The 576,716-nt window shown below is 42.1% G+C and overlaps 4 protein-coding genes and 1 long non-coding RNA gene across 8 annotated transcripts; 4 read left to right on the top strand and 1 right to left on the bottom strand.

The window, feature by feature from the left end:
• The first annotated feature begins 161,612 nt into the window (after positions 1-161,612).
• On the top strand, positions 161,613-164,142 carry LOC141990070 (uncharacterized). The gene is made up of 4 exons (XM_074957031.1): positions 161,613-161,664; positions 161,929-162,084; positions 162,355-162,585; positions 163,346-164,142. The coding sequence occupies exons 2-4, from the start codon at positions 161,964-161,966 to the stop codon at positions 163,852-163,854; spliced, it is 861 nt and encodes a 286-aa protein (XP_074813132.1). The 5' UTR covers positions 161,613-161,664; positions 161,929-161,963; the 3' UTR covers positions 163,855-164,142.
• A 25,996-nt stretch (positions 164,143-190,138) lies between these two features.
• Positions 190,139-205,306, top strand: LOC141989753 (uncharacterized). The gene is made up of 3 exons (XM_074956676.1): positions 190,139-190,868; positions 191,448-191,886; positions 205,228-205,306. The coding sequence occupies exons 1-3, from the start codon at positions 190,286-190,288 to the stop codon at positions 205,304-205,306; spliced, it is 1,101 nt and encodes a 366-aa protein (XP_074812777.1). The 5' UTR covers positions 190,139-190,285.
• A 156-nt stretch (positions 205,307-205,462) lies between these two features.
• On the bottom strand, positions 205,463-490,742 carry FUT8 (fucosyltransferase 8). Of its 4 annotated transcripts, XM_074957028.1 has the most exons (13): positions 490,405-490,742; positions 396,721-396,822; positions 364,259-364,349; positions 334,234-334,657; positions 310,191-310,361; positions 289,291-289,406; positions 289,007-289,172; positions 273,254-273,368; positions 263,979-264,216; positions 220,251-220,497; positions 218,127-218,303; positions 212,589-212,739; positions 205,463-206,477 (listed from the first exon to the last, which is right to left on the bottom strand). In XM_074957028.1, exons 7-13 carry the CDS (start codon positions 289,165-289,167, stop codon positions 206,160-206,162), a joined length of 1,407 nt encoding a protein of 468 aa, XP_074813129.1. In that variant the 5' UTR covers positions 289,168-289,172; positions 289,291-289,406; positions 310,191-310,361; positions 334,234-334,657; positions 364,259-364,349; positions 396,721-396,822; positions 490,405-490,742; the 3' UTR covers positions 205,463-206,159. The 4 variants fall into 4 exon arrangements, with proteins under 4 accessions (XP_074813129.1, XP_074813130.1, XP_074813128.1 ...); XM_074957027.1 differs by lacking the exon at positions 310,191-310,361 and having other exon boundaries at positions 205,465-206,477; positions 289,007-289,169; XM_074957030.1 differs by lacking the exon at positions 310,191-310,361 and having other exon boundaries at positions 205,467-206,477; positions 490,405-490,741.
• An 11,057-nt stretch (positions 490,743-501,799) lies between these two features.
• Positions 501,800-516,068, top strand: LOC141989752 (uncharacterized). Its single transcript, XM_074956675.1, has 3 exons — positions 501,800-502,229; positions 503,113-503,495; positions 515,988-516,068. The coding sequence occupies exons 1-3, from the start codon at positions 501,848-501,850 to the stop codon at positions 516,066-516,068; spliced, it is 846 nt and encodes a 281-aa protein (XP_074812776.1). The 5' UTR covers positions 501,800-501,847.
• Positions 516,069-564,873: 48,805 nt separating this feature from the next.
• Positions 564,874-570,839, top strand: LOC141990067 (uncharacterized). Its single transcript, XR_012640067.1, has 3 exons — positions 564,874-565,114; positions 568,794-568,861; positions 570,419-570,839. It is a non-coding gene; the product is annotated as an uncharacterized LOC141990067 (long non-coding RNA).
• Positions 570,840-576,716: the final 5,877 nt, after the last annotated feature.

Genomic DNA, 576,716 nt, shown 5'->3' with positions numbered 1-576,716 from the left:
ATCAATTCCATCAAAGAATGACACTTTGACAAAGGAGAAATAAGCTGTTAGGAATCAAGAATGTGATATGGGCTAAATCATTTACATTTCGGCTCAAAATCCTTACTTGAACAATCATTAAGTGAAATAAATATCTCAGCCCTTTCAGAGTGGTGAGTCTTTTCATTAGTATGAAGAGTGTGTGAGAGAGACAGTTTGCTGGGACCTCTGCCTTGCAGTGGAGCGATGGGGTAGGGGCTTCTGCCCAGCAGGGAGGAAGGTCTCTGGGCTTCAGCACTGCAGGACACACAAGTTGGGGCTTGGGGCTTCAGCAGGAGCAGGCTTAAGCCCCGAGCCCTGGCAGGCACCTCCCTGGGGGCTGAAGCCCCAAGCCCCAGCAGGTGAGCTCCGTCTCTTCAAACTTCTGAAGACTGTTGTATGTGGCTCAGAGGGTAAGTAAGTTTTGCCACCCTTGTTTTATTGTACAATGCTGCTTCTATTGGCAGAGCGCATCCACAGTTGATGCTCTAGCATCAACTGTGAGAGCAGTGTACTGTGGGTAGCTATCCCACTGTGCTACTTGCCATCTTCTACAACGAGGAGTTGTGGGAAGGTGGAGTGGATCACAGTGCATCATGGATGCGGGCTCAATGTTCCATGATGCAGGTCTTTCCGTCCAGCACTCCATGGCTTGCAGCTGTGTTTTGCGGCATTTTTCAATGGCCCCTGTTTACTGTGTGCCCATCATATCTGTCTAAAAGGATGTATTCCGCATTGCCCTCTACTGTTGTGGTCACGGGTATGAGCACATTGTGGATGGTCATGCAAGTATATCATGAGCTCCGAATCCAAACAGGAATCCGAAGTGCCTGACCTGTTGTGTGCCATGGAAGGAAACAACACCAGATTACTTTTGGTATTCATGGAGCAGCTGAACACAGTAGACTATTGCGTTTGGGCTCGGGAAACAAGCACTGAGTGGTGGGATCACATTGTTATGCAGGTCTGGGATGATGACCAGTGGCTGCAGAACTTTTGGATGCAGAAAGCCACCTTCTAGGAACTGTGTGTGGAGCTTGCCACAGCACTGCGGTTGCAAGGACACCAAAATGAGAGCTACCTCTCAGTGAAGAAGTGAGTGGCAATCGCTGTGTGGAAGTTGGCGAATCTAGACTGCTACTGCTGAGTTGCGAATCAGTTTAGAGTCAGGAAGTCGACCAATGGAGCTGCACGAATGCAAGTGTGCAGGGTCATAAATCGCATCCTGCTATGAAGGACTGTGACTCTTGCAAAGTGCATGAAATAGTGACTGGTTTTGCAGCAATGGGATTCCCAAACGGCATTGGCGCGATAGATGGCATGCATATTCCAATTTTGGCCCTGGATCATCTTGCGATGGAGTACTCAGTAGAAAGGGGTAATTCTCTATGGTATTGCAGGCGCTTGTGGATCACCGTGGGCATTTCACTGACATCAGTGCAGGGTGGTCTGGGAAGGTGCATGACACATGCATCTTCAGGAACACTGGCCTGTACAGAAAACTCCAAGCAGGGACTTTCTTTCTAGACCAGAAGATTCCAGTAGGGGATGTTGAAATGCCAATAGTGATTCTGGGAGACCCAGTCTACCCCTTGCTCATGAAGCCTTACACAGGAAACCTGGACAGCAGCACAGGGCGCTTCAACAATAGGCTGAGCAGGTGCATAATGACCATAGATGTGCCTTTGACAGATTAAAAGCACACTAGTACTGCCTTTATGTCAGGTTACAACTAAATGAGGAAAATATTCCCTTGGTCATAGCAGCCTGCTGCAAGCTGCATAATATTTGTGAGGCTAAGGGTGAGACCCTTCCCTGGGGTGGAGTGTGGAGGCGGATCACCTGGCTGCTGAATTTGAGCAGCCAGATACCATCACTATTGGAGGGGCACAATGCGGGGGGTAGGGGGGCTATTCAAATCAGGGAGGGTTTGAGGCAACAGTTTGACAATGAGCACCTGTAATGTGTCTTTCTATATTGCACTCTGCCATGCTTTGTTAACTTTCCGCCTTGCATGAAAATTGTGATGATTCCTGAATGGGATTTGTAGTCAGCAAATGATGAAATTGCTCCTATGTATTACTACCAGCAGCTACCACCTCCTGTAGGAGACAAATAAAGATTACTTATCTTCATTAAATACCAATTAAGTACAATGCAGTACAGATGGCAGTTTCTGCTATTCACTCTGCTGTCTCTTGTCTCAGTATCAGCTTGATTGCTCAACTCTTGGATGGCATGGGTATTTTGATGTTGGGCCCTTGGGAAGTAAGATGTTAACAACACATCAGTAGGAGCCCCTCAGGGCCCACTACTGCCATCTGGGACTTTAAAACAGCCCTCTCTATTTCATCCACCACGTCCTCAGAAATAAGGGACTCAATAGCAGCACTCATCTATTTCATAAAACTGGAACTGTCACACGTACCCTGAGATGAGACCTTCTCTCCAGATCATAGTTCACTGAGATTGTTTGCATCAGCATCTGACAGGATGACTTGTACTACATCCTCTGGGTTCAAAAGGTGGCCCCTGCAGTCACAGCAGGCAAGACGGACTGATATTTCTCTTCTGCAGCTTGCTGTATTTGAACTAGCAGAAATACCAGATTGTGAAGGTGATGCTATCCTGACGAAGTTAGAAGTGGTCCCTTGTATCTGCCTAGAGTCTAAAGGTGTGAATTTGGAAGACAAATTTCATCCATCCTCTACTGCTTTGACTATTTTTCTTCATTGTGTGCCGATGACTAATACAAGAAGTTAGCATATCTCATATGGGAAGCTGTTTAACACAGCACATGGAAAGAATCTGGCCACAGAGGCAATTAAACAAGCCAGGCAATGATCTGACTGCACCGTTTGCAGATAAGACTCGGCCCACACATGCAATAAATGTAATGAGAAAATTAAATTTAAACCTTGCACCGAGCCAATAAGTCATACAATAGCTTGCCTTTTATTGTGGAAGCATGGGTAGTAATTCCATAGCTGAGGTTGCATTGATTTCCACTTAAACAGGATTTCAGTCTCTCTATTTCATTTAATTTAACTTTAATTAATGAATTTAGTCTCCAAATTCGGCACAAGTCACCAGCGGACAACTGAATTTTCTGCATAAAAACTTGCTGTGTTGCTAGCAAAAGCATTTAAAATTTCTTAATTAAATTTATGCCAGAGTGTCTCACCTGTTGTTTTCAGAGTAGCAGCCGTGTTAGTCTGTCTTCGCAAAAAGAAAAGGAGTACTTGTGACACCTTAGAGACTAACAAATTTATTTGAGCATAAGCTTTTGTGAGCTACAGCTCACTTCATCGGATGCATTCAGTGGAAAATACAATGGGGAGATTTATATACATAGAGAACATGAAACAATGGGTGTTACCATACACACTGTAACCAGAGTGATCACTTAAGGTGAGCTATTACAAGCAGGAGAGCGGGGGGGGAGGGGAACTTTTTGTAGTGATAATCAAGGTGGGCCATTTCCAGCAGTTGACAAGAACGTCTGAGGAACAGTGGGGGGGGGGGTAAACATGGGGAAATAGTTTTACTTCGTGTAATGACCCATCTACTCCCAGTCTCTATTCAAGCCTAAGTTAATTGTATCCACTTTGCAAATTAATTCCAATTCAGCAGTCTCTCATTGGAATCTGTTTTTGAAGTTTTTTTGTTGAAGAATTGCCACTTTTAGGTCTGTAATCGAGTGACCAAAGAGATTGAAGTGTTCTCCGACTGGTTTTTGAATGTTATAATTCTTGACGTCTGATTTGTGTCCATTTATTCTTTTATGTAGAGACTGTCCGGTTTGGCCAATGTACATGGCAGAGGGGCATTGCTGGCACATGATGGCATATATCACATTGATAGATGTGCAGGTGAATGAGCCTCTGATAATGTGGCTGATGTGATTAGGCCCTATGATGGTGTCCCCTGAATAGATATATGGACACAGTTGGCAACGGGCTTTGTTGCAAGATTAGGTTCCTGGGTTAGTGGTTCTGTTGTGTGGTGTGTGGTTGCTGGTGAGGATTTGCTTCAGGTTGGGGGACTGTCTGTAAGCAAGGACTGGCCTGTCTCCCAAGATCTGTGAGAGTGATGGGTCGTCCTTCAGGATAGGTTGTAGATTCTTGATGATACGTTGGAGAGGTTTTAGTTGGGGGCTGAAGGTGATGGCTAGTGGAGTTCTGTTATTTTCTTTGTTGGGCCTGTCCTGCAGTAGGTGACTTCTGGGTACTCTTCTGGGTCTGTCAATCTGTTTCTTCACTTCAGCAGGTGGGTATTGTAGTTGTAAGAAGTTGATAGAGATCTTGTAGGTGTTTGTCTCTGTCTGAGGGCTTGGAGCAAATGCAGTTGTATCTTAGAGCTTGGCTGTAGACAATGGATCGTGTGGTGTGGTCTGGATGAAAGCTGGAGGCATATAGGTAGGCATAGTGGTCAGTAGGTTTCCGGTATAGGGTGGTGTTTTTGTGACCATTGCTTATTAGCACCGTAGTGTCCAGGAAGTGGATCTCTTGTGTGGACTGGTCCAGCCTGAGGTTGATGGTGGGATGGAAATTGTTGAAATCATGGTGGAATTCCTCAAGGGCTTCTTTTCCATAGGTCCAGATGATGAAGATGTCATCAATGTAGCGCAAGTAGAGTAGGGGCATTGGGGACGAGAGCTGAGGAAGCATTGTTCTAAGTCAGCCATAAAAATGTTGTCATACTGTGGAGCCATGCGGGTACCCATAGCAGTGCCGCTGACTTGAAGGTATACATTGTCCCCAAATGTGAAATAGTTATGGGTGAGGACAAAGTCACAAAGTTCAGCCACCAAGTTTGCCGTGACATTATCAGGGATACTGTTCCTGACGGCCTGTAGTCCATCTTTGTGTGGAATGTTGGTGTAGAGGGCTTCTACATCCATAGTGGCCAGGATGGTGTTTTCAGGAAGATCACCGATGGACTGTAGTTTCCTCAGGAAGTCAGTGGTGTCTCAAAGATAGCTGGGAGTGCTGGTAGCGTAGGGCCTGAGGAGGGAGTCTACATAGCCAGACAATCCTGCTGTCAGGGTGCCAATGCCTGAGATGATGGGGCCTCCAGGATTTCCAGGTTTATGGATCTTGGGTAGCAGATAGGATACCCAGGTCAGAGTTCCAGGGGTGTGTCTGTGCGGATTTGTTCTTGTGCTTTTTCAGGGAGTTTCTTGAGCAAATGCTGTAGTTTCTTTTGGTAACCCTCATTGTGATCAGAGGGTAATGGCTTGTAGAAAGTGGTGTTGGAGAGCTGCCTAGCAGCCTCTTGTTCATATTCCGACCTATTCATGATGACGACAGCACCTCCTTTGTCAGCCTTTTTGATTATGATGTCAGAGTTGTTTCTGAGGCTGTGGATGGCTTTGTGTTCTGCACGGCTGAGGTTATGGGGCAAGTGATGCTCCTCTGTGACCTCTATAATGTGGCTTTGGGGGAAAATCCCTAAATGACATTTGGCCCACTTGTTTCTTTTTTTTCAGATTTATGTTACATTCATTAATGTTCTTGTATTCCAAGGAAAGCCAACGGAAACACCAAGTGTAGAACAACGCCTTCTCTCTTTCAATCCACACTGAAGACTCCATGGGCTTTTAGTCATTGACTCACCACTACATGCATTTATGACAGGTTTCAGAGTAACAGCCGTGTTAGTCTGTATTCGTAAAAAGAAAAAAGAAAAGGAGTACTTGTGGCACCTTAGAGACTAACCAGTTTATTTGAGCATGAGCTTTCGTGAGCTACAGCTCACTTCATCGGATTTAGTTTACCTTGTGTTAGTGTGCTGTGAGCAAGTTAAGGAAGCAGCACAGACTTTGCAGTTGATGTTGGTATGGAACATACTGTCAAAATGAGCAGCTTTCTCCACAGCATAGAGAAATATGTCCTCAGTCAAATGCCATTTACATTACTTAATGAGGTCACCATGGGCAGAAATGCATACAGACCACCCTCCCTGTACCCAAACAGGATGTATTCAGCTGTTTTAGAAGCACACCAAGAGCTGGGAGGGATTTATGCATGAGGCTAGATTCCTCCGTGGGTAAGAGGAAGGGCAGTGTAGATACCAGTCTAATACATTATACTGGCTATAGAATGACCGTGCCTAATAGGGTACAGAATGTGAGTGAGGCCAAACAGCAAAAATCAAGATGTTTGTACACTAATGCAAGGAGCCTAGGTAACAAAATGGAGGAACTAGAGCTACTGGTGCAGGAAGTGAAACCAGATATTATAGGGATAACAGAAACATGGTGGAATAGTAGTCATGACTGGACTACAGGTATTGAGGGGTATGTGCTGTTTAGGAAAGACCGAAATAAAGGTAAAGGTGGTGGAGTAGCATTGTATATCAATGATGAGGTAGAATGTAAAGAAATAAGAAGCAATGAAATGGATATGACTGAGTCCGTCTGGGCAAAAATTACATTGGGGAAGAAAACTATTAGAGCCTCCCCTGGGATAGTGCTTGGGGTGTGCTATAGACCGCCGGGATCCGATTTGGATATCGATAGAGACCTCTTTAATGTTTTTAATGAAGTAAATACTAATGGGAATTGCGTGATCATGTTTCAGAGTAACAGCCCTGTTAGTCTGTATTCGCAAAAAGAAAAGGAGGACTTGTGGCACCTTAGAGACTAACCAATTTATTTGAGCATGAGCTTTCGTGAGCTACAGCTCACTTCATCGGATGCATACTGTGGAAATTGCAGAAGACATTATATACACAGACACCATGAAACAATACCTCCTCCCACCCCACTCTCCTGCTGGTAATAGCTTATCTAAAGTGATCATCAAGTTGGGCCATTTCCAGCACAAATCCAGGTTTTCTCACCCTCCGCCCCCCCACAGACAAACTCACTCTCTTGCTGGTAATAGCCCATCAAAAGTGACCACTGTCTTCACAATGTGTATGATAATCAAGGTGGGCCATTTCCTGCAGAAATCCAGGTTCTCTCACCCCCTCACCCCCCTCCAAAAACCACACACACATCGTCTACAGCCAAGCTCTGCGATACAACCGCATTTGCTCCAATCCCTCAGACAGAGACAAACACCTACAAGATCTCTATCAAGCATTCTTACAACTACAATACCCACCTGCGGAAGTGAAGAAACAGATTGATAGAGCCAGAAGAGTTCCCAGAAGTCACCTACTACAGGACAGGCCTAACAAAGAAAATAACAGAACGCCACTAGCCGTCACCGTCAGCCCCCAACTAAAACCCCTCCAACGCATTATTAAGGATCTACAACCTATCCTGAAGGATGACCCAACACTCTCACAAATCTTGGGAGACAGGCCAGTCCTTGCCTACAGACAACCCCCCAACCTGAAGCGAATACTCACCAACAACCACATACCACACAACAGAACCACTAACCCAGGAACCTATCCTTGCAACAAAGCCCGTTGCCAACTGTGCCCACATATCTATTCAGGGGACACCATCACAGGGCCTAATAACATCAGCCACACTATCAGAGGCTCGTTCACCTGCACATCCACCAATGTGATATATGCCATCATGTGCCAGCAATGCCCCTCTGCCATGTACATTGGTCAAACTGGACAGTCTCTACGTAAAAGAATAAATGGACACAAATCAGATGTCAAGAATTATAACATTCATAAACCAGTCGGAGAACACTTCAATCTCTCTGGTCACGCAATCAGAGACATGAAGGTCGCTATCTTACAACAAAAAAACTTCAAATCCAGAGTCCAGCGAGAAACTGCTGAATTGGAATTCATTTGCAAATTGGATACTATTAATTTAGGCTTAAATAGAGACTGGGAGTGGCTAAGTCATTATGCAAGGTAGCCTATTTCCCCTTGTTTTTTCCTCCCCCCCCCCCGACGTTCTGGTTAAACTTGGATTTATGCTGGAAGTGGCCCACCTTGATTGTCATGCACAGTGTGGGGAGAGTGGTCAGTTTGGATGAGCTATTGCCAGCAGGAGAGTGAGTTTGTGTGTGTGGGGGGGGGGGTGAGAAAACCTAGATTTGTGCTGGAAATGGCCCACCTTGATTATCATGCACATTGTAGGGGGAGTGGTCACTTCGGATGAGCTATTACCAGCAGGAGAGTGAGTTTGTGTGTGTATGGGGGTGGGGGAGTGAGAAAACCTGGATTTGTGCTGGAAATGGCCCACTTTGATTTTCATGCAGGTTGTAAGGAGAGTGGTCACTTTGGATAGGCTATTACCAGCAGGAGAGTGAGTTTGTGTGTGTGGTTTTTGGAGGGGGATGAGGGGGTGAGAGAACCTGGATTTCTGCAGGAAATGGCCCACCTTGATTATCATACACATTGTGAAGACAGTGGTCACTTTTGATGGGCTATTACCAGCAAGAGAGTGAGTTTGTCTGTGGGGTGGCGGAGGGTGAGAAAACCTGGATTTGTGCTGGAAATGGCCCAACTTGATGATCACTTTAGATAAGCTATTACCAGCAGGAGAGTGGGGTGGGAGGAGGTATTGTTTCATGGTGTCTGTGTATATAATGTCTTCTGCAATTTCCACAGTATGCATCCGATGAAGTGAGCTGTAGCTCACGAAAGCTCATGCTCAAATAAATTGGTTAGTCTCTAAGGTGCCACAAGTCCTCCTTTTCTTTTTGCGTGATCATGGGAGACTTTAACTTCCCAGATATAGACTGGAGGACGAGTGCTAGTAGTAATAATAGGGCTCAGATTTTCCTAGATGCGATAGCTGATGGATTCCTTCAGCAAGTAGTTGCTGAACCGACTAGAGGGGATGCCATTTTAGATTTGGTTTTGGTGAGTAGTGAGGACCTCATAGAAGAAATGGTTGTAGGGGATAGTCTTGGCTCAAGTGATCATGAGCTAATTCAGTTCAAACTGAACGGAAGGATTAACAAAAATAAATCTGCAACTAGGGTTTTTAATTTCAAAAGGGCTGACTTTCAAAAATTAAGGAAATTAGTTAGGGAAGTGGATTGGACTGAAGAATTTATAGATCTAAAGGTAGAGGAGGCCTGGGATTATTTTAAATCAAAGCTGCAGAAGCTATCGGAAGCCTGCATCCCAAGAAAGGGGAAAAAATTCATAGACAGGAGTTGTAGACCAAGCTGGATGAGCAAGCATCTCAGAGAGGTGATTAAGAAAAAGCAGAAAGCATACAGGTAGTGGAAGAAGGGAGGGATCAGCAAGGAAAGCTACCTTATTGAAGTCAGAACATGTAGGGATAAAGTGAGACAGGCTAAAAGTCAAGTAGAGTTGGACCTTGCAAAGGGAATTAAAACCAATAGTAAAAGGTTCTATAGCCATATAAATAAGAAGAAAACAAAGAAAGAAGAAGTGGGACCGCTAAACAGTGAGGATGGAGTGGAGGTCAAGGATAATCTAGGCATGGCCCAATATCTAAACAAATACTTTGCCTCAGTCTTTAATAAGACTAAAGAGGATCTTAGGGATAATGGTAGCATGACAAATGGGAATGAGGATATGGAGGTAGATATTACCATATTTGAGGTAGAAGCGAAACTCAAACAGCTTAATGGGACTAAATCTGGGGGCCCAGATAATCTTCAGCCAAGAATATTAAAGGAATTGGCACATGAAATTGCAAGCCCATTAGCAAGAATTTTTAATGAATCTGTAAACTCAGGGGTTGTACCGTATGATTGGAAAATTGCTAACATAGTTCCTATTTTTAAGAAAGGGAAAAAAAGTGATCCGGGTAATTATAGGCCTGTTAGTTTGACATCTGTAGTATGCAAGGTCTTGGAAAAAATTTTGAAGGAGAAGGTAGTTAAGGACATTGAAGTCAATGGTAAATGGGACAAAATACAACATGGTTTTACAAAAGGTAGATTGTGCCAAACCAACCTGATCTCCTTCTTTGAGAAAGTAACAGATTTTTTAGACAAAGGAAATGCAGTGGATCTAATTTACCTAGATTTTAGTAAGGCATTTGATATCGTGCCACATGGGGAATTATTAGTTAAATTGGATAAGATGGGGATCAATAGGAAAATTGAAAGGTGGATAAGGAATTGGTTAAAGGGGAGACTACAACGGGTCCTACTGAAAGGTGAACTGTTAGGCTGAAGGGAGGTTACCAGTGGAGTTCCTCAAGGATCGGTTTTGGGACCAATCTTATTTAATCTTTTTATTACTGACCTTGGCACAAAAAGTGGAAGTGTGTTAATAAAGTTTGCGGATGATACAAAGCTGGGAGGTATTGCCAATTTAGAGAAGGACAGGGATATCCTACAGGAGGATCTGGTTGACCTTGTAAACTGGAGTAATAGTAATAGGATGAAATTTAATAGTGAGAAGTGTAAGGTCATGCATTTAGGGATTAATAACAAGAATTTTAGTTATAAGCTAGGGACGCATCAATTAGAAGTAACGGAGGAGGAAAAGGACCTTGGAGTATTGGTTGATCATAGGATGACTATGAGCTGCCAATGTGATATGGCCGTGAAAAAAGCTAATGCGGTCTTGGGATGCATCAGGAGAGGTATTTCCAGTAGAAATAAGGAGGTTTTAGTACCGTTATACAAGGCACTGGTGAGACCTCACCTGGAATACTGTGTGCAGTTCTGGTCTCCCATGTTTAAGAAGGATGAATTCAAACTGGAATAGGTACAGAGAAGGGCTACTAGGATGATCCGAGGAATGGAAACCTTGTCTTATGAAAGGAGACTCAAGGTGCTTGGCTTGTTTAGCCTAACTAAAAGAAGGTTGAGGGGAGATATGATTGCTCTCTATAAATATATCAGAGGGATAAATACCAGAGAGGGAGAGGAATTATTTAAGCTCAGTACCAATGTGGACACAAGAACAAATGGATATAAACTGGCCACCAGGAAATTTAGACTAGAAATTAGACGAAGGTTTCTAACCATCAGAGGAGTGAAGTTTTGGAATAGCCTTCCAAGGGAAGCAGCGGGGGCAAAAGATCTATCTGGCTTTAAGATTAAACTCGATAAGTTTATGGAGGAGATGGTATGATGGGATAACATGGTTTTGGTAATTAAATATTCATGGTAAATAGGCCCAATGGCCTGTGATGGGATATTAGATGGGGTGGGATCCGAGTTACCCAGGAAAGAATTTTCTGTAGTATCTGGCTGATGAATCTTGCCCATATGCTCAGGGTTTAGCTAATCACCATATTTGGGGTGGGGAAGGAATTTTCCTCCAGGGCAGATTGGAAGAGGCCCTGGAGGTTTTTCGCCTTCCTCTGTAGCATGGGGCACGGGTCACTTGCTGGAGGATTCTCTGCTTCTTGAAGTCTTTAAACTACGATTTGAGGACTTCAATAGCACAGATATAGGTGTGAGGTTTTTTGCACGAGTGGTGGGTGAAATTCTGTGGCCTGCGTTGTGCAGGAGGTCAGACTAGATGATCATAATGGTCCCTTCTGACCTAAATATCTATGAATCTATGAATCTATGAAAAGAATTAAATGAGTATAGCATAGCTGCAAGCCCATGAAGCAGGGGGAGGGGCAGGGGAGGCATGAAATCTGCCTCCAAATATCTAAAGTGTGATATTACGGAGATGAAGAGTGTTATTTGGGAATGTTCAGAGGGAAATAGCTGTAAATATTAGGTATGAAACTGAGAAAGGGGAAGTTACAGCTGGAAACTAAGAATTATTTGCCTAACAAAAAGATGAAGTACACTACAGTAATCTCCTAAGGGAAGTAGCAGAAACCCCTTTGCTAGAGTTTGACATTCAGGCTTAGGTAAGGCACTGGGAACAATGGGAACAATGCTATAGGGAACAATGCTTCACTGACCAGCTGAATGGGCAGAAGGAGCTAATATTAATACAATTAGCGTTTGAGCTGGTGTAACTCATGTACCTAACAGGGAGATATCTCTTTAAAAGACCCACTGGGGGTAGGTAGGAGTGAGTTGTCTGGGTCATTGTTCCTATTGGGATCCAGGAAGTGGGCGGGCAGAAGCCCTCCCACTACTAAAGGACCTCCCCTCAGCCTAAGGGGCGTATCCACAGGTCCGGGATTCCAAGTGAGTACGTGGGACAACTAAAGATAAAACAGGGACAGGAGTGAGGTCATAGGGCTAAATGAAGGGAATCTGACTGGGACACCAGGCAGAGAATCCCAGACAGTGCCCACTGCTCCTCAAAGGTGTCAAGGGAGCCAGCAGACGCCACCCAGAGGAACTCCGTCCAGATGCATGAGTGGACTGAGGATTGGAAATAGGCCTCACAGTCACAGGAAACCCCATCAGCCAACCTCCTCTGCCTGGTTTTGTAGATGTCCATTTTGGCCAGGGCTAGGAGGAGGTTGACAAGAAGGTCCCGCGACTTTGTGGAGCCATGGATAAGGAGTGCGTAGATAAGACGGTGAAGGGAAAAGTGCAACCAAAAACATAACATGATGTTCAAGAGGAGCCGGAATAGGGGCTGCAACCTGGCACAATTGAGGTACACGTGCGCCAGGGTCTTCCTCACGCTGCAGAAAGGGCAGGCGTCTGGGGCGGGGGTGAACTGCACCAAGTACACGCCCATGCTCACGGCTCCGTGATGGAGCTGCCAACTAATATCCCTGGCGGGCCTCGGGACCAGGGGCTGGGTCATTGTTGCTAGGCAGATTTAGCACACCACATCCAGAAGCTTCTGGAATTGGGTGTGGTAGTTTTGGTCTATGATCTAGTAAGTTCCCTGTTTTCTCTAATTGCCTCCCATGAGGGCAAGCAGTCAGGACAGCTGCTTTACAAAGGGCCATGTGCCCTGTGTGAGTTGGGAGAAGCTGAGCCCTGGAGCAGAAAGTTTTCCCTATCTCTGAAGCATTTTGCATCAGGTTGGTGATATTGTTAACCTTCTAACAGGGAAGCCTGAGAGCAATGTTAATTATAGCAAGGGGAAATTGGGGAGGGGGAAAATAATTTCTTCTATTTTAATTGTATGCTTTGAATGTTTTAGTTAAACTAGTATGATTCACCAACTTTTCATTAAATGTAATAATGGGGAAAGAGTCATTTATATTTTGCTATTCTCAGTTTTGTATTTTCTTGTAACAAGGTTTTTTAAAAAATCTATACACCTAACTGATTTCAGAGTGGTAGCTGTGTTAGTCTGTATCAGCAAAAACAACGAGGAGTCCTTGTGGCACCTTAGAGACTAACAAATTTAGTTAAATGTTAGTCTCTAAGGTGCCACAAGGACTCTGCGTTGTTTTTACACCTAACTGAGTGATTGGTTAATCAGTTAGCTGACTGGCTAACAGTGATTTCAGCAGAGGAAGAGTCTGCATGGATTCCAACTGAAGATTCCTACAAGCAAATGGAGGGAAGATGTTGTTTTAGACTCAGCAAACCATATAGATTTGGTGATCAAAGATTCTAACTGAGACTTCGGTGAACTCAACCTAAGCTTTTGTGAACTCACAGTATCTTCTCACTGTGTTTCTGTGGGGACTGAACTGTTCAAATTTTAATTTGTTTTCTTTCTGTTTATGTATAATTGTGAAAATAATGTCTGTGGATTATAAAATAACCATGTTATGCTGTAAAAATTAGATTATTTGTTTCTTTATCATAAGATTTTATAAAGTTATTTTAATTAAATTCATTCTTTAGCTCCTTTTGGGACTTGAATGTGGGGAGGTATTTTTAGTCACTGGAGAAGGGCAGTGAAGTAAACTCTAGCCCACCCAAAGGTTACACTGGGATGAGGTTAGCAAGTGAGACCAAGGAAACACTGAGGCCAAGGCAAGGCAGTTGTATTTGAAGGGATTGAAGATCATTATTGGTGCCAAAATTTGAACACTCTTGCTGATATTCTACAGAACTAAAGAAACTGGAATCTTCTAAAGCTTTGGAGTCTTTACTCCTTTCTTGGCAGGCTTTCTGAGTTTACTGTGACTGATTTAAAAACTTTTAAAAAGTTTATCCTAGTCTCTGAGCAGTATTAGACAGTGAACCTTCACACCACCTGATGATCAGACCCACTACCTCTCAGCAGTCAGACACAGGCCTCATGACCTACCTCTCATTCTCTGGGAGAGAAGTACTGTATCTCCTTCGCCATTCATTCAACTCACCAGAGGAGTCTGATATTTTGTTTCTGCTCTCAGCAACAGTCCACAGCAAGGGGGAAAGGCCAGAAAATTCAGTCTGTACAATTAAAATTGTTATTGAAGCTCCCAGCTCTCCAGACTCCAGAATGTGATGAACACTGCTATGTGTTGCCCATCTTCACAGGTACTCTGTCAGTGTGGTAGATTTAAATAAAAGGAGAATTGATGCTCCCTGTTTAAGAAAATGGGAACAAGACTATCCATGCCCCTTTAAGGGCTCAGTTGCGGCTCTGTCATGAGTCTAGATTAACAGACTGCATGTTGGCACAAACATCTGTTTTCCATTGCCTGTGCCTCTAAACTTCTTCCTCCCTCTGTTATTATTTATCTACCTTTGTTAACCCTAAAGGCATTTGAGGATATGTAGTTTGCATTAGATAGAACATTAAAAGTGGATTGGATTATTTTTAGTATCTCTTGCCTTTTTTTCCTTTTGATTTTTCCAGGCAGAAATAACCTGTATAGTTTCGTACGGTGACTTTTAGACAAAACCATGTTTACTTGGTTTAGTTTTACAGCTCTGAAAAACAAGAGGTTTTTAATGGCTAGGCTGACCACATCTTAATTATTGCAATCCAAGTGCCACTCCGAGTCCTACAAAAAGTGGAAACCTGCTCAAATTACAAAGCATGAATATAAATGAATAACACGAGTATGTAGGGACAGAATTAGAAAGGCCAAAACACAAAATGAGATTGAACTAGCTACAGGCATAAAGGGAAACAAGAAAACATTCTACAAATACATTTGAAGCAAGAGGAAGACTAGGACATGGTAGGCCTGTTACTCTATGAGGGGGGAAAGCCATAACAGAAAATGTGGAAATAGCAGAAGTACTAAATGACTTTTTTGTTTCAGTATTCACCAAAAAGGTTAGTAACGATTGGATGTCTAACGTAGTGAATGCCAGTGAAAATCAGGTAGGATCAGAGGCTAAAATAGGGAAAGAACAAGTTAGATGTCTTCAAGTCACCAAGACCTCATGAAATACATCCTAGAATATTCAAGAAACTCACTGAGGAGAGATCTGAGCCATTAGTAATTATCTTCAAAAAGTCATGGAGACAGGAGAGATTCCAGAGGACTAGAAAAGGGCAATATAGTACCAATCTATAAAAAGGGGAATAAGAACAACCCCAGGAATCAGACCAGTCAGCTTAACTTCAGTACCCAGAAAGATAATGGAGAAAATAATTAAGCAATCAATTTACAAACATCTAGAAAATAAGGTGATAAGTAGTAGTATAGATTTGTCAAGAACAAATCATGTCAAACCAACCCAGTAGCTTTCTTTGACAGGGTAACAAGCCTTGTGGATAGGGGAGACAGCAGATGTGGTATATCTCGACTTTAATAAGACTTCTGATATTGTCTCACAAGGTGGAGGGAGATATCTCATTGTTCTCATTAGCCTTTGAGGATAGGATAAGAAGCAATGGGTTTAAATTGCAGCAAGGGCAGTTTAGGTTGGATATTAGGAAAAAACTCCTAACTGTCAGGGTGGCTAAGCCCTGGAATAAATTGCCTAGGGTGGTTGTGGAACCTCTGTCATTGGAGATTTTTAAGAGCAGGTTAGACAAACATCCGGTCAGGGATGATCTAGATAATACTTAGTCCTGCCAAGAGCACAGGGGACTGGACTAGATGACCTCTTGAGGTCCTTTCCAGTCCTACAATTCTATGATTCTATAACCAGGTTCTGGGCTAATTAAATGCTCCCTTTTCACTTGTCTTTTTTATCTTCAATAAATCTTGTTAACAGTGGCACCTAGTCTTAAGTAGATGCGTTGCGGGGGGGGGAAGTATTTTAATAAAAATATTATTAGTCAATACCTATGTAATTTGTTTTCTCCCCATGTGTTTGAGCACAATCAATGTCAACTTATTTCATACCTACTATAATTCAGAATCAATTCCTTGCTACGCAGAGTGTCCATAGCTCTGTGTTTAAATATTCCCTAAGGAACTAGAGCTGAAAGATTGTGCCCACATTACAAAATGGATACAAAATTAAGTTACTCAACCTGGTTGGGTTTGGGGATGACTGTTTTTGGTTTATTTTAAACAGCAATCCACTCCTCCTGGTAAAACATCACATATAACTAGGAATTTTGTCAACACCACAGTTGAATAAGCAAACAGAGTCTGGGTCCAAATTTACCACCTTATGCCTGGGGGAAGAGAGTAGGATAACAATGGTCAAGTATATAAAGTATACAAACACCAAGAATAATAGAATTTATGTATGAGAATCCAAAGGGGGTATAAGTGGAAGTAATGATCAAAATCAGCAACAGTAAATGGAAGGTAGATATTTGGTTCCATAGTTCCTAGTCAATCAGCTGCCACTGCACAAAAAAAAAAAAAAAACCAAACGAAAACCACTCACACTTTGGATCCTTTTATTAAAGGGTTAGATAGTTTCAGTTTTCACTGCCACCAAATTGACCCTTAATTTAATTGTGTAAAATACTTCAGGGTTAAATATAGCCCCCTTGGAATTTCTCCTTGAATAATGAATAGTGTTTGTTGAAGGCAGTCATTTTAGATGCTATCCTTTCCTTTATTATGTCTCTATAGTTGCCTGAATTAAAGCAATCTCCACAAGGTAAAGGAAAATAGATAAAGTGTATTTACAGAGTTTAACACTATTACTGGACTACAGTGCCTACAAGGACAGAACATAGAAACTGGCAACTTGAAACTGGTTGGGAAAAGCATAAAGACAATCCTAGAAATACAGGCCTGGAAGGGACCTTGAGAAGTCATTTAGTCCAGCCCTCCCTGCGCTGAGGCAGGACCAAGTAAACCTAAACAATCCCGAACAGGCGTTTGTCTAACCAGTTCTTAAAAATCTCCAGTGATGGAGATTCCACAACTCCCCTTGGAAGACTAGACCAGAGCTTAAATATCCTTATAGTTAGAAAGTTTTTCCTAATATCTAACCTACATTTCCCTTGCTGCAGATTAATGTTAGGATATAGATATTCAGGCCTGTCGGTAAAGGCCTGTACTTTAAGAATTTAGGTGTATTCCTATCACTTGGCTAGTCAGAGGTATAAAAGAAAGAATCAAAATCACTGTCTGCCGGTGTAAGGTCCTTCTCTTACTGTGACAGTCTGAGGCCCTGTTCTTAGGCTAAGGCCTTTGGCTAAGCAGCAGAGGCAGCCATAAGCTGGGAAGTGTACGGTCACATCCTCACATTCCAAACTAGGCACATTGAAATAAGGTGCTATTGGGCTGTTAGGAATACAATCCTGTCCTGATAGTGCCTATCATCTCCAGAGAAAGGGAAGTGCCTAGAAAATGTAAAAGGAAACTTAGTTTGATAGCATCCTGTCTGGCAAGAACTCACTTATCAATAGCTGGTATGTGAAATCCTCACTTCTGTATTGTTTTGTCATTATAGTTCCCACTTTGCTATTGTTTGTCTGTATAATCTCTGTCTGGTTCTGTGATTGTTTCTGTCTGCTGTGTAATTAATTTTGCTGGGTGTAAACTAATTAAGGTGGTGGGACATAATTGGTTACATAGTCATGTTACAATACGTTAGGATTGGTTAGTTAAATTTCAGGAAAATGATTGGTTAAGATATAGCTAAGCAGAACTCAAGTTTTACTATATAGTCTGCAGTCAATCAGGAAGTGGGTGGGGGTGTGTGTGTGTGTGTGTGTGGGGGAAATGGGAACAGGGAATGGGGGTAAGGACATTGGAATCATGTTTGGCTAAGGGCAGGAATGGGAACAGGGACACAGGTGTAAGGCTCTGTGGTGTCAGAGCTGGAAAGGGGGACACTAAGGAAGGAAAATGGAATCATGCTTGTTGGAAGTTCACCCCAATAAACATCGAATTGTTTGCACCTTTGGACTTCGGGTATTATTGCTCTCTGTTCATGCGAGAAGGACCAGGGAAGTAAGTGGGTGAAGGAATAAGCCCCCTAACAATTAAGCCCATTACTTCTTGTCCTACCTTTAATGGACATGGAGAGCACTTGGTCATAGTCCTCTTTCTAACAGCCCTTAACATGTTATCAGGTCCCCCCTCAGTCTTCTTTTCTCAAGACTAAATATGCGCATTTTATAAAAACTTTTCCTCATAGGTCAGGTATAGCCATAGCAACATAAAACAATAATACATCTATGAAAAGAACCACCACATACTAATATCAAAATAAACTTACATGGAGCTAGAAGTCTTCGCTATTTTCTTAGGGCTAGACTCTAATGACCTTACTCACACTGATTAGTATCTTACTTGGTGAGTAGTCCCATTGGGACAATTTGAGGAGCAAAGTGCAATTTGACAGGAGTAAGGATGGCAGATGTGGCCCTCTTCTAAGATCCTTGGGTTATTTTACTCTCAGTTCTTGGACTAGAAACCTAGAGACGATGGGCCAGATCCTCAGCAGGTGTAAATCAGTATAGCTCTGATTTCAATTTACACCTTTTGAGGACCTGGGGTGTACTACCTGTCAGCAATCCAACCATTCATCCTCTGAGAGGGACAACTGAGCTGTACTTGAGGTCAAGTACTGTACCCAGTTAGCCATTTATTTCACTCACCTGAGGAGTCACAGTGTATTGGAAACGCCTTTATTGGTCTTATTTTTATATCTAAACTAAGTATTTTCCCAAGCATTTCACAGCAATGTGCCTTTAGACACGATTCAGATCTGGGAGAAAGAGCCATTTTCCAAATTACTAGCCTTTCACAGTTAAGGAAAAAATGTTTACTGCTGGCAAAACTGTCTCTCAAATGGCTGAATCATTTTTGTTAAAGCATATTTTAAAAATATCAACTGTAGGAAGGGATGAAGCATGGAAAATGTCAGCCCAAACATTTACAAGTTGCCAAAGTTATATACAACTGAAAATAGGGAGTTATAATAGAGAATGTTAGGAATTATAGACAGCACTACTGCTCTCCCTATAACAAGAACATATAAAAAGATGCATATCAACAAAATTGGAGATGGCTCTGTGACAGGGTGTACCAAAGCTGCACTGGGCCTACAGGGCCTGATCAATCACTGTGGGCCCAGGAGACCACATCCCCTCATCCCTGCTGTGCATGCTCCAGGTGGAAGGGACAGATAAAGGGAGGCAGGCCAGCTTAGTCTGGGCTGGCTGAGGAGGAAGAAGGATGTGTGTTGCAGGCTCCTGCAGAGGCACCTGCGACTCTCTGAGTGGTGGGAACCTTGAAGCCAGACCACGCTGTGAACGATCAGCCCACTAAGGAGACTGCCTGGGATGCTGAACCACTGCCAGCCGAGGAGGTGCCCAAGATGAGCCTTGCAGTAGGAAGTGACCTAGTGAATGTATTAGAAGCTGATGCTTGAATACTTAACTAGGGATTTCCTGGCTTCAAATGGCCCTGGGTCAGAACCTGGGAGAGTAGGGTGGGCCTGGGTTCCCCTACCCCTCTGCACATGCTGCCGGGTGTGGCTACTGGGGGGCTCCAGCTACAGATTGGTTTGCTTTGCCCTGCCCAGAGGATCAGAGCCCACTAACTGCTATTGTTTGCCCAAGCCAGGAGTTTTAGGAGACTAGAGACTGAGCATTTGTTCTGCCCTGCCCCAAGGGCTGCTTACTGTTTGCTTTGCCCTGCCCAGGGACTGCAGACTATTTGCTGGTTTTACCCTGCCCAGAGGGTCAGAGCCTCAGCTGCAATTGTTTGTCCTACCCAGGAGGCTCGGGAGGCATAGACGAAGTGTTTACCAGGCTCCACCAGGTGTCCTGAATCCTTCTAACTGCAACTGCTTAATGCAACAGGGAGTCCCGATGATTGTGTGACAGGGTATACTGACCATGCCCTGGGCCACTCGACACACAGGGCCCCCTGTGACAGGCTCAATCTTGAGTGTGTTCCTTTTTTAACATATCTTAAATTACAGAACTTAGCACTGAGCTGCTTACCCTGAGGTTTGTGCATTGTCCAGCAGATGTTATCAGACATGTATAATAACAAAAAACTGCCTGCCTTAGCATTAGACAATCAAGTCATGTCAACCTTCTCAGCTTCCTGTAGTTTCCCCGCATCAACAATTGCTACATGACTGGGAAAGCATCTTCTGGTGGGCATGTGCAAACTGTTGGAAGGACTGTCTTACCAACTGGAGATTTGCAGCTTGGCAACAAGTTTCCCATTTATGGGAAGTCTCCGGAAGAATGACTGATAACTAGAAAACACTAATAAAGGAATCAACCATATTCTTTGTCTGGACCTGACTGCGTCTGTCTGTCTTTCTGAGGCAGCAGATATCTAAGAGCTGCAATATGCTCTCTTTCGCCAATCACAATGGGCTAAAATCACCCCTGCCATAACTGTCCTAAAGCCACTGGTTGAATTTGGTCCAATATGACATGTAAGTGAGAAAAGCAAAGTACTAAAACAAATCTTCCACCTTGTACTGCCGGTATAATCTCTATTGCGGAGACCAGAGTCAGTTAGCTTCCTATGTTGGAGAAAGGAAAGGTAGTTAAGAATGGCAATAAAAATATAAAATAAGAAAGATGTCCAATTAAATACAGCCAGAGTCTCATGTAGCTAGTTTCTGCTAGGAATACAAATGATTGGCTATTGACCAATTCTACTCAGTACTTTGTGCCAACCCCAAGCATATTCTATACTATTTTGTCTTCTGTTCTCCTTTTAAAAGAGCCCAGGATTTTCCCTGAAGTAATGGGGCTGCAGATGCAGATAGAGTCAATGCTAGATTAAATATGCACAGACAAGCAGATTTCCTCCCCAAGTTGAAAAGATGGTTTTAAACTGAATAATTAACATATGACAAAAAGTCAGCCTGATTTCAGCCACATTCATACATTCTCATTCTCTCCACCCCCTTTCTCTCTCTCTCTGGGCCCAAATGTCTCTTCTGCTATAGATGAGGAGAGAAGGGGAGCCAGATCAGGTAGGGTGGAGGCCATGCAAGGAGAGGAACAGCAACTCCATGGTATGCTGTTCCCTTTCCTCTGATCCCGGAGAAGTTTCATTGCAGGTGCATTCTGGGGTCAAAGCTTTGCACAGCAGAAGAGTGTGTGTCAGGAGGACGGCCACGGTCCATAAATTCCTCCTGCCCCCAGCCCCACAGGGTTTGTGAAGTGTGAGACTCAATCAGTATTATCTTATATGATGTGTCCCTCCTTGAAGGGGATTTGGGAGGTAGGGCTGGTGGAGACAGTAAAGGAACACAGCTGAATGACCTGGGGAGCTGTTCAGATGATCTGAAGACAGCTGTGATTTAGAAGGCTGAACCCACTGTCTATGCCAAGGAGCGAAGGGGAAACAATTCTGTACATTAATACTTTAAGTTTCTTTTCCTTGTCCTCCCCATGCAAGTTTTCCCTATAGGTGACCTAGCCTTCTGATCCAAATTCATGTCTGGAGGAAGCAGCCACAATTCCCACTGAAATCAGTGCAGATTCTATGAACACAACTGTCAGGATAGCCAGACATGAATTGCTTAAAGGGGAGTTTTCAAAGCAGGAGAAGTGTTTGGGAGAAAAGAGTGCTCTGTTTGGACTGCACTGAATAAAATATGCGTTTTCACCAGGCAGTGAAGGTGCAAGAGGGGAGTTGAATGCTCCCCACCAGCACTGTGGGCTCCAGCTAGTTATTGTCGCCCTCTTCAGATTTCAGAAAGAGCAAGTCTGGCAAGAAATTGGTGCCCACATCCAGGAATGTGCACAAGGGTGACTACTGTACATAGCATTCTTATTGTCATATGCTGAAATATAGCAGCTCATGCCCCTGGGCAGTTTACTCACTGTAATGAATGTAAAGTGAAATAGATGAACTACAGAGAAGTCATGAGCGAAGCAGCTGGCCCTGACACTACACAACGACTACCTGGTCTCATATGGATGGTCATGCTGCAGATGCCAGAAATCAATTACACACTTCTGCCTCTGCCATTATCAGCAGCAAAATTATGTTATGGCACCATGCTCAAGTAGACTGGCCTTAGGATTTGGCAGTAGCAGCAAATCAACACAGAAGAAGCCATTAGCTCTGAATTATACTCAGTTCATCACTGGCAAGATCTGGGCTGCAATTTTAAAGTGGAAGAACTCCCTATGCGTTGTTGCTGAGCCAACACTGCTGTCCTTCATTCTGTGGCTTCTGCCTAATGGTCAGCCTATAGCATGGGCAATGAGGGTGGGACTGGGAACAGCCTGCCCAGAGCACTTGTCATTTTCAGAACAAACACTGCTACTTACTGCATGGTGCGGGAGTGCGTGACCTCACCTGTACCTTCCTTAATGCCATTTTAAATATTACATATTAATTGTGATTTATTTTTACACCTGGAGATGTATGCAAAATAGCCATATTTTCAGTTATGTGCTCAGCATCACATCCCAGCCATGATGATGTCTTCATCTGTTGCTGCAGAGAGATGGGGGTATTGGGCCCTGGCAAGAGGCAAGGTGGGAAAAAGATGATAAACCCATGGGAAAAAATACTGAATGAAAGGGCTAGAGTAGGAAAAGAAAGAGTAACTTTTCAGACAGGAAGGCTGATGTACTAAGTATGGAGCCAGTCTCTATGGGGAAGCCTCCAAAACCACCAGATTGTGCCTGGAATTATGAAATTCTGGGCAAAGTGAATGAATTTATGTGCTCGCCATGAATATGACTCTTTTTAAATGGTGTCTGCAGCCATTGGCACCTGCAGGCTTGCAACCCACACATAGAGTGGTTGGTTCTCTGTCTCCTGAATTTCCCTTCTATCTCAACCTCCAACAGCTACATCTAATGCGCAGTAAATGTCACAGGGGAGATCCCACCTCCCTCCAAGAAGCCCACACACAAGGTGCCTTTGAAGAAGAAAGAACATTTTTGCTTTTCCCTGAGGCTCTTGGCCTTCCAAAGACTTCTCCACAAAATGCAATTCTTCCTACGGGCATCTTTATCACTACCAGTCTACAATGGTAAACCCACATACCCCCGCCTCATCCTTTTCCCAATGGATGCCCTATTTCATGCCAAGTGTATTTGAGGGGCTTTGTCATCAACGTGTAATGAGGTCCCATAACCAGGCCCTTTTCACCACTTCTACTGGGGCACTCAGGGGCCTTGGGGTCATTTACACACACTTTTTGAAAATACTAGGCATGCCCAGAGGGGCTAAGAACCTCTTATAACCACCCAGACTGCCACTTTGGGCTGTGCAAAGTTTTGAGAATACTGGCCTTAGTAGTAAAACTTACTTTTTAAGGAGAAAACTAAATCTATTCTTGCTCTCTGGGTGTTGTCTCTATTGTACAGGATTTCTTAAAGTCATCCGATGGCTCCAAACCTTCAGGAGGATGATTCCATGCTAGGTCCCTATGGCTCAAAGCAAGGGTGCTGGAACAATTTTTATAGTGGGGGTGCTCAGAGCCATTGAACCAAACTGTAAACCCTGTATATAATGGAAATCACTTCAAGCCAGGGGGTGAGGCAGTACCCCCACATACCCCTAGTTCCAGCACCTATGGCTCAAAGACATTAAAAGCCAAACCAGATAGCTCCCAGAACCCCAGCTGCCCTTTCAGGTGACATTGGAGCTGAACGGGCCAGTGAAGAAAAAAGTCTCTTGACTCCTCATTTCTAAAATTAACAGAAATGCAATCCCATGGCAGCTGATGGTTACAAGCTGATCACCTCTTGCTTTTCCCTGTAACCAGAGAACAGAACTGGCTTTAAAGAATACCTGTGCCAGTCAAGATAACATGTTCCAGATAAAATAGAAATCAATCTGGAGGCAGAAGAAAAGAATCTCTTGGACATGAAACACTTTTTTAAAAGTTAGTTACTTCTGCAAAGTCAGAATGGGAAATATTTCTTACCTGTTGCTCTCTAGTAAGAGTCTCTCTGGACTTCAAATACTGGACTTTTTTTTGTTTATTAGAATAATTTATTTTGATTGGCATGTAAGTGCCTCAGAGCAGCCCAAGGTCTCTGAGAGCTGGGAAAAACTGAGCGAAAACAACTGAATCAGCCTATATACGTAAGCTGTTGTGGGACAGCCGCTGCATGATATTTCTTTCTTCTCTTTTTTTCCCTCCAATTCATTGGAATAACTCTCCAAGCACTGCAACAAGAAGATGAGTGAGCTGGGTTTCTGGCCTTTGATAGTTACATGGCATAAAAGGGCCCACAGGTATTTTGTGAAAAGGGAGAAAGATGAAATGATCTCCCTGCATGACTTCGTTTGTGTGAAAAAAGGGAAAAAAAACCTTGATGTTGATTCCAAATAGGCTGGCTCATTATAATATTGTTCCCTTTTCTTTCTGAGGAGTAGCAGATGCTACACTGTCTGTCTGTGTAGGGACTCACATGATCCTCATCACTGTAAACCCCTGCACTAGAAGAAATCATTGCACCTTTCATTCAAGGGTCTGAAAGTATTTTTCAGAAGTTAATTAGTGAAGCATCGTGACACCCCAGTGAGGTAGGTAAATTTTATTATCCCCGTGTCACTGATATGGAAACTGAGGTACTGATAATTTAAGTGACTTGCCCAATGCCACACGCAGAGTCCACGGTAAAGCTGGGACTAGAACCCAGGCTAGTCTAAGATTGACAGCACTCCCTCTCTCTACCTGAAAGCGGTTCAAATAACCACTGTGGGAGAGAAGCATCAGTTTAAGAAGAGTACTAGACCTATAAAGGTGCAGCCACTATTCCAGCCTATTGATTGGTGCATCAGCTGTGTTGTCCTGCATGGCAGCCCCACATTTTGGCCTTCTGGTGGATTTCACCTTTCACATATCCCACATAAAGTCTGAATAGTCTGGCTTTATGCAAGTGCAGTGAATTTTGTCCACTGAATGGAGCAAGGGATTCCAATGGTGTCTATTGCATAAAATGATTTCCATGGACTTTCTTTGTCTGAGATCCAGTAGTACACATTAGAAGAAGATACTAACCGTACATATCTGTCATAGGAAAAAAAAAATATATAATATATATTTTACGGTATTATTTTTAAAAAATAGTACGTGATCATGTACTTAAAGGCTGCAGTAATGCATATGCACCAAGAAGCAGAGTTAAGATTGCACAGGCCAGTTTAACTTCAGCATTTCTTGACTTTTTGAATGTCTAATTGTGCAGCCCCAATATTGTCTTAATGTAGGTTTTTATGTAGCTACATAAAGGGCTCTGGGAACCGCGCTGCAGAGAAAATCAAGCAGTTCTACAGTAAATGTATAAAACATTCCAGTTAGTACTCATGGGCAATCATCACCTTGCCCATTTTTCTTGTATGGTGAACACTTTCCCCCATCCTCAGTTTTTCTGTCTGTCTTGTATTTTTCAATAGTAAGCTTTTTGTGATGAAGACTGTGTCTTCTTTTTTGTTTGTACAGCACCTGGTACATTGTGGGTATCACTAGAAAAAAGAGACAAATTAGAATAAGAATAATGAAGCTTAGAATCCCTTGAAGTTCATTCATCATTAATTATATCTGGTCTGTGTTTCACAGACATAAAATGTAAGTCAAAATTTTCTGAGGCAGAGATGAATAATTTGGGCCTTTTGGTCCAAGGTGTTATGTCTGCCCCAGCTTGTCAGGATGAGGAGAAATGGTTCACAGTTGAATGGCAGCAATTTAGGTGAGAGAAAATCCAAAGTCAAATGTCACTGTCACTGTGTATAAATATTCACCAGGTCTACAGTCTTTTCCAGGCAAGCTCTGTTTCTATTGCAGGGCATTTGCTTGCCACATATTTCTCAACAATACTAATTACAAAAAAAAATAAATAGAAATTAGATAAATGGTTCCAAAAACCCAGTCATGACATTCACATCTGAAGATTTAGTGGTGTTTGTCACAGTTCAGGGCAACCACACCTTTATTTCCCCTTAAGTGGTCCAGCAAGGGCACTCACTCTCAGGCTTCCAGGTCCCCTGCCATTGCCCTTCAGGGTGGAGACGCGCACTTCTCTTCTCTCTGATCAGGGTGTTTCCAGGTTGCACAGGTCCCTGCCTTCCGGTGTTATTCCCAGCAGACAGGCTGCCCAAGGACACCTGCTTGTTTTCTCTTCAGAGATGGTTAACCGGTGTAACTGGTACAGCACCTCCTATGCAAGCCTACTTTATTTTTTATTCTGAAGGTAAAAAGCATTACAGTGAAAACACATTAAAAACAATAAAAGAATCTACATGCATGCTAATAAGCTCACCAGAGTTAACCCCAACCCTAACATGGTTTCTAGTAGGAGCAATCCTTGGAAAACAGAACTCCCACCCAAAGGGGATTCCTTGTAGGTGCTGGAACTAGAAGTGTTGCCACACCACCAGGCTTGAAGTGGTTTCCATTATATGCAGTGTTTACAGTTTGGTTCAATTGCTCTCAGCACCCACACTATAAAAATTGTTCCAGCACCCCTGTCTTGTAGCTACAAGTTCATCAGAGTTTCAGCTCAGAACAAGCACTCAGTCTTTTGTGGCCTTATCAGACCCAGTCCTTGCAACCCTTCTGAAAGGATTGGGGCCTCCATGGACCAGGGGTCCTGTCCATTTGCTGGATCAGGAAAACGGCCATGAGCCAGTTTAAAATGAGGCTATTTATTAAAAAAACACTTTCTTTGTCTGTTGGTCCTTGGAGAATCCAGTTTGAACTTTTCTAGGGGTGGCTTCTCTGTCATGTTACAACTTGAGTGAATTTGGGAGAAGGTGCTTCTGGAGAGATGGGGCTCATGAAGAGAGGAGCAGTCCCAGAGAGCAAGTGCTCCCAGGGAAGGGATAGAAGCAGCCCAGGAGAACAAACAGTCCATGGGATCTTCCAGGGAGCTATTATGGGCTTACTCAGCAAAGAGCAATGTACTGGGGAAGAGTGGCAGCTGGCAGAACACCCTGCAGGGGACCAATTCTAGACAAGGAATTCAGCCAGAGGCAAAGCATTGTGGGAGGCATGAGGGGTCACATGTCCCGTCCCCGTTCCCCCCCCCCCCCCGATTTCCTGCTTGGCTTCTACTGAGTATGCTCACATGGACTGAGCATGCTCAGTAACACTGCTGAACCTGGCTGCCCTCACTCTGCCCCTCCCCTCCCACCCCCCACTATCAGCAGGCACGGAACCTCTCTGAGAATAGCCTGTAGCTAAAGGGCCAAGATATAAGATGTACTAAACTCAGAGGTGGAGGGTTTTCTGGTGGAGTAGCTGACTGAAGGTTTCACTTATGTCTTTTGTTCAATAAATAAGACTCTCCACAGAGGGAACTCTTCAGTACCTGAAGGCCAGCTTGGACTTGTTTATACCTTGTCTGAAGGGAAACTGAGGCAGGGTTCACCTGAAGCACCATGCCTGACTGGGTGCTCTAGAAAGACATGCACTATGACAGACTATCTATGAATATATCAGTAAAGAACTCTTTCATGAATGAAAGATTCCTGTATTGTTTATGCTTATTGCAGCTTATCACCAACTATGATGTGCAAATGTAAGCATGTCCTTGGGGTTTTTTTAGTCTCTTTTGCATTTGAAGAGGCAGACAATTTTTATTAATTATCCCAATTCTTGGTCTGTAATGACAGAGCAGAAGTGTGTGTCCATTTTTCAGTTGTTTTGAAGAAACACTTGGGAAAATCAATTAACCTGTCTGTGCCTGAGTTACCTCATCTGTAGAATGGTGATAATATGTCTTACTCATAGAAGTGTTCTGAGGATACATTTATTAATATATGTGATGCACTTAGAAGCTGTGATGGCGGACATCTAAGACCCCAGATAGAGACTAGCCTTTATTTCATCAACAGGACAGGAGACCTTGGAAATCCACACAGCTTCTTGGTAACCCTTTAATGAGAATGTGGCATTGATCCCATTAGCCAGGATCTTTACTACTTCTGAATTCTTCCTTTGTCTTTGAAAAAGTCTTTTAAACCGCTTTAAACTGTATACATCTTATTATGTTCTTTTATGTTATTAATACTGAATTCCTTATTAGGAATTCAAAACACTGCCTTATATGATTATTTTAATATCTTAGATGGTTGTTCTAACACTATTTCCCTATGATGTATCAGAGGATTGTTATTTTTACTTTTCAAACAAAATGTCATTTAAATGTATTATTATCATTATTAATATTCACATTTTTGTGATTGCCTCCCAACCTGTAGGTTCAATTGGCCAACCCCTCGTGAGTCAGTCATGAGTCTTGGGAAGGCAGATGAGAAGGGGAAAGTCTACTGAGACCAGTAATAACCTCTCTGGCACTGGCATTCAATCATCAGCTGCAGTAATTGACTGTTACAATGGAGTCTCTCCCAGAAATAGTGTTTTAACTGCAGTGCTGTCCAGTGTGAGGTCAGAGAGAATGGCATTCATGATCAAGTCTTTTGGGGCTATCTGCACATAGTTTCATGTTCTAGTGTATCCCATGTTGGTCCTGCCTCCTGTGAACACCCAAAAACCACAGTAGGGTCCTGTTCTTCACTACAAGGTGCTAGTAACTTGCACTGAAATGAAAGGAAGTTGCATTCTACAGCTGGACTATAGGTATTAACAGATTAGAAACTAATAAAGAATTAATTTTACATAATGGAGTGCCATGCATATTTTTCAGCTCCTGTGCAGTTTAAAAATTTTATCCTAAATTTAACAGCGCTGATTTCCTTTATAAACGGCCTGCCTCTAATTTCAATCACATCCTCTCCTGGGGCTCACCCAGTGCACAATCTGTACATGCAGGTGCCCACAGAATCTAGCTTTTGCATGCTGGTGCAGCCTGGTTGCAAAAGCTGTATATGAGGATGCATTCAGTTGACTCTTCAAGCTGGTGTGTCTGGTGCAGAAACTGCCTGCATGCTAGTCAGAATGCTCATCCAAGTGAGTACTGCGAACATTACACTGTGGTGATCTTGACCATCAAATATTGATACTTAGATGTAACCCAGCTCTGTTTGAATTATTCAGCACTAACAAGCAGCAAGGAGAGAACTAGGCAAGTCAGACATCTCTTCCAAATGCCCTTTAAACTCTCATGCAAGACTAAAGAAGTTTAAAAAAGGAATCCAGGTGCTAACTACTGCCAGATCCCTTCTTCCTTCCCTGCAAAGTCATTAGTAAACTTTCGGTCTTGTTTCCCAGCCATATTTCTGAAGCTGGACGATATCAGGACTATTTAATAATGTTTCTCCAAACCAATAGGTGTGTAAGCACTTGACTGTTTAATTGTCGAGTCCTTTGGTGTAATAAGGTGAAATATCTTCCCCTCAAAAAAACAAAAACAAAAACACCCCACCCCAAAACAAACAAAAAAAAGCCTTCCAAACAATCCTTGCATTGCTCTAAAACACAATGAAACTAGATCATAAACTAGAGAAAAGACACCAGGGAATTTAATCAGGGAACAATTAAAATAGAGATTATTAGAAAGATCAAAGTCTGCTAATAACTATTTCTCCACTCCCCACTTTACTCTAAGAGTTCATATACCATTGTAGACAGACCTTGTCTTGTTACATACACATCAGAAAGACAGCAGGAGAACTTGGTTTTGGGAATCTGAATTGCATGATTGTCCATTATGGCATTTTACATCTCCTGCGAAGAATCTAATAATAGCAACTGTTAGAGACAAGCTGCTGGATTAGATGGAGCAATTGCTATGAATTTGATCTCGTACCCCTTTTATCCTCTGAAGAAGATTGTGAAAGCAACAGTTTTTCGTTTAATCAGACCTCTTCATGGATCAACAACCTGGGACAAAGAACAATTCAGTTTTCACCATATTACTTTTGCCTGTCCTTCAGGTGTTTATTATCATTGTAAAATTCAGCCTTGAGAAACTGTTGCCTTATCTTATTAAATGTGTCAATACCTATTTGTTATGCTGCTCAAAGACTGACCTCTTTCCAATAAAGGTACTTGAAAAAAATCATTTCCGTGGATGTATAAGTATCACCTATTGGGGGCACCAGTTTCTTGGTGCAGCAGCCAGTCAACAATGCATTTATGACTGAACTGAGTTGCATGTAAGTGTCATATGTAACTCCTTGTATAGCTTAAACCTAAGTCTGGTTGGGATAGAATATCATTTTTTGGAACCAAGATCTGACTGTGACAGGGTAATTGGACAGCTCCGTAGTTGACAGTGGGAGGGTAAAAAATTAAAAGCTCCTTTGAGCAGAAAATCTACCACAGGTGCCTGACCTCATTATAGGGAATGTCAGACACAGCAGCTGATGCATCAGGAGCTCAGGAGCGGAATGTGGCTCAGCTGCAGCTAATTGCTCCATCAGGGAGAAAAACCAGGAAAGGATAGTTCTGGCCAACCACTCTTTGGCAAGACCAAACTCAGTCTATGTAAAGGTAAGAGATAGGCTGCAAAGCTCTTCTGCCTTTGTTTATTGAACTCTGGCTGTGAGAAGCCCAAATGCTTGGGCCATTTGAACCAGCTCTAGAACCCAAAACTTTGGATTGTTTCCCCTGCACCTGCCTTGGTCTCCCTGACTAGGTGCGAGGACCTAACAGCAACCAGTCCTACAACACATAGTTAACACACAAGTCAATGAGAATGACTTCCTACGGAGAAATTGTTTAGTTACCTCTCACATGGTCTCAGCAATTGCTCAGAGAAAGTGTCACTCCAAATGGACAACTGCTCCATAAAATGCTCCCTAGTTATCAGACGCTAAAAAGGCCATACTATTCTTCAAAAAATGAACCATGATTACCCCTAGTGCAGAATATACCTTGTAGTTACACTGTGTGCTTAAGTAATTAAACATCAGCTAGCCATGTCTAAATTTTGCTCAGCCAAGAGTCTGTGTTCAACCAATTTGACAGGAATCCAAATATTGTATGATGGCAACACAAAGACCCCAATGTAGATCCTTACTCCATTGGGCTGGGTGTTGAACAGACAAATAAAAATGTCCCTGGCCTGAAGAGCTTACAGTCTACATTTAAGACAAGAAAGAACAAGTGAATTTAAACAAACTGATGAAGGAAAGGGAAGAAGGCCAAGGGCAAGAATGTTAACATAATTTCAAGGGTAGCTAGAGTACAGCTTGAAGATTCAATTAGTCTTTTAAAAACAAACATAGAAATTATCTCTGTCTATGATTATTCCCAGTTTCAAATGTGTGTGTGTATATAAAGTTAAAAAGTTGCAGGGGTGTGTGTGTGTATACACACACATGCTCACACACATATAGTTAAATCCTTGCAACTTCATAACTTCATAGGATAAAGTAAAAATATCAGCCCAACAATTCCCTAGCATTAGCCCCTTTTTTCTGCTGCTCAGGGTCCCAGGTGTTGCCATCTTCCCCAAAGTCAGATGATTCTCCTTCAAGGAAAACACCCCTAATGCACAATGGCAATATCACAGGGCAGTCAAGGCCGCTGGCTGTTTCCTTTCTCACCCTAGTCACCTCTGAGCAAAAAATATTTCTAAGTCAACAGCAAAAGCCCACAGATGATCCACTCCAATGATGTCACAGGGAGGTGAAGGTACTGTTTAAGTCCAAAGGAATAGCATTAGGGGAGATACTGGCTGAAATGCCCACCAACCATTCCAGTCTCCTCCCCAGATGTGCAGGAAATAAACACCATTAAAATTACAGGAGTACTTTATCTCTGTAAATATTTAATAGATTAGGTGCCAGTAGATGGCACTCAAGAATATGTAACTTGGTTTATGGGATTTGAAGGACCAATAAAACTTCCTTTTATGTACTACAAATGGCTTCCCCTGGCAGCTATTTATATCTGCTGTTAACACAAAGGTGAAAGAGAGGTATAATCTAGTGGTATGAGCATAGGGCTAACAGTCTGGAATTTCTGAGTCCTGCCTCTCCCTGTGGCCGTAGACAAGGAATTTGCAGCCAAATTTTCAAATGTGGTCCTCGATTTTGAGTACCTCCATTTCTGGTTTTCCAGCATGAGACACCTTAAAGTGACAGCTTTCTGTTTTAAGGTAGTTTTTATTTGTTTTGCTGTTGTTGTTTTTATAGAGTTGGCTTTCCACACATGACACATAAAGAATATATTTGGATATGGATAGGCACCTCCGTTACAGCATAACCAGAGGAGAAATTATGTCATTTCATGTTCCAATATCTTGCTCATGAAACCTGCAGAATGTTGATATTTTTACTTTCGGGAAAGGGACCCTGGAGGCAAGAGGCTGGTCTTTGCTTGATTTCTCTGCCTCTGCTAGGTTATTTGGGAACATTTTCTCTGAGCGTGCTGAGAGCCATGTGAGAAGTTCCCTTTAGTAATGCCAAGTCTGTGCTCACAGACACAAGTCCATTATTTGTGCTGGATGTTATTACTTCAAGCAGTGTATACAGCTGCACAGCAGGAATATTTAACCAGGAACAAGACAAACTTTTGTAAGCTGCTTATTCTGATTTGGGATTGCTCCTCCATGTCAATTGATATTGGAAATAATTACTTTTTATAGAGGAAAAGATGTGTAAAGAAACATTAAAATCTAATTAAACGGAGGCAGAAAGTCATGTCTGAGTTGACAAATCATAAGCTTTCTCAGTGTTCAAAGGTTACAGCATCCTTTCATCCCTGGAAGTCGTTCTTTCTTGCTTGCTCTTGGTCTTGTATATTTAGTTCTTCAGTGGCAGGAGAAAGTGAAGTGTGTAGATTTATCACACAAAAATAATTGAGCTACAAAGACAGTGCCAATGACTGCACAAGACAAGGGCATTGTTGTAGATCCCAAGGCAGTATTCTCAAGGGTAAGGATCTTAGTCTCAGAGTTTTAGTGAAATTCTAGTTTGGACAAATACCTTCTGCTTCCCTTAAATCCTTCTACATAAACTGTTTAGCGCTCCTCCTCACTGTTAAACTGCTGCTGCATTAAACCACAGAGGTGGTGAGATTTTGATGGTTGGTGAAGTGATTCTTGAATGTGTTGGTCCAGGTTCCCCACCCCATTATACCAGTTTTGTGACAACATAACTCCATTGACCTTGATGGAATTACACCAGTGTGTTGGAGTGCAGAATCAGGCTCATGATATTCCCTGACAAAAGCTTTAATATCAAGTTAAGAGTACATATTAGTCATTTAAGGGTGAAAATACTTATAAGAACATCGAATTATACAAAAACACAAAACAAAACAAAACAAAAACCCCAGCCACTAAAAAGGCATTGTTAATGGCCAACTTAAAAGAAATGGAACCTCTTGGAAATATGTAAAGCATTTTGGGATCCCTCAGTGTGAAAAGCACTACTATAAATAAACTATTATTATTGCTAATGTAAAAATAGCCTTATCAGATCCATACGGATGAAGTCAGAGATCCATGGCAGAACTGAAAGCCTACCTGGTTTCTAAGCAAAATCTTTTTCCAGGTGCTCCTGTGCTCCAAACAGGAACTGGTACCAGCTGCCCATCACATTTATGTAACTACTGGAAAAAAGACACAGTTTGGTCAAAAAAGGAATGATTTTTGCCTTAATGTTAGTTGTGGGCAAGACAGTGTCATACTCAAAAACTTCTTAATTTTACTTTTTTGTTGTGATTTCACTGAAATGCCCAGATACTGCAAAATGACATCAATTTTGTGGGGCGGAGTTTTTTTGCTCAAGGATAGGACTATATTGGGGTGAAAAAATAGCCCATTTTTACTCCTGAATGTCCAATTTTTGAATGAAACTCACCTGTCCCCAAAAATTCCAATTTGTTGATGTTAGCAGCATTGTTAAAATGTTATAATTTCACATAATCCTACACCATGTATCCCTATACTGAATCCTACTGTCCCAAGCCGACATGAAAATTAAAATCATGTCAGGGTAAAATAAACTCCAAGCATGAGAGTGAATATCTGGTGCATAACACCTACTGAAAAGGGAGAAATCCTCAAGAAATCTAATGGGCAGATCTGGTCGTATACAGACAGATCTTCATCTGATGCGTACCAGCATAGCTCCACTGACTTGAATGGAGTTATACTGATTTACACCAGCTGAGGATTTGGTCCATAGCAAACATATCTTCTAGTGGAAAAGTTACAAAGCACAGATGTGGCAATCAAGGGGCTAGATCCTTAGCAGCATTTAGAGAGATTTGGTCCATTCTAGCAGTGCTGGAGGCATGGCTAAGGAAACAGGAGGGAGGCCAGAGGCATCCCTATAGTCTGATGATCTCCATTATTTGGAACAGCCTTCAGGCAAGCATGAATTTTATGTTGCATGATCTTAAATTTAGAAGCTGATTTTGCAATCTGGGTGAAGAATGGGGTCCACCAGTTGCCTTTGATGTACTGAAAAAAATATAAGAGATGAGTGGAAGAGGAATGAGGGATGAAACATCTTGACAGGTATTTAGCCACCTATTATGATGATATCCTTTTGCATCTGCAAGTAGAGGGCAGTTAGGTGATGTCTAGGACTAGTTATAGATTGAGCACTGATTCTGGGACTTCTAAAGTCCTCCCACACAAAGATTCAAGATGGAGTCACTGGTGGATTCCAAAAGAGAATCACTGGATTGCTGGAGTGCAAAGATTCATGGGAAATTGAGATATACATGAGCAGAATTCTTTGTGAGGAAGATTTCACACATAGGGAGGTGGCAAAGCTAACCTCAGTGGGTTAAAGTCCCCCCTCACAGCATGCATGGTTGCACAAAGGGATTAGTGGGATAGATTTTCACGAATTAATTGAAAGCTTTCAGATTTTTTTCCCCAGAAATCTTAAAAGATGCTCAAATAAACCCAACCTCTCTGTGTTGTGTTGAGGTAAGGAGACGCTATTAATATCACTGACTTGGATGCAGAGGAATCTAAGTCTGGAACTCTGCCTTTGTCTGTTTAAAGATTTAGACACATAGACCATTCTGTTTTAAATGTAAAGGGGCAAGAGCAAGTCATGATTTGTTTTGTGGGAGATGAACAGCTATGAGTGCCCCCTCTGCCTTGATGCTGGTGGCCCATGAAACCTCTTCCTTCAAGTGTCCCTGATACTGGCCCTGGAGAAGGGTATGAGTGTTGCTCTTTAGAAAATAGGTTGTTTCTCAGTGGGGGTGCCAGCTGGTAACTGGTTGGTTTTACAGTTAAGGGGACAGATAGTCTGGGAATTATAGAGTGTTGTCAGCAGAGGGAAATCAGGGTGGTGTGATAATTTTGGAGGGGGTAAGTTCCCCCCTCAACTTATGCCTCCTCCCATGGGCTGAGCACAGTTGCTGTCTCTGCATTAAGATGAGCTGAAGACCAAACAGGTCTAGCGTCACTTGAACACCAAAATACTAATGGCTGCAAATGCCATGGCCTACTCCCACTGCATCACACAGAAACACTGACCAGCTGTGGAGGTAAGTACACACTGCATCCTTTTACATGTGGTATGAGAGATCATATTCCCCCTGTGTGCCAGAGAGCTCAGGAGGTATTATTTTGCTTCATGGAAGGACATGGCCTTCTGGAACTGCATTATGGCTGAGCAGCATCAACCCCAATACCTGGGCAGTGCATAAAAGGTACCTTTATCTTTACTCTACCCTTCATCTTTATCTAGCTCATAATGGATCTTACAGTGGATTTATGATGCCCACAGTTAGAGCACACAGCTCCCCAGGACCCCATGAAGAGAAATCAAGCAGGATAAGGGTATATTTTCTTCTTTTAGTTTTGGTGGCAATAGTCAGGTTCTCTTCTAGTGCAACTGGTACATGTAGCAGTCAGCCCATGCTCTCTCAGTTACCTCAGGATGCATGGGCTTCCTTGTGGAACATATAAATGGACAATGATGTGTATCTCTCCAGTTCTCCCCCTGCTTCACCCAGGTCTGCCCCCTCCCAAGTTGTGGACCGATTAGCCTATGTTAGGGCTTTCCATGGGGCCCAACGAAAAGGGGACCATGCTATGGAGGCAGCTGATTTCCTATCCTCTGCATGTGGGGGACCCCAGCATGGATAGTTTCCAGAAGGCAGAACCAGAAGGCATAATCTTGTCCCAATTAATCCTAGTGTATAAGGTTTTTTATTAGATTATACCTAACATCACTCTCTGTAGGATAATAATTACCTTCCTTTGGGATGGCAACCAACTAAGCATACAATACTGCAGATAGGGTAACAAACACCGTATACAGTAAAAATATACAGCACTGTTCTCTGTAATGATCCTTAGGGAAAATTATGCAGCAGCAATTTCAACCAGGCTGAGCTTTAGTACAAAACTGTACTCCTACTTCAGTCTTTTAAACCCTTACTTACAGAACATCCTTATGTGTGTATCAACAAAAACAGCAGAACCAATTACTTGACAGTGTTATCCTGTAAAGAGGGCTCACTGAGGTCAGGTAATGGCCAGGAGAACTTGGCGAGATGATCTGTTACTTTTGGGCACCATGCAATGACTAATCCATTGGGCTATATGGATGTATTTAAATTAGATATATGCAGGCAATGCATTATTTATAACAAAAGGCATGAATAACTCAACATGCCCACATTTAGCAGGTATCCAGTCAGTGCCAAAAGTCTAAACTATATACTCGCTCTCAGAATTATGGAGAGACTATCAGATGACAGTTTTGTATTTATACTTTACCTGTTTTTCCCCTTATGTTCTGTCATCTTTACCTTGGTGTATCTCAAACTCAGCTGTGTCTCTTGCTTTGGAAAGTGGATCTGGCCAATAAACCCTGCAATGTTTTCTTTCTCACTCCCTTCATCTGAAGAACCCAAAGCATATTACAAACATTCATTAAGCCCCCTAACACACCTGTTGCTAGATAAATATTATCATGTCTATTTTAGAGTTATGGAAATGAGGCATAGAGAGGATACAGTACTTGCCGAAGGTTATACAACAAGTACTGTAAGTAACAGAGAGTGTGTAATAGAATACCCTTGTCCTAACACATAGTCCCCTGCTCTCTACTAGATGATGTTCTCTTCTGTACATTAGTGGAATTAAGGCTCAATTGTGGTAGTACCATAGAGTCTGCGATAGGTGGTGGTGTAGATGCTCAGCATCCTAACATCTACCTACTCCTCCATGCCTGACCCCAACGCCCAGGTAGCCTGTCGGGGTGGGGAGAGGGAGAGTGTCCTTACTCTCTGATTAGGTGTGTAGTCCAAATCCCAACCTAACTGTTGTGGGTATTTAGGAAAACCATGGTTGTCTCCTTATGCTGGCTTTTCACTCACCTCTGTGGCCACAGCTGCAAGCCTCTATTCTATTTTAGTCTACATAGGATCTTATGTTGCCTTCACCACTGAAGTATCTAAGTGTAGCACATTAAGCGATGTACCTGTCATCTGGTATGAGTGGTTTGTTCTTTTTCTCATCCTTTGCCCAAGCAGAGAATTGTGTGTGTAGTGAAGTGTTTTGGTAAGTTTTTTTTAATGTACATGAGGCTCTGCGCTCATGTTAGAAAAAGCTGGTTGAAGAAGTGCGCCTTGCATTTAGAGCGGAAGGTGGTAAGGTTTGTGATGCTCTTTAGTTCCCGTGGTGTTCCAACAGCTGTAACTAGCCTTCTAGAATAACAGAATCATAGAATATCAGGGTTGGAAGGGACCTCAGGAGGTCATCTAGTCCAACCCCCTGCTCAAAGCAGGACCAATCCCCAACTAAATCATCCCAGCCAGGGCTTTGTCAAGCCTGACCTTGAAAACCTCTAAGGAACGAGATTCCACCACCTCCCTAGGTAACCCATTCCAGTGCTTCACCACCCTCCTTCTAAAAAAGTTTGTCATAACATCCAACCTAAACCTCCCGCACTGCAACTTGAGACCATTACTGAAAGTTCTGTCTCCTTCATGGATGAGCTTTACTGTTATTGTAGAGAGTTCCATTGTGCCTGAGGAGTGGAGTTGTTGACCATGTCTTCATCCCAGAGCTTTAATTGATCTTTTAGCTATTCTGGGCTCAGGTCTTGGAGCACCTTGAACCTGATTCAGTAGTTTATGAGGAGCCCAGTGTAAAGAGCACCGGACAAGGCTGATGTGTCATCATAGCTCATGTTGCTGAGGAGACATGCTGCAGTGTTGTGTAGTAGCTGGAGTTTTCTAAAGACTTATGTGTTCATGCCCAGGTATACTGCATTGCTGTAATCCAGATGGGAGGGGACAAAGGCATACATAATTATAGCCAGGTCATTGTCAAGGGTGAGACAGAGTCTCCTAGCCAACCAGAGACAGAGGATCTGTTTTACCAGATCCTATTTCTCAGAATCACTAACATTGTTCCAGACCACACTGGAGATATTCAAGGGACTCACTGAAGAATGAACAAATATACATGCATCTGCCCAGAGTCCCAGTTTTGCTTGGACATTCCTGGGTTTTTAAAGGAAGCTGGTGTCCTGGACTCCTTGGACTCTCAGTATATACAGGGAGCTTCTCTTCCCCTCCAGGAAAACAACCAGCAGCTCCCTTGCTAGAACGGAACTTCTGGTTGTTTCCTTGGAGGTGAAGAGGCTGATGCTAAAAAAACCAGCTCCTTCTAAAGCTTCCAACAGGCTGGGACCAATAGTTCCTCCATTGTATCTCTGCCAGAGCTTCCCAATCTAGCAATTCTCCTCCTGACACTCACCAAACCTCCCTCTCTCCCACCTCCAGATCCCCCCAAACCCACTGAACGCACTTATGTCTTCCCCATACTTTATCCTGCCTGGTGACACCCCTCCCTCTCCCCCAACACTTCCCTAGACCAACCAAAGCCCCGTCATGTCCTATCAAAATCCTTCTCCGCAGCAGTCTCCAAAGCCCTGGCCTCTTCACAGAATTGTCCCAGGATAAAATGTTTAAAGGATATAATGTTGGCAGCTTAGTCCTTGTTTACGCTAGGGGACTGTTACAAAAACCCTGTACCATTGCTAATACTGGTACAGCTGCAGCATACACTGCTCTCCAGCTCTGCCAGCTGTTTTCAGCACCGTGTCAGTTAAACCTGTTCAGAGCAAGTCTAATTGACAAGGTGCAGAAAAGAGCTGCCAGACTCAGTGAGCCATCTTCATGAGAGCTCCCAATGTTGCTAACACTGGTGCAGCTGGTGACAATTTCTATAAAAATTCCTTAGTGGAGAGACAGCCTATGTGTGCAATGGAGGCAGACTGAACTCGGAACATTGCCAGAAAAGTGATAACACTCATACCAAACATGCTGCAAAGGCACAAAGTGCAGTTTTCAAAAGCTTCTAGCTCAGTCAAATCAAAATCAATTTTCACCAGGACATTGAAAGTCACTTCTGTTCAATGCAGACTATTTCCCCTCCAAACTTTATCTTTCTTTCCCCAGTCCCTGAACTATTCAAGATTCAGACAGTCCTAGCATTTTGGTGTACACCTGTGAAATATTATTTACTGCTACTCCAACCACAAGTGTAATCAATTGAGTCTGATTACACCTGTAAGCACTGGACATCCTGAAGATTTAGGAGAGGGTAATGAATCTTTGGGACACATCCATATTGGACACACAATCATTTTATATGAAGTGTATGCAGGGGAGATCTTTAGTTTCCTTACAAACTATGAAAGTGAAAGTGGAACCCAATTCCACAAGCCTTTGAACATTAAAAATTTCCAGAGGAAATTAGATTAATCCAGAATCCCACAATTTTAACAAGAGGAAGGATAGCTGAGGGTGCTAACCTGGGGCTTGAGAGACACGGGTTCAATTCCCTGCTTAGCCACAGACTTCCTTTGTGATCTTGGGCAAATCACTTAGGCCCAGATTCACAAAGTTATTTAGTCTCCCAGCTTCTACTGATTTCAGTGGAAGTTACGAGCCTAAATACCTTTGATCTGGGCCTTAGTCTCTCCGTCAAACAGTTCTCAATCTGTAAAATGGGAATAATAGCACTGCCCTACCTCACTGGGCTGTTATGAGGACAGATACATTTAATATTGTGGGGCACTCTAATACAATGGTAATGGCAGCTAAATAATAGGGTAGATAGATATGACACCTTTCATCCCAAAGCTTCTTACAAGTATGTACTATTACAGAAATCACTACCATAACACTGAAGCTCAGCAGCTGTGTTATACAGCCATTGTCTAGTGGTGCACAGCAACACTACACAACAATTTAAAGTAGGAACGGGAGTAAAAATCATCCTACCGAAACTACAGAGAAATTGTAGGTAAAAAGAATGTAACTTCTCAAGTTGGAATTTTGGAATTTGGCAAGGACATGAGGAGCCTTCCTGTATGAAAAGTGTCATGGCCACCAAGCAGCAGATCCTAGTTTTATATCTCTGATAAAAGATGGCTTTTTTGAGGGAAGAGGCCAGTGCACTTGTGACTGGTCAGCTGACCCCCATTTGTGCTATAAGAGAGGTACCTAGGCTCTGGATGAGCCAGGCCTGAGAATCAGTCAGGAAAGGGGCAGACAAGGGTTCACTGCTTCCTTGGAATAGAAGACAGGCCAGGTAGTGGGAGCAGGAGCAGCCAGAAGTTCCCTGAGAGTGGTGCCAGAGTCACCTGGGAGGCAAAGCAGAGGGAATCTTCTGCGGAAATGAGTCTCCAGGGAGAGAGTCATGGGAGGCACTGCTCAGTTAACAGAGCATGGGAGAATCTTGAAATAGGCCCTGAAGCAGGAAGAATTGAGAGAGGCAAAGGAGAAAATCTGCTGGGAGCTATAGCCTAGAGTGGGCTGAGGAACGGTGTTTGTTTTTTGCATCTGTTTGAGAAATAAAACTGTCTGGAAAAGAGACTCCGAGTGTAGGATTGGATCCTTTGTGGCTGGGGACAAGCCAGCACCCTACAAATGGCCCTTCAAATGACACAGTCCCTCCTAACACCACTCTGGGGTATTGCTTCAGGACTGATTAAGAGGGAAAATATCACCTACTAAATCACCAAAACATTTCCTGATGAACCCTGGATTTTCCTGAAGATATTTTATCCAAGTATTGATCCAGCCTGACCTGACGTAGGAAGAGAAATCTGACCAAAAAAAATCACAGCATGAGGTGGCATGCGCAGATGCAAGACGCATTTCTCTGGCAGTACAGCAGTGTGTGTCCTTAATGAGGGATTAAGGGATAAGAACTGTTTCAAATCCTAAGTAAAAGTTCCAGAGAAAACAGCATGAACTGAGGCCTAAGTCATATTTCTCATGATCAGCTTTTCCTGTTTTGGCATCCTAATGACCGCACATAATGCCTTAGTTAATATACACTCAATCAACCATAGAATCATTTAATGATCTCTCATTGTGTGCTCCATCAAGAAAGACAGTTTCTGAGCTCCAGTGTGAGAGTTAAACTCATTAGCAAAGGAGACAGGCGATAAAATGCTCAGAGATTGCTGTGGGATCTCTGGATATGGTCTCTAGCTCTTTTTCTGATAATGTTATTGGGCTGAGAATGGAAAAACCCTCCCAGATGCAGAAACCTCAGTGTCAAAGAATTTGTGTCATTCCAACATTTTTATGTCACATTATGAGGATATGCTGTCACATAGTGATAGGAGTTTTTCTTATGACATGATAACAGTGTGTCATAACATATGACCGTGAATCATTATGTGATGATACAACAATAAGGCATCATATTGTGGTCATCGTTGGGTAGTGATACAAACACATTGCTTGACACAACAATGTTTAAAAAGTGGTGACTACAGTGGTTCTGCTGTCTTTGTGATGGGGATGACATCTATATCAGGAAGGTACTCAGCAACTCAGTAGGGGGATCCTGATAAACAGGAGGAATCTAAATCAATGTTATTTAAAATATTGGATTGAAAAAGATAGTTCGGAAATCCCACAAGAAAAAAAACACATCTTATTTAGTGAAAAGTGAAGAAATCACTGTGTGAGCCTCAGGCAAGCAATTTAGGGGAAAAAAAAAAAAACCAGGGGCAGATTCTCAGCCAATATGGAACTACACTGATGTCAACTATAGAGGCCAGATCCTCAGCTAGTAAACCAAGCTAGTTTCCAGCCCCTTGTTGTGTTTTCTGTTCCTTTCAGGCATCTCTAGATTAAAACATAAAATGCAACAGTGCGTGTCAGCCAAAATGATTGTGAAATCCCCACTTCATTACTTGTTTGTAAGGGGAGAGTTTCTTTCAGAGCTATCCCCAGACAAGATGTTCATCTCTGACATATTAAACTACTTCTAATTCTGAAGCCACTTGGATCCTACCAGCACATTTTATGATGGAGTTGTGTGGGAATATTAGCACCATAAATCCAAACACAAACAGAATAGAAAGAGCTTTTCAAAGAGAAATGGGGAAGAGAGGGGAGATAGGAAGGAGAATATATCTTTCCACTATATATAAGTTACATATACTTATTTGTCTTGCCATCCCCAAAGAATCACAATGTCTTCCTATTGATGGTAAGTATCCAAAAACATACAACACCCCAGCAGAGAAGTATTATTATCTCTCTTTTACAGATGGGGAACTCAGGCACAAGGCGATTAATGCCAGATGTTACAAAATGTTGCATGGACTCAAGAGGCCAGTTGTACAGCTCAGATAGGTCTTGGCACATGTTTACTATCTCGGATTTCCAGATAGTCCTTTAGACATGAACAAATCCCCAAGTGCCTTCAGGGGTAAGCAGCGCAAGGGGTCATTCTAAAGATGGGGGGGAATCACTCAATCAGGATTTTCAAAAGCACTCGGTGATTTCCACATATTCACTTAAGTGCTACTGGTCTAGTCATGCTAGGAACATGCACAAATCAGAAGGTACTAGATAAGCCTCTCACTCCCAAGCAGTGGGAACCCCAGAAAAAGCACACTCAGTGACCTCACTCTTAAATGAATAAAACTCCTCAGACACACAAGGCAGCACAAGTTTGAGAGAATGAGAGCAATTCAAATAATAGTGATGGGTGACAGAAGGAGGAAACTTCTGGAGTTTTCCACAGTGGATGGGAGCTGCAGAACTAGCTCACTGCAGAAGCTATCATGCATCTGTGTGGTAAGCCACAGGGATGCACAAAACCACATCCTCTCTGTCCCAGTTACAGTGACCATTGTCCTACGCATTCTAGCCACTGGGTGCTTCCATGGGATTACAGGGGAGAGCACCAATCGCAACCAGTGCTGTGTCAGACTTCCTATGTGACTTCCAGAATGCTATGTTGAGGTGGGTTACCTTGCCCATAGAAAAGAACAGAGAACTCCAGATTAATTCCTTCAGTTTGGGGAAATAATAGATAGGATTCTGTGACAGGGCACACTCGCCCCACATTGGATGGGGAAGGGGGCCATGGAAACATTGTGAGCTGAGGAAACCACGCCCCTACACTCTACTGAGCATGTTCCAAGTGCACCAGTATAAAAGGGAGCAACTCAGCTCAGTTGGGGCTGAGTGCTGGGAAGGAAGTATGTACGCCATTGGCTCCAGCCAAAGATCAGCTGACGCCATGGGCGCTGGAGACTCTACAACCCAGGCAGAGGCCAAGGTACCCATGGAGGCCCCACAAAGTCCAGAGTCACTGGGGATAGCGGTGACCAGGGACAGCCGAGACACCCTGACCACAGCAGTGGGAACTACAGTAGGAAGCAGCCCAGGGGAATTAGGTAGTGGCCCAGTTAGTGTACCGGAGGGAGAGGGAGGGCCTGGACCCCCCTACTTTGGCCACCCCCCCTTTTGTGCATGATGGCCCCCATCCTGACTGACCCTGGCTGCTAGGCTTTACTGCCCTGCTGACCAGAGTGAATATACTGACTGTGGCGACTAGGCCTTACTGCCCCATGATGAGGGGTGAATCTATGAACTCTTGCCGCTAGGCCTTATTGCCCTGTCTCCCTGGGGGTGAATTTACTGATTGTAGCCACTAGACCTTACGGCCCTGCTAGGAGGGGCGAATCTATAGACTGTGACCACTAGCCCTTACTGCCCTGCACAGAGGGGCAAACCTATTGACTTTGGCCATTGGGCTGCACTGCTCAGCTGCTAGGGGTGAGCACATTGACTTTAGCCATTAGGCCTCAGTATCCTACTAAGAAGGGCGAGTATATTGACTGGAGTTTAGGAGGGTGTGTGGGGCGCACTTGCCCCACACTAGATGGGGTTTTCCCCCAGCCCTGTCACAGACTCATAACACCCTGCGGACTAGGGTTGTCAACCCTCCCGGTTTCGCTGGGAGTCTCCCAGAATCGGGCTCGATCTCCCAGAGGCTCCTGAAGCCAAGCTGGGAGATCAGCCACTAAAAGTCCAGCAGCACAGTGGGGCTAAGGCAGGCTGGAAACTGCAGACAATGGGAGCTGTGGGGACAGTGCCTGCTGGCAGGAGCTGTGCGTGGAGCCACCTGGTGTGTCCCCCCCGCCCACCTAGGGGCCACAGGGACGGGCTGGTGGCTTCTGGAAGCAGTGTGGGGCCAGGACAGGCAGGGAGTCTGCCTTAGCCCTGCTGTTCCACGCACCAGGACTCGGAGTTGCCTGGCCGGAGCCCGCATCCTGACCCCCTCCTGCATCCCAACCTCCTGCCCCAGCCCTGAGCCCCCTTCTGCACTCAGATTCGATCCCAGAGCCTGAACCCCCTCCTGCACCCTAACCCCCTGCCCCAGGCTCAACCCAGTGCCCCCTCCCAAACCCCTCAGCCTCAGCCCAGAGCCTGCACCCCAACCCCATGCCCCATCCCGGTGAAATGTAGGAATGAAATCAGGAGGGCCAAATCACACCTGGAGCTGCAGCTAGCAAGAGATGTCAAGAGTAACAAGAAGGGTTTCTTCAGGTATGCTGGCAACAAGAAGAAAGGCAAGGAAAGTGTGGGCCCCTTACTGAATGAGGGAGGCAACCTAGTGACAGAGGATGTGGAAAAAGCTAATGTACTCAATGCTTTTTTTGCCTCTGTCTTCACGAACAAGGTCAGCTCCCAGACTGCTGCGCTGGGCGTCACAGCATGGGGAATAGATGGCCAGCCCTCAGTGGAGAAAGAGGTGGTTAGGGACTATTTAGAAAAGCTGGACGTGCACAAGTCCATGGGGCCGGACGAGTTGCATCCGAGAGTGCTAAAGGAATTGGCGGCTGTGATTGCAGAGCCACTGGCCATTATCTTTGAAAACTCGTGGCGAACGGGGGAAGTCCCGGATGACTAGAAAAAGGCTAATGTAGTGCCAATCTTTAAAAAAGGGAAGGAGGAGGATCCTGGGAACTACAGGCCAGGCAGCCTCACCTCAGTCCCTGGAAAAATCATGGAGCAGGTCCTCAAAGAATCAATCCTGACGCACTTACATGAGAGGAAACTGATCAGGAACAGTCAGCATGGATTCACCAAGGGAAGGTCATGCCTGACTAATCTAATCGCCTTCTATGATGAGATTACTGGTTCTGTGGATGAAGGGAAAGCAGTGGATATATTGTTTCTTGACTTTAGCAAAGCTTTTGACACGGTCTCCCACAGTATTCTTGTCAGCAAGTTAAAGAAGTATGGGCTGGATGAATGCACTATAAGGTGGGTAGAAAGTTGGCTAGATTGTCGGGCTCAACGGGTAGTGATCAATGGCTCCATGTCTAGTTGGCAGCCGGTGTCAAGTGGAGTGCCCCAGGGGTCGGTCCTGGGGCCGGTTTTGTTCAATATCTTCATAAATGATCTGGAGGATGGTGTGGATTGCACCCTCAGCAAATTTGCGGATGATACTAAACTGGGAGGAGTGGTAGATACGCTGGAGGGCAGGGATAGGATACAGAGGGACCTAGACAAATTGGAGGACTGGGCCAAAAGAAATCTGATGAGGTTCAACAAGGACAAGTGCAGAGTCCTGCACTTAGGACGGAAGAACCCAATGCACCACTACAGACTAGGGACTGAATGGCTAGGCAGCAGTTCTGCGGAAAAGGACCTAGGGGTGACAGTGGACGAGAAGCTGGATATGAGTCAGCAGTGTGCCCTTGTTGCCAAGAAGGCCAATGGCATTTTGGGATGTATAAGTAGGGGCATAGCGAGCAGATCGAGGGACGTGATCGTTCCCCTCTATTCGACATTGGTGAGGCCTCATCTGGAGTACTGTGTCCAGTTTTGGGCCCCACACTACAAGAAGGATGTGGATAAATTGGAGAGAGTCCAGCGAAGGGCAACAAAAATGATTAGGGGTCTGGAACACATGACTTATGAGGAGAGGCTGAGGGAACTGGGATTGTTTAGTCTGCGGAAGAGAAGAATGAGGGGGGATTTGATAGCTACTTTCAACTACCTGAGAGGTGGTTCCAGAGAGGATGGTTCTAGACTATTCTCAGTGGTAGAAGAGGACAGGACAAGGAGTAATGGTCTCAAGTTGCAGTGGGGGAGGTTTAGGTTGGATATTAGGAAAAACTTTTTCACTAGGAGGGTGGTGAAACACTGGAATGCGTTACCTAGGGAGGTGGTAGAATCTCCTTCCTTAGAAGTTTTTAAGGTCAGGCTTGACAAAGCCCTGGCTGGGATGATTTAATTGGGGATTGGTCCTGCTTTGAGCAGGGGGTTGGACTAGATGATCTCCTGAGGTCCCTTCCAACCCTGATATTCTATGATTCTATGATTCTATGAAAGTGAGTGAGGATGGAGGAGAGCAAGTGATGGAGGGATGGGGAATGGAGTGAATAGAAGCAGGCCCTTGGAGAAGGAGTGGGGCTGGGGGCAGGGCAAGGGTGTTCGGGTTTGTGTGATTAGACAGTTGGCAACCCTACTGAGGACTCCTTATGGTCAGACTTGACAAAGCCCTGGCTGGGATAATTTAGTTGGGGATTGGTCCTGCTTTGAGCAGGGGGTTGGACTAGATGACCTCCTGAGGTCCCTTCCAACCCTAATCTTCTATGGTTCTGATTCTGTGGTAGATAATACCACCGGCAGAAAAAGGAAGTATTTCTATTCATTGAGTATGCTGAGGTCCCCGAGAGGATACAGTTCTCAGAAGTGCAGGCAGATTTCTAGGTAAGACATTAAGAGGCTGGAGTCTGCTGGAGGAGAGGAAGACTGAAGCAACAACTACTATGGTTAGTTAAAAACAAAACTAAGCAAAAACTCCAGTTCACATACTGGAGAACTACAAAGTAGCCAAAATGGATCCTTTCTTTTTTAGAAAAGTGGCTAAGGTGCGGGAACTGGATGAATCACCACATTGGTAAAGCATCTCTAAAACACTGGATTGAATTCAGATCAGGTTGGCAGTGACTGAAATTCATTAGTGTCTGATAGCTGGTTAGGGGCCTACCTCAAATAATTTCTAGGGGAGAGGTGTCTGCTTCAGAACAAAAAGCACAACCACGTTTAATACTAATTGCCCATCTTGTAGCAGTCTCAGCAAAGATGCCAAGGACACTCTGAGTCCTGGACAGAATTGGGTGAATAACAGAGTTTTCAGTTTGCTGGCAATTACAAAAACATGGAAAAAATTGTTTTGGGTCAAACCAAAAAGTAAAAAAAAAAAAAATCATTTTGGGTTAAAAAAAAAAGGTTTTGTTTGACCCAAAATGAAACCTTTTGTTTCAACTTTGAACATTTTAGTACACTCTTAAATTAAAAAAAAAATTAAAGCAAATTTTGAAATGAAGTCATTTAGAGTTGAAAAATATAAGCATTCCATTTAAAAAATGTCAAAACAAAACTTTTAAATTTTTCAGGTTTTTATTTTCAAAATAAATAAGTGAAATTGACATGATTTGAAAATTGTTTCTGTGTTGCTAAATCTGCATTTTGTGCTTAAAAAAAGATTTGGTCAAAACATTTCAGGATCAGACTGCAGCACATTAGTAGAGTAGTATAGGGAAGTTTGCATTGCCATGGTCCACGCTGTACCTGCCTTTGGGATAAATAAAGGGTTTTGTTTCTCAAGGCTTTCAATTTTGCACCTTTCACCAGCACTAAATCCACTGAAGGTTGAAGGAAAGTGATAAAGATCATTCTTAAATTTATTGACTCTCCCTCTTTCTCTTGAATGTTTTTTGCACTAGGATATAAGTTAAAGACGTTATGATCTTGCAACACATCAAGCCTGATCCTGTGGTATAAGATCTGGCTTTATTAAAAGTGCATGTACCAGAATAACTCTTACCTTGGGCAATTATACTTAAGCTTTTTAAAGTTCAGTATTCTAGTCCTTCTCCACACATTCCTCCTCCCCCCACCCGCCACATCTCTGTTCCTTTCAGTCCTCACAGTTCTCTCACCTAATTGCTCCCTTTTACTCCTTTTGGCACTATAAACTGTATACCTTATCTCATGCCATCATATGATTAACAGCCTTCCATTTCCCATGTGCCAAGCATCTTCTCTCCATTCAGATCCTTCTTTAAAATGTACCTCTTTGGCAAAGCCTAAATGTACCCAGTGTAATCTCTATACCAGGGATTCTCAAACTGGAGGTTGGAACCTCTCAGGGGGTCACAAGGTTATGGCCTGGGGGGTCGCGAGCTGTCAGCCTCCACACCAAACCCCACTTTGCCTCCAGCATTTATAATAGTGTTAAATATAAAAAAAGTGTTTTTAATTTCTAAGGGGGGGTCACATTCAGAGGCTTGCTGTGTGAAAGGGGTCATCACTACAAAAGTTTGAGAACCACTGCTCTACACTGACAATTAGAGGTAGGCAGCAAACTGCTTTCCCACCTGGAAAAGTTTTTGAGATTTAGAAAAATTTTCCTGGCCTGAACTGGGATAAAAAGTTGAAAAAAAAAATTATAGGTTTTGTTGTTATTTAAAAAATGTTTCATTTGGACTTTGACCCTTTTATTATTTTTTTAAACTATAATTGGCTTAAATTTCAAAACAAAAAGTAGTTTTGAACAAGAGGGTCATAACATTTAAACAACTTTGAAAGTATTTTGAGTCAAACAACTGGTTTAAATCAACCCTTATATGTGAAAAGTTTGTTTTGATGAATCCGCATTTTCTGATGGAAAAACTTTTCATTAAAAAGATTCCCAGCCAGCTGTGCTAACAATATCTTTGACTGCCAGTAGAGACCTGTGGTAGCGATGAGCCCGAACCAAAAATCCAGATCCTATCATGCCAAATTTTTGAGTTCATATCTGGATCCAAACTTTGCCTCTCAGGCGCCTCTCCCTCTCTGCAGTAGGGCAGATTAGAAACTTGGCTTGAAACACCTCGAAATGCACAGGAAATTTGGATTTGAATCCAAAGTTTGTTGTTCAGGCATATCTCATTTAAAATGTTGTTCTAAATGTCACATTTTCTGAGTTTCATTGTCAGCTCTTCAAGGCAGTGACCATTTTTGTATGTGTATTCTTACACGGCTACCACTCTGAGTAATATCCAAGTAATAACATCATAAGATTGATGCAAACTTCTTTTTAAGTGAAGCAACTACTGTCTCACATTTCAATTTGAGATAAATGCCAGAAAAGGATTACATATATGCGGGGGATATTAAGGCGCAAGCAGAATAGCAGGGAATGATAGCCCAGGAAAAGCAAACAGCAGTAAGACTAATATGCCAATAGCAACAGAACAAGAGGAATGCCCAAGAACCTGTCAGCACAGCATCTTTGGAAGGGTGATAAACTGCTTCGAATGATGGTACTCATTCCAATCTGACTTTTTCAGCAGCAAAATGAATGAACGCTGAGTTGAGGGGGAAATATTCCTTTTGCGCTAAGTGGATTTCAGGCCAAACTTGTGCCGTGAATCATTATTTTCCCATATTTCTCCTACAAGACACAGCGCAACAGCCTTTTCCAACTACATAAGAAAGTTTTAGTTGGAGTGATTCACAAGTCAGAGAAGGGATTCATGACAGACAGAAACTAAGCCAAAAGGAGTGGGATTAACAGTGAAATAAAAATGTTTATATTCTTAGTCCATGTTCTCCATGCAGCAGACATCTTGGTCATGTCACACTAAAATACCTTAGGAGAATCATGAAGAATGAGGAGAGCTCCTACTGTAAAAGATTAACATGGCTCCATTGTGGGCTTGTTGAGCATACACTGTTAGGAGCATGTATCTGGATCACTACCAGCATAGTGCAAAGTTTTCTTTAAGGTACAGTTCTGCACAAAAGGGGTTCTCTGCCCAATCATCTTATCTAGCTGCTGCCTTTTGGTATCATCTAATGGACTCTGTGTGCACACAAGGAGATGTTTGTGTGAGTCTGTGTATGTTTGAATTTTTGTGTGTTGGTGTTATTTATGTGTATCTGTGTGTGAGAGAAAGGGGAAGGGAGCTGGAAAAAATATTGTTTTCAAATTATTTACAAATAGATTTAGGCCACATTCACTGGCCTAATTTTCCATCACATTATTCCAGTTTTATACATTTGTAGTTCTACTGGAGTCAATGGATTTATATTAGCATCAAACCGATGTAAAGCAATGCATAGTCAGGCCCGCAGATTCTCCATTTGTATGTAAAGTCTGTTTGCATCAGCAATATGCGAGATTCTCATGCGCACACACGTTAGCAGATATTGTTGCCAGTGCAGGCTCCTTGGGATACTCCAGAAACTTGCAAGAGGTACTAGTGATTAATATGATTAGTTTGTTATATGGATGTCATACTCGTCTTATCCTGACATGGACCTTTTATGCCTGGGGTCTGATTCTACAACATGCTGAGCTCAATCAGACTTCAGCAGATTTTTTTTTTTTTTTAGTATGTGCTCAGCATCTTTCAGTACTGAGTCCATAAGGGAATATGGGGACTGGCTCCTAATGCTGGATTGAAATGACCTTGGCAGAACTGGGGTGTTCACAGAATGCCACCCTTTTCCTTGACATTCACCGGATCTGTCAATGTCCCCTGCACCTGGCAACACAGCTCAATCTGGATTAAGAAATTTATGAAATGTAAAAAACCACCAGTGGTCTCTGTGGCTCGAGCCAAGCATTTCTGCTGATTCCTGGCACTTCTAGTTTTCCAAATGTCATCCTTCCTGCCAGGCCCAAGTGTGAAGGGAGAATTCACTTCATCTCTTCAGAAGATTCAGGGCTCCTGGACAAATTTACTTCCTTTAACATATTTACAGAGGAAGGAGGCACAAAGCCCCATGTTGATGTTTCTGTGATGAACGTATAGATAAACTGACTCCAAATGATGTCGTTTCATGCCTATGACTTTGCTATTCTCTGAGCAGTGGCTTCGTGCACTGATGCTCCGGGATGTAGCCTCATCCTTTCTGAGTTAATACCCTGGTATGAGTGTTCATGGAAATATCATGACTGTCTCAATATGTCACTTCACAATGGTCTCTCTATTCAAGGTGACCACTTGCCTCAGAAAAGGCACAATAATTTGTCAGCTCATTAATCAGCATGCTGCTGATTCAGGCATTGAGCTCTGAAGGAGCAGTTTGTCCCCACTCATTAATGGTCTTTTTACTTTATCCCCAGGGGATATTAATAATAAGAACCTGGAGGGAAAGGTCAGAGAATTGAGGTTGATGTTCATTTAAATTAAAATTACAATTGGAAATAAATGATTTGAATAAAACTAAGGTATGTTTAAAAATTTGGAGTAAAGGGCATATACCACTGAGAGCACAATGAATATTAGGCCAAGTATCCTGCTTAGGTAGTTACATACAGCCATTGCCTACGTATATTTCCCATTCCCCATAGTGGGAAGGTTTAGTAGGTTAGGAATAGAACTCATTCATGACTTCATTCATGGTTGTGAGTAGAAATCTCTCTCTAAAAGTCCATAAAAAGGAAATGGCATGTGGCCAAATGTGGCGTGCCCAATGCAGAAATATTAGGACAAAAATAATTTTTAAGAAAGGAAGGGAGTAGAGAGCGATTCTGTGATGGCAACTGAAATAAGTCAATAGAAGGTTTTAAAATAGAGGGCAGTTTTCAATCACATTGTGAAGTGAGCATCTAGTGGAGGTGTTTGAGGATTGTGAGTGATGTGGCTGTGTGTCACCATATGAGTGAGAAGGCAGGTAGCAGCATTCTTCAGGTTCTTTGTATTGAAAATACCTATTTAGGGTCTTCTTATCTGCACACTTATAAAGCTCTGGAATCTGGAGAGCTGAGACTTGGAGAAAGGTCAGAGAAGAGGGAATTTGTTCTTTCTGGGCTATTCAAGAGCTAAGAAATTTGCAGTGGGGGTTCAGTTTGCACAGAGATCACAGACTGTCACAGCAACATTCCCTTTGATCTGTTAGTGTTAAACAAACTAGCTTCTCTGGATGGAAACTGGAGCACGGAGCATCATGCTTAATTGGATGAAGGACTATTATAAGGCTATAAATTTTACTTCCTATCTCTGCCGCACACACTTCATCTCCTTTTCCTCTTCATTTTAAATGGTTACAAACACTGCTAAACAAGCTTTAAAAAATCATTGAGTTTTCCTGCTAACTGGAAGAGAAAATTCCTTGTACTGAGTGCTGCATTTCTGCTGAATACTTACTTCAATGTGGCAAATTAAAAACATTATATGAAACCTTCCAATTAGTAATATGGGTAGTAATAATTCAGTCATGCCTGTATTTTCTAATCTCAACAACAGATGGGGTGTTTTGAGCTGTAATTGTTTGAGGGCTTATGCAAGGTGTTTTTTTTTCAGTAATTACGATCCACAGACAATAAGATGGACTCTTCTGGGGAAATTAAAAACAAACGATCACAAAAGCTTGCAAAAATATAGTGGTCACTCTAAATATAGGCATACTCATGGTACAAAGGGTAATATTTTATTTATCACACTTCTATCAATTCAGATAAAGTAAGAACTGACCCTTTGTCCCAAATGCAAAATGAATCCTAACTAAACCTTTTTTGAAATTCAAAAGAAAGTGGATAATGGCTCTTCCCCATAACAATTATTTTCATTTCATATTTCACACTGCCTAGTTCATTCTGGGACTGGAAGTGCCAAAATAAGAAAGGCTGATCCTGCGATACTTCCAGCTTTACCAGAAGAAGGATGGATTAGAAGCTTAATGAAGGAGTTATATGATTTCCAGCCCAACTTTGCAGACTAAAGTGGTCCAAAGGAGGTTCAGCTAAGTATTTAGGGGCAGATTTTCCAAAGTACAAATTGACGTTAGTAACCCAACTCCCATTGACTTTAAATAGGTGCCTAACTGCCCTTTCATGGCTTTGGGGGGAGGGGGAGAAGGGAACTTATACAAAGTGAATGTTTTGATCATTTTCTATAAATACCTATTACAACACCTGTCACAAAAGCTTTCTCAGATTATTTCTGACAGTGACATGAAATATTGGAGGGTCTCCAGTTGTAGATTTTCTCAGACTACCTGTGAGAAGCTGACCATTGACCAAATACAGTGCAGTAGGCAGGATGTCTCAGGAAACCTTGATTCAGTCCCTACCACTATCCTCTCTCTTTTTCCAGCTCCTGTCACAACAGTAAGGCAAGAATTTAGGCAGGTGGGCTTTGTTTTCTTATTAAAAATGAATGGACAAATCTTGAGGTTCCTATTCAGTTTTTGATTTAGTCATCACTTGTCTTCAATTAGTTTTTCCTCAGCTGAGTCAAAATATAAACCAAAGGGGAGTTGGAACCCAGAAATTGGGGTCCTTTCTACAACGTGAACTTCTAAGCACATTTGCAACATAGGACAAAGAAAAAGCCAACTAGATCATCAGTTCAGCAATCTCTGCCAGGGCAGTATAGAGTCTCCCCCTTCCCAATGGAGGATGTACAAATGCCTAATAAAGATGAGCAAAGAAGGTGGTGTTCAAACCCAGATCAGGCTTAGAGGGTGGGTATTTGGATTTCAGGACTGAAGCTAAAGCAGGGCTAAATTTGGGTTCATGTTTGGCAGCATGAAATGTAATGAGCTGTACTTGCAAGATTTTGGCCTAAAATGGCACAACTCCTCAGAGCAGCTCATCTTGTGGGATATCTGCTTTTGCAGAAACTAGATTTCTGAGATCAAGGAAACAGTTTGTTTGTGGTTTTGGATCTGGCCCAGTGCTAGAAACATTAAGAATGGGTTTAGATCCTTCGTTCTGAAACACACTATCCCTGTAACTTATATTTGGGGAGGGAGTTAGATCTGACATTGTGGTTTGGGTCCATCGCTAGTGCCTATGAAGTAGTGGAGTGGTCAAATAGTGGAAATAGTCATGTGGAGTATTTCTTCATGCAATGCACAGTCAACCTATGAAACTCTTTGCCAGAGGATGTTGTGAAGGCCAAGACTATAACAGTTCAAAAAAGAACTAGCTAAATTCATGGAGGATAGGTCCATCAATGACTATTAGCCAGGATGGGCAGGGATGGTGTCCCTAGCCTCTGTTTGCCAGAAGCTGGGAATGGGCAACAGGAGATGGATCACTTGAAGATTACCTGTTCTGTTCATCCCCTCTGGGGCACCTGGCGTTGGCTACTGTCAGAAGACAGGATATTGGGCTAGATGGACCTTTGGTCTGACAAGTATGGCCATTCTTATGTTTTTATATCCTGCTTTATGCACCCAAGGCTTGCATTAGCCCTTTTGGCCATAGTGCTGCTCTAGGAGTTCAGTTGATTATCTGCTGAATACCCGAAGTCTATTTCAGTCACTGGTTCCCAGGATAGAGTCGTCTCTCCCCCATCCCCTCCCCCGTGGCCCCATTCTATAAGTTTGGACTACATTCTTTGTTCCTAGATGTACAACTTTATGTTCGGCCACATTAATGCACATACAATAAGTGCCTATGTTTCTGATGCTGGACGGTCTGAGTTCAATCCCTGCTATCTTTTGTGGCATTCTGAGTGGCAGTGGTCTGCAGCATAGTAACATCTATGAAGTCTGTAGTGTCTATGGATTTGTTACAACGTTTGAAGTATTTAAGGGAATGGGCTGCAGTCACAAAATTTGGATTTGGATCCAGACTTCAAGGAGTCCAGCATTTGAGAGTGTTTAGATCTGAGATTTTGCTTCATCCAAATGTAGAGAAAGGCACCAACCAGGAACTCTGTATTTGAATCACATTAAGATTCTGTCCTCACCTGTCCTTCCTTGCCATAATTCAGGGTGTTCACATCTGGAGTTGCTTTGGACCCATCTCTGTATTAACAAATAAAAAGACATGCTGAGAGCTAGTTTCCTTAGCCTATAATTTATTTGTTTAAAACCTTACTCTTAATACTAAAACATTGCTGTCTTTACTTTTTAAATACCTATTTTATAACCACACCAAGATAATTGCAACTGTGTAGTAATGTTGATCAATGCATGTACCACTTAGCTTTACCCTGTGGCTTGTTATCTAAGATGAGCATTAGTCAGCGCTGGCACATGGTTCGTCATATCTTATTGCTTACACAGAGATTCATTTCAAAGAATAAAACAAAGCCATAACAATAGCTTTAAAAATGTAGTAATTTGGCCTATACATTGTAAAATTTCCAGATAGATTAACAACATGGGTAACAGCTAACACACTTTTAAAATAACTTTAGAGCTCTAAAAAATCCTGTACACTGAAATGCATTCCCACCCCTATCCTCATTAATTGTGCTGGAAGCAGACATGCCAAACCTGTGAAAAATGCAAAATTGGGCTTGGTTTTGGCTTAATTGGTTTATGGGTTGCTTGTTGGCTAGTTTTTGGTTTGTAACTTTTTTGGCTTGTAGCTTGTTGCTGCTTTTTTTTTTTTTTTTTGCTTTTTTTTTGCTTGGCTCCCGGCAAGCAGGGGCAGGGTGGGGGCAAGCAGGGGCAAGGGGCAGGGTTGCACAGCAGGCCCACCCAGTCCCAGACTGCACGCCGGGGGGATCTAGTCACAAAGAGTGTTGCGGTTCTTAGGGATTGGGTTGTTTTGGCCTTGTTTTGAAATCAGATTAGCTTGATTTTTGGCTTATTGTGCAAGTCAGGGTGCTTATTTATCACGTGAAAGTTGGCAACTGTGGCTGGAAGGTACTTAAATAGTTAATGTTGGAGGTCTCATTAGACCCTGAGGTACTACTGACTATCATTAATAATGCCTGGTTTGGAACCACACTTGCCCCTCTATGCTCCTTATTACTGCCCCCACCACTACAAAACACAAAGTGGAGCCTGCCAATATTTCCCATCTAACTGAAGTCTATTCCCCACTGAAGCGTGCCCTTACCCCTATTAAAATGGTCCTTTCATTATACCCACAAAAATGTACTCTTCAGCTGAAATGTTCTTCATGCCAAAGTCGTCCACATCAAAATTTGTCCCCACAATTAAATGTACCTCAGTATCGTTTCCCTACCACCAAAATAATCACCACACACTAAAATAACTTTCATGTTGAAGTGTCCTCCTCAGACTCTGAAATCTCACTCTGCACCAAAATACCTCCCCTAAAAGAAAATCTCTCTCTCTCTCACTCTCTTCCCCTCTCCCCCGCCCGCCCGCCCCCTCTCTCCAGGTAAGAATCCCATCTCAGACATGTAGATTATGGCTTTTTAAAATAACATTCTTGTTTAAGGAATTGAAAATGTATTGACACAATCCAGACATTAATTAGCTGTTAATTTCTAATTCTGTTTTATTTTTCACTATCCAAGTTATCATTGTAAATTGTATACAGATATTTTTGTGAGGGCCAGAGGCAATCAAGTGTTACCGTATCTGTTGTGTGAGACTGCCATGCAGGCACAGCTCCGTGGAAGTACTGACTACCTCTGCTGTTTTTGCTGACCAAATAAATCAGTAGGGCTCTGTATAGGGGAGGGATAGTTCAGTGGTTTGAGCATTGGCCTGCTAAACCCAGGGTTGTAAACTCAATCCTTGAGGGGGCCATTTAGGGATCTGGGACAAAAATTGGGGATTAGTCCTGCTTTGAGCAGGGGTTTGGACTAGATGACCTCCTGAGGTCCCTTCCAACCCTGATATTCTATGATAATTGCCTTCTATGATAAAATTTTATTGAGCTCTATATTGTACTGGGTTACTGCTGGGCTGCTTATCAGCTACAGAATCTTGGTCACCAGGACCGGATTTACAACTTGTGCACCTCTAGGCACAGCATCTTCAGCGCCTCCCTGCCTCCAGCTGACCTTCGTGTTGCACAGAGTTTTAGAGAGGTAAGGCACCCCTTGAATGCTAGCACCCCTAGACACGTTCCTACTTGGAAATCCGGCCTTGTTGGTCACCAGGAACCAAGTTCACCCCTGTATTCTCTGTACTGAGTAAAATGGAGTCATACCAGGGGTAAATTTGGCCATGGGTCTTCAGTAATAAAATAACAAAGATGAGGACACCATCTTACCAGCCCTCTTCTAATAAGATGAAATTCTCCCCAATGCAGAGGACAAGTACAAGGTCTTTACACCACTTAAGTCTGTTCACCCTCTGCACTGGGGCAGATTTCACCGCCATGAGGAAGCATACTGCTTTATTTAGTAAGGGAGACTGCATTGCCCACACCTCTGAGCCTGCCAGTGTGTGACAAAACCTCAGACAGAGAAAATATTAAAGAAAAAAAAGACAGGGAGGAGAGACACCACTTACCTAATCCCCTCTAAACTAATCCCAGCTCCAGTTGATTTTCATGATAGCTGTGGTAGAGTGTGCATGCAGGGATGACTCAGAGCTAGTGATCTGTCACTTTAGACAAACAAAGGCTGTAAACAAAAGTATGTTTAAAACAGAATTAAAAGGGTCCCAACCCCAGATCTGAACACTCTGGCTCTATGAGAAAGCTTGGATTTGTATATGGCTCAGGTCACTCTCTAATTTGTATGCTGAATGCGCCATTTACACATTGGTATTTGGGGTGTTCATCATGTACTCCACCCAGTTACTGCAGTTCATTTAAAATGATACATAGTTCTATCTTTTTTTAAAGATTTGGGAATATTTGTCCCCAACTTTAGGCCAAACAGAATTCATCATTTGAGAGGAAGACATGTTTTATGGGGGGTGGGAGGCTGGGAAATAAACAAAATTCCAAATGAAGTTGAAGAAATGCACTATGGACAGTGTGCAGATTAGTAGAGGGCTATGGAGCCTCTCTCTCCTAGGTCACCGGCTCAAATACAGCCCAGCTCAATAGTGACAGAAAGCTGTTAGCATCTCTGATGGGTGTTCAGAGATTAATTTGGGGGGTTCAGTCCAATTTCCAGTGGACAATTGGACTGCAACTGCAGAAAGCCAATCTTGTGATTGGCACTAATTGGTAGCTTTGGGCTCCATTCACCCCTGTGACGGAATAATCTATATAGAGGACAAGAAACTGCAAGTTTTCTGCAAATTCCTCTGACAAGGTGAAGGGGTGGGAATTCTTCTCCAACAAGAAGGAGCAAGGGGTACAGCCAGAGACCCAGTGGGTCCTCCCCAAGAGCAACAGAGATCTCAGGGATCCACTGGATGCCAAGCAATCTGTGCCTCCTCACTGCTCCCAGGGGCTCTTGCTCCATCTCCCAGTTCTTTGGAAACATGACTCCAGTGGAGCCATACTCTTCCGTCCTACAATCACTGGAATCTCTTTTAAAGCAGGGGTTCCACATCGTGGGGGAAGCAAAGTATTTGCAGTTAATACAGCCTAACCTTGGATCTCAAATCATGGTGCCCAAATCTACATTCCGATCAGAACTGCAGAACCTTATACTGTACAGGCTGTATTATCTTCTGCTATTTTCCTAGTGGATTTGGGTGGGGAGAATCTGCAGGAGCCTACCCCACTACTCCTCCATCCCTTCCAACTCCACAGAGCTGGAATCCTGTCTGTTGAGCCCTAGAATGCAATACTCACACACACTTTCCCAGGCCAGACTGTATGTTCTTGGAGGAGACCATTTATGGGCAGGCTTGGTAGAGTGGCCTAGGGCTAAATGGATGATTGAGTATGCACTCTACTCTTTCTCCTATAGAGGGTCCCTCCAGGATAGGGCTGTGGCAGATTGCTGGGGCATAGGATGAGCTTGTGCATCTCCTGCCTCTGCTGTACCTAATCCGGGACTATGGAGAAGGTTTCAGTCTCTAGCACTAGATACACACACACAAAATCTGAATACAGATTATTTTTGAAAGAACTGAAAAATTCTTGAATTGACTGTTTCATTTCTGGCATCAATTTGAACCTGAAGACTACAGTGCTGGGAAAAGACTGGAATTATTATTAGCAAGAATATATGCCACTAGTACTGACATTGTGCATTAAATGAGCTTTCTAACCCATGTCTGCCTGTATTAAATAAATAGGCTCAGGTCCCAGTGCCACATTCCTCATTTTTTTTAGTGTGAAATCAAATGGATTAAGATTTATAAATAAGACTCCAGAGAAAGGAATGATCAGTTTTGTTAGCAGAAATTAGTTCAGGAGTGAAGAGCTGCTGCCATTCCGTTTGCTGCTTAAGAAGGCCTGTTTGATTTAATCTGTTCAGGGAAAAATCATTTCCCTGAGACAAAAGCCTAATATTACTTTAGGATTTAAAAAAAAGAAAAAGAAAAAATAAGAGAGACCACTGTGTCTTTTCTGTTACATTTTGGATCTATAGCTAATGTTCAATTCAAAAGAGGGAAGGGGAATTGCGTGATTAAATCAAATGTTTGCGGAGACTAAGAGGAAAATATGTACCATGTACAGGAACAGAATTACTGAGTTTGCTTCTAAACGGAGGGATCTTGTTAGTCCAAACGGAGAATTCTTAAGGGATGCTCATGACTTTGGGAAACTGCATCTATTGCGTGAAACAACAAACTGAAGCTTCTCATGCATCCGACAAAGTGGGTATTCACCCATGAAAGCTTATGCTCCAATATGTCTGTAAGTCTATAAGGTGCCACAGGGCTCTTTGCCGCTTTTACAGATCCAGACTAACACAGCTACCCCTCTGATACTTGAAGCTTCTCAGACTCTCCTGAGGCAACAGTGATGCCTGGTTTAATGCTTTGCCAAGTTGGAATTTGAACAGATTCAGTGACAGTCTAATGCACATCTCTCTGCATTTATCCTTCTCACCTTGACAAAGGGGTAAATTTACCATCTCCATGATGTCTAACAATCAGGGTGTTGTTATATCTACAATGATCTCTTATGTCCCTTCTACAGTTTAACACAACTCCAAAGTCAGTGGACACAGATAAAACTTGGCAGTTTCCTGATCCAATTAACCATCTGCACTGCCAGACTGAACTGTATTTTAAACATGCTTAGATATTTCCATGTTGTTACTGGGTCACACCCACAATGGCAGTTATAATAATGTAGCCTTTTAACTTCAGAAAAGGTGGGGAACTAAAACATGCTCAGCAATTGTGTTCAGTTCAGTTAAACATTCAAAAGTTCATGAGTCAGATCCTCAGATGATGTAAGTTAACATTCACCTCAGTGAAGTTCCACCAATTTACACCAATGGAGGATCTTGACCCATTGCTTTTCCAAACTGAGTCTCTTGGATTTGAAAAATTGGACTGGATATTTTGTAACAATGTCCCATTAGATTTTCAGTCTTATGCCTTCCAGCTTCTGGTCAGGCCAGAAACAGTATGAGAACACCCTCTTGCAGTATTTTGGTGCTTTTACTTCCGGGCCCAGACAGGTTCTAGAGCAACAAACAAAACCCAAACAAGTAACTTGACCTAAACCCAAAATCTGGAGTGATTTTGTATCTCAAAATAGCTTCAGTGTTTATGTTGTGTTGGATTTTTTGGCCAAGGTTTGGAAGCTTCTTATTTTCTCTCATTTGATTTACCCATCTCTTAGTCTCAGGTACCAGAGTGATTGACAGACTGGCCTGCTGGGCAGTAGCATATCTGTTGTTTTGCAATGGGGATGGGTGATTAGGATCTTGGGTGTAGCTTGATATGCAAATTAGTATGCACATTTAGCATACATATATTATTATAAACAAGATGTCACACTGTTTGGAGCCAAAAAATCCATTTTTAAATAAACAAGCCAATTTTCAATGAAGCTATATGAAAGAGTTATAACTTTTTTAAAAAAAAGCTTTAAATAAAACTAGCTATATATATTTAAGATCTTTTCTAGCCTTATAATTTTCTCAAAATGTTTCTCCCCATTCCCTTGACTTCACCCTGTTCTGTCTTCTCTTGTCATATTTTTTTTCAAAAAGTTTTATGCTTTTTGGGGCAGGCACCATATCTTTCTATTGGCCTAGGAAGTGCCAGGCATACTCTCTGATGTCCAAATGGGAACATGATTTCCTCCCACAAGGTGCCCATCTCACCCAATTCAAAAATCCTAGTCCTTATATGCTATTCTTTTTGATGCAAAGCTCCAAGAGAGAGACCAACAGGATTACATAGATTGGATCAGATTTTAAGTCAAGCAGCATCGCCAGCCATTCAGAAGGTGGCACTAGCTCAGAAGTACACAGTCTCTGGGATACTGGATCTCCTCAGCTCCATCAATGTTTCCATATGTGCGCATACTGCTCCACAATGCTTTGCTTGGTCTATGTTAGGGTCCAGTAACAGAGAGAAGCCAGCAGAGCAGAAAAAGATGAAGCAGGTACTGCTGAACTGAAGGGAGATGGGGTCCAGGGAGGGCTACCCCTTCCTCACAGCATCCACCAAGGGCCAGAGCTGTGCAGGTTGAGGCCTCCCATCTGGGGATGCTAGTACCGATGCAGTGCCCCCACTTCCCCAACCATGTGGCCTTGAGGAAAGAAACCACAGGGAGGAGTCAGCCATAGCTCAAAGCAGCTACAGAAGCAGTTAAAGCAGAAAATGATCACATACTGATGACATCATAAGTCTGCTTTCTGCACTTTTCACTCAGAATATTCTCTTCCCTCTGCTGAATGGCTGTTCACTCCAACTATGCCTCCAGTCTTCACCTCTTCTCTTCCTTTGTTTTACTCTCTAGCTAATCCCCCTCCTAACAAACCCCACTTAAAGTCTTTAAATAACAAAAACAAAGTTACACCAACATGATGTTTCTAAACTATCACTATTCCCTCTACTTGGGCAGTATATCCCTTTCCCCTACACTTTGTTTGTCTTGTCTATTTAAATTGTGAACTCTTCTCAGCAGAGACAGTCTCTCTCGCCCTGTCCACACAGGGACACTTCGGCCATGTCGATACCGCAATTGAGCTAGCTAGCTTGCTAACACTAGCAGTGTAGTCATGGCCGCATGGGGTGCACGACACGCTCTCTGCCCAAGTACGGTCCCATCTGGGCCCATAGGTAGCTACTCGAGTGGCTGAGCTATGCTGCTATATTTGGAGCTGTAGCTTGATCAAAGTATAGATGCAGTTATCCAGCAAAACTTTTTTGCTGATATAGCTTAGGCCTGGTCTACATTTAAAACTTTTTCTGGCAAAGCTATATTGCCCAGAGGTGTGATTTTTATTGACATAGCTATGCCAGCAAAAAAGCGTTTTCCCGTAAGTGCAGTTATACCTGCAGAAGAGTCCTTTTGCCAGCTGAGCTTATTTTGTTTAGCAAATTGATTATAAGCTATACTAGCAAGAGTTCTTTTACAGCTATAAGCTCTCTCTCCACTCAGAGTTTGCTGGTGTAGCTATACTGGCATATTTATACCAACAAATCTCTTCTAATATAAAGGCGACCTTGCTTCACTAAGGCGAGGCGAAGCGGGGCGGGTCGGGGCAGGCTGGAGAGCTAGAATAAGCTATACAGAAAAAGCACAGGTTTGCTGATTGGTACAGTGTAGCGTACTGTTCTAGCTATAAGGGGAAAGCCCTCCAAGTTAGACCTGGCCTTAGTTAAAACACATTAAAACCCTGGGTAGACTCTTTCATTCTGAAGTAAAGTAGCCTTAACTCACTTTAGTTTAATTAATTAAGCTAAAGCAAACTAAATCCACTTTACTTCTGAAGTAGAGCATCTACACAGGGGCTTAACATGCTTTAAATTCACACCTTCAGTTTATTCAGCTTAATGTTCCGGAGTGTCCCCCTGCAGGCACACTGGAGTTTGCACACTGGAGGCCCATTGTAGGTTGGCTCTGTAATTGTAGGTTGGCTCTAATAAATAGCAGAGGACAGCAGAGTTCTGGGCTTTTGAGGATGCTGAACTAATTAGAAATCCATGCTCATTTACCTCCTTCCCCATCAGGCAGACACTGTATGGACAATAGACTCAGGATGCATACTCAACAAGGCTTGAATCTCATAGTGAGAAAAAAAAGAATATCCACTACACAGGTTTTATTAACTATTCTGTTGATTGGGCTGTTGTATCAGGTAATTTCTCTGGGATTTCTCTTGCCTGGAGCTGTTATACCAGGGAATGCATGTGTTTGTGGCCGAGGGAAGGGAAACATGGTTGAGTGAATGCAATCCAGCTGAAGTTTCATTTAGTTATGTTTCATTCTAGTCACTTAATTATTGTAACCTCAGGCCTTCTCTACTAAATGTGTTTTTGTAATCTACAACTTCTAAGGTATCAGTCTACCAATATTTATTATGACTGAATAGCTACTTGGGAACACTGTGTCCTTTCTATAGCTTTCACTTCAAGAAGGGCATACTAAGAACATACTCTCATTTTCGCAAAGTGTGAGAAAGATGAGACCCTTTGTTGACAGTCCACAGTCAATTCAAAAAAACATTAACAAGCTGAAACAATCTCGATCTGAAATGTTCACACAGCAGTGGGCATGAAATGTGTGAGGTGCATGACAGCTATCACTAAAGGATACAATACCATCTAAAGGTTAACTATTAAAGCAATTCAGAAAGGCTTGTCCATCATGATCCATCATTTGTTTCTTCTTCCAAAAATCGGAAAAGTACTGAAGCAATAGTTAGCAAATAAAGCCAGCTACCCCTCAGGGTGATTTCATTTCTGACTTCTACAAACACCATCATAGTCTGTATCATTTAGAAAGATATTTCAGTTCATGAACATGGGGTTTGTTGCTTGCTTTAGAACTCTCAGAACTGGACATTGTCATTCAAAACAGCTACCACTCTGCATGTTGCAACTGAAAAGCTTTCCATTGTCAAATAATCAAAAATGTACAGAGATATTAAACTGCAAAAAACTGATTACTGTAACATTAAGGATGAGAAAAACAAAAAATATCAGGAAAGTGTTACTGATTCGACCACAATTAACTCAATCATATTGCAAACGCTGTATGCCTGAGATTACCTATAATATGTTTACATTTAACAAAGCTAAATAGGAATAGAGAATTCCATGTATGTGTAACTTGGACAAGTTAGTTTGCTATTGGCACCTTAACATATGCAATTTCCTAACTTGAGTGCTTGATTTCAAAACCTTTATGTTACAATAAATAAAATAAATCTGGAGATATTCCATTGCAGAGTTCACAAGCTCTTGTGACTTCAGTAGCAAAGCTTTAGTTCCATCCTGAAAAATCTATCTGCCTTTTCAGGTGGATCTTAAGAGTTCCTTAAACTGGAGCAAGGTTACTGTCCTGGTTTATTAAGTCTTGTGTTTATTCCACTGAACTGAGAGTCCAAAGAACTGGGTTAAATTCCTGGCTCTGTTCCAGACAACCATTTAACCTTGGGAAAGTCACATAGGGCCTGATCCAAAGACTCCCATTGACTTCAGTGGGCACTGGCTCATTTTTAATAATTTATTATGGTAGTTCCCAAGGGCCAAGCAAGATTGGGCCTCATTGTTTCAGGCACTGCACAAACACAGTAGTAACTGGTCCCTGCCCTGAAGTACTTGCAATCTAAAGAGATAAGACAGACACAGGGTGGGGAAGGGATATAACAATGTGATGGTAACAAACATATTAGTTCCATGAGTTTTTTTGTGGTGGGGGCAGAATATACTTAGGCAGGCATAAGCTAAATGTAAAAAAGTTCCCCATCTGTAAAATGGGAATAATAAAACATCCTTAGCTTGTCTATAGAGAGTGTTAGCTCTTTGGGGAGAGACTGTCTCTAAACAGTGTCTAGCCCAATGGGCCTTTCATTTCATTTGGGATCTTTGCAACACAAAGTTAAATACAATATTTGGCTTTCCCTAGTGGACTTTTAAAAAGTTCCTTGAATTATCCAGGCTTCTGTCCTGCATAGTTTAGGAGCACTAGACCAAATTGTATTAAAAATATATTCTTCAGCCATCATTAACTAATGTCTATTACTGAGACTTTCCAAATCTCATGAATTTGTCCAAAGTCATGCAGTATGTAGGCATTCCTTAAGCCTTTGACGTCACAATACTTTGTCAACATCCAAAGTTTCTTAAAAGTAAGTATCCCAGAAAAGATCTCTCAACAGTACTGACTGACTCCTTGTCCAGGATCTACAGCCTGCAGGAGAGGAACAGCTTCTTTCAGGCCCAACTGCCTTGACCTTGCTGTCTCCTTTGCTCCTGGCACTAGCCTGCTGCTGTATGGATATTATGGAGTCTCCCTACATTCTTCAAGATATAGCTAGCAGAGATGCTGCATGTACTACATAGGAGCTGGCTGTGTTGAGGTAGCAGAACGGTGACAGCCATGTCTGCAGCGAGCTGTTTCTCTCATGCAGGCTCAAGGAGGGGGAGCAAGGTGATTACAGTTATGTGGGTAAGAGTAGACAAGAAAAAGGGAAGGGAGTGCTTGAAGTAAAGCATAGCTGCCAAACTGTATGCTGGTCCATGTGACATGTTATGCAAATTATTTTATAGAGCAAATATTTCAATATGTTAAAATAGTTTGCATAAACCCCAAATTTCAAAATTAAAAAGCTGTTTGGGTTTAATGCTGATGAAAGGTACTGACTGCAGAGCTCTGGTGAATGAAGGACACTGTCGTCAGGAAGGTGAGGTCTCCAACACACTGCTGCGGCACCAGGCCTCTAATCTGATCTGGAGAAATGTCCGGTAGGTTTACTAGTGTAATTCAGTCTCCAAGGCCCATGCAATTCTTAGCCTCTCGGCCGAGTTTGCCAGTTAGTGTAAAGAGTGGTGATGAATTTGTGCTGTGGAAGTTAGAATCCAGACTCAAACTCATCTCATGTTAAGGCTACCGAACATTCATTAGTGGGACCAACTTTTACTCCTTACTGACCTGCGCTGAATTCATACTGGTAACTGGTTACCCACAGGTGAAAGGCTCTGTAGCTCATTCTGGCATATTACTCGTCACCAGGAAGTCCAGCTGCTGCAGACTCCAGGGAAGATTCAGATCTTTTAAAAAATATATTACCCCCCTCAGCCCATATATAATAAAAGTTATGAAACAAACTTTATTTGAAATACATATTCTATACATCAAATATGTAAAGCCTAATACAAAATAAGCATTTACAAAATTCAAGCTATCACCAGCACGATATAGATTTTGCTGTTAAATCTTATGCTATGTACTTGGTTTTAAGATTATTCAGAAGGTTAACCCCTTCATCCCTGAACTGTTTGCTATCATATTTAAAATACACCTTAAATAGTATATGGTTTTCAGAGCTTATATATAGTAGAAAATGTTACCTAAATAGCATATTCAGTTGACAGTGGTGTGCCCCACCTCATAAGTGATGAGTATATTGGGTCATATAATAGACATGGACCTTTTGCCACCTAAAAGGGATATATATTTAATAAGTAAAATTTAGGAACTAATAGAATTCTAAACAGTTTATTGAAAAGCTAGCATATATTCAGTGCTTTACACATGCTTAATTTAGCCTCACAAAAAGCCTTTTGAAGTAGGAACTATAAGTATTAGTATGGCCATTACTAAATGAGGATGGAAAGACAATAACGGAAACCCATGAATGGCCAAAGTGTTAAATGCCTTTTTGTTTCAGTTTTCACCAACAAAGTTAACAGTGATTGTTCTCTATGTTAGTCGTCCATCAGTGTAAATGGGGTTGAATCTAAGAGCTAAAATAGAGAAAGAACAAGCTAAGAATTACTTAGACAAGTTAGACGTCTTTAAGTCATCAGGGCCTGATGAAATACATCTGAAAATAATAAAGTAACTGGCTGCAAAGACCTGAGCCATTAGCTATTATCTTTGGGAACTCATGGAGGATAAGAGAGATCCCAGAGGACTGGAAAGGGGCAAATATGGTACCTATCTATTAAAATAGGAATAAGGACAACCCAGGGAATTATAGACCAGTCAGCTCAACTTTCATACCCATAAAGAAAATGGAGCAAATAATCAAACAATCAGATTGGAAGCACCTAAAAGAAAATAAGGTAATAAGCAACAGTCAACATGGATTTGTAAAGAACAAATCATGACTGGCCACCCTAATATCCTTCTCTGACAGGGTAACAAGCCTTGTAGATAGGGGGGAAAGCAATAGATGTAATATATCACATTAGGGATGTGATATATCAGGGAAATCATGCCTAGAATTCTTTGAGAGGGACAACAAACATGTGGACAAGGGTGATGCAGTGGAAATGGTATACTTAGATTTTCAGAAAGTCTTTGACAACATCCCTCAGCAAATGGTCTTAAGCAAAGTAAGCTCTTGTGGAATAAGAGGGAAGGTCCTTTCGTGGCTCAGTAACTGGCTAAAAGATAGGAAACAAAGGGTAGGAATAAATGGTCAGTTTTCAAAATGGAGAGAGGTAAATAGTGATGTCCCCCAGGGGTCTGTACGGGGACCAGTATTGTTCGACATACTCATAAATGATCTGGAAAAATGGTAAACAGGGAGTTTGCAAAATTTGCAGATGATACAAAACTATTCAAGATAGTTAAGTCCAAAGCAGACTGGAAGTGTTACAAAGGGATCTCACAGGATTGGGTGACTGGGCAACAAAATGGCAGATGAAATTCAATGTTGATAAATGCACAGTAATGCACATTGGAAAACATAATCCCAACTATACATATAAAATGAGGGGTTCTAAATTAGTTGTTACCAATCAAGAAAAAGATCTTGGAGTCATTGTGAATAGTTCTCTGAAAACATCCACTCAATATGCAGCGGCAGTCAAAAAGCTAACAGAATGCTGGGAATCATTAAGAAAGGGATTGATAATAAAACAGAAAATATCATATTGCTTCTATATGAATCCATGGCACGCCCACATCTTGAATATTGCATGTAGACCTGGTCGCCCCATCTCAAAAAAGATATATTGGAATTGGAAAAGGGCAACAAGAATGATCAGGGGTATGAAACAGCTTCCATATGAGGAGAGATTAATAAAACTGGGACTCTTCAGCTTGCAAAAGAGATGACTAATGGGGGATATGATAGAAGTCTACAAAATCATGACTGGTGTGGAGAAAGTAAATAAGGAAGTGTTATTTACTCCTTCTCATAACACAAGAACTATGAAATTAATAGGCAGCAGGTTTAAAACAAACAAAAGGAAGTATTTCTTCACACAAGGCCAAGACTATAACAGCATTAAAAAACAAAAACCTAGGTAAGTTAATGGAGGATAGGTCCATTAATGGCTATTAGCTAGGAGGGCAGGGATGCAAAACCATGCTCTGAAGGGTAACTAGCCTCTATTTGCCAGAAGCTTGGAATGGGTGATAGGGGATGGATCACTTGATGATTCAATACGGGCAAATGCAAAGTACTACACCTAGGCAGAAAGACTTAACTGCACAAATAGAAAATGGGAAATGACTGCCTAGGAAGGAGCACTGCAGAAAAGGACCTGAGGGTTATAAGGGATTACAAACTACGTACAAGTCAACAGTGCAGTACTTGCAAAAAAACAAAACAAAACAAAAAACATAAACATCATTCTAGGATGTATTAACAGGAGTGTTGTAAGCAAGACATAAGTAATCCACTCTACTCAGCACTGATAAGGCCTCAACTGGAGTATTGTGTCCAGTTCTGCACACCACATTTTAGGAAAGATGCAGACAAATTTGACGAAGTCCAGAGGAGAGCAACAAAAATGATTAAAGGACTAGAAAACATGACATATGAGGAAAGAATGAAAAAAAAGGGTTTGTTTAGTGTGGCCAAGAGAAGACTGATGGGGGGTGGTGGTTGCATGATAACAGTCTTAACATATGTAAAAGGTTGTTATTAATCTCCCTTGCTTCAATTTAAGCCCATTACTTTTTGTTCTGTCCTTGGTGGTTATGGAGAAAAATTTAGTTAGACATTAAGAAAAACTTCCTGACTGTAAGGGTAGTTAAACACTGGATCTAGTTACCTAACGAGGTTGTGGAATCTCCATCATGGAGGTTTTTAAGAACAGGTAACACAGATACCTGTCACGGATGGTCTAACATAATACTTAGTGCTGCCTCAGTGCAGGGGACTGGACTAGATGACCTCTTGAGGTCCCTTCCAGTCCTATGCTTCTATGATTATGTTTTCACCATTTCACAGGTGGGGAAATTGAGACATTAAGGTGAGGAGTCCGTCAATGTCAGAGCAAACATCAGAACTCAGGACTTCCTGGAGGTTGGTAGGCAAAACAGACAAAGAGCAAGTTGACAGCAGAGGTAAAGCTCACATTGTATCTAAGTAAAATATCCACCCTGGTTCCCTTGAAGACCTTCTTACATTTCCTGGAACCCAGTCCCATGCTCAGTCAACTATGGCCGTTTACACTCATTTTAGCCTTGTATATTAATAAAGTTTAGCAAATAAAATTTAATGTTTATTTGCTTCTGTGTTAGCTGTATAGAGAGCCTTAATATCATGGGACTTGATGTGTCAGCAGTCAATTCCAGATCTTACTGCAAATATATGGAAATTTATCTTCCTAGTGAAATGTGGCATAACATTTTCTCAGAGTCCATGTTTGACCACCCATACAATCAGAATGACCTATTATACATTTAATGTCTTAAATTATTAATACAAATAAGATGACATAGAAATTGATTTCCTTCTTTTATCTTTACTAATGGAGTTAGTGTCATCCTTTATCCGTGCCAGTCTCATGATTCTTATCTGTCCCATCCTATTCGATACCTTAAACAAACCACCTCTTTCCAAGGCCCTTGCTCTGAAAGCAAGTTAATGCAACCTTAGGTCAGATGTGTTCATTCTTCAAGTCATCACAAGGTGAGTCAGCTATAGTTCTGGGCTAATCAAGTGCCCTTTGTAACCCCTCTGATCTCTAACACAAAGAGTTCTAATGTCCTCTTTTTCATCACATTGCGACTCTCATGAGCCTTCACTTTTGTACCTATTTTTTCTACACACAGCTGTCGTACAGCTTCAGCTTCAGAACCCTCTCTACAAATACAACCCCACTGTTACTTAGACTGCATTACTGGAGCCTTCATTGAAGACTACTACAAAATAGAAAGCTGCATTTCCTGGTTCCAGTAGTCTGCATTGGAGGAGGATGGAGCTTATACTGCTGAAAAATACAGTACAAGCCTTACCTACCTTATGTAGCGGGAGGTATTACTCTGAAGTCCAGTCCCTTCTCAAAGGATTAGAGAGAAAAAATCTCTTGTGTACACTTCATAATTTTGGAAGGCACTTCGGTATTGTGCCAGGGTGATGGGTGCCATGCAAGAACATGATCAACGAGGTAAAAGGCAATAAAATCAAGACACAAGGTTCTCTTCCTTGGTAAAAGGATGATGCCCAAGAAGGCATCAGGAGATATCAGTGGGAAATAAAAAGATGTGGGAAAAGATACTAGAAATGTTAGGCATAGGCAGAGAACTGTTCCTGGGTTCTGTTTCCTATATCACCAGTGCTCATTTCCCCTATATACAGTCCTCAATTGTGTATAGTGAGGTAAACTCAGAACTCTCTGTAGAGAAATCTTCCGGTCAAAAAAAACACAGTAGTGCTGAAACAATTTTTATAGTGGGGGTGCTGAAGGTGGAAACCATGTATTTGGGTTTTTATTACTACTTTAAGCGCGGGGGTGCGGTAGCACCCTGGTTCCAGCACCTATGAAAAAACACCACAAGTTCATGCAAGTGCACCTTTAAATCCAGCATTTTATTCCTCTATTTGGGGTTTGCTAAGAGGCAAGGAGGCTAATTACCAGGCTGTCGCCAGCTATCAGAGCTTGGTGCAAATACAGATGTGTGCTGTTCATTACACATTAGCCTATTACCATATAAGACACTAAAGCCTCTGATTCAAATCGAAGGGATAGACACTCGGTACAAGCTTTTTGTGAGAAACAAGGAGAGGAAGTTCTGAGAACTTTGGTGTGTGTGTGAGAACACGTAGCTGCTCACAACCCAGTGGCATGTCCTGCTTAACCAGTAGCCTTTGTCAGCTACAGTAAACCAGGAAGAAGAGGAAACCCTGAGAATGGGATTGCCAGTACTCTCTGCTGTTGCTCTCGGATGAACCTTTTGCATTCACAGAAACGATATTTAGCCTTTAGTTTGATGCTAAACACCCCAAATTTTAGCCCATTAGGAATTTAAATTCTCCCTCCCACACCTCTAATTTCTGGAGAATTTGGACTGAGATTGCCTGTTTTAACTGGAAGTCGGAGGGTGCTTACCCTCCCCTATCCAGCCAACCCAGGTGTAAGGTAGGGGCAGGCACTGAGGCTGCTTTTTAACCTCTTTCCTGCAGGTGTCACTTTCTTTAGCAGAAACTCCCTTCTTGTGAAAGGGTACCGCTAGTCAGGGTTTGGGGAAACCTATCTCCCTCTCCCCACCTTCAGCAGTGATATTACTTTTGGTGCAGATCGCCAACTGGAATCAGAAAGAACATCCTCCTGAATTGGATAGAATTGCAAAGTTAGTTCCATTACAGGGGTTTTACACTTTTCTTTGACGCATTCAGCATTGGTTACTGGTAAATATAGGATACTGGATTAGACAGCCCATTTGTCTTCTCCAATGTGATAATATCTACGTTCCAGTTTAAATAATCTTTCTCCTAGATATTTTCTAGAGGTTGGTAGGCCATGACGGGGAGAGGTCCAAATCAGAATGGGGTAGAGGTTGCAGGGAGTTGTTGCAATGCATTCATTCAACATGATCCCCCTTTTAAAAAAGTGTGCTTGTCAAAAATATTCAAAAGCCTTCAATGACAGTGGAGTCATAGTCAGAAAACTAACTGAAAATACATCATTGTGGGATTCCTCATTCATCCTTTCTGTGATTTGAAATCAGATATGCTCCGTTTACAAGTCAAAAGATTGTTTTCTAAGTGCTGGCACCACAAAATCCAGCTGGGTTCTCAAAATGCAGCTGGCTCTTTCTGGCTCTGACTCCATCACTACAAATAGATACGCTGCAACTGAAAATTATCCAAGAATTGTGTGTCTGATTAAACAAGACAGAATACATTCTCCATCTTGCTTTCTTGTATCTGTATTTCCTCTGCACAGTTAACAGGAAGAAAAACTCCTTTATGTCTATGAAGGGACTAGGTCTGACTTGCAGACACACAGAAAACAGCAGTCTTGTCAAGTAGGAAAGGGCCAATTTTCCTGGATCATTTTTCTGAGCATAATCAAGGCTCTATGTATTCTGAAGCAAACAGGATATAAGTGCTATACAGCAAGGCTAGGAACTGTTGGGGTTTTTGGTCTTGGAGAACTGTGGGAGGCAGATTAGGATTCAGGAACATGCTCATTTGTTGGATGTTTCTGCTAAGATGATGATCAGAAGTGAAATCATAAACAACATTGACATTTATATTGTCATCTTTAGAGCCTGGGGTCAGTAACCTAGTGACAGGAATGGGGCAGTTCACATTTCTCAGAAGTAGAGCGGGACAGGACCAGAATTTTTCATTTCACAGGGAGTTCTGTGATTTTGAAAAATGTTTTCCATTTCAAAATGGAACAAAACCAAAAATGTTCAGTGTGGTCCAGGAAACAAAATACTGGGCGGAGGGGGGGGGGGGGAAGAATGAATGCAGGTTGATTGATGTTTTGGTTTTATAAAACTAATATTTTATTCTGATTTTGACCTTTTTAAACAAAGAGATATTTCTATAAAAACCTAATTTCTCTCAGCTGGTTCTCTGCAGACTGACTGTTGCTGGGCCCAGATCACACACTTCTTTCCAGAGTCCCCTAGTGTGCAAGAAGAACCAGAAAAACCCATGAAATTTAGTGATATCTTACTATTTTAATACTGTTTTCAAGACACCACAGAACACCATGGTTTTTTGGTCAAAAAAGCTTAAGAAAAATTTCTGGTTACAGTGCCTGGGGGTTAAGCAAGCAGGTAAGCAGGCTAGCTGCAGATTCTTACTCTGGACCGATTCAGAAGCACAATTTTGCAGCAAGAGTTAATTTCTGTTGCAAATTCTGATTAATGCCTTTGCTCCAGGTTTTCTGCTCATTAGTCAGTTTGTTCCTCAAACATCTTGCATGTTTTCTCCCATACCACCCTATCTATGAAGCAACCTTTTTCTCACACACACACTTTCCTGTGTGGTTGGCAGTTTTTATTCACTTATGAGTGGAAACATAGGTTTGTGGTTTATCAAGAGCTGGTGTGAGTGGCTGGTGACCAAGTGATTTAACTTACACCTCTTAATTTGGTCATGCCTCTGAGGCAGCATCAGCATCTGGTTTAGTACATGGAAGCTACTGAGTACTTTGGTGCAATCATGAATGAGTGGCCAGCCCCTTAACCATGCCGGTGGAGCCGCCTTCTTGGGACATACAACCACCTACAGCTCCTGCAGCACTTGGATGATTTGATCATGACTAACAATATTTTCCCCAAATGCCCTGAATGCTCAAACCTGCATTCCACTGCATTTGGGCCATACATCAAGCTATCTGCACCTACATATGCTTGTGAAAATTCTGGCACTAACCAAGTTCTTCCCCTGCTAGAGCTGAAATAGTCCGTAAGTGCTTACAGGGGGAGAAGATTTCTGATATTATAGCACCCTTTACTTTAGCAGACAAATTCACAACAAGATCCAACAGCTGGAAGTTGAAGCTAGACAAATTAAGACTAGAAATCAGGCGCTTATATTTAATAGGGAAGGTAGGTAGGCATTGGAACAACTTAGAACTGTGGTAGATTTTCCATCACTTGAAGTCTCTAGATAGACTAAATGTCTTTCTAAAAGATCTGCTCTAGCTCAGCTGAAGGCTATAGGTGTGATGCAGGAATCACTGGTAAAATTCTATGGCCTGTGTTATGCAACAGGTTAGAATAGATGATCACAGTGGTCCCTTCTGGCCTTAAAAATCTGTGAATCTATTAAACAATCCCAGGGTCCTTGTTTTGTGGAGCTCTCGATGGACCCCCCCACTTGACTCACATCAGGCCCTGTCTGCCTCTCTCCTCTCCTTTATAGTTTGTGTTATATATTTATTTATTTTCAAAGGTAGCAACCCTAAATGGGGCAGGAGAAGGTAACCCCTTCAGGAAGAACCTGTCCCAGGAGAAGGACCAGATACTCCATCACACATGTCCACTGGTCCTCTCTGCGAAAATCCAAATGTGAATTCAGTATGCTCTCAGACAATGTATTAGAAGGGATCATTTGACATCTTCATACCATTTAGCCTCCTCCCCAGGAGATAGGGCCTCCACCATGAGCAAAGATGGGGAGGGGAGCAAGTAGGAACATTGTCCCAAGTGCTGGCTTTCCAGAGGGCCCAGAACAGCTGCAGAATCTGAGAAGTTCCTGCCTGCAGTTTCCAGTAGCTGCAGTACCAGAAGGTGCCTGCGTGACTCCTCCACTACAGGCTCCAATATGTACATGTGTCTTTTAAACCTGGGTTTCCCCATGTTTTATACAGCATGAAGAATGTCCTGACCCTAGGGGAGAGGAGATACATAGAGAGGCTTGTGCTGACTGCTGCAGGGCCTGTGTCCTATGGTGCCCCTGACTCCTCAATAGGCAGAGGAGAAAGGAAAGGCCAACCCTCTTCCTGGGTTGCCAGCCTGGGGAAGGAGAACATCTGGCTCCAGGAAGGGGCCAGGGGAGAAGGCCCTGCTGTGGGGAGAGGGAGAAAAGTTCCTCTGAACCTGGCAGAGGCACCTGCAGAGAATGAGATATTAAGAGCCTGATTCTCAATTGTCCTGCACCTTGTGTAGCCATTTACACCAGTGCAAAGTGGGTACCAATTTGATTTGGTAGAATTTTGCACCCACTTAGAACTCACTCTGCAGTGGTGTAAATGATTACAAAAGGCTCAGGGCAATGGAGAATCAGATTCTAGGTGAGTGAGGAATGTGGTGGAACTAAGTGTCAGTGACCAGGTTGGCATGAGATGGGGTGATGGGATGTCTGGGTGATTCTAAGGCAGATGGTTGCAAGAGCAACTAAATGAGGAAGGGGAGAGAAAAGTGGGAGACTAGAAGGGTTGATGGTGAGAGACAGTAGGTAAATGAGGGGATGACTTAATGAGGATGATAACCTTGAACATATGAAGTTTGAAAATGCTAAGGAGGAGAAGAATTAGATGGACTAAGGGGATTACTAGAAGTAATGGGATGAAACTGACAAAGAGAAGAATTTAGGCTTTATATCGGGAAACATTTCCTAGCAGTGGTTTCTATTTGACTGTGGAAGAGTCTCCCAAGGGACATGGAAGAAACGTTATCAAGTGAGTCATTTAAAATTCAATTTGATAGGGTGCTGGAGAATATACCTTAGGGAACAATCCTGTCTTGTTAGGGTAGGGTCATTAACTATCTCAAATTAGCTGAGAGGTATGGTTTGGGAAGAAGACTGGAAGAACGATATTTATATTAGCTATGTATAGGCAATATTTTACTGTTTAACTTTTTAAGAAAATGGATGAGTTGTTAAATTGAAAAAAAAAAAGCAGACCTTGGTTTGGCTGATCATTAGTTTAAGTCCATTAGCTTTATGATAAACAAGAACTTAATTAAATATGCTCCTTTTACCATTATCAGATTGTTTAAATAACAAAGTGTATCATGAAGCCCGTGTAGCTGAAAGGAACACATTGCAGAATCACTGGGGGAATTCCAGGAAAGCTATTAAATGCCAGCAGTAAATGGAAAAGCATTTTATTAATTTCACTTGAGCAAGAAAGTGAAAGTGCTTAATTGCAACCTGCCAATTATATCTAATTTGCCTTCCACCAGTGAAAGTTTTCCCCTGCAAAATTTGGAATATTAAGGCGCTATATTAAAGGATTTTTCTTTCTAGCTGCTTTGGGTCAAATTCAGATGTGATGTAAGTGAAGGCCAATTTTTTTTTAATTTAGTAAAATTGCATTAATTTACACTAAGTCTCAATTCGATCTTTGGAAAAGAAATTTGAAATTAACATATGCTGGAATTGGGTTCAAACTACAAAGACTGGATACAGATTTCAAACTGTGCCCCTATGTTTTGGGAGATTTTTGAATCAAGCATTTTGGTTCATCCTTGCATAGCATAAGAGCCATTTTCAAAGTTTGGATCTAAGGTTGGATTTTTCATTTTAACCCCCGCAAATGACCAAGATAATTTAGAAACACATGTTTGATTCAAGACAATCTCTACTATATACAGTAAGCAGAGATAGGCCCAAACCATAATGTTAGGATACATTCTCTGAACATTCTGCAAGGGTCATAATGGAGATGGACTCAACCTGTGAAATCTAATCTGAAATTCCTCAATGTTTGAGGGAGGTTGAGATCACAGTATTGTCACTGGGGTCTTGCTCTACAGTTATAGTGTAGGACTAGGTTATGTGGAACCTAAGACACAGTGAAGCACAAACATGTGAAATTAAACTGCTTTGGAGTTTCATTATGAATTTAGCCTACTTTTGTCACAGTTTAAACTTAGGTAGACCCTTTTGAATATTGAAGAATAAATCTGTGGTCAGTTTCCAGAAATCCTCAGGCCAGTTCATGGCTTCATATCAACTCCAATGGTTTCGTGCAGTTTTTATGTGAAACCAGGTAAAACATGGCAGTTTCAGCTCAATTTTGCTTTTGGGTTTGGATTTCTTTGAAAATGAAACTAGAGTGTTGCAATTCCAAGCAGATTATAGTCAGAAAAAGCATTCCCAGTCCCACAAACCCCTGTAACCCAACAACATCCAGCCCCATGCAGCTCCAGTGCTGGATCTCAGTTATATGTGAGATCAACATGATTCTGTCACATTAGAATATTCTGTGGACCTAATTCCTATCTCACTCACAACATTTTTAGTCCAGTTTAAATCCATTGGTTTCAATGGCATTATTCCTTATTTGTACTGATGTAAGTGAGAGCACAACTGGACCTATTTTGTTGTCGATGCAGGATATTGGTCCTGTCTTTGCAACAAATACAACAGGAACCCATTATAAACCAGAACCACTTGTCTTGGCTTAAACACTGCTTCTGGGCTCTATCTTCTGTTGGTCTGACTATGCTTATTGTTCTTGTGTCACTGTGAAGACAATCATACATTGAAAACAAATTCTTACCTGTGTGACTAACAGAATGGATTATTATGAATAATAATTAGTGGTGAGGGTTATTTCTAATAACACATTACAATCTTAAAAATATTATTCAGGATTCTGTCAGAACCATCAATCAACTGCCAAGAGTATCTGTGAATGGCAGTAAAACTAATCCCAAATTCAGCCAGGGTGGGCCCCGGTTTTGAGATTTCATTGGTAACTATGGTGGCAAGGAAAAATGGACAGAAGTCTGGAAAAGCAAGAAACAAGAAATCCAGTGGCTCCTCACAAATGGCCTAATTATGAGAGGTTCTGAACACCCAAAACTCTCAAAGTCAATAGAAGTTGCAGGTCTTTAGCAACTCTCAGGATTATGTCTGCTGTATCTGTCCTCAGTGCAAAAGACCTGAAGGGAGGTGGGATGGATGCAGAACAAAAGTTCTTATTTGCCTCATCTCATTGACTCTCCCGGACTATTCAAACACACACAAATACTGCTGGGTTGCCCTATATGTTATTTCTATGGTATATTCTCCAGCACAGAATATCACTGGGAAGTTAGGGAGGCAGAATGGAATTACCTGAGCTGGAATTATTGACTAAGACTCCAGTGTTAACACAGATAATAACAAATGCGTAAGCCCATCTGAAACCCTGGGTAATTACTCTGGCAGCTAGCCTACACTGAAGCATGTGTTGCCATAGCTTCGCAGCTCCAGTACCCAAGCTAACTAGATTAAAGCTAGCTTTGGTATGTCTACATGAGCTGCAATTACATCCTGTGATTGCAGTATTGATATACTCTAAGGGTATATTTACACAGCAAAGAAAAACCCGTAGCTGGCCCATGCCAGCCGACTCGGGCTTAGGCTGCAGGGCTGTTTCATTGCTATGTAGACTTCTGGGCTCAGGCTGGAGTTTGGGCTCTAGGATCCTGTGAGATGGGAGGGTCCCAGAGCTCAGGCTCCAACCCAACCCCAGAAAGCTACACAGCAATGAAACATGTGTAGACATACTTTAAGTGGGCCAGGGCAGGGACCAGCCAGGTCCACAGTGGGTTGGGATAGCCTGAGTAGATGTAAATGAATGTGAGGTCAGAAAAATGATTCTGTACAAAAAACCTTTTGTTCCAACATAAAACCTTAACCCTGGCCTCTTACTTACCCCCTACATGCTACTCATCTTACACCTAGCCAGTGCACATATTATATGTCTGTAGTAAATATGTGGTAATATTGCTGAGGTCAGCATTATGATTTTGTGTTGGACCATGATTTACAGGATTTTAAGGTGTGCACTGTGTTTCCACACATGCTAAAAGTGGAACAGAGTTTTGTGTGGCAGTGTGGAGTCTGTTAGCACTCCTGATTAATGTGAGGAGTGTGGGTTAAGCTATATTAAATAAGGTTGCTTTACCAAGACATTTCATTGTTTTTCAAGGATTGCGTAGCTGGGTTTTCACAGGCAGTTTTAGCTGTAAAATAACAAAGATTTCAGCGGTGGAAAGTTATTTGTATGACAGTAGCATCTATTATTTATTATTATTATTATTATTATTATTATTTATTAATTAACAAAATAAATTTTCTCCTTTCACGGTGATCTGACTGCATGATTTTATATCCAGTTTCAGATTTGGTTTAAGTTCTTTGAAGCATGATATCTCAGAGTGAGAGAAAAATGAGACCTCAGCAAACCAGTTATCTCCTATTTCACACAAGTTACCATAAAATGGTTACTAAATTGTGCCTGGAAATCAATATGTTTTGGTTTCCTAATTTCAGAAGATTTAAAAGCATATTTAATCTATAATTAAAAGCTCTGTATAGCATCCAGGACTTGAAATCTCCTACTGCCAGCACTCTGACCTATAGTAGGTGTCCTAGCTCAGTATGCTGAGCAGATGCTCAGGTTTGTAATCATTATTATACTCCAAGGGTTGATTTTAATTAACAAGAGCACAATGATTTTAATGAAAAAGGAGGGAGTTTATTTAAACAGAAGCCATTAATCTGGAAGGGATTCAGACACTTGGTAATCCCAAAGGGAGTTCTTCTTTCATTTTTTTAAGAAAAAAAATAATGAGAAAGAAGGGGAACAAAAAGTAGAAATTAAAAAAAAACTGATCTACTGAATTTTAGCACTAGTGAAGAGAGAGGGATTGACAGCCTTGGAAATTGAAATCCTTTACTTATTGTCCTTCAAACAGGTACAACATTTTTCCACATCCTAGCACTCCAGAGGCCATCTCTCAGCACAGAAGAAAGTTTAGTCTTCAGGGTCTTCTCAGTCTGCAAAGGCTGCCAACATGAAGGCCAGCCAGTGCCAACGGTACTACTGGTTTTATGATGGAAGTATGGTCATGGAATTTAGCACCTGGCTAAAAACTAGGCACAACTAACTTCTAACCCCAGTTTTGGCTAGCATGTAATCTCTCTGCCTTAATCTTCCCATCTACAAAGTGGGCATAATTTATTTACACTTGCCTACTTCACAGGGATGATGTGAGGTTCAAACTGCTGTCTGTAAAGCTTCTACAGATTATATTATTTGCTAGAAACTGGCAGCCTAGTCAATTTTCACACCAATCATCAGGTGTTAATGATATTCTATTGCTATTGGATGGGTTGGATTCAAGCCTTGGCCAGTACACAAATGTGTTGGCCCTTGTGAAAGGGTCCAGTGTACCCCACCTAGGGGGTCTCAGTCTCAGGTAGTCACCTGTCCTTAGGGGGTTGTAATAGGAGGTGTAGGGGAACCCAGGCCCTCCCACGCCACCAGGTTCCAACCCAGGGCCCTGCGAGGCCTGTCCCACGCCATTTACCCTGGGGTGCAGCTCCCTAGGTTACTTCCTAGCTCCACCTTTCCTGTGGCAAGCTGCAGTTTGCCCCAGCAAGCACTAGCTCATGGGTTGTCTACCTGTCTCCAGCCTGTAAGAGCTGTTGCTCACCGACACTCCTCCTCCCGGTCTGGCTGTGTCCTCCGGAGCTCCCAGAGCGGGTCCTTCTCTCTCCCCTGTTCACCCCCAACTGAGCTGGCCTGCTCCCTTTTGAACCCCACTTCCAAGTGGAGTACACGCAGTATGGGCAGAACCTTGTGAGGCCAGAGCTGCTCTTCAACCTTTGCTGTCCAGTGAGGCGTTTGTACAACCCATCACAGCCCTGCACACAAGAAGGAATAAGAACATAAGAATGGCCCTACTGGGTCAGACCAAAGGTCCATCTAGCCCACTATCCTGTCTTCCGACAGTGGCCAGGGAATGAACAGAACAGGTAAACATCAAGTGATCCATCCCCTGACACTCATTCCCAGCTTCTGGCAAACAGAAGCTAGGGACACGATTCCTGCCCAGCCTGGCTAATAGCCACTGATGGACCTATCCTCCATTAACTTATCTAGTTCTTTTTTGAACCCTGTTATGGTCTTGGCCTTCACAACATCCTCTGGCAAGGAGTTCCACAGGTTGACTGTGTGTTGTGTGAAGAAATACTTCCTTTTATTTGTTTTAAACCTGCCTATTAATTTCATTTGGTGACCCCTAGTTCTTGTGTTATGAGAAGTAGTAAACAGCACTTCCTTATCTACATTCTCTACACCAGTCATGATTTTATAGACCTCAATCATATCTCTCCTTAGCCGACTCTTTTCCAAGCTGAAAAGTCCCAGTTTTATTAATCTCTCCTCATATGGAAGCCGTCCATACTGCTAATCATTTTTGTTGCCCTTTTCTGAACCTTTTCCAATTCCAATATATCTTTTTTGAGATGGGGCGACCACATCTGCACACAGTATTCAAGATGTGGGCATACCGTGGATTTATAGAGAGGCAACATGATATTTTCTGTCCTATTATCTATCCCTTTCTTAATTATTCCCAGCATTCTGTTTGCTTTTTTGACTGCCACTGCACATTGAGTGGATGTTTTCAGAGAACTATTCACAATGGCTCCAAGATCTTTATTGGGTGGTAAGAGCTAATTTAAACCCCATCATTTTATATGTATAGTTGGGATTATGCTTTCCAATGTACATTACTTTGCATTTATCAACATTAAATTTCATCTGCCGTTTTGTTGCCCAGTCCCACAGTTCTGAGAGATCCCTTTGTAGCTCTTTGCAGTCTGCCTGGGTCTTAACTATCTTTAGTAATTTTGCGTCACCTGCCGATTTTGCCACCTCACTGTTTACCCCTTTTTCCATGACTGTCCTCACAAGGAAAGTCATGACCAAGACTCAGACCAGGGTCAAACTTGAAGTTGGGAGTAATGGAAGAGTTCGTAGTCAGGTTCCAGGATATGGTTGATTCCAAGGGTCAGAGTCCCAAGTCAGGTTTCAGGGATCAGGTCAGGAAGCAAAATCCAAATCAAGCTGAGGTCAAAGCTGGGAGTTCAGGAGCAGGGAGAAGGATTGATCATTGCAGTTACAGGAGATCCACACTGCTCTCTGGACACTTCCTGGAATGACTGTTGGATTTATGTAGGGTGGGGAGCCAATGAGGAGCCATGTGGTTGCTGCCTGACAAACTCCTTGAGGCAGGACCACAGCTGCCTGACAGACTCCTTGAGGCAGGACCACCTCCTTGAGCCAATGAGGAGCCATGCGGCTGCTGCCTGACAGACTCTTTGAGGCAGGACCATGGGCAGTGGAGAACAAGCTGGTCATAGCTGCTGCTGGATAGCAGCATGAAGATGTCAGTTGCTTTGCAGGCCTGGGTTCTAGACCCATGGGCCCTTACAGATGCTGCATCAGGCACGCTCCTCACATAAACCTATACCCCTTATTAAGTAAGTGTTCCCCTCTCAGGTAACATAACAGGGGATAAGTGTTTTCTGCATGTGCAGAGAAAGTATCTTGCCCACTCAGAGGGTACGTCTACACTGCACATTCCTTATGGCAGTGCAGGGAATACATACATTGCATGCTCCCCTACCATGGATATAAATAGCAGTGTAGATGGTGAGGCATTAATTAAGCGAGTAAAGATACAACTGAACCTTTAGGGCATGCAACCTACACAGTTCTCCATGCATGCAAGCAGTGCCTCCCTGTCTACACTGCTATTTTCAGTAGTATAGTGTCCCACTGCCTCCCTGCTGCTGGAGTCTTTCCCTAACTCAGGGAAATGCTCCACCAGTGGGGAAAGGCTCTGGGCAGGGTGAGGAAGTGGGGAAAAACTCCAGCATCTCGCCATTGCTGGAGCCTTTCACCCCTGCAGAGAGCTGCCTGAACCTTTCCCCACTTCAGAGAAAGACAGCATGAAAAGGCTCAGGCAGCTCCCACTGCAGGGAGACTTTCCGTGCCACAGGGGACATACTCCAGCAGTGGGGAAAAACTCTGGTGGGCAGACATAATGGGGAAAGGCTCCAGCAGCTCCCTGCTGTTGGAGCCTTTCCCCACTACTCCCCACCCACCCGCCAGAGCCTTTCACTGCCACATGTAGCTAACACCACAGCTTGGATGCAACCAGCTTTTCAATGAGGCATGGAACTACGCATACCCTACACGCTGCCGCCAATGGTGTGCAGTGTAGACATAGCCAGAGAGAGCCCCTGACAGTATGTTACTAATTCTGGACATGGGGATCAGCTGCTGTAGCAAAAACATTTCTTCTTAGTCTGAATATGAAACGTTCCCTAGCATCTGTTTACGAAACCTTAACCTTCTCCATAGTCTCTAAGCCCATAGCTGTCATTTCACACTTCCCCAGTCAATGAATAAAAATAATATGCCCAGAGATTCTCACATAAAACTTTCTTTGCAGCTGCTCCCGAGCTACCACCAAAAACAGCCAGAGAAATCATGGAAGAGGCCGTAGCTGATGTAGCCTCTAGTTCAGCTAATCTAAAATATTTCTTGCCGTCCTTCTTAGCTTGTTCAGTAGGTCTCAAGCCCCATCTAAAGAGTCACTTTTTTTTCTCTATCTTTCACCTCATACGAAATAAATTCTACTGTAGCAATCAAAATGTTCATCTCATTTCTATGTGTTGAATTTTTCTTTACCCGCACCTCCACTCCTCTTGTTTTTACCAATCTCTGTCACTCCAGTTATCACTCACTTGTCTTGTTGCTACACACATGAACACACATTTCCAATTCAGTGACATTGTCCCAGATGCTCCTAGCACGTGTATTGGCCACTTTATTTAACTTTCTCTTTTCCATTTTTCATACTGCCTTCTCTTTCCTATGCCTTTCTATCACTTTAACCATTAGATAACTCTCTAGATTCTAGTCTGATAACACAAACTGGTTGTTTCTAGGGTTTAGAAGGCAGATCAGGAAGGAAGCACTAATCTGGAGGTGGTTTCATTAAACAGGAAGGTGTGCCAATGCTAAATGCTTGCTGAAACATGTCCTTAATCTCCCCTCCCACTCTCTACCAGAAGCACCCCAATCTCTAATGCTTCATGCTCTCCACATGGTCTACTTAACAATTGCAGGTAATGGATCCTACCTTTGCATGGAAGCTAATGAGAAAAAGGTGGATTGCCAGCTGGAAGAAAATATCCACAGTGGTCAAGGAGCAAAAAGTGGTGGTAAACAGGACAAGAATAGAAGGCCAGGGAGGGGAAGAGAAAGAATAGTTACTTACCTTATAGTAGCTGTGATTCTTCAAGATGTATTGTTTACATGGATTCTGCTTCTGGTGTGCATGCATCCCATGTGCACAAGATCACATTATTTTGGCTAGCAGTATCCATTGAGGTTGCATCTTCACACTAGATGCTCTTCTGCTCCCCGATTGAGGGATATAAAGGGCAGAGGGGGCCCAACCATCCCTCAGTTTCTTCACCAGTACAAAATCCAGGTGGTTTGTACTCTGTAGTAGGAGGGAATGAGAGCATGTCATAGAATACATGTGGACAGTACACCTTGAAGAACCATTATTACTGTAGGGTAAGTAACCATTTTTCTTCTTCAGGTGAATGTCCACCTGGATTCCACTTCTGGTGAGTGGCAAGCAGTGACTTCATAATCTAGAGGTGATGCTAGGAGTCCTATTTAAACAAGGATTGCAAGCCAGCTTTGCCAAGTAAATGTTAGATCTTGTGGCCTCAGCTAAGGAATAGTGCTGGGTGAAAATGTGGACCGATCCAAATGTAGCTGTCCTGCAAATTTCTGAAATAAGGATGATTCTTGAAGAAGCCATAAAGGATAGTTGAGCCCTAGGAGCTCCAGCAGGGTCTTGTCCTTTCCAGGTACTGTAGTATGAAAGAGCTGTGATTACATCAGGGGTGTGCAGTCTGGGTCCTTCCCCCTGCCCCCCGGGTTGAATAGGGATTGGGGAAGAAAACCTGCAGGTGAATCAGCTAATTTAAATTAAAATCAGAGAGTTTTAGGCAAGAACTTGGGGTGAAACCTAACAGTAACTTTGTGTTTATTGAATAGCACGTTTGGTGGACCAGTCATGAGGGTCTGAATTTCCCCTTCTCTCTATGATGTTATGGCTATCAAAAAGGCAGTCTTCATGGACAGGTGACATAAAGAACAGGTTATTAGGCTCTCACAAGGGAATCCTATGAAGCCAATTCATGCTATTTTGAGGACCTAGGAAGGAGGGAGCTCCCAGACCAGGGAAACATATTAACAAGGCCCTTGAGGAATCTAGTAACTGTCAGCTGGGAAAATATGGAATGACCCCAAACAGGATGATGTGCAGGTATCACTGCTAAATGTACCTTTATAGATAGATAGTTCAAAATGTTGTAGTGGTAAGTAGATAGTCCAGAACAACAGAAACAGGGGATTCCAAGGGAGACAGGTGCCATTGTGCTGCTTCAATAGAAAATCTCTTCCATTTTGCTGCATAAGTTTTTCTACCATGAACCAAACTGTTCTGGATTTCAGCAAAATGGTTTCTTTCTGTGGCAGTTAACCAGATGGCATCTATGCTGTCAGATGTAATGATGCTCCTCCTGCCCTGTCACCAACATGAGGATGCACAGGGCTCTCTTTCAGAGACGGATGCCAGGGCTCTATGTGGGTCCTACAAATCTTATTCCCATACAAGTGACACCAGTTCCACTACATCTGAGGCTCTTCATGGCTGTGGAGGAGAGGACACTGAAAATACTGCTTCCTTTTAAAATCTCTTAGCCTTTAGTCATAACAAGCAGCTTTTGTTCAGCCTTTCAATGGAGAATTATCAGCCCCTACTGACATCTCTGTATAATAACTGTTGAAGTCAAGGTACCAGTATTTTTCTTTTTAATTATGAATAGATTACACAAGTACTTCAATTTTGTAATTTCTCGTGTGAATGAAAGATCTAATCTTGATCTCCACATTCCTTAACTTTTTAATAACACGATTGGCAGGAAACACATGCAACTGGGAATTGCTTCCAACTGCGGCATGCTGTAATGGCTATAGCAAGTATGTTGTATGACTGGAATTTGGTTCCCTCCGCATCTACACAATCCAGATATGAGAAATTTTAATGCATGATAGTTTATATTGTATGTTTACAGTTCTTAGAGAAGTGGGCACAATATCAATGTGTTTATTTCTTTGTAGTTCACCAAAAATTAATTTTTTGTCATTTATTTTTTAGATAAGACTTAGAGGCTGCCCGCTGGCGGTGGTTTGACAAGACAAATATTTACCTGCAAAGAGCCTTGAATGTTGTAGTATTAAATGGGAACAGACTTACCTAAAAAATATTCAGTGTTCCACTGAGACGCCACACTCCCATCATCTCATCCTAAAGAACGTTAGCAGATGGGGAACTGTGGACAAGATCTAACTGATATCTGCCCATTTCCAAATTCATACATTTATTCTAGGGTCCAAAATTTCCCAAGTGCTTTGATTGTCCATCAGATGATGCTGTTTAGTAGGTAAAATGCATGTTTCATGATTAATATAATTCAATTCTAACCAGGGACATGTTTAAGAATGAGGATTTTGAAGGTTTTCTTGAATACTTCTTATCATCAAAGAACTCTCACATTTTCAGAACTGATTCAAATCCCCAGTGTTACTGAAATGGATTGTGTCTGGCCCTCCCTGTGCACACAAGGGAGCAGAGAGGATACAAGGAAACTTCCCTCACTGACCGCTGCTCAGGGGAAAAATACCCTACAGCTGAAGTCCATATGTGGACTGCTCCAGACTGTTGGCTGCCACTGTGCTAGTTATGCCAAAGGGCAAGGAAAAATGGGCCAAAGGTGGATCTATGGCCCCTGTCCCCCTTCTGTGTCAGCCAGTGGAAAAGAGCAAATGGAAGGGAAGCACCCCATCAAAGGGTGGCAAAGGTGCTGTTCCAGCATGAGTTTCTCAAGAATCCAGGAGGTGTAGCATAAAGGACCATGGCTAACAGGATATAGGAGTCATTCAGTTACCTAGCCTTACCCTGGTGTCTTGAGTCTCTGTGGATTCAACTAGAGCAGTGTTCCCCAAACTTTTTCTGTTGCATCCACGTTACCAGTAATGGAATCTGTCCGTGCCCTCCCCACCGGGAGCCTTGGTCCAGAGCTGGGGCTGGGGCCACGATTGGGAGCCAGGGCTGAGATTGGGGCCTGGAACTGGGGGCCAGGAGCCAAGGCCAGGGGTGGAGTCAAGGCCAAGGATGGAGCTGGAATGGAGCTGGAGGCAGAGCGGGGCTGGGTGATGCTCCCTTCCCGCCCCCTCTCGGGGCTGACACCCCCCAAAAACATTCCTCTGTGCCCCCCTAAGGGGCACGTCCCACAGTTTGGGGATCACTGAATTAGAGGGATTTTTCCAGGCACTCACACTATAGCGTGGCTCTTCCACTCCTCACACTTGCAAAGCCATTATTTAAAGCTGCGACCTGTGCCCAGAGGTTTACAGTTACGTAGAAAATCCCCAAACAGTGGTTGAATAAAGTGCAGGAGGTATTTCTGGCAAAAGATTGAGAAACACACTCTCTAAAGCATAATTTGGGGGAATGCTTATTTCAGAACTATTTACTAGATTTATTTTGATTCTTTGACACAACTAAATCCTGCGAAAGCAAAACAGTTGTTCTTTTGTAAATAAGAAGACTATAGCTCTTGAATTAATCTCTATTCCCATGGGACATATTTTTAGCTGCAGGCACATTTACTCCCACCTGTTCTGACTGCACCTGTTGTATCCATTGAAACCCAATTAATACATACTGGTTAATGGCCTGCCTTCTGCTTTGTACATACATGTGGTTGAAATAATCTTCAAAGCACCCTGGGAAGTAAATATTATTCATCCCAGTTTACAGATGGGGAAGATGATCAAGGGAACTTAAGTAACTTGCCTATGGTCACACAGTATGTCTGTGGCAGAGACAGAAATAGACTCCACATATACTGACTCCCTGGCCCCTGTTCTAACTATGACACTCTGCCTCCCCTGGTTTTTCATCAGTTTTGCCAGAAGTGTGAATTTTTGACACACAGTTCCACTCATAATGGGAAGTTACTTTTACAGAAGGAGCATTTTTGCCCCTTAAAAACCTGAATATGATATACCCTTCATAAAATTTTATATAAATAATGAATATGCAATTTGAATGCTTTCATTTTTGCAATTGAATGTATACAGAGTATATTCTCTTTCCTTTTTTCAGGCCACGTCAGAATTTATTAGCTATTCCTTGAAGCAAAATTGTATAAACTTTGGTTTTGCTTCAGTTAATATTTATTACTGGGGTGAGTGAATCTTGATCCCAAAAGTAGTATTTAGTACAACAACTTTAAGATAATTAACACTGTGTCTTTGATGTCATAATTAAAGCTGTAACAGTTTTCATGATTAACCTTACATTTTTAAGAGTTGAAAGTTTAGGGAAACACATTCCTTTTCTACATAAGAATGGCCCTACTGGGTCAGACCAAAGGTCCATCTAGCCCAATATCCTGTCTTCCGACAGTGGCCAGTGCCAGGTGCCCCAGAGGGAATGAACAGAACAGGTAAACGTCAAGTGATCCATCCCCTGACACTCATTCCCAGCTTCTGGCAAACAGAGGCTAGGAACACCATTCCTGCCCAGCCTGGCTAATAGCCATTGATGGACCTATCCTCCATTAATTTATCTAGTTCTTTTTTGAACCCTGTTATGGTCTTGGCCTTCACAACATCCTCTGGCAAGGAGTTCCACAGGTTGACTGTGCGTTGTGTGAAGAAATACTTCCTTTTATTTGTTTTAAACCTGCTGCCTATTAATTTCATTTGGTGACCCCTGGTTTTTGTGTTATGAGAAGGAGTAAGTAACACTTCCTTATCTACTTTCTCTACACTGGTCATGATTTTATAGACCTCAATCATATCTCCCCTTAGCCGTCTCTTTTCCAAGCTGAAAATTCCCGGTTTTATTAATCTTTCCTCATACGGAAGCCGTTCCATACCCCTAATCATTTTTGTTGCCCTTTTCTGAACCTTTTCCAATCCCAATATATCTTTTTTGAGATGCGGCGACCACATCTTCACACAGTATTCAAGATGTGGGCATACCATGGATTTATAGAGAGGCAACATGATATCTTCTGTCCTATTATCTATCCCTTTCTTAATTATTCCCAGCATTGTGTTTGCTTTTTTGACTGCCGCTGCACACTGAGTGGATGTTTTCAGAGAACTATCCACAGTGACTCCAAGATCTCTTTCTTGAGTAGTAACAGCTAATTTAGACCCCATCATTTTATATGTACAGTTGGGATTATGCTTTCCAATGTACATTACTTTGCATTTATCAACATTAAATTTCATCTGCCATTTTGTTGCCCAGTCCCACAGTTCTGAGAGATCCCTTTGTAGCTCTTTGCAGTCTGCCTGGGTCTTAACTATCTTTAGTAATTTTGTATCATCTGCAAATTTTGCCACCTCATTGTTTACCCCTTTTTCCAGATCATTTATGAATGTTGAATAGGACTGGTCCCAGAACAGACCCCTAGGGGACAACACTATCTACCTCTCTCCATTCTGAAAACTGACCATTTATACTTACCCTTTGTTTCCTATCTTTTAACCTGTTACCAGTCCATGAGAGCACCTTCTCTCTTATTCTGTGGCAGCTTACTTTGCGTAAGAGCCTTTGGTGAGGGATCTTGTGAAAGGCTTTCTGAAAATCTAAGTACACTATATCCACTGGATCCCCTTGGTCCACATGCTTGTTGACCCCCTCAAAGAATTCTAGTACGTCTAGCAGAAACTTGTTCTGCATCTTATCATTATAGAAAAGATTTTTGTTTATTGTTTTCACTAATTCATTGTTATCCATTTTTATTACCTGAGCATATGAAAATATAAGTTTGAATCCTTCACTATGAGGATTTTATATTAATACAGCGATACCTCTTTTAAAGTTAAGTTTCCTATACCAGAAAGAGAGAAAAAATAACCTGAATTGTAAAAGGAAACAAGATGCTAGAATACAGAATAACTGGTCAATGGGTGGGTGGAAAAAGGGAAGAGTGATATTGATGTTACAAAAATATTACAGATAAGGCCTGCTTCTCTTCATCTGGGTCATGTATATTTTTTATATAGTGCTACACAGTGTTTTACTGACAAAAGTAAAAAAGACATGACTCTTCCAAATTACTTACAAGATAACAGCCAAATTATACCCTCCTCCCTAGAAACCTGCACTTGAATTGGAGTGTTTTGGTTGATGGGATTTATAAAACTGCTCCAGCTGACTTTGTAACCAATGTGAATCTGAGTAGTTCAACTGACAATTTACAAACTCTGATGAGCCTTACTCCAGAGGAACTTCTAAACTATGCTAGACCATTGGCTAAGTTTATGTCAGATTTGATGGAACATTTAGAGGCTCAAAATTATACAGTGAATAACTCCATAATTTTGCACCTGAAATCAGAAATAGTCCGTTGCACTACATTTCATCCTGGATTACTGAATAAAACACATATGGCTTTAATACACAGTAAAGAAGTTAGATCAACTGAAATGCTAAGCATCCTTCATATTCCAAATTCGTATATTTCAGGAACACTTTGTGTGAATCAGCTCAAAAGTTTCCCCCCAAATTCTGTCTTCAGACCACATATGCAAAATTTCATGATGTGGAAAGGAGGAGGAGGGCTTTTTAATAAGACTTTTGGGGGCAGGGATGTCAAAACAAGTCTTATTAACCCCCGTGCTTGCCATCATAACACACAGGCCAAGCAGCTTATAATGGAAATGAGCTTAAATAAACGAGTGGATGAATTTGAGACATTGGAAGGTCCAAAGCTAGGTTAATCATGCCTTTTCAGACAGAATGGCACAAACAGAATCACTGCTGCTCTATCCTTCCTACCTTTTGTATGTTCTGAGGGAGCAATGGAAGAGGTGGGAAGGCAATAGCAGAGACACTGACCAATTTGTGAGAAGTCATTCACTTTTGACACTGGGAGAGGCCACAGGACAATCCATTGCTGTTTCCAGAGTCAAAGAGGTCAATCACCAGCCCACCAAACTGATTTGTAATGAGTGAGAACATTTCTGAGTACAGATTCCATCCTGCTTAGTTTAACTTCTTCAGTGTAAATCTTAGTGTTCATCTCCACGCAAAGAGATGGGCCCAAAGGCCCCTTTCCACATTCTTCAACCTTCCATTTGTTGCACTGCCCTTTGGACCTCACTTCCCTCATGGAAAAGAGGGAAGGTGCGGTTGCCTCTGGAGAGACGCTTCATTCCTGCCTAGGGGATGGGGGCCAATGTGATGGCACCCAGCTTGGTGGGGAGCTGCACTCTGCCCACAGAGCTGGCTGAGCTCCACCCTGTGACCCTCAATAAGGGGATGAGCCGGAGACACAGACATTTCCTTATGCCTCTGGCTTTTCTTGGCCTGGCTTTCTCCTTGAAGCCTGCAGGGGCACCAGCCAGTGCAAACATCACATAAGAACAAGTGGAGCTAAGGGGAAAATCTCCACAAAGGGCAAATAGAGTCCTTGGAAACAGCTGGGCATTAGACTGACACGTTATTGAGCCAAACTGTCCATCAGAAATCTGAAATCAAGTTTGGAATTAATTTCAGAAAAGCCCTGCTCACGGAGGCCAAGCTGAGCTGCTGGCCACTGGGGAAGCAGAGAAAACTGGAGGGAACTTCAGGGCAAGGAGATTCCCCTGCTGCCAGCAACTGATTCTGCCCACAAGCTGCAAGCAGGCTCAAGTATTCATTATAATGGATTTGTGAACCTTAGCATGATGAAGACACATAAGTGAAACTGTAGAAGAAAGTAGATCGGCAAATGTAATGACCCAAACTGGAATTTATTTTGAAGATTTGGGGTAAAACTTCTGCTCTTGGACAAAGTACTATGGAATCTGTCCCAATGACAAGAAGTCAGATCCTTGATTTTACATCTCATCCAAAAGATGGCATCTCTAGTAGCATACACCCTACTCAACATAATGCTTAAGCACTGAGTCAGTTCTACTCCAGAAGACAACTGCCACCTTCTGAATCACCAACATCATTTCCAGCAATACCTGGGCTTCTACTTGGTGGTCCCCTAACCAAACAACAATTACATATACAGATCCTGGTCTTTTGTCTCCAAAGGTTAACCCTGAAACTACGAATTCCTGAGATTTGGGCACTGAATAGAAACGACCATTTATAATAAAAGCTGCTTGCTTGTAATGATTAGTTAGTATTCAAAGCCAAATACTCAGAGTGCATGAAGCTCTAAGTAGAGTGTGGGGTTTTTTTTTTTGTTTTTTGGGGTTTTTTTGTATTTAGATTTAACTTTGAAGAGTGACAATCTCAGATAAAAGCTGCAAGGCAGTGATTCTGTGCAATTAGAAGTGATTAAACACTATCTATTCCCTTGGAGCCCCATGACTGGAGAGTCTGCTTCTTCCCCCAGCCAGAGAGCAGACTAGTGCATTCTGGAAGCTTCATAATTTCAATTAAGATTCCTAGATACAGATGAGAATGTGGACATGACAAAAATTACATTCAACTACCGTAAAAAAACTCTTAGTGGTTAGTTAAATACACCCAGGGAAAGTAAGGGCATTTCATTTACAATGTAAATGCTTGCATTAGAATTTAGAACAAGGAATACCAGCAAAGCTGGAGTTCCTAACTAACTTGACATAGGGCGGGAAGGCTTTATTTTCTACACATTTTGCGTGGGGAAATCCTGAGCTGATTTCTTTTGCAAGACTCACAAGCCTCCAAGTAATGAAGCCTCCTTAGGCTGATCTCAGATAGGGAGATTTTTTTTTCTGAATTACTTTCATTTTAGAATAAGGGCAACAGCAACGTCTAACATGAGATTGGGGCCTTTAAGCACTACTGTAATGGAAGGATTTAAACCTGTCAGGGTCTCCATGTGGAAGATGGGTGACTCTTGGTAAGACAGGCATGCATATTAGCTGTTTGTTGTTTTTCAAGATATGTTTTCTCTGTAACGCTTTTTTTTCTAAATAAATACTTCATTTTATGAAGGCTGGCTGCTCGCTAGTCAGCCCTGTCATACCTCCTGGGAAATAGCAGGACAACAGGGGCTGTACTAAACTCAGATTTACTAAGGTGATTACAGTGAATTGCAAGAGGAATTGTAGTCTAAATCCCCAGTCTGGAGGGAGAGGAACATTGATTCCTGTCCTCAGGGCTAGCCTTACCAGCTGTCAGACTCGGGGGGCAGGTGCCACTAGGACTCAGAGTGTAGAAAATTGTGTCCGCTGCTGGTGCATATGTATTCTCTCTGCTCTAGATGCACAAAGATGGTGGAGTGCTGTGCTGGAGGAAGGAGGGCACAGAGACATAACAGGCAGCCAGGAGAAAAGGTGAGAGGGAATAACAGAAAGCAGCAGGAGCTGCAGAGAGAGAGAGGAGGAGGAGCCTCTTATGTACCTCTCTAGAACCCCCAGGAGCCTGGACTGATTAACACCAGCTTCTCAGGGAGCTTTCTATTTCCTGCTGCTTCCCTGAACCCACTTGAGGAGAACAGGCAGTCAACTGAAGTAGTAGGAGCCGGTTAGGCCCTTAAGACGCGGATATCTTCCCTCACTCAGGCCCTGCTACCAGCCTGCTTATTTGTCCTCTTCAACTGAGTGTTGAGAGCCACTATAGCTGGCACAGAACAGCAGTCATGAGTGAAAAAGAAAACACCCCTCTGGGGCAGCATTCAGAAAAAGAAAGCAAGCAAAGGAAGCTTTTCTATCTAAGCAGGAAGGAGCTCTCCTGAGATATATAGACACAAATATTCATGGGGAGCCTTCCGGCCCCAGTGAGGATGTGAGTGGTGAGAAAATGCCTGAACTTCCAGTTAGCGACCTGGCAACTACTGCAGCATCCATATCTCCATCTCAAATGGATGTAACCGTGCACATTCCTGAAGAAGTGTAGATCAGAGAAGAGTGTGGTGGAGGCACAAGAAACAGCTGCTGCTGAGTTTAGTTCCTTAAGTCTAGATGATCCAGGACTGTGGACCCACTTGAGCAGTAGCCTGAGGGACTTCCTTGTACTGCATGAGCCACAGAAAGTGAAAAACTTCATGTTCCCCAAAGACAATGAAAATAGACGTGTCCATCCAACACATTACTGGCATGAAATCCCCAATGGTGACAAAGTAGAGAGACCATGGCTTATGTACTCAAAAACCCAGAATGCTGCACACTGTTTTTGTTGCAAACTCTTCCAGTCTAATGTTCCAGCCACATTGGGTTCTACAGGAACAAAGGACTGGAAAAATCTGGCTAGAAATCTGGCATGCCATGAGAAGGCAGCAAATCACCAGAGAGCATTCCATAGGTGGAAAGAGCTTGAGATGAGACTAAGGTTAAAGGGCACCGTAGACTATCAGCACCAAGAGAAGATTGCATCAGAGTCTCTTTACTGGCAAAATGTTCTGAAAAGGCTCATTGCCATTGTGAGAATGCTTGCTACCCAAAACCTAGCACTGTGTGGCACTTCGGATCAGCTGTATGTGCCAAACAATGGAAACTTCCTTAAAATTGTGGCGCTGATGGCTGAGTTTGATGCTGTACTTCAGGAGCATCTAAGAAGAGTCACCACCCAAGAAACGTACACACACCACTACCTTGGAAAAACAATTCAAAATGAGATCATACAGTTACTGGCAACAAAAGTCAAACAGCAGATTGTGGCAGATCTGAAGTCAGCAAGATATTCCTCTGTTAGTCTGGACTGCACACCTGACATCAGCCATACGGAACAAATGACTTGAATGGTGCATTTTGTAACAACAACAGAACCTAGTGAAAATGTCCCTGCAATGGTGACTGTCAGAGCATTTTCTAGAATTTATTGGCATTGATGATACTACAGGAGCTAGTTTGACAAATGTGCTTCTTAAAAAGCTGGAAGATATGGGAATTGCGATAGCTGACATGAGAGGTCAGGGCTACAATAATGGTGCCAACATGAGAGGAAAGAACAGAGGAGTGCAGACACAGATCAGAGAGTTAAACCCTCAAGCTTTTTTTGTCCCATGCAGTTCTCATTCATTGAACTTGGTTGTCAGTGATGCAGCATCAGCTTCTAGTGAGGCTGCTGATTTTTTTAATGTAATTCAAAGCATCTATGTATTTTTCTCTGCACCAACTCATTGATGGCAAATTTTGAAGCAACATCTGGGAACATCCTCTCTGACTCTGAAACCACTGAGTGCCACACGATGGGAAAGTCGAGTGGAGGCGATAAAGCCTATCAAACACCAAATTGGGAAGATAGATGATGCCATAGTTGCCATTATGGAGGATAATGCTATGACAGGAACTGTTTGTGGGAGAACAGTGGCAGAGGGAATTACCAGAAACATACATAACTTCAAATTTCTGTGTGGCTTAGTGTTGTGGCATGACATACTGTTTGAAATAAATGTTGTAAACAAGAGACGCCAAGGGGTTGACCTTGATCTATCTGGAGCAATGGAACAACTAGAGAAAGGAAAGTCATACCTACAGCCTTACCGGTCAGATGAGGGATTTCAAAACGTTCTGAAGAGTGCACAGAAGTTGGCAGAGGAACTTCACACTGTAATTTAATAACCTCTAGCTCTAGTGTAGGCATACTCTAAGTCTACCTCAGACCAGAGTTGCTGCCCAATGCTGTGTTAGAAGTGAGCATGAGATGGCCCAGACTGTGGACCTTCAGAAGCAGTTCAAATCTTTGCAACTAAGAAGGCACGTAAAGCACCACTTTGATTATTCAAACAGATAAAAATGCCAGTGTTTACTATGCAGACAAGAAAAGTTACATTTGCTATTCAGGCATTTGAAAGTTACGTGTTACTTAAAATTTTTGAACAAGGCATTTTAAGTTGTTAGTTCTCCTTTACTGGGGTAGGTAGCAGAGCAGTACCATGAGAGGAGTAGAACAGGAAGAAGGCAGAATTGAGACCTTTCAAAGTTTTGGCCCAAGTGAAGGGGCATGGGGGCATCATTTGAGCTCTCCGCCTCAGGTGCCAAAATGTTGTGGGCCAGCCCCGCCTGTCCTGAGAAAGATGACAGGCCTGAAACCTGTTTGGGGTGCCCTCAAGGAAGCCACAAAGGGGTCAGAGGTGCAGTTATCTTGGGAACCATGATACTAACATCAGTCTCTCTCCTGTTATCCCTTCATATACAAGTCAGAATTAATACTGTCTCTAGGCACAATTATATTATTAGTCAGGAAGTTCTATCTATATTATTAACCCTCCAAAATGTATACTTACTGGAATTTCCTGATACAACTTATATTGCACCTAGGGTGACCAGATGTCCCGATTTTATAGGGACAGTCCTGATTTTTGGGTCTTTTTCTTATATAGGCTCCTATTACTCCCCACCCCCGTCCCGATTTTTCACGCTTGCTGTCTGGTCACCCTAATTGGGCCAGAAGATAAGTAAGTGGTGGACAGGCATAGATGGTCAGAGGTACACTTATTTATGGAATCTTGGTTTTTAGTTTCCTGACTTTCAAACACTTGTTTGTAACCTTACATCTGGATTTCAAAGATTTGTCTTCTTTTATAACAATAACATTTTGATGTTTTAATTTAACTGTTATCTATTGACAGTCTTAACTGGTTCTTAAAATTTTCTGTCTCTAATATACAGCATTGGTAAAGTGATTTGGTATCTCTGAGGATGAAAGTACTATAAAAATGTTAGATAATAAACACCTTTATTCCATTTATACTTTGATTTTGAGGATAAACTTCTGCTGTGGTGTCCTTGAGATCTGTCCTTTCTCTTGCGCCCTATCAAAACAACATAAACATAACACTTGTAAATAGATAGTTCCTTCCTTTGAGCTACTGGGCTATTTTTACTTTAATCCAAAATATGAAGATTCTTGTTCTCTCTGCTAGTTCAGGGAAGAGACTGCAATTCACTAGGGAAAGGAAACAATATTAACATGATCAACAGAACTCCATCTGACCTTATTAAGTTGCAAAACCTCTTCTGAAAGGCCTACACCAGCAAAAAGAGGGAGAAAGAGAGGAGAAGGAGGTAGTAATCAATTAAAGTAGGGGAGAAATTAAAGTAGGCAGGGAACTGACTGAAGTAGACATTAATATGTTGACTGAAATCAGTCCATCAGGGAAGATTCTAATAAGGGTGTTAATGAACAAAAGTTCTGGGGGGAAAATAGGAGATAAGTTGAGCAGTGACATGAAGAATCTGCTCTGGGGGATAAGGGAACTCAAGCGTTAGATGAACAATACAACTCTGATTTATGAGCCATGAAAACACCCAAGACTGACCCCAGCATCCAACCCATCTCTGCTCAAGAACTCACTGCTGCTGCTTCTCCCCCAGCTGTGTTTCAAAGAAATACAAGATTAGGACCACTTGATGACTGACATTGAGGTTCATGGCAATGGAGAGCGTGACAAATATATGTGACAAAACCTTTGCCAGCCAGTCCCTGGCAACTTTATATTATAGATTCCTACACAGCATTGGGCAGCAGCTCTGGTCTGAGGTAGACTTAGAATATGACTACACTAGAGCTAGAAAGTGTAAATTACAGTGTGAGGAGATATGCCTCCACTAGCTTTAATCAAATTAGCATGGGTATGTCTCCTCAAGCTGGAATTTACTCCTTCTTTACTCCTTTACTCCAGTGTAGACATAAATGAAATGGTTCTGGTACTCATATAATCCAGGATGGAATAAAAATACCTAGGGCTTTGAATCAGTCCCCAAACTGGTCTAAGTTTTGCATTTTAAATGCATAAGTTCCTAGAACCATAGCTTCACATCTTTGACAGACTTTAACTCTGCACACTTCCAAGATGGGTAAATTGAGTCCCCTGCAGTTTGCTGTGGTGGTGGTGGGGAATGTCTTTCAAATGAAACAGTGAAAAACACGTTCTTGTGAAGATATTAAAGAGCCTAAGAGAAGCAGTCTAGTTCGGTGTCTTTGTCCAAAAGCTTCTATCCCCCCTGTAGTGTGCCCTGGTGCCTGGCAGCTGCAGAGATGGCTGCATTTCTTTGGTGATGTATATGTAGTACATTGCTTGTGAAAAACTTTAAGGTCTTTTAGGATAAAAGGTGCTATAGAAAATAAGAATACTTAATTTTACCAATTATTCTAAAGCACTAGCCTGGGACTCTGGAAGTCTGAGTACAGTTCCTAGCTCCGATATAGACTTCATATGTGACCTTGGGAATGTCTCTTCTCTCCTTGTACCTCAATTTCTCATCTGAAAAATGGAAATAATATTTCCATATCTGACAAATTTGTTGTAAAAATAAATCCATTTACGTTTGTAAGGTGCTTAGGTTTACAAAGACGGAGGGCGCATACACAGATAGCTGCTCTCTTTACAAATTCATACCCATGGCTGCTTACTTAAGTGGAAAAAACAGGCTTTTATTGTTTTTTACTCCTGTTAGCAATGCTGAACCAACACGGCTAAGAGGAGTGAGCAGAGTCTATTCTTTTTTGTACATCACCACCATAAAAGTTTATTCTGTGGAACCCCACTAGAGGAAATGGGGTTACAAAGGCATCACTGGCCTTGCCTACACTAGGAACAAAGGTGGGTTTCAACATATGTTAGTGAACTCCTGTAAGAATCTTAGTGTGGATGGTATTTCTATTTTAACACATGATATCTGGTAGGATTTAACCCTAGGGATCCGAGGGTTTACCGCAAGCAGTTAACATGTGAAAATGATAACTTGCTTTGTCTACGTTAGGATTTTAACATGCTAGGGTACACTGCAGTCATGGGGTGTGATTGCAGCTTGTGTAGAAATTAAAGCTAGTTTGGGAACCAGAGCAGTGAAGCTGTGGCAGCGCACGCGTCAGAACAGGCTGTACAAGCCCACCCAGCACCCTGGGTAATTCCTCACACGTGCTACCACAGCTTCACTGCTGACCTAGGTGGATTAAAGCTAGTTTGGGTATGTCTGCACAAGTTGCAATCGCACCCCATAACTGCAGTGTAGACATATCCTTAATCAGCATATGTTAGCTAACACATGCCACACAAGACACCTTTTTCCCCTAGGCCAATGGGTCTAATCTGGGCTGATAAATCTTTATGACTGGCAATAATGCATATGAATGAAAGAACTTGGTTTTCAGAAGAGGCATTTAGGGGAAAACCCCATCATTTTACTTATAAACTAAGCACATTTGATTTGGAAGCCATTGAGAAACAGTGAACATGGAACCCTCAATGCCATTTTAGTCACTTTTCAGAGTAGAACCACATTTTTAAGGCCCATCACTCCTAACTTTCTTCTAAACACTCCTCTTGGCTTGAAATTTCTCATGGTAAGTCTTAGACAAGAGAACAACTTGCAAGGGAATGTTTTTTAATGGGCGATGGAGATGGACAAGCCATTTTTAAGCTTTTAAAACTTTTTTGCCACCCAGTAACTCGAACACAGCTGCGTTTGCAGCTTTATATTTATAGATACACTTAGTAGGAATGGGCGAACCTTTGGGAGAGGCGAATATGCAGACCTGTCAAACAAATGGGTTCACTAAACTAGTATGAGTTTACAAACCTTTCTTTCTTGTAATTTAAATCCATTTTTAAGGAAGAACATGTTTTTCTAGCTAAAGAGAAGCCGGTGATGTGAAGACGAAATAAAAGAATTCTCCCTAAAGCTAGGCTGGCACAAGTGAATGTTCTCGGGTCACATTCTCAGCTGGCGTAAATCAGCATAGTTTCATTGACTTCAGTCGAGATGCACCTGTTCATACCAGCTGTGGCTCTGGGCCCTTGTTTCCATACTGGGCAAAAAGATTCTCTTAACTTCACTGATACAACCCCATGAACGTCAATGGAAAAACATGACTTTAACTCAGAGTCCAATTTGTCTCACTGTCACTGGATTTATTTTTCTATTGTTTTTGTCCTCCCTTCCCATCTGTGCTTATAGATCACTTTATTTTTTCATTGGATTTTTCTTTTTTTTCCCCTCCACCAACACTTTTTTAAAAAAAAGTATACTCACTTCTAAACCGAACCTGAACCCATCAGTGTTTGAGTTCAAGGTGAACTCTCAAACCGATGATGTTTTGAGTGGGGCTGAAACAAAGCCAAACCACTTTGCCTAGCCCTTGTGCTTAGCTGTCAAAGAGCACTCCATCTTTGACAGGTTAGAAACAACCATGTTCAAATGACTTTTTGAAATGCAGAAATTGATTTATAGAAGAGACAGCTGATCATCAGGCTGCTCCTCAGCCCCTCCTTGGCTGGTCAAGGAGTAGTTCCATAATCTGTCCTTCCCTACAAACACACACAATTCTGCTGGCATTGGAGCAAAACTGGTCATTAACCAAAACAGGAATAAATCTTCCCCCATGATATAAAATGCACAATTATTGACCAGCATTATGGGATCTATGCCTCACTCTGATGCATTTAGCAATGGACATTGTCAGAGTCAGGATTATCAGGCTAGATAGTCAATTGATCTGTTGTACTAATTTCCTTCATACTACCTCATCCCTGGCAATTCACTCAAGTAGGAAACAGATTCAACAATCATCATAAACCAAATGTTTACAAAGAGCAAAATGTTTCTATCAACACATACCTCCTTCTCACAGCATTGCCCCTCCTCCTTCCCCTCTTTTGCCCAGGTCACTTGCACTCACTGCTAGGACTTGTGCCGTTAGGGACTAACCGGATGTGTAATAGAGGAGTTAAGATGAGTGGTAGCTTTGCTGTCACCATCATTCAGTCATCTGGAAATCTAATTTATATCTTGTTTGGCAGACTAGCAGCCATCTGCTCCAAGGATATGCTCTAAGGCAGCTGCCAAATATTGAGCAGGCTATCTGCTGTAGGGAAACTAATTGCTTTTATTGGATTGACATAGGCTGGGGAGCTAATGGTATAGGTTATTCCTCCACTAAAAAGATAAAATAAAAGTTACAACTACTCTGACTTCTATCAGTGATGAGAGAGAAAACACATTTCAGGCTACTGGTGGCCACACGGGTCATCTTGGCCAGAGCTGCAGAGGAAACGGCTGTCAGCCCCTTGAAGTGGGTCAGGAGTGTTTCAATGCTACATGCACTAGGGAATGATTGAAATGATGCAAACTGTAACAACTGGATTTATTACACAAGTTTAATTTATTGTACACAACACCGAGGGAGCTGGGCCTGGAGCCCAGGGAACCCAATCACATAGTACCCATCCTGATATGCTCCCTTCTGCCTCCTTCTGGAAAGTCCTATCACAGCAAAAACAGTCCTACATCTTAAAGTTTCCTATTGGGTTAAAGGGAGAAACTCATATAGGTAATCCCACTACCAATCTCCCCTATACATCCCCACTGCTCATATATACTTCCATCAGCCTTCCTCTCAGTGCTCTCTCCAAATACACTGTCACCCTCTACTCCCTGCATCTGAGGGACATCCAAAAATATAAGCAACTAACAAGCAGCATGTATGGAAAGCCTGTAACTATTATTGTCCATTTGTCCACAGTTTTGACATAGACCCAGTGCACTTTTCAACCTGGAATAAGCAGGGGGATTACAAATCACAACTGAAGAGCCAGGCTTCCTTGTACGCAAAAGAACATGCTGGCTGGGCCTATTTTTAATGATAAATGGATAAACAGCTTCTAAGACAACTTAATTCTGCAGCCAATTAGGAACCTGGAGCAGGATTTTCAGTTATGCAAGTACCTGTTTGTCAGGGGCAGCCAGTCCAGTTTAGCAAGGTTACCGGATACATGATGGTCTTAGCTGCAATTTAAAAATAGAAAGAAAAAATGTCATAGATGGTAATAGAAATAAAACCACATGCTTTTAGCATTAGCAAACTTTGTGGAGAAGAAGGTTGGTACAGTGGTTAAAGCACAGGCCTAGGAATGAGGACTCCTGTATTTTATTCCCAGCTTGGCATAGACTTCTCTAACTTTGAATGAGTCAAACAGGCCATAATTTTCAGAATTGTGCTCTGGGGAAAACTTGCAGTTTATGCAACTAAAAAGGCCTTTTCAGCTTCTCTGTACACTTATGGCATTTTTAAAAAAAGGTTTGTACGTGGCCATAAAATGTCTCAGCATTCACTAGCATGAGGCAACAAAGGAGTAGGAAGGGGATGTGATGAAGTCATGGCCACTCATCTCAGATTTTCAAAAGTCCTAACACAGGTTCCACCTGTCCAGACATCTACTGCTCCTGTTATTGTAACTCAGCCACCAGGAATGAGTTAATATGTTCACCTCACACAGACACCCAAAGCTCACAAAGATCCAGCAGATTGAGCTGTTTAAATTTCTCATTGTAAGCCATTTTCTCCAGCCCTCACATTATTTTTGTGGCCCTTTTCTGTACCCTCTCCAATTTTCCAACATAGGAAGATAAGAAGGGCCATACTGGGTCAGACCAATGGTTCATCTAGACCAGTATCCTGTCTTCTGACAGTGGCCAATGCCAGGTGCTTCAGAGGGAATGAACAGAACAGGTAATCATCAAGTGATCCATCCCCTGTCTCCCATTCCCAGCTTCTAACAGTCAGAGGCTTAGGGATACCCAGAGCATGGGGTTGTGTCCCTGACCATCTTGACTAATAGCCGTTCATGGACCTATCCTTCATGAACTAATCTAATTCTTTTTTGAACCCAGTTATACTTCTGGCCTTTGCAACGTCTCATTGCAATGAATTCCACAAGTTGACTGTGCATTGTGTGAAAAAGTACTTTCTTTTGTTTGTTTTAAATCTGCTGCCTATTAATTTCATTGGGGGTATCCCTGGTTCTTGTGTTATGTGAAGGGGTAAATAACACTTCCTTATTCACTTTCTCCACATCAGTCATGATTTTATAGAGCACTATCATATCCCCCCTTAGTTGTCTCTTTTCCAAGCTGAAGAGTCCCAGTCTGCTTAATCTCTCCTCATATGGAAGCTGTTCCATACCCTTCACCATTTTTGTTGCCCTTCTCTGTCCTTTTTACAATTCTAATATATCTTCTTTGTGAGATGGGGAAACCAGAACTGCATGCAGTATTCCAGGTGTGGCTGTACCATGGATTCATATATTGGCATTATGATATTTTCTCTTATTATATATCCCTTTCCTAATGGGTCTTAGTATTGTTAGCTTTTTTCGACTGCTGATGACATAGAGCAGATGTTTTCAGAGAACTATCCACAATGACTCCAAGATCTCTTTCTTGAGTGGTAACAGCTAATTTAGACCCTATTATTTTGTATATATAATTGGGATTATGTTTTACAATGTGCATTACTTTGCATTTATCAATGTGGAATGTCATCTGCCATTTCTTTGCCCAGTCATCCAGTTTTGTGAGATGCCTTTGTAATGCTTTGCAGATTGCTTTGGACTTAACTGACTTAAGAAACCTTTCAATTACATAAGAAAAAAGAAATATATAGCATCCAACCTAAGACAGAAATGGTGATATTAAAAGTACTGAAAAATATTGCTTCCATCACTGGAGGATAGGTGAGAACTAGTATCAGAGTCCCCTCTAATGTACTCTTTGCCTTATGTGCTACCTTATGTGTAGCTCTAACCAACCACAACCCTTGATTCTGAAGTGCTGGGGTCAGGATGTGGCAACAAGGGATGGTCAACAGAGGAGGAAGGCAGAGAAGGTGGCCTAGGTCAGAGGACTGGGAACCACTGAAGATGGAAAGAGGATTGGTGAAGGAGAATGGGTGAAAGTGACCTAGTCCTGCCGTGTGATCTACAGGAGTAAGTCATATAATCCCACATACCTGCCAAGTCTTGCTCATATGGAGCTGCAGTCACACAGTTGTCCCTGCTGTCATTATCTGTTATCCCAGCTGAAATTCCACTCATTAGCAGGGCTGCAGGTGGTGAGCAAGGTTTCTCCTTCAGTTCCTCTTCCCAACTACTAGAGACCACTCTGGGAGCTTCTGAGGAGGCAACCGAGACTTCCTCCCCTCTCTTCCCTTTTTTACTGACTCCCTTGTACATAGAGGGCCATAACCACAGACTGCAGGTTAGAACTTCCACTGGAAACCACTCTGATGCCTGGCTGGTCCAAGAATCCAGGTGGTAGAAAGATGGTATAAGCCTACAATGGCTGACACCACCATGCACAAATGCAAGTAGCATTAAGGGAAGGTGCACTGCCACACTGTGATGTGCCTCAGATACTCCCAACTATGGCAGGAGATGCATTATTGTTAGCTTCATATGAAAGCCAAAGACTCCGTGCAATACAAACCATACCTGCCTGGGCCCACTTCCTTTTTGTTTTATGCTGATGGAAAGTGATAGTTTGATAGCCCTTTATTTACCCATGGTAGGACACAGATACCTGTACAAGCTACCTCTGCTTTGTCAGTGTGACTCAAGCCTCGCTGGGATGAGAAAGTTGTTCACTCTTCACAGTCCATTCAGTCCTTGGTCTGTCTTCTAAAGGAATGCATTAAATCGACCATCACTGATATTCGTTATATGGACATCTGCCCAATGGTAACTGTACTGAGATCATCAACTTCTTTTACATAGGTTACCACACTAGCCAAATAAATGAAAAACAGATGAAAAATCTGAACTTTTAGAAATACCTGAGGCAATTGAATGACATGGGTGTGTATGGGGGGCGGGAAAGGAAGAGGAGGGTGTGTGGAAGAGGTGAAAACAAGTCAGTCTGTAAGTGTGGGGATGCATTGTCATGATTTGCATGGGGGGAGAAGGCTGTGAACCATCTCTTGAGTGTTGTGACACATGCATAGTACTTAGACTTAATTTCTTTGTTTTATTTGAAGTTGAACAACATAGAAAGATCCTTTGGTGGCTCAGTAGAGGAAAGGGGGTTTCTAGGTAGAAGACATCAAAGTAGCACAGAAAGATTACACACACTGTAGTGCTCATGCAGAATAGCTGTTGCTAATGGTGACCATGCAACCAGTAACGATGGAAAGGCTATAAAGAATTAGAGGTATTAAGGATGTCAGGGAACTGTTTATATCAATAACTCTTGGAAATATGTGTTCAAGAGGACACATTCTCATCTTGTTTTGATGATTTGTTCCCAGTGGCAATGTCACCAGAGGCTCATTGAAAGTTGATATATGTGAGCAAGCAGACACTAACAGACTATGGCATGCAGTCCAGGACATGGAGAACACAGCTGAGAAGCTGAGGAAAGTACAGTCCAGGAAGACATGAAGGAGGGAATGAAACAACCACTTCAAAACTGAACAGAAATTAGGAAAAAAGATGTTGGAATGAGAGGGATCTTCCCTTGTTCCCTTCCTGAAAGGGAAGAACAGTATTTTCTGCATAACATACATTTTAAAAGATCTGGAAATAGATCAGGTCATTTGCCTCACTTCTAATATCACCGTATTCCTCTGTAGTGCCCACCAATAGAGGATCTTAAAGCACTTTGCAAACAAATCTGATTTGGTACAAACACCCCATGTGATAGGTCAGTATTATCATCCACATTTTATAGAATGGTGCAACTGAGACACAGAATGGTGACACTATTTATAAAAAGTCACACAAGTTTGTTGACACAGCTGGAAACAGAACATGGGAGTCTTGTCTTTCAGTCTCCTGCATTAGCCATTATACAGCGCACATCAACAAATGGGCTAAATAATGTATTGAGCAGATTTTATTGTAAAAACCACTTATCACTGACAACATTAAAACGTTGGTCACTTTGCAGTGCTTGCAGTACCATAATTTCTCCTATTCTAAGTATAGGTAAACATACTAAGGTTACTGTAGATACATCGGGCCAGAGAATGTTGAGCCCACTTTAGCATGATTTTCTGAAAATTGCAGTTACTCACATGAAGAGTCCACTGTTTACGTTAAGCTCCTTGGTGCATAAATTATTCAATGATTTTTTAAGATAGATTTTAGAAGTGCCTTTCTGTATTCACTCTACAGGTGTGAACATAGCAAATTTGCAATAGTGTCTGGACAGGTGCTGCACGTTCTTGGTGGTATGATTCACTAGCTAGGAAGGCATAGTTAGTTTTCTTGAATATCTGGATGGGCACTGTAAATTCTTGATGACACCTGGCCCATGTTTACACTAGGGGCACTACAGTGGCATAGCTAACAGCACCATAGCGACACTGGTGCAACCCCATAGTGTAGATGCAGACTACAGCGATGAACGGGTTTTTTTTCCCCCATCACTGTAGCAACTCCACCTCCCACAATGAGAGTAGCAAGGTTGACAGAAGCAGTCTCCCCCAACAGCAGGCACGGGGAGCAAGGGAAGTGCGAGTGAACTTTGGGTAGATTGAGTACTAATTGGGCGGGTCACGGCCCACCCAGGCCCACTGGTGGCTACACCTCCGGTTTCTAGCTTGTATGGTTGCATAGAAAAGCGAAAAAAAAACCCATGAACCCCAAAACATCAAAAAACAAAAGGCAAATAAAGAGCGCTCCGCATTTATCTTTTTTTAAAAAAAATCTCATGATTTTGGGGGCCTAACTCATGATTTTTGAGTGTTTGGCATTGGCAATATTGTAAATTACTTAAGAAAAAATCATATTAGAATGTTATAGTAGTAAAAAAATTGAGCGTTTGAAAGTCTGGAAGTTGTAAATTGAGCTTCAACTAACCACTAGCCTTAAAATATACTCAGAAGAAATAGTCCTAATTGAGGAAGTGAATAAAAGAAATGTGACCATTCTAGATTCAAACAATGAAATATATAAACCAGTGGAAGATCATTCAAAAAACAGCTCAAACCTCTCATTTTCAGACTCTGATATCTTCAACAAATGCTTGTCTAATTCTCACACATTTCTCCTAAAAATTTCCTTTGGCACAAGACTAGACATGAAAAATTTCATTTGGAAAGGGTTTGGTTTGAGGAAGTTGGGGGAGGGGGTTGTTAAAATTAAAGCTAGTTACAACCCAAAATACAAAACCAACAATGTAGCTTCATAATCCCAGAAGAATGAGCATTCTAGTCAGACAAAAACATTGTATATGTTGGCAGGTAAAGAGGAAAGTGTCCTGTACAATAAATTGTGAAACTTTTCACAAGCTCATTGCTATGTGAAGTCTCTGGAAATCAGGAGAACATGAGACAGCCCATTTTTCTTAAAAACAAGTTGTTAAACAAGTTTATTATTGTTGTCCTTAATTTCTGGCATGGGTATCTCTGAAAAAGCAATTTCAACCTGGATTTCTTTAGTTTTTCAAAATGTTCCTTCTTGAGAGCCTGAGCTTTCTTGCAGTTGACATTTAATGGTTTTAGTATGTTCCATTTCAAAGTCCTGTATAAGTACTAGCAGCCCATTTTAACGTGCTTTTGAAATGCAGATTCTGACTTTCATTCTTTTTTTGTAACTAGAAATATGTCTTGGGTAAGTTACTCTGGTATTATCCCATTTATTTTATCTACACCAAAGAAAACTCTGTAGGCACCAGGCCTGCTTTTATATCTGCTGAGCACTTGGAGCTTCCATTGACTTCAGTGAAATTTTAGGTGTTCACTTCTTAAAATCAGGCCCCTAACATTTTAAGACTGTTCACAATGGCTGAACATTGTGTTGTGGGCCACGTCTGGAATGTTGCATTGTATCCATAAAGAAGAGAGGAAGTGGCTAGGACAGTGCATAAGCAAAAAGAGACATAGTACTTGTCAGGGTATCTACGAGAGCTAACCATGTCTGTCCACTGAAACCTTAGGTCGTTAAAGCTACAGTGTTCAGGAGTCCAGCCAAATTTCCACTTTAGCTACGCCACTACTAGAAACTTACTTTTTTTTAAATGGAAGGTGAGATTCTCACATAATCACGTGATGCCAGGGGCTGAAGCTTTAAGAAATTCACCAAATATTGTGTAAGCTGGCAACATTGAATTTACCTGTTTTTCTAAATTTAGTGAGGGAGGTGCTGAAATCAAAACACCGGATCTTGACATCTGTCCTCTTCCTTCCCCCCCACTCCCACCAGCTCATTAGCCTTCCATAGCCCATCTCCACCTGGACCAGTATTCCACTATCCTATATTTTATCTACTGATCTTTTTAAAAAGAAAACCTAGCAAGATGCAAACATAACAATAAGCACCTCACACTCAGATGCCATATTCCTTGCCTGCCTAAACACTCTCCCCACTTGGGTTTTGTTATTGTTCTTGTCATGCCATGCGGTGTTATGTCTGATTTTGCAATGAGCTCTGTGCATTCAAACCCTGAGACCACAGAAACTCCCACTGACTTCAATGTGGCTGTGCACAGGTGCAAACGCTGCCCATGTGGAGCTTAATGTAGGATCAGGGATTTAGATTGTTAGCTCCTCTGGAAGGTGACCTATATTTTTTAATTGTCTGCAAAATGCCATGCACAGCTGTAGCAGTGTATTAATAAATAATAATAATAAAATTGCTGCTCCGAGGGAGAAAAGTATGAACTCTCTCTTTAAAAGAGCCAATAGCTCCGTTGTCATAAGGAGTTAGTTAAGGATACAGGGTTTTAAAATCAGTAAATGTCACAGCGATATTTGCAGAAGCAGTCGTGTAAATGTTATTTGTTGTGCCAAATGCATTTCCAAAGCAGATGTCTTCCCCAATCTACTCAGCTACATCAAAATGAAACAGTTATAGTTTCAGCCTCCAAGGCAGTATTACCATTCATGGGTCTGAATAAGGCCAGTTCATTACGGCACCAGAATAGTAACTCTGTTCACTCCTCTCTGCTGCCCTTCAGCTTTCTTTAAATTACTCAGATGAAGATGACATGTCAGCTACAGGCACAGCCTTTTGGGGGCACTGAACACAACCAACGACATGGGCCATCCTAATCTGCACCCCCAGGTACAGACTCTTTGAACTAGCACAGCACCTCACATGTGGCACCAGAATCTGATTTCATTTAGGGAAGCAAAAGCACTGAGACTGGCTTTTTGTCTTTCACGTCATGCTAGAGATGAACAACGCTCAGATGGTTTAGGTGCAGAAGTTCAAAGATTTATCTAAAGTTTGTCCAGATTATTCAGCAAAGCAATGCCAAATCTCAATCAGATTCATTTGCTTGTCTGTTGTATCCTTAGCACCTATTCTTCATCTGTTTGTGTCTTTAGATTGTGTGACAAAGTTCCTCCTCTACCTTGGTTGGTCTTACTCTTATTGCTGGATTTGCTCGCCTTGGAGCTTCATAGCAGCCCTCAGCTTGGCCATTTTCGTGAACCCACAGTCCAGGTCAACTCCTCCTGTTCCTGACCAGGAGTTGGGAGGTTTGGGGGGAACCCAGGCCCGCCCTCTATTCCGGGTTCCAGCCCAGGGCCCTGTGGAATGCAGCTGTCTAGAGTGCCTCCTGGAACAGATGTGCGACAGCTACAACTCCCTGGACTACTTCCCCATGGCCTCCTCCCAACACCTTTTTTATCCTCACCTTAGGACCTTCCTCCTTGTGTCTGATAATGCTTGTACACCTCAGTCCTCCAACAGTCCACGTTCTCACTCTCAGCTCCTAGTGCCTCTTGCTCCCAGCTCCTCACACGCGCACCACAAACTGACATGAGATCCTTTTTAAACCCAGGTGCCCTGATTAGCTTGCCTTAATTGATTCTAGCAGCTTCTTGATTGGCTGCAGGTGTTCTAATCAGCCTGTCTGTCTTAATTGTCTCCAGAAGTTTCCTGATTGTTCTGGAACCTTCCCTGTTACCTTACCCAGGGAAAAGGGACCTACTTAACGTGGAGCTAATATATCTGCCTTCTATTATTTTCCTGTAGCCATCCAGCCCGACCCTGTCACAATTGTAAAACTGTTCAGGGCAGGGATTTTCTCTGTTCTATGTTTATAGAGACCTGAGCACAATAGGGTCCCCACCTCAGTCCTTTAAGTGTTACCAGAATATAAATATTTAATAATAAAGCTGGGCTGGTTGTTTTTTTTAATGGAAAATGCAGTTTCTGCAAAATGAAATTTGCTGCAGGAAAATATTGGTTTTTCCATCAGGAAAAGCTAAACAAAATATTGCATTTTGGGTCAGGTTGGCCTGAATCAAAACATTTTAGTTTGTTGAACCAAAACAAAATGTTTCACTTTGGGTCAGTTCAACATTAACCTGTCTGAGCTGCCCCGGTGCCTAATGGGCCGTTTAGTTCAGGTGCCTCCTGCCCCTTCAGTGGATTGCACCCCATTCTTCCCTTTGGCTGACTCATTGCAGTGGAACATGGAAGTTCCATGATCACAATGCATCATAAGAACTACAGTCCAGCTAAGGAGCCCTTCCTATAGAGGAGAACAGAAGAGTGAGGCACCTGAACCCAAATTACAATTTCCATGAAGTAGCTCAGTACCTCAGGCAGATACATTTCAATGCCAAACCTTTGCTATTGCACATTTTCATTTCAATTTGGGATCAAAAGGTGAAATATTTGAATTCCTCACGAGATGGAAATTCCAATTTTCAGCCAGTGCTATTTAATCATAATTCACCCGGCGACACTACCCTCATGTCAGTTGCTAACTTATCTTGGCTCCCCCATACCTAACGTTTTGCCTCCTTGTAAGGGAGTCTGGCAGCCATCCTCATACAGGACTGGAGTCGCCTCTGAAAGAGTAACTAAACAGGTCTCTTGCAGTTCTACGTCAGGCTTCAATGCCTTCAGGAACCCACCCAGGTAGCTTCACTTCTTCCCAACTCACTTAGGTATCATCTTTTGGGATAGCCCGGCAGCCTGTTTCCATCACGCTGGAGCACCAAGACTCCAGTAACATTTCTTCTGGATCCTCTTGCTTTGCCCCTTTTCAATTTTATAAAACACACCAGAGTTTATATCACACAGGGAATAGCTGGGCTGCAAATGTCTCAGTAATAGAATACCCCCCCCCATTAATACCTCTGGAGCCTACCCCAAAGTCCTCCCCTAGCCAACCAATCAGCCAAAAAAACCCAAAACCAAATCAGAACCTTTTTTTAAGGTTTGAAAAAAATCTGGCTACTTTTTTATTCAGCTGTTATTTTTCATTGTTGCTAGTATGTTAGGGCTTCCTGAGGTCAGCTGGGACTAGAAGCAGAAGTGCCATAATACTGTATCCTGTGAGAAGAGTTTTTTCATGGTATTTCCAATACAATACACAGCAGGAAATATTGAGAATTCTCCCTCCCTCTCCCAAAAAGCTTTGCTCATGTGATTTCCAGCATAATTTTACAAACTCAAAAGATACAAAAAGTCTGGACAAGTTAGGGATAAGTATCTAGGACCTGATACTGCAGACTTTTCCCAGTCAAAATTCTCACTGACTTCAATGGGAGTTTTGCTTGAATAAGGACTACTGGATCCTGAACTTCGGGATGCTTGTTTGAACTATACAATCTTGAAATGTTTAAAATGTGTCCAAGAGGCTGGACTTTTCCCTTCCTCTGTACTCTTGCTCCCAAAGCAGAATGAATGGGTCTAAGGCTTTTCATTTCTAGTAGCTCCTAGGCGTTATCCTACTCAGCATGTTGGCTGTTGAAATACCTGTTTTCCCTTGTAAGTGTTTCTTCAAACCACACTAGTCTATATATTTGGCCCTGACCCTTAGCTGTGGCTGAGGAGCATACAATGGAACTCAGAAGTGGAGGGCATGCAAAGGTGGTTTTAAGCCACCTTTGCGCTCTCATGAGCCTGAGCTGAATTGTGTGCCATTCAGTGATCCTTAATCCTAAATCCCCTATTGTGAGGTAAAACAGCCTGAGGACTGCTCTAATATAGGTCAGCTGCCACTGGCCTCCAGGGCCCATTACAGCAGCTAGGGAATCACTGGGGCACTGGGAAACACTGGCTGTGCCCTCTTTTCCTTAGCCACATCTCTACATTGGTTGTAGGGATGGGAGGTGGTGAGGGAGCTTATACTAGCTCTGTGCCACATGCTCTTTCTTTGAGGTGATTCTCTTGTGACTGACTATGTAACTTTAGGACCATTTTTTGCAGCCAGTGCAGTGCAATACAGACCCAGTACAGCTACAGATTAGGGCCATTTATCTGCAGTGAAATCCATTAACAGTATGTTAGGCCAGGGACTGAAATCTTTCCCAATCTGATGAGGCTGTTTTTCATTCTTTGCTCTTAAATGCCTTCTCTTTATCTTGATATTATTCTCTTCAGCCTTGTGCAAGCACATGAGTTTAGACTGTAATTTCCATTTCTTAAACCTCTCTGAATTTAGTGTTGGGGAAAGATGCTGGGCTGAGTCCTCTATTTATACCCAAAACAGTGCAAGATCCACTTGTGCCCCACTCAACAGCCAACACCAGTTTGCCTCAGCCTGGACCTGGATGGGTGAAAGGGAAGTTCAGTTTCTGTGGTCAGTTTAGTCCTTGGCCACTGTTCACTATACCTGTTCACTGTAACTACTGTGATAGTTTTTTGCAACATGGGCACCTGTCCACAGGGCTAAAGTCATCCAATCACTTTACACAGATGGCTGAATGGTCACCAGAAGGTAACAACCGGATTTATTTTAATAAAAAATGCAACTATCTTGCTAAATGAGGAGCACAATATAGAACCTAAATAGACAAACGTGCAAAGTTTACCAAAAAAAACGAAGAAAAAAAACTGTCAAGAGCAGCTCCCTCTATTGCTGTTAGCGCTGTGCTTGAGTGAGCAACATCCTATGGGGTCAATCTATCTGTCTATCCATAATAGTTATATACTTCACTTATCACCAACCTAGCTGAGAACTTACAAAAAATAAGCAAGTGGTTCTTGTCATGTGGTTCTCTTCTCCAGGTCCATCTCATGGTTGTGAGGAGTAATTTGTATTAGCTATTGGCACAGCTTTTTATTATATTATTGCTAAGGGAAAACTAGTGTGCTGAGATAGATTTTTATTTCAGAGTGGTGAGATTTAGGGTCATTCTTATCTCAGGAAGAGAGAGTTCCACAACCATGAGCCAGCTGTCAACAAAGCTGTTTCCAGATCTCTGGGGGCTTATCTTGTTGTAGAATCATCATTTCTGAGGAGTGCAGCTGTCAAGCTGTATCTTGGTCACAGAAGGAAAGGTGGTCCCTTAGGTAGCTCAGTCCTAGCCCATGAACAGCTTTAAAGATCAGGCTCATAACCTTGAATGAGTGGTCGCTGGGGAGTCAACATAGTTTCTGAAACATGGGGGTGATGTGTTCCCTTCTGCCAGTGTTGCTTAGCAGGTTGGTTGGTGCATTTTGGATCTGTCTGAATCCTTTGGGGGCTTTAAATGTTCATTCCCAGCTACATAGAATTGCAATAATCTAGTTTAGGAGATCACAACAAAATGGAAGAGTATAGCCAAATATGTATTTGTTGAACGATAATACAATTTCTTGGACAGCTGTAGGTGGAGACCTATTTGGTGGATATTACTATTTGGGTATCCAAGATTGGTGAGGAATCCAGGAGGGCTTCAAAGTTGACCATTATCTTGAAGATCTGAGGGCTCAATCCTTTACCCATTGGTGACATTATGGTGCTAGCCAATTTTTCTATAAAGTGTACCACATCTCACCATCATTATCTCCAGTTTGCCCAGGTTCAGCTTCAATCAGTTACTCTTCATCCACATGCTTATTTTACTTAGGCATGGACAGAACTGAGAGTGAGTATTTCCTTCTTATGTGGTCAATGGCATCAGAAACAGCTGAGCGACCTAAAAGACTCAGCAGGAATACTTGCAGTCTCTTTCTCCACTGACTTGCATCCTGTGTAGTCCTTTACATGGGTGTATAGTGAATACAGATTGAGAGTAAAATGCTATCACTGACATGGGTGAAGAATTTTGATGTGGTAGCATTTTGTTCCCACTTTACCTGTGCTTTACACAGGTGTAAATGGCTATACAGTGTGCAAGGCAGCAGAGAATCAGATCCAGTGATCTTCATCTATTGCCAGAAATTGCTCAGAAACAAGACCAGTGCAGTCTCCATACGGTACTTAGGCATAAAGCCAGAGGGAAACAGATCAAGGAAATATGATACTCCATGCGTTACTGAAGTTGATTCACCTCAACATACTCAATCTTCTTGTTCTAAAGAAGAATAGAGACAGTGTAAAAATTGGTATTTGGCACCAGTAGACCTGGTTATGCTTGAAAAGTCATCAAAGAGAAAAACACTTGTCTCTGCTGCTGATTGCTGACAGTCTAAATTTACCGGCTTGTTCACCAGTCAGAACAGGTCTAATGTCAGGGAGACTTAAGGGATGCTATGGCAGAGGCAAAAACCAAAAACTTTTCTTCACTTCCTGCACAGGCATGATACAAATTCTTTGTCATATTCAGTCTGTGACTTCTGCCACTGGTATTCCAGCAGAGGCAATGTGGAGGGGGCACACGCGCCCCCAGATTTTTTGGTTGTGTCCCCTCAACCTAGACAGGCTGAGTGGCCTGCTGGGGTGAGTCAAGGGCTGGAGGTGGTGCTCCCTTTTTAAACCCTGCCAGGCTGGCCCAACTGATCCCCACCGCATGGGGCTGGCTCAAGCCACCTGGTGTCATCACTCTCTATCTCACACACACACACACCAGAACATTCCTCCACACGCCTTCTAGGGGAGCATTCCCCTCAGTTTGAAAGCCTCTCTGGGGTGGTCACGTGCCCCCTCAGAACTATAAATTGTGCCTCCTCACTATCAAGAGTTACGTGTCACCTCTGTCCAGCCATCCCCTACTTCATCTCCCACAGTTATAATGCTGTGCTGATCCACCGGTAGAGTCTTCCATTCCACTGAGCACATCGTACTCTCCCTCAGAGCCTCTGAGACCCAGCTGATTCTGTTTTGCCTTTGAGGAATAGGTCTTTTGCCCTACTAGGAAAGGTGTTTCTTGTCCTCATAGTGAACTCAACTCTCCATCTGTAAAATGGTGATAATACTACTCCCTCATATCACATGAATTATGTGAAGATAAATTAATGCTTGTGAAGCACTCAAACTATAGTGATGGAGCACCACAGAAAAAAGCCCTTGAGAAAATTAATATTTTCCTTCCGAGCTGGGTTTGCATGGTGTGCAATAAAAAAGGAACAGATGTACAATGGGGAGAAAACAAACTATTGAATAACTAGCCAACCCCTATTACAGAATCTGGGAGAGAACAGGTTGTTTGGCTATAAAGAGCAGCAGGAGGCTTTAATGAAGGGGGAATGTTCAGAGACTGCTATGGGTGACCAGGCTCTTGTAGGAAGTCAGGACTGAGACTCCAGCCAGGTAGGGTTTGGGAATTGCCAGCCAAAGCAGGAAAGGCCCCAGGTCTAGGAGGAGGAAGAGAAATCTTTGTTCTGCGGAGACTTGTGGATGGACTTGAAATCTTTATTTTGAATGTTTATCTAATAAAAACTCAACCTGAGAAGGGATGGGAATGGACAAAAGTGTGGTGGTGTTTTTTTATTGTACTGAACAGCCCAAGAGGAGTAAGTAAGTGAGGCAGCTGCCTGTCAAATGACTGTAAGTCATGAATGGGCATACAGGAGGTGGCCAGCCCTACTACACTACTTATTAAGTGAGCACCCTCCATTCTGTGGACTGACGGAGGTAGGGGTCCTGTGGAAAAAATGTGATCATGTAGTTAAAGACTGTATCATAACAGATATGCATAAAGGTGCCAAATAAAGGTTGCACAGACAACCTTAACTCAGGCATTTCCTACATTTTGAGTGCATGAATCTGCAACCTTAAGACTTTTAACATAGTTTTGTGTGTGATGTATTATCATATAGAAAGTTCTGTACTTATCATTCCTGCCTACTATTGATTCATCTGAGTTTCTACACTTTTTCGCACAACCATTCAGCATTTTTCATCTGCTTCCTGGCTCTAGGCTGATGTGGTTGGAGGATAATCTGGCCTCCCTTGTGGCCTGTATTTTGCTGGGGAGCACAGCTGATGCTCAGAGAGCTGTCTTGGCAGTGCATTGTAGTTTTGGGGATTCTGCAAGTTTTTGATGTAGCTTTTTTCCCCCTTCAGCACATGTTTATTGATCTTTCTCTCCCCTCTTCTCCACAATAGGCTTTTAAAGAACAGCTTTTAAAGGGCCAAGGCCTAGACTCCTTTCTTACGTACACACTTTGTTCAGATACTCAGAAGTGCATCAGACTGAAGATATAGATTCTTAAAACTATTTTAAAATCCCTACTTGGCCCATCTGTGTCCAGAGAACTCAACTAGATCTCACACTGATGTCAGTTGCCATGAAGACTGATGCTTCTGTTCGTGCTTTTTACCTCACAACAGTTCATAAGCGGCTTTACGGATAGGCGGCTTCCATTCTTGTCCATGGACTGCGTCCGCTCGTTAATTCACTGTAAACTTATTGGGACCATTTCCAGAGACCAGCTGAACAGCCAGTGACTGCTTGGAACAAATTGGTGACACTGTGGTTCTGGCACTGACATATGCAACTGCCAATGCAGGTTTGTTTGATCACTAAATGCAGAAAGACAAATAAAAGGTGTATTCGGTTCAGCACTTGGGGAAACACAGGTTCAGCTAATAGCAGTAAATTAAAAACAAGGTGACATAAAAGCTAAGTGCAGTTTTGTTTCATTCAGTGATGGCTCTGTACACACAAGGAAATACAGAAACTATATGGAGGGAGAGGAACACTTTAAGAACGCTGCTTCTCGGTGCTTCCTGATTTACCAATTAAGGAGCTAATTCACTGCAAAGCTCCATTTGGGCGCCTTTGTTATGGGACTGGATGTCGACTTTGTTCCCAGCATGTTTCTCTGAATCTGGCTCTTTACACTTGGCAGACACTAGCAGCTGCATCCTTCTGGTGGCCATTTTGTAACTGCTACTGCATTCTCTGTTACCAGCTGATTAAATATTCTTAATTCCTTTTATTCCCCTTCCACTTTTCCCATAGGAGATTGTACATTCACACACTGGTTATATACTTGGACAGAGCTAGACCCTAGTGAATTTTGCAATATTCACTGAATAAAGGATGTGAAATCACTGTGATGGTATTTGTGCCTCCTTTTCATTTGATTCTGAAAGCATTTCTACAAGTGAATTTTTGTTCACAGGTATGTTTGGGGGGGAAAAGAGACATCACATACACTTGTGCTATGTAACTGCTATCTTGAAAAACTGTTATGGGTTGGAGTCATCCAATCAGGGAACAAAAATAGTTTCATGGGACATATCTATTTAGGGCTTGTCTTCACTATAGTGTTAACTTAAGGTATAGCTCAAAGTTTTCCCCTAGCCCAACTCCCATCCACACACAAAAATCTCTAGGTCGAGGTAAGTGGCACTTTAAGCTCAAGGTGGGTGGACTGTCTGCTAGCTTGAGTGGCATAACTTGAGTTAATTGTTACGATAAAGACAATACCACAGAGTAGGGGTAATCAATTATTTTTTGGCAAAATCCAAATCTCTTGGTCAAGGTCAAAACTCCAGAGGAAATAAAATAATAAAATAATAATAATAAGTAAATTAGAAGATTTTGGGGTCCATTCAAAAGCCATCCGCCTATTGACTATCCCGCCTTAGAGTGTAAGCACTTCAGGGCGGTACTGTGCCTTCCCTTGTATCTGCAAGCGTGCACAGCACCTTTTGGACATACAACAGTATGAATAAAATAAAGAATAACCAACTTAAGACTCCAATCACACAAAGAAAAGAAGAAGCTGCATACAGGGAATTCTTAAAGCAGTAGCGACAGCAAATAGTTTGTGATTAGTCCATAGGCAGATACAGATTGTCAAATATTTCAGGTAACAAACAAGAAAATGCATCGACATTTGTCAAATAAATTGTTTGCTGTGAACAATTCACCCAGATCTAGAAAGGGAACATAGGGGCTTTTAGTCAGTTTGATTCAGACCTTCAGCAACTGTCAGATGTATATAAAAATACTACAGGTTCTCCAATGACTTTTGTCAGGACTTGTAATAAGTATATTAATATAGATGAAATTAAGAAAAGGAGAATTTAAGATGAATATCAGGCAAAACATCCTAACAGTGATATCTATTCAGCCGTAGAATAATCTCCTGAGGGAAACACTAAAATCCCCATCATTTGATTCTTTAATATTAGATTGGCCAAGCCCTGGAGAATCCATTAGAGGGAAAAATCCTGCACTGAACTCCAGGAATGGAATTGATGTGACCTACTCCTGGGTAGCGCTTTTCCATCTGTAACTTGAATAATTCTCTGATAAGGTACCTTGATAATACAACAGAGATAACAATGTAGGCATATAATGGGTACAGAAATTAAACACTCAAGGAAGACCAGGGAAGACTGTTTATTAACTGAATATCATTCCTGGTGGTCAGCTCTTCTGCAACATTTGTTAAATAAGCTCATTTTGATCATAAGGGAATGTCCTGCACACTCAGGAACTCACTAACTGATTACCTAATAAATGACAGACATCATCATCCAGAGTTCAGGGGAAAAAACCATACTTTATCCACAAACAGATACATACACTAAAAGATGCTGTCTTCAGCCTTTATGAGTAATTCCACATGAGTGCTCAAGTTGCAGGGACTGAAATCATTAGGTCCAAGGTTTTTAAAAATAAGAACCTAACTGTCGGTTCTTAAATACATATGTAGGCAGATATGGAAGTAGCCTGATTTTCTAAAGTGCTAAGCACTCAGTAGCTGCTGCTGAGGCAGATTTAGAAGCCTATCTTTCAGGACCCAGGGGGAACTGGAAATCTTGGCCTAGGTCTACTTTGAAAGTGCCAGAGGGGTTGGTCTACAAAAATAAAATGAAGTAAAATGATTGCTCCTAAAATTCACTATAGTATTCAGTGTAAAGTTTTGGGAGGAAAAAAGGAAGAATCCTGGCACACTGACTGAAAATCAGACTATCAGTGACAGTGTGAAAATGTCTCAGTTTGTCCCAACCAATGATTCAAAAGATACCTAGAAATGACATGGTCTTGTGCTAGACCGGACAGGCAGTCAGGAGAGCTGCGTTCTGGTTCCAGCTCTGCCAAAGACTTGTTGCATAACCTGTGGTTAGTTGTTTGGCTTTTCTGTACCTCAGTATCGTCATTTGTAAAATGGGGATCACATTTATCCAGGAGGGACATTCTGAGAGGCTAATTTTCAAGGAAGATGCTGTAGAAGTGAAAAACATTGTTACTCTTCAAATGACAATGGTAGATGATGTATTGTTACATGTGACTTCATGTTTATCAATAGGAAATGAGCTGCTATGTAATTTTATGGTTCATAAATGTGTGTGGTTTTGAGACAGAATCACTAACCATTACACTATCTGGAAAATGACAGATCATTTGTGCAAACAGTGGTCCCCCCCAAAATGTAACCAAGTGGTTCCATGCCTCACAATAAATATACTGGGACATGATTGAGCTTTCTAGTGACCCTCCCTGTTGCTTTAAACTAACCCATATAATCTTTTCCAGCCATCTTGAGTGAGAATCATTCCTTTTACCTGTGCACTAGCTGGAGTGAACCTTAGGCTATGTCTACACTACCACTGTAAGTCGACCTACACGACGCAACTCCAGCTACGTGAATAAAGTATCTGGAGATGACGTATCTTAGGTCGAGTTAACATGGGGTCTACACTGCCTATCATGCACTATTTCCTCCTTAGTCTTGTTACATTTGTTTGCGCTGACTTAGGCTACATCTACACTACAGCTGGGATCAACGCTCTGTCTAGTGAAGACCCACCAAATCGACAGCAGATCGCTCTCCAGTTGACTCCTGTACTCCAGCCCCGAAGAGAAGAGTAAGGTAAGAGTTTCTCCCGTCAACCCCTGCAGTGTAGACCCTGAGGTAACTCGACCTAAGGTACATTGACTCCAGATACATTATTCACTTAGCTGGAGTTACCAAAGACTTGTGGGAATAACTTGTGGCAGTGTTTTTCTTTATTTATTTAGCACTTAAACAAAACTATCCATTATAAGTTGTTAAAAAAACTTTGATATTAAACCAACAACAAAAAAGGGGGAAAGTGTAACTAGAAACAATCAAGTAGGAATACAATTTATAGCATTTTTACATGTGAAGTTGAAAAATACCAGGACATCACACTACCAATAATCACTGATCATTAGACTCTGGAAACCTGAACAAAAATTGAACTGGCAAGGTTTCATTTGATGGTAATCTAGAGCAACAGAGACATGCATAACTCACTGAGAGTCTGATGCAACAATCATTAATGCCTTCAGCAAGGCTCCCACTAATTTCAACAGAGCTAGATTAGGCCCTTAGTGAAGAATATAGTATAAACAGTATAGTATAAAGCTACAACCAGCACCTCTTATTTTTATTTTGCAATAAAGAAAAGAGCAGCAATGACAAGTCTGAGCTGAAATTGTGCATTAAAAACAAACCCCAGATCTATGGGTTGTAACTCTGGCCCCACTGACGTTAGTGTGAAAACTCCCATTGACTTCAATGGGTCCAGGATTGCACCCCTTATTTCTTACTTTTTTCTCCCTTGTACAGAATATAAATTCCTCTTTCAAGACCTAGATTAAGTTGCTTCTTAAATAGTTGCCTCTGCAGTTGAGTGTGTGGATTTAGGGTCAGGACAATTCAATACAATGTGAGATGAAAGTTCACCAGTGACCTAGCCAGAGAAATTCCATTAGCCTCTTCCTCCCATTATGGAATTTACAAACTTAAAAGTTAACATCGATAGCAAAGACACTTCAGCTGCTTTGTGCCTCTCTTGCAATGAAAGCAGCTGTAAACTAGCCATTTACAACAGGATTATGGCTGTTTTGCATCATTGCAGCTGCACAAAGCAACTAAAGTACATTGGTAACTCTCGCCCTTAATCTCCAGGAGGGGAGAGGATTCAAGGAAGGTGCACTCTCTGCTCCAGTACACCAGAGGGCTTGCCCATCACCCTTTGCACCTTGCCAGGGAGCAAAGTACCTCAATGCATTCAAAGGATTAAAGGGGATAAACAGAGCTGGCTTTGGAAAGAAGCTGTGATTAAAAACAAACATATATATAATTACCCATGTTCAGTAGCTACTCAGGCTACCTAAAAACTGTGAAGAAACAACAAACCTCAGAAACACTTGCTATTCCACGCAGCTGGAATGAGCTAGCACTCCTCTGGTAGTCTTCCTATTAGTTAATTGCAGAGTGCTAGTAAGACTGGGGAACACCCACAGCTGGTGCTGTGTCCTGGTCTTGAATTGGAGGATTGTGGCAATGAGGAAGCAGAGTGAAGCTAATGTGACTAAGCATGAGAAACAGATATAGAGGTTGGCAGGTCCCAAAAGGGTTGCAAAAGGCAGGTTATCTTTTCTTCCTTAAAGTCCAGTTTTCCAAAGGTACCAGCACACCTACCACTGCAGGAGCAGGGTGAGCAGTTTTCACCCTCTGCACCTAAGGTCTTAATCTGGCCCCTTGATTTTGAATTGTGCAGGTTGGCTCTTTTCTCTCTCTCTCTCTCATCAAGGCACTCACTGCATTTTTCATTGTATTGCTTTTTGGAGGGGGGATATTGATCTGCTGGTATTTGTAGATTTATCTTTCCATGCTGCCTGGAGGAGATTTCCCTGCAATTTATATGCATATTGCTTTGTTTTAAAAGATCTCCTGTGAGATACACATTTCCTTCTGCAGCCTGTTTTTAGATTATACTGTTCTGCTTTCTGATCAATATTTTTTAAAGGTGACATGAAAATCTTTGTACTTTCCAGACCCAAACTCCACATTCTCTCTTGAGTTGAGGAAATGACTTACACCTAAAGCAGAGCCCTGCTGCTCTAGAATGATGTGAGACGGTTTACTATGAAAAAGGTAGAGGAGATAAACTGAAAGAAAATCAAATAGCTCAGCGACTGATTATTGTTTTAAGAGTAAAACATAGGCTGACCAAGGACAGCAGAACAAAAGTAGGTATTGCCCAGTGGCAGATATGGAGTCACACAGAGATGATATTTCAGGACTCACAAGTATTATACCACTTCACTGGAGTTACCAAAGTAAAATCAGTATTAGGAAGTGGAGAATTAGGCCCTGTGGGCTGGAGCTTCCCTGGTTGTTTTGTGATGCTCCAGTGATGCAAAAAGGAAGTCAGCTCTACTCTTCCCCACGCCCCACCCTAATCTGAGCTCTGGTTTGTGGGAAGGGGGAGTGTGGAGAGAAAAGGGACATGGCTGTCCTCTAACGATCCCTAGCAGCTTCAATGGCTCTTGGGTAGCTGTTGCCAATATGTGAAACTTGGAACAGCACCAAGGCTGCTGTAAGATGGAGTGGAGGCTAAGTCCTCCTCCGGTCAGCCCTAGAGTCAGGGAGCTGTAAGAATGAGATAAATCATTCTTGTGCGACCTGCTCTTCACAAGGTTGTCAGATGCGGCACCAGTGCAACTGAGGGTCTGGGAAACATAATGGGCCTGATTCTCCATTGTCTTGCACCTTGTGACATCTGTGCAAAGAGAGTATACAATGCTACCAGATCAGAATGGGTGTGTGTTTATTCTCGCTTTTCACAGTGCTTTGCACTTTTATGTGAGAATTGAAGATTTTTTTTTTTAGATGAAAGTTCAGGATATGGAGAATAATTGTCTGTTCACACTGTCCCCTGGCTAGATCTTCCTTTTCTCCCCTTTGCCCACTGGATCGTACCTGATACTTTCGAAAGCACTGCCTGGGGCAAAGGCTTGGGATCTCTGGATCCAAAGAGTTGCAGATATGGTGGCCCCTCTCCAGCCTGCCCCAAAGCTTCCCTACATACCAGCACAGATTTTCACTCTGTATGACTGATTTACTCAAAGTCCAACCCACATGGGGCAGAGGGCTTTGTGCTGGCTTTCTACACAACTGGTAAATTTCGTCTTTACCAATTTATCTATTGTATTTATGGCATTTGCAATGCTGTCTTTTCTTAATATTTTAGAATTGTTAATAGTTTCCCACTAGTTCTTGGATGAACAAAGGCTAGGGGAGAAAACCCTGAACCAAATCATTGTGAAGAAAACGTCAGGAGGTTGGCACTGCAACTCAGCTCTGCTGGCCAGCATCTCCTGAAATTGTGCTGCTTCCAGATGTCTTGGTTTCCAAGCATTTGGGCCTAGTCAGTACCACCAAGAGGGATGGTCCTAGGAAATCTACCATTGTTGACCAAAGAGCTGCAGAAGCTTGACATTGACATAGCTACTCTCTTTGAAACCAGACTAGCTGTCACAGACACTGTATGTGAGATGCATTGATTACACCTTTTTTGGGCATGGAAGGAGCAAACAAGACTGCCATGAACATGGGGTGAGTTCTGCAGTCAAAAATTCATTACCACCCTGTAAAGGGGAACAGTCACCACCAGTACTGCTTAATGGTCAGGCAGGGATGCAGTAGGTTGTCACCCTTCCTGATGTCTCCCCTTTTCAGTTATAGTCCTGTCTTGTTAGATCTATTTCTTCTTTTGTGGCTCAGCGCCCCCCCCCCCCCCCGCAGCTGGGTCACCCATTTCAATCCACCTATTTTGGGGTATATCAAAAGAAATTCTGATCACAGAGAAGTCTTTCAGTGCCCACAAAGGCTTCAGGGCTTTCACCTTTGTTCAGGGACTCCAGGTCTGGGCCCTTGAACTCCAGGTGGAGTGTGCACTGAGGTAAAGACTCCCATTATTATCCTATCTTTTGGAGTTGGTAGGGAAGGCTGGGCCCACACTCTCCACTGGGCTCAAATCCAGGGCCCAATCATGGGCAGCTAAGTTCTGTGCCTTAGGACACTACGCATCTATCTCCCTCGATCAAGTCTCCCCGCGGTACCCTTTTTCCCCATGGGTACATTAAAGAACTGCAAATAAAGATTATGATCTCCAACACCAGTCACCAGTCTCTCCTTTGCAGAATTAATCAGGTCTCTGTTGCCAGGACTCAGGCAACAAGAGCTCCTGGTTCCTATGGATAGGGTCCCATGCTCAAGGGTTAGGCTTCCTATATGTAGGGTACTTGGAGCTAGGATTAGGGTTCCTATGGGTAGAGCTCCCTGCCCTAGGATTAGGGTTCCTATGATTATACTACTTGGAGCTGGGGTTGGGATTCTTATGGGTAGGTCTCCCAGTACTATGGTCAGGGTTCCTATGATTAGAGTACTTGGTGCTAGGGTTAGGTATCCTATGGATAATGTTCCCTGCCCTAAGGATAGGGTTCCTGTAGGTAGGGCTTCCAGATATAAGGTTACGGTTTCTATGGGTAGGACTCCAAACCCTAGGGCTAGGGCTCCTATGGGTAGCATAGTTGGAGCTAGGGTTAGGGTTCCTATGTTAAGACTTCTCCACCCTAGGATTAGATTTCTATGTATTAGAATTCCCACCCTAGGCTTCAGGTTCCTATGAGTAGGGCACTTGAAGCTAGGGTTAGGATTCCTAAGGGTACAGCAATGAGGCATAGAGTTAGGGTTTCTATGGCTAGAGGTCCACGTCCTAGGACTTCATTCCCATAGGTTGGGTTCTTGGAGCTAGAGTCATAGTTCCTATGGTAGGCTCCCCGCCCTAGCGGTAGCGTTCCCATGGCTAGCTGACTTGGAGTTTGAGTCAGGGATCAAATGGGTAGGCCACTTGGAGTTTCAGGGTTCCCATGGGTAGCCAAGCTCACCTTGGGATCAGGGTTCCCATAGATAGGGCTGCCCGCTCTAGAGTCATGGTTCCTATGGGTAAGGCTGCCCACCCTAGGGTAAAGTTTCCTATGCATAGGGCTCTCCATCCTAGGGTTAGGGTTCCAGTGGGTAGAGAACTTAGAGTTAGGGTTATGGTTCCTATGGGTAGGGCTCACTGCCCTAGGGTTAGGGTTGCTATTGGTAGGGCATTTGGAGTTAGGGAAGGGTTACTATGGGTATGGTTCCCCACGGTAGGTATAGGCATCCTATGGGTAGGACTCCCCACCCTAGGGTTAGTGCTCAAATGGGTAGGGTTCCCTGCACTAGGATTAAGATTCCTATGGGTTGGCCACTTGGAGTTAGGGTTAGCATTCCTATGGGTAGGGCTGCCCTCCCTAGAGTTAGGGTTCCCATAGGTCAGGCTCCCAGCCCTACAGTTAGGGTTCCCATAGGTCAGGCTCCCAGCCCTAATGTTAGGGTTCCTTTACGGAGGGCTCCCTGCCCTAATGTTAGGGTTCCTTTACGGAGGGCTCCCTGCCCTAATGTTAGGGTTCCTTTACAGAGGGCTCCCTGCCCTAATGTTAGGGTTCCTATGGATAGGCCAATCTAGTTAGGGTTCCTATGGGTAGGGCTCCCAGCCATAGGATTAGGGTTCCTATGGGTAAAGCACAATAGAGTTAGGGTTAGGGTTCTTAGGAGTAGGGCTCCCTGCCCTAGGGTTACAGTTCCTATGGGTATGGTTCCCCGACCTAGGGTTAGGGATCCTATGGGTATGTAGCATGCCACACAGTAACTGAACTGCTTCGGTGCTTACTCCATCATCCTTCCAGATGAATGTTTTCCATTCATTTAAAATACATAAGTAATTTTCAAAACATGGATATAATTCTTAGTTAAACACAAATATATATGTTTTGGGGGACTTTGTTTTTTATCAGTAAAAAAAAGTTTCAAATTTATCTTCTTTGTTTGAGGTACCAACATTTAGCACTGAACTAAAATATGAGCCATCTGGAAAATGTTATTCTTAAAGGGTTTAATACTGTGTTTGTCCAGGTTCCGTTTATCTCTCATGAAAAACTAGAAATGCTCAAAGGCTATTTTCTGTTTGCAAAGGCTTTAATGGTAAATAAAATACTTAATCCAATTAATTCCAGGCATCCTTCTCTCTCCTTTCAGTTATAACACAAACTCTAGGGAACTCCCCAGTAGGGAAATAACACTTAAAGAAACAGAATTAAAGGGAATTTTTAACTTCCCTCATTTACATAGTTGTCTGATAGTATTTAAGTGTCTTTGGCTGTACTTGCCTTTGCTCTCCCTGTCTCTTTGCTTTCAAACTCCCAGCTCAGGTGAAGTAACTATTGCTAGTTTCTTACTCATTCCCACACTTGATTCTCATCTTTCAGAACTCAATTCACATTCAATATCTGAATTTTGGACTCACCTGGCATTTGGTTTCTACATGTTGCCACAGTGCATGGTTCCTCATCCTGGCCCTCCTTCCCCATATGAACAGGAACTTGAGGAGAGAGAGACAACAGCAACTTCCTTTCTTCACACCTTCCCTGGTAGTTGGGGGTGAAGTGTAGAGGGGCTGTTTATTTCTCTCCATCTTCATAGATGCTGGAACTAAGGTGCTGTCCCTGACCTGAAGAGGTTTCCATCATATACGGGGTTTACAGTTTGGTTCAATGACTCTCAGTCCCCCCACCATAAAAATTGTTCCAGCATCTCTGTTCATCCTCCTCCAATATGTATCAATGGTGGGGTGAGTGATGATCACTTTTCCCTTTCCTTTCCCAGTGAAGGAGCCAGGGGATTCCTCTCTCCTCTCCCCACAGAGATCAAGAGACAAGGCATGGCTATCTTCTCCCCCAGCCCCACAAGGTTGTGTGAAATAGCCTCTAGGGCTTTCCTCATCCCCACAAAGGCAGGGGGAAGCCTGACTTGGGATGTTCTTCACCTTTCCCAGGCAGTGGGGCCTTCTTTTGGCTCCTTTTGCATGACAGGGAGAGTGTGACCACCACCAAGTGTGATGTCCCAGATATCGAATGCAGGCTGGGGAGCCCCCAGAGAGCTGTCACATCCTGGCCTCCACCCAATGGCTACTGAAACTGGGTGGTCTGAGAAGTTACTTGGGCTATAGCCCCAGCCAAGGCACCACCCATGGGAGCTCTGATTGGAGGATCACCTGGCTCCACCTATTGGTCCAAATATACTATTTAAGCCAGGAGGAGGAACCAGAAGTTTGTCTGAGCAACAAGGTGGGTTCCTGTTGTAGCTGCATTGGTTTTGCTTGTGCCTGCCCAAGGCTTAAACTTACCCGGAGCCCACCAGAGCAGAGCTCTGGTAAATATTTCCAAACCAGCAGGTGCCCTGGCCCCTCAGAATTTTCTCAAACAAATGTCATAGCAATATTATTCTGGCTATTCCTGGGAACGTGAATATCACTGAAGTTTATGATACAGTATGCAGGAAACACATTTAGTTCAGCCTCACTTGCTAACACCGATCACCAGTCAGTTTTACACTCCACGCATTGCTCTAAACACAACTGCAGTACTAGCCCCTGTTTTTCAATCAGGGGTTTTTCCTGGATTCTGCCCTGAAAGCATTTTACCAAGAACAGACAATGTGTTGATTGATTGCTACAGTGACAGTCAAGTCTCACTATTGCATTGTTTTCAAACAATTCTTGCCAAAATGCTGTTTTCTAATAGAATCTGGGCATTCTGAGCTGATACTAGCAGTCATACTTGTTATAGGTCACAAACGTCATCTTTCTTAAACTTGGTAGGCCGTGGCTACTTTGCCCTGTGATTATAGCAGCACAATAAAATAATTTGAAAGGAACATCCAACTGTCTCTGAAGTTTAATTGGGACAACACCCAGCAGGGTATTCAGTATATTACCTCTTGACCATTGTGAATTTGCAGGGTATTTGGTTCAGAAAAGATCACTGTGGACGGACAGGAGGCTTTTTCTTCACCTTTCATTTTAGAAGAAAGAAATCTGAAACCTGCTGCACAGTTGGGACTGATGAAGGCAGAAAAAACGTGTGGTCAACCAGTTACTGTGCAGAGAACCAAAGCCACTGCAAAGATTCTGATGAATACTGTGGACAGAGTCACTATGCAGGCTGGTGGGGCAAGTGATGTTTTGGCACACACAGACAGCTTCCAAAGGATGCACTTCCTCTCATGCGGGGAGAACCTCTGGCTTGGAAGTCAGGGGCTATGTCTGTTCTTCCTGCCTCTTGGAGCGATGGAAGCTGTGAACCTAACTGCAATACCAGCAGCGGGAAGTGATCTACCTGCCCTCTCTTCCAGTAGTAAAAAGTCATGGTTCTCTGGTTTAATGAATGTGTGCCTGCTGTCATTCCCTGCATCAGGGCTGAACCAAGAATCCAGCTCACTGCTAAGGAGAGCTGTGCTGCTTGAGATGCCATCCATCAGATAAGACACTGACCACTAGTATTTTTAACACATACAACAGTACACTGCTGAGAGCAAACATGCATTCTCGGTGTTCTGGGGAGCAGAGTCACAGCTCAGTCTCTCCAATTCCCTGCTGCAAACAGGAACCCTACCTCCTTCCCCTCTCTCACAAAATGGGATCCTGTCCTGTAAGGATAGGTGTCATGTTGCTAATATGGGAGTGATTATGCCAATATCTGTGGTAAGCTTCTGAGCAATTTCAATGTGATCATTGTAGCTTGTCCATCTTTAGCCCACCCCACATCCCCATTAATGCTGGTAGAAGCTTTATCCCACTCCAGGAGCCCTAGAGCTTCCTGCTCCCCACCTGCCATGCAAAGCCATTAGCCCTATTTCCTTGCCCTGGCATGCTACTAACTCTGTATTGTTTAACCCTAACCACAATCTGATCTGATGTGCCAGCATGACATGACTAACTTTCAGCTACTGGTGTGGCCTGGGGACTAGTAGGGCACGTGGATCACATCAGGAGCAAGAGTGGAGAGGTAGGTCGGAACTTGCTGTACCTTACACAACTGCTTAACTCTGCTTCCAAAACGTCCCTACACCTCCCCAGGACAGAAACCACCAAACACTCTGAAATTTCCCAGAACCCAAATGTTATAAACATTCAGATTTTCATGTCATTTTTCTCAACACTACAGCTGTTAACCCAATGACTTAGCCAAATGCTGTTATATTTGCTCCCTTGAATCCCCCTATGTTTCCATTTGTATAGTGAATTCTCCTTAATTTCCTGTTCTAATTTTGTTAAACAGCTGTGGTGGCACTTGGCAGTGGTGGCTCCATTTGTGAGAGTGTAGTGAATCCAGTATGCATCGTTTTTAAAAGGATTTTAGGATGAATGACATATAAATTTAAGGAGTACTTGTGGCACCTTAGAGACTAACAAATTTATTTGAGCATAAGCTTTCGTCAGCTACAGCTCACTTCACCGGATGCATGCAGTGGAATGAAGTGAGCTGTAGCTTGTGCTCAAATAAATTTGTTAGTCTCTAAGGTGCCACAAGTCCTCCTTTTCTTTTTGCGAATACAGACTAACACGGCTGCTACTCTGAAACATATAAATTTATGACACTAAAATATTATCATTAACCTGTGGTCAACAAACAGCTTTTCAATGTTGCCTTTATGGGGGCTTGAGACAGATTCCCTTAAACCATCTGAATTTTCATTTCCCTCCTTCAGTTCTCAGAGCAACATCACAACAACCCTCCTCCTATAATTAGTGGAAATCATTAATGGTGCTCGAATGGCAGCTGGACATAAAACCAGCAAGCTGTACGCTGGCCTTGCAAAAGTTGAATATCCTCCCTCTCCAGTGACCATGGATCCAAGGAGTGAGGGATGATCTTATGACCTCCCTTTGCCCTGCCTCTCTAAGACACAGTCTGCTTCTGCTAGCTTGCTGACCAGTCCTCAAATATATTTGTTGAACAGACCTATTCCATCAGGGAACTGACATCTCTTGCTTGAGAGTTTGGCTCACCAAAGGCTATACATCATTGTCCCCACTTTGTTAATAGCAGCGGCTCTAACAAGTGCCAACCTAACATTAACCCACACTGAGATTTTAAGACATTATGATTCATTAATTTAGGGCTAAATACTGGCTTCTTCCAATCCAAGTGCTGTTCTATCTCATTTGTAAAGGCAAAACAGTGAACTATAATATTTAACCAAGCCATCCCAGGCAAAAAATGTTTGCACAAAGATTTTCTCACATAACCATATCCAACTGGAATAATTAAAAAACAAGACAGCCATAAACATAAGGGTAGGTTATTAATGTGATCTACATATGCAAAGCCTGTCAGGCAGGCCCTGTTCATCCACAGCCTTCCAAGAATTATTGCTGGATTTCTAGTAACTACCAGTTTTTGCTACTCTTTCTGCTTCCCCCCTTCTTGTCACTGTTCCTCCTGCACCAGGAAATTAACAAGGTACATTGCCTCCTCCCCCAACAGAAGTGAAATTACAGTAAAATATGAAATGCACGAATGTAACAAAGATTCAACTTAACTAAGGTCAACAAATGCAATAACCTTAGCTGAACCTCTCTGGAAAGTAGCTTCCAGAGAAGGCGGATGAGCTTGCAGTTAAAACTGCTTGGAGAAATTTCAACAGAATCATATTCCATTGGAAAATGTGGTTCTGTCAATGTCAAAAATGTTTCACAGAATCATACTGATTTCACTGCAATTTAATTGTGGAAGAAAAGCAGAAAAAAAAGTTCTGACAATGTTGAAAAGTCCCATTTTTGACATTTTCAGAACAAAACATTCTGATTTTTTTATTCTAAATTGACTTTGTTTTGGTTGTTGTTTAGGTTGTTGTTTAGTTTGTATAATAATACAATACAAAATTTAAAAAGTCTAAATCAAAGCAAAACATTTAGATTTACCTGAAATGAAAAATTTTGGGAATTTTTCTTTGTGGAGAATTTTGAAATTTGGGAGTATTGTTCTGATTTGGAATTCAGCCATATTTTGAAATCTCTTAGTCCTTTACAAAACAGACCTTCTGTCCTCCATACAGCTCTGCCTGGGGTTAAGAAAAAGAGTGGGAGTTAAAAGACCCTCCCCACCATGTATGCCCATGCACGGCTGACCCAAGAGCAGGACAGGTATGTTCATGGCTCAACTCATTCCTATTCCTAAACCCCAGTAAACAATCTGTGTTGAGGGTCCTTTGGCCTATATGAATGGGAGGCCTGATTTGTTTTTGTTTTTTTAAGGATGGATAAGGTACTGTGAAGTACTGAGTATCTCTTTAAGAGGCAGAGTAAAGACTGTATGGTTGTCTTAAGTATCACTTTCTCTCTCCATTTCCCAGTTGTCTAAAGTTTGTGTTTTGCATTTTATTGTAGTGTTAATGCTCTTGTGAGGCATCTTAACTCTATATTTAGTGGTTCTCAAGTGGTTGAGTTTTGGGAATGATATTCTCACATTCAGGAACCACGCATTCTTGTGTGGCAGTGACCTTAACTCCACATTAACAAAGATTTTTTGCATTTGAGTTAAGCATTAACAATGAGAGTTTCCAATCTCAGAAGTCTGGGTCATCATCCCAAAATTTAAATGCTTATCTGAAACTTGGCCGAACTTTTTGAGCTTGTCTCTCTTCTCTGCATCCTGGAGTAGTTATTAAAGCATAAAAGAAAAATATCTTTTCTTTGCAATGTTACTTTAAAATGTATTTTGTATTTAAATAAATCACTGAATCATTAATATGCGACTTATGCCAGCCACAAAAAACTAAAGGAAGCAGTTTGATTTTGAGGAATGATTTTACTCAACAAGATTTAGATGTGAAAAAATGAATGGTTATGTAGAACATGAATATAACCATATCATATTTATAAAGTTCCTACTCTACTCAAAATGTGTCTTAAAGTTACTACTTAATGGATCAATAAAATCTGCTATTTAATGGCAATGGTTTTCTCATAATGTACTGAATACATTTGGGGACATTTTGGAGCAGTTGTTAGGATAGAGGATTGTCTAATAAGGAGGGACTTCAGTACAGGTTTCATTGCATTTGCTACTGGTTTTCCTGTTGTTCATAGTGTCTCCAGTTCGACTTTAATCTTATAGTTGTAAATGAATAATTTATAAAGTTACAAGCTTATTCTTCCAAAAAATGGAAATCACAGTTTTGGCCATCTCAGTAATTAAAAGCAGGTAAAGCAGATCTACGAAAGAGACATTTAACAAAAACTAACAGACCATACCAAATCACTGGCCACCTAGCACTTCACAGCTGTCCCGCGCTGTATACCACAGCCACTTGGCATGCCACCAGGGGAGCAGGGATATAACACAGATCCTCTTGCATGAAAGGTATAGGCCCTTCCTCGTTGAGCTAAAGGAAAGTCTCCGTCAGCTGTATAGGGATAATGACAGAGTGACCGAGTGGAGTTCCGTAGTACGCACGCACGCACACACACACACCAGTTCACTGGAATATTTTCCAAATAGAGATTTTTGTCAAACTGGGCTAGTTCTAAGGGCTAGATGGTTAAAATAGAGCAGAATGCGACCCTTGTGCAGCGTAAGGCTAGATGCCATGACCCTGCCTCCAATCTACCTCTTTGTTGGCTGATACACTGGTGCCAGTCACTTTTTACACCAGTGCAGAACATTTCAGCTACGACCTCACTCCAATGCAGCTATATCAGTGCAACTACACTACTCCCAAAAACCCAGTGTAAACAAGGACTAATTAATTGGGGTTAGAAAAACACTCTTCCTTACTTGCTTTGTGCAGGGTTTCTTGTACCTTCCTCTGAAGCATCTGGTGCTGGCCACTGTCAGAGACAGGATACTGGACTAGATGGACCTTGGGGCTGATCCAGTCAGGTAATTCTTGTCTCCTTAAATAAATGCATGATTTTAAAAAAGAATGGTCAGCCTAGTTCATAAACGCACAGCAGAACGCCCTGTAAAAGGAGGAATGACTGAAAATGCATTTAATTAAACTTTGTGTAGAACATTAACCCCATTTTTATTGGTACTTTTAAGTAATTTTATTTTTAAAAGTAATTTCTTTAGTGACTAACCTGATAGAAATTAAGAGCTAGTGTCTGGATGTCCCTGGGTGGATGTGCAAAAAGAGAACGTATAGAGTGCTCCTTTCTGTGTCTTCCATTCCCACACAGGGGGCATGCACTCCCTGAATGTCAGGGGAACTTGGGTTAGTTCAAAAAGAGGTTTCAGAGTAGCAGCCGTGTTAGTCTGTATTCGCAAAAGGAAAAGGAGGACTTGTGGCACCTTAGAGATTAACAAATTTATTTGAGCATAAGCTTTCATGCATCCGATGAAGTGAGCTGTAGCTCGCGAAAGCTTATGCTCAGATAAATTGGTTAGTCTCTAAGGTGCCACAAGTCCTCCTTTTCTTTTTGCAAAAAGAGGTACTCCACAACCCAAAAGGGCATGGCAGGGTGGCGTTGACATAGCCAGGGCCACACATGGCCAGCACACTGGGCAATGATTAAAAGATCATAAGCAGCACTTAAAGAATGGGGGACTCTATCCTGAGAAGCTGTGAATCTGAAAATGATTTGAGGGGTCCTGGTGGATAAGCAGCTGAACATGAACTTTCAGTGCAACACTGTGGCCAAAAGGCTAATCTCATTCCTGGATGCATAAAGAGGAGAATCTCAAGTAAAAGTAGAGAGGTTAGTTTACCTCTGTATTTGGCACTGCTGTGATCACTGCTAGAATACTCTGGTCAAGTTCTGGTGTCCACAATTCAAGAACGATGTTGATAAATCGAAGAGGATTCAGAGAAGAGCAACGAGAATGATTTAAAGGATTAGAAAACATGCCTGATAGTGATAGACTCATGGAGCTACATCTATTTAGATTAATGAACAGAAGGTTAAGGGCTTACTTGATTACAGTTTATTAAGTACCTACATGGAGTATAAATGATCCAATGGCTGGAATTTGAAGCTAGACAAATGCAGATTGGAAATAAGACATAAGTTTTTAACAGTGAGGGTAATTAACCAGTGGAACAATTTACCAAGGTTCATGGTTGATTGTCCATCATCGGCAATTTTTTAAGACTGAGTATCTTTCTAAAAGCTCTGCTCTAGGAATCTGGGGGAGAAGTTCTATGGCCTGTGTAATACTGACCAGACTAGATGATCACAATGGTCCCTTCTGGCCTTGGAATCTGTGTGCGTCTGCTAGTGCACTTCAGTCCTGACCTGCAACACTTCCTGCTATTGTAGTACTAATCAATCCTCTATTGAATAGAAACTGCCAAACTTTTTGATGTGGATAAATGGAGAGTATAATGAAATCGCCAATGCTCACTTCAATGGTGACTGCAGAAAATCTGTCTCCCTGGGTGGAAAAATAAATACCACCCTGTGCACAAGCCAAGATCAAAGACCCTCACCAAGGAATTCCATCTCAGCAGGCATGTTCTTCTTCCAAATATTTTTACCACTAATGCCCGGGAATTAAAAAGTAGCAATATTGTGGCAAGGGAGCATCTCACTGGAATGAGGTAGGAACAGGCTTTGACCCAGAACCTACAACTGCACCATTCACATTGTAATTCTTGATATGGCAAACTCAATCTTAGCACTACAAAAAGTAATTTTTACTCATTCACACCTTCTTGTCAACTGTTGGGAATGGAACACATCCACCCTGATTGAATCAGTGACCCCCCACTTGGTAAGGGAACTCCCATCTTTTCTCGTGCTGTATATTTATGCCTGCCTACTGTAATTTTCACTCCGTACATCTGAAGAAGTGGATCATAGCCCACAAAAGCTTATGCTCTAATAAATTTGTTAGTCTTTAAGGTGCCACAAGACTCTTCGTTGTTTTGTCACTCTATTCACCACTGGTCACAGACTTCCCAGAGGGAAGAATTGCAAGTGCCTGCACTCAGTTAAGACCTGCAGGGTGGATACACAGAGTACTGTAGCCCAAGGCCAAATTTCAAAGTGTGAGAATTCCTAATTCCACCCCAGGAGATATACAAGCATGAGGCCTGACACCTGATGGTGTGCACTCAGAGGGACCCAAAAGGGGATAGAGGTGCAGCTAGCCTGTAATCATGACAGAAGGCTACCTCATTAATGGGAGTATTGGCCATTTACTCTATACCTAGTTCTTCTTCTCAGACCTACTGGAAATAGGAGAAACAGCCTTTAATGCCTCTATACTATTTTGTCAGTTTTGCATTGCCTAGAGTTTTATTTGTTTTAACTGGATTTCAGGTGATCCCTTAAACAAATCCCTTCCCATCACATGATCCAGGTGTTCAAAATCTCCCTCTGTAAATGTCTCTGAAATACTGTGGATGAAAATACTTATCTCATCCGTAGCTTCCTTGCAAGCACCCAATCATCTTCCTTCTCAGATGCTTACCTTCTCATTTCTACCTCCCTGCACTTGCCAAACATCCTAACCACCTTCCCAGCTGTTTAGACTTCCCCCTACATTCTGCTTCCCCCTTGTTAAGTAACTTCTCCTACTACCTCCCCAACCTCCTCATCACTTTCAGCTACTTAAATCCCCTACCACTTCCTTCACATCATAAAATTTGTCTCTTCTCCCAGCTGCTTGCAAGCTCCAACCATCATCCCAAAGCAATAACCCTGCTCAGCGCTGGTAAAGTTGCACTTTACTTCACTTGCCACCACCAAACAATATTTTTTCTGGCTCCTAATCCCCCTACATCAAGTGCAACAAAATCTGAGCAACTTCGGAAAACCCCCTGCATTTGGCACACACCAGTCACAGCAGTTACTGAGCTGGCTGTAAAGCCTTAAGACCAGTGAGCCCACTATTTATCCACCAGCACATGCTGGAAGGCCAGTGGAATTCTGAGGTTTGGTTTTTGTTTTATTGTGGTTGAGGGTTGTTGTTTTTTTAAACGTGAAGATGATTAATGATCAAATTTCAGCCACAAAAATGCTCCAGCGGGCTTGTGCTGATTTTTGTCAGACACAGGCTGGAGAATCCCCTGGATTATTCAGGTTTACTGGATGTTTTTTGCTGCAAATAAGATGCAAAGAGTTTTATACATCTAGAGTCTAAAAGATTCATTGCTTAGATACCATCTTCACTGGCAATACTAATCAAGCACTCAACACAAGTTTCTACTCATCCTTCCCTGAAAAGGCTACAAGAAGAAGAGCAGCTGGTCCAGGGCATTGGAAGTACGATATGGAACCTTTTTAATTCTACCTCACTGGCTCAAAGCCTGACCAGTTTGGTAACAACTGAACATTACCACCACCGTGGTTTTGTTCATCAACAATAAAGCCTCATGCATTTTTACCTTTAATTTCTTTTTTTTAAAATGCTAAGGAATTACTATCTTGCATCCCTATAGCACCTTCTATCCAAGGATTGCAAAGTGCTGTGCAACCATGAATGAATTAAGCTTCACATTGTCCCTAGGAGGTAGGTATTACTACCCCCCTTATACAGGCAGGGAAACTCAAGCAAAGAGAGGGTAAAGTGATTTGCCCAAGGTCACAAAGGGTGATTGTAGCAGAGTCAGAAATAGCACTTAGATTTCTTGACCCTTGGTCCTCTGCTTTAGTACCAAGGCTATCCTGACTCTGGAATAGGGCTCTCTATGATTGTGTGTGTTCTGGAACTGCATCCCACCCAGAAGTGCACTTTTCCACAGAGAGAGTAAAAAAACCCCAACCCTTAAAATAGGCAATATCAAGCTCCAGCAGAAAAGCTACCAGCTCAGCAGGGCTCCTTCCGGAGCTGTTCACCATTCTCACCCAAACACTTAAGATGGTATTAGAAGGGCCCAGTAGCTCTTACAATCTTTCTGCTGGTTTCCAGCACTGAGCATTGCAAATGTTGCTTGCTGTAAAATGCACAGTGCATTCTTAGGTGCACGCTTCCCAAATTCCCAAAGTTTGACGTGAATAAGCCATGTAAAGATAGACCAGAGGCAGTAAGTCACAGCTCGTGTGATATTTACTAAAACAACACTGGGAACGCAAATAATCTGGAAAAAAATTCTAAAAAGCAAGAGGAAAATTGGAGTAATGAGAAACTGGAATGTAAAATGAGGGCTTAGAAGACTAGGTTTTTCTCCTGTCTTTTTTACTCTGGATTCTAATGTACACAAGCAGCACAGATTGAATTGCTGGGACACTGTTCTCATAGTAGGCAATTTAAACGGATCAACTCTTCATAGATTCATAGACATTTAGGTCAGAAGGGAGCATTATGATCATCTAGTCTGACCTCCTGCACAACGCAGGCCACAGAATTTCACCCACCACTCCTACAAAAAAAACCTCACACCTGTGCTATTGAAGTCCTCAAATCGTAGTTTTAAGACTTCAAGGAGCAGAGAATCCTTCAGCAAGTGATCCGTGCCCCATGCTACAGAGGAAGGCAAAAAACCTCCAGGGTCTCTTCCAATCTGCCCTGGAGGAAAATTCCTTCCCAACCCCAAATATGGCGATCAGCTAAACCCTGAGCATATGGGCAAGATTCATCAGCCAGATACTACAGAAAATTCTTTCCTGGGTAACTCGGATCTTCACTAATAAGTACCAGTGCAGCCTCATTTGAGCAAAGTTTGTGTGGCCTGGACTTGATCGCCCAAGTCAGTGTGCTGGTCCCCTACAATGTATATCTTTCAGATCACAGAATTTGTCTTCTTGCGCTTGTCGGTAAAGCTCTGTGAACACACATGATGCTATAGAATAATAAATAATCATTTTCCAACCTTGTGATCATGTTGTCATTACTAACAGAGATTTGCTGCCTGCACACTAATCACCGACCACTTACTCCCTCTGTGATGGAACATTAAGCTGGCAATGTCCAGTATCACCTCCATGACTGTTTTCCAGCTGCTGTCCTTCCAAGAGGAAATGTTTGCAATCTGCCAGTCAGCAGACAGCTCAGCAGAATACAGCATCACACTAAAGTGTACAGGTCAGGATCCTGCAGCAGCTGCTTGCAGACGTTAACAAAAGCATACACATTTTAAAACTCGGTAATTTTCATGTGGGATTATAAATTCTATTATCACCACTGAGATTGTTCCTGAAACTGAAATGGTCCTTTAATAGTTCATTTCCAGGAACTCCTAAAGGGAAATGGCAAATAAAACAAGCAAACCTACATGCTCTGCTTTCTTCTGCTCTGAGAAAGCATGCACAGGGTAGTTAGGGGAGACAGGAAATAGAAGAGACAGGAAAGGTAAATGGGAAGGAAGGAGAGAGAGAGAGGGAAAAATTATACAGTGAGGAGAAGAATTACAGCAAGGGTGATGGAAGTGGCTGAGAAAAAAGAATAGAAGATAAAGAAAAGTACCTTTTGGAAGAAATCGCATCCCATGAAGCAGCTATCCCTGTTGAAGAAAGTGGCAGTGGTGTAGATGAAGCTGCCCTGTGACTGGTTGGGTGCTTCTGTGACATCCCAGGGCCTAACTCGTGAAGTAAGCAGAGTGTGTCCCAAAAACCAGAGAGCATGAAAGAATCATTAGAACTTGTTGTGTCCTCAAGGGCATGTTTAATGGAGAATTTTAATAGACCTTTGTGTCCCAAGAAGAACTGTTCAAAAATTTTCTGACAGAACATTTTTGTCAGAAAATATTGGTTTATCAAAAAGCTAAATGTTCTGTGGGAATGTGTAAATCCTGACAAAATTTTGTTTTGAAAAAAATAAAAATGAAGCATTTTGATAAGGTTGAAATGTTCCATCTAGCCTCTCACACCAATGCAGGCATCCCCATTGCCTCCCTGTGCGATTACATTTTCTCTTGAAAACCTCTATGAGGAGGTGTCAGCAGAGCTCAGGAACATTTGCTTTCCCTGATGTTTTATTTCCCATCTCCTTCTTTTGAAGCATCAGAAATGGCCATGGCTGGAGATAGGATGCTAGTCAGAGTGGGCCGGTGTGCTGCAGTTGCTAACAATTCTCTTCTCAGGTGCCCGGCTGGTGGGTCTTGCACACATGCTCAAGATTTAACTGATTGCCACATTCAGGATATGGAAGGAATTTTCCCTCAGGTCAGATTAGCAGGGACCTTAGATATTTTTGTTTGTTTGTTTTCCTCTGCAGCATGCGGTATGGTTAACTGTTGTGATTATCTGGATATTTCTCACTAAATTAATCCCCAACAGTTGAAGGGGGCTTGGGCATTGGTAGCACTCGGCCCGTCCTATTCCCTGTCTGTGGCACGTAATAGTTTAGTCTTCTGACGGCTGTAATATGTTGGTCTAATTCTGGTTGTTGGTTTGGTAGTGGGTGGCATTTAGTAGCCTCTGAAATACTGGAGGTCACACTAAATGAGCTCATGGTCCCCTCTGGCCTTAAACTCTATGAAGCTTTGCCTGCCTCCTTTGATAGATTGTTTCAGTTTGTGGAATTCATTCATTCAAGTCATTTTCACTAATACCATAAGAAATCTTGACAGGGAGCAATGGTCTGATCATCTATGACAAAAAGAGGTGTGTGGGAGAGCTGTCTGAAATGTTCAGGAAGCACTTTATAAACACTTATTAGTGAAGCTTCACAAATACACTGTGAGGCAAATAGGGTCACAGAGAGATTGAGTTACTTGCATAAGATTATGCAGTGAGTCAGTTGTAGAGGGGGGAATAGAACTGCAGGCACCCCAGCTCCTAGTCCCGAACGCTCATCATTAGACAATATTTCTTGTCTCTCAACCTTGGCATAATTTGAGTATACTGCAAGTTACAAAATTAAATGAATAGCTGAATTTTATTCCATTAAAAAAGCAGAGAGGAGGGTTGAACCTCCTTAAGTCAGGTCTGGTTGCTCTCTGGTGCATGTGTACAGGTTACCGGATGGCCTGTAATAGGCAGAGCAGGTATTTCAATACATATGATTGATATCCAATTTTAAACAACACAGTCTTTCTTGAATCTCTGACAAAACCCATGCATCATAATGAGTTGCTTCTTGTCATACAGCCTGACCGAAGCTAATCCAGTGCATTGCTCCATATCAGAAATGTAAGTCATCCAGAGTCCTTTTCAGAGTGTGGAAGTCGGGGAGAATTTTTCCGCTCTTTGTGGGGGCTTTCAGTGCAGTTTGAAATTTGTATTGGTGTTATATCATGGGACATGATCCCCTGACGCAGCTGGGATTGCTAGGCAAAAACTGAAAGACAAACACTGCTTTGATTCAACATGAGAAAATAGCTCTAATTTATGTTCCTTATTTGGTGGAAGTACATAACTAAAATTAAACAATTCAGGATGACTACACATAAAATATTTGTACGCTGTTGTCTATTGCTGTCCTGCCACACTAAATAATGTAATAATAATACTTTATGCTGATGTCACTTTTCATCTACATATCTCAAAGTACTTTACAGGTGTGAGCATCTGTTTATATAAGAAAACTCACACACAATGTGTCATACTGGGTGGAATCACTCATGTCTATATGAGGCAGAGGTGACCATGTTGTTCAGCACACAGCACACCAGGAATATCCTGATAATGTTTTTGGGTGAGTAGCATATTTTGTACCACCAGTTTGGCAAAGACTCTGGAATCTCATTCTGAGAGGGCCACATGCCTCCTCAGTTACTTAAAGTGCCACCAATATGCAAGTCACGCAGCTCTACTTATCGTTCATCACATATGAACATACCACTAGCACCAGGATGGTCCAGTGTTTGGATGAACACATGGAATTACATGGAAGAACAACAGCTGATTAAGCAGAACCTGGTCAAGAAGGAGATGATGATGATGCTGAGCAGAAGAAAAGGACTTTGCATTGCATTGTAGTTGCAAACTCTCCTTTGTTGAAAGCATACACCCAAAACTGGTCAAATTCAGCCCATAGCTTAGGAGTACTCCTGGATTCCTTGCTAATGCTAAACTCTTGGATGGCATCATCTCTTGGATGGCATCATTCTTGACCTGCTGCTCACAAACCGGGTAGAATTAGTGGGGGAAGCAAAAGTGGATGGGAATCTGGGAGGCAGTGACCATGAGTTGGTTGAGTTCAGGATCCTGACGCAGGGAAGAAAGGTAAGCAGCAGGATACGGACCCTGGACTTCAGGAAAGCAGACTTCGACTCCCTCAGGGAACGGATGGGTAGGATCCCCTGGGGGACTATCATGAAGGGGAAGGGAGTCCAGGAGAGCTGGCTGTATTTCAAGGAATCCCTGTTGAGGTTACAGGGACAAACCATCCCGATGAGTCGAAAGAATAGTAAACATGGCAAGCGACCAGCTTGGCTTAATGGTGAAATCCTAGCGGATCTTAAACATAAAAAAGAAGCTTACAAGAAGTGGAAGGTTGGACATATGACCAGGGAAGAGTATAAAAATATTGCTCGGGCATGTAGGAAAGATATAAGGAGGGCCAAATCGCACCTGGAGCTGCAGCTAGCAAGAGATGTCAAGAGTAACAAGAAGGGTTTCTTCAGGTATGTTGGCAACAAGAAGAAAGCCAAGGAAAGTGTGGGCCCCTTACTGAATGAGGGAGGCAACCTAGTGACAGAGGATGTGGAAAAAGCTAATGTACTCAATGCTTTTTTTGCCTCTGTTTTCACTAACAAGGTCAGCTCCCAGACTGCTGCGCTGGGCATCACAGAATGGGGAAGAGATGGCCAGCCCTCTGTGGAGATAGAGGTGGTTAGGGACTATTTAGAAAAGCTGGACGTGCACAAGTCCATGGGGCCGGACGAGTTACATCCGAGAGTGCTGAAGGAATTGGCGGCTGTGATTGCAGAGCCCTTGGCCATTATCTTTGAAAACTCGTGGCGAACGGGGGAAGTCCCGGATGACTGGAAAAAGGCTAATGTAGTGCCAATCTTTAAAAAAGGGAAGAAGGAGGATCCTGGGAACTACAGGCCGGTCAGCCTCACCTCAGTCCCTGGAAAAATCATGGAGCAGGTCCTCAAAGAATCAATCCTGAAGCACTTACATGAGAGGAAAGTGATCAGGAACAGTCAGCATGGATTCACCAAGGGAAGGTCATGCCTGACTAATCTAATCGCCTTTTATGATGAGATTACTGGTTCTGTGGATGAAGGGAAAGCAGTGGATGTATTGTTTCTTGACTTTAGCAAAGCTTTTGACACGGTCTCCCACAGTATTCTTGTCAGCAAGTTAAAGAAGTATGGGCTGGATGAATGCACTATAAGGTGGGTAGAAAGCTGGCTAGATTGTCGGGCTCAACGGGTAGTGATAAATGGCTCCATGTCTAGTTGGCAGCCGGTGTCAAGTGGAGTGCCCCAGGGGTCGGTCCTGGGGCCGGTTTTGTTCAATATCTTCATAAATGATCTGGAGGATGGTGTGGATTGCACTCTCAGCAAATTTGCAGATGATACTAAACTGGGAGGAGTGGTAGATACGCTGGAGGGGAGGGATAGGATACAGAAGGACCTAGACAAATTGGAGGATTGGGCCAAAAGAAATCTGATGAGGTTCAATAAGGATAAGTGCAGGGTCCTGCACTTAGGATGGAAGAATCCAATGCACCGCTACAGACTAGGGACCGAATGGCTAGGCAGCAGTTCTGCAGAAAAGGACCTAGGGGTGACAGTGGACGAGAAGCTGGATATGAGTCAACAGTGTGCCCTTGTTGCCAAGAAGGCCAATGGCATTTTGGGATGTATAAGTAGGGGCATAGCCAGCAGATCGAGGGATGTGATCGTTCCCCTCTATTCGACACTGGTGAGGCCTCATCTGGAGTACTGTGTCCAGTTTTGGGCCCCACACTACAAGAAGGATGTGGATAAATTGGAGAGAGTCCAGCGAAGGGCAACAAAAATGATTAGGGGTCTAGAGCACATGACTTATGAGGAGAGGCTGAGGGAGCTGGGATTGTTTAGTCTGCAGAAGAGAAGAATGAGGGGGGATTTGATAGCTGCTTTCAACTACCTGAAAGGGGGTTCCAAAGAGGATGGCTCTAGACTGTTCTCAATGGTAGCAGATGACAGAACGAGGAGTAATGGTCTCAAGTTGCAATGGGGGAGGTTTAGATTGGATATTAGGAAAAACTTTTTCACTAAGAGGGTGGTGAAACACTGGAATGCATTACCTAGGGAGGTGGTAGAATCTCCTTCCTTAGAGGTTTTTAAGGTCAGGCTTGACAAAGCCCTGGCTGGGATGATTTAACTGGGAATTGGTCCTGCTTCGAGCAGGGGGTTGGACTAGATGACCTTCTGGGGTCCCTTCCAACCCTGATATTCTATGATTCTATGATTCTATACTAGTAATGTTTTCTACCATCTTCAGTTGGCTAGGATACTCTCTATTCTGGTGTGATTATCTATCCTTAATTGTACATTAGTGTCATCTCTCATCTGGACTACAACAATGTAATATACCTGGGTATGAAACCTTTAGCCCTCAGCAAATTCCACCTACTACAGAATGCGGTGCATTTCCTCATAGTCACATGCACTGGCCCTTTGTCTTGTGCAAAAATCTGGAGTTTAGTAGCACCTCTCTCTGTGGCATTGATGGCATACAAGATAATTTTAGTGTCAGCCTCCTCATAGGAACTATAAAGAAACTCAACAGAAAGTGTGAGCAGCTGCTTCATTTTGCCATGCAACAATGAAATTCTTCAAGCAGTGCTTTGCTGGAGCATTTTTACTGAAAAACATTTGGTTATCTCATCCTTTGTGCAAGTATGAGACAGTAGCTTTTTCATTGTGACATTGGAGATGTTCATGGAGTCATTGATTTTGCAATACCATGGAGTCTCTTCTTTCTGGTAATATTTTTAATTGATTCCTCGGAATATATGTCAGACATGAGGTGGACTTCATCATAGGTGAAGTATTTTCTCTGTAGCCTTGTAATGAAGTGTTCAGTCAAATCTTGGCCGGTGTTAACAGTTTCTGGTTTGTCGAGAGCTTGTACCTCAGCCATATCATCTATAATCGATATGCTGAAAAGCCTCTGCTGGCATATGGTTCTGATGATGTGGGTGCTGGCTAAGATAACCATGCAAGATATGCATTCATTTGCTTTTTGCCTGGCACATATGCATTGTTCTAATGCATTCGAACATCCATCGTGGTACCATGGAGAAATCATACTTTCCCAAAGTCTCACATAGATGACCATGATGCTCGGACATGGACATGACCAGGAGACGAGCTAACAATGATTTGTAGGTAGCTAGCGCTGTAATAATCCTTGGCACCTTCACTCTGACTTTCTTCTTTGCATTTGAGCACAAATGTAATCTATTCTTGATTAGAGCCCACAGATTGACAGAGCCTTAGATAATTCTTTGGACTTTGAAGGCTTCATGCAAGTCATGACCCAAAGTATCCAATTGACTGATATATTTACCTATCTCCTCACTGAAGACTGCTTTAGCCATGATATTAATGAGCTATGGTCTGTCATACGCAAATAGGTTGCCAGTGTGAGCAAGCTCATCTTGTAGCTTTAAAATTGTCCCTTCTTGGTATTTAACAGCACCCAATGAGTCTAAATGGTGTTGGTTACTTCTGGGGAAGTCATCCTAGCCATGCTTAATGTTTTGTTCAAAATTCAATAAAATTCTGGGGTTGCCAGGAAAGAGCATTGGGATGCCGTGTTATGCCCACTAACCCCCCAATGACTTTATTGCTCTGTTTTTGTGTTCCAGGGCTTTGTCCGAAACAAGTACACAGAACGGAACTGGTGACCTTTTAACGACTCAATTTCCTTTTCAAAATTCTTCCCATATGTCAGGGTCAGACTTTTCTGCACTGCTGATTTCAATGAGGTACCAGGCAATCATTGCAGAATAGTTGGTTAAATCTAAAGCAAAAAAGTATTTCACAAAGTCTTCCAGTGCTGTGAAGTGCAAATTCCAATTAGCCATCCGGACAGATTGATTAAAGAGCAGCAAAAACTCGTGCATCTTCATGAATCAGCATACCATCCCATTGGTTTGTCACCAGTTCAACCTCTTCAAATTGCTTGATCCAGTTGGTGATATTGCAGCTCTCCATTGTGTGCAATAGGTCATTAGAAGCTACTGGTTTGTACTCTTCATCTCCCCACTGATGCCTAAAAATGATCAAGACCAAAGTAAAACAAGGTTTTTATAATAAATAACATTGGGATTTTACTAAATTATGTTATGTTATGATTTGCATACCATTTATGGATGGATTCCAGTAATTTCGGATTGGATGCTGATGTCTTAATCAGTGCCCCTTACAACTCCTTTGGCATAATGAACAAAACTGAGAATCAATATCACTGAACCATTTCTTCTTTGCCATCGATGGCAAATCAACTTGATGCACCCCTTGCATTGATAGTAATGTAGACCATTAAAAAATTAATCAGGTATCATGTTCTGAGAATTCACTGATACCACAGTACTGTCAGTCAAGAGCCATAATTTAACTTTGTGAGGGCTGCATGCTTGGCAAGCCTATGTTACAGTATAATTTTGAAAAAAGTTTTCAAAAAATATTTACTCAAATATTATCTACATAATTGTTGTAGGTTTGTCATGTATGGCACCATTGTGTTAATGGGAGAAAGGGCTTTCACATGACACCCAACTTGACCCATTTCCGACAAAACTGTATTTTCAAAATTTCCACCAACCAGAGGACCTGGAGTGGCAGCAAGTCCCCACCTGCCATGTGCAGAGGGTGACGCAATTGAAATTAAGAGTCTATAGATTTTTACAAATCAATGACACCTCCCTTTTCTATCATTAACTTGCCCACAAAATCACACATGCTCCCAGACGGTCAGTCGAAAAGCAGAGCCTAAAACTCAGCAATTCTGAATTTCAGTTCCCCGCGTGAAGCAGTAGAGTATGCTGCTTTCCTATCAGGTGATAAAGCATGGAGCAGATTTACTGTGGTGGGGTGAATTATGGGTTACCATACTATGTTAAAAGTCCTAAACAATTCTAATTTCGGAGAATGTTGTGCACCAAATTCCTGTCCTCATTGACAGATCACCAACCTAATATATTAATAACATGCCAATTACCTTGGCATTATAATGGGGAAGCCCAGATGTCAATAGCAACTATTTATATCTCCATATCACAGCAATCCGAGAAAATAGGGAAACAAAGTAAGCTGCCATGGGATAAGAGGGCAGGTCGTCTCATGGACTGGTAACTGATCAAAAGATAGGAAACAAAGGGTAGGAATAAATGGTCAGTTTTCAGAAGGGAGAGAGGTAAATAGTGGTGTCCCCCAGGGGTCTGTTCTGGAACCAGTACTGTTCAACATATTCATAAATGATCTGGAAAAAAGGGGTAAACAGTGAGGTGGCAACATTTACAGATGATACAAAATTACTAAAGATAGTTAAGACCCAGGCAGGGGCAGCTCTAGGTTTTTTGCCGCCCCAAGAAAAAAATTTGCTGCCCCAAGCTCCGAGAGCGCAACTGCCCAAGCCAAAAAAAAAGGGGGGGGGGCAGAAGGGGGTGGCCGGAATGCCGCCCAAGCCAAAAAAAATGGCTGGAATGCCGCCCCTTGAAATGTGCTGCCCCAAGCCCGTGCTTGCTTTGCTGGTGCCTAGAGCCAGTCCTGGACCCAGGCAGACTGCAAAGAGCTACGAAAGGATCTCTCAGAACTGGGTGACTGGGCAACAAAATGGCAGATGAAATTTAATGTTGATAAATGCAAAGTAATGTACATTGGAAAGCATAATCCCAACTATACATATAAAATGATGGGGTCTAAATTAGCTGTTACCACTCAAGAAAGAGATCTTGGAGTCACTGTGGATAGTTCTCTGAAAACATCTACTCAATTTGCAGCAGCAGTCAAAAAATCAAACAGAATGCTGGGAATCATTAAGAAAGGGATAGATAATAGGACAGAAAATATCATGTTGCCTCTCTATAAATCCATGGTATGCCCACATCTTGAATACTGTGTGCTGATGTGGTTGCCCCAGCTCAAAAAAGATACATTAGATTGGAAAAGGTTCAGAAAGGGGCAACAAAAATGATTAGGGGTATGGAACGGCTTCCGTGTGAGGAGAGATTGATAAGACTGGGACTTTTTTGCCCAGGTTGGGCAGGGATGGTGTCCCTAGCCTCTGTTTGCCAGAAGCTCGGAATGAGCAACAGGGGATGGATCACTTGATGATTACCTGTGCTGTTCATTCCCTCTGGGACACCTGGCACTGGCCACTGTCGGAAGACAAGATACTGGGCTAGATGGACCTTTGGTCTGACCCAGTAGGGCCATTCTTATGTTCTTAATCCTGCAGAGACTAAATATCAATGTTAAGATATAAAATAAGCATTTGAACCTTGACAACAGAACATCTGTCTGGCAGACAAGGTGAGGAAGCATGTTTTAGCTATTCCACTCCTGAATCACATGGTTCACCCTCAGGCACCTATTTTACTTTTCATAATAGAGGATATCTGGCGATTAATAGACTATTTTCAAGGTTGTTCATTTTGGACTATAATAAAAAAATGACAGTCCCATGGCCAGAAGTATCGAACTGTGGCAAATCTCTCAAAGGAAGCAGTAGAAATCCTGTCACTTGAGTTATTGAAAACTAGATTGACAAAATACTGGAGAGCACACTGTAGGGAACAAATCATTCAGTAGCTCCTAAAGGTTGGATGGGGGTTAGGTCTTGTTCAGTGCTACTGAGTATGATTTTATGATTCAGATGGCTACAGTAACAGGATGCTCTATATGAGCAAACATGGAACAGATGTCAGAAGAAAACCCATTTCTTTTCACATAATAGGAGCTGCATAATCACAGCATACATTCAAACAGGTGGGAGATTCACTTTATGTGCGCTCATACTTTCTGTTCAGGCTCCTTCTTCCCTTCCCTCCCCCCCCCCACCCCCCCAACCCACCCCCCGCTTCTTTTTTGTTTTGAGTCAAACTATAAAGGCTTTGAACGCCGTAATCTCCTAGAGATAATAGTAAATTGTTACCATCACTTTAAATTATGGACACCACCCTGTCTGGAGTTCCCAATAGTGTCAGTTTCTAATTATTGGGAAACCTTTTCTTCTAAGGATGAGGCTCATTATCTGATAACATACAATGGAAACGGCTGATGAGAAGAGTATGATTAATCAGGAAAAGGCTTGAGAAGTTAGGCTCCTCGTGACAGGCTCATAATAAGAATATGCAGTAAAGCAATTGTCTGATTAGTATTTTTCTGGCCAGTTCTGCATACAAAGCAAAATGTTGGGGATGAACAGGAGGACAAAAGAATAGAAATTCTTCTTTTCACAACCTTACTAACATCATTCGATCTTAATAGAAACAAAACTCCAATCTCTTCCCTGCCTTCAACCAATAGAAACTCCAGATACTACACAACAATGAACTTCTTTTTCTCTCCCTGCTGAACTACTGACATCTTTGATTTGCTCTGTGCACTCTGCTGCTGTACCAATGGGATAGGTCTTTGTGGGAGAACCCAGTCTTTCTTGCTTAAAGAAGTTGGGAGTGTACCCAAGGCACTCTCCAGTCACCTTGTCTGACTGAAAGAAGAGGTGGTTTATGGAGCTTTGAGAAGCATGGCAATAGTATATGATTCCTGCACCTTTTGTCATCTGGAACATATGGTGCAGCAGAGTTCTAAAGCTTTGCTCATCAGCAGTCAGTTGCAGCTATAGCTAGGCTGGAGACTGAACATAGGAACAGATTAGATGAAGCTTGCAAAAAAGATCCTCATTGTTCTAACTTGATAACTTTGCTGTTATTTTATTTTACTTATTCAGTTGTTGTCGTGGTTAATTAAGAAGGCATATTTTTCTTAGTGGACTTCAGGAAACAAAACAGAGGGTCACAATGATGTGGTGTTTCTAGAGACTTATCAAAGAGGGGCATCCTGGAAGATCTCCAGAAGACAAACATTATTGGTGTTTCAGCTTCCAGAGACTCCTGCCATAAATGAAGGAAATGTATCCATGTGCAGACAAACTAAAAGTCAGCAGTTATGAGTTCTACCAATTGCTCATGGGGCCTCCCACAAGTTTTTGAACTCCTCTGTGCCTCATTTTCAGTAAAACTAGGATACACAGTGCTGTAGCAGAAGTGGCAAAAACATGAAACCAGTAAAGCTATTGACATAAATATCTGAGAAGGGAACCTACAAAAATGGCCATTACAAATGCCTTCACTCAAGGATCAATAGTTCTGTGCTTCTTTATTGCCCTGTAGAATTTATACTGGTGCAGAGTGGGTGTAAAATACCATTAAACTAGAACAGTAGAATTTTAGCTCCACTTTTCACAGGTATAAATGACTAACAAGGTAAAGAGCAATGGATAATCTAGCCCTTTCTAAATATTAATTCACAAAGCCTCACAATGCCCCTCTGTGGTAGCTAAGTATTATCTGCCGCATTCTACAGACGGTGTAGCGGGTAGCAAGCAAGGTTAATCTACAATAGTCATCTCATTTTTGTTTGAATTACTTCATTTGTCCCCAAAAACAGCTAAAGTGACACAATGTTATCTCTTCAACTGGGGAAAATGGGGCCCCAGAGTTCCAGATTCCCTGCGGCAAAAAGCTGTCAATGTCACAGCACAGCATGATCAGCCAGGGAAGGTTTCCCTTGGGACAAGAAGCATGACAGCCAACAAGCTAAACCAGAAGCTCTGGGGGGTTTTGTTGATGAAAGGTTAGTTTAAAAATAAACATTGTTATGTTAATTGTGACATTTCAATTGAATCCCCAGAATTAAAAAACATAAAAATGCAAACCAGTAACTGAGTGAGAACTATTATAAGTTGCTGACAAATCTTAAAAGGTTCAGAGGTTTGGTTAAGCACTAAAAGTCTGGATACTTTGCTCAACCTTAGCTAGACTTCTGAGGTTTGCAAACTTGGGCTGAATGGATACCTCATAAGCACATGCAAATCTCTGCCCCTTCCCATTTCCAGCCTGGCCAGAAATACCCCATGAACAGGTTCTCTCATGTTATTGGGTACTATGTCTCATCTAGATGCCAAATGAGAAGAGGAAAGACAAAAATGAAAAGTAATAGGACAAAATGAAGTTACCGGAGCATTTTGAACATCTCCTCAACACCTCACCCACAGAAAAAAATTGATTACCATTTTGGTGAAGATTTGGGCCAGTTTTTATTTTGTCTGAACTGGTTGACCCAGACCTACTGGCTAAAATTCAATCACCATTGAGCAGCGCTAGCTGGAAAGGCAAAAGCAGAGAAGATTGATGGCACAGGTGTTACCTGAGGCTTTGCTGAACCCAAAGCTCTTGGGTGACAAGGTGATGGCAGGAAATAGATCAATAGGGACATGGCCATCTGACCAACAGTTGATGCAAGCAGGCAAACGAAAGTGCTTTCACTCCAGGCTTCCACTTTATTTAGTATCCAGCACTTACACACGTCCATAACAGGTTAGTACAGAACCCCAAATTAACCCCAGATTAATATTTACCCAAGGTCTTGAGGAGGTCTTCAGTGGATTTCTGTAGACGTCCAGTGGCCAGCCTTCCATCTGCAGAAGAACTTGAGATGGAAGTTCAAAGGTCCACTGAGCTTAGATTTCTTCCCTTTTTATACCCAATTTGTTAGTATTACATAGCTTTTTTATCAAAAAAAAAAAAAATTGCGGCGCAGAAGCTAAGTAAAGTGTGGAGTTTTCCAGCCTGTCAGGCAAGGAATTTTCCATCAGTTAACCAGTTGTATTTCACATAGCCATAGTTAACTCTTGCCAGACTTTCCATCTTGCAAAACCACATTCTCCAGCAAAAAGCTCAAGTCAGGAGGGCACAGGGTCATGTTTACTCCCTGTGGTCACTCACTTTCCCTCTTTCCTCCTGGTCTGTTAGTTGTGCTAAGGCTTCAGAAATGGCCTTTCTAGCTGCTTTAAGCAATGAGTAGGGCCCTACCAAATTCACAGCCATGAAAAACACATCATGGACCATGAAATCTGGCTCTTGTAGAGGGGTCTGCAGAGCTGGGTGGCCAGAGAGCAGCAGCTGCGTATTGCCACCCTTATTTCTCCGCTGCTGCTGGCATCAGCACTGCTTTCAGACCTGGGTTCTTGGCCAGCAGCCACCACTCTCCTGCCACCCAGCTCTGAAGACGGTGCAGAAGTAAGGGCATCAACACCACAATTCTCCTACGATAGCCTTGCCCACCCCATGACCCTCTTTTGGGTCAGGACCCACACAGTTACACCACCGTGAAATTTAAGATTTAAATATCTGAACCATGAAATTCAAGATTTTAAAAATACTCTGACTGTGAAATTTACCAAAATGGACCGTGAATTTGGTTGGACCCTAGCAATGAGCATAACAGTTGCTATTCCAACTGCAGGCAGTGGCCTAGGTTTGTTACTGGGCTCTGGGCTATCCAAAATTCTTCCCTCCCACACAGGAGCTAGGAGACCAGGCTTTATTAGCTTCAAGTTTTGTGCAGCAGAGCTCAGAGCCACAGAACTCTGTTAGAAGCACCATGGTGGCTGATTTCAGTTTGAAGAAGCAGCCTGAAAGCTCTGAAGGAAGGAAGACACAATCCACATTCAAATCCAGAAGAACCACCATAGCTCTGGAGTAAGCCTCATGTCTCTGTTCTGAAGATGTGTAGTGACCTAAGATAATGGTCTTCTGATGGCTCTTAGGTGGTTGAAATGAAATGAGTTTGATAATTTCAGTCTAGTTGGCCACATCCCAACCACCACCAGCACAGCTGGCACTAACAGCTCCTTTAGGACAATCTCAGCAGAGAAGCCAAGAGCAGAATGGGCTGCTGAGACTTAGTTCCTTTCTCACCCTAGAGGTGGCCAGTCTAGAGTAACATACTTATTAGCATGCAAGTATGAGGAAGCTCTCTTTGCTCCTCCTCCAGCTGTGAACCAAAATGAGGGCTTCAGTCTAATGCCTTTCGCTGCACGTGCACACACACAAATTAAAAATAAACTATAAACAATAAAGTTGTATAAACCGTACTAGCAGTGGGTGGGACACAGATTTGAGCGAAGGTCTTACAGGAATTTGCATGAAATTGTGTCACGGCAGATCTTGAATTAGCCTGTGTCACTAAGACACTTCTATTCTAAAGTTCCATGTGTTAGGGAAAAATTGTTTTTCTTGGTACATTTATTGCTTCCATCTCTTCTTCAGCCGGAAGAAATTGTAAAATGGATCTGAAAATAAAGTTTTTAATTATCATTAGTATTTGGTGCTACCAGCTGGTGGTAGCCATCTTGCTAAAAATTGATACAGGCAATCAAACGTCAAAGACTACAATTTCAATCCTCAGATGCACCAGAGCTGCACTTGGCACACTGGGAGTGGCTTGGGGCCCGGGACAGAGAAAGCTGGCTTCACACCACCTTTCCAACCATTTCCACAGCAGACCAAACACCAGAATGGCTCTTGGCACAACTTAGAGTAACCTCAAGTAATGGTGACTTGCAGTAGCCTCACAGAAGCCTTTACACTAGCTGAGGATTTCTGGCACTCATCCATGCCCCACCCATCCTAGGCTCACCCTTTGTACCAGAAGAATCCTCAGCTGCTTTAACCTATGCTAGGGACAACTGTAGTTCCCCGCTGGCCACAAAATCTGGGAGATGCAAAGGTAGGAAATTACAATTTTTCTCCCCAACTCCAGTATTCCTATGCTGAGCTAGTCTTGGTCTGGAACAGAAAACTGGGCCCTCAGCATTTAGTGGATTTGTGCTGACACAAAAAGCCTAATTCAGCTCCTTGCGAATCACTGAGGATCTTTCAATTAGTTTCAGATGGTATCGAATCAGTCCCTGAACTTCTAACTGAAACTGTCTTTTGCGAGACATTGAGTTGTAGTCAGAGACTTGGTGGGCTGTTAGTTCTACAGATATGCTTGTTATTTGAACTAGTTACATTTGCCTGAATACATAGTAAACAAAAAACCACACTAATAGAGTTCCTGCCTGAGACTATTTCTTTGGAAGCCACAGACAAGTCCTCAGAGGAGCTGTGTAGTTGTTTCATGACAATGTTCAGAAGTTAAACATCTGTTGAAATATTAACATTTTCTATAATAGTTAAAGACAGCTTTAGAGAAGGATGGGAAGTGGTGTACAATCCCAGACAGCTTTTACTTGTAAAATTCACAAAATGAGTCAATACACATTCATCTGAGAAGCAGTTTGTGGCACACTGAAGTCTTGCCTAGACGGAGTTCTTATACAGAAAAAATAGCAAGAAAGATTAAGTTTATGCAATGCAAGCTAATTCTCAAAGAAATATACACGTCCCCAAGTTTTGTCCTGTGCCTCCAATGTTTGCTTTATACAAGTGATTGAGCACTGGCTCTCCCAACATACCATATTCAACACTGACCTAAAGTAACCCCTACTATTTAACTACTGGGCCTCCATGCATCTTAAGTCTGACAACATAAAAGTACAATAATTTCATTTTGTGAAGTATCTTCCAGCTTTCAGACAAAACAGCTGCAGAATTTAAAAATAAATTATAACCCAGGGAGAAAGATAAGAAAGGTTTGCTTTACTCTGAAAAGTGACTCTAAAAATAGCCTGGTGAGGTTGCATGTTTACTGCATCTCAATGACTCTACATCAAATATGCTCAGTTTACTAGTAATAAAGTTGCTCTTTTCTAATTGACATCACTACCCCACTAAAGGTGTCAAAGGACCCAACCAATAATCATCACCATAAAACTAGTTTGGACAAAGCTCTAGAATGTATATGCATATACATGAAAGAATCCTGAGCTGGTGAATGGGGAATTAATGAGGTAGGACTTTAGGTCTGCTGTGAGTTTATCCTGGCTCCCGATGGCCTCAAAGCTAACTCTGGAAGCCAGGGAGTGCAAAGGCAGTTTGCCCATGCTGCTTATGCTGAGGACCAGGAGTGGGGATGCGACACAATTACTATGCCAGCTCTGTGACACCCAGGGATTACTCTGATGCCAGCACACTGCACAATAGTGGGAGGGGATAAGAAATTTCGGCCAAGGGTACCAGAGCTAACTCCCACAGTTGCAATAAGTACCAGGGGATTTTTAGTGCCTATTCAGGGCAGACAGCACATCCAATTTTAAAGTTTCATCTGAAAGATAAGCTGGAAACTCATGGAGCTCCCTTTATCTACTTCAGAAAAATGAAGGACTAAGTAATCTCTTCCAGGATTTGAATCAGTGGTACTACACAATCTAGAAATTTCAAGGCAGATATTTCACACCAGAGACTTGGGCCACTAAGGGTTACTTAGCTATAGTGGGCACCAGTGAAGTAAACATTTACCTATAGTTACCACACAAAGACCTCTAATGTGGACCTTTCCACTGTGACCACTAATTATGAGTCATGGGGCTTTTTTAACTAACAACCGTAAAGCACGGTGAAAATATGATGTGACCATCCCCCTCTAAGCTCGCTGAATGCACTGTTTACAATCACTGCCTGGAGTTTCTCTCCTCCATTCCATCTAGATCCTCTCCATTTCAGCATCTGTCTCTTGCACTCAACTGAAAATGCTCTTGCCAAAGTCTGTAATTACCTTTTCCTGGTCAAAGCTCAAAACCAGCATTCTGTCCTCATCCTCCTCGACCTGTCAGCCACCTTTGACACCATCGACCGTGCTCTTTTGTTTGGAAGCTAAGGGAGAACAAGATTTTGAGACACCTGGTTATCCTCCTCTCTCTCTAATTTCTCCTTCAGCTTGTCCTTTGGAGTCTCCTCCGCATCACCCCTTTGCCTTTTTGTGGAGGTTCCACAGTGCTCTGTCCTTGGTCCCCTTATCTTCTCCTTTATACTTTGTCTCTGGGTAATCTCATCTGCAAACACAAATTCAACTACCATCTCTGTGAGGACGATTCACAGATCTAGCTCTCTACTCCAGCCCTGTTTCAATCTGTCCAAATTACTATCTTATCCTGTCTCTCTGACATCTCCTTGTGGATGTGTAGCCATCAGCTCAAGCTCAACATGGCTAAAACAGAACTCTGAATCTTTCCCCCAAACCCTCCCCGCAACACGCCCCTGCTCCTGCAATCACTCTGGACAACACCACCAACCTGTCTGCCACTCAGGCCCATAACCTTGGTGTCATCTTCAACTCAGACCTCTCTCTAGGTCTTCACATTCATGCTATGTCTAAAGCTTGCAAATTCTTTCTGCATAACATCTCTAAAATACAGCCTTTCCTATCCATCACACAGCTAAGACCCTTGTCCAGGCTCATCTTCTCAATTATTGAAATATCCTTTTCTCTGGCCTAGACAAATGCAATCTCGCTCCGCTTATAACTATTCAGAACGTTGTTGCAAAGATCATTTTCCTAGCTGTCATTTTGACCATGTCGCCTCTCTCTTTGCATCCCTCCACTGGCTTCCCCTCCTCTAACACATCTAACATAAGCTATTTGTCTTTACTTTCAAGCCCTTTCACAGCCTATCCCCACCCTACCTATCATCTCTCATTCACTAGTGAGATATTGACCCCCACCATAAATAGGCCCATGATGCCAGCTTCCATCACCCACTTGTTAAATTTACCAACAAGCACCTCTGTGCTTTCCCTCCTGCTGCCACTCATGGTTGGAAGAAGTTGCCCAGAAATATCTGCAAAACTAGCTCCTTTGCCATGATGCCTACAAAAACTTGACAACAGTTAGACTGGTTTCATATTGTCTCCTTGTTTCCTTGTACTCCCCTGTCTGTCTGTTGTCTCTTGTCTTATATTTAGATTGTAAACTCTTTGGGGCAGGGGCTGTCTTTTTGTTCTGTGTTTGTACAGTACCCTAGCACAATGGGGTAATGGGTCAATCTCCCCACAAATCGGGTCGTGGTCCAGGACTAGGGTTCCTAGCTGCTACAGTAATACTACTAATAAAATAATATGGTCTAGGGTTGAAAGGTGCTGGATAAGTACAAGGGGTATTATTGGAACGGGGAGGGAGATGAAGAGGGATGGAATTATTTGTTTTATATTTTACATCCAAACACTTCTGCCTTGTCTTGTTTTGAGTTTGAAAGTAAAACGTTTTGATTCATTCTTGCCAAGTAGTAAAGTTATATAAGATGTGGAAATTAGTTAGCTTGGTAAACAGTTTCACACACTGTTCACATCTGTATATTATTTCTACCCAATTAAAATTACTTTTACGGCAAAAATGTTCGGAGAATGGAGCCTATTGGGAGCTAAATGTCAGGGGAAGGAAGCTCTTTCTAGGTTCTGTAGGTACCAGATTATTCAAAGTAGTTTAAACATTCCACAGATGCAGCTGACCTATAGGAAATTCAGTGCAATCCTTGTGATCTCATGATGTTACAATATCAAAGTGTTATCACACTAAAGCTATTAGTGCTAGATGACACTATTGTTCCTGTGATGTCAGATAAATACATCAAAATGCCATCACTTTTCAATATATTGCCTAATGGGGTATGGGTCTCTAGTCGGTCTCCAAGGCTGGTTTTGTCCAGCTAAATCCCAGCACCCCACTCTGAAAACATCCCATTAGTGTCCACCTAAAGCATCTTTACTGGGGTGGTTGTTTTTGGATTGGATTGTGCCCAGACAGTGTTTGGCTAATGACAGCAGTCTGAAGGCAGGAAGCAACGACATGTGCCCCAGTGATGCAGAGAGGATTCCATACATGAATCAGTCCTAGTTGAGAATCATCATGCAACTTTTCTGACAATTGTTCATCTCCTGAGGGTAATATATTCCCCGGAAAACACACATCTCAGCACATTCACAGAGCTCTGTGCATGGCGAGGACTTGGGGCTGTCAAATTCTACAAATTTCTGCTAGTTGGTTGGGAAGTGCAAAGTCTGATGGTTCTTACAGGACACTAACTGGACAAAGCCCTGGGGATAATTATTAACTTGTATGCAGGATTTCTCTCATTCTTTAATGCAGAGCTTAAAAAGCACACACTAGCCGCAGACCCACTTTCACATAAAAAAAAGAAACTGCACCTTAGCGCAGAAGCAGGCAGATGGTGACCCTTGTATTAATATCTCACAGCATAGGCAAAATTCCTACTGGCACAGAGGGAGCCCTGAAATTGCAAAGAGCACATAGGATTTCATAAATAAGTACAGTTCAGAACATCCTACTAATGCATTCTTCAGAGACACTAGCAAGGAATACTTCAACCTGGCCTTAGTTCTCTGGACTCAATGAAAAAGTCTCTCTCTCTCTCTCTCTCTCTCTCTCCCTCTCAGTTTCTGTCTATCTTTTTCTCTCATTCAGAACCTTGGCAAATGGCTGGCAGCAGGTGCATTCTGAGACGCAAGCCCAATTGAACAGCTTTACTCTAGTGTTTGGTCCAAGAATAAATTGCTAGGCCTGTGGATCTTGCAATGCAGTTTAATGGCTTTTGGAAAAGCCAAGATGGAAAAGCCAATAATCAATGCTGAGAATTAAAATTAAAATGCTAAACCAACCATGCATATGACTGTCAGCACTGTAAAAATGGCAAACACATTTAAAGAGACAGCACCAGCTCCTTTCAAATTATTTCTCTTTCCCATTATTGTCCATTACTGAAACCAGCGAGCGCCCTGCACTGTACACATTTTTAATATTTACTGGACTGTGGTAGGGTCCATTTAATAATCTATTCCCATCATGTGTGGGGAGACAAATAATCTTGTCTACTATGTTCCCCGTTCTTGAGTCCTGTATCACACTGACCCAGTATTGTAAACCCCAAGCATTCAAATATCATGAGTCAAACCCCAAAAGATCATGAGATTGGTTTTAAAATAAAAAAAATAATAAATGTAGGTGGTTTTTAATTTGCCTTCTTGTGGTGGGACATTTAAGATTCATGTTTTCAGGCTTTTCTCTGCAGCCACAAGGGCTGCAAACTTATTCTTTTTAAATGAAATCTGAGTCTCAGGAAATAACCTGATTCCAGCAGCAAGGGCTCTAACAAAAATATCAAATATTGCGAGACTCCCAATAAAATCACAAGGGATGGCAATCACAAGACTCCCACCCCACACAGTGTTTTAGCAATAATCCCAACCTCACTCCTCCTCTTGCAGCGGGGAGTGTCTACCACATTCTACCCACTTCCCTCCTCCCCAGCTTTCTCAGTCAGTTTGTTGTCCAGGATTGGAGGAGTCCAAGGATTCTGGCAGGACAGTGGGCAGCCCCTCAGGGAAGTGCTGCCTGGGCTGCTCCCGGGCTTTACCACCTGACCCAGCAGAAGTGATTTTAACTTAAATTGCTGAATAGAGAAGCCCACACTGGAATCTCTAAAGTAGGCTGCTGCTACCAGTGGCTTCACCTTAAGCCTTCTCAGTGCCATCCACCATCCCAAAGCCACCTCAGCTCAGCTCCATCTGCCGCCCTGGAGCCACCTCAGCTCAGCTTTGTTCACTGCCCTGGAGCGACCCCAGCTCCATCCACCACCCTGGAACCACCTCAGTTACCCCAGAGAACCCTCAGCTCAGCTCCATCCACTGTCCTGCAGCCGCCTCAGCTCAGCTCCATCTGCTGCTTTGAAGCCATCCACTATCTTGAAGTTACCTCTGTGCTGAGTCTTTAGAGAGGAATCAGTGGTATATAGACCTCAACAGGATCCTTACCATCAGAGAGGCACTTCCAGCAGACGGTAGGAGCCCCTCCCTCACCTTCCTTTAACCCTGTCCAGGCTCCCTTACCCAGCTGTATGTGACTGAAACCTTGGTCAGGGTGATGCTTCACCCTAGGCACATTTGGTGCCGTTCTCTTGTCCTTGCGTTTCCCAACACAAATAGCAGCATTTTATTGCTCCCAAACACAAAATGTAAGTGTATTTTATGCAGAATGCCCCCAAATTGTCACATAACAGAAAAACAAATGAGGCCTGGGCCATCAGTCATTTCCTCTTGCTCACTAACAGATGCTGACACCCTCCCCTATGGAGCCCCTGCCCACCTGGAGTTCTCAAGCAGCTCTGGACTGCTTGTCCCCCTATTCATCAACAGGTGTCAATAGTGAGGTCCCTACTCTTCTGGCCACAGACTTTACACAGATGAGATTAAAACTGATGGTCACTAGAGATCCACTGGCATTTTGTCAAGACTAGAGGAATTAGCCCTAGTTTCCAGGCTAAATTCCAATTTAGGTAGCAATGTTCTGTATTTTTAATTGGATTTAGTTTTCTTTTTTACTTCCTGTCTAAACTTATGTAGCATTGATATGAGCTGTTATCCAGCTGGGTAGCTGTATTTTAGAGGTGGGCAAAGTGGGGTGTGTGTGTGTGTGTGTGTGTGTGTGTGAAGTTTGTAAAGTGCTTTAGGGTTTCTCTGGATGAAAGGCACTATAGGGATGTAATAATCTGAACCAAAACAGAAGAATTGTCCTATGGATGTCTATTGGAACATTCTCCAGACAGCAGCAGCGATAACCCCAGCAAGAACATACTTAAAGGCAAAGCAGAACCTTTTGGAAGGCTTCTGTGCTGTGCAGACACTAACTAACTAATTGCATGTTGATGCAGTTCAGAAGTAGTGTATGAGTAAGAGGAAGTTGGGGCTGGAGGAATTCTTCCATTGCACCTCCTGATGTGCTAGCAATTAGAAACAGCAATCTTTACCTTGTTGCAGTTCCCAAAGCATCAGGACCAGATGCTCTGAACACATGTAGCTCTGAGATCGCCTGCCAAGGAAAGAATAGAATGTCCATTTGCTGAATATGGTTAGGGTGCCTGCTGATAGGATGCGCTGCTGCATAACAAGTGGCTGTACCATCTTCCGCAAAGCTCTAAACAATTTCTTAATTAAAAACACTCTATTACTTTTTCATGCAGATTGTCCCACTTGTATGTGATTGTGCAAAGCTGTGAATGCTAAGAGCTGGTAAGAGGGAAACAGAGCCAAGCAGCAGGAACTGGACTGACTTAGAGAAAAAAAAATCTAGTCTAGCCATGAGTGGTAAGGAAAACTGGAGGTTACTTACCTATAATAAGAGGTTCTTTGAGATGTGTGGTACATATCTGTATTCCACACATGGGTACGCATGTGCACCATGTGCCTGAGTTTGGAGATTTCTAGGAAGTAATGTCTGTTGATCCACACATGCACAGTTGTGCTCCTTGTGCTCCAAACCGAGGGAATAAGGGGCAGTGTGGACCAACGCTCTTCTGTATCTTACTATGAATCAGACAAGATCCAAAGCAGAGGGGAAGGAGGGTGGGTAGTGGAATACAGATAGGGACCACACATCTCAAAGAACCTCCAGTTACCGGTAAGTAACCTCTACTTCATCTTTGAGTGCTGATCTTTGTGTGTGTTCCACGCATGGGCGATTAACAAGCAGTATGGGGAGGGAGGATGCAGTTGGTATAGATGCTTGTAGTACCTGCAGTCACAACAGCGGAATCTGCATAGGAGGTTTCAGCTAATGCATAATGCTTCGTGAATGTGTGGCCGGAGCTCCAGGTAGCTGCCCTAAAGATTTCTAGTGTAGGTACCTGTCAAAGAGATGCTATTGAGGTGGCTTGCGCCTTCCACTAAGAAATGGGCTCTCACCCCACCCGGGGGAGGAATATGCACCAGCTGGTAACACACCATGACGCAGCCATAGATTCATGTACAGAGTATTTGAGCAGATAAATGTTTGTCCTTTGGACTGTTCCGTTATAGTCTCAGTGATTGTCTAATTGGTTTTGTCCCATGCAGGTAGAACACCAGAGCTTGTCTGATGTCCGAAGAGTCTGACATCCTCTCCTCATTGGAAGCATGAGATTTTTGGGAAGAAGACTGGTAAGTGATGGACTGATGGATGTGAAACTCAGAAATTACTTTCGGGATGAATTTTGGGTGAAGGTGAATGGAAACCTTTTCCTTATGAAAAATACTGTATGGCAAATCAGTCACAAATACTCCCAGTTCACTTACCTTTCTGGCCAATGCAATGACAACGAAAATGGAAACTTTTATGGAAAGGTGGAACATAGAACATGTGGCCAGTGTTTCAAATGTTGGTCAGGTAAGTACTGACAGTATGAGACTGAAGTCCCCTTGTGGTGAAGATTTCATCACCAATGGGAATATCCTAACTAGACCCATCAGGAATCTAATTATTGTTGGGTGAGTAAAAATGGAGTGTCCCTCTACTGGAGCATGGATGGCACTGATCGCTGCCAGATGGACCTGCAAGCAACCAGTGGAAAGCCCTGAAGCTCTCAAGGACAGAGGTAATCTAAAATCTGTAGATTCTGGAGATGACTGATTACTGATGGAGAAATGCCTTTTTTACACTGTCAGGAGTTGCTCACAACTGTGAGTGCCTACCTCAGGGCAGACTGTCAAAAACAGGGGAGACATCACAAACTGGTGATATTTTCTATAATTAGATTTCACCAAGCCAGCAACAAATCTGAACTCCTGGATCACTATAACAGTCTTACCATGGACACTCTAGTCTATCTTGCCACCCAGGCAAGTTGGACTGAGTGTAAATGGTCATTTATACAAATATATATAACAAAATATTCAGGCTGCCTCCAAGAAACCAGTCAGTACCCCAGATCAATAAGTACTCTAGATCTTACATCAAAGACCATGCCTGTAGCCAGTCTTGTAATAAACTATCTAAAGGTTTATTAATTAGGAAAAAGACATGAGAGTCATTTACAAGTTAAAGCAAGCAAACCTATGCACAAATGTGTTGCAATCTAAATCCCAAGAGTGACAGAGTTATAGTGATCTGTCAATTCAAAGTGTCTTTCAGACCAGACCCAAGAGGTAACCCCCAGGGATCGCTGGGTTCAGTTTAGTGTCTCTGGCCCTGTGAGAGTTCAAACAGCAAAGAGATGAAAAATTTTCCTTTGTCTGTTTTATTTCCTTCTTTCAGCCTCCAAATCCATAAGATGAGCTTACTTAGATGGGTGAAGGGACACACTCTTCCCATCTGAGCTCACAAGTTTAGAGCAAATGTTTTCAAAGTCACAAAGCAAAACTTACGTATTTCCTTATAGCATGGAATACAGACTTTACAAATAAGATGAATGCATGAAGCAACATATAAAAATTCTATGAAGTCTAAATACTAAACACATTCTAATAAGACTAATACCTATTTTGAGCAACACTAACACATACGTGAACTGGTCTGTTTTCCAGCTATGATTTTGTCTGTTTTTAACTAATACCCGCAGCCTTGGCAAGAGCTGCCACCGGCCTGCCAGTGCCACAGCCTCCATTTAGCCAGATAACATTTTCTGGTAAAGTCCTTCCTACTTTGATTGATAACAGACTGAACAGCCTCCAAGCAGGAATGTTCTAGATCTGATGCCCATCAATACGACGCCATGAGGTGAAGTGGGCCTGGGTTGCGATGTCTAATCTTGCCATTCTGCTAAGTTAGTAGATCTGGGGAGGGTCAGATACTGATGTGGGGACAGGCTGACATTCACAGAAGATCCAGAAACCAGAATTGTCTGGAATAGTTGAATGCTATGAAAATGACTCAAACTTTGCCGTATCAAATCTCCTGCAGAATTTGCGGTAGCAGAGGGATGGGAGGAAAGGCATATCTGAGCTGGTCAGTCCAGAATAACAGAAGGGCATCACCCATGGAGCTGTGACGCAAAGCTGCAGTGGAGCAGTAAAAGGTGAATCTCTTGTTCATTTGGAGGATGCGAACAGATCGCAGTGTTCCCCACTGAGTGAAGATCTCATTCAGGACAGAACTGTGCATCTCCCACTCATGGTCTGTGGAGAAGTGCCCACTGAGACTGGCCGTTAGAGAATTCTGTGCACCTGGTAGGTATGTAGCTGAGACCATTATGTGGTTTCTGATGCACAAGTTCCATAAACTGATTGTTTCCATACAGAGAGGAAGGGATTTTGCCCCACCCTATTTGTTTATGTAAAAGGCAGTGGTCATGTCTAACTGATTTGGACATGGGGGGATTGAATAAGTGGGAGAAAAGCATTGCAGGCTATATGGACACCTGTCAGTTCTACTCAACATGAATTCTGTTCTCATGAGAAATCCAAGTGCCTTGTGTGGTTTGGTGTCGACAGGGACTCTGCATCCAATAAGGAATACATCTGTGACAATGGTTGCATCAGGTGTGGAAATGATGAACGGAACGCCCATGATGAACTTTATCCACCAGTTGAGAGAAGCAATGACCCTGGTGGGAATTCTCACTCTGGTATTTATGTGGTCTCTGTCTGGTGAGTAAGTGGACTGGAGCCAGGTTTGCAGGCAATATAGGTGAAGTCTGGTGAATGATGTTGCATAAGTATATGATGCTCTATGGCCTAGTAGGGGAAGGAAGATCCTGACAGTGGTTCATGGATTGAAAGTGACTTCTCTTAGCAGAATGTTCATGGTCTGAAATCTTTTCTTAGGGAGGTAGTCCTTGCTGAGATCAAATCTAGGGTCACTCCTATAAAGTCTATAGTCCTGTGGGAGTCAAAATTGACTTTTCTTTGTTTACACAGATTCCCAAAGCAGAAGATGGAGCAAGAAAAGAGTTGCCAACTTGGTGTCCTGGACCTCCTCTAATGGAATCTGGAGGTCATTGACAATCTTTGCAGAAGCTCCTGATGTTGCCTGTGGTCATCAGACAGGGCCAATTGCCTCATCTGCTGGGGAAGATGAAACACCTGTTGGCACTGCTGGTACCTGGAGATCCAGCTCAATCTTCTCTTTCTCATGCTCCAACAGAGCTGGTATGTGTCACATGGGAAAGGTGCATTGGGACTCATGAACAGATCCAGACATCTACTGTAGGGATCCCATGAGGCCCAATAGGGCCAAGATGAAGGGTCAATCATTTGAGGGGGACCCCATGGCATCAGATACCATTGGTCCCTGGGGTAGTCATATCTGGGTGGAGGACAGGGTCTAGATCTTCTTGAGTCTCTGTCTGAACTCACTTTCCCCTACACAGGGATGAGGAATTGTCTGGAGCCTCCCATTTCTCTGAAGACGTGATCAGTTCCCATTCCACCAGTGGTGCCATTGGTACCGATGACTGAATGTTCATGCCTAAAGGCTGAGGAGGGAAACATTACCATTTCCTCAAAGTAGCTTCCACTCCTGAGCTCATGATTGGAGGGGTGCTGCTCATTGGTTGAGGCTGGTGTACGGTCTCCCTATCCCGGATCATATTGATGTCTCATAACCTTCACGGTCAGATGTTTTCTCAGCCAGAGCTCATGAGCCTCATGGGATCATGGGGGAAATGAATGGCAAATGCTGAACTCAGCTAGACAATAGGGGCAGCACTGTACTCATCACTCATGGATAAGGAGTGGGGGCAGAAGACACAGTTCTTAAACCCTGGTACTCTGGGCATAGTCTTTGTCCACAGAGAGAAATTCCCTGAGACAAGGAGAAAACTAAATGATACTAACTATGCTAATACTAAAACTTTAACTACACTAAAATAGTAAAAACTAGTTATAATATATTTACCGGTTTGTTAAGGGAAAGCAGCACAGAGAAATTCACGGACACAGAGAATTCAATTCAGGACAAGCAGTGGTAAGGAGAAACTGAAGAGGTGTCAATTTGCACCATCCCTTACACCCTCAGTTCAGAGCACAAGGAGAACAACTGCACATGTGCAGACCAGTGAACACTACTTGCTGGAAATCTTCAAACTCAGGTGCATGGTGTCAATGGGGAATACACATAGGGACCAACAGTTGAAGAAAAACCTCTCTTTACAGCACCACCTCCCATGTTTGCATGAGAAACACCCACTCATCACACCAGACCCCATTCCTCCTCATTCATCAACTATCCTGCCAGACTTTGTGGAGGGAGAAAAAAGTTCTCTTATCTCCCACCCACCCCCACATTCAGGCAGGCCCCACTCCCCTCCACCATGCCTCTTCCTGCCCAAACCCACAGATAAAGGAGAGAAACTATACTTTCTAAAGAAGCTGAATCCCCGAATGCTTTACAGAGTTAAATATATTGGCCCAGAGTAATAATAGCTAGGAGAAAGAAATTCTGAAGCCAGGGCAAAGGAGAAAAGACCTTTTTTGAAGAGATGTGAATTGAGATGGAGAGTCAGCGAAGCAGAAGGAAGCACAGGGATGCTGTTCCAGAGGGCAGGAGCTGCCAAGATTACAGCTCTAACACAGTGTTGAGATATTGTGAAGAGACAGAGATGAGGCAGGTTCTGTCTGAGAGGAAGCACCAGTGGAATGGAAATAAAAACCTGTTTCCAGGAAATCATCAAAAACATGAACAGTAATTCCATGCTGCCACCATGAATCCAAAGACTGCCAGAAACACACAACAAAGATCAGCCCTGAGAGGCTGATCACATCAGAGTCTCAAACTGAAACTTACCATGCGGCTAACAAGCCAGCACAAACACTTGGGAGGTCAGCAAAGGACTCCCAAGATTTTGTAGATTATGTAAATTATCCTTCAATGTAGTTTCATCAACAATGGAAATAAAAGAATCTATGCAGGAAAAAACAGAAGCCATTGCATCATTTCTCTTGTCTTCTTTGTACACCTAAGTGTCACGTAAGCTATCTGGTGATCAGACACTACAAAAGATTTATCCAATCAGTGAAGCCTTCCATTTGGGGGGCTTGGTAGACAAGAGTTGTATTAGATGAGCTCCCCTTCGCTGAACTGAGAGAATCTGAACTAACTAGTGCATGCAAACAAATACCCTCACCATGGAGCCACCCATCTATTGAATAACTTCAGCATTATTCTGAAAGCTTTGAATTCAAGATGTTTTGGTATAGTCTAGCAAAATACCAACTGAGGGCCATTTCTGAAATGAAAAAGCATATTACGTGTAGATTCAGTAGCTATAGATTCTTTTATCCTCAGCAGGCAATCAAGAAGGAATTCTCTGCCCCCAAACATACTGGCAGAATCCATCTCATTGGGATTCAAGGGGAGGAAATGGACAATTGCTTGGAGATAAGTCGTATCCAGAGGATATGAAGGTTACTTACTTGTAACTGGAGTTCTTTGAGATGATTCTGAATGTGTCCACTTATCAGTAATGAGCCGACCCGTGCAGCACAGTGGTAGAACCCTCTCCAAATAGGGCCCATTAGAGCACAAATACACCCCCTCGCTGCAGCACCTCTGAACATTCTGAGGGCAGGGCTATATGAGGGGGCATTGCACTCCACTGCCTCAGTTCTTTCCACTGCTGACCCAGAGGTATGAGAATAAGACTCTGAGAAAGAGGGGGAGGAGGGCAGGGAGTGTGAATATGCAGAGTCATCTTGAAGAATGCCGGTTACAAGTAATCTTCATTTTTATTTTGAGTTGGTCTGCGTATTCCTACTTATGGGTAGTTTGGTAAGCAGAGCTGAAAACTCAAAAGGAGGTAACAGTTCTAATTAAATAACAACTGAAGCTCCACTTTACCAAATCAAGCTCCACTCTCAAAGCCAAATCCAAAGCATAATGTTTACTAAACATATGGATTGACTTCCAAGGAGCAGCCTTACAGATTTCCCCAATAGAAACATATTTAAGAAAAGCAAAAAATGCTGGCACCATATCCTAGTGGAATGAGATCTCACAATAATAGGCGCAGAGACTGGTACTAACTTGTAATATTCAAGGATCATTGTTTAACTCATCTAGAAATAGTGTGAGAAGATGCACTATAACTAAGCCTACAATTTAGTCATGGGTATTTTTAGTAAAACTCATGGACAGGTCAGGGGGAAATAAACAAAAATTCACGGACCGTGACCTGTCCATGACTTATATTATAAATACCCCTGACTAAATCTTGGTGGGGGGGGAGGCGCTGCTAGGAGGGACCAGGGGAGCCGCTGCTGCTGGGGGGTGCTCTGTTGTGCCATTGCTGGGGGAACTCCCTGGGGGGGCTGCTGCTGGGAGGGGCTGGGGCCAGTGGCATGAGCTGCCAGGGGTCACCAACAGCAGCTGCTTTGGCAGTCCCTGGGGCCAGCCACACTGGCCGCTGCTTGGCTGGGCCTGGGGCCAGCTACCTGGGGACCGCCTGAGCAGCAGCTGGTGTGGCTGGCCCCAGGACCACTCCAGCAATGGCCGGTGCGGCTGGCTCCAGGGCAACTGACTGCAGAGCCGCTCCAGCAGGCTGGTGTGGCTGTCCCTGGAGCCAGCTGCTTGGGTTGCCCGAGGGTCAGCCACACTGGCCTCTGCAGAAGTCACGGAATCCGTTACTTCCACGACCTCCATGACAAACATGGAGCCCTAATTATAACTTATATGATGCATAGCATAAGAAACACATAACCTAGATGACTTCCAAAAAATCTTTGGTTCTATTTAAATAATATGCTAAAACCCTTTTATCAACTAAAGTATGTAATGCAGATTCCCCATTATTAGCATGCTATTTGGAAAAAATACTGATGAATTAACTGACTAATGTCAAACTCTGATACTATTTTTGATAAAGACCTGGTATCAGGACTAAGAAACACCTTATCTTTATGGAAAATAGTAAATGGTCGGTCTACCATCAAAGCATACAATGCACTTACCCTTTTGGCTGATGTTATAGCCATAATAAACACAGTCTTGACAGACAGATAAAATAAAGAGCACTCTGCCAAGGTTTCAGAAGTTGGCTTCATAAGCAGAGATAAGGCCAAATTAAGATCTGACAGTGGAACCAGATCTCTCGGGGCGAGGCAGTACATGTTAGATAACCCCTTCATAAATCTTTTAACTGTATCATGCACAAATAATGATCAATCAAGACATCAAATAAGCTCTTAAAGAGGAATTAGATAACTCCTGAGAATTTAAATACATCAGATATTCCAAAACACTAGGAATAAAGTTGAAGCTGGTAAATCAGATTTTCACCATATCCAATAAACAAAGCTAGTCCATATTGAGTAATGATATTAGACTGCTTTCTAGAATGAAGTGATGCATTCTGACCCAGTGAGGAACAAGATTGTTCTACATTACTCAAAGTCTGATAGCCCAGGCCACCAGGATGAAGAGGCTGAGGATCCAGATGAAGGATCCTGCCATGCTACTGCAGCTGCAACAGGTCTGGAGATAAAGGAAGACCCTTGCAGACTCCATCTGACAGCTGAAGCTCAGCCAAGCTGGGGCTATCAGGATTGCCCTGTCCTTGTCCTGATGTATCTCCCTTCCTTCTCCTGAACAGAAGAGGTGATATTTTTGTTGAACCTGGTTACAAAAAGGTCTATATCAGGTTCACCTCAGCTGGAGAAAATCTCTTGTACTACTTGATCCTTCAGAGACCACTCTTGCATTTGAGAACTTTCTCTGCTGAGCTGATCTGCCAACATATTGCTCTCTCCTACTAAATGCCGGGCCACCAGATAGACATTGTGAAAAATACACCAGTCCCATAGATTGACTGCCCCAGCACACAGCAAGGAAGAATGGGCACCTCCCTGTGTGTGGATGTAACACATGGCTGTTGTATTGGCCATCAGTGCCTGAATAATCTTCCCCTTTATGTGAAGAAGAAAAGATCTGAGAGCCAGACAAATGGATCTTAATTCTAAAATGTTTATAGGCAAATTCTTTCCTTGAGAGGCCCAATGGCTTGAACTGTGAACAAACCCAGACGAACTCTCTATCCTTTGTTGGATGCAGCAGAGGTTATCATGACAGATGCTGAAGGGGGATTCAACAAAACACCTCTGAGAACATTTGATCTGACTGTCTACCACATCAATGAATTTAGGCTTTCCTAAGTCATGGTGACTAACTTTTGAAGACTGTTCCTCTTCAGTCTGTAAATTGGGCCATCCAATGTTGCACTGACTCATTCGGAGGCATTCAAATGAATTAACGAAAGTAGTGGCTACCATAAAGAGCCATCAGACCCAAAAAGTAAATCACTTTCTCTGTTCAAAGTAGATGCCACACAATCCACTAGGTCATGGAACTGCAAAGCATCCTCAGAAGGAGATCACGCAGAAGCCACACATACATGTTCATCAGGTGACCCATCAGGATCAAAATCTGTATCCACCTGATCTTGTTCAAAAAGACAAGCTGTCTCCTCATCAGACAAAGTATCAGGCATCACTATCTGAACTGCAGACAGTTCCAGTGGATTCAGATCTGAAGATTCCTCAGCCACCAGATCCTTATCAGTTGGAACATCACTTTTCCATCCATAAGGTGGATGATTTAAAATCTCCTGTGCTAGAGCCCAATAAAGCCAGGGAGCCCAGGACTGCCAATCGCCTCAACAGTTGGGATCTGGGCACATATACATACGAGGAGGCACAAACTGTCCAGAACACTGAGGAAATCCAGACTTACCTGGCACAAATCTGGATGGCTCAGGTCTTTAAACTCTTCCTCTAGCCTCTTCTAACTGAGGATATGACCTCAGACTGCTATGGATCTCACCAGGTCAGCACCAGAGGATGTAGAGACATAAAAGGTGAGAAGGATCAGTTTGGTGATCTGTAGGCTTCTTAGGAGGAAGAGGGAAAGATGGATCTGAAGAAAGAGACAATATCTTCTTTTCCACCCCTCTTTTCAGGTGAAGGGGGTGCAGATCTCAGAGTGGATGAATCCTTTCTCTTCCTCTGCCCCATTGGTCTCCCATTCATATCTGAGGAATACTCAGAAGCTGAACTGTGAACATCAGCCACCACAGTAATACTTCTTTTTGGATCTGACAAGGGCACTGGAATGGGATTGGACAATTAATACAGATATCATCAGCTTTTTCACACCAATATAGGGCAATACAAGTAGCATGAACTTCCCTCACCCTCTGAAAGAAAAGAAAAAAGCAGCAAAAGAGAGCCTGAGGACTAGAATCATAAAACAGAACTCCTCAAAGGGATGACTCACACAAGAGCTTGTACCCCACACTGAAATAAAATGGATAGCCAAAATGGCAGCTAGAAAAAGACACAAGGAACTGAATGGAACTCCAAACAGAGCAGTAATTGCTCCAGCACATGTCCCATGTATCTGGACATAAGGGAAACTGCAAACAGGATATTTTCCTGCTCTAAACCAAGGATGTGCTAACATATTCCTGGTGGAGATGCAGGGAGGGATCACCTCTTGAAGTGAGAAGGAAATTTCAGCTCCATTCAGTCCTGGGAGACTTTGCTGAGACTGCTCATAGCAATTAGTACTGTGATACAACATGGCCAGAAGGCAGCAGGAGAGAGATATAGGAGAGATATGTAAGTCCCAGGATGAGGAGAAGCCTTATTCTCTGTAGAGGAAAGAAAGTTTGCTATAGATTAATTAAAAGCACCTGAAGCCAATCAGCTGATAAAAAACCCTGCTTCAATCAGCCAGGGGAAGGAGTTGGAGCAGAGAGCAGTTTGAAGGAGTTGGAGCAGAGAGCAGTTTGGAGAAGTGCTGTGGCTGGCTAGAAGACCAAGACCCTAGGTAAAGAGACACCTGGCTTGTGCAGAGAGAGGGCAGGAAGCCCACAAGCTGAAGAGCAAGAGAGGGAAGTAGCCCAGGGGAAGGAAGTACTAGTTCAAGTGGTTTGCCACTATCCCTAGGGCCCCTGGGCTGGGACTCGGAGTAGAGGGTGGGCCCGAGTTCCTCCCTCTCCACTACCCTTCTCTGGGTTATTAGTGGGACAGTAGATATCCTAGTTCAGGAGCAGGAAACTGCGCGCTCAACACCCCACCCCCACACAAGAAGAGGAAGAGCAGGACCCATCATAATCATGCCAGCAATTTGCCACAGTACCAATTATGGGAGGTGGTTTTTGTGATGTGGATGCTTGTCTAGCAGGAACCAGACTATGACTCTCTTCAAATCACTCCATTTTGGACACCAAGCAGCCATCAGTGTAACGTCTTTAAGTCACAGTCAACTAGAGCCAGATTCAAAGTGGGGAATTAAAGTAAATGGCTGTGTGTGTCATTTTCAGTCCCCTACGCTGTCTACCTAAATACTTGGAGGGATATTTTTAGCTATCCAGTAGACAGGTGCCCTATTTAATCATCAGCTACCTGCCCTGAAATCTTCCTATTGAAAAGTCGTTTGACCAAAATCAGGTACATACATTTTCCTGAAGCGAGGAACCATATATCTATACCATTATGATAAGCACCATACAAATGATGGGATAACATGATTTTGGCAATTAATTGATCTTTAAATATTCATGGTAAATAGGCCCAATGGCCTGTGATGGGATGTTAGATGGGGTGGGATCTGAGTTACTACAGAGAATTCTTTCCTGGGTATCTGTCTGGTGAATCTTGCCCATATGCTCAGGTTCAGCTGATTGTCATATTTGGGGTTGGGAAGGAATTTTCCTCCAGGGCAGACTGGAAGAGGCCCTGGAGGTTTTTCGCCTTCCTCTGTAACATGGGGCACGGGTCACTTGTGGAGGATTCTCTGCTCCTTGAAGTCTTTAAACCATGATTTGAGGACTTCAATAGCTCAGACATAGGTGAGAGGTTTATCGCAGGAGTGGGTGGGTGAGATTCTGTGGCCTGCATTGTGCAGGAGGTCAGACTAGATGATCATAATGCTCCCTTCTGACCTTAGTATCTATGAATCCACGAAATACTTAAGAGACAGACAGACAGTGGCTACCAGTCATTAAAGCAATTACGAGTCAAGTAATCAGAGGCCTCATTGGTGAGATCTTCAAGAAGGACTGGCTAAGACCCTGAGAAGCACACACTGCTAAACTGTGGTGCTGCCCTAGTCAAATGCTTCAACACAATAGCAAAGGTGATTCTGAAGAGTCCTCATTTCACTGTGAGCTACAAATGGCTGATATCAGTGGATGGATAGGAACAGCAGCGAAGGTACTTTCTCCCTATTTTTGGCTACGGTTGGTATCATGAATAGATGACCAAGAGCAGCATGGAAGGGGCCTTCACTCCACATTGGAACCACAAACAGCTGATACAAATAGATGGGCAGGAACAGGCTGACAACTTAGCATTTTACAGTGGGTCCTATTAAAAGGTCAATCATAGAATATCAGGTTTGGAAGGGACCTCAGGAGGTCATCTAGTCCAACCCCCTGCTCAAAGCAGGACCGATCCCCAACTAAATCATCCCAGCCAGGGCTTTGTCAAGCCTGACCTTAAAAACTTCTAGGGAAGGAGATTCCACCACCTCCCTAGGTAACACATTCCAGTGTTCCACCACCCTCGTCGTGAAAAAGTTTTTCCTAACATCCAATCTAAATCTCCCCCACTGCAACTTGAGACCATTACTCCTTTTCTGTCATCTGCTACCATGGAGAACAGTCTAGAGCCATCCTCTTTGGAACCCCCTTTCAGGTAGTTGAAAGCAGCTATCAAATCCCCCCTCATTCTTCTCTTCTGAAGACTAAACATCCCCAGTTCCCTCAGCCTCTCCTCATAAGTCATGTGTTCCAGTCCCCTAATCATTTTTGTTGCCCTCCGCTGGACTCTTTCCAATTTTTCCACATCCTTCTTGTAGTGTGGGGCCCAAAACTGGACACAGTACTCCAGATGAGGCCTCACCAATGTCGAATAGAGGGGAATGATCACGTCCCTCGATCTGCTAGCAATGCCCCTACTTATACATCCCAAAATGCCATTGGCCTTCTTGGCAACAAGGGCACACTGTTGACTCACATCCAACTTCTCGTCCACTGTAACCCGTAGGTCCTTTTCTGCAGAACTGCTGCCGAGCCATTCGATCCCTAGTCTGTAGCGGTGCATTGGGTTCTTCCGTCCTAAGTGCAGGACTCTGCACTTGTCCTTGTTGAACCTCATCAGATTTCTTTTGGCCCAATCCTCCAATTTGTCTAGGGCCCTCTGTATCCTATCCCTATCCTCCAGCGTATCTACCACTCCTCCCAGTTTAGTGTCATCTGCAAACTTGCTGAGGGTGCAATCCACACCATCCTCCAGATCATTTATGAAGATATTGAACAAAACCGGCCCCAGGACCGACCCCTGGGGTACTCCACTTGATACCGGCTGCCAACTAGACATGGAGCCATTGATCACTACCCATTGAGCCCGACAATCTAGCCAACTTTCTATCCACCTTATAGTCCATTCATCCAGCCCATACTTCTTTAACTTGCTGGCAAGAATACTGTGGGAGACCGTGTCAAAAGCTTTGCTAAAGTCAAGGAACAACATGTCCACTGCTTTCCCTTCATCCACAGAGCCAGTTATCTCGTCATAGAAGGCAATTAGATTAGTCAGGCATGACTTGCCCTTGGTGAATCCATGCTGGCTGTTCCTGATCACTTTCCTCTCCTCTAAGTGCTTCAGAATTGATTCCTTGAGGACCTGCTCCATGATTTTTCCAGGGACTGAGGTGAGGCTGACTGGCCTGTAGTTCCCAGGATCCTCCTTCTTCCCTTTTTTAAAGATGGTCAATGTTCAGCACTGCAGAAACCTGTTCTTATACTTAGAACAGGAGATACCATGATACATTAATCACACAGGGTGGCAGATATTGTGGTTGCCTGGTGTACCTTTTCAACACATTAACTAATTAACAGCCAGCAAGTATAATTGATGCATTAGCCAATTTATGTCTCATTTAGGGTCCTGAGCCCATCTTTACAAATGTCCTTATATCTGCACTTTCCTGCGAACAGAGACATCATTAGTATATGCTAGTGAGTGATTTCCATTGGAAATGCTGGTTGATAGATGAGATTTTCAGCTAATGATATGCTGATTGCTGGAAATATGTGGAACTGCATGCCTGGTTCATTTGAATATTCTTTTTTTGAAGATACCCTCTCCTCTGAGTCCAAAGGCATGCACCGTGCACCTATAATCACACTGAGCCTTGGCTCCTCCTGAGTGACAGGCTTCCAGATTTTCTCATGACCATTATGGCTGTCTATTACATTACAGTAAGAGGATACTATGCCACCCAGTCCTCCTGCTGTGCTTAAGAGAAGAAGTGTCTCCGTGCCAGCTGTATCTTTGACTCCTTCACTATGAGGTACTGTCTCCTGTTGGTCAAAAAGCAGATTGCTATGGCTACAGCTGCCCCTGGGTATCAGTACAATCTTCATCTGCTGTGAAAATTCTGCAAAATTCTGAAAATCTCTTACATCCGCATCCCTTTCCCCAAATGGCTTTTTGCAAGCTCCAAGCAGCCTGCATGGACAAGTGTTATCTTCTATTTTCAAAACCATAATTCTGCCCCACACAAGCTTTCAAAATTCCATAAAAAAACAGCTCTGACAAAACTAAATACCAAATTCCTACTACAAGATCTTGATGATTTAACATAAAGTATAACTCCTGACATATAAGGGTATTGTAAATATGGATCTCTTCTCTCACACATACACAGAGCAGCAGCAGAATCCATCTGGAGTAATGGCATGCAGTCTGACTCTAGCAATGGGAGCCGGAAGTTGTGTGGGACAGCTGCACATGGCCAGAGTCCCAGAAGTGACATCAGCCAGAGGCCCTCTATAGGGCAGATGTTCATTGTCAAAGCCCCTATATCAGGAGGAGGTCTGGAAATTATTAGGAGGCCAATAAGCAAAGGATTCTCAGAGCTTTAAGAGGCTAATTTGGAGATCTTTTAACTTTGACTGTTCCGTTTAAGTAACAAACCACTTCCCTGTTGCATTCCTAACAGGATCAGTCCAGGAGCTTGTGCAGATTTGCCTATGAGATCTATGAAGCTTTATGCATCTGCAGAGACAGCTGGAAGTCCATACACTCCCAAATCCAACTCTAATTAAAGGGATTGAGAAAGTGGTTATTCCACAGATAGACAAGCTGATAGTGGGGACGGGTTTAACTTGCATGAAAGAATTAGCAGCATTTTTTATATTGCTGCTCAGGGCGTTTCTGTTACTCCAGTGGGTGATGAGCAGTGACTAGAATGGTGGATTCCATTCGAAATAGCAACTCGTTCCATTTAAATAAAGTTGCCAGGTGGATCTCCCCACACAGAGGGGATATGGAAGCATCTATATCACTCATTCTGGTAGAGATTCAAATGACAAAGAACCCTCTTTCGCTCCCCTTGGTGTGAATCTGCGGTAGATGGCAGTACCCAGGAGAAACGTGAAGTGTTGCTGATACAGAAATTACTATTTTAAAAGAACTGTTTGGGGTGAAAATCTTGCTGATGTAAAGTGCCAGGCTGAGAGCCCTGAAAACTAAAGCCCTCTAATTAATGGAACAGGTATATTATATTACAGGTTAATAGGCAGCAGGCTTAAAACAAACAAAAGGAAGTATTTTTTTCACACAACACACAGTCACCCTGTGGAACTCCTTGCCAGAGGATGTTGTGCAGGCCAAGACTATAATCGGGTTCAAACAAGAACTAGATAAATCCAGGGAGGATAGGTCCATCAATGGCTATTAGCCAGGATGGGCAGGGATGGTGTCCCTAGCCTCTGTTTGCTGGAAACTGGGAATGAGCAAAAGGGAATGGATCACTTGATGATTACCTGTTCTGTTCATTCCCTCTGGGGCACCTGGCATTGGTCACTGTTGGAAGACAGGACACTGGGCTAGATGAACCTTTGGTCTGTCCCACTATGGTCATTCTTATGTACAAACAGATAGTAGCCATACAAAACACTGCCCCACTGATATGCCTCAACCTTGACCTCTAGTTCCATGGTCCACTCAGTCCTTGCTTTCTCTGCAGAGACTGCCAGCAAGGAACAATAAGATTTAACTGTGATGATGATTCTAGTGATCTGCACACTTGTCCACAAGAATGAGACCCATTAAAGTTATTTAACATAGGCCACTGACCAGCCACAAGAAGATACACAGATCAGTAGTTATTGAAATGTGTATCATTTTTACACCAAACTCATCTCCATAATATCTGACCTCCCTACAAGTTTAAACATATTTTTCCCCCAGGATGAGATATTTTAAATTTATCTCCCTCCCTCCTCCCAGATAGTATTTTTCATTTATTTTGGTTTTACTGTGGGGATGCTGAATCAAATAAGCGACTTTTGCCTTTTGCTCTGAAGATGGTGAGGTATGTAATCATTCTGATGTGTCCTGACAGTGAGTTTCACCCTCTTGGGCCATCTGCCAAGAAGGTTCTGTCCAAACCACTCACGAGTCTCACCTTTGTGGCTGACAGCTCCATTGTGCCAGCGGAATATAACGGTTATGGGAGGTCAGTCACATAAAGGAGGAAAATCCTCAAGTGGTCTGAGCTAATTTCATTGAGGGCTTTTAATACTGGAATCAAAACCTAGAATTTGATTCTGTATCCCACAGGGAGCAAATGCAAAGAGTGGCGCACGGGAGTGATGTGCTCTCAGAGGTCTGTGTTATTGAGTAGGTGTGCTGCTGCATTCTGAATCAGCTAGAGATTTTTCATTGTCAGCTGCTTCGTTCCTACATAGAATGAATTTCTAGAATCAGTGCTAGAGGTTACAAAAGTATGAATTACTCTGCTCAGACCAAGATCTGATAGGGTAGGAAGCACATTGATGGATAACCTACTTTTATCCATAGACAAGTGGTATACATCCATACAACAAAAAAGGCTGATGTTTGAAACTCTAGATTTGACTTGGATGTAGAATATCTGCATTCACTAAGGGCTAGTGCCTTTGCTTGTTTTGATTTCAGAATATGACTGTTTGAAAATTATGCTATGAGAATGTCCCATAGAAATTTTTCTTTCCTCTATAGGTTTACAATAAAACAGATGGAGTGCAGCTAGTTATATGCACAGCTGATTAGATGCACCCTTGTTGATTCAAAGGTCTTAAAGCAGGGCAAGACAAATAGCTGTGGTACAAAGAATTTGCAAGCTGATTACACCCAGACGTTTTCCCTTAACTTTTTCTTTTTTCTGCTTAAAAAACTAAGTAGTGATAGTGTAATATTAACACTGGGAGATCCAGCAATCAGAAGTCAGGTATTAACTTTTTCGCTAGTTAAACATAAACCTTTGATACACACTATAAATTGTACAGGACATGCAAGGAGGCAAATGTAACTTTAGAGATTTCTCAACTTGTGAGTGTTGGAGATTGCAACTATATTGTAAGCCTCTATGTTGGCACTATAGGGGCTGTTTACAAATATATTCTGGGCCAGTTCTTCAACTACTGTAAATTATTCAGTGAAGCCATACCCACTTACACCAGCTGATGGCATGACCCTTTACTTCCAGAGTTCATGCACACAGAAGGAAGCAAACACAAAGAGTTTTGCTGGTTTTAGCTCATTTGAATATGAAGAGAAAGAGTCAAATCAGAAAGGAAAGTGCTGATTAGGAATCAATTGTTAGTTTCCAGGTTCTTAAAAATCTAAAAGTGCAGCAGCAATAGTGGGATGATGGGAGGAAACTGCAAACAGTTAAGAATTAAAAAAAAACCTATAAATCAAGGTCATTTTTTCTGAAATGCCTTTTGAAAGTTGGTCTAACTGCTATAGACAATTGGAAATTTGAAGAATCTCTGTTTGCTTCTCAATATCCTTCTGCTTTAGCTCAACATCAAAAACACTTTCAAGGCACAATAAGAAAGACAGTCCTACAAATGGTGCCTTTTAAGAAAGATCTAATGGACATGGACAAATATGCACCTTTCCAATTACCCAATTCCACATCCCATTTGAATTAAATTGGGGCAGGGAGAGACGCAACAAGCAAGAGCATGAGCAAAAGGAGAGAGGGAGACAAACCGTGATTAATCAATCATCACCATGCCCCACATCAGGTGTTTAAGAACAATATTATAGCAGGATTAATCACCTATTGTTTTATAAAGTATTGTGACAGCTACAAACATTTACCTTTAAATGCTAGGAAAAAAGACAGCAAAAGGAAAAAAGAGCTACATGCACAAGAGATGTTCAGTGCATTAGACATGAAAGGCTCAGAGACAGTCTGACACTAGCACTTTGTGAGGCATATCCATCCGAACTGGTGTTCTCAAATCCACCCTAATGCAATTGACAGGCTGCTTTTTATTTTTTCTCCTACCAAAGCACAATTTACAATGGACTTTGGAAGAAACTGACTGGCAATGTAGCAGGGAGCAGTGAAGATACATCAGGCACAGGTAATTGGTGGTGTTTATTGCGTCACTGTTCTTCCACAATCCATTGGACTTTCACAGTTACAGTATTGTAGATGGAAAAGGATCATTCCTGACATGCACAGAACCACCTAACCTCTATTTTAAGGCCACTACAGCTGCTTTACATTTTTCAAAGATGTAGTGATTGAAAAACAAAATCACTAGTCTTTGGAGCAAACTGGCATGTTCAGAAGAGATGTTTTTTATGCATTTAATACAGGAGGTCAGGTGATTCCAAAAATCAAAGCAGAATAATTGCATAAAGCTGAATTGTAGAGATTGGAACCCTGAGGAATTCATGTCAGAAAGAGAGAGAAAGCTTTCTCCCCTTCATTTCAACCAATCCACCAGACATTCCCTTCCACTTTTCATCGTCAGGTTTAGAGCTGGCCTACAGCTGAAAATGACCATTTCCATCATTGCTTGGTTTGTCCTGTGTATAGAGAATGACACAAGAGTCATTCCTGTTTAGTAGTTCAGCAAACACATACACAATAAGGGCCTGGCCCATCCCATGGTCTCTAGTTACACTGAGATTCTATGGTATGCCAAATAGATAGGGAGTGAGGGGCTCATGTTGGGAGATTCCCCATCATTTCATTCCAGAGAGACCCCTGGGGAGTGTTCCTGTCACCTGCGCTAAGGTACCCATCTGAAAAAGTCTCATCATTCTCACTAGAAGAACCCTTGAAAAGTTTTCCTTTGCTGCTCCATTCAGAGCAAACACCTGGAGTGAAATCCTCACCCCTTTAAAGTGAGTGGGAGCCTTACTATTGACCAAGATTTCAACCATGGTGATTAATATTAAATTACTTTTTTTCCACACAAAAAGACTATCCAGACTTTGAGGACTATCCTGTATTGATATGCCTTATCATCATGGAAGTGTACAAGAGTAGGAGATGAAGTCTTGAGGCTCGAGCAGGGACTGTCCAATGGGGATACTTGCCTACCTCACAAAAGGGTTCTAAGATTATATTCATTAATGTTTGAAAAGCACTTTGAAATCCTGAAGTGGAACAGGAAAGTATTATATTGTGTAGTGTGTGTGTGTTGTCAAGAGGACAATGATCAATTGTTCTCCATGTCCACTGACTGTAGGACAATAAGTAATGGGCTTAATCTGCAGCAAGGGACATTTAAGGTAGATATTAGGAAAAACTTTCTAAATATAAGGGTAGTTACATTCTGGAAGAGGTTACCAAAGAAGGTTGTGGAATCCCCATTATTGGAGGTTTTTAAGAACAGGTTGGGCTAACATCTGTCAGGCATGGTCTAGGTTTACTTGGTCTTGGCTCAGAGCAGAGGACAGGACTGGATGACCCTTCAAGTTCCTTTCCAGCCCTATATTTCTATGATTCTAAGGCCTCTATCCCTTCTCCTCCACAGCTTCCTATTCCAGAGGGAAAATATTTTGTGTGACAAATCTTTTTCTTCCATTTCTTTTTGGCATGTCCACTTTTGCTAAAGTCAGTATACAGACATTTCAAAGTACTCCTTCTACTTTGTGTTCTTGGGTTCTCATCACCATTTGCTGGGGACTGAGATTTACAATTCAGTCATTACCGACTACTCTGATTTCCCAAGTAAATATGTTACTTTTTAATTTCGTTGAGTACCTCCAGGAGAGGAAAAAACAGGCTAGTCCTTTCTATCATTTTCATTATTATATATGCTCCCTCAGAAAATAGGAGGAATGGGCAGGGAAGACCCTTCTAGCAAACAGACCTCTATTCTCTGCATTTTAATAACGTTTAATGTTTTTGTCCCTCAAATGGTCCAATATTTCTCCTTCAAGGTGATGAACATTCAGCAAATTGTTACTTAAAAAATTAAAAACTGTTCAATTAAAAAAATTACTTAGGCCGTGTCGACACAACAAAGTTAAGTTGACTTCATGTAAGTCAACATCAAGCCTCCGATTTCAGCAAGTCAATCTTGCATGTCCACACTACGCTCATTGTGTCGGCGGCGTGCATCCTCACTAGCAGGCCTTACATCAACGCACGGAGCACTGCACTGTGGATAGCTATCCCACAGCCGAGTAGAATTTTGGGTTGGGCTTGTAATACCTTATGGGACCAAAACATTGGAGTGGGTGGTTATGGGAACATGGTATTAGCCTCCCATGATGCACTTACCTCCCTCCCCTCCTACCTCCGTCCCTGAAATCAATGGCAAACAAACCAAGCCTTTTTGGTGCCTTTTTTTGTAAGCCTGGGTTACCCGCACGGACGCTATGGCACCATAAGCATAGATCCCGCTCAGCTGTACACCGTTGCTGTGAGCATTACAAACACCTCGCAACTTATCCTGCAGTATTTACACCGCCCATACAGGAGCCGTCATGCCGAACACTGTGATGCCATGCAAGCAGCCCTGCTGGAAGACATAGAGCGGAACAATTTGCAGCTGCTGGTGACAGTCACACATCACCTTGACACAGTTGAGTGGCATTTCTGGGCCCAGGAAACAAGCACTGACTGGTGGGACCGCATCATTATGCGGCAGTGGGATGATGAACAGTGGCTGTAGAACTTTTGAATGTGTAAGGCCACTTTCCAGGAACTGTGTGAAGAGCTTTCCCCAGCCCTGAAGCACAGCAATACTAAAATGAGAGCTGCTCTGACAGTGGAGAAGTGAGTGGTGATAGCTCTGTGGAAGCTTGCAATGCCAGACTGCTACTGGTCAGTGGGGCATCAGTTTGGAGTGGGTAAATCTACTGTGGGAGCTCTTGTGATCCAAGTTTGCAGGGCCATTAACAGACTTCTGCTAAGAAGGATAGTGACTCTGGACAACGTGCAGAACATAATGGATGGTTTTCCCACGATGGGGTTCCCTAGCTGTGGAGGGGCTATAGACAGAACGCATATCCCTATCTTGGCACCAGACCACCTTGCCAAAGAGTACAGAAACCAAAAGGAATACTTCTCAATGGTGTCGCAAGTACTGGTAGATCATAGGGGGCATTTCACCGACATCAACGTGGGGTGGTTAAGAACGGTGCATGACACACACATCTTTAGGAACACAGGTCTGTTCAGAAAGCTGCAAGTAGGGACTTGCTTTCCAGATTGCAAAATAACCACTGGTGATGTTGAAATGCCAATCGTGATCCTGGGAGACCCAGCCTATCCCTTGTTCCCATGGCTCATGAAGCCATACACAGGCAGCCTGGACAGCAGTAAGGACCGGTTCAACCATAGGCTGAGCAAGTGAAAAATGGTGATGAAACGTGCCTTTGGATATTTAAAAGGTCACTGGCATTGTTTGCTTACTAGGTTAGCACAAGGGTAGCATTAATAATGCATACATTGTTTCTGGTGCAAGGTTAATTCTTTTTTTATTAAAAAAACACCCCTCAATACACTTCACTGCAAGCCACAACGTAATCCAAACCACTGGCTATCGCAAGACTCAATTTGCTGCTCCAGCCATGGTGAGTAAGGCCAGGAGCCATGAGCAAGAGGTCTTGAGCTGCTGCTTTTATGAAGACATCCTTGGGACTGCAGGTTGGAACTTGAGAAAAGCCCCCTTTCCTCTAACAACCTGGAGGGTGCTTGAAGATAGGCACCAGTGTAAAGGCCCCCAAATAGTTTGCTTTTCACAAAAGCGGCACCAGGATGGGGGGAAGGGAGATAAACAGGAAGCTGCTAACACACTCCCTTTTTTCCAGTGCTGCTTGCCATACACAGTGATCCCTTCCAACCACAACCATGGAACATTTGGAAAGCATGGTTGTGCAACCCAGATTTCACCAAATGCGGAGCGGATTACTTGTTGAATTGTTTGCAGTTTGAGGGCTAGCATTGAAAACTTTCCCTGTTTCCCCTAGGTGACCCTGCCTTATTTCATCCACCACAATAGGACACTTTCCCACGCCACTCCAGTATTAACTCTGCTGGCCTCATTGCAGCACAAGGACCAGGTCTGTACCCAGATGCTTGCAGCATCTGCTCCCTTGCCACCTCTGCTCACCTGCCCCGCTTTCCCTCTTCCTAAATTGCTTTTTTCAGTGGTTGCTGCTGTACCGTAATCAGTTTACAAGGAAATTAACAGAAGTAAAGAAGTGGTTGAGATAAGTGTATATTCAGCAAAGGAAGAACAAGGAGAGAGGATATTTTTCATGGACTTTTAAATGTAACAAAAATGACATTTCTGGTCTTAATCTACTTTTAAATTTGAATGAATTTTGCATGGATAGTTGCTTCTCTGTATTGAACTCTGTGTTTTTTCTATAAATACAGAAGCTGGGTCAGTGGGGAGATTTTCTAAAAGTCACAAGTAAATAAGTAAAGCTTAGGAACATCACTTATTAATTAAGGACCTAATCGTGAGAGTTGCTGATTACCTTCTATTCCCATGCAGGTCAGTGTGAATGGCAGATGCTCAGCACCAGTTATGATCAGAGTCTAAATCCCTGACCACTCTAACTTTGCCGTACCTCTCATGTCTGTAGCCTTACTGCATTATGCTTTGATCCTGTCAGAGGTCACACACCAAGCAGAGTTTGATCAACTTATTACTGGATGACTTGCCACCAGGGAACACCAAGATGCTGCAGAAAGAAGGACGAGCAATTTAATAGACATTCTTTTTTTCCTCTCGGTCAATATAGAAATGATGCCCTTTCATGGCGTTAGGGAGTGCTATGCTACTGGAAATGCTGACTTTCAGATAAGACATTACATTGAGTTCCAGTCAGTAGTTAGACTAAACGGCTGTGATGTCTGCAGGTGGTATTGAGACAGTAGACTGGACTTTGCCAATTTTCAGCAACTCTACTACAGTGGCTGGACAGCATGGGCAGCCTGTATGTTAACTAAATTTGAACCATTATCTTTGTGAGGTCTGGAAGCAGCAGCAGCTTTACCAGGTACGGATAAAATGGAGCCTCTGCCTTAGTCAGCTTGGTGAGAGCTGTGCTAAGCATGGTTCAGATAGAAATCTTGCTTTGCAAATTGTACAGCCATTTCAGATACATAAATGCAGTTGACTAGAGAAGACTGAAAAAAAGTTTGCTCTGTGGCTGGTACTAATCCTTGTAGTATGTGTATATGTGGCCTCGAAATTATGGTAGGGCAGTTAAATCAGAGGGTCTCAAGGGAAGAGCCCTGATATCTCATGATGAGAGATCAGATTCCATTAATGCAGTGTCTTCCCTCTCCTTGCTTTGGCATCTGATATCCAGCCCTGTGTGTAATGAAGGACTTGCGATCCCTGAACTTCACAGCCATTGGCAACCAACAATGCTGGTTTTACCAAGCGGTCTAAAATAAAAATATAACCTTCAGTAGATTATTTTGGGTCAAAAATGGGGATAAAGGGACAGGAGGTGAGAGAACAGACCTAGTCACAATGCAAAAAAGCTGCTGTCCTTGCTTTCATTTTTAAAAAGTTGTGGGTGGTAAATGAGCACAGCACAGCATTCCAGTGACTGAAACTCAGTGTTGCTGAAATAAATTGTAAAACCACAATGAACAAAAGTCGCTAAAATAAATTGTGAACATTACATGAAAAATGTATAACTTCTACATTTACTGAGCTGTTCAGGCCAGCAGAGGGGCTTTCTAATACTGCACTACCACACTTTAGTCCCTTTATTGTATTTATAACACTTTGTAGGAAAGCTCTCTGATGCTCCAGTGAATTCAGTTTTGTCTCCTAGAGTTGTTTATTAATTCATCACCTATCACTTATTCATGCAGTGGTTCTCTCCTCATTTCTCCATTCTTCAGGAACCACGTGGTCTCTGGAAAATGAAAGCAATGAGGCTGAAGTGACTAGAGAAATGAGCCCAAGTTGGACATGTTCCTTGTGGGCAGAGTCTAGGAGTGCTTGATCTAAATGTACTCACTGGAAGTGGGAGAACACAGGCAAGTGCCCAGTGACCAAACCGGCAGCTTGGGCTGTTGTGGAGCAGAGTGGGTGAAATATTCAGAAGCCAAGAAACCCAGGTCAGACATCGCAGTGATAAGCACAGCATAAAGACATACATTCTCTGCGTGTTTCTCCACGCTCTTCTCCTGTTCCAACACGGATAGTTTCAAGATCTGTGGGAGAGGAAGGAAACATGATCTGTAAAGGTGGTCATGTGTTTGTATACGGGCAATAAAAGTAGAACACAAACTGCAGAAATCACTATCAAACCAGTATTCTGTCCAATTGCAATTATGGGGAGGCCATGCAAATGTGCATCATATCGTAGGAGTCTAAATAGATGCTTGCAATTTCTAAACATCCTTCAAATCTAGAGGCTTCTTCCTTCTTGTGGCTTTACATTGTTTTGTGTGTGTGTGTGTGTGTGTGTGTGTTAATAGACAGCAAGATTCTCTGCTGCAACTGAGATCTGCTCAGTGTAGTAAAGGAAGCCAGTTACAGCTTCCTGATTCTCTTCCTGGCTTCACCCTGTGCTGGTTTAGCTTAGAGCAGCCTCGGGTCTGCTTCTCAGCTTTCAGATGTGCTATTCAAAATGTGTAACAGATAACTGAATTAAGGGATACCTGTGCTTTGTTGCATGTCATGTCATAATTGACAAATTTTAATAGATTTTAAGGTTTTTAATTAATAATTGAGGGATTCTAATGATTTTTTATTTTTATCTTTTACATTTATTCTACTTCTAATTTAATTTTAATAGTTGACAAGTGCTAATGTTTATTTTTAAGGCCTGGTTTACACTACAAACTTAGGTCGACATAAGCCGCGTTAAGTCAATCTAATAATGTGTGTGTCTACACTACCGAGTCTCTTCCGCTGACCTAAGTGGCCTCTAAGGTCAATTTCGGTACTCCACCTCTGCAAGAGGTGTAGCGCTTGATTCAACAGCCATGGGTCGACATGGGGATAGTGTGTAGACACTGCGTTGTGTAATTCGAATGAATTGGCCTCCAGGAGGTGTCCCACAGAGCTCCGCTGTGACCGCTCTAGAGAACACTTTCAACTCCACTGCATGTCAGCCAGGTACACAGGAAACAGCTGCCCCCCTGTTAAAGCCCTGGGTACGTTTGAATTTTCATTTCCTGTTTGATCAGCGTGGAGAACTCGCCACCGCAGCGGATCATGGAGACTCAAGGCCGCAAACGCACTCCAGCATGGAGCACACAGGAGGTGGTGGATCTTATTGCTGTGTAGGGAGAAGAGTGTGTGCAGGCAGAGCTCTGATCCAGCAGAAGAAATGCTGACATCTATGCCAATATTGCACGGGGTATGGGGGAGAAGGGCTACACCAGGGACACGCAGCAGTGCCATGTGAAAATAGGGGAGCTTCGGCAAGCCTACCAGAAGACAAGGGAGGTGAACAGTCATTCTGGTTCTGCCTCACAGACATGCCGCTTTTATGAGGAGCTGCCTGTGATTCTTGGCGGTGACCCCATCACTAGCCCAAAACACTCCATAGATACCTCCCACGAGTCCTGGGCGACCTCAAGCAACAATGAGGAGGACACTGTTGATGAGGAAGAAGAGAATGTGAGGTGGGCAAGCAGAGGATCCAGTCTCCCCAATAGCTAAGAACTGTTTTTAACCCGGGAGCCCATCCCTTCACAGGACCAGGTGATGGCAGAGCATGATACCAGGGAAGGCCCCTCTGGTGAGCACACGTTTCCAATCAAACTGTAGGTTTCATGCTATTATGTTTTTATGTTTATTCTGAAAAAAAAAGTAGGTATCGGTGGCCACTCCAGCTACGCAGAGGGTGTCCCATGGGAAGGACTGTTTATGTGCACAGGGATGGCCCGGGAATCCTCCACGGCGATCTCTAGGAAGCTTCCATGGAGGTACTCTGCGATCCTTCGCAGAAGGTGTCTGGGGAGGGCTGCCTTATTTCATCCACCACAATAGGACACTTTCCCACGCCACTCCAGTATTAACTCTGCTTGCCTCATTGCAGCACAAGGACCGGGTCTGTGCCCAGATGCTTGCAGCATCTGCTCCCCTTCCACCTGTGTCACCCTCAGGACAATGATATTGCTGAAGTGAATGGCCAACCCTTATTAAGAGCTTGAACGATAGTTTCCAGTTAGTGATGACCTGATGAAAATTTCTTCCACATAGAGAAAATGAAAGGTCTGAGAGTTACCAATTGAGCTAGTTACAAGAACTGAATATAAGGCGATACACCTCACTTCCTGTATAAACATACTAGTAAACACATAGGATTCTCTGTTCCATGAGACATCCCTCTGAAGCTTTCACTGCTGTTCGAAGATCTTCACTCTTCACTGAAGAGCTATTCTGGATACATCCAGTTCAGTTCATGACCTCTTTAACTATGCAATGCCTGTTCTTATTAGCCATTGAGGAAAGCTGACAACGAGCAGCTGGTGTTAAAAGAGAGTTAACAGTGTATGCGCAGAACCTAATTATTGATAAGTCATGCATCTCTGACCAGGAGCTGTGCTTGCACACCTTCTGTTCCTTTTCTAGTTGGAAACATTTCTTACGTTTCCTATTTTGTGGGGCAGACCTCAAATGTAACCTAATCAAAATAAAATGTGGCTGTGACAGTGTTGTACCCTCAAAACCTGATCTAGTCATCATGGCTCGTGGCTTTGTTTTTTTTTTTTTTAAATCAGAAATCAGAATACTGCTGTAATTAAAATACATGTGTGTGTATATCTACACAAGTGAACAATACATCCCAACCCCCCCGCTCATCATTAGGCCTTTTCTTTAGCTAGAGACTTTCATAGAGCAATAGCCTGACATGTGAAATTCAAATGCAAGTGGGTTTGAGATTTTTGGCTAAACAGTTATTTCAGATGAAGAAACAAAAACGCTACACTCAGGCTCTCATTCAAATTATATATAGCCACTTTACAAATGTAATTTGGACAGAGTTTTCGGTTATAACTTAAACGTTTAGTATCACTGCACTGTAATTCTCTGGAGTGCGCCCCATGAAAATTGTTTCTGCTCAGTCAGACATCACAACGTTTAGAAGGAAAGCATCTCAGCCACATATTGCCTACTGTATTATGGGTTTGTTTTTACAGCAGTTGAAATGGAAGCTTATGTATCAGGTTTATTTTAGTACATAATCATTGTAAATGTGTAAGCACTGCTAGGCTGAGAGACAAACACATAAGCATACAGTTTACATTATAGGTAATGTGAGTGAGTGTTGTATTTTACAAATGAGCAACAGCCAACAGGTGTGAAATTATAGTGAAATATGGGTCTCAGATTTGCATTGACTACCACTTGCCCCAGATAGTCCTGATCCTGATCCCATGTTACCAGTGGTGCATTGAAATTGGTTAGCATTAGCAGGCAGGAGAAATGGCCAATACACTCTGGAGGAAATGCTGTGGATGTTCCAGTTATTAAGGCTATGTGGACATCAGACACATGGTGGGTTCACCCAAGGGAGGACATTCACCATCTTCAAACATACAAGGATCTTTACTCCCGGTCGGAATGAGATAAAGTAAAAGACTTGTACTGACAGCGAGTCAGTGAGATCAGTAAGAATCACAGCCTTAAATAACAGTAAGACAAAAAAATTAACAGGTCCTCTAACAACCAAATAATAATGATGAAACATATGCCCAACATTCTCTTCTGGAACACACACTAGGAGAATTAAACTCTTTCCCAAAACAAAATTCTTAAGTCTAGAGGGCTAAGGCATCCTTCCTCAGAGATCCTCTCACAGGAGAGAGGCTTCTTGTCCATTCCTGTTTTGGGCTTTTTGGAGTGCCTTCTCCCCAAACAATCTGATTGGCTGAGGGGAGGGACTCAGCTGTCCATCTAAAACATCCTCTTATTGTAATATGTATATTTGCATTATACCATTCAGTCACTGGATTACTCTGTGTGCCGCATAAAATTTCAGCGTGTCAGTGACCAGGACATGGGCAGTCAGCTAGCCCCTGGAGCAGGAATCAGGCCTCATGATTCGAGCGAGGGTTGGTAGCCAGGAATCAGAGCCTAGGGACAGAGCCCAAATGCCAGAGCTAAGGGTCAGAGCTGAAGTCAAGAGTCAGGAATTGGAGCCAAAGGTCAGGACCAAGTTACCTGAAGTGAGGCAGGATCAGGGCTGGAATAAGCAGACAGAACTATCACAGCCATAGGTGAATGCTTTGAGCAGCCACTGCACTGCTGCGGCTGGGCTTCAGAGCTGGTCTTCTAACTCTTCCAACCAGTAAATCAGGCAGCCTACTATAGGCCACATCCCCTCATCAGAGTGTCCAGGAGCCGCTTCTGCTGCAGGCCCTGAGTCCTCACAAGACAGGATGTGGTCCTTGGTAAACAAGATCTTGAGACAAAGCCAAAACTCAAGCTATATGAAAGTCTGTTTGTCTGTAGTTATAGATGTTTTCTTTAATAAATGGTTCCCATTTAAAATGAATTGTGATTTTATGTATCATTACACTGATCACTGAAAGATGCAAAGATGCAAGATCACTGAAAGATGCAAGAAAGTGATGGCCCGTTCACTGAATTATAAACGATCTGTTTACAGAATTTATATGACATGCCAAAATATTATCTTATGCAAATTATGACAGTAGTTCCCAACCCTTCCATGTAACTGTACCAGTTTATATAAAAATCAACTCATCATCTGTACCAACTACTCAAATTGCCAAAGTATTTCAAATCAGAACTAGTTACAGTCCAACCACCACCATGAAGCCCCAGGGCTTTACTCACATATTGCTGCTGTCTGGAAAATGTACACAGAAACACTTTCTTCCCCCTGCCTGTCTTCATCTGGATACCTGTGAACTTTTTCAAGCTTTCTTCACAATGCATTTCAAATTTGAATCAGGTTCATTGGCCAGCTCATGAGATGGAAAGTCTCCTATCAATTTTTCCTGTGTCTGTGATTACCTACGTTTGCTCTGTGCAATCAGGAGTCTGCCCAGTTCAGCAGAAGCTGATTTCAACTGGTTTCTTAGCAAGAAGCTGCTGTTCAGTTGAGCTAGCTAACCAAAACTGGAAAAATTCAGAAAAAAATTCTAACCCTGTGCATGTCTCAGAGTAATCTTCCAAGCATTTATTATTTACAAGAGAATTTAGATGTCTCCTTGTATTTCTGAGTCTGGACAGAGGCCTAAATTACCTACTAAGCTTGTTCCACCGTCTACTAGAGTTTCTTCAGTTGCCTAAGAATGATTTTATTATTTCCTCTGATTAGGGTTTGTTTAGTGCGGACAGTGTGCTCAGTGCTGTACAATACACAAAATAAAGATAATCCCCCGCACCAAACACCTTACAGTTTACAAGAGAGACATGCAGAATAAAGAATACACTGGGGGAAAAAAACTGATGGATAATTTAAATGTCTATGCAGTCCTCTTTTTAGAGAGATTTGAATGAAGAGCAGTGGTTTGGGAAGGACATTCAGAGCACAAAGAACAGTTTGGAATAATGCATAGACACAGGAGTGAGGCGAGGAGGTGAAGTGAGAACTGAAGTTGGTATCACTGGCAGAATGAAGAAAGCGAGAGGTGGGTGTAGCAGAATGTGGGAGATCATGATACACAATGGTTTCCAACACCAGCCACACGCTGACAAAGCCCAGCTCTAAATGTTTTTCATCTCAAATATAGAGAACACCATCTCTTAGCACCTGTCATAAGAGAAGCTCCTGGATAAAGTGCAGCTGGTTGAAACAAACCTGGCCAATGTTGGTAGGAAGAGGAAAACATTTTGAAGAATTAGCCATATCTATAATGTCAAGCATCATTTGAGGGCATTTGTCCTCTGTCAAGGTGAATACACAATCTTGGGCCATAATCAACTCTATTACTCTTAGATACCCAAATAATGACAGTGGCAGACATATGGCTCTCCATCTTTGGTTCACCTCTTCCTACTAGATATGGAAATGACCACAGTGATCTATATATTTGCTACTTCCAGGATAGACTGTTGCAGTGAGCTATGCCTGAGAATGAAAGTGGAGGCTTTGAGTAAGCTCTAGCTAGGTCAACACGGTGTCTATTAAGAAACAGAGGTGACAACTGTGTATCCCTCCAAAGCTCCACACACTGGCTCCCTGACCAGTAATTTATCCATTTCCTGGTTTTGACATTCAAAGCCCTCGAATAGCTGAGTCCTGGTGACATCGGGCACTGCTTCACTTACCACAACAGATGAGTTCAGTAGCGATTCCGAAGCTGATGGTACCTGGCTGAAGCTCACAGAACAGGACTTCTTCAGGTTTTGGCCCCTGGCGGTAGAATGCTGCTTTCAGAGCTGAATGAGCCACTTATCTGTTCTCAAAAGCCTTCCCCACAACCTTAATAGAAAGGCCTGGCACCACGTCACTCAAAATACGTGTCACGTATTCCAAAGCTTAGTTTTAAAAACACAAAAACAAACTATCGAAGTTCTCAGGCATAACACGAGGGGACAGAGCTCCTGAGACCAACTGTTTTTTATAATTTTGTTGACAGCCACCTACCATGGCAAAGGGTGCATTATAAATACCAGATTTATAGCTAGATAGAATATTAACCTAAGGGAAATAAAGCAAAATACTGCAAAATAAAATTATGCTTCAGACTTGTCCCCCTGTATCTTAATATGTTTGCACCTGTTTTACAGTTAAAGTGACAGAAAAACAGCATCTGTTACATAAACAAAAGCCTTTCAAGCAAAAAGGCTTTCCTATATTCAGGAATCCCAAACCCACAGTGTAAAGATTTATTAATTCCATCTACTGTATGTCACAGGTGGGGCTGCTCTGCATCATGGTATGGAAGGCACTCCTTGCCTTCATCCACAAGTTTTGGCTGCCTGCTTGGAGCAGGGTGGCCAGTACCAGTCATTAAACTGTTAAATAGACATTAACTCAGAATTTGGCTGCCTGAATCTGTAAATAAACAAACAAAACCTCAAGGGAAGGTGCTTAGTTGCAGCCCTTAAAGGCAAGGCCCTGACATTCTGGACTAGCCCTGAGCAGCTCCTTCTCTGACCCAATCTCACACAGCCCTGCCCCCAAGAAATAGCAGGCAAGCCTTATTAACTAGCCTGCAGGATCCCGATTGATCAGTGTCTCCTCCTGGCCCTTCTAGGCCTCTGGAGGACTAAGCCCTGGTCTACACTAGGACTTTAGGTCGAATTTAGCAGCATTAAATCGATGTAAACCTGCACCCATCCACACGATGAAGCCCTTTATTTCGACTTAAAGGGCTCTTAAAATCGATTTCCTTACTCCACCCCTGACAAGCGGATTAGCGCTTAAATCGGCCTTGCCGGGTCGAATTTGGGGTACTGTGGACACAATTCGACGGTATTGGCCTCCGGGAGCTATCCCAGAGTGCTCCATTTTGACCGCTCTGGACAGCACTCTCAACTCAGATGCACTGGCCAGGTAGACAGGAAAAGAACCGCGAACTTTTGAATCTCATTTCCTGTTTGGCCAGCGTGGCAAGCTGCAGGTGACCATGCAGAGCTCATCAGCAGAGGTGACCATGATGGAGTCTCAGAATCGCAAAAGAGCTCCAGCATGGACCGAACGGGAGGTACGGGATCTGATCGCTGTATGGGGAGAGGAATCCGTGCTATCAGAACTCCGTTCCAGTTTTCGAAATGCCAAAACCTTTGTCAAGATCTCCCAGGGCATGAAGGACAGAGGCCATAACAGGGACCCGAAGCAGTGCCGCGTGAAACTGAAGGAGCTGAGGCAAGCCTACCAGAAAACCAGAGAGGCGAACGGCCGCTCCGGGTCAGAGCCCCAAACATGCCGCTTCTATGATGAGCTGCATGCCATTTTAGGGGGTTCAGCTACCACTACCCCAGCCGTGTTGTTTGACTCCTTCAATGGAGATGGAGGCAATACGGAAGCAGGTTTTGGGGACGAAGAAGATGATGATGAGGAGGAGGTTGTAGATAGCTCACAGCAAGCAAGCGGAGAAACCGGTTTTCCCGACAGCCAGGAACTGTTTCTCACCCTGGACCTGGAGCCAGTACCCCCTGAACCCACCCAAGGCTGCCTCCTGGACCCAGCAGGCGGAGAAGGGACCTCCGGTGAGTGTACCTTTTAAAATACTATACATGGTTTAAAAGCAAGCATGTGAAAGGATTACTTTGCCCTGGCATTCGCGGCTCTCCTGGATATACTCCCAAAGCCTTTGCAAAAGGTTTCTGGGGAGGGCAGACTTATTGCGTCCTTCATGGTAGGACACTTTACCACTCCAGGCCAGTAACACGTACTCGGGAATCATTGTACAACAAAGCATTGCAGTGTATGTTTGCTGGCGTTCAAGCAACATCCGTTCGTGTGTTATCCTCAGGAGAGTGAGATATAATCCATGGTCACCTGGTTGAAATAGGGTGCTTTTCTTCAGGGGACACTCAGAGGAGCCCATTCCTGCTGGGCTGTTTGCCTGCGGCTGAACAGAAATGTTCCCCGCTGTTAGCCACAGGGAGGGGGGAGGGTTGAGGGGGTAGCCGCGCGGTGGGGGGAGGCAAAATGCGACCTTGTAACGACAGCACATGTGCTATGTATGTAATGTTAACAGCAAGGTTTACCCTGAAAGAGTGTAGCCAGTGTTTTATAAAATGTGTCTTTTTAAATACCGCTGTCCCTTTTCTTTTCTCCACCAGCTGCATGTGTTTCAATGATCACAGGATCTTCTCCTTCCCAGAGGCTAGTGAAGATTAGAAAGAAAAAAAAACGCACTCGAGATGAAATGTTCTCCGAGCTCATGCTGTCCTCCCACACTGACAGAGCACAGACGAATGCGTGGAGGCAAATAATGTCAGACTGCAGGAAAGCACAAAATGACCAGGAGGAGAGGTGGCGGGCTGAAGAGAGTAAGTGGCGGGCTGAAGAGAGGGCTGAAGCTCGAATGTGGCGACAGCGTGATGAGAGGAGGCAGGATTCAATGCTGAGGCTGCTGGAGGACCAAACCAGTATGCTCCAGTGTATGGTTGAGCTGCAGCAAAGGCAGCTGGAGCACAGACTGCCACTACAGCCCCTGTGTAACCAACCGCCCTCCTCCCCAAGTTCCATAGCCTCCACACCCAGAAGCCCAAGAACGCGGTGGGGTGGCCACCGGCCAACCAGCCACTCCACCACAGAGGATTGCCCCCAAAAAAGAAGGCTGTCATTCAATAAATTTTAAAGTTGTAAACTTTTAAAGTGCTGTGTGGCATTTTCCTTCCCTCCTCCACCACCCCTCCTGGGCTACCTTGGTAGTCATCCCCCTATTTGTGTGATGAATGAATAAAGAATGCATGAATGTGAAGCAACAATGACTTTATTGCCTCTGCAAGAGGTGATCAAAGGGAGGAGGGGAAGGTGGTTAGCTTTCAAGGAAGTAGAGTGAACCAAGGGGCGGGGGGTTTCATCAAGGAGAAACAAACAGAACTTTCACACCGTAGCCTGGCCAGTCATGAAACTGGTTTTCAAAGCCTCTCTGATGCGTACCGCACCCTCCTGTGCTCTTCTAACCGCCCTGGTGTCTGGCTGCGCGTAACCAGCAGCCAGGCGATTTGCCTCAACCTCCCACCCCGGCATAAACGTCTCCCCCTTACTCTCACAGATATTGTGGAGCACACAGCAAACAGTAATAACAGTGGGAATATTGGTTTCGCTGAGGTCTAACCGAGTCAGTAAACTGCGCCAGCGCGCCTTTAAACGTCCAAATGCACATTCTACCACCATTCTGCACTTGCTCAGCCTGTAGTTGAACAGCTCCTGACTGCTGTCCAGGCTGCCTGTGTACGGCTTCATGAGCCATGGCATTAAGGGGTAGGCTGGGTCCCCAAGGATACATATAGGCATTTCAACATCACCAACAGTTATTTTCTGGTCTGGGAATAAAGTCCCTTCTTGAAGCTTTTGAAACAGACCAGAGTTCCTGAAGATGCGAGCGTCATGTACCTTTCCCGGCCATCCCACGTTGATGTTGGTGAAACGTCCCTTGTGATCCACCAGAGCTTGCAGCACTATTGAAAAGTACCCCTTGCGGTTTATGTACTCGCCGGCTTGGTGCTCTGGTGCCAAGATAGGGATATGGGTTCCGTCTATGGCCCCACCACAGTTAGGGAATCCCATTGCAGCAAAGCCATCCACTATGACCTGCACATTTCCCAAGGTCACTACCCTTGATATCAGCAGATCTTTGATTGTGTGGGCTACTTGCATCACAGCAGCCCCCACAGTAGATTTGCCCACTCCAAATTGATTCCCAACTGACCGGTAGCTGTCTGGCGTTGCAAGCTTCCACAGGGCTATCGCCACTCGTTTCTCAACTGTGAGGGCTGCTCTCATCTTGGTATTCATGCGCTTCAGGGCAGGGGAAAGCAAGTCACAAAGTTCCATGAAAGTGCCCTTACGCATGCGAAAGTTTCGCAGCCACTGGGAATCGTCCCAGACCTGCAACACTATGCGGTCCCACCAGTCTGTGCTTGTTTCCCGAGCCCAGAATCGGCGTTCCACAGCATGAACCTGCCCCATTAGCACCATTATGCATGCATTGGCAGGGCCCATGCTTTCAGAGAAATCTGTGTCCATGTCCTGATCACTCACGTGACCGCGCTGACGTCGCCTCCTCGCCCGGTAGCGCTTTGCCAGGTTCTGGTGCTGCATATACTGCTGGATAATGCGTGTGGTGTTTAATGTGCTCCTAATTGCCAAAGTGAGCTGAGCGGACTCCATGCTTGCCTTGGTATGGCGTCCGCACAGAAAAAAGGCGCGGAATGATTGTCTGCCGTTGCTCTGACGGAGGGAGGGGCGACTGACGACACGGCTTACAGGGTTGGCTTCAGGAGGCTAAAATCCACAAAGGGGGTGGCTTTACATCAAGGAGTAGTTCAGGCAGGACTTCACGGAGGGTTCCAATAAGAAATGGTGCACCTAAGTTATTGTTCTTATTGGAACAAGGAGGTTAGCCTGGCCTCTGATTGATACATGGCTAGATCTACCTCGCAGCACCTTCTCTGTGAGTGACTGCAGTGTGACCTAGAGGAATGAGTCCCCTAGACAGGGCAGGAGGCAAATGAGTACAAAACAAATCTGGTCTATTTCTTGTTTTGATCCACTCCATCTATCTTTTACATCTTTGGCTGGCAGCAGACGGTGCAGGAGGACTGCAAGCCATCCACATCTCATGGCTGCTCGGCAGAAGATGGCACAGTACGACTGCTAGCCATCCTCATCTCTTGCCTGCCTGGCAGAAGATGGCACAGTACGATTGCTAGCCATCGTCATCTCTTGCCTGCCCGGCAGAAGATGGTACAATACGATTGCTAGCCATTGTCATCTCTTGCCTGCCCGGCAGAAGATGGTACAATACGACTGCTAGCAATCCGTATTGCCTGCCTGCTCACCATTAGACGGTTCAATACGACTGACTGCAGGACTAAAGAGAATGACCTGGTCAAGTCACCAAAAATTTAGTCCCTGCGCCCATGTCTGCCCAGGCGCTCCCAGCCGACGTGGCCAGGAGCACCTCGGACATGACGAGGACGGCTACCAGTCATACTGCACCGTCTGCTGCCAGAAGGCAATGGGTTGCTGCTACTGTGTAGCAATGCCATACCGCGTCTGCCAGCACCCAGGAGACATACGGTGACGGTTACCTGAGCGGGCTCCATGCTTGCGGTGGTATGGCGTCCGCACAGGTAACTCAGGAAAAAAGGCGCAAAACAAGTCTGCCCTTGCCTTCACGGAGGGAGGGAGGGAGGGAACGGGGGCCGGACAATATGTACCCAGAACCACCCGCGACAATGTTTTAGCCCAATCAGAGTGCTCCATTGGGCTGCTCTGGACAGCACTCTCAACTCAGATGCACGATTGTTTGCCGTTGCTCTGACGCAGGGAGGGGCGACTGAGGACACGGCTTACAGGGTTGACTTCACGGAGGGTTCCAATAAGAAATGGTGCACCTAAGTTATTGTTCTTATTGGAACAAGGAGGTTAGCCTGGCCTCTGATTGATACATGGCTAGATCTACCTCGCTGCACCTTCTCTGTGCGTGACTGCAGTGAGACCTAGAGGAATGAGTCCCCTAGACAGGGGAGAAGGCAAATGAGTACAAAACAAATCTGGTCTATTTCTTGTTTTGATCCACTCCATCTATCTTTTACATCTTTGGCTAGCAGCAGACGGTGCAGAAGGACTGCATGCCATCCACATCTCATGGCTGCTCGGCAGAAGACGGTGCAATAGGACTGCTAGCAATCCATATTGCCTGCCTGCTCACCATAAGACGGTTCAATAGGACTGACTGCCGGACTAAAAAAAATGACCTGGTCAAGTCACTAAAAATTTAGTCCCTGCGCCCATGTCTGCCCAGGCGCTCCTGATCGACCTCACACAGGCGACCAGGAACACCTCGGACATGACGAGGACGGCTACCAGTCGTACTGTACCATCTGCTGCCAGAAGGCAATGGGTTGCTGCTACTGTGTAGCAATGCCGTACCGCGTCTGCCAGCACCCAGGAGACATACGGTGACGGTTACCTGAGCGGGCTCCATGCTTGCGGTGGTATGGCGTCCGCACAGGTAACTCAGGAAAAAAGGCGCGAAACAATTGTCTGCCCTTGCCTTCACGGAGGGAGGGAGGGAACGGGGGCCGGACAATATGTACCCAGAACCACCCGCGACAATGTTTTAGCCCAATCAGAGTGCTCCATTGTGACTGCTCTGGACAGCACTCTCAACTCAGATGCACGATTGTTTGCCGTTGCTCTGACGCAGTGAGGGGCGACTGAGGACACGGCTTACAGGGTTGACTTCACGGAGGGTTCCAATAAGAAATGGTGCACCTAAGTTATTGTTCTTATTGGAACAAGGAGGTTAGCCTGGCCTCTGATTGATACATGGCTAGATCTACCTCGCTGCACCTTCTCTGTGAGTGACTGCAGTGTGACCTAGAGGAATGATTCCCCTAGACAGGGGAGGAGGCAAATGAGTACAAACAAATCTGGTCTATTTCTTGTTTTGATCCACTCCATCTATCTTTTACATCTTTGGCTGGCAGCAGACGGTGCAGAAGGACATATTGCCTGCCTGCTCACCATAAGACGGTTCAATAGGACTGACTGCCGGACTAAAAAAAATGACCTGGTCAAGTCACTAAAAATTTAGTCCCTGCGCCCATGTCTGCCCAGGCGCTCCTGATCGACCTCACACAAGCGACCAGGAGTACCTCGGACATGACGAGGACGGCTACCAGTCGTATTGTACCGTCTGCTGCCACAAGGCAATGGGTTGCTGCTACTGTGTAGCAATGCCGTGCCGCGTCTGCCAGCACCCAGGAGACATACGGTGACGGTTACCTGAGCGGGCTCCATGCTTGCGGTGGTATGGCGTCCGCACAGGTAACTCAGGAAAAAAGGCGCGAAACAATTGTCTGCCCTTGCTTTCACGGAGGGAGGGAGGGAAGGGGGGGACTGACGATATGTACCCAGAACCACCCGCGACAATGTTTCAGCCCCATCAGGCATTGGGATCTCAACCCAGAATTCCAATGGGCAGCGGAGACTGCGGGAACTGTGGGATAGCTACCCACAGTGCAACGCTCCAGAAGTCGACTCTAGCCTCGGTACTGTGGAAGCACTCCGCCGAGTTAATGCACTTAATGCACTTCTGTGGGGACACACACACTCGAATATATAAAACCGATTTCTAAAAAACCGACTTCTATAAATTCGACCTTATTCCGTAGTGTAGACATACCCTAAGTCTGGTTGGTAGCTGGCTTGAACAGGTGGGTGTAAGGGCGCTGATGGCCCAAGCAGCAAGCAAGAAGGCCTGATAGACCCTGTCACACCATATAATTTCCAGGGAGGCACAGATGAAAATTAAGGCAGTTAGCTCAGCCTTAAAGGATTTGTTTAGTTTTACAGAATTGAAATTTACTCACAAGCAAAAATAAAAATAAAAAAATTAAAAATAATGCCAGAGCACTATAAACTCCTTCTGAGCCAGGAAGAATCACGGCCTGTGTCAGTTTAATTCCACATGCTTTAACTTGTCTCTTTGGTATACTAACTCTATTCTCAAGTGAAATCAAATAAACATTTTATAGATGTTACAAAGTAACTACATGTTTAACATTATCAAATTGCCACAGTCCATTCTCCAATAATATGCTCAAGTGGATAGACAAATTATATTCCCATTTACTGGCTAATTAGTTGTCTGTGGCTTGGCTTGACGGCATGAACGTTGGGTTCCTCTTCACCCACTGACAAACAAGACAGCCAAAAACCAACCAGGCATTTCCCATTTTCTAGGTCTCCCTCTTTTGCTTCTTCAGTTTGATTCCTGCTGCTTGCAAAGATCTCTGCTAGCCTACTCTGCTTCCCTATCTTGTGGAAAGCCCGGTCGGCTGGGAGTCTGCACTATCTTCTCTGAGGTAGTAAGAGGGGATGCAATATCAGATTTCAGTGACCCCAGACACTGAGGTCTATATAGCTGTATCCTAGGAGAAAAAAACTTGAGGAGGGAGAAGAAGAAAACTGAGGGTGTCTAGACAAGGAAGCCTAAGTTTGACAGATGGTGAAGAAAAGGAATGGGGTTCTCGGACTCTTTGTCCACTCTCCCAAAGGGAGAGCCTCTCACTGAAGTTCTGTGGTAAGCTCTCTGTAGTCAAGGACTGTGTCTGCAGACATCTGTGCAATAAGCTGATAGTGCAAGGGATGCTAGGTAGTAGCTTTGCAAAGCTTGACCAGAGATCGCCTTCTCTCCAGCCTAGGAGCTGTCTATGGATCTAGTGGAATGGGCAATGTCTCACTAGACAAGGAACTTTTATGGCCTTGTACATCTCATGGATACTGCACTTGACCCATTTGATCATGAGGCTTTTCCTGAAGTCTTGGAAGAGAATGAAAAAGGGGATCCATTCTCCTGAAGGTTTCTGATCTAAGTACATCTTGAGGGCCTTGTGAACTTCAATAGGTACCAAGCTTTTCCCTTTCTGGCTGAAGATTTGGATAGAAACTGAGAAGGGAGGTATATTGGTTAGATGAAAGCAGGAAAAAGTCTTTTGGCAAAAATTAGGACAGGTGCGAACAACCTCCTTGTTGCTCTGAGAAGCCAAATATGGACAACTACTGGAAAGCATGAAGCACTCCTCACTTTTCCTGGCCAAAGTGATCACAATCCAGAAACTACCTTCAGAATGAGGAACTGCAAATCTACCAAGCAGAAAGGCCTGAAGGGAGGTTCATAACATAGAGGAAGACCAAGTTCAGATGTCCTGGATCAGGGAACAAATTTGAGGGCACAGAAGGTCACAGTTTTCAGGAAACATAACACCAGCCTGGAGGATCCCCCTGAGGCCTGCCACTACTGGATGCCTTAAGGCGCTTAGGGCAAAGGTCTGAAGTACCGGAGCAAGGGGTTAGTTCCTGTACCGTTCCTGGAGGATATCTAAAATAGCTGGGATTTTGGCTTGGCTAGCTGGAAAAACAACCCAACAAAAACAAAACAAACCCTTAAAACCAAATTAAAACAAAAATAAAAAGCCCTGGGCATGCAACAGGTGGAAAAAAACACCAACATCCATAACTGATCAAGAATAGAAAAAGTACTGTTTTTGTAGGTGCAATGTGGTCTGGGCAGCCCTATAGATGATGCTCGCCTCCTTCTGGAGCTCCTGTAGCAACTTTGGGCACCTGGACATTTCTGCACCATGCTAAAGAACATCTTGGTATACAGGTAGAGGGATTTTTACTCTTTGGGAGAACATCAGCAGGTCTGCAGATCAAGCCTGTCTCAGCCAGTCTAGGGCAATTATTATTATTAGAGGACGCTAGTGGGAAGCAGCTGTAACATGAAGGAAGGAAAGGTATAACCTAAGGGAAAGTTCCATGGAATAGCAAACATGTCCCAGCCCAACATTGCTGGGTTCAGGTACCTGCTCCCAAAAGGGAGCAGTAAGTTCTGTTGGAAGACCTCAGTCTTTAGGGACCTAATTTTGGAACAATTTTGGAGCCGCTTAATTGTGCTGTTAAGATGGCAGAGTAGGCCTTTACCAAGAGGGGGATCATCTCATTCTAAGCAAACAAGAGGCAAATTCCTTAGCAGGCTTGGAAATGTTATGCTACTCTGATGGTTCAATTACTGCAGTGTCATCAGACTTTAAGACGTCATGCTTTAACCAGATTAGCCTTCAGAATACTATGAAGGACAATCCAACTGCTTGCAGTTTGGGCATTTTTGTGGATTTTTCTTTCCCTGAAGAGACCATTCTCTCTGTGCTGCATGGGCTTTGGGGTGAGTTCCTTACAGACTGGCATCTGAGGTAATCTGTACTCTATTGGTGTGTTTCTTTTAATTATATTTATTTTTGTTCAACATGAAAACAAGTAAATTGAATAAAGCTGGTGCTCTCCAGTACTACTGCTGGTCCCAAGAGTTTCCTGCCCAAAAAACAGTCATCCAAATAAGGAATTACACCAAATGCTCAAATAAATTGGTTAGTCTCTAAGGTGCCACAAGTACTCCTTTTCTTTTTGCGAATACAGACTAACACGGCTGTTACTCTGAAACCTGTCATTATGCAAGGCACTACATTTAGCCGTATGGAGTGGAAATCTATCAACTGCATGAAAAAACTTGTACAGATACAGACAGACATCTTCCTTTCCAAATGCAAACAGATGGACATCATACCAAAAGGACTGAAGGTAAAAAATCCATTACAATCTACATACCACACAGACTATGCTGACAGCTTGTGCCACACGCTCTCAAAAACTGCAGAACCACCTGATCAACATCCTCTACAGCAAACAGGGAAAGATAAAGAATGAGCTCTCAAAAATGGATACTCTCATAAAAAACCAACCTTCCACACAAACTTCCTCATGGCTGGACTTTACTAAAACTAGACAAGCCATTTACAACACACACTTTGCTTCTCTACAAAAGAAAAAGGACACTAAACTTTCTAAACTACTACATGCCACAAGGGGCCACAGCAATGGTTCCCTCAACCCACCCAGCAATATTGTTAACCTATCCAACTATACTCTTAGCCCAGCAGAAGCAGCTGTCCTATCTCAGGGCCTCTCCTTCTGGCCCTCCACCCCCACGAACATGATACAGTTCTGTGGTGACCTAGAATCCTATTTTCGACGTCTCCGACTCAAGGAATATTTCCAACACACCTCTGAACAACATACTAATCCACAGAGACCTCCCTACCAACACTACAAAAAGAAGGATTCTAGGTGGATTCCTCCTGAAGGTCGAGACAGCAGACTGAACTTCTACATAGAGTGCTTCCGCCGATGTGCACGGGCTGAAATTGTGGAAAAGCAGCATCACTTGCCCCATAACCTCAGCTGTGCGGAACACAATGCCGTCCACAGCCTCAGAAACAACTCTGACATCATAATCAAAAAGGCTGACAAAGGAGGTGCTGTTGTCATCATGAATAGGTCGGAATATGAACAAGAGGCTGCTCGGCAGCTCTCCAACACCACTTTCTATAAGCCATTACCCTCTGATCCCACTGAGAGTTACCAAAAGAAACTATAGCATTTGCTCAAGAAACTCCCTGAAAAAACACAAGATCAAATCCGCACAGACACACCCCTGGAACCGCGACCTGGGATATTCTATCTGCTACCCTGGAAATCCTGGGCGCCTCATCATCTCAGGCATTGGCACCCTGACAGCAGGATTGTCTGGCTATGTAGACTCCCTCCTCAGGCCCTACGCTGCCAGCACTCCCAGCTATCTTCGAGACACCACTGACTTCCTGAGGAAACTACAGTCCATCAGTGATCTTTCTGATAACACCATCCTGGCCACTATGGATGTAGAAGCCCTCTACACTAACATTTCACACAAAGATGGACTACAAGCCGTCAAGAACACTATCTCCGATAATGTCACGGCTAACCTGGTGGCTGAACTTTGTGACTTTGTCCTTACCCATAACTATTTTACATTTGGGGACAATGTATACCTTCAAATCAGCGGCACTGCTATGGGTACCTGCATGGCTCCACAGTATGCCAACATTTTTATGGCTGACTTAGAACAACGCTTCCTCAGCTCTCGTCCCCTAACACCCCTATTCTACTTGCGCTATATTGATGACATCTTCATCATCTGGACCCATGGAAAAGAAGCACTTGAGGAATTCCACCATGATTTCAACAATTTCCATCCCACCATCAACCTCAGCCTGGTCCAGTCCACACAAGAGATCCACTTCCTGGACACTACAGTGCTAATAAACGATGGTCACATAAACACCACCCTATACCAGAAACCTACTGACCGCTATTCCTACCTACATGCCTCCAGCTTTCACCCTGACCACACCACACGATCCATTGTCTACAGTCAAGCTCTGTGATACAACCGCATTTGCTCCAACCCCTCAGACAGAGACAAACACCTACAAGATCTCTATCAAGCATTCTTACAACTACAATACCCACCTGCGGAAGTGAAGAAACAGATTGATAGAGCCAGAAGAGTTCCCAGAAGTCACCTACTACAGGACAGGCCTAACAAAGAAAATAACAGAACGCCACTAGCCGTCACCTTCAGCCCCCAACTAAAACCTCTCCAACGCATTATTAAGGATCTACAACCTATCCTGAAGGATGACCCAACAGTCTTACAAATTTTGGGAGACAGGCCAGTCCTTCCCTACAGACAGCCCCCCAACCTGAAGCAAATACTCACCAACAACCACATACCACACAACAGAACCACTAATCCAGGAACCTATCCTTGCAACAAAGCCCGTTGCCAACTGTGCCCGCATATCTATTCAGGGGATACCATCACAGGGCCTAATAACATCAGCCACACTATCAGAGGCTCGTTCACCTGCACATCCACCAATGTGATATATGCCATCATGTGCCAGCAATGCCCCTCTGCCATGTACATTGGTCAAACTGGATAGTCTCTACGTAAAAGAATAAATGGACACAAATCAGATGTCAAGAATTATAACATTCATAAACCAGTCGGAGAACACTTCAATCTCTCTGGTCACGCGATTACAGACATGAAAGTTGCGATATTAGAACAGAAAAACTTCAAATTCAGACTCCAGCGAATTGGAATTCATTTGCAAATTGGATACAATTAACTTAGGCTTGAATAGAGACTGGGAGTGGCTAAGTCATTATGCAAGGTAACCTATTTCCCCTTGTTTTTTCCTACCCCCTTCCCCCTCCCCCCCCCCCCCGAGACGTTCTTGTTAAACCTTGGATTTGTGCTGGAAATGGACCACCTTGATTATCATACACATTGTAAGGAGAGTGATCACTTTTGATAAGCTATTACCAGCAGGAGAGTGGGGTGGGGGGAGAGAAAACCTTTTGTAGTGGTAAACACTCATTTTTTCATGGTTTGTGTGTATAAAAAGATCTTCTGTACTTTCCACAGTATGCATCCGATGAAGTGAGCTGTAGCTCACGAAAGCTTATGCTCAAATAAATTGGTTAGTCTCTAAGGTGTCACAAGTACTCCTTTTCTTCTTGTGGAAAGGTTGCTGATATGAGTAACATTACTTCTATGAACACACGTGGGGAAAATGTTAAGCCAAATGGATAAGAGCTGCATTGAAAATGGATTGTGTAGACTGGCATTCACAAGTCCACTTGATGCCAGTAAAACTCCCTGTCCCTCTGCAAGTAGAATGGATCTAAAGGATTCCATTTTCATTTTCTGAGGTTTTATAAACTGGTCCAGCTATTTCAAGTTTAAAAAAACACTTTTGATCTGAGACAATGGGAAGGCTGACCACTATCGTGGGAAGAGGTGGATGCTGGAGGAAATTGAGAAGATAACGATGAGAGAAAATGGAAAAGAACCCAGGAGTCCAAAGAAAACTAGAACAAGTTTTAACATGGGAGGGAACTTCCTGACCACCATGGAGTAACTTTCCTCAAAGAAGAAAGCTTAGGCCTCTTTTTCTGAGAAACTGAAATAGGAAGACAAAATTTGTCTGGCAATCTAGGGTTTTCTCCTGGAGAGGGAAATATCTTCCCATATGACCAAATCCATAATGCCTAACAATTCACTAGGGAGGAAGTGAGTGTGTTGGCAGAAAAGCCTTGGGGAATCCCGTGCAATACAGTTCTGTCAATGGGACTAGGATAGCTGAGGGTGAAGGGGCAGTTCAGTTCCCTATATACCTTAGAGAAGCCTCAGGGCTGCAGTCTTTGGCAATACATAAGGCTACTTAACGGAAAAATATGCGAAAAGTTTGTTAGCCTAGCTGGAGAGAAACCAAGGGAAGAGTCCCTTTAGAAAGAAATAACTGAAACTAGGTACAATGGAAAATAAATTATTACAGAAGATGTAATAAGTAGAACTGTGTGAATAACTGATTTTTTGTTTTGCTGACCATTCTGAAAAAAATAAAGAAAATTCATTTTACGTTGAACAAAACATTTTGTTTCAATTGAGCTTTAAATTTTTTTGAAAATTTTCAATAAAACTGAAATAAATTTTGGAGCAAAAAGTTGTTTCAAATAAAAAAACCGAAACATTTCATTTTGAAAATATTGCAACAAAACGTTTTGATTTTTTCAAAATTGTTTTTTCCCTTAATGAAACAATTTCACAAAATCGACACAAATTCACAAAATGTTTTGGTTGATCTGAATCTGCATTTTTTGGGTGAAAAAAGTTTTGGCCAAAAAACTTTGCCCAGTTCTAATAATAGGCATATTATATGTATAATAGGAAAGGAGGAAATTATACGGTTATATATTAAAATAAATTAAAAGGAGAGGAATTAAAACACTAGTTTATATCAAAGAGTACATGAACTATAACTAGGCTGGGGATTTATGCCAATGATTCTGTCTTTATAGGGATATGTCAGACTTGGAGCTCTGATACAGAGAAACAAAATGGACTTCTGCAAAACTAAGACTTGATCGGACCAAGTAAAATTTATAATTATTATGTAACTTAACTAATCACTAGTACCTTCATGCGATGCTCCATTCAAGTTCCTTTCAGGAGTTTAATAGATACAGTCTTTTTATTTTCTGTTTTCTCTCTATTCCATAAGCTACAATATTTACTACAGGGCCTGATTCTCATTTACCCCTGGGCTCTTTACCACTGTGGTAGTGTAAAAGGGCTTTATGGCAACTGTGACTCAAGTCTGTAGTACTTATTTTGTTTAATCTAAAATCAATTGAGTTTTGGCTGTTTTATCTGGGGAACTTATTAATTGGTTCTCTTGAAGGAAATAGATCTATGGAAAACGTACAACAGGCAGCATATTGGAGTGGAAAAGCTGGGGTCTTTTCTCCAGGACAGTGCTACAGAAGGACTGCACTGTAAGCACCAGAAGATCAAATGACCAATGGGAACAGGAGGCCATTTAGTTAATATTTAGTTAACATCTACAAATAAATATTTTATTGATAATAGTTTATATTTTATAATATTTTAAACATATCTTTATCAAAATCATTTCACTCATTATTCCTCAGGCTTTTAAAAGAAGTGGGGAAACACATGCACCTTGCCACACTTTTTCTTTTAGTCTTACAGTTTGCTATACAATTGCCAAATTGGCTATTATTTCTCCCACCACAGCACTGGTTCTGGTTCTTTGGTTGCTACATCAGGAGCTTTGCTGTTGCCTGTGGGCCAGTCTCAGCTGCCTTGTCCTTTGGCTGATATTTTTATTTGACTTACCTCACTCCTCAGCAATCTTCATACTTTAGTTCATTTGTGAACATTATTTCTGCACTAATCTCCAAGTGATGAGTAGGAAGTTTATAAAGGCTGCATTTGTAAGCAAAGAGCTTAGAAAATCTATAGCAGTATATACTTATTTTACAAAATCTAAAAATATTGTATAGAAATTACAATATTTATTGAGAAATAACTGAAAACATAGGGATTCCAAAAAAGTTAAAACTATAGCTATTCACTAATTTTCACTCTGAGATCAAAAGACAAGTGAGTTATTTCTGAAAAATTTAAAAAACAAATTTTTTTCCCCCAAGTCTTGTAATTCCAAATAGCTTTGTTCAACTCCCTCAAACTTAAAAAAAAAAACTTCTCCTCTAGCCTCAGACTATGCATGTGAAAAACCAGGCCAGAAATTTTGCTAAATTAGTGGGGAGACTCTCAAAATCAGCTAGGAAACTGCCTAACAGTTAATTCTGTGGCTCCAAAATAAAGAACTGTTGAATGGGAACAGGCCAGCTTAGTCACAAGCCCATTAGCTTTAGGATTTCTCTCAAACACACTACAGCAAAAGGGAAGTCCGGCTATGAGTAGATACAGAGGAGCCTAACCTTTTGAAATGATAGATTTGCTGACAAGTACTATAAACAATGTGTTATATTTTACTTACATTCCAAAGTGATTGCATTCAATGCCAAAATAATAAATTAATGTTTATAATTCCCTAACAGAACTTTATATTTCAGAAGAGAAATAAAGAAGATGGAAAGTTGGAGACTTAGAGAAAAAGATATGGACAAGAAATTCTGAAGCACTGAAATCCATTCTCTGTAGAAGTCCCTGAGAAACAGTGACCCACTGGCAGTTATTCAACTGAGCAATGAATATTTAAAAATATATAAAACTCCAGCTACTCGTTTTTTAAATTTATTTTTTGTTATCAAAGACAATGTCCAGAAACATACAGTACTAAAGAATCTGTTCATGGCATTGTTTACAAAAGTTCCTAACAGACAGTGAATATTTTATTGTTTGGATGTATCCTTTATTATTGATGAGGTGAACTAATCAATGGAATTGTTTCTTTTAAAAGAATCTTGTAAAGAAAAAAGATCTAGTCTGATTTTTGAATCTGTTGATTGGAGCAAGTTCGCCACTCGTGACAAGACCAGTTAAAGATCAACTCTTGCCTATCAGTGGAACTGGGCATGGCTCTTCTGAAAAGGTCACAGATCTTTCAAATATAGGCACCATGTTGTAAATTCCGCACATACAAAATATGTTCATGTCACTCAAATTACACAATATGGCAGTGTTATAAGTGAGTATTATAGTCAATTAATGGCAAAGAGGAGAGCACAAAGCTCACACATGACTAATGACAGGGACAAATTTTGAAAGAGACAAATAGTATAAAATAACAGTTTTCCTGGGAGGATGTGTGCACGCGCATGTGTGAGGGTGCATATAACAAAAAAAAAAAGTTCAACACAAAGTTCAAATAATGACCTGTCCATTTGCTCCAAGCTTCTTATTCAGTCTGAATGCTGAAGGCTTTCATTTTAACTACATGTTAAAATGCGAATTCAAATCCCATATAAGCCTTCTATATGTTGGTTGGTTCGAACCGATTAGAATTGAGAGTGACAACCCTCCTTTTGTTCTATTTGTCAGCCTCTGGGTATGTAGGGTACTTGACTGTCTCGATTTTCTCCTTTACTTTGTAAGATGGGTATAGGCCTGTTCTCCCTAATTTCCTATTGATGCCTTTAGAGTAACCATCCCAGTGGTTTCCAGCCACACCAATTATATCTTCAGGTTCCATGGGGATTTCATCAGCAGTTCGTGGATGATGGGCATAAATGGCAATCTGGTTGTGTGCATTCTGTCCTCCAAAATAGTAGATATCATCCAAAGAGTGGAAATATGCTGAAGCATCTGGATGCAAAGTCTGCATGATTTCATAGGCAACTCGACAAACCTTGGAAAAGAAAACAGAAAAGAAGCCATGAGTGCAGTATGTCCCTAACTCAACACAACAGTCAACAACATACACCCCACAGCTACATTGCACACAAAAGAAGTTCAAGCACTGGAATTTCCAGCTTAAACTCTCAAGTTCTTTAAATGGCATATTTGAAAAATACTGTACGCTTGCCAACAAATATCACGTAACTCTGCTGTCAGAATTCTTAACATCACATTTGGGAAAAAAAGAAAATGAAAACTTTGCACTTTTCAATAAAGAGGTGAAAGCTGAAAAAAATCAAGGATTTATAAAAAAAATCACAGTTTAGGTTTGTCTTTTTTTTCTTGTAACAATACTTTGAAATAAAGCAACAAGTAAAATGTGTCATCTCTCTACACAGAAAATCTTGGAAATCAGTTTTCCCCTCCACCACAGGATTTAGAGCTTTTACTCAAACAAAACATTAATCAAAGGCTTTACTTATCCACTGTCAATATCATGGACCACTCTCAGTTAGGTTTCAAGTCAGGTCCTGGAATAGAGTCAGCATACCACTGTTTCATCTCAGCAACATATTTTTATATGAGGTAAAGGAGACAGAACTAGGTGTCATTTGCATGCTACTAGCATGTAGAACATCGTATCTCACAAACCTCCCCAATGGTTCATGCAGAAGTTAAAAAAGATAGGAAAGAAAATCAAGCTTTGTGGGGTGCCAGAGATGAATGCTCTGGAGGTGAAGGAATGTGGTGAAGGCATTAGTGATTGCAAGAGAGGATTAGAAGCATTTGAGTACTTTTCCATTATTCCTTACTATGTCACTGAGATGAAACAGTGGTATTCAGTGATATCAAAAGCCACAGACAGTCCCAGGAGCGTAGGCATGGACATTCTCCGTGGACAGGACAGGTGTCATCCACCAGCACCACCAATGCTGACTCTATTCCAAGACCTGACTTGAAATCTAACTGAGAGGAATTCTTGAACCCCACTAAGTTGTTGTGGGATACTCCAGCATTTATTTCAGCAACTTCAGAAAGAGTTGAGTGAAAGTATCAGGTCCTCCCCTTAGGGATTTGAATATTTCTATTCACATCCATCACCCCCCTTCATCTTGTTGTCACTGCAGTGAATGAACAATCCAAACAAGTGTACACATCTGTCCCTTGAGATAAAGATAAAAGAAGTAGATCTCTTTGGGTGGAAAGTACATGCTATGGCTTGGCTTAAAGTTAGAATCACAAACTACTTAGCCATGGTGACCAAATATAATTATATTCAGTGGGACAAAGAAGAGTTATTTTCTAACAAGGTACCCCCTGACTTAAGAGGAGTTTAAATCAATTTGGTCAGAGGATCATCTCACCATCAGAACCTGTCTTCAAGCTACTTTACACTCTGCAGACCCAGGGGCTAGATCAATGGCTACTGCTATTGCCAGGAGGAAAGACCCCAGGTTATCTGCCTCAGGATTCCCTGCAGAAGTACAGAATGTGGTACAGGATTTACTGTTTGATAGACAAGAGCTATTTAATCCAAAAATGGATTACACACTGCACTTTTTAAGAGAGTCTCAGACCATGCTTAGATCTTTGGGAATTCATACATCCAATTTTAAAATAAAAAAGCATAAACCTCAGTATAGCTCTCAACAGAGCTCTCAATCATCTATGCCCTTGTACAACCAAATCAGTGTAGGAAGGGACAAAGGTTCCTAAAGTGGAAAGCGATTTCTTCATTGGCTTCTCAACTATCTCACTCACAGAAACAACAAATTTGATGCTTTGGTCAAGGATACTGAACCAACCTATGTGGATCTGTATACCTTCCTTTCTCCCCACCCCACTTTCTGCCTCTCTTTTTTCAGGAATGCCTTGACCAAAATAACATCAGACCGCTGGATCTTGCAGATCTCTCAGCTGCATTTTGGGATTTTATGAAATGCCTATCAGTGGTAATTGCTCATTTACATCAGCAAGGTATTTATGTGTATCCATACCTTGATGATTAGTTAATCCAAGGGTAATCAGTCCAGCAGGTCTCCAAACTCAGTGAGATTGATTCTGTGCCAGTTCTCAGACTTAGGACTAAAAATTAACCTAAAGAAATCTCATCTATTGCCGTACCAACCCTAGACTCCTAGACTCCAGGTGACGCCAACTTCAACTCTCCTAGACTCCAAGTGATGCCTTTTGCCAGATTGAGGCTGAGATTTCTTAATTCTTGGATCAGACCAGTTTATCATCCAATCACTTACAGAATGAACTGGCAAGTCACGATCCCTCAGTAGAATCTCTTGTCCCTCTGTTGGTGGTTAGAGACAGACATCGTTTGTAGATATATCTCCCACCCAGACATTAGTCACCAGATGGATCCACAAGCTGCTGCAGTGTGCATCTGGGTCAATTCCAGATGCATGACATATCGAACTTTGCAGATCGATCAGCTCATATAAATGTGTTGAAGCTCAGAGTGATTTGCTTCACTTGAAAATCATTCCTATCACTGTTGAGAAACCAAGCTGTGCAGATTTTGACAACTCCACAGCTGGGGAGGAGCAAAATCAGACTCCTTTGTCAAGAAGCCGTTCTGCTCTGGGAATGATGCATCAATCATTGCATAGATCTCATAGTGATACATCTCCCAGGGGAATAAAATGGTCTGGCAGATTAACGAAGCAGGAAAAGCTGATCCACTCACAAATGGTCTCTAAAGGAGTCAGTGGTGAAACATCTTCCAAACATGGGGTTTTCCAAAAACAGATCTCAAAAAACACCCTCTGTTTTGCTCTTGAGGGGGTCAGAGTAAGGGTGCTCTAGCAGATGAATTTCTAATCTCCTAGTCACATCACCTGGGCTATGCATTTTCTGTTTTTCCTTTAATTCTCAGGGTTCTAAGTAACATGAAGCAGGACAGGACTCAGATGATCCTTGTGGCCCCAGCATGGCCTTGTCAGTTTTGGTATCTCTCCAATCATCAGTTCATAGCTCTCCCATTTCTACTGGACTTAATGACTCCAGATTCGGGAAACAGAGTCCAGCTGGACCAAATGTCTCTTCACCTCACAGCCAGGAGACTCTCTGGTTAACATTATTCAATGTTCCAATGAAGTCCAGACTAGGAAAATGTATTTGGAAATGTTTTTTCCTATGAATGCAGTCAAAACAATCTGATCCTCTTTGGGGATCTACTCCATTAATCCTGGACTATCTTCTATTGCTAAAACACTCAAGACTTTCATTGAACTCGATCAAAGTTCACCTGGCAGCCTTTTATCCTCCTATTCAAGGTTCTTTGGTGTTTTCTCATACAACTGATGAGAAATCAAAAGATTTCTTATGGGCTTATTGCACATGTATCCACCAGTAATACAAATACAATTTTCTTGGGTCTTAAACTTAGTCCCTCCTTCATTTATGGAGCTCTCATTTGAGCCTCTGACATCTTGCTCCCTCCATCATTTATCAAGCAAAGTGGCATTTCTGGTGGCAATCATTTCTGCGCATAAAGTGAGTGAGATCTAGGCGCTCATGTCTAACCCATCATATACAATATTCCATGCAGATAGGGTAATTATACAACCTCACCCTAGATTTATCCCTAAAATTGTCTTGCTCTTTCATATTAATCAAATACACACATACCTATATTTATTTCCAGGCCTTGCTCATCCCCAGATGAGGCAAAGTTACATACCCTAGATGTCAGAAGAGCCCTGTTGTACTATCTTAGCAGAAAAAGATCATTCAGAAAATCTCCTAGACTCTTCATAGCATATGGGAATGCATCAAAATGTAGACCAATCTCCTCTAAGATATTATCCAAATGGATCATGTATCAAGATTTCTTACATCATCGATAAATTACAGCTACCAAGTAGGGTGATTGCTCATTCTACCAGAGCCCAAGCTATCTTAGCAGCCTCCTTCAGCAGAGTTGCAATCATTTAAATTTGTAGAACAGCAATGTGGTCCTCAGTTCACACATTTACCAACCATTACTCTCAAGCATCAGCATCTAGAGCAGATGCTCAACCATTTTATATGAAAGTCTGCTCCCTTTATAAATGAATTAAATGTTTTTGATATTTCCAGCATGCTAGCAATTGTAAAATCAGTAGCCCTACAGTGTAGACTGGAAGAATCAATTTGCTGAAAAAGACTGATAATGTCTTCTTGCAAAACCTCATGCTTGACAGTGAAAGTTGACACATTTGCTGCAGTATGAAACTGCCATTTAAACAAATATTGAAATAAATGGCCATACCATTTTGTCAGTTATGCCACCTTAATAGCAGAAGCAAACCTTTCCACCCCTAAGGAAATGTTAAATACACAACAGATGAAGTGAATATATGTAATGGGAAGCTTTGAATTCCATCCCACAGCTTTTTATGTTATGTGCAACTCATCTATCCATCTCTATCTGTTAAATTATATCTGTTCATTCATTTTGGAAAACAACCCATTTTATGGCTATTGTTTCATAGAAATATTCTGTACCAGCATAATATTTACATATTACAGAATGCTTACTGATTGGAGCATTTAGCAGGGAGCACATGGCACTGAGATTTGCACTGTTTACCTGTGGACCTCTGCGTAGCATTTAAGATGTTTGTCATGACCTATAATGCTCAGAAGGACCTAGGACCCGTCTAACTGAGGATTGCCTCTCCCTCCAAGACATACTGCCACAGCTGTAGTCAGTGGAGACACTCAAGCTGGATCACCCTTTTTATAAAAAAGAGAGAGCGCTGCTGACAGGATATTCTTGGTTGGGGCTCTGAGAGTTCCTCCTGCCTTGGTCTGAAATAGCCTGAATTTGATGACTTTCAGAATAGGCTGAAAAAAACATTTGTTTGACTGGATTTTGGGGGAGGTTTGAGGGCATAATTTGGGGGGAAGGAATGAGGTATAATTTGGGGATGAGAGGCTTTTCTGTATTTAGTTATTGTCTGCTGGCTCTGATAAATTGTTTTCTGTATTTAGTTATTGTCTGCTGGCTCTGACAAATTGTTACCTCCATTTCATTATTTCTGTCAGAGTTAATTTATTTTTATATTAGTATTTATATTGATATTGGGTTATTGTATGTTTAATTATTGTTAGGGTGCAGAAGGTAATCTGTATTTTGAAGTTGTGCAGGATATTTGCCTCCTAAAGTGATTTCAGCACTCATTAGTATTATGCCTGTGTATCAATGTAACAACAAAATCATGTTGGCCTATTCTGCCAATATCCACAACTGAATTCTCTCTGATCAGTACTGCCATTTAAGAGCATAAGTGACAGCAGTAGGACCTTTGTCTGATTTTAATTACACCTTTTAGCTTTTTCACAGATATCCATCTGCCTGAACTGATGTCTTTTGGATCAGATGGAGCATCATGCCAGTGAGAACACACTGCTTTTACTATACTATTTGTGTTTTAAAATCCTTAAGAATTTATCATGATCCATGAAATTATATTTACATATAATAGAACAGAAAATACCACAATAACTATTGTATCATTCATATTCCCACTGGACTGAACTGCTTCGTAAAGCTACTCAAGAAAACAAGCCTATAGCATGTAATTATTCGCACAACAAATCTGAGTGGATTACAATGGATACAATGTAAATTTACTGTACTGCTTCTGGCCTCGTGGAAATGTAATTGACCCTGAAGAGGAATTTCATTTCTTCCTTTCCCCTCCTCTGAATCCTATGAAGTAATCAACTGAGGCCAAAGGCTGAGGTGTTTAAACCTCTCAATATCAGCGCACTGAAGTGCAGAAAAGGATAGATTTGGGTTATCTACTGACTGTATGCAAAATCATAGAGTATTATACAAGCCTAATTACCTTCTGCTTCTTTTAAATGCCCTAAGCCAAGTGCATTAAACAACTACAATGGCTGACTTCAGTGGAGGAGGTGTAATCAACCAGTGCTAGCAAATAGTTCAATATACAGATAATCTTATATGGAATCTTTTAATTCTTTCATGAAATTTTCACTACAAAACACTGAGAACATGGTACTACAGATGTACTAGCTAGCATTAAGTAAAAAACACTCAGACTTTTAAAAGAATTGACTGATGTAATGTATATTTAGCTGTTACATTGCAGTTTACCTGTGACGAAAACGTACAGACCAGGAAGTCTGCCTGAGACAGAAAGTGGATATCCAGAATAACACCCCGCAGTGAGTTTTCAGTGTATCGATTATGAAGTCCAGCTGACCAAGATATGGAGTTATCACTGATAAATTCATAATTTGGATATCTGGAAAAAATATAATCTACAGTTAATATCAAAGCCTTAAAATTAAAATTTTACAAACCGGAAGCACCAACTTAATTGTAAGAGCAAGCAGTTTTAAGTCACAATTCTCTTTTACAGAGAATTTACCATTGCCTTTTTGACCACTCTAGGATTTTAGCCCTCTGTCCTCCCCTTTACCACCTCGCAAGGCCTCCTTCCCCCCTGCTCCCCACCACCACCAAAAACCCTTCACCAAGCAGAGTTTTGACCCTGTAAAGAGAGAAGGGCCAGAGACTCCATGTGGTCGACTAGGGACTTTGTTATGTCTACTGATTTTATGTGGAACGCACTCATACTATACGAATGGGCACCAGGATGAAACCCTAAGATAGGTAGATAGTATGGCACTGTGTTTTGATTTTAGTATACTTTTAGCCATATTTACTACCATTCTTTCTTGGAGGCTTTTAATTTGAGCATTCCATATGGAAATCAATTACTGGTGATAGGGTCTGACAAATAAACAAATAAGCAGAAACTGAAAAAAATCAATTTCACTTTATAACAAAGTGATTTAAATTACAGCACTGTTCAACTATAGTTACAGTGTAATTATGAAGCATACCCCTGCCAATTATTGGATTTAACCTGCCAATTATTGGATTTTTTTAACTAAGTGCATTTATCAAAATGTATAACTTTATAGTAATTACAGGGTAATGTGTTAAGTATGATACTAATGGAGTAAATAGTGAGTCATTCAATCATATAGTTAACAGTCTAGTTATATGAATTAATGGTACCTACAGTATCAAGAGTTCATAATTTAGAGCAGCCCCTAACACTGGGGCCAGAGCAGCTGCTGGTCCAGAATCAAGGTGCTATAACTGGCTTTCTTAGTACCTTCCCTTCTCCTGTGCTAAGCATAGCTCAGAGTAAGAGAGATTAGCTCCAAGTGCTTGGACAATGACTGAAGTTAGAATCTTCAAACACACTTTGTTTTATATATCAGGGGACACTTAAATATCAAGCCCTATTTGGTGGGAATATGCAGAATTTAAACCCTCACAACGTAAGAACTACTAGAGCAATTTTCTTCAAAGGTGAAACAGGTCATACACAAGGAGGCTTTTCTCTCCAAAATTAACTAGCTGTGGCCATTGAGACAGGGAAAATCCTTTGTCTAATGTCAACAGCTGATATTGCACAAAACAAGAGTTTTATTTGCTCTTAAATACGTTGTTTGAAGCATCTGGCTTTGGGGGAGATTTAATTAGAATTTTGTGTCTTGAAGGAAACATTTGTTTCAACATAAAAATGAATATATTCATGGAAAACACTCCAGAGTTAATGACTCAGTTTTAAAGATAGACTTGGTTATACATAGAATGTGGAAACAGAGGTTAGATGAAAAAAGGAAGAAACTCTCAATTTTGAGAAGATGCTGCTGCTGCTCCTGAAGAGAAATAGACAAGGCCACGTATGACAGGAAATAGGGGTCATATCTATGTCAGAGAGAGAGAGAGAGAGGAGCTGTAACTAGCACTATTTTTCTTCTTGTCTTCCCCATTGTGTCCAACAGCTTCTGCCAATGTTGCACTACTGCTCAAAATACAGTAGATGATAATACTAGGGCTGTCGATTAATTGCAGTTAACGCACACGATTAACTAAAAAAATGAATCATGATTTAAAAAATTAATCATGATTAATCATACTGTTAATAGAATACCAATTGAAATTTATTAAATATTTTGGATGTTTTTCTACTTTTCATATATATTGTATTCTGTGTTGTAATTGAAATCAAAGTGTATATTGTTTATTATAAATATTTGCAGAGTAAAAACGATAAACAAAAGAAATAGTATTTTTCAATTCACCTCATACTAGTACTGTAGTGCAATCGCTTTACTGTGAAACGGCAACTTACAAATAGAGATTTGTTTTTGAGTGCAGTTATGTAGCAAAAAAAAACAAACAAAAAAACCCAGAACCTATGTAAAACTTCAGAGCCTACTCGTTCCTACTTCTTGTTCAGCCAATCGCTAAGACAAACAAGTTTGTTTATATTTACAGGAAGTAATGCTTCCTTCTTCTTATTTACAATGCCACCTGAAGAGAGAACAGGCATTTGCATGGCACTTTTGTAGCCAGCATTGTAAGGTATTTACTTGCCAGATATGCTAAACATTTGTATGCCTCTTCATGCTTCGGCCACTGTTCCAGAGGACATGCTTCCCTGCTGATGATGCTCATTAAAAGAATGTGTTGATTAAAACTGTGACTGAACTCCTTGGGGGAGAATTGTATGTCCCCTGTTGTTTTACCCGCATTCTGCCATATATTTCATGTTATAGCAGTCTCAGATGATGACCCAGCACATGTTGTTCATTTTAAGAACACTTTCACTACAGATCTGACAAAACGCAAAAAAGGTACCAATGTGAGATTTCTAAAGATAGCTACAGCACTCGACCCAAGGCTTAAGAATCTGAAGTGCCTTCCAAAATCTCAGAGGGACGAGGTGTGGAGCATGCTTTCAGAAGTCTTAAAAAAGCAACACTCTGATGCGGAAACTACAGAACCCGAACCACCGAAAAAGAAATCAACTTTCTGCTGGTGGCATCTGACTCAGATAATGAAAATGAACATGCGTCGGTATGCACTGCTTTGGATTGTTATTGAGCAGAACCCGTCGTCAGTATGGACGCATGTCCCCTGGAATGGTGGTTGAAGCATGAAGGGACATATAAATCCTCAGTGCATCTGGCATGTAAATATCTTGCAACGCCGGCTACAACAGTGTCATGCAAACGCCTGTTCTCACTTTCAGGTGACACTGTAAACAAGAAGTGGACAGCATTATCTCCTGCAAATGTAAACGAACTTGTTTGTCTGAGCGATAGGCTGAACAAGGAGGAGGACTGAGTGGACTTGCAGGCTCTAAAATTGTACATTGTTTTATTTTTGAATGCAGGGTTGTTTGTGCATAATTCTATATTTGTATGTTCAACTTTCATGATAAAGAGATTGCACGACAGTACTTGTATTGAGTGAATTGAAAAATACTATTTCTTTAGTTTTTTTACAGTGCAAATACTTGTAATCAAAAATAAATATAAAGTGAGCACTGTACACTTTGTAGTTTGTGTTGTAATTGAAATCAATATATCTGAAAATGTAGAAAACATCAAAAATATTTAAATAAATGGCATTCTATTATTGTTTAACAGTGCGATTAATCCCGCAATTAATCGCGATTAAATTTTTTAATTGCTTGACAGCCCTAGATAATACTATTATTGTTTAAAATATATTTTATTTGTTTTGCTAATGTGAGTTTAGCTTGTCAGCATGCTTTTATACAGAAAAAGTGTAAAAACAGCAAGAGCAATACTTTTGAATTTTATTTGTCAGAAAAAAAAAAGAATACAATTTCTCTGTAATCGGAACTTTTTTGACCTATATAGTACATCAACAGACTTTTGTGGAACTTATAAAAAGCCAAATCTCACAAAATCACTTTCAGAATCCAGATAACTGTCATTATCAATCCCTTCTTATACAGCATAACAAGGGCATCTTGCAAAAGGAATGTGTAAATTTGAATATCCTGCAGTTGAACATACATTCTGTGTGATCTGTTACTATGATATTATGGGGATAACATGATGATACTGACACACCCCATTACAAGTTCTTGTCACCAGAAGCACTAAGAGCAGGTGACTTTCCTCAACCTATTCTAGAACAAAGTCTACATACCATATAGAGTCAAAACCTCACCTCATTTCCTGGGATTTTGCTTTAGTTACAAACAAAACTAACAATAACTTAAAAGTTCAGCTCAAGTCTTCTCCCCAAGGTTCTTACTTTAGTACTGCTTAGGCCATATTCTAGATTCTCTCTCTCTCTCTCTATAGAGCCAGCTCACTTTTGTCAGCATAAGGTAACCTGCCACCTACTTCAGAGATTCAGAAGCCGTTTACTCTTTCACAGCAGGATCAACACTTTTTAAGAAGGTGGGTTCAAGTGGAAGAGATTCCAAATAACTTGTTGATTTTCAAAGGAACACTTGTGAATTTCTGTAAATGCTCCCAGAAATCCTACAGTGTTCAACCCCACCACAGTAAACTCTGTGTACCACAGAGAATTGTGACTTAAAACAGAAAGATCGCATTTCATACTTTAAATCTATTTCAATTTCTTGTTAACTTGAGCTTCACTGCACACAGTGGAATCTTCTAGCCCCTTGTAATTACATAAGTCTATTCAGAAGAGAACCTCTCATTTTTTCCTGTCTCCATTTGTTCAGGAATCCCAGGTTTCTAGATGTTTCCGAATCTGGGCAACCTCCATTTCATGAATTTGATTTCGAATCACCTTATAGTATTCTGTCAGCTCTTCAATTCAATCTGGCTAGTTAAAAGCATCAGAATATAATACAGGATTCCTTAGGGTCTCTGTCTTTCTGAAGAAATTATCAACCACTCCTCTTCACTGTAAAGCCGAAGGACCAGATTGTGATAATCAAGCAAAATAATTAAAACTGGCATCTCAAAGCTTTCTTCATATTGGATTATCTGTATGCATTATTTCTTCCCCACTCATAGTTATCAGTTTCTGGTAGTTCATTTAAGCTTCATTATAAATCTCCTCACACTGCATTCAGAAACAGAGGGTTTTATTTGCTTTTTGGGGAGGGGATACTTTTTAAAATGTTATCTTCCTTCAGAGACCATTGACCTTGGATGAGACTGAAACTACAGCACAGTTGAGGGACTAATTCAAGCTTCAGTGTGTTGGAACAGAGTGGTTTAATGGATTTAGAAGTTACTAATGCTGATGTTTTTGCAAGACAAACTACAGCCATTACATGGCAAAAAAAAATGTTTTAATTTAATGTAGTGGGAGTAAGGAAACAACAGTGAAGTGCTCTGGAAAATCTCCAGATGTGCTGGGAAAATTAAAATTGAAAAGGAGAGAGACAGTTTGTGCAATGCAACGGAAGTTGAAAGTTTAAAAAAAGCATAATGTGCTCAAGATTGTATTTATTTTTAAATATTTTCCTCTTTTTCTGCTTTATAATACTAAAAATATAAATTATTTTTAAATGGCCGAAGAGATTATGCTCAATTTACAAAGTCTTACCGATGAGCTGAGGCCAAACATGGAAAGATTCAGCCACAACCAAAAAATTTCTGAGAAAATGATCAACAAATTACAAGAAGGGCTATAGTGAAAGTTGAATTGTAATCTCAACTGTATAAATTAAACCACAGATACTATGTTGAAATACCTACATTAAGAATTGTACCCACAAAGGTCAGGAATTGTAGAACTCTTCCTAACTGACCCGAACATTTCCATTGCACATCTATATAATGCAAATATAATTAATCTTACTTGGATTTTGCCTCTTGTAGTAGCGAAGGGTCATCGGTAGCCAAATAAACCCGTTTTTTGTCTATATGCATTCTGCGGGCAAGAAGCTGGAAACGTTCTTCAACATGTACCATGTACTCTTCAATGGGATGAAATGCTGCCTCTGTTCCCACTTTGTCTGTCCTTCGGACGTGAACACTGAAAAGAAAGGCAGACACTTGGGATTCAACTTGTAAATCTTTTATATTTTTTATAATAGACAGTTTGGCAATTGAAATTTAGATTTTATCTTAGAATAAACATTTTTGCCCCATTATGGTACTCAGATGAGCCTTAAAATGAACCACTAAATAAAATGAAAAAGGATTAAAAATCAATAGTGTCTACAGACAAATATTCACCAAATGTGAAATACTAATTGCAAAGTCTGAAATATGCCAGGAACCACAGGACATACTAGATTTGTTATGTAACACCATGGGAAGTAACTACCATCCTGCCCTTAAAAACAGAATATAATTATTATTTTTGGAGGCGAAATGCTAATATGCTCCATATCTGTCACTGTGGAATCTTAGAGCTACAGTTCTGCAAACCTCTCCAAGTCTCTGCTACTGAGTAAGCTGAGGCTGACCTTCCTTTGATCTTTTCTACATACATACACCTAGCAGGTTTTATTTAGTTGCCACAGTGTACAATTTAAATTTCTTCAGGAAAACTATATATGAGCTGTCAGGACTAACAGTATTACATTTTCTCTGGTCTCAAAAGGAAGTGCATTTTTAAGATATGCTTGTCCCCTCCTACCTTTTACTAAGTCAAAACACTGCCAAGTAATTCCAATTTTCTGTATAGTGCTCCAAGCATTTCTCTTTTGGGTTTTAAATGGAACCTTATTTGTCCTCATCAGAACTGCATCAATTGTAACACCTTTTAGGATTTGTCAGATACTTCCATTAAAAATCTATGGACATTATATTCCAAACAAGTGATCTATCCCATGACAAATAAATGGCTTCAGATACTATTCAGGAATTCAAGGAGATTAAAACCAACAGGCGTGGCATGAAAAGGTACATTCATTGCCCTCATATGGACTAGTTAGTTTACTCCACAACAGACAATATTTTCTTTCCTTGCTCAATATTTTAAAATATCATGTTTTTACAGGTTTCCTGGCAGCTGGCTATGCAGTCTGCATGTCCAGTCTGATGGGAAAATCTAGAGGGAGCAATGCAGGGGCAAGGAGAAATTTCAGCTATTAGCATAGGTGTAACAGAGCATGCTTGTCCTTTAAGGTCAGGTGCAGCCTATCACACCTGTAACAGGGCCATAACGCTTTGAAAGCAGATATTCTGGTACTTCTAGTCTCCAGGAAGTCTGCTGAAACCAAAGCCTCCTCGGAGATGATGCAGGTTATAAAAGTCAAGCTATGGTATCAATGGGAGAAAGACATGGAGCCTCTCTACTGGAAGACCTGAAGGAAAACAGGTGTGGTTTTTAGGTCTCTCTTGGCAAGGGCCCAGGGAAGATTCTATGATTCTATTCTATGAAGGAGCTTGAGTGGACGTTGGGCCAGAAGCCACTGAGCAGGCCAGGGTTTGCCTTCAACTGGTGAGGACCCCTAGAGCCAAGAGGAGCAAAGAAGACTATTCAGAACCTATTGAGAAGGTTGTAAAGGACATCTGTAGTCAAGGGGTAGAAGCAATGTTGTGAACCCTGATAAAAGAGAGGAAAAAAGTATTTGCAGGCCCTAGCAGAAGGGCTTTGGACACCTAAGTAGAGACACAGATGGGAAGATTATAGGAATATAGATTTATTGTAAATTATTGGCATATAATTTGTATATTAATAAACCAGACCAGAGAATTGGAGATATTATCTTTAAATTCTATTTGTATGAGATGTGATCACCAGAGGCATTGAAGCGGTTAGGAGAGAACTGATGCTCAGCTGTGCACCTAACAACATAGAAGTAAGCAACTGTAATACAGTGTAAAATGATTGATATAAGATTTCTAAATATGTGGAGTCTGGTTTTGTATCTATCATATTTTGGAAATTTATTTATAGCTAACATTTATGATGTGCAATAAACATTTATGATGTACAATTTCTTGGCAAACACCAAAATAAAATTCCTACCCAATAACTGGATGTTTGAAACCAAGTTTCCTTGTTGCTTCTTCGATTTCCTTTTCTAGCCATGGCTGTGGGCGAATCAAATATTTGACAAACTGCGAGACCCACCACACCGCAGGATCCCCATGGACACGAATTAGTCTATCAGCCAGGTCTTCTGGGACAGCCAATGGCAAATAAGGTGGTCGTGGGTGTAGGCTGTCAACGATGGGAAGTTCCACCACCTGAACATTCTTATCATTTGCTTCACCTGTACCAGAATACAAATAGGATGAACCAAGAGTTTCAGTTCAATAACAATCTACATATGAGATATACGAGAATATGTAACATTCCAGATGGATTACCAGAACAGCATTTTCAACTTGTTAACAATGAGGCTAATGAACCCCCTTTCTATTTTTGTTGAATCTTTATTTATAATAATGGATTAATATTATGCCATTTTTTGTGCTTCTAACAACCTATGCCACCAGAATGTCTCTTCATTGTTATTAGGCTGATTATATATACAATAGACCAGAGGTTCTCAAACTGTGGTCCTTGGACCACCAGTGGTCAGCGAGCTCCATTCAGGTGGTCTGCGGATAGTTCCCTCTGAGGTGCATGCCTGGGCAGCCACACACAAGAGAATAAAGGGCCACCCTAATTAGTGGAGCCGTGCAGGTGTGGCTCCACTAATTAGGTGCCTGGACCCTGGAGAAGACACATATGTAAGGTGAGGTGGTGGCCTTGGGGGAGTAGGGTGTAGGTGGGAGGGGGAAGTGGGGTGAGAAGAGGGGATGGGGGGAATTTGGGATGTGCAGGGCTGTGGCAGCCAGAGAAAGAGGTGACTTTCCTCAGCTCCAGGACTGTGGCTGCCGGGGAGAGATGGCCCTCTTTCCCAGCCCCAGCTCGGGGGCTGCAGCGGCGGGGAGAGGCACATCCATCGCATTGGAAAGGTAAGACTACTGATATTAAAATATGAGTTGTGCGCTTTTTTTGTAGAACAAAAAATGTTAATCATTAAGGTTTTTTTTTATATGGTGCTTTTATCCAAAGCGCTTTACAATAGTTAGCTAACGATACAAACAACATTTGGAAAGATCATTAAGTGGTCTGCTGAGACCCTCAGCAATTTTCAAGTGGTCCGTGGGAAAAAAAAGTTTGAGAACCACTGCAAGAGACCAACAAACCCTCTAAAATATCACTATTGTGCTTCTCGGTCTACTTGGACATTCCTTGCAATTCCGAATGATCAGAATGAAGTTGAGTGTTTAAAAATAAATCAAAAACATTATTTCACACAGCAAGAACTGGATGACAGAAAAATGCAACCACGAATTCCTGCGGTGTTTCAATATGGGGACAGCTCTCAATGTAGGTCACTTATCAAAATTTTCCATATACTATTATTTAATGTTTATATTACAGTTGAACCCAGAAGCCCCAGTCATGATTGTAGCTCTGTTGAGCTAGTTGCTGTACAGAGGAAGACAAGCCCTTACTCTGAAGAGCTTACAATTTATGATGAGTAGCATACCAAGGAGTAGGAGAGAGGGAGACAATCAAATGCACATTGTATATACATGCATGAATTTGCCTTCTTTTAAATATTAATTATAACAGAATTGGTTTGTACACACATTGGGCTGCATCACTGACAGCTAAATGCCAGGGCAAAACCAGAGCTATTTTAGATCTGGGGCACCACTATTAGGACAAAACTAATTCCATTAAATATTCTCTTAGACTAAACTTTCAAAAAAGAATAAAAGTGTCCACATTTCTGATGTTCCCAGAGCTGAACAAAAGCAACGATGATCAGAAAATTAGAAGCATCAGAATACAGTACCATACATTTTAATTTTTAAACAATGAAAGATTTAGATATGCATTTCTAGTGGGCTGATCAACTCACAAAAGACGCTGTCATCATCTGCAATGGATTCCAGTGCAGCACAGTGAAAGCTGATCACTGGACCACTACAGAAAGAATGCTTTATGAGTGGTTCAGAGGATAAGCATATTTTCAGCTTAAGCCATTAGAAACAAACGTGGTAAAAATACTTTTTCAGTACTAAGAATAAAGTATTCTATGAAGGTTTGGAAGTTAAAATGATCAGAGAATAGTTGTCAACTATTAAGATGGCTAATGGGCTGACAAAATCTATTTGGTGTAAGTAAGAATAATTAACCTGTGTCTTATTCAGTAAAAGGGGTTATTAGAAAATTCCCTTGGTTGCAACTGTTCTGTGTGTATGTAAAATTCATTTCAGTACACGTGTAAAACGAAGCCCATGAACATGACATTTACTGCATGATTAAAAGGCAAGCTGCAAGAATTTTTTCACTGGTACTGTAGAGTACATCAAAGCTGGCAGTCAAGGTTCAGGAATAACAGCAGTAACCTCTATGAGATGCAGAACTTTAATCAGGAGCTGGTTGGTTTAGGTGAGGTTATTTTCAATTAATGTTTTCTGGAAAGAAGCCTACAAATTATGTAGCTGCAAATAATTATTACTCATGACTTTTAGATAGGAACCTGTATCTTCTTTGGATATGAGTCTTATACTGTATAGAACTACGTTTTAACTTGTATCTGATAAAGTTATTGAACTGATAATTGAAAATAGAACAACACACTTATAACCTGCTACAGTAGGACGGTTCTGCCAGTACAGTTATACTGGTTTAGCTAAACTAGCAAAATTATCCTAGTATAGATGCAGTTATAACACTATAACTGGGCTTATACTCGTGTACCTTATGCCATTCGATGCCACTATAAATCGGTGTTTCACCCTCATCTGGAACACTGTATTCAGTACTGGTCACCCCATCTCTAAGAGGATTTCGCAGAAGTAAATGGGATTCAGAAATGAGCTCTTATATGAAGAGAGACTGAAAAGACTGATAAGTTTACTTTAGAGAAAAGATCAATAACAGTTCACTATTATAAAATATACAAAATATTGAATTTTGAATAACATTAAGCAAGTGGATCTCAAAATACAAGAACAAGGTGCCATTAAATAAAATTGAAAGGTGGCAAATGGAAAACTAATCGAAGGGCATACTTTTTCTCATAACACAAAATTAGACCGCGAAACTCACTGTCATTATAAAAGTAATATTTTTTTTAAAGTTTTAAAAAGGCTGTGAAACCTCATGCTTTAATCTCCATTGAGGTTAGGAGACTAACAAAAGAGTGTTGTCCTCAAAACAGTGCTGAAGTGCATTTTAAAAAGAGCGCAGCCTTATACAGGCATTCTGCAGAGCAGTGAATTGCACCTGGAAACACACTATAGTTTTCAGACTATGGCTTTCTGGTGTACCGACCGTTGAGTGCAATACCCCTCTCACATTCCATCACCACTAGTACTGAGCTCTCTCTATAACATTTCCAATCAGTCTTCTCTGAGAGGTCAGAAATGACTCTTCAGACAAAGATGCCGTCAGGGAACCCATTCTGGTCGTAGTGCAGAAGCAGCACTTCAGAGATAAGAGAGGAAGAGGAAGGGCTACAAGATGTGTCCACAATCATTCGTCTACTCACTTCCCAAGGAATTTGACCTCTCCCCTCCCAATTTCTTCCTGTTACAAACCATTTTAGCTTTATGTTCAATGTATATATTGTGGCTAGGCATCTCCCTCGCCTCAGGGGGCTCAGCATTTTCCTCTCTGGTGGTGGGGGCCTGGAGCAAATCAGTCCCACTCCAGAGAGTTTTTTAATTTCTCATTTGGGTTTTATTTTTTAATATTTAGAAGGTGGGCTTCTGGGTAGGCCCAAGGAGTATTCTTCAGCCAAACAAAAAGAAACAAATTCATAACACGGGTCTGGATTTCTGAAATGGGAGTGGTCTGCTGCTGGAGGGTTAATGCAAGCTCCTCAAACATCTTGATGAAGGTCTGCTTCCTCAATCTGAAGTTCTACACCCATTAGTTATAATTCCAGGTTTCCAAGATTATGTGGTCCCATTATACTGGTTCTCTGGGACCAGAAGCGGTGGTCCACTCATGGGCATACCAATGCAATCTCAGCACTCGACCCATCTGTTCCTTGGGACCACAGTGGATTTTCATTCCATCTCTGGATCAGCCACCTTCACCATCTCAAAGTTTTCTGGACCAATTCCATCCTGTATCCAGTAATGTACTGCATGAACATTTGTCCAGCAAGCGGTAGCAGACCCACATCATCATATACTTGTTGCATGTCTCCAGTGTTGTTTGGCAGAATGGAGAGATAAGTGGGAGCTGCAGTTGCAAAATACGTGAATGTGGTGGATAGTACCAGCAACACGCAGCGAGGTGATTGCCAGAGCATCTCCTATGACACACAGGACTCTGTGATACCACTTCTGAAATGGTAGTGCTAAATGTCACATACTGAAAAAGGGCTGTATGGATATGGATATGACCCTGTGTACAGCCTGTACTGATGCCCTGCTCAGCAATGTGGACACTTGTCACAGGTATGGGATACATGTGCTAGCAGTACACAGACAAGTACCCAGGGAAGTGTACAAGTGTAGACATAACATTAGACATGTTAATTTTAGTTACAGAAACACCTATTGAGTTGGTGGAAAGTGAAACAAGAAGCTGGATAGACTTTCTCAAGGTTTAATCTACTTATAACGACAAAGGGGAAATTGTTGGCAAGATGATAGGCTCAGTAAAATGAATTACATCACCTTCACAAGGAACGTCAGATGTACTTGCAACACCCTCCACATTCTTGTTAAGCTAGAATGCACATGAATTCCTAGTTCCTGGAAGCACAAGTTCCAAGATAGGAAATCCTGTGCAAATGGTATCCTTGAATAATTTTTTTTAAAACTTAGAATGCTGCATGGAACATTGTACAAATCCAGTTATCATTTCACATGTGTTAGTCTAAAATGTAACATATCATAATATAAATTATTTTCCTGATATAGAGTGATTAATGTACGTAAGAAAACCCAATTGTAAATTCTCACTCGAGCAGTGCTTTTTTGCAAGAGACAATGCACATAACCAACTGCAAAACTAAAATTAAATACATAAGGTCATTATTATTTCAGGAGTCCGTTTTCAAAATGTGTTATGTCATTTTAGGTTTTTCTAAGGTTAAGCAAGATACATAAGCCACCTAATTCAGAATCATAGCTCTTTGCCTGAAACATTCCCCTGTGAAATCATCAGAACCACTTGAAGAAAAATAAAATGGAGGAACGTGCAGTAGTGGTATCCCGTTGATAACATTCTACTTTAAATTTGTCTCTTCCATCATTGTGGGTGATGAAATAGAGACTAACTGTTGGTTTTTATTCAATTTTTAAAAAAATCATTTGGCAGATAGACTCAGCAAAACAAAATGGTGTAATGAAGGAGAAGATACTCCTCTGTGTGAGGAACACATAGGCATCAGAGCAGGTGACAGTTCTATTGCCCATCCCACTCATCACCAGATGCTTCAAGTGTGATTTATAGAATTGCCTGCAAGGGTACAGTAGTGTTTATATTTAAAAAAATGGTCACAATACATCAAAATTGTGACCTGTTGGCTGGGAACAAGAAAACCCACCCATGACCACAACTCCGTAGTTCTACACCAAACCTTTTTTCCTTTCCTTTCCACGATGGTACAAAGTTGGTGTGCAAAGGGGACGGATAAATATTTTTGTTCTGTGTGAAACTGGTGGCAGGATTTAGGGCCATATGCACCATATGGTTAGTTATCTGTGACCCTCCCCCAAACTGGTATGGAAAAAGTCTCAACATCCATCTACTCCACCTGCATACATTGTGTAGGCAGATGTAGGATTAATTTCCTAATGTTTAATTGTTCTGCAATTATGAATTTCAAGGCCAAGTTCTTACACTATTATAGTAGAGACTAAATTTAGCCCTTTGAATATACCACAAACTCTGTGCAGAAATTTTACAGCTGAGTCAAATACTCTAAGATTTTTTTATATTACATACTATCCTCTTGAGGGAATTCTGTGCCCAAAATTAAAAATTCTGCACACAATATTTTAAAATTCTGCAAAATTCTGCATATTTTATTCATCAAAATAACAGAGTATAATCACACCATTTTCAATTATTTTGGTAATTTATTTCAAAATACGTGTCAGCAAATAATCGAAAATGGTGGGATTATATTGTTATTGTATTTGTGTTATTTTGACAAATAAAATATGCAGAACTTTGCAGAATTTTAAAATTTTAAATTTTTTGGTGAAGAATTCCCTCAAGAGTACCAGGGTTCTGTGTGGCATAATCTGGACACTAGCAGCTTAGTGGGAGGCCTGGAGGGTGGGGGAATCTGGATGCACAGGTGCTCAGTGTGGGGTTCTGGGTGCAGGGGGAATGGGACTCTGCAGGGGAGTCCAGGTGAAGGTGGTTAGGGCTCAGTGGGGAGGACTGGGGGGTCCGGGTGTAGCTAGTTGGAGCTCAGTAGGGTAGGGGTCTGGGTGTGGGAGGCTCCTGAGGCAGGGGGCGAGACTCAGTGGGGGGGAGGGGGTTCAGGGGGATTAGTGGAGTGGGTTCTGGGTGAGGGGGGTTCCTGATGTGAGAGGGGGGGCTTTGGGGGGGTGTTCCGGGTGCAGGGAGGGGAGTTGCTTCCCCTGACCGCATCACCAGGACCCTGCATCCAACCCCCGCTCGATTCCCCCCGTCACCGAGCCTCACCCCCCCCACTCCCCCCCTCCCACAGAGATTCCTGCAGCCAGGAGAAGTTTCTGGGGGTTGATCTGACCCAGCCCTGGTGGCTTTGTGCCGGGAAGGGGAGGGGGAGGAAGAACTCTATCTCAATCCTCCTCCCTTCTTCCAAGCTGGGACTAATGTCCCTGGGTGCCCCGGGGCACCCCCGGACCTCCCTCCCACAAGTGATTTACCTCTCCCCGGCTGCCTGAACAGAATGTCTGAGCTGCCGGGAAGGGTGAGTGAGCACCAGTGCAACTTCTCTTTGCTTCCCCAGTGAAACCATTTTCTGCAAGGAGCAACGGGAATCTGCGGGGAGGGGGCATTTTTCTGCTGCGCCGCAGTGGCACAGATTTTCCCCAGGAGTAACAGTCAAAACTTATGCTTGGCAGTATTTTTCTCAGGAGATCCTCAGTATCCAACTTGGAGTCTTAAAGATCCCTTCCACCCTCAAGAGATCATAATGCAGCAAATCATCCTTCTGCCTGAGGACTGAGTATTGGAGTTGTCAATATTATTCAATCTTCCAAAGATGGTGCTGTCAATCCCACCTCCTTTTGCCATTGAGAACAAGAGACTGGAAACTGGCTCTCTGGCACTGCTCACGAGAAAACCAATGGTATATAAAGTAATGTCCAATAGGCAATTTTTGTTACAAATCTGGAACTGACCTCTTGTTCATTTTCAATAACTTTAATGGAAATTCTAAGTAAAGTGTGATTTTATTTTAGTTGATTGAATAGGATTCAAATATCATATCCTGAGTTTCTCTCACTGACCCCACCAGCAATTATCACCTTCCCCAATGCAGGGATGCAGGATATATTAAAGTGAATTGGATTTTCATTCATTGCTTCTATCGGAGCAGCCAATTTCCAATGTAGCCCCCAGCTGACTTTCTGTATACAATACTTACACTATGCTGTGCTTAGAGACCATCAATAGGTTCTTCCGGTGCCATGTAGAGTTAAATCTGCTCAGAATGCCACTGGTCCTGAACTGTGTGGAGAGCAAGAGTCCCAAGATGGGTCCTACAGTAGAGAATTCACACCTCAGCCAAGCCAATGGGCAGCCAGAGTCTTTTCAAAAGATTGAGCCAAATTGTTTGCTGATATAAATTGCTGTAACTCCAACTGAATTCAATGGAGTTGTACCAGTTTACACCAGCAGGGAATTTGACTAATGAATTATTTGTATTTGAAAGAAAATAAAACAGACAAATTGCATTGTTAAAAATTTACAGTATCACAGTATGTTAAAGCAACCAAACTAATCTTTAAAGAAGCTTGCAAATCAATGGGTTAGCAACTAAGGGGATCCAGCTAAAACCAGGAAGAAAGAAAATGCCACAGAGAAGAAATCTTTATTTGCAATCTGTAATGCCTTGTGAGAGCATGATTCTGACACGTGTTTAGTATCTGAAATTGCCATTGGCATCAATGGAAGTAACAGTTGCTCAGCAACTGTCTGGAAAAGACCCCCTTTAATTATATTAAAAAGAAATATGAAAAAAATCAGATTTTTGAATCTGTGTAAGGAAAACCATGAAAAAAGCTGAAGCAATGATTTCCTGTCCTAATAGATGGCAACTATTAAGTAAAACTTAGATTGGCTAAATGACCATTTCAACAACAGTGTACTTTCATAAATATTTACTCAACACTGAATATATCACATCTTAATATGGAGAGGAACATCTGTAATATAAATCCTACAGGTTCATTACTTATTAGACTATTAGGAAAAGCAACATAACTTCACAGAATAGGCACTGGAAATAACCCATGATGTTTTGATACTTTGATTGCAATTTGGACATTAAAAAAAGCACGGTCAATATGTTTGGTTATGTATAAACAGTGGGATAGACTGACTCTGCCCAGAGGAGTTTATAATCCAATTCATAAATAGATGAAACAGTTCAGATTATAGCATAATACACCAGAAGGCAGTTCAGTGTCAAGTGGTGGGAATCCATTCTGAAAGATCAATGTTGAAGGGATTTTGATAAGTGACTCTTGCACAGTAGCCAATAGTGTTGGCAAAAAATTCAATGAAAAATATTGTATCCTGTCCTAAAAGTTGGATAGCATATGCTCCATTATTCTTGATGAAGGCAATGGGTAGTTTATCTATAATAAGCGAATCAGGCAGAAGTTGCCCGAAGACCCAGGAATGGAATATTTAAAAACGATGTCACACAGGCCAACCTTAATTCAGTAAGGCATTTAGCACATGCTTAATTCTAAGTGCATTAGTAGTCTCACTGAACTCAGTTGGACTACTCAGGTGCTTCAAGTGCATAGCTGGATCAGAGCCTAAATGGCTAAGTGGCTCTCCATTTCCATACCATACAGTCTTTTCACAAAGAGCCATGAACTGAAACTTTTAACCCTAAACATGAATATAGTGCTCTGAGCATGAGGACTTACTCCAAGCAGAGGGTCAAGATAAGAGAAAACATGATTTGGGTTCCACTGTTGGAACTATAGAACATTTGACTGCACTGACAGCAGATAGGAATAAGAATTGCCATACAAGATCAGACCACATCAATTCCAGCTTCCTGTCTCTGATAGTGGCTACATACATAAGAAGTACATACATACTTATTACTGGAGAAACACAAATTGGGCAATTATGGAGTAATCTTCCAATTTGGAAGTTTATTTCTAACATCTTCAGCTGGAGTTGTCTTATACAACGAGGCAGGAGAATTTATATCCCTTCCAAACTTGACATTTTTGCATATAAGCCTACCAAATATATTAATGGACATTCTCATTAGCAAAATAAGTATTCAATCCTTTTTTAATTGTTTAACCTCTTGGTTCCAATTATATTTTGTGGCAATGAGTTCCACAGACTAAACTGAGTGTTGTGTAAAAAAAGTTTTCCTTTTATCAGTTTAAAAATTGATGACATTCAGTTTCATTAACTTTCCCCTTGTTCCTGTATTCTTAGGAAAGTAAAGTAGGAGCTCCCAATTTACCTTCTTTGTACCACTCATTATTTTGTACAGCTTTATCATGTCACCTCTTATTTATCTGATCTCTAATTTAAAAAGTCAAAATCTTTTCATCTCTCTTCATATGAAAGTTTTACCAAGTTTCTAACCTTACCATCTGTCCCTAAGTCCTCTATATATCTACTATACTTTTTGAGATACAATACCGAACACAGTATTGCAGGTGAGGATTTACCATTTACATAAAGGCTTTTGAACATTTTCAGTATTATTTTTGATTCCATTCTTTACGGATGCCAACATTTTACTTTTTTGACTGTTGCTTCACATTGAGCAGAGGTCTTGTCCATAGTTACATTGTCTTCCTCCTGAGTTGTTACAGTTAATTTAGAAAAACAGTTATATGCATAGGTCAAATTTTTCCTTTCGGTGTACATTATTTTGTATTTAAAAATACTGTTTCATCGGCCATTTCATTGCTCATTTATCTAGCTTTGTTTTGTATTTGAAGTTCCTTACAGTCTGGGTTAACCTAAATAATTTTGTGTCATTTGAAATTTTGCTACCTCACTACTTATCTCCTTCTCTACAGCATGAATAAACAAATTTTAAAAAACAGTCCTAGTACAGAACCTTGTGGTGCCTATGTCAACTTTTTGCCATGATGAAAATTGCTAATTTATTCTTACCTTTGTTTTCTGTATCCTAGCCAGCTTCTAATCCATGACAGAACTTTGCCTCTTACCACATGACTGCTTGGTTTCCTCTTGTAAGGGACTTTGTTAAAAGCTTTGAGAATCCATGTATATTATGTCAACTGACTCTCCTTTTTTCACTATTTTGGTGATTTGTCCAAATAATTATAAGGGATTAGTGAGTCATAGTTTTCATTTTCAGAAGAAATTCTGGTCACTTTATATCATATTATGATTAGCTATGTGTTTTATAATGCTATCTTTAAATTATTGTTTCAACCAACTTACCTGGTACTTAAGTAAAATATGATTTTGCTACTCTGCAATGCCCTTATCTTCCTTAACTGCCTACTTTATTCACTGGTAGCCCAGAGGTCTTACTGATCCTCTCAAAGAATTTATTCTAGTATACTTAGAGAACTTTCTTGTTGTTTGTTTTTATTCTCTTTGGCTACTGGCTTTTCAAATTCCATTTTAGTCCTCTTCATTTAATTCTTATGTATAGTAAGCTGCAGTTTATGCTCTTTTCTACTGACTTCGTTTAAGGACGAAGGATATCAATTTGGCTCAAATAACCTCTTGAATATTGTCATTTAGCCATACTGTTTCACTTCCTGCCAGTTGACCACTGGTTGAGAGCGCTACTCAGTTCAGTTCTTCAGTTAGCTGAGCACTCACTAATTTGCATGGCAAAATTTCAACTCCTTTTCAAGTAACAATGAACATAGCTAGTTGAGTGCTAATTGAAAAGTCTGTTTGAGCACTCTATTCACTTTCTCAGTTGAAGGGTTAAAATCCATTGCTAATGTAATAACCTGGTATATGGATTTGTGTACAGGCCCAAAGTCCAGAGTTTAGAGGTCAGAGGCCTAGAAAATAGTGATTAGCTAAGAGAAAGCAAAATAACCAAAAATAACCTCGCTTTTGCTAAAATATGCCCGGTCAGCAAAACGCCGGATGTTTGAGGCAATAACTGTGTCTTATTCAAAGTTGCAAATACAACAAAGAAACCCTGTTTCTGTTGTAATAGTTTCTTCTGTAGGGAGATGTTCTTCCCACACATCCAACCTTGAGTTTATGGAAGGTTCAAGCATGTCAGTATAAGATATGGCCTCCACCCACCTCCCTTTTCCAGGGACCAATGCCTGCCTTAAAACACAAATAAGCAACTTGAAAAACAAATCTCTATTGCCATATACTTTCATAAGAAGAAAAGGAGGACTTGTGGCACCTTAGAGACTAACCAATTTATTTGAGCATGAGCTTTCGTGAGCTACAGCTCACTTCATCGGATGCATCCGATGAAGTGAGCTGTAGCTCACGAAAGCTCATGCTCAAATAAATTGGTTAGTCTCTAAGGTGCCACAAGTCCTCCTTTTCTTTTTGCGAATACAGACTAACACGACTGTTACTCTGAAACCTGTCATATACTTTCATGGTTTCTTTGCTTTTACCCCTAAATACATATCTGTTAAACAATCAAAGCAGCTACTTCATTCCTATGGACCCCAAATTAAATTCAACATATATATTTTATACTAATACATTTATTAAAGTACTAATTAAATGTTAAATGTTAATTTGTTAACTTGAGACCATGGGCGAAGACATTATGTAACCTTTGACCATTGACTACTGTGCTATCATGTCTTGCTGCTAGACCTATCTGGGGAAGTGGGGCCGCCTACCCCGTCACTTTCCCCCGCCCATAAAAAATCCATATATTCCATTGTAATCAATTAACTGACAGTGCCTAATAAGCAAGGTGACACTCCGTCAGCGCTGTACGTAATAAACTCCTGGGCTTGACCTCTACACAGTGTGAATTTATGTCCTTCATCAATATTTGTAAGTACAGCACGTTGGAGTACTTTTGCTGGAAGTTTTTTTAACAGTATGGTATGCTGCTTTGGATTTCCATAAGAAGAACATTAATATTGCATGAATCTGGGTTTTGATTTAGTTCTTTTTTTTGTTAGAATACAACCAAAATATATTCCATCTGATAAGGGTTTCTGTGAGCTGAATGAGCAGCTGTCACCTTCCATATGAATCTCATTATAGCTCTACTTAAGTAACAACCAAAAAAATCTATTATTCCCTGTTTGAAGCCTTAACTCAACAGAGTGAAGAGCTCTAAATTCAATCACATGAACACAGCACAGTGTTAAGAATGTTGTTAAGAATTAGCATATCACACAGTAAAAGTGATTGTGCTGAATTCTCTCAAGAAACTTTACTGTCTTGCTGACAACTCCACATGTATTGCAAAGACAACTGGTTCATGGTTTACTGACCTCAATGATATTCTGATATACCTCTTTAGAGACCAGACAACAAAAAATGACTAGTGGAAATTATGCATCATCTTTGTGAGCTATACAGCTTCATAAGTACCAAATAGCTTAGAAGAAACAAAAATAAGCTTTTGTTTTCTTTGCTTCATGCGAAAGAACGTGTCCCACATTGCTTTTAATGATTTTGAAACTATTATTATTATCATGGATGCACCTGATAGTGACTTCATAATTAGGACTGAGTTCTAAAATCAGTTTACAATAGGGTAGAAATTCCTGTTTTTCTCTAAAATTAAATGGCCAGTTGGGTGAAATCTTACACAGAGTTAGTTTCTATCTTCTGAATTTTCTATGTATTTTTGTTGGGTTTCTCTTCAGAAATGTTTTATTAGGAAGTCTTTGAAATTGGGTTCTGACTGAACTGTTAATGACAATCTATTTTTTATTGTTGACCAATATATTTATAAACAAACATTATCTACACAAAAATTGATGGATCCTGAATAAATCTGGTACAATGTGCAGCTTTTAAAAACGGATTTAGAATCATTTTAATTTGTTAGTCAACTTATAATGAAGTTTATGTGCTGTGTAGCTGATGGGGTCAGATATGGACATAACACTTGGGCCATATGCATATAAAATCATTTAAAGAAGGTACGTAAAGGGATGACGGTGGGAGGTCAAGTTGCTGGCACGAAAAGTGTTCACGCACAGCTGCTGTCAGAAAATCTTCTGTCAGCACCTGTACTTGTACTGTATGTGTGAGGTCACGTCGCATGAAGGATGCCATTTTGCTCTACAAAATGGAGTCCTCTGCGAAGTGTGACCTCGTACATTTGGTATGTGCAAGGTCACGCTATATGAAGAATGACATTTCATAGAGCAAAATGGTGTCCTCCCTGCATTGTGACCTTGCATGCACCATATATAAGAGATAATGATGAGTGGAGCACACTAGGGATTGCTGCAACCCCCATCTGCTGATGGAGTGACCCCACTTGGGGTCATGACCCGAAGTTTGGGAACTGCTGCTGTACTAGTAATGGTTCAAGTCTACAATTAATTGAAGGAACCTCCTGTATGCAGGAGGGATGTCTACTTGGAAATAAGTGTCCTTTAAATTGAAACCAGTGAGCCAGTCATCTTTGTTTAAGATGGGGATTATAGAGGACAGGGTGATCATTTTGAAGATCAGGTGGCAGATGAAGACATTTAGCTGTCTGAGATTTAATATGGGCCTCCAGCCTCCTTTGGTTCTTGGGGATGAGAAAATATCTTGAGTAGAATCATTTTCCCATGTGCTGAAGTTGTACTGGTTCTATGGCTCCCAGATGCAGCAGGGAGTCTAATTCTTGTCTGAGAAGCAACTTGTGACAACTGTCCCTGAAGATGGATGAGGAAGGGAATTTTGTGGGGAGAGGGGCACAGAGAGGAACTCTAATGTGTAACCTGTAATGATAATCCAAAAAAAAAAAAAAAAAAAAAAACCATCCACCTGATGTTACATGGTGCCATGCCAAGGAAAACTGAGCTAGGCAGCCCCAAACAGGGTGTAGGAGTTATGTACAGGTGGATGTGGCAGGGAGACTGATTCTTGGCTCTGGAAAGTCCCATTGTCAAAAGGATTTCTTCACAGGAAGATGGGGCTGGAAGGAGAATGAAGAGGTTCTGCTTACTATGCCACATTCTTTGAGATTTCCTAGGAGGCCCATAAGCCCTTTGAGGGTAAACTGGTTGAGGCCCTGGTCATTGTCTGTAAGATTGAGGCTTGAGAAATTTCCTCTATGGTGCCGAGATACAGCTATCCACAGAGCAAAAGAGTTGCTCTCAAGTCTTTGAAAGTACATAATGATTCATCAGTTTTCTCACTGAATAGGTTATTTCCCTCAAAAGGCAGATAACAGTGGATTGGAGCCACAAAGCCCATCTCAAAGCTATGGATGTTGCCATCAACTGGGAGGCTGTGTCTGCTGCATCCATTGAAAGCTGAAGGATTGAGCTGTCTAGCAATTGCATCAATAATTGCTGGAACTGGAGCCTATTCTCTTGAGGCACTGAATTCTGAGAATTTATTGTAATTAATAAAATCACATTGACATTAATGCTTGGTAGTTCACTACGTGGAACTGTGAACTTGCTTCTTCTCTGTTCTAAAATGGCCTCATTAGTAGACTGTGCTATCTTACTGGGATCAACACTCTGGAGAATATCCAGTGGATTATGAGGGATATCCTGTACTTCCTCCAAAAGTATCTGGAGCATGTCTGTGATTCTCCTCAGAAGTTCCTGGATTGCCGATAGCCATCAAATGATGATGGCAAGGTAGGTGTGACCATTTCATCTGCTAAAGACAATGATAATCCCACAGGGCCAAGTCTGTTAGGGTTGGTTATCTTTCCTGGAGTGAACTGAGGTTCTTCCCCAGGTGGGTAAGTGGGACTCAATATTTGGGATGTTTCATCTATGGATCTCAGACCCCAATAAATCTGGAGTGATCAAATCAGCAATGAGGTGGTTGTCACAGAGAAGGGTGCCATTAGTCCTGAGTCACACAGTCCTTCCTGTGAGAGTGGGAAGATGCTGATGAGATCTTGGACCTCCTGTAGAGGCTGACTTCCCACCTTGATAAGGCTGGTGAAGCTCTCCTGTTGTTTCATACTCATTGGAGGAAAATGAGGCAGTGCTGTCAGTACAATGGTCTCAGTATGCCTTGGATGATCGACAGTACCGGAGAGTGGTATAACGATGGCGTAGGAACTTCCCTGGTTAGGACCAGATCCAACAACATTGTTGATTCTGGGTCTACATAAATAGTAAGGTCCTCTGGGATGGTGTATCTAGCCCCTGTTGCAGGAGAGTGGACTGAGCTTCTGTCCACTGGCGGTCCTGACAGTGCTGGCTTTGAATTGACAGTGGTTTTGGTGCTGACAATTCCTTTCCTCTGTGCACTGGCCTCCACTGGTGTAGGCAGTGTCCAGTCTCTTCCTTCTTCATCATTACCAAGGATGGTCCCACCCCTTTGGCTGTCAAAGGTTTTGGGGGACTCTTAGATCTTGATTCAAAGTTAGGGAGAGTTTGGGCTTGCTTTGCAGTGTAATCCTTTCTCAACAGATGGTCAATTATCTAGGCCATTACAGAGAAGTGTTGGAACTATGGCACCACCTTCTCCCCATCCTGCCTCCCTTACACTGGTTTATATCTCCCTGGCTTCATAGAAGCAACAGATCCTGCACATCCCTCAGTTATGCAATTTAGGATACTAGGTCATGTAGATAAAACCTCCAGATTTTGGACCTTTAGCCTGAATGGATACGTGAACACAATTAATAAAGCTTTGCCCATGGCTAGGTCTATTTAAACTCTGAAATATAAGAGGTAAATATTTAGAGTTTGCTATCAAATGCCTTTTCAGCACCCATACATAAAACTATATTCTCTTAGGTTTGTTGGAGAAATGCATTAAATTATATAATCTTTGGATTACCTACAACTATGGGCAGAGCAAGCACAATCTGGGTCTAAATTTACAATTTGGTAAATCTAGTTTATTCAACAATATTTTAGTTAGTATTTGTCAGGCAAGGTTACATCTTGTCTCCCATCTTGTTTGGAGTTGCTATCAACTTTGTTATGTGACAGACTGTCAAGTATGGAAACAAGCATTGCATGGAGAGAAGGCAAGCTTGGAGAAAGACTTTTCATACAACACTTGTCACTTGAAGATATGCAGCAAAAGACCAACAACCTTGCAAATTCTGCCAAGCAAATAGGTCTTATTATCAATAAATCAAAAATGGAGGTTATGAAAATTAATTTACCTACTGATGATTGTATTGACTTGGAAGGTGAAGTCTTGAAAACCTAATAAATTTACTTCTCTGGGTAGCATCATTCACAATACTGATGATTACATGTTTGATGTAAATTACAAAGCAGGTGAAGCAAGTACTGTATTTCAAAAAACTTATAATACAGTATAAAAGCCTAGTGAGATTACCAAAACCATCAAATTTAAGATATTTTGAATCAATATCCTAAGTGTCCTTCAACATGGAGAAGAGTTCTAAGAAAATAAAAAGACCATCAAGTACAAACTGAACAACATTCTGTGCAGGTGTCTGTGTAGAATATTCAAAGTAAAACAGACTGACAGAATATGTAATGAAGTGGATCTAGAATGGGCACAACTACCTAACAGAATAGAAGTAGTATGAAGAAGAGATGGACATATTTTGGACTTATTTTAAGAATGGGCAAGAATAAGCATTTCTTTGGTGATATCAGTGCAAGAGATGGAAATGCCAACCTAGAGAGAGACACTGAAGTACAATAATGGCTGATGTGACATTATTACATCTGATTATAAAAGTCATGGAAAAATGAACACAGTGTATGGATGATTGGTGACATTTAATTTCTGCCTGTGACGGGGAGCCCCGAGGTACAACCGGAACTAGGGGACTGCAGTGCCCTCTTAACCCTGCAGCCTGGACTATCTCTCACAGTGCTTTGCCAGTGACAAGCACCAAACCACTCCAGGCACGGTTATCACTCAGCCACCAGCATGCAGAAGCATACCCAACTAAGTTGCATGAATGCTCTCCAAGCCACTAATGAACTATACAGAGGGAGACACAAGCAAATCCCCCTAGCCTTGCACCCCAGAAATATACCATCTTACACTGCTCAGACCTTCTCTTGAACAATGCATGCTCATTAATTAATTCGCCACTTTGTCAAAGGATAGCAGACATGCACCAGCCTTTGTAATCAGTGCAGATTCCCCAAGCACTTTAGATAAACTCACTGGTAAGGATTAAATATTTAAATAAGTTTATTAACTATAGAGAGATAGATTTTAAGTGATTATAACTGGTAGGTATAAAGATTAGAGATAGTGACCTAAGAAAATAAAAAGTAAACATGCATTCTAAATCCTAAATTTTACAACTAAGCAAGATTTGAATCAAACAGCTTTTCTCACCCTAATAGATGTTACAAGCAAGATACAGTTCTTAATACACAGGCTGAATTTCCTTCTCAGCCTGGGACCAGTCTCCTCAGTTCAAAGGCTTTGTCTCCTCAGCATTCTTGTTGCCTTCAGCACAGGCAGGGAAGGAGAAAGATGGTCTCATGACGCTACTGTCCCTTATTTTATACTCTCAATTCATGTCCCAGGGAAAATAATGGCCCAGACATTTCCTGGTGAGTCTTGCTGAGACACAGAGTTGAGCAATCCCCATTGTGTGGTGCTTGCACAACTGAGTCATAGAGTTGAGCAATTCTCATTACGTGGTGTTTGCACAACTGTCTCCTACAGAATTGTAAATCTCTTGTTTACAATTCCCCTGCTGGTCAATGGCTCGTGATGGCCGCTTAACACCGCGTCCTTTGTTACCACGGGTGTCTAGCTGTGGATGTCTCCCGGACACAGAACATATTTCAATATCAACCATATAGCAGAATATCATTATTCCATATACAATTATACACATATTTTGACAGAAGAATGAGTTTCAGCAGATCATGACATTTCATACACCACCTTGGCAAGGCATGCTTTGTATGAAATATCACAACCATATACCAATGATTAATATGGAGGTTACGGGGCGATATGCTGAGGTACAGTACATCACACTGCCTTATGTACTTGATGGTTCAGAAGAACATGGATGATTTGAGAGAAAATGAGTAGTCAAACCAGTAATGACCTATTTCAGATTTTTGGTTTTTTTTTTTCCTTTTAATGTTATACACACACATTCATCCATCAAGGCAATTAACATATATTTTCCTTTGTATGCCATTGGTAACTTTACTTATAGTGGCTGCACTTAAAAGTTTTTTTCCATTTTGAGAGAGATGAGTGGTTTCAGTGGTATTCCCCATTTTAAGTATAGAGAATCTCTATAACACTGGTAGACTCTTTCAGTATGGAAAACATTTTTTAAAAGTGTGACCATATCTATAGAACACTTTATAAGAAAAGCTAAACAAGTCTTCTTCCTACCACCTAGCTCTCCCGCAGTTTATCACTAACAGAATTAAAGATAATCTTTAATGAATGTTAATCCTTTATCAAGAATGGCTTCAACATAATTCCTCATGTCTATTAAAGGGGCGTCAGTCGTCCACTTAGGCCTATATAAATAGCTTGATCTGTTTCTACTGCAATAATGCAGACTTCACATTTCATTACAGCCTGACAGGGCACAGAAATTTATTTCATGCTGAACTTATTAAAATACAAATGGACTCAGTCCAGGTGTCAACATGCTAGATTTCAGGTGGCATTGTGAGCTTTGTGTTGGGGGGTGATAAGAATATATTTAAAATTTTAATACAATAAAACCAAAAGCCCAAAGGCAAACATGCTACTGCATAAAAACAATGACAAAACAAAGCTAGCTACAAGAAAGTTGCATTTCCTGTGATTATGACAGCATTCTCTTTATGAAATATACATAATTAAACTGTATAGTTAATTGATTTTAACTCGGATAGAAACATAACACTTAACATACTTGCTGAGAGAAATGAGTAGCAATTATTAATGCACTTTACATATATAACTTTTTTTCTGAAAATAAATTTTGTGCTCACAAAAGATACCTGTAATGAGGGAAACACATCTCTGCCTTTTCTTTTCTATCTATTCTATTTCTAACATTCTTATCACCTAGGTATCTAGGAAACACAGAACAGAAACAAGGAAAACAATCTGATTGCTGTATTGTAGTCCTTTCAGATGAAGTGAAAAATTTTTACACACACACACACACACACACACACACACACACAAGCATCTTTCATACCTGGCTTTGAGTGAATTTTTGTTTTCATTTTATTTCTTTTTATTTTTAAAAGTGGTACAAAATTTTAACAGTGGTAGAGAATAAACATACCTATCTAAACGGAGACAGCAAATACGTAGTAGAAGATATACACAGCCAATACAGTTACAATGGATTTAAAACTGTATAGAAAAGGAGAGGACTACATCACTTGAATACTGAGACTCCACCATTTTTAAAATGTTCTTGCTAAGATCATCTTCCTGGCCTGTTTTCTGACCATGTTACCTTCATTTTGGAGTCCTTCCTGTAGCTTCCTTAACCCTATTGTACATATTCAGGTTTCTTTCTTGTCCTCATCCTCAAGGCCTTTACAATTCTGTTCCATCCTTTTTCTCAGGTCTTGTATCTTATTGTGTGGCCCTACAGCCCCATCAACTATACTGGTTACAATCATTTGTTTGTTGTCCACATCCTCCTCAAGTGTCTTCACTCTTTCTTCTATGCCACTCCGTATGCATCGAACATGGTCTCTTTGAACTAAACTGTAAGGCCAACAGTATGCCTAACAGAACGTTAGGCGCCATTAGGAAAGGAATAGAGAATATGACAGAAAATATCACAATGCCACTGTATAAATACATGGTATGCCCACACCTTGAATACCGCTTGCAGTTCTGGTTGCCTCATCTCAAAAAAGATATATTAGAACTGAAAAAAGTACAGAGAAGGACAACAAAAATGACTGGGGAAATAGAATGGTTTCCAGATGAGGAGAGATTAAAAAACTGGGACTGTTTAGTTTAAAAAAAGAGAAGATTGAGGGGAAATATGATAAAAGTCTATAAAATCATGAAGGCTGTGGAATAAGTAAATAAGAAAATGTTATTTACCCCTTCATGTAATACAAGAACTAGGGGTCACCCAATGACATCATTAGGCAGTAAGTTTAAAACAAACATAAGAAAATACTTCTTTACATAATGCAGAGTCAATCTAAAGAACTCATTGCCAGGAGATGTTGTGAAGCCCAAAACTACAACTGGGTTCAAAAAAGAATTAGATAAGTTCATGGAGGATAGGTCCATCAATAGCTATTAGCCAAGATGGTCAGGGACATGACCCCATGCTCTGGGTGTCCCTAAATGTCTGACTGCCAGAAGCTGGGACTGGATGTCAGGGGATGGATCACTTGATAAATTGCTCTGTTCTTTTCATGCCCTCTGAAGCATCTGGCGCTGCCCACTGTCGAAAGACAGCATACGGGCTAGATGGATCCTTGTCTGATCCAGTATGGCCATTCTTATATTTTTACTTGTCCTCATTCAAGATGCTCCTCAAGACTCATTTCTACAATGATGCCTCCAATAAAATGCAAATTAATAAATGGTTAGGCAGGTGACCAGCAGGAATTACTTATATCATTAATATTTTTGTCTATTATATTTTAAAACTCAACAAACAAAAAGGTTAAATTACTTTAAACCATCTCACTGTCTTCACAGCTAATCTATATAACCTTGTGTGTCCAACATTGTCACCCTCATCCTTCCTGTTCCCTTGTTTTGTTATTCCATCTTGTTTTGTCTTTTCTTAAATTAAGCTGTAAACTTTTCAGGGCAGAAACTATCTTTTATTACACTATTTGTCTTTACAACACATGACACAATGGGGCCTCAATGAGCTACTATAAGACAAATAATATAAAAATTGGGGCTGTCGATGAATAGTAATTAACTCACATGATTAACTCAAAAAAGTAATCGTGATAAAAAAATTAATTGCGATTAATCACAGTTTAAATCGCACTGTTAAACAATAGAATATCAATTGAAATTTATTACATTCTTTGGAGGTTTTTCTACATATTCAAATATATTGATTTCAATTACAACAGAGAATACAAAGTGTACTGTACTCATTTTTATTACAAATATTTGCACTGTAAAAATGATAAACAAAATAAATCATGTTTTTCAATTCACCTCATACAAGTACCATAGTGCAACCTCTTTATCATGAAAGTGCAACTTACAAATGTAGATTTTTTTTGTTACATTGTTTTGTTTTAGAGCTTATGTAAAGCATTAGAGCCTATAAGTCCACTCAGTCCTACTTCTTGTTCAGCCAATTGCCAAGACAATAAGTTTGTTTACATTTACAGGGGATAATGCTGCCTGCTTCTTATTTACAACGTCACCTGAAAGCGAAAACAGACGTTCGCATGGCACTTATGTAGCTGGCATTGCAAGTATTTACGTGCCAGATATGCTAAACATTCGTATGCCCCTTCATGCTTCGGCCAACATTCCAGAGGACATGGTGCCATGCTGATGATGCTCGTTAAAAAGATAATGCATTAATTAAATTTGTGACTGAATTCCTTGGCGGAAAATTATATGTCTCCTGCTCTGTGTTCATCCACATTCCACCATATATTTCATGTTATAGCAGTCTCAGATGATGACCCAGCATGTTGTTCGTTTTAAGAACACTTTCACTGCAGCTTTGACAGACGGTACCAATGTGAGATTTCTAAAGACAGCTACAGCACTCGACCCAAGATTTAAGAATCTGAAGTGCCTTCCAAAATCTGATTGGGATGGGATGTGGCACATGCTTTCAGAAGTCTTAAAAGAGCAACACTCCAATGCGGAAACTACAGAACCTGAACCACCAAAAAAGAAAATCAACCTTCTGCTGGTGGTATCTGACTCAGATGATGAAAATGAACATGTGTTGGTCTGCACTGCTTTGGATCGTTATCAAGCAGAATCCATCATCATGGATGCATGTCCTCTGGAATGGTGGTTAAAGCATGAAGGGACATGCGAGTCTTTCATGCATCTGGCATGTAAATATCTTGCAACGCCAGTTACAAGACTGCCATACAAACGCCTGTTCTCACTTTCAGGTGACGTAAACAAGAAGCGGCAGCATTATCGCCCACAAATGTAAACAAACTTGAGCGATTGGCTGAACAAGTAGGAGGACTGAGTGGACATGTAGGCTCTTAAGGCTTACATTGTTTTATTTTTGAATGCAGTTATTTTTTGTACATAATTCTACATCTGTAAGTTCAACTTTCATGATAAAGAGATTGCACTACAATACTTGTATTAAGTGAACTGAAAAATACTATTTTTTATTTTTACAGTGCAAATATTTGTAATAAAAATAAAGTGATTACTGTACACTTTGTATTCTGTGTTGTAGTTGAAATCAATATATTTGAAAATGTAGAAAACATCCAAAAATATTTATATAAATAGTATTCTATTTTTGTTTAACAGTGCGATTAATCGTGCGATTAATTTTTTTAATTGCGTGATTAATCGCAATTATTTTTTTAAATTGCTTGGCAGCCCGAAATAAATTATATCTATCTGGGTTGGTAGCAATTTTTGTGTTATATTTTTGTAGTTCCAAAAATGGAGCCAAATTGTAAAAGAATTAGTTCATTTCCCTTTTCTCAGTCATTTCATTTATCCATTATCAAGGTGTCTTCAATTTCGAAACAAAGCAATGGAACATAGGAGTTCCTTCTTTTCCCAGTAATTCACTAACATCTTCCATTTCTATTGGTCAGCTATATTTTAATAGCAGGCACATCCCTGACATAAAAGAGAGTAAAGGCAACTTGGCCCTAGAAATGTTATGTAGTTTAAGATTTAGGTCAATAATCTACATATCTTTGGTCTTTAAATGACCACTGGGTCTCCACGTTCCCTCCAGTCTATTCACCACAGATTTATTGTCAGTAGAGAGTGAGATGCCATTGCTACTTTGTAATGATTTACTTTTATTGTCACATAAAAAATGTTGCCACCCATTTCCATTTTAATACCTCAGTTCAAAACCACTTTTAGTTTATTCCTACTGACTCATAAAACTACCTCTATTTGTATTCCATTTTTAATATGATTATTCTTTCTTAACTCTAAAGTGTAGTGTACCTGAAGTTTAAAAGTGAGAATGCGAGCACATCTGTATTAAAAAAGACAGCCTCTAATGCCTTACTCATGAACAATGAAAGGCCACACCAGTTAACCTGAGACTACAATTTTATTCACAAGATAACATATCAATGGCACTAAGAAAAAAAGATTTATAGAAATAGGGGGTGGGAGGGAGTTTACAGTAAGGAAAGAATGCAAGTATCCTGAGGTAAAAAAATAATTTCCTGATGGACATAAAGATGTTAAAAGCACATAAGTGGTGCATACACTTTGTAATCCTGGAAAAGCTACCTCCTTTGTCCGAAGAGACGTGAAAACAGCCAGCCATATTGAGGCCTGGAATTCAATGAAGCACAAATGTTTTCCCTAACAGTAAAGTGTTCTTTTATTTCATTTTCTGTTTATGCATTCCCACTACTCTCCTATGTACATTTTCCCTAGAATAGATGGAACTTAACTCTAATTCTGACCTCTTAATGTTCATCCTATACCCATCCATTCATAATACTCCTGGCACAATACCTACCTCACCTACATTTCCAATAGCGAATTTTTAGTTTAATTCACTTACCTTACATAAAGATATTTTAAAAATATGAATCACACCCTTCTAGAGTTCATCTGATCATTCATAACAGCTCGACTGCTCATCTGCAACTACACTCCATCTAGCTACAACGCTATCAGTCACCTAGATCTGAAGATCGGCTGTTTCTTAACATAATAGGGGGAACAACCCCCCTCCTTGAATCACATAACATATTGGAACAATGTTATCAGCAGGAATACATACTCCTCCGACTGATCAAAGGGAGGAATATTGTGAGGTGAAAGTCTTACAGCTTGGAAAACCAAGTGGTTTGTATATAACTTTTTCTCTTGATTTCTAGAGGCTGTATGTGACTAAGAGACCCAGCTGAACAATTACATTTAAATAGGAAGCAACTGTGTCCCTATGGTCAGAGAGGGAATTGGAGAAGGAAAAAAAAAAGACTTCTTTCAGCACATTGTTTGAAAAGGATCACCACAAGAGACAGCGCCAGACCTATTGAATGAGAAACAGGATCAGGTCAAGGTTGTGAATCACAGGACTCTGAAGATAATTGACTTAGATTTGAAGAGAATAATATTATTAAGAATGTATATTGTGATATCACCATTAGGCCCCTAATCAGTATCATGGCATCATTGTACTAGCCATTATAACAAACACTTTTGACACCAATATGAGGATGCATGTGAAGCTTTATGAAAGGCATTACAGAAGTACATGAGACCATTTGTCTCAACTTGCAAGAGTAAAATCTGCCCAAGCTGAAGTCAAGCCCCTGAATCTTCAAATGCCTTCTCAAGAGCCAAAAACCTGTTCTGAGGCACATAAATCAGGTTCTTCCAAGCACCTAGACAAGCTCCTATAAATAACAACAGAGAATCAATTTCAGCTGATCTCTTCACATTTATCTTCAACTCTACAGAGTTAAAAAGGCAGCACAGTTTGTCTTGAGGACATGAACTATATCACAATAGATCATCTCATTACAAATTAGTGTCAGTGAATATGTGTAGCCACCACTGCAAAACATTTGGAGAACACCTTTGGGGCTGCTACCAGCCAAAAAGGAAGTATTTTGTACTGAAAATAGCTGCTGACAAGCCAAAACTGGTATTTCCTCTGCTTTTTTCTAACTGGTATCTGGGAGGTACACATTCAAAAGTCCTGAACCAATTTTAAAAACTGAAGGAGATAATAGGGAGCTGGTTCCATCCCTACAATGTAGAGTGACCAGATAGCAAATATGAAAGATTGGGACAGGGGGTGAGGGGTAATAGGAACCTATATAAGAAAGACCCAAAAATCGGGACTGTCCCTATAAAATCGGGACATCTCATCACCTTACTGCAATGGCTGATAGCAAGACAAGTTGAACAAAAGTTAGAAGATATGGTCTTTCATATCCATGGTTCCAGAATGTTTTGGAAGAAATATGTGCACTTCTTCCTTCTGCTTTTACTGTTAATCATAGAAATGTAGGGCTTGAAAGAACATCTAGCCCAATCCCACCACAGTGAGGTAGGACCATGCATAGCTGACCATTCCTGATAGGAGTTTGTGTAACCTGTTCTTAAAAACATCCAATGATTGGGGATTCCAAAACCACCCTTGGTAACCTATTTCAGCACTTAACTATCCGTGAACTTAGAAAGTTTTTCCTAATATCTAACCTAAACCCTCCCTGCTACAAATTAAGCTGATTAATTCTTGTATTATCTTTAGTTCTATGGGGCATGAGGCAGGCAAATGATTCCTACAATGTGAACTAGCAGAAAATTTAATGAAGGAGAGTTAAAATATCCTATAGCAAATTTCCTGGTATCCTAAGCTAAAACTGAAAACTGTCTTCACCCACACACTATTACACAATGTTGACAATTTCTGTCTGAGTCAGAGAAGTCAGGTCTCAAAAAGGAGGGGAGAAAACATGTCAATCTCAGCCAAAGGAAATAAAACAGTCACAGGGCAGCTTTCTTTGGTCACAGGTTCAAATGAAACAAAAACACAAGGCAGTTTCCTTTAGCCAAGGATCCACCTGGCAGACAAAAAACAGTAGTTATAATCTCTGGGCAGCAAGATAATCTTCCTCAGTTCAACACAGGGAGCTAATTATCCAGTTACTCCTTTTGCCTACCCAGGATTCAAGAGGCTTGTGTGGTAGGAGGAGACTAGACAGCAACTCCTCTTTATGCCTTAGTAACACTTCTCTCTTCCCTCCTACCTCCCCAGTTCGGAAGCTTCTGCTTCCTATTTTATGACTTCCCCCATTTAGCGCCACCAGCCAGCAGCCTAACATACCACAGTGGCTAACTTGTCTCTTGGGTCTGGCAGCTCAACTAGTATTTCAGGACTAGCTTCTTCCTTTCTGCCCATTGAAGGTGTCCAACAACTTCTCAGTCCACACAGATAGAGCACACATACACACTGTCACATGTTCTTTTGAATGAAACGGGTTAAATAAATATGAGATTATATCATTTTTACTAACTTGCAAAGTAACTTGACTGCTATAACAAACCTTGTCACAGCTAAAACTGATCCTTATTGGCAGCTAACTAATCCTGCCAAATAATTTGTTATGGAGAATTACCAGCTAAATTGAGCAAGCATTTTGAGATCCAAATGTGAGGATCTGTTCTTACTCAAACATTAGTATAAAATTCTGTCTTTTACACCCAGAAACATGCTGGAAATCAGGGGCATGTAGCATGACTGGGGGGACTCAGAACCAGCTATAGTGCCCAAAATTGCTTTTAATTATTTTTAAACACTGACTAGATTGGAACTTGATGGTATCATTTTAAGAGTATGAACAAGATGTTCAGTTGTGTGCGCGAAATCATAGAATATTAGGCTTGGAAGAGACCTCAGGAGGTCATCTAGTCCAATCCCCTGCTCAAAGCAGGACCAACCCCAACTAAATCATCCCAGCCAAGGCTATGTCAAGCCTGACCTTAAAAACCTCTAAGGATGGAGATTCCACCACCTCCCTAGGTAACCCATTCCAGTGCTTCACCACCCTCCTACTGAAATAGTGTTTCCTAATATCCAACCTAGACCTTCCCCACTGCAACTTGAGACCATTGCTTCTCGTTCTGTCATCTGCGACCACTGAGAACAGACTAGCTCCATCCTCTTTGGAACCCCACTTCTGGTAGTTGAAGGCTGCTATCAAATGCCCCCTCACTCTTCTCTTTTGCAGACTAAATAACCCCAGTTCCCTCAGCCTCTCCTCATAAGTCATATGTCCCAGCCCCCTGATCATTTTTGTTGCCCTCTATTGGACTCTCTCCAATTTGTTCACATCCCTTCTGTAGTGGGGGGACCAAAACTGGACGGGAAATGGGATATTGCACACACAACTTGCAACTGTGTAACAAAATACATTTTCTGATGGTATCAAAAAAGCCCAAACATAAGAGCAAAATATATAGATGGATCTGGGGATGGTGCTAGGCACTTGTTTAAGCACATAAGTAGTGCTTTTAACAATATAGCTAAAAACAAATTTTGCTATCAAATTTAATCAACCAATTTGTATATTTACGGAAGTGGAGGCACTGAGCACACCACCGTGAGCTTAAAAAACAATTATTTTCAAAGGGCACTGAAGTATCTAGTGCTGTTTTAAGTTTGGTTTGGTGGGGATCCTCCATTTCTAGAATTTGCTCCACACAGAAATAAGATTAAGCATGAACTTGGCTACTTTTAGAAAGAAGTACAGCTTGCATCTCTATGCCCATGTCTTCACAACTGATTAAATCTGTCTTCTAAATGACTGCTAAAGCTGCAAGGAAGCATGGTTCTTGTTCTCTCTTAATAAGATCCTGAATTATCAATCTTAGTTTTTTAAGGTACCTATATACCATGAGGAGAGGCACCAAATACTCTCCTATAAGTCCTTGTATAGCACTGTGTACAGTAAAGTAGAAAAAAAGATCTGGGTTGCTGGTAATAACATTAGCATAAGAAATATTCATAATGAAAAAAAAAAAGCCATTTGCTCTACCAAGTCTTATCTCTTACAACATATGATTTCTGCCAGAAAAGAATGTAATTGCTTTTGGAATACTCTCAATTCTTTGCTTCATTACCCCTCCCTGGTAGACCACAGTAAACATTTATTGTTTTCTCAGTAAAATGTCTTTGTTCTAAATGTGCCTGAGAGTTTCATTTTTACCACTGGCCCTCCCTATCCTCTAAGAGTTATGTCTTTAACTTGATGACCTAGATTCAAAATAGATTCCCAAAATGTCACAATTACCTAACTTTTAAGAATTCAGATTTTACCACTGTGCAGAGTTCTTTTCCAGCCTCTGTGATCTTCTATGTCCTGGGCTAGTGTACTTTGAATTGCCTTGATATTTTTATGAGTGAAAGAAGAGAAGCCTCAAGAATGCAAGTTCTGCTCTACATAGCTACAAAACCCCCTTCCTCATTTGTAAGATCAATTAGATAAACAAGGGTGAATTTAACTTGTCGCATTAATCCAAGAATTAGTTTTTTTCTTTCTTTTGTAGACATCTTTTGAGCAAAAGTTATAGGTAAGATATATTTAGAGGCATGTGAGAGGTATTTTCCTGGTGTTCAAAGACATCTATTTTTGACAAAAATGTTTAGAACATAGGATACTTAGCTTTTTGTACTCATTGCTAGAAATCCAACAGCATAAATAGTAAATAAAAGGTGTGTAGGCAACAGTTTGTGTTTCTCATGACTCGTGCCAAAATGAACACCAGTAAAACCCACACAAATGTAAATATCTTAAACAATTAATTTCAAAATTATTTTAATGAATATTCAGAAAAGAAATGTTTTAAACATTAAACTTCAAAAGACAAAAAATATGAAAGTATTAGCCAGAAAAAAGTTTTATAACTGTAAGATAGAACTTGCAGTCTCTCTTTCTAGCTTGTTTCAGTAAGAAACAGCTACTACCAACTAGTCAGCATGCATCAACGTGAGTGCATGTAAAGGCAGTGAATATGCTAATTTGCACAAAGTTAGCAATGAATTTCAAAAATTCCTGTAAGGATCTGGAATTCTTGGAATCCCATTTAGAACCCAATGACCAGACCAAGTAAACAGATAGTTGACCATCAAGTAGGCTTCTTTCTGCCAGCTGGACTGTAAGATTCACAAATTCTAAGGCTTCAGAAAACACTATGATCATCTAGTCTGACCTCCCACTTATCACAGACCAAAAAATTTCACCAGAGATTCCTGCATCAAGTCCACAACATCTGGTTGCGCTACAGCATATTGTTACAGCCCTGGCTGAGTCCTCCAGTGGATGGGTCACCAGGATATTATAACCAGACCCAGCCTTTAGATCCCACATACATACAAGTCAACTGGGTCTAGGCAGAGCCCAGAAATTGCCTTTGGCTCTGGGTCTCCAGTGCACAGAGACAGACTCCCTCTTTAAAACCTTTCCTTGGGATGCAACACTCCTCAGTCCAACTCCCCTAGACTCCAAGATCAGTACTGAACCTCCCACGCCTGCCCAGTTCCTTATGCACGCTGTCCCTAGAGATCCACTGTCAATGGCACTCTGTTTTATAGTTTAACTCTTCAGGGACAAGTGTTAAGTAAAGTAAAAAACATAGGAACTTGTTAAACACACACACAAGACTGTTAACACAAGAGAGTTATAGATTTATGCAAAAGAATAAACCCCTGCATGCAATCTATCCATCAGAGTCCTCACCACTCCTGATAGTCCCTAATGTTGGTCTGTGTCCTTAGGGACAGGCAAAGCCAATTCTCCAGCTGTATCTTCTGTTCTTCGTGATGAACTGCCTCTCCTTGTTCAAAGAACATGTCTCTTTTCAAAAGCCGTCTAACACATTTTCTCCTCCTCTCCATCCTCTGGGTATTTTCCATGCTTCCAATCCCATGTGGGATTGCTGGGCAAATAGTCATTAAAAATCAATGGTTCTGCCAGCAGCAATCCAACTGTTCTATCAGGGCACAGCTATTCAATTTTTGATAGCCCTTTGAGACTTCTGTTACACCTTTCCAGTTATAGTCTGTTCACTATATGTCATGTCCCTGTTACCAAATGGATGATCAAATTCACAATGATTGTTACAACCAAAAATAATATTTCACAAAACAAGAAGGAACTCAAACTGACATGGACATATTCCTCAAAGCATCACATATTTTTTAGGAAGACATCCGATCTTAATTAAAGGACTTCAAGTGATGGAGAATGCACCACATCCCTATGTAAGTTATTCCAATGATTAATTACCTTCACTATAAAAAATGGATTTTATTTCAATTTGTATGGCTTCAGCTTCCAGCCATTGGATCTTGTTATGCCTTTGTCTGCTCAATTAAAGAGACATCTCCTATCAGAAATCTCTTCCTCCCGTAGACAGAATGTGATCAAGTCACCTCTTAACCCTCTCTGTGTTAAACTATGTGGATTGAGCTTCTTTAGTCTCTCACTGTAAGACAGGCTTTCCAAACTGCAAATCATTGTGGTAGCTTTTTACCAAACCCTTTCCAGTTTGTTAATGTGTGAACACCAGATCTGGACACAGTATTCCAGTCTCACTAATGGTAATATCACCCCCATACTTCTGTTTGATATTCTCCCATTTATAAATTCAAGGATCACATTTGCTGTCTTGGCCACCATTTTGTTCTGGGAGATCATGTCCAGCTAGTTATCCACCATGACCATTAAGTCCTTTTCTGAGTTATTGCTTTCCAAAAGAGATCTTTATGTTTACTTTCACAGAAGGTCTTCATGCACCAAACCTAGATTACGAAACCTGTAGCCAGACCTTAAACGTCAATCAACCTCAGATGGAAGGGAAAACAGAAGCCAGAAAACCCTACATCTCAGACCACCTATTCACCCACTTTGTCAAGGTATCTCACACGCTAGCATCTACCAAGTGCCTGCTCTTAAGACTACATTTCATCAACACTCACATTAACTGATGTAAGTAATAAAATCCAATTTGTAATACAGATGAAAAAACAAAAGCTAGAACCTGAAACCTTTTTTTTTGCAAACTGCCACAAAGGACAGTGAGGATAGTGGGTGTGAGAAAGAGAAACATTAAACCTCATACAGTAACTGTAAAGCGAGATTGCCTAATTAATTATAGTAACTACGTTTAAGAGCTTTATTGGATTAATACAAAATCTTTAATTGAATTCTGTGCTTGAATAATTCTAACCACTTTGTCAGGAATGACTCGTTATTTCTAGGAAATGTATACTATCCATGTAAAATGCAATTTTGCTGATTTCTTGCAGTGAAATCTACAGAACTGGTTTGTATGAATTAAGTTTATATTGTTGATTTATTCTGATTTCTTGCTGTCTGACTTGGCAGTAACAAAAGTAGAAACTAATCTGCTATATCTATAGAGTCCAAAATCTTCCATCTTGGATTATACATATGAAAGGGAGCTAGTTAGTTTTCATTTTAACTGTAAAGTCGGCCTTCCAATAAAACTTCTGAAAACTTTGTTTTATGTAACTGTTTTTTCAAGTGATTTTACTGAATTCCAACCACTGTGGCTTGGAACCTACCCTTTTCACTCATAATGTACCAGTGTGTCTCTCCATTTCCTCTTATACCACCACACTGGTGTGGATGTCAGTTCTCACCTGTTTTCGTGCACTATACCTCATCCTTCTTTTTCTGTCCTTTTATTTGCTTTTCCCATGTATTTTTGTGGATTTTGCTGTCCATTTTTCACTCTTAGATTTTCATACCACCATTCTCTCCCTCCATACACTGTTTCCTTCCTCCTTTTCTGTCTTCTATCTTTTCAAGGGCAGGGTGAGAGAGAAAACAGGGAAGGATTACGGCGTAGGCCCTGTAGACCTGTGCTAGATCCCGTGCTCCTGAAGTGACGTGATTACGTCACAAGTTATGCTTTCATTTTTAAAAAAGCAAGTTTCTGGCTGCAAAGGTTGTAAAGAAAACTTTGAAAATGTCACCCGATCATAACCAATGTAGGGATATCTGCCTGAGACTACAGACAGTATGAAACATTGACTCTGAGAAGAGTGAACAGATATCTTCATCTTAATGGGTTCTCAATTCCAAGACCCAATGCTCTGTGGGCTTCCTACCATCACTATCCCAGCAGAGGATGCTGTGTGTGGCAGGAAGAGAAAAGTGCAGCGGACCCAGCCTATCCAACCAACCAGATACACACTGGCTGCTGGGGAAATAATGGGGCGTTCATTTGTTGCCACCTCAGTCTCTCTATAAAGCTAAGAATCCCTCTGTCACCACTCCTGCTGCTCTGGAAGGGAGGGGAATCCCCATGGCACTGCCACCACAACGCAAAGGGGGTGGGGGAATGGTGGTTGCCATCACATGGGAAGGGCCCTGAATTGCCTTAATTGGCTCAGATAGAAAGACTAGTGATTAGGTAAGTAGGTGAGGCTAACAATCTAATTTAGGCAAAATTTTGAGACTACTTTGGAAAGGAATTTGGGATTGGGACAAAAAAGACAGCTTTGTCTTTCAGAAAAGCTACAAAGGGTGGGTCAGCCATGAAAGCCTTAAATTCAATCACACTCTTCACAGGTGTTAAGGCTATCAGACAGATTTCTTCTTTTAAAGCAAAATGTAGAATAATGAGCATTCCCTGATAGTTGTTCAAAAAGTGCTTCCATCAGTCTTGTGATCACCAGACTTGCTCACAACAAGATTGGTTATAATTTATCTGGAAAATCAGAAAACTCATATAATTGAAGAATCAGGTATAGGACATACCTTTGATCCTATCCAACAGAAGTGCATCTGTGATAGATTTAATAACAACAGAATCTTGGGCACTGTGTATTTGAGTTGATTGTGAACAAGTTAACTTGAGGATGGCCCAACTCCTAGAACACTGAATTTACTATTGATTGTTTGAGAAACAATTTATGTTGATCCTCAATTATGCAGTTCCACCATTCTGCCAAGGTGTTCTCTTTCTCCTCTAGACAAACAACAGGATAGATCATATGGTTTATACACCAGTGTCACATGATTGTCTTTTTGCAAAGTGATCTCAAGTGGACTCCTCCCTGGTTATTGACATAGAACACTGCAGTAATGTTGTTTCTAGTGACCCAGAATACTTGATCTCAGAAATGTGGGTAGAAATATCCAGAAGCCATTTTATAGCACACATCTCTAATACCCTAATATGGAGCTGTAACTCCGAGGTGTTCCATCTGCCAAATAGGCAGGTTTTGCCAGTGAATTTCCAAGCCTTTGTTTAAGGCATCTGACTTGATTACTGCTGCTCAAGATAAAGAGAAGAGAACAGCAGCATTTTCAGGACATTCAGTCAGATTTCCAACCAGTGAAGTCACTGGAGCATGTTTGGAGGCACAGTTAAAAGAATCACAGAAATGTAGGGCTGGAAGGGACCCTGAGAAGTCATCAAGACCAACTCCCTGAGCTGAGGCAGGACCAAGTAGATCTAGGCCATCCCTGACAGGTGTTTGTCTAATCTATTCCGAAAAATCCTCCAATAATGGGGATTCCACACCTCCCTTGAAAGCCTATGCCAGAGCTTAATTACCCTTATAGTTAGAAACTCTTCTAATATCTAACTGGAACATCCGCATTTAGTGTGTAATTGAGAGGTATCCTCAACCAGGCAAAAGGAGTCACATAAATTGCCAAAGCCATGAGGGCTTATCAGCTTGAGGTAAAATATCACTGGCTGACACAAGCTGTTTCTTAAACTTTGAATGGTGTGACAGTTTCCAACAGTCTTTCCTCTGAGTTGAGGGCTTGCACAGAATCCAAGACTGCTCTGATGTTGAAAATCCTCTGAAATGGAATGATAGAACATTTGTGCTACCTGATAAGAAGTTTTAGGAGGTTTAATCTTTGGCATAAACTTCAGCCTTGGGCACAAAGATGGATTTTGCTTTTGGAATTGGAAGTATGAGAATATCTGGATTTTCTTCTTCTGCAATAGGTAATCTAGCCTTGTCTCTCTCATTTTCTCCCAGCTGTCAGTCGGGGAACTAAAAAGACCTTACCCATCAAAAGGTAGATCCTCCACCAGGGTCTGTGCATCGTAAGTCACTCAGGAAAATTGTGTAATGGCTGAGCCTTTCTAGTAGGTTATATTGATAATGTAGCATTATATAGTCTATTAGTTAACAATATGAATGCACAATGTCCCAGACGATTTTTGACAGGACTACTGATACATTTAAAGTTATGCACATGCATTAGTGCTTATGTTATCTGGGCCCAAATAGATATTTTGGGCCTAAAACAAAATTAATAGTATCTCTTTAGTAGTACAATGTCTATATTGATTATTTGTAAACATTTGACTTTTTGTATCAATATAATAAACAACTACCCAGGATAGCTATGAATTATCCTGTCATGGACAGTCACCTTTTAACAATATATCTGTATATAATGTGTGATTTTAAAATGAAAAACAATTTACACAAGGAAGTCTTTTCTTTTCCACCTGTTTAGAGAAATTGTATGTAGAATGATAGTATAAGGAAGTTTGTGAGAAATAAAGGAAGAATAGAAAAATTAAAATTGTAATTGGGTATAAGGTAACTACTGTATATGGCACAAATGCACAATATAATTTCTATTCTTATGACATATCTGAGCTAGAAAAACCCAGTTCCACTTGCAGGCGTATCATGTCAAGTTCATAAGAACAATTTTAATTCATAGCATAGATGCTAAGGGAAATATCCCAAGATTCATTGCACAAGTCAGAACAATGACAGATGTAGTTAATTTATTGTAAGTAACAGATTAATGTCAAACAGCTTATTAGAATGCACTCTATTTCCCTTAATTCTAGAAACATGCTAATTAGTTTTCCTGAAATATGCACACATGGATAGTATACACAAATAGAAAAAAGACTGCAAGTATTGTGTTTTAAAAACCAAAATCCTCTTAATTCACATATAAACGTCTTAATTCTTCTGACAATAGGTTACTATCTAAATAGTATCAGTCACAATAGGCTTTAGAAATATTAAAATGATTCTTAATCTAAATTAATTAAAGGTGTTCAACAGGGACAGTCCAATTCATTAGCACGAAGATAAATGTACAATTTTAAACAGTACTTGTAGTGATTGGAAGAAGCACAATTTAATAAAATTATAATTCTGCCATTTACTGTAAATTATAAACAATATGGTCCTATAGAACACTGTATGAAGAATACAAATGGCTAGAAGAATATAGTTTATACAATTTTACGCAATTTTCAAAATTTTTCAAAACGTAATTCCCCCCCGCCCCCCCGCAAAACAGAGGATGTGTGTGTGTGTTTGCATACAATCATACTACTTTTCTCTATGATTCTGAATTTCAGTCTTATGCAATCTTTCCTTGAAAAAAGGAGATGGATGAGTAGAAAAATTCAACTACAACACAGAAATTTGGAGTAGCATAAAATGAGAACACAAATTTTTGGCAATCCAGTGAGGTCATCCTTCAAATTTACTGGCAATTAAGCACCCACTGAAGATTCATATTAAAGCCAAAATTGGAAACAGTGTAACACACAAGCATCTGTGACAATCTTCCTCAGTGTTCTTGCTGTCTCACAAGATTAGAATAGGATCTAGTCTAAAATCTAAGAGTTTGCCATAGGCCATCCTTGAAGGTCGGTCTTTCATGGATGGATGTGTTGCATGCCCATAACCTTGAAATTCAAACTGGTAGTTTGATGAAACAAACTCAAGCTGATGAGAGCAGCCCTGGATAAATGGCAAGATACATATTGATATTACAGCCCACAAGGGACTCAGTATGTGCCACAGGCAGAAAATAGGAGGGACCGAGGTGTACCAGTGTCCAAGGCCTGTGCAATGGCAGGGAAATGATTACATGAGATATAGACAGATAATCCTGGCAAGGGACCCCCATCCACACATTGCAGAAGAAGGCAACCCCCCGGCAAAGTCATTGCCAACCTGACCTGGTGAAAATTCCTTCCCAACCCCAAGTATGGCTATCAGTTAGACCCTGAGCATGTGAACAAGAAACAGCCATCCGCAATATCAGAGAGAGAATGCTTGGGACCAGCTCAGAGCCCTGGCCCTCCCTGTCCAATGTCCCATCTCCAGCTGTGGCCACCTCTGAAACTTCAGAGGAAGGAGATTAAAAAACCCCCAGAATACTGGGGTGGCGGAGTCTCTTTTTTGCTCCCTGCAGGTGACTGGCTGAAAACCTGAAGCATGAGATTTTAGGAACAGAAGACATAAAATGGGAGTGAGCCCCAAGGCTGCTGAGCCCTCCCCCTTCCATCACAAGCAACCCCATCACACAATTGAACTAATACATTTGTCCAGCACCACCTAATAACAGGAACTACTGGCAATGGTGGAATCCTAAAAAAAAAAAAATGCTGGAATCAGGGCACTGGGAGACCCCTGGAAGGGGCAGAGGGGAGCAGGGAGGAAGATAGTGAGGGAGTTGGGAGAGGCAAAAGAGAGCTTGGGGAGACGCCTTGCAGAGCCCATCCCATCCCTGCCTCCTGTGCCTTGCGCCTGCTCTCCAAGGTGCGGCGGCACTGTTTGGGCAGCTCCTTTACCCCATTTTTCCCAGAGGCTCCAGCCCCTGTGCTCCCCTGTCTGGTCCTGGCAGAAGCCTCCCGGCTCCCTACAGGCTGACCCACTGCTGAGCACCTCCCACCTGAGCTTGGCACTGGCCAGTTTGGTGGACTCTACAGCTGGGGAAGGAAAGGAGCCACCTGGGCTGGGACCGGCAGAAGTCCAGTTTTGTTTTGGCTCCTATAAAAAGAGATGGGATGGTATTTTTGAGTGTTCTAGCATGACGTGAGTGCTGAGTATTGGGAAACATTAGTAATAGGCCATGGTACTAACCCTGCATGTACTATGTAATAAAATAGTTATAATGTAGCTCTACATAATTTTATACTGTATATGCACATTCCATGTACATAGTGAGCATAAACACATTTCCAGCTGTGATCATTCTTTTGTATCTATCCATGGTATATTTAGAAAACTCCTTAAAAGCTAAATAATCTCCTATTAGTTAATGGAAAGAGGACTGGTAGATAAGAATACCCAGTACCTGCTTTAACTAATAGGTACTGCGTATAATATCTGAATATTCAAAAAGGTACCTGCGAGCGATCATGACCTAAACATGTTTTTGGGAATTGTTTACATATTTCAGAGTAATTGTGCACAAGATGTCATTTGTTCTAAGGAAGACATTCTCTTTGTAAATCTAAATATCTTTTAAACATATGTCATTTCAACACTGGTAGCTTTAAACTGGAGCTTTTAGAAGCAATCCTCTTAGCCAAATGCTTCCTATCCGGTTTTTGTAAATGTTTTAGCTGGAACAGGGTATGTCATTAGAGAATTGAAAAGACAAGGATTCCTAAAACATTTGGAGTTTTTTCTGTTAACTGAATGTCCCTTTTCTTATTGAACACAACTGGTCAAATATGCAGCACATACATATTTCCTAGGCTAAAATAAAAATATTATAAATGGCATAATTTATTCCAAAAAATCCAATCACTAAGCCTATGCTTAAGAATTAGAAAGAAAAAGTACAAACCCATACCCAGTTTATGTATAAATCATATTATTACTCCAAGATTTCAAATACTAAAAAAATGCAAACAAAAAGCGGGTATTTTTAAATACGGTCTTGTGTTTCATCCTTTTCTTCACCCACTTTACGTGTTTATTAACTCAGTGTTGTCTGTTTAGATTGCAAGCTTTTAAGGGAAGGAATCTTCTTATGTAGCTGTAATACACTAACACGTTTCTGAGTGCTACAAAAACAACTAACATTAACAAGTGAGGTTTTTCTACATCTTGAAAAAGATTTAAGGTAAAGCAATCAACCCACCAATTCCTGTGGAAATTATCTTCCAAAGTCCTGGTCCTGAAAACTCTTATGATACTTACATTTACATAGATTATGTGACTATAACATACCATGTAAATATTTGTTAGCAGCTATGGCAGGATTGGCACTACAGACTCAATCCAAGTGGGCACAGATTTCACTTCCCAAACTGCACAGAGGCCTGATCCAAAGCTCAGTGAAGTCAAAGAGAATTTTTTTATGGACTTCACTGGCATTTGATCAATTCCTATGTGGACTGAATGAATTTCAGTCAAAATTCAGATAAAAGAAAGGAGAGTGAGAGGTTAGGCAATGGCTAGCTAAGTGTAGAAAGCAGGGAGATTGGACTCCCAAACACACAACTCAAAACAGTACCTTTTGAGCCTAAACTACAAATTAAAATCAACAAGCCATCATCTTTGTGGCACAGATGCAGCAGAAACTTGGTTTTTTGTTTGTCTCCCCGAGTTGAAGCAGCTCCCTGGATGTTTGCTGAGTTGTCTCCCAAGGTGGCTAAAGCTGCCAGTGGATCTTGCAGTCTGCTTTCTAGAGAAACCAACTAGCTAATGCAAAAGAGGTAACATTTTCAGGTCAGATTTGTGTGTGGATGGGTAACAGTTATGGACAAGCACTTGAAAAAGAACTTGGATATATTAACAATCCCATAGGGGCCACCAACTCAGTATCTGGCTTCTGCCTCCCTCACTTTCCACCTTCCCTCCTCTTCTATTCCCTTTCCTCCCTTCCTACCTTGGAAAGACTTGGACTCTTTACCCTACATGGTACATAAATAAGAGGAGATATGATAAAAAAACCCCACAAAACAGTGAATGACATTGAGAAGGTAAAACACCCTGTTTCATGACACAAGAACCATGGGACACTCAATGGATTAAAAAGGTGGACAGTTCAAACTCATAAAAGGGAATGTTTTCACACAATGCACAATTAAGCCTGTGGAACTCATTGCCATAGGATATCACAGAAGACAAGGGCTTAGCAGGATTCAAAAAGGATTAGATATTTATATGGGTTTAAATAATATCCAGAGTTATAATAGCAAACTTTTTTTTTTTTAAATCTCATGACTGCCTAGTACATGGTTTCTTAAATCTTCCTCTCAAGCAACCAGTACTGGTCACTGCTGGTGACAGAATACTGGACTTGGCTTACCATGGACCTTCTCCAATATGGCAATTGCCATGTTTCACCCCTCCTTGCCTGAGTTTTCACAGATTGCTGATTATCAAGCTGATGTTATTGCTCAGGCATTTAAAATACGGGGAACACAGATTAAAAACTTTCTATATTGTCTACAGGGGAGACAGACTAATTTCCTAATCTACAAATTTGTGATTTTTTTTTTTTTTTTTTTTTTTTGCAAAAGCAGGTGCTGCTCTCTGCTCTTTTGTACAGTGCAGGTTTTTTGTTTTGTTTTTAATTTCTCCTTTCTTTTCTTTGTCTCTCGCTCTGGCAAAATAAAAAGATACATTTAAACCTCATTCAAAGTCACCAAAATGATAGGTAGCTTGGAGGCAGAAAAACATTTTGAAAACCTTTTCCATGGAAGGAACAGTAGGAGCAATGACATCCATGTCAAATTTATTCCTGTACAGAATACACGTGCACAAGGCCTATGCACCACTTAAATCCTATTTATGCCTGGATTGACGTAGGCCTTGTGCTGAACTTCTGCACAGGCAAATTCTCCAGATCAGAGCCTGCCTAACCAACTTAATTACCAACCAGGGCAATTACCTGCAAGATTTTCAAATGTTACTAGTCAAAATTCAACAGGCAATACTGTTTCATCTGTGGAAAAATAGCAGATCTCTCAAAAAAGAGTCTACAGTAAGTCAAATAGTCACTGAACACTCACTTCATATCTCTCACAGTGAAGTTTGTATTGATGTTGTGGAGATGGATGTGTTACCCTAGAATTGACATTCTTGCATGTACCCCAGAATTTGACAGTACTGCACTCAGCAATTTTGTATGTTCAGCTACTGGCAGCTGAAAACCAAACATCACATAGCTAGGAAAATCTTACGCCTTGAGAGTTAAGGCCGCGCAGCTACATGCTTGCAGTTTGCTAATCACAATGGGATAATGGAACCAAAAGTTAACAAATTATAAGTAGGGGGAAAGGTACGTAAATAGCAACTTTGGTTTTAAGTGCCCATAATATATTGTTGTTATGACGAGAAATGTCTTAATAATAATACAAAATAACAACTTGTTTTGCTGAAATTAAAAGAATTGGTGACCCACTAGGGATTACTATAGTGACCTGCTAGGAGTCACTATAGGTTATGTGCTTTGTTTGAGGTTAGCTATAAAAATTAGGCGAAAGAATTTGCTTTGGAGCAGTCCAGTGAAGCTTTCTTTGGGCAAGGATTTGACAGCTAAGTTCCCCAGCAGTCAGACGGAAGGCGGAGCCCCTCAGAAACCTGGCTGCTGATCCCTTTTGAAAAAGTAGTTTTAGGTAAAACCACTTTTGCTTGTGCCAACTATTTATCAGACGGATGAGCTGTGCCCCCATTAATTTATTCCTGACACCGCCTGGAGAAAAACAGTAAAGTTACCACTGCTTTGGGTTCTGAAGACCCTGCATACCATGTTATCACAGACTACTAAGAAAGTCTTGTGACTTAGGAACTCTGCCTACAATAGAATCAATTTAGAAAAAAATCTAAGAAAAACTAATAAGCACATAATCAGTGTTCATGGGGGCAGTGATCTGGAACACTTGTAGAACAGACAGTTTATTCATGCCTGTAAATAGTGTTCTCATAACAGAAAATCTGTTTGTCTGGAAAAAACTAGTGGCCCAGTGCCAGAGGAGACAAGTACTGGCAAACAGAACTAGCCATACTTGCCTGCTTTCAGACCACTTCCCCACCAAGATTTGTGGGTCAGGAGCCTGACAGAAGAGAGAGAGAGAGAATGAATAAACAGGAAATGAATACCTGCAAATGCAGGATCCAAAGACTTTTCCTATGAACATGGGAAAAGATACTGTGAGCTGCTTCTGTCAGAACACTGGCTTTGTGATGCAGTTCATAAATTTATACACGGGGAATAGTTGTGTACACAAACTTCTCACCAGTGAGCTGCCTCTATGAGCGTTGGTGTTATGTAGTTCACCCAAAAGTTTATGCAAGAAAAATGGGTTGGCTGTGCATGAGAAAATCTTGTAAAGGTCCTAACTGGATCTGAAGCCTTCATTTGAGGCACTGCAAGTACCTGCTGTTTCACAGACAGAAAGACGTCAATCAAGTCCTATACCGGCGAAATTACTGAACTTCTTGACAAAGACATCATCTTGAGAAAATCTGGAATCTTGGCAACAATAAGAAGATACATTTATTTCAATACTTCTGTTCTGAATTCTATTGTTAACTAGTATTTTTAGAAGCAAAATGGATATTAGCTCAGAGAGAGGTCCCTGATCCATCAACATATCCAGATAAGCCTGAAATGTAGTCAAAATAATTATATTTATCACCCCAGCTAATGTAATATCTTTTCAAAAGGATAATGATATATGTGAATGGAATTCAACAATAGTGACCGTGATGGTGGGGCCAAAATCCTTTTGTGGGTCTCTAGAGCTACTCTAAAATAGATGATAAAAATATCAATCCTGCTTTTCTGCCCTTGAGCAAATGGTAACTGGACCAAAACATTTTACTTGGATATGACTAACATACCATGTATCAACAGCCAAGTTCTTTATTAATGCTAATGAACCTAAAGCTTTGGCCTGAGATGTGGTACAATGCAGGACTGTTTATCTCCCTTACTGTTTATTCTTACTATGGAATCTCTGGTCCAGCAACCATATTACCTGAATAAAAGTTAGGTGTACTGATCTATGGATAGCATTATATGCAGATGACACCTTACTTTTTGTGTTTATCTTTATGGTATTCCCTCCTAAAGTAAAAAGAAAAGGAGTACTTGTGGCACTTTAGAGACTAACCAATTTGTCTGTAACAAATTTGTAGCTCACGAAAGCTTATGCTCAAATAATGTGTTAGTCTCTAAGGTGCCACAAGTACTCCTTTTCTTTTTGCGGATACAGACTAACACGGCTGCTGCTCTGAAACCTCCTAAAGTACTGAAGCAACGGCAACAATTATTTGGAGCTATTTAAATTAAAGGATGCCCCTTTTGCTATTCATTTTAATAAACATTTGCCTAACTGGAATATCTTAAACCTGTCATTTTCTCAGTTAAACACCATTAATATGAACCCATATTAGCTACCTTTAAGTGCTTCTAGTATCTTTTCCAATTCTATTCAACAAAACTCCAGAATCATATATTAAAATATATTTGGACAGGTCACTAATTCAAAGGTAGTTTGGCCTTCCAAATTTAACGCTCTAGTATGCAGCACAGCTGGGTTCCATCAGCTGACTGGCAGAGAAATTGCCCCCCAAAACATTAGATCTCTACGGAACAACTACAAATCCCAGATATAGCATCTGAATATGTTTCCCTTCTTCCATAGTCTAGGTTTATCCACTCTTTACGCACTCAATAATTAACCTATTTACTGACCACACAATGATTATATGGACAATAATTTCCAAAACTATTTAATACCCTCCATTCCCTTTGTCTCCCTTTTGTAAGAATCCACTGTTTCCTCTGGAAATCACATATCTTTGTATAGAAAGTGAGACTTCTCGGATCTCACTAGATTAATCTAGTTGATTATATCAGAATCATCAGCTATGTTCCTTTGATCCATTAAAGACACAGAGGGCCAGATTCCAAACTGTCTCTCTCATGCATTTATTCCAATATTTCCAAACTCTCATGCATTTACAAGACAACAGTGCTTAAATGATCAGATAACCGACTCTGAAGAAACAGTATTTATTATGTCTAACAATAGAGAAAGATTATCTAAAATATATTAAATACTTTTGGAAACAATCATTCACATAAAAGATATGCAAACAGGGAATTGGATATTAAAATTCCTGCCAATATTCAACGTAGAGTTTGAGGAAAAGGCTGACATACTTCCAATCATCTGCAATAGGCTCCTTCATACTAATGTGATGGGATTGTACATTTATACAAATATTTTGGGAAATGTTCAAAATGCAAGCTAATTTGATTTTGGAGTTTTCCTGTACAGTTATGTTCATAGCTCAGCCAGGTGTTGACAGTGAGGTTTCACTAGAAAAAGTGATTCCACCCTCTCCATTTTCTGTATATACGTGTGAGACTATCTATTACTGCCCAATGGAAAAAATCCCCATGTTCCTTCTGTAAGCATTTGGTTCAATAAAATAATGAATTAATTTCCTGCCCTAAATAATAAAAATACACACATTATCTTGCTACATGGGCACCAATTACTGTTTTACTAGTCTATTTGATTCATAGTAAGAATTTATGTCTTATTATTGTTTTGAATATGTATTATATGCTTTTTTTGTATTTATATTTCATACTTCCTTCAGTATGATATTCCTTCAGTAGGATTCCTTCAGTATATTTCATACTTCCTTCAGTATGATTATATACTTTAGCACTTGCCTCTCTGTACTATCATCGCTATTCCCTCACAAAAATGAGATCCTAATCTGCCACCCAATGTAACTTGATATACTGTTCAAGGATTTTGGTCTGGATTTGGAACTGGTTTTGCATAAAAACTCCCTGCTGATGTAACAGAATCCTCTAAGAGAGGATACTAGTATCTATTACAATACATAAATGAAGGGGAAAATGATGATCCATAAAATTGCAATCATAGTTAGTTATTACTCAATACTTAACAGTCAAGAAACAGGTTATGATATAGTCCTGTAATGTAGACACAACAAAAGGCGAAAGGAAAATTATTTGAGAATTGTTCATTGAGTCTTACCTGACCAGTGTCCAGTGCTAGTGCCTGATCTGTCTGTGCACGTCTCACTTACAGGTCTAAAGACAGTCTCCCAGCCACCAGTAGCATAGCGCCAATTTTGAGACTCCAAAATGAGTGTTCGTTGTGTTCCATATGCAATCATGAAGCAGTAGACAACATGATGAAGTTGACAGCCATAGCCACAGCCTTTGTTGATATTACACACAAGTTTCTTGGCTTTGCTGCAATCCTTGGGGTTCTGTAAGTAAGGATGAAGAAGTACAGTTGAAGACAAGATATACACAAGGCATATTTCTCTGAGTTAATAAGTGACAAGTGTCATAAATCACACACAAGTCATGCCAGTATAGTACATCCCACATTAAAATGAAGACACAAGCACCATCTGAATGAAAATTGTTTGTGCATTCTCAGCAGTTAACATGAACAGCGATTACATATACTTCACTACTCCAATGTAAAATAATACACCTTTAAGATATTAAATTATGTTTTCATTTCTAAGGGTGTCAGAATATGATAACATTCAGTCTCAAAGCTCACATCCAAAATAGTTCTGTGTAGGAATGCTCTTTCTTGATTTCCTCTGACTCTTCTCCAGCTTTGTTAGCACTATTTCAATGAACATGCATGAATTATTTAAAAAGAAAAATTCAGTCTGCCTAGAGAGTCAAACAAACACTTTATTAATAGACTATTTTCCAAACTAGTTTACTACAAACCAAGTATAGAACATACTACATGGTTAAACAAAGTGGTAAAAGTCAACATTTTAATCTGGACTGTATTCTTGATGAACATAAAATCCAGTTATTGAAATAGTCCAGCTCTGCACAAAAACATTATGCACTGAAAGCTTGATAAGCTAATTTTAAAACAATTTTCTGTACTTTTAAGACATTATATCCTACATCATCTACATTAAAGGCCATTTATAGTATGTAATAATTTCTGATACAACTACTGAATTTAACTGCCATTAAATAAGGAATGCAAGCATGTTTAAAATTATAGAATATTAAATACTTTTTGGGTTTCTAAAGTCCGGATAAGATCTTTTTCTGTCAGAGTTTTGTTCTTTGCTGTATCCATTGTTACTTACATATTCCCAGACATCTTTTTTCCATAAATATAATTTTTATATGAAATATTTAGTATGAGAAGTTATTTTGGGTTGTTTAACTGCAAGAGGGCAGTAACTCTGTGCATCAATACAACCATATCTTTCCCTCCTTCCTATCCAACAGTCTATAATGGATTTTTCCCTATCCACACTTGGAAATAGATAAGCCCTTTGCTGAGAGGAAGCTAAATATCACCCTCCCTCCTGAGAACTATTCAGAATTATATGTCTCTACAACTGCAGTCCTCAGACTTCTATTTTTTAAGAGTATTTCAATGTATTTTATTTGGCTTTCCCGCTAATTTTTCCCAAAACAATCCATTCAAATTTGACCTTTTGAAATTTTGGCAGTTTGGCCCAAAATAATTTTAGGAAGGGTAGACTGTGTGAAGCTAACCATTTAAGGGACCTGGTATAGATAACTTATCTTTATGAGGTTGCTTTGTCCAGACAACCCAAGTTTGACAGTTGTTCCAGCAGTTGAGCACAGGCTGAGACTCCATACCTGCTATGTCCTGGCCATCTGAAGCATTGCAGGGAGATTGAGCCTGTCCCTGGGTGCCAAAATGGCTTATCTTTTGCTTGCTCTTCACCTACTTCATTGTTTTCTCTGCCTAATGGTTACATGAAGGAAGAGGAGCATGCCAAAGAGTTAATGCAGCATTTAAAGACTTTGGGAGAGAAGCTCTGTGGTGACCCTTAGATAAGGCTGTACATACCAAGGATTATAAATTCTTAGATATTAAAAGCACATTTTAACTCACATTTTGTGGCTGCCTAATGACTTGATTCATAATTTCAGGAGGCATTAATTTGTACAAATCTCTCTTCTTAGCACAGTAGACGAAAGGGAAATATCTCTTTCTGCCCTAAAATCTTTACATTAAGAATGCGACCACATTCTATTTTTATTGTAAATTTAATGTATTTACATACATTTAAAAATTTCTATTTATAATTGTTTTTGTATATTTTTGTCAATTTACTATCCTTCGCATAACAGATTAGTTGTTGATTTTATGCTGATTTCTTCCAAAATCTTTTTTTAAAGCACTCTTAAAATTGGGATGAATGCCTTAAGAGTGTGTATTTCTTTCTGCTCATAAGAATTCTCACAGAGCTTATTCAGAACCAATAGTTTTAAATTGTCCTTTAAGTATATTAACGTTTATGTTTTCAAAAGAGCATTTTATACTAGCTCTCTGTTAGACCTCAAAGCAATGCAGTGTAGTTAAAAAGGATATGATTAACTTAATTTGTTTAATAACTTTTACAACCAGTATGTTAGATATATAGTTACTAATTCCCAAACTGTGATTGAACAAACAGTAGTAAACACATATATGTGCACGACTGTATCACTTTACTGGTGGGTTGAGGGCTCTGTTCATGCACCAGTAAAATAGTGGGCCTGATTCTCTTCTTTCTTACACAGATTTTACACCATTGTAACTCCATTTATTCCAACTGAGTCACTCCAGAATCAGTCCCAGTATTTGCTGCTCCTTAGTTTACCAAGTAAAAATAATTTTTCTTCCTTCTGTTTCTGAAAATGAAATCCAGAATTTGAAGGCAGTTATCTCCTTAGAATTTAAGTACATAGGCATGGATCATTACAGTATCAAGGGGGTAAGCTTTAAGTCAACTTACAGCTTGCAAACAATTTACATTGTAGATTTCAAAGGCAAGGGTGTAACCATTGATATGTTGAAATAATTTAGTAAAATTGCAATCAGAATGTACTGTAGATTGCTACTTCTCTACTGTTTGATCAACCTTCTTTTCATCCCTGTTTCTAAATTTATCCATCCATAAAGTTTTATACTTAAACACATTCATTTTCTCTTCTCACATCACAAATAGAAATATATAAAAACATATACTTACATAAACACAAACACACAGATAATTTTTTCTTACACATTAATTTTTCTGTTTTAACTGACGTTATGCTCTTTGGATCAGATTCAGCCCTTGGAAAAATAAGTAGGTACGCTCTCACTGAAGTCAATGACAAATATGTACACTTAAGCTTGGGCTGAATATTTGGCACAATGTATACAATTTATATAATCAAAATAACATTGCTCAGGACATTGTGGTTTTCCCTTTAACAGGAAGGGGACTGACTACATAGCTCAAGCTTCAACAACCTAAAAATAATAAAGAATACAATAAGCGACTTTGCTAAAAAAGGATGAAAAGTTTCCACTTATTATTGGGGTTTGCAGCTGTTTATAAACTGCTTGAGTAACTATATCAACAGAATACGTCAAACAAATTACAGATGTATAACGCCATAACAAATGCTGTCGTTAATGAGTTTTAGTTTATATTTACTTTTTCTCTGAGGTATGCTGAAAAACATCAATCATATGGCATTCTCAGCTCCAGCAAGCTCATGTAACAAATTATTAACTTGAATTATGTAAAAATAGCCAACCAACAAAGCAGGCAGGTTGTCTGCCAGCTGCTATTAAATAGAGTAACAGAAGTCATTAATGTAATTAATTACAGATGACCGAACAGATTGGTTCTTTCTTGCTCCTTTAATTTTAGTTGGTTCCCTTTTCTTTTTCCTACTTACAGTCTTCTTTTTGTTTATTTTCTGAGAGTTACACTTTCACCCTGCCCCCCACCATTTCCTTCTCTTTCTTTGAAGGTTTACTATATTAATTAATTAATTCAGTGTATTTAGGATAGATTGGAACCATGTATTCCTCTGGTTCTTTAACTTACACCGTTCTTACCCGTTCCTGGTTAATAGATGGCTTGCAGAATGTAGCTGGAGTTAGAGACAGATCTACTTACCTTTTCTTTTCTTTTTTTGGGGGGAGGAGGGGGGAGAGAAGGGGAATGAAAATTTCAAAATACAGTAAAATTTCCCTTCCCCCTTGAAAATCCAGTTTTGTAATACAATTAAAGCATAAAAAAGAAACGAGTAAACTCTGCAAAGTGTTAAAAAGTGCTAGCCCTTGTCTGCAAAACCTCATGTAACAACTGAAATGAGTTTGGAGATAAATTAAAACTTTACCAGGCATCAGAGTATTACTTATGTTACTCTCCTGACAAATGCCCATGTTTTCATAGGAATAGGTAGCATTTTATAACCCATTTGTCTAGTCAGGCTATTCTAAACATAAAACAAAATTCCCAATGGTACTGAATCTTCCATAATACATCACAAATATTTTTACTCTCATTTTATTCCCTTTCCTTGCCGCTGGTGAATGACTGAACTCCCTAATGCACAGGGTAAGTGTACTCTGTGTAGAAGCCAGCAGGACATATTTCACAATAATGTCACAAACCACTACATTCTGTTTTGGCAATATAAAGAACAGCCCCAAAGTATTTAGTTTATGGTGTGAGATCAGGTTAGTAGCACAACACTATAGTGGGTGGCAGCTCTATATCCGACCTCAAGTCAAGTTGGACCAAATAAAGCCCAAATAGTGTTTGAGACATAGTTGATTAGAATCAGTCAGAAATATACAGACATAGGGTTCAAGTCACTGTCAGAAGAACCATGTTTACTGGTCCCCAGCTGTGGAAAGTCCATCTGGAAGGGACATGGGTAACACAGTACAATTCACCAGGAACTCCTCTTCTTTTGGGTCTTGTCCAGTGCACTCAAAAAGTCAGTGGGGTCAGTGGAGGAAGTTGTCAAAAGTGCCACTGGCAAACCTCTCAACCGTCTAATGTGTGTGACACAAGCCAGCAAAATGTGACAAGTTATCAGAACGTAGAACACCGGTGCTCTGTAGCACGTTGTACCATAGGCAACAAATTACACTGCTTTTAATTATAAAACGTGTTTTTAAAGATGTTTTTTCATTGTGTGAATCAAATAAGCTAGCTTTGCCATCTGTAACACTTTAATTGGTGTGGAGTGAGAGGGTGGCCTGTTACAGATGGCAAAACTGGCTTATTTGATTCACACAGTGAGAAAACAGTCTTATAAATAGCTTTTATACTTCTAAAACAATTTCTTGCTTATGGCTTGATGTACAACAAAACACAAGTGCTCCACATTTAGGACCAGGTCCTCGACCAGGCTGCTAGGAAGCTTGAAGGAGGTAGTCCTTACCCACGCTTCTCATAGAATGCCAGAAGGAGGGGAGTTCTCATCCCAGGCTGCCCCTCATTTAATTCACACAGCCCTCCCCCCACCCCCTACAATACATGTCATGCACGCTATACAATCTGTGCCAGGTCGTTTCTTCCCACACAAAATTAATGTTGATGCCCCGCACGCCACCCACTTACCCACAGTCAATACAGGCCAGCTCTTCCCCCATCCCCCAGTTAATGATGGTCACTTTCCCCTTTAATGCAGGACCCGGTCTTTTATATGTATTGCTGACCTGTTCCTGCTCCATTCTTCCCATTCCACTCTGGTGAATAAATTGTCAGCCCAAGAGCTCCCTTCCACCTCACCCCTCCACTATCTGAAAACTTTCAGCTTCTCCTGGTGAGCCCTCCTTCCCACACAGGCTTCTCTTTGCTCCTTGGAAGGAAGGTTAGGGAGGAAAAGGAGCTCAGAGCTGCTACTCCTCCAGCCAGCAGACTCAGTCTTGCGGACCACCTGAGTATGTATGTGGTGCAGTAGAACAGGGAGCCTGATCTTGCTCCAATGTAGTATAGCTGAGTGCTCTGGCAGTCACCTACCCTCCTCTAGGAAGGGATTTCACCTTGAGCACAATCACCTCATGAATGCAGAGGGGCTGCAAACTATTTCCCTCGGTCTACAATCCCCTAATGGTAAACTAGTCCTGACTTACCGTTGGAGACTTCCCATGTAGGTATCAGCTGGGTTCATCTTGAAGGAGGTTTTTACCCTTATAGATTAGACATTTAGATAGTGAACTACAAACGAACTGATGGAGCAGAGCCAACACTTGATTTAATATTGTAGTAGACATTCTCTAAGCTTATTCAATTTTCATATGTTCACCACATTTTCCCTTGTAAAAATATAAGTATAGAAACTTATGTCATCTAATTCCAATCTCCCTGAAAAACATCATTTAAAAACATGCTTTCCAGCTGCTATTTTCTCTTTTGCTCATTTGTTTTATTTTTAGGTAGCCTTTTTATTTTGCCTAAAAGACTGTCTTTTCAACATGCTGAGCCCCATTCCCATGCCTAAACTTCTTTTAAGGTGTTTTTGGAGAAGGTGTCTATTCACTAATCCAATACTGTGAAATTAATTCAACAATGGTTGAGGAGCACATTAAACATACATTGTAAAATACTAAAAAAAGGGATATGGTAAAAGATATTAAGAGAATAAGAAAATGCCAGGTTACATGTATAGTCACAAAAATTTGAATTCACTAAATATAAAGATTTCCAGACACTATTATATGATTATTGAAATCTATAGTAGTGAAACAGAACAAAGAAATCCATAGTGAATTACATGTAATCTTGACGGTCCATTTAAAGGAACTATATACATAAAATCCCTGATTGAATTTCTGAATGATATTGTGGATAAGGCAGAAATCTCCTAAGGACTTCTCTCCTGGTAATTTGCTGACTCTGTTGAGGCTTTAATACCAGAAGGAATAAAGTAGACCAGGCATGGAAAATTTTCTCATCGACTTTCAAAAATGGCAAACAAACAGCATGGTCATTGTGTCTGTGTTTTGTAAAGAGGCGTGTTTACAAGAACATATCAAGCATTTACACTCATGCTTTCTAACTGTTCCTACCTGAGGAACTATGAAAGAATGAAGACAGCTCATCATTCCATGTGGACGGTTATACATGACAAACATTAAAGAGACACTGTCAACCTAAATTTGGCCTAACTATTAAATTTTATAATAGTATTTTATAAAAAGGTAAGACTGATAGAAATGTTTCACAATTTTAACATTCCAACCAAAAACAATTGTTTTAAAACATACATTTCATTATATTGTCTGAATCACCACAGCACGAAGAACTTGAAAGTGAAATAGACTATAAAAAAAAAAGTAAAGCTGACTTCATTGATATTTTTCCCCAAACTGAGATAAATATATATAAAGTAAACAAAGAGCAAATATATTGGATTTTAAAAATTCTTTCACTTGGAATATTGTGCAGTATTATGAGTAATATAAGAATTCTTTTTTAAACAACATATTATTTTTAAGTTAACAATGTCACTAAGACATTTTAATAATCACCTGGAGTTTCATTTGCTGCAAATCTAAATCAATAAGGGAGAAACAGTAGATCCCACGGTGTTATCTCCAGTTCTTTTGTATATATTCCACTAGGAAATATTCACCAGATCTAAAATATTATCCCTACCATAAATTAGTTTTAGCTACTAAAAATCAGAGGCAGAGCAGCTGAAACATTTTTCTGCTACTTTATAACAGTTATACAAAAATTATGTTAGATAATGGCAATACATGTAAACCAGCCAAAATTTCTTCCTGCCCAGTCTTGTTTCCTTTCATGTTATAAAACAAAGTAGTGATTAAGTTTTCACAATATCATTATGTAAAACTCTTAAGGGACATAAAAGCAAAGATTAGTAGTTTGTATTTGATGGAGTGGAGCGGGGGAACCAGAGGAGGGAACCAAAGAAAGGGGTGATGTGGTTAGAGAGATAAGCCAGAAACATGATCTTTATAGCATAGTTTTGAATGGACATATGTGAAGCAAAATGCATTTGTCATAGTGAGACAAATGTCAAGATGTGAGATGGTGAGGGTCTGGACAAACGGCTTAGCTTTGGAGAGGAAAGGCCAGATCTTAAAGATGCTATGCAGAGAGAAGAGAAGCAGCAGGATTTAGGCACAGCTTTGATGTTAAGATCTAGAGAGAATCATGTTGAAGGTAACATCCAAGCTATGGGCTTAAGTGACAGAAAAGATGGTGGTGTTGCCTATAATGGCTAAGAAAAGGGGAAGATGGAAGGACGGGGGGAGAAATAAAGAGTTCTGTTCTAGTCACATTGAGAATAAGCTGATGGTTGGACATCCACAAGGAGATGTCGGAAAGACAAGCTGTGATTTTAGTTTGGAAAGAAGACGACAGGTCAGGAGTGCAGATGTAGATCTGTGAGCCATCAGCATATGTGTGGTATTTATTGACATATAGAATGAGATATATCAGGGATGTTAGACACAAATAGCTAACATATTCTCTGCTTAAACTACTTACAACATACCTAGTATGAGTGTCCAATTAGTTTTTTCAAGGATAGTAAGAAGAACGTTTCTTCAGAGTACAATAACAATGGGGGAAAGAGCAATTATTACAGAAATATTAGAGAAATACAGGAGTACAATTTGATATATTAAAAATACTAGAGATTTCTATAAATTCTATAGGATGTACAGGGGCTTTAAAAGAAAACACTGAAAATTAAGGGATTGAGGAACTCAGGAAGAACTAGAATAGGTGGTAAAAGATGTTAGAGTCAGAGGAAGAGGACCTAGAACATGATCGGATCAGAATTTAAAGATAATATCTTTATGGGAGAAATTTTAATGAACATGTCGAAATTAAATAAGCTTAGATAAAAGCTATTACAATTTTAAGTGAGAATGATGGTTCTGCACACCAGCTGTTTATGGTTCAGTGAGTGACACTGTAATTGATAATGGATAATTACATTATTTATGTAAAGTATCTTCTCTCTCACTTCAGAGACACCACTGATGAATTGAGGAACGTGTCTATAGGAGAACTCCCAAAAGATATAGCCACTTCTTGTAATATACCAAAACACAAGCTATTGTTAGCTTTTGCAGACTTATAGAGTCTGAATGAAAAGGCAAAGTTATAGTCTACTGGTAATCATGGATCCAGCACAAAAAAATACCCACCCCCAAAATATATGTCAGAAGATTATATTATTGCACAATTACAATTAAAACAACAGTTAAACCCTTTTCTGTTATTGTCCTTTTTTGTGTGAAAATACTGGCTCACTTTACACATAAATACAAAGGATTTATTACATATGTACAACATAAATCCTCTCATATTGCTGTCTACAGAATTTGCACCTATACATTCACTTAAATTACTTGAATGTTCTTACTACATTGGCATATTTTAGTGGGTTAAAATATTTTTTCAACAAATCCCATTTTTAATATTTCCTCTTGATTTAAGCACTTTTATTCTACCTTCTTACCTGAAGATATGTTATTCTCCTCTGTACCAGCTCTGTCAGATCTTTGGCTTCTTTTTCTCGCCAATCACCTGCTCCATCTGTTTGACTGAGGTAGTACAGATCTGTCATTATCGACCTATAAAAGGCAAGCAACATTAGATAGCTACCTTAATACTAAATTAGAGGGCTAGGCAAAGCCACAAAGAGAAATTAAATAGGCCTTCTGATTACACTGATCTGCTTAAACGTTTTTAGTGGACAGAATACGTAATTAAACTAAGAGGGGACAGGTACATATGCACTGCACAACACTAAATTAATTTGACTGTTGGTATGCCACGGCATCAGTGCAGATTACCTCTCTCTGCATGTATCTCCCAACACAAACAGCAACCCAGGATGGGTGTGTACACATTATCTGATTCTGTGTCCTCCATTTACCATATTTCTCTTATCCATACGTAACTGCACTATTAAATGGCTGTGGGGTAGAAAAACTCTTAAGCCCACTAATCAAAATTTTTCACTGAAGAAAAGCCCCAAAAGCATTAGTTCCAGGATAGATCTGAAATTCATTGGCCCAGGAAAAGAGACAATCAGAGGGGGACTCCTAATGTGGCTTCTCTGACAATGTGATGTTGCTATGCCATCAGAGATCAGCTTACTGTCTTTATATAAATGTAACATTGTAAATGTCATGGTTCAGAGATTCTACTGTGTTCCCATAGTTCTTATTAGTACACCTGCAAACCAACTGTAGAATATTATTAAAAAATTTGGGATAAAGAAGTGTCTCTTTGTTTATAATTAAAAAATAATATTATGGAAAATATAAGTAACAGCATAGGAAGAGTGACATGAGATGTGAGCATGATGTAAATCTGGATTTAAGTCACAATAGTTCAGAAAAAGCTTTCATATCAATGCACATGGGCATACTTTTGTATCTCTCTGTATGAAGCAGTTATATTTAAAATGTATAAGCATTAAGTGCAAAAAAATCTACATTAGTATCACAAATTTAGACTACAGAATATGGAGATCATTTTTTAGTATCCGTCAGATACTAAATGATGACTTCTGTATTAGTATCTAGTGGATAGTCATAACTGAAGGTCCAGGGAAGGGTGGTAAGAAAATTCTGGCCAGCAGAAGAGAGCAGGAAGATGGCAATATACTGGGGATACGATTAGGCATCCTGACCAACAGGAGGGAATTTGGGTAGAACAGCAGCACATCAAAGACAGCCACAACCACATACCACAGGCCTTTTATGGTATCCAAAATTTTTTGAGGGGAGGGGCTTGGAGAGAGGAAGCAATCAGAGGTAGACAACAAGTGGAAGGGGGCTCTCTTGGCAAAATCCAGTATTCATAGTAGGGTGGGATTTAGATTCCTATTCGCTCAATACCCAAATTACGCAAAGAAGAGTCAGTAAATGAAAAATATTATGTTACTCATAATGACATTACCTTGTCTACTCTGCAAATACTATAATTTTACATTTAATAACCTAATAATCCAACATTACAGGCAGAGAAAGGCGCAATGCCTACAGTTACCGCTGCTTAAAACTTCTGATTATAGTACCCAAGTTGCTTGTAACATTGACAAACTTTAAGCATTTGGGATGATACCCCGTTTATTTGGACTTGAGGGGTTGTGATTTACCAGCCGAGAGTCTTGATGAACCACACATAGGAATACTGGAGCAGAGGGAGGAAACATAACAGGGGTGGGGCGATGGAGGGAGCCAATGGGGATACAAAAAGGGTGAGGGTCAGGGAACATGCTTATTCTCCTAGGATCCCCTGGTAATGCCCTCTCAGGGTAAGGGTGGTATAAGAGACTCTACCTTGCAGTACTCTGTGGCACTGGAGCTCCTTGGCTGAGGCTACTCCTTATAAGCAGGCTTGTTGACAAAGTGGGGAGCAGGCTCAGCATGTAAGTCCACACTGGCACCATGTACCCTCCTGCTGATTGCCTTCTATGATGAGATAACTGGCTCTGTGGATATGGGGAAAGCGGAGGACGTGATGTATCTTGACTTTAGCAAAGCTTTTGATACGGTCTCCCACAGTATTCTTGCCAGTAAGTTAAAGTAGTATGGATTGGATGAACTGGACTATACGGTGGACAAAGTTGGCTAGATCATCAGGCTCAATGGGTAGCGATCAATGACTCGATGTCTAGTTGGCAGCTGGTAGCAAGTGGAGTGCCCCAGGGGTCTGTCCTGGGACCAGTTTTGTTCAACAACTTCATTAATGATCTGGATAATGGGATGGATTGCACCCTCAGCAAGTTCGCAGATGATGCTAAGCTGGGGGGAGAGGTAGATATGCTGGAGAGTAGGGATAGAGTGCAGAGGGACCTATACAAATTGGAGGATTGGGCCAAAAGAAATCTGATGAGGTTCAACAAGGACAAGGCAGAGTCCTGTACTTAGGACGGAAGAATCCCATGCACTGCTACAGGCTGCGGATCGACTGGCTATGAGGCAGTTCTGCTTCAAGAGTGACTTATGCCTCAGAGGACCATGAGACAATAATAAAGAAGAATAAGCCACTTGGAAGAAGGAGGAGATAAGGAAGAGCCCCCCCTCCCTAAGAAGGAATGAACCATAATTTGTGGGTGTAAGGCACCTAGAAATAGACTCAAAACAGGACTCAGATCTGACTAAAATGCTTTCACTAAGGCCCTGTGAATTTTTTTTTTTAAATTCATGGCAGAATCACAGGTAAAGTATTGAAATTCGCAGATTATGCATGGAATGCAGTCAGCAAAAGATTACTGGTGCATTTCTTTGCATACAAGTGACTGCAGACATCCCCTGAACTGCTCTGACATGCAGCTCCTGTGCGTTATGCACTGAGCATGAGACTGGCTCAGGAGAATGCCCAGTTCTGCTTTCCTGGTGAGGCTGCAGCTGCTCATGTTCCAAGCAGTGATAGCTACTGTACCGCCTTCTCCTGCTTTAATGCTCCACCACAAACCCAATGTAAAATGATGGATGGATGGAACACAACAAAATTACATGACCCTGCTCTCTTCATTTCATTTTAATGTCTAGAATACTGGAAAAATCACAGTGCAGAGCTAATTTCATGATTTCTGCTCAGTGCATGAAATTACAATTTTCACAGGGCTGTTATCCAAGGAATCAAATCATGAACATCCTTTTCTACTACAGCTGATATATACAGAATTTAAGCAGCCCTGAGCCAGCCTGACTTGACTTCAACGACATCTTTGATGTCACCCCACTCTCCAATCCATTATGTGGAGTGTTTCTTCTGACCCAAGTTAGACCACAATGAATATTTACAGCAACAGACCTTTCTTTTTTGCTTTGGCTATCAGAGCCAATTGGACTGACAGAGCTTTTACTGAGCTTTGTATTCAACAAAGCTTTGGACTCAAGGGTGTACATATTCAAGGTCTTTAAATGCTTCACAGCTGAAACCTTTGTTGTGGATTGACTGGACTGTAAAAACTGTCATACTGGACCACACCATAGGTTCATAAAGTCTAGTTCACAGGTGGGCAAACAACAGCCCGCAGGCCACAACCGGCCCACGGAACCCTCCTGTCCGGCCCCGGAGCTCCTGGCCCAGGAGGCTAGCCCTCGGCCCCTCCCCTGCTGTTCCCCCTCCCGCGCAGCCTCAGCTCACTGCACCACTGGCACAATGCTCTGGGCGACGGGGTTGTGAGCTCCTGGGGCAGCGCAGCTGCAGAGCATTGCCTGACCAGGTGCTCTGTGCTGCGCGGTGGCGTGGCTGGCTCCAGCCGGGTGCCATGGCTGTAGCGCCGCCAGCCACGGGTGCTCCAGGCAGTGCGGTAAGGGGGCAGGGAGGGCTGGATAGAGGGCAGGAGAGTTCAGGGGGGCCCTTGGCCCGTGCCGCTTCCTGCAGCCCCCATGGGCCTGGAGCAGTGAACCTCGGCCAGTGGGAGCCGCGATTGGTCAAACCTGCAGACGCGGCAGGTAAACAAAGTGGTCCAGCGCGCCAGGGGCTTTCCCTGAACAAGCGGTGGACCGGCTTTGAGAACCACTGAGATAGAAGACACAGAAGACACTCATCAAATCCAAGGAGAATGCTTGCTCTCTATTTCTTGAGAACATCCAGGTATCTATTGACAGGTGTTCGTGCACTGACAAAATAATACATTTGCAGAAGCAACACAAGCTCACAGCAATACGTTGTCCATTGCCACAGAATCTACCCTTCAACACATAGTTTATTTTACAGAATCTAAGCTTTCATTTTAAGCTTTTCATTTAAAAGAAGAATTACATGTCCAGCTCTGATGGTTGTGAAGAAAACATGAAGAGTGACAACCAATGCAGTACAGTCTTGAATCAGCAGAAAGCCTGAAACAAACAATGTCTCAGTGGGATAAGTCAAAAAATAAGAATGTGGGGACAATGTAAAGTAATCTTGATGAATATAAACAAGAAACATGGTAAGGGGAGTCCCACTTCTATGATTCGCAAAAAGAAAAGGAGTACTTGTGGCACCTTAGAGACTAACCAATTTATTTGAGCATAAGCTTTTGTGAGCTACAGCTCACTTCATCGGATGCATTCAGTGGAAAATACAGTGGGGAGATTTATATACATAGAGAACATGAAACAATGGGTGTTATCATACACACTGTAACAAGAGAGTGATCACTTAAGGTGAGTTATTACCAGCAGGAGAGTGGCGGGGGGGGGACGACGACCTTTTGTAGTGATAATCAAGGTGGGCCATTTCCAGCAGTTGACAAGAACGTCTGAGGAACAGTGGGGGGTGGAGGGGGGGAATAAACATGGGGAAATAGTTTTACTTTGTGTAATGACCCATCCACTCCCAGTCTCTATTCAAGCCTAAGTTAATTGTATCCAGTTTGCAAACTAATTCCAATTCAGCAGTCTCTCGTTGGAGTCTGCTTTTGAAGTTTTTTTGTTGAAGAATTGCAACTTTTAGGTCTGTAATCGAGTGACCAAAGAGATTGAAGTGTTCTCCAACTGGTTTTTGAATGTTATAATTCTTGACGTCTGATTTGTGTCCATTTATTCTTTTACGTAGAGACTGTCCAGTTTGACCAATGTACATGGCAGAGGGGCATTGCTGGCACATGATGGCATATATCACATTGGTAGATGTGCAGGTGAACGAGGCTCTGATAGTGTGGCTCATGTGATTAGGCCCTATGATGGTGTCCCCTGAATAGATATGTGGACACAGTTGGCAACGGGCTTTGTTGCAAGGATAGGTTCCTGGGTTAGTGGTTCTGTTGTGTGGTGTGTGGTTGCTGGTAAGTATTTGCTTCAGGTTGCGGGGCTGTCTGTAAGCAAGGACTGGCCTGTCTCCCAAGAACTGTGAGAGTGATGGGTCGTCCTTCAGGATAGGTTGTAGATCCTTGATGATGCGTTGGAGAGGTTTTAGTTGGGGGCTGAAGGTGATGGCCAATGGCGTTCTGTTATTTTCTTTGTTGGGCCTGTCCTGTAGTAGGTGACTTCTGGGTACTCTTCTGGCTCTGCCAATCTGTTTCTTCACTTCAGCAGGTGGGTACTGCAGTTGTAAGAATGCTTGATAGAGATCTTGTAGGTGTTTGTCTCTGTCTGAGGGGTTGGAGCAAATGCGGTTGTATCGTAGAGCTTGGCTGTAGACAATGGATCGTGTGGTGTGGTCTGGATGAAGGCTGGAGGCATGTAGGTAAGAATAGCGGTCAGTAGGTTTCCTGTATAGGGTGGTGTTTATGTGACCATTATTAAATTTCATATTTCATAATAGAAAAACTTTGAAAAAATTAAATGAAAACACCACAGAATTGGTTATCCTGCCAGATGGAAGTGTGGCAGAATCTGAGAATGCTACTGCAGAACTTTGGATCAGAATGTCATGGGGTACACAGGGCCTTTTACAAGTCCACCAAAACACTGATTAAAAAAGTACTGGGGGGAAAATTCTAGCCTCATTGAAGTCAATGACAAAACTCCAGTTGATTTCAGTGGGGCCAAGATTTCACCCCAGTGGCAACAAGCATAGACTCCAGGTAGTGGATCAACATCAGCAGCTGAAGAGCCCACTGCAAAAAAAAATATTTTTTTTAGAGTAAGTGGCCATGTGACCAGAAAGCCATTCAGAAACAGTAGTTGCTAACAGATGACTATTCAGAGTCAAATTAATCTTTCAGAAGGGGTACAGATAGTTTACTCTGACTTCCATTTTAGATGTCTTCATTAGCGTGTGTTTTATTAACTGGCTGCATTAATTTGTTATTTTTGACTATCATAAAACAGATCTATATACGCTGGTGTAAGTTAGGAACCACAATACAACACACCATTATGGATAAAATGGAACAAGCTGAGACTTTAAATACTTTATATTTGCATCTACAGCAGACTGAGAGGAGCTGTGTAAGGGGTCTTCCACACATTCTTCATCAGCTGATCCAACAAGTGATGTAAGAGCATGGCAATTCTAGAAGATGAGAGTTATGGTCCAGATACCTCTCTATTGTACCTCTTGCAGATTTCTGAACCTGTTCTAATGCAAACCAGTTGAGTTAGCTAACTTCTGCAAATACTGGGGGTATTTAAGATCATCCACATCAGCACCACTGTCAAACTGTTGATATGCAACACAGATTTGGCATCAGAAGAGTCATCAGCTTCTTCTCTGTCCAAACTTGTCTTCATTCTGCTCTTCAGCCTACCCCATTCAATAGGATGGAATAGTTTAAGGAAAGGCAAGGCCTAGAGCACTGAGATAGCAGAAAAATCCTTCAAGGTCTGCACAGGTGCCACTGGCATGAAGGATGCTGTTGTATTGCTGGGGAATAGGAATCTGGGACCCAACAGAAATTAAGGTATTCTAAAATCCTTGTTTACTGTTACAATACTGAACAGTTAACAGTGGTTTAAGGTTTTGCATTAATTTATTTTTGGCTTACTCCCATTGTAACAACCTCGATTTTTTTAAAAAAAACCCTTAACCCTTTATTAAATATACAAAAAAAGAAGAAACAATTAAAGCATTTGAAAAGTCTTTTTATGGGAAAATCTCCTGCCTGACAGTCTCTTACTGGCATTCAAGATGGTCCTTGTTGGGAGAAAGAAAATGCCAGTTTAAGGTGGTCACTTTTGGGTTCAGTCAAATCCTGTTTCTTTTTAGGACAAAACTAACGGAAAACAGAGAGACAAGATTTTTAAGCAGCTTCTGTCCCTATTACTTTCAAATTAACTGCTAGAAAATTACAGACACAGCACATGGTCTCATTAATCATTCTAAGATTTAGCTAATTTTTACCAGTTGGACTGAAAGAGGAAGTTACTCACCTCGTGCAGTAACGATGGTTCTTCGAGATGTGTGTCCCTATGGGTGCTCCACTTTAGGTGTCTGTGTGCCCCTGCACCTCTAATCGGAGATTTTTGGTAACAGTGTCCCGTTGAGCCCGTGCATGTGCTCTCCCTCCCTTGTGGTCTGCCTCGAGGCTATTTAGCACTGCACGGGCGAACCCCCCTCACTTCCTTCTTTACCACAGAGCCCTATAGAGAACTCCGAAGTAGAGGGGAGGAGGGCGGGTTGTGGAGCACCCATAGGGGGACACATCTCCAAGAACCATCATTACTGCACAAGGTGAGTAACTTCCTCTTCTTCTTCGAGTAATGTCCCTATTGGTGCTCCACTTTAGGTGACTCCAGAGCAGTACCCATCACTGGAGACTGGGACTTCGGAGCAGAGTCTTTTACTACAGAGAGTACTGTGGAGTTGAAGATTGTGTCAGCGGCCAAATCTTCAATGATCACATAATGTTCTGTGAAAGTATGGACAGAGGCTCCAATCATTGCTCTATAGATTGGGGAGATAAGGGTATCCCTATGAAATGTGATTGAGGTAGGAACTGATCTCATGGAGTGCGTATGGACGGAAGCAAGTCGCGCCCTTGCTAAGTGATTAATGCAACTAGAGACCCATTTGGATAGTCTTTGAGGAGATATCACAGAGCTTTTGGATCTTTCTGTGGATGAAAGGAAGAGTTTAGGGGATTTCCTGAAGTCCTTAGTCCTGTCCAAGTAGAATGCTAATGTCCTTCTAATATCTAGCATATGCACAATTGTCTCCCAGTTGTCACAATGTGGTTTTGGGAAAAAACAAGGAGATGGATCTGTTGATTCATATGGAAAGTGCAGAAAAAGTAGGGAGAAACTTGGGATACGGCCTTAGAGGGTTTTTTTTGTTTGTTTGTTTTTTTTAAAAGACAAAGGCCGTGAATGATGGGTGTGCCATCAGGGCCGCTATTTCTCCTATGTGCCTCGCTGAGGTGATGGCAATTAGAAATGCTGTCATCGTGGACAGGTGTAAGAGAGAACAAGTTGCCCTGGATTCAGAGGGAGGTCTAGTCCAAGCCCTGAGAACTGGATTAAAGTCCCAGGCTGGAGCGGGTGGTGTCACATGGGGGAAGAGAGTCCCAATGCCCTTAAAGAGTCTACACATTAGTGGTTGAGCAAACTCCAAGTGGGAAGCCATTTTCGCCAAGAGATGTACCTTAAGGGAGCTGAGTGGAAGTTTAAAATGTAGTGCAAAATCAGAGGGAGTAAAGATGAGGTTGGGTCTGTCCGTTTGAAATTGTACAAACTTGGAATCATTTACATTTTGTAGATAGGTACGTGGAGTGGTCAACTTGTGGTTGTGCTGCAACATGTGTTTCAGCTTGTCAGAGCATTCTGCTTCTAAGCCTTGGAACAAAAAGATCCAAGCCTAGAGGCAGAGGACACATGGGTTGGGGTGAAGGGTCAGCCCACTGTTCTGAGAGAGTGGGTGAGGAATGGGCTGATGTCAGAGGAATAGGAGGGCATATTGCCATCTGCGTCAGGTAAGGGAGCCAGACCTGTCATAGTCAAGAGGGGCAATCACAATAACTCTCGCTTTGTTTCGTTGAATTTTCAACAGAATCTTGGATAGGGTAGGAAATTGGGAAAAGACATACAAAGTGGGCCCTGTCCGCTGGGAAGATGAGGGCAACTGCCAGTGAATGTTTCCTCAAAGGGTGGCTATATCTTGAAGCACCTGTGAATTCAGTATACACTCATTGTCGTGAGAAAATTCCAGCTGAGACAGTTGGTTATCCCATTCTGTATCTCTTGTAGACAGACAGCTGAGATGAGCTCATTGTGATGGGTGCATCAATTCCAAAGTTTGAATGCTGTCTTGCAGAGGGAGGGAGATCTGGCAGCTCCTTGGCAGTTTATACAAAACATACAGGTCACATTAAGTCCATCATAACCTTTGTGTGTTGTTTTTGATGAAAGTCAGAGTTTGATCACAGGCACTCCTGACAGCTCCTAGCCCCAAAAGAGTGATATTGAAGGTCATTTCTGTGGAAGACCATTTGTCCTGAACCTTGTTGTTGTGTAGGTGAGCTCCCCAGCATATTAGGGAGACGTGTGTCCCAGGGTGATGAACATGGGTAGTGAGAGGAGTGCTCTCGCTTGTACTGCATCAGGTTGGTGCTGATAAAGTCCAGTCACTGTACAGGGGTTAGTAAGCTTTGGACTCCCTAAAATATAAGCTTCTCTGCAAAAATGATGGAGTCATGACATGTTTCCTTCATCTAGGGCTAGGGGGTCTGGCTTAGTGAAAACAGCACCCCAACGAGCAGAAAGCTCTCACTACCATCAATCTGGAGCACAAAGCCATCCCCAAAGCATCTTTGTGGCTGCTTCACAGAGGAACACAAGAGACCAGATCCCTGGGCATCCCCCTGCTTATTTGCATCTAAAAGACAGGCCTAACGTAGGACTCATTGTGTCCTGGCACAGTCAAGGAACTATGATGTGATTGGAATAACAGAGACTCGGTGGGGTAACTCACATGACTGGAGTACTGTCATGGATGGATATAAACTGTTCAGGAAGGACAGGCGGGGGAGAAAATGTGGAGGAGTTGCACTGTATGTAAGGGAGCAGTATGACTGCTCAGAGCTCCAGTATGAAACTGGAGAAAAGCCTGTTGAGAGTCTTTGGGTTAAGTTTAGAGACTAGAGCAACAAAGGTGATGTCATGGTGGGCATCTGCTATAGACCACTAGACCAGGAAGATGAGGTAGATGAGGTTCTCTTCAGACAACTAACAGATGTTTCCTGATCACAGGCCCTGGTTCTCATAGGGGACTTCAATCACCCTGACATCTGCTTGGAGAGCAATACAGCAGTGCACAGAAAATCCAGGAAGCTTTTAGAGACTGTTGGGGACAACTTCCTGGTACAAGTGCTGAAGGAACCAACTAGGGGCCGTGCTCCTCTTGACCTGCTGCTCACAAACAGGGAAGAATTGGTAGGGGAAGTAGAAGTGGGTGGTAACCTGGGCAGCAGTGACCATGAGATGGTCGAGCTCAGGATCCTGGCAAAAGGAAGAAAGGAGGAGAGCAGCAGACTATGGACCCTGGACTTCAGAAAAGCAGACTGACTCCCTCAGGGAACTGTTGGGCAGGATCCCCTGGGAGGCTAATTTGAGGAGGAAAGGAGTCCAGGAAAGCTGACTGTATTTTATAGAAGCCTTATTGAAGGTGCAGGAACAAACCATCCCGATGTGCAGAAAGAATAGCAAATATGGCAGGCGACCAGCTTGGCTTAACAGAGAAATCTTCAGTGAGCTTAAACACAAAAAGGAAGCTTACAAGAAGTGGAAACTTGGTCAGATGACTAGGGAGGAGTATAAAAATATTGCTCGAGCATGCAGGGGTGTAATCAGGAAGGCTAAAGCACAACTGGAGTTGCAGCTAGCAAGTGTTGTAAAGGGTAACAAGAAGGGTTTCTACAGGTATGTTAGCAACAAGAAGGTGGTCAGGGAAAGTGTGGGACCCTTACTGAATGGTGGAGGCAACCTAGTGACAGACGATGTGGAAAAAGCTGAAGTACTCAATGCTTTTTTTGCCTATATCTTCGCTAACAAGGTCAGCTCCCAGACTGCTGCACTGGACAGCACAGTATGGGGAGGAGGTGAGCAGCCCTCAGTGGTGAAAGAACAGGTTAAGGACTATTTAGAAAAGCTGGACATGCACAAGTCCATGGGTCCGGATCTAATGCATCCGAGGGTGCTGAGGGAGTTGGCTGATATAATGGCCAGGGGTCTGCAATCACCTTTGAAAACTCGTGGTGATCAGGAGAGGTCCCAGATGATTAGAAAAAGGCAAATATAATGCCATCTTTAAAAAAGGGAAGAAGGAACTACAGACCGGTCAGCCTCACCTCAGTCCCTGGAAAAATCATGGAGCAGGTCTTCAAGGAATCCCTTTTGAAGCACTTGGAGGAGAGGAAGGGGATCAGGAACAGTCAACATGGATTCACCAAGGGCAAGTCATGCCTGACCAACCTAATTGCCTTCTATGATGAGATAACTGGCTTTGTGGATTTGGGGAAAGCGGAGGACGTGATGTATCTTGACTTTAGCAAAGCTTTTGCTACAGTCTCCCACAGTATTCTTGCCAGCAAGTTAAAGAAGTATGGATTGGATGAATGGACTATAAGGTGGATAGAAAGCTGGCTAGATTGTCAGGCTCAACGCGTAGTGATCAATGGCTCAATGTCTAGTTGGCAGCCGGTAGCAAGTGGAGTGCCCCAGGGGTCTGTCCTGGGACCAGTTTTGTTCAACATCTTCATTAATGATCTAGATGATGGGATAGATCAGCAAGTTCGCAGATGACACTAAACTGGGGGGAGAGGTAGATACGCTGGACGGTAGGGATAGGGTTCAGAGGGACCTAGACAAATTGGAGGATTGGGCCAAAAAAAATCTCATGAGGTTCAACAAGTGCAGAGTCCTGTACTTAGGACGAAGAATCCCATTCACTGCTACAGGCTGGGGACCGACTAGCTAAGAGGCAGTTCTGCAGAAAAGGACCTGGGGATTACAGTGGACAAGAAGCTGGATATGAGTCAACAGTGTGCCCTCGTTGCCAGTAAGGCTAAAGGCATATTGGCCTTCATTAGTAGGAGCATACCAGCAGATCGAGGGAAGTGATTATTCCCCTCTATTCAGCACTGGTGAAGCCACATCTGGACTATTGCGTCCAGTTTTTGGCCGCCCACTACAGAAAGGATGTGGATGAATTGGAGAGAGTCCTGCGGAGGTCAATGAAAATGATTAGGGGGCTGGGGCACATGACTTATGAGGAGAGGCTGAGGGAACTGGGTTTTATTTAGTCTGTAGAAGAGAAGAGTAAGGGGGGATTTGATAGCAGCCTTCAACTACCAGGAGTGGGGTTCCAAAGAGGATGGAGCTAAGCTGTTCTCAGTGGTGGCAGATGACAGAACAAGGAGCAATGGTCTCAAGTTGCAGTGGGGGAGGTCTAGGTTGGATATTAGGAAATACTATTTCACTAGGAGAGTGGTGAAGCACTGGAATGGGTTACATAGGGAGGTGGTAGAATCTCCATCCTTAGAGGTTTTTAAGGCCTGGCTTGACAAAGCCCTGGCTGGGATGATTTAGTTGGGGTTGGTCCTGCTCTGAGCAGAGGGTTGGACTAGATGACCTCCTGAGGTCTTGTCTAACCCTAATCTTCTATGATTCTATGAATTGCCTGGAATTCCTTGCTTTCTGTCTGGGTGTCTTTTACAAAAGCTTGACCACATCAGAAAATGCAGAGCCTAGCACCACTGATTTTAGTGGTGACCCCTGAGAGGAAACCTCCCCATCAGTGCTCTGCATGTTGGGGTAATTGGATGGGCACTTTGGAGGCCTGGCTGCCCTGCTGCACCTCCAATGGAATGTTCTGAATCAGCACTTCTGTGGTCATCACCTGTACAGATTCCCAGCAATGTTCAGAAGAATTAGCCTTGGATTTGAGGATTTCTCCTTCAACTCACCATGAGGCAACCTTGTATCAGACATCTGGGAGTCTCCTTGGAGAGCCTAAACAACAACTTAGGGGAATTCCCCATGTTTCTTGAGTGTACTGGATGACATCATCAGACAAATTTCAAATCCATGGATGTCATAGGAGGCTTCCAGGCACAGTACATGCTGCATATGGTCATCTGCGTTGAACATTGTTATGCCACAAGATTGTGACTTGAAGCCAGAGACCATCCTCCTTCAAATGGCATTTGTAATAGAAACATGAGAAACTGCTAAATAAACTAGTGACATGGAAAAAACAAGAAAATGTGTGCAAGTGTTGAACACCAGTATGTATTGAAATAGATATGCCAAGCTGTTACAATTTTTATTAAGGTTCTGGAAACTCAAGCTTCTCTGTTGGTGTCTATAATTTTACCAGAAATGCTCAATAAAAATGTGGGTAGTCTTTCTAATCTGTATAATTTACAATCACAGGGCATGACTGCAGTTACCTTTAATCATGCTAACTTGGTTCATGGAACAGTGAAGCTGCAGCAGGGCAAACTTCAGTGTGGGCTATACCCACCTAGACCCCTGGGTAATTACTCATGAAGCTAGTTCATGTGGATGCTTACACTGCACAAATGTAATACACTTAAACATGTGTAAGGCATTTTCCTTAGCAGCACACAACGTGCTATTAAAAAGTTAGTGCTAAACAACCTCAATAAAGCACACGTTTAATTGTTTAAGGGCAGGCCAACTGACAGATATCACAAAGTAGTTATTAATGGGGAATCATCATTAATTGGGGGTTTTCTAGTGGGGTTCTGCAGGGTTGGTACTAGTCCCAACGTTATTCAACCTTTTTATTAAAGATCTGGATTTTATCAGATCAGATTTTACTAAAGATCTGGAAATAACTATAAAGTCACTGCTGACAAAATTTGCAGATGACACAGACTGGTTGAGGGGTAAATAACAATGAGGACCTGGCAGTCACACAGAACAATCTGGACTGCTGGTAAACTGAGCCCATACACACAAAACACACTTCAGTATAGCTAAATTCAAAGTTATACATCTAGGAAGAAGGAATACAGGCCATACAAGAAGAATAGGGGGAACTGCATCCTGGAAAGCAGTGAGTTGAAAAGCATCTTGGAGTCATAGCAGATGAGCAACTCAGCATGAGCTCCCCGTGTGATGCTGTGGCAAAAAGGCATAATGTGGTCCTTGGAATGTATAAACAGAGAAGTAGTGAGTAGGAATAGAGATCTACCTCTATATACTGCATTGGTGAGACTGTTACTGGAATACTGTATCGTCCAGCGTGGGTGCAGAAAAGAACTACAAAATTATTTGAGGGCTGGAGCAAATGCTTTAAAGTGAGAGACCTAAAGAGCTCAATCTGCTTAATTTAGGAAAAAGAAGGTTGAGAGGTGACTTGATTAGCATATAAGTACCTTCACAGGAAGAAAATTCTGGTTATGAAGGACTTTTTAATTTGTCAGAAAAAGGCCTAACAAGACCCAATGGCCGGAAACTGAAGCCAGACAAATATAAATTAGAAATAAGGCACAATTGTTTTTAAAATGAGGGAGAGATTAACCATTTGAACAAACAAGCAAGGGAAGGGGTGGATTCTTCATTTCTTGAAGTCTTCAGTATAAGACTGGATGCCTTTTAGCCAAACACAGGTTATGCTTTAGTCAAACACAATTTAATGGGCTCAATGCGGGGATAATTTGGCAAAATTTAATGTCCCACAAGACACAGAAGGTAAGACTAGTTGATCTAATGGTCCCTTGACTTAAACTATATGTATCTATAAACATGCTGGGTCTGAAGGATTAAAGAATTAGTAGACCATGTCTCTTTCCGCTCTCCCAATACTTTAAATTTATACTATTTTTATTTGAAAAATTCAGCATAATCATGATACTAAAATGAATTTCAAAGAAAAGAAGATCCTTACTAGGTACTCCTGTAAAACCAGATAATTTTTCAGAACTGCTTTTAACACTGCTATTGATGTTAATGTGTGAGGATCTCTTAGTTTAGTTTAAAGAAAGGGGGGGTAGGGGTTCACAGTGGTAAGTTGTGTTAACAAAACAATTTTTCTTTTATTGTTCACTAATGAGACAGTAATTGCGACCAAAATCCTACTGGGAACGTAAGCTTTTAAATATAATAGGCCTAAGGACAGTTTTCACTGTATTTATAATGATTCTTGGATTCATTTTGTTCTGCATGAACACACTAGCACTAAAATGTTTTCATTTCACATGAAAGAAATTTCAGATGAAAGAAACTTTTAGTAATGGGAAAGGCGTAGGATCAGCTTCAACTGCAAACACAATTCAGGTTTTTCTGTACAACACTATGATGGCAATGCAATTAAAGGAAAGGTACATTTTTATCTTAAATGTTCTGTTAACCTTTAATTAGAAGAAGACATTGCTTTTTCTTAAATGGCTATAAGTCCTGAAATTACCAGGACATCTTCTCGTCTTAATGTAATTCCAGTTTACTGTATGCTGATGAACAATATCATTCATTTCATTCTAAAATATTGAAAAAAGGTACCTAAAATTAAATGTTTTTTGTGTTTTGTTAGTTGTCATAGAAAGAAAGAGAGAGAAAAGTAACTATGAGTAGAAAGCCATAATAAACTATGATAGGTTTCTCACTGATAGATTAAAAATATATATAAAAATATCAAAGCAGAGTTTCCATCTTATGTTTAAGACTTAATGGACAACACAGAAGGTTTACTCAATGACCCCTAACATACAGGTATAATTTGCTGCTAATGTCCCAGTCATGATATTCTAATCCAGACAATAGCAATTCCCCCTTTGCAAGGAATCTAATGTCCCAGTACCTTAATCAGTTTCTAGTCTTTACAAAAATAAAAATGTACTAGCAACCAGCACTAGTACCTTTCCTGGTGACCCAGATCAGATAGAAATGCATCAACATGTCTTTGGAGTTCACTTCCCTCCAAATTTTTCAACTTCTTCAATTCACTCTGAAGAAAAAACCAAAGTTCCTTGGCTCCATTTTCAATCCTTCTTCTCAATATTTCATGGTCTTTCCCCATGCCTGCTATTAAAAAGCATAAACATATCAGTATTTCCAGTGAAGTGGTACATGATGAAATTGAAAAATTTGTGATATGGTATATAAGAGTTTAAGAACAAAAAGAAAACATCTCTCTACCAACCATCTCCAGTTCGTTTCTTATAGTTTTCTATCTGCTCTTTGGCCTTTAAAAGCTGCTCTTCTAAAGCATGTACCCTTCCTGCAGCTGGCCCCTGATCAATGGGACCATCCGGTATCCTAGAGCACAGGGAAGAAAATTAAAGCAATAATTAGGTTTATAAATTATGTAATATTTGCTTACTTCACTAAAACTAGTTAGTGATAACACTTCCGGTATTATAACACATATAGAACCAACAAAACTCCAACAGAAACTTCTTCCTGGTTCAGCAATAATTTACACAAACAAGATTAACTAAAAGGAAAATGTCAGTGTAACACAAGATACTCTAATTATCACAACTGTATTAGGATAACTCAAGATCTCAGCAGCTAAGGTAACAAGTGGTGGTTTCTGGGCAGATACCTGTATCAAGAACAAACTTTAGAGGTGGCTATTAGGTTAGTCTTGGGAGACAATGGGGGGAGGACAAACAAAATGTAATCCCTTCTTATGAACTCAATGACTTGAGGTTAGGGCATGCTCTTCCGAGATAAAACATTTATTTCTGATGATCTGTCTTTCTTCAGCAACTACAGTTTCAGATTATTCTGGGAAAGTATACTCTGCAGCCAACACCCACTGTCTGGCCTGTTAAGATGTTATCTTTATAGCAATCTTTTGTCCTCAACTATCTTTACAGTGGCTCTTAAAACTTCCTCTTCCCTGCCTTCATTCAGGAGATGGGTACAGAATAATAATGTAGAACTGAAGTGATAAGTCAAGACAACAAGAGCTACATCGCCAATCATGGGCAAAAAGGCACTTGCTGGAATATGGAGGAAATGGTATTGGTAGTCTGAAGACAGTGGTGTAAGACAGCAAGTCTTGAGCTTTGATAGCACTGTCCAATGTAGAACTACCCTCAGGAGTCAAACTTCTAGTCCCCTGAGATTTTTCTCAGTCTCTGTGACACAGAGGCCCATGGTGGTTCACCACTTTGTGACAGCAACTCCTGTCAGGCCTGACATAATCACTACACTTAACACACTGTTGTCATGATATATACCCAAAAGGTGACATCTAATATATCCTTGGAAAACTAATGACTCACTAATCATCATTAATATTCTTGCATGATATACATATGGAGTAGGTTCAAAGAGTTTTAAGAATTACGTTCTTAAAATATGTTTGGAAAACAATGCATAAGCCCAGCCTGCCTTAGACAAAGGAATATGCATTTGTTTGTCTGACCAGCCTGGTCATCAGGCAGAGACAATGAAGATACAGTTACATAAAAAGTAAACAAAGCCATGAACCTACCGAGTGAGGGAGATAGCCTCTTGCAGGGGCCTGAACCTCAAATGATAAGCAACTGAATCAACTGATTGCATACAATACTACTGTATTATAAAAGTGTATCAAGTAATGTATTTTATGAAAGCCTGTAACACACTGGTGATGAATATCATTGTGAAGTGTATGCATTAACACTTTGTGACGAATTATGGATACTCACTAATATTATGCTTTGAAGTCTGTGACCAAACACAGGGAGAAACAGATTTTTCCCCAGCCCCAAAGGCAGCATTGTGGAATCAATAGAATAGAAGCCCTATTTACATACAAATCAGCAGAGGGGTGGGAAACACACAGGCAGGGAAGAACAGCATGAAGTCATCCTGCTTCTTGAAGCAGGATTAATGAACTCAGAGATATAAGCGGATCCATAGAGCCATATAGGCGTCTTTCACCTAGGAAGACAAGGGAAACCAGGACCTCATACTTCTGTGGAAGGACCTGACTCAGAGAAATCAGCCATGGCTGGAAAGAAGAAAGACTGGTAAGGAATCTATATTTAACCAAGACTGTAGCTTTTTAAGCCTTAGTCACTAGAAAGCATATTTTAATTTTATTTGCTTGTAACCATTTTGGTCTTTATCCCTTGTACTTCAACTCACTTAAAAACCTCTCTTTTTGTTAATGAACTTAATTTATTTTTAATGTAAACCAAACCAGTACTCTGTTTTAATTGAAAGGATCGTTAACTCTAGCTGAAGTAATAAACAGTGCTTTTGTCTCTTCAAAGGTGCAACAAACCTTAGTACTTGTCTGAGTGTTCCAGGACAGGGCTGGACACTTCAGGTCAACCAGTTTTGGGGAAATTCTGGAGTAGGAGTGGGGTCACTTTGCAAGTAGTAACCAAGGCAGGTGGAGACCAGGGTGGGGCAGGTTGTTGGGGTCAGAGTGCTGAACCAGAGCTGCACAGTACACAGACAGTCAGGGAACTGTATGCTTGCCTGCTGGATATTGGTATCTGGGCTGTTAGCCACAGCAGCAAAGCTAGGATTACAGGGCAGGTGATGACAACTCCTTACTGGTCTGGGTTGAACCCCAAATTGTCACAGTCTCACAATAGGAAGGCTGACAGCATACAGAACACCAAAATATATCTTCTTCAGTGCAAACATCAACTAACTCCACAGTTACCTCTAATGGATCGATGGTTGGCATAAAATCAAGAAGGGCCAAATCAGTATGAATACTGAATCTATAATCTTAGCGGGTGATTTCAACAAAATATTGGATCTAAACTTTAATTAAGAAATAAATTAGCTGTAGACAAGCCATCATCAAAAGTATGCATTCATTATACTGGATAAAGCAATATATAGCAACACCAATGTTCCAGAAAAAGGCTACGCAGAGCTCTTGCTCTGAAATTCATAAAACACAGTCAAATATTTCTTTAGTACAAAAAACCCTTCCAAAAACTTCTCAAGATGCTGTTGGAATAACAGAAATATTAGTTATTAAATCTTTCTTTATTGTACACAGGTACCAAGGTTCGGCGTAGAAATGGCAGGGTATTCACCCAGGGCAATAGCATCGGCACATTCCCGTCAACTGTCCAGTTAAGCATACAGTGGCTGTATAGGAACCCTCCCGCTATTTTCTTTCTTTACTGGGACCTGTGGACTGTAATCCTTCCAAACTGCACATCTACGCAAGCAAAGAAGTGAACGTGTTCTTAAATGACATTCACAGTTTGGGTCCCCCAAAGATTCAGCGGCTGCCATGTATTACCTTGGGTAAAAACTGACCAACTGGGATCATTTTGACCAATATCATAGCAATAGTCTGATCTCTAGCTCTGCCAAAAAAAAAAAAAAAAGCCATCTAGAAACTTTTTGGGCAATGGCTATTTTTTCAGGTCTTATATCTCCAGAACCCCTCACTTAAATGAGTCTAAATTTGGGTCACTAACTCTACCCACCACTCCAGTGATGTAAAGCAAATTTCAATAAAATCTGTGCAAGCATGCATATTTTAGAGCTTTTATAAGCACCATCCTTTAAACAGGAAAGAGAGGGAAAGCACTCCTCTACGCATCCATCTGCAGCATTGGAATCTCTCAAAGGTGTGAAGTGGCCCATTCATCTCAATGTGATGTTCTCAGATGAGAACACCTCATGGAGATGAATATAACCTGAAACAACAGTTGGGACATGTGAATTGCTCCATTTACCTCAGTGGGTGTTGTCATCCCCCTCGTGAGTGCTTTACAGCTTGTGATATACATAAAGTATGCCTGATCTTAATTCCCCACTCAAAGGGGTAGGACTTTCCCAGATCTCGGCTCACATGGGGGGCAGGTGGGGGGCCTCAGACCCTCCCAAAAGGGCAACACCCCCCCCAAAAGCCCAGCTCACAATAACGGGGTGTGGGGGAGTCAACTCCTATTGATAGGCATGAGCCCCCAGATCCTAGAACATACAGCAGCAAGAAGTGTTCAGACACCCGCAGAGTGCCACAGCTTCCCATATGCCAGCTTATATGAGGGGAGCACCGAGTGGGTTCAGACCTCCAAAAGGGGCAAGAGCCCCCCCAAGACTTGGGCATGCACACACACGAAGGAAGTTGTGGGGCTGAAATGTGCCCCTTCCCCTAATCTCCTCCCGTCCCACTGCCAATCACCCCATGTCCTCCTTCCCAGTGTCCCAGCCCTCTACCCCCGAGCTCCCACACCTCCCTCACCTGAGCCTTCAACCTCTCTCCCCTCACCTACCACCTCTTCCCCATGACCCCCGTCCCCTCACTGCAGCCTCAAATTCCTTTCCCCTTATACCCTCACTCCTCCATCCATGAAAACTCCTCCCTGCTCAGGAAGTATTCACATCTAATTTTCCCCCCAAAGACTTGGATTATGTTCTCCCCAAAATAAATTTGTCACCCATGACTCAAATTGCAGCAGGTTCCAGCCACTCAGTACAAAACTACTTTTGTTTTAGGTGGGGGCTTGTGATTAATTTATCCTTAAATTATGTTAATTGAAGAGCCAGTTCTCAAAGAGGTCTGTGATTCATCCAGTCACCTGTATCTCAAAGTTTAACAGTACAAGGCAGCAGGAACAAAGGTTTTTGGGGTTCTGTAACTGAGGAACTCCTTAGTCAAATGATCCCAAATTTGGATCACTAATGCTACCCCAAACTCCCATGAGGCACACCAAATTTCAAACCAAGCCAAGTAACCATTTGGATTTTAGATCACTTACAAGAGTCAAGCTTTAAAGCATATAAAATAGAAGGAATGGAAATCCTTCTAGCTGTTTTTCTCTATTGGCACATGCACACTGTAAAAATGTACATTTTCTTAAATACCATTCTCAGTTTGGGTTCCTCAAAGATTTAGTGGGTACAGTGCGCTATCCTGGGTAAACTCGACAGATTAAGACCATTTTGACCTGCATCACATCAACAGTTTGATCTCTAGCTCTGCACAAAACAAAAAAAAACAGACCTAGACGCTTTTTGAAAAAATGGCTTGGGGGGGGGGGGTTATATCTCTACTTGGCTCCAAACTTGAATCACTAACCCTAGTCTGCACCCTCCTGAGGCACACTACATTTAAAAGGAATCCAACTAAGCATGCTGATTTTAGAGGATTTAGAAAGGTCTACCTTTAGAGTTAGTGTTGTGTCATGACTTCTGTTTATAGTGGTGCTGCCAGGCCACTATTATATATTTAACATACCCTTTGAGGACGGAGGAGTTTTGGGAAGTGTTGTGGGGCATATCTGCCCTGTGGCACCTCCTGCTGAGCTATGTGGCACTGCATGCCTTAGTTTCCCTTCTCTCAGGGTCCCTTAAATCCAAACAGATGTAAGATTAAATTCCATGCTGGTGTTCTACTTTAATGAAATTCAAAATAAACTTGAAATAAAAACTTTCCCCTTGGTTTGAGGAATTGCAAAGCCCTCCTCCTTGGTGTGTGTGGTTCTCAATTCTGCGAGCAAATCTCCCTTTGGAGAACTTCTCTCTCTCTGACCATGTGCCTCTAACTGAGGGCTTGTCTACACTATAAAATTAAGTCAAACTTATCTAATACAACCTCGAGCCCCCAAATTAATTAAGTCAGTTGTGCATGGCCACATTAGACCCACTGTCTCGATGTAGTGCATCCTCACTAGCAGCACCTGCATCAATGCGCAAAGCAATGCACCATGGGTAGCTATCCCAAAGTGCAACCTGCCACAATGCCTCATGGGACCAAAACGTTGTCACAGGAGAGAATAGGAACATTGCGTTGGCATCCCACGATGCACTGTGTTCCCTCCTTCACATCAACAGCAAACAACCCAGTGGTTTTCGCGTCTTGAAATTGCCGCCCGTATGCCATAACCCCAGAAGCATGGAGTCTGCTCAGCTTGCACTCTTGCTGTTAGCACCTCAAACACCTTGCACCTTCTCCTGCAGTATTTCCAGAGCCAAAGTAGGGGCCGCCGCATGGAACATAGCAATGTCCTGCAAGTAGCCCTGCTGCAAGCCATTGAAAAAAACAGTTCACAGTTGCTGATGAAAGTCACAGAGCAGCTGCAGTCTGTCAAGCGCTGTTTCTGGTCCCGTGAAACAAGCACTGACTGGTGAGACCGCATTGTCTTGCGGGTATGGGAAGACGAGCAGTGGCTGCAGAACTTTCGAATGCAGAAGGCCACCTTCCAGGAACTTTGTGCAGAGCTTCCCCTGCCCTGCAGTTCAGCAACACAAAAATGAGAGCTGCACTGACAGTGGAGAAGCGACTGGTGATCGTTATTTGGAAACTTGCAATGCCAGACAGTTATCGGCCAGTGGGGAATCAATTTGGAATGGGTAAATCAACCGTGGGAGCTGCTGTGCTCCAAGAGTGCAGGGCCACTGATCGACTTCTGCTATGAAGGGTAGTGAGTCTGGGAAATGTGCATGATATAGTGGATTGTTTTGCCACAATGGGATTCCCCAATTGCAGTGGGGCGATAGATAGCACACACATCCCCATCTTGGCATCAGAGCACCTTGCCAAAGACTACATAAACCAAAAGGGATACTTTTCAATGGTGTTACAAGTGTTGGTGGATCACAGGGGGCATTTCACTGTAGTATGGTTGGGAAAGGTTCATGACGTGCGCATCTTTAGGAACTCAGTTCTGTTCAAAAAGCTGCAATCCAGGACTTTCTTTCCAGACCACAAAATTAATATTGACGATGTTGAGATGCCTACAGTTATCCTGAGGGATCCAGCCTACCCCTTGCTCCCATGGTTCATGAAGCCATACATCCTCTGTCTGGACAGCAGTAAGGAACGGTTAACTATAGGCTCAGCAAGTGCAGAATGGTGGTTGAAATGCCTTTGGTCATTGAAAAGGCGCTGGAGAAGTCTACTAACAAGGTTGGACCTCAGTGAGATCATCCCCATGGTGACAGCTGCCTGCTGTGTGCTCCATAATGTCTGTGAAAAAAAGAGGGAAAATTTTCCGCGGGGGTGGACAGTTGAGACAGATCGCATGGCAGCCATTTTTGAGCAGCCAGACACCAGGGCAATAATAAGAAAGGGGCACTGTGTATCCGCGAGGCTTTGAAAAGCCATTTCTATAATGAGTCACAGTATTGTGAGCTGCTTGTCTGCATTGTGCTTTCCCAAACCTTCACCTAATTGGCATCACTGTCCCTGTAAAGCCGACCCCCCACCCAAGCCCATTTATTTTATTTAACAAACATAAGTAAAGAGGGAGAAGAGAAAGAAAAAGTAATCTTGGGGGAAAAGGGTTGTAAAGTTAGAACGGGAGAAACATTTTCAGCTGTGTAACATAACCACATTCCAGACCACCAAAGGTCTCTGAATGGGTGCCTTCTGTTCCTTGTACCCTTCCCCCCTCCGCCCGAATTAAGTGAAAGGGATAATTAACTTTTTGCCCATGCCTCAGGGAACGTTTGAGGGAGGGTGATTTTGCGCCAGGCGATGCTGGCTGACTGTCCACCAGGGTCTGCAGAGGGACTCTACCCTCCTGCTTCTGTTCCCGCATTTCAACCAGACACCTCAACATGTCTGCTTGGTCCTTCATAATCCAAAGCATCTCATCCTGCGTTGCACACTCTTGCTCATTGGAAGCTTTCTTGCTCTCTATGTCCACGTCTATCTTCTCGGACAGTGAAAACCTCCACGCTCTCAGCTCTGCGTCTGTTGTCCTGGAGGCGTTCATTATCTCAGTGAACACGTCCTCCCACATTCTCTTTCTCCTCCTTCTGATCACTGAAAGTCTGCTTTCAGGTGTTGATGACCCGCCAAAGGACACATTTCCAGCTGTCACTCGGGAAAAAGATAAAGGAGCCATTGTACACAAATAATATGTTTCCATAGCAAGGCAGTTTTCATTAAAAAAGAAAAAAAAAAAACCAAAACCCAAAAACCTTTATTACACTAGGTGCAAGCCATAACATAACAAGAATCCATAACCATTCACTGTGTCATTTTGCTGTTCCAGCCATGGTGAGTAGGCCCCCCCGGGTCATGGGTGACCTCACTTTTAATGAAGTTTATGACAGGCTCATGTTGGGAGCACAGGTAGCTCGTCAAACAATGGTCCTTCCCCATAGCACTACAGGAAGCTGTTTACGAATGGGGCAGGGGAGGAACATTTTCACTCCCAAATTGCGGAATCTCTCATATGGGACCCCAGTCCCCTATCAGCCACTTTAAACTACTTGCCAACCTATGCCGAGCACAGTAAAGGCACATTAGTGGCCGCATGGTTTGGCAATCCGGAATGTGGGGGTGGGTGCGTATTTGCCCTTTTTTTCCCCGTGTCAGAGCACTTTTAATGAGAACTTGCCCCGTTTCCCCTAGGCAACCCTATGTGATATCAGTCTCCTGAGGGTAATAGAGGCAGAAATGAAGGAGATGCTGCAAGCATCCGGGTATAGACCCAGTCCTCATGCTGTGTACTGCAATGATGCCAGCAGAATTAATTCAGGAGTTGTGTGGGAAAGTGTCCTACCACAGTGGAAGAAATAAGACTGCCCTGCCCAGAAACCTTTTGCAAAGGATTGCAGAGTACCTCCATGAAAGTTTCCTAGAAATATCCATGGAGGATTCCCGGGCTATCCCAGTCCACATAAACATTCTTTTCCAGGGGCCACCCTCTGCGTAGCTGGAGCGGCCTCTTGTAAGCAGAGAGCCACAGCACCTCGCTTTTTCTTCACGGTAAGCATGCAATACCACCGAATGTGTGTGCCCGCTAAAGTTTAACTCGACTTTCATTTTAACTGTATGCTCACCAGAGGTGCCTTCCCTAGCATCACGGTCCACCACGGTGATGTCCTGTGACCCACAGGGCTCCAGGGTTAAAAATATTTCCTGGCTCTTGGGGAGAATGGATCCACCGCTCGCCTGTCTCCCATTATCCTCCTCCTCCTCCTTCTCATCCACCATATAATCCTCCTTATTGTCCCTAGATTCACACACCTGTGAGGTGTCCACATTGCTTGCGGGGGTGATGGTAGGGTCACCCCCGAGAATCGCATGCAACTCGTTGTAGAACTGGCATGTGTGGGGTTCAGCACCAGAACAACTGTTCGCCTCCCTTGCCTTCTGGTATGCTTGGCGAAGTTCTTTTATTTTCACACAGCACTGCTGTGTGTCCCTCATGTCGCCCTTCTCCCCCACTCCACGAGCGATCTTTGCATAGATGTCAGCGTTTCTTCTGCTGGATTAGAGCTCTGCCTGCACAGACTCTTCTCTCCACACAGTGATGAGATCCACGACCGCCTGTGCAGACCAGGCTGGAGCACATTTAGGGCGTGTAGTCTCCATGATCAGTTGTGCTCAAGCTGGCACTCTCCCAATGCTGATCAAACAGGAAATGGAAATTCAAAAGTTCCCAGGGCTTTAGCAGGGGAGGGGCTTTTTCCTGTGTACCTGGCTGCAGTGCAGCAGAGTTGAGAATGATCTCCAGAGCAGTCACAGATGAGAATTGTGGGACACCACCTGGAGGCCATTTAAGTCGAATTACACAACGCTGCATCTGCATTACTTCACAGTCGGGCCATGAAAATCGAACTAAGCGCTACACCTCTCGCAGAGGTGGATTACAGAAGTCGACGTAAAGGACCTGGTAGTGTATACACATACATTAACAGGTCAACGTCAGGCGGCTTCCTTCAACCTAACTCTGTAGTGTAGACCAGACCTGAGTCCTGATGGCCTTTTATCAGACCCAGGTGCTCATTACTCAATTAGCTGTCTAGATGGGCTACTTAAACTAGCTCATCACAGGCCTTGACTCCCCTTAAAGGGAACAGTAATCCCATGACAGGGAGGATAGGGAAAGAGTCAGGGGTGGTATGAGGGAAATGAGAGTTTTAAACTGTCCCCTACCAAAGACCACTATGCTGCCATTTCAGCTACACTTTACATCCATTAAAGTCACCTTTCTACAGTAAAAGCTAAGCTAAGAGTTATTTAATACTCCAAATTTAGATTTTTACAAAAGAAAGTGAATTTAAATTGGCTATTAGACTGCAATTACTGCTGAGAAGGGCAGTGAGGTTTCTGAGGATAAGGAGTTGAGGGAAAGGGTCCAACTAGACAAGAGAAACTTTAAAAAAGAGAGAGCAAGCACCCACACAAGAACATGAGCAAGGAATGAGGGTTATAATACATATTCAAAGCAGTAGAGAAAAGATTTTATAACCATTTCCTTATTGTAGTTTTGTCTCCTCTGAATCTGTTACCTCATCAAACTTGGAATTGCTTTTCCCCCCATTTCTCAAAATTAGGAAAGATTCCTTTCCTCAACCTGCACAGCCAGCCCATCAGTATCCACAGATACATCTGGAGAACTGCATGTGAGACACAGGTTTCAGAGTAGCAGCCGTGTTAGTCTGTATTCGCAAAAAGAAAAGGAAGACTTGTGGCACTTTAGAGACTAACCAATTTATTTGAGCATGAGCTTTCGTGAGCTACAGCTCACTTCATCGGATGCATACTGTGGAAATTGCAGAAGACATTATATACACAGACACCATGCAACAATACCTCCTCCCACCCCACTCTCCTGCTGGTAATAGCTTATCTAAAGTGATCATCAAGTTGGGCCATTTCCAGCACAAATCCAGGTTTTCTCACCCTCCGCCCCCGCACAGACAAACTCACTCTCTTGCTGGTAATAGCCCATCCAAAAGTGACCACTCTCTTCACAATGTGTATGATAATCAAGGTGGGCCATTTCCTGCAGAAATCCAGGTTCTCTCACCCCCTCACCCCCCTCCAAAAACCACACACACAAACTCACTCTCCTGCTGGTAATAGCCTATCCAAAGTGACCGCTCTCCTTACAACCAGTGGCAGCTCACCAGTGAGATGTCTTTGCACCAAGCAGCTTCCATGTATGCCTGGTAACCCTATTACAAGCTCCAGCAGATAATTTGGATTATAAATACTAAATGTTAAGTATGTTTTTATATACATTTTCTTGAACAGTTCCGCTGCTTGAAATTTTCTAGATAATGTTACAGTCCAAACCAAACTTTGACATCTAACTTAGGATGCTAATTTTAGAGGTTATCTCCTAAACTATGACACAGCCTTAACAACAGATGAACATGTCAATATAGCTCCAGTACAGTATATCTTCTCGCCTATTTGTTTTTTTATCTTTCTCAGTAAGATAATATAATAAACTAAAAGGACAAATTAAAAAGGACAAATTAAAAAAATAAACCTCTTGACATATCCTTGACGTACCATGCGGGGGTTTTTTCTAGTACAAAACAACAAACAATTTTGCATATGCTGTTTCCTGCCAGCTCACAGTAAACAGAAACCATTTTTTCAATATGAAACCATGGCAACTGAAAATATTTCAGTCAGATCTTAAACATCTAACAGCTCTCAGAGATTCCCCACAATTATGTTTACTTGATATTTTGTGCCTTGTTTAGTGGTAAAATTGCACATGCAAACGACCATGCAAGCAGAAAAAAAAGTATTTTGTTTAAAACATCCATTTTATTAAAAGAACATTTTCACATAATCTCCAGGTGACACAGATGGATGTCAGCACAGGGAACCAAACAGAAAATGTAATCATAGTGACATCAAGTTTAGCTGAGGAGCACTGGTATGACATATACAGTAGGTCCAAGACTTCTACACACAGTAGTAGGTATTAACACTGGAGCCCAAGTTTCACTGAAGGAAAAGAAACTGACAAATAACAGAGACAAATAAAGCTTTTGCCTAAGATATAAGGGGGTTTTTTGTGTGTTTTTTTTTAAAGTACAACAGCCATCCCTATGAACCATAAAGAGATCTCAGAGACACATGGAATAGTTTATTCAGAATTTACTGTTGTTCTAGGATTTTTGAGGGAATTCTAAGTTCATCTGTCTTTAAAGAAAATTTTACAGCAGAGTAGAATACTCCAGGTTGTATAATCTCACTTTAAAACAAAATACTGATGTTAACCAATTTGATTTATTTATTTTTGCATATCAGACTTCCCTAAGGAAAAAAGGTTTAAGTGCCTATGGCACTAATTTTCTCTCAGCCTCTAGATATTTTAACAGGTTACAATGAAATTCTCTCTACAAAGAAATGTGAAAAATTCCTAAAAGCAATCTATTGAATCTGTTGATTCTTTTTATTTGGCTCTTTCTCAGCTACTTGCATGGAGTTGGAAGGTCTACTAACTGACTTCACCAACACTGGGATTTGTTTTTCTTTGATACTTTCCTTTAATTCAATGGTTTTTATTATGGGAAGGAAACAATACCTGGTTACTGAGGTAAGAGGACAACTGGCAGTAGCAAATAAGCATAAAGAACACAAACTAACTTGACTCTTCTACAAGATCAACCTTAGAAAGAGGACAGTACCAATGAAACAAACCTCAGGTAACTAAAACCAGAAGGGAAATATTAAAGGTGACCTGCAAACAAATATTAGGGGCTTCATCCTCAGCTGATGTAAATCAGCACAGGGCTATTGATTTAAATGGATCTATACTGCTTTATACCAGCTGAAGATCTAGCCCTTAGTTTTTAGAATTATATGCTGAACCAGTAAAGGTAACAGTGATGATTATCATATAACTACTGAAAAACTCCCCCCACCCCATTTTACACACACTTGCTCTCTGTGAAAGCCCAACTCCACACCCAACTTCAGATTGGAGCCACCTATAGAGATATAATAGAACAAAAATATTTTAAAATTATATTAATTTGCTTGGTTTCTCTTTAAAAATATCTTTGTATCAAAGGAGCCTTTGATATGTTTATAACACTAAGCTCTAGAAGTTAAGTCCTCACTGGTGCTTAATAAGTGCTGAGCAGTTGAGGGGAGAGCCACAATGGGGCTGCTTTCAGAGTAACAGCCATGTTAGTCTGTATTCGCAAAAAGAAAAGGAGTACTGTTTGAAGGCAATTGATTCTGAAACCGGTTCTATGGCAGCATCAGCCTGAAGTGGTTTAAGGTATGCACAGGTCTCTCCCTCAAATTAGAAACCTTTCTGTCCTTTATTAACAAATGTTTAGAGCTACATGAGTTATGTCTAGTATTACTGATGTTTGTAATAAGTTTGATTTTATTTTACCCTTTTCCCTCCCTTTCTTAAATATGTTCCTATTCCAGGGTAAGAAACAGATTCTTGAGATTAATTTTACCTAAAAGGAACACAGGTTCTACAAGACACAAACGGAATGTTTTACAGATTATAGGAACAACAAGCAATTAAAGTTTCCTCTGAACTAGTACAAAAAACTCATCTTTTTCTGAGCTAGCTACTGAATTTCAGGTGTGTGGAACCTGTGAGAGAACTCGACTGTCCTATAGGTGTTGCAAGTAACTTGCAAACTGCCTTAGACAACGCATGCATTTGTGAATTAGATATATTGTGTGCCTTGATCATAACATATACTTTGTAGAAAATTCTAGTTATCCATTTTTGTCTGTATTTACTGCAAACCAATTTGTGGCTGTTACACTGACGTTTGCATATTTTTTCTATTGATCTGATATATCATCTCACAGACACTATGCTGTGTTTCCTGTGTTCCTACAATCCTTTGCCTACATTTATTTGATCTAAATAATTTAAAATGTTGCATGTATAGTTGTCTGTGGCAAATGAATACAAATTGTTAAAAATCAAAGATCTTTGTTTCAGGACTGCTGGCTTGAATTAAAAATCATTTGATTAAAAGAATCTCTTGCTGAAAAAAGTAAACAATGATTTCCCTATACTTAATCATAATGGGATTACTACTATTAATTTTAATATAAAATATTGTACAATTAAATTACATTTATAGCATTTTGCATCATCTTTGGTTGAAACCTGATGGCATCCCATTAAAAGATAATTTTCCACATATCTCAACCTCTCTCATATTTATACACCCAACGGAAGAGTCCCTGGCTTGCCAGTTACACATAGGATGATCTGACCCTATATCTCTCTATCTTTAGATTTGGATGCTACAGTTGATAGGCTGTATCAGCATCTAGCAGAAACCGGAATTTGGAACTGTTAGTTGACTGAAAGTGAAAAGAGAAAATGTTGGTGACTTGGAGAAACAATTGAAGGAAATGGCAGAGATACTGGGTGAAATCCTAACCCCCCTAAAGTCAGTGGGGTCAGAAATTTACCCAATATCTTTACATTCATTTTAAGATCAACAGGCCCAGTTAAATTGAACCCAAGAGTCTGAAAAGAGTGGGCTGAGGAGCCCTCCTGCCCTCGGATGTTAATTTTTAATATATCTTGGCATACCGGGGAAATTCCAGAAGACTGGAAAAGTGCTATTTCCATACTGACATTCAAAAAGGGTTAGCAGGATGACCTGGATATTATAGGCGAGTTACCCTGACATCAACCTTAGGGAAAACAATGGAAAAACTGACATCATTTAGTCAAACGATGGGAATACAATTAATGCCTGTCAACATGGTTTCATGGAAAATACCTCATATAAAACCTGATTTTTGATATGATAAATTTGGTGGATCATGATAACTATGTTTTTAGATTTTTGTAGAGAACTTGACTTAGTATCACACCATATTCTGATTAAAAACATAGTGATATATAATATCAATAAAGCACACCTTAAATAGACAACAACTAGCTATCTAACATATCAAAAAAGTAGCTGTCAATGGGGAATCATAAGAACGGCCATACTGGGTCAGACCAAAGGTCCATCTAGCCCAGTATCCTATCTTCCAACAGTGGCCAATGCCAGGTGCTTCAGAGGGAATGAACAGAACAGTTAGTCATCAAGTGATCCATCCCCTGTCCCCCATTCCCAGCTTCTGGCAAACAGAGGCTAGGGACACCATCCCTGCCCATCCTGGCTAATAGCCATTGATGGACCTATAAGGGGGGATTTGACAGCTGCTTTCAACTACCTGAAAGGGGGTTCCAAAGAGGATGGATCTAGACTGTTCTCAGTGGTACCAGATGACAGAATAAGGAGTAATGGTCTCAAGTTGCAGAGGGGGAGGTTTAGGTTGGATATTAGGAAAAACTAATAGGAGGGTAGTGAAGGACTGGAACAGGTTACCTAGGGAGGTGGTGGAATCTCCTTCCTTAGAGGTTTTTAAGGTCAGGCTTAGCAAAGCCCTGGCTGGGATGATTTAGTTGGCGATTGGTCCTGCTTTGAGCAGGGGGTTGGACTAGATGACCTCCTGAGGTCCCTTCCAACCCTGATATTCTATGATTCTATCTTCCATGAACTTATCTAGTTCTTTTTTGAACCCTGTTATAGTCTTGGCCATCACAACATCCTTTGGCAAAGAGTTCCACAGGTTGACTGTGTGTTGAGAGTCATGAATGAATAGGGTGTTACTTGTTGAGTTTCGTAGGGATCAGTTCTGGCTCAATGCTATTCAGTATTTTTGTCATCAGTAATGTGGAAATAAATATAAAATCACTACTGGTAAAAAACTGTGGATGACACAAAGGTTGGCAAAGTTATAAAAAGTGATGAGGACTGGGCAGTCATACAGAGCCATTTGGGACACTTGGTAAGCTGGGCCCATTAAATAAAATGTATTTTAATCAACCAAATGCAAAGTTGCACATCTAAGAACAAAGAATGAAGTCAGTACCCATAGAATCTGGGACTGTATCTGGGAAACCAGTGACTCTGAAAAGGATTTTGGGTTCACAGTGGACAAGCAACTCAACATGAGCTCCCAGTGCAGTACAGTGGCAAAAAGGGCTAATGAAATCCTTGGATGTATGAATAGAAGTGGGAAAGGGATTTCACCTCTATAAATGGTATTGACAAGACCAATACAGGAATATTGTGTCCAGTTCTTGTGTGTCCATATTTTTAAAAGGATGTTGAAAAATTGGAGAAGGTGCAGAAGAGAGAGACAAAAATGATTTGAGTACTAGAGAAAATGCCGATAGTGAGAGACTTAAAGAGCTCAATCTGTTTAGCTTATCAAAAAGAAGATTGAGAGATGACTTAAAAGAGACTCTTCTGTCCGCTGGAGAAAGGCATAAGAACCAGTGGCCAAAAGTTAAAGACAGACTTCACATTAGAAATTTTTAATAATGATGGTATTGGAACGAACTACCCAGGGAACTGGTGGATTCGCCAACTCATGATGTCTTCAAATCAAGACAGGTGCCTTTCATAAAAATATTCCTTAGTGAAACATATTATTGGGCTAAATGCAAGGGAACTGAATGAAATTCTATGGCCTGTGTTGTACAGGTCAGACTAGATGATGTAATATCCCTTCAGGTCTTAAAATCTATGAAACATATGACTCTATGAATAACTAGTACAACATTATCTCAGCCTCCCTTCCCTCCACCCCCAATCATATCCCCTGCAAACATGGGTGCCTTTAATGGCCATTGGAAGATATTTGAAAATTCTAGCTAATAACCTTATGCTTGAAAAGGTAGTCTCAAGGTAAAAAGAGGCACTAAGTAAGTCTAAAATAAACTCAAAGAGTTGCATACTTTGTTAGCTGAGAAATAAGCCATCCTGTAAAACTCACTTGCACTAACCAGGCCTGAAAAATTCAGGAAGGGTTTTTTGGAGGTCATTAAGAACTCCATGGAGATCCCTTAACACAGTGAGTCTTAATATAGATTTGAGAGGAGCTGCTTCCTTGACCTAAACAAAGAGGGGCTGTTGTATTAATTTATATGGAATGTATTTGCCAAAGATATTAACGTGACTATGTAACTGTCCAACATTAAACAGTTGGAAACAAGGTTTGGGGTTTTGTATACACAGAGACCTCAGCCTGCTTAGTACCATGGTAAAGACCATTAAAAATCTTTTAAACCTTTCATAAAAGATACAGAAAAAGAAAGAAAAAACAGCTAAAGCATTTGAAATGTAATGTAATAAGCCAGGCTTTCACTTTAACAACATTAGATGGAGATAGATTTTAGAAGGAACCCTCCCACCCCCAGCCCCTATTCTGACAATCTATTACATGGGAACAACTGTCCTTTTTGGGAAAAAGAGAAAAAGTTAGTTGAGATGGACTGCAGCTGTTATTGTTGCTGCTGTTAAAGTCTGATCCGGTTTCTTGGAAAACAAAACAAGACAAACACACAGAAAAGGGGAGAGAAAAGAACAGCACAGATAGAAAATGCAGCTTCTGTCTCTGGTGTTGACTCTTACTTGCAATCTTACAGCTGAAAAAACACAGGCATGGCACTTGATCACCTTAGTCATTTCAAGACCTTGCAAACTTGTACCTCCATAGGGTTATTTAGGGTACTGCTTTTACAGTTGCCTCTCTTGCCACAGGCTGACAGCAGTGTTGTAAAATATACAGTGTAGGCCAGCTAAGCCAGATTTTTATTAGACGGGTGGGGGAAAGGAGAAGTATAGCTTTACCTCAGCTAATTTCCCCTCAAAAGTCTTATTTTAAGAACCCCAAAAGGCACGATGGGAGGAACAGCCCATCCCTTCTATGTTTTGTCCACCAATTAGGCTTAATTTCTGACACACCAAATTGCTGATTGATTTCCAGTCCCACACTTTTCTTGATCTTTACCCCATCTTTGAGTTAAAATTAGTAGGCCTTTTTGTTGGACTAATTTAGTCTGTCTCCCTTTTGCACCTTTTTCCACATTTATCATTGATTGGAACATTCTATAAGCTTTCACTCACTTCTCACAGTTGAGGTAACATTTCTAGACCCAATTATCACAACAAGGCCTATGAGGAATACTGACCAAATGTTTCAGAAATTACTGATAAATCAAAAAATTGCAGGCAGATGGAGTCCAAATTAGTCCTGGAGCTGGATTCAGATTAAGAATCTAAGAACAGTCATATAGGATCAGACCAATGGTCCATCTAGCCCAGTATCCTGCCTTCCAACAGTGGCTGATGCCAGATGCATCAGAGGGAGTGAACAGAACAGTTTTGAGTCATCCAGTCCCAGCTTCTGGAACTCAGAGGTTTAGAGACAGCCAAAAAAAGGAGATAGTCTTCAAGAGGAACATGAAAAATTATATATGGAGCCCTGCTTGTACCACATTACAAAACTTCTTTATCTGGCATTGAGGATATAAGCATTCATTCCCTACAGAAGGCACCATTGGGACTTTGAAGCACCAATAACAGAACTTAGCTAAGTGATTTAAAGACTAAAATGAGAATATTCTTCATCAGAACGCAGCTGACAAACTTTGATACACTGGCCCCTGCCACACACATCTGAAAAGGTGATTGCAGAAACAGCACCTTATGAATTAAGAGAGAAAATAATGGATTTCTGTTAGTGCACCTGCAACTGAAGAGGCCTGAACCAAAGTACTGACACTTTCTAGAGCTCAAACATAAAACTACTATAAAGTGGGTGCACAACTGGTTGAAAAATTGTACTTAAAGAACAGTTGTCAATGGTTTGCTGTCAAACTGGAAGGGTGTATGTGGCTGAGTCCAGCAGGGTAAGTCCAGCGTCCAGTACCATTCAATATTTTCATTAATGACTTGGATAATGGGGTGGAGATTATTTTTTATAAAATCTGCAGACGACATCAAGCTGGGAAGGGTTGCAAACACTTTGGAGGACAAGACTAGAACTCAAAAGGATATTGATAAATTACAGGATTAGTCTGAAATCAAAAAGATAAAATTTGGTAAAGACAAGCGCAAAGCTTTACGCTTAGGAAGAAAAAATTAGATGCACAAATACAAAATAGGAAATAACTGGCTAGGCAGAAGTACTGATGAAAAGGATCTGGGGGATTATAGTGAATCAAAAGTTGAGTATGAACCAACAATGTGATACAGTTGAGAAAAAGGCTAATATTTTGGGATGTACTAACAGGAGTCGTATTTAAGACATGGGAGGCAATTGTTTTACTCTGCTCAGCAGTGGTGAGGCCTCAGGTGAAGTACCATGCTCTGTTTTGGGCACCACACTTTAAGAAAGATGTGGACAAATTAGAAAGAGTCCAGAAGAGAGCAACAAACATTGTAAAAGGGTTTTGAAAATCCAGCCTAGGAGGAAAGGTTAAAAAAACTGGGCATGTTTGGTCTTGAGCAAAGAAGACGGCGGGGGGGACTTGATAACAGTGTTCATATGTTAAGAGTTGTTATAAAAAGGATGGTGATTAATTGTTCTCCATGTCCACTGAAGGTAAGACTGTCAGGGATAGTCTAGGGAAGGTATACATGGTCCTGCCTCAGTATGGGGATTTAAACTAGACGAGCTCTTAAGGTCCCTTCCTGCTCTATATTTCTATGATTCTATGTTGAGGTGCCTTGATGTGAGGCACCAATATCCAAAACACCAAACTTTAAAGATGCTGGGGTGTAGGGTACTGAGCTCCTGAGACATCACAGTGAGATCTGCAGAGGCACCAGAGTATTTGAACTTTTGAGGAGCTGGAACACCAAGACAACAAGTTACTGAGCTGCTGTGCTCTATAAACATTGGAGTCCTGAGCAGCCAAAATGCAGAACTCCACAGATATCAGTGCTCTGAGCCCCTGAGATGCTTCAGCTCTGCTCTCCACAGGCAACAGTGCACCCAGCTCTTTGACATGTCAAAGGCACAGGAATATAAATTACCACTGGTAGTGGATCAACCCTAAGGGTGAGAGAACTTAAATCTGCACTTGAGACACTTGGTGCCGAGTTTTTTGAAGCAACCAAGGTGCTTTGCTGCTCAACCCACCAATCACCACTGGCATTAAGGCTCTGAAAATCCCAGATACTGCTCTGTTCTGTTCAGAGGCACCAGAGTACCTAAGGTGACAAAGCACTGACCTCTGGATGTTCCAGAATTCTGAGGTTTGGAGCCATCAAGGTGCCAAATTTCCAAGGCACTGAGGTGTGAACCACCCATGTTGCCAGATTCAAATCTCTAGTGGCACAGAAGGTAAAATCCCAAATAGGCACCAGGGAACTCAAGGCACTTGAAGCACTGAGCTCCTGAAGAATGGAGTCCAATGAGCATCAGGATTCTCCATTCCCCATAAATATTATTACAGCACCCGATGTATATTGCTAAATTATTACGATTTATAATTTAAGTGCTGACTGTGTGGTCAGCACTGTACAAGATAGCTTTTATATAAGTGAAAAGAGATAATCAAAGTTTTGGTTTTTTCCTGTTTTTGCCTACTGGAAGGGAGGATTCATAGCCATCTTATTTAGTAGTAGTAGTAGTAACAACAGTCTAAAATGAACCAGGATGCAATATTTCACAGACGTCAACTGACTGTACAAGAATACAAATAATTTCCTTTTGGACTGTAATACAAATAATTTCCTTTTGGACATCATTCAGATAACCCTTTCGAATCTCTATCACAAGATTTGAAACATCAAAAAGTAGCAAATCCAGGCATTACTGTTAATAGTGCAAATGACATCTACTGTACAAATGTTTTAGAGACAAACTTACTTCAAACCAAAACTGAAGGGTAGAGCCAGCCACAGACTCAGAAAATAGGTACAGAACCAGCCAAAACAGGAACTGCTGAACTGGAAGGGAGGGAGTAAAATGGGACCAAGCTGGGGCCACCTTTACCCCTACACCCACCCCCAGAACCTCTCGGAACCCAGAACTGTGGAAACTAAACACACCCACAAACACACTGGTGCCTCCCCTCACCTGCCATGTGTACTTGAGAGAAAATGTAGAGAGGAGCCAGTCACAGACTCCAGCCAGTAGGGGCAGATGCAGCCAAAGCAGGGACCATTGATCCTCTGGACTTTCAGTAAATGTACAAGTTTGACTGGACTTTCTCTGCCCTTTGGTGACTAGTTGTTCATTCCAACCCTCTACTTCCTCCCAGTCTCTTCACCTCAGCTTCACTCCACATCTGCTTCTCTTACCCTCTTTCTCCTCACTCTGTCCCTCTCACCCACTTCCCTTCCCTATCCTAAGTAAACCCACCCCAAATAAAAATCAAGGAACGAACATGTTTGGCTTAATGGAAAAAAACATGAGACGATATGAGGGAATACAACCCATTCAGGGGGAAAAAATATGACAGAACAGAAGAGAAAGAAAAACATTTGCAGACAAAATGGAGGAAGGAAAATCAACATCAAAGAGAGATTGGAAAGATTAGATAACCCCACTCTTCACATTACCTTTCTAAACTACATAAACATCTTCCATGGTTCAACTTTAATTGATTTCAGTAAAAAATATTTTCTCTGTAGCTTTCTTGTATATTGCTCTCCTCTCATCGCTTCTCTGTTCTTCCTTTTATTTGTCACTTAGTTCCTCCAGTCTCCCTTTGTCCTCCCCAACTTGTTTCCCTGTTAATAACAAGTTATCAGTACTGAGGGAACCATAACATTGAAATGATCTTCTACAATAAGGAATTAAGAGAACAGCTATTGAGTGATCAGATGCTTCTCCAAATAAAACTTTAGAGTTGCAAAACTGACTTGAAAATATCATGAGAAAAGCCTCTCGGAGTTTTGGTACTTTCATTTCTGGCAGGAACTAGAAAGTGTAGAAAGGAGCAAAGATTAAATAATGAACAACAATGTATATAAAACTTTTCAAACTTTACAAATGTCTTGATTTGGACAACAGGATAAAGTTCAAGTTAATTTTTATTTTCTTCTGATGATACAGCAAAAGATCAAAACTAATTGGTAAATAATTAAACAAGCTCAGTGGTCTATAAACATGTACCACGGACATGCTGGAACACTTTACAATAGATAGAAATGTCCTGAAGACTGTAGTTTGTGGTTAAATGCATATAAAAATTAAATGTTTTTTATCTTGCAGGATTAAAAACAAGATTTTTAAGCCATATGGGAAAGGAAGATTTAGTCAATATCTCAGTGAGCGTTAAATATAAATAAGTGATTATTAATTTGACCTTCAATTTCTAATGCTTTTTAAAATTTGATTCAACAGCTAGAAATTTTTCAAAAAATGCAGCCAAAAAACATTGTACTTCCAGAAATTTGGGATAGCATCAAATAGTTTTACACTTACAGTACAGAAAATTTTTCTAAATGTTGATGTTACAAGTAAGAGCATAATAAATAACCTTAAGATATGCACCCTTTTATCTCTCACATTATCCTCTTAACAGAATACAATAGGTGGTAGAGAGGATGAAGCAAAGCATATATGATGAGGAAGTGCAAAGCAAGATAATGTTTTATTGTCTTCAAATGAAAATTGGCAATGCATCACTCAGGAGATGGGACACAGTTTTGAAGCTTAATTTTAACTTGCCAGCTTCCAAAAACATTTTTCTGCTTTGAAGCTTTTCAGTCTTCTACTGTACTCACTCACCCAATGATTTTCCCCATGATGAATAGACTCTTCTGAGACAGTAATTTTCCTCAGTGATCAAAAGAATAATCTTAAAAACGTGCTTATATAGTAGTCAGGGACTGGCAGCCAGTAGGACTGGTAAGATGGCTGTCAGTTCTTCACCAAACTCTGGTAACAGATGTCTGAAGCTTCAACAGATGTTTTAAACAAAGCTTCAAAACCAGGCAATCTGTTAAGGTTTGATAAAACTTCTCTGGTATAAATGGTGACATTCACTTGACCAACATCTCAGACCACTCTAGATGTCTATTGTTCTTCAGTTGTTCTGTTCAATGTCCTGTATCTAAATAGGAAAAAAATTAGAAGCAGGAAATACTGTTTCCAAGTACAAATTCTTTTAATGTTTTATTATAAGACCACTATCTATTAGTGACTTATTTGAACTTATTAAATCTATTTGGATTGACAGTTGAAAATCTGAAGATCACCGCAAATAAAAGTATTGTATGTTGATGTGCATTCCCAAGAACCCATAATTTAAATGGTTCAATAGTCTGCTTCTTCAATTCTGTCTTAGTTTTTGTCACAGATATTTTTCTTAAAAGATATTGCTGTTCCAGCAACAACATCAACTCGATTAAAGACACTATGGCTCATTGATTAGAATACAAATGCATAATATGACTGCAGCTGACTAAAGGCTTTGCTACATAGTAAATAAAAACATAGTACTTTTACAGCATTTTGCATCAGTAGCTCTCAAGGCTTTATAAAAGAGTTGTATTATTCCCATTGTATAAATGGTGAATTGAGACACATAAAGGTTAAACGACTTGCCCAAGATCATTAAGCATGTCAGTGATAGAACCCAGAATAGAACACAGGTCCCCTGACTCACAGTCCTACATGCACTATATACTTCCTCCATAAGGCAAGTTTCTCCAAAAGAAAAAGTCTACTGTGTATATTCAAACTTTGCCAGAATATAAGCAACTAAATATTTCAGAAAGCTGCTGCACAGAAGCATATGTCATCCAGTAATGTAAAATAATCATTATGATCATACTACCTATAGCTATCTTCCGTTACAAAAATTGCCTTTTGGATCATCATCAAATAAATAAGACCATTTTTCAATAAGGATAAAAGTGGTGCTGGAGTATTTCCACCAAAAACTTTAGGCCCAATATCTAGACAGTTTGTTATACTTGGTGCAAATATAATTTGTTTTAGTGACAATATAAAAGGAAGGAAGGAAAAAGTCCAATAAGAGCTTAGATACACCATAAGATGCACTTGAAGCATGCATGGCAAAGCTCATATTACCAATGTGGAGGCAATTCCTTACATTTGCATCTGTGATGATTACTGGTCCCTGAGGATCCAGGAAAGGCACTCCTATGGAAAGATCATGAGGATGCTTCCATCATATTAGGAAGACCTGGAGTACTGAAGTTGGGATGCTCTTAGCCTGTAGGACCTTCATGTGGGGTTCACTGAGATAGGAGGAGGAGAAGCAGGGCCAAATGTGCTTCCTAGCCTACCAACCAAATCTATGAAGGGTTACATGACACAAAGCATCTGGAGGATCTGTTTGATCAGATAGCCATCTGATTTCCCAATGTGAGCGACTGAAAGAAAGGCCTTCTTAATTCTAGGGTAGGTTGAAGACAATTCAAGTGGACCTAATTTCTGGGAGAGGACAAGTTCACTCTCCTTGATATTTGTTTATTTTAAAAAAAGTCCCAGGCAATTAAGCAGCTCCACTGACTTCTGAACTCCGCCCCCAAGTCTCCAGAATTGACAGAGCCTTTCAAGACACTTTCTCAGAGTCCTCTATAAGATAAGACACGACTTGCTCTATAAGCAAGTGAGCTGGGGAGGCTCTTCCTCTCTTGGAAGCACCCACCCACCTCAGAGCTTTCTTGCCACAGATCGATGTCACTCCATAGTCCATGCAATGCATTGCTTGCTACTTCAATCCTACTGTCACTGGCCAAAGCTGCAGGAACCTGTCTCACCATGAAGGTTTCAGTGTTGTTGTAGCCATGCTAATTCCAGGATATTAGAGAGTCAAGGTGGGTGAGGTAATATGTTTTTATTGGATCAACTTCTGCTGCTGAAGAAACAAGCTTTTGAACATTCACCTTGAAGAAGCAGATAACTGAGGCTAAGAAAGAAGGTGCTGCTGATAGGAAGGATTCTGCCAAAAGTCTAGAAACCAGGTAGAGGGTGGAGCTGACTTCAACAGTGTAATAAGGTGCAACAGCTCAGTGTGGGCTCCTCACACAATGCAAATTTGATAGCAACTGTAACACAGTACAGCAAAAGAGAACACAAGAAAACTATGAGTGTCAACACAACAATATATTGCAAAAGGGAACTCAGGGACAGAATAGGAGGCAGGGAGATTGGGAAGTACTCATTCACTCTTAAGAAAATTAGAAATGACAGAAAAGTAATCATGCAAGCTTTTCTCCTTCCATCCTCCCATTATGTAGTCTTCTAGATAACACAGTGGCAGACTTACTTGCCCTTCTCAAGTCATGCATGATCCTCTTTACTGATTCAAACAGAGTTCAAGGAATACTATAATCTCTGCAGCCTAATAATGATGTAGTGTTACATAAAATTTTGATTATTTCTCACTCAACTTCCTTCATTTTTACCTTCAAAAAGGGTCTATGAAACTTATAGTAATAATAATAAGTGGTCATGATCTGGCAAGTGTTCATTCAATTCTACTGAATTCTTCCTGGAAATAGAACAGTAAGTACTCAATTTATAAGGAAGTCAGTTTTGCAAATATTTTGTAGTATGGGGATTGTCTGGGTCACTTTACAAATAAAACCAGATTTGTCCATATCAGTGTTATCTATAAACATGTAAAACTGTATATCTATCCCAAATGTTACAGATGATGAGATTAATTGTGTGCATAGTTTCTGATAGACAGAATAAAATGCCTTTTGTATTCATCTTCTGCCAGGCTAATATGCTCTTGTAGCATTTTAGAGACTCACAAACAATCTTTATTGAGCACCATATTGACAGAAGAAAAAACACAGTAACTTTTCACTCAGGTGCTTCCAAAGGCAATGAAGCAAAGCAAGTGCGTAAAGCTGCATGAACCTATTATAAATCGTAAGAAGAAATGCCATACGCAGGAGTGCAAACAATTCCCAAAGGGGACAAAACCAGCAAACTGGGAAGATCTGACACAAACATGAAAGTCACAGAACTACATGAAAACAAATATTAGAAAACTATGAAAAAGAGAGGATTGTTTTAACTTGTGCTACCACATAAGCACAATTGATAAATGAACCTAAAGGGCAACCTTGCCAACACTACCAAGCAAATTTTTACAAAAGTATGAACCATTCTTGATTGATCTCTGTTATAAATTATGTACAAGAAGCTACATTAGAAGAGTGTTATTTAGGTTGTAAAGTTAGGAAACTATTTATGGTTGTCTATGCAACCTTAATTTAGCCATTATGCGTTCTACCTGCACACTAAATGAGGCAGTGTTCCCATGGAAAAAAATCATATGTGATCATGTAATTAAAGATGACAATGCATATGCACAAGGGGGCCAAATTAAGGTTACCTGGGCAACCATAAGCCTTGCATTTCTTAACTTTTGAGTACTTGGCTTTATTACCTATTTATGTTATTTTAATGTAGTTGTTTTGTATGTAATTTCCTAGGGCTCTTTAAAAGACAAAGGTAAAAATCAAATTTTATTATGTACAACTTCTACAAACTTCCTATCATGAATCATCAGCAGGCTTTGAACCCTGCACCTTCAGCACTACAGTACAGATTTTTACACTTCAGCTCCAGGAGAAACTCCACTCCCAGGGCCGGCTCCAGGCACCAGCGTTCCAAGCAGGTGCTTGGGGCGGCAGTTAGAAAGGGGCGACAGTTCCTCCGGCTGCGGCAGCAATTCGGCAGCAGCTTCTCTGTTCTGCCCGGCAGTCTTTTTTCACTGCTTGGGGCGGCAAAAACTGTAGAGCCGGCCCTGTCCACTGCATTGGCAGCTGGGGAAGATTGTTTTCCCAGAGTGACAGGAAAAGTTGCTGGCACTGTGTACTGGGTGCAAGGGGTGGTCGGGGGGGGATCTGATTCAGCTCGCTCTCATTTCCCCACCCCAACACGATGGAGAACTCTTGCCCCATGTGGTGCCTTCAGAGGGGTAAATAAATAACTGGTGCCAGGTGCTGGGATGGGGAGGGGAAAGGAAAGGAGGGATAGAAGCAAACCTGCCTTGACTTTCTCTCCCCTCACCTCACTGGTAGATGAGGAAGCTTCTGTCCCACTTGGTGCACTAGGATGAGGGGAGGGGACTGTATGCTGGGGTCTCATGCTGCATCCGGAGAGAATGATGTGGGGGTTTGTTTGGGGAAAGCCCACCCTGGCTCTCATCACACTCCTTTCTCCCTCCCCACCCCACTTACAGCTGCTGTGGCAGTTCCCAGCATTCCCAGTGCAGTGGCTGCTGCTTTTACAACTCAGCTAAATTTGCATAGAATTTCACAGGACAAAGAAATGTTACTGCTATAGCCTCAGAGGTTTCTCCCTTCTGAATATCAAAGGCCTTCTGCAAATAATAGAAGTGGGGAGGTTTCTCAAAGAAAAGGTCACAAGAACCCTTTATAATGGAAAACGTTAGGTAATCTAAATATAGGAATAACTACCAGCACTAAGCCCCAGTTTTCTTCAGTATCCAAATGTATACTTTCTCGTTCCAATCACCACCAATCCCTGGGGGACCCCACTCAGTCTCTTTTCATATTGACAATTAGTTTCTGATATCTACACTTTGCTTCCTAGCTTTTAAATACTTTCAAAGCTCCTTGACAAGAACTTACCTTTCACCCCATGGTAACCAAATTACCTTCAGACCTTAACAGATATAGATATAATTTATTTCATACATGACACTACCAAAATCACCAAGATAAGCTACAATGATTCTGCAGAATATTATCCAGGAACCTTACAGAACCTAAGGTCAGAAAATCAAAAGGGCTATAGAAATACTGTTTTGTACATTCTGTTAGTGTGTATTATCTTTTAGGCTACAACGTACTTCTGTATGACTATACCATACTATTGTTTTAGCATTCAACCAGTGAACTGGAGAATAAGAAGGGGATGCAAAATATAAAAATAAAGTCTCTCTCTCTCTCTCTCTCTCTCTCTCACACACACACACACACACACACAGCATAGAAAAAGAAAACTGAGAAGGAACAAAGAGGAAAGTGACAGAACATGACAGGAGAAAAATATGAATTGAAAATGTTTTTTTTAATGGCAACTGTGCTAGGCATAGCACAAGGAGTCACACATGTTCCACAGAATGCCAGCCTATCAATCCATCAAAAAGGGGCACTCCAACAACAACAAAAAGTGTGGCAACTAGGCAAAAGTAATCATGTCACCTTCCCCACCCCTCACCATGGTGAATGGCACAGCTGGATACAATACTGAATCATCTACAATCCCAGGAACCGTCCTCCCACAAATTCACAATCCTCCTGACTAAGGGCTTGTCTACACAAGAAAGTTTTACTAGTTATAATGTATAGTTAAACAGATATAGTTATACGAGTTGTGACCCAAGAATCCCATAATGCTACCTTGCAAAAGGAGTCTATAGGGGTTACAGGGTTCTCTCCTCAGTCTGGCATATACATTCTAGTTCAGCAAAGAATGTCATGTGACATCTCAAAATAAAAATGGTGTCACACTAGTCATCAATATGATTGTGAACTCGTGTATGAATGTTATACACAGAGTTATGTACGTACGCTGCACATTATGTTCTTTAGGTTTGGGGTCTAGTCACCAGAAAAGGTGAAAAACAGGTTTTTTTGGTCAGACAAGAAATGTTAATCTATCTGGTTGTTTACATGTAAACTAACTATTGTATGGTTCACAATGGTCTCGTCTCATCAGTCTAATCTGAATGCTAATGAAGAATTGTAAAAACTTCCAAAGAAAAGTAATAGGAAGATGCAAGGGTGGGGGAGAAAACCCTAGCTTGAGGTGCACATCAAAGATTTGTTACATTTGAGGGACACAAAATACCCTGTCATCCTTCACTTAGGAGGTAAATGGACAGCACGTTTTCTTAATGAAAGAGGAGTCTCAACCAGACTGGAGAGAGCTTTGGGTGAGAAAATCTTCTTTAGACAGGACAGTAACTCGTCCTAAGAGAAAGGTTGTATAAGTCCGGACATAAGGTAAAGATGCATCATGGTATGCAGGAATAGAGGCCTTGGTGTGTGTGTATCAGTGTGAATGAGGGTCGCTGAAAGACGTCCAGAGCACCCTGCGAAGCCAAAAGGCTTGTGACCGGGGCTGTCTCTAACACAAGCCCAGTGGACAACCCCTCAGTACCAGTACATTAACCTTTTTGGGGGCGGCAACACAGTTCCCCAGCACCGCTCTGTATCTGATCTTGCTGCACAATCAATAAGTTTGGATGGCATAAGCCCAAAAGGGACAGATAGCCTCACGGGCAGTCCTCCTCCGATACCCCAATAGAGATTTCAAATGGTCTCTTACCTCTATTGTGGTGCCATGGGGTTCGAAGGGGAACGGTCCGCAGCAGCTGCCGTTGTCTCTGCAGGCGTTGCCATCCCGGATGAGCCCCCAAATTGTCAGAGAAAAACATAGTTCTCACTCTCAGGTTGGGTGCAGCAAGTCAGATACACTTTATTATCTCAAGCAATTGCACAGAGGGAGGGAGTGCACTAGGACACAGGGTTTCCCCCACCTAGGCAGGTCTCTCCAAGATAAACAATTAGAGCAAGTATTTATACCCTTCCCCACTATAGTCTTGAAAATGCCCCACATCTGGTCTCAAGCATAAAGAGAAACAAAGTTATAAAAATATACATTAAATGTGAATGCACCCTATTGGGGCACAGCAGAGAAGTGGGGGCTGTTAAGGAAGTCAAGTAAGTTTATCTGGTTCCATTTCTCTGCTTTTTCATTGGTATTAATGGATGCAGCAGGTAGGCAGAGTTGTAAGAAAAAATAACTAGTGCGTTAGTAGCCCTGTCCTTGTTTCCTTTTTTCAGCATCTGGTGCCACACTAAATTAGATGCCTCTTGACGTCTGACTCTCTTTCTCCAGTTCTACTCAGACTACAGCCTTCCTGTTTTTTAAACAAATTAAAAACAAAGATGAAAGCAAAAGACCTGTCACCTCAAGGGATTACGCTCAGACACAAAGGGGTCAAAGGTGTAAACAGCTCTTAGATGTGACAGAAACCATCTAAATTCTGCAGTATCCCACTACTTCAGGCTGCAGTAGATTTCTCCTCAGCAGCAGCAACGTTTTGGTTCGACATTTCATCATCAGAAGCTGTACTGGAATACACAGGCACCCCTGTGACATCACATTCTTGTGCACCAGTAATGGTAAGGATATCATTTTTTATAGTAGTCTCTGATGTTTTCACTGGTGACTCCACATTCCCATTGCTTCATGGGATGGTCAAACTACCAATGATGAGAAAAAATTCTGAATTCTTCAGAAACAAGTTGGGGTCTATTGTTAGCAAATACAGTGTCCACAATCCCATATCTTGCAAAATCTTTCATTTGCTCATCACTTCCTAACTCTCATATCAGGCAGAAAGAAAAGGAGTACTTGTGGCACCTTAGAGACTAACCAATTTATTTGAGCATAAGCTTTCGTGAGCTACAGCTCACTTCATCGGATGCATACTGTGGAAAGTACAGAAGACGTTTTTATACACACAAACCATGAAAAAATGGGTGATCATCACTACAAAAGGTTTTCTCTCCCCCCACCCCATTCTCCTGCTGCTGGTAATAGGTATCAGGCAGAGTATTCCAGAAGTTGGAATAGTAAGGTTTTCCTTGAGGGTAAATAAATTCACTGCAATCGCCTTCCACACCCTGATAAGAAGCTCATGTATCATTAGAGTCCCGCTATTGGTTGGCACAAGAGTGACATCTTTCACACTTTTACATATAGGACCACAATTGTGCATTCATTCCCAGACAGTAAATAAATCTTGAACCTAACTCATTCTTCAGTTCCACTAATCAATTCTACATTAGTCCATGGCAGATACTTTAATGCAGATAAGAGCAACGTGGACGCAGCTCTAACTTGAGACAGATGAGTCTGGTCTCCAGAGATCCTTATGTTGGTTGGGGATAGTCAGAGCACAGCAAGCTCTGAGCACATCTCCTGACCCTCCCTCCCCCCTGAATTAAGGGTTGCAGGAGGAAGACACAGGAGCCAGCTGAACCAGCCTGTGCTGACTGGGAATCCTAAGAATCTCCTGCAGGGGACTTGAAGGGATTAAATGTATTTACAGAAGTGGGAATCTGCTCTGATAGCTATAGAAAGGTTTTGCCAAATTTTTGTGCTACTAATCTGGATAGAAGAAGGCCACAGAAGGTAACTGAGGGATTTTATGAACAAATGAACAATTGGTTTACCTTGTTTTTCTGCTTAGTTCAATACATGGCTTAATGGATGAAAAGACCCAGCTTTTCGCAACCAAAGCAAAACAAGTTGGTTTGTTCATCAATAAGGGGGAGACAAATATATATATAACTATCAATATCCCAAAAGCAACTATCAGAGTAGACGGAAAAACACTAGAAGTATGTCATTTTACCTATCTAGGGAGTGAGATGTGCAATGATCGTTACACCATGCTAGATGTCAAGCAACAAATAGCAAATCACTTATATCAACCTGAAAAGTAACATTACTGACATTTACACAAATATATAAATTTTTAACACCAGCATCGTGTGTCTCCTTTTGATGGAGCAGAGTCATGGAAATCTACAACTGAAACTGATAATAACTCATTCCAAAGTAAATTTCTGCAAAAGATCTTCAGCGTTCACTTCAGAATTAATTGCAACATCAGAAATTCTAAGGAGAGCAAACCAACCTATACCATCAAACGTGGTAAGAATATGATGATAGACATTTAGGATATGCTTTAAAGATGCTACCAACATGACTTCCACTTCAAGTGATAATATGGATACCATCTGGAAAAAGGAAAAAAAGGCGACCAAGAGAAACATTTCACAAAGAGAAAGAAACCAAATCCATCAACATGACATTCAGAAGCCTAAACAGACTAACAAAAGACCAAAATAAGTGATGGAAACTGATGGATACTCTGCGCATCTAAGGTTGCGGGCGGATAAAGAAGAATATAGATAGTGTTCTCAGAGTACTTGCAAGATTATAATCTATTTTAGACAGTGAAATGGAAACAGTTTAGGTATATCAAGGTATTGAGAAGCAAACAAACAAATAAAGGAAAATGTTATTCTTGTGTAATTTTAAATGCTATGTGCTACTGATAGGAAAGGACAGTACTATCATCATGGCTAGCCATCCATCACAAGACTAACACCCCATAAATTAAGGTCAAATAGTTTGCAAGAGGGAAGAAAAAATATTTTTATATGTTTATAATTACCATTGATATATTTCAGTGGCAATCAATGGATCAAAGTACTGAATTCTAGCTTTGACCAATATCAGATAGAGAGGCTATATTTAAGAGTTCATACATGGAGAAAGAATACTCCTCCTTCAGTATGGTGGTCGGGGACTCTCTCCTCAGGGGGACTGAGTTATCTATCTGCCGCCCCGACTGGGAAAACCAGGAAGTCTGCTGCTTGCCAGGAGCTAGGATTCACGATCTGACGGAGAGACTGCCGAGACTCATCAATCGCCCTCGGATCGCTACCCCTTCCTGCTTCTCCACGTGGGCACCAATGACACTGCCAAGAATGACCTTGAGCAGATCACTGCAGACTACGTGGCTCTGGGAAGAAGGATAAAGGAGTTTGAGGTGCAAGTGGTGTTCTCGTCCATCCTCCCCGTGGAAGGAAAAGGCCTGGGTAGAGACCATCAAATCGTGGAAGTCAACGAATGGCTACGCAGGTGGTGTCGGAGAGAAGGCTTTGGATTCTTTGACCATGGGATGGTGTTCCAAGAAGGAGGAGTGTTAGGCAGAGATGGGCTCCACCTAATGAAGAGAGGGAAGAGCATCTTCGCAAGCAGGCTGACTAACCTAGTGAGGAGGGCTTGAAACTAGGTTCACCGGGGGAAGGAGACCAAAGCCCTGAGGTAAGTGGGGAAGTGAGATACTGGGAGGAAGCATGAGCAGCAGAGCGCGAGAGGGGAGGGCTCCTGCCTCACACTAAGAAAGCAGGACAAACAGCAAGTTATCTCAAGTGCCTATACACAAACGCAAGCATTGGAAACAAGCAGGGAGAACTGGAAGTCCTGGCACAATCAAGGAATTATGATGTGATTGGAACAACAGAGACTTGGTGGGATAACTCACATGACTGGAGTACTGTCATGGATGGATATAAACTGTTCAGGAAGGACAGGCAGGGCAGAAAAGGTGGGGGAGTTGCGTTGTATGTAAGAGAGCAGCATGACTGCTCAGAGCTCAAGTATGAAACTGCAGAAAGATTAAGTTTAGAAGTATGAGCAACAAGGGTGATGTCGTGGTGGGAGTCTGCTATAGACCACTGGACCAGGGGGACGAGGTGGACGAGACTTTCTTCCAGCAACTCCCGGAAGTTACTAGATCGCAGGCCCTGGTTCTCATGGGTGACTTCAATCACCCTGATATCTGCTGGGAGAGCAATACAGCGGTGCACAGACAATCCAGGAAGTTTTTGGAAAGTGTAGGGGACAATTTCCTGGTGCAAGTGCTGGAGGAACCAACTAGGGGCAGAGCTCTTCTTGACCTGCTGCTCACAAACCGGGAAGAATTAGTAGGGGAAGCAAAAGTGGATGGGAACCTGGGAGGCAGTGACCATGAGATGGTCGAGTTCAGAATCCTGACACAGGGAAGATAGGAGAGCAGCAGAATACGGACACTGGACTTCAGAAAAGCAGACTTTGACTCCCTCAGGGAACTGATTGGCAGGATCCCCTGGGAGAATAACATGAGGGGGAAAGGAGTCCAGGAGAGTTGGCTGTATTTTAAAGAATCCTTATTGAGGTAACAGGGACAAACCATCCCGATGTGTAGAAAGAACAGTAAAAATGGCAGGCGACCAACTTGGCTTAACAGTGAAATCCTTGCTGATCTTAAATACAAAAAAGAAGCTTACAGAAGTGGGAGATTGGACAAATGACCAGGGAGGAGTATAAAAATATTGCTCAGGCATGCAGGAGTGAAATCAGGGAGGCCAAATCACACCTGGAGTTGCAGCTAGCAAGAGATGTAAAGAGTAACAAGAAGGGTTTCTTCAGGTATTTTAGCAACAAGAAGAAAGTCAAGGAAAGCGTGGGCCCCTTACTGAACGAGGGAGGCAACCTAGTGACAGAGGATGTGGAAAAAGCTAATGTACTCAATGCTTTTTTTGCCTCTGTCTTCACGAACAAGGTCAGCTCCCAGACTACTGCACTGGGCAGCACAACATGGGGAGGAGGTGACCAGCCCTCTGTGGAGAAGGAAGTGGTTCGGGACTATTTAGAAAAGCTGGATGAGCACAAGTCCATGGGGCCGGATGCGCTGCATCTGAGAGTGCTAAAGGAGTTGGCGGATATGATTGCAGAGCCATTGTCCATGATCTTTGAAAACTCATGGTGATTGGGGGAGGTCCCAGACAACTGGAAAAAGGCTAATGTATTGCCCATCTTTAAAAAAGGGAAGGAGGAGGATCCTGGGAACTACAGGCCAGTCAGCCTCACCTCAGTCCCTGGAAAAATCGTGGAGCAGGTCCTCAAGGAATCAATTCTGAAGCACTTAGAGGAGAGGAGTGATCAGGAACAGTCAGCATGGATTCACCAAGGGCAAGTCATGCCTGACTAATCTAATTGCCTTCTATGACGAGATAACTGGCTCTGTGGATGAGGGGAAAGCAGTGGACGTGTTGTTCCTTGACTTTAGCAAAGCTTTTGACACGGTCTCCCACAGTATTCTTGCCAGCAAGTTAAAAAAGCATGGGCTCGATGAATGGACAAAAGGTGGATAGAAAGTTGGCTAGATTGTCGGGCTCAACGGGTAGTGATCAATGGCTCCATGTCTAGTTGGCAGCCGGTATCAAGTGGAGTGCCCCAAGAGTCGGTCCTCGGGCCGGTTTTGTTCAATATCTTCATAAATGATGTGGAGGATGGCGTGGATTGCACCCTCAGCAAGTTTTCAGATGACACTAAAGTGGGTGGAGAGGTAGATATGCTGGAGGGTAAGGATAGGATACAGAGGGCCCTAGACAAATTAGAGGATTTTGCCAAAAGAAATCTGATGAGGTTCAACAAGGACAAGTGCAGAGTCCTGCACTTAGGATGGAAGAATCACATGCACCGGTACAGACTAGGGACCGAATGGCTAGGCAGCAGTTCTGCAGAAAAGGACCTAGAGGTTACAGTGGACGAGAAGCTGGATATGAGTCAACAGTGTGCCCTTGTTGCCAAGAAGGCCAATGGCATTTTGGGATGTATAAGTAGGGGCATTGCCAGCAGATGGAGGGACGTGATCGTTCCCCTCTATTCGACATTGGTGAGGCCTCATCTGGAGTACTGTGTCCAGTTTTGGGCCCCACACTACAAGAAGGATATGGAAAAATTGGAAAAAGTCCAGCGGAGGGCAACAAAAATGATTAGGGGGCTGGAATACATGACTTACGAGGAGAGGCTGAGGGAACTGGGATTGTTTAGTCTGCAGAAGAGAAGAATGGGGGGGGATTTGAGAGCTGCTTTCAATTACCTGAAAGGGGGTTCCAAAGAGGATGGATCTAGACTGTTCTCAGTGGTAGCAGATGACAGAACGAGGAATAATGGTCTCAAGTTGCAGTGGGGGAGATTTAGGTTGGATATTAGGAAAAACTTTTTCACTAGGAGGGTGGTGAAGCACTGGAATGTGTTACCTAGGGAAGTGGTGGAATCTCCTTCCTTAGAAGTTTTTAAGGTCAGGCTTGACAAAGCCCTGGCTGGGATGATTTAGTTGGGGATTGGTCCTGCTTTGAGCAGGGGGTTGGACTAGATGACCTCCTGAGGTCCCTTCCAACCTTGATATTCTATGGTTCTATGGCTAATGTTTTTTCCCCCACACATAATACTGTTGAAAGGACCAGAGGAAATAAAGGACAGTACTTCTTCCAGAGTAGCAGCCGTGTTTAGTCTGTATTCGCAAAAAGAAAAGGAGTACTTGTGGCACCTTAGAGACTAACCAATTTATTTGAGCATAAGCTTTTGTGAGCTACAGCTCACTTCTCTAAGGTGCCACAAGTACTCCTTTTCTTTTTACAGTACTTCTGATTCTTTCAATCCCACTTTCCCTTCCTACACTCAGAAAAAAATTCAACGTTTTAGGATACTTTTCCTAAATGTATAATACTCTCAGAAGCATTAGGAAAAACGTCAATAGGTTAGGTAGTTGCCTTCAAAATTAGTGTCTTTAATCTAAAAAAATGACAGCTTCAGACTTCTGGACTTCTTTCCAAATCTAGTCTATATGCCTTTTCTTCAAAAGACGTTCTTACAACAGATTGGTTATCTGACCTAATTATACAGGTATCTGAAGTCATATTAGATAGTCTATCACATGCTATGATTAGCTCACAAAATGTACAATTAACTAATACAATTTTAAATAATATAATATAGATATCCGATTGATATTGATGAGGAAGACAAACTACATACTTGTCCAGGTCAGGAAGGGATAAATGGTCAGTCCTAGAAATGTGAACTGTCAATCCTGCCCCACAAAACCTGCCATCAGTATCAATGCTTGAGGGAACAAAAAAGGCAGAAATAGAACCTCAGAGCAGAGCTGTCTTGACACAGGGATACTGGATCTGAAGCAGAAAAGACCTGGAGTGTGCAGTGAGCAGCCCTGAATTGGGAAACCTACAAGCTATCAAGCCTGGGGAGAAGGCTTAGATTGTATTAACTGATCACCAGACTGGAAGCTGGTGGTGCTGAGGGACAAGTTATCATGGCCCCATTATGGGCAAACAGAGGGAGTCCTAACCAGTAATGTAGATACTTGGTGCTTCAAAAGGGCTAACTTTCCCAAAGCTGAGGAAAACTAACTGAAATTGATAGGGAGGAAAAATTTAGAGAGAAAATCTGAATGAAAATTGAGGTGTTTAAGAAGAGTTTATTAGATGGCTAAAAAGTCACAATTTTACAGTCGCTAAAAAGGACAACTATAATACATAACAAATGGAAAAACGGTAAGTAGACAGAAACCAACACATTCAAATTTATTGAATATATAAAATTGGAAAGAGTAAGTAAAGATATCATGGAAAAAATCCACAGCTAGCAGGGCCAAGGACACAAGAAGGAGCTTTTTAAGTATATCAAGAACATAAGAACTAACAATGGTGTAGTCCCATTACTAGATGGAGATAGTAAAATTAGTAATAATGAAGAAAATACAGAAGTGTTAGATAAATATTTGTCCTGTCTTTGATAAGAAAAAAGATGTACTAATATCACATGAGGATGATGAGCTACTTTCCAGTCCATGAGTAAGGAGGATGTTAAACAACATCTAATAGAAATAAACATTTAAAAATCAGTAGGCTCAGATAACTTACATCCAAGAGTCCTAAAAGAAATGGCTGAAATCTCTGGCCTACTGACGTTAATTTTTAACAAATCTTAGAATCTAAGTCTTCTCAATTTAGAAAGTTGAGAAGACTGGAAAAGTGCTAAAGTTCTGCCAATATTCAAAAAGGGCAAGCAAGATGATCCAGGTAATTATAGACCAGTTAGCCTGATGTCAGTGCAGGCCAAAAAAATGGAAAAACTGACAGGATTCAATCAACACAAAATTAAAGGATGGGAATGTAATTAACTAGGGTTGCCAATTTTGGTTGGACATATTCCTGGAGGTTTCATCACATGCCATAATCTTTAATCTGGAGGTTTTTCGCCTTCCTCTGTAGCATGGGGCACGGGTCACTTGCTGGAGGATTCTCTGCTCCTTGAAGTCTTTAAACCACGATTTGAGGACTTCAATAGCTCAGACATAGGTGAGAGGTTTTTCGCAGAAGTGGGTGGGTGAAATTCCGTGGCCTGCGTTGTGCAGGAGGTCAGACTAGATGATCATAATGGTCCCTTCTGACCTTAGTATCTATGAATTAAAGACTAATCTTTAAGCCCTGGAGACTTCAGGACAGAAGGGTTGGCAACCCTAGAATTAATGCCAATTTTCACAGAAAACATCTTGCCAAACAAATCTGATTTTATTTTTGATAAGGTTACAACTCTGGTGAAAGAGATAACCACACAGGTTAAATATATTTTGAATTTTGTAAGGCATTTAACTTAGTACTGCACAAGATTTTGGTTAAAAATTTACCCTACACACCTTCAATAAAGCATGAATTAAATGGATTAGGAACTAGCTAATTAGCAGATCACAGAAAGAAGTATTTAACAGGGAATTATAATTGAATGGGGGTGTTTGTAATTGGGCCCCACAGGGATTGATTCTAGCACAACACTATTCAATATTTTTATGAACTATCTGGAAGTAAATGTAAGCCTGTGGTCCGAAGCTGTAGAAGGAAGGAGCTTTCTGCTGCCATCTATTGGTGAAGCATAGAAATAAACACAATAAGATGGACTTTATTTGCGTATTAATAATGATCTCAGCGTGAATATTCTACTTGTTTTAATTAAACTTCATTTAAATTTTGGATATAGAGGTAAATGAAATGTTTCTATCTTTATTATGTGACAAAAAGGCAACAAAAAACTGCCTTTAGTGTGCTCTGAGTGATGAGGCACCAAAACCAAATCTCCAGTTTTGCATGACTGAGGAATGGAGTTTGGACACAAGGGTTTCCTATCATGTGGCAAGGAGTGAATCTCTGGTGACAAGCACTCTGCTGAAGGGTTCTATATGCCACTGAACCCCCTCCACAGCTGGATCTTTGCTGAAGTTACAGAGCACCATGACAGAGCTGAGTGAACTCTGTTAAAGACCCCCTTATTCAGCACCACCAGAGCTATAATTACTATAGCTGGGTTAGATGGCACAGCCTCTGGACCAGATCCAGAGTAGGGATGGCACTGCAACAGTGTGACAAGAGATGGCAGAGAGGCAAAACTGTGGAGAGAGACAATGCAGAGGTGACACCTGCCCAGCACCAGCTCAGCTGAAATCACTTTAGCTGGGTTAGGCAGTGGACCAGTCCTAAGGTTTGTCCTGTAAGGGCTGGATGGGCTATCTTTCAGGATAGCAAAATTAAGCTGACTGGTTTATAATTCCCTGGCTTGTTTTTGTTCCCCTATTTATAGATAGGCACTATATTTGTACTTTTCCTCTGGGATCTTGTCTGTCCTTTCTGAATTCTCAAAGATAATCACTAAAGGCTCAGAGATCTCTTCAGCCAGTTCCTTAAGTATTCTAGGAAGTATTTCATCAGGCCCTGCTGACTTGAAGATTTCTAACTTGTCTAAGTAATCGTTAACTTGTTCTTTTCCTATTTTAGCCTCAGATCCTACCTCATTTACACTGAGATAGTTTGCTCTTGTGCCCCTTATGTCCCTTTAATAAACTGCCAATTCTCCTGCACTCTTTTTTCCTTAGACTTGCTTCCCAGAGAATCTTACCTACCAATTCTCTGAGTTTGCTAAAGTCTGCCTTCTTGAAGTCCCTTGTCTTTATTCTGTTGTTTTCCTTCCTACCATTCCTTAAGATCATAAACTCTATCATTTCATGGTCACTTTCACCCAAGCTGCCTTCCACCTTCAAATTCTCAATCAGAATGAAATTTAGAATAGCCTCTCCCCTCGTCACTTTCTCCACTTCTGTAATAAAAAACTGTCTCCAAAGCACTCCAAGAACTTGTTGGATAATCTGTGCTCTCCTGTATTACTTTCCAACAAATATTTGGGTAGTTAAAGTCCCCCATCACCAGCAAGTACCATGTTTTGGATGATTTTATTCCTTGTTTTAAAAAAAAAAAAAAGTGTCATCTTCGTCTTCTTTCTGGTTAGGTGATCTATAGCAGACATTTACCACGACATTACCCTTGGGGTTTTTTTGTTGTTTTTTTTTTTTTACCCCTTTTGTCCTTACTTGGAGACTTTCAACAGCTATGTCTCCACTTTTATCTCAACCTCAGTGCAAGAGTACACATCTTTGATATACAAGGCATCACATTCTTCTTTTTTCCCCTGCCTGTCCTTCCGGAACAAGCTGTATCCTTCTATACCAATATTCCAGTTAAATGAATTATCCCACCACGTTTCTAGGATGCCAGTTATGTCGTAATTGATTATTCACTAGTATTTCTAGTTCTTCCTGTTTATTCCCCATACTTCTTACCTTAGTATGCAGATACCTAAGATAGTCAGATTTCTCCTCTATTTTGCCTCCTCTCTCCTTCACTCTGCTGTGATTGCCAGGTTTTCCCCAGATTCTGACCCTTCACCCAGGTCTCCAGGTTTTGGAATTACCCGTGGGCTTTTATCTCCTGCCCTAGTCAAACCTAGTTTAAAACCGGTCTCACTAGGTTAGCCAGTCTGTATTGGAAGATACTCTTCCCGTGCAAAATTTTAATTCATGAATAAAAATATTTAGCTGTCATAGGTCAAGAACAGACCTCCATCTTCCCTTTTTCCTAGGAACTATTAAATAGTTGTAGTAAAACCCTTTTCCTTGATGCTGAGTGGAACTTGCTCCTAACACAAGGAGAGAGTCCACCTCATGTCCGAGGATTTCCTCTTAAGAGTGGTCCTGGAAGAGGAGCCAAGGTAGTGGTTTTGGAGGAGGTGGAGAAAGAAATTTGATGGTGTAGCCAAAGTGCATGATATCTAGTATCCACTTGTCCATTTTGATAGCCCTCCATTTACAGGCAAAGTAAGGTAGGCAGTAATCAAAGGGGAATTTGGAAACAGGTGCAGCTTACATCATTGTTTGGTCACAACTCTTGAGAGTCCCAGTCATGCAAATCTCCCCACCAGGTTTCAGTAATACCAGCGAGGTCAAATTTATGCTCATAAAGAGCAATTCCTGTTATTCTTGTTTATTACCAAGGCAACTAGCACTGGTGTATAGGCAATTACAGTTACTTGATTAGTCTATAAATACCTACATAGGAAGAAGATATCAGACATAAGGAGGCCCTTTAATCTAGCAGCAATAACAAGATCCAATGGATAGAAGTTGAAGTTAAAAAATTCAAATTGGAAGTAACTTCTTGAGTGAGTGCAGTTAATCAAAAGAAGGTCAAGTGATAATCAAGGTCAGTGATAATTTCATCATCAGTTGGAGTCTTTGCATCAAGATTATATGTCTTTCTAAAATAAAAACTCTGGTTAAAACACAAATTATTGGGCTCAACAGTTATTCACTTATATGATAGGGATGAATAACTCTCTCCATTGAAGGAATTACTGAGTAAAATTCTATGGCTTGTGCTATGCAGGAGTTCAGACTAGATTGATATATTGATCCTTTTTGGCCATAAAATCTATTATTATTATTTCTTCTCAGATTCTTATTCTGGCACTGCACTTTACTATAATATATACACTGTAAGATAGGACTAATAGAAAGTCCTATTTTATTAAGCTTGTTTAGACAATATTTAAAATGTGGTTGACGAAAAGGTCTTTCCTTTTTCTCTAAAATGGGAAGATACTCCTAATATATGTCAATATTATGTCAACAAAAATATACTAAAACATTTAGTCAATTTATTTACTAGCATACATTAACTGAGTTTAGAAAAATATTACAAATCATTTAATAGACAATTTACAGATGACTGTAGATCGTCCAATTTAAAGTAACTGTGAAATGTAATTGTCAGGAGGATAATGCCTTTGCAGGAATGAAAAGAGGTTATCTTTCCTTTGGAAAATATTGTGAAATAACAAATGCTGTTTGGTACAATCTGCAGGATTTGAAAGGTGAAAGGATACATCTCATAATTCTTTGTGATTCAATAATAAGTCATCCTCCATAGCACCAGTTTAGCAGTATTCAGTGAGGGGGAAGAACTTCACCGGAGGCAGGGAAATCCTCCGTTTCACTCTAACCACTCATCTACCAAGTACTGGAATTTCTCCCTCAATGCTTGTATAATCTCTTAATAGGGTCTGTCTGTGCCCAGGAAGGTGAAGAGGTGTGCACAAATATCAGTTTAATTCTAAAAAAGATATTTTGCACTATTTAAAAGTATTTCTTTAAACCTAGCAACAAAGCAAAGGTTTCCCACCCACAGTTCAGCTCTATCAAGGTTAGCAATGCTGGGTGTCTAGTGTAGACAAGTTATTGGCTGGTGTTACTGTCATCGCCATAACAATTAGATTTACTTGAAGCAGCTCTAAATGACATCATGTTTAAAATGGTGGTAGCCAGCAGTTAGTCCCTATTAGCATTCTGCTCCACATGGTAGTAACAGCTGGACATTATTGAAAAATGTCCCTGGGTTAAACAGGGCTTCAGGGTAGGAATATCACTTCATTTCTTTAAAGCTGACAGCATGTTGCACACGCTATTCCATTCAATCATAAAGATGACCAAAGAATTGTGCTATGCATAATTTGTTCACAGATTAATTAAATTACAAATGAATTCTGCTACTTATCTAAAATGCTACTTTTCTAAAAGGTGAACACTAACATTTCTTCAATATAGTACATCTCGTCAATGTCAATTACGAGCAATCCAAATGCGTAGGAAAATATCTTTAATAGAAGGCATCTTTGTTATAACGTAGTTAACATTCTACATTTTAAAATAAGGTAATTTTGTACTGTATAGATGTAAGGAGAGTCTGGATGAGCTCTCCCCGACATCTAGTGGTGAGCTGTGGAAAAAGTCTTAAGAAGCTGATCTCATTTGCATGGACACACCAACCCTGCCTAGGTGCTCAGCATAATGGGACTGCTTGCCCAAATGATCACTTGTGACTGGAGTTGGATCCCCAGGCTCCTTGTTATTGGGGCAGGAGTAGTAAAGGGTTATCATCCTTGTTGTGTGAACCAACGGCAGCAGAACTGTACCTGGCATACCGCAATGGAGGGACTCGCCCTCAACTGAACAGCACTCGCTAGGCAAGGGGCATGGGTTACAAAGCCCAATGTACCTGGTGGTGTGGGACTGGTTTAATGGTCCTAGACACCATTAGACCCTTCCTCTCTCCATGGTATAATAAAAGAGCTAATTTAGACTCAATTGAGAGTCTTGTTACATGCTGCAGAGCTGAAATCACTGCTACCTAGGTTTAAGTATTTGACCTACTTTGGGACAGTGTCTCTATTGCAAGAGACTGCCCAGTGTGCACCAGCAGTGAGGCTCCCCCACTAACAGCAGATATCACTGAGAGCTGAAATCACTGAGAACATAAGAACGGTCCTACTGGATCAGACCAAAGGTCCATCTAGTCCAGTATCCTGTCTTCCAACAGTGGCCCATGCCAGGTGCCCCAGAGGGAATGAACAGAACAGATAATCATCAAGTGATCTATCACTCTTTCCCAGCTTCTGGCAAACAGAGGCTAGGAACACCATTCCTGCCCAGCCTGGCTAATAGCCATGGACCTATCCTCCATGAATTTATCTAGTTTTTTGGAACCCTGTTATGGTCATGACCTTCACAACATCCTCTGGCAAGGAGTTCCACAGGTTGACTGTGCACTGTGTGAAGAAATACTTCCTTTTATTTGTTTTAAACCTGCTGCCTATTAATTTCATTTGGTGACCCCTAGCTCTTGTTTTATGAGAAGTAGTAAACACTTCCTTATACACTTTCTCTACACCAGTCATGATTTTATAGACCTCAATCATGTCTCCCCTTAGTCTCTTTTCCAAGCTGAAAAGTCCCAGTCTTATTAATCTCTCCTCATTCGAAAGCCATTCTATACCCCTAATCATTTTTGTTGCCCTTTTCTGAACCTTTTCCAATTCCAATATATCTTTTTTGAGATGGGGTGACCACATCTGCACACAACATTCAAGATGTGGGAGTACCATGTATTTATATAGAGGCAACATGATATTTTCTGTCCTATTACCTATCCCTTTCTTAATTATTCCCAGCATTCTATTTGCTTTTTTGACTGCCACTGCACATCGAGTGAATGTTTTCAGAGAACTATCCACAATGACTCCAAGATCTCTTTCTTGAGTGGTAAAAGCTAATTTAGACCCCATCATTTTATATGTATAGTTGGGATTATGCTTTCCAATGTGCATTACTTTGCATTTATCAACATTAAATTTCATCTGCCATTTTGTTGCCCAGTCACCCAGTTTTGAGAGATCCTTTTGTAACTCTTCGCAGTCTGCCTGGGTCTTAACTATCTTTAGTAATTTTGTATCATCTGTAAATTTTGCCACCTCACTGTTTACCCCTTTTTCCAGATCATTTATGAATATGTTGAATAGGACAGGTCCCAGAACAGATCCCTCGGGGACACCATTATTTACCTCTCTCCATTCTGAAAACTGACCATTTATACCTGCGCTTTGTTTCCTGTCTTTTAACCAGTTACCAATCGATGAGAGCACCTTCCCTCTGATCCTGTGGCAGCTTACTTTGCATAAGAGCCTTTGGTGAGGGAACTTGTCAAAGGCTTTCTGAAAATCTAAGTACACTATATCCACTGGATCCCCTTGGTCCACATGCTTGACCCCCTTAAAGCATTCTAGTAGACTGGTGAGGCATGATTTCCCTTTACCAAAATAAAACCTGAGAGCTATGTTAAGTGTGTGGGGGGGGCCTGAAGACATCTTGGCAAGCACGCAGCTGGGAGAGAGGCGTGGCAAGCGGCTATCAGGGCAGCTGGTGGAGAGGCACGACCAGCAGGGCAGCTGGCAGAGAGGCGAGGCAAGCGGCCAGCAGGGCGGCTGGCGGAGATGCGTGGACAGCAGGGCAGCTGGCGGAGAGGCAAGGCAAGTGGCTAGCAGGGAGGCTGGTGGAGAGGCGAGGCAAGCGGCCAGCAGGGCGGCTGGCGGAGAGGTGAGGCAAGCGGCTAGCAGAGAAGCTGGTGGAGAGGGCCAGAGCAGAGCCCTGCAGAGGCGTGGCAATCGGCTGTTGGGCGATGAGCGAGTGCCCGAGCAGTGCAGTGTCTAAGGTGCCTCCTTACCCCGCCTTCCACACAGGGTGGGAGGTGAACTCTGTGGATGAACCTCTGAACTCTGGAGCTGCACTGGCCAAGGACAGCAACTGTGAGTGGGGTACAGAGAAGGGATGGGCACGTTAAAGGGACTTTTGGGTTGCTGGACTTAAGACCATGAGGGGAAAAGGACACTGCCCAACTTACTTGGGGGTGGGTCTTTTGCTCATGGTTTGTGTTTATGAACCTTAGTTGTGGTGTTTTCCAAAATAAATGCTAAGTTAATTCCCTCCTTTTATTAAAAGTTTTTGCTACACTCAGACTCTGTGCTTGTGAAATCGGAAGTACTGCCTCTTAGAGGTGCCCAGAGGGTGGTGTGTAATTGTCCCAGGTCACTGAGTGGGCGCTCGAGCCGGTTTTGTATTGTATTGTTGAAAAGAAACCAAAAGATACTGAACCTGGCCCTTGTTGCTGCTGGCTCCACATGGCAGAAGGGTTACATATATAGTCTATAAAATGTCTTTCTGGGGAAAAGTCTGCATTAAGATAGATTACATTTGTCTCGATCCTGTCATACACCATCAGCATACATAGTAACTGTCATACAATTAATTTTTTTGAACATTTACTCACAATAAACCATACCACCATTTGCACAGAGGAATAACTGGGAAAAAATGCTTGTATGAAATCTGTTTTAATCTTGCAAATGTGTATAAACAATGGGATAAAAAAACTTCAAAAAACTTTGAGACATCACACAGGTTCTCTGAATAATTTTTTTTAAACCTACCTGAGAGACTCTGCCATCCGCCTTAAGTCTTCATTTTGCTGTTTTAAACGTTCAAGCTTTGCAAGTATCTTGGATAGTTCACGGCTGGAGTGATCTGGGTGTTCATTGTCTCGTACCAAGTGTCCGCCTATATAAAATAGCAAGGTCCCCCAGGCAAAGAGGATGAGCATAATCCAACGCCAGGAACCAGTCCATGGCCGCATTTTCATATGCTCAGTTCACTGCAAAACTGTTTTAGCTCACAAAATAAACATTGTAATTCCTTAGTCTCCACAAAGATGGACAACTTCTGTTCCTCTGTTTCACCACATTATGCTTAAGACAAATTATAATCAGTGTTAGTCCTACAGCAATTCTTTGAGAGAGATCCTTATAATGTTGTATGTAGAAAGCTTTAGTATCACGTGCTTCTTCGTTTTATATTCTGTAGAAAGAATAAAACAAGTGTAATTAAGTAACATGATTTATAAATAATCGAATATATTGGACTGCAATTAAAGTAAATGTACATGCAAGAAAACGGGCAGATAAGATTTCTACCCCTTCATCAACTAAGGAAAGAAAACCTCTTAAGTTTTCACACTAAATCAACTGTGTTTATTAGAAATATGCCATGTGATAAAACAATCAGCTCCAGAACTAAAACAACACAAAGCATCATCAGCTCTTCCAAATAATAATGCTCATTAATTTGTCCAATACCATTTCACACACTACAAAAGGTTAAGTCATTGGTTTATCAATAAATCAGAATAGGCATTCTGCAGTAAATTTTGTATTATCTCAAATGGAAATGTAAGCATAGCTATTATTCAATTATACTATTTTTTCATCCTCTATCCTGTCTCATTTTTATGAGCTCTCACTACTAGCTATCATTATTGTACTTGCCTTAGTACACAAGAGGTGGGTTGCCATTTTTATAATAGACTCCACTACTGACATGTAGATTGGCCAAGCAGCATCTATAACAGCAATTAAGCAGTTTACAAGCACTCCAAAGACTATAAGCAATAATTTATAAAATAACTATCCTCCATATGCATTCATCCTTAACTAGGTCTGTATTCTCAATAAATGTGGCAAGTTGCCTTCTCCCCTATAAAATATCTCATGTGCTTTGTATGAGCATAACAGGTCAACCTGCACTGGCTTCAAGTATGGAAATGTAAAATTAAACTACAAATCTTTATTTCTCATTTAAACTGCAACATAATCCAGCTTCATTATTAGGCCTTCCAATACTATTCACAGATGTTTCCTACAAAGAAACACTGAACTTTCAAAGGGGGGGGAGGGACACTTCAAATAAATTAACACCGTATAGTTAAGCACAGAAGGAAACCACACCTGGTTCCAGATAGAAAGAAAAAAAGAAAATCAGCTAAGTTTTTGAATGGTGTGAAGAATGCATAAGTACTTCATGTAATGCTAAAACATATGCAATGATGCATACCCACATATCTCCAAACAAAACCAAGTTTATGAAGCCAGTTCAAATTGTTAAAACTCATGTTTATTTATATACATGTTATATATGAGTTACATATGCAACTGTTAAAACCAAATTAAAAAGTATTACATTTGACATAAAAAGACCAAAACAATTTTATCTGAAGTGACCTTTTTAAAACATCTCTCAGTTAATTTTCTGCTTAGCAAAACACATAACCTCCTGATTCTAACAATTTCCTTTATCTTACTGTATCCAGAACTGATATTTTAAAGTACTAATTAATAAGAAAGGCACGCAATCATCTAACCCCACGTGTTACTCTTTCTTCCTTGTCTGCAACTGAAAATTTGTGCAGATTGTCAGGAATCAGTATTTCCTATGCAGTTGGGAGTTTTCTTTTGCCCTCCTTTCAAGTCTGTAAATCTGCCATCTAAACTAAAGCACTCTGAAACATTTCTCTAATCCCTTTTTTCACCTTCCTTCAATGATGGTCTCCTTGTGGCTCTACCAACTTCAAGGGAAAAGTCACCGTTCTAAGTTGAAAGGAATGTTTTTTTCTACCATGCAATAACCTACATACTCATCCAGCAACAAAGGATATGTGGACAGCATTGGCTTCCAGATCCATGAAATTCAAGGTAACATGAAAATTACTAACTGCCACCAAAACCTGACAGAGCTTTCTCACCTTTTTTGAGAGTGCGGCTCAAAACCTTCATCTCAGACAACCAGCAGATGGCAGATCTGGACATACAGGATTAATAGTTAGTTAACAACTGAGTAACACTTAAGTGAAAAAGGTTTCTAGTAACCCTCTCAGCCTTTGTATCTAAGGGGTCTTTGGTGAGACAAATCAATGTGCAGATCAGTTTTCCTTGAACAAGACAATTTCAGAATCGCGCATTAGGAGCCCATAATTTTCTAAACATTTCTAAGGCAACTTTATATATGTATATTTTGTTCTGTCATGGCAAGAAGCAAATTGCATCTGGGGAGACATAGGCTGCTTCCACAAGCTTTCGGTTGTTCCTCCTTAGGAAGAGTGAATCAATAGGGTCCAGTTTCTGTTCTGGTCCTTCAAACCTTATAGCTGCAAAGACATTCCTAAAGCAGTCCTACAGTAGTATATTAATTATTTTTATTACTGTAGTGCCTAGGAGCACTAGTCATGGATCATGAACCAATTGTGCTAGGCTCTGTACAAACCCAGAACAAAAAGATGGTCCCCTACCCCCCAAACAGTTCACAATCCAAGTATAGAATCATAGAATATTAGGGTTGGAAGAGACCTCAGGAGATCATCTAATCCAATCGCCTGCTCAAAGCAGGACCAACACCAACTAAATCATCCCAGCCAAGGCTTTGTCAAGCCGGGCCTTAAAAACCTCTAAGGAAGGAGGTTCCACCACCTCCCTAGGTAACCCATTCCAGTGCTTTACAACCCTCCTAGTGAAAAAGTGTTTCCTAATATCCAAAGCAACTTGAGACCACTGCTTCTTGTTCTGTCATCTGCCACCACTGAGAACAGCCTAGTTCCACCCTCTTTTGAACCCCCATTCAGGTAATTGAAGGCAGCCATCAAATCCCCCCTCACTCTTCTCTTCTGCAGACTAAATAACCCCAGTTCCCTCAGCCTCTCCTCATAAGTCATGTGCCCCAACCCCCTAATCATTTTTGTTGCCCTCTGCTGGACTCTCTCCAATTTGTCCACATCCCTTCTGTAGTGGGGGGACCAAAACTGGACGCAATACTCCAGCTGCGGTCTCACCAGTGCCGAATAGAGGAGAATAATCACTTCCCCCGATCTGCTGGCAATGCTCCTACTAATACAGCCCAATATGCCATTGGCCTTCTTGGCAATGAGAGCACACTGCTGACTCATATCCAGCCTCCCATCTACTGTAATCCCCAGGTCCTTTTCTGCAGAACTGCTGCTTAGCCAGTCAGTCCCCAGCCTGTAGCGGTGCATGGGATTCTTCCTTCCTAAGTGCAGAACTCTGAACTTGTCCTTGTTGAACCTCATCAGATTTCTTTTGGCCCAACCTCCAATTTGTCTAGGTCTCTCCAGACCCTATCCCTACCCTCCATCGTATGGAGGACAAGAGACAACAGAGTACAAGGATAGACAGAATACAAGGAAATAATGAGACAATATTGGTCAGCATGCTAGGCAATGGTCTCAACGCAGCAGGAGCCTAACCATTGTCAATATTTTTTTTTTGCAGGCAACGTGGCAAGAGTGAGTTTTCAGAAGGGCTTCAAAGGGGGAGTAGGAGGCAACTTTGTGGTTGTTTATAGGGAACTCCTTCCAAGCATGAGGAACATCATAGAAGAAAGCACAAAGGTATTTGTTTGAAAATGTAATAAGAGGGTGATGAAGGCTGGCATTATGGGCCAATAGGAGGTAGGAGTTGACTTCTCAATAGCAAATGAGAGGCAATAGTAGAGCAGGGACAGACTATGAAGACTGAGTCTGCGGCTGTGTTTCAGCCTCTGAGTATGACAACACTTAATTCTCCTCCTCAGAAGGGTACTCTGGGGGCACGTGTACACTACACAGAAAGTTGTGTTCTTAATTCACATTATACAACACCTTAGCTAAATCAGATTAAAACAGCAATGAAGATACAGAAACTTGTCTTTGAACTTGAGTTAGCAGCTTGAGTTCAAGTCTATAGGGCAGCCTGGGGTTGAACTCAAGCTGCTAACTAGAGATAAAAGCTGAGCTGCTGCGTCTTCATTGTTTGCAGGGTAGACAGACCCCACAGAAGGCTGGCTGCCAAACAAAAGAGCAAAGAGTCTAAGGAAGTACCAGTTGGAGCTTGATTGCCTGAGTTTTCAGAGCTGAAACAAATACATCTCTTTGAACTGTCAAGCAAGTTTATAAAGAAATCTGGGCAGATTTTTCTTTATAGAGGAGCAAAAGGAACTTTGAAAAACTTGAGCCTCCATGAAAAAACATGTTAACACAGCTAATGGCTTCTAAGATCAAGGATATGGACTGAAAGAAAACTCTAGGAGAACCATCCACCGCTGCTGCCTGACCCACACTTATACAATCAAAATTATCTGGCCATGTGCTGCTTTTTCTACCCCACATCACCTCCACCTCAAGTTACTCAGAGGAACAGGAGGAAATGCACACAGCAGAGAATACTGCTCCCACTCAAGAAGAAAGCATCCATGAGAGAAAAAGTTTGTCCATTCATGCTCTGGAGCACAATTTCAGGCATTTTATATTGATACTAGTTGCAAACCAGTGGATTCAGTGGCCACTCACACTGATCCTGAAGAATACAGTTCAGTTTGTCTACATGAATTTTCTCCTTGCTGGCCAAATCAAGGACAATAGGATAAAAATGATGAGCTATGTACTGGTCCCAGAGAGTTATTGTGTCCCAGTAAAAAGGCTTGGGGGCTTCTACTTGTCTATCTAAAAGAAACATGGCTTTAGTGCTGTCTGTAAGAATTTGAACCACACTGCCTCTGATTTGAGAGAAATTATTTGAGGTCTCAGCTAACATATTACAGCTCCAAATCATTTATAAGCAGTTTCTCCTCCCCTATGCTCCAATGACCATGCACTGTGAGGGATCCCCAGCCCAGTTTGGAGTCTTCTGTGATAATTACAGTTGAGGGTGACAGAGGAGTGAAGACCTTGTCTCTGAGCAAGCGATCACCAATTCCCATCACTCTAGAAACTCAAGGACCTGTGTCAGGTAAGCAGACATATCATCAACATTAGGAGTAAAGTTCTGAGCTAGACAAAGGTGGAAGAACTCATCCAAAGGTGGACATAAAGTGTCACATATGGTGAGGATGCCATGAGGCCTATCAGATGGAGGAAGAACCTCATTGTCTGACACAGGTTTTCATTTAAGGTAAATAGGCCTTGAGACACATTAAAAAAACTCTCCTCGGGGGGGGGGGGGGAAGAAAAAAGAAAAAGACATGAACTGAGTTTGATATAGTGCTAGTGAAATAAATCATCTGAGAGGATACCAGAAGACTTTTTTCCCCAATATAAAAGGAGGTCCAGAGTTTGAAATGAATTACAAGTACTTTTGATCAAGTTTTTCAAAGCCTGACAAAAGCATGCTTCAATCAGATGGTCATCTAAATTCATGCATTTAAGAATTAGCTCATACCATAGGTAAGTAGCCACCTGGGCAAAGTATTTGGTGAAGACCCTGGGCACCATATAGAAGCTGATGGCATAGAAGATTGTCAATAAATCCACCTCATCCAGGGATTATAAAGACCAGGTAAAGTGGGCTGGATTAAATTCACCCAAGGAGCCTAATGAGTTTGATAGGGAAAGTTCCTAGAAGGACCAGAAGAGGACCAGAACTCATATTTACTGATCTAGGAGCTGTCCAGGTAAGTCTCAAAGCCAGAAGACAAAAAGGTCAACTGGAACAGCCCCTAGAACCAAGGAAGACTTCCCCTGGGGCCAGATATGAAAAAGAGCTCTGATCAGATAACCAGCAACCCTGGCACAATAAGATTTCTTTCCTCCTGAGGACAGTCAAATTGAGTCCAGGGAATCAGTAGCACCAGAAGAGCTTGCAACAACATTTGCACCAGGGAAGAAGTAGCGTCCCTGTCTGCTTAGGAGAGACTTGAGGGCAAGACAGGGTTGCAGATGAGTTTCTTCTTAACATTGGGGAAGCCACAATTGACAGCTCTGAAGTCCCTCTGCGCTTCCTGGACCTATGTGTCCATGACTAATTTTTCAAGCTAAAGGAGGAATGGGTCATTGGCACAGGAAATGCCTTGAAGACCTGATTGCTCTTGCCTTTATGCTTGAGGGCAGAGAAGTGTGGAACTCAGGCCTACTAGAAACGTTGACTTGACTGCACCTCTATTTCTGATGGAGGTACAACATCCAAATTAAAAGAAGGGGTTCATCCATCCGTTAGAACCAGAACCACAGCATGCACTGAAAAGCTAACAATGTTGTTAGCAACAATTTCAAAGCCCTAGCTAACTTAAGTGGAGGTGGCATGAACCAGCTAGTGCTGAAACCATGGCATCAACAATCTCGGATAGATCCCTTGCAGCAGATATAGAGAATGGTGCTATTCCCGGCACTGACTCCTTCATTCTGCCTCCAGAGGATTTAGTTGCCTCAGATGAATCTAAGGAGTTGGCTTTCAGTGATTTCTTTAGAAAGAAGGACCTAGAGTTTGTTCTTTCTGAGCCTGGGGCATGAAGGAACTGACACAATGACAACTCGCTGCACAAATAACCCTTGCTTAGCCAGACAAGAAAATAAGCATGTCTTTCAGGTTTGTCATAATTCCTGTCATAGAATCATAGAATATCAGGGTTGGAAGGGACTTCAGGAGGTCATCTCGTCCAACCCCCTGCTCAAAGCAGGACCAATCCCCAACTAAATCATCCCAGCCAGGGCTTTGTCAAGCCTGACCTTAAAAATATCTAAGGAACGAGATTCCACCACCTCCCTAGGTAACGCATTCCAGTGTTTCACCACCCTCCTAGTGAAAAAGTTTTTCCTAATAACCTAAACCTCCCCCACTGCAATTTGAGACCATTACTCCTTGTTCTGTCATCTGCTAGCACTGAGAACAGTCTAGATCCATCCTCTTTGGAACCCCCTTTCAGGTAGTTGAAAGCAGCTATCAAATCCCCCCTCATTCTTCTCTTCTGCAGACTAAACAATCCCAGTTCCCTCAGCCTCTCCTCGTAAATCATGTGTTCCAGCCCCCTAATCATTTTTGTTGCCCTCCGCTGGACTTTTTCCAATTTTTCCATATCCTTCTTGTAGTGTGGGGCCCAAAACTGGACACAGTACTCCAGATGAGGCCTCACCAATGTCGAATAGAGGGGAACGATCACGTCCCTCCATCTGCTGGCAATGCCCCTACTTATACATCCCAAAATGCCATTGGCCTTCTTGGCAACAAGGGCACACTGTTGACTCATATCCAGCTTCTCGTCCACTGTAACCCCTAGGTCCTTTTCTGCAGAACTGCTGCCTAGCCATTCGGTCCCTAGTCTGTACCGGTGCATTGGATTCTTCCGTCCTAAGTGCAGGACTCCGCACTTGTCCTTGTTGAACCTCATCAGATTTCTTTTGACCCAATCCTCTAATTTATCTAGGGCCCTCTGTATTCTATCCCTACCCTCCAGTGTATCTACCACTCCTCCCAGTTTAGTGTCATCTGAAAACTTGCTAAGGGTGCAATCCACGCCACCCTCCACATCATTTATGAATATATTGAACAAAACCAGCCCAAGGACCAACTCTTGGGTCACTCCACTTGATACCGGCTGCCAACTAGATATGGAGCCATTGATCACTACCTGTTGAGCCCGACAATCTAGCCAACTTTCTATCCACCTTACAGCCCATTCATCCCGCCCATACTTCTTTAACTGTGTCACCATGCCACAGTGCACACAGTGAGAAAAAACACTGCACTAAATGCAGAAAAAAAGTTTAAAACTATGTTTTGAAAACACAGTCACAAATAAGCAATGCTAATACTAAAACTACAACTCTATAAAATGAAACTAGATTAGAAAAAAGTCTTGACCAGGAAAGAGAGTTTTCTGCATCTATAGCTAATTGTGGAAATGAGAGGACACAGAGATTTTAATGCCTTTAAGAAAAAAAATCCTGCCTGTGTTGCTAATACCACTTTAGATTTTTCAAACTGAATTTTAAAACCTAGTTTATATTTCTATTGAACTTGGAAATAGATATGAGGCCAGTCAATTTCAAGCCAAGTTTACTTCAGGTGTTCATGTACTACCATAATTCCACAGGGGAACATTTATTAATTTTAAAAAAAACTGCTTCAACTTTAATTTTTTTATTTCAATTAAAACATTTATATTGCTTTTTGGTATGGTAAGAATTCTCTTTCTATAAAGAAATTCTGGCCTAAATTTGACTTGACAGCAGGCTTTTAACGTTTCAGCTGGGATTCTAACTTTGCCTCCTTACCTCCACTGTAAACATCCATTGCAAGACAGATTTTCATTATATGATCTCACAACAGAATATATGCACGAATTCAAAATGTTACACAAATGTATTTGATTAGAGTACAATTAAAAATATATTGGGAAAATGGACCCCTGAGGCGCTTTCATTAGATGATGAAAATTATCCAGTTTACTGTGGAATTTGCTTTATGATCACAGAGGGAAAAAAGACTACAGTCAGAAACCCAGGGGAAAAGCTAATCTTTAAAGACTCTGATGTCAGAGACAAGGAATGAATTATTACTGCTACAAGGCAAGATGCAATGTGAAACTTAAGGAACACACACACTGAGAAAAGCTGAGTGATGAGAATTTTTTTTTTTTTTAACTGACGTCTCAGTGGTATCTCCTTCAAAACGGAGAGTACCATACCCAGACAAGGGTACACTCAAGGTCCTTACAATTTAAAACAATATAAAGAACCAATTATGCAATAACAGATGACACAGATGAAAGAGTCAGTGGATAAGAACTATTTTCATAAGTTCTGAATTAAATCGGCCATGTCTTATTATGAGATCCATATATTAAGTCAACTAGGAATCCTCTCTGTTTGGGAACTGTTTCTTTCCAAATGCTCTTAGAGACTGTGTTTTTCTTCTCATCATAGCTGTAAGCATCTTCAGAGAGTATTTTTGTGATACAATATGTTTATTCTTAACAGTAATGTAACATCACTGTATGCCAGAAATGGGCATCCTTTATTTTGCTATAGTTAACTGTATAAACTAGGGCTGTCGATTAATCACACTGTTAAACAACCCAATACCAATTGAAATCTATTAAAATATTTTTGGATGTTTTTCTACATTTTCAAATATACTGATTTCAATTACAACACATAATACAAAGTGTACAGTGCTCACTTTATATTATTTTTATTACAAATATTTGAACTGTAAAAATGATAAACAAAAGAAATAGTATTTTTTCAATTCCCCTCATATAAATACTGAAGTGCAAACTCTTTATTGTGAAAGTGTAGCTTACAAATGTAGATTTTGTTGTTGTTACATAACTGCACTCAAAAACAAAACGTAAAACTTTAGAGCCTACAAGTCCACTCAGTCTTGCTTCTTGTACAACCAATTGCTAAGACAAACAAGTTTGTTTACATTTACGGGAGATACTGCTGACTGCTTCTTATTTACAGTATCACCTGAAAGTGAGAACGTTCGCATGGCACTTTTGTAGCCGAGGTTCCAAGGTATTTACATACCAGATATGCTAAATATTCATATGCCCCTTTTTGCTTCGGCCATCATTCCAGAGGACATGCTTCCATGCTGATGATGCTAGTTAAAAAAAGTGTTAATTAAATTTGTGACTGAACTCCACGGCGGAGAATTGTATGTTTCCTGCACTGTTTTACCCGCATAAATAAATAGTAAAATAGTAAATAGTAAAATTCTGATTTCAAAACATTACCATTCTCAACCAACTTTGTACACCACCCAGCCCTAAATTATAATTCTATTATATTGATTTTCTACTGACTTAAAGGAAAGAGTGCCTCTACTGAATACCTCCCTGCACACCACTTCTTCTGTATTCTCAACAATAGCGACAGTACCAAGTTGGCATTTTTCATACAGTTCCAGCTCTCAAAGTCATTTTATTATATGAGGATCTCAGCCTTGCATTTTTTGAAAAGGAAGTTTCTAGCTCTCATGGTTGTGGAGAAAAGCTAAATGCAGAAGGTTAAAAACCAGAAAGCAAATAAAAAATTCTAAATTTATTTTTTTTAAACTCATGATTTTTAAGCCAATCATAATTTTGGGGACCAGACTCATGTTTCCTGCAACATCCTCTATTCCCTTTGAAGATCTCCCAACCATGGAAGGTTGCAAACCTATTAAGCTTATGAGAACTCAAGATTGTAAGAAAGATGTCTGATGTAATACCAAATGGGCAAACCGGAAATGCTGGGAAACCCTTAACTGTAGTTTTCCCAAAGCTTGTGCAATTAAAAAGCCTTGAACTTTTAAATATGCAGGTTGGGAGCCTAACTGCCCTTGGAATACAGAAACATTTCCCCAAGCATGGGGTGTTCGCCCCTGAGGGAGCACAAAGTACTAGCTGGGGGTTGGGGTGCAGACAGACCTATTAATTCTTCTCCTGAGTCTTCATTTTTTAAGAAATTAATCTGTAAACTGTTACAGTTGCAAAGAAAACTTTCAGAATATGACCTGAGTGTAATCGATGAAACAATGTCTGCCTGAGTTTGCAGTGCACCTGAAACAATAACTTTGAGGTGTGAATTGCCCCATTCATTTCGGTAGGTACTAACTCTGATGCCAACGATGACAATTAACAATGTTGACATTTAAAGTACTTCACTAATAGTTTATTCTATTACTTCTAGTTACATCCCTTAGGCATGTCTACACTACCGTGGTAAGTCGACCTAAGTTATGCTACTCCAGTTATGTTACTCACGTAGCTGGAGTCAACATAGCTTAGGTCAACTTCTTTCCTTCCAACTTCAATGCTCTCCCATTGACATACCTTAATCTTCTCATTCCAGTGGAGCACTCTGCAGTCAATTTAGCAAGTCTTCACTAGATGTGACCCCCACCACATCAATCACAGCAGTGTCAATCCCCAGTAAGTGTAGACATGCCTTAGGGCTTGGCTACACTTGCGAGTTTGAGCACAATAAAGGAGCCCTGGGCACACTAGCTCACTACCCGTCCACACTGGCAAGGCATATAGAGCGCTCTGATTCCGTGGCTACAGCGCTGCTGCTACTCCACCTCGGCGAGTGGAATAACATTTGCTGCACCCTTGCTGGAGCGCCACAGAGCCAGTGTGAACGAGGTGTTGCTTTACTGCGCTTTGATCAGCCTCCGAAACATCCCATAATCCCCCTAAGTCAAGTAGCCACTCTTGTCATTGTTTGGAATCAGCTGTAGGAATGTGGAAATGCCCTTTGAAAGCTCCATTTCTGATAGTCGGCTGCTTATCTGCTCTGAGACAAAGCAACCACTAGTGTGGAATGCTGTGTGTGTGAGAGAGAGAGAGAGAGGCGGGGGGTGACGCGGGTCTGCTTCTGTCTGAACTCACAAGACAGCATGCTGACATGCTCTCAGCCCTCCCAAAACTCACTCTCTCTCCCCCCACATACACACAACACACACCCTGTCACACTCCACCCCACCCCCCACATTTGAAAAGCACGTTGCAGCCACTTGCATGCTGGGATAGCTGCCCATAATGCACCGCTCCCAATGCCGCTGCAAGTGCTGCAAATGTGGCCATGCCAGTGCGCTTGAAGCTGTCAGCGTGGACAGACTGCAGCACTTTCCCTACTGCGCTCTGCGAAGGCTGGTTTAACTCAAAGTGCTCTACATCTGCAAGCGTAGCCATGCCCTTAGACAGCCCTAATTCTTATCTATTCTTGGTATTTATAAAAACCAAATGCTTCCAAATACCTGAAACACCTATGGTGAAATCTTTGCCCCACTGAAATCAATAGGAGTTTTGCCATTGACTTTAATGGAGTCAGGATTTCATGCTATGCCTATCACCTAGTTACTGGAGTGCATGAGAGAGAACAACAGTTAATGATGCAATATTTCTACAAGAACATTGACCGTATTATCTTAATTTTAATGAGAAGGTTTATTAAACCAAGTTCTAAAATCTTTGTTTCCACACACACAAAATCCATTCAAAGTGCTGAAATAAAAACCAAATTATTTCATGGCAGTATGGAAACAATAAGAAATACCATTGGTAATTTGTTTTTTTTAACAGAAAAAGCTTGCCACATTTTCAAGTGGTATAATTAGCAAGCTTTACAGAAACTGTAATGCCTTATTGCCATATGGTTTAGACAATTCCATGAATAAAGAGAATGCTCATTTTAATAAATAGCTTATATATAACAGCTAAAAAGCATTAGATAAAATCTATAAATAGCTATGTTGACCAAAAATATTTAAAGCTGTACACTAGTATATCTGTTTGTTTTTAGGATAATAGCAAAAGTAAGGCGATAATCTATTTGAAGCTAACCTATACTAACTAAACCATTAACAACTACCAGAAGAACAAACTAGAATTAAATTAACTAGCTTGAAGACCTTAGAGCCAAGATCTATTAGATCTCTGCTGCAACAAAAATACTGAGGCAGTTGGGTGGGAGGTGCATTTCCTTACAGAGAGTAGGGCAGTGACATCATCCTCAGATGGAGCTAGTCAAACACCACACCAATGGATATTCAACAGAGCTGACTGAAAATCATTTCAGCTTTTTTATCTCATTTTTATAAGGTCAAAGTATTGTGAAGATAAAAATGTTCCGTTTCTACTGTATTGATTTGATTTCATTTTAACTTTTATATTAAAAAACAGTAATTATATTATATTTGATATGCTATGTTCAATAATAATATTTTGACATTATCAAAACAAAACGTTAAAGTTCCAAAAAACCCTTTCATTTCAGAGTTTTCATTTCACAGAAAATTTTGGCTTTTCATTCCAATTTGGAATGAAAATTTTGGTTTCCTACCAGCTCTATTATCAAGCCAGTTCTGCAGCTCCACACCAGGGCTGCTGTGGTAAAGCAAGTGGTAAAGCAAAGTGGTACAAGCAAAGACAACTTCAAAGAAGAAATTGCCATTTCTTTTGTGTCCATCACATCTCCAAATTGCAACTGCTATTCATGTAATACAATGATTCTCTCAAAATGAGGTCTGTGTAGCAACATTGATTCAAGGAGTAAATGCTGACTGTGAAAGATATGACAAACAGGCATATCTTAAGACTATTACATTTACCTTTATGAATATTATCTGTATGTTTGAGCCAGCCGTTGAAAGCATGAAAAACTTCAACGACTATTATATCAAGATGGGCCAGACAATAGGGACCCATAAAATATTCATAGACGTTTGTATCAATAAGTTTTTTATGTGTTTGTATGTTTCTGGCTCAGTGGGTGAGGTCCCTGTTCAATCTGGAATGATTAGGAGACAAATAATGCAAAGTCCCAGGGCTGATTATACAGATACCCAGCCTTTGAAGCCTTATCCCCGGGGGAACACGAGTAGCAACTGCTTTTACCTCTTTCAGGAAGCCTGGAAACAAAGATGGGGATTGGGGGTTTAAAAGTTGAGCTTGAACTGAAGGGGGTGCTTCTTTGGCTACATTCTAACACAACCTAATAACCAAGAGAGGCAAACCCTTAGAGAGTAGTTTGAAAGACTCTGAAACCTATCAGCAACTCCCATAAGGATTGATGAGGGGTCTCTGGTAAGTTTAATTATGTGTTTAGAGCCGTTTATTGTTTTATATGTTATCTCTGTATACTTTTGTCCTTAAAAAAAAAAATGTACTCTGCTTTGGAAAAGCTGCTTGGTTACAACTAACCACCGGCATACATTGGCCATAGCCTTTGGAGAGAACACAAAGCGCAGGGGTTGGACTTGAGTCAGACTTGTTGGGATAAATGCAGTGAAGTCCAAGAGGGCTGCAAGACTAAACCCCTGGTTGAGAGGGGTCTGGATCCCTGCACAGAGAGGTGATAGCTAGAGGCCTGAGATCTGAGAGGGCATTCCTTGAGGAGACCATGGAACAGTTCAAGCATAGATACCCCAAAACTGTGAAAACGATAATTGACAGATCATACTGGAAAATGAAGAATTGCCTCTCCTTATGTTTCCAGCTGCACAGTGAAAAGTAAAGAAGCTAACAATAATTAAGGGATTTCTTCAAATTACTTTCTTGGACTTCACACACCGTGTCACAAATGGCAAATATTTCCCACTCCCAAAAGAATGATACAACAAGGTACTGGAGCATTCCAGAGAGAGAGAGAGAGTCTCTCTCTCTCTCTCTCTCTCTCTCTCTCTCTCTAAATATACGCACACCCACACACCCCTCCATAAGCTGCTCAATCATTCTCCACACCAACAACTACAAACCATTTCATATTAACAGGAAACTTTACTCTCCCCCAGCCCCACTGCCTACCCAGTCCCTGTCTTCCCTCTGCACAGTATGGCCTCTACTGAAAAGAAAGCTCAGCAAAACATTTATAGGTTTACATCAGGGTTGCTTAAGTGTAAAACCACCTAATGTAATCTTTGAAAAACAAGGAAATGTCTAGTGAAGTAAACCTTATTTAAGATACCTAGATACACACACATCTCATTAACTAGGTGTAATGACAGACTACATTCCTTCATCTCCTTTTCCCTTTCAACATATAAAGGAAAAAACAGTGTACATGACGCTCCACAATTTTATTTTCACCTGACAAATGACTGACTTAACATATCCCCTCCTCCGTAGCTTCCAAAGTCTCCTCCTTTCCTAGTGAGGAACATTTCCAAATCCCTTTTCAACAGCAGAAACCTTTCTGGGCTTTAACAACAACAACAACAAAAACAAAAAAGGACAAATGTCCAATCTACTACCCAGCTGCCAAAACTACACATCTCCCAACCTATGAATAAAAAGACTTAACATAAGCAAGCTGCAGAAAATGCCCAAGAACCTAGTTGCATAAATCCTTTGAAAACTCAGACTGACTCAGTAGCCAACTGTGAAATCTTCCCTGGAGCCTTTTATTGGAGACACAAGAGACCTGCGACAGGTTTGGTAGCATATGATATTTCATATATCAAAGAAGATAAAGACACTTATGAAGATTTCCTGTCCATCCTTGTAAATTATTTTGGTTATTACAAAATGTTTTTAAACTAATGAGAAAAATTAAGAAAACAATTTTTAGGTTCAAAATAGATGTACTGTAAAATAATGGATAGAATATTGGTAAAGGCAAATTTTTAATTGAAAACAAATTTTACCTATATTTAAGCCATCATTTTCAGGTTTAACGTGATCTTGAATGTATTAAGATCTGTTAAAAAAATCAGCATAGAATATGCAGTAACATTTAATGAAGCAGAAAAATACTGAAAAGTATCTGCTATTATAATTCATTAGAAGTACACTGCCCTTACTATAACGCATCCATTGAGGGGTAACTAATATTTCAGGAAAGGAAGCCCAAATCATCATTTACTTACTGCTACATGTGGAGAACAAAAAAAGTAGTTAGTGGCACAAACTTAATTTATACAGTATTAAAAAGAGAAGGCAAAACATTTACATAAAAATTATGCTAAGACACCATTCAGGATCTGCTTCGATGTATCACCCAGAAAACCACATACCTCAAACTGAAAGCTACTATACATTAAAGCAATAAACCAGGGTGGACAGAAAAACAATGATTAAAAAAAATAAAAATAAAAAAATTGGATTTTTTTTATTTAAATCAGATTTTTTTGAGGAAAAAGCCTATCTAAATATAGTTTGAATTAAGATACATTATAGCTCAAAGATATCTCATCATGGAATAGCGATTATAAATTCTAATTCTATACTATAAAGACAATATATTCATGTAATGTTTAAGAAAAGTTTTGTAAATGAGTTCCAATAGTTCATGGATTATGAAACCAATCTTATGGGGTTCCAGGGGCTTCTGTATACATTATTTAGGTTAATCTTTCTATCTACCCAATGGGACTCAGTCTAGAAGATACCATCAGAGATGCTTAGTTTTGCAGTTCTCAAACTGTGGATTTGTGTCTCCAGAGATAACGTGCTTGTTAACAGCAAAAATGTTTTTAAATAAATAAATAATATATAGAGGTGAGAAATAACAGACCTCAACCCTATTGTCCCTCTGCAAATTTGTGTACACAGAGTCAATCCCTTACCTCTCTCTAAAAGTGCAAAGTTTCAAAAAGTTCTATGAATAGAAGATTGTTGGGGGCAGAATAGATCTGGAAAGGGAGAAGAAGTCTGGAGATAAATGTGAGAACGGAGGGACAGGCAGTAGAAACAAAAGTGAAACTGTTTGAGCAGCATATTCCAGAAATCTTGAGGTCTTTCTGAGTGTAGCCTTCATTGATTTGAGATCGACCATACCATTCTCTCACTAGAAGGGAAAACCTATAATGGCAGCAGGCCATAAGAGAGACCCAGTTTGGGAATATTTTAATGAAGTTCTTCTACCATCATCATTTCCTGTAGTACTTGGAAATCTCCCACCCAGCTAAAGACCCAATCAGACCTGATTCACTGGGTAAGATCTGATGGGATTACAGCCAAGATGGTATGGTTGCAAGCTGGTACTACTCCAATATACAAACTTTTGGATTTGTCTACATTTTATGAAAGTTATGTTATTTCCTGATCATCAATGTTCTTTCCTTAAAACAAAAATAACAGTAATGTAGTGCTGGTGAAAGATGACAAACTGAAGTTGTCTGTTTATCCACTGAACAGATAAAAGCATGGACAGCAACAGCGCAATTTGTTTCTGTACTTCCTAACCAACGTGCATCACCTCTGCACAAAAGGGAAACACCCTCTTGGGGCAAGAGGATAGTTCAGTCTCCATACCTTTAGCCTCTGCAAAGAATACCAACAAAAAAGCAATACTATTATTAATTGTTGTGGTGGTGATCATGATGTAAACATTTTAACCAGATTCTAAGATCACACTGACTCATCAGAAATTAACATATTGTTGCCACTCTGGGCTAATTTAAAATCCCTGATTTAAAACAAACTGTTTCCGTAATCCCAATACCAATCCTAAACTATCCAACAGACCAAGCTTGTTTCCTTTTTTGTGGTTATTGTTATGATGAAAGTTGAGTGAAACCTGGTTGAAGCTGGTAAGTGTGATAGCTGCCCTTCATTCAGGATAGAGGCAAGAACTCGCTAAGCTCTTTTCTGGAGTAAGATGCCAAAACAATAGGAGTCACCGTCTGAAACATAGGCCCGTCAGAAGATGCGCTAAGTGAGAGGAAGGGTTTTCCTGGGGGCTGAATGCAAATGAGGGTTGGCATTATTTGGTGGAGTTGTGTGTGTCTTTGGAGACAATGAGCCATGAACAGCCTGCAAGAGAAGCACTGGTAATGTAGCCCTAAGACAAAGCCAAGAGAGAGCTTTATGGGCAGTGTGCTGACTAGAACGGCTTGGACCTGTGAGCAAAGAAACTGCCTCCTGTTTGATTCATGGTGTGTTCAGGGAAATGGGACTTTAAATACATTCTTTGTAAATTTTCAGGATTGCATCAAACAAGTATGTAACTCCATCACTAATTTCTCTTCCTAATGGAAGCAACCTGCAAGTCCGTGAACATTGGCTAATCACTCAGACCAAAAGGGTAACACCTTGTATAGATTATTAATAATTCTAATACTTAATGGTTACTGACATCAGACTCTTTGTTCTTTTTAAATAAAAACTTACCAAGTCTTCTTTTCCCTCTCCTGCTAATGTTCAAGACTGGAATGGCATTCAAGCATTTTTAATTAATGATCAACATTTCAAACAATGTTGTTAGCACTTTTAAAAACAGGTAGAGAAAGTATCATGATTTCCTCTTATATTTATTTTTTGACACTTACATATATTACTTTACTGATCTGTTTGCGCTGTTAATATGGGCTATGTTCAGTGATCCATAAAGTGAGATCATATACTGTATATGATATATTTTTCTTTTATACACTCCCTCTTCACCTATAATTAAAACATAGCCCAAAATAAACACACACATTGATCAAACACTATGAATTGTGGCTACAGGTATATCACACTGCATGAGGAAAGACATTTCCAGGTTCCCATCTTTGCACAGTATACACAGGGGATAGCTTTATTTGCAATTCTCTGATCCTGGTGCTGGTTCTACACTGGCCCAGTTCTTAATGAGGCTGCTCTGAACTCTGCCACATAACTATGGACTCAGGGCTTGTGTATGCCATCTGAGAATACAAAAGCAAAGTAGCATTCCGTCCTTACCACCAACATACACCTTATTCCAGGAGTCAAGAGGCAGGATGTAGAAGGTGGCTATCCCAGCTCTACATCACCAAAGAATTCTCTCACGCTAGGACCATCCCTAAGTAGCTATTTAAGCCAAATGTTATAATTTGCCAAATATGATAATCTTGTTTATATGTTTGTATCACCTTTGTATTATGGGTTATTGATATGTATGCGCATCTATATTTCAAAACTTGTAGTATGCTTCCGGGTGACACTCCCAGGCAATTTGGCATCAGCATTGCCTAGCCTGCTTGATGGCCCATTAAGGACCATCAGCTTTTCAACTGACCCACTGAGAGAAGGCAAGGGATACACCTTTTGACTCAGCAAGGCATGCAGGGGCATGCCTATGGACAGAAGTCTAAGGCTTCCAGGCCATGTGCTGGGCAGCTTGGGTTTGGAACAAAGGAAATCAAGCTGCACAGCAAAAGACTACGAAAGGCAGCTGCATCTTCTGCTTTTTGTTTTCATTCTTGCTTCTTACCTCTGGAGTAACCTTTCTACAAAAGAAGCTCGGAACAAAGGACTCAATGACCCATCCAAGCTGTGGATATGTTTCAGAGGGACTGGTTGGGGAGTTTAATTAGTGTCACCCACTAGTCTTGGGAGTATCTGCTCTCCCTTTTGCAGCCTACCCGGACCTTGGCATTTCTAGTGAGGGCTGCCCTAAGCACACTAGGTCACACAGTCATTATGCTGTCTGACATTATTTGGACACAGGGGGATTGAATAAGTGAGAAAAATGCATTGAAAACTGGACCGTGTGCTCTCAGCTTTAGGAGGCTGATTTGCACCCTGGCCTCCAGAGCTGCCAGAAGATGGAGCAAGGGCAGAGTCACTGACTGGACGTTCTGACTGGAACAACCCATTAGGAGCCAGTCGTCAAGATTCGGAAAAATTGTATAGGCCTGAAATCTCATCTGGGCCCTCACTACTAAGAAGACCTATGTGAAGACCCTGGGTGCTGTAGCTAGGCTGAATGGGAGTACTTTGAACAGATAGTGTTATTGTCCTACCATAAACCTGAGGAACCTTCTGTGGGACAGATGACTGTCCACAAGAATATAAGCATCTTGCACGTCAAGAGCCATGAACCAAATTAAAACTCCTGTAGGTAGGAGATCCTTGATGCCAACATTACCATTCGGAATTTTGATTTGCAAATAAAAACATTTAATTGCTGAAAGTCAAGAATGGGTCTCCATCCTCTATTTTTCTTGGGGACTATGAAATATGGAGAGTGGAACTCTTTCTTTTGGTACTGATTTGGTACTTGTTCTATGAACCTTGTTGGAGGAGAGAATCTGCCCCTCGACAAAGAATCTCCCCATTAGAGCAGTTCCTGAAGAGAGGCTGAGAATTTTATAGAATAGCCACAGTGGATGATTAATAGTACCCACTTGTCTGTTGTGACTGTCCTCCAACTATGGGCAAAAAGGATGGGGCAGACAACAAAGGTTGAGGCAGTAGTAGATGTCGTCGTCAATAGGGGTAGGCGGTTCTTGATCGTCCCAGGAAAAATCTCCTGGATGGTGGATGGGGCTGGATAGTTGTAGTTGTGGTAAAGGCAGCTGTATATTTAGGCCTTTGTATGCTCTGACATTTGCATGGTGGCTCGAATGATGGACTGGCAGTAGAATGGTTGGGGAGACAGTCTTGGCTTGTACACCTGTTTATGGTGTTTTTGGAACCGAGATTTAAATGCTGAGAGAGCAGAGAGTTGGTCTAAAGACTTTCAATGAGTGTAGAGACTCAGTCTTCTTGTTAAGACCAGATGAGGATGATGAAACATCCATTGGTACCTGTGGATCCAGTTCAATCACTCCTGCCTCATACTCTGATGGAGCCAGTAGGTGTTGCGTGAGGGAGGTATGGTGGGATTCCTGGATGGATCCAGGATGTCTCATGTAGGGATTCTATGGCTCCCAACAGAGCCAATATGAAGGGTCAACTGGCTGAGGGTGTAATGGGGCACGCCCTCACTCTGGTGGAGGACAGATTAACAAGCTCTTCTGGGCTCGTTCAGCCCTAAGAAAGCTCACCTCTAAGGCTTGCTCTGCCTGGAGGGGAGGAGCTTAAAAAGGAGAACGGCAACAGGATTACCTGCCACAGGAAGGGTCAGTGAACAAGACAACTGCCATACCTCAGCCATGATGAAGACAGTCACAGGACTAACCATCCTGGAAACTGCATGGACCAGCTGTCAAGCAGGGTGCCCTGAAGAGATGGGCCTGGAGGTAGACCCTAATTAAATACTGTAGAGCAGCAGCTAAGCCAAGCCCTAAAAGACTGACCCCAGAAAGACTTCCTAAGAGACAAGCCACCTTTGCCTTTATTTTTTTTTACAGTAAGTCTCATGTCTCGCAAGGGGAAGACAGAGAAAAGGACCTCTTTTTTGTTTGTCTTTTTTGGAGAACCTCTGGTGTGCTACAAACAGGGAGAGAACTTTATAAACAACTTGGATTGGCATCAGGTAGAATCAGAGAACCACAGGGTTAGAAGGCACCGCAAGGGTCTTCTAGTCTAACCCCCTGTCAAGATGCAGGATTTGTTGGGTCTAAACCATCAAGAACAGATGGCTATCCAGCCTCCTTTTGAAAACCTTTAGTGCAGGAGCTTCCACAACCTCCCAAGGCATCTGTTCCACTGTCCTACTGTTCTTACAATTATGAAGCTGCTAAATCCGCTATGCTGCAGTTTCAAGCCATTGCCTCTTGTCCTGTTCCCTCTGCGGCAAGAGAGACAACTTTTCTTAGGGTTGCCAATTTTGGTTGGACATATTCCTGGAAGTCTCATCACACAACATAATCTTTAATTAAAGATTCATCTTTCATTCCTGGAGACTCCCAGCCAATCCTGGAGGGTTCGCAACCCTAACTTTTCTCCATCTTTTTTATGGCAGCCTTTCAAGTATTTGAAGACCGTTATCATGTCGTCATCCCCCCCTCATGTCCTTTTTTCCAAACTAAACATACCCAGTTCCTTCAGCTTTTGCTCATATGGCTTGCATTCCATCCCTTTTATCATCTTGGTCACTCGTCTCTGGATCCTTTTGATACACTGGTGACCAAAATTGAATACCGTACTCCAGCTGAGGCCTCACCAGTTTTGAGTAGAATGGTACTATCACCTCTGATGACTTGCATGCTAGGCCTCTGTAAATGCAACCTAAAATTGCATTTGCTTTTTTTTGCAACAGCATTGCATTGTTGACTCATGTTGAGGTTGTGATCCCCCACAACTCCCAGATCCTCTGCAACAGGGATGCCTGTGTTTGAGGCCATAGTGCTCATAGTGCCAGGTCTCCGCAGCTGCCTAGTCAAGTAATAGAATGGCTTTTCTAAACTGTCAAAATGTAAAATGTGGATCCTGAAACTACTGTAACATCAGCAAAATCCCCAAAACATTATTTCATCAAAAGATCTATACATGAGAGAGGAACGATGGTTTTGCTGTGAAGGAACTGGACTGGGACTGAGAAGAGATACATTCAATTACGCAGTTATACCATGGACTTCCTAGGATACCTTGGGCAAGCCACTTAAGGTCAGAGTTTAAAAAGTGCTCAACACTCACAAATGGGGACAAATTTTCAGAGGAGTTCAGCATGTTGTGTGCTGGGCTCTTTTGAATATCTTCTCATAAATGTCACAGGTGGAGCTGCTGCATGCTGACCACTTTTGAAAATCTGGTCCTTATTTTACATGCCTAAATGGGAGCAGAGCTCTTTGAAAAATCCAGACCCACTTGTGCATGCTAAATGCTTGAAAGTTTGGCTTTGATTTGGTGAAATCCCAGCTCTCTATGCGTCAGTGCCCCCTCTGCCATGTGAGGTTAATATTTCCTCTCTCTCACTCATAGAAATGTAGGACTGGAAGGGACCTTGATATATCATCTAGTCCTGTCCCCTGCATTGAGGCAGTACTATTATCTAGACCATCGCCGACAGGTGTTTGTCTAACCTGTTCTTAAAAACTTCCAATGACCGAGATTCCACAACCTCCCTAGGCAATTTGTTTCAGTGCTTAACTATCCTTACAGTTAGGAAGTTTTTCCTAATGTCTAACTTAAATCTCCTTTGCCACAATTTAAGCCCATAATTCTTGTTCTGTCCTCAGTGGTTAAGGGGAGCAACTTTTTACATACTTGAAGATTGTTATCCTCCCCCTCAGTCTTCACTCCTCCAGACTAACAAACCCAGTTTTTTCAATCTTTCTTCATAGGTGATGTTTTCTAGACCTTTAATCATTTTTGTTGCTCTCCTCTTGACTTTCTCCAATTTGTCCATATCTTTCTCAAAGTGTGGTGTCCAAAACTGGACACAATACTCCAACTGAGACCTTATCAGTGCTGAGTAGAGCGGAAGACTTACTTCTTGTGTCTTGATTACAACACTCATGCTAATACATTTGAGAATGATGTTCACTTTTTTTTTGCGCAACAGTATTACATTGTTCACTCATATTTCATTTCTGATCCACTATAACCCCCAGATTCTTTTGTGCGTACTCCTTCAAGGCAATCATTTTCCATTTTGAATTTGTGCAGCTGACTATACCTTCCTAAGTGTAATACTTTACATTTGTCCTTATTGAATTTCATCCTATTTATTTCAGAACATTTCTCCAGTTTGTCAACATCATTTTGAATTCTAATCTTGTCCTCCACATCACTCGTAATTCCTCCCAGCTTGGTATCATCCGCAAACTTTATAATGCTCTCTATATGCCATTATCCAAACATTTATGAAGATATTGAAAAGAATGGGCCCCAGGACAAATCCCTGAAGGACCCCACTCAATATGCCCTTCCAGCTTGACTCTGTATCATTGATAACTACTCTCTGAGAACAGTTTTCCAACCAGTTGTACACCTACCTTATAGTAGATTTGTCTAGGCTATATTTCACTAGTATGTTTATGAGAAGGTCATGGGAGACAGCATCAAAAGCCTTACTAAAGTTGAGATATAACACATGTACTGCTTCCCCGCTACCCACAAGGTTTGTTACCCTGCCAAAGGAGGATATTAGGTTGATTTGATGTGATTTGTTCTTTACAAATGCACATTGACTGTTACTTACCACTTCATTTTCTTCTCAGTGCTTACAAACGTATTTATTATTTGCTCCACTATCTTTCTGGGTACTGAAGTTAAGCTGACTGGTCTATAAATTTCATGGCTTGTCCTTATTGCCCTTTTTATGATAGGTACTATACTTGCCTTTTTCCAGTCCTCTGGGATCTTGCCTGTCCTCCACAAGTTCTCAAAGATAATTGCTAATGGCTCAGGGATCTCTTCAGCCAGTTCCTGAAGTATTCTAGGATGTATTTCATCAGGCCCTGATGACTTCTAACTTGCCTAAATAATTCTTAGCGTTTTCTTTCCCTCTTTTAGGCCACGTCTATATGTACAGCACTTCAGCAGCACACCCGTACCAGTAGAGCTGTGTCACTGCAGTGTGTCTGGTGAAGACTCTCTATGCTGATGAGAGACAGCTCTCCTGTCAGCATAAAAACGCATCTCCACGAGCAACATAAGCTTTGTCAGCGGGAGAAGTTCTCCAGCTGACATAGTGCTGTGTACACAAATGCTTGTGTCAGTGTAACTTATGTCACTCAGGGAGTGGAATATTGATACACTTTGCAGACATAGGCTGTAATGTAAACATAACCTACGAGTCAGATCCTACCCCTGTTACACTGATGTTCATTATGACAGGTTTCAGAGTAGCAGCCGTGTTAGTCTGTATCCGCAAAAAGAAAAAGGAGGACTTGTGGCACCTTAGAGAATAACAAATTTATTTGAGCATAAGCTTTCATGAACTACAGCTGAAGTGTAGTGAAGTGATGAAGTGAGCTATTGCTCACGAAAGCTTATGCTCAAATAAATTTGTTAGTTTCTAAGGTGTCATAAGTCCTCCTTTTCTTTTTGATGTTCATTATGTTATTCACCCAATCGCTGCTAAGTTTTTTGATGAAAACTAAAACCAAAAAAAGGCATTTTACTCTTCGGTCATTGCTGTGTTTTCTGTTATTGTTTTTCACTCCTCACTGAGTAATGGACCTATCCTGTCCTTGGTCTTCCTCTTGCTTCTCATATATTTGTAAAATGCTTTCTTGTTACTCTTTATATCCCTAGCTAGCTTAATCTTGTTTTTTGACTTGGCCTTTCCAATTTTGTCCCTATATGCTTGTGGGGTTTTTTATATTCATCCTTTGAAATTTGATCTACTTTCCATTTTTTGTATGATTCTTTTTTGAGTTTCACCATGTCTTTTCTATTTTGATAAGCTCTTCAGAGCAAGAACTGTCTTTTATTGTTTTTGTACAATGCCTCGCTCAATGAAGCCCCTATCTCAGCTGGAGGCTCTAGATCCTACTGTAATACAATAATAATGTCAAAGATTCCTTCCTTTAACATAAACAGACCAACTGAAATGCATGAGACTATTGTATATATTTTCCTTCAGTTCGCTATTTTATATGTATCATCTCTATACATTTCAAATGCTATGAAATGGAGAGGTTACTTACATGCACTATAACTGGACTTTGAGATGTTTTGTCCATGTGGGAGCTCCACTTTGCACGTCCAAGCACTTTCAATCCAAGATTTTTGGTAGAGTATCTGCTGGGTCAATGCCTGAGCCCTATATATCCTCATGCTCTAATCAATCAGAGGGCCTATGAGGAAGACAGACCAAACACCACTCCAGTTCCTTCTCAGCTATGAAACCAATTCAAGGTAAGGACTCCAAAGAAGAGGGGAAGGAGAAAGGGTAGAGAAGCACCCATAGGGATAAAACACCCTGAAGAACTCTAGTTACTGTACAAATAAGTAATCTCTCCTTCTTTAGGTAGCTCTCCCTATGGAAGCTCCACTTTAAGTGATTCCCAAGCAGTGTCCCAACTACAGAGGTGAGTGCTGAGGAGATGGCTCTAATACTGACTGGAGAACAGCCGCACCAAAGGCTGCATCTCAACTAGGAAAAAGTGTACATCGACAACTAGGTGGCAGCGTTACACGGGTCTGACATGTGTATGTTTTTAAGCAGAGCAACAGAGCTACCCTAATGGAATGGGAAGTCAGGTTTGCTGGGGATGCACTCCAGAAGCTTCATAACATGTCAAAATACACACACACTTTCATAGTCAGTGGAAAGAGGGGCTCCCTTCATCTTGTCTGCAAGAGAGAGTGAGTCTAGGATAGGCTCTGAAGAGCATGGTCCTTTTGAAGTAGAATGCAACAGCTCTTCTCATGTCCTGAGTGTGAAAAATAGTTTCTTGTCCTGAAGTGAGAGGTTTTGGGGAAAAACACTAGCAACTGAATGTCCTGATTGACATGCAAGTCCAAGGAGATCTTGGACAGGAAATGAGATTAGGGATATAGAATCATCTTGTCCCGGTTACATACCATGTAGGGTAGATCTGTCAAAAGTCTCCCAAACTCCCCTACCCTTCTGGCCAAGTGATGGAGAACAGAACAACTTCCCATGGACTTAAAGGTAGTTCCTCAATACATTGAGAACTAGATTAAGGTCCCAGGTGGAGTAGGCTCTCTGATGCGAGGAAGGTTGGTCAATCCCTTAATGAACCTTGAAGTGAATACTGAACGGTGCAAGAATACTGAAAACCCTTCAACTGATAGGTGAAAGGCGGTAATGTCAGCCAGTTGGACTTTGATAGAGCTCAGCGACAAGCCCAGAGTTTAATTCAGCATGTTTTCAAGTATGTGGGTGATGTGTGACTTCGAGGGAGAAATTGCCGACTGGATGTTCCAGCAATGAAATCTCTTCCACTTTTGCAGGTAAGACTTTCTCATGGAAGGTTTACGACTAGTTAGTTGGGGATTGGTCCTGCTTTGAGCAGGGGGTTGGACTAGATGACCTCCTGAGGTCCCTTCCAACCCTGATATTCTATGATTCTATGACTATTCAACAGCATATTCTGTACTTCAAAAGAACAATCCTCTTCTACACCCGAGAGACATCAAGAAGCCAGGCCTTGAGATATAGCAAGGAAAGATTGGGGTGAATTATTGTGCCCGATTCTTGGGCCAGTAGTTCTACTGTCAAAGGGAAACAGAGGTGGATTCAGACACAAAGAAATCAGATCCAGGAACCATACGTCCCTCAACTATGCTGGTTCTATGAGGATAATTACCAATTTTTCTTGCTTTAGTTTGTTGAGTAGCAACAGCATCAGGGGATAGGCATACAGCAGAATTTGAAGTAAAAAATTTAGGAAGGCATCTCCCAAGAAGAGTTTCAACTGTGTCTTCCTCCTCAAACAAAATCAGCAGCATTTTGTGTTGGATGGTGCCCCCAAGAGGTCTATCTCTGGGAAGCCCCAAGTGAGAAAAATCTTCAGTAGCATAAAACCACATTTCCCATTTTTAATCCTGACAGAAATGTCTGCTCAGCATATCTGTATAACGTTGTTCAGACCTATCAGATAAGTCACTAAGATGTTTATTTGGTGGGTTATACACTAGTTCCAAAGTTTTATTGCCTCTGAACACAAGGATTGGGATCTTGCTTCTTATCAGCCCTCTTGCAAGTAGACGGGATAATGACCCATGTTTTTCATATTGCTTGGACTAGTGACAGCAGGAAGTCATTTATAGGTAAGGTTACTTTGCTTTGGGGAGAGGTGCATAGGTTATCTACCAAAGCATATTATGGTTCCTGCACCACTTCCAAGGAGATCTATAAGGATTCAACTACCTTCTTCATGAGTTCTTGGAAGAAATTCAATTAATCCTCACAGGAGGAGGGAGGGAACATAACTGCCTCATAGGGCAAGGAAGAGGACGTAGATAGCAGGGCCTCCTCCACTCTCAGCTCTTGTTCTTCTAAGGGGTCCTTTTGAGGAGGGGGGTTCTGGGGTACCAGTGGCTGCCTCCCTTGGCGGATCCTCTTACATGAGGGTACCCTATAGAACAGGCCTCTGTACAGGACCCAAGGATTACAGAAGGCCCAATAACATGCCTAAAGGCCTTACAGGCAACATAAAGGAAAGGAGAGGGGCCCCAAGGTGCTCCTGCTATGAAGGTTGTTGGGTCAGTTGTCAACTGGTATCTGGGGTCTCTGCCTTAGGATACACTTCAGGAGAGGGAGGTTCAAACAGAAAGGTAATGGAATCTTGGATGGAGATCTCGGAGTTCAAGATTTTTCCCCCTGTTTCTAGGGAGGGGGGCAGAAGCGTTGGTACCAGTGGCTGTGTTGTATTGGTGGTTGAGTTGGTACTGGCAGAAGAGCCTTCATCTGAGATTGGGGCAGCACTGAAGGGTACATCGGAACCAGCAGAAAATCCCTCTTGGTCCTTCTCAACTTAACACCATACATGTGTCTGCCCTCATTTTGCTGCTGTGCCCACACCTTATTCAGGAATGAAAGGGCCCAAAGCAGCTGAAAAGCTGTGTGTGCTGTGCAAGCAGCGAGAGGGGAAGAGATGGAAGGGCAAGAGTGATGGAGACTAAACAAAGCAGGACCACATATCTCCACTAAGTGTTCCAAGGCTCACCATGGAGAGAAAAAGTGAGCAAGTAACTGTTTCCATTTAACCACAAATCCACATAGGAGAGGAGTAACAGACATTTACTCAATTCTTCAGGTTATATTCAGCAATAGTTTAGCACTGCTAGGCTTCCCGTGTCTGTATGTGTGGCAGGAGATAGGGTGTGTCCAACAATAGTTATTCTCTACCCTCCTCTCCATGACCAAAACCCTTTTACTTGCAGGATCAGCATGAGGACTTAGATACTTTACTAATTTTTACGTTTCTACAAATGCACCCACAACACATATCTCTAGGGTTGTTGTTTTTTGTGGGGGAGGAGGTTAATTCAAATGTACAAAAATTAATGTCAGTTATTTCCTGAAGAGTTCTTCTGCTCTCAAGCAGGTGTTATATTGCTTTTATACTATGTCCTAGAGGTCAACAAATCTGGACTCTGGCAGACTAACATAAAAACTGAATTTCAGAATTAAGGGTACTCTACAAAGAACTTCTTGCCCTGAGCCTCAGATGTTCTGATCTAGATACTCTTCACTTTCTTCTGAAGGAGATGTGGTAAAAATAGTCCTCATGAAAGGGAGGCCACTGGAGTAATGGGAATATGAATTGGACCTGCTCTACCTGGTACTAATATGATCATCGGTACTGGGGTCAGCGTCCAGGTCAATGATAAAGGCAGGTGCTTCACAGAAGCAAAAAATGGAGAATATGATTCCCGACAAAATGGTAAGGCCTTTGTAACAACATATAGCTTTGGTGCCAAAAGAGCTGACAATATCAGTACCAAGGATACAGGCATGAGGGTAGTGAGTGTCACTACATACAATCTAGATAGGGTCAGTACCAGAACCACAGATACAAAAACAGACAGTGGTGCTTCACTAACAGTACTGGTGTGATAAGTACTGATTGTATCAGTATCAGAGTAGCCAGTGCTGTGGAGAGTTAATCATGCGATCTCAGTACAGAGGACCTTATGTTCACCAGTACGGTACCAGAAGAGATCGGAGATAAGTCCATGTCCACATTCTGCTCAGTAACTTCACTATCAGAAAGGGTGTTCTGAGAACAACTTTAAAGTCTTGAGCTACCTTTATGTCTGAAAGTCTGGTAGTTTTATAAGGTTTGGATGCCAAACTTGGAGAAGGTTAGTTGCGTATTTTCTCCTTGTGGCAATTACATTCCTTCTTACTTCTGACTCCAGAGGGTTTTGTCAAAACAGAAGATTTGGTGGCTGCTTCAACCATCCAGGAAGATGAAACTGCAGAAGCACTCAGAGGATCTCTCATCCTTTTTAGTCTCTGATCATTCAATGATTGCCTGTTCTGTTCATTCCCTCTGAAGCACCTAGCATAGGCCACTGTCAGAAGACAGGCTTCTGAGCTAGTTGGACCATTGGTCTCACCTACTATGGTTGTTCTTATGTTATGTTCTTATATGGCTGTGAAGCTTGGGTCAGAGGCTGGGTGCACTGATTGTTCAAGGAAAAGCATCCTGAAGCAAGACTTTCTTGCTGAGTTCTCTTTAAATATGTGAATTTATTTTGCAGCTCTAAAATAGTCTGCAAGTGTCATACCTATCAGGGATGTGTGCTTCCTTCAGGCAGATCAAACATCTTATATGACCATCAGTCGGCAGCATGACAGCTTCACAAGATGGGCAATTTTTGAATCCCAAGGAGTTACGGTTTATCATCGTGAGCGAACTGATACCAAGTATTTCCCAGGGGGAAAAAATATTGTTCCCAACAGGAAAAACTGAAACTACACAAGAAATACTTAACTAAACTTAAACTACTGCTAACTAAATAACTGACTATTTAAAATGTATTTACAAGGACAATGGAAGGCAAGCATGCTAAAAGAGGAGAGCTTCGACTCATAGCCATGGGCAGTGAGAAGGAACTGAGGGTAGTTGGGTGGCCTGACCCTTTTTGCCCTCAGTTGGAAGTACAATGACATGCAGGGTTCAAGCGCTGCCCCAACAGGTATTGCTGATTAAAATCTCTATCTTGAGGCACTGGGCAAGCACTTACCAACTATGGAATATCTATATCTATCTATCTATGAAAAATCACTTGAAGAAGAATCACAACTCATTCAGTTTTAATCTCCAAGTATCAGATATGAACAGTAATCAATAAATCTGAAAAACAACTTACCTTCTCCATGACAGTAGGAAGTAGAAACAGTTGCATGATGGGCTTCTAGGGAAATAACTGTTTCCTCTGATCCAGCAGTCAGTGAAATTAACTGCTCAAAAAAAGCCAAACAAACAAATTAGTCATAATTTCAATGACAGCATTTTATTCTGTAGTACAGCAAGCACCTGCCACATCCCAAAGTGCAACTGCAAAAATACAATATGGCATATTGTTGAAGTTAAAAATGATATATCCACTGTCTTCAACTCTACTAGTTTTTGTTCAACTTGTATATTGCCAAAATGGCACCAAATAACAGAAAGAATAATTTTTTGACCTATTAGTTCTTCAATATTTGTTACAAATACACTAGAAAGATGATATCTGAGAATAGCTTCATTAATAAATTTTAACATCTCAGAAACAACTCTAAGGTGATCCCAAAAAAAATAAAAGATGCTCTTGACTGGGAACACATATTTATATATTTCCTAGATAAAATTCTGTCGATATTAAACTACCAAAAATCAATCAAGTTTAGTAAATTAAAATATCTAATTTTTGATGTACATATCTAGTGGGTGCATCCTCACAGAGGGCTTGTAATGCCAGTAACACTGCTGTTTTGGATCACAAAAAACTCTGCGTTATCCATCCCTCATTCGTGTCTCCATTTTAATCCCACCATTCTCAAATCCCCATAGCACAGCTTCTATCCTTCCAGATAAGAGGCTCTAAACAGAAAAATGATCAGCAAGATGTGCATTGGCCGAACCATTGGAACACACTGAGCCACTTCTCCACATCACCTTAAAAATTAGGACAAAGCCTCCATGGTGCTCCAAAACCCAAATATTGAGATACTGATGTCTCCTACATACAACAGTACAATGAATAATCACCATAACTTTTGGCTAGCTCAACTCTAGTTACTGTAATGAATGGGATTTCCAGTAGCCACTGGAAGTCATAGCTACAGAAATAAGAACATGTTTTTGAAGGAGGTCTACAGGACATATAATATACAGCTGATAATTACTTGAGGCTATATACAATTCTCTTTTAAAATATAATCTTGAATGTTCTGAATCCACTGTTTTCCCAAGTTTGATCTATTTTCCACTCAGATCAAAACTGCTTGAAGATGTGATGGATTGCTCCTATAAAAGTCGCCCATTTTTAACAGTAGGCAGCAATCATTTGCAGGTCAGTTAAAGAAGAGGCTGCAAATAGTATTGTTGGTTATCTATTCTGTTTGTAATTCTAAATACTCTGAATCCCACAGCTCTTAGGCCCTATTCGAGGAAAATACTTAAGCGTGCATTTAATATTAAGCATGTGCTTACGTCCCAATAAACTCCAATGGGACATAAGGACATGATTATGCATTATCCTGAATTGGGGCCATAGTCCCTGAACTTCCCATAAATACATTTTCCTGTAAATTTTCTGTTATGCAATACAGCCGAAAGAGTATCTGATTTCTGCCCTTAAGATGCCTTAAATTCTGCTTTTCCTTCATCTACTGATGGATTTTTGAGATTGATTTCACATCTTAAAAAGTAGCTTACCTCGGACAACAGTTTTAAAAACACACACTTCTTTAAATCATAATTTCATTTACTATAATCATATTTACAACAGGGACAACATGGTCTAGTGGTCACAGAATGGCTGAACATCAAAAGTAGTTCATACTCTGCATTGATTCACTGAGTAACTTGGGCAAGTCATAATGTCACTATGCCTCAGTTTTCCACCAGCAAAGAATTTAATACTTGCCTACTTACTTCACTGTGATGTCCAATGCTTAATTCATTAATTTTTACTATGCACTTTCAAATCCTTAGATGAAAGATGTTATGGATGTGTACAAAATATTAATATTTTACACAAATCCAAAGTAAATTAAAGTCTTTTTACCAAATTATTATTTTGATATTTTAAACCTCTGATTAAAGTTAAAAAATCATAACTTTTAGTAAGAAGAATGAACAGAAAAGACATTATGGAATAGTGATTCTTAATCATATCTCTGATAAAATAAGTACCAGAATATTCAATATATAAATGAATATAAGGCTTCCTTATGAAAAACATTATTTCCTTTAAATATTTTTATCCAATTACACAAACACATACCCTTTAATATACAAGATTAAAGGAATATAAAGATCAGGGAAAAAACAAAATGCAAGAAAACTGAATAAATTTTAAGGTGGTGATGTAAATGTACTGAAACACAAAATTTCAATAAATTTCTCATCAATGCCAAAGCAAACATCAACAACCTCCTTCAAGACCTACTAGACCAAAAAAACATAATTCAGACAATCAGAGAACTGAATTTTGTTAATTCTAGTTCTCTTTCGATAAATAGCACATGTTGCTCCAAGCCCTCTCTTTTAGTGTATTTCTCCTGGCTCTACAAAAAGATTTACATGCTTGTTTATCCATCTTTAAAGTATAAAACTGAAATGTCATCCTTACTGTCCTCACAATATTCAAGTTTACTTGCAGAAAGAATAAGTAGTCAGTCACATAGCCATGGGTCTAAATAAACTGTGTACAGGGTGGAAAACAATCAATATTTAGAAAAAAGTTATTTTATTTAAATTGGATTTTTCTTTTCTGTAATCTCACTGTAATCTATTTAAACTACTTAAAATTAAAAAAATAATATTCAAGGAGTACATATGTACTGCCAAAGTTTTACAGAAAATCACACCACTGAACTGGTGGAAGTCATAAACTAAGAACCTGGAACCAGAGTATGCTGAAGTGCTAAACCAGCTTTTGTCAGCAATGATCTCTTCTGTAGGTGCAGAGAGAATATTTTCTTCAGTTCAGTTTATTCAATGAGTTCAATTCAATGACTGGCTCTCATTCAAAGTTGAGCAACTGACTGGGAGAAGAAAAAGCAGGAAAGCTTGTTTTCCTCTTCCAACCTATGAATAATAACTAGGTGTGAGAAGGTGAGATCCACTACTTCTAAAAACTTGAATGACATTGGGACAATCAGTTAAATTAATTAACCACAGTTAATATTTCCTTTCTCTAAAAAATCATTTAGTTTTAAATGCAAAACACTGTTTCACAGTCAATTCTTTCGTATGTATTCAGCACATTTAAGGTAGTTTTATTCAACTAATATATAATTTTAAAATGCTGTGTTTGAGCATTTTTAATTGAATTCTAATTTCCATCAAAATGCAGTCTTACACAAATCGCAAGTAAAAACAATCTAGTAAATAAGAAAATCATCATTTGCCATTTTCTAACATAAAAAATTGTAAAAATTAAGACTCTGAATAAATGTATACTAAGCTATATGATTGCTTAAATAAATATGTATGAACACAGTATCTTCCTGGACAGTAAAAAAGTACCAAATTTAGTGTAAAGGCTATATTTAGTTGCAAATCAAAATGTTTTAATCATTAGTAACCAATGAGAATCAATCTTTCTTTAGAAAAGATAACTAAAAATGTACAAATGCAAATATGACTAAAATCAATTATTTAAATGAAGGTTTCCTGCTTGCTGATTTAAATAATTAATTTAGATTATTTAAATCACTTTGATTTAAATCAATCCCAACCTGGTTGTGTAAACGCTGTAATATTACTACTAAATAATTTGTTGCAAAGATACAGAAAAGACTGTGCCATAGGCCAAAGACTCCCAAACTGTGATCCTTAGACAATTAGTGGTTCACCAACCACATGCTGGTAATTCACAGAGAGAGATTGCCAGTTACATTATTTTGGTTTCTCCTTATTTACAACTACTAAATTGAATTAAAGGACAAATAAACAACTCTGAACTTGGACTAGTTCAGATGGAAATGGGAAACAATTATTTAAAAATAAATAAGACTCATGCCTATCATATGCCTTTAAAAATTTTGATATTATGAGAATAATGCCATCCTTGTTTTTATTTTAGATATGCTATTAAAAAAGAAAAAGGAAAGATGTATAGAATTTCTATAATATACTCCATAAAAGAGGTGGAAAATGTATTTTTCAATACATTTTTAACATTATTTTTACATTAAAACAACTGCTATAGTTGCAACAGGGATGTCATGCAATTGTGAAAGAAACGGGAGGTGATTCCATTGAAATGAAAAGGAAAGAAAATGGTCCAGAGAGAACAATTATTAAATATGTGATCCACCCTATAAACAAGTTTGAGAACCCCTGCCAGAGAACCTAGGCTAGAAATAAATTTAGTTTTTCCTATCAGCCATGTAAGCACTGATCAATTTTACAGAGGCAACATACTGTCTCATGAGGGAGGAACACAGAAGAGTCATTTTATGAAGCAGTGGAGAAAGCAGATAAAGCAGTCTGCACTTCTGTTTTCAATGTCTCAGTAATGCCTTTTAACTATGGCTGTCAAGCGATTAAAAAAATTAACCACAATTAATCCCGCTGTTAAATAACAGAATAACATTTATTTTTCAATGTTTTCTACATTTTCAAATATATTGATTTCAATTACAACATAGAATACAAAGTGTACAGTGCTCACTTTATATTTATTTATTATAAATATTTGCAATGTAAAAAACAAAAGAAATAGTATTTTTCAATTCCCCCATTACAAGTACTGTATTGCAATCTCTTTATCATGGAAGTTGAACTTACAAATGTAGAATTATGGACAAAAATAATTGCATTCAAAACTAAAAAGATGTAAAACTTTAGAGCCTACGAGTCCACTCAGTCCTATTTCTTAGTGAGCCAGTCGCTCAGACAAACAAGTTTGTTTACATTTGCAGGAGATAATACTTCCCACTTCTTGTTTACGTCACCTGAAAGTGAGAACAGGCATTCGCATGGCACTGTTGTAGCCGGCGTTGCAAGCTATTTACGTGCCAGATTTGCTAAAGATTTATATGTGCCTTCATGCTTCAACCACCATTCCAAAGGACATGCTTCTATGCTGATGACAGGTTCTGCTCAATAACGATCCAAAGCAGTACGGACCGACGCATGTTCATTTTCATCATCTGAGTCAGATGTCACCAGCAGAAAGTTGATTTTCTTTTTTGGTGCTTCGGGTTCTGTAGTTTCCACATCAATGTTGCTCTTTTAAGACTCCTGAAAGCATGCTCCACACCTCATTCATCTCAGATTTTGGAAGGCACTTCAGATTCTTAAACCTTGAGTCGAGTGCTGCAGCTATTTTTAGAAATCTCATACTGGTACCTTCTTTGCACTTTGTCAAATCTACTGTGAAAGTGTTCTTAAAATAAACAACATGTGCTGGGTCATCATCCGAGACTGCTATAACATGAAATATATGGCAGAATGCGGGTAAAACAGGACAGGAGACATGCAATTCTCCCCCAGTGAGTTCAGTCACAAATTTAATTAACACTTTTTTTTAAATGATCATCATCAGTATGGAAGCATGTCCTCTGGAATGGTGTCTGAAGCATGAAGGAGCATATGAATGTTTAGGATATTTGGCACGTAAATACCTTGCAATGCCAGCTACAAAAGTGCCATATGAACACCTGTTCTCACTTTCAGGTGACATTGTGAATAAGAAGTGGACAGCATTATCTCCCATAAATGTAAACCAACTTGTTTGTCTTAGCGATTGGCTGAACAAGAAGTAGGACTGGGTGGACTTGTAGGCTCTAAAGTTTTACATTGTTTTGTTTTTGAGTGCAGTTATGTAACAAGAAAAAAAATCTGCATTTGCAAGTTACACTTTCACAATAAAAAGATTGCACTACAATATTTGTATAAGGTGAACTGAAAAGTATTTCTTTTGTCATTTTTACAGTGCAAATATTTGTAATCAAAAATATAAAAGGAGCACTGTACATTTTGTATTCTGTGTTGTAATTGAAATCAATATATATGAAAATGTAGAAAAACATTCAAAAATATTTAATACATTTCAATTGATGTTCTACTAATTAATCATGATTAATTTTTAATTAATTGCATGAGTTAACTGTGACTAATTGACAGTCCTACTTTTAGCTATTAAAAATGAGACAGATATCAGTCAGAAACACACCTGGGTGAAAACTACCAATATCTACTCTGAGCTATTCTAATGTCTTCGGTAGATATATTTATTTGCATAGAACATATGGGCCCGAATAGTCAAAGGTGTTAACATAATCCAACCACCAAAGAACATTAGACACTCAAATAATGTTCAGGGTTTGGTATACAGAAATCTTAGCCTGTTTAGTACCATGAGAAACACATCATCAAAATCTTCTTAACATTTTATTAAAGGACACAGAAAAAGAAGGAAAAACAGTTAAGCATTTGAAATGTAAATATTAAATAAGGTTTTCATTTTAACAACATCCCTTGCTCCCTTTAGTGGGAGACAGGTTTCAGAAGGAAAAATCCCTTGTTTGACAGTCTCTTAGATTGTATTAAAGATAGCAAAAACTGTCCTTTTGGAGAAAACAGAAGAAGTTAGTAGAGATGGGCTGGAGCTGTTGTTATTGTTGCTGTTTAAGTCCGATCCCATTTCTTAAGAACACAAAACAAGATAAACACATACAAAAGGGGAGAGAAAACAAACAGCAAAGATAAGAAAATGCAGCTTCTGTCTGTGGTGCTGAATTTCACTTGCAACCTTACGGGTAGAAAAACACAGGCCCAACACATGGTCTTAATAGCCACTTGGAGAGCTGACTAATTTGCACCAGCTTCAAAAAGCTTAGATGCTTTAGTTGCCTCTCTGGTCACAGGCTTAGAGCGGTGTTGCAAAATATACAATCTTGGCTGGCTAAGCCAGACACTTATTAGACAGAAGGAAAAAGGAGAGAGAAGAAGAAGAAGATATAAAATAGAGAAGGAAAAGGACATGTGGGGTGTGGGAGGAAGGAAGACAGTCTCACAACCCAGGTGATGTTTGGGATTCAGATGGAACTGGTGAAGGTGCCATGTCATCTGTCTCCCTCTCTCTGGCTCAGTCTGGTCAGGACATCTCTCAGGATCAGTATGATGAAGGCCCAAGATCCCAGGAGATGATGGGGATCCCAGCTATGATTCACAGATCCATAAATTACAAGGCCAGAAGGGACCATTGTGATCATCTAGTCTGACCCCCTGTATAACACAGGCCATAAAACTTCCCCAAAATGATTCCTAGACCATGTTTTTAGAAAAACATCCAATCTTGTTTTAAAAATGGTCAGTCAGCGGTGGAGAATCTACCACAACCTTTAGTAAGTTGTTTCAATAGTTAATTACTCTCACTGTTGCAACACTCGTGCAACTGAGGTTGTTGATTACAGCCTTTTCACCCTCCCCAAGTGAACGAGCAATGAGTCACCTGATTCCAAATGTGCCATTCCCACAGATGGATACACAAGACAGTAGACCAAGCTACCCTCTGTTGAGGTAGTACATAGAATCATAGACTCATAGAATATTAGGGTTGGAAGAGACCTCAGGAGAGTAACCACATTACCCATGAGACTCTAAACAGATTCCCTGTGATTTGAGATTGGAATGGCCTTGAGAGCCCGTTCCATGCTTTTTGTTCTAGTACCAAATTCCTCAGGGTGTCAACCATGGTACTGACCCAAAATTCTTCAGCAACAAGCCTGGCAGCAAGGCAGAGGCATATGATCCAGTACCAAGGTCAACACTAGTCTTCCAGAGCTGAATATAGAGTATCATAACTGCACCAACAAAAACATGTTTAACATTAGGATCTAGCAAACATACTAACCAACAAAATACAAAGATAAGGCTTCTACTACGTCCCCAGTTTTCCAGGTTTTACAGTATCTGAAATCAACAAAATGCATGTCAGGCATGGATACATTTTCCAAGTATGTGAGCCATATCTTTATAAGCAGATGTAGATTTCTCATTGGCAATAAGGCACTTTAAAGCCCCTTTACATAGCCAGAGTGGTGTAAAAGCTTAGCTCAAGACAGAATCCAAGCCACAAGGAGCATTAAAGACTGAATTGAACCTAGAAACATTTTTTTAATCTTAAAAATGAAGAATACACAAAGATATATAAGTGATAGTAGTAATACACTGCCTCACCAATAGGCCTCAATCCTAATCTGGAAGGGCCAATTCTAGACAGTAGAGGGAACTTGAGAACTGGTACCTGTGACATAACCCAGAGTACAATCTGGATGTTTCAACACCTGTGTCCCCTCAGTTCTCCAACCTGGGGTGCCTTTTACATTGCCAAAGAGCAACCACTTCTGCCCTGCTCACACGCAGCCTCCAGCATGTAAATTACTCCCAGTTATACTGCAATAGTGTTACAGCCAGCCACCCTCGAATCGCACTTTAGCGCAAGACCAGCAAATTCCCAGTCCCAGACTTTCCCCCAGAAACATGCATCTTGTAGAGTCCAGCCCTCTCCTGGACAACACAAGTTAAAGTCCACCATTTTGTTAATAGAAAATGATACGGACAAATCCTGTTATCTCAAATGATGTTTCCCAAACACTTCAATCCAAGCACACTGGTTTAGTTAAAACAATAAAACAAATTATTAACTACAGAAAGATAGCTTTTAAATTATTACAAGTAATGAGGCATAAAAGTCAGAATTGGGTACAAAGAGATGATACAATCATAGTGTTAGAAGACTGCACCAGTTATCTAGTGTAACCTCCTGTCAAGATGTAGGATTTGTTGGGTCTAAACCATCCAAAACAGATGGCTGTCCAGCCTCCTTTTGAAAGCCCCCAGTGAAGAAGTTTCTACAGCCTCCAGAGGCAGTCTGTTGCATTGTCCTACTGTTCTTACAGTTAGGAAGTTTTCCTGAGATTTAATTGAAATTTGCTATGCTGTAGTGGGAATCCATTGCCTCGTGTCCTGCCCTCTGTGGTAAAAAAGAACAACTTTTCTCCATCTTTCTTATGGCAATCTTTCAAGTATCTGAAGACTGCTATCATATCCTCTCTTAATCTCCTCTTTTCCAAACTAAACATACCCAGTTCCTTTCTCCCTTTGCTCATATGGCTTGCATTCCATCCCTTTGACCATCTTTGTTGCTTTCCTCTAGATCCTTTCCGTTTCTCTACATCCTTTCTATACACTGGTGACCAAAAGCGTACACAGTACTCTAGCTGAGGCCTAACCAGCACCGAGTAGAGTGGTAGTATCACTTCCCATGACTTGCATGCTATGCCTCTGTTAATGCAACCTAAAATTGCATTTGCTTTTATTTCAACAGCTGGTTCATACTGAGGCTGTGATCCACCAGAACTCCCAGATCCTCCTTAGCAGTGCTGCTGCCAAGCCAGTTTCCCCCCCATTTTTTATTTGTGCACTTGGGTTTTTCTTTCTTAAGTGTAGCACCTTGCATTTATTTGTTGAATTTCATTTTCTTGTCTATACCCCAGTTCTCCAATTTTTCAAGATCCCTCTGAATTTTAGCTCTATCCTCCTGCCTAGCTGTCTCATCTGCAGACTTGATCAATATGCTCTCTATATCTACACCTAGGTCATTAATGAAGATCCAGAACAGAACCGCGTGGAACCTCACCTGAGACCTCCCTCCAATCCAACATAATTCCATTAATAGTTAATCTTTGTTTGCAGTTGTTTAACCAATTATGTATCCACTTAATGATAGTTCTGTCGAGCCTGCATTTCTCCAGTTTACTTATCAGAATGTTATGTGGGACTATGTCAAAAGCCTTGCTGAAGTCCAGGTATATTATGTCCACCGCATTCCCCCTACCCATCAAATCAGTTACTCTATCAAAGAAAGAAATCAAGCTAGTTTGGCACAATTTGTTCTCAGTAAATCCAGGCTGGCTCTTAGTGATTACCCCTTAATCTTCCACGTATTCGCAAACTGAATGTTTAATATATTGCTCTAGTAGCCCCCCAGGTATCAAAGTCAGGCTGAGTGGTCCATAGTTTCCCAGCTCCTCCTTTCCCCCCTTTTTAAAAGATGGGCACTATGTTATTCTAGATGACTAGAGAAGGGCTCTCTCTGAAGTAAAAACACAACACCTAACTTAACGAGCTAAGTGAATTCAAAACAAAAAGTCTCTCTCACCACCTGCTGCAGCAATCTTACTGGCTAATCTCTTTTCAGACAGGCTCTCTCCCCAGTCTAATGATGCTTCCTTTGTCCTTCAAGTGTAGTTAATGCCATGAGTAGAGATGAAGGGAGAGATTATTTCTCCACTCTTTATACTTTTCTTTTTCTTTGAAAATCATCTCCAGCTGAGGTTCAGGAGACAGCAAGTCTGTAGGGACGGGAACTTCCAGCTGTTTCTTTGCCAAAATGTAGATTTCTCATTCACACCCTTTTTCCTGCCAAAGAATGGCTGCTTAACTGGGTCCATCTGATTTTGTTGACACCTGGCTGAGATGTCAGTTTGCCTTTTGTCTCTGAGGAACTGGTTTATGCCTGCTTTACTAAACTTGGAACATATCTAAGTAATGTTATACAATAGAATCTTATAACTTTACATACAACATTGCCACACATATTTTACCAATACAGTGATGATCAGCAAATAAGTTTTCAAATGATACCTCACAATGCATACTTTGTACAAAATTTATCATAGTCTTGTAAAAAGGGTGAACATAAGTATGCAGACTGTCACGGTACCTGTTTAATCTTTAACCATCACTGCCAGACCAAGGCCAGACACCAACTAGTTGTGAATGTGGATTTTTTTATGTCTACTGCTATCCACTTATAACTAGATTTAGAACAATTGATTTCATATAGCATGCTAACAGCCACCTAAGTGTAATAACTTTCAGTGAGTATTGGCCTGGGACAAATTTTAGTTAGTAATCTGGCAATGTAAGAGTCGCTGTATCCCACAGCCAGGACTCCATGTTACCTGTGGTTCAACAGATATGGAATTCAACACTTACTACAGAACTGTAATCCAGAAGCTCTTTTTAAAAAAAATGATGTTTCTCGCCCTTATGGTTGCAGAAATAACCTAGAAAATGTAAGGGGAAATCTGAGGCAACAGCTGAGCGGGTGTGTGCTGAAGTGCTTGAGAATACTGGGGCAGCTAGAAGTAGTGGAGGTGTCTGCAGTGGGTGAATGTTTGTAGGTTGCCTGGGGCTGCTGGAGCAAGGCAGAGAGTACTCAAGAGCCTAGCTGTTAGAAATGGGTGTCTCGTGTGGCCGGTGGCTGTTGATGGTGGCAGGAGTAACTAGGTGTTAGCAGCAATTGGCTGGATGCTAGGGAGCTGTGAGGGTGTTTGCTTGGGAGGAGGCTGTTGCAGCTGACTGCAGGGGAAAAGATGAGGCAGCTTGGGCCAATATTGAGCCCCTCACTTTGTGCTGTAGCTGACACTTCCCTCTGTGACTTCTACCACCTCTTGCCTCTCACTGCTCCTTAATGGCTGGGATCCAGCATGGGAAGCAGTGGGAAAGAAGACACTGGCTGCCTTTTCAGCTGCAGCCAGAGCAGCTGACGGAAGGTGCAACTTCAGCTTGGCCAAAGCTCGGATGAATGCATTAGGATTCAGGGTGCCAAATGTGTAACTGCTATACAAGATGTGCAACACTTGGCAGCGTTGAGGAAATTTGAGTCACACTTACACCCAGGAAGTTAAGAGAAGCCAAATGCGTAGGCAGAATCACACAGCACCCAAGACCATTGGAAATGAGTCAGTGAGGATGCCTACAATCTCCCCACCTTCCTTAGTGCATCTGGAAGGAAGGAGGTTCTGAGCTGAGCTGCCTGGACAATGTCATGGTGTCCAAAGTCCAGGGACATGCACAGAATGGAGAAAATTGGTGGGAGTAGGGTGAGAGAAAGGGACAATGTCATTATTGTCCAGGGACAGGGAAAACATAGGGGGAAGGAATGGGATACGGAGAACATTGAAAGTATTCCCTATTAAAGTAATCACTGACTTTTTTACATCAATTACCATATTAAATTTAAACCACAGTTGTGTGTGTTTGTAGAGCCTGAAGGATGAGATTGAAGAGTATTACACAAACAATAGAATAAATGAATAGTATCATAAAAATGTAGGGGGGCTTGCTGTGATATTTGGGCTCACTGTGCCACAACATACACTTGCCTAAGCCTATAAAAATCCCTTCAGCTATTCAATCTCCAAACAATATATGTTATATCTTCAAAGAAAAGAGTTTTTACTTTTCATTTAGAAAAGCATGGAAATTAAATACACAAAATATCTAAACAATAATAAGGTGACATAAACCAAACCTGAAAACACAGGAAGCTCAAAATTAAAGCTGAAGCTGACCTGAATTAACAAGCTAGTGTCTTCTCCCCTCTCCTGCCTCCTCCTCTAAACAGTGGCATGAAATACTGTAAGGATGAAGTGTTAGCCTTATGACTGAATTTCATGAGTTTTGATATCTTCTGTCATGGCTTTAATGGTATTTTAGTTTCTTTTAATTCTACTTATAACTGAATCACAAATGTCAAGTGCTAAGATCAGTACATTAATCAAAATTTCTCTTGAAATTACAATGTAATTACCATTAACTCATAAACTTGTTACTATAGCACAAATGATTATATGAATGATAACTGACTGTCTGGCTTTTAGTATAATGAGCTCTTTTTAAAAAAAAGTTCATTAGAACAAAGTTCTTTATCATACAAGCAAATTTTCTTGGCATATTTTTGTCATTGGGGATCAATTAGGCAAAAGTAGTCCCTTTAAACAAAGAACATTTTCTAAAGTAAATATTCAAACTAAAAGAGGAACTAACTTTCCCTGTACCACACAGGACAGGTCACATAAATTTTAAGTAAGTTATTTTTCAAACACCTTCCTCTTTTTGCCTGTTTTTAACTTGATAATACAAGTGAAAGATGTTACTATATTGATTAACTACGTATTTTACGAAGGACTCTGAAATGTTAAATTTAACTAGATATACTTTCTCTCAACCACAGAGGTATTCACATTTTTAGCTAGGTCAATGGTGTGCAAACACATCTTGTGGGATTTGAAATAACTCCTTAAAATGCACAAGGACAATCATTAAGCAAGATCTAGTATCTACCACACAAGAGCAACTCCGCTATTAATTTTATTTAGATTTCTTTCTAGTTAGTGAATCAGTACAATTATTTGTTGTCTACTGCCATTGACAAGACAGGTCCTACGTATCACTCTCTTTTCATCACTTCCACACCTGGCTTTGGTATACTCAGAGAAATGAAACTGTTCAGAAGGCTGGTGTGCCAGAAGTTGATCCACCTGGAGGCAGACTTCACTGTTCATGGGAAACAATGCAGTCTGTTAGACTCATTTTACGGTTGGGAATCAGGAAGTTCTGGATTCTAATCCTAGCTCTGCCTCTGACTTGCTGTATGGAGTGATTGAGACAACTCATTTCACCTCAATGCTCCAGTTTACCCATCTTTAATAATGGAGATAATACTGTACCTATTTCACTGGAGTGCTGTGAGAATTAATTTGTTAATATTTGCACAGCATTTTGAACATGCAAAGTGCTCTAAAACTGGCAAGTATTACTATTGATTCGTCTCCAAGAGAACTCATGTGATGTGTCCAAAGCAAAGATTGCTTTTATAGCAGGACTGTTGCAGATTGCTGATGGCCCTGTGCATCCAGTTGCCTGTGGTCCCCAACAGATTTGGTGCTTACAGTAATGCCTTTCATTTGTTCTTTCATAAGAAGGGGAACCTCCCAGGAACACTACCTTAAAGTCTGTGTGTCTAGCAACTGTCAGCAAAAGCACTTAAGCTGCCAAAGAGTTACATGAAGTTTAAGTACTGTACGTCCTCTTGGTAGTGTAGTCCAAACCATAAATTAAAACTAGCAACTGTCCCACTGTTCCAGAAGAAGTCACGGTTCTTCTCAGCTGGACAAGTTTCAAGGTATCTAAGCCTCTAAATGATTAAACAAGGCTGGTCCTCAGAGTAACATCAATATCTGTACAGGAAAAGGTGAACACGCAATCTCTTTTGGTTAAATTCCAAATTGTCTTTCTTTCTGAGACCAAGGTGGTACTTGGTGGGTACATACTGATGGTACATACTGAGCCACGTGTGGCATGATCCACATCTCTAAAATGGGACAGGGGAGAAAATTGAGTGAAAAGATCCCCCCTGAAAGGGTGTAAACACGTAGTTTGACCTCCCAGTATTGCATACTTCATCTTCCCAAGCAGGGAGAATAAGCAAGTTTGTTATGAAAAGTACATGAAAAAATGTGATTAACCACACATTTAAACTCAACAGATTTTATCACAATGTTCTGTTACAGATTCATTGACCTACCTATTACTGATCTCCTGAGTTACCCTATCCCATGGTTTATAAGTAAAAGTTGTAGTGGACTTATTTTTCTGAAGTATACAGTGTGGGACTCCCTCAAACATCTTACAAAATTCTTCACTGTATGTTCTATGGAAATTTTAGTCAATACTTTTAAAGCCACTGGGTAAGGTTAAGATTTTGTCAAGGGTATTTTTAGTAAAAGTCACAGACAACAACAAACAAAAAGTCACAGAAACCCGCAACCTGTCCATGACTTTTACTAAAAATACCCAAAACTAACAGTCTGAGCCCTGCCAGGGGCTGACCACCAGCCACTGCTCAAACACTGCTGCTGCTACTGCAGCAGGGGCTAACCGCCGCTGCTCCAGCCCAGGGGACTGACCCAGCCCCACTGCTGCTTCAGGTCCTGCTCCAGCACTGGCCGCTGACCACCAGCTGCTGCTCCAGCCCTGCTGCTCCTCCTGTGGCAGTGGGGGCTGAAGCCAAAGAAACAACAGAGGTCCGTTGAAGTCACAGAATCCATGACCTCCAAGACAAAATCATATCCTTACCAATGGGCTACAAAGTTTTAGAAGTCTCAGGCCACTAAAGCTAGAATAAAGTTTTGGTCTTCGTATAACAGAAGTGGTAATGCCAAAATACAGAAGAAAAGATGCAAGAGTATATAGAAACCTTAGAAGAAAGCTGATCACATAACAAAAACCTATGAGGACACATTAAAAATCACAAATGTACAGAACTTGTAGAGCAGATGATTAGAGAAGGATTTAATTTATGGGCAACGCATAAAACATTAATAAGGCAAATGTCTTATTTAAAAGCTCTAATAAGGCAAAAGGTAACTACAAAAATTGTTAACATATCAAGTCATGCCATTGTGAATCAATTCGTGAATAATGACAGATACAAACTATTCAATACTATGTTTCTGCACCATAAGGAGTTTAAAAGCTGAATTGACCTTTAGCTAGATATTTTCAAAAATAGTTATATTAGTTGTCTGGAGCATTCATATTTAAATTGAAATACAGAAAAAATTAACAGGTCTGATTTCAGAGGCTATGAGACAGATATAAGTCAGCGGACGTATATCAGCACAGCTCCACTAACTTCACAGAAGTCCTCAAGTAGGACTGCACGTTCCACTTCCTCTCAATACTGCCTCCCAGCAAAAGGCTAGCGAAAGCAGAGCCCGATTCCAAGCTGAAGTTGGGTGCTATAGAAGTATAACCCATGTGCCTAATATGGAGATATCTCTTTAAGAGATATATAGGGAGCAGGTAGGAATGAGTTGTGTCTGGTTCATTGTTGCTAGGTACATGCACAATTAGTGTTCCACATCCAGAAGTTTCTGGAATTGGATGTGGTAGTTTTGGGTATGCTCAATAGGTTCCCTGTTAGGTACATGCACAATTAGTGTTCCACATCCAGAAGTTTCTGGAATTGGATGTGGTAGTTTTGGGTATGCTCAATAGGTTCCCTGTTGCTGGGGTCAGACTCCATGACGGCCAGTAGTAAGGGGAGCTGCTTTACAAAAGGCCATGTGCCCTGTGTGGCTTGGGAGAGGCTGAGCCACAGGAGCAGAAAGCAGGCTGTTTTCCCTAACTCTGAAACATTTTGCAGCAGGTTTCTGTGGGGACTGACCTGTTTAGATTTAATTTGTTTTCTTTATTTATATCTATGCATAACTATGAAGATAGTGTATATGGATTATAAAGGAGCCATGTTATGTTCTAAAAATTAAGTTGTAGTCATTATTAATAAATAAAATAATAATAAATATAATGTTTCTTTATCATAAGACTTCATAAAGTTGGTACTTAAGAATTAAGTTAGACTCATAGTCTTTAAGGTCAGAAGGGACCATTGTGATTATCTTGTCTGACCTCCTGCACATTGCGGGCCACAGAACCTTACCCACCCACTCATGTAACAGACCCCTAACCTCTGGCTGAGTTACTGAAGTCCTCAAATCATGGTTTAAAGACTTCAAGTTACAGAGAATTTACTATTTACACCAGTTTAAACTTGCAAGTGACCCCGTGTCCCATGCTGCAGAGAAAGACCAAAACCTCCCCGGTTCTCTGCCAATCTGATCCGAGGGAAAATTGCTTCCCAACCCCAAATATGATCATCAGTGAGACCCTGAGCATGTGGGCAAGGCCCATCAGGGAGATAACTGGGAAAGAATTCTCTGTAGTAACTCAGAACCTTCCCCACCTGCAGCCATTGGGGATTTTTGCTACTGGCAGTCGCCAATGGGCCACATGCTTCCATTGTAGAAAGTCCCATCATACCATCCCTTCCATAAACTTATCAAGCTCAGTCTTGAAGCCAGTTAGGGGTTTTGTTATATTGGGGACTTAGACCCTGTGCAATCCTTGCTGAAAGTCTTTAGAGACTGAATTTTGGGTTTCAAAGTTGCTCTTCTGTGAGGGATGGGTTTTTTAAGGCTCTGGAGAAGGGCAATGAAGTAAACTATGGCTCATCCAAAGGTTACAGAAGTATTAGAAAATTTCCAAGGGAGAACATTCTATTCAAGGTACTTCCTCATTTTAAAGGACATTATAGACCACAAATGCTCAATTAAATGAAGAGGTTAAAATTTCAAACGCTTACTCTGGCCCTCAACATCCCTTTACACTCTCTGAAAAACTGCTTTGAGGCTCTCAATCTGAAAGATGCTTATTTCCATATCAATATCAGACAGTCACATAGCAAGTTGCTATGCTTTTGTTCGGGATATGACCATTACCAACACAAGGTATTACCCCCTTCAGGCTCTTCACAGCACCCAAAGTTTTACCAAACATTTAGTTATTTGAGATTACAAAGTATCTGTTTTTCCACCTTGTATGACTGGTGGTTCAGGCAGCATCTTATAAAAACTTAAAAGACTCAGTGCAAAAGAACTCCAGTCTTGTTCCAGACCTTAGATGGTCTGTTAATACCCTTGCAGAGAACCTCTCATCAGGAAAGTTCTGGACTCCATACAGGCCAAAAGCTCCCTCCTGGAAGAAGGATTATTAAGCACATCTCAAACCACTGGTACTCCAAGGGAGAATTTTTGTCAGATGGGGAAATTCTTCTTCATCAGGATCATGCAAAATCATGCTCCTGAATCCCAGCTTTCATTTAAAAAGTCAAGTTCCTATCCTTTTTCACTGCAAAGCTATCCTCAAAAATATTAACTGAATTTAAAATCAATGCTTGCACAAGGGTGAGCTTAAGTAAGTCAGAGCAACACTGCACCTTTACTTAAAGCAGAGCAACTTGTGTTTAGACAAGCCCTGAATCGTTAAGGAACCTGAAACAATGGCTCTCAAAGGTGCACACTGCCCCTGTCATCTCACTCAGAGACTCATGGACTCAGCATAACTGGTTGGCCATGGAATTTGGCATTTTATTTCAAGATACCACAGAACTCAGCATTTTTTCCTGCAGAGTTCATGATTTTGCTGCAGGGAGGCACACAACTTTTTGTTTTCTATCTCCTTCCCCTGCTGGAACCTGCCTGCAGCTGTCTCCTCTTGCCTCTTCTGTACCTTTCCCTACTACAGGGCAATTGGATTACAGTGTATACTCCCTTCATTGTTCTAAAGTACCAGTCAGGAGAGGTCAGAAAGCCAGAGCTAGAGTTCAGTTTCAGCCAGGGAGAAGGGGAACTAGAAAGGCAAACTGGGCAATTAGGCTGCATGGAGAAGAGAGTAGCAGCCAAGGCCTGTGGAGCTGAGAGGAACTGCTGAAACTGATGACAAGCTTCCCTTCCTTCTCTGGTACACAAAGGGCAGGAAGAAGATGATTCCAAGCCAAACCACCCACAGAACATCGTTAACTTATGCAGGTCATAAAGCCGGACTGTTAGAAGAATAAAGCCAAAAGAGATATCCATCAAAAATAATCACTGCTAAAAATCATCATTAAAGAATTATACATCAATGAGTATTTTCAACAATGAGCCATAACCATGTGTGTGTTTGGGCACAGGAAGGATAGGAGAAAAAAGAATGTTACGGAGATATAATAAATTAACACTGCCATATAATTTAGGATTTCTTGCCAAAGAATTTAAGGGGTGCTTAAAGCAGAATTTCCCATTGGGCTATAGAGTACATGGAACCCTCCCTATAGTTTTTATTGGTTAGAATTGAGGGGTATTTTTTAAAATGTTCCCTCACTCTGTGGGACTGCTGCTTATATTTAGAGAAACAGTGAACTGTAGAGGTAAAGTAGCAGCCTAATAGGATCACAATTGTAGATGCTACTATAAAAACAGAGAGATTGGGGACAACACATAGCCCTAAGCACTTTGTATAATAAAAGTGATGTGTAAGTTGTTTTAGTGATAGAATAAAATATTCAATATACTTCTATAATTAAGTCACCTTACTACAGCTAAGTTTTTGGGCCTGCAGGAAACAGCTGAAAGACACAAGCACTAATAATTGGAAGCTCTTCATAGCATATCGATCAAAAAATCATTCCCTAGTAATTGTTTTTGTGTCTGCAGTACCTTTCATCATTATGCTCTTTTGCTGGGAAAGTTTCTCTAGGTTTTTCGTAGGAGAAATAGCAAACTACTAAGACAATCTTAATTAAGGATCTTTAAAAGCAGGCTGTTCAGAAGACAAGACAGCACAAAATGACTAAATCATACTTCTAAATCCGACTTCTGTCCAATGAAATTTGCAAGAAGAAAAAAAACAGTTACATACCAGTTTGGTAACTGATGTTCTTTGAGATGTGTTACACATTACCATTCCACTTCAGGTGCATGCGTGCCAGTGAACCAATGCCAGAGATCTTTTTCCCATAGAGGAATGTGTCAGGGCAGCGCACACACACCCTCCACACACCCATTCTGCTAGCCAAGGGTATAAAGGGTAGAGCTGCCCCGACCCTCCTCAGTTCCTTCACACCAGAAACATGTTATCTTTGACTCCAATGTACAGGAGGAGAGTGAGTCATGAAATGGACATGTGCAACACATCTCAAAGAAAAAGAAAGAGTTACCGAACAGGTATGTAACCATCTTCTCTTCTTTGAGTGCTTGCATTCATTCCACTTCAGGTGACTCATAAGCAGTTCCAGACAGAGGAGGGTATCAGAGTCTACCTGAACAAGAACTCCAATGCCACTCTTCCAAATCTAGCATCATCTCTTGATAGACTCCTAGATATTAAGGTCAGAAGGGAACATTATGATCATCTAGTCTGACCTCCTGCACAATGCAGGCCACCGAGTCTCACCCATCCACTCCTGCAATAAACATGTCACCTATGTCTGAGCTATTGAAGTCCTCAAATCATGGTTTAACAACTTCAAGGTACAGAGAATCCTCCAGCAAGTGACCCGTGCCCCATGCTGCAGAGGAAGGCAAACCCCCCCCCCCCCCAGGGCTCTTCCAATCTGCCCTGGAGGAAAATTCCTTCCCGACCCCAAATATGGCAATCAGCTGAACCCTGAGCATGTGGGCAAGATTCACCAGCCAGATACCCAGGAAAGAATTCTCTGTAGTAACTCAGATCCCACCCCATCTAACATTCCATCACAGGCCATTGGGCCTATTTACCATGAATAGTCAAAGATCAATTAATTGCCAAAATCATGTTATCCCATCATACCATCTCCTCCATAAACTTAGAGTTTAATCTTGAAGCCAGATAGGTCTTTTGCCCCCACTGCTTCCCTTGGAAGGCTGTTCCAGAACTTCATTCCTCTGATGGTTAGAAATCTTCATCTAATTTCAAGTCTAAACTTCCTGATGGCCAGTTTATATCCATTTGTTCTTGTGTCCACATTGGTACTGAGCTTAAATAATTCCTCTCCCTCTCTGGTGTTTATCCCTCTGATATATTTATAGAAAGCAATCATATCTCCCCTCAGCCCTCTTTTGGTTAGGCTAAACAAGCTAAGCTCTTTGAGTCTCCTTTCATAAGACAGGTTTTCCATTCCTCGGATCATCCTAGTAGCCCTTCTCTGTACCTGTTCCAGTTTGAATTCATCCTTCTTAAACATGGGAGACCAGAACTGCACACAGTATTCCAGGTGAGGTCTCACCAGTGTCTTGTATAACGGTACTAAAACCTCCTTATCTCTACTGGAAATACCTCGCCTGATGCATCCCAAGACCGCATTAGCTTTTTTCATGGCCATATCATATTGGCGGCTCATAGTCGTCCTATGATCAACCAATACTCCAAGGTCCTTCTCCATCTCCGTTACTTCTAACTGATGCATCCCCAGCTTATAACTAAAATTCTTGTTATTAATCCCTAAATGCATGACCTTACACTTCTCACTATTAAATTTCATCCTATTACTATTACTCCAGTTTACAAGGTCATCCAGATCCTCCCGTACGATATCCCAGGCCTTCTCTAAATTGGCAATGCCTCCCAGTTTTGTGTCATCCGCAAACTTTATTAGCACACTCCCACTTTTTGTGCAGAGGTCAGTAATAAAAAGATTAAATAAGATTGGTCCCAAAACCGATCCTTGAGGAACTCCACTGGTAACCTCCCTCCAGCCTGACAGTTCACCTTTCAGTATGACCTGCTGTAGTCTCCCCTTTAACCAATTCCTTATCCACCTTTCAATTTTCATATTGATCCCCTTCTTTTCCAATTTAACTAATAATTCCCCATGTGTCACCGTATCAAACACCTTACTGAAATCTAGGTAAATTAGATCCACTGTGTTTCCTTTGTCTAAAAAATCTGTTACTTTCTCAAAGGAGGAGATCAGGTTGGTTTGGCACAATCTATCTTTTGTAAAACCATGTTGTATTTTGTTCCATTTGACCTCAATGTCCTTAACTACTTTCTCCTTCAAAATTTTTTCCAAGACCTTTCATACTACAGATGTCAAACTAATAGGCCTGTAGTTACCCGGATCGCTTTTTTCCCCCCTTTCTTAAAAATAGGAACTGTTAGCAATTCTCCAGCCATACTATACAACCCCTGAATTTACAGATTCATTAAAAATTCTTGCTAATGGGCTTGCAATTTCATGTGCCAATTCCTTTAATATTCTTGGATGAAGATTATCTGGGCCCCCCGATTTAGTCCCATTAAGCTGTTCAAGTTTCACTTCTACCTCAGATATGGTAATATCTGCCTTCATATCCTCATTCCCATTTGTCATGCTACCATTATCCCTAAGATCCTCATTAGCCTCATTAAAGACTGAGGCAAAGTATTTGTTTAGATATTGGGCCATGCCTAGATTATCCTTAACCTCCACTCCATCCTCAGTGTTCAGCAGTCCCGCTTCTTCTTTCTTTGTTTTCTTCTTATTTATATGGCTATAGAACCTTTTACTATTGGTTTTAATTCCCTTTGCAAGGTCCAACTCTACTTGTTCTGACCTCAATAAGGTAGCTTTCCTTGCTGATCCCTCCCATCTTCCTCTCCCTGTATGCTTTCTGCTTTTTCTTAAACATCTCTCTGGGATGCTTGCTCATCCAACTTGGTCTACAACTCCTGCCTATGAATTTTTTCCCCTTTCTTGGGATGCAGGCTTCCGATAGCTTCTGCAGCTTTGACTTGAAGTAATCCCAGGCCTCCTCTGCCTTTAGATCCGTAAGTTCTTCAGTCCAATCCACTTCCTTAACTAATTTCCTTAATTTTTGAAAGTCAGCCCTTTTGAAATCAAAAACCCTAGTCGCAGATTAATTTTTGTTTATCCTTCCGTTCAGTTTGAACTGAATTAGCTCATGATCACTTGAACCAAGGTTGTCCCCTACAACCATTTCTTCTATGAGGTCCTCACTACTCACCAAAACCAAATGTAAAATGGCATCCCCTCTTGTTGGTTCAGCAACTACTTGATGAAGGAATCCATCAGCTATCGCATCTAGGAAAATCTGAGCCCTATTATTATTACTAGCACTTGTCCTCCAGTCTATATCTGGGAAGTTAAAGTCTCCATGATCACAGTTTCCATTAGTATTTACTTCATTAAAAACGTTAAAGAGGGCTCTATCCATATCCAAATTAGATCCCGGCGGTCTATAGCACACCCCACACACTATCACAGGGGAGGCTCTAGTAATTTTCTTCCCCAATGTGATTTTTGCCCAGACAGACTGTCTTATCCATTCCATCGCTTATTTTATGATTCTATGATTCTATTTCTTTACATTCTACCTCATCATTGATATACAATGCTACTCCACCACCTTTGCCTTTATTTCTGTCTTTCCTAAACAGCACATACCCTTCAATACCTGTAGTCCAGTCATGACTACTATTCCACCATGTTTCTGTTATCCCTATAATATCTGGTTTCACTTCCTGCACCAGTAGCTCTAGGTCTTCCATTTTGTTACCTAGGCTTCTCGCACTGCTGTACAAACATCTTAAATTTTTGCTGTTTGGCCTCGCTCACATTCTTTACCCGATTAGGCACGGACATTCTACAGCCAGTATGACCTGTTAGACTGGTATCCACACTGCCCTTCCTCCTTATGTCCATTCTCCTACCCACGGAGCATAATGAGTTGTGAAAGTGTGAACAGATGACCAAGTTGCAGCCCTGAAAATGTGATTGATGGCTACATAACTTAAAGCAGACAACACTGCTTGTGCCCTTACAGAGTGCGCTAAAATGCGTTAAGGGGAAGGAACCTTAATGATATCATAGCACTGATGAATGTAGGAAGAGATCCAGGGGGAGATCCTCTATGAGGAGACCAGTTATCCTCTCATCATCTCAGCAATGGAGACAAATAGACTGCTTAGATGTTACTGATTTGTTAGAGGTAGCTGGAGGCAGGAAGAGGAGGTGGTGGTGGTCTCTGATTCTTATGGTGCATCCTAGAGATTAGTTCAGCTACCTTGGCAGATAGTAGATCCCTGGTGGACCTAAGGATGGAAATGCTTTCTCTCAAGGGCTGGAGTGTAAATGCCTAGTGATTTAAAGATTGCCCTAGAATCTTTAGCAGAATGCAAAGCTTTATTTGTTTTCTCAGGGAATAAGTTTACGTCTTCACTGGGAAAATATTCAATTGTTTGTTGGATTTAGCCAGGATGGCAGATGATTGCTGTGATGCTGGCAGACCAAGTACCAGCTCATGCCCAAGTCCCCAGGTCTCAATTGAACACTAACAAATACATAGCTGGAATCAGTCTGGCTCACTGTGTGTTAGTATTGTTAAAATAGGTATTAGAATTATAAGAATGAGTTTAGTATTTAGACTTTGCTGAAGGTTTGTGAGCTGCTACTTGCATTAATCTCACTTATAACCTCTGTATCTCATGTTGTAAGGTAATATTTGGGTGGTTGTATTGCGAGCCCATGTGACTGTTAATCACCAGACTGGAGAGAGACATAAATTAGTGTGAAGTGCTGATCTTCAACAGAAGGTATTATGTCCGTCTCAACAGCAAAAGTCCATTGACTCCAGACGGACTATTGTGGGACGTTAAAGAGGGCAGAAGACCGTTGTTCCGCTCTCCCCACCACTCATGAAGATGATGTGAATCATGCAAGTGGATTCCTCCCATCAGCTGAGCTTACAACTCAGAGCACAAGGCAAGAAAGGGATAAAAAAATCCCGAACAAGAAGGAACTGGTCATCTTTGTGCTGCTTGGACTCTGGGGGGTAAAAAGTTTTCTAGGCAGAAGCAAGAGATCCCCATCTGCTTAGCATGAGTTAGTCCTAAAGGACATATAGAGCTTGCTTACTATACAAGGCCTATTATCTTTTGAAATTTAAGATTTGTATTTAATTTGTGTGTATATATATGTTTACCTGCTTTAACCTTCTCAATAACTCGTTTCCTTTTCCTATTTAATAAATTTTCATGTAGTTTATTATAGGATAGGCTACAAGCATTGTTTTTGGTGTGAGATCTAAGGTACAATTGACCTGGGGTTAGCGACTGGTCCTTTGGGACTGGAAGTAACCTGAATATTGCCATGGTTCTTGGTGTGAGGGACCATCTATCACAAAAGTATGCTCACCTGGGCAGAGAAGTAGATCGGCGTACCCAAGGAGACTGTCTGTAACTCCTTGTTTAGCCAATTATAGAACCCAAGGCATTTACACACTTAATAATTGGTTGCTGAAATCTAAGTATAGAATTCACAACCAATTTGGGGTTTGTGCCCTGGTTCCTAACAGCCTGTCCTGAGGTTGGCATTCACACTCTTGAAGCATTACAACTGCAGCCAAGAAGCATAACACATACTGACTGCCATTACCCTTACTTGAACTGCTGAATCCACCTCATCTAAACCAGCCTGTAAGGACAATCTTGCTTCCCAGCAGCTTTCACTCACAAGTGCTGTGTACTTCTCCTTAGAATCCTCTAGCAACTTGTCTATACATTTCAACAATCATAACCAACTATGAGAGCATGATGATTTTCAATTCTAAACTGCAATCCTGGTAACAAATAACCTTTCTCCAAAAGAGATCCAATTTTTTGTATCTTTGTCGCTGGCAGTAGATTTAGATCGCCCTATCTCACCTTTTCATTCACAGCCATCACTACCAAAAAGATCCCTGCTGCACTGTATGTTTCAGATGTTATTGGTACCAACAGAGTAAGATGTATCGTAGAGGAAGTTGATATCACAGAAGGTACCAGCAATGTCTCAATGGTACCACATGAGGTGCTTGTGTCAACAACTCTATAATGCTAGAATGCAGTACGAGGGAGTGCGTAGCAGGAGGTCCAATCTCTGTGCTGGTCTTCCAGTGTGAGACCTAGCCCTCAAAGATGAGGAGGGCTTCTTCTGGTTACAAGAGGTTCAAGTGTTAGACTTCTGATGCTGTTTGCAAGGTACCAGAGACAGAGAACAGTGTCTTCGCTCCAGCTCTCTCCACCCAAAGATGTCACCAAATCTGGTGGCATGCTCTGAGACTGAGTCAAGTCCAAATGCTTATGTACCAAATGGCTTGGTTTCAAAGGGGGTCACAAAGCTGCTTCCATCAGGATGATCTCGAAGTCGAACATCCATCAGCTTCTTAGTTCTGGTCTTAAACCCCTACAGATATGGTACTTGTGCCTCACATGTCCTTCTCCAAAACATTTTAAGCAGCAAGAGTGAGGATCACTCACTGGTTAGATTTGTGACAGCTGGAATAGCATTTAAACCCCTGGGACTTAGGCAAATCTCGATAGTGAGTTAAAAGCTCAATGAAAAGTAAAATAAAAATCAATACATTTTTCCTAAACAAGTACCACTAACTAAAACTAGAACTAGAACTATGCTAAAACTATTTAGAATAAAAAAAAAATTAGGAAAAGATTCTCTAAAGACAGAATGGGAAAGAGTGTGAGAAGCTCACAGATGCCCCAGGTACCAACCATGATCAGTGAGAAGGAACTGGGGGGGGGGGGTCAGTGCGGCACCACTCTTCATACCCCTGACTAGCAGCATGAATGCACAGGGGTGGGTGTGCCACACTGTCCCAAAAGGTACTGCTATGAGAAGAAGAACTCCAGCTTCAGTGCACTAGTGTGCACACATCTGAAATGGAATGGACACTTGAAGATGAATAATTGACTCTGGATTAATAGATACTGAAACAGAGAAGTGTATTTACATTTATATATTTCCATTATAAATTAAGTACTGTAGAAACACTAAAATTCTAATATATTTCAACCATTTATAACATTATATGAATCTGTTTTATTATTTCTGTTCAAACAGCTGTGAATGTCAGCTTGTGAACTGCATCTCAGCAGATGTGCAAATGTACATCACAAACAAAATGTACATATTCCAATGTGACCTTCACATAAGCTTATGCCACTATTCACACCTTGCTTTTGAAGCCACAATCCATCATTAATAATCCTGCCTCCCACCTAGAAAGCAGGGAAGCAGCACTTTTGAAACAGATTGATTCTGTATGATAGATTAAACAACAGGATGTGCTCAGATAACAAGCACTGGGACAAGTACGTACATATACACGTACACCCATTCTACATGAGAAAGTACCAAAAATCCCCAACTGCTGGAGATGGGACACTAGATAGGGAGGGCTCTGAGTTACTACAGAGAATTTTTTCCCAGTTATCTGCCTGGTGGGTCTTGCCCACATGCTCAGGGTCTCACTGATCACTATTCACCTTTCCCTGTAGCATGGAGCATGGTTTAAACTAGTGTAAATGGTCAATTCTTTGTAACTTGAAGTCTTTAAGCAGAAATGGGCAAACTACAACCCGTGGACCACATCCGGCCAGCGGGACTGTCCTGCCCAGCCCCTGAGCTCCTGGCCTGGGAGGCTAGTCCCCAGCCCCTCCGCCACTGTCCCCCCTCCCCTGGAGCCACAATGCCACATGGGCAGCGGGGCTGCGCGCTCATGCAGGGCAGTGCGGTAGCCTGTCTGGCTCCGGCCGGGTGGTGGAACGGCCAGACATGCTGCTCTGAGCGGCAGGGTAAGGGGGCCGGGGGGTTTAAGGGGTAGGGGGTTCAGGGGGGCAGTCAGGGAACAGGGAGCGGTTGGATGTGGCAGAGGTTCTGGGGTGGTCAGGGGACAGGGAACAGGGGGCAGTTGGATAGGGGGCGGGTCCCAGGAGGAGGTGGTCAGGGGACAAGGAGCAGGGAGAGTTGGATGGGTCAGGGATTCTGAAGGGGGCAGTCGGGGGTGGGAAGTGGGAGGGGGTCGATAGGGGGCGGGAGCCAGGCCATTTGGGGAGGCACAGCCTTCCCTATCTGCCCCTCCATACAGTTTCGCACCCCAATGTGGCCCTTGGGCCAAAAAGTTTGCCCACCCCTGCTTTAAACCATGATTTGAGGACTTCAGTAACCCAGCCAGAGGTGAGGGGTCTATTACATAAGTGTGTGGATGAGGTTCTATGGCCTGCAACATGCAGGAGATCAGACTAGATGATCACAAGGTCCCTTTTGACCTTAAAGTCTATGAGTCTATGTGCTCAGATGACTAGCAGTGAGACAAACATGTCATCCACTATATGTAAGACAACTTAGTCCTTCAGTGTTCAAAGGAATTATTTCCCCTACTCTCTCCCTTAATATAGACCCTGATCCTTCAATTGACTCCATGTAAGCACAAGAGCCGCTCAGAGACTCAGCTGCAGGACTGGTACCCAATTGTCCTCAAAGATGAACATACTGCACCTGTACTATATATCTGTATTTGTACTTAGTACAAAACTATGAGTCTTCAATCTACTCGCAACAACATTCTGCCTCCCTCTCTTATATGAAATCAGATCACTTTGGAGGTGTGACAAAGATTCACTTTTCATCATGCATTTGTCTGCATCTGTGTAAATTATCTCAAACTCAGTATTTTTGTCATTTAGTAAAATTAATTAAGCACATAATAAGACAGACTGAAAAGTAACACTGCATTTTCATTCCATTACTGGTTAGCCCATTTTCTGGTCATATTATGAAAGGGGTAGAGAGGGAAATGAACCCCAAATCATCTTGAAAATATTCAGGTCAAACAAAGGAGGAAAAAAATTTACCCCTCCAGTTAAAATTTCAGTAATCACAAACCATGTATTTGAAATCCCTCAGAAGAAAGATTAAAAGGATACAATCATAGTACTTTGGGCTGAAAATTTAGGTTTGTTTAATGTAGTTTTTGTTACAAACAAAAAGTCTACTAATAGAAGCTTCTTTTATAATTGTAATGAAAACACTTTGTAGTTTGGATTTACACATTCCTCTGCACTGTCTGAAATCCAAACATCCCAACAGTATGGTAGCATGAGAACCAGAAAGTGAAATTTAGTAAAGAGCATCAGTGGTGAAATGATAAACATGTTTTTTAAAATCCTCATACTCGGGGTATATCTATACTATGAAATTAGGTTGAATTTATCCAAGTCGATTTTTAGGAAGCGATTTTATACAGTCAATTGTGTGTATCCACACTAAGCGCTTTAAGTTGGCGGAGTGCGTCCACAGTATTATGGCTAGCGTCGACTTTCGTAGCGTTGCACTGTGGGTAGCTATCCCACAGTTCCTGCAGTCTTCGCTGCCCATTGGAATTCTGGGTTGAGCTCCCAATGCCTGATGGGGCAAAAACATTGTCATGGGTGGTTTTGGGTACATGTCGTCAGTCGCCCCTCCCTCTGTGAAAGCAATGGTGGACAATTGTTTCGCGCCTTTTTTCCATGCAGGCGCCATATTGCTGTCAGCAGATGGTGCAGTCGGCCTGCTAACCATCGTCATCCACCGCTTCCGCTGCAACTCTGCTCTCTTGGTGCCATGAATCCACCTCGCAGGTCCTCTCGTCGTTCTGTATAAATATCTATTCTCATGGCATCCGTCGTCAGCCACTGCTTCCGCTGCAACTCTGCTCTCCTGCAGACGCCATACCACAGCAAGCATGGAGCCCGCTCAGCTCACCGCTGATGTTGTGAGCATTGTAAACACCTCACGCATTATCCTGCAGTACGTGCAGAACCTGCAAAAGCAGGCGAGGAGGCAATGACAGCGCAATCACGATAGTGATGAAGACATGGACACAGACTTCTCTCAAAGCACGGGCCCTGGCAATTCGGACATCATGGTGGTAATGGGGCAGGTTCATGCTGTGGAACGCCGATTCTAGGCCTGGGAAACAAGCACAGACTGGTGGGACAGCATAGTGTTGCGGGTATGGGATGATTCTCAGTGGCCACAAAACTTTCGCGTGCGTAAGGGCACTTTCATTGAACTTTGTGACTTGCTTTCCCCTGCCCTGAAGCGCAAGAATACCAAGATGAGAGCAGCCCTCATAGTTCACAAGCGAGTGGTGATAGCCTTCTGGAAGCCTGCAACGCCAGACACCTACCAGTCAGTCGGAAATCAATTTGGAGTGGGTAAATCTACTGTGGGGGCTGCTGTGATCCAAGTAGCCATCACAATCACTGAGCTGCTGCTATCAGGGGTAGTAACTCTGGGAAATATGCAGGTCATAGTGGATGGTTTTGTTGCAATGGGGTTCCCCATCTGTGGTGGGGCGATAGATGGAACGCATTTCCCTATCTTGGGATCGGACCACCTTGGCAACCAGTACATAAACTGCAAGGGGTACTTTTCAATGATATTACAAGCATTGTTGGATCACAAGGGACATTTCACCGACATCAACGTGGGATGGCCGGGAAAAGTGCATGACACTCACATCTTCAGGAACTCTGGTCTGTCTGAACAGCTGCAGAAAGGAACTTACTTCCCAGAGCAGAAAATTACTGTTGGGGATGTTGAAATGTCTATAGTTATCCTTGGGGACCCAGCCTACCCTTAATGCCATGGCTCATAAAGCCATACACAGGCACCCTGGACAGTAGTAAGGAGCAGTTCAACTATAGGCTGAGCAAGTGCAGAATGATGTTAGAATGTGCATTTAGACGTTTAAAAGCTCACTGGCGCAGTTTACTGATTCGATTAGACCTCAGCAAAACCAATATTCCCATTCTTATTGCTGCTTGCTGTGTGCTCCACAATATCTGAGAGAGTAAGGGGGAGATGTTTATGACAAGGTGGGAGGTTGAGGCAAATCGCCTGGTGGCCAATTACACGCAGCCAGACACCAGGGAGATTAGAAGAGCACAGTTGGGCGTCCTGCACATCAGAGAAACTTGGAAAACCAGTTTAATAACTGGCCAGGCTATGGTGTGGCAGTTCTGTTTGTTTCTCCTTGATGAAAACCCGCCCCCTTGGGTCACTATACTTCGCTGTAAGCCAACCAACCTTCCCCCTTTGATCACCACTTTCAGAGGCAATAAAGTCATTATTGTTTCAAAATCATGCATTCTTTATTAATTCAGCACTCAAATAGGGGGGAAAACTCGCAAGGTAGCCTGGGAGGGGTGGGTGAGGAGGGAAGCACCAGGTGGGGTGGTGGATTAGGGGAGGAGGGAAGGACAAGGCCACACTACAGTTCAAAACTTATTGAATGCCAGCCTTCTGTTGCTTGCGCAATCCTCTGGGGTGGAGTGGCTGGGTGCCCATAGCCTCCTCCCCGCATTCTTGGGCATCTGGATGAGGAGGATATGGAACTTGGGGAGGAGGGCAGGCAGTTATACAGGGGCTGCAGCGGCGGTCTGTGCTCCTGCTGCCTTTCCTGCAGCTCCACCAGACGCCTGAGCATGTCAGTTTGCTCCCCCATTAGGCTCAGCATTGCATCCTGCCTCCTCTCAGCATGCTCCTCCCTCCTCCCATCGCATTCATTTAACACTTTCCTGGACTCTGCCATTGTTTGCTTCCATACATTCTGCTGAGCTCTTTCAGTGTGGGAGGACTGCATGAGCTCTGAGAACAAGTCATCGCGAGTGCGTTTTTTTCACCTTCTAATCTGCACTAGCCTCTGGGACGGAAATGATAGGGGGAGCGTAGAAACATTTGCAGCTGTGGGAGGAAAAAAAGGAAGAGTAGTATTTTAAAAGATACATTTTAGAGAACAAAGGGAAGACTATTTCACACTGAATCAAGCGATTCACATTACATAGCACATGTGCTTCACCCCATCCCCCAGCCCCCACCCGCCCACCATGTGGCTAGTATCAGGGAAGATCCCTCTCAGCCAAACACGAACAGCTCAGCATGAACGGGCCTCCCCGCACCACGTGGCAAAGGCTTTTAGAGTACCTCCAGGACAGCTTCATGGAGATGTCCCTGGAGGATTTCCACTCCATCCCCAGACATGTTAACAGACTTTTCCAGTAGCTATACTGGCCGCAAATGCATCCCAAGTCTTCAGGGCAAATTAATCATTAAACACACTTGCTTTTAAACCATGTATTATATTTACAAGGGTACACTCACCAGAGATGCTTTCTCCAGCTTCATGGTCCGGGAGCCCGCCTTGGGAGGGTATTGGCTCCAAGAGGATGAACAGTTCCTGGCTGCCGGGGAGAAGGGATTTTCCGCTTGCCTGCTGTGCGCTATCCTCAACCTCCTCCTCCTTATCTTCCTCATCCACAAAATCCTCATCCCTGTTGAGTGAGAATCCCCCCTTACAGGTGTCCACGGACACTGGTGGGGTAGTGGTAGGGGGCCCCCCTAGAATTGCATGCAGCTCATCATAGAAGCGGCATGTATTGGGCTCTGACCCGGAGAGACCGTTTGCATCCTTTGTTTTTTGGTCGGCTTGCCTCAGCTCCTTAACTTACAAGCGGCACTGCTGTGTGTCCCTGTTGTAGACTCCGTCCATCATGCCCTTGGAGATTTTGGCAAATATACTGGCATTTCGTCTTTTGGAACAGAGTTCTGCCTGCACGGATTCTTCTCCCCATACAGCGATCAGATCCAGTACCTCCCATTCGGTCCATGCTGGAGCTCTTTTGCGATTCTGGGACTCCATGGTTACCTGTGCTGATCAGCTCGCCTCGCTGGCCAAACAGGAAATGAAATGCAAAAGTTCCCAGGACTTTTGTTGTCTACCTGGCCAGTGCATCTGAGTTGAGAGTGCTGTCCGGAGCAGTCACAATGGAGCACTCTGGGATAGCTCCCAGAGGCCAATACCGTTGAATTGCGTCCACACTACCCCAAATTCAGCCCAGCGAGGTTGATTTTCACGCTAAACCCCTCGCCGGGGAGGAAATCGATTTTAAGAGCCCTTTAAGTCGACAAAACAGGCTTGGTAGCGTGGATGGGTGCAGGGTTAAATCGACCTAACGCTGCTAAATTCGACCTAAACTTGTAGTGTAGACCAGGGCTCAGATTAAAGTGAACACTTTGTTTTGTGTTGGGTTGAACCTTGTTGTTATGAGTTGGCCATAACTACCATTTTTCATTCAGGATGAATGTAAAGAGGGGATTGAAACAGCGGCCATCATATGGAAAAATCAATTATTCTTCAGTCACTTCTACCCACAACACCCCAAATCTGGCCAGCCACTTCGGTCAAAAAGGGTAACTATTTTTAGACATCCTGAACTCAGACAATCCACTGACTTGCACCTTATGCAGTCACTTAAACTTGCATAAAGAGAGTGTAAAATACAGCAGTGAGTATTTTGGTAGTGTTTTACACTCTCCTTGCACTCTATTTGCAGATGTGTAAATGACTACACTAGGTGTAGGAAAACAGTAGAGAATCAGACCCACTGTATTTCAATTTGCAGCCGATATCTGAATGGATAATCCTCAAAAACTTGTTATTCAAAATTATGAAGAGAAGCAGACATGATAAAACAGTCATTTTATACAGTTGACAAAACACTGCCAAAGGTTTAATATTTAAAATCAGAATATGTAGGAGTATAATGAAAGTAGATCTCAATTATGGTACCAACCTGTGTCTTTTTTCGTCTATGGAAGGTAATGAAGATTTTTTTCTACTTGAAGCTGGATCACGTGTATCTGCTTCTCTCCTTGAATTTTACAAAGACAGTGACCTGAAACAAAACATTAATAGCTTGAATATACAACCTATGAAAACATTTCCACTAAGGGCCTGATTTTCAGAAGCACCAACTCCAACTGAAGTGAAAATGAGCTGTAGATGCTCAGGATCTCTGAAAGCCAGGCCCATAGTTTCTTTCGTGTAATAAATTACATATTTTTTCATCTTAAGTGCTCAACTATACCATGTAAATCTTTATAAGACTATTAGTAGAAGAAGCATCACCTGTGTGAAGTAGGAACTGACCTCTCACCACATATTTCAATTGTTTGCAAAGGTAGAAAGTTCACAACCTCAATTATCTTCAGAAAACACATAACTTTGTGAGAATGTTGCTTCACTTTAGATTTCTAATTACAGGTTAATCAAAGTCTGGTGATAAGTATTAAATTCCTTCACTTCCTCTAACCTGTAGCTCACTGGGTCAAATGGGAACGCCTATTGCTGTAGCTATCTACCTTCATCTATACCCCAATATCAACACCATTACATCACCAGCACCATCATTAGCCAGCAGAGAAGCAGACTGTCTACTTCTGCCACAGCATTTACCTTCACCCTTCAGCATAAAATACATCTATTTTAGCATTTTGCCATAGTTGTTCTGTCACTTTCACTGCACAAAGTACAAAGTGAAAGTACAATAAATTGCCTCTAATATAGCAACTGCTTTGCCCTATGATTATCATTAGTCTTCAGAAGTCTAGTTGTCGATGGATGTCAGCACAAATGTACCAAGAATTAAAAATGAGTTAAGCTTTCTAACAGAAAAGGTCAACTGAAATTGAGAGTTTCATAATTCTTTTTCCTACAAAGACATTACAAAGTAATACTTTTATATACTAATTGGGACTATTTTATGGCTATCACAGTCATGGATTACATAATTTTTATGCTCTTTAAAAAAAATTGATGACTTGACATTTTTGGAGTTTTCCATATATGTAGGTAGATGTGACAATAATAACATGAACCAATCTAAATAAGAAATTTGAGTACTGCCAATTTAAAGGTTCATAGATTTTAAGGCCAGAAGGGAGGCAGCTCACCAACGTGGTATGCAGAGGTAACAGTTCCCTACTTCTGCTCAGTATTCCCCTGCGTCTACATCCAAGGATCACGTTAGTCCTTTTTGCCACAGCATCGTGCACTGGGATCTCATCTTCACTTTGTTATCAACAACAGTGATCCCCAAATCCTTTTCAGAGTCACAGTTTCCAAGGTACAGTCCTTGCCTTGTAAGTATGGATTGCACTCTTTGTTCCTCAATGTATGATCTTGTATTTGCATAAAGACTGTTTCTAAGTACAAGTTCATAGTAAAAATAGGGTGTTTTTGCACAATAAATAATAGTCTCAGTTAGCCACTGTTGCTGGATAATAGTGTTCTGTAGACAAAAGAGAACAGGTGAATCTTAAGGTGATTTGACAGAGGGTACAATGGTGTTTTCAAATGGATATTGGACAGGGAGTTCTTCCCTGTATACATAAGGGATGGTATGGAAGAAAGTGCAAAAATATTTTTGACAGTAGACTAACAGGTGGTAAAGACACACACTGCTGGCAAAAGCAAAGAGTGCAGTTGTCAGCACAATAATTAGAGCAGCCAGATAGAGCTCATAAATCTTGAAAGTAAGGCAAAGAAGCTTATGTTTGATATGGTGGAGAAGACAGAGCTAGTAGAGGGATGCACATAACATATGATTTGGTAAGAACAAGCCAAAGTGATCTTAGCAGAAGCAATTTAAAGGGATTTTTCTGGTGTGGTCAATGTTGCAGTAGTCAAGGCCAGAGGGCTATATCAAAGATACTCACATTATGGGCCTGAGTGACTGGAAAGATGGTGGTGATGTGACTGAGGCAGTGATTCAGAAAGCTGGGAGAGCTTGTGAGGAAAAGATCAAAACTCAGTTTTGGCCATGTTAAGTATAAATTAATGTCTGGTCATCCATGAAGAGATGTCAGAAAGAAAGGCTGCAACCCATATTGGAAAAAGGGAGACAAGTTCACAGTGCAGAGGTAAAAGTGAAAGTCATCAGTGTAAGATGTATGCAGACTTGTCGTAGTCATGTCGGTCCCAGGATATTAGAGACACAAAGTGGATGAGGTAATATCTTTTATTGGACCAACTTCTGTTGGTGCGAGAGACAAGCTGATGAGTTACACAGAGCTCTTCCTCTCCCACCTTGTCTCATCAATGTAAGATGAAGAGCAAGGTGTCAAACATATTGCCCACAAGCTGGATCCCTCCTCTATTACCCTTTCTTTCAGCCTGCAGCTGCCTCGGCAATTTATAAAGGTATCCATCCTGCAGCTGCCTCTCTACTACAGCTCAGAGGACCTGGGAAGGACCCAGAGCAGGAGGAGCTGAGGAGGGAGCTCATGCCTGGCTGGGCACAGGTACCTGAACCCCTTCCCCACCACACCACCACCAGACTTCAGTTCCCTCCTGCTGCCTCCTCTGTATTGCCATGAAGGAGTGAGCTCCTTCTACCTCACCAAGCATCCCAGCATCAGACTGCTCCCCTTAATCTACCAGTGATGTCAGTCTTTACTATCTATTACTCCATTTCTCCAATAAGTAATTTTGCACTTCCCAGCCGCCTATTCCCACCCACTTCCTGTTGCTGCCAAATTCTGAAGGACCAGGCTCAGGATAACAACTACTTCCTACCTTTGCTGGTGAACAGAAACCTAATGGAGAGAATCCTCTAAGACAATGTGGGGATAAGAGGGCGAAGGAGGGATGAAAGACTCCCCAAAGAGAAGGAAAGTGGGCCAGACAGAAGAGGCGAGCAGAATATTTTTTTTATTCTTGTATATTAAAATTAACTTCATTGTCATAACAGTCCAGGATATCTTTATGGACTTACAACTTTTTAAATAAGTTATCTTCTCTCGCTAACACATACTATAATAATTTTGTCAGCTAAATGAATTAAACATTTAACAGAACATTTTTGCTTTCCTTTGGAAACAAGAGAGACCTGCGTATAGTAATTTGTATTTTCCACATGGCCTCTTTACAAACTTTCTTAATATTTATGTTCAGCTTCTTAAGATCTTGTCTGAAAAATCCAGAGAGTAATGAATGGAATTCAAGTGATCTAATTTGAAGATAAATGTCTGAGCTAATCTTGCCTAAATATTTATGGGTGACTCCAGAGAAACCAAATATTTCAAATCGGGAACCCAATTATCCCATTAACCTATAAACAAAGTTTTAGTGTTTATCCTGTCACTTAACCTTTAAAAACTACAAAAATACAAAAGAAAAACTTATCCTGTTTCTTACCAGGCAGCCTAGTAGTACAGACACTTCATTTTGTGTAATGGGGAGGTCATGACACATCGCAGCATTATTTGAAGTCATATCCCACTCTAGTTTCAATTTTATTTTTTAAAAGGTGATATATAATTGATTTGGTTTAAACAGAATCTTTAACGTTACCAAAACCATACAAGAGAGACCTTGGTAAAAGTTAGAGTCCTGGTGCTAGAGTAAAACAATGCCATACTGCCAACCAGGGAAACAAGTACTGGAGCAAGTTACCTTCTGTTTTGGGGTATTTAGGTTAAATAATTATATCTAACTCTTAAAAACAAATACTGACTTGAAAACAAATGTTTTTACAAAAATCTGACAAAAACATTTTATGAGTCATTACGACAGAGTTCAGACTTTTAAAACTGTGTACCACAAATGAGTTAGACTTGCAATAATGTGATGAGAAACTGTAGCTGCAACAAACAGCAACAATTGCTAGATAAAATAGCAATATGTCAAAACTGATTTTCACAGTACACACTAAAATCATAATCAAAAGCTTGTGATTTCCTCAGGGTGTATTTTGTTTTTTTGTTCTAAATCATAGGTTAAAGGCACACTGTCAAGCATAAAACAAATTAATTCAGAACACAGATTAGTCATTTCTCTTTCACCAGCCTCAATCCTGAAAACATTACTTGAGGCATATGCCAAAAGGCAGTGTTGTACTCCTTTCCTAAACTGTTCAAAAAGGCTTTCACGTACCACACTGAAGAACAGAAGCAATCAATTCTCCATTGGCTCAACATTGTGCATAAAAATTAATTTTAAAAATCTTTTTTTGTTTAAAACATTACATAACCCAGGGAGATCCCAAAAATCTCACTAGGTACAAATTTGACTTTTTACGATCTGCAGTTCTCACATTACAGAGACCTAAAACATGATGAGACTCAAAATGTGAATTTTTTTAAAAGATCAATTAGTAACTGATCAAAGGGAGAGGTTACTCATCTTGTGCAGTAAATGGAGTTCTTCAAGATGTGTCTCCCTATGGGTGCTCCACTTCAGGTGTGCATGTGCCCCTGCACCTTTGAGCAAAGATTTTTGCCAGATTTTACCCAGACTATAAAGGGTTGTGCAGACAAACCATCTTCAGTTCCTTCTCAACTGCAAAGTCCCATAGCGGAAACTCTGATGCAGAGGGGAAGGCAGATGGGAGCTAAACAGCCATAGGGACATATATCTCGAAGAATTCCAGTTACTGCACAAGATGGGTAATCTCTCCTTCATCAAATTATGTTTCTTTTGGTGCTCTACTACATGTAACTCACAAGCAGTAACCCCACAGGGAGAAGGGAGCTTCAGAGTAGAGTCAAATACTGAAGACAAAACTACAATGCCAACTACAGTATCTGATCTAGAGGCACAGTGGCTGGAGAAAGTATGTACTGAAGTCCTAGCTTCAGTTCTGCAAATTTCAGGAACTGCAACATTCTTGGGTAATGCCATGGAAGTAGATTGCAACCATGCAGGATGGGCTAAAACTCTAGAGCAAAAGGTCCCCAAACTCTGGGGTGCGCCCATCCTAGAGGGGCAGAGAGGAACCTTCGAGGGGCACGGCGGGGCATGGACTAGCCCACACGGGGGGGTGAAGAGGGAGCACCACTCAGCCCCTCTCTGCTCCCAGCTCTGCTCTGGTCTCACCTGCAGCTGTCTCCCCAGTTCCTGGTCCCGTGCCTGGCCCTGTCCCCAGCCTTGGCATGGCTCCTCTCCCAGCTCAGCCTCACAGCTCCATTCCCTGACCTAAGCTGAGGCTGAGGGTGGAGCCGGAAGCGGAGCCACACCTGGCTGCAGGCCCAGCTGCTGCTCTGTTCCCACCTCCAGTCTTGGCTCCATCTCCATCCCCGCTCCTGGTCCCGGCGCCCTTACACCTGCCTGTGGCCCCCACCCAGCCACGGCCCTGTTCCCATCCCTGGCTCCAGGGAGGGGGGGCATGACCCTCAAAAATTTGGGGGATTGCTGTTATAGGAGAAGGTTGAATGCTGACAGTCATAAAAGAAATGATATACCCAAAAATCCATCTTAAGAGCCTGTGGGTGGAGCAGCAGGTTTAAAACAAACAGAAGGAAGTATTTCTTCACACAACGCACAGTCAACCTGTGGAAATCTTTGCCAGAAGATATTCTGAAGGCCAAGACTATAACAGGGTTCAAAAAAGAACTAGATAAATTCAGGGAAGATAGGTCCATCAATGGCTATTAGCCAGGATTGCGTCCCTAGCCTCTGTTTGCCAGAAGCTGGCTACGCAGGTGATGTCGGAGAGAAGGCTTTGAATTCTTTGACCATGGGATGGTGTTCCAAGAAGGAGAAGTGATAGGCAGAGACGGGCTCCACCTAACGAAGAGAGGGAAGAGCATCTTCGCAAGCAGGCTGGCTAACCTAGTGAGGAGGGCTTGAAACTAGGTTCACCAGGGGAAGGAGACCAAAGCCCTGAGGTAAGTGTGGAAGTGGGATCCTGGGAGGAAGCACAAGCAGGAGAGAGCAAGAGGGGAGGGCTCCTGCCTCATACTGAGAAAGTGGGACGATCAGTGAGTTATCTTAAGTGCCTACACACAAATGCAAGAAGCCTGGGAAACAAGCAGGGAGAACTGGAAGGCCTGGCATAGTCAAGGAATTATGATGTGACTGGAACAACAGAGACTTGGTGGGATAACTCACATGACTCGAGTACTGTCATGGATGGATATAAACTGTTCAGGAAGGACAGGCAGGGCAGAAAAGGTGGAGGAGATGCATTGTATGTAAGGGAGCAGTATGACTGCTCAGAGCTCCAGTATGAAACTGCAGAAAAACTTGAGAGTCTCTTGATTAAGTTTAGAAGTGTGAGCAACAAGGGTGATGTCGTGGTGGGAGTCTGCTATAGATCACCAGACCAGGAGGATGAGGTGGACAAGGCTTTCTTTCGGCAACTCATGGAATTTCCTAGATCGCAGGCCCTGGTTCTCATGGGAGACTTCAATCACCCTGATATCTCCTGGGAGAGCAATACAGCAGTGCACAGACAATCCAGGAAGTTTTTGGAAAATGTAGGGGACAATTTCCTGGTGCAAGTGCTGGAGGAACCAACTAGGGGCAGAGCTCTTCTTGACCTGCTGCTCACAAACCGGGAAGAATAAGTAGGGGAAGCAAAAGTGGATGGGAACTGGGGAGGCAGTGACCATGAGATGGTCGAGTTCAGGATCCTGACACAGGGAAGAAAGGAGAGCAGCAGAATACGGACACTGGACTTCAGAAAAGCAGATTTTGACTCCCTCAGGGAGCTGATGGGCAGGATCCTCTGGGAGAAAAGCATAAGGGGGAAAGGAGTCCAGGAGAACTGGCTGTACTTTAAAGAATCCTTATGGAGGTTACAGGAACAAACCATCCCGATGTGTAGAAAGAATAGTAAATATGGCAGGCGACCAACTTGGCTTAACAGTGAAATCCTTGCTGATTTTAAATACAAAAAAGAAGCTTACAAGAAGTGGAAGACTGGACAAATGACCAGGGAGGAGTACAAAAATATTGCTCAGGCATGCAGGAGTGAAATCAGGGAGGCCAAATCACACCTGGAGTTGCAGCTAGCAAGAGATGCTAAGAGTAACAAGAAGGGTTTCCTTCAGGTATGTTAGCAACAAGAAGAAAGTCAAGGAAAGTGTGGGCCCCTTACTGAATGAGGGAGGCAACCTAGTGACAGAGGATGTGGAAAAAGCTAACGTACTCAATGCTTTTTTTGCCTTTGTCTTCACGAACAAGGTCAGCTCCCAGACTACTGCACTGGGCAGCATGGCATGGGGAGAAAGAAGTGGTTCCGGACTATTTAGAAAAGCTGGACGAGCACAAGTCCATGGGGCTGGGCTGGATGCGCTGCATCCGAGAGTGTTAAAGGACTTGGCGGATATGATTGCAGAGCCATTGGCCATGATCTTTGAAAATTCATGGCAATCAGGGGAGGTCCTGGACGACTGCAAAAAGGCTAATGTAGTACCCATCTTTGAAAAAAAAGGGAAGGAGGAGGATCCTGGGAACTACAGGCCAGTCAGCCTCACCTCAGTCCCTGGAAAAATCGTGGAGCAGGTCCTCAAGGAATCAATTCCGAAGCACTTAGAGGAGATGAAAGGGATCAGGAACAATCAGCATGGATTCACCAAGGGCCTGACTAATCTAATTGCCTTCTATGACAAGATAACTGGCTCTGTGGATGAGGGGAAAGAAGTGGACGTGTTACCCCTTGACTTTAGCAAAGCTTTTGATATGGTCTCCCACAGTATTCTTGCCAGCAAGTTAAAGAAATATGGGCTGGATGAATGAACTATAATTGTTCATAAGGTGGATAGAAAGCTGGCTAGACCGTCAGGCTCAATGGGTAGTGATCAATGGCTCCATGTCTAGTTGGCAGCCAGTATCAAGCGGAGTCCCCAAGGGTCGGTCCTCAGGCCAGTTTTGTTCAATATCTTCATTAATGATCTGGAGGAGGGCATGGACTGCACCCTCAGCAAGTTTTCAGATTACACTAAACTGGGAGGAGAGGTAGATATGCTGGAGGGTAGGGATAGGAAACAGAAGGATCTAGACAAATTAAAAGATTGGGCCAAAAGAAACCTGATGAGGTTCAACAAGGACAAGTGCAGAGTCCTGCACTTAAGATGGAAGAATCCCAGGCACAGCTACAGACCAGGGACGGAATGGCTAGGCAGCAGTTCTGCAGAAAAGGACCTAGGGGTTACAGTGGACAAGAAACTGGATAAGAGTCAACAGTGTGCCCTTGTTGCCAAGAAGGCTAACAGCATTTTGGGCTGTATAAGTAGTGGCATTACCAGCAGATCAAGGGATGTGATCGTTCCCCTCTATTCGACATTGGTGAGGCCTCATCTGGAGTACTCTGTCCAGTTTTGGGCCCCACACTACAAGAAGGATGTGGAAAAATTGGAAAAAGTCCAGCGGAGGGCAACAAAAATTATTAGGGGACTGGAACACATGATTTATGAGGAGAGGCTGAGGGAACTGGGATTGTTTAGTCTGCAGAAGAGAAGAATGAGGGGGGATTTGATAGCTGCTTTCAACTACCTGAAAGGGGGTTCCAAAGAGGATGGATCTAGACTGTTCTCAGTGGTACCAGATGACGGAACAAGGAGTAATGGTCTCAAGTTGCAGTGGGGGAGGTTTAGGTTGGATATTAGGAAAAACTTTTTCACTAGGAGGGTGGTGAAACACTGGAATGCGTTACCTAGGGAGGTGGTGGAATTTCCTTCCTTTGAGGTTTTTAAGGTCAGGCTTGACAAAGCCCTGGCTGGGATGATTTAGTTGGGGATTGGTCCTGCTTTGAGCAGGGGGTTGGACTAGATGACCTCCTGAGGTCCCTTCCAACTCTGATATTCTGTGATTCTATGATAACTATTATTTAACATTCCCTACTGTACCTCTGTTGAACAGGAAGTCTCTACCCCCAAGAATCATGAAGGAGCCAGGTCTGAAGTTGCAGAACTTGCAATCCAAGATGCAGTAACCAACCGGCATCCTGAGACAACAGATGGTGACTGACTGGAAGTCTCAGCAGCAGATAAAACTCTCCAGAGCAATATTGTTCATGGGTATGCATAAAAGAGGCCCTTTGCGTAGTGACTGAGGATCTAAACCCTCTCTGGAACAAAATTTCTTGCATTTTTTGTTGGCAATCGTTGCAAAGAGGTCCACCTCCAAGTTAGGAATATGAATATGCTGTTGAGGACTTGTGAGTCCAGCTCCCATTTGTCATTTTGAAGAACTGCCTTCTGAGGTCATTAATTGTGGTATTCTGTATATCAGGAGATAAGAAGCTGAGATGACCTCAGTGGCTATCCACCAATTCCAGAGTTTTATTATTTCGACACAAAGTGAGGGGGAACATACCCTGCCCTGGTGACTGATGTAAAACATGTAGGTCACATTGTTTGTCATCATCTTGTTCAATTTGGCTCTGATCAGAGGAAGTCAATTCAAGCATTACTGTCTGTTCTTTACTCTAGAAGGCTGATGTGAAGGAGTCACTAATGGGATGACATTTTGCTCAGGATTGTGAGACACCCCAGATGTACCTCCCATCCCAAGAGGAATGCGTCTGATATCATGGTGATGGAAGGTAGATCTTGAGTAAATGGGACTCCTACACAGATCTCTGGGTCCCTCCACCAGATGATTGATTGCAGAACATTGCAAAGAGCAGATACCTGTTTGTCCAGATAGTGCTTGTTCAGTATATAGACTGTCCTGAGCCATTCTGGAAGCATCAGAGATGTAACCTGGCGTGCTGAGTTACAAAAAACACAAACTGCCATGTGCCCTAATAGCTAGCGAGAATTTCTTGCTGAGGTTTGAAGACTGAGCTGAATCCTTGAGATGAAAGTCTTTAGGTGGAAAAATCTGCCCACAGGTAGGTAAGCCCTAGCTGTCACTACATCCAGAGAAGCTACTATGAACTCCATTCGCTGTACTGTCATCAAAGTGGACTTCTCAAGATTGTATTGGAGGCCTAAACTGTGGAGTGGCAATCCTTTTGCTTCTACTGCTGACAATGCCTCCTGATAAGATCAACATCTAGGCAACTAATCATTGAGTTAGGGAAGATGTAGAAGACAAGACGACGTTGTGACTTACACCCCATATTCTTCATAGAAATTTGTTATGATATGAATATGGCATGACTAAGATATGTTTTATGCAACAGGGGTCACAAGAGGTATCATTGAAAAGGTTATGATCTACTGAATGTGTTTATCCAATTTGTATGCATGTATCATTTTTGTATCTGAAGCTAGAAATATTGACCATGTATCCGTATTTCAAAATGTACTACTTGGGTGACACCCACAACTAGCCCTTCAGGTACAACAACTAAAGAGCCAGACAGGGCTGATGGCCCATCAGCAAAGACAATGGACTGTGAAAGAGCTTAGTCTTCCTGTGTACACTCCAAACAGCCTGTGAGAAATGGCTGCAGAGACATGTGACTGAGTCACCTGCTACTGGACCCCCACCTTGGAATGCCCATGTTTTTCCACTGCAAGACAAAGGGTTCCCACCATACACAAAAGCTATATAAGATAGGGGAGTGACATCATCGTGGTTCTCCTCTACCTCCCCACCCAAAGAAACACTGGGAAACACCTGGAAACAAGAACTGAACTGGGGGGGGAGAAGAGCTGAGGTGTCTAGCCTGTGAATAATAATACCTGAAGCTTCAGGCTGCAGGCCAGTGAAGCTGGCTTTCGAGAATCTTTGCAATCTGCCTGAAACAACATTTAGGGTGAGAAATTACTATTTGTAGCCAGTTTCTTTAGTGTATTAAGTTTAGTCTGCGTGTTTTGTTTTATTTGCTTTGTTCCGTTTGCTATCACTTAAAATCTGCCTTTTGTAGTTAATAGATTTGTTTTGGTTTTTATTAAACTCAGTTTGTGCAATTTCTAACTGGGGGGGCAAGAAGTTGTGCATCTCTCTTCACATTGAGGGAAAGGGCAAATTTTTATGAGTTTGTGCTGTGCAGATCTTTCTATATTGAACAAAACTATTGTTTCGGGTTTATTCCGTAAAAGGAGTGAATCCTCTCACAGAGAGCTGACTTCAGTCTGTCTCTGCAGCTGGATGTGGCAGTGTGTGCGCGCGTGCGGGCTGCAAGAGGCTGGAGAGTCTAATTCAGCTAACAGGGAGAAGGAATCCAGGCTGGTGGAGCAGGAGAGGCTCAGTGAAACCCCAGTAAGTCAGGTGGAATCCCAGAAGGAGGAGTCTAACCAGTCACAGACATATCTTCAGATGATGTGGGTGAGCGACTAAGACCACCATGATCTTTGAGAATACTCTTGAGGCTGAGGAGAGGCTGAAAGGGCATATGCCGTATAGGTTGTGGTTGACACTGAAACAAAGAAACCTCTTGTGAGAGGGATGAATCATGACATGAAAATTGACATCTTAAAGGTCAAGAGTCGCAAACCAATCCCCTGAATATAGGAAAGGAATTACAGCTGCAAGGGTCACCTTCCTGAATTTCTGCTGTTTCACATAGTTGTTCAAGTAGCTGAGATCTAATACTGGCCTCCATCCCCCGTTCGTTTTGGAAACCAGAAAGTACAGAGAATAAAATCCTTTCCCAATGTGCTGATCTGGAATTGCTTTTGTAGTTTCTAAGCATAGAAGTCAGGTGACCTTCTCTCTCACCAGCTGATCATGAAATGGTTTCCTAAATAGGGATAGGCCAGAGGGGTGTGATGGAAATGAAATGGATGGAGTAACCTGACATTATGACCTCCAAAACCCACCTGTTGGATGTTATGGTCTCCCAGGCAGGTTGGAATTGGGGAAGTAGTATCAAAAGGAGGCAAGGAAAAGGATGGGATAGTGCTATAGTAAATCCCTGTGGATCAAGTGGTGCTGGGATGATGTGGATGGCTGAAATGAAGCAGTTGTGGCAGTAGCTAGCCTCTTTTTGGAATATCTTGGTCTCTTGGCTGGAGGTTCAGGTGGTCTACAGAAAGTAGAGAAGTGTGCTAGTGGAGATCTCTGTGATATTTGAGACTTGTTAAATTTTCTTTTATTCACAGGTGTATAGATCCCAAGGAATTTAAGTTTTGTCGTCAAATCCTTTAACTTGTGAAGGGAATCATACACAGAGTCCAAAAATAACCTGTGACCATCAAAAAGAAGGTCCTTTACAGTAGATTTTACCTCCATAGGGAAGACAGACAGCTGGAAGCAAGATGCTCACCACATCATAATCGTGGTGGATATGGACTGGACTGTAGTATCAGCTGCATCTAAGGATATCTGTAAAGAGGTCTTTGCCAAGAGCTGACCTTCATATATGATGGCCTTAAATTGCTCACGGTGCTCCTGCAGCAAATATTCAATAAAGGTGTTAAATTTGGTACAATTGAGGTAATCATATTTTGACATGGACACCTAATGATTCGTTATCCTGAACTGTAATGTTGCAGACAAATAGCTTTTGTGACTGAAATGATCAAGACACTTCTGGGCCCTGTTGTGCTGCCTTCTACATTCATTAACTGCATCCACAACCAAGGAATTCAGTGTTGAATGTGAGAATAAAAATTCCAAATCCTTGGCTGGGACACATTTTTGTGGGCATATTTGCACGTTGGGGGTGTTGTGCCAGGAGCTTCCCAGATCACCTTGGCTAGCTCTAGAAGAGCCTCATTAAACCAAACTGCCACACACGTTGACACTAAGGCATGTAAGAAGTCCAGGAATTTATGATGGCAGTCCTGTACTTCCTTAAGAGGAATCTGAAGCATATCTGCAATTCACCTCTTAGAACTGCTGAAAGCAATCCATGAAGGAAGGTGGTGAGGGCATTGCAGCCTCTTCTAGAGATGAGAAAATATTCGTGTGAGTCGTTACTTGCATGTGAGCCCTTCCCTCTTTCTCTTCAAAATATCCTTTATTGGTTCTGGTTGCTGAGGAAGGAGAGAGGCATGGGAGAACAAGACTGTCTATGCTCCCTGCAAGACAGACTTGGGGCCCTTAAAAATTATTGATGATATAGAGCCTATGGACCCTAATAAGTCCACTGAGGCATAGGAGAAGGTAGCCACCGTTGGTCATCCCAGCTGGTCGAAGATGGAGGTAGTTTATCCTCCCTTCTCCCTGTATGTGGAGAAGAGGAATGTCTCCTCGAACAAACAGGATACACTAGAACAAAGAGCTGAGATTCAGAATCAGAGTACTCTTGCACATATTAATCTAATGGACACGATAATTGCTCTCCCTGGATGGCGAAAGTCAGAGAAGTAAAGAGTCTCAATTAAAAATTAGTAGTCAGTGACCCAAAAGATCTTGGTACCAAGAGGTGCAGAGTCCCAGTAAATGATGGAGACTCTAGCTCACTAGAAACTAAGAGGTCTCCAGTATCTGAACTCCTGTGGTACCAGAGGAATGCTGAAGATTGGTATAAGTATCAAGGTAGGCGCCTGACTAGTCTGCATCAAAGGATGAGCATGCGCAGACACTCAGATGTAACAGTCCAGGGTGCCAAAGTAGGTACCAAGGGTACCAAAGAGTCTGATAACACTTATCTCCTGCTTGCATAGACATGACCACCAGGAGCAGAGGAGGTATTCAGTAGAGGCATGACTCTTAGAAGCAGCCTTAGGCATCTTTACAGTACTGGAAACACTTGGTACCTCAACAGGACTCCTCTTGTGGCCACAGGTCTCCAGTGACCAAGACTTCTTTGAAAAAGATCTAACATTTCTGTTCCTCTTGTCATTACCCATTGACTCAGAGTGCAAGATTCTCAGTACCGTTAGCATAGACACAGGCACCATGACCTTGGAGGCTTTTGGTGACTGGGACCTTGAGGTTGCTAGGATAGCAGCTGCCTTCTCCTTTCAGCTTTCAGTGACCAAAATTCTAAAGTAGATGGGGTATCAGAAGTGTTATCCTTTGAAGATCTTAGTGACAGGGATCCTGAGGATGCCAGAGCACTGTATACAGGAGGTATCTCAAGAGTTCTGGTCTGAAGGTGGTTTTAAGGCTTGCTCCATTATGAGGAACCTGAACTTTATCTCCCTGTTCTTACAAGATCTGCTTTTGAATGAAGTGTAGATCTCACAATTTGAGGGAATAGGAGTATCCCACAAACACTTCAGACACCAAGAGTGTCCATTACTAACCAGGATAGCATCCCATCAGGAAAGACAACATTTAAAGCCTGCAAAAAGAACAGGAGTACTTGTGGCCCCTTAGAGACTAACAAATTTATTAGAGCATAAGCTTTCATGGGCTACACCCCACTTCATTGGATGCATAGAATGGAACATATAGTAAGAAAAAACAAATTTTATAGTTGTTTATAAACTATATATATATATATATACACACACACACACACACACAAGGTGGAAGCTGATAGATATATATCTCTCTCTTCTTACTATATGTTCCCTTCTATGCATCCAATGAAGTGGGCTGTAGCCCACGAAAGCTTATGCTCTAATAAATTTGTTAGTCTCTAAGGGGCCACAAGTACTCCTGTTCTTTTTGCGGATACAGACTAACACGGCTGCTACTCTGAAACCTGTCATTTAAAGCCCGGTGATCCCAGAAAATAAAAGTCCAAAATGACCTGGCAAACAGGAACACGTAAAAGAGAAAAGATAAGAATCCCAAAAGGAACTACCTACAGCTATATACTATCTATCTAACAACAATAAGGCACTCAGTCGAAGCAGGCATGCTCAATGCTCTGTCTCAGGCCAAAGGCGGTTGAGAAGGAACTGAGGGTGGTTCATCTGTGTAGATCTACCCAGCCTCGGTACAGGGCACAAGAATGTATAGAGCACGTATGGGCTGAATGGGCACAGCTATCAAAAATCTCCAATCAAAGGCTCAAGGGTGCATGTGCACCTGAAGTGGAGCACCCACAGGGACACTACTTAAACTGTGAAATTTACTAAACAGATTTTACTTGAAAGCTACCAGAAAATTCAAGCTTCTCTGTGAAATTATATGCTGAAAATCTGGGATAGATACACTTATTTATATAGTGATAAAAATCAGTGGTTGAACCCTTGCTTTAAGTGCAATATAGAATTCAACCTTAACTATGGAATTACTACTGATCCTCCTTAATCCTGCCTTCATCACCATGCTATCAGAATGCCTTAGACCAGAAGATATACAAAGAAAATCTTCTCAAATAAATCATGTTTTTATAACAATGGGCACCCAGTTTTCCATAAAATAATAAATTTTAAAACTTACTACATCTCGCCCTTTTTTGTTCATTTCTTTGTTCGGCGGGGTGTGGGGGGTGTTTTCCTAGTCTCCCTCTTTCTTTGCTTGAAAAACGTTTATTCTGGATTTAGTGGGCTAAGTTACTGATTGTTAGAATACCGATGTGTGCATCAAACCTTATAAACCACCACCTCATACACTTTGTGTGTGCCCAAGTTAATTCGTATGAAAACCAAGAATATATAAAATATTGAGAAGACCAGAATCAACAAAAACTAAACTCAAAGCAAAATAGTTCCTTCACCATAGATAGGAACAGTGGGCCCCCTCTGCCCACTTGCCATTCACGACTATGTCCATCCACACCCAAACTATCCCACAGAATCACAGCTCCTGATATTTTCTTAGCAAACAAAAGGCAGGTTTTTTTTAATGTTTTTCTCCCTAACTTGCTATAAAGTAATACAATACGAAAATTATCATAGTTTTTGTTCAGCTGTCTTTCTTTACTCAAAAAAAAAAAAGGAGTACTTGTGGCACCTTAGAGACTAAAATTTATTTGAACATAAGCTTTCATGAGCTACAGCTCACTTCATCGGATCCACTGAATGCATCCGATGAAGTGAGCTGTAGCTCACGAAAGCTTATGCTCAAATAAATTTGTTAGTCTCTAAGGTGCCACAAGTACTCCTTTTCTTTTTGCGAATACAGACTAACACGGCTGCTACTCTGAAACCTTTCTTTACTCAGTACTTTTCTTCAATTCTGTCTGTCTCTTCCCTCGGATTAATTTTTCTTTCCATTTCACCCCAGGCGAGTATATTTTTCAAACTTGGCCTTTGAATTTTTTAATTTAAAGTTCAATGGCACAGGGGATAGACTGGTGAAATGTAGAATAATATCTGGAATCCACCTGCCTAGAGTGGGAGTAGTCCAGAAGGAGAAAGAAAAGTGTTTATTTTATTGTCTTAAGGAATCCTGAACAGACAAAGTTACCTTATATGTTTGAGATGTTGATGCCAAAAATCAAGTTATATTAGATATAAAGGAAAGAACGGACAAGAAACATATTTAAACATTTTTTCCTGTTTGGTTAGATCACCTACACCTAGGATTCTCCATTTAAGAGGTATAGCTTGGATTCAAGCCCCAGACCCACATATCTTACGAGGAGGAGATTTCTGAAAGTGGACTTAGATTATTCAAGTTATTTCCACTGATCTTTCTCCTGTCCTGAGGCAGGGCCAGTGGGTGCTGCTCCCAAACTTTCTATTTCTGATCTTTGCATCCTTTTGTGGGATAATTATCTCAAGCTTTTGGAGTTAAGGGTAAGTCAGTTATTTCTACAAAATGGCTGCCAACTCAGAACATAAGTATAAGGGACTGTCTTTCACCTAGCATAAAAGAAAGACCGAAAGAGATCAGCAGGAGCCTGGAGGCTAGGTCTCATTTCTTACTTCAAATTACACTGAACGTTGATCAGCCCGGTTTCACAAACTATCATACTATGCCATATGGGAGAGGGGGAAAGACAAACATCCCTATTTCTTCCCCCCAGTCCTGATCTTTACTACTGGATTACAGTCAAGGTACTGAATGAATGACAGTGTGATGGGGTGACTAACCCACACTCACCCTGCAGGGTCTAATGCAGGCCAGATAGGTCAATTAACCCATTAGGCAGCTGATTAAGGAGGCTCAGCTGGAAAGGAATAGGCGGGGCCTATACAGCCCAGGAGATGAAAGCAGAAGGAGTTTCTGGGAAAAGGCAAATACCCCCAAGAAAAAGGGAGGAGTGAAGTGGAGACTGCAGTCATTCCCTGGGAAGAGGGAGGAAGCTTTTGGGAACTGGTAGGCCTAGGAAGAAAAGGGGAACCAGTAGTAGGAAGCAGCCCAGGGACAGAGCAGTGAGGACATAGAGAGAGAAGGCCCAGACTGTTGAGCTAAGGGTCCCTGGGTTGGAACCCAGAGTAGAGGGTGGACCCAGATTCCCCTACCAGCCACTGGGCAAGTGGCACTGAGGCAGTGAGTGGGAGGACTGCCTCGGGCTATTGAGGGCTAAACCTCCCCTGGAAGGGGGGAAAAATGGAGAGTGACACGGCCAGAGGGCTGAGCCATGAAGAGGACGCTGTGGTTCCTGAGGCTGCGGGAGAAGCTGCAGGTAGATGGAATTATGATGTGCAAACCGCAGACACGGTGGGGCATTGGCCTAGAGCTAATTCCCAGTGTACTAGGAGGAGGTGACAGTCCAGCAGTGAGTGGTGTGCCCCGTGACAGACACTAATAGGGTAGTGGTATGCTAGACCACTCTGTTGCATAACCCAGAGTACTGTTGGTAAGTGCTAAACAAGATAAACTAGGCCATTCCAGTAATAGAGGGGCCAGACCAGGAGAGGGGAAAATAATTGATTAATATTTTGCTGTTAAAATGAATTCAGATTCACCACTCAAAACTGAGCTAAGGGGAAACAGTTTTGTTTCTTTGGGGTTTTTTTTTTTTTTTTTAAAAAGGAAGGAAAGAAGCTCGCTAAGGAGGAAGGGGGATGTTAAGAGACTTTCCTGGGCAAAGGAGATTAATAGAAACAACTCATGCGACTACCTGCGGAGTCCTAGATGTTGCACTCTTGAGGTAAGAGAGATTTGAGAGCAACATACAAGTACAGAAACACTAATTTGAGAACATGAAGAGAACTTTATTGTAATAAAACTGTAAGAGTCAAACTTACTGCTGGAGCTTCTTTACAAGCTGCTGTGAGCTTAAGGACATGAAGATCTTGGACAGACGCAGAGCTCTGTGACTGGGCTTGTGATCATCAGGAAGTTCTTCTAGGACTCTGCACCACTGCCCTACCCCAAACTGATTACATTACAGACAGTTAGTAAAATGTCATTCTAAGTGAAGAAGCACATACACCAGGAAAAGCCACAAGTGCAGACAGTTCTGTGGGATTGTGCAGGGAACAATTATGAGAGTTCCTAGCCCTAAGGAGTGAATGGAAGATGTACAGGCATAGAGAAAAAACAGGAATCCAAGTCCAGATTGTACCGTTACACTCTCCTAGTTTGACAATGAACCATTGATACCTATTCTTTCGTACCAATCTTTCAATCAGTTCTGCACCCACCTTATAGCAATTTCATCTGGACCACATTTCTCTAGTTTGCATAAGAGAATGTCATGTGGGACTGTGCCAAAAGCCTTACTAAAATCCCTACACACCAAGCCCGTAACCCTGTCAAGGAAGGCAATTAGTTTGGTTTGGCATTATTTGTTCCTGACAAATCCTTGACATTCCTTATGATCCTATTATCCTATAGGTGCCTACCAACGGATTGTTTAATAATTTGTTCGAGTATCTTGCCAGGTGTCTAAATTAGGCCTACTGGTCTATCATTCCCTTTTTGTTCCCCTTGTTCCTCTTTTGTTCCCCTTTTTAAATATAGAGTACTATGTTTGCCCTTCTACAGTCATCTGGGGCATCACCTGTCCTCCATGAGTTCTCAAAGATAACTGCTAACAGTTCAGAGATTCCTTAAGTACCCCATGATGAATTTCATCATGCCCTGCCAACCTGAACACATCTAATTTACCAAAATTTCTTTAATCTGTTCTTTCCTTTTCTGGCTTGTATCTTAACCCTCACCCTAAATCAAGTCTTTTTAAAAAAAACTCATTTAAAATTAAATGTGAAATATGACAGCCTACTGTAAGGCCTAAGCTTACTCTAATCTAATAAAATCAAATAAAAAAAATATACAAGCAGTACATGTTTTCTGCCAGAATTTTTAAAAAAGTCGAACTACTAAACTGGAGAAAGTCACTGGCTAAGCACCTGAAACCACACTGTTGAAGTGATAAACCAGCTTTTGTAAGCAGTACTCTCTTCTGCAGGCTCAGTTCAGTGAGTAGTTCATTCTAAGTTAAACCAATTAGGAGTTGAGAAAGCATGAAAGCTTCTTCTCCTCTTTCATCTCTAAATAAAAACCAAGGTGTGAGAGGATGAAATCATCTACATTTAATTTTTTAATTCATTTTTGTTGATGTTTATATAAAAACAAAATAAGCAATAAAAGTACAAAAAGATCAACAACTTACAGCTTGCATATGTTTCCAAATATTAATCTTAAAGGACATGGTAACCAGAAACAATCAGTTAAATTCACTAACTACAGATATTTCCTTGGTTTAATAAATTAGATAATATTAAGTGCAAAATATGTTTTAATTAACTTTTCTCCTTATATATTCCTCAAATTTAAGGCACTTTTAACTAATAAAAAAATAAAATGCTGGTTTTGTGCAATTTTAATTGAATTTTAATTACCATCCAAATGCAGCCTGACAAAAATCATGAGTAAAAATATTAATTCTCCGGTAAATAAATAAAAAAATACATCATTCACCATTTTATAACACAATAAAAATGACAAAATTAAGAATCTGAATAAATGTATGTTAAGCTACATAATTACTTAAATAAATCTGTATAAAAACAGCATATCTTCCAAGTTACCAAAAGTATGAAATCGAATGTAAACACTATATTTAGTTACAAACCAGCATGTTTTAATGATTACCAATCAACGAGAATCAACCTTTCTTTACGAAAATAACTAAAAAGTACAAAGGCAAAACAAGATTAAAATAAATAATTTAAATCAAGGTTTCCTGGTGGCTGATTTAAATGATTTAAAATCAGTTATTTTAATTAATCCTCCCTGCATCTATCCTGTATGATTTTCTTAAAACCAAAGAAGTGATTTTGTTTCATGAACACCATAATCAGATCTAACATTATTAAAATGTGATTCAAAAATAATGCACAGTCTTGATAACAAGGGTCACACTTTAAAACAAGTAACATGAAAGGAAGATGATGCACTGAAAACACAGACCATGATCAAATATTATTTTCAATTTTTCCGCAATGCTGTAATCTACTTCACTATGCAGAAAAAGCTTTTATTTAAAACAAAAACATGTTATACACCTTAAAATATTTCAGCAAAATGTTAGCGTCCACATTTAGGCAGATGTGTCAGTCATATAAACTCAATACAAGAGTAAAAACAATTTCTTTTCTCTAATGAAGAATCGGTTTCCTACCTACTTGCATTTTAAGTAATGGGATTTGGAAAAGTCACTTCCTTATAGCCTATCAAATCCTTTAAGCCACAGCATTTTTGTGCCCATTAAACAGAGATATCTTTACTAACATACTATACAGAGTAAATCTTCAACATTCATTGAGACTCAGAATTAAATTTCTTGTAGTAAGCCTTGAAAATGAACCATATAATCAGTTAATGTGCTTATAAATCAATTGTCAGCAAGCACAGCCATACATTTACCCAAATGTTCAGTAATATTTAATACTCATGCAAAAATATAAAGAATAGATTAGAGAAGACTAGCTTAAAAAAAGAGAGATTCAGAAGACTTATCTCCATGCATACGGGTACTTACATTCTTAACTTCCACTAATACCCATGAGAGTTATCTGTAAACTTGCCTCATAATCCGTCACTAACTCCCCTTTCTCCCCCAATTAAAATTACATTCATAAATATAAGCAGATTTCTCTCTGAACTCTAAATGACTGTGTTGCTGTGGTCATTGTTGGGTGGTGAAGTAAGAGATCAAGATGAATTTGATATTTCATTAACAGACAAAGTACTATGAATGCTCTTACAGAAGTGTTTATCCTTCAAAACTCTTTCCACTATGCTTACAAAAAAAAGAAATGGTTACTCACCCTGTGCAAAAAGAAAAGGAGTACTTGTGGCACCTTAGAGACTAACAAATTTATTTGAGCATAAGCTTTTGTGAGCTACAGCTCACTTCATCGGATGCATTAGTAAGCATGGTTCTTTGAGACGAGTGTCCCTATGGGTGCTTCACTTTAGATGCCTTGCATCCCCTGAGCCCTTGATGGAAGACTTCTCATAGCAATGTCCGTTCAGCACGCCCCTGCATGTTACTCAGTCTCATGTTCTTTACTGTTATATAGCACTGCCCAGGCAAACCGCTCTCAATTCCTTCTCTACTGCAAAGCTCCACAGCAGAGAACTCCAAAGCAGAGGGGAAGGAGGTCAAGTATACAGCATCCATAGGTGAACACATCTCAAAGCACCACAGTTACTGGAGAGGGTAACCATTTTTTTTTTCTTCGAGTAGTGTCCCTATCGACACTCTAGGTCCTACTGAGCAGTTCCCCTTAGGGAGAAGTGGGCTTCAGAGATAAGTCCAATACTGAGGAAAGTATAGCCGAGACAAATGCAGCATCAGAAGCAGAGTCATGAGTTATTGCAAAGAGCTCAGCAAACATATGTATAGAGAGCGTCAAGTCGCACCTCTACATATTTCAGTGATGGGAAGATTTTTAGAAAGGCTTTAGAGGTGGAAATAGACCTGGTAGAGTGAATTCACATGTCTGAGGGTTCTTCGAGATTACAAGATTGGTAGCAACCACTAATGCAGTTGGATATCCACTTGGAAAGCTTTTGTTTAGAGATTGCAGACCCTTTTGACCTGTCTTTAATCAAGACAAATAATTTGAAAGTCTGCCTGAAAGGTTTATCCTGTCAAGCTAGAAGGCCATGGCTCTCCTGACATCAAGCGTATGTAACAGTGCCTTTTCTTTGCCTAGGTGAAGTTTAGGGCGGAAAGATTTGGAGGTGAATGGGTTAGTTAATATGGAACTCAGAAGATATTTTGGTAAAACCTGGGGGTATGTTCGTAACGTGACCTTGTCTTTGAAAAATACTCTGAAAGGGAGATTGCCATAAGAGCTACTATTTACCCAACTCGCCAAGCCAACACGATGGTTACTACAAACACTTTTCGTTGATAAATGGAGGAGTGAGCAGGTAGCCAACAGTTCAGACCGTGATCTTGTAAGGCATTTAAGAACCAGAGTGAGGTGCCAAACCAAAGGACAACATCTGACTGGTGGAAAGATTTCAGAGCCCCTTGAAGAACCTCGTTGTTGGGTGGGCGAATACGGAATAACCTTTGTGATACAGCAGGGCTAGAGGGCAGCAGCAGAGTGCTAGATGGGAGGTATATAAGCCCCAGGATAATCAGAGCCTTATTCTCTGTGGACTAAGGAGAGTTACTACAGGTTAATTAGAGCACCTGGAGTCAATTAAGGCCCCATCTGAGACCTAATAAAAACCCCTGCTTCAGTCAGACAGGTGGAGGGAAGGAGAGCTGACTGTAGTTTGGAGGCATATTGGTGTTAACCAGAGAATCAGAGTATCAGGGGAAGAGACCCTGCCCAAGCAGGGCAGAGGTACTCCCCCAGTACAGAGGACCAAGAGAAACCCTGCCCAAGGGGAAAGAGGCCTATGAAGCTGAAGGAGCTGGGACCGGAGATGGGGGTGGACCTGGGTCCCTTGCCCACCCCCTCTCCCCTCCCCCTCCAGTGAACTAGCGGACCCCAAGAACAGGGGCCAGGGCAGCACCCTGACCTACCATGCCAAGGAAAAGCGCGGGACCCACCACAATAACGTTGGCCCTTTGCCACACATTCTATCTGAGAATAGAAAGCCAAGATGGCTACCAGGTGGACTCTAATGGAGCTCAACAGCTGCCCCAAGTTTTGTACTTCTAGGATGTAATCCAATATATCAGACAGCCATGAGGTTGTTTGTGAAACGTTTGAGGTCACATCAGTAGGCAAAGCTTGTCCATTTTTGTAAGTAAGGGTACATTGTTTTCTGCTGTGTAATAGCACTCTTTTTATTTCCTCTGAACCAGTAATTTCTAATCCTGTGAACCATCAACTAGACATATTTGAGGCGAAGAACTGCAAGATTGGGATGAATGATCTTCCCGCCTTTCTGGGAGAGGAGATGAGGAGAGGCCTGGAGAGTGATCAGTGAGTGAAAGGTCAGTATATCCCATATGGAACTATGTTTCTCTGTGCCAAGTAGGAACAACAACAACTCCTCTGGCTTTGTCCTTTTTTGAGTAGAACTTTGGATATTTGAGGAGTCAGAGGGAACCTGTACAGTCAGAGGTGGATTAGGGGTTTGTGGGGCCATGGGCCAGAGCAAGTGGAGGCCCCTCCCCACCCCTTCTGCCTGCAGTCCCCCTTGTCCATCGCCAGCCCCAGCACTCCTGCCGGGGAGCAGGAGCAGGCCATAGTGGCTTCCCCTGCCCCGGCTGCCTGGCACTTCTGCAAGCCACCACACCCCGACCCCACTCTCTGGAAAGAATGCCAGATGGGCAGGCAGAGTGGGTCAGGGCACGGGGGTGCCCATTTTTCCAGGGGCGCCCCAATTGGCCAGGGCCCCTGGGCACAGGCCCCACTGGCTAACCCGCCACTGCATACAGTAGATCCAACAACCACTGAAGGTGAAAGGTATCCCCCAAGGATCGGTGACCCAGCCTGCCTGTGGAGCAGAACTGGGTACACTTCTTGTTTGTCACCTTGGCAAACAGGTCTACTTGAGAGGTGCCTCAATGCCGGAATATGTGGTAAAGTATGATTAAATCTATCTCCCAGTTGTGGTCTTGTGACAAGTTCCTACTGAGTGTTCACAGTCACAATCTGAACTCCTGGAAGGTAAGCTGCTGTGATGACTGTGTATGCACCAATGCCAAAGCTTGACAGCCTCTGCACAGAGAGAGGGGGAATCATACCCCTCCTTGCCGGCTAACACAGAACATGCATGGCAGTACCAGCTTTGCCATGGTCTTCAATACCGATGACTCCTCCTTATTCCACACTGGTACCAATTGCTTAGGAAGCATCCGCTGCCTTACTGGTACTGGGAGTAGTCCCGTTCCTTTGGCTAGGGTGGGTTTCAGGGAGTTCTTGCCTTTCACTGCTGGGAAACTGGTACCGTGTCCCTGGTGAGCTCCTGACACTTCTTTGTCAGGGCCTGGAGCCTCACCCACTTAGGAATCGGAGAGTAGGAACTCTTCTTGGACGAGGACTTGGAGGAAGATTTCTCATGTTTCTTGTGAGTGTTTGCTCTTACCTTCATCATGCCTTTGTTTGGAAGAGTCCGTAGCTCTGCTTCAATCATACCTAAAACCAGACACCATCGTGCTCAAATAGGTGGTTTTCCGTGCTTCTTTCCCACAGAACGGAGAGTCTGATGGGCCAGGATTGGTCTGGGGCCTAACTGTTTGGTCCATGAGGAATCTAAGTTTATACTCATGGGCATGACAGACTCAGCTAGGAAAAGATGGGCAGATGCTCCAGTTAGAGGGGATATGTGCCTTTATTGCTTAAAGGAAGCTCATGTCTTGGTCGTCTCTGACCAGAAAAGTCTGGGGGAAGGCTTATCTTTGTTAATTTAAAATATATATTTTTGCAATCTCTTTAGAATCTCATCTAGGTTTTATATATTTCTCTGTCCTCGCCCTGTTGTGCCGGACCCATTATTCCTTTAAACAGAACAGAGGTACTGGCTACCCCATATGGTAATTTTGCAAAACTAACTAGTCCCTTTTGCGTATTCCGTCAGAACAATTTTTTTTAATCTGGCTCCAGTGCCATTTGCACCGATATCATAGGACAAGTCCAGTTTGGTAAACTTCATTCCTTCTGCCAGTTTTGCAAATAAATTTTGTGGTTTAGGAACTGGATATCAGTTCACTTCCAGACACAAGTTTACGGTGACTTTACAGTGCCAACAAATTCTTATGCTAACATCAGCCTTTGGGATACATACAACTGGTGCAACCCAGTCACTAAAATCCATGGGTGAAATTACGCCCTGCTTTTGCAATTCCTTCAGTTGCTTTTCTACAGACTTGCAGAGCACATGGCACAGGTCTAGCCTTTAGGAATGGCCTTTTCAAACACAATGAGCCTCGCTGTAATGTCTTTTACCAAACCCATGTCTGTATTAAAATAGAGTCTTGTATTTTTCTTTCAATTCTTCCATTCTGTCTAGCACGTGGTATACTACAATTCAATCCAAGTTAAGCTTGTCTAGCTGTTTCTGCCCATCAGTTGGAGGAGGTGTGAGTGGTGCATTTCCTTCAGTTACAACTAACTCTAATAGTGAATAAATACCTTTAAATTACAGTGACAGGGGGACTACCTAATATTCCTCTCTGCCCTTTATTGTAATTCTGTAAAAGCACATTGGATTCTCTTAATCTTGCCCCAGGAAATATTTTTGTACACCACTTCAGAAATCATGGACTTTGCTGCTCCTATATCTATTTCAATTTTCAATATCATATCATTTACCTTTACATTAACGTAGTATAAGGGATAGGATGTCTGTTCAGTTCTGTGAAATGATATCTCACACCTCTTTTCATCCTGGGGAAAACTGCTTCCAAGCCTGACTCCTCCACAGTCACAAAACTAGTTCAGTGATTCATACTTGTAGGCGAGGCTTCCTTTCAGCATACCCTTTGGTGTGCAGAAGTGCACTGTGGCAAGCCCAGGTGGCATGTCCCCTTTTACTGCACTTCTTACATTACAGCTTATTAAAGAAACACTGCTCCTGCTGGTGTGATGTCCCTAAACAGCAGAAACAAGGCTTCCTCCATTTTGCTGCAAGCCTGTGATCGATGCCAAACTGTGTTGTCATCTTTTCCACCACCTGCTGAAGCCATTCTTCCAAGCATGGCATGATGGATCCAGTCTATTTTCAAATTTTTGAGTTATTTGTCTTTGTGGATTCAAACAAAGCAGTCTCTATAGCTCCTTCTAGCACAGGGGTGGGCAAACTTTTTGGCCCGAGGGCCACATCTGGGTATGGAAATTGTTTGGCAGGCCATGAGTGCTCACAAAATAGGGGGTTGGGGTGCAGGAGAGGATGAGGGCTCTGCCTCTAGCAGGGTCAGAGGCTTGCCCCACTCTGTGCGTGCCATAGCTCCACGTGGCTCCCAGAAGCAGCGGCATGCCTCTGCCCCAAGCACCGCCACCACAGCTCCCACTGGCCTCAGTTCCCAGCCAATGGGAGCTGTGGGGGCGGTGCCTGAGGACAGGGAAGTGTGCAGAGCCGCCTGGTTGTGACGCTGCATAGGAGCCAGAGGGGGGACATGCCGCTGCTTCCAGAAGCTGCTTGAGGTAAGAGCTGCCCAGAGCCTGCACCCCTGACCCCTGCCTGCGCCCCAACCCTCTGTCCCAGCCCGGATCCCCCTCCCACCCTCTGAATCCCTCGATCCCAGCCCAGAGCACCCTCCTGAACCCCCAATCCCTCATACCCAGTTCCACCCCAGAGCCTGCACCTCCAGCCGGAGCTCTCACCCTTCCCCCGCACCCCAACCCCCTGCCCCAGCCTGGAGCCCCCTCCCACACACTGAACTCCTCATTTCTGGCCCCACCCCAGAGCCCGCACCCTGGCTGGAGCAGGGCAAGCCCCAGACCCCACTACCCAGTGGGAGCTCGAGGCCCGGATTAAAACAGCTGAAGGGCCGGATGCGGCCCCTGGGCCGTAGTTTGCCCACCCCTGTTCTAGCAACAGTTCCTTTTTTATACACAACATTCATCCTCTCTTAATTCTGGGTGTTTTATACCAAGAACAATTTGATCACTGAGCGCCTCTTTTAGAAAGTTACCAAAACAACAAATGGACAGTTTTTTCAGGCTTCCCAAAAACTCAGGTACTTTCTTCTTTTATTTAGTTTCTTAGAAGCTCACATCATTCTGTTAAAAAAAATGTGGACGGCACAAGTTTCTTTAGAATCTCTATTGTCCTTATATGTCAGCTCAACAGATTCTTGTGGAAAGCAAAAGTCTGTAAGCACTTAAATGTTTTTTCCCCACCAATGTTAGGAAAACAGTCCATTATCAGTATCTTCATAGAATCATAGAATCATAGAATATCAGGGTTGGAAGGGACCCCAGAAGGTCATCTAGTCCAACCCCCTGCTCGAAGCAGGACCAATTCCCAGTTAAATCATCCCAGCCAGGGCTTTGTCAAGCCTGACCTTAAAAACCTCTAAGGAAGGAGATTCTACCACCTCCCTAGGTAACGCATTCCAGTGTTTAACCACCCTCTTAGTGAAAAAGTTTTTCCTAATATCCAATCTAAACCTCCCCCATTGCAACTTGAGACCATTACTCCTCGTTCTGTCATCTGCTACCATTGAGAACAGTCTAGAGCCATCCTCTTTGGAACCCCCTTTCAGGTAGTTGAAAGCAGCTATCAAATCCCCCCTCATTCTTCTCTTCTGCAGACTAAACAATCCCAGCTCCCTCAGCCTCTCCTCATAAGTCATGTGCTCTAGACCCCTAATCATTTTTGTTGCCCTTCGCTGGACTCTCTCCAATTTATCCACATCCTTCTTGTAGTGTGGGGCCCAAAACTGGACACAGTACTCCAGATGAGGCCTCACCAGTGTCGAATAGAGGGGAACGATCACGTCCCTCGATCTGCTCGCTATGCCCCTACTTATACATCCCAAAATGCCATTGGCCTTCTTGGCAACAAGGGCACACTGCTGACTCATATCCAGCTTCTCGTCCACTGTCACCCCTAGGTCCTTTTCCGCAGAACTGCTGCCTAGCCATTCGGTCCCTAGTCTGTAGCGGTGCATTGGATTCTTCCATCTTAAGTGCAGGACCCTGCACTTATCCTTATTGAACCTCATCAGATTTCTTTTGGCCAATCCTCCAATTTGTCTAGGTCCTTCTGTATCCTATCCCTCCCCTCCAGCGTATCTACCACTCCTCCCAGTTTAGTATCATCCGCAAATTTGCTGAGAGTGCAATCCACACCATCCTCCAGATCATTTATGAAGATATTGAACAAAACCGGCCCCAGGACCGACCCCTGGGGCACTCCACTTGACACCGGCTGCCAACTAGACATGGAGCCATTGATCACTACCCGTTGAGCCCGACAATCTAGCCAGCTTTCTACCCACCTTATAGTGCATTCATCCAGCCCATACTTCCTTAACTTGCTGACAAGAATACTGTGGGAGACTGTGTCAAAAGCTTTGCTAAAGTCAAGAAACAATACATCCACTGCTTTCCCTTCATCCACAGAACCAGTAATCTCATCATAAAAGGCGATTAGATTAGTCAGGCATGACCTTCCCTTGGTGAATCCATGCTGACTGTTCCTGATCACTTTCCTCTCATGTAAGTGCTTCAGGATTGATTCTTTGAGGACCTGCTCCATGATTTTTCCAGGGACTGAGGTGAGGCTGACTGGCCTGTAGTTCGCAGGATCCTCCTTCTTCCCTTTTTTAAAGATTGGCACTACATTAGCCTTTTTCCAGTCATCCGGGACTTCCCCCGTTCGCCACGAGTTTTCAAAGATAATGGCCAAGGGCTCTGCAATCACAGCCGCCAATTCCTTCAGCACTCTCGGATGCAACTCGTCCGGCCCCATGGACTTGTGCACGTCCAGCTTTTCTAAATAGTCCCTAACCACCTCTATCTCCACAGAGGGCTGGCCATCTCTTCCCCATTCTGTGATGCCCAGCGCAGCAGTCTGGGAGCTGACCTTGTTAGTGAAAACAGAGGCAAAAAAAGCATTGAGTACATTAGCTTTTTCCACATCCTCTGTCACTAGGTTGCCTCCCTCATTCAGTAAGGGGCCCACACTTTCCTTGGCTTTCTTCTTTTTGCCAACATACCTGAAGAAACCCTTCTTGTTACTCTTGACATCTCTTGCTAGCTGCAGCTCCAGGTGCGATTTGGCCCTCCTGATATCTTTCCTACATGCCCGAGCAATATTTTTATACTCTTCCCTGGTCATATGTCCAACCTTCCACTTCTTGTAAGCTTCTTTTTTATGTTTAAGATCCGCTAGGATTTCACCATTAAGCCAAGCTGGTCGCCTGCCATATTTACTATTCTTTCGACTCATCGGGATGGTTTGTCCCTGTAACCTCAACAGGGATTCCTTGAAATACAGCCAGCTCTCCTGGACTCCTTTCCCCTTCATGTTAGTCCCCCAGGGGATCCTGGCCATCTGTTCCCTGAGGGAGTCGAAGTCTGCTTTCCTGAAGTCCAGGGTCCGTATCCTGCTGCTTACCTTTCTTCCCTGCGTCAGGATCCTGAACTCAACCAACTCATGGTCACTGCCTCCCAGATTCCCATCCACTTTTGCTTCCCCCACTAATTTTACCCGGTTTGTGAGCAGCAGGTCAAGAAAAGCACCCCCCCTAGTTGGCTCCCCTAGCACTTGTGCCAGGAAATTGTCCCCTACGCTTTCCAAAAACTTCCTGGATTGTCTATGCACCGCTGTATTGCTCTCCCAGCAGATATCAGGAAAATTAAAGTCACCCATGAGAATCAGGGCATGCGATCTAGTAGCTTCCGTGAGTTGCCGGAAGAAAGCCTCATCCACCTCATCTTCTATAGCATTTGCATAAAACTACTACTCAAGTCTGAGTATATGCTGCAAAATCTTCCTCTTTTTCATTAACTTGAACGCTGTCCATATTGCCATATGCAGCCATTTTATTTTTACTTTTTAAAGAGAAGTTGGAGAGAAGTTGCATAAAAACATAAAATTCTTGTTCTAGAAGGATGCAATGTAACATGACTTTATTTGTTAGAATCCAGAATCCTAACAGACAAGAACAAAAAGACAGACACATAAAGCAGGCTGCTTCTTACGGCAGAGTGGCACAACTCAACCCACCTTGTTCTAGGCTGGCTGTTTGCAGACTGCTGAAGACGAGATCACATGCTTCCCTACAGTTTCCGAGCCTGCCAGCAGAATCAGGAAATGCCTTACAAATTAAAGTGGTAATTACTAATTTTAATACAGTTTTCAGTACCCTAACAAGGGGCATCACCTCTTCCTCCAGCATTATTTGCAGAAAAAATAGCTAAGGTACTTCACTGCAGTAGAGGGTTCACATGTATAAATCCCAGGCACCTTTCTCCTCCCCAGAATTAGGGACTTTGCAGCTCCCCACTCAACATACTGGTGTCTGTGGATCCCTTTCTTAGGCACCACTCTCTCTATGCATTGCATACAGAACTTTGGTGCCTAACTCATGGTTATGGATTCCACTGGGTGGCAATGCATCTGAAAGTTAGGCACTGCAGTGCCTAAGTCAGTCCCTTTGTGGATCTAGACTTCAGGGCTGGGGTGAAGAATCCGGTCTTTGTTTCACAACAGAAGATCTAGAACAAGTAAGGAAAAGGGACTAGCAAATACCAGGTCTAGCAAATCAGAAAATCAGCAATGTCTCACCCAAAATGGAGCCATAATGATCACTGTGTCCCTTTCCTGATATTCCAAATCAACCTGTATATGAGGATTCAGGAGAAATACATTTAACAGGTTCCAAATCACTGTAGGAGGAAGATATATTTAAGTTGTACTTAGATTGTCTTCCTTGGAGCAAAAATAATTTGCACTTACTGTTTTTACTGGCTGCAAAAAGGTCTACATGAGGGGATCTCCACCTAAGAAACAGAAATGGGAGGATGAAATCCCTTAAGGACCATTCATAGTGAACTCTGTACTATCTGCTCGTACATAGACTAGTAGGTTGTTCTCAGCAGTTACGTGAAAATTACAGATTTCACCTGATGTTGTATGCACCATGTTCAGAACCTAATGGCTTATTGGTGCAGAGGGGTTGACTCAGCTCCACCATTCCTGCGAATATAATATATGGCAGTGACTTTGTCCATCAGGATCTACTAAAAGATGCCCTTGAATCTGTAGGTTATACAAATTGTTCTGAACTGTAGAGCATTTTAGAAAAGAGGATTCCTGTGGAATCAAACGCCAAGTTTCCAAGTGACCCAGATGAGTATCCCACCCTTCAGTGGAGGTGTCCATCACCAGTATTGTTGAAGGAGGTTGTGAATGGGATTCCTCTGAACCCCAATCTCAAGATTTGTGCACCTGCACAAATATACAAGGATTGGGGGAGGGGGAGGAGGCTGTATGTGAATAGCAGATACTGGAATATTCCTTTCATCCTGATTGGATTAGAGGGTAGTCTTTACCATTGACATTGCCTTGAAGAGAACATGATGAAGTTAAGCCAGACATGTTATACAATACAGAAGGCCATATGGCCCAGAAGTCTTAGACACATGCACTGGCTGAAGCATGCGAGCTCCTCAGAGATTAGAGATGAGGTTCAAAATGGTTTAAATCTGTCCAGGAGCAGAAAGGCTTTGGCTACCTTCGAGTTTAGGACTGCCCAATGCACTTCAATATCTACACCAGTGTAGACTTTAGCAGGCTGATTTTCAGTCCGAGTGATTGGAACACTTTTAGCCATTTAATCATGATTTTCATTTCAATTTATGGGAGCCTTAGTGGTGCTTCAAGGAATCACTTTCAGGAGGTATCTGGTTTGTTGGTTCTGGTTTTTGTTTTTTAGGGCTTCTGTTTCACTGCAGCAACCTTGGGGGGAAGGGGAAAAGATAGTGAGAGGAAGTTGTTGAACAATGAGGTCAGGAAAAGCTGACACCCAGGCAGCATGACTGTCATGAGTTGTGAGAGGAGGTGCAGATCAGTATCTCTTCAGTTTCTGAGTAGATAGAGATTTGTTTTGACCTAATCTTAAGTTAGTCCAGTCCATTCTAGTTTGTGGAGTCAAAAAACAAAACAAAAACATCAGCAACAACTTTTAAGGGACCCGATAACTTATTTGAGGAAAGGATGGACAGGAAAATGTTACAGAGTCATCAAAAGTTCTCAGCAGGGACAGTGAAAGAATCAGCAAAGGGAAGCAGGAAATTGTATTGCCCTGCGGCATTTAGGGGTCCACAAACTAAACATTTTCTGCCCCAGCTATTAATGTTATCCTTTCTGAAATGCATATTGGAGGACTCTACATGGCAGGCAAACCAGCCAAAAAATTGTTAAGATGGTCTCTTTCTGACCTGCCTGGCAAAATCCCTGTAAAAGGATGCAACAAGCAGGGACCAACTCAGCCACCAGTAGGAAACCAATGGTTCTCTGAAGTCCTGCTCTAACAGCTACTGGAAGAAGAATGCTTAGAGAGGCCAATGAAATAAAGGAAACACTTTTCTGCCCTCAATGCCAATCAGAGCAGTCTCTGCCCAGGCATATTATATCACAAATGCTTCAAAGAGCATGGGTCTCAAAAAGTCCACCCAAAAAAGACCACTGGAGAGTTAGAAAGGAAACTCCTGCTCTCTTCAAATCAGTGGCTGAGCAAAGATACAAGTAGTGATGAGGCAAATGAAACTTTAATGTAGCTGCCTCTATTAACAGCAGAAACTGGTACAACATTGCAGCAGTAAGGACTAAAGCAGTGTTACCTACATGTCTAATACTATACATATTCATGGCATAAAGTAATTTTAATCAGCACTGTTGATGAAAGTAGCATCCGTAAGATTATAAGTGGTTTACATTCAAACAACTGATGTAACCACAGTGAGTTACAGATGAGATTTTTAGTGTGTGAACAGTCAAGCAATTTAGATGTGTATGTACCTGTTCAAATATTTGTTTTATCAATAATCTCTCAACAAAATTCTGCCAGTGTACAATTGTTACTTATTAACTTACTGTAAGCTAAGTATAGAGAGTTTCATCAGCAATTTTACCAATACAGCTTCCATAGTATATTTAAAATTCTGTCACACTTTCACTACAAATCCCTTTTTCGCAGCATTAAAATTAGTCAAACCTGAAAATTAGCAAAGGAGTTGCCCAGGACAAGACTCATTCGAGGCTATGGGTTGCACAGTCAACAGTTTTGCCTTGACATGATTTAAGATGAAAATCCAAAAAGCATGACTGTGAAGACACTAGGTGTGCTATGAAGTGCTTTTCTAAATACAGAATAATGTACAAAAAGACATCCTTACAAAACACACTGAACAATACAGTCAGAGAAAGCTGAACGTAAGAATTGTCATAAATATAAAGGGAAGGGTAAACCCCTTTAAAATCCCTCCTGGCCAGAGGAAAAATCCTCTCACCTGTAAAGGGTTAAGAAGCTAAAGGAAACCTCGCTGGCACCTGACCAAAATGACCAATGAGGAGACAAGATACTTTCAAAAGCTGGGAGGAGGGAGAGAAACAAAGGGTCTGTGGGTCTGTCTATATTCTGTCTTTGCTGGGGATAGACCAGGAATGGAGTCTTAGAACTTTTATTAAGTAATCTAGCTAGGTATGTGTTAGATTATGATTTCTTTAAATGGCTGAGAAAAGAACTGTGCTGAATAGAATAACTATTTCTGTCTGTGTATCTTTTTGTAACTTAAGGTTTTGCCTAGAGGGGTTCTCTATGTTTTGAAACTAATTACCCTGTAAGGTATCTACCATCCTGATTTTACAGGGGGGATTTCTTTATTTCTGTTTACTTCTATTTCTATTAAAAGTCTTCTTGTAAGAAAACTGAATGCTTTTTCATTGTTCTCAGATCCAAGGGTTTGGGTCTGTGGTCACCTATGCAAATTGGTGAGGCTTTTTATCCAACATTTCCCAGGAAAGGGGGGGTGCACGTGTTGGGAGGATTGTTCATTGTTCTTAAGATCCAAGGGTCTGGGTCTGTAGTCACCTAGGCAAATTGGTGAGGCTTCTTACCAAACCTTGTCCAGGAAGTGGGGTGCAAGGTTTTGGGAAGTATTTTGGGGGGAAAGACGTGTCCAAACAGCTCTTCCCCAGTAACCAGTATTAGTTTGGTGGTGGTAGCGGCCAATCCAAGGACAAAGGGTGGAATATTTTGTACCTTGGGGAAGTTTTGACCTAAGCTGGTAAAGATAAGCTTAGGAGGTTTTTCATGCAGGTCCCCACATCTGTACCCTAGAGTTCAGAGTGGGGGAGGAACCTTGACAAGAATACATCAAAATATTGGCAGTTTTTAGTTTCTCCTTTAAAAACAGTTATTTAGGAAAACTGAGCAATCTTATAGATCATTACAAGTACCAGAAAGAGAGTATGAACCATTACAGAAATGAATTTAACACTTTTGTTTAGAGAAACATTATGCAATAATACAGTCAAGTTTCTCTCTTTAGAATGGTAATAAAGTTATAGGATGACCCTCTCTATGCACTTTGGGCTAGATTCACAAAAGGCCTTAGGTGCCTAATTGCTACTTTAGGCACCTAAATCACAGAACCAGGCCCCACTAAGATTCACAAAACCCCTGCTCGGCTGCCGCTGAATGCTATAGGAGCCTAAACTGGCTTGGTGCCAATTTTTTTTTGCAGTAAAAGTTCTCTGGTACCTTTCTTTCTGGCTCTGGGCATGTGCACTGCAGCCCCCCACCAGCATCCAGCACCTAAACCCCACATTGATTCATGAACCAGGGAAAAACAGACACTCCTCTGCTTAAATCATCTGCGGGGCCCAATCCAGTAAGCATGCTCAGATCTTGACTACTGGATCAGGCTATCTATAGGTGAATTCTCAAAAAAAAAAAAAAAAAAAAGTAGGGGAGAAGAGATTTGAACAGGGATCTACTCCCCTCAGTTGAGTACCTGAGCCACTGGGCAATGGGATATTCTGATGTGGGGCTCCCTCACAGCCTCTACTGTTGAAAGTGTTCCATCCTGGATAAATAATTTAAAAAGTCGTTAGAGCAGAGGGAATGGACACATGATCTTGCAACTACAGAGTCATTCTCTCCTTGCTCTGACTCTGGCCTCATGATTATTTCATTATTTATCCATAGTGGAACAGTTTCAACAGGAGAGACTGAGGGAGCATCACATCAGAATATCTTATGTTGCAGTGGTTAGGGTACTCACCTGTATTGTGGGAGAGCCATGGTTAGTAACTTAACCACTGGGCTAAAAGTAATGAGGGATGTTCCCCTCCTCCTCCTCCCTCCACCCCAGCTTCTTGCTAAAGCAGCACAAGGCACCTAAATCCAAGAGAGGGTTTACAGCTGAGATCCCAAACAGAGAGAGGAGACTCCTTGCAACCCAGACTTGGGCACCTAGCTCAGTGAGGGGCAGAGCTTAGCACACCCCCCTCAGCTTTGTACCTTGCACTGGTTAACTTGGGCAGCTCTCCACCTAGCACGCTGGCTTTTGTGAATCCCATTCTGAGGAGCCTATCTCACCCCATTCATTGTATTGGGAGCCTAGGCTTCAAATCCAGGCTTTGTGAATCAGAGATTTTCTAGGCACCTAAAACTCACGTGTTGAGAGTCAATTGTAAATCAATCATTACAAATCCAGGTTTGAGTTTAAGTCATACTCAAAAAACAATCCAAACATCTTAAGGTAAGCAATGCACAAGGCACCTGTAAGAAGGGGGCCCACTTGGCACATCCCCCAACAGCAAGCCACAACATGACAGGTGTGCCTCCCCCAGTTTCCCCTCAGTCCAGCAATAAAGATAACAGTCTCTCCCAGTGTCCACTTGAAATCCCACCTCTGGACATAATTTATTCAGGTACACATAGAATAATCTACAGAGCCTTCATAGTAAAAACTCTTCTCCCAATTCCCACAGTAAAACAGAATTCTACAGCAATTTTCCAAGCTCCTCACCGAGGAATCCACCAGCACTCCACTCCCAATTCCTTTCTGCCCTTGTTCTAGGACCCCACTCTCCAGGCCAGCCTCCTGAGAGTGACTGAACTGAAAACATCCGTTCAATGTGCAGCCTCAAAAAAAGCTAACAATGTTTGGAACCATTAGGAAAGGGATAGATAATATTACAATGCCGCTATATAAATCCATGGTATGTCCACATCTTGAATACTGCATGAAGATGTAGTCACCCCATCTCAAAAAAGATACATTAAAATTGGAAAGGGTACACAGAAGGACAAGAAAAATGAGTAGGGATATAGAACAGCTTCCATATGAGGAGAGGTTAAAAAGACTAGGACTTTTCAGCTTGGAAAAGAGACAACTGAGTGGCGATATGATAGAGGTCTATAAAATCTTGACTGGTGTGGAGAAAGTGATTAAGGAAATGTTATTTACTCCTTCTCATAACACAAGAACTAGGGATCACCCAATGAAAATTAATAGGCAGCAGGTTTAAAAAAACAAAAGGAAGTACTTCTTCACACAACACACAGTCAACTGGTAGAATTCTTTGCCAGGGAACATTGTGAGGCAAAAACTATAATAGGGTTTGAAAAAGAACTAGATAAGTTCTTGGAGGATAGGTTCATCAACGGCTATCGGCCAGGATGGGCAGGGATGCACCACCATGCTCTGAGCGTTCCCAGCCTTTATTTGCCAGAGACTGAGTGTGGAAGACAGGATGGATCACTCTATGACTGCCTGTTCTGTTCATTCCCTCTGAAGCACCTGGCATTGGCAACTGTCAGAAGACAGGATACTGGGCTAGATGGACCATTGGTCTGACCCAGTAGAGTCATTCTTATGAGCAGTCCCATGACTCTTCTGCCTAAAACACAGTCCCATCAATCATCTCAGCTCTTTTCCGCCTTTCAGCACAGGTTCTTTAGTTCAAGAAGGTACAAAAACTAGCACCTCTGCTGGCTTCCTAGGCAATTTCTTCTTCTTCCCAGGAGTCTCTGCAGAACTTTCCCTGTCTACAGTCATTTCCAAGTATCTCTCACCTGCTCCATTGCTTACTCCTCCAATCTGCACTCAGGCAGCCCTGACTCATTCGTCTCTCTTTCTCTCACTGGGTCCAGATGCCCTCTTTTAAACCCAATAGAAGTGAGCTAATGAGGCACAGGTACACTTATTTAAATCAGATTTTTTTGATAAAAATATTTTTTGAGGAAAAAACCTATCTAAATATAGTTTTAATTAAGATACATTATAGCTCAAAGGTATCTCATCATGGAATAGGGATTATACATTCAAATTCTATAGTATGACACAATATATTCATGTAATGTTTAAGAAAAGTTTTGTAAATGAGTTCCAATAGTTCATGGATTATGGAACCAATCTTATGGGCTTCCAGGGGCTTCTGTATACATTATTTAGGTTAATCTTTCTATCTGCCCAATGGGATTCAGTGCTCAGTCTAGAAGATACCATCAGAGATGCTTAGTTTTGCAGTTCTCAAACTGTGGATGTGTGTCTCCGGAGATAACATGCTTGTTAAGAGCAAAAAATGTTTTTAAATAAATAAAATAAATAAATATATAGAGGTGAGAAATAACAGTCCTCAACCCTGTTGTCCCTCTGCAAATTTGTGTACACAGAGTCAATCCCTTACCGCTCTCTAAAAGTGCAAAGTTTCAAAAAGTTCAATGAATAGAAGATTGTTGGGGGCGGAATAGATCTGGACAAGGAGAAGAAGTCTGGAGATAAATGTGAGAAGGGAGGGACAACCAGTAGAAACAAAAGTGAAACTGTTTGAGCAGCATATTCCAGAAGTTTCAAGGTCTTTCTGTGTGTAGTCCTCATTGATTTGAGATGTACCATACCATTCTCTCACTAGAAGGGAAAACCTATAATGGCAGCAGGCCATAAAAGAGACCCAGTTTTGGAACATTTTAATGAAGTTCCTCTACCTGTGGGTAAGACAGGTCATGCCTGCAAAATGCAAACAGTGCAACAAAGAAATACAAGGCCTGGTTGCCCGAATGAAACAATATCGTAAGAAGTGTTCCTTCTCAGGAGGAAGCTGGGCTGAAGATGATGAAAGGAATATGTCTGAACATGCAGGATCTTCAGGTTGGTAAACTTTTGTATTTCATACTTCTTTCTTATGGACTGCCTGTCTCCTTCTGGATTATTCTTGAATTCTCATATTTGAGCAAAAAATATAGTTGTTACTCTATGGTACCATCATTTTAGATGCAGTTGTGATAAAAAATAAAAAGCTGAAATAGGCAGATCTTCCTTTTACAATTTCACCTTTAAAGTAGTACGGAGGGTCAGTGAATGCAATGAGTAACACTAAATGAGCAGTATGGTAATAATAATTAATTAACTGCATTGACATTTTGTTTAGAATTCATCCTCAACATACAGGATTCTGAAGACTATCTACCTTCAAGATCACCATCATTTTCTATAGTTTCAGAGCTAACTGCCAATTATAGTGTTTCAGTCACATCCCCTAGGTCACATAGCCACAGTATACCATCTGTAGCAAAAAAGAAAAAAAAATTTCCATCATCCAGAAACAACCATAGATAAGTTTGTGATAAGAACCAGCATATTACAAAAAGAGGCAATTGATGAAAAGATTGCCCCGTTTGTTTATGCAACAAAATCTCTTTTCCGTATGATTGAGAACCGACACTTCATTAACATGGTTCAGTCATTAAGACCAGGATACAGTCCACCCAACAGAGCAGATGTCAAAGGCAAATTGCTTGATAAAGTGTATGAAAGAGAAACTGAGCAGTGTGCAAAAGGTCTAGAGAGTAAAATTGTTAACCTGAGTCTTGATGGGTGGAGCAATGTCCACAATGATCCTGTTATATGTGCCTGTGTGACAACAGAAGAAGGGAATGTCTTCCTTACAGAAACAATTGATACATCAGGAAATGCACACACAGCAGAATACTTACAAGCAGCAGCAGTAAAAGCTATAACAAACTGAAAAAAAAATTCAAATGTCTAGTACGCACCTTGGTCATAGACAATGCTGCAAATGTATCCAAGATGAGAAGAAATTTAGAAGAGAGTGACGAGAGTCCCAAGCAACACGGTTGTAGTGCTCATCTGATGTACCTCCTAGCCAAAGACTTCAGTGTTACAGAAATAAAGGCTAATGTTGTTGAAATTGCAAAATACTTCTGTAACAACCTCTTTGCAGCAGCTGCTCTGAGAAAAGTGGGCGGAACCAAGCTAACTCTCCCACAAGACGTGCGATGGAACTCAGTAGGGGACTGTTTTGAGCACTGTATCAAAAACTGGCCTAATCTGATGACAGTTTGTGAACAAAATTGGGAAAAAATAGATGGCACTGTCACAGCCCAAGTTCTCAGTATTGGGCTTAAGAGAAATGTTGAACACATGCTGAGTACCCTGAAGCTTATTTCTGTAGCCTTAAACAAAATGCAGGGAAATAGCTGTTTTCTTGCTGATGCTTTTGAAATTTGGAAGGAACTGAGTGAGATCTTAAAGAGAGAAATATGCAATGAGAGAGTTAAATTACAAGCATTAAAAAAAAACAAAAAAACAAATGGGACAAGTACTATCTCCAGCTCATTTTCTTGCAGATAGTCTCGGTACCAGTGTCAAACCTTAACTGCTGAAGAAAAGGGGTTGGCTATGACATGGACATCCAGCAATCATCCCTCCATAATGCCAATTATAATAAACTTCAGAGCTAAAGGTGAACCATTCAAGAAATATGTTTGCTGATGACATTTTAAACAAAGTCACACCAGGAACTGGTGGAAGTCACTTAAGACTTGGATTCAGAGACTGTTGAAGTGATAATCTCACTTTTAACAGCAGTAGCTTCTTCTGCGATGTAGAAAGAATATTTTCTTCCTTTGGACTAATTCATTCCAAATTGAGAAATCGTTTGGGACCTGAAAAAGCAGGAAAGCTTGTTTTTCTTTTCCAGATTATGAACAAACAGGAAAATGAAGGTGAAGATGATTGAGTTAGCTGCAGAAGCCAAAATTTTAAGTTTCTCATCTTGACCTGGCTGACATAGTCAATTTAATTTTTGTTTTTTTTTTTTTAAATATTTCATTTAACTATTTTAGTTAACAATTTTAACAAAAACAAACCTGATTTTAAAAAACTTGAATGTTTAACTAAATTCAAAAATTCATATGCTTGTTTTGTTAAAATATTATGTGTTTGCCATTGAAGAAAAAAATCTAGAGTACACAATGTTGTTGTTTTAGTTAAATAAAACAATTTAAATGTCTGTCTGGTGATGTTCTCCTCCTAGTACAGCCTGGCAAGAAAATCCTCCTGTCAAGGTTCCTCCCCCACTCTGAACTCTAGGGTACAGATGTGGGGACCTGCATGAAAAACCTCCTAAGCTTATCTTTACCAGCTTAGGTCAAAACTTCCCCAAGGTACAAAATATTCCACCCTTTTGTCCTTGGATTGGCCGCTACCACCACCAAACAAATACTGGTTACTGGGGAAGAGCTGTTTGGACACGTCTTTCCCCCCAAAATACTTCCCAAAAACCTTGCACCCTACTTCCTGGACAAGGTTTGGTAAAAAGCCTCACCAATTTGCCTAGGTGACTACAGACCCAGACCCTTGGATCTTAAGAACAATGAACAATCCTCCCAACACGTGCACCCTCCCTTTCCTGGGAAATGCTGGATAAAAAGCCTCACCAATTTGCATAGGTGACCACAGACCCAAACCCCTGGATCTGAGAACAATGAAAAAGCATTCAGTTTTCTTACAAGAAGACTTTTAATAAAAATAGCATTAGAAATAAGAAATCCCCCCTGTAAAATCAGGATGGTAAATACCTTACAGGGTAATTAGATTCAAAACAGAGAACCCCTCTAGGCAAAAACCTTAAGTTACAAAAAAGATACACAGACAGAAATAGTTATTCTATTCAGCACAATTCTTTTCTCAGCCATTTAAAGAAATCATAATCTAACACATACCTAGCTAGATTACTTACTAAAAGTTCTAAGGCTTCATTCCTGGTCTATCCCCGGCAAAGACAAAATGTAGACAGACACACAAACCCTTTGTTTCTCTCCCTCCTACCAGCTTTTGAAAGTATCTTGTCTCCTCATTGGTCATTTTGGTCAGGTGCCAGCGAGGTTACCTTTAGCTTCTTAACCCTTTACAGGTGAGAGGAGATTTCCTCTGGCCAGGAGGGATTTTAAAGGGGTTTACCCTTCCCTTTCTATTTATGACACCTCCAAATATTAATGATTAACCTGCTGAACTGGAGATAGTTCACCTCCCAATGACTTCATAAATATTTGTTTCAATTTCCTTTGGTAAATGAAATAACCAATCATTCATTTTCTGATACAGCTGTAAAACTAATCTGAAAAGTTTTCAAAATAAATCACTTAAAAATGTATAGTGTGTACCTTCTAAAAATGAAACCTACATCTATCTCTGAGTTGTGAATATGTATTAAGGTTATAACAACCAACATGCACTTTTATGTAGAAATCCATGATTAAATCGAGTCTTCCTGACTAGTGATTTAAATCAGTTTGATTTCAATAAAATCCACCCTGCTGATAACCCACAAGGGAATCGATTACTTTACAGGCGGAAAGAGGTGGACAACACCTTTTCTCTTGGATCAGAGGATGAAATGCTGAAATCACCACTCAACTGGACCCTCAAGTGGAGCTGCGTGAGAGGCCTGAGGACTTAAGATGTAACAAGTAATCCAAAAAGACTTGAATATGTGCTAACATTGGCTGAATTCCTTTAGTCAATGACCAAACCAAAAAACACTTCCACTTAACCAAATAGGTAGACCTAGAAGAAGGTTTTCTACTATTAAGTAGAACTCACTGCTCTGCTTGCTAACGCGGTTCTTCCTGTTCATCTACCCATGTGGCATCCATGCCATTAGGCGCAGATTTGGTGCAGGATGCCATACCTGACCATGTTGTTGTGTCAGCAGATTGGGAATGAGGGTGAGAGATCTGGGAGTCTAAACAGACAGACTGGGGGAGGTTGGAGAACCAACACTGTCTCAGCCAAGACAGTGCAATGAGCATCCACTTGACATGATCCAATTTTAATTTGAGAAACACCTTGGGGAGGAGCATGATTGTGGGGGAAGGCATACATCAGGGCCAATCCCCAATTCAAAGGGAAAACTTTGGTTAATAAGCCTGGATTGAGACCCACTTGAGAGCAAAACTGATTGCATTTCTTTGTGTCTTTCTTTGCAAACAGATCAACCATGAGAATGCCCCACTCCTTGAAAATGGCTCTAAGTTCCTGCTGAGATGATTGGCCATATGGTTCTGTGCAACTGGTAAGTGAGCAACTGTGAAAATGATGTTTTCCCTGATTCACAATTGCCAAAACCTTATTGCTTTAGACTGAGCTCCTCCCTGCTTGTTCACATGATATACTGTAATGGTATTGTCAGTAAGAATAATGAACTGCTGCGCTCTTGATCTGCACCCAAAAGACATGGCAGGCATTGTAAATAGCTTGAAACTCCAGCACACTGATATGGATAAATGCTTCCTATGCAGTCCACAAACCCCAAACTTTCAGTGTCCTCAGATGTTCTCTCCAACCTATTGTGGAGGCATCAGTAACTATGGTCTTGACCAGTGGAGGACAGGCAAAGAGAACACTTTCACAAACACTGAACTGATCCTGTCCACAACTGCAGGTACTCCAGGGTCACTGGTGACACTTGAACAAGCCTGTCCAATGACTGACAATTTGGGCAACAGACCAACTTCAACCAAGCCTGAAGAGGAGGAATATGCAATCATGCATGCCATAGAACAAAAGTGAACACAGCCATACAGCTTAGCATACATTGGCCATAGTTGAAGGATGTGAATGGAGGGACAGAGATAGGTGACAAATTGTTTGGAATCACTCATGCAGGTGAAAGGCCCTCGAACTCACATAGTAGGGCCCAAATAAACTCAATATTTTTGTGTTGACATTAACACTGATTTTGCTTTGTTCAAAATCAGCCCCAGCCAATTTAAGAGAACCAAAATAAACTCATCATGGTGGAGAACTTAATTTTCAGACTTGTCCCTCACAAGCCAATCATACTGGATGGGAAGACATGGATTCCCATAGTTCAGCCTGCATTTTGTAAATGTGTGGGACTGATGACAGGACAAAGGGGAGAACTATGTATTGATAATGTTAACCTGCCACTACAAACCTCAGCAACTTCCTGTGGATTTATAAAATTGCTACATGGAAGCAGTCATTCTGAAGATTGAGGGCAGCAAACCACTCGTGCGCCAACACAGGAAGAATTGTAGCTAGGATTACTATATGGAATTTCATATATTTGATGTATTTGTTCAGATCTCTATGATCCAAAATAGGTCTCACGCCTCCCTTGAACTTCAGGATCAGGAAATATCATAAATAGAAACCCTTTCCCCAATGCTACAGGGGAATCTCTTCTATAGCTCCCAAAGCAAGCAGAGTCTGGACCGGCTGAAAGGGTTATGACTCATAAGAGGGCTCCGGAAAGGGGGAATGGAAGGAATTGGTACTGAATCCCACAGTGCTTAGAATCCACTTGCCTGAGTTTATTGACTTCCAAGCACTGTGGAAGTGGGACAGCCTGACCCCAAAATGAAGGGGAAATGGACTGGATGTTGGCAAATAGTATGCTGCTCTCAAAAGAAGCGTCAAATCGACTGCTTGCCAGCAGCTGATGGAGAACAGGCTGGATGGCTGAACCTGGAATCAGAGGGCCTTCTCCTGTGTGACTTATGTCTCCTCTTGGAGTAGTCCTGTCGTCTAGCAGAATGAACTGACTGCCTGAAATATTGCTAGGAGCACTGGTGGAATTGCTGCTGCCCCATATGACTACACCTTTTGACTGTTGGGGTATAAACCCCTAAAGATAGTAAAGTGGCCCTGGAGTCTTTAAAAGAATGTAACATCTCATCAGTTTTTTCAGAAAACTGAAATCAGCCATCAAATGGTAAGTCTTCGATGGTCTGTTGAACTCTGGTATTACTCCTGACATACATTAGCCAAGAAGCCCTCCTCATTGTTACAGCTGAATGCATAATCTTAGATGAAGTGTCAGCTACATCGAGCACCAATTTGAGTAATATTTTAGCCACTAGACAACTCTGGCATCCTTAGGAAATTTATCTGTAAAGTTAGACGTATTCCAGTGCAAAAAGTCATATTTAGATAAAAGCACCTTTTGATTAGAAATGTGCACCTTTAAGGATGATGTAGATAAATCATCCTCACCATTAAATCCCATCTCTTGGCCTCTTTCTCTTTATGGATCAATGTATATCTGCCTTGGTACATTTTGGAGTAGGAGGGAAGGACGCTGGCATGTGCCACAGGGACTCTGTAGCTCCAAGAGAGCTTCATTTATAGGGAAGACTACCCTTCTCAGGGATGAAGGTTGCAGAATGTCCATCAACTTATGGGTGTTCTCTTGGACAAGCTTGGCTCAGATATCCAAAGCTGCAGACATCCTCCTTAAGCCTTAAAGTCTTCCAGAACCTGGGAGGATGAGTCCAGGACAGTGGAATCATCTGATGAAGACGATGAGAGAGGTGGTGGGGCAAAAACTTCCTCCAGAGGAAAAGCTTGTTCCTCTTGATGCATTGGAATTTGATGAGAGCAATATCAGGTTGTGTCTCCCATCTAAGAGATATAAGAGGTGAAACAACTGGACAATTCTGTGATCTCAGTTGAAGTGTGAGCAAATTAACTGGGATCTTGAAGAATGTGGGACACCCCATAGATTCCAAGAATGCCAATGTGGAAATGAGTATAGTACCATAGGCCAATAAGCACAACGCCAAGCTCTCCTGTCTCCCAGTCAACCAGTGGGGGCCAGACTGTCAATGCCAAATAACTGCTAGGACACTATTAACTATTTAAGAAAGCCAACAATCTCACTGTCAGTAGCCATGCAGTAAAATCTACACAGGAAGCTACAAGTCAAGCTGCGGAGAATGAGAAGAAACTAAGGGGGGTTGGAGCAGCACTGCCCTTCAATAGCCATGGGAGGAATACACATCTGCAATCACTCAGACGAATTCTGGATCAACCTAAGGTGAAACCCTATTTAGAGCACAACTCAGTGACTAAGGAAGGGATTACAGCATCAAGGGGTACATCTAAAAAAAGAATTAGTCTCCTGACCAGGTAAGGATAGTAAAAAGTATGCCAGGATACTATTGCTATATGACCATCTAACAATAGATAGGAATCCAACATAAACCCCAGATTACGAACATGAGCAACAAATGTCAGGAACACACCTTCTACCAAAGGGGGGATATCAGTCTCGACATATATTATCCAGTTCTTGCCCCAACCCAACAGAAATCACCTTAGTCTTATCCAAAGTGAGCTTCAGCCAGCTGGCTCTCATCCTTGCTTTACACACTGGGTCAGAAGTTCAAAAGCACTGGCTGAGTCAGGTGCAATAGATACATAGAACTGCATGTCATTCGCATACTCAAGACACTGCATCTCATACCTCCTCACTAGCCCTCCTGATAGTCTCCTATGTGCTTTGAAGAGGAGAGGAGACAAGATAGATCCATGCAGAACTCCACAAGAGTATCTTAAGGGGTCAGAAGCAACTTCCCTAAAACATTTTCTAGGATCTCTAAAAGCAGCAGAGTCCCATGGCACCTTATAGACTGAGGGTATGTCTACACTACAAAATTAGGTCAAATTTATAGAAGCCAATTTTTTAGAAAGCGTTTTTATACAGTCGATTGTGTGTGTCCCCACACAAATGCTCTAAGTGCATTGAGTCGGCGGAGTGCGTCCACAGTACCGAGGCAACCATCGACTTCCAGAGCGTTGCACTGTGGGTAGCTATCCCACAGTTCCTGCAGTCTCCGCCGCCCATTGGAATTCTGGGTTGAGATCCCAATGCCTGATAGGGCAAAAACATTGTCGTGGGTGGTTCTGGGTACATATCGTCAGGCCCCCCCTTCCCTCCCTCCCTCCATGAAAGCAACGGCAGACAATCGTTTTGCACCTTTTTTTCTGGGTTACCCGTGCAGATGCCTTACCACGGCAAGCATGGAGCCCGCTCAGCTCACCATCACCGTATGTCTCCTGGGTGCTGGCAGACGCGGTACTGCATTGCTACACAGCAGCAGATCATTGCCTTTTGGCAGCAGAGGGTGCAGTATGACTGGTAGCCATCGTCGTCATACTCCTGGGTTCTTTTTTAGCCAACCTCGGTGAGGTCAGTCAAGGGCACCTGCGCAGACATGGGAGTGACTCAGCCAGGTCTTTTCCCTTTTTAAGTTTCATATCATGGAGATTCAGTCCTGCCGGCAGTTGTACTGCACCGTCTTCTGATGAGCAGCCAGGAGACTACGATGGCCAGCAGTCATACTGCACTGTCTTCTGCCAAGCACCTAGGAGATGACTATGGCTAGCAGTCATACTGCACCGTCTGCTGCCAACCTAAAACATATGAAGACAAATGAAGGGAATCAAAACAAGAAACAGACCAGATTGGTTTTGTATTAATTTTCTTCCTCCTCCCTCCCTCTGTGAAATCAATGGCCTGCTAAACCCAGGGTTTTGAGTTCTATCTTTGAGGGGGCCATTTTCCTTGACGCAAAGCCATCCCCTTTGATGATTTTAATTCCCTGTAAGCCAACCCAGTAAGCCATGTTGTCAGTCGCCCCTCTCTCCATCAGAGCAATGGCAGACAATCGTTTTGCACCTTTTTTCAGTGCGGACGCCATAGCACTGGGAACATGCAGCCCACTCAGATCACCGCGGCAATTATGAGCACTATAAACACCACGCGCATTATCCAGCAGGATATGTAGAACCATAACCAGCAACAAAAGCGAAACCCGGCGAGGAGGCAACTGCAGCGCAGTGACGAGAGCGATGAGGAAATGGACATGGACTTCTCACAAAGTACAGGCCCCTGCAATGTGCATATCATGGTGTCAATTGGGCAGGTTCATGGCGTGGAACTCTGATTCTGAGCCCGGGAAAAAAGCACATACTGGCGGGACCGCATAGTGTTGCAGGTCTGGGATGATTCCCAGTGGCTGTGAAACTTTTGCATGCATAAGGGCACTTTCATGGAACTTTGTGACTTGCTTTCTCCTGTCCTGAAGCGCAATACCAAGATGAGAGCAGCCCTCACAGTTGAGAAGCGAGTGGCGATAGCCGTGTGGAAGCTTGCAACGCCAGACCTGTCAGTCGGGAATCACTTTGGAGTAGCCAAATCTACTCTGGGGGCTACTGTGAAGCAAGTAGCCAAAGCAATCAAAGATCTCCTGATACCAAAGGTAGTGAGTCTGGGAAATGTGCAGGTCATAGTGGATGGCTTTGCTGCAACGGGATTCCCTAACCGAGGTGGGGCCATAGACGGAACCCATATACCTATCTTGGCACCAGAGAACCAAGGCAGAGAGTACATAAACAGAAAGGGGTACTTTTCAGTGGTGCTGCAAGCACTGGTGGATCACAAAGGACGTTTCACCAACATCGACATGGGAGGCCGGGAAAGGTACATTATGCCCACAACTTAGAATCATAGAATATCAGGGTTGGAAGGGACCTCAGGAGGTCATCTAGTCCAACCCCTGCTCAAAGCAGGACCAATCCCCAACTAAACATCCCAGCCAGGGCTTTGTCAAGCCTGACCTTAAAAACTTCTAAGGAAGGAGATTCCACGACCTCCCTAGGTAACGCATTCCAGTGTTTCACCACCCTCCTAGTGAAAAAGTTTTCCCTAATATCCAACCTAAACCTCCCCCACTGCAACTTGAGACCATTACTTCTTGTTCTGTCATCAGCTACCACTGAGAACAGTCTAGATCCATCCTCTTTGGAAATCCCTTTCACGTAGTTGAAAGCAGCTATCAAATCCCCCCTCATTCTTCTCTTCTGCAGACTAAACAATCCCAGTTCCCTCAGCCTCTCCTCATAAGTCATGTGTTCCAAACCCCTAATCATTTTTGTTGCCCTCCGCTGACGTTTTCTAATTTTTCCACATCCTTCTTGTAATGTGGGGCCCAAAACTGGACAGAGTACTCCAGATGAGGCCTCACCAATGTCGAATAGAGGGGAACGATCACGTCCTTCGATCTACTGGCAATGCCCCTACTTATACAGCCCAAAATGCCACTGGCCTTCTTGGCAACAAGGGCACACTGCTGACTCATATCCAGCTTCTCGTCCACTGTAACCCCTAGGTCCTTTTCTGCAGAACTGCTGCCGAGCCATTCGGTCCCTAGTCTGTACCGGTGCATGGGATTCTTCCGTCCTAAGTGCAGGACTCTGCACTTGTCCTTGTTGAACCTCATCAGATTTCTTTTGGCAATATCCTCTAATTTGTCTAGGGCCCTCTGTATCCTATCCCTACCCTCCAGCATATCTACCTCTCCTCCCAGTTTAGTGTCATCTGCAAACTTGCTGAGGGTGCAATCCACACCATCCTCCAGATCATTTATGAAGATATTGAACAAAACCAGCCCAAGGACCGATCTTTCGGGCACTCCGCTTGACACCGGCTGCCAACTAGACATGGAGCCATTGATCACTACCCATTGAGCCCGACAATCTAGCCAACTTTCTATCCACCTTATAGTCCATTCAGCCAGCCCATACTACTTTAAATTGCTGGCAAGAATACTGTGGGAGACCGTGTCAAAAGCTTTGCTAAGGTCAAGGAACAACACGTCAACTGCTTTCCCCTCATCCACAGAGCCAGCTATCTCGTCATAGAAGGCAATTAGATTAGTCAGGCATGACTTGCCCTTGGTGAATCCATGCTGAATATTCCTGATCACTTTCCTCTAAGTGCTTCAGAATTGATTCCTTGAGGACCTGCTCCATGATTTTTCCAGGGACTGAGGTGAGGCTGACTGCCCTGTAGTTCCCAGGATCCTCCTCCTTCCCTTTTTTAAAGATGGGCACTACATTAGCCTTTTTCCAGTCATCCGGGACCTCCCCCGGTCGCCATGAATTTTCAAAGATCATGGCCAATGGTTCTGCAATCACATCCGCAAACTCCTCCCCATGCTGGCACTCTCGGATGCAGCGCATCCAGCCCCATGGACTTGTGCTCGTCCAGCTTTTCTGAATAGTCCCGAACCACTTCTTTCCTCACAGAGGGCTGGTCACCTCCTCCCCATGCTGTGCTGCCCAGTGCAGTAGTCTGAGAGCTGACCTTGTCCATGAAGACAGAGGCAAAAAAAGCATTGAGTACATAAACTTTTTCCACATCCTCTGTCACTAGGTTGCCTCCCTCATTCAGTAAGGGGCCCATGCTTTCCTTGACTTTCTTCTTGTTGCTAACATACCTGAAGAAACCCTTCTTCTTACTCTTAACATCTCTTGCTAGCTGCAACTCCAGGTGTGATTTGACCTTTCTGATTTCACTCCTGCGTGCCCGAGCAATATTTTTATACTCTTCCCTGGTCATTTGTCCAATCTTCCACTTCTTGTGAGCTTCCTTTTTGTATTGAAGATCAGCAAGGATTTCACTGTTAAGCCAACCTGGTCGCCTGCCATATTTACTATTTTTTCTACACATCGGGATGGTTTGTTCCTGTAACCTCCATAAGGATTCTTTAAAATACAGCCAGCTCTCCTGGACTCCTTTCCCCCTCATGTTATGATCCTGCCCATCAGTTCCCTGAGGCAGTCAAAGTCTGCTTTTCTGAAGCCCAGGGTCCGTATTCTGCTGCTCTCCTTTCTTCCCTGTTTCAGGATCCTGAACTCGACCATCCACTTTTGCTTCCCCTACTAATTCTTCCCGGTTTGTGAGCAGCAGGTCAAGAAGAGCTCTGTCCCTAGTTGGTTCCTCCAGCACTTGCACCAGGAAATTGTCCCCTACACTTTCCAAAAACTTCCTGGATTGTCTGTGCACCGCCGTAGTGCTCTCCCAGGAGATATCCGGGTGATTGAAGTCTCCCATAAGAACCAGGGCCTGCGATCTAGTAACTTCCATGAGTTGCCAGAAGAAAGCCTCGTCTACCTCATCCCCCTAGTCCGGTGGTCTACAGCAGATTCCCACCAAGACATCACCCTTGTTGCTCACACTTCTAAACTTAATCAAGAGACTCTCAGGTTTTTCTGCAGTTTCATACTGGAGCTCTGAGCAGTCATACTGCTCCCTTACGTACAATGCAACTCCCCTACCTTTTCGACCCTGCCTGTCCTTCCTGAACAGTTTATATCCATCCATGACAGTACTCCAGTCATGTGAGTTACCCCACCAAGTCTCTGTTATTCCAATCACATCATAATTCCTTGACTGTGCCAGGCCTTCCAGTTCTCCCTGCTTGTTTCCCAGGCGTCTTGCATTTGTGTGTAGGCACTTGAGGTAACTCACTGATCGTCCCTCTTTCTCAGTATGAGGCACGAGCCCTCCCCTCTCGCGCGCTCCTGCTCATGCTTCCTCCCGATATCCCACTTCCCCACTTACCTCAGGGCTTTGATCTCCTCCCCTGGTGAACCTAGTTTCAAGCCCTCCTCACTGGGCTAGCCAGCCTGCTTGCGAAGATGCTCTTCCCTCTCTTCATTAGGTGGAGCCCATCTCTGCCTAGCACTCCTCCTTCTTGGAACACCATCCCATGGTCAAAGAATCCAAAGCCTTCTCTCCGACACCACTGCACAGCCATTCGTTGACTTCCACGATTCGACCGTCTCTACCCAGGCCTTTTCCTTCCACAGGGAGGATGGACGAGAACGCCACTTGCACCTCAAACTCCTTTATCCTTCTTCCCAGAGCCACGTAGTCTGCAGTGATCCGCTCAAGGTCATTCTTGGCAGTATCATTGATGCCCACGTTGAGAAGCAGGAAGGGGTAGCGATCCAAGAGCTTGATGAGTCTCGGCAGTCTCTCTGTCACATTGTGAATCCTAGCTCCTGGCAAGCAGCAGACTTCTCGGTTTTCCCAGTCGGGGCGGCAGATAGGTGACTCAGTCCCCCTGAGGAGAGAGTCCCTGACCACCAACACCCGCCTCCTCTTCTTGAGAGCGGTGGTCGTGGAACCCCCAACCCTAGGACAGTGCATCTCATGCCTTCCAATCGGCGGAGTCTCCTTCTGTTCCCTTCCCTCAGATGTATCATCTAGTCCACTCTCCGCATTAGTATCCTCAGGAACTCTGGTCTGTTTGAACAGCTGCAGGAAGGGACTTGCTTCCCAGACCAGAAAATAACTGTTGGGGATGTTGAAATGCCTATAGTTATCCTTGGGGACCCACCCTACCCCTTAATGCCATGGCTCATGAAACCATACACAGGCAGCCTGGACGGTAGTCAGGAGCTGTTCAACTATAGGCTGAGCAAGTGCAGAATGGCGGTAGAATGTGCATTTGGGCGTTTAAAAGTGCGCTGGTGCAGTTTACTCACTTGGTTAGACCTCAGCGAAACCAATATTCCCACTGTTATTGCTGCTTGCTGTGCACTCCACAATATCTGTGAGAGTAAGGGGGAAAAGTTTATGATGGGGTGGGAGGTTGAGGCAAATCGCCTGGCCGCTTATTATGCACAGCCAGACACCAGGGCGGTTAGAAGAGTACAGGAGGGCGTGGTGCGCATCAGAGAAGCTTTGAAAACCAGTTTCGTGACTGGCCAGGCTACGGTGTGAAAGTTCTGTTTGTTTCTCCTTGATGGAACCCCCGCCCGACCCCGGGTTCACTCTATTTTCCTGTAAGCTAAGCACCCTCCTCTTCCATCACCGCTTGCAGAGGCAATGAAGTCATTGTTGCTTCACATTCATGCATTCTTTATTAGTTCATCACACAAATAGGGGGATAACTGCCAAGGTAGCCGGGGAGGGGTGGTGGAGGAAGGAAGCTCCGGGTGGGGTGGTGGAGGAGGGAAGGACAAGGCCACACAGCACTTTAAAACTTCAAAACTTATTGAATGCCAGCCTTCTGTTGCTTGGGCTTTTGCTTCTGTTCCTCTGGGGTGGAGTTGCTGGGTGCCCCCCCCCCCCGACCGCGTTTTTGGACGTCTGGGTGAGGAGGCTATGGACCTTGGGAAGGAGGGCAGTTGGTTACACAGGAGCTGTAGCAGCGGTCTGTGGTCCTGCTGCCTTTCCTGCAGCTCAACCATACGCTGGAACATATGAGTTTGATCCTCCAGCAGCCTGAGCATTGACTCCTGCCTTCTTTCAGCAAGCTGACACCACCTACCATCTTCAGCCCGCTACCTCTCCTCGCGGTCATATTGTGCTTTCCTGAACTCTGAGATTGTCTGCCTCCACGTATTTGCTGTGCTCTGTCAGTGTTGGAGGACAGCATGAAGTCAGAGAACATTTCATCGCGAGTGCGTTTTTTCACCTTCTAATCTTGGCTAGCCTCTGGTAAGGAGAAACATATGCAGCTGGTGGAGTGAAAAAAAAGGAAGAGTGGTAGTTAAAAAGACATTTTATAGAACGATGGGTACACTCTTTCATGGTAAACCTTGCTGTTAACATTACACAGCACATGTGCTTTCGTTACAAGGTCGCATTTTGCCTCTTATTAAGGGTATGCTGGTTTGGTGTGAGAGATCACTCACCCAGGGCCGGGCAACAGAATTCGGCTTGCAGGCAGCCATGGTAAGCCACGGTCTTTTGGCTTCTTTAACCTTCATAACATGTGGGAATGGTTTCAAATAGCAGCGCCCTCATTTCCCATACGAAGCAGCCGTTGGGTTGGCCATTTAAAATGGGTTGGCAATTTAAAAGGAGGGGCTGAGGTTTCTGGCTTAACATGCAGCAGAAACCCAACTAACCCCCACCTACCCACCCACCCACCCGCAATTCTCTGGGATGATGGCTTCACCCCTCCCCGCACCATGTGGCTAACAGTGGGGAAGATTTCTGTTCTGCCACAGGCAAACAGCCCAGCAGGAACGGGCACCTCTGAATGTGCGCTTACTAAAACCAGCCTATTTCAACCAGGTGACCATGAATGATATCACTCTCCTGAGGGTAACACAAAGGGATAAAGAACAGATGTTGTTTGAATGCCAGCAAACACCGGGACCGTACGCTGCAATGCTTTGTTCTGCAATGATTCCCAACTACATGCTACTGACCTAGCATGGTAAGAGTGTCCTACCATGGAGGACGGAATAAGGCTGCCCTCCCCAGAAACCTTTTGCAAAGGCTTTGGGAGTACATCCAGGAGAGCTTTATGGAGATGCCCCTGGAGGATTTCCGCTCCATCCCCAGACATGTTAACAGACTTTTCCAGTAGCTGTACTGGCCACGAATGCCAGGGGAAATTAATCATTAAACACGCTTGCTTTTAAACCATGTATAATATTTACAAAGGTACACTCACCAGAGGTCCCTTCTCCACCTTCAGGGTCCGGGAGCCTGCCTTGGGTGGGTTCGGGGGGGTACTGGCTCCAGGTCCAGGGTGATAAACAGATCCTGGCTGTTGGGGAAACTGGTTTTTCCACTTCCTTGCTGTGAGCTATCTTCCTCACCCCCAAAACCCACTTCCGTGTTGCCTCCCACTCGTTGGACCGAGTCAAAGCACAGGGTTGGGGTAGTGGTGACTGCATCCCTGAGAATGGCATGCAGCTCATCATAGAAGCAGCGTGTCTGGGGCTCTGAACCGAAGCAGCCGTTTGCCTCTCTGGTTTTTTGGTAGGCTTGCCTGAGCTCCTTAATTTTCATGTGGCACTGCTGCGAGTCCCTGTTATAGCCTCTGTCCTTCATGCCACTGGAGATTTTTTCAAATATTTTGGCATTTCGTCTTTTCGAACGGAGTTCTGCCAGTACGGATTCTTCTCCCCATACAGCGATCAGAGTCCGTACCTCACTTACAATCCATTCTGGAGCTCTTTGGCGATTCTGGGACTGCATGGTTTCCTGTGCTGATGGGTTCTGCATGGTGACCTGTGCAGGTGAGCTCGCCACGCTGGCCAAACAGGAAATGAGATTCAAAAGTTCACGGTCCTTTTCCTGTCTACCTGGCCAGTGCATCTGAATTGAGAGCGCTTCCAGAGCGGTCACAATTGAGCACTCTGGGATAGCTCCTGAAGGAATTGCGTCCACACTACCCCAAAATCAACCCAGCAAGGCCAATTTCAGCGCTAATCCCTTTGTCGGGGGTGGAGTAGAGAAATCAATTTTAAGAGCCCTTTAAGTAAAAAAAAAGGGGCTTCGTTGTGTGGACGGGTGCAGGGTTAAATCGAGCTAACGCTGCTCAATTCGACCTAAACTCGTAGCGTATACCAGGCCTAACAGACGTATTGAAGCATAAGCTTTCATGGGTGAATACCCACTTCGTCGGATGCACGTAGTGGAAAGTGAGAGTCCGGAAACAACAGTCACTTAACAGCAGTCATAAAACCTAGACCACTCATGATGCATTCCGCAGGCAAATCAACATCTCATAATGGGCAGAGCAGTATAGAAGGACCCTTGTAAGTAAACACATTATACATACATTCTTATGCTTAAAAAAAACACTGAACAATCTGTTTGGATCATCACAACCCAAACATTGGTATTAAGGATCCAAAGATTTATTTTTATTATTAAAATATTTACTAGCAGTACATCAGTCTAAGGGTACATCTACACTGGACACTCCTTATGGCTGTATGTAGAGTAAATGCACTGCATGCTCCTTTAGCATGGGTATACATACCAGTGTAGATCGTGAGGGATTGCTTAGCCAAGTAGAATAAAGACAAGACTGAATCCTACACAGCTCTCCAGACAGCCAGGCAGTGCCTCCCTTGTCTACACTGCTATTTTGAGCAGAGTAGTGTCCCTCTACCTCCCTGCTGACTCCCCCAACAGCCTTTCATGGATAAAGTGTCACTACACAGGGCACTATGGATGCAGCCTGCTTTTCATGGCATCATGTAGCCACACATACCCTGCATGCCGCTACCAATGGCGTGCACCAAAGACACAGAAGTAAATCCTTATAATCAAACAAAAATATAGACCAACTGATGTATTCTCATCTTGCACACAAATCCCTTGTGAACAGAAAAAAAGATTGGACTTCATGACTAAGGCTGCGTGTCTGTGACGGAGGTCATGGATTCCGTGACTTTCCGTGACTTCTGCAGCAGGCAGTGCAGTTAGCTCCGGGACTGCCTGAGCAGCTCAGCCAGCCCCTGGGCCCGCAACAGCAGCAGATTGAGCATGGGAGGGGGTCAGGGCTGGGGCAGGGGGCTGGGGTGTGGAGCAGCATTTACCTCGGTGGGGCTCTCTGGAAGTGGCTGGCATGTCCCTGCAGCTCCTAGGCGGAGAGGCCAGGGGGCTCTGCGTGCTGCCCCTGCCTGCAGGCACCGCCCTCGCAGCTCCCATTGGCGGCAGTTCCCAGTCAATGGGACGTGCAGAGCCAGTGCTTGTGGTGGGGGCAGCGTCCGGAACCCCCTGGCCTTCCCTCCCCCTAGGAGCTGCAGGACATGCCGGCCACTCCCGGGGAGCTGCGTGGAGCCAGCCAGGGAGCCTGCCAGCCCCGCCAACCCTCCCCCCCAGCACCAGCAGGGGTCCCGGGCTATACACCGCCGCCCACCTCTCCCTCCCTCACCCCCAGCACGACCAAGGGTTCCAGGTTGCGCGCCCCAGCACGCACCAGACTGCCCCCCCCCCAGAGCACCTGCAGACCCCAGGCCCAAGTTTTAATTAGGGGTATATAGTACAGGTCACAGACCATAAACTTTTGTTTGCTGCCCATGACCTGTCCATGACTTTTACTAAAAATACCCATGACTAAAAGTAGCCTTATTCATAACTAACGAAAGCTTTTCATATGTATATCTATTTCCAGGGCTTGTAAAACTTAGATATCCCAGCCATACTGTGAGAAATAACCGTGAAAAGAATACTACAGACTTTTCATAGTTATATGCTACTAGTTCAGAAAAAATATTTTTTTTAAAATTGTATTCATCAAATGAGAAACAATGGGAAGGCTCTCCTTGCTGCACTATACGCCACACAACTGAACATTTCAAGCATCTGGCATTGTGATTTGAAATCGCTTACTTTGTAGATTAGTTCAATGCATTTTACAATTACAGATCTTAGGACCTAACTTAAAGCTAGTTAATTATAGCATGCACTAACAATGCTATTGTTATGGTTGAGGAAGAACTTTAATTATAAGACTCCTATTTTAAGGTAATCTATTTTTGTGAGGTAGAGACAAGTACTTTACCTAAAGAGTTCTCAAACTTCTTAGACCAAAAGGTTCTTTTTAAAATCAACTTCTTCCTGGCAGTTTGAATTAACCAATAAATAAATAAATAAATAAATAAATAAATAAATAATTTGGGGTAATGCAGCATACAACAGAAGACATTCCAAGAGGCATTAAATGGACACACTTCTCATCCCTTGAAGACCTGGATTTCGCAGATGATGTCGCTCTCCTATCACCCAACACCATATACAAGAAAAAACTTGACTCAATGCATTCAGCCAGCAAATTGGACTGAAAATCAACCGCAATAAGACAGATATCATGACCTTTAATATTGCCTCACCATCACCAGTACAGATACAGGATTATGTTCTCACCAATGTAAAAACATTCACATACTTGGGCAGCACCATCAGCCAGAACAGTGGAACAAGCTAGGACATCTGGAACAAAATCAATAAAGCCAGGAATACCTTCAGGAGCTTAAATGCAGTACAGAAATCATCAAAATACAAAACCAAACAAGATTTATCAGAGCTGCGTACTTTCAAAACTACTTTATAGTGCAGAATGCTGGGGAATGAGAAAGCATGACATGTCCAAACTGTCTTCATTCCATACAACCTGCCTCAGAAAAATCCTCCACATCTTTTTGGCCCAAAACAATCTCAAACCAGGATCTATTGACACAGTACAGCCAAGAGGATCTGAGCACCACCATTGCCAGGAGGCATTGGAGATGGATCAGTCATGTGCTTCAGATGGAAACTGATACCATCACCAGAGTAGCAATAAGATAGACACCCGAAAGCAAGCAAAAACGAGGCCACCTGAAAACAACATGGAGAAGAGCTGTGGAAGCCAAGCTGAAAAACCTGGGGCACAGGTGGGGAACTATTTAAAGACTTGCCAGAAACAGACAGGAGTGGAGGAGCTCCGTCACTGCCCTAAACGCCAGAGGCGTAATAGGAACACGATGATGAGTAATTAATAAAAGTTAATGGTTAAGAAACTGTTCACATGCTTGTTTCTTTTGGCGGGGGGCAGCACCGAGGAAGAGAATTTGCACTTAGATTAATACCAGAATAACTTATTTTTAAAATCTCAGATTTGTCACAGACCTCAGAGATGACTAGTGCCTTTTACATTGAGAAGACTAGCTTAAAATAATAAAACTAAGTATTTGAAAATCATATCCTAGAACTGCACATGTGCATCAAACTACTTTTCACTAACTATACTATAAGCATACATATATATAGCTTCAAAAGAGCTAGACATATTCAAATAAATGCCTATAGTATTTTCTGTCTGCTTTTTCATTAAAAAAGCAATAATCTGAGATAAGGGAATAATATGGGTGAGATTTTAAATGTAAAAAACAATTTCAAAGCTATATTCCACGCCAAACATTACTCAACTGCATAAATTCAAATTACTTAAACACATAAAAAGACAACATTTAGAGCTGTGTAAGCTTGTCTCTCTCTCTCTCTCACTAACAGAAGTTGGTCCAAAAAAAGATATTGCCTCACCACCTTGTCACTCTAACATTTCTAAAAGTATGTATAGGGGAAAGCAGAATCATCTATTTTACTTGTATCACAGATCTGTGCTTTTTGCACCCACAAAGCAGAAAGCTCTGCATGCCCAGTGCTGTAGTATGTTCAGAAAACTAAGGCACAATTGTTTTAAAAAAAAAAAGTAGTTCAACAGCGCATGTGCAAATGGCAGTTTTCTTCGGTTTATAACTTGACCAAATACAGTCATTTTTGCATAAAGACATTGGAAGGTACTTTTCTGAACTCAGGACTATCCTTCGACCAAATTGTAAGTTCTTCTTCGAACCCATGGAGGTGCCAGAGCTGTTCAAAATAATTGGGGGGGAAAATGGAAACAAATTTGAATATTGGCAGTTACCTATTTCGTTCTCAAAACAGTCAAACCGTTTTTCTTAAACTTCTCCAAAAAAAATTCATCCTGAGACACTGATCAAGCCTGAAAAATTTCAGTTAAAGATATATATCACTGAACACAGGCGGGTTGGGCAGGACAGTGGTGGGAATGGTTATAACAGGAGTTGTTAGGCGACCTTAAGCAGGGGTTAAGTTGCACTTACATGTTGTACACATAAGTGTTGCTACACTTTAATACATATTCAGACAGACACACACACACACACACACTTTGGAGGAAAGGATAGCAGTTTTATAGAATCAATTCAGAGAAAATGTGAAAGCACAAAAAAGGCTGTGGGAGAAGCGGAAAAGCAGTCTATCATCATGGCAAAGTGTACGAGAAAGAAACTTGAATACAGGAAAGAGTGGATAAAAAGGAAGGGGAAGAACTGTGAAGGGTCTCAGTAGTTAGGATATGAAACTTGACTGATTTGGTGGATGATGTGGAATAACGAGAGGAACTCAAAGAGGGGGTGATGTGCTCAAAAATATTAAAATTATTTTCAATTATTTTATAATGTTTAGTTTATATACATGAGAAACGCTTCTCACTCTGGAAATTTTCAGACTGACAAGCTAAGCAAAAAAAATTGCCGCTTTCTATGAAAAATGTGCCATACTTCATAGGTCTTACAGAGTAAAAAGAATGGAATGGTAGTGAAAAAACTTAATCTGATCATAAAGCTACAGCATCACAAACAAAACAGGCCCGGTTATACTTATTTCTTGAAGCTTCTGAATTTAACCAAAGCTCTTCTAGGAAATCCAATGTAAAATACCGTACGTCCAAAATTACACAAATTGTCTACAGGACTTGATAAAAAGGGACAACAATCAATCGTATCTAAAAGCTTACTTGTGCAATTTTGCCACCATCACCTCATCAGCCTCCTACCCAGGCTGATTTGTATTACATACAGAGGACCAAAGAGAATATAAGATTTGGAGAACTTCGATTGGCAACAATTGTTGTAACATTAAAAAAAACTTGTTACAGTGAGATTTTTTTAGTGTGAGAAATCTGCTAAACAGTAGGTACACGCTGCCTGTCACTAAATTCAAGGAAGCTCCTATGAAATCTAAACATTGTAACAGAGTCAAAACGGACTTTGAGGTTGATTTGAAGGCCCAGGCTGTGAAATAAGGAACATGTGATCTTTACTGATGTTAACACTTCCTAATAAAATCTGACTCTATTTAACTAATCATCTAGATACGGGAAAACTATTATACTCAAACAACACAGGTGAGTGACAACTACTGCCAGAATCTTTGAAAATACCCTCGGTGCCAAAGATAAGCCACATGGAAGCTCCCTGCATTGGCAATACTCATTGTTTATTAGAGAACAAAGAATGTTGTGTGAAGGATGTTGTGTGAAGGATGAATAATGACATGAAAATGTGTGTCTTGTATAACAAGAGTTGCAAATCAAACTCTTACTTCTAATGAAGGAATTATTGCTGAAAGTGTCACCCATCCTGCATTTTTGTTGCTTTACATATCTATTTAGAGACCTGAGGTCTAAAACTGGTCTCCACCCTCCATTCTTTCTGAAAATCAAAAAATGTTTTGAATAGAATCCCCTTCCCCTGTACTGCACAGGAACTGGTTCTACTGCTCCTAAACATAGAAGAGAGATCACCTCTTGCTCTAACAATTGATCATGAAAGGAGTCCCTGAAGAGGGACAGGGCGGGGAAATGGGTAGGAGGGATAGATTTGAAATGGATAGTGTAACCAGATGTTATGGCTTCCAAAATCCATTTGTCTGACATTATATGCTCCCATACATCCTGAAAATGGGAGAGGTGGCAACCAAAAGGAGGGAGGGGATAAGATGTTGCAGCTGTAAGACCTTGTCAGTTGGATGACTGAGACTCTCGATCATGTCACCAAAACTGTCGCTTGGAGGACATGGATAGCTTAGATGATGTAGTTGTAGCTGAAAGATTTATTTTTTGAGTATCTTGGTCTCTTGCCCAGGGGTTCAGAGGACCTACAATATGTTGAATACAAGACTGTGTGCTCTTTGTGCCACCAAAACCTACTAAATCTCCTTTTATTTACAGCAGTGTAAATCCCTAGGGATTGCAGCATGGCTCTCGAGTTCTTTAAAGGGTGTAGAAATGTATCTGTTGAGTCCACAAAGAGCTTGTGACAGTCAAAGGGGAGATCTTAGACAATGGTCTGAGCCTCCCTTGGAAAGCCCGACAGCTGTAGCCAGGATGCTCTTCTCATGACCACTTCAATGGAGACAGACTGTGCTGCAATATCTGCGGCATCCAAGGATTCCTGGAGCGATATCTGGCCTGAAGCGGACCCTCTTGTATAATGGACTTAAACTGATTCCAATGTTCTTCTGGCAGATGATCAACAACATAACTGAATGTTATAATTTAAATAGTCATATTTGGCTGTGAGTGCCTGATGGTTTGCTATCCTGAACTAAAGTGTGGCTGAAGCACAGGATTTATGACCAAAAAAGATCGAGCCTCCTGTGGTCCTTATTGTACAGCTCAGAAGAGATTATCAAATCCTTAGGGTACCTAAACTCTTGCTGTACCAATGGGATTCAAGATAGGGCTGAGTGGGAACCTCTGAAGGATGGTTTCAGTTCCGATGTAGCTGGTACCAAGCACTGGTACCACCTCATTACCACAGGTAGGTGAGTGGTCTTTGGTACTGCTGATTCTTATCGGTACCAAGGGCTCTTCAGAGATGGGCTTGGTCTTTTCAACCCTGTGTCTTCTGTTCTGCATACGGGCATCCAAACTTGATACCAATGACTCCTTGGATCACTGACTCCTCTTTACCTTTGTGGTACCTGCTTCACACCAAGACTTCATGGAACTCCCCTTGGAACCTGAGACCTCAATAGCCTTCTTGTGAGATAGTGACCAAGATCTTCTTAGAGATTTACTCCTTACCTCCTTCTGCTTAGAGGCAGATGTAGATGAGGACTTGGGTACCATAGATGTACATGGTGCCAGGGAACTGCCTACCTCTCTACCAGTCTCCAGTGACCAAGATGTTCATGTGGACAGGGCACTAGTTGTACTGGGAGGTCTACGTATGAGGGGGTCCTCTGCTTCTGGATCCAAAGCTGGATGTAAAGCTTGCTCCATCATTAGGAGTTGAAACTTATTTTATCTATTTTTTCAGGATCTGCCCTAGAAGGAAGTGCAGATCTAGTACTTACTGAGGATATGAATATCACCCAGAGAGCAGAGGCACTGGGAATGTCCATTGTTTATTGGAATAGTCTCACGACAGGAGAGGCAACTCTAGAATCCCTGGGAGCCCATTATTCACAAGCAAAACTAACAAAAATGTACCCCTAAAAGAGGAAATCTAACTATATAACTATTTCTATGAACAAAAAGGGGTTTATTTGTTTTAAGAAAAGAAAAGAAAAAACAAAATGATTGTTTTAATAACTATAACATTATAAGGTAACTAACTAAGATAAATATCTGAGAAAAAGCTAAATATTAGAGAACAGGCACACAGTAGACTCTCTCAGGCAAAAGGTAGTTGAGAAGGAACTGAGGGCAGTTCACCCATGCAGTCCCATAAAGCCTCAGCACAGGGCAGGGGTCTCAAACTCAAATGACCACAAGGGCCACATGAGGACTAGTACATTGGCCCGAGGGCCATACCACTGACCACCCCCACCCGCTGCCCTAACCCCACCCCCACTCCATCCCTTCCGTGAGGTCCCGCCCCTGCCCCACCTCTTCCCACCCCTTCCCTACCAGACAAATTGGGTGAAACTATAATAAAGAACAATATTGTCAGACATATAGATGAACATAATTTGTTGAGGAAGAGTCAACATGGTTTTAGTAAAGGGAAATCATGCCTCACCAATCTACTAGAATTCGTTAAGAGGGTCAACAAGCATGTGGACCAAGGGATCCAGTGGATATAGTGTACTTAGATTTTCAGAAAGCCTTTGACAAGATCCCTCACCAAAGGCTCTTACCACAAAGTAAACTGCCACGGGATAAGAGGAAAGGTGCTCTCATCGATTGGTAACTGGTTAAAAGATAGGAAACAAAGGGTAGGTATAAATGGTTAGTTTTTAGAATGGAAAGATGTAAATTGTGGTGTCCCCCAGGGGTCTGTTCTGGGACCTGTCCTATTCAACATTCATAAATGATCTGGAAAAAGGGGTAAACAGTGAGGTGGCAAAATTTGCAGATGATATAAAATTACTTAAGACCCAGGCAGACTGCAAAGAGCTACAAAGGGATCTCTCAAAATTGGGTGACTGGGCAACAAAATGGCAGATGAAATTTAATGTTGATAAATGCAAGGTAATGTACATTGGAAAGCATAATCCCAACTATACATATAAAATGATGGGGTCTAAATTAGCTCTTACCACTCAAGAAAGAGATCTTGGAGTCACTGTGGATAGTTCTCTGAAAACATCCACTCAATGTGCAGCAGCAGTCAAAAAAGCAAACAGAATGCTGGGAATAATTAAGAAAGGGATAGATAATAGGACAGAAAACATGTTGCCTCTATATAAATCCATGATACACCAACATCTTGAATACTGTGTGCAGATGGGATGACCACATCTCAAAAAAGATATATTGGAATTGGAAAAGGTTCAGAAAAGGGCAACAAAAATTACTAGGGGTATGGAACGGCTTCCGTATGAGGAGAGATTAATAAGACTGGGACTTTTCAGCTTGGAAAAGAGACTGCTAAGGGGAGATATGATTGAAGTCTATAAAATCATGACCGGTGTAGAGAAAGTAAATAAGGAAGTGTTGTTTACTACTTCTCATAACACAAGAACTAGGGGTCACCAACTGAAATTAATAGGCAGCAGATTTAAAACAAATAAAGGGAAGTATTTCTTCACACAACGCACAGTCAACCTGTGGAACTCCTTGCCAGAGGATGTTGTGAAGGCCAAGACCATAACAGGGTTCAAAAAAGAACTAGATAAATTCATGGAGGACAGGTCCATCAATGACTATTACCCAGGATGGGCAGGAATGGTGTCCCTAGCCTCTGTTTGCCAGAAGCTGGGAATGAGCAACAGGGGATGGATCACTTGATGATTACCTGTGCTGTTCATTCCCTCTGGGGCACCTGGCATTGGCCACTGTCCGAAGACAGGATATTGGGCTAGATGGACCTTTGGTCTGACCCAGTAGGTCCATACTTATGTTCATCCCATGGGAAGTTCCAATATTTCGTACATTGTTTTCATCCTGAAACTGGACAAAGTCAAAATATCAAAAATTTTCACATAACAAAAGGTTACAATAAATTTTAATTTGGAAATGCTGAACATTTTATCTTGAGTTAGACAGACACTAAACTGCATTTGCCTACACTGCTGTGGTGCCTCATAGGAATTTTAGTTTGTATACCACATGTCCTGTTTCTTCTCTAATGGCTGGGGTCCCTGGTTGGACTACAGCTCCCATGATGCACTACAAGGCTTGGTCAGAGGGGAGCTCACAGTATATAATCAGCATGTAGTCCAGTCAAGGAGCCCAGGACCACAAGAAAGAAAGGGAACATGAAGTATGTGAACTACAGCTCCCATGAAGCACCACGATGCTCTATGCAGTTGCAGTTTAATGTCAAAATGACCTGAAATAAAATATTTTGTTTCAATTTTCCTGTAGTAAAACTTCAATTCTGTGGAAACGACATTTTCCATGGAAAAATCATTGACTGAAAATTCCCCATCGGCTCTATCAAGATTTATGTAGGCATTGCAAATTTGGTGTAGAAAGTATATTTTTATTTAGTGCCAAGTCAACATGATTTAATGGTTGACAACCAATGAGAATCAGCTAAAATGTACAAATGCAAAACATGATTAAAATTGATTTAAATCAAGGTTTCCAGCCTACTGATTTAAATCATTATTAAAATTGACGATTTAAATGAATTCATCCTGGGACAAAAGCACAAAGGTACTGGTTCGAAAACTTTAAAAATGGGAGATCAAGACTATCATCAATATGTTAAACAAAGGTGCAGATGGACATCTCAAAACAATGTCAGAGGTGGAGCAGGGATAGACCATGAAGAGCCTTAAAAATGAAGACAAGTATCTTGTGTTTGATGTGGTTGAAAAGAGGGAGCCTGTGGAGGAACACAAAGAGAAGAGGTAAGATGTGATCAAAGTGAAAAGCCAGGAAAATAATCTCTGCAACAACACTCAATAGATACAAGTAGAGCAAAATGGGATTTGTCACAGCCAGAGAAGAGGATGTTGCAATAGTCAAAACACAAGATGATGAGGGACTGAACAAGACATTTAGCTGTGGGGATGAAGAAGAAAGGTCAGATGTTAGAGATGCCATTATATAGACATAACCTGGTTGTGAGGATTTTACAGTTGGTGGGGAGTCGCCCCTTCTTGGCAACAGTCTGAAATCACAGTCCAACCCTGACCACTGTCCCTCCGGTGACCGTGGCGGGGCTGTTGAGACTTGGGTTTGCCTAATGACCATGGTAGGCGATTGGCGGGGAGTAGCGCCGCCTGCTGGAAGAATAATACCGGGGCAAGCGCGAATGACGCTGAGATCCTGAACGACTGCTCCGGGACAGTGACTGATGCCAGTCACCTCCCAGAAGGTCTCCTAGTCATCTAGGTGACCTATGGCCAGATGGTCACCGGTACTGGGGGCACGGGAAGCGGCACCATGAATATGGAATCCCTTGCCTAGTAGAAAGGGATCTCGACAGAGACCTAGGCCTTCTGGCCAGGAAGCTAGGTTGTGGTGCCGGGATCTTAGGTCGCAGCGACAGGGACTTGCGCCTGCAGTCTGGCGACTTGGGGTGTTTCTCCAGTCTATGTTGTAGCAGCACCCCAGTGGTTTTCCCCTTCGGTGTTGCAAGCTGAGCCATTTCGGTCACCTAGCATGGCACCCATGGAGCCGGTCGGCTTTCCTCTTTAGCTCCTAGAACCATTTTAGGCACTGAAGGCCCTGTAACTGGCTGCTGCCGGGGTGGGAGGCGGGTCCCCTGGCCAGGCTGGGGGACGGGGGCGGGGGGGAGGGCGAAGTGCTGGACATGAGTGCTGCAGTGGAGGGCTCAGATGCCAGACGAAGAGTGGCCTCCATCAATAACGATATCCCACTCTTTCCGAGTCAGCGGGCAAAAGTTTTTAAAGATGCGGCACCCTATCTTTTCTATGGGCTCTCTCCCAGACACTTAAGATAGCTGCTGTGAGGATTGCTGATCGGCATCGGCCTGCTACATGATGTGCATGGCTTGAAGCCGGGGGAGCAGGGCATGCCCCATTCGGGGCAAAGTTCCAACTGGGACTTCACTAACACACACTATCAACTAACTACAATGGAACTATGTACAACGGGGTAGGCAAACTTTTTGGCTCAAGGGCCACATCTGGGTATGGAAATTGTATGGTGGGCCATGAATGCTCACAAAATTGGGGTTGGGTGCAGGAGGGGGTGGGGGCTCTAGGGTGGAGCCAGAAATGAGGAGTTCAGGGTACGGGAGGGGGCTCCAGGCTGGGGCAGCGGGTTGGGGTGAGGGGTTGACAGCTCCAGCTGGAGGTGCGGGCTCTGGGGTGGGGCTGGGGATGAGGGGTTTGGTGTGAAGCAGGGTGCTCTGGGCTGGGATCAAGGGGTTCGGAGGGCAGGAGGGGGATCAGGGCTGGGGGAGGGGGTTGGGGCCCGGTACGTGGTCAGGGGTGCAGGCTCCAGGTGGTACTTACCTCAAGCAGCCCCCAGGAGCAGCGGCATGTACCTACTCTGGCTCCTACGCAAAGGCGTGCCCAGGCAGCTCTGTGCGCTGCCACGTCTGCAAGCGCTGCCTCTGCAACTCCCATTCGACACAGTTCCCGGCCAATGGGAGCTGCGGGGGCAGCGCTTGGGGCTGAGGCAGCATGTGTAGCCTCCTGGCTGCCCCTTCACATAGGAGCCGGAGGGGGAACAGGCCGCTGCTTCCAGGAGCCATGCAGAGCTGCAGCACGCGCTCATGGAGCAGCGCCTGACCCCGCTCCCCGGCTGGAGTGCGGGAGCGGGACAAGCCCCTGACCCCACCCTACAGCGGGAGCTCGAGGGCCGGATTAAATTGACTGGCAGACTGGATGTGGCCCACGGGCTGTAGTTTGCCCACCCCGATGTACAACAACAACAAAAGGAAGTCTATGGCAAAAACGCTTCTGCTCTTGCGAAGCAAGGCAAGGTGGTCCAGCTAACCGTCACAGCTGGTAAGAAGGAACTGAGGGGGCGCAGGGCCAGAGGCGCATGGGAGCGCCACTCCAGAGGGTGCCACAGCCGGCCCTACAGATACCGCTAAGGCAGAAAACTCCGACAACTGTGCACATGGGCACGTACACACCTAAAATGGAATCGACATGAGCAAGCACTTGAAAAAAAATAAAATTTATTCTGATACTAATTTCAAAAAGTTATGTGCACAGCTTCCTGGTTCCAATTAAAAAAAATGAAAGTATAAGGGGTGTCAATAATGCTTATTTAAATTTTTAAAGCACTGAAATCCACAGACTAAACATCCAAACATTGCATGTTTAGGGGTCTTTTGTTTTGTTTAAAAATAGCGGAAAAGTGTACTACACTTCCCCACCCTCCCACACTCAAAAAAGCTGAAGGAATGTTCCTCAAAATTTTGGTGAAAATAATCACTTTCAAATAGATCAAGCACAGAAAATTTATGCTCAAAAGAAAACTCTGTGAAAATAAGGCATTAATGGAAACGGTTTCACAATATTAACTATAGCAGTTGCTACTGGTTACTGCTCTAATCACTGAATGAATTAGAAGTTTTGTTCATTCCAATAATTACCATTGTCAGGATTTGCTTCTTTTCCCATTTTAACATTTCTAAAACTAATTTGAAATCATGTGTATATCACAAACCTTTTGGAAGAACACTTAGCTCTTCCTTTTACATGAGCATATGAACGATCACATATTTAGGGCTTTTTATTCCCATAAAACGATATCACCTTGATTCTAAAAACATTTCCTTATTTATGTATAAAGACTATACGTGGTAATTAGGACTGACGGTATAGTTCTTAATTTTCTGTTGTTCAGTAGAATCCATGTTTTCAGTTTCTTTTAATTTCAAAGCTGACACCTTTAATTTTATTTGCAAAAAAACTTAACAAGGCTAACCTCTGTAATGGTGCAATTTATTTGGGCTCGCAGGAGATTCTAAAGTTACCTTTACACAGTGCAATGGAATTCCAGTTCTGCAGTGGAATTCTTGCTCCTTTTGTTTCCCCATTTACTGAGGGGCTTTTGTTTGACAGTAGCAAGTCGGTTTATGAAATTTGGGGTTACTTTCAAACCATGCCTTTTATAACGAAGCACCCATAAGTCACATATAGTATGAGCGTGCTTTTCAGTTACCTATTATGTACAGGCTGAATCCTTATTTATTCCATGCCAACTGTAAGGATGTAAAAAGTAGTATTGCCAAGCTGCATTTCAAGCATCTTCGCAAGGTACATCTTTAAAACAAAATTATATGAACAGCAACCCAAATAGTACCACAGGCTTGAAGAAAACATTTACAGAAGGATTAAAAGCTAATTTTCAACCTTTCTAAAAGTTCAGAGGATGAGTTTCATCTCTTCAATTACTTTCAGTATAACAAAAAAAGCCTCCAACCTAGCACTTTGCTTTAAGCTTTTATATATAAATTAAATAAATATATAAATAAATAAAATAAAAATAAAAATAAAATTCAAGGTCTGGGACTTATGTTAAGACCAGAAAAAGTTACTAAAAAGTATTACTTTCATGAAGTGACAATTTTAATGTCTGATTTCATCCAAAATATCAGGGCTAGAAAGGCAAAACTTATTTTCTTTATCTTTAATTTTACTTCTCCAAGTAGGTATCTGCTGCTCCATTACTCATGCCGATGGAGTTTCAACATTTTGCTCCCCATTTCAGAGATAGTCACAAGAGATGAGATCCTCACCCCCTCTGGCTCCTTCATGCCAGCTAAAAAGGCTGGAACAGTTTAAGAGAGATTCTCTAAAACTCCCAGATTTAGCCAGGGGATGATTTCTGCTAGAGCTCAAAGAGAGCTGTAAGGCTGCCTTTCGAGGACCCCCTCAAGTCTTGGCATAGGGTGCCATGCTAGGGGCAGAAAAGGCAAGTCAGGGAAGAGCTGTAGCACACACCAGTGCGAGTTTCCACTGTACTGTGGCCCACAAGCAGCCAGAGACAGACTACTGTAACTTAGCCTCAGGGCTGTCTAAGTTATGCTGGGGGCCATAGAGCAGGTCAGATTCAGGAGGGCGCAAAGGTGCCTTAAAGCCAAATTAGATCACACATCTCCTTGGGCTAAGAGTTTTATCCTGTGACTCTAAGAGCAGCATAGAATCTCACCCAAGATGCAACATTAATTGTTTTCACCACACACACACACTTACCCAACACATCTCAGTGCTGGCTGCCTTGCTGATATGCTTGAAGAACTACAGCCACATTGAAGAGTCCAGGAAGATTTATATGTTAGCTGTGGCACTCTCAAAGGCTAATAACTATGTATGAGCATTTTTTGTATTGCAAGGAAGGAGACATATAGAAATAGGATTTATTCTTCAACAACTGAAATGCTTTGCTAAAAACTACTCCCTCACTAAATCCAAATCCATTCATTCAAAAAAAAAAAATCAGTGATATTATTCCTGTGTTCTCTGAAGTAACAGGCTTAAAACAAGCTTTACAAAAAACCCAATGTGGGGTCTACTAGAGCAACAGGTACCGACTTGGAAAACACTTCGTCTTTAAAAATATTTAGTTTGCTTATCTCTAACCTCTCACATGGGTACCCATTGCTCCATTAGTCTAGTACCACTGGGAAGTAGCAAGAGATAAACATTCTCCAACAAGAGGGGAGGGGACACCACCCCAAAACACTTAAGTTAAAAAATAATTTCAGTGTGTTTTTAGTACAGGAGTCTTACTGCAGGAGTCCAAGGAAAGAGTGGAGTACACTTAATCCAAGTTAGACATTATGGCTCAGTCCAACATATCTTTTAGAGCTTAGAAAAAGGAATGCACACTAGTACAAGTTTGTTGCACAGCGGACCTCATCATAAGATCCTCTGTGCTGCTCTGTCCAGGAGGTAGATGCCTTCTTGAGGAGGCCTTGATTACTGCAGGTTTGGTGGGGGAGGCAGTCTTTACTAAACATTTTTAGGCTTGAAAAATAGTGACAATATCCACTTATAAAGAATAGATTTGGAAGTTTTGCACTCCTTTTTAGGTCCCCCACGTAAATCCCCCAAAAGAGTACAGGATTTCCTTCAAAGTTTTGTTCAACTTAAATGGAATTTTACAATCTTCACTATAACCAAAGTATGTATTTTCAATGCCACGAATGGGAGTTAGATAGCCAACTCCCACTGATTTTCAATCAGAATGGGGTGCTTAATTTAAAAATCTCCAAACATAATGGTTTCCTCAAGGCTCAGATAAGATTTAGGACAGAAAGTGTAAAGAAGTGGATTGATTCAAGTGAACAGCAGATTCTTTTTATGAACACACTCCGGGGCCAGCCTAAGAAATATCTTATCAGATAGTGTCCCATGCAGAGTGACTCTTCCGGCCAAATTGCTTACTTAGGGGAAGGTCATCTTGAAGGTGATAAGATAGAAGGACATCTCTCCCATTGGTTAGAAACTTTGATTTGGATCCCACTCTCCTCTATCCGAGGTGTGTGAGCTTAGCAAGTTTACTCATTTGTCACTTTTACCTTGAATATAGGCAGCCTTAATTTACAGATTCTGGTGTTCCCAGAACAGAAGATACCTCATTTCACTGTTCAGGACCCTCTTCTTTTTTGCTTTGCCTTAAGTTTCAGATATGCCACAGTGATTTTATTGTCATATTCCGTGTATGTGGTTGGGGGGTGGGGGGGGGGATCATTTTGAGGAAATTTTCTGAAGCAGGAGTATTGGTTTTATTTTAACTACTCTAAAGTTTCAGGAAGTTTATGCTGTGTACAAATACCTGATTTTTGCTCACAAAGTCCTCAATCAGATTTTGAATCTTTAGGAATCTCTTTCAGTAGTTGCATCAGACCAGTGTTTTCTTGGGGGGGAAAGCTCCCCGGTGAGTTATTTATTGTGACAATGTTAAAGAGCCTGTCTGATAATTGAAATGTATTCTGATTCTCCAAAATGTGGAAAATCCTGTTGGACTCAATAGTAGGAGCCTTTAACAGCATATTCTCCAGATAACAGTAAATCTGAATGCTCTCCCCATTTCAGATTGAGAAAACAAGATGTGGAAGAGAGTCCAAAGGGCATTAAGTAATATTGGCAGTGGCCCCCTCTCATTTCCAAGCATCAGTATGCAGGAACAGGCCTCCTTGAGGCTGGTGGAGTAAAGTATCCTAGCACTCTCTCTTAAATCATAAGGGTCAGGAACGCCATAAAGAAAAAGGTTTTGAACACTACTTGACTTAGCTTGAACAGATCCAGCCCTGAGCAAAACCTCATTTTTTTCTTGACAGGAAACTAAAGAAACTACCATTTCCTGAAATTGGAACAATGATCCTAAGGTGAAGAGCATTGCCATATTGTCCAGCACTACTTGCTGCTTTTAAGAATCTGAAGAGGCAGTCAGTATCTATGAAGTTTCTTCCAGGATTATTCTGAAGTGTTACTAATCTAGGAGAAGAAAGAGTTCCTCAGTACTCCTCTAAAGTATGGGCTTCATTATCTGGAGTAGTAATCTCTGCAAGGATCACCTCTTTAGCTGTGTTCAGGAAGCATTTTCTGGTTCCAGTGAAGCAAGAAAGTCAAAAGGGACCTGAAGCTTCTTCCTGAGTCCCTGAAAGAAGTTTGGTTCAGCATGATCCTGTTCAAGTCTAAAGAATTCTCAAAAGCCTTTTCAAGAGATTCACTGAAAGGCAGTACACTACCCAAGGGAGTCTAAAACAAGATTTATTACTTTTCAGGGGCAGTCTCCAAGACTGTGAGCCACAAGTTGCGGTCAGCTAAAGTAAAGCAGGGGAGAGACACATCAGAAAACCTGGTAGTGTCACAGGTTTGTACAGGAAGTAGAGTTAACCTGATGGATCTCAACTTTTTCTTAGACTCCCTTTCCAGAGACTCTTGGGGGGGGGGGGGGGGAGTTACTAACCCTTCAGTAACTGCTGGCCTTCAAGATGTGTTGCACATATCCATTCCACTGTAGGTGAGTGCACACCCAGTGCATGATTGCCAGGTTTTTCCCTCAGTGGTACCCAATGTGCCTCAAGTGCCCTCTACTGCCACATGCCACTGCATGCAGACATGAGCCGCCCCCAACCCCCTCAGTTCCTTCTTACTCAACAGAGAGGGGAATCAATGAAATCAATGAAGCTATCATAGAGCTGGTCCCGGCGTTGTGCCAAATCTATCTTTTCTCTCTCTCCCACAGTGAGAAGGGCAGGGAGCAAATAGTATGTCCCCTCTTAGGGATTTGAGCACCTGGACACCCATCCTCCACTGTGCTCCTTAATAGTTGTGGCAACTGATGAGTAGGAGAGGCAGGAACACCAGGTGTTGATGTGAAAAAGAGAGGAATTGAAGCTTGACCTTTTTGGTCAAGACCTTTGTTTTACAGGGGGTATGCAGCTTAGGTACAAGAACATATTCTGGACATTTGCAGAGTGGCGACTTAGTCCTCAGGACACGTTTGCCAGCCATTATTCTCTCATCCATAAGTCCATGAACGATACCATTCTTTGAGATGTGTTGCACATGTCTATTCCATGACCTGCCCCCCTGCAAATGTCCAGAATATGTTCTTGTACCTAAGCTGCATACCCCCTGTAAAACAAAGGTCTTGACCAAAAAGGTCAAGCTTCAATTCCTCTCTTTTTCACATCAACACCTGGTGTTCCTGCCTCTCCTACTCATCAGTTGCCACAACTATTAAGGAGCACAGTGGAGGATGGGTGTCCAGGTGCTCAAATCCCTAAGAGGGGACATACTATTTGCTCCCTGCCCTTCTCACTGTGGGAGAGAGAGAAAAGATAGATTTGCCACAACGCCGGGACCGGCTCTATGATAGCTTCATTGATTCATAGAGCCTCGCTGGTGGCTCCTGCTGAAGCCAAAATATCCACCAGCTCATGGGATTTCTCACGTACCTCCTCTGCTTGGATATCCAGGACTGTGGCTACTCTTTTAACAAGTCCTAGAGAGCTCTATATTCATCTGGTGGGGAAGAGTTGCTCACTGCCTCTACCACTTCATCTAGTGATGAGGAAGAGGAAGCACAAGGACATAGAAACAGAGTTTACTCTACATACTCTGCTAAAGGAGCCACTGAAGTGGTTTCCATCTGTTTGGCACCAGTCACAGTACCGATGAGCAGAAGATGTCTCCAGTACTGATGCTCCAAATGCACACCCAAAAGTACAGACTGAGATGGATGAGGGGATGATCTCACAGCTGCAGGAAACCCCACAGGGTCCAAAAAGGCCACTGCCTCTTGTCTGATGGCCACTGCTGAGGCTGCTGTGGAAACCCTGGGACATAAGTCTCCAATAGAGGATGCATGTCCTGTCTAGCATAGGCAGCAGGTAACATAGACAAGGGAAGGCTGTGCCTCCCCAAACAGCCTAGCATGGCCCCACTCATGCTCCATCCCCAGGCCCCCTCCTTTGGAGTTATCAAGGCCAGGAGAAGGATATTAGAACAGTCCAGAGGAGAGAGAACCAACGTGTGAACAAGGAACTTGGACCAATAATCTAAGAACAAGAAATTGTGATCCCTGCCATGGCTAAAAGGAAACTCATCAGTTCCCTCCACTTCACAAAAAAAGAAAAATTCTACCATTACCAATCCTCCATCTCCAACAATGAAAGAAAGGACTGAACAATACAAGTCACAAAGAATACATATGGTAAAACAAACCAAAACCAAAAGGAAGTAAGTGCCTTGAGCCTAAGAATTTCCTTTGCCTTTTAATTTTTGTTTAAATACCACCAATGGTTTATAACCTTTAGACTACAAAGGATTATTTTAAAACTGCAGCATTTGAGCTCTCCTTCTGAGTTCTAATCAGTTCGATAAAAAAAGGAAATAAAATTTAAAAAAATTAAAATTAAACACCTTACTAGTGGCTGCAGTTACCATTACAATGTCAAATCCCAGCTTGCTTTCTCCTCCTAAAGTCAAAGAATTTTGGGGAGGGAGGTTCAGAGAAGACAATCCCACAGAGCTACTAAAAATCTTAAGTAAAAATACATTAAAACAACTCATACTTTGGCAGGTACGAAATCAACACCAAATTCAATGCCGTACAGATTTTTGTTATACTATAGTCTCCACATAAACCATTCCCCCCATACACTCAACAACAAAAAAAAGTGTGTATACAGAACTTCAAAATTACACTTTAAACTTACCTCAGATAAGACGACACGCTGATCTGACAAACGAGAGGCACCTACACTACCAATTTCTGCAGCACTTAAGTTGTTTTTTTTTTTAATTTCTTTCAGACAAAAACCAAGTATAAATCAATATAGTATCTTCTTTCAGAGTCTACAGTCACACAGCACTGATGTCTCTGCTTCTTTTCATTGCTTTGCCAAACAGCAGTAAGATGAAGTTAACAAGAGTTTGGTCAACTTTAGTGCTGCCAGTCAGAGTCTGGTGAACAGCTTTACAGCTTTCAATTCCACGTCAATTCCACATTGCTGCTGCCAGAGAGAGCTATGAACAGCTGCAAGAGTTATTCATGACAGAAATAGAAACCAAAACACAATGTAAAGGGGATGTGGCCTGGCAAAGACCTCACGCTCTTTTTGTAGCAACCACAAGTGTAGGGTAGAGAATACACTTCCTCCACTCAGTAGCCAGGAAACTGTGGAGGCAGAAAAGAAACAAAATTCTTCCTCCCTTCTAGAGCCTAGACAGAGGTGCAACTTCAAGTTTCAGACACCTGTTAACCAGAGGCGACATGAAAGAAAATCCTCATGCAAGGATCAAGGAGAGTACTCTGGCAAAAATTCCAGCATTCACCCACCTCCCAACAGCTCTTGTGGTTTGCTTCTCAATAGAGCACTGCCCCTAGACCTCATCATTGGGGACCCCATTTTCATCTTTCAGATCTCTGGCCAGTAGGTGGAAAATTTCCATCTTTCAGCATTCATGAGCAGTGAACCTTCTCAACACCAGAAGAAAAACAAATACAGGAAAAAAGACATACAAACATATGAAAAGGTATTTCTAGGGTTATATACCAAATTCACGGTCCATTTTGGTCATTTTCATGGTAATAAGATTTTTAAAATCATAAATTTCATGATTTCAGCTATTTAAATCTGAAATTCCACATTGTTGTAATTGTAAGGGTCCTGACCCAAAAAGGAGTTGTGGGGTGGAGCGGGAGGGTCGCAAGGTTATTGTGGAGGTGGGTGGGTTGCAATATTGCCACCCTTACTTCTGTGCTGCTGCTGGCAGTAGTGCTGCCTTCAGAGCTGGGTGGCCAGAGAGCAGCAGCTGCCGGCCAGGAGCCCAGCTGTGAACGCACAGCCGCCACCAGCACCACCAAAGAAGTAAGGATGGCATGGTATGGTATTGCCACCCTTACTTCTGCACTTTTGCCTGCAGAGCTGGGCCCTCAGTCAGCAGCTGCCACTCTCTGCCCGCCCAGCTCTGAAGGCAGAGCAGAAGTAAGGGTAGCAATACTGTGACCACCCCCGCCCCCCCACAACTCCCTTTTGGGTCAGGACCCCCAATTTGAGAAAAGCTGGTTCCCCCTCCCCCCCCCCCCATGAAATCTGTATAATATAGGGTAAGAGTACAAAAAAGACCAGATTTCACTAGGGGGGAGGCACTAGATTTCATGGTCCGTGACATGTTTTTCATGGCCATGAATTTGGTAGGGCTCTAGGTATAACATTCAGCACACCAGAAAAGGCCTTCATGACTATTGCCCACACACACACTACTATACACCTATTTTGCATAGCTTATGCACTACAGAAAATAGAAGTCCTAATGGTTGCATGTGCTGTATTGATTGTTTCCAGTACTGAAGCAACTTACCAGATCTAAAGAATCTTGTGACTCTTTTTCTCTTTGCCCTGGTCTACACTAGGAGTTGAGGTCGAATTCAGCAGTGTTAAATCGATTTAACCCTGCACCCGTCCACATGACGAAGCCCTTTTTTTCCCCAACTTAAAAGGCTCTTAAAAATCGATTTCCTTACTCCACCCCTGACAATGGGATTAGCGTTGAAATCCGCCTTGCTGGGTCGAATTTGGAGTACTGTGGACACAATTCGACGGTATTGGCCTCCGGGAGCTATCCCGGAGTGCTCCATTTTGACCGCTCTGGACCGCACTCTCAACTCAGATGCACTGGTCAGGTAGACAGGAAAAGGCCCGCGAACCTTTGAATTTCAATTTCCTGTTTGGCCAGCATGGCAAGCTGCAGGTGACCATGCAGAGCTCATCAGCAGAGGTGACCATGATGGAGTCTCAGAATCGCAAAAGAGCTCCAGCATGGACTGAACAGGAGGTACGGGATCTGGTCACTGTACGTGGAGAGGAATCCGTGCTATCAGAACTCCATTCCAGTTTTCGAAATGCCAAAACCTGTGTCAAAATCTCCCAGGGCATGAAGGACAGAGGCCATAACAGGGACCTGAAGCAGTGCCGCGTGAAACTTAAGGAGCTGAGGCAAGCCTACCAGAAAAGCAAAGAGGCGAACGGCCGCTCCGGGTCCAAGCCCCAAACGTGCCGCTTCTATGATGAGCTGCATGCCATTTTAGGGGGTTCAGCCACCACTACCCCAGCCATGTTGTTTGACTCCTTCCCAAAGGCTAGCGAAGATTAGAAGGCGAAAAAAATGCACTCGCGATGAAACGTTCTCTGACCTCATGCTGTCCTCCCACACTGACAGAGCACAGACGAATGCGTGGAGGCAGACAATGTCAGAGTGCAGGAAAGCACAAAATGACCGGGAGGAGAGGTGGCGGGCTGAAGAGAGGGCTGAAGCTGAAAGGTGCGTGATGAGAGGAGCCAGGATTCAATGTTGAGGCTGCTGGAGGATCAAACTAATATGCTCCAGCGTATGGCTGAGCTGCAGGAGCACAGACCTCTGCTACAGCCCCTGTGTAACCAACCGCCCTCCTCCCCAAGTTGGATAGCCTCCTCACCCAGACGCCCAAGAACGCGGTGGGGGGGCCTCCGGCCACCCAGCCACTCCACCCCAGAAGATTGCCCAAGCAACAGAAGGCTGGCATTCAATAAGTTTTAAACTTTTAAAGTGCTGTGTGGCCTTGTCCTTCCCTCCTCCACCACCCCTCCTGGTGCTTCTCTCCTCCACCACCCCTCCTGGGCTACCTTGCTAGTTATCCCCCTATTTGTGTGATGAATTAATAAAGAATGCATGAATGTAAAGCAACAATAACTTCATTGCCTCTGCAAGCGGTGATGGAGGGGAGGAGGGTAGGGTGGTTAGCTTACAGGGAAGTAGAGCGAACTAAGGGGTGGGGGGTTTCATCATGGAGAAAAACAGAACTGTCACACCGTAGCCTGGCCACTCATGAAACTGGTTTTCAAAGCTTCTCTGATGCGCACCGCGCCCTCCTGTGCTCTTCTAACCGCCCTGGTGTCTGGCTGTGCGTAACCAGCAGCCAGGCAATTTGCCTCAACCTCCCACCCCGCCATAAACGTCTCCCCCTTACTCTCACAGAGATTGTGGAGTGCACAGCAAGCAGTAATAACAGTGGAAATCTTGGTTTCGCTGAGGTCTAACCTAGTCAACAAACAGTGCCAGCGAGCTTTTAAACGTCCAAATGCACATTCTACCACCATTCTGCACTTGCTCAGCCTGTAGTTGAACAGCTCCTGACTGCTGTCCAGGCTGCCTGTGTACGGCTTCATGAGCCATGGCATTAAGGGTAGGCTGGGTCCCCAAGGATAACTATAGGCATTTCAACATCCCCAACGGTTATTTTCTGGTCTGGGAAGAAAGTCCCTTCCTGCAGCTTTTCAAACAGACCAGAGTTCCTGAAGATGTGAGCGTCATGTACCTTTCCCAGGCCATCCCACATTGATGTTGGTGAAACGTCCCTTGTGATCCACCAGCGCTTGCAGCACTATTGAAAAGTACCCCTTGCGGTTTATGTACTCGCCGACTTGGTGCTCCGGTGCCAAGATAGGGATATGGGTTCTGTCTATGGCCCCACCACAGTTAGGGAATCCCATTGCAGCAAAGCCATCCACTATGACCTGCACATTTCCCAGGGTCACTACCCTTGATATCAGCAGATCTTTGATTGCATTGGCTACTTGCTTCACAGTAGCCCACACAGTAGATTTGCCCACTCCAAATTGATTCCCGACTCACCGGTAGCTGTCTGGCCTTGCAAGCTTCCACAGGGCTATTGCCACTCGCTTCTCAGCTGTGAGGGCTGCTCTCATCTTGGTATTCTTGCGCCTTAGGGCAAGGGAAAGCAAGTCACAAAGTTCCATGAAAATGCCCTTACGCATGCGAAAGTTTCGCAGCCACTGGGCATCGTCCCAGGCCTGCAACACTTTGCGGTCCCACCAGTCTGTGCTTGTTTCCCGAGCCCAGAATCGGCGTTCCACCACATGAACCTGCCCCATTAGCACCATGATGCCCGCATTGCCAGGGCCCGTGCTTTGAGAGAAGTCTGTGTCTATGTCCTCATCACTCTCGTCACCGCACTGACATCACCTACTCGCCCGGTTTCGCTTTGCCAGGTTCTGGTGCTGCATATACTGCTGGATAATGCATGTGGTGTTTAATGTGCTCCTAATTGCCAAAGTGATCTGAGCGGGCTCCATGCTTGCCGTGGTATGGCATCTGCACAGAAAAAAGGCGTGGAACGATTGTCTGCCATTGCCCTGACGGAGGGAGAGGTGACTGATGATATGGCTTACAGGGAATTAAAATCAACAAAGGGGGTGGCTTTGCGAGAAACTGAATGGCCCCCTCAAGAATAGAACTCAAAACCACAAGGACAGAACTCAAAACTGGGTTTAGCAGGCCATTGATTTCACAGAGGGAGGGAGGAGAAAATGAATTCAAAACAAATCTGGTCTATTTCTTGTTTTGAGCCACTTCATCTATCTTTATACATCTTGCTGGCAGCAGACTGTGCAGTATGACCGCTACCCATCATCATCTCCTAGGTGCTCAGCAGAAGACAGTGCAGCATGACTGCCGGCCATCATCTTGTGCTGGCTGCTGATTAAAAGACAGTGCACTGCCGGGAGGACTTAATCGCCATGAGACGAAACTTAAAAGGGAAATGACCTGGCTGAGTCACTCCCATGTTTGCCCAGGCGCCCCTGACCTCATTGAGGTTGGTTAAAAGAGCACCCAGGACTACGTCGACGATGGCTACCAGTCATACTGCACCGTCTGCTGCCAAAAGACAAACTGCTGCTGTGTAGCAATGCAGTACCACGTCTGCCAGCACCCACGAGACATACGGTGACGGTTAGCTAAGCGGGCTCCATGCTTGCCATGGTATGGCGTCTGCACATGTAACTCAAGAAAAAAGGAGCAAAACAATTGTCTGCCCTTACTTTCATGGAAGGAGGGAGGGAAGGGGGGCCTGATGATATGTACCCAGAACCACCCACGACAATGTTTTAGCCCCATCAGGCACTGGGATTTCTACCCAGAATTCAAATGGGCGGCGGAGACTGCGGGAACTGTGGGATAGCCACGCACAGTGCAACGCTCCGGAAGTCGACGGTTGCCTCGGTACTGTGGACACTCTCCACCGACTCCATGCACTTAGAGCATTTGTGTGGGGACACATACAATCGACTGTATAAAAACACTTTCTACAAAACCGACTTCTATAAATTCGATCTAATTTCATAGTGTAGACATACCCAAAAATTTGCGTCATTGTCACTTTAATAAAAGGACTAAATAAGTGCTGAGATTAAGGAGAATCCACTATTAGTTGGCCCTTTGAGCATATGAAGGTTTTTCCTGACACAGTTATGCTTGCTTACTTATCCTTCACCTTGACTACCTATTAGGCAATCTCTGCTTACTCTCTTTTTCCTCTGATGCTTTTTTGTTTTTTTTTAAACTATAATTAAGAAAGTATTAACAGGTTTATTAATCCTTGCCATGTAAAAATCAGAAACAAAACAATCATTACAACAATAAGCTTTTGTTTAAAGAGACATACAGGAATCTATTGTATGTCTACACTACAATTAAACACCAGCAGCTGGCCCATGTCAGCTGACTCAGGCGATACTGCTGTTTAACTGCAGTGTTCGGGCATTCAAGCTTGGGCTGGAGCCCAGGTTCTGGGACAAAATCCAGCCCAAGCATCTACATAGCGGTTTTACAGCCCTGCAGCCCCAGCCCAAATCAGCTGACCCAGGCCAGTCACAAGTGTTTAACTGCTGTGTAGATGTACCATAGTCACCAGATTTATTTAAACACAGTGTTACCATATTACAGAGTGAGCATCATTACAAACGCCTATGACGTGATGTTTCTAGTGATTCTATTAAATTGAGTGAAATCTCTGATTACACATTTCACAGACGGAGCATGTCTACCAAATGTTAATATTGAAAATAACTGGACATGGTGCTGGGATTTTTTTTTTTTTTAAACGGGTAAATGTATTATGGGTATCAAATAAAAGGTAACTAAATATCTAAATATTTGTTTGTCTTCTGTCTATTTTGCTGGGTATATAATCTGATGCTTCTTTTATGTGGGGCTCTTTACAAATTAGTCATTTCTGTCCTACTTAATGGTGAGAGACTAATACCTTTTTTAAAGTTACACACTGATTTTAATCAGTGTACAACTATCAGGACATTAGAATGAAAGACAACATATAAAAAAAGATGTAAACGGGCTACTCCAAATTGATGTAATGTTGATTAAAGGAGCCAGACTGAAAGCCCTAGAGATTGCCATCCTGTGTTTAGCCCCCAAATGGATACATATTGGCAGTTACTTTGCCTGTTTCTCCACACTGTCCCTTCAATGTGCCTCAATCTGACCTTGACAACCACCTTCCTATTAAGAGCTAGTTTAGCCTCCATGGAGTGAAATGCTCCATTACTAAAATGATTCCATTTTCCTTAATCAAGGTAGATTTATTCAGCCATTCATCAGTACAGTTATACCACTAATATTTTCAAGGATGGAACTCTACTCCTAAATCTGTCCCCAGATTCCCACTTAGGCTGTGTAGGGTTATAAATTAGAGAAGAATTTTAACTGTTCAATTAGAGCTTAAATTTAAGAGCTTCATTTCAGATGAACTAGGAAAATGTTGTGATCAGAATTTTGAGAGACATTTCAAGAAACATTTTGAACCTCTAGCAAGCTCTTATACTATAAAGAAAAATGTATTACATTTGGAATTCTCTCCATTATTATTACTTCTAACCGTAAATGTTCATCTGGGACTTCTAAAAAAAAGTGGGTTATTTTAAAGGACCACTATCAACTTGGAACCCCCATGACAATAAATATACAGATCATGACCCCAATACTACAATTGGATCCACATAGATAGATTTCTAGGCTCATACAGAGCCCTAATGAAGTCAAGAGTTTTGAGCCCAACTAGAATATTTGAGTATAGACTCAAATTATAAGGCCAGAAGGGACCATTGTGATCATCTAGTCTGACCTCTTGCAGAACATAGGCCACAGGACTAGCCTAAATTAATTCCTGTTTGAACTAGAGCATATTTTTTAGAAAAACATCCTACCTTGGTTTTTATATTGCCAGTGATGGAGAATCTACATATGTTGTTCCAATGGATAATTACCCCAAATGTTAAAAACCTGAACCTTAATTTTTGGTCTGAATTTGTCTAGCTTCAACCTCCAGTCACTGGATCTTGTTATACCTTTGTCTACTAGACTGAAGAGCCTTTTAATATCAGACTGCTGTTCCCATATAGATACTCATAGACAATGATGAAGTCACCCCTTAGCTTTCTCTTTGATAACTAAATAGACTGAGCTCTTTGATTCTATCAGTATAAAGAATGTTTTCCTATCCTTTCCTTATTGTCGTAGCTCCTCTCTAATTTATTAACAACCTTCTTGAATTATAGACACCAGACTCTGATAATATTCCAGGAATGGTCGCACCAGCGTCAAATATAAAGGTAACATAACCTCTCTACTCCTACTCAATATTCCTCTTTTTATACATCCAAGGATCTACTAGCCTTTTGTCCAAAGCACCATACTGGGAGCTTATGTTCAGCTGATTGTTTACTATGACGCCGCCAAGTTTCTCTAAATCACTACTTCCCAGGACGGTATCTTCCATCCTATAAGTATGCCCTGCATTTTTGTTCCTAGATGCATGAAACTACATTTGGTTGTACTGCAATGCTTATTGTTTGCTTCCATCTAGTTTACCAAGCAGCCGATGTATCAGTTGCTATTGCAATACAAATGAACCATGGTAATTATTTTACTCCTACCAAGGGATAAAGGAAACAATTAAAGAAGAGAAGGAAACAGCAAAGAAGTTTTACATCCATCTTTATCGGTAAGGGTGTTGAACAGATAACTACCAGAGTATGCTGGCTCCATTAAGAATAGGCACCACCCATCAGCCTTTTATTGGGGATTTAGGCCTTTACAGGAGAGGAATTCTGAGAGATGTTTTCCCAAGAGGGACTGATGGGACAAGTAGGCCCAGATAGGTCATATGAACCAGGAGCCATGTGACTGTGCCAGAATTATATAAAGTGTTGTTCTTAGCTCAGAAGAACAGAGACCAGGATTGAATCAAGATGTTGGGTGAGATTTTTCTGCAGAAGCCAGGAGGGGCTCAGAGACATCAACAGAGAGCAGGTGGTGGTACTGAAAGACCAGGGGAGATGGAATCTGGAGAGCAGCTCTCTGCCAAGAGAGCTTAGGAAACTCTGACCCCAATAATAGGGTTGTTGAAAAGGCCTATGACAACAGACTGTGAAAGGATGCAAGGGACTATGATGGAAGAAGGAAAGGCTGAGACAATATAGTACTGGGGTGGGATGGAGGCTCAGTTGCTGTTGTAAATCCTTGTTTAGGAAAGTTGGGCTTCTGCTTCCAGAGAAGACAGGAAGAACGCCACCTTCAAACCCCTGCATCAACAGGGTAAAGAATTACTGGAGCCCAGGGAGAAAAAAGAAGGCATCTGTAGCCCAGGGAAGATGAAGACATTATTTAGCCCAAGAAAGGCAATCCTGCATCAGCAAGGGTAAAGAACTGAGTCTAGAGAATACTTCTTTATTTGGGACTTTTTACACTTGGAAGGGGTGTCTTTTTCTTTGGCTGGAAGGCAAGAGCAATGAAGACTGCAGAACCAAAGAGGAAAACCCAGGTTCCAAGACAGGGATGCTGAGGTAATAACACCAGAGATCTAAGAACCCGTTGCATTACTCCCACGGTTCTCTTGAAATAAAGATGAGCTACTGTCAGGAATTTACGTGTTTTTTAAAATAAAAGGAGGATGGTGGTACAGGCTGATAAACTAAAGAGCAACAAATAACCAGAACCAGACAGTATTCCTTCAGAATTTTTGAAGGTATTTGAGAGTAAAGTATATGATGACTACCACTGATTGGCGGCATTCCTTCAATAAAACCTGCTACTATACAGGAGGGCTGGAAGAAGATAGCAGGCAAATGTTTTACCTAATTTTTTTTTTTTAAGTGCTAGCGATAATCCTAGAAATTACAGACCAGTAGAACTTTAATTCAGGACCAGGTAAATTGTCTGAAACAATAATTAAAAACAGATTTTAAAACACATTACTCATAATGTGTAAGGGACAAGCAAACACTACTTTGGCAAAGGAAAATTATGCTTCTCTACTTTATCAGAATTCTTTGAACATATCAAGAGGATGAACAGTGACGTGAAAACTTTCAGATAGCAATAATGTAGGTTAGTTAGGATTAAAGACAACTATTAGGAACCTTCACCTGAAATACTGTAAGTCCCAATTACCCTAATTATTGGGGAGAATTGGAAGTTGTTTCACTATGGGCAGTTATGTAATAACCTGCCCACTGTATGGTTCCTGCCACATTCCTCTGCAGCAGCTGGTATTGGCTAGTATTATACAGTTTACCTGACTAGAGTACTAGTCTAATTTACCGTGTATAGGGCCCTACCAAATTCATGGTCCATTTTGGTCAATTTCAGTTACAGGATTTTTAAAATCGTAAATTTAATGATTTCAACTATTTAAATCTGAAATTTCAGGTGTTGTAATTGTAGGGGTCCTGACCCAAAAAGGAGTTGTGGGGCGGGGGGGGTTGCAGTACTGCCACTCTTATTTCTGTGCTGTTGCTGACAGGGCACTGCCTTCAGAGCTGGGCAGCTGGCCCAACAGCCACCGCTGTCTAGCCAGACAGATCTGAAGGCAGAGCAGAAGTAAAGGTGGCAATACCATGACCCCCCCTAAAATAACCTTGCAACACACTCCACCCCATCCCGCAACTCTCTTTTGGGCCAGAACTCCCCAATTTGAGAAACGCTGGTCTCCCCCCATGAAATCTGTACAGCACAAGGTAAAAGCACACAAGACATACCAGAATTTACGGGAAGGAGGGAGCAGGGACCAGATTTCATGGTCTGTGATGCGTTTTTCATGGCCTTGAATTTAGTAGGGCCCTAGCTGTGGGAATTCCTGTACTGTTTGCATTATTACACATTAGGCAAAAATTAAGAAAAAAAATTTTTTTAAACACTACTTAATATCACAATCATAAAAGTTTAGTTATGATCCTGAATTTCTTGGGCCCTCTCCAAGCAGAGCTGAGGTTATCAGAAGCTCTGGCTACACTTAACTGCTTGTCTCAATGATTTTTCAAGTATGTTCCTTACTTATAGTGATGTCAAAATGAAAGATAGGGAAGGTGAAGAGAGACCTCCAAGGCTCTTGTCAATTTTAATACTTCAACACATTTTTGCAACAAATCACTTTTTTCTTGTTCATCAAAAGCATTTTTATACTCACCAAGCATGAGGAGGAAAGTTATAAGTTAATGTGCCAATTTAAATTAATTGCTTTTTTGGATAGGTGTTTTTATGTGGAGGCAAAAGCACACGTGTACGTACTATCTGCTTTTCTGAAGGGTCACAGCTCAGCAGTGGTACAACGAATTTCTAGGCTTTTGTATACATAGTTGGACCATTTTTTTTCCCCCCACAGTAGACGCATGTTTATTCTATTACGAAGTATTAAGACTTACGTTCCCAATCACTCTATTTTCTAGAGAACAGTTGTTAATTATGGAGGTTAAAAAGGTAACCTTTGCATGCTCACCTCCTACATGCAACTCATGCTATTGATTTGTTCATAAAACTTGCTTCTGTGTCTGAATACAAATGTGTATATATACAAAATAATAACAGGTTTCAGAAAGTCTTCAGATCTGAAAGAGTTTAAGGACAGCCACTATTTTCATCATAAAAACATTGATTACTATATAAATTCTAACTAAATTATAGAAAAGTTTAACCCACGTAACTCAAAAGGCTAAAGAAAGATATCGGGAAGTAGCTGGAACAGCACTAACCTGTATTATACAGTACTTTTAGAATACATAATATATTAAAAAAGGTTAGCAGAAATATCCTGGGTAGAAAAATTATGTAACTAACCAAACCAACCAGAACCATCTGCCACAAGATATGCACGATACTATTCCACAAAACTTTTACAAAATTGTTAATTCTACAAAGTAAAAATTGTCAGAGTAACTCGTCACTATTAAGTCTCTCCAAATATTCTACTTTTAAAAGAAACTAGGGCTGTCAAGCAATTTAAAAAATTAATCATGATTAATCACACTGTTAAACAATAAAATAATACCATTTATTTAAATATTTGTGGATGTTTTGTACATTTTCAAATATATTGCTTTCAGTTACAACACAGAATACAAAGTTTACAGTGGTCACTTTATATTTATTTTTTTATTACAAATAGTTGCATTGTAAAAATACCAAGAGAAATAGTATTTTTCAACTCACCTAATACAAGTACAAGTACTATACTGAGCCACCATTCTAGAGGACATGTGTCCAAGCTGATGACAAATACTGCTCAATAACGATCCAAAGCAGTGTGGACTGACGCAGTTCATTGTCATCATCTGAAACAGACGCCACCAGCAGAAGGTTGATTCTCTTTTTTTTGGTGGTTCGGGTTCTGTAGTTTCCGCATTGGAGTGTTGCTCTTTTAAGACTTCTGAAAGCATGTTCCACACCTCATCCCTCTCAGATTTTTGGAAGGTCTTCAGATTCTTAAACCTTAGGTTAAGTGCTATCTTTAGAAATCTCACATTGGTACCTTCTTGGCATTTTATTAAATCTGCAGTGAAAGTGTTCTTAAAATAAACAACATGTATGTGCTGGGTCATCATCCAAGACTGCTGTAACATGAAATATATGGCAGATTGCGGGTAAAACAGAGCAAGAGACATACACTTCTCCCCCAAGGAGTTCAGTCACAAATTTAATTAACACTTTTTTTTTTTTTTTAAACCAGCATCATCCACATGGAAGCATGTCCTCTGGAATGGTGGCTGAAGCATGAAGGGACATACAAATGTTTAGTATATCTGGCACGTAAATACCTTGCAACGCCGGCTACACAAGTGCCATGCGAATGCCTGTTCTCACTTTCAGATGATATTGTAATTAAGAAGTGGGCAGCATTATCTCCTGAAAATGTAAACAAACTTGTTTGTCTTAAGAGATTGACTGAACAAGAAGTAGGACTGAGTGGACTTGTAGGCTCTAAAGTTTTATATTGTTTTGTTTGAGTGCAGTTATGTAACAAAAAAAACCTACATTTGTAAGTTGCACTTTCACAATAAAGAGATTACATTACAGTCCTTGTACAAGGTGAATTTCAAAATACTATTTCTTTTATGATTTTACAGTGCAAATATTTGTAATCAAAAATAATATGAAGTGAGAACTGTACACTTTGTATTGTCTGTTGTAATTTAAATCAATATATTTGAAAATGTAGAAAAATATGCAAAATTTAATAAATTTCAACTGGTATTCTGTCTAATAGTGCAGTTAAAACTGCAATTAATTTTAATTGTGATTAATTTTTTTGAGTTAATCGCATGAGTTAACTGCAATTAATGAACAGCCCTAAAAGCACCTATAACTACTTTCACCTTAGCACTATAAGGTTACCAAGCAGACATACAATGAAAGAATGCTGTAGAACTGCAAGTCCGATTTTGTGGAAGCATACCAACCTTTTTTCTCAATGTGCATCACAGGGTAATTAGCGTCAATGCAGGGCCTCAAATTCTAGACTTGCAGAATTGTTCTGTATAGCTCTGTAATCAGTTGTGAAGTGTTCCATTTTATTCTGAACACTATATATTGTGACAAAATGGCCGATGTTGGTATGGTGGGTCCTGCACTTTTGTTGGTGGGGGGCTAAAATGCCACCCCTTGCCCCTGCTCTTGGGGCACCAAGGGCCCCACTAGTGGCCTTGGAAAATGGTAGAGAAGGGAAACGGGGGAGGGGTCTGGTTTGCTCCTCACTCTGAGCCCCAGCCCCTCAGTCCCTGCAGGTTCATTATCCTCTTCCCCCTTGGGTAGAGTTAACCTCAGTCTTTGATGCTGAGGGAGGGAGTCTCCCTTCCTTCGATCCTCTGGTTTCACAAGTCTCAGAAACACACCTCCAAACTCCAGTCCTCTCTCCTTCCTCACACATCCCTGACTGCCTGAAGCAGGGGGTTTTATTAGGTTCCTGACAGGGCCTTAATTGACTACAGGTGCTCCAATTAATCTGTAGCAACCCTCCCTAGTCTACAGGAAACCACACCTAAATTAGCCTATGGCTTATATATCTCCCCTCTACCACTCTCCCACTGCTCCTTGGCCCTGCTCTATCACAATATGCAAACAAGTAAACTATGTAGATCACACTTTCATGTCGGCTGATGTTAGAAGGAACTAGGTAGAACGGCTACCTGTAGATCCCCTAGAAATTCACTATGCTTTGTTGCAGAAAACACCACTTATAAAGAGAACTTGTTTCAGAGTAGCAGCCGTGTTAGTCTGTATTCGCAAAAAGAAAAGGAGTACTTGTGGCACCTTAGAGACTAACAAATGTATTTGCGCATAAGCTTTCGTGAGCTACAGCTCCCTTCATTGGACACGTTCAGACCTTGGGATCCCTACTTGCCAACCACTGGAGATGTTGAGCTCTCCAGTGAAGTATCAGTTGAATCTCTCTGCTGATGGCAGCTTGCATCACAATTAAAGCACCTCCTGACAATCATTTAACAATAGCACTTTGCCTCAGGCATAGTTATGATTTAAAGACTTGAGGCGAGATATTTAACAAACATGTTGCGGTCAGACTAACAGCATGGGAATATCCTCTTCTCCCTCCCCCACAGCTCTGTATTTTATGTTCCCTTTAAGATTATTAGTGTGGGTTAAAAAGATTTCAAACAATGGGACAAGTTTAACACAAAAGTTTTAGATTGGGAAGTTTTAAACTCAGAATTGACCACCAATTCTCAACAGTATTACATCAGAAAAAAGTTCCCACTGAAAATTAAAATGTTACAAGTTCAAGTGCGGGCGGCTGGGGAAGAGCCTGAGCCCCAGTGAGAGAGGAGGGGGGGTCCAGCACCCACTGTTGCAGCGGCCAACAGCCCCGGGGGGCCTACCCACTGCCCGTGCCAGCTGAGAGATCCAGGGGCCCCTCCCCCACATACTGGAGGAGAGTTCTGGGTCCCCCATACCTGCTGAGAACTCCAGCCCTGCCACCCTGGAGCTGAAGCTGAAAATGTCACAGAGGTCTCTGAAAGTCACAGAATCTGTGAATTCCGTGACATAATCTTATCCTTAATTATAGGCAAGGCTGGAAGCACCACCTATTATTAAGGTTAGCAGACACTCCTTATTATAAAACAGTTTTCAGTTGAATATAACTTTGCCAAACTTCAGCCATTCAGGCTGAAGTTTTCCATTCCAAGTGTACACCCAAGGCTGAACTGTTTTGGAAAAAATCAGCAAACACAGTTCAGATGTTTTCAAGAACAAGGCTAGGGAAAAATACGTTGTTTTGCCCAGGCTGAAAAAAAAAATGGCAACCTTTTCCTTGAGCAGCTCTAGCACCCCAATGCATTGGATCAGGGACCCGAAATTTGTCAGAGGAGTGGCGGCCTATGTATCAGGGATGTGATTTTTGCCATTCCTGTGAAAATCTGCCCAAATTTGGCTTTTGGAAAATAAATAAATAAATAAATCAGTTTGCACAATAGAGACTATATAATTTTAGCAGATAAATTCCTTGAATCCATCTCCACTGAGCTTGCTGCAGCCCTGGACTGCAGGGGACTGAGTAGGACTTCCCCTGCAATTTCAGCTCTGGGAGGATGCGGGCTGTGCTGGGTCCTGGTGCAGGCACCTGAAATGAAAGCAGAGAGCCACATCTCTCCTGTGTACTGCTCTCAATGAAGCATGGAGGAGGAAGCTGTCTAATATGAACACAGAGGGGACAAGCCATATCTGCTGAGAAGGGGGTAGAAATAGAAGTAGGAAACTAGGACTGGGGGGCAGGGTCTAGGAGCCAGAAAAGGAAATGGTGTACGGAAAAGACTGGGAGTCAGTAAGTGGGATGGGGGAGGGGAACTAAAACTTGCTGGGCAAAGAGAATGGGGCTGAGAACCAGCGACATGATGAGGAGTTGTGGTGTCGGGGGAGAACCGGGGCTGGCTGGGTGAAGATATTGGGACAAGGAGCTGCAGGAAGGGTACAGGACAATGAGATTGGTCAAAGAGCCTGGGAGAAAGATTGGCACTGGGATCCAAAGGGAATGGGCAACTGGCAAGCAGGATGAGGGAGAGAAACAGACTGGATCAAAGCCCAGGAGGGAGGGAACTGGAACTAGCTAGGCAAGGAGATTGGGATTGGAGGGGGACACTGGGACTGGGTGTCTGAAGAGGCGAGACTAGAACTCTCTGGTCAAGGAGACAGGCTGGGATGAAAACCTGAGGAGCAGAGACTGGGACTGGTTAGGTGAGGAGAATAGGATCGGGATAAATAGCCAAAGTGGGGAAGAGACAGGAAGGAGAGAATGTAAGGGATAGCTCAGAAGGGGTCACAGTTTGGAGGGGGGAAATAAACAGAAAACTCTATGCTCAGTAGAACAGTGGTTCTCAAACTAGGGCCGCCGCTTGTTCAGGGAAAGTCCTTGGCAGGCCGGGCCGGTTTATTTACCTGCCGCGTCCGCAGGTTTGGCCGATCACAGCTCCCACTGGCCGCGGTTCGCTGCTCCAGGCCAATGTGGGCTGCGGGAAGCGGCACGGGCTGAGGGATGTGCTGGCCGCCCTTTCTGCAGCCCCCATTGGCCTGGAGCGGTGAACCACGGCCAGTGGGAGCCGCGATCGGCCTAACCTGCGGACACGGCAGGTAAACAAACTGGTCCGGTCCGCCAGGGGCTTTCCCTGAACAAGCTTTGGCCCTAGTTTGAGAACCACTGCACTAGAACACACTCCTCTCCATAACTTGGAATGGGACCCAAGATTCTTGCATCTCACCATTCCTCTGCTGTCAGCAAACAACTGCTAAACCTACTGGCATGTCTCATCCCCCTCTGGCACTAGTCCAAATAGATGATGACAGCCTAATACTGCTGTCGTTTATTCCATTAACACAAGTGGCAGAGGTCTGTGTGGTTGATCTAAACGTTCCAACCCTGCTGATGACTCATGTTGGTGTCTATATGCCACCAGATGATGAAATTCTTGTTTTTTCAATTTGTTTCTTTAAAAAACTAGGAAATTAGATAATACAAACATTTTTAAGGTTACAAGATCAAGTTAGGAAACACCAGAAAATTAATGTTGCCTGTGAAACTTTAATTCAACCCCCTTGTGCATATGCATTGTGAAACAGTTTAACTACATGATCACACACCATTTAATCCACAGAACCCTATCCCATTCAGTGCATAGGACGAATGGTGCTTGCTTAACTATTTGATATTTTGTTTTTTCCACACTGTTCTATGTGTGGCTCCATACCTTCTTTATAGCATACTATTCAAACCCGGCTCTAAAAACAAATTTATCAGATTCATCATGGGCTTTTCTATGATGCTTATCATTACAGTATCTGAGTGCTTCATGAACATTAATGAATTTATTTTCACAACACCCCTTTGAAGTGAGGGGCTATTATTATCCCCTTTTTACAGATGAGGAACTGAGGCACAAAGAGATTAAGGTCAAAAGTATCCACTAAATTTGGGTGTCCAATTTAATTTTTTAAGATTATTTAGCACAATATATGTTCAAAGCACAGTTTCCATTGACTTCAACTACAGCTGTGACTGGTCAGCACTTCTCCAAATCAGACCCCAGGATCTCAAGTCAGGCACCCAGAAAATGAGAGAAACACAATTAGTAACCGCACGTAAAAAGTCTGGTTTAAGTGAGTTGCTTAGCATTACACAGAAACTCTGTAGCAAAGGAAGGGATAGAATCCAATTCTCCAGGTCAGCATGCATCTGCTTTAACCATGAGACACCATTTTTTCCCTCTTCTTACAAACCCTTCCCTCATTTGTTACACATGTTCTAAATTGTGCAACAAATGAAGATGGGATCCTACAAGACAAGAGCTTACTTTCCTACTCAACCTTGATTTATCCCCAGAGCAGATTTATCCTGTGCACTGAATGAGGCAGGGGTCCTGTGGAAAAATAGTGTGTGGTCATGTAACTAAAGATTGTATCATAGTGCATATGCACAAGAGGTCTGAATTAAGGCTGTACAGCCAATCTTAACTCTAGGTTTCAGAGTAACAGCCGTGTTAGTCTGTATTCGTAAAAAGAAAAAAGAAAAGGAGTACTTGTGGCACCTTAGAGACTAACCAGTTTATTTGAGCATGAGCTTTCGTGAGCTACAGCTCACTTCATCGGATGCATAGCACCATCCGATGAAGTGAGTATACATTAGTACAGATACATTATAAACATTCAGATATAATATGCATTATCTATATTTCTTTATTGTATTATTGGTCCATCCTGTGATCAAACTGGAAAGAGATCTGCAGTTTTTTGAATGGTCTACCATAAATCTACATTTCTTTTCTTTATGATATTGGTATATCCCATGGTCAAACTGGAAATAGATCTGCAGGCTTTTGAACGATTCTAGCATAAATGAAGTTATATTTTGCTTTGACACTAGCTCCCCCTCCAGACCAGTCTAACAATATTGTAATTACTTTTTATTTTAAACTCTGACTATACAAAAGATTTAAATACTCAAATTCAACTATTTCTTTCAGAAGATATCACTGAATCCCTGAAATTATGCTGAAAAGACTGATCACAAAATGAATAGCCAAAATCCACAAACAAGACTTTGAAATTCATTCAATCTAAAATACAACGGGTAAGCAGGGCACTCATGTATACAGCTACAATAGGTCTGAACAGATTAAAACTTTTCTTAATCAGATGGGTATTTCAGGAACTGTCTAATACATTTATCATCTTCAACACAATTCCATTATACACTCAAACTAATCTCTTTGTTTGCACCTTAATACAGTGATCATAAACAATTAAAATTAGATTACAGAAACTAGTAAAACCCTATGGATCTTAGTATCCTTGCTGATTTTATTAATCCATTTGTTCTTGAGAAAGTATAAAGATGTTTTACACCTGTTCTTGTAGTCACAGAGTTTCCTTTCAGTTGCTTAGCTAATTTACTCAGACAAGATTCTAAACAAAATCAAGCAACAAGAGAAAAAGCAGTTACAACTTTAAGACCGCCTACATTCTTCAGCTGTCAGATACACATCTCCAGTTGTCTACGTCTGAGATACTGAACTTGTGCAATTCAGCATTCCAGTGTCTGCTTCTTACTTTATCCTCTTTATTGAACAGCTTGCTCAGAAATATGAATAACTAATTACACTTTATACATGGAAAAACTGGCTGGTTTGTTGTGTGTATGGGGGGGGGAAACTTAGCAAAACACTGCTTCGCTGCACAATGCAGAATGATTTCATCTTGAAATTATTTTAGGCAAGTGCTCATACAATTTTGGCAGTGTACAAGCTTGTACAGCTGCAGCATGCAAGCAAATACAGATTATTAAAAATAAAAGTCTGTCATTCAAATTGTAGTCACCAATATAAATACTGTTGATTGTGAACTTTAATACATGTAAAAAGATTACTGTAAAATCTGTTTTTAGTGACCACACAGGGAACCAGCAAATATCAACTGCCTTTATAGTTGCCCATACAGTTTACAACTTTGAGTTTTTCGTTACTTAAGGATGATTTTCAAAAAATTGACCCGATAATATTGTGAAACCCAAGAACTACCTCACTTCTAAATGGCCATTTCGAAGTATCCCCATGACCGTTAGACAATGACTAGAAATTGATAGAAAATGATTAAAAATGCTACTGTAACACACCAACTAAACATGATTGTAAATTCTAATATAAGCAGAACACAAGTATGTTCCCAGACATAATGTATTATTATATAATATCTGTATTGGAGTAGCACCAACAGGGTAGCATGGGCAAACCATGGCCCCACTCGACTCTGGCTGTATGGCTTGGTCTACACATGAGAGTTATATGGGCATAGTCAGTTGGGGGTGTAAAAAAAACCACATCCCTGATATAGTTATGCCAATATAATTCCCAGTGTAGACGTACTATATTAACAGAAGAGTGCTTGACATAGCTCACGTTGTTTAGGGTGGTGGTGTTCCTACAACGACAGAAAAATCCCTCTGTCAGCGTAAATTGTGTCAACACTCTAAGGCTATACTGACATAGCTATGTCAGTATAATCTCCATAGTGCAGAAAAACCCAAAAACAGTCTCTGTCTCAAAGAGTTTACAGTCTAAGGCCCAATCCTACAACATATAGCATATATCTGGACCTCTGCACTCAAGTGCTACATGTTATCCAAATAATGAGACAACAAGGTGATATAAACAAACAAACAGTTGCTGAGAGCACAAGGCAACAAGTAAGATGACTGATGTAATAAATTGTAGGTAATATGACTACCCTTGTCCCCTTTCCCCTAACCTCTGTTTACTGGTCTGTCCTTACTTACATTATGCTTTTTTAAACAAGGCCCATCCTTTCTGAGTGTTTAGAAAGCAACTAGCACACAGAGGGTGCTGCCATAAACAATCAACTGGCCACAGCATCCCTAGAATTAAACATGCCTAGGAACAAGCACCAGTGCCTTATCTACACTACAATTCAAAGTCCTGTAAATTAATACGAGGCGGAAGATGGTTAAAGATCCTCGTGTGGGCAAGCGCCCGGCAGTAACCGACTTCGGAGCGGATTCGTGGGGCAGTCACTCCTCTGGGCTCCCCGGGGCCCTTCACGTTAAGGGGGCTCACCGGAGATCCACTCCCACCACCAGCATTTTCTGCTCGTCATTTCACCCTGCAAAGACTGACTGCGGGGCCGGGGCATCTGCCGGGTGAGTGAAGTTTGCCGCCGCCGCCGCCACCGCCTCTTCCCTCGCGGCGGCGGCAGCAACTCGCAGGACGACAGCAGCGCTCCCCTCCCCGAACCCCGCGGCAGCCCGGCCCCCGGAGCGCCGCCTCCGCCCGCGCAGCCCGCTCCGCGCTCCCCCTGCGACCCGCTGCGGGAGCTCGGGACTCGCACGCGGCTCCCCGGGCTCTGGCCAGCGGCCCCGCCGCGCACAGGGGCTCAGTCGCCCCCTGCTCCCCAGCGGCTCAGGCCACGGCCCGTGGCACCACGCGGGGAGCCTGGCACCCGGCGGGGGACGCTCTCCCCTGCCCCCACCGGCGGCAGCCGCTGAGCCGCGTTCGAGCTTCCGCAGCCCAGGCCCGGGGAGGGATGGGGAGCGGCAGCTGGAGCAGCCCCGAATCGGCTCCCCCCCGCTTCCCAGCGCCTCCACACCCGGACCCCCGCAACCTCTTACCCGAGTAGCAGCAGCACCGCCCGCCGGCTCCCCTCCTGCGGCGGGTGCCGGCTTGCAGGAGGCGTCGGCGCGCGGATACGGGTCTGGAGGGGGGGTGAAAATACGGAAACAGGAACCTGCCGTCGCTTAACGGAGCCTCTGACTGACTGAGCGAGCGGGCGCGAGAGACACAGCGCGGAGCGAGCGAGCGCGCGTCAGGGAGCGGGAGCGCGCTCCGGGGAGTAAGAGTGCTGAGCGGGTGCGCGCACCAGAGCCCGGCAGCCTGTGAGCGCTCAATTGGCGAACGGCGCTTCTAGTGTAGGGGAGGGATTCGGTTAAGCTGGGCAGACAGCACTAGCCGCCGGCAGTGCGCATGCGCCACCCATGACGCTCTTGCGACTGGCCCAGATTCCACGAGCCCTGCTTGGTGGAGCGATGCTGTTCCTACAGCGCGGCCGAGGCTGCCCGACGGCGACAGGCTGGACCCCCGCGCGGCTGTGCCTTGGGCGCGGCTTGGCGGAGCACCGGCACTCGGGGCATCTCCCCTTCTCCCCAGCGCCGCGCCCGCGGGAGCCGCCGGCCAGGGCTCTCGCCCCGCGCACAAGGCGGAGCGGGGCAGCTGCCGGAGCAGAGCCCGCCGAGCGCGGGTCTGAGCGCGGCCTCAGCCTGCCGGGCGGGGCCCCCTGCCGCTGGTAGGTGGCTGTCGCGGACGAGGCTGAGTCGTTTCGCACAGCCCGCAGAGCTCCCAGGTGCTGCAGTTTTGAGGGGAGCCCGGTAGAGCGAGAGGGAGGGGGTGAAGGTGTGTGCCTGGTGCCACTAGGGTTGTCAGTTCTGGTTGGCCCTGTTCCTGAAGCTTCCATCACATGATATAATCTTTAATTACAGATTGATCTCAGCCCTTGAGATTTCAGGACAGCCCCTGGAAGGCTGGCAACCCGAGTGCCAGCCCAGGCAGCGGGAGCAGTGCGGGGACGGGCAGTCCATCACCTATTGTTTGGAATGTATCTCCGGTGAAACCTGCATTTTTTTTTTCAGATAGGTTTAGTTTGCCGGCAGGAGGTGGATGTGTTCTCTCCCTTCCCCAAAATAACCGTAGTTGCATGTTCAGCAACAGTTTGTGGTCCAACAGTCACTTGCAATTACCTCTTTATTAGAAAGTTAGGATCCTGGATTAGTTTCTACAATAGAAATTGAGTGTTAGAGGGGTCAGAATGACAAAAAATACTTTCTGGGGTTCTATCTGGAACAAAAACAACTAATTTTCCCTTCAGTTGATGGGACATGCTGTTCATTCACAAATTTCATAATCAGTTGAGGGGGATATGATATAGGTCTATAAAATCATGAATGGTGTAGAAAAAGCTAATAGAGAAGTGTAATTTATCCTTTCGCACAATACAAAAAACAGGGGTTTCCTGATGACATTAAGAGACAGCAGGCTGAATACAAACACAAGGAAATACTTCTTTGCACAATGCATAATTAACTCGTGGAACTCATTGCCATGGGATGATGTCCTGGTCAAATATATAACTGTATTCAAAAAGAACTAGATAAATTAATCTGGCTATTAGCCAAAATAGTCAGGGATGCAACCCCCTGTTTGGGACAACCCTAAACCTCTGACTGCCAGAAGCAGGAGGGGGAAGATGGGTGGACCACTCCAACTACCCTGTTCTATACAGTACCCCTGAAGCTCTGGTTCCAGCTACAATTTGATAACGGGCTAGATTGACCATTGGTCTAACAAACTTAGGCAGGTTCTTATTGTCAATTTTTTGTGATAGTTGCATATTACTCAGATTACAAGTAAAGGTAAACTACAGTTGGTGTTCGCGTGATGAATTAAATAATTGCGTGGACACATTACGCTACTATGGTAACACAGTTGGTTCAAATAGTCTTCCCACAGTACACAAATCTTTGTTGAAGAAGTCGAATTTCTAGCATGTATTCAGCTGTCAACTTGCGCAGAGGTCTTAACGGTTGGATTCATTGGGGAAGTTATCAATTCTACACTCTCCTTCCTTCTCCCTCATCCCCAATAAAATTGAATAAAGGCCTTATCTGCACTAGAGAAGTCAATCAGCAGTATAGCAACTCATTATTTTACACCCATTGTTACACCACTGCTTGATAATGTCATGTTGCACCAGTTTAAAGACCTTGTTTTTTCCTACATCCACCCTCATGCTATGTGCATTAATGGAGGTGCAGTGCCCTCAAGAAATATATTCTAGAGTTCCCATTACTGCTTCTTGGAGCAGTACAGTCTTACTACAGCAGATTGGGCTACAGACTTATGGCATTTTTAAACAAAAATCATGAAGCAGTCAGAGTAAATTTAGTCAAAGTCACAGATTTAGAGGGAAACTGTGTAAAGTCATGGGGTTATGTGGGGGGCCAGGTCCTACCCGCAGCGGTGGGAGGCCCTGGGAGAGGGGCTGAAGAGTGAGCCCACATTGCACTGACCTTGGGCAGCAGGAGCTCCTGAGTCCCCTGGGGCTGAGCCCAGAGGTTGAGAGCAAGACCGCCCCATGCTCACCCTGGGAAGCGGTGGCTTCTATGTCCTACAAGCCTGGGCCCAGAGGTTGAGAGCGAACATGTCACCCTGGGCAGCAGCAGCTCTTTGCCATATCACAACACCACTCACTCAAATTTGGCCTGGCCACCACCCTGTCATGATGGAGGGACAACGAGGCCAAACCTGAGAGGTTCTATGACCCCATACACTAGGTCACAACTCCTGGAGCAGGGAGCCAGGCCCAGCCCCACAGGACAGGAGCTTCTGTTGTGGGGTGGGCCTGGTCTTCAGCTTCCCTCTTCAGCACCGGTCCCAGGCTCTGCCCTTCACCCAAATGCTTTATTTTAAAATCATGGACAGAGACAAAAAGTCACAGATAGAGAAATCATGGTATCTGTGACTTTTCCATCACCACAAAAACCTGTAGCCCCAACAATAGGCAGTGTGAGAAGAAGGGTCACACACCCCCATATGCTGTAAACTTACATAGTTCTCCAATGGATGTTCTCATGGGTCAGTGGGTGCTGCCGTTTACAACAGCAAGACCAGTTAGAACATTCATATCCTGGTAAGAGAAGTTGCCTGTTAAGAGATGTCCATAATGGAGTTTTAAAAAATGCAAGGCAACTCTCAAGTGGTGGTAAATGATTTTCTGGGCCTTCATGATAAGTGCTGGAAAGCATTAGGAGTGGTGCACAGACATCAGAGAAATGCTTGTTTAAGCTGCTAGACTGGTAGACTCTGCATACTCTACTTCCCTGGCCACAAAATGGAAATCTGGAAATACAGATAGAGGTAGATGAACATTCAGTTACACCCTGAGCAAATGCAGCATGGCAGTAGAATGCACTTTAATAAAATAAATCCAAAATTTGATAAATATTCCCACATCAAAACTTATTGAAAGATATACACATCACTTTTTCAATGTATTCTGCAATACATAATGCATATATTCACTTTTTCCTGGTGGAGATTAAATGGCAGAAACAGGGAGGATGTGTATATGAAGAGGGAATTCCAGTATGACTCAGTTTCTGTATTTTGTAATGCAGGATACTGGGCAAGAGCAGGGATTAGCAAGGGATATATATCTCTGTAAGGTTTCAGAGTAGCAGCCATGTTAGTCTGTATTCGCAAAAAGAAAAGGAGTACTTGTAAGCCTATTGTATAGCTCCATGTTGTTCCAGAATAGTAAGACTCTAAGCACCTAGTGCAGGGTCAATCTCCTGTTTCATGTATCTCTCCATAGATGCTTTGTCCTAACTAACTTAGTATGTAATTTATCACTGAAATCAGCCACTGTACCAGACAACTGGAAGGTAGGTAATGTAATGCCAAATTTTAAAAAGGGCTCCATAGGAGATCCTAGCAATTACAGGCCCTTGAGACTGACTTCAGTATTGGGCAAATTGGTAAAAACTATAGTAAAGAACAGAATTATCAGACACGTAGATAAACACAATTGTTGGGTAAGAGTCAACACAGCTTTTGTAAAGGGAAATCTCGTCTCCCCCAGTCTATTAGAATTATTTGAAGGAGTCAACAAGCATGGGGATAAGAGTGATCCATTGGATACATTCTACTTGGAGTGTCAGAAAGCATTTGACAAGGTCCAGCACCAAAGGCTTCTAAGGAAACTAAGTAACTATGGGGTAAGAGGGAAGGTCCTCTCATGGATCAGTAACTGGTTGAAAGATAGGAGACAAAGGGTAGGAATAACTGTGCAGTTTTCACAATGGAGAGAGGTGAACAGTGGGGTTCCCCAAGAATCTGTACTAGAACTTGTACTGTTCAACATATTCATTAATGATGTGGAAAAGACAGTAAATAGTGAAGTGAAAGTTGCAGACAATACAAAATTACTCAAAATAGTTAAGTCCAAAGCAGACTATGACGAGTTACAGAGGGATCTCACAAAACTGGATGACTGGGCAACAAAATGGCAGATGAAATTCAGCATTGATAAATGCAAAGTAATGCACATGAGAAAAAATAATCCCAATTATACATATACAATGACAAGGTCTAAATTAGCTACTTATTAGATAGATTAGTTATCACTCAAAACAGAGATCGTGGAGTCATCATGGGTAGTACTCTGAAAACTTCTGCTCAATGCACAGTGCCTGTCAAAAAGGCTAACAGTACAGTAGAAACTACTAGGAAAATGATAGAAAATATCATAATGCCGCTATATAAATCCATGATGCACCCATTACCTTGAATACTATGTCCAGTTCTAGTCACCCCATCTCAAAAATGATATAGTGGAACTGGGAAAGGTTCAGAGAAGGGCAACAAAGGTGATCAAGGTTACGGAATGACTTCCATAGGAGGAGAGAGTGAAAAGATTAAAGGGCTGTTCAGGTTAAAAAAAGAAATGACTAAGGGGGGATATTATAAAAGTCTATAAAATAATGAATGGTGCAAGAAAAGTGTTATTTATGCTTTCACACAATACAAAAAACAGGTCCAATGAAATTAATAGGCAACAGGTTGAATACAAACAAGAGGAGGTACTTTTTCACAGAAGGCACAGTTAATATGTGGAACTCATTGCCATGGGATGTTGTGATTGCCAAAAGTATAAGTGGGTTCAAAAAAGAATTGGATAAGTTCCTGGTAGACAGGTCCATCAATTGCTATTAGCCAAGGTGGTCAGGGATGCAACCCCATGCTGGGAGCAACCCTAAACCTCCGGCTGTCAGAAGCCAGGAGCGGAAGACTGGGGTGGATCATTCCATAATTGCCCTGCTCTTTATATTCCCCCTCAAGATCTGGTACGCGCCACTGTCAGAGACAGGATACTGGGTAAGATGGACCATGGTCTGACCCAATAAGGCAACTATTATGTTCATATGTCATGCGTCTCCAACGTCAGCCATAGCCTTTTCTCCTTGTATTAGTGAATGCTCTCTGATGCACCCATCAGTCTTGCAGAACGTAATCCTTGGTCTTTTACTTCTGACTTGAAATGTTGAGGCAATTGTTTGGTAATGCGGGCAAAGACCAGTGGCCTTTTCGGTACAGCTGCTGAGCCAATATCAAAGGGAGAAAAAAGATAAAATCAGTATCTATAACAACCTTCTACTGAGGCCTAGGAATGTTGAATGATAAAGTATCCATTTTTCCCTAGTTTTGCACTCCAAAATGGTGTTATTGCAGACTGGCTCAGACACTGATATGGTAAGCAGAGTGCCAGTGGCTCTCCACTATTATGCTGCTGCTACTACTCCCTTACCATTATGGTTATTAAAGATTTGTATTGCAGTAAAACCTGCATGCCTTAGTCAAGGATTGAGGCCCCCGTAGTTCTAGACACCATACACATACATAACAAAACAATCCCTGGCACAAAAGAATGTATGATCAAAATATATGAAGAAAGTAAAAAAGTAGATATAAGCAAATAGATAGGGGAATACAAGGTAACATTCAGGTGATCCAGGGAATTGTGGGTTCCAAACATTTCAAAGGGCAAATGTAATAATAGCCCTTAGCTTCAGGCAGCTCTAGCCTCAGATGATCTCACCTTGAGTAAGATTCCCAAAAGGGAAAGACAAAAATTGTTCCAGAGAGTTATCTGAAAGCTGTAGAGAGATGCTGCAACTTTATTTTCCTATATGGTCCCTCTGGCTGAACCTGAAGCGGTGAAACATTGTTATCTATTATAAGGATAGATATATCTTTCCAGCCACCAAGGTACATGTCAAAGCATTCAAATATCTTTAATATGACTGTTTCTCAAACAAAGTGGCGACAGACTGAAGAAAAGTCAGGGCTGAAATAAACCGAACATTGCATTAGGATGCCTGTGGGCCATACAATTGTACATACTGTGTGAAATGAAATGAATTGTAAATATTTGCTTAATGCCATAATGATACTACTGCTGGTTTTCATGCCTTCAAGCATACTGCCTTAAAGAAAACCATACAGCACTGGAACTGGCTTTGCATGCGTTGTAGATGTTGCTGGACATGGGATGGCAGATAAAATATGATGTAAGTACTTCGGCCAAAGTGCCACAGTTTGTGCTCTAGCAATTCAATACTCCTGTTTTTATGTGGTGATCCATTTGTGCCTTTGGTATATTTTTACCTGCACTTCAGGACTGTCCATGTGAAATAGCTCTGCCAGCTGCTTGGCAAGCTGTGCTAGTGGTTTCTGTTCTGACCTGGTTGGTTTAGTACCAGAGAGGGTGAAAACCAGGCGAGTGACAGAGGAAAGAGAGAGAAAATGGGGGATCCACACTTTCACCCTTGTGAAGCTATAACTGCCCTTTTACAAATGCTAAAGGCAGCAGCTGTGTGAATCCAGAGGCAAGTTTCCTAAACCAGCATAAAAGAACCACAAATAAGTACCTTTTACTATGAAAAGCAATTACTAAGTGTAGAAAAACGAGGACTACTTGTCTCTAAGGTACTCCTCGGGTTTTTTTGCTGGTACAGACTAACACGGCTACCACTCTGAAACCTGTTACTAAGTGTAGAGGCTCCCTTATCACCCCAAGAACTCCTCAACTGGGAAATAATCAGTAGGTGTCACCCCAGGAACTTTTAAGGATATGCTTCAGTTAGTGCAAGCTCAAGTGATTGAGTTCCATGTGGATACATCCCACTATCATGGTAATGCATTCAGCACAAATAGTCCTCCCTTGGAAGTCACTTGAAGCTACAGGTGCTCAGCACTTCTGGCAAAAATAGGTCCCAGGTTTCTCAAGCTGGACCTCCTGAAAATGAGGAGGCAGCGCACACAATTAGTGGACTCCTCTGAAAATTCTGTTTTAAATGACAGGTTTCAGAGTAACAGCCGTGTTAGTCTGTATTCGCAAAAAGAAAGGGAGTACTTGTGGCACCTTAGAGACTAACCAATTTATTTGAGCATAAGCTTTCGTGAGCTACAGCTCACTTCGTCGGATGCATCCGACGAAGTGAGCTGTAGCTCACGAAAGCTTATGCTCAAATAAATTGGTTAGTCTCTAAGGTGCCACAAGTACTCCTTTTCTTTTTGTTTTAAATGACTTGCTCTATGTCATATAGGAAGCGTGTAGTGAAGCCAGGAACAGAATTCAGTTCAGTACCATAACTACAAAACCATTCTCTCTCTTCCCACAGCCTTCTCCTTCACACTTTCCAGCTCTTGAAGCAAATGAGTTGGTGTCCTGTAACAACTTCATTTACTACACACTCTTCCTTTTTCACTATCTGAAAATTATCTGTGCCTTGAATAAACAGAAATTCCATGATGTGAAACCCAATCACCCCTGCGTAGAATCTCTGTAAGCAGTGTTGTTGTAGCCATGTCTGTCCCAAGACATTAGAGAGACAAGGTAGGCTAGTGATTGATAGGATTTGGGACAAAGTTCAAAACCACACAGAGACACCCCAGAAGCCCTAGTAGCCCCTCACAAAATAAAAGTATTTCCCATTGAAACTTATGCCAGCGAACAATTTTCTCTTCTCCCCAGAATTTGCTGGCTCTGATTCACCTTTATTTTGTGGCCCCTTTGTACTAGTACAGAATCAAAAAAGGGTCTTAAATGCAGTGTAGCCAATTCTCAAAATTTTATTGCAAGGTTCACAATATTTGGTGTTTTTCTTAAAGCTCAAGCCCCTGGAGTCAAGTGACTACAGCAGAATGTCAGCTTTCATTCAAGCCCTCATGGTTGTGAAGACAAGCTTGAAAACCACAAACCTGCACAGTTCACAAGTCAGAAGGCAAATAAAAATAATACATTTGGCATTCTTTTTTTAAATCTCCTGATTCTGGGGGACCTGACAGATGTTTCTTCAACATTTGAAGTTGGCAGGACTGTAAATGTACCTTGCAAAATACTGCTATTGAGGAGTTCTGTTGCTGTCATAACAGCACTAACGCAGTACCCACCTGGCTTCTGTGATACGGAGTATGTTGGGGGTGGGCCAGAGCTCATTGCACTCTACCTGTTCTGGGGTAGCAGCCCCTAGAGGACCACTATAAACTGGCATAATTTAAAGCAGCCCTGAGAAAAGGGCCAGAATTATGAAGGAGCAACTATGACTTTTCCTAGGCTGGCTGCAGAAAAGTAAGAATGCAGAATTTGGCCCCCTTTCTCCAAATCCTATTCTCCCATACAAGGCTGGAGTAAGGCAGGGTGAAAACAGGACCTCACATCTGGATTTGGTATGATTTAAGAAGCACACAAAAAAGTTGTGTCTGTCCGAGAGTTCTGAAAGTGCAGAATCCATGCTGTTTTTGATGTCTTTATCCATTTTAAATAAAGACTATATACAACTGTGGAAACAAAGACTGGGAAAGAAATCCAAAGATCTGCCCTCACTTATTTGTCTTCCCATTCCAGAAATCCAGACCTCTTACCACACAGGAAAAAAATATTAAAGATAGATACTAATCTCTTGGGGGGCTATTAAGTAAAACATTTTCATTCATAGCCACTTAACTTTCATATAGGAGTACTGTCAATGTCACAATAATTGGGGAAATAAAAGAAACCCTCAGTGTTATACGAAGCTTTTTTGTTTTGCATGTTTTTAAAGTGATTGTTAAAATGTCAATTATTCAGCATCTGTAAAATAAGTTTTTAAAATTCTAAAGAATCCTTTAGAAACTTTAAAGAGCCTTTCAAAGATCATTTCTATACATCCTTTTTAAAACATTAGAATTTGCAATAAAATTTCCACTGATTTAAGACCTGATCTCAAACCTGTTAGAAATCGATAAATCCCAATCAACCAAATTAATTTAAACATAAATTAGTAACATCACAGAAATTTTTTTAAAACATTTAAAATAATATCCACATGTATGTACAGCAAAGAGTGCAATGGATCAGCAAAACATGCATTTTATGATTTTCTGGTGCATTTCTGAAGTTGTTTTAAACTGCTCTTTAGAAATGCCTTTTGGTACATCTGCATCAGTATAAGCAAAGAAATTACTTGAGCTTCCACCTCTGGGAAAAAATAGATAATCTGTTGTGATTCACTGAGGAGTACTGCTCATACAAGATATAAAATATCACTTCAGCAGAGGATACAGAAGCACTTAAAAGAGCTGCAGTGAAACTAAACAAACTTTTCTGTCCCGTTTATCAAAGCACTTGCAGTTTCCAGTTCAAAGCAGGAGAAACAATAACAAATATTGCACAAGAAATGTTATCTGTATCCAAAACATTTTAGTAAAGTGTCTTTATAAATCTGTGTAGACCTGTTCTCTCTTGGCACTTCCATTCTTGCCGTGTTTTTCATTTGAGTTTTGACCAATTTTTGTTGTGTCATGGAGCTTTGTGCCTTACTATGCAATGGTTTTATAGAAAGAAGAGATTTGTGGATCAACAAGGAGGGTGGTACAAAATTATTATTAAAATTAGGTGGACAGGTTGTGGAATAAATTATCTCATGGATACTCCATACATATGAGCTGTCTGTATTTAAATGCAAGATACAGCTGTTCGGTAGTCTCTTTTCTGAGTGAATGAAGCAGAGAAAACTCCACTACCAAACCACCTTTCCTGTGAACTTCAACTGAGCAGAAATGGTCTGTTCCATAAGGTTGAATTGGTATACTTGAAAATGTAAACGTATGGAGCTTCAATATAAAGTTTAAAAAAATAATTTAAAGAAAATCCAGCTACATATAATATAGCCATATAAATAAAATAATTCTAACAAAATATACAGACATCTTAAAAATACACAGACCATCCTTTATAATCAGTAATGGTTTTATAAGATTAAAAGTAGTCAGTTAGTCAATACAAAATTATTATAGGTGGGACTGGTAGCACTGTCCATTATTAAAGTTGCCTAACACTTCCCAGCATAAGACTCTGTTTTCAGTTGTTTGTAACTCTGCCAAACTTTAACCATTTGGACTGAAATTTACCATCCTTGGTATCTTGATCGGCCTGAATTATTCTAGAAAATTTCAGCCACAATGGTCCAGCCATTTCTGAAAACAAGAGGAGGGAAAAAATATGTTTTGTCCATGTTCAAAAATTATGTTTTCTTTGAGAAGCTCTAATGCCACTATGTTTTGGAACAGGGACTGGAAATTTGGTAGGGGCTAGCTTGTGTGTCAGATGTGTCTTTTGCTGGTCCTGTGAAAATCTGCCTACCTTTGGCCAAGTTATAAGCTTTTGGGTAGGAAAAGTAGCAGTTTGCACATGATCAGTAGAGACTTATTGGCGCTTCACAGCTAAATTCCCAATGGTTCCATCCACACTGGGCATGCTCCAGCCCAAGGATGAGCAGGACTTTCCCTGTAATTACAGCTCTGGGCTGCTGAGGGCACAGCTGCAGAACTAAGAGATGAAGTGAGGCAGCATGGAGGTGGAAACTGCCTGATTTGAATACAAAGAGGCAGCTCTGGAGGCAGAGGGAGTAGATTGGGACAAGGATTTGGGGAAGTGGAGAGAGAGCCTGGAGCCTAGTCTACACTACGGGGTTAGGTAAAATTTAGCTGCGTTAGGTCGATTTTAAAATGAATGTGTCCACACAACCAACCCCGTTCCATTGACTTAAAGGGCTTCTTGACTTCTGTACTCCTTCCCAGTGAGGGGGGGTAGTGCTAAAATCAACCTTGCTGGGTCGAATTTGGGGTAGTGCAGACGCAAATTGACGGTATTGGCCTCCGGGAACTATCCCAGAGTGCTCCATTGTGACCGCTCTGGACAGCACTTTGAACTCCGATGCACTATCCAGGTACACAGGAAAAGCCCCAGGAACTTTTGAATTTCATTTCCTGTTTGGTCAGCATGGCGAACTCCGCAGCGCACAGGTGACCATGCAGTCCCCACAGAATCACAAACGAGCTCCAGCATGGACCGAAAGGGAGACACTGGATCTGATTGCTGTATGGGGAGAAGCATCTGTGCAGGCAGAACTCTGATCAAAAAGAAGAAATGCACATATATTTGCCAAAATCTCACAGGGCATGTTGGACAGAGGCTACAAAAGGGACACACAGCAGTGCCACGTGAAAGCCAAGGAGCTCAGGCAAGCCCACCAGAAGACAAAGGAGGCAAACAGTCGCTCCGGGTCAGAGCCCCATACATGCTGCTTCTATGATCAGCAGCATGGCATTCTAGGGAGGGACCCGACCACTACCCCACCACTGTCTGTGGACACTTGCAAGCGGGGAGTCTCACGCAACAGGGAGGAGGATTTTGTGGACGAGGAAGAGGAGGAGGAGGAGAATGCGCAGCAGGCAAGTGGTGAATCCATTCTCCCCAGCAACCAGGACCTTTTCATCACCCTGGAGCCAATACCTTCCCCAGGCGGGATCCCCGACCCCGAAGCTGGAGAAGGCACCTCTGGTGAGTGCACACTTGTAACTACAGTACAGGGTTTAAAAGCAATAGTGTTTAATGTCTGATTTTCCCTGAAGACTTGAGATGCATTCGTGGCCAGTACAGCTACTGGAAAAGTCTGTTCACATGTCTGGGGATGGAGTGGGAATCCTCCAGGGACATCTCCATGAAGCTCTCCTGGAGGTACTCTGAAAGCCTTTGCAGAAGGTTTCTGGGGGGGGCTGCCTTATTTTGTCCTCCATGGTAGGACACTTTACCACGCCAAGCCAGTAGCAAGTAGCCTGGAATAATTGCAGCACAAAGCATGGCAGCAAATGGTCCTGGGTTTTGGTCACATTCAAGCAACATTCGGTCTATAATTTTCTGTGTTCGCCTCAGGAGAGTGATATCGTTCATGGTCACCTGGTTGAAATAGGGGAATTTTTGTAAGGCAACAGTAAAAGGACCCCATTCATGCTGGGCTGTTTGCGCTTGACTAAAAGGGATCATCCCGGAGAATAGCCACGCAGTGGGTTGGGGGGAGGTGTGTGCTGCACTTCCAACCAAAAACCGCAGCCCCTCCTTTTAAATGTGAAATCCAACCCATTGCTTGCTATGGGAAAGGATGGTGCTGCAGTTTGAAACCATTCCCACATGTTATGCGTAAGAAGCCAACTCCGCATACCCTTTGCCTTACCATGGCTGCATGGAAACTGAATTCTGTTACCCAGCCGTGTGTGACGTGTCACCAAACCGGCAGGCGCTCAATATAAAAGGCAAAATGCCACCTTGTACCTAAAGCACATGTGCTGTCTGCTGTGAATTGCTTGATTCACTGTGAAAGAGTCTCCATTTTGTTCTCAGAAATGTATCATCTTAAATTTTACTCTCCCTTTTTATCTCCCCCCAGGTGCAAATGTTTCTAGGTTCCCCCTATCATCTCCGTCCCTGAGGTTATCGCAGATTAGAAGGCAAAAAAACCGCACTCATGATGACATGTTTTACAAGCTCATGCAGTCCTCCTGCACTGATAGGGCACAGCTGAATGCATGGAGGCATTCAGTGTTAGAGGCTAGGAAAGCCTTAAGTGAGCGCGAAGAGCAGACGCAGGAGCACAAAAAGCAGAGGCAGGAGGTGATGCTAAAGCTAATGGTGGAGCAAAGAGACATGATGAAGCATCTGGTGCAGCTGCAGGAAAGCCAACAAGAGCACAGACCCCCCGCTGCATCCATTGTACAACTGCGTGACATTCTCCCCACGTTCTATATCCTCCTCACCCAGATGCCCAAGAACGCGAGGATGGGGGGAGGCTCCGGGCACCCAGCCACTCCACTCCAGAGGATGGCCCAAGCAACAGAAGGCTGTCATTCAAACAGTTTGATTTGTAGTGTGGCTTTGTCCTTCCCTCCTCCCCCATCCCACCCCACCTGGGCTACCTTGTCAGTTATCTCCCTTTTTTTTTTTAATTAATAAAGAAAGAATGCATGGTTTCAAAACAATAGTTATTTTATTTCGAAGGGGGGATGGTGGTTGGCTTACAGGAAATTAAAATCAACAAAGTGGGCGGGTTTGCATCAAGGAGAAATACACACACCGAAACCTGGCCAGTCATGAAACTGTTTTTCAAAGCCTCTCTGATGCACAGCGCACCTTGCTGTGCTCTTCTAATCGCCCTGGTGTCTGGCTGCTCAAAATCAGACACCAGGCGATTTGCCTCAACCTCCCACCCCGCCATAAACGTCTCCCCCTTACTCTCACAGATATTATGGAGCACACAGCAAGCAGCAATAACAATGGGAATGTTGGTTGCGCTGAGGTCTGACCTAATCAGCAAACAGCACCAGCAAGCTTTTAAACATCCAAAGGCACATTCTACCACCATTCTGCACTTGCTCAGCCTATAGTTGAACTGCTCCTGACTACTGTCCAGGCTGCCTGTGTATGGCTTCATGAGCCATGGTAGCAAGGGGTAGACTGGGTCTCCAAGGATAACTATAGGCATTTCAACATCCCCAATGGTAATTTTCTTGTCTGGGAAGTAAGTCCCTTCTTGCAGCTGCTCGAACAGCCCGGAGTTCCTAAAGATGCGAGCGTTATGCACCTTCCCTGGCCATCCCACACTGATATCGGTGAAATGTCCTTTGTGATCCACCAGTGCTTGCAGCAGCATTGAGAAGTACCCCTTGTGGTTTACGTACTGGTTGGCAAGGTGATCCGGTGCCAAGATAGGGATATGCGTTCTGTCTATCACCCCACCACAGTTAGGGAAACCCATTGCAGCAAAGCCATCCACTTTGACCTGCACACTTCCCAGAGTCACTACCCTTGATAACAGAATGTCAGTGATTGCATTGGCTACTTGGATCACAGCAGCCCCCACAGTAGATTTGCCCACTCCAAATTGATTCCCGACTGCAGTAGCAGTCAGATGTAGCAAGCTTCCACAGGGCTATCGCCACTCGCTTCTCAACTGTCAGGGCAGCTCTCATCTTGGTATTCCTGCGCTTCAGGGCAGGGAAAAGCAACTCACAGTGTTCCAGGAAAGTGGCCTTATGCATGCAAAAGTTTCACAGCCACTGTGAATCATCCCATTCCTGCAAGACTATGCGGTCCCACCAGCCTGTGCTTGTTTGCTGCGCCCAGAATCGGCGTTCCACTGTATCAACCAGCCCCACTGCCACTATGCTGTCCCAATTGCCACAGCCCATGCTTTCAGGAATGTCTGTGTCCATGTCCTCATCAAAATTGTCCTCATGCTGGTGTCTCTTAGACCAGTTCTGCACATACTCCAGGATAATGCGCAAGGTGTTTACAATGCTCACAACAGTAGCGGTGAGCTGAGCGGGCTCCATGCTTGCCGTGGTATGGCGTCTGCAGGACAGCAGAGTTGCAGCAGAAGCAGTGGATGACAGATGCCACGAGAATAGATATTTATACAGAATGACGAGAGGACCTGCGAGGTGGATTCATGGCACCAGGAGAGCAGAGTTGCAGCGGAAGCGATGGATGATGACAACATGCTATTGAGACTGAGCTCATTTACAAGAGTAGGAGAGCAGAGTTGCAGCGGAAGCGGTGGATGATGACGGTTAGCAGTTGTACTGCACCATCTGCTGACAGCAGCACCCAGGACACAACAGCAGCGGTGACAGCGAGCTGAGCTGAGCAGGCTCCATGCTTGCCGTGGTATGGCATCTGCACAGAAAAAAGGCACAAAATGATTGTCTGCCATTGCTTTCACGGAGGGAGGGGCGACTGACGACATGTACCCAAAACTACCCACAACAATGTTTTTGCCCCATCAGGCATTGGGAGCTTAACCCAGAATTCCAATGGGTGGCGGAGACTGCGGGAACTGTGGGATAGCTACCCACAGTGCACCGCTCTGTAAGTCGATGCTAGCTACGCTAGTGAGGATGCACTCCACTGACTTAATGCGCTTAGTGTGGACATATGCAATCGACTGTATAAAATCAATTTCTAAAAATCAACTTTATAAAATTGACCTAATTTCATAGTGTAGACATACCCTGGGACTGGAGTGGGAAGGAACTGGGAGTTGGGGTGGGGGCAGATTGAGACTAGGATCTAGGGAGAGACTGGCTAGGGAAGGAGAAATAGTGTGTCATCATGTAATTAAAGTATCTCATCATCCATACACATAAGAGGGCTGAATTAAGGTGGCAACCTTAAGGTTGCCATTTCCTAACTTCTGAGTGCTTGACTTTTCTGCTTTAATAATGTTCTTTTAACATAATTTAAGTTTATATATACATGCACACACCATGAGAGCTGTTGGAAGTTCAGTACTTCTGAAAATCATCTCACTTATTTAGAATCTATTTGTAAAAGCTTGGCTTCTTGTGTTTTCCCCTCTGGGTTTGGACTGCTTGTTAATTCCCAAAAGTCCATTCCAGGGTTAAAGAATTGTGTGTAAGAATAGACAATATTGTTCTTATCTATATATTTGTCTTCTCATAACAGGAAACCCATACTGGATTTTTCCCATTTTTTGTAAATATATTTATTAATTGTTTGAGAACTTTAAGTGTTTGACTTTATCTACTTACAAGGCAGTTCTTAGGTTTATATAGCAGTTGGGCACCAAAACCCCTCACCTAGAGTTACCATATTTCAGGTTCCCAAAAAGAGGACATGGAGGGGGCGGGGGGCAGAGCTGGGGGGATACAGTTGGGGGTGATGGAGGGGTACATACAGCAGAGGTACTCCCTGGAGGTGGAGGGCAGTGTCACTCCCTGTCACAGTGCAAGGATAGCTGGCGCAAGCCCAGGAAGCAGCGACAGCCATTAATCAGCACCTCCCTGCAGGACCCACCACCACCCCAGGGTTAAGAGCCAGGGCCTGAGTGGGTGGGATCTGGCAGCTGTGGCTTGCAGGAGAATGGACCAATCAACTGTAGATGCAGGAGAGGGACCACTCAGGAAACAGACCAATTGGGACTCTTTCTGAGCTGCAGCTTCTCCGCTCTGCAAAAAACCCAGACATTTCCTGTTATTTTAAAAATCTGCCCAGACAGAGAAAGGAGACTCGAAAAAGAGGCTGTGTCCAGGAAAGCTCTCACAGTGAGCTGCCTCCATGTGTGTGCATAAGTGTGGTCATCCCAGTAGTCCTTTCCTGACCAATTGCTTTTCTATTGAGAAAACAAATTTACAAGTGAGAACAAAATGATCTATTTTACAACATAAAGCAATAATATGGGAAAGACCACTTTATCCATAGTTTGGGTGAACAATATAATCACCTATTCTCAGTTATACATATAATAGCCCCTGAGTGCCCTCTTCCCTTACATTGCCTTCACAGGTCATACATGATCATACCTTTCAAAGATGATCCGCTAATGACAGTTTGTACTATAGTTTTCTGTTTCACTGGATGAAGATGTTTTCACATGATATCCTGCTGGAGAGTTTTGGATATAAAGTTTTTTGGAAACAAACCAAAGTCCAGCACATGCAATTTTGTTAATCTTTTGTTAAACTCAGTTATTTTGTATCTTGTTTCTGTACAACTAATTACTATTGCTTTCAAAACAGCCAGAACAGCTCTAAAATCTCTCTCAAGCTATTAGTTGTTGTTATTGTATTTATCAATATTTGGCACAATATAGGAACAAAATCCAGCAAACCAAGGCAAGTCAAAAATTGACTAGTACAAAATTGGCTGCTTGATGGACTGTGATTAGACCACGTGGATATACTCAAAGTGATCAGGAATTAATTTTCTTCTCAGTCCATCCCACAATCACATGTTTCAGAAGAAGACTGTCCTAAGTGAAACTTGAATGACCTGTTCTTCCTTTCATTAACAGCTGCACAAAGAAAAAGATCAACCTCCCACAAAGGAACAAGAAAAACCAGATACTATATCCTGGATGAAAGCTTTAAAAGTTCCATGCAGGCACTTCAATTTCAATTAATTCCTCCTTCCTTCTAGCACAAAGGAAAGGATGTGACCATCAAGGTAGTAGCATCACAACTGCTACACATCTTAAAGTTAATCCCCCTACAAAAATCAGGCACCCCCACAGAAAAGGGACACGGACCTCACTTTTAACATCATAAAACAGAGTAGGCCCCTACCCTGCAGCCAGGAGCCAGGTCAGCAGCTGGTCTTTTTACATTTTGGATCCCTGATTCAGGCAGCAGAACCATACTCTATCCCTATCCCTGTCCCCAGGAAGAGGCAGAGTGGGAGCCCTCACTGTGACTGTCTGCCTAGATAATTATTAACGTAAATCACCCTCTTTCATCAGTAGCTGCTCAGAATTTTGTTCCGCTCTTATCAGTCAGGCAGAGAAAAAGCTCCAATTGGTTCAAAATATGTCAACTTGTCTGCTTAGCTACACAGATTGTTGTGAACTCTTTACTCTGGTTCTCCACTCTGTGCATTGGCTCCCCATTGAATACAACGGCTGTTTCATGGTTTCTGTCCTGATACCCAGAATCCTCATGGAACCAGCACTCTCTCCAGGAAAAATATATAAAGCTTTGTTAATTTATTGTTATTTATGGTGTGCTAGCAGCATGCTGAGAGCCTGCACAAACAGGAAAATGAGTATTCCTGTCTCAAGGGATCTCAAAATGAGAAAGCCTGATCCTGCAGCCAAACCATTAACAGAACTCCCATGAACATTAATGAAATAGCTGCATGTATAATAGCACTATATCTTATGGGCTCTTTTGTGGCTTTTAGTCATATCCCTGCATTGGAGGTGGGATGGAATTGCTCTGCACCAGCAGGAGCAATTGGAAGCATTATGAATCAGGGAGATATTGTACAGTGCCTTCCAGAGTGCCCAGGAACCCAGAAGTAGTGTATTCCCTGAACCATCTGTTCAGGGGATGCAGTGTATGTTCCCCTGCATGATCAACTCTGCTAGCCACTGTATGCCCCCCTTCCTTTAGGATGACTTATCGAAGGCAATAACAGGGTGCAGTGAGACTGTATCTATGATCAGCTCTTGCACAGGGGATTCCAGATGGCGGTGAGTCTTTCTGCACTCTCCCCCTTCCCTGGCACACCAGAACACACTAGGGGCCAAATACAATCTATCTGAACCCATGTTAGATAATGCAAACAAAAATGGTACTTGCATTACCACTAACTGTGCTTAAATTAATTTACCTGGTCATGATATCCATAGCAGAGCTAATATACTGCAGTTTAGCTGGTATGTCCTTTGAGCCAAATTCAGAGATGGTATGGTAATATAAGTTCCATGACAGGAAGATGGTGTATATTGATGCAGACATGGTGAGAAAGCAAGGAATGGGGTTGTAGCTTTATTTTATACCTTTTTGCAGTCTTCTGCTGATGGCTTGTTTCGTTTGTTTTCTGCTTCAAACTTCCCTTTTTGCCTTTTCAGAGTCTAAACTATGCCACTTTATGCCAATTTACTGGCATGTAACTCATGTCTCCATTGAATCAAGGCCATAGCCTCCTGAGGTATTTTATTGGCAAGATGGCAACCTTTAGGGTTGAGGGGAGGAAAATTTATGCAGCAGGTTTTGAACAGACAAATGCTCCCCTAAAGACACTGCCTAAGTGCATATCGTCCTAATCCACTCTGGCCCCAACCAGGATGACTCCAACTCTGTCATAATAATATTAATTTTATACAGTGTCTTTCATACTAGTATACTACATCTCTTTATAGCTGTAATGATACAATTACAGAATTAAATAATGAGTAGTAGTATAGTTACAGGGTTACGTAATACCTTGTGTAACACAGAAGAGAAGAAAGAAAAAGGAATTAAGAGGCACAGGAAAGGGAGAAAAGGGTGGTTTACTGGAGGTAGCTACTAAATCTAAAAGCTGCCCAGCAGCATTTCCTGGAAGAAATGAGCTTTGCTCTCATTAAACTGGCAGAACACCTTGTAGACCTAGGAACATTGTACCAATCTAAGTTCCAATCCAAACTGAAGACATTGGTCATTTCTTTACCTGCCAGTACTTTTCTCTGCCCCGCATGTTCTCTGCATCCAGCTGAACTCACTGTCCAAACATCAATACAGAGAGGATGCCTTTTGAAACCTCTGCTACTGAAATGGTAGGGATGGCATGTTGAAAGTACAAAAATCACTGAAAGTTTTCCTACCTCAGATGGCTTGCGTTAAAACATTCTTCATCAGAATAATTAAGTTCCACAAGGACAGACATTTCAAATCAATATTTAAAAATATGTACAAATGTTTCAAAATCTCTATTGATATGACTGGGCAGGTATTATTACTAGAAATTTTTAGTGGTCATTTAGTGATCAAGTGATAAGAAACTTTAATTCCACTTTGTTTTGTAAAGTCACTCCAGTCTCATACCCACAGAAAAGACAAGGAAATGAGAAAGTGGCTAATGCTCCTTTGGAGTGGTCCAAATTCTGTCCTTAGATATATCTGTGTGCTCTGTCCAGGTAGATGACTGCATGTTGAGCATTTCAATCAGCTCTTGTAAGACTGATCTAGAAGTCCTGATTCCCAACCCTATATTCTAATCCATTGTTTCCCAGTTTGGATCCATATCTATTTTCAAAATCACTTTTAGATTGTTGTAAAAACTCTGTGGACTTCAAATTCATTCCCACAGCTGCTAAGTTTTATATCTAGCACAACTTGATTTGACAGAAATAGTACATGACTAAATGTGTAGCTATATTGGACAATCATACACCTCAGGGAGAGCAACAGCACAAAAACCATTGTGCAGGTAATTGGTATAAATGTTGGAATCAGTCTTATTAACCAAGCCACATTACTTAAATGTTTTATAATAGCAGTAAGACATATGAAAAAGTGAGGGATAGGAATATGGTAGTTGCGCTTTTAGAGGTCATTAAAGCCCTTCAACTTCAGTTTTGTGCCTTGGAATATACCCCAAAATATGTGGATATCCACATATTTTGGGGTATATTCCAAGGCACAAAACTGAAGTTGAAGGGCTTTAATGACCTCTAAAAGCGCAACTACCATATTCCTATCCCTCACTTTTTCATATGTCTTACTGCTATTATAAAACATTTAAGTAATGTGGCTTGGTTAATAAGACTGATTCCAACATTTATACCAATTACCTGCACAATGGTAATTATTTTATTTGCCACACTTTCATAGAATCATAGAATATCAGGGTTGGAAGAGACGTCAGGAGGTCATGTAGTCCAACCCCCTGCTCAAAGCAGGACCAATCCCCAACTAAATCATCCCAGCTAGGGCTTTGTCAAGCCTGACCTTAAAAACCTCTAAGGAAGGAGATTCCACCATCTCCCTAGGTAATGCATTCCAGTGCTTCACCACCCTTCTAGTGAAAAAGTTTTTCCTAATATCCAACCTAAACCTCCCCCACTGCAACTTGAGACCATTACTCCTTGTTCTGTCATCTGGTACCACTGAGAACAGTTTAGATCCATCCTCTTAGGAAATCCCTTTCAGGTAGTTGAAAGCAGCTATCAAATCCCCCCCTCATTCTTCTCTTCTGCAGATTAAACAATCCCAATTCCCTCAGCCTCTCATCATAAGTCATGTGCTCCAGCCCCCTAATCATTTTTGTTGCCCTCTGCTGGACTCTTTCCAATTTTTCCACATCCTTCTTGTAGGGTGGGGCACAAAACTGGACACAGTACTCCAGATGAGGCCTTGCCAATGTCATATAGAGGGGAACAATCACGACCCTCAGTCTGGGGCAATGACCCAACTTATATAGCCCAAAATGCCATTAGCCTTCTTGGCAACAGGGGCACACTGTTGACTCATATCCAGCTTCTTGTCAACTATGACCCCTAGGTCCTTTTCTGCAGAACTGCTGCCTTGCCATTTGGTCCCTAGTCTGTAGCAGTGCATGGGATTCTTCCGTCCTAAGTGCAGGACTCTGCACTTGTCCTTGTTGAACCTCATCAGATTTCTTTTGGCCCAATCCTCTAATTTGTCTAGGTCACTCTGTATCATATCCCTACCCTCCAGCATATCTACCACTCCTCCCAGTTTAGTGTCATCTGCAAACTTGCTGAGGGTGCAGTCCACTCCATCCTCCAGATCATTAATGAAGATATTGAACAAAACCAGCCCCAGGACCGACCCTTCGGGCACTCCGCTTGATACCAGCTGCCAACTAGACATGGAGCCATTGATCACTACCCGTTGAGCCCAACGATCTAGCCAGCTTTCTATCCACCTTATAGTCCATTCATCCAGCCCATACTTCTTTAACTTGCTGGCAACTGTGGGAGACAGTGTCAAAAGCTTTGCTAAAGTCAAGGAATAACCGCGTCCACTGCTTTCCCCTCATCCACAGAGCCAGTGATCTCGTCACAGAAGGCAATTAGGTTCGTCAGACATGACTTGCCCTTGGTGAATCCATGCTGACTGTTCCTGATCACTTTCCTCTCCTCTAAGTGCTTCAGAATTGATTCCTTGAGGACCTGCTCCATGATTTTTCCAGGGGTTGAGGTGAGGCTGACTGGCCTGTAGAACAATACAAAAATACTTTGTAGAACAAACTGAAGTTTCCATAAAATAGAAGAGAGAAACCAAGTATCAGAAAAAAATCACATGGGAGAGTGATCCAATTGCTAGAGCAGATGAGTTTTATGGCTCTGTTCGTGTGCTGGTTTTTCGGATTATATGTGCTTTTGCCTGATGTCCTGAATTTTTTTTTCACCTTTCCTTTTTGGAGCCGAGATGAGCTACATCCTTTTAGTAAAGTTCACTGACCTCTCGCACACACTGTGGTCCGGGGGATTCTCTCTCACTGTTAACATTTGCTCTGTGTCTTATATTTGTAGTTTTTGCAGTAGTCATGCCCATTCTCATTCAGCCTTTTCTTCAGACCCATACCATGGTGGCAGCAGCTTCCAGTTTCATTGGACATAGGCAACATGTATTCAGTTGTAAAGCTGCCATACATTTCTTTAACCAACCTGGTATAATTTAATCAAACAAATACTTCCAGTAATTTGTTATTTCATCCAATTAGTATTTCCTTGTTATCTATAGCCTGCAGCCATACTGCCTTCTGCTGTGATTCCATCAGATCTCACAAGCTAACAGGTGCCAGTATTTTCATAGGACACCTTCAAGGAAAACCAAGAATGCCCCATAGAGTGCCGCCCATTCAGTAGGGTGTGGTTTCCCTATGGGTCAGCACTGAACCAATGACTGGAATAACAGAGACTTGGGGTAGCTCACATGACAGGAGCACTGTCATGGATGGGTATAAACTGTTCAGGAAGGACAGGCAGGGGAAGAAAGGTGGAGGAGTTGCACTGTATGTAAAGGCACGGTATGATTGCTCAGAGCTCCAGTATGAAACTGGAGAAAAGCCTGTTGAGAATCTTTGGGTTAAGTTTAGAAGTGAGAGCAACAAGGGTGATGTCATGGTGGGCGTGTGCTATAGACCACCGGACCAGAAGGATGAGGCTTTCTTCGGACAATTAACTGAAGTTTCCAGAACACAGGACTTGGTTCTAATGGGGGACTTCAATCACCCTGACATCTACTGGGAGAGCAATACAGCAGTGCACAGAGAATCCAGGAAGTTTTTGGAGAATGTTGGGGACAACATCCTGGTGCAACTACTGGAGGAACCAACCCGGGGCCATTCTCGTCTTGACCTGCTGCTTACAAATAGGGAAGAATTGGTAGAGGAAGTAGAGGTGGGTGGCAACCTGGGCAGCAGTGACCATGAGATGGTTGAGTTCAGGATCCTCACAAAAGAAAGAAAGAAGAGTAGCAAAATACGGACCCTGGACTTCAGAAAAGCAGACTTTGATTCCCTTAGAGAACTGATGGGCAGAATCCCCTGGGAGGCTAATATGAGGGGGAAAGGAGTCCAGGAAAGCTGGCTGTATTTTAAAGAAGCCTTATTGAGGGCGCAGGAACAAACCATCCCGATGTGCAGAAAGGATAGCAAATATGGCAGGCGACCAGCTTGGCTTAACAATGAAATCTTCAGTGAGCTTAAACACAAAAAGGAAGCTTACAAGAAGTGGAAACTTGGTCAGATGACTAGGAAGGAGTATAAAAATATTGCTCGCGCATGCAGGGGTGTAATCAGGAAGGACAAAACACAACTGGAGTTGCAACTAGCAAGGCGTGTGAAGGGTAACAAGAAGGGTTTCTACAGGTATGTTAGCAACAAGAAGGTGGTTAGGGAAAGTGTGGGCCCCTTAATGAATGGGGGAGGCAATTAGTGACAGATGATGTGGAAAAAGCTGAAGTACTCAATGATTTTTTTGCCTCTGTCTTCGCAGACAAGGTCAGCTCCCAGATTGCTGACCTGGGCAACACAGTATGGAAAGGAAGTGAGCAGCCCTCAGTGGTGAAAGAACAGGTTAAGGACTATTTAGAAAAGCTGGACATGCACAAGTCCATGGGTCCAGATCTAATGCATCCAAGGGTGCTGAGGGAATTGGCTGATGTGATTGCAGAGACACAACCCCTGTCAAGGTTCCTCCCCCACTCTGAACTCTAGGGTACAGATGTGGGGACCTGCATGAAAACCTCCTAAGCTTACTTTTACCAGCTTAGGTTAAAACTTACAAATTAATTTTATCCTTTGTCCTTGGAATATCCACTGCCACCACCAAACTCTAACTGGGTTTACTGGGAAACACAGTTTGGACACGTCTTTCCCCCCAAAATCCTCCCAACCCTTGCACCCCACTTCCTGGGAAAGGTTTGGTAAAAATCCTCACCAATTTGCATAGGTGACCACAGACCCAAACCCTTGGATCTGAGAACAATGAAAAAGCATTCAGTTTTCTTACAAGAAGACTTTTAATAGAAATAGAAGTAGATAGAAGTAAAGGAATCACCCCTGTAAAATCGGGATAGTAGATACCTTACAGGGTAATTAGATTCAAAACATAGAGAATCCCTCTAGGCAAAACCTTAAGTTACTAAAAAGACACACAGACAGAAATAGTCATTCTATTCAGCACAATTCTTTTCTCAGCCATTTAAGGAAATCATAATCTAACACATACCTAGCTAGATTACTTACTAAAGTTCTAAGACTCCACTCCTGGTCTATCCCCAGCAAAAGCAGCATATAGACAGACACAGACCCTTTGTTTCTCTCCCTCCTCCCAGCTTTTGAAAGTATCTTGTCTCCTCATTGGTCATTTTGGTCAGGTGCCAGCGAGGTTACCTTTAGCTTCTTAACCCTTTATAGGTGAGAGGATTTTTCCTCTGGCCAGGAGGGATTTTAAAGGGGTTTACCCTTCCCTTTATATTTATGACAACCCCTTAGATCTCTTACCTGGGTTCAATCTCCCTGTCTACAACACCTAGGGTTTTCAGTGAAAACATCTCTGAAACTGTGATTTTGAACCTCATTCCAGAGTCTCTTATTTCCCACCCCCGCCTTAACCATCCCTTGAAGCTGAGGCATGCGTCATCTCTACATTGGGGCTGGGTAATTCTACACAGGGTGTGGGCACTGGTATACAATCTGCCCGTGCAGAGTTTGCTGTTTAGCCTCCGTTCCTTATCCTCAGTAAAACTAGTATGGGTATCAACATAGAAAAGTTTGGGAACCCACTTCCACAATTCATCGTAAAGGCTGAATAGGTGGGAAGGTTGGAGTGTGACAGTCAGAGAGCCAGTGACTTTTCAACAGTCATGGGTACACTTGGGTATGGTTCAGGGTCTGCTCTCAGAAAAGTTAAACCTACACGACAGCTGAAGGCTTACACTTCAACAACAGTGCAAGGAGACTCCCCCTCCCTGCTGGTGCAGGGTACCTTCCATGACTACAATGCACAGGAGATGAGATGAAGCATTGGCATCATTGCTCCTTTTCATAATTTAGGAATATAGTTTTTGCAGGTTTATGATAATGAGCATGAATGGGGAACTTTTATTAGCATACTTAACTTCCCTCTCCTATTTACATCTGACTCAGCACAGGCACATACCTGAACTCATATTTTCACCAATCATGTCCTTAGGAAAAGGGCACGGCTGCCAGGGCAAGAGAAGAAGTATATTCTGGTGGCTTGGTGTATAGCATTATGCATTCTCTCTGTGGGAAGGAGGGGATTTGGAACAGGAATTGTGAGCCGGGTCTTTAAGGGTTTAGCTCTCCCTCCTGCAACATAGAAATATTTTTTTCCAGGAAACATGGGAATTGCCTACCAGATGCAAGAGCCGTTTATGGGATAGCCTGCTCCCAGAGAAAGTTTCCTCTTAATTCCCGATAGCTAGAGATTAGTTTATGCTAAAGCATTTAAACTAATCCCATCCAAACCTTTTTATTTTTTTTTAGGTGCCTGGACAAGATCAGCTCATGGATGAAGAACAGGTGGTTGAAGCTGAACCTGAGCTTCCTTCAACCAAGGGAAACTGAACTGTAGCAGCAAATTCTTCAAAGTGCTGTCTTCTGCCCCAAAGTATGGGGAAGCACATACTCTCAGAAATGCATGATATTTTATCTGAGAAGCAGGTACGTGTGAAAGGGCTACCTAATACATATGCGTCACACAAAATGTCTGATATTTGGCAGGTCTGAATGTAAACTTGAGATGTGGCACTCCCTCTCTATTAAATGTGCTTTTGGTTTGCTGTTTGTGACCAAAGTCTGTATGTATTATTGCCCTGGGTGATTCATCAATCTTATCTAAGAAGTTAGCGTATGTAGGCAAGAGTTAATATTTATACACTGATTTAGGAATGACATTTCCAATCAGTAAGGGTGTGACACAGATCAGGCAAAGTCAAATAACCAAAGCCTAACATTCTGTTTGAAGACTCATTAGCTGGTGCCTGGATTGTTGCAACACTGACTGCACAGTCACTATTACTTCAAGCTCTTGCTCACAGTAGGAAAGCATGATGTAATAATTGTAAGGGGGAGTGCTACACGGATATGAATTATTTGGCTTGGTATAGGTTCTACATTCCTTGTGATTTAAACACAGTAATTTGTGTATGTTGATTTTTTAAAATGGTATTTCAGAAAACAAGCCACTCCCACTCCTTATCCTATTTCCTTCAAAGAGTCCTTGTGAGTGGTATTTAGAGAGGTTGTAATCTTAGCAAAGTGGAGCTCATTATTTATTTTTTAAGTTCATGAAAGTTCACATTTCCTTTGCATACTGTTGCATCTTTCCTATAATCCCACAAGTAAGGGTTTGTCCACACAGAAAAGTTGTACCATTTAAGCTGAAAAAGTTGTACACCCCCCGAAGTGGATGCAATTGTACAGATATAAAAAGTTCCTAGCACTAGAGCTTATTCCTGGACAGGAAGGGGAATAAGCTATAGCAGTATAAGGCACCTTTACGCTGGTACAGCTGCATCCACAGTAGGGTTTATATCAGAGTATAATCATTTTAGTCTAAAAAAATCACACTCCTAACCAAAATAATTATAACACAATTAGGATTCTATAACAAAAAACTTACTTTTACACTTTAGCTGTGTGGAGATAATATTTGTCAGCATTTTAAAACACATTAAAGGAAAAGTGAAAAGCTTTGTAAAAATGTTAAACTAATTATTAACTTTAATCAGTAATTATAAGAAATTATGCTCCAGAGCCTGAGCTGGTGCAAATTGGTGTCGCTACATTGACTTCAAAGGACCTTTGCTTATTTACACCAGCTGAGGATTTGGCCCTACAGCTATGTAGAGATGTATGGAAATGAGATTTATTGAAGAGCTGGGGATGATGGGGTGAATTGTTCCAACAACTATTTAGATCATTTAAATGATTATAGGACTAAGGTAACTGACTTATAAGTAATGAATAAAGAGAGAGAAATCCTAACAGTCAGGGCATGTCTAGACTAGAATAAAGATTTGGGGTTTTGTTTTTTATTTCTTAACTGTAGTTAAGTAGTTAACTTGAGATAGGGTACATCCACACTTAAAATCCACATCTGCACTGCTGTAGCATTTCAGTGTAAACACCACTTATGTCAATGGGAGGAGTTCTCCCATCAACATAGGTAATCCACTTCCCTAGCACTGTCTACACTGGAGGTAGAGAGATGTAGCTATGCTAATGTAACTTCCCAGTGTAGACCAGCCCATAGCTAAGACCATTCTGCTGAGTACACACAACGCTGGTGCAAGTAGCCAAGTACGACCTGCATGAGCAATATACTAGTTGTGATGGCTTTACACTGATGTAATTCATGTTGACCAAAGTTTGTAGCATAGACATGGCCTGACTCCAGGAGACAGAGTCCTGTTCATGAATCACTAAACAAATATAGGTGCTTCCTTGCAGCCTGAACTTGAGTGCCTATCTCCATGAGAGGAGAGGGACTAAGAACACACCGTCCCATTTGCATCTCCTACTGGCTAGCTCAGCCTAGTGTGCTGGCTTTTGTAGATAACATTTTAAGGGCCTGTCTCTTCCCATTCATTATATAGGGAGTCAAGGCACCTAACTCAGGCTTTGTGGATTGCAGTGTTCTTTCTGTGATTTTTTAAGATGCTGGAAGTTAGGCATCATGATGCTGAGCACTGCAATGCCTCAGTCTCCAAGGCCCAGGTCAGGCTAGTGTCCTGGAGCCTGAGGGGCCTGCAACCCCACAGCAGGCAGCATAACTTCTGACCCCTTCTCTCTCTTAGTCATCTTCCTTTTCCTGTTTATATATAGCCTCGGCATGAGACAGGTTACTCCTTGATTACTTCCATGCTTTCTGGGCCCTGAGAACCAGGCTGTCCCTTAAGTGGTAGCACACCTCACCATATTCTGAAATAAGAGCATCCAGAGAAAGACTTGCACTGAAATAACAAAATCAGTTTTAGGAAACAAATTTTATTACATTAGTGCAAGATTGTGTGCAGACCCAGCCCTAAGATTCAGGCAACTAAAAGAGGCTTGGATAGCCATTACTCTAGCCTAGACAGTCAGGCGAAATAAACACAGTTATGATGTAACCTTAAAAAACTCATCTTTAAGGTTCCTTTTTAGCACAATGTTCCACTGCTGTATTTCACAGACTCTCAGGGCCCATAACATGGCGCTCTGAGCAACTGGTCAGAGCCAGGGTCACAGTTGGAGGTCACACCAAAGGTCAAAGCCAGATTTAGAGTCCAAAGCTCAATCAAGGGTCGGTCCAGAGTCAGGTACCACACCAAGGGTCATGCCAGGGTCGGAGCTGGTAGCCACACCAAGGATTGAGACAGAATCAGAGTCAGAAGTCACACCAAGGGTCAAGCTGGAGTCAGTCAGTGAAATTAAGTCAAGGAACGAGGAACAAGGAGCAGGAACCAGGCAAGAAGGCAGGAACTTGGTCTCAGGGGATCTGGTCATCATCATCAGGCCTAGCAACTAGCTACTTGGATAAAGGGTGGGATAGGGGACAAAGGGTGGGATAGGAACAGGAAGCTTTATGCCCAATCAGTGTCTGCTGCTCGTCATCTGACTCAGCTGAGTCAGTGGACGTAGACTCTGTCATGAGGGAGGGGGGGTACTCGCTACAGTTCCCTCATTTGCCTTTATAGTGTGGTGGCACGGAGGGTAAGGCTCTTGCTTGGCAACCCCATAGGACTATGATTGAGGCATGTGGCACCTACTCCAGACAGCTTTCCAAGATGTAGTCGTAAACCACCGGCAGGAAATCTCATCTTATTAGAGCTCTTAGTATGAGCGTGACTCTGAGAAACATTTGGTATTAAAGAGGCAAGTGGCATGCAAACAGAGTTGCACAAAACATTAAGGGCTACGCGTTAGGTGTCATTATTCACATCACATGGGACAGCATCTCAGCAGCTCTGTCTGGACCATAGTTGTAGCCATGGTAACTAGACAGGGATTTTGGTTTCCAGTGGGTACCAGATGGTTCACTGTCAGACAGTATCAGTGTGTATGTGTGGTAAGGCAGAAAGAAGAAAAGGAGAAGTACCCATTGCCAGAAAAGATATACAAAGCAAAAGGAAATCAATGACCCTGCCCATACTGCTGGGTCAGAGAAAGCATGGATGAGATGTAAACACAGGCAGCTGATTGTGTGAAGAGACAGGGAATCAAGAAGGAGAACCATAGCAAAGAATGATTAAAAATCATGCAAACAGTCAGTACCACTTCTTAAAGTCCCACTTATGGGAAAAGATTTTCAGTCTCCGAACCCTTCTTGTGTTTATTCTGTGCAAAGTTGTTTGTTTAATGTTAATTTGTTATTAAACAATTTCTTACTTCCAACTGCACTTAATGTTAATTATAATAATATGTGGCACAAATGTTTTCAGTTAATCACATCTTGCCATTTCAAGTTTATTCATAAATTTTAAATCTGAATATGGCCTTTTATAAAATGGTAATTGAATGCTACTGAACCTTAAGCTTTCAACTACTGTAAGCCCAACATATAAAAGTTGTGTTCCATTGTAATTTACTGTTTGGGGTTTTGTTGTAATTTTGTGCAAACAGGCAGTCAGGGACCACTAAAATACAACTAGTTCTGTTGGAAAAGCCTGAAATGAATTTACATAATGGGCTGTTGCTCTAGTGGTAATTTAGTGTGGCCATAAACTGTAAGCAGAAACAAATTTTAAATGAGATAATGGCAGAGTGCTACACTATTTTTATTTACTAGGACTGGAGAATGGGGAAGGTGTGGGGAAATTCCACCATACAGATCTGATTTTCAGTTAATTTCCTTCTGATCATTTATTGAAAAATCCTACATAATTAAAAAGAAATGTTAGCAAATTGGAATAGACAATAAACTGATTTGATGACAAACCAAAATAAACAGCGAGGGAGATTTTGGTCGCTAAGGAGGAGGCAACTGGGGCTTTTGGCACCTGAGAAGGTACAAGAATCGATTTGGGATTACAGGATGAGCTAACATTAAAATTACAACTTGCCTTGTCCACCCTCGGATTTCAAATAGGGGTAAGTTAACATGTTAGACACATTTTTTCCGAGGGCAGACATGGCCTTGAGACTAAAAAACTAGATTTTTTTTAAAGAAAATAAGCAATTCATTGGTCAGAATTAAAGTTGCTGTGTTGTGGCAATATTTGCAGTTCTTCATGCTTGGTAAGTAAAATGTCCTTATTTGGTTCATGGTTAGTATAAGATTTATGATGGGCTTAAGTCATTTCCTTGCTCTTATTTCCTTGGTTTTAGCTTTCACTCATTCAAAAAGCAATGGATTCAACAGTGGAGGAGAGGCTGGCATCAAAGATGAAGATCACAGAGAAAAGGGAGTGTTCAGAAGGGGCAGCAGGGCCTAAGAGCTACAGAGAATCATAGGTTAAAAAACTGAAGGTCATTAAAGGAGTAGGTGATCAGATGGATGAGAGAGGGGAGTAAGCACTATTAATAAAATAAAGTGACCATGGAGTTTGAAAGAGCAATTCTTGGTTAAGACAGGATCAACAGACAGAGGGAGTAGATCAAAAAAATGACTGTTAAATGAGGAAGTTGAGGGGCTGAGAATTCAGGTGGGCTATTGTGCAAGTTGAAGTCACCCTGTATAAAGGTAGAAATTGAGATTAAAAGAAGACAGATCTCAAAGTTAAATAAGACAATGAGGAGCCAGGTCAGTAATAATGATGGTCACACAAAGGAAAAGGGAGCAGAAATATTTGATGGAAGAAACTTCAGTGAAGGAAGGTGTGTGGCAGTTGAGTAGAGGGGAGGTGAATGAGAAGAAGAGAGAGAAAGGGAACTTCACTCTGCTATAGCTTTAGGTCCAGTGGAGAGAAAGAGAGAGAAGATCATTGAGATAGCATTAACAGAAGCTGAGTTGGAGTGGGGGATTTCTGTGAGAATAATGAGGTAACAGGAGATAAAGAGATCATGACTTGTAGAGTTTTCAAGAAGGAGCACAAATTGTAGAAGCATGAGATGGGAAGAATGAGAATGAATCATGGCTGCCTGTAGACAGGCAACAGAAAAAGGAAAGTCTGAAGGAGCATTAGGATGGGAGAGAGGTCACTAAAGTAAGACTGAGACAGAAGAAATGGAGAAGTAAGAAGACCACTGAGAATAAGCAATGGTGGGATAAAGACTGGTGCCATAACAATGAGAAAAGAAGGTAGTAGGGCTCATGTGAGGGTAAGAAGAAGTGGAGTTAGAGGAAGGAGAAGTTGGTATAGGAATGGAGTAAAGAGAGACTCAAGTAAGGAAGAGGATACAGGGTAGAGTCCTGAAAGTACAGGACACATGGTGAGAAATAAATTAATAGAAAACTTCAGTAATGAAAGAAGCACAAAGGCAGACTAAACAACAGTTTAGAGTCATTATATATCAGTGGTCTCCAAACTTTTTGGCTCATGCACCCCCCAGGGCAAAGACCGGAAGACCTGCCGCAGACGCGCCGCTGGAGGGGAACACCAGCGGTGGACATGCAGAGCTGTCACTGAAGAAAAAAAACAGTGGAGTGCCGTCCAGCAGCGCTCCTGCTGCTGCGCACCCCCTGGGATCATCTCGCACACCCCAGTTTGGAGACCACTGATATATGACAGATAATGTGGCAGCAATAATAAATGTAGCAGACAGCTTGTATAACAGAACAATTAAAATAGCAGGAGAAAGTGAAATGAAATGAAATGGGCATATAGGTAATTTCTGGGCTGTAGCTGTGAGCAGGAGCCAGGCAGTGTGGAGTGTGGGAATCTGGTGGGGAGTAGCAGGATCAAGCAGCCCTTCTGTGTTCCTGGAGAAGCCCCTGGGGATAGGCAGAGTAGAACTCAGATAAATGCCCTGTTTATAAGTGGTGTTTTAAGCCCAAGAACCAGAGATCAAGAGAGCCTAGATAAGTGGGAATCAAAATCTTTGATACTCCCAGAACAGACCAATGTAAATATTGTCCCACCCATATTATCACTCTTTTTTTAGCCATGTTGATTTGTAACTAACTTTTGGCACATAATATTTTCAGCAACCATATATCACCCTCATAAGAACATCTCAAGTTTGATCATGGATATGTAACACTTCTGTTACGTATGAAGCTCTCTGACATGAAAGCATTGTACAAAGGAAGAACTCTACATCTGTCTCCAGTGTACTTTAGTGGCTAACGCATCAGAATAGAAGCTAGGACTCCTGGGTTCTAACATTGACTAGCTGTGTGGTTTAAACCTAAGTGACTTGGCCAACATTTTCAGGTATCCATTAATTGTGGGTATCTAACTTCAGTATCTAGGGCCAGGTTCTAAGTGGTGCTGAGCAGCCATAACTCCAAATGAAGTCAATAAGCGGGAAGTGCTCAACACCCTGATGATCAGGCTCTATTGAGAAGGGCACCAAAAAAAAAAAAAAACAGAGACAACTTCTGAAAATGTTTGTCCTAAAACTTTCTGTACCTTCATTTCCTCATCTGTAAAAGGGGAATAAAATCACCTACCTCAGAGGGATGTGAAGATTACTTTATAATGTACCTGGAGTCCCTCAGCTGAAGAGTCAATTGCTGCCTATGACAAATGGGCCTTTCCTTGAAAAAAACGTGTATGGCAGAGAAAAAAAGCATCCTCCCCCAACTAGACACAACTCCATCCACAAACTTTCTGAAGATTCAAGAAGCAACACAGAAAGAAGAGACTGCTTCCCTTTTCCCCCTTCTAAAAGACTGCTTCAGCCAAGACATCCCTGACTCTCGCTGTATTTTATCCAGTTGTTACACTAGCCACAATGAAAAATACCCCGCCCTGAGGTCATTGAAACATTCTGTTCTTATGACCTATTCAGAAGTTACCCACAGTGAAGCTATAGAAGCCTACCTGATACAAAAAGAATCAAATTTGTTTCTTCATAAGACACCAGTAAAATGTAGAAGCTGAATATGGTTTAAAATTACAGAATCAGTTTCTTGTTCTGGTAGGCTGGGAGAAGATAGATTTCATGTCCCTTCTAGGGAAAATTGTGGCAGATTTAACACAATATTTCCTTGCTGTTGTCTGAACCATGATTTTTTTCACTATTTCTGTGGCAGAGCCCAAATCCAAAGTCCTTCTCACAAGCCACTGATTTTGCTTAAGAAACAAAGAACTCTATTTTAAGAGAGAGCCCTGCTTATTTATTTTAGGAGAAACAGCACAAAATACTGTCTCTCCTGTTTTCCAGAGAACAGATTGCTAGAAGAAACATCCAACTTTGGCAGTGATTATGTCAGTCCTCCTGAAATAATTAACATTGGATTGGGTAATCCTCCAAGGAAACTGTACTGAAAATTTAGTCGGTTGCACTCTTCCATCTTATTCAATGCTCAAGCACAGTGATAGTGGGATGCTTGCTGCTGGGGGCTGCTATCTGTCAACTGAAACTCAAAACTGAGGTCCTGACCATGTTTGCTTATTAGAAATCTAGCTGCACTCTTTGTAAAAATAAGAGTGTCAGGCCCAGTGCCCTGGCCAAATCCCAGTATGGGTAATTACTTTCCACCCATCTACTACAGTGGAAAGGAGAAATATATTCTGTGTGCAAGAGCACACAGGCACACTAAACTGCTTCTTCTATAAATGGTTTCTTCATGTTTGTTCCCATGTGAAAGTTCATCCTATAAAAGAAGTTAAAGAGCTCCCCTACCTCAAGAATATTTTTAAAGGGCACCTCTAATAGAAAGTGTCTGTGGTAGATGTATACAGCAATTAGAAAGAGATGCAATGGGCACATATGGACTAATGATCAAGATGTTCCACATCTGGCAAAGAATGGAGGTGGAACAGTACAAAGACATAAGCCAGCAGGAACGATAATTACAACCAAGACTTCAGCAAATCTGACATTTTGACCAGCAGGAACTTGCAGAGCCGGAAAAATAAGGTCAAGGAGTCAGAAGAGACCAAGGACTGGTGGAAAAATAAAAAAGTGATTTTGTGTGACTAGATTAGTTTAATTATACCAAAGGAAGTTTGACAGGCAATTGGTTTATAAATTTAAATCAGCAGTGTCTTTCACCTGCTAGTGTCTTTGCTGCTCTTCTGCCGGTTTTCCAGATTTAAGTTATTTCATCAATAAATAGATGCAATTGTATAAAGACTCTTTGGTATGAAGACATAACAGAGAGAAAAAGAAACTGACCTTGGCACTTGGGTGTTATCTTTCAGGTATGCAAGCTTAAAGGATCACTCCCCCATTGTGCCTTCCACATTATCTCTGTGTCAGAGGGCAGTTTTTTCTGTAACCAGTACACATTGTTCTGCAGACACTGTCTTTGTTACACAAGACTGAACAAAAGATGTGATATATTTTATATAGGTGGAGATGGTGGTGAAAATTAATGGCTTGACAGCTTTGGAGACTGAAGTATGCTGTTTATCAAGAGAACACGTACTATGTGGGTACCAACACGGGAGGCTTCCTTCCATAATATCTTCTTATTGTTCTTCAGCCTTGATCTGCACGGACCACTTCTGCAGAAGGAAGAAGAGTTCAGTCTCCCTGATCCACTCATTCCTGAACCTTTTATTAGCAGCTGTGATCTTGATACTAGTCTGTTAGGAAATGAATTTATACCAACTAATTTCACATAAAGACATATTATAGACCAATAAACGTCATTAGCTCCATTCACCAGGTGGAGTGAAGTGGAACAGGAGAGCAGGGCTTGCTGAGACGCATGTTACCAGCAGGTCCAGTAGACTTCTCCTTGCAATCAGCAAAAAGTCACTGAGAAAGAGGCAATTCTCGCCTCCTCCATACCACAGCTCTTCTGTAACAGCTCCTGAAACTCCTTTTACTCATTCTTTGTTTTCTCTGGTCCATTTGGCCTCACATCCTGCTCCCAAGAAGATCATTGGCCCTACTACTTTTGGGATAGTTTCCCCTGACAGATGCAGTGAGTCTCTGGGAGTCTCAGGGAAAACTTTGCTCTTTCCCAGAGTCCTAACAGAACACCTGGGACTGCCTTTCACTTATCTGCAGCTGCATGGATGAGTGCTGCCTCCATCAAAGCAGTGACAACAGCCTTTTCCTCTAACCAGAAACTGAGTCAATCGAGAAGTTTGCTCTGCTCTCACTCCCTTTTTCCTTTCATGCATGCTCAGCCATCTCTTGACCTCTTCCCCTTAGTTATAGCAGGCATCAACAGCAGCTCAAATAGTACAATCAAAGGCAGGCTCCTCTTTGTTGTTCCATTCTGTGGAAGCCCAGGAAGAACTTCTTACTGATCACAGACAGAACCTCTTGGTGCCACCAAATGAAGTCAAAGTAGATTATCCAGGCTACGTTAATTCATAAACGTAATTCATAATTCAAAAAAACACATCGTGGGGTTTATGGAAGCTGGACACAATTGTAAATGTATCATAATAATATAAATGTAATTTTAAAATATTATAAAATATCATGACGGTATAATGAGCTTTAGGGAAATCACGAAGTCTCATCCCAAGAATCACACCTTCACTAAATCTAACGCAGTAGTATTGTAAGCTGTCCCAAGAGATCAAGGAGCTAATTCATGACTTAACAAATTTTGTGAGAACAGTGCCAGATAAATTCACAAAAAAGTATACAGTAATAGTGTACCTTCCACCAGAAAACAATACAGTAGAAATACGGAAATCATTGAGACACTTCGATACAGAGAGAGTAATTGTATACTTATAAAATAGGCAAGAAGGGTGTTGTGACACTGTTTGGAATATGTGGGACACTTTATGATATTGTTGCCACCAATATTATAAAATCGCAAGGAATTTGACCAGATATGCCCTGTGAGGTATCTGTGAAAATGTTACAGTTTGCCAAGTATGATAAGCTTCTTTATATATTTGTATCAGCTTGTATTATGTATTTGTATTATGAAGGGAGATCCCTTCCTCATCCCTGCTGGTGACTGGCTGAAACTCTGAAGCATGAGCTTTAGAAATATAAGACATAAACAAACAGTGAGCCACAGGGCTGTTGAGCCCTACCTCCTTTCATCACAAGCAACACCATCATGCAACTGCACTCAAATCTGTCCAGCTGTCTTAACAATTATTCGTTAAATTAGGGAACATGGGGATCAGTACAAGCATTTAAGGTGGATAAGGAATGAGTTGTGCTGAAAGGTGAATTACCGGACTGAAAGGAGTATACTAGCGGAGTTCAAGGATCTGTCTTGGCACCAATCTTATTGACTATGAGCCACCAAGGTGATGTGGCAGTGAAAACAACAAATGTAATCCTACAATGTGTTAGGCGAGGCATTTCCAGTAGAGACAGAGACGTATTAGGGCTTTTGTACATGGCACTGGTAAGACCTCATTTGGAATACTGTGCACGATTCCTGTCATCCATGTTCAAGAAAGAATTCCTTATGCCAACAAAGCCCCTTGTAACCTAGTGAGGATTCACCCCAAGGGAAGGCAAATGGTTGCATTGCATCTTGAGTTCCCATGGAGTTTTCACCGGAAGATGGAGGCTTTAATTCCCACTGATTTTATGAACCCAGCCAGTAGAGGCTACCAAGGAGTTGTACTGAATCAGTGCAGCTTTTGGTTGGACTGGCCACTACCCATTCTCAGTGACTACTGGGCATTTTTTGCTTTGCAACTTCTTACTACAGCCCCCTGACAGGAGAGGTTCCATGCACTTTACACCACTGCTGCTTCCTCTTCTGATGTGAGACTTTGCTGCCTAAGCTATACTTCCAGGGTTTAGCTGGCAGAAGCTGGTGCAAACAAGGACTGAATCCAGTCCATCTTCTCTATAACTAGCAGATGTGACAGGGAAATTGATGAAAAATAAATGAAAAGTAAACGGCTTTCTTTTTAAATGTTGAGCTCTTAAAAAGTGTTCACCACTCTGAGAATTTTGTTGAGGGCTGGGGCTAATTCTCCCCAGCCTTGCACCTTGTGCAGTCATTTACATAGTGGGTGTAAAACACTACTGTGACAGTTCTTGGGACACTCAGAACTGTGACTCACCTTGTTACCCCCTGCCACCAGTGTGAGAGAGCGTTGCTTGTGGTAATTGGGTATAAACACAATAACACCGCCTGCTGTTCAGCCACCCAAGCACTCTCCTCTGGACTATGCCAGCCGTGTCTTTGCCTTGCAGGTTAACAATAGGGTCACATCAGTCTCTGAGTCCCTTTGAATCATTCCCTGGTGACATCCAGCCTGACAGTGGCTACTCACAGAAATCTCAGATCCTCTGCTTCCAAAGGAGCAAGGTACCCCAGTTTACCTTAAATCACACAGCACTTTGTGAGCACTTATAATAAAACAAAATAGGTTTATTTAAGAAAGAATTGAGAGTTAAATAGACACAAGAGAGAGTGGTGGAAACAAATGGTTACAATACAAAACGAAATCATAAAACATGAATCTGGGTCTACATTTAATAGTTACCTTTCTTATCTAATAAAGTAGATCTTCCCCCAAAAGTTCAGTCTGTAGGAGAGCTGGCTTGCTTCACAAAAACCAGGATCCAATTTTTCATGAGAACATCCCTGCTCCCAAAGAGGTTTCCTCTGTGAAAGGATGCAGAGGGTCTTGCCCCCTTCCCCCATATACTGAATCAGTCTTTTATCTTTCTTCACAGAAAGGGAGAACTTCTGTCTGTCGTAATATTCCTCTTTTACATCCAAGTGGTTTCAATTGTTTGCAGTTGTCTTTGATAGTTTTCCATTGATAGTCTTGGAATGGAGCTAGGCTAGACAACTGTGCTTTGCATTACATTACTTGCTAAGCAGGGTGGGGTGACAACTTCCTCATGTTTGAATAGGCCATCACTGAGACAAACTGGGTGTGTCTACACTGCAATTAGACACCTGTGGCTGGCCTATGCCCGCTGACTCAGGCTCACTGGGCTTGGACTAAGGGGCTGTTTAACTGTGGTGTAGACATTTGGGATCAGGCTGCAGACCAAGCTCTGGGACCCTCCCACCTCGCAGATTTTGTAATTGCAGTTTAGATAGACCCATTTTCCCCTGGTGACTAACTTTGACTCCAAGCCCATAAAGCATACTTTTGCTATAAATACATTATTCCTTAAATATTAGCCATACACCATCTTTCAATGATTACAAATCTTGACAAGTTACAAGCTTTCTGTAGATACCTTACATGCCAATCTTTATGGATAAATACCCTGCAAGACGTTTAGGGTGCACTGAGTTTGTTAGGTTGAAGAGCCGGGGGCCCTTTGCCAAGGACCCTCTTCAGGGGTGCTGGAACAATTTTTATAGTGGGGGTGCTCAGAGCCATTGAACCAAACTATAAACCCTGTATATAATGGAAACCACATTATGCCAGGGGGTGCAGCACCTATGAGCCTCTGTGTCACAACTACTACTCTGATTTGGTAGCATTATGCACCCAGTTTGCACTGGTATAAATGGCTACACTAGGGGAAGGGCCTAGGATCTGGCCTGGTAGACCCGATTCTCAGGTGGTGTAAATCAGTGTAGCTCCATTTAAGTCAATTGAGATACACTGACTTCTATCAGATGTGGATCGGGAGTTTGGTTTTTACTGCATGCTTAATATGTGCTTCATGTTTGAGCTTCCCAGGCATATTGGGCCTACGTAACTGAACCACTTTCAACTCTAATGTAAAACTGTGACCCGCTGAGTAAAGCAAGTTCCTCCCATCAGCTGCCCTGACTGGGCACAGAGAAGTTAGTACAAAGGACACTAACATTGTAGGGCTGTGTTTTCATTTTTGTGAGGGTGCGATTAGCAAACATCTTCCTAGACAGTAGATTTTGCTACAGACCCACACAACTGTAACTTGAGGGCAGAATAATGTCTAATCCCCACTACAGTGATTGCTGATTAGTGCTAAGCCTTTTCATGGTAGCCTCCTGGATACCTTTCAGTAGTCTTTGCCAAATGTGGTTAAAAAGAAATTGATTCCATAATAATACACACCATTAGAACTGAGTGCTTCTTCTTCCATATCCACTTATATTTCAAGAACTCTTTCCCCAGTCAGCATTCACAGAGGCTCTTAGTTAAACAAAGCTTCACCATTATATTATACATAACAATGTACAAAAATATAACCACCCTGATTTCAGTGTATTTCATTAACCAATAAGGATAAGGGAGCCCTGTAGTTCTCTGGTAACATTATAGGGCTTGTTTAATTTCAACCTAAAATATATTTTAGTGTTTTATCTTCTCTGGGGCCTCACACTACCCTTCTCCCTTCAAATGACCTTGCTATTGTTTTCATGAATTTCCTTGTCTTCTGCAGCTCCTGCTCTCTGGAATCGACTTCCTGTACCCAGCCTTACCAATTCTCCTTCTATGTGGAGTCACATGACTGTCATGCTGGAGTAAGGAAAATAGATTCAGTGAGCTCCCACTCTCCTCTTCCTTAATTACCAGCAACACTGGCATCAAAGACTCCAACTAGACCCCATACCCTAATTTATAATCTGAGGGAACCCAGAAGAGCAGAAGGCAGGTGAGAATAAGGCAAGATAACTGGCTCTGTGGATGAGGGGAAAGCAGTGGACATGTTATTCCTTGACTTTAGTAAAGCTTTTGATACGGTCTCCCACAGTATTCTTGCCAGCAAGTTAAAGAAGTATGGGCTGGATGAATGGACTATAAGGTGGATAGAAAGCTGGCTAGATCGTCGGGCTCAATGAGTAGTGATAAATAGCTCCATGTATAGTTGGCAGCCAGTGTGCCCCAAGGGTCGGTCCTGGGGTCGGTTTTGTTCAATATATTCATTAATGATCTGGAAGATGGCGTGGATTGCACCCTCAGCAAGTTTGCAGATGACACTAAACTGGGAGGAGTGGTAGATACACTGGAGGGTAAGAATAGGATACAGAGGGACCTAGACAAATTAGAGGATTGGGCCAAAAGAAATCTGGTGAGGTTCAACAAGGACAAGTGCAGAGTCCTGCACTTAGGACAGAAGAATCCCGTGCACCGCTACAGACTAGGGACCGAGCAGCTAGGCAGCAGTTCTGCAGAAAAGGACCTAGGGGTTACAGTAGACAAGAAGCTGGATATGAGTCAACAGTGTGCCCCTGTTGCCAAAAAGGCTAACGGCATTTTGGGCTGTATAAGTAGGAGCATTGCCAGCAGATCGAGGGATGTGATTGTTCCCCTCTATTTGGCATTGGTGAGGCCCCATCTGGAGTACTGTGTCCAGTTTTGGGCCCCACACTACAAGAAGGATGTGGAAAAACTGGAAAGAGTCCAGCAGAGGGCAACAAAAATGATTAGGGGGCTGGAGCACATGACTTATGATGAGAGGCTGAGGGAATTGGGATTGTTTAGTCTGCAGAAAAGAAGAATGAGGGGGGGATTTGATAGCTGCTTTCAACTACCTGAAAGGGGTTTCCAAAGAGGATGGATCTAAACTGTTCTCAGTGGTACCAGATGACAGAACAAGGAGTAATGGTCTCAAGTTGCAGTGGGGGAGGTTTAGGTTGGATGTTAGGAAAAATTTTTCACTAGAAGGGTGGTGAAGCACTGGAATGCATTACATAGGGAAATGGTTGAATCTCCTTCCTTAGAGATTTTTAAGGTCAGGCTTGACAAAGCACTAGCTGGGATGATTTGGTTGGGGATTGGTCCTGCTTTGAGCAGGGGGTTGGACTACATGGCCTCCTGACGTCTCTTCCAACCCTGATATTCTATGATTCTATGAAGGCGGGGGGAGGGCAGTATCAGAGAAGATGAGAGCAGAATGAGGGCCTCCCCCCCACCAACATAAGTATGGAGTCAGTAGGATTGGAGGGATGAGTGAGAGGCCCATCTGCCTTACTGATAATGTATATATAGTGAAAGGCAGTGTTTTCACATGTGCCCTGGCTCCCTCACACCCTTAGCTTGCTGAAATAATGAGAGACAAGCTCTCCTCATTCTCTAGGAAGAGGAGCAAATGGGTGTTCCAGGGCTGGAGCAGCAGCTGGGGGCTGGAGCAGCAGTGGTCAGCCCCCGCCGAAGGAACAGCAGCAGGGCTGGGGCAGCCTCCTGTGCCCCTGACTGTTAGTACTCCCCCCACCTCACCCCCATCAGTATTTTTAGTAAAAGTCTGGGACAGGTCATGGGCTTCTGTGAATTTTTGTTTATTGCCCAAGACCTGTCTTTACCCATAATCTTTGAAACATGACTCAAAGTTTTTTAATCTGACAGTCCAAGCAACTGAAATTAAGACTGAGAGGGCACATCAGATCAGCATACCAGTATACAACAGAAATTTGACTAGACCACATCCAGTCATAGTACAGCTACACAACTTCAGAGACCAAGTTTTGATTCTTGATGCAGCCAAGAAGTTGAAAGGAATAAGAATGGAGGACAACCAAGTATCCTTCTTCAAAGATTACTCTAGAGATGTACACCGGAAAAAGGCTGAAGTCCACAGCTGCTCCATAGGGAAAAAAATTCAATTTGCACTGATATTCTCAGCAATACTAAAAAATATATCAGGTGCGTCAAATCCACACTTTCTACACACAAGGGGAAGCCCAAAAGTTCTTCACCCCAGTGCTGGAACCAAAACATGGTAGATCAAGAAGTAGCAACTTATTAGACTCAAGTTAAGTACATATCAACTGAAGGCTCACTAAGTATAAGGGAAGGGGAACTGGGATAACTTTTGAATGTAATAAAATACAGTTGTTATGTGTTGTAAGAAAAATACTACTCTTTGTGGCAGATATTTATGGAATGACTCTTTTAAATTTATTAGGATTGCTGTTAAGTAATTTTCAGCAAATAATGGTACAGGAGTTAATGTTAAGAAAATGTGTAATTATTATTAAGGATGTCAAACTGTTGTACAAAGTATGGGGAGAAATTAAAATTAGAATGTTTAAAATGTATGGTTTAAGGTTATATGTTAAAATTGGGGAGAAAATTGAATGTAACTGCAGGGGAGTTGATAAACAATTATAGATAGAGATATGTGGGGGTTAAGGATGGGAGAAGATGGTAAAGGCAATACGTGAAAAAGATAATGCTGGATATTCTGAGAAATGGGTAAAAAAGAATTAGGAATAATCTATGCTCCTGGAATGTTAGGAACTAAACCAGCCAATAAAATGAAAAAAGATACTATCTGCTTTAAAAAAGAAGGTATCAGTGTCAATGCTTCAGGAAACTTACGTTAAATCAAAAAGAATGACTCAAACATAAAAGGGAACGTGTATCCCACGTATATGGAACATCTTTAAGCTCCCATAAGAGAGGTGTATGTATACTAATAAGTAAACAAGTAGCATGGTAACCTAGAAGGATTCAAACAGATCCAGAAAGTATAGGAATTTTGCTGCAGGGTGTATAGATGGTAAACCTGTTACAATATGTAACAATTATACCCCAAATGAGAAGGATACCTCCTTCTTCAATAATAGTTTTGAATGATTGCAGCAGTCCAGAATTCACAAGTAATAGTGGTAAGCGACTTTAACTGCTGTCTTAACCCAATGAGGAATAGATTACAAACTAGGCATAAGAACAAAAGAACGGCCATACAGGATCAGACCAAAGGTCCATCTAGCCCAGTATCCTGGTCTTTCGACAGTGGCCAATGCCAGGTGCCCCAGAGGGAATGAACAGAACCGGTAATCACCAAGTGATCCACTTCCTGTCGCTCATTCACAGTTTCTGGCAAACAGAGGCTAGGGACATCATCCCTGCCCATCCTGGCTAATAGCCATTGATGGACCTATCCTCCATTAATTTATCTAGTTCTTTTTGGAACCCTGTTATAGTCTTGACCTTCACAACATCCTCTGGCAAAGAGTTCCACAGACTGACTGTGCATTGTATGAAGAAATACTTCCTTTTGTTTGTTTTAAATCTGCTGCCAATTAATTTCATTTGGTGACCTCTAGTTCATGTGTTATGTGAAGGAGTAAATAACACTTCCTTATTCACTTTCTTCACACCAGTCATGATTTTATAGACCTTAATCATAGCCCCCATTCATCTCTTTCCCAAGATGAAAAGTCCCAGTCTTATTAATCTCTCCTCACATTACAGCCGTTCCGTACCCTTAATCATTTTTGTAAGTGATATATTTTAAAGATAAGAATGTACTATATGAGTTTATTAGATTATGGGTTATGAGATTATACAGATTATTTACTTTGCTGTAAAAAATTCTTTCAAAAAAGGAAAGGAACCAACAAAGCTATCTGCACTAGAAAATTTCATACAAGGGCTTGAAGTTGCAGCAGTCAAAATTGTCTAACTGAACATATAATTTTATGAGTATGTTTTTAAAAGGCAAACCACATAAAGCTATTAAGTCATGGAGTGCAGACTGTAAATATGAAGTAACAGCAAAAGAATGGAATGAGATAATGCAGTTAATAAATGTTGGCTCCATTACTAACCAAAGAGTACAAGTTCAGTACTGTCTAGTTCACAGATTCTATATTTCCTGTCTATATATAAAAAAAATCATATTGCCCTACATGTCTGTATGAAATGGAAAACAGCCAAGCTCTCTTTCACACACATGATATGGGAATGCTGGGTGGTAAAAATATTGTAAAAATCAATGCTGAAAGAAATAAAATAAACCCTAGACACAGAACTCAAACAGGACTTAAAGACTTGTATTAGGAGTTGATCTGTTACAAATATTTAAACTGGGAATAAGGAAGCTGCTCATAATCTTGCTCTTTATAGCAAAAAAGAACAAACCAAAATCCATGTTTTTTATGAAAACAGTGCCACAGAAACTCATAAAAAATAGATAAAAGTAAAGTATACCATGGACAAAAAAACAATGTAACAAATACTGAAATAATTGGGACACTTTGATATGGGCACGATACTCTTGTACTTATAGGAACAATAGATCATCAAGAAGGGCATACATATCGGACAATAATTGAATTATATCCCCTCCCCCGCTCTAATTTTCCATAATTCCTGTTTTCTGCGTCTCTTTGCCTTTCCCCCACCCCCTCTACTCCCCAGAAGACAGCCAGCTCTCCAATAAAGGTTTATAAAGGTTAAATTGAATGGCTAAATATACATTTATCAAGTTAGATTTATGTTTAAAGTTGTTTTTTTAAGGGGAAAGGGTAATGCAAGGTCAAAATACAACAGGCTTTGTTAAATCTTGTTAATTTTGTAATAAGGTATTGTGACAAAGTTCCTGCTCTACCTTGGTGGGTCTTGCGCTTATTGGCGGATTTGCTCACCTTGGAGCTTCACGGCAGCCCTCAGGTTGGCCTTTTTTGTGAACCTACAGTCCAGGTCAGCTCCTCCTGTGTCTGACCAGGAGTTGGGAGGATTTGGGGGGAACCCGGGCCCGCCCTCTACTCCAGGTTCCAGCCCAGGGCCCTGTGGAATGCAGCGGTCTAGAGTGCCTCCTGGAACAGCTGTGTGACAGCTACAACTCCCTGGGCTACTTCCCCATGGCCTCCTCCCAACATCCTCTTTATCCTCACCATAGGACCTTCCTCCTGGTGTCTGATAATGTTTGTACACCTCAGTCCTCCAACAGTCCGCGTTCTCACTCTCAGCTCCTAGTGCCTCTTGCTCCCAGCTCCTCACACGCACATCACAAACTGAAGTGAGCTCCTTTTTAAAACCCAGGTGCCCTGATTAGCCTGCCTTAATTGATTCTAGCAGCTTCTTGATTGGTTTCAGGTGTTCTAATCAGCATGTCTTAATTGTCTACAGAAGGTTTCTGATTGTTCTGGAACCTTCCCTGTTCCTTTACACAGGGAAAAGGGACCTACTTAGCCTGGGGCTAATATATCTGCCTTCTATTAATCTCCTATAGCCATCTGGCCCGACCCTGTCACAGTATGTATTTATATGTCATGATACCAATTGAAATGTTTTATTGTAAACAACCTGAAATATTAATAAATAAAAGCCTCACCAACTATTGTCAATTCAATTCTTCTCTGAAAATCTCTTTTCCAGGCGTCTTAATTTCTTTCTCCCACTACTATTTTGTTCAAGCTTGCAAAGCATTTTGGGATATTGTTTGTACAAACTGTGCTAGAGGAAAATAAAGTTGTATGTTGCTGCAGCTCTGAACTACTCGCCCAGTTTTTACCTTATCTAGCTTTTCCTACCCTCTAGCACCCCACCTCAGGTTGATTTTGGAGTAAATCTGCAGAAGAGTGGCTTCCCCTTAGCAGGTACAAATTATTCCAATTTTTTATATTTTGCCTCTGCAATTCTTTTGCAGGTGCAAATCTGAGTAGCCCCATTTTATTATGCCTTCTATCCCAAAAGAAATGGTTATGGAATAAGACAAGAATAATCTGCATTCTCTTTTCTGCAGTTTGTAAAAGTTAACTGAGAAAGAATGATATTGTGGTTAAGGCACTGGACAGAATCTTGGGAGATCAGTGTTCTGCTCCCAGCTCTGCCACAGACTTCTTGTGTGAGTTTGGGTCAGTCACTTAATCTCTCTGTGCCACAGTTCCCCATCTGTAAAATGGGGATCACACTTCAATTTTCTCTATTCTTTGTCTTGTCTATTATACTGTAAGCGCTTCAAGGCAGGGACTGATTCTTACTGCTTATTTGTACAGCACAAGGAGGCTCCAATCCTGTTTGGAGCCTCTAAGACCTACTGTAATACAAATAAATAATAATTTCATCTTTGCCTTGATTTTTGCTCTGCCTTTGCACTTTTTGCTTTCAACCAGAATCAGAAGTGCTAGTATACCAGGAGAAAGGCTATTCTCTTGTAGTATCTCCATCCTAGCTAGGATTAGCAGATAACAGAAAACTCAGTTTAAAAAAAAAGCTGTTCTCACAAGCCTGATAACCGAAGGAGATTTTTAAAAAGCTTCCAAACTCTTGGAGCCTTATCTGAACCAAGTCTTGTGAGGGCTTCATCTCAATAGTTTTATTACATGCTGAGGGATTTATGAGTGTTTATACTGTGAGTTACCAATCAAAAGTAAAAAAGATGGAATCAGAAAGATCATGAGAGTACAATGTATTCCCCAGCTAAAGCATACAACTGATCTTGCTGCAGGCAATGGGATGCATGCACAGAAGTCACATCTCTCCTTTATGATAGGTTTGAGCAGGTGATAGGGACAGGAAAAATTGAATCTAACTGCAGACCTGTATCTCAGCTTTATATCTCATATTTACCTTTTTTGGCAAATTTTAAAAGCAAAACTAGACATGCCAACATTCCCAAACTGAAACCTTTCATTTCAGTTTGTGGAACTGAAACAAAATATTTTGTTTTCGCTCAGTGCAACATTAAATCACCTTCTACTAAAAGATTATTTCCCAAATTATGTTCCGCGGAACACTGGTGTACCGCACGATGTGAATAGGTGTTCTGTGAAAGAATCTAGAATTTAATTTTGATTCTTGCACTTGATTTTTATACTACTTTATACACGCTTTCCAGTTAGAAATTGTTAGTTCAAGTTATTTTAAATTTGTATTTTTGCTTTGTTTTATAAAATAAAATATATTTGAGCATAAATAACGCATTTTTTTTTATTTGAAAACCAAACGACTACAAAATAATATTATAAGTGTTCCGTAATAGGCTAAAAAGTGTTCCATGGCCAGAAAAGTTTGGGAAACGCTGTACTAAACCACTGTGGTGACTCATGCCCCCCTTCTCCTCTAAGGGCTGGGCTACCTCGTTGGACTACACCTCCCAGGATACACTATAGTCTCTCCTCTTGCTGAACATCTGCAGTGTATCTTTGGAGTCCTCATGGCTGCAATGCATCATTGAAGATATAGTCTGGCTGGGGAGCCCAGCCCATAGAGGAGAATGGGGACATCAGACAACCAAAAGTACTACTCCCATGAGGCACCATAAATTTCCCAATCTAAATTTTTGGGTTTTCGGTGTCCAGTTTTTTAACAAAAAGTCAGCATTTTTCACAGAAAGAGTTTTTTGCTAGAAGTAACTTTGTTTTGTTGAAAACTCAATTTTCCAGCAAAAAACAGGTTTTTGGCAGAACCAACACTACACCAGCATCCTTCTAGACATGAGGTCCTTCACCGTCTCTAAATAATACTCTCTTAATAAGATGCCAGACCTATGGAGAATAGGACAGCATGCTTCTTGCTGTTTCCTATTCTTAAATATGTCAAGCTGCTGACACAGGTGTGATTTAGATGTTGCAGTTGTCTGGGTGCCCACTGGAAGGACTGTTGTAGCGATGAAGAGCCATCAGTGATCTCCTCCCTCTATCACACAGTTCTCAGGGGGTTGGTCTTGTATCATAGTAGTAAGGAACGTGTCTACAATACCTGGAGGCCAGTGCTGAATTGCAGCTCCACACCTGCGCTTTGAAATGTTATGCTGAGGTCACTGTAGCTCTGACTAGTAACTAGTGATTCTTACAGCAAGACTTTCTATTTCACGTCATCCAGTAGAATAAATACCTAGGATCAGGTGCAGAGCAAAAGTAGTAGCCTTGCCAAAGTTGGGGAAAGACTACTGACTTGCAACAAGTTACTTGAAAGGCTCATCCTTCACAGAATTGCTCCCACCATTGATACTATCCAGAGTGTAGATCAAGTAGGTTTCTAACCAAATCTCATTACCAGGATCAAGTGCTGGCATTGACCATCTACCTCAAGAATGGCTTTGAAGCTAGGCAGAAAACAGGCATAGTATTCCTAGATCTCACTGCTGCAAATGATACAATCTGGCATACAGGCCTGCTGTATAAATTGTCATTAGTCCTACCAGAGTGGGTTGTCAAGACTGGATCTGTTGCTGAGAGTCTGCCAGTCCTGGAGATACCAAAAAAATGGTCTACCTTAGGGCTCAGTTCTAGCACTGACACTTTTCAACCTCTTCACAAATGACCTACCCGACACCACTGCCAGGCATTTTGTTTATGAAGATTACATCTGTCTGGCAGTATGGGACCAGGATTTCCGTCACAGAAGAAATCCTGAATGCTGACATAAAAGTGATGGCCCACTATTGTAAATAATGGAGACTTAAACCTAGTTTCCAGCTGCTATCTATACCGCACAAAGGCCAACAAACAGCTCAACTTCTTCCTGAATGAATATAGGTTGGACCACGACCCAAAACCTGTCTTCGTAGGTGTTACACTGGACCTTATTTTGACTTTCAAGGAATATCTTACTAAGACATCACTGAAAATAAAGACAGGAAACAACCTGATCAGCAAACTGTCTTGTTCTACCTGGGGAGCCAATGCACAGACATTAAGAAATGCTGGGCTTGCCTTGTGCCATTCTCTACTAGAGTATTGCTCCCTGGTGTGGCTCAGCTCTTCTCACACAGGACTAGCAGGCATTCATGTGTATAATAAATGGTGCCAGGAGAGTGACCAACCTGGCCCACCTGCTGGTCCTGTCCAACATCAACCCTCCTGACATCAAGGCACCTTGCAGAATCTGATCCTTAAGGTGCAAGACATGCCACATCGATCCCTGTTTAAAGATGTGTTTACTTCACCAAGCCACTTCTCTGCTCAAGGCATCTCAGCTGGACAGTTCCCCTAAGGAACCTTGATATCACCTCCAGGTGGAGTAGTATGTGGCAAGAACAAGCTCAAATATAGCTCATACTTATCTCATAACACATCCAGCAGTCCAGCCCTCTGGTTTCGACTTTCCATGCCATCTTTAGGTAAAGCTCACTCACTTCAGACATGGAGTAATCAGATTGCTGCTAATAACTATAAGTGGAACTTTTGTGACTCCCTGCATTGTCGCTACAGCCAGTTGAAAGGTGTAGACCACATACTTCCAGGCTGCACCCTTTGGCAAGGATACCCTGGTTCCCTTATGGACTTTCACAGCTATTGAATGATTAAGACATTTAGACTAACATGTGCGATTTGTCCATCCATGTTGATGAAATCACTATATATATAAAATACACATACACACTGCAAGATTGATAGCCGCTTTATCTGAAACCTGTTTGGTGAAGCTCAAAGGGACCAAACCAAGAAATACACATTGATAAGTGAGATGGCGCAAGTGCATCTTCCACACATTGTCAAAAACAAGTTAGGCACCTAAATATGTTTTTTTTAAAATCTGGGCCACAGTGATTGGCACAAGACTTGCTGCATGGGTTTTGCCAGAGATGATGCGTAACTGTTGATAATGGGGGGCACAATTTAAAGGTTCTGGTGGTATGCAGTGGGGTTCAGAACAGGGCATATAAACCCTGTCAGAAATCAGCGGAGGAACGTGACCCCATCAATCCCCCCCCCCATCATTTCTGGGTTTTGGTTATATTGTCTTTGTTTCTATATGAATCTCTGTATTTATAAAAATCTCTATATGAATTTATCTCTGCATTTATAAAAAAAGACAGCTTGTTAAAATAATGGGCAGAATAGGTTTTATAAGTGCAAATCTTTGAGCTCAGCCAAAAGACTTGCCAAAATATCGTAAGTGATCACCACAAGAACTAATGACAGATAAGGGATGATGAAGGTTGTTGCCAATGTGCACTTAGGAGGTCATTAAATATTAAGTAGTGCTTTCATTTCTTCTAATACAGTCATGCCCATAGGCAGCCTACAAGCCCAGTGTAGTGTGCAGCCACCTCATGTTTAATACAGAGGAACAGAGGATGGAGATTAGAGATGCTCCATTGTGATCTAAGGAGCCATCTCTTGGATGAAGATGAAGCATTCATTGCACACTGGGAACTACAGTCTCTGCAAGCTGCAGCTTTATAATCGAGACAAAGGATACTGCCATCTGCTTTATTTAAAAAAAAAAACACCTTCAATTTTATAAAAGAGATTTGTCAGTACACATACTGCCTGCCAATTTGTGAAATGGCAGAAAAGAGGAAAGCTTTCACACAGGACATCTTATAAACAATTCAATGGGAACACACACAAATGCGCAAATTAGCAGGGCATGGCCTATAAAGAAATCCCTGTGATCCTAAATCCACGGCCAAGAATAATGAACCGAGGTGAGGGGAGAGGAGGCTGAAGAACCCTAGACAGGCTGTTACACAGACTTCTTGAGTTTATGTCCTTTCAAATGAATGCAGGGAAACATACATAGCCACCAGCTCAAATAGCCAGGCCAACCAGAAGATGAAGGATTGATAGGCTTTTCCAAAAGCTGGCTATGCTGTATCTGCAGCAAGAACTGCCATGAGGATGATGAAAAAAGGCAGGATGATAATCTGCTATATTTTAATGCACACTGGATGCAGCCCTTGGGACCCTGGATGTTGCCAATGTAGCTGTTGACTGGGCAAGGTTGGGGGCGTATTTTAAAGCAATGAAAGCTGGTAAATAGACTGAACTATAAATGAGGAAAGATTAAAAGGTGGAAGGACAAGGACATGGAGGTTCACCCACTATGAGGGAAAGTCCTCTAGACTGCAGGGGTGGGAGCTGTCAAAGTTGTTAGCACCAATACTGTTGCCTACCAATTCCTGGATTCCATTCCCACCTCTGCCATTAATCTGACCTTAGACAAGTCACATACCATCTCTGTAGCTCAGTTTACCTATCTATGAAATAGGATGAGACTACTTCCTTCCTTCCGAATGGCATTGTAAAGATTAATTAGTGTTTGTAAATCACTTTACAACCTTTAAATGGATGGAGTCATGGAGAGAATTGTTATTTATGCATCCATCTTAACTTTAGTTTAAATTGATCCCCATCTGGGTAAAAAATGAGGTTAAAACTTCCCTTCTCCCATCCTCTCTGTGTATTCTAAGTTCTTCCAGACAGAAACTGTCCTTTATCACCTAGCGTAATGAGGACCCAAACTCTGTTGGAGCCTCTCGATAACAATTTAATACACATTAAGTTCTAGAGAGCATATTCACCTTTTCCCTATGTAATTAGAATTTGTTAATGAGTCTAGTCAGGGCAATAAACTAATGTTGTGCATATCATCTCCTCCATTTCCTACCAAATATTTATTCTGTCTCCTCCACCCTTTTTCCTTTAGTATAATGTGGTATTGTAATACAATTCAACCCCTTTCTCTCAGCTTTTATCCCAGATCTAGAGAAGAGGAACTCAGGAGTAGGGATCAGATCACTGCAGAAATGCTATAGAAAGTACCTTGGCTATATTCTGAGAGAAAAAATGGAAAGCAGAGGTCTCTGTCCCTCTGGTAGCAGCTGTGATATTTATTTTATCAGCTTTTAAAACATCTCAGAATTGAAGTAGCCAGTATCAAAAGCCACTTTTGAAATTTTTGTCTTCTGCCCTGGTAGGAGTTCTCATGTCAGGGAGAGATATAAAGGTCCCATAATGTACCATGGTGGCAAGTTTTCCTCCTGAGCCCAGAGGGGGATCCATTTACATTCAAGTATGATGCATGAGAGTCTTGGCAATTTTATCAGTTTTTGTCCCTGCAGAATAAGTGTCTAATTCTTGTAATTAAAAACACTGGCCTGAATCCTCAGCTGTGCAGAGCTCCTACTTGGGGCAGCTGGGCATAGAAAACACAGGCAACTAAACCCCTTTCTCCCTTTTTTAATCCTGGGACTGGCTGGGGGTCACACCAACCCTCTGCACAAGTTAAACTAACCTGGGGGCATCTCTGTGCAGTGCCCTAAGGACTTTTCTGCCAACCCAGGATTGGCTGAGTGCATTGTGCTCCAGCTCACTTTCAACATGTGCCTGTGTCAGAGATGGGAACAGGTGGTGTAAAGCCTACTATGCAATGCCATATCCCCGTGTCAGAGGAATCCTCAGCTGTCCAGTTAGAGGTGGTGGTTCCTTTATGCCTCTATGACAGTGCAAAGGACCTAGCAGGGGCTAAAAATCTGTCTCTCTGTTTTGAAGTATTTCATATTTTATTCCTCATTGGAAAGATTTCTTATCCAAATCAACTTCAGGGTGCTGGACCTAGACAAACAAGGATCCTGAGAAGGGCTTATTTCCCCAATGAACTTTTTCAGGCTGCTGAGCAGAGCTGATGTTATTCTATAGTGCCCCAAAAACAGTACAGATAAGTTGCACCAGAGAGCTCACAAGCCAATTTTACACATGGAATAACAAAGGATCAAGAAGACAGTGGGGTGGAATGGTCTAGGAAAGAAAGCGGCCACAATAGTAAAACTGAAGTTACCAAGCAGAGGCATATGTACGCAGCATGACTCAACAAATTATCTTCTAAAAATAGGGTCTTACTTGATACCCTTCTTATGGTAGAAGTGGTTCTTATGGAGGGACTGGAATGAATTGAGTGATGCTGACCATGGGAAGAACTTCTGGCCCCAATGAACATTCAGACTGCTGGGTTTTGACACAAGGGGAGAGATTTCTTTTAATCTGTTTCTTTTGTTCTTACACCAACACATTTTGAGAAGGCTGCCCCCTTGGATTGCTGCAGATCACTCACTTAATGACATATTACTCTGGTATGTCATGCATATACCTGGAATCTCAATTCTTTTAACACATCTTCAGAAGCCCTGGCAGGGACAAGGGATACCCAGATGAATAGATGCTAATGTAACTATTACAGATTTTTCTGCAGAGGGTTTAGAGGCTCACTGAGTGCACTTCATGCAGCAGGCAGGGTCTCAGCACCCCACGCATAGTTTTCATACATTCCCCAAAGAAGCAGTCAGGTGTGAGGGGTAGCATGAAAGGTTATTTAGTCCCTTCAGTTATCTGGGCCAAACTTAGTTGTTGCTCCTACAACAGGGCTCAGTTTACCAGACCGGTCACCAATGGCGGTTCTGCCTGTGAGGAACTGCTCCACTAACACAAATGAGAAAACAACATAAAAGCAAAAAATACATTTTAGGCCAACATTTCCAAATCGAGGTGCCTTGTGTTAGTCTTAAATCTGTATTAGGGTTCCTAAACAAAAAAACCCCTTGATTTGCAGAGATGCCAAAGGAGTCTAAATATTAATTTCAGAGACCAACATTAGGCATCCAAGTTGGAAAATTCTGGTCTTAATCTCCCGTTCAGCTCCAAATTATTAATTTAGGGTAACTGCACTTTCATCCATCAGATGAAGGTTCCATGCATAGACTCTTTCCCCTGGCCACAGAATGTCCATCATAGACATTCTATAAGATCTTCCTAAGCAGCAGGACTGCAGGGAACATGTCTGCATTTTATTTGTTCGCACAGCAGAAATCTGAAGGACATTTTCAAAAAATCATAATAGTTACACGTGTACTCGCATCCAGGCCATATCTCGGTCAAGGGAGGATTATTGTCTTCATTACATTTTCTGGGGTTTTGGCTTTTCTAGTTTTAAGTGGATGACAGTGTCACATTTTTATAATAAGAGCCCTAATTAATGTGTGTATAGCTAAGAAGGGTTAATTTCAATTTAGAGTTGCCTCTACAGGCTGATGCCTCTCAGAAAACTCTGAAAGGTTTTCAGACTCAGAAGCAGTTCTGCCTCTCTGTCTCAAATATTCCCTTATATTATTTGTTCCCTTCTTCTTTATCACTGTTCCGGTTTTCATTAAACTAGTATATCTTGTTCAGCAGTTCATCTGCTTCCTGCTGCATAATCATATAGAATGGCAACAATGTCAGTTGTGGTGATCGTTATGTGACAAAAAAGGTTCTAGCATCAAGTAATGTCTAAAGGGCAGAAACAAGTGAACTTGAAAGGAAGAGATATTCTATTTCCATGTTCCTCCTTTCAAGAAAAAGAATGAGAAATTAGGAAGGATGGTCTTTTGAACTAATCACAGACTTTACAGGAGGTTGTTTCCCCAGCTCTGCCACAGATTGGCTGTATGACTTCAGAGAAGTCAAGTTATCTGTAGCTCAAGTTTCCCTAACTGCAAAGTGGGGATAATAAACTTATGTGCCAGGGCTGTTGTAAGGCTAAATACCTGAATGCTGGCAAAGCACTTTCACACCCTCCAAAGAAAGTTTAAAATGTTATTAAATACAGAAGACAGCTAAAACACACGAATTGTTTCTAAACTGAATGTGTTTCCAAGAAGACTCAATGGCTCCTTACTAAAGGGGCTTTGTATGGTAATGTGACATTTTGCAGCCTATATGCAGCCAACTATCTTTGAAAGAAAAATGACCAAATTATTTTGATGAAAATAGGCTCTAATTGAAAAACTTCTGTGGGAGTTGAAATCCAAGGACCAATTGTATATATAATGCTGATGCAGGAGCTGTTATTAAAAGGTACTAGAATTAAGGAGTCTCGGCAGACAAGTGGGATTCAGACAACATCAGCCCTGTACCAGACTAGTCTATAACACTAGCTGGAGCCTGTACTGTCTGTTATGCGAGTAATATTTATTAGTGTTTCCTTACACCTCCCTTATGCTCCTTCCTGGACCCCATGTGAAATGTAGTATACTACACTGGGGAAGATAACTGGGGCTGCTTAATGTCTCAAACTCACAAGGTCTATGGTGTTATTGATATATCTACTCATCTAATAAGTGTGCAAATACACTGATGACACTCAGGATGCACAGGAAGGGGTCACAATTGCTTTAATCCTGCAGTATTAAGTCAGTGAGAGTTTTACCACTGATTTCAATGGCAGCAGGAGTAGGGCTTAAGTGCACAAAAAGTTGCACCTGCACTCAAATACATACAATAAGTACCTATAATCACACCCACACTTAGCAAAATCTATCTATCTATAGTCCACCCACATGCCACCACATATACAATCTGCATCCACCCACAATCCGCACTATTATATTATCAAATGGGGCAACTTTAAGCCTGCCCTCACATGCCCTGCTCCCCGTTCCACTTTTGAACATTTACATTTTTATGGATGATGGCTCTTGGAATAGGGGTGGATGGGTAGAAAGACAGGCTGGGCAGCAGATTGAGGAGCTGGCTCATTCAAGCAAGTGCTCAGGTTTCAAGCCTTCACTGCAACTGTAAGCCAGTTGTTCTTAAAATAAGGCATTCTTCATCTACTTCCCTTGGCATAAATCCAGCTGTTATGACAAAAGTCAACTTCATTAAAAAACACCTACTGTATTTCTGCATTTAGGTCCAGTTACAAAGCCAATGAACAGGAGTGATCTCTGTTAGTTTTAGGTAATCGTCAATGTGGGATAGTGTTATGATCTAGCCCAAAATGGAGTATCAGCCTACTCTGAGTAAGGGGCACTGCCTAGCCCAGGAGTAGACCTGAGAACCAATGGTGATTCAGTCATGATGCCTTTCCTGATCTGGGAGGATTTGGTAGATTGCACTCACTTCTTTGAGGACCCCCAGTGAAAAGGCACAGTGCTGCCATTTTCTTCTGCACCCTGTACTCCCTGCAGGCTGTCTGTCAGCCTCTGGGGTCTTCTGTGGCTCACCCCTCTGGCTAGGTCACACAGTTCAATCCCCTTTTGAGGAACAAAGTCAAAACACAAGTTTGTGGCCCTTCAGGGCCAGTTATAAATAAAATGGCTTCTTGCTGCTTCAGTTGTGGTCTAGGGTGCATCCTTCCTCACTCCAATGGCTCCAGCCAGGAACTGTCTTGCTAGCAGCAGGCAGCTCCTTTTATTTTGACCTGCTGAGTCATACTTGGATGTTGCTGGTCCTCAGCCCTTCTAGCTACTGGAGGGCCAGATCTTAATGGTTCTCAAAATGGCTGCTCCTGGGATGCCTCTCTAGGCAAGCCTGGAGGTCTAATACTGGCTCCTCTTTTCCCCTCAGAGAATTATTTCCTGGGGCGGGGTGCAGCAGAATAGTGGGGCCTCCAGCTGTGTGGTCTTGCCAATGGTAAATCTGTGCAAGGCTGCTTCTCTCTCTCTTTGGGAATAGCCTTCCAGGATACGCTTGCATGCACAACCTTCAGTCACAAGGTCATTTTTCATCCAATCCATCTCCCTCTTTGGTAATAATTAGAAATCCTATCACATCTATTTTCCCTGATGGCCTTCAGTAGAATGCTTATGAAGGCCCATTTCAACACACATCACATGATGCGTATGTTACCTGTTGGAGAATCATTTTTGTTGTTCTCCTTTGCTTGTAGGCTAGTCTTCTTTTCAGTGACACTTTGATTGGGGCCTTGCAATGCTCGTCTCTGAGATGAGCATCAGCTTTTCCTCTTACACCTCAGCTCCTTCTTGGGCATAACTCCCTCCCCCCCCTCCCTGGCCTGGTGGCTTCCCTTTCCAAGGTTTTGAGGTATTGCCTCAGCCTGTTTGTGTTATGCCTGACATTCCCTGGACCTCAATTCCCTCTTGAGGGCTACTTCTCACTTTCTAGTAATTCAATTCTTATCTTGGGTCTTGATAACCTCGGACTGTTGAAGGTCTTTTTCACAAAGCTCTCAGCTCCATCTGTAACAAGTAGCACTGATGTTCATAACCTGCTTTAGGATAAAGGTGGAAGGCAAACTCTTGCTCTCACTTTATGGCTTGAGCCATGGTCCAGCCCCTTGAAAAGCATATTTTCACGAGCTCCTGGAAGGCTACTGCCTTTTGGCCCACTAGAACATTGACTTGTGCCATAACTTCCTCCTTGACCTTATCAGCTGCAGCTACTTATCTTCTAATTGTCACCAGTCTATTAGTGGTTGGGTTTGTTGGGTTGTTGGCTACTGCCATCACTGCAGCTACTACAGTTGACACAGCCTTGCATATTGGTGGCTGTTGATATTAAGTCCTTCACAGGGTGGTGAATCCAGGCCATTACACCATCTTCTGGGGTGCTCAAATCCTTACCCCACTTTCTTGTGGGGACATAAGCTTCGTGATCAGGTGTCACCAAGATTTCCATTTCAATGGCAACATGGAGTCTTGGGGGTGGGGCCGCGGGGAAGGTGCCCCCATGCTCTCTCTCCTTCCTTGTGTATTCTGAAATGCAGGTTTGCTTTGTCTCTCTTGCTATCTCAAGGACCTTGTTTACTACTTATATGTAAATTGAGGTAAACATACATGCCTTTGTTTAAGGTAGACCTGCTTAGCCACTCCTGTTTAATTGGGGCTACATGGGTTTGAACGTGTGCTACTAACATCATAGAAGGGGAATTCCTAACTTTACATATAATGTTGCTACAGACCTGTCAGCATGAGATTATTGACCAGCATGTTATTAGTTTTCAAATGATACCTCACAAGATAGTAATCTTTGTACAAAATATGCAATAGTGTGTAGGGTGTGAATATGGTCACACCTGGTTCCCTGCCAAGGCACTCCTGGAGTTGTCACTTCTGCTCCATCTGACATGTCATGCTCAAGCTGGGCATGAGCATCACTCCGAGTCATTAACCCTCCTTGACACTAGGGGGTCTTGCATCCCACATCTGATAGTGTGGTGGGTTGCAATCACTTCTTTGAGCACCCCTAGTGTCCAGGAATGGTGTCGCCATTTTCTTCAGCTCCCTGCACCTGCTGCAGACTATCAGTCTGTCTCTGCAGTTCTTCATTGGCTCAGGTCTAATACTTGCTGCTTTTTTTCTCTCAAACTATTTATTGGGGTTGAGGTGCAGAAGAGGAGTGAGGCCTTCAGCCGGGGGCCACAAAGGCCTGGTATACCCGATCACAGAGGGAGAAAGTTGTTCAGACTTTTTCATGGAGCAGCTTACTTTTTCCAGAGCACCTGGCCAGTGACTAGGGGTAACAGAGCCAGGATTCCTCTCTGCCATTTCCTTGCAGTGGGGCGTAGCAAGCAAATAGCTCTACTCAGTTTCCCATGATCACAGTCGATGTGAGCAGGGAGACGTTACTCCCATCTCAACCAAGGTCAAATAAGATCAGGTGACAATCCAGCCTATGTTCAACTCATCCCTAGCAAAAGGGTGCACTTTCTCCTTATCACATTTTATTGATCTTGCCCTGCTGTTCCAATGTCAAGTGAGAAAAGTCAGCTGGGAGATCCCAGTCAGAGATAGCAGAGGATGTGGATTGTTGTGTGTGCCAGGCTGTTGTGTTCCCTTGGGAGAGCTGGCTATATTATCCATCCATCCAGGTATTTGTATGGCCCTCACTCTAGTATGAGCACCTCTCATATTTGAAGAAATGGAAGGTTCTCTCTTCCTTCCCTGCTACCAAGGAACAGGCTTATGAGGATTTACTTTGTTTAAATGAATTAATCTGTGATAACAAGGATACTATTGTGGGAAAGCTTGGGCGAAGAGGTGGGTTTCACATTAAGAGCCTAATGTATGAAGTTAATGGCCATTATTTCTTCTGGCAACAAGCTCCAAGGTCTTGGTGACGCTCCTGTGAAAGGGCTGTCTTCCACAGTCACAAGCTTCCCACACTGGTGAACAGCAGCATCATTCCAGTGAAATGCAGGTGGCATGAGAGGTTGTGGTCACAGAGAAAGACAGCCAGTCTCAGGTGGCCAGGGCCAGTCCCAGATAATGCTTTGAAAATCATGACAAAGATCTTCAACTGGACTCTTTTTTCTTTGGAAAAAGAAAAGGAGTACTTGTGGCACCTTAGAGACTAACCAATTTATTTGAGCATGAGCTTTCATGAGCTACAGCTCACTTCATCGGATGCTTCACTTCACGAAAGCTCATGCTCAAATAAATTGGTTAGTCTCTAAGGTGCCACAAGTACTCCTTTTCTTTTTGCGAATACAGACTAACACGGCTGTTACTCTGAAACCTTTTTTCTTTGGGGAAGTCAATGCAGAGAACAGGTGCAAGTTACTTAGAACTTGTTCTAAGTAAGCAGTGTTGCTGAGTAGGGCTGCTGCATTCTGAGCTTGTTGGAGCTTTTTCAGGATTGGAGATTCATTCTTGTACATGAAGAGTTGCAATAGTCCAGACTAGATCTTACAAATGCATGAATCACTGTGGCCAGCCCTGCATTAGATAGGATCAGGTACAATCTCTTGGCCAGCCTCAGATGGTGGTCAGCATTTTTCATTGCTGTAGCTACTGGGATGAACAGTGCAAAATAAGAGGAACCCATAGCTACGGGCCAATTTGTGTCCAATGGAACTGATCATTATGAAGGAGGAAAGTTCCAGCAAGGTGCTACTTTCCACTAGCTTCAGTTCAGTCTTATCTGAATACAGCTTACTGCTCTTTTTCTAGGTGCTGATCTCAGAAAACTAGTCAGCAAGCTTGTTGATATTATTGTATTCAGTTGATGTAAAGGCAATCTAGAACTGGGTGTCATCTGTATAATGCAAATATTTCAGCCCATGCTGTCTCATTAGCTCTCCGACGACCTCATATAGATGCTGAAAAATTGAGAGAACTGAGCTTTGAGAGACCTTGCATGGGGGGGGGGCACGCAGGAGAAAGTTAGACACCTTTCTGGCCCCAAACTCGGAATCAGCACCAGCCCTCCTGTTGTATCCACACTCTTGCAGATCTTGAAGAAGAGCTAGCAGGTGCATGAGACAGGAAATGCAGCAAACATAAATTATGCATTTTATGTATAGTCAGTTTCACTGAGTATACTAACTGAATAAATGGAGAAAAGTTTTTAAAGTTCTCTAGCTTTTTTTCAGTTCTAAGAAACTTTGGGGTTAGCTGTAACAAAGTAAGTAAAATTTTCCCAGTCAGTATTGTGATTTTTAAGTTGATGGCTACCTTCTAACTATAGGTTTCATTATATGTGATGTGGCAGAGCAGGAGCATTCAAAATGCCCTTGTCAGAATTATACAGCCAAATGGCAGGGAGAGCTGGTAATCTACTTTCAAGTGATAGAGTTCATCTTCTCACTAGATACTTCTTATCATTCCTGCCAGAGAACTTCTTCCTGAGGTTCACAAAAATACTTCTAAAGAGGACCATTTTAGCTACTTTGAGCTAGACTGCACTGACAGCAGGTATTTTCAAAGAGTTTCCCAGAAGGAAGATATAAATGTTTCCCTAAAAATGGTCTTAAACCTCCAGCTTCTGTTTCAAGTCACTGAAGTTGAACACTTGGCTATACTATAAAATGGCAGACTCCATATTTCTCAGGCACAAACTACAAACATTCCAGCAAAGTGCTCTTCATATAGATTTGTCTGACAGGTGCCAAGGCTGTCTTCCTTGGATAGAGCTTTTTTAAAATGGGAAAATATATTAAGAGATTCCCCACTCCCTCCCCTAGTAAATGCAGTCTCTAGAAGCCAGAGATTAACACTGGAAAGTAGGGAAATGTTTGCTGAAGTTTCACTATGAGCCATTGGGGCTGGATCATATTAGAGATTTATGAGTCGGTTACTGCCTCCAAGATAACAGAATTGCCTTTTAGCTTAAGTGAAAGATGCTTATGTTTTTAGATTAGTATTTTTCAGGTTCAGTCCCTGCAGATGACCTAGTCAAAAGGCATCATTACAAATAGAATGCTATAATACACTACAGTGGGCAAGACATATTGGCATATTACAAGATGGAAAGTTGTGAACTGTTTGTAGTTATGTTGAGATCGTTATATGTATGCCACATAATACGATCAAAGTCTACCTCATTATCGCTGAGAAATGAATGGAACAGATCTGCAACTTCCACAAAACCTTCCAACTTAACTCTGCAGGAAAGCATGATTAATATTTTACATTTATATTATTTTTCTCTTGGTTAATTATTTAAAAGCATAACTGAGTGAAACACACAGGAAGCCCAGAGTGTCAGGTCAATTAGTTGTTTTTGTACTAGGTTGGTTTTCAAACACTTGTTTCAAATTTCAATACATGGAATGATGAAAAGTCACAAGACTAGAAGGATAGTGAGGTAAAGGCTGCACAGAATAGCAGAGTTTGGGGGTGGGGCACATTGCAGATAAATGATCCTTTTTATAAGTAGTGTCATCTAAGGCAAGTCAAACATTTTAGGATTGGTACCCCAGCAGACCAGTCTTCTTTCCAGCATTAAATTAGTTTCCATAGCAATGATAGAGCCTACCATGTGCAAGAAGAGGCTATATTTTTGGAGATAAGCTAGACACAATTGAGGAGCTAATTTGTGTACACATTTACCATGATTGTATAGGCAAACTGAATAACTACACAAGCATGTAACTAATTGTGGTTTCTTTAATAGTCTGCCCCCAGATTAGTAGTTTGCAATTTTTGGGAATGAGAAAAGAGCAATTAAGTGATGCAGTCCATCTTCCTGACAGTGCTGGATTGTTCCGTTGTGCATTTTCTGACAATCAAACTGTTGACCTGCTACACTAACTCATGTAATAATAAGTATTAGTACTTTGCATTCTTTAGTAACTTTCTTGAGGTTCTCAGGATCCTCAAAGAAAAAAATAGTTCACAATAACCCAATAAGGTATCATTATCCCCATAATACAGATAGAGAAACAGATACAGATAAGTTATTAATAGAGCTGTGTGAATAACAGATTGTTTTGGCTCTCCAGCAGTCCTGGAAAAGGGGAAAAAAAGAAAGTTCAGCTTGATTCAAACAAAATATTTTGTTTGGGATACTGTGAATCTTTTAAAACAAAAGCAAAGGAAATGAAGGGCTAGATTCACAAAACAGTGCAGGAAGTGGTGCTCCCATTGTTGCCTAATGGTTAGGGTACTTACTTAGGGGGTGGGAGATCTGGTTCAAATCCCAGTTCTAGAGCAGGAATTTGCATGTAGGTCTTCCTACTCCCAAGAGAATGCCCTACCTAGCAGGGTATTCTGGGATGAGTGCCTCTCACTCTCTCCTGTTGAAGCTTTTACTTTATATACACACTAAATAGTCACTGGAACAGAGACTAGAACTCAAGTGGCCCCCTTCCCAGGTGAGAGTCCTAATCACCAGGCTATAGAATCATTTTTATTCTCTCTCTCTGGCCCAATGATTAGCCAAGTATTTTATACATTTGGTCAGCCATAGGCACATCATTGAAATACTGAGCCCTGTAGGCAACTGTTGATTAGTTGTGGGGAGAAAAGCAGAAAACGTGTATTTAACAGACCCCACAGATTTCTCAGAAAGCCCTGGCACTCCACCAGTGCCCTGGCGGGGTGCTTTGTGTTTTGCATTGCTCTGAAATGTGTATGTTAATGTTCACTACAAAGAACGTTTTTCGAATTGTGAGAACCCCCAAAAGGTACAAACTTCAAAGCCGAGCTTTGTGGAAATACTCTGCCTCTACCTGCTGATTGGAGGTGAATTGTAATGCTCTCTACAAGCAAGAAGACACTATTCCTTCTAAACTCCATCCTCGCCTGTTGTGACTGTGCAGAAATTCATAGGTCCGACAGCTCTGATCCTGCAAATATGGTCTGCTTTCCTGCACTGCTGTGCCTGCAGGAAAATACACCCAGATGAATCATTTAATGGTATAGTTTAGTGCTTTAAAGCATTATCCATTCTCCTTTCTGGCATGTGCAATGTAGCACACTTCCCAATATGCTGATTCAGTAGCTTGGCTGACTACCAGATAACCATTCTTTACATCACCCTCTTTGCTGCTTTGCAGGACTGTAATGCAGTGGGACTCACCACTGTGGTGCCTCCTGCTGGCCATCCTGGGAATTAGCTCTCACTTCACCAGAGCGCCCACATCTAATGGTGTCTCACCCATCGTCACTCTCATCTCCATCTATAGAACCCACGTTACCCTCTGGACCGCAGCATCCTCTTCTGGACACAGCTCTCCACCTGTGCCCTACACTGTTTTCTCCCCCATTCCAGGGGACCAGACAGTCCTCAGTCCACCCACTTGCCTCCATGGCAAACTACAATCTACACACTGGCCACTCCCCTCAAGCTGGGGGGGGGGCCAAAGCAGGCGACCTGGGCCCACCCACTGTTCTGGGTCCCACCCCAGGGACCCTATAGCCAACAGCCATGTACTGCCCCTCCTCCTACTCCACCATCTGTTTCCGTACAGCCCTAGCACCTTCTCTGTCCTTGTATCAGGGCCTCAAGTCTGGCAGCCATCAGGCTAGAGCTCCCTCTTGCTCCCATGACCACGCCCACCACTGCTCTGTCCATGGTGTGGTCTCTTTCAACCCTCCTACAGAGCAGCCAGTCCTCCTCCCTTAGCCTCCAGGGAGAGACTACCTCTGTTCTGCTCAGCAGCCCTTCTTATATAGGCCAGCCTGGCCCTGATTGGCTGCTCCACTAAACCTTCACCCTATTGGCTGGCTCAGTAAGCCCTCTGATTGGCTGGGTGCTGCACAGCCTCCCCAAGGCTGCTTTAACCCTTCTTCTGCCTGTGTGAAGCAGCCACCCCACCACAGGAACACAAGCCTATAACCAAGCATGGAACATTCCATCTGAATGCAAGAAAAAAAAGATGTGCAAAATGTAAGCTTTGCCTACAACGTGTAGTACATCACAACAACCATCCTGCTCCATGAACTTGAGTGTACTGTGTCTACCTACACACAGCATTCTCAGCAAGCATTGAAGAGTCTGGATTTTTGTATCTATCCTATAATTCCCAGCCCAATTCCCTGGACCTTCCCAGAAAGAAGACCACGATATCTACAATATATAGTGTCTGTTTACTCCTGTTCACATCTGCAGTTTGTTTCAGTTGTTTTGTCCTACACGTGCATAAGTGTCAAGTTTTGTGCAACTCCACGACGCTTCTTGACATTGACCTATTTTCCCCTGTAGGGTTGCCACACAAACAGAAGAGCCAAGTGTTGGGAGGCAGGAGCCTCTTCCACACACAGGTTAAAATCAGAAGGGCTTAGGAGGAATTAGGGACAGCAGGCAGTATTGGGGTAACCACTGGGGAATCAGTCTTTTGGAGCAGGCTGAGGACTGCTGGGTGGGGTGTGGATCATGGTTGGAGGGACAGTCAGAAAGAGGGGTTTTTTTCACCCTTAATTCTGGCATTTTTATCTTTTGAGTGCTTGACTTTGCAACTTTAACATTGTTTTAATGTCAGTTTTTCCATCTTAAATAAATTCTGTTCTTATATACACACACCTTTCTCCCAGTGAAACTGCAGTAGATTATTATGGAAAACATAAGTGAAGAGAGGCCAAAACCAAACTATTCGTTTAAAATAACCTACCAAACTTTGAGGGATCTGATATGAAAGGACCAAGCTCCAAACCACTGCACGCTTTTCATTTTGCAAGATCAAAAACTGACCAAGGTTTTGCAAAAGCCAAAACCACAGTCTCCTTTCTACTGAGTATTTCAGTTCTGAATGCCCTTAAAGGGAACTGTCAACATGATTTCATGTTGCAAGTTCAATGTAATTTCAGACACTCCTCAATCACCTTGTCAGATGTGTGGTTTTAACGCTTTATTTAAAAAAAAAAAAAAGAGGAATCATGTTTCTCTACCCTGTGATAGGCCTACACAAGCAAAAGGGGAATGGCGCATAGAGGGCAAACTATAACGATATTACACAAAATGCAGTCAAAACCAAGAGGAAACTAACTGAAAAAAGAATATAGTTTTGGTTTAAGATATCTCCTTACAGTGATCTTAAGTGTTACTTGTAACAATTGGTAAAAACATTCAGAACGAAGTAGAATTTTTCGTCTGGTGTTCCTTTAACAGAAACCCACAAATCATGAAAAGTTGAACCTCTGTAGCACAGAGAATGGCGATAGATATTTAGCTGTTCTTCTGGCTCTAGACCAGACAATTACGTGGTAAAATGTTTCCATAATTTGGAGGAGTTGTGGCACTAAATTTGCTAACACACCTCAGCAAGATGGTCACCATCAGTATGCGTCACTGGCAAACTGCTCCAAGAACAATTGCACTCAGTTTCTCATTATATAAAATCCCCATAGAACACTTGGTACTATGTTCTTCAGAAGACCAAAATGTTAGCTACAGCTTCTATGCATCTGTTAAGAATTTTCTCTAACAGGTATCTTAAGTGTTTCCTTCTTTAGCTTCAGGCTACTGCTTGTTGTCCTTTCAAATTTAGTTACTCTTAATAACTCACTTTCACTTATTATTCTTTAACACTCAAGCATGTAAGTGAACATGATGTTTTACAAACAAAAAAGACATTATCTCTTCTCCTTAGTGTAGTTCAGATATGATTCATTGGAAAACAGTTTCAGCTCAGGAATAAATGAAGATGCAGTTGGGGGAAAGGGTATCAACACTGGAAGCCTTAATGAAAGTTGTGGGTTTTAAGGACCACAGGGAGGGCACTTGATACACACAAAGTGGAAAGCTATTGTAAACACGGGGGCAGTGTGAAACATGGCACACAATTCAATGTGGGAGAAACAAAAAGGGAGCAATTAGAGAGGATTGGGAGAAAGAGCATGCAGAGAGATATGTGGGCAGCAGTGTTTAGAGCCTTGAAGGCAAGGAGTGTGAATCTGTTGTGGAATTGGAGAGGATGTATATGAAGGAATTTTATGCTTACTTTGCAAATACTTTTGGACTATTCCCTCTCACTCTGTAGCCTTTGCTAGGCTGTATAAATTTAGGATCTTCTGATTCTTTAATGTTGAGAAAGTGAATGAAAGAGGAGACATGATCAGAACATGAAGCCACCTTGTCTGCTATGCAGAAAACCTTCTTAGGGTGAGACCACACAGCATGCAAGTTGACTCAGGTTTTTTTTTTTTAATATCAAGTGATCAAAGATTTGCTTTTCTTACTATTTCACATGCATGCGGGTGGTCATTTTCAGTGGTCACTAGTCATATGACATGCAGATATGACAGGTGACAGTAAATCATTTGCCAGTGAAGAAGATCTTTGATAATATTCCTGGAAGTGCTGCCATATTTTTGTGTAGAAAGGTGAAGAATTAACTTCTGATACCAGGAAGATGAGAATTAGCCAAAGTACTGCAGGGTGAAGCTTGCACTCTTATTGCGGCTGTTCTGCCCTGCTTATGTGAAAGTAAGCATTAAAAAATTAAGAATTAAGCAAGAAATTTTGTGACCCTAAGTCAGTCACCCATATTTGTAGAGGAACCTGGCTCAACCTTAATGAGCCCCTAATTTTAAATTATCCATAAAAAGGAGAGCACAAGGGTGATGAGAGAAATATTCACGACATAAGTCACCTTACTTACAAGCTCTGTGTGAAAGCAAGAAGCTAGAAAAGGTGCATGGGTGACTAATGCATGGGAAGGATGTGTGTTGTTTACAGTACACCACTGCCCTCTGATGGAACAAATCAGATTTGTTCTAGTATGTGTGTGGATTTGCAGTGTCGTAGACGTGTTGGTCTCAGGATATTAGAAGGTGGGTGAGGTAACATCTTTTATTGGACCAGCTTCTGTTGGTGAAAGAAACAAGCTAGTCCAATAAACGATATTACCTCACCCACCTTCTCTCTACAGTATGTGTATGGGTGTCAGTGGAAGAAACATTTTCCCTTTCTTTGCTGACCTCTGACGGTTTATTCTCATGAGACAGAGAAAGAAAGGAACAGAGCCCCAAATTTTTCCTAGCCACTGCTGTAATTGTTGGGCCTTGTCAGACAGTGCCCTATGCACCACTGGAGTGCTTCCTTTTGGTGATCTGTGGGGATTAGCTCTGCCAGGCCAACATCCCTTTCAGTAGTTTCACTCTAACACTCTCTCGGGGCCTCAAGTGCTCCCACTTTGCGGCTTTGCCTTCCAGCCAGGTCAGTGTAGTCTTCCCTTTCCAGGGTATCAAAGTGTCTCAGGACCCACTGGCCCAGGCAGTTCTTCCTCTTTCACATACCCTTAACAGTGCCACTTCCCTAGTGGCTGGTAGGGGAACCCAAGTCTGCCCTATACACTGGCTTCCAGCCCAGGGACCTACAACAAGCAGTCAAGATCTGAGCAATCCTGAACCTTACTGCTGTATCCCTGGACTACTTCCCACTTTACCTTCTTTCCCCCTTAGAATGACTGCAATTTCTCTTTGCCACACCCTTCTAATCTCAGCTCCTGATCTTTACACAGGCTCCACCTGTTCCTGTCCAGCTGAGCCTTGTGTCTAATTAGGCCTGGCTCCTCTTCCAGGTGTAGCCTAGGCTGTTAATTGCCCCCCGATCCCCTTCAGCCTTGTGTGGGGGTGGACACCCCATCACAGGCATACACATTTGTGCCTAATTGTGAGCTCAACCGTAAAAGGTACTTGAAAGGTCATAAGATGACACGCTAACCTGTCACAAAAATGGTGACGGAAGGAGATACAACAGAGGCAGAAAGACTGAATTAGTTTAAACTAAAAGGACTACTAATATAACTCAAGGACTGTGCTAAGATCATGGCTGTAAACAAGAAAATGTGGGACCAGAAATTAATGAACCAAAATTGGTGTGTTGGATATTAGGCCTAATTGATAGACCAAATAATGAGCAGATGGGTTATTTCACCTATCACTCCCTATATGGGTCATTCAAGAAAGCCTGGCTACTGGAGCAAGTTTCACCATCATGTGTATCACCCCAACCATCTCCTGGGACCTTGAACTTTCTTCATCCTGATCCCAAGAGAGATCCTAACTAGACTAGGCCAGAGAGAAGGAAACAGATGACACCTCTCCAACTCTGTCTGAATCCTGAATGCCATCTGGGATGTGAGACTTTGTCTCTCTCCCCTATTCCCATGTGTCCTTTTCCTTCCCCACCTTATTCCTTCACTTTCCTATTCTCTCCTTTTTCCTTCTGTCTAATAAGATCTGGCTTAGCCAGCCAAGATTGCATATTTTTGCAACACTGCTGTAAGCCTGTGACCAAAAAGAGGTAGCTAAAAGCAATGCCTTAAATGGCCCAATGCTGGCCAGGTCTCACAGTGGCTGATGAGACTGGGTGCTGGGCCTCTGTTTTTGAGTAGTCAGGTTATATTCCATCTAAATTAATACAATACCGCTCGGGTCAAAAATGAGCAACGTTATTTTGATGCTTTTGGGGTCATGAAATTGAATTGAGATACGGTAATTTTGCTGGACTGGGGTGGGAAAGAATTCCATGCATAGTGGGTGGCATGGAGGTTATCAGTTATAGTAAAAGAGTCTCAGCCTAGAGCCCAAGGGTGATGTACTGATACTTTCTTGCAGTGACTATACAGTATGTACACAAGTTGTTCTTACAATGACTGAGACTGTACACAAAGCTAGGTAATATTAAATGCAAATGACCAGGTTAATGTGCACATATAACTACTTAATGAGTAGTACTGGTAATAACTGTGTGTGTAAATTAGGCAAGCAATTGTGTCTGTCTAAAATTTGAAAAATCAGACATTTAATTGTTAGATATTTTATTATGACTTCAGGTTGTTTATATTAACTCTGTTAGAAACTAAAACATATCATTGACTAATAATGTAGTACCAAAATACTGCAAAAAAGACTTCTCACTTAACTGGAAATAAGAGTCACAAAACTAGTCAATGGATTACAAGTCCCTGGCTCTGAGATGTGCTTAATCCATTAGACCACACTGCCTCTCTAAACATTTTCACATCTTTATTTTAAAGACTTCTTAAAATGAATGTAGTGCTAGTGAAAGATGTGGATTGACTGCCTGGAGACCTGCACTTGCTGGGGACAAGTCTCATTTATACTGGGACCACTTTGGCAGCATAAAGAGGCAGAAGTTGACCCCACAAGAATGCTTCATCTGCATAGGGCCACCATTTCCACTGCAGACCCAGCATATGAATTCTTCACCAGCCCTGCTTCCAGCACTAGAAACAGATCAGGGATATGGCCAGCATGCACTGCACTATGGCTATTCTCTACTTCATGGGTACCATAGAAAGCACACCAAGTTAGAATAGCCTCAACGCCATTCTAACTTACAGCTAGGGCCAGGCAGCCCCCCACATGATCTCAGAACAGAGCGGCACAAACACAACTGAAATCCATCTTTGCCCACACTTCTCACCTCCTCCCCTCAATATTTGCCATAAGTGCAGGAATGAAATAACTGACAATCAGGCCCTCTCTTTATACCCTAGTGAAGGTACAGCAGAAGCAATGGAAATGTAAGCTTCCCTCTTACCCAGAAGCTCCTTACCCCTCCTCACCTGGCACAATCAGCTCTAGAGCTATAAGGTTGTGAAGAGGGACACTCACCTCTCATGAGTGCCTACTGTCAGGTGGGTGTGAACCTGCACTCCCTCTTTCTCTGCTCAAAGTGCCCCTGTCAGTAGTTACCCTCAGCAGGTGGGTCTTCAGTGGCTCAGCCCTCCGACCAAGTGACACACACTCAATATGCATGAACGCACAAACCCCTTCCTGGGTAAAAGGTCCAACAGAGCCTCTCCCTGTACCCTTTAGTAGTGTCCTCAGCCCTGTCTCTGGGCTCAGTTATCAAAGGTCCAACAGGGCCTATCACAGTGCCCTTTGGGGGTAGCGTCTTTAGCCCTGTCTCTGTGCTCAGTCCTCAGCCCCTTCTGGGCTTGCTTTAAGTCAGTATTTCTGCCCTGTTACAGAGCAGTGCTCCCAGGGCTTTCTCTTTGGGGGCTCTTTGCCTTTAAAGTCTAGCCTTGTGCTTAGGCTTCTAAATCAGGGGTGTGCAAACTGCGGGCAGGATCTGGCCCGTCAGGGCTTTGGATCTGGCCCGTGGGATTGCCATCCCTGTGGCGCTGCGGGCCCCGCACCGCTCCCAAAAGCGACAGACATCAGGTCCCTGCGGGCCCTGGGGGAGGGGGAGGCAGAGGGCTCCGTGCGCTGCCTTCGCCTGCAGGCACTGCCCCCTGCAGCTCCCATTGGCTGGGAATGGGGAACAGGAGCCCTCTCCCCTCCCACCCCCAAAGGGGCCTCAGAGCCATGGTGCCGGCCACTTCTGGGAGCAGCACAGTGCGGGGCCAGGCCAGGGCAGGTGGGGAGCCTGTCTTAGCCCCGCTGCACGCTGCTGCCATCCTGGAGCCGCTCCAGGTAAGTGACATTCAGGCTCGAGCCTGCGCCCCGAACCCCTCCTGCACCCCTGCCCCAGCCCTACATTCATGGCCCTGCATGAAATTTCCCCACCCAGATGTGGCCCTCAGGCCAAAAAGTTTGCCCACCCCTGTTCTAAATGAAACTTGTCCCCTGCTCGTGGCTTTGGCCACTCTTCCAGTGGGAGGACCCAAATCCCAACCCAGGGACCCTACAAATAACAGCCACATGCTGCTCCTTTAATAATTGCTACTGTTATTCCCTGGGCCATTTCCCACATAGCCCCTTTCTCTTCACCCTTACCTCAGGGCTGAAGTTCTTCCTCGTGGAATGCCAGTGTCACCAGAACCCATCTTCTGGTTCTCCCTTGAGCTCCAGAAAGGAGCACCTGCCTTGCTCCTCTGGTTCCTGCCAGCAGTTGGTCTGTTCTGGCCCTCCAGCTTCTTCTAACTGAGCCTGCTGGACTCTGATTGGCTGCTTCCCTGCAGCCTTTCTAGGCAGGCCTGGAGAACTCACTTTCACTGCTCCTTTTCTGGGGTAGGATGAGGTAGGGGGCGTCAAAGGGCCTGGTCCACCCCATCATAAAGGTATTTCATGCTCCAAAACATGTTAATTCTGTCAAGCTGTTTGTAGTAGCTCATGAACATGAGTGCCAACTTCAGGGCAGACTGTTACAAACCAGGACACAAACCCCAGACTGGTTGTGTGTTCTATAATTAGATTTCACTAGTCAAGTATCAGGAGTGAACTCCTCAAGTACTATAACAGCCTTAACGTAGTCACAGACAGTCCCCTTGGACTCAACTATCTTGCCACCTAGGCAAGCCTGTCTTTGTGATAGATGGTACTTTACCCCAAAAATCACAACAATATTTGGGTTACTCCCAGTCCCACAGGACCAGTCACTTACCCCAGGACAATTGTACCTTAGACCATTGTCTCAAAGAAAATGCTTGTAGCCAATCTTATATTAAATTAACTAAAGGTTTATTAACTAGGAAAAAGAAATAGGTTTTTACAAGATTAAAACAGGTAAACATACACACACCAATGAGTTACAGTCTTAGGTTCCAAAAAGAAATAGAAGCTGCTACAATGTGCAAGCTCTCTATGTCTTTTAGGGCTAACACAAGCTAAGCAGTATGTGCTACCCCTTGCTTATGCTGAGAAATATTGCCCTCTCCAAAATCCAAGCAGCACAGGAGGTACAAATCCTTCTGGTCAAGGATTTTTATTCCCTTCCCCCACAGTTCAAACAGTGATAGGATGAGGCTTTGTGCATGTCCCCTCTTCATGGGTGTGGGGAGAGCAATCAACACGGTCTTTTGTCCACTGATGTTCCACAATGTGCAATCTGGTATCTATAGGCCTTCTTTTGATGGGCAGGAAATGACACCTCTTGTAGTAGCTGAAGCAGCAACTCATGATGTCAGACACATCAGATATCAAGGGCCATCTACATAGAACACATCACTGGACATCAGCAATATCAGGAGGGATGAACTGGCGTGCCGAGGAGAAATGCAGTCAGGAAAGTAACTGAAATACTTCCCTGGTGGATTGTATTTTCTAAATGAACAACCTACCCTAAAAGCTCAATTACTGAGGGACAATCTACACTCATTCCTATATTTGCTTTCTACAACCAACTCTCTGTAGAACTTGTCATGAATGATATACCCGAGTATTCGGATTCTAATATCTAAATGGTATTCTTAAATTTATTCACCTTAATTTGGGTTATTGTTGATTATGCATTATATGTATCTTATGACTTTTAAAACAAACTTTGTATTGTGGATAATCTAAGCACTATGCCCAGATGTATAGACACTCTTTCCTTAACCTGTTTATATATAATTTTTTAACATTAGCTTTAATAACATTTTTAAATTAGTATCTCACAGTTGGTAATGCTCCTCTCCTGACTATGGTGGTTTCCAGTGTCATAGCAAACACTTTGATAGTTACAAAGTAAACACTTTAAATTTTACCTTATAATATGAGATACAGATATTATAAGTGAGATTAATGCATGCAGCAACTCACAAGCATTTCATAAAATCCAAACACTGAACACATCTCTATAAATCTATTTTAACAGTACTAACATAGGTGAGCCAGACTGGTCTCCAGCTATTCATTTGTAAGTGTTCAGTGCGACCTAAGGGCCTTGGCATGAGCTGGCATCTGGTCTTCCAGCATCACAAATTCCTTAGAGTTTGTGCAGCGATTTCTAACAAAGGGGCTAATTTGTGCTAGATGTGGTATTTTTGTGATGAGGATACCCATCAACAGAATCTCCAGTGAGATCAAACGACTGATGACTGACGTTACAGCAGGCACCAAACATCCATATGTACTACATCTGCTCCTCCTTTCTGCTACTAAAAATATTAAATCTTTGCCATGTTTGTATCATCTAGTTTGTAGTTTGGTTTGGCAACTGGCAGAATTACTAATAAAATCTAATTTTACTACCTAATGGAAAACCACAACAACGTTTTGCAAATTGAACTCTACCATGCAATAGAAAAGACACAAAGTTCAAACCATGTAAACCTAACAGAAAGCCCTGTCTTTTTTGGCTCTGCATTGTTACAGTAATAAAGTAAATGATGTAGTAGTGAGCCCATTATTCTGGCATCATCACCTAAACTGAGAGACAGATCAGATCGTTCACCTTAATGGTGTCTGTCTCTTTCTTATGAAAGTTTCAGTAAAGAACGGAAAGCTGAAGCCCCTCTCACAGTCTGCAGGACCAGACTCCAAGGGTAAGGCTGCTGAAATTCAGTACACTGAGAAAATGTCTGAATTTATGTATTAGAACATTATACAAGTCTTCTCTCTTCAGGCAGGGCCAGATTAACATTTTGTGGGCCTGGCGCCAAATATCTTTGTGCGCCTCCATAGGAGCAATGGAGCATGGCGCAGGGAGGTCGGTCCCCAGAGCGAGGGGCCAGCCAGGGGCAATGGGGCACGGCATGGCAGGAGTGGCCCCGCTCCGCCCAGCCCAGTGCGAGGGCACTATTTACAAACTGGCAGTTGCCAGACACACAGTGGCCCACCCAGCCCTGTGCTGCCAGCGTGCCCCTTCCCCTCAGGGGCAGGTCCATGCCACGCCACACAGCCCCCCCCCCCGCCCAACACCCCATAGGTGCTGATTCCGTGGGTGCTCCAGGGCTGGAGCACACACAGGAAAAAAAAATAGTGCATGCTCAGCACCCACCAGCAGCCCCACCGATCAGATCCTCCCCCTCGTCCCCAGCACCTCTGGCCCGCCGCTGATCAGCTGTTCAGCAGCGGGCAGGAGGCACGGGGGGGGGAGGGGAGGGAGAGGAGCAGGGGCAGGAAGAGGCGGGGGCACTCTGGGGAGGGTGCTGAATGGGGCAGGAAGAGGTGGGTGGCAGGGCATTGGGGGAAAAGGGTGGAGTGGGGGCAGGGCTTGGGACAGAGCTGGGGTCAAGCACCCATGGGGAAATCAGAAATTCAGCACCTCTGCAACACTCCCCCGTCCCATCCCCCCCGACTCCCTATGGCCAGAGTCCCCCCAGCCCACAAATGCAGAGCGCCCTGCAGGCCGAGACGAGCAAGTGGTAGGCGGAGGGTAGCCAGAAAGCGAAGCAGGCCGGGGCCCCTTCTGAGCATGGGCCTGGCTCCATGGCGCCACTGCCACCATTGTAAACCCAGCACTGTCTTCAGGAGCCATTCTATAGCACAAGCTTCTCCAGCTCCACTCCGCTTTCTGGTATTTTAGTGATAACCAGAGCAAGTTTTAAACAACAAAAAATTATTTAAACAAGAAAATACTTAAAATAACTATAGTACTGATGCTCCTGTAATCTAGCCTTGCTGAACTCTCTTCATCCACCACTCCTATAGGTTCCCATCTATCTGTTGCGAAGTCACACATGGAGAAAAAAAAAAAAAAAGCAGCACTACCTTTCAAAATAAGCCCAAAACAAGCCCAACTCGTTTCAGAGGGAGGGAAGTGGGGGCATTGCTTCATTCATAATGAAGGAGATGCCCCGGCGGCACAAATTAAACACGGCACACCCCAAAAGAGGCAGGAACAGTGAGAGATTTTCCTCCTGAGGCCTGGAAAGGAAATACTCAAATGTTTGCAACAGGGTTTAACCAGGGCAAAGCTGGGGGCAGGGGGAGGGAGGAGGAGAGAATAATGACACATGTGCCTCTTTCTTTCCAAAGTCAACAGCCAACACTGACTAGGCAAGGTCTCCCTCACCCAGTTCAGACTCCAAAACCTGGCTGTGGACAAGTGGGACAAGCTCTAAGCTCCGCTAGCACATGGCGGGAGAGCCAGGCAGTGAGTGAGGGGCAGGGGACAGACTAGGACAGCCAAAGGAGGGGGCAAAGCTGGGGAGGGGGAGGTGGTGGCAGAGGCCATTCACTGGGTGACTGACTTCGACCAGAGGGGACTCACCTCCTGCGGCACAGAGGAGGCCATGGCAGTGGTGTCCCAGATGGCGGCAGCTGGAGGCCGCAGCAGCGAGGCTGGGGGCTTATGGACATGGAGGTGGCTGGCCAGGCCCCTGTGTCCTGCCCACAGCACAAGAGCAGGAGCAGGGACCATAGCAACAGAGCTCTCCCCTAAGCCTCACCTACACGACAAAATGTTGTTGTAACAATGTGCATGGAACTGGAGGAAATGAGAACAGGCTGCAGGAGGGAAAAGTTTGGAGAAGGCACCAGGAAGCTAGCCTGTATACCCATGCTTTGAATGACAACTGCTGTTGAATGCTATCACAGACAGTGACAAGCAGTCACAAGCAGAGATGAAGGCGTCACACTACCACCACCCCTCTACTTCAGGGGCAGGCGTGAACCCACCTAAATGCACCTGTGGTTTCTGAGACATTGCTGACCTTGGACAACCAATTGTGAGTGGGGAGCAGTAGAGGGAAACATGCAACAGTGACTTAAAAGTATGTAAACAATAAGTATTTTGGGCAGTGGCCTTTGCCTCAGTTTTGCAGCTTGCATTGTGCAATTAGACTTGAAGAATCAATTGTTTGTAAAGCAGTTTATAAGTAATGATAGGTGACTCTCAGACTGTTTAAATCATCATCCCAGTAGCTTAGTAAAGGGGAAATAGCCCATCGCAGAGAGGAACAGCCATAATAAAATCAGTAAAGTTTATAATAGCAGTGGCATTGCCTTTTTCAGTGTCATGAAAAGGCTGACTACATGGTATGTAGCTCCCACTAGAGAATTCCTTAGATTTTTTGAAATATATTGTAGGAGAAGCAGCTGAAAGATACCCACTATGAATGTTATTTCACCTCCTACATTTGCTCCTCTGCTCATTCCTTCAAAAATGGGCTATAGAAGCTTAACTAATATTTCTAGTCAGCTTTTTTTCAATGATGTCCTTGGAGTGAAAAAATATCTTTTGGCAAGAAAAACACGTGCCATTGTTGTTTAATATGGCATTTCATGTAGTTATATAGTAGGCACTTTAGCAGTTGCTTCTACAGATTATTTCAGGGATTCTGCAGTACGGACTACAGTTTCTGCTCTTACATTTAGGAATCTCAGGAATTAGGCACCCATTCATACAGGTGATGATCCTAATATTTCAATATTTTTTTGAATTCTAGAGAGAGGAGATATAGCCAACGTACCTAATTCAGGAATCATACAAAGGATGATATAATATGCTCCTGATATATCAGGAATTTCTCATTTATTCAGTACAGGAAATCTCATTGAACCATGATTCTGTTCTATTTCATACAAAACAGCAACGGGTTGTCACAGGGTTAGGTATCCCTTCATTTAGCTTAAGTATAAATGGTGAAATATAAATAAACTTCTAAATGGTGACAGTCAATTAAGTGAACACTTTTTAAAGTGCATGATGGTTGACTATTTTGGCACTTGGCAGACATATTTGATAAAACTGAATAATTTGAAAATCTTTCTTCAACGTCTAGAATAAACATATTGTGATTTCAGAAAAAACATACTGCATTCAAGAAGAAAAAAATATCCTTTGAGAAACTTGTGTGAAAGTGGTAGTGTAGAAGTATTTTTAAGCATGAGTGGATTCCTAGAGAAAATGAATTAGAATATGAAGATGTAAAATTGTTGGTCTTGATTGGTCTTGACTCATCTCAACAATCTTGAAGCTCATTTTCAACAGTGTGTTTTCAGATTGTGACACAGACCATGGGTGGTTCGCTACTCTGTGTCAGCAACTCTTGTCAGACCTGACATACTGACCACACACAGCTGTCATAATCTGTATCTAAAAGCTGTCATGTAAAGTATCCTATATAGACAGGTAACTGGCTGGTCCTGAAAACCATTGTATGGTGTACATATGGGGTGTGTGCAATGAGATAAAAATATGCACTAAAATTGTGTTTGGAAATTGCTCTATGCATAATCCCAAACTGCCCTAGACAAAGTAATGTGTATTTGCTTGTTCAACCAGCTGGGTCATTAGGCAGAGACAATGAAGGTAAATTTACTTATAAAGGTTAACAAAGTTATCAAGTGATGGAGAAGACAGCATAGCGTCTATAGGACAGAAATTTTGTCTGGGCTTACATTTCAAAGGTTTTCTGGACAATAAAAGGAAGGGGCAATAACTCCATAGTTATCCATTACTGGGCAGATACAAGAGACCAGGGCTCTTGTAGATCTAAGAAAAGTGGCTCCTTCAAATCAGAGGGTTGAAGTCTCTGGAATATAGATGAGAAACATGCTTAGGCAAAGATAGTAATTTGCTGAAGTTAAGTTTTAGTCTTAGAAGCAAAACTTTACTTTTGTTTGTAACCATTTCTATCCTTACTCTTTGTACCCTGGTATCACTAAAACCTATGACTTTTTGTTTAATAAACTTCTGTTACTTTTTCTATAAATCACTTCAGTGCTGTGATTGAGATAAGAGTAGGTTTCAGAGTAACAGCCGTGTTAATCTGTATTCACAAAAAGAAAAGGAGTACTTGTGGCACTTTAGAGACTAACCAATTTATTTGAGCATAAGCTTTCGTGAGCTTCATCATTGGTTAGTCTCTAAGGTGCCACAAGTACTCCTTTTCTTTTTGAGATAAGAGTGTTTGTCAAACACTAGTTAAATTAATGAGCTGCAGTGTATCAACTCTTTAAACGAGGGACAAACTTACTATCTTCTGTGAATATACAATGATAAGAACTGTGCATTGCAGAGAGACATCTCTGAGGATCTCAGGAGCTGGAGTTCACTGACTGATGCCTGCTAGGCAAAGTTAAGACTGGTGTAGTCTGGAGGAGTTTGCTGGTGAGGAAGACAGACAGGTGTGGCAGGGAGCTGACACATAGTCCCATCTCCGCCAAAGCTCACTCTTGCTGAGGCAGAGAGGTAACACAGTGGTTACAGCAGCATGTTACACAGATGCAGACTTTTCAGAATATTATTGGACTTTGAACACAGTCAAAAACTTAATTAGCTTTACTCATGTTCCATTCATAGCTCAGAAACCTTTCAGAATTCAGTAGCAACAAGACTTCTCAAAATTCAGCTGAACTCCTCTTAATGAGTTTTTGCCATCAGCTAAAAATGAATATCCTCAATTGTCCCAACAGGCCATAGGAAATTTAATTCCATCCACATCTGTTTACTTCTGCAAAACTGTATTTTACACCAGGCAGTAAATAAAGACAAATTCATCTTCCATTAGGAGATCTACAAACTAGCCAACAAAAGATTTTCTCTGTTTGAAGATGGAAATTTATCCTTCCTTCTAAATACCCATTATGTCAGTAAACCCATTATGTCAGAAGTCATTTAAAAGTTAAAATTAAAGCCTGTAATAACTATATTTGTAGTAAATTTGAGAAAGTGCGGAGTTAAAGACATTTAGAATTTATTACTATATAAAAGGCAGTTTATGGGGGTTTATGCCCTGCACTGGCAAATAAAGGGTTAATGTGAGTCTGTGGTACCTGGAGGAGAGACAGCTAATTAAGGATTGACTTAGCTAGGGAGAACCAGACTGGGTGGAGTGTAGGGCCACTAGGGAGAACTGAGTATCAGGGGGTAGCTGTGTTAGTCTGTATCCACAAAAACAACAAGGAGTCTGGTGGCACCATAAAGACTAACAGATTTATTTGGACATCCGAAGAAGTGTTTTTTTTACCCACAAAAGCTTATGCCCAGGGAGAACTGAGCTGCAGCTGGGAGTTCAGACCCTAGGACTGGAACCGAAGGGAGAGGGTAGCAAAGATGAAGGGGTTTCAGGCAGCTCCAGACATCTAGAGAATGCTCCTTAGCAACAGACTGGGAACAGCTATTTGTGAAGACAAAATTCCATGGAGGGCGAGGACAGAAGAGCGCAGCTCCACAATAGATGCCTTCAAGTAGGCAAAGGTCAGAAGTAGCTCAGAGAATCAGTGAGGAATCGCAAGGAACAGACACTAACTGCTTATGGACTGTGAGCATTGCAGTGTCTATTATAGGCACTAGATGTGGTATGGCATGGCACTAATTTTATGTCTCTGCTTTTCTGCTATTTTGAAAACCCATGACTTGCAAAAATTAGTTTTTTTATGTATCATGCATTGCAGATTCTTTATGAATGTACAGTATTTCTAATTTATAATAAAACAATGAAACAGGTTTACAATGAAACAGTGCAGTGGAGAGCAGTATATAACGGTTTCGAGGAGGGGACTCCAATTCACTGGTGAGTGTACATCTTGCTCTTGTTCTTTTGCCTTCTGGCCCTGAGTGTTGGGACTCAATGCTGTCAGGGGCATTTGATGGGTGGAAAAAGCTGGGATCCTGGATGAGCTGAGGCTGGGGAGGGAAGTGGCATCTGGGAGCATGGTTGTAAGGGTTGTCAAGGTTCCTTCCCCAGTTTGAACTCTAGGGTACAGATGTGGGGACCTGCTTGAAAGACCCCCTATGCTTATTCTTACCAGCTTAGGTTAAAAACTTCCCCAAGGTACAAACTTTGCCTTGTCCTTGAACCTTATGCTGCCACCACCAAGTGTTTTAAACAAAGAACAGGGAAAGAGCCCACTTGGAGACGTCTTCCCCCAAAATATCCCCCCAAGCCCTACACCCCCTTTCCTGGGGAAGGCTTGATAATAATATCCTCACCAACTGGTACAGGTGAACACAGACCCAAACCCTTGGATCTTAAGAACAATGAAAAATCAATCAGGTTCTTAAAAGAAGAATTTTATCTAAAGAAAAGGAAAAAGAATCACCTCTGTAAAATCAGGATGGTAAATACTTTACAGGGTAATCAGATTCAAAACATAGAGAATCCCTCTAGGCAAACCAAAAGTTACAAAAAGACACAAAAACAGGAATACACATTCCCTCCAGCACAGCGAATATCACAAGCCAAAAAAACAAAAGAAAATCTAATGCATTTTCTAGCTAGATTACTTACTAACTTTACAGGAGTTGGAAGGCTTGCATCCTTGATCTGTTCCCGGCAAAGGTATCACACAGACAGACAAACAAACGCCTTTCCCCCCCCCCTCCAGATTTGAAAGAGTCTTGTCCCCTCATTGGTCATTTTGGGTCAGGTGCCAGCGAGGTTACCTTAGCTTCTTAACCCTTTACAGGTGAAAGGGTTTTGCCTCTGGCCAGGAGGGATTTCATAGCACTGTATACAGAAAGGTGGTTACCCTTCCCTTTATATTTATGACAGGGGTACAGCAGGGAATATATGCTGGTGTTTGCAATACCCTGTATCACTCCAGGGGCAGTAGAACATGACTGAGTCCTGGTTGAGGGCACTGGCTTGTCTGTGGGCCTGCTAGCAGCATACACTCCAGCAGAGCATTCTGCTTCTGTATTTTCTCCAGGAGTTGCCTCTGCATGTCCCCGTCTTTCTCTGCAGTGCTGTTTCTGCCCACTTTGACGCTCTGGATAACTGCCTGTCTTTTTCCCTCTCCGATTCCAAACAACCTCCAGCTATTATAGCTTTTTTTTTTTTTTTAGTATGTATTTGATTTCCCCTCCATGAGCTTCTTGCCAGTCTTGGGGAGACCTCAGAGATGGCAAGTGGTGTGTGTTGGGGACTAGAGTGGGAATTTTGGGTGGACAGTATGCTGTTCATGTTTGCAGTTGTCTTGGGGGCTGTTGGGTGAGGGTTGGGAATTATGTTCCCAGTTTGGGTTCACAGTTCAGGCTGTGCCTTGGTGGTACTTACATGGTGTCAGAGAGGGTGGGGGGCAGCATCTGGGGGCAAGCTGGATAATAATGGCCTCTTCATTCCCTTTAGGTTGTCCTGACTCTCCATGCAACATTACTCTGAGCTGGGTAACTAGAGGCCAGAGAACAGTATTTTTCAAAAAGGCTAAGGGCATACCAGCGAGATATGTTGTGAAGTTATTTACCAAGATGTCCTCCCTGACCCCTACGGTGCTTTAGAAGTGGAAGGGACTTGTGAGCTTTCCTGCAGACAATGACCGTGCAGCTATCCTGCAGAATGTCCACACTACAATCAAACAAGTTCTCAGTCTTAGATTCTACTGTATCTCCCCTGCAGACATGCTGAAAGTACATTACAAAAAAGATTGGGGTCTGTATTCATTGTCTGAAACCTCGTAGGCTTTTTCTATGTAAGCTTGTGAAAAAGCCATTAAGAGTTGTACAGCTGTGCTATCCTGAAGGTAAACTTCTCTTCTTTTACAAATCCCTGCTACAAGCCAAATATGCCTCACCAGAGAGCTGTCATTTTACTACCTTTATGAGCATCTAATGCCCATGATTACTTCATGTAAATGGAGAACACTAACCAAACTTTTTTTCCCCGTAACTGTCTCAAACTGTTAAGTTCCCTCCTAAGCTCTAGTATGATTTCTGTGGGATTTCAGTATTGTACATCAGCTGTTCTGTTTGTTCTCTTCAGAAGCAATTATATGTATCACACTGAATTGTCCTGTATCTTTTCTGAATACCCTCCCAAATGAAATAAAATACCTCGTCTCATTTGCTAACATTTTCAATTCCTAGCTGACTGATCTATATGTTAATGATCATTTATTTTCTCAGTGCTGCTGGAACAGTCAGTCAGTCTTGCTTCTCTTAGCAAAATGTCCTCCTCACTAACTTCTTCCTTAAATGACTGATTTGGTCTCAGTTTGGGGTCTAAATCTCCACTTTCTTTGGGCCGTCCTTTTAAAACAGTTACTTTCAGTTTATGCTAAAAGTTGTCTCCATTTTTCAGTTTAAAATTCTCCTAATTATGAAGTAATAATAGGAATATGCCTCACCACATGAATTCTGTACTCATCAATAACACTTTCATGTGGTATTGATCTGTTTATCACCCTGTTCAAGACATCCATGTCTTTACTCCTTTTATATTCTACACAGAAATAATATTTCTGCACCTTCAACATCATACATTAGCTTCTAGTTTGCTGCTGAAGACCAAGGTTTTTAAAAACAAACTAGTGCTAATTTCTACATGTAGAACTTTCTGTCCTGTATAAATGGTGTATAGGGTTGTTGAACCGAAGATAAACAAAACTAAAACACAGTTGGTAGTATCTCCTCTTCAAGCTTGCCATCGTTTCTTTCTGCCTTCTATGCAATTGCTTGCCCTTCTTGCATAAGACTTGACCTACTTCTCTGGAAGATGCACCTATTGACAATACACCTGACTCAGGTGACTCACAGTATTTTAAAATGGATAGATTAGTGAACAATGTTTTAAACTGCTCTTTATGTCTGTTTTCCCAGTGCTTGACAATATTATTTTCCAGCAATTTCCTTAACGGGAAATTTGAAGCCCTCATAGCACTCCTACAATATCTCCATTTCATGCTAGAATGTGGAGAATAACTAAATGGATCCCAGTTCTCTACAAACCACCCAGCTCTCCAGTGCACTTACAGTACACATATCTCATCCCATAAGATATATCAGATGAGCACAGATTTACATTTACATACTCCTGCGGGAATTCTGCATCACTGTGCTATGCAGAACTTGTACAGAATTTATGTTCTGCACAGAATTTAATTTTTTCCTGAAGAATTGGTGTTGCAGAGCTGCTGGCACCCACTAAGGGCTGTTGGACCCGGCAGAGCCTGGCTCCCCAGATCGAAAATAGAGGACACTGCTGGGGAGAGGGGGTGGGTTGCTAGCATTCCCTGAAGGAAGGAGGCAGCGTGTGGGCCGTGCCCCTGCAGTGAACGGAGGGCCCAGCCCAGCCAGGCAGGGATGGAGGCCCTGCTCACTGTCAGCCCTGACAGTCCAACACTGAAATCACCACAGAAAACTCAATACAAGCCCAGTCTGACCTGCATCACGCTCTCTCTCCCTTTGGCTCCCTGGGCTTGGGGAGTAAGGGGGTCCAGGTATCTGGCCCTGCAACAGGGCTTGGGGAGGGAGGAGGTACAGGTGTCTGGGACGGGGGCACCCCATGTCTGGGCTCTGCAGGGGAGAGGTAGCAGTTGTCTGGGCCGGGGGGCTCTGTACCACCCCCTCAAGCACCCCCAAATATCCTCACCCAGTACACACAACCCACGAGCATCCCCCAGCTGTACCCCCGCACAACTCCTCTTCCACCCGGCGGCAATGTCCTCTATTTGATCCTCTATATGGTAACCCTACAGAGGCAGGGCAAAAAAACGAGCATCAACTAAAAGACCTGAGGGACAGAGTTTTCACCCCAGATATGCCCAGATGGTGTGTATGATCAGACAGAGGTGCCCAACAAAAGCGTTACAGAGAAACAGGAACTGGGTTGTTGTAGAGATTTCTTTAACTCTCTACTCCTGGGAAAATCTTTTTTGTGTCTATGTTGTTACAGACATACTTGCTGACAGGTATTTTGAAATATATTACCAAAATAATTTAAACTAACCTGATTATATTGTGTTATTTTCACAATTAAAATATGCAGGATTTTGCAAAATTTTAAAATATTGTGCACATAATTTACTTTTTTTGGGTACAGAATTCCCCCAGGAGTAAACATTTACAGTACCCCCTTCCCCAAAAAGTGAGAATTTCCCTCCACCCCCAATGGAGAGAAGAGCAAATTGTATTAAAAAATTTGAGAGAGAGCTTTGAAGCACCCATCATTGCCTGTATTCATGAGATTGGCAGTAGGCTAAGTCTGTCCCTGCTAAGACCATTCTATTTCCATATAAAAACAAAATTCATGAACATTATTTTTCAGTTGTCACTCATCCCAACAGCCACTTCCGCTTATTGTGAAACTCAGCTTTGCTCTCTGGATCCCTTGGCAAATAACATTGTTGTAATATAATGGAGATGATTCATAATGTTTAGAGAGCTGCTATCCAGATTGTAGCTTTCAGAGTGGTAGCCGTGTTAGTCTGTATCAGCAAAAAGAATGAGGAGTACTTGTGGCACCTTACAGATTAACAAATTTATTTGAGCATAAGCTTTCATGGGCTAAAACCCACTTCATCAGATGCATGCAGTGGCATGACGTTATTGACATAACCTGGGACCATCTAGATCATTGTTGCAACCAAGGTCCTGTAGTGGCACCAAATCTTATATAAAGGGGGTCAAATGAGGTATCTAAGACAAGGTTATGGTTTGCTGGTTATGATTATGCTATCTGTAGGTGTGTATCATTTTTATAGTTGAACTTATGAATATTGGCTCTGTACTGTCTGTATTTCAAACTTATGCTATGCTTTTAGGTGACGCCTCAGACAAGTTGGTGTCAGCTCTGCCTAGCCTGCTTGATGGCCCATTAAGGACCATCAGCCATACAACTGACCCACTGAGAGAAGGCAGACACACCTTGTGACTCAGCAAGTTATGCAGGGACCTGCCTATGGACAGAACTCTGAGGTTTTTCCAGGCCATGTAATGGACAGCTTGTCTTTGGAACAAAGAAAGACCACATGGCAAGAAACTATAAAAAGCTGCTGCAGCTCCTCCATCTGGTCTTCAATCCTGCTTCATACCTCTGGAGGGACTTGGCTACACTGAAGCTCTGAACAAAGGACTGAAAGACCCATCCCAGCTGTGGATGTACTCCAGAGATTTGATTTGAACCCGCAGTTTATTCCATCGCTGCTGCAAGCCTGAACCAAGAGCTTTGCCATTATTCTATGTAATTGATTCCATTTAACCAGTTCTAGCTCTCATCTATATCTTTTTCCTTTTATGAAAAAACCTTTAAATTTTAGATTCTAAAGGATTGGCAACAGCGTGATTTGTGGGTAAGATCTGATTTGTATATTGTCCTGGGTCTGGGGCTTGGTCCTTTGGGATAGAGAGAACCTTTTTTCTTGTACTGGGGTATTGGTTTTCATAACCATTCGTCCCCATAACGAGTGGCATTGGTGGAGATACTGGCAAACTGGAGTGCCTAAGGGAATTGCTTGTGTGACTTGTGGTTACCCAGTGGGGTGAGACCAAAGTCTGCTCTGTTTGGCTGGTTTGGTTTGCCTTAGAGGTGGAAAAACCCCAGCCTTGGGCTGTAACTGCCCTTCTTGAAGCAGTTTGCCCTGAATTGGCACTCTCAGTTGGGTCCTGCCAGAACCAGCATCGTTACAAGTGGAAAATACAATAGGAAGATAGATATATACATACACTCACACACAGAGAACATGAAAAAATGGGTGTTGCCATACACACTATAATGAGAGTGATCAGTTAAGGTGAGCTATTATCAGCAGGAGAAAAAAAATTTTGTAGTGATAATCAGGATGGCCCACTTCCAACAGTTGACAAGAAGGTGTGAGTCACAATAGGGGAAAAAATAAGCATGGGGAAGATAGTTTTACTTTGTGTAATGACCCATCCACTCCCAGTCTTTATTCTAGCCTAATTTAATGGTGTCCAGTTTGCAAATTAATTCCAATTCAGCAGTTTCTCATTGGAGTCTGTTTTTGAAGGTTTTTTTATTGTAGTATTGCGACTTTTAGGTCTGTAATTGAGTGATTACAGTAATTCATCTGATGAAGTGGGTTTTAGCCCACGAAAGCTTATGCTCAAATAAATTTGTTAGTCTCTAAGGTGCCACAAGTACTCCTCGTTCTTTTTATCCAGATTGTAGGGACCAGTGAGTTGGTCTGAGTTGCAGAAAGGTCAAGGCCAGCTGCAGGGCAAGAAGGGAAGGAGATGAGAAAATGTGCAGAACTAATGAAGCAGGGGGGAAAAAAAAAAAAAAACCACACACATTTCTAGTGTTACCTTCTCCTTTTACCTGTGGCTCTCTCCATTCCTCTTCCTTAGCAACATGCAGAGAGCTGCCAGTAGCCCCGAGATACAGTTCTAGGCAGCAGCTGACATAATTAATTTTAGACCGGACCCTAGCTCTGCTTCATGGACTTTTCTGTTTCCATAACGTCAAGGCAGCATTTGTACACACAGATATTTGAGATGCAATTTTTATATGAGCCTGAAACGCTCACATGTTGCTGTCACTGGGTCTGCTAGGCTGTCTGGGCCCCTTACTAAACAGTGTTGCTTTACAAGCAGCTCTTGTGGCTCAGTTTTTTGCAAGCAGACTGAAGATGTAGATAATGGGAAGCTGGACTGAGGCACAAACTCTGAATGGATATATAAACTTGGATTAACAGCAGGCAAAGTGTGTGAAGGCTTCTTACACAGATACTCATTGCATAAGCAACCAAGGTGCGTACATGAGGTCAGAGGGAGTTTTAAAATATACTCAGTGTGGTGATGGCAGACCAGATGCCAGCTCATGGCAAGGCCCCAGGCCTCACTGAACACTTAAAAATGCGTAGCTGGAAACCAGTGTATTAGCATGATCAAAATAAATATTGGATGTTAAGTTGATAAGAATGTGTTTAGTATTTACTAAAATGCTTGTAGGATGCTGCATGTAGTGTTCTCACTCAACTATACCCTATGTTAAAAGTGATAGCAATCATTTGCATTGTAAACCTTTGTGACTAACTCATCAACCAGGGAAAAAGCCTTGTGTAATGCAAATGATGGCCTCTAACAAGATGATGTTAAATCCTGTTCATTAAACACAAATGAGCCATCCTGGGAGATCAAGGGTCAAAGACTTTTAAGTACATTCCTCCTCCCCACCCTCCATGATGAAAGGACCTCCGTGGAAACAGTTCCTATCAGCTAGGTTTCTGAGGGAAGAAGATATAAAAATGCCTCACAAGGAAAAATGATCTTCTTTTTGCTGTTTGCGTTCTCACTCGGCCAGAGGCTCTAAACTGAAGCGACAGATCCCTCAGAGTTAACCCTGGGTTTGCCCCGAAAGACATGTTGCATTGACAGAGCACTACAACTCTGTTGCAACTCATTTGCGTGATATGCTTGCTTGCGTTAGCCTGTAAATAACCAGTGCTTAATTTGTGTTAGGGCTTGCCAGAGCTGAGCCCTGGCACCTCTGGGCTTGCCGTGTCAGTTATGAAAGTGTAAAAAAAAAAAAAAAAGTTTGAGCCCCAGCACCTAATTGCTTGAGCCACAGCACCTTTTTCATTACAAATTAAGCACTGTAAATAACTCTCTCATTTTCCTAGTTAATAAACCCTTAGATACTTTATTACAGAATTGGCTACAGGCGTTGTCTCTGGTGAGATCTAATATAT

This window comes from Natator depressus, chromosome 6 (genome assembly GCF_965152275.1).
Source record: "Natator depressus isolate rNatDep1 chromosome 6, rNatDep2.hap1, whole genome shotgun sequence".
In the NCBI taxonomy this organism is placed as follows: domain Eukaryota; kingdom Metazoa; phylum Chordata; order Testudines; family Cheloniidae; genus Natator; species Natator depressus.
Note: the sequence above shows the minus strand (reverse complement) of the source record. Positions and strands in the feature narration are given on the sequence as shown.

Coding starts and splice junctions, on each gene's coding strand:
- LOC141990070 (XM_074957031.1), top strand. CDS start 161,964: ATGGTTGCATCAGGTGTGGAAATGATGAACGGAACGCCCATGATGAAC. Junction 162,085..162,354: donor ATTTATGTGGTCTCTGTCTG/GTGAGTAAGTGG, acceptor TTGTTTACACAG/ATTCCCAAAGCAGAAGATGG. Junction 162,586..163,345: donor CTCATGCTCCAACAGAGCTG/GTATGTGTCACA, acceptor CGGTTTGTTAAG/GGAAAGCAGCACAGAGAAAT.
- LOC141989753 (XM_074956676.1), top strand. CDS start 190,286: ATGCAGAGCTCATCAGCAGAGGTGACCATGATGGAGTCTCAGAATCGC. Junction 190,869..191,447: donor AGGCGGAGAAGGGACCTCCG/GTGAGTGTACCT, acceptor TTTCTCCACCAG/CTGCATGTGTTTCAATGATC. Junction 191,887..205,227: donor CCCAGAAGCCCAAGAACGCG/GTGGGGTGGCCA, acceptor ATTCCCTAACAG/AACTTTATATTTCAGAAGAG.
- FUT8 (XM_074957030.1), bottom strand. CDS start 334,442: ATGAAAATGCGGCCATGGACTGGTTCCTGGCGTTGGATTATGCTCATC. Junction 289,173..289,290: donor TAAGAAACGAACTGGAGATG/GTTGGTAGAGAG, acceptor GCTTTTTAATAG/CAGGCATGGGGAAAGACCAT. Junction 218,304..220,250: donor TTCAAACATCCAGTTATTGG/GTAGGAATTTTA, acceptor CTTTCTTTTCAG/TGTTCACGTCCGAAGGACAG.
- LOC141989752 (XM_074956675.1), top strand. CDS start 501,848: ATGTTGGACAGAGGCTACAAAAGGGACACACAGCAGTGCCACGTGAAA. Junction 502,230..503,112: donor AGCTGGAGAAGGCACCTCTG/GTGAGTGCACAC, acceptor ATCTCCCCCCAG/GTGCAAATGTTTCTAGGTTC. Junction 503,496..515,987: donor TCACCCAGATGCCCAAGAAC/GCGAGGATGGGG, acceptor ATTTTTTTTTAG/GTGCCTGGACAAGATCAGCT.